This window comes from Juglans regia, chromosome 9 (genome assembly GCF_001411555.2).
Source record: "Juglans regia cultivar Chandler chromosome 9, Walnut 2.0, whole genome shotgun sequence".
In the NCBI taxonomy this organism is placed as follows: Eukaryota; Viridiplantae; Streptophyta; class Magnoliopsida; order Fagales; family Juglandaceae; genus Juglans; species Juglans regia.
In genome coordinates this window covers 21151909-21652524 of record NC_049909.1, presented here as the reverse complement: position 1 = coordinate 21652524, position 500616 = coordinate 21151909, and the positions used below count along the sequence as shown (strand labels likewise).

The following is a 500616-nucleotide window of genomic DNA, read 5'->3' as shown; positions in this document are numbered from 1 at the left end:
TGGTTTTTCAACCACCATCACATACCTTTCATTTAAATACACTTTGTGTTCCAAATATTCGTAAAAAATTAATTTATGTTCACCACTCAAAATAATGTTTTTCTTAAATTTCATCCCATTTATTTTCTTGTCAAGGAACAGACCACGGGGGCTATTCTACTCAAAGGTGCATGTGAAGACGGTGTTTACACGTTCCTGGGCTAACTGGTGGACTCTCCCTAAAAAATGATTGCAAATGTGCATGAGCGGACCTCGATTGATGGGTGGCACAAGCGGCTTGGACATTCATCTCAAAACATTGTCCATTATCTTATCAAATCTTTTTCTCTTCCAATAAAAAAAAAAAGACCAAGTGTCTCACATTTGTACTTCATGTTCAATGAATAAAGCCCACCAACAACCTTTTGGTTCCACTAGTTTAAAAAGTAATGCACTGCTTGATCTCATATACACCGATGTTTGGGGTCCTGCGCATACAATTGGTCTTGATGGTTCCAAATATTATTTGATTTTGGTCGACCATTTTACCAAATATATGTGGTTCTACCCTTTAACAAACAAATCCGGAGTAAGCACCATTTTTCCACAATTTAAACATATTGTGGAAAACTGTTTTCAAAGAAAAATCAAATGTCTTTATTCTGATAATGGTGGTGAGTTTATGGCACTCAAAAAATATTTTTCAATTCATGGAATTAGCCACTATACCACTGCTCCTCATACTCCATAACAAAATGGGGTATCCGAATGTTGTCATCGTCATCTTGTTGAAACAGGTTTAACCTTATTACAAGATGCTTCTCTACCCTTGTCCTATTGGCCCCATGCTTTTCAAACAGCTGTTTATCTCATTAACCGACAACCAACACCATTGTTGAATAATAAATCACCATTTGAAGCCTTATTTCAACGTCGTCTAAATTATCTCAAGTTAAGAAAATTTGGGTGTCTTTGTTTTCCCCTCACCCGGCCCTATAACTCAAATAAACTCCAGCCCAAATCCCTTCCGTGTCTGTTCGTGGGCTACTCCCAAACCAAAAATGCTTTCAAATGCCTTGATCTCAACACAAAACGCCTCTATATCTCTCGGCATGTCATCTTCGACGAAACCAGTAGCCCTCTCAGACCCAAGCCATCCGCACCGAATCTTCAACCGCTATGCTGCCCATCTCGACGGTGCCCCTGCCGCGACCACCGCCAGTGTAGACCGCGAGCCGATCGTCTTCCTCTGCACCTTTAGGTAATAGCCCTAATTTCTCTTCTCCCAATTTTCCTAATTTGAGATCTTGTTCTTCAGTCGCACCACACGAGTCACACATGAGTGAGTCTACTCATTTCATGCAATCACAACACACGGGTTCACCAAATCCTTGTGAAACTCTCACTGAGTCTGTGGTCAATAACATGCCTCCTCCAACAACCCGAACCCACACCATGACCACTCAGTCCATGAACAACACCCACAAGCCGAAACAGTTCAACTCAGTCACCAAACAACCATCCCATTCAACCCACGATTGAACCAACTTGTGTCAGTCACGCACTTTGTGATCCAAAATGGAGACATGCTATGTCTGAAGAACTCATGGCCTTGATGAGTCATGGTACCTGGGAATTAGTTCTCCCTCCTACACACTGCAAACCAGTGGGCTGTAAATGAGTTTTTTGAGTCAAGAGAAAAGTTGATGGGTCTGTTGAACGTTTCAAAGCAAGGCTTGTTACCAAAGGGTACAATCAACGCCTTGGCTTAGATTACAAGGAGACATTTAGCCCAATTGTGAAGCCAGCAACCATAAGAACTGTTTTGTTTATTGCTGTTATGCAGGGGTGGATTTTAAGACAACTTGACGTCAACAATGCATTCTTGCATGAAATGTTGACTGAAAATGTTTACAAAGTTCAACCTCCGGGCTTCAAGGCATGTTTAAGCCTAACCACATTTGCAAATTACACGCCATTTATAGCCTAAAACAACCACTAAGAGCCTAGTACTCAGCTCTCAAGAACAACATTATAAAGTTTGGGTTTGTGAATTCTAAAGCAGATTCTTCATTATTTATATACAAAACCAGCTATGTTACATGTTTTCTGTTGGTATATGTGGATGACTTAGTCATAACTAGAAATGATACTCACTTTGTTGATTCCATAATTGCAAAACTTGGAAACTGCTTCTCTTTAAAAGACATGGGACAACTCCATTTCTTTTTGGGCATGGAAGTTATACCTACACAATATGGCCTCTTCTTGTCTCAGCACAAGTACATTAGAGATATTCTGTCCAAAAGTAACATGCTTGGTGCCAAAGATGTCTCCATCCCATTGTTAACCACAACAGCCCTCAAGCTCATTAATGGAACCAATTCAGTTGATAGCACCGAATTCAGGAATGTTATAGGTGCTCTTCAATATCTCTCCCTTACAAGGCCAGACATCTCTTTTGTAGTAAATAAACTCTCTCAGTTCATGCATAAACCAACCACAACTCACTGGACAGCTGCAAAGAGGCTCCTTCGTTACTTGAAACACACAATTTTTCATAGAATTCACATCAGAAAAAACAGCCTCTCGACTCTTACAACCTACACTGATGCATATTGGGCAGGGAACTTTGATGATAGAACTTCAACTTCCGCTTACATAAGTTTCCTTGGCACAAATCCTATTTCTTGGAGCTCTAAAAAACAAAGGGCAGTTGCTAGATCATCCACCGAGGCTAAGTATAGAGCCTTTGCAAATGCAGCCTCTGAAACCATTTGGCTACTTTTTTTTTTCTTAAAGAACTCGGCCACCCTCTATCCACCACACCCAAGCTGCTTTGTGATAACTTGGGTGCCACACAGCTGAGTCTAAATCTAGTCCAACACTCGCATGAAGCATATTCAAATTGATCTACACTTTGTGCGTGATATAATTCAAAAAGGAACACTCCAAGTTCATCATGTTAATACTCAGGACCAGCTTGCAAATCTTCTCACAAAATCACTATCAAGGCAACGTACGGAACAATTGAGAAATAAGATTGGTCTTGCCGATGGCAGCCCCATCTTGCGGGGGCGTATAAAGAAAAATTCCACAAATCAAGCCAAGAATCAAACATCAACCAATTAGCCTAAAATCATGCTTGTAACAGTCATCATATCTTTCAAATTAATTTTGTACAGTCATAACAGTAGCTAGTTTCCTAGAATAGAGCTTGTAAAGTTTCTATTTAAAATGTATACGAACCCTTGTAAAGGCAAGTTGGACAATTTGTCATTTTTTTACAGAGAAATAAAGATTTAGTTTCTCTCTCAATTCTCATCACCTCTTGCATTGTTCTAACTTGGTTTAATAATCATATAGGAACTTGATTTCCAGTCATTCATCTCTTGACAGCAATTCGTAAGTTCTTTGCCATTTTAAGACACATTTATTTTGCTTGTTTGAATTGCATTATGACCAAATTTATTTGATTGAACTTGAATTCTCAACTTCTAGGAGTCGTTGGTGTTTGCAGAAGGACCTCCCCTGTTCTGGAAGCAAGTTGTAAGCATTGATGCATATATGATTGTGCTTTCATGAACTGTAGTAGCTTACGAGTAAATATTGTATGACACGATTACTTCTATATCCGCAGATCATTCCTTGTTTATTAATTGTGGAGGGCAAGAGATGAGCTTTGAGGGGAATGAATATGTAGATGACTTAAGCAAAGAGGGCGGATCGCACTTTAGTTCTGTTTATGAAAAATGGGCTTATAGTAGTACATAGGTTTACATGGGTAAGTCTGAGGCTTCCTACCTTGCAACGAATACATTTTCCTTCAATGTGAGTGGACTAGACTTCTACCAAACAGCCCTAGTTTCCCCTCTATCACTTAAGTACTATGGTCTTTGCTCGCGGAAGGGAAGCTACAAAGTAAAGCTCTACTTTGCTGAAATAATGTATTCTGATGATCAGAAATCTAACAGTTTGGGGAAGTGCATATTTGATGTCTCAATCCAAGTGAGTTGATAGAGATCTTATAAGATGAGGCTGTAGTATGTCATATGATTTTCTTCCAAGGTTTTGCTTAGCTTTAAAAGAGGAAGGATACCATTTTTTCTGAAGTTTACGAGGTTTAAGTTTTATTATTTTTTTTTTGTTTTTTGTTCTCATAAGAGTAAAATTCTACTCATTATCCTCACACTACACACCGGTATTTTATTAAAAAATAATATTTTATTTAACTTTCATCTCATCTCAATTTACTATCTAAACCTCTCCTTAGCTAAATGAAACAAAACACAACTGCTAAACGCCACCAAAGAACTGTAGATAATTTTCCAAAGTTCTCAACACGATAACGCGATTGTCTGAGTTATATAGCATCATCCATTTATCATTATATTTTTTTAAAAACATAAAAATCTCAAAGAGTTGTTGAATATAGATTTAACTTCACCGGTATTCTGATACCCATATACGATACCAATTCCTCCACATAGCCATGGCTCCCACCATACCCAAGTTCTCCAACACAGACAGCACCTGACCATCTGTTTTACCATGGGTCTCAGAAATCATCACTTGCACGGGATTCTAAAGCTCAAGCTTCGCGTCAATGGGGAAGAGAATGGACATTTAATTTTTCTTTTATCTCAACCCATGCAACTTCGATCATGCAACATCAAAAGTACCTAGCTACTCACCTGCAAAGTAAACGTGGAGAGAGCACCTTTTCTCTCGAGAGTGTAGTTTGTTTGGGGCACTGAAACATGCAACATGTATTGATAAAGTGTCAAAAATTACATGATTAAGCTGTTAAAGCGAATGAATTGTTTAATCAAGAAATTGAATTAAACACTTAATTATGTAGTAATTTTTTATACTTGACTCAATATTAAATTTTGATATTTTGCACTTGAAAAGAGTTGTGTTGCAGTTAGTCTACACTAAAATTTATACTCCCAAATTTTACTCTCTCATATCTTATTTATATTGCTGGACATTATGGAAAAGATGTTAAAACATATGGATATTCTTGAAATTATTCAACTGGCACGGCAACATCCAAAAGAAGGCACTAGAACTCACACACACGGGACTGAGTGGAGAGAGGTGGCCTTACCTGGTATGGAGATGAAATGACGGGCAGACCAACTCACGCGAAACTGCAGGGATCGTGGCCTCCATTCAGCAAGACCTGGAGAGAAGCAGCACGAGGGATGAAACGCTGGGCTGAAGACGTGGGCAGAGGTCTGAAACGCAGACCTGGATGCAACGCAGAGGCTGGATCGTGGCCTCACAGCGTGGCTCACAGCAGGGCGACTCAAAACGCATGGCAGGAGACTTGCAACGCAGGAACCTGAGCTGGAGACGCGTAACGGGAAGGCTGAAATGCAAAGGCTGAAACGGGGGGCACTCAGAGTATAAAAAGAGCATTTCTCCGTGCGGGTCTCTTCTCTTCTTTTTTTTTTTCGGCAATCTTATTTTTTTCTGGGGTTTCTTAGTTCGCTTTTCTACGAGGGGATTTTCGGTTTCAGACTTTTGTTTTCTTTAGAGGAATTTATTTTATCAGCTGTGGAGATTCTCGATTTTTTCAACAGTTTTGTTATGCACAAAACAGTTTACTTGTTTTAATTTCTATTTTCTTGAGAGAATGATGTTAGGCTAAGTTTACAGCGTGAGCTACAAGATATGGACTCTCTTGCACTAAATTACTGATTAGAGTGTTTATGATATGATAAAAATCCATTTTATAATTTTGCAAGTTGATTTTGTTGAGATAAGTCAAAACCAAAAACTCTTGTTCTTGTTCTACTGTCAACGTAAGGCACAACAAAAACTTGGTAATATTTTCAAGATTTTTCATGGTTAGTATTCATAGTAAATTTATTTGCACTCTATAGATACTTTAGACTGAAAATCTGGTGGTAAATCTTCATTTTCCGATTGTTAATGTTTAGACAAGATTGACAATTGAGTTATAGAGTTAGACCTCTTAATTAGAGTTTGAAAAAGGAGGAAACATTCTTGTAGCCCAAGTGTTTGACATATTGTGTCACTTGTTTTGATATTACTGCAATCTCTACATTACTTGCACTCATTTCTCTAGCATTCAATTTCTTTTCTCATTTCTTTCTATTTCCATTCATTTTTAAGTCTACAAGCATTCAGAAAATTATTCAAAAAAATACAGAAAAGATCCAAACCATTCTTCATTAATACACTTCAAATCAGTACATAAATATACTTTTCTTGTTTCTCTTCTTGGTTGCATAAATACCCCTTTCACCAACAAGCTCCTCACACAAAATACACTTCATTATATGTTTGCTCAGCATGAATACTATTGTTCCTGAAGAAATGACCATAAAACTTATCCATGTACCACTTTAATAGCTTCGGTACTTGGAAGAAAGATTTAGAAAGCCATCATGCATGTGAGAGATTTCCATTGATTAAGGCTTAGAGAGTCCCCTACGAACAATATTCTCTTCCCCTTAAACCTTCTCAAGAAATCCCGACCATTGAATCTGCATGCATATGTACAAGACATGCAAAAAATGATCATATATATAAATTAAGACGGACGTTATGTACCGGCCTGCAGTTAGGACATTAGATCATGGACACAAGATGCAGGTTTGTGATGGAATTATGCACACATATTATTAATGCATGCATATATGGGTACCGACTGAATTTGGCAATTTACAACGGCGAGGCTTCCATCTATATTTGAGATAATCAGTATCAGGTCGCTCATTTGTCTGGCAGTCAAATTCTTTCATAATGAAGGGGCAGGATGTTGAGTTGTACAAAGGATAGGAATCATCATGAACCCATCTTGGAATTGCATTAATGGCGAATGCCTGAAAAGAGTAACATGACAAAAGCAAATGAACAATAGCTTTTAATCCAATGGCTCCGTTTTGGAATTGCATTAATGGCGAATGCCTGAAACGAGTAACATGACAAAAGCGAAAAAAAAAAAGCTTTTAATCCAATGTTTCATGGCGTACGCGGTGTAGGTGCTTGTGTTGAGAGAGATCTATAGAGAGAGAGAATAGTTAATTAGGACTTGAAAGGTGTGGAAAGAATGATGCAGAAATATATATATATATAAATATAAATACACAAACATACATACATATATATATATATATAACGGTAGCAACGTGCAAAGCACGTTTGTCTAGTTAGATAAAAATTATCTTAACAAAAATTATATGATCTTGTACAAAAGAAATTGATTAATGAGTAATTTAATGCATAAAAATACATATTTTAGCAAATAATTTTTAATAGTGATAGGTTAGTAAACTATAACACTTAGATGTTTGCATAGATTAAAAAAATTAGTTCAAAATATATCATAATTTAATACAAATTTTGCAAATTGATCATTTTGCTAAATTTGTTTAATGCAAGTTTAACAAAAAAATTAGTTCAAAACGCTGCATAGCTGGCTTGTGGCATAATTAATAATTATGTGTCATGATCAAAGACATTCGAAACACCACCTAATTAAACACATTCTTTACATAAATTGAACAACATACAAATTCAGCATTCAATTGGCAAGCTCTTATCATGAGAATTGCATATTGAAAATCAGCAAGTTTATAAACATCATTATTTACATAAATATTATTAGGTTTGACATCTAGGTGAGCAATTCCTCTTTCATGTATAAATTGCAACGATTTCTGAGTGCAGTCCTGTGCAATCTTCATGACCTATACATATGAAGAGAATCATAAAAAGAAGAAATTTATCCTAATATGAAAATGAAAAAATGTTATAAAAAATAAAAATAAAAAAACTGAAAATAGAAAATTACAATCTCAGGTCTACAACCTATGCACTAAAAGTTGTAGGAGACTTAAATTGGCTAAACAACAAAAATTTCACTTCTATCTTATTTATTATTTATATAGACAGAAAATCATATCTTTTTTTAACGAAAAAAATTGTCCACAGAAAATCATATCTAATCATGAAAAATATTAACATATTACTTACTTCCGCAGCTCTTCCATCAGAACTCCTCTTGACCTTCTCAATGGTTGGCAACGACCTCTTAATCATCAAATTATTATGCAGAGGAACTTTTTGAACATCCTGTCAATATCAACAGTTTCCGTTATTGCACTCCAAATTACAACATTGATATTGCACCCTCAAAAGTACTAAAAAATTGGAATGTACACCCTTAGTCAATATTCGAAGATCAAGATTGTGTCATGTCGCCCTATTTTCACCCCATTTTCATTCAATAGGCAGAACTGAGAAAAGAGTTTCTTTTTTCAAGTTTTAATAGTTGAAGCGTGCAATATGTGAAACACCTATTAGCTGAAGGATGGAAATTGTATTTTCTCTAAAAGAAAACAAAGCTTATACACATGAAAATTCAATCATCAATCACAAATCCTAACAATTATAAAGAGCACATCAACCAACTCACCAAAAAAAGTAATAACAAGCAAACAAAACAATGGAAAATACACTTTCCTTCAGCAAACCACTGGGTCATATTCCTTTAGCAATACCTAATAAATTATCTGCTCATTGAAAAATACCAGTTTTTTTTTTTTTTCTAGGTGACAGGTAGGGAAATCCAGCTCAGCTCTTACCCCCGAGGTACAGGGGTCATTGCCATTGGTCAAAGGCCAGTGGGAAAATGAAGTTTTGATTATAAATACAGATGTATATACTCAACATGCCTTGTACATGTGAACGGGTGAGAATAACAAAGATGCTGGATTCTTTTGCACGTTTTCACTCTAAATTTTGGAGAAACAGTTTATTTTTAATATTATTGTTACAAGAGAATGCATTAGCAGAAAAAATTTATTATGGCTCAGGTTATAGATAGACATCATATAAGAGTAACACAACTGGACCATACAGCTATCTTAGGAGTTCAAATCATTTATATGCGAGCTAAACCAACTCAGATCTATAGAATAAGCAGTTCCAAGTAAAAAACTGATGAAGAGAGCCAAAAACAATGGCCATGAACCAACAATCCATCCAAGCCAAAAACTTTGTTAGAAAAGAAAGGAGACAATAAGCATGCATTCAGTCAAGAATCCAGATCAATGCTTGAATCTTTCAAACCATGGAAAATGTATCCTGAATAATGGAATAAAGAGAGGAATCACAAAATTTTACATCTTAAAAATGAAAATTCAGGAGTATTCTAGTAGACTGTGAATTACATTTAAAAATACATTGGCCACCAACCTATGTCTTTGACATCTTTTAATTAGTAGTTTGGTCTCTACAAATTCTGCACTAATCTGAGGTAAGATCTCTTGGATCTGGGATTTAATGTAAAAATAAATCCAGATTCTAAAAATTAGAATAAAACTATAGATCTGCACAACAAAAAAAAAAGATCAAACTTTGTACAATAACATATATCATATTTCTCATACCTATGATACGAGGTCCTGAGCATGTTACGAATTGCAAAACAAAAATTGCATATTGTTCGCATTATAACTTGTATCTGAGTTCTGAATCTGATAATATATTTTTTTATCAGTAATTTTTTTTTTCTGTCATATTTTTTTATAAGTAACTGAGAATTTTTTTGAACTCAAAAGACATAGCTTAGATAGGACGTATACAAAAGAAACACCTAGCTGAAAATAGAAAAAGATCACCTACTTCAAAATAAAAAGAGATTGAATCTAAAAATAAAAAGGTAATCAAATTATGCAACTTGAAACAAATACAAGTTATAAAACAGCAGACAAAACAAACAGAATCCAAAAGAATTCAAATCATTTATATGCGAGCTAAACCAACTCAGATCTATAGAATAAGCAGTTCCAAGTAAAAAACTGATGAAGAGAGCCCAAAACAATGGCCATGAACAAACAATCCATTCAAGCCAAAAACTTTGTTAGAAAAGAAAGGAGATAATAAGCATGCATTCAATCAAGAATCCATATGAATGCTTGAATTTTTCAGACCATGGAAAATATATCTTGAATAATGGAATAAGGAGAGGAATCACAAAATTTTACCCCTTAAAAATGAAAATTCAGGAGTATTCTAGTAGACTGTGAATTACATTTAAAAATATATTGGGCACCAACCTATCTGTGCAATGAACAGAGCCACTGATTAAGTCATCATCACAATTAATCACCGCTCAAAGAACTTTTAACTATGCACCATATAACTACACATTACCTTCATCAATAAACTAAATAAAGGCAAAACGAAGTATAGAATTAGGGTCACCACATATTTGGTAGTCAACAACCTTCAAGCATAAAAGCACTTGTTCAAGACCAAAATCTCCTCCCCAAAAACACTTCAGTCCAGAACAAGTCTTGCAAAAAGAAAAACCTACAAACGAATCTGAGATCAAAAGGAAAAATGAACCATAAGTTCCAAAATTAAGATAAGGGCTTAACACAATTAAGCAAAGTACAAAAAATTTTATACCTTGTTGGGCCTCAAAAGCATCAAAAGCAGAACTGTGCACCAGATTCAACCCCTGCCTCAATGTTTCCCATTAATTTTTCCAAAGTTCTTTGCAAATCCAACATGTTTTTCACTTGAAAATGAAACTAAAATGGTCGACCATCAATTTCAGGTCTTGGTCGATTCTATATCATGTACTCAATTTCAAAATACTTGAAACAACTCCAGATCACAAAATTCAAACAAACCATATCAGACATCATTTCGAGCATTATCCTCATTCAATAAATAGGAAGCTAGAATATCCTTCGTTTTCATTGAATTAAACAGCACTACCCATATCTTTCGTGAACATTCAATCCAGAATTTCTCCAGTTTCGCCTCACAATTGAGTAATTTGAGACCATGAGGAAAGGTAGCCAAACAAAGAAAAATGGGGTCAGTCAAACAATCACCTCCAAACTCCACCACCCTAACATCTAATTCAAATTACAACACAAGTTTTTTTTTTTGGATAACCAAATCAATGATTATTGCATTACTTATTATTCATTAAAGGAGAAAAATGGTCTCTATGTAAAGATTGTTTTTCTTCTTTTATTTTTTTTTCTTATTTTTTTTTCTTCATATTGACCCTCTCCTAGTTCCCAAAATCCAATAAATACTCTATTCTAGAAGCTGATATTACGACGGTATTTCTTGGTCAACATGCAAAAAGTACGAAAAATTAGGATGGAAAAATGAAATTTACCCCGATTGCATGCAGATGTTCTTGAATCGAATCAACTTGTGAAGTACTCAGCAGATCAACTCATTCAGTTTTGTCATCTACCTCAAGGGCTGCATGGGCATGTTCCTCGACAGAATCCACCTCTCCACGGTGCTGGGTATATTTTTGTTGGTCTTTGCAGTACCGTGCTGTCTGGCTTGCTCCGCTACTACTGATGTGCGATCACTGGAAGCGAACCCGTGCCAGCCACGGGAGAGATAGAGGCAGAGGGTAACAGATATGGGAAAAATCGACTGTGACACGGCGTGAGTGAGGAGGACGCCATGCGACGGCGAATCTAAGTGGCTGGTTGAGATCCATGGCGGATCTGAGTGCTGAGCTGCAGTGGGTGGCAGATCTGAGTGTCGAGCTGCAGTGGGTCCAAATCGGCCACATCTAAGGCGTGGTGGAGGAGATTAGTTCGGCGATGACCTTCGTTCGGCGATATCGGCTGCAGAGAAGGAGAGAGGGCTCGGGGTGGGGTGTTTCAAAGAAGAGAAATGAGGAAAAAGAGAAAAGAAGAGAGAGAAGAAATAAACAACTTTAGGGTTTTAACAAACGGAAACACTATAACAACGAAGTGAAAGGAAAAATAAACTAACACTGAAAAAATAAAGCTCAACAAAAAAAATGAAGGCACGAAGATCAGAAGATAGAAAATGCAAAGAAGAGAGAAGACGAGATAAAATTTGCTTTGAGAAGAGGAAAGAGAAGATGCAGAGAAAATACGAAAGATAAAAGACTGGAAAAAAACACGCTGCCGACCACCAAAAGACAATTATACCTCTAAATCTATGGAAAATGCACAGTACCTAAGTATTGAATAGCAGGTCAAAATCGATAAAATACAAAAAGAACGGAAGAAGAAACGGATGGACAAGAATTTACTGTTTATTACTGTAGCGGTTCAATAGCCGCTTATATAATAGATAATAGATAATAAATAGATAATAGATAATAGAGAATAGATATATGTGCATGTGTATATATATATAAATATATATATATATATATATATGTCACACACGCATGTGTATTTTGGTAATCTAGTGCCGAGTGCGTACTCGAAGGCAAAAGAAACACATTTTCTCTTTAACAATCTCTTTTCGGTTTCTAATATTGTTGTTGTTGGGACATTATGAATGTATATATATATATGGACCAAACACTGATCATTTCTCAACTAACAATTTTTTTACATACTCAAAACGGCATCTAAACGATCATTAATGTTGGTCCTAATCATGACTCAGTTAATTTTGATTTTAACTTCTGAAATTAATCAAACAGTGCATCAATTTAATTGTAGAACTTATAATAATATATTTAGGACCGGGTAATGATCAGTTGGAACTACTGTGATTTATTTTTCCAAATATTTCTAAGTACATATAATTTGGTCATGCGCATTAGGGGTAAATACTAATAGTAATGATCAGTAGTACGTACTTGGAATTGGGACTTGATTGCATGTAAATTAAGGCTGGCTGGCACACTACATTTCATGCGGTAAATTAATTATACATATATATCTACTTATATATAAAGTGCAAAGGTTGGAGGAACAGTATTTCGTCTAACACTTTTTATTCCCATTTTACCCCTGCTTTTATCCCAAATTCACGTTCTGCCTAGGTGTCCCACGACAGCCCCTCTCCCCTTGCCCAGGTGTCCCACGACAGCCCCTCTCCCCTTGCCCAGGTGTCCCGTAGACGACAGCCCTCTCCCCGCGCCGCCGTGCGGCACCAGCGATGTCACCGACCACCACGGCAGCTCCCCCTCACACCGGCGAGCACCATCCCACCGAACCCAGCCCCTCACGGCAGTCCCTCTTCCCCCACTGGAGCCCCTCTCTCCTCTCGGGTTCCTCACTTTGCACGGCCGTGGCACCGCCGTCGTCAGCCTCCAGCTCCACCGAGCACCACCACGGGCTCCCCTGACCTCCCCCTTCCTCCTCCCCTTGACCCAAAGCCCGTATCTCCTCCCTATGCCACGCACGAAACCCACAGGTTTCTCCCCCCTAGCGCCGCCTTCAGCTGTTCCCACGGCCACCGTACCACCACCAGAAGCTCCTCCTCCCACCGAAGACCTCCCCTAGCCACCCCCATGCCGAGCAGAGCCACCCAGCTCCCCCACGCTCTCTCACTCTCTCACGGGTGTTTCTCCCCCTAACGCCTCCTGTATCCAATAGCAAGTGAATTTCAGAGTTTTTTTTTTTTTTAATTAATTTGGTCTATTATTTAACCAATAATAGATCAAATAAAGATAAATAATTCGCATGTATCTATCTTTCTCTTCTTCCAATGTCAATAATAGATTAACTAAAATAATTAAATTTGCAATTTTAATGGATTTTTTTTTTATCTTTTAAGATATATTATCAAATTTTATTTATTAATTTTATTTATTAATTTTTACAATATACTATATATTAATTTATTTATTTTTTCTTTATATCATTTAAATATTATATTTTTTTAACAAAAAATAATAACAAAATAGAGAAATTAATTTAAAAGGTTTATAATGATGAATAATTTCCTCTCCATAATTCATGTAACAAAATACAAAATAAGAAATCAAATATAAAAAAAAGTTACATTTGAAAGAATCTCTTTACATTTTTTAAAAATTATATTACAGGGGAGTGCTAAATTATATTTGTGTTCCAATTCTTTTTTTTTTTTTCACTTAGTGAAAGAAGTATTTTTTTAGTAATGTTGTTAATTTTTTTATTTTAAAAAATATATTTAAGAATATAAAATTAAAAAATTAAAAAAATTAAAAAAAAATTAAAAAACTTTTTTCTACCTTTCTTGGTGGGTTCTCGAGTTACATCCCTCGAGGATGTACCACTACTATTACTTTATTGAATTCATCTTTTTGATTCAACATTTTATCGAATGGTGAGTCCAAGGCCTAGAGCTATTGGAATTATCTTCGTTTTTTATTTTTTATTTTTTTTAAAAAAAGAAATATCTTCTCCAAATCTTATATTCTTCACTTTAATTTTAATTCAGCCTAAACGATGCATGCCCACATTAATTATTTCCTGCACTTAATTCATTTCAATGCATATTAGAAACTATTGTGATTTTGTTTTTTTTTCTTAAAAACAAAAAGAAAAAAAAAAAAGAAAAATAGAATATAGATATCTTTTAATTGTATTCGATGATTCATAATTTCATACAATAAAAGTGTTGAACCCCACCAAATGATGAAACAGTTAACTTAAATAATATCTTAAGAAGCTGAGGGAAAGAATTTCTAAATGATTTATAAATATATATATATTTTTATTTTTAAATAATAAATTTAACTTATTATATAAATGTATAAATTTATTTTTAAAAAAATTTCTACGTGGTTGTCCTACTTCTCGGGAGCTATCATTTCTACGGCATAATCCCACCTACTTTAAGCAATTATTTATTGCAAAAAATAAAAAATCATACCAAATAATACAATAAATACCCTAAAATAAATTTGACATATTAAAATATTTTATTAAAGTATGTAAAAATAATGAAATGTTATTTCCAATTTTTCAGAATGCAAACATTGAAGAGAGAGGGAGGGACAAAAAAAATCAGTAATAATTCATTTCTTTATTGAATTCTTTGATTTTTGAGTGATAGCGATAATTTTTTTTGAACAGTGAGCATGATAGTGATAATTAATAAATTTACTTATGTAAGTAAATAAATAAATAAAGTACACATGATTTAGGAGGGAGTGAAGCTTTTATACAAAAGAGATAACTCACAGGACGACTCTCATCTGAAATTTACGATACACAGTGAGCCACCAATGCACACAGTCAATCTCAAGGGACACCGGAGGCCTCTCACAACCCAGATTGGCAACATCTCCTTCACCTTGAAGTTCCATTACATGTCCCGTGTAAATTGTAATAAAGTAACTAGATATGACTGCAACGAAAAATTTGTGTGTTATAATTGCAAAAACATGAGCATCTCATAGCCACGGTAAATCATTTTATCTCATCATTTTAAATAATCATTCCTTACATGATAAATATAACATAGTAATTGTTAAAATTATGCAATTACTAATATTCTCATTAATTTTAGCTGACGAGTCTATCTAGAAGTAGAGGAAAATATTTGATGTATAACGGTTGTTATCTCATAGTTGTTAAAAATATAATATGTCATTATTGCTATTTTATTTAGCCAAGTGTGAAAATATTAAATAAAGTAATGTTTTTCATTGTTATGATTTCTTATAGTGTTTCTGTTTTAGTAATATTAAAAAGAGTTATGAAAACTTTTAAAATAAATTAAGATAATATGGTTTGCATTCTTAAATTAAGAGCTAAACTACCTTTGAATTAACGCAATAATTTAACATTATTTGTAGTGCTAAATAATATGGTCTAGAATATGTTAATATATATTAGAACATTTTTTATTTTTTCCTTCTCTGAAAATTTATATAATGTTGGAGAGAGTTAGGTGAGATAAAATTTTATAAAAAATAATTGAAAGAGAGAAAGAGTTAAATAAAAAATATTAGAAAATTAAAATATTAGCAGACACTTAGATTATAATTTTATAATATTATTTTTGTTTTGAAATTTAAAAAGATAAATTATATTTTATTTGAAATTTGAAATTTTGAGAAAGTTGTAATGATTATTTTAAAAGTTTTGTATTTCAGTTATATTTAAAAAGGAGATGAGATATGATATGAAAATTTTGGAAAAAAATCTATTTTCAAATAGATTTTTATTTGAAAATAAGTAAGGGATGAATAATGTTTTTATCAATTTCTCTCTCTCTCTCTCTCTTTTTCTGTTTTTCTCATCAAATCTGGTTCTCTTATATTTTTGCTCTTTTGCAGATTAGGTGAGTTTGGATACTGAGGGTTTTTTTTTTTTTTTTATAGGTTAGATCCTAATTGAGATGAGATTAGTTGAAATAAAAATTGAAAGTTAAATAAAATATTGTTAGAATATTATTTTTTAATATTATAGAAACATTAGCCTTTTAAATAAGAGATTTTGGTAAGCTTAACTAAACAATATTTTATTTTTAGTAAAAGAAATAGTCTTAATTTGCTTATGGATGTTACATTTCATTTAAGTGCATTCAATTCTTGAGTTTGCTGCCTAACAAGATCCAAGATTCTCATTATATGTTATTTTATCTGAAATTCGTAAAAATATTATTGGATATAATCATTGATATTAGGGTTTGTAATATGAGATAAAAAGAGAAATGATTTAGTCAAAAATCCTTACTCATATGCTGCTTGTGATAATATGATGATTTACTTTACACGATGATTATATCTGAAGTTAGTCATATTTTGCTGTCTATTATACATTTCACAGCATTTAATGCAGGTAGACAACTGGGCATACGTGCAGCTCACGTTACCCTAACTAGTTTTTTATAGTATCAGGAGTGATTTAGAAATTAAATGATAGTTTAGGGAGAATTTATGTATTTTTCAAATTCATAAATATTTTTTTATCTTATAATCCGGAAAAACCAAAAGGGGTCGATGCGTCAAAAATTGCCAGGTATGGCTATAAACCTTTTGATTTTATGGACCAACGAGATATACAAAATCTAATCAGAATGCAATATCATTGGGGAAATTAAACATGAAAATCAGGAAATGTAAATTGTAAAACATAAAGATTATGTCCCAATTCAAATATAATCTCATATCAGTATCACATATAAAAGTTTACGGTTTTTTAGATGCCTAGATATGCTAGCAACTCACATTTATTACGCCACAGAATCCAAGAGAGGTACTTATTAAGTAATATGTCACAATAATATTAATGCACGATTAAAGACGGCAAACTAAGCATGAAGATCAGCAATATTGCTCATTTATCTAAACTCTTTTCTCCCAATAACTAGAATCCACGTTGATTGGATATAGATCAACAGCGGATGTAGAAGAACCCGTGAATGGACCATCCGTTAATAAACTTTGGGTCTGGCTATTTTCCGACCTACTCGATTCTTTCTTATCTTGAAAATGCTCCCACAGTGCCTTCACTTTCATTTCATCATCTATGATACTTAAATTTGGACCCAACTCAGGAATAACAGCGTCGCCCTCAAGCATGCTCACCACTGAGGACATGGTAGGCCTAACTGCTGCAGAAACATTAGTGCATAGGAGAGCCACATTAATCAAACGCATAACCTCTTCCTTCATGTAGTTTGAACCTAATCTTGGATCAACCAAATCCAATAGATTTCCTTTCTCTTTTAAAACAAGTGCCTGCATAAACAAATCATAGAATAAGCTACCAATTACAGAGGAAAATAGCTCTTTTTGACTTGAGAAATCAGTAACAACGTGATATTGGTAAGGAATTTGTACTCCTAGAAAAAGTACTCGGGAAACAGATAATAGAAGACGGAGTTGATTCTTCATTCTTGCTCTGCAAGTGTGGCAATTGGATATTTTATATTTATCATGAAATATTTCCCTAGCTAGTCCACATTTTTAATATTAGCAAACACAAGAAAATAAAAATAACCAAGAGTGTAAAAGCAAGAAATGCAAGACAAAAAGTGATTGAAATCACCCAATCAAGAAGCTGTAGAGATTCCCCCTTAGGCCGATGACTCGTGTTGCTCTTCCCACTGACAATTTCCAAGGCGACTATTCCAAAACTATAAACATCTGCTTTGTCAGTTAAATAGCCTCGCATCGCATACTCAGGTGCCATATAACCACTGCAAAATCACAGATCATCATGTGGCGTTTTCAACATCGGGAATTTCTAACATTGCTATATAATCAACGGCAATCATTTCTAAGTGTTTTTTATTTTTCGTTTAAAACAAAAGTCTTTGGTGCATTATAAAATACAACTCACTAAGTTCCAGCAATTCGGGTGCTGATGTGGGTATTATCCTCTTCATCAAGCTTGGCCAAACCAAAGTCGGATATCTTAGGGTTGAGATTTTTATCAAGCAAGACATTAGTAGCCTTGATGTCTCTATGGACAATCTTCAATCTTGATTCTTCATGGAGATAGGCCAAACCTCTTGCTATACCAACACAAATCCTATGTCTTGTTGGCCAATCCAATTGTAATTGATATTCTTCTGGCCCTTCAATCAATCAAGTTAATAGAAAGCATTTAATTAGGATTAACATTATGCATACATGATACATGCATGTTATCATTGATTGCATGTAAACTAATACCCTTACAAGTAAACAAAGTAATTACGTGCATGAAGATAAAACTATACCAAACAAAGCACGAGCGAGACTATTATTTTCCATGTACTCGTATACCAGCAACAATTGGTTTCCTTCAACACAGCATCCATAGAGCTTTACAAGATGAGGGTGTTGCAAAGCAGAAATCATGCCGATCTCATTCAAAAACTCACGATTTCCTTGCTTTGATTTGGAAGAAAGCTGTTTGACTGCCATCATGGTGCCATCAGACAAAAGGCCCTGCACTTATACAGAAAACATAAACTTCTTTTCATGCTTAAACAATGACACTTCAAAAATAAAGAGCTACAATTAAGAGGAGTTCAACTCGCATCAATCAAAGGAAATTATTTTCTCCGCTATACCTTATAAACAGAACCAAAACCACCTTCCCCAATTTTATTCGCCGCATCAAAGTTGTTTGTGGCTGTTTTGATTTGCCTTAAGGTGAATGTTCCAGTTTTCAGGTCTAGGCCTCTTAAATCTGTGGAAGGTGCCAAGTTAGATAGGCAAGTATCTCTAGGAAACTAGAAGAATTCTTAACAATATTCCTTATGGTACAGATGAAAAATATTTTAATGAAACTTCTATATATTGATTGTAGAGAAGGAAAACTGCTTGATAATAACAATAATAGTTGCCTTGAAACTACCATGTTCAGTAGCAGTTGATCTTTGTCCTAGACAACCTTTCCACCAGAGTATAGCCACAATAAATAATATCATAACAAAAGCTCCGGCAACGACAATTCCAGCCACTACCCCTTTAGGTATACTTGAAGGGCTTTCATCTGTAGGTATACTTGAAGGGATTTCATCTGTAGGTATACTTGTAGGGATTTCATCAGTAGAAAATAAAAATAAAATAAAATATAGAAAAGAGAAGTGTTGAATATATAATATGTGTCCCTATTTATAGGTGAATGGAGCTAGAGAAATGATGGAAATACAATAAATCAATGATACTAATTAATTTGTACAATAAATTAAATATAGTAGAAAATAAGTCATATTACTATACATACTAAAATATTATGAATATATTCTAAATATGGTAATATTCTAACATAATATTATTCTAACAGTCTGCATTGAAAATACATAAATTTAGGAGGGTTATAGTCTAAGATCAATATTGTCAAGGCAATTGATTGGAGAAATCATCAACTAGCCAACTAAGAAATGTATGACGTTGTCCGACAGTTTCAAAAGTAGTTAAAAATCAACACAATTATTTTGATCTTTCACTACTTGATTGGAATTTTAATAGTCTGCATGATTTGTTTTCAAACAAAGGAAAATATTGAAATGAACACCATAAAAAAACGAATTGATGGAATTTAATGAGTTTGGCATGTTCCATGAAGTATGTGCGTCATCATGCTGCCTTAAATTATCCACAGAAAGAAAAGTAAAATCAAAAGCTTAATTAGATACATGAGCAAACCAGGTCATTAGAAGTGAATGCAAGAGCTCAATATTCAATAGAAAACCTACAAGAATCCATAGAAATGGCTGAAATAAGAGGACCATAGTCTCCTTTCGATGGGATATCAGTTGTCCCCTTCCCAGCCCAGTAGAAACGGATCTCCAGGGTACTACTATTAGTCACGTCAGCATCAAAACTTTGTATATTTGGCTTACGAACCCCACCTGCCGCCTTTACAATATCGAAATCCTTCAGCCTTCGCTCTCCCTACAATATATATTAATGTTCGAATCCATTAATTACATGTTCATGCATTAACAATTGTTTCGTGCTAGCAACAATGTTTAAGTAGGAAATTAACCTGAATGTAAACATCAAATACACGTCTTCCCAAGCTCCTATACGTTTCATCATCAGTGAACACTATCTCCGCAAAATGGAGCCTTACTCTGTACTTCCCACTTACCAAACAAAAGGCATAATAAGTAAGAGAGAGAGGAGAAAAGCGCGCTTTCATGTACAGTTCGGGATTGGTCGTATTCGTAGAAAGTCTGGATAAATTTGACAAAATGAAAGCTGTTTTAGGGCGCTTATCGTCTATGAATTGACCAGTGCTGCTAAACGACCAGTTTTGTGCGAGGAAGAAATTTGAATATCCCCCTGAATTTGTATCAGCATCAAATTTAATACTTTTATTAACAGTTACTTCATCTCCGCCGCAATTTATATGAAGCATGTACCCATCTGAGACAAAAAGCAACATTTTAGCCACACGTGTTCATCGGGTAGACAAAACATGAGGCCTAATTTCATTAAAAAGAAAAATGGGGGTAAAGGAAGAAAACGGCCTCTACAATTTCAGACGAGTTTTCAACCTATGATCTTTCACCTCTTTTTTTTTCTACGTCATTTTTTTGTTTGTTTTTAAAAATCTATATATTTACTAACTGTAAGAAGTTTTGCTAAGAACATGAATGTCGTATTGCTAATCAGAAATTATACCACTGATGACCCAAATGTAACCACGAGAATTTATCATTATTCTAGAGGAAGTATATGACATTTCAACTTACTTTTGGGACAACGCGAGCTGCTCCTCAAACACGAAGCAATATTGCTACTGGTACGTACGTAATACAATGAAGGTCCAGATCAATAAGTTAGCATTAATATATATAACATGAACGAAATTGGATTTGTGTCATATATCACAGGAAAGTTGACCTTAGAAAAACTTACAAAACAGATTGATACTTACGTTTCATTGTCCATCGAAGAGCTTGCAAACAAGTTAATCCTGAGTAAAATGACACCAAGATAAAAGTTCAGTGAGTATATGTGACCATGCATGCATGTGCGTCTCATATTATTAGATGAAAGTCTTACCCCTCCTTATATTGACAATTCGATGATGATGAATCCGATCCTTGATCAGGAATTGTAAAGTTGTTATATGAAAGATCGCTGCACACAAAAGAAGCAATGTGTTTCATCGTCTTCCGTAATGCAGCACGATCAAATTATCACAAGTACCTTTAGTACTGTACATGACAGATCATCAAATTCTTGGAAAGATGATATCAGATTCAAATTATTCTTCTTATTCTTCGTATAGTTCATTACTGTGTATTGTCCAAAAGATTCAGCTTACAATTGCAATCTCAATCCATTACTCTTAATGGGATATGCTGCTTATCAATTAATTATCATAAGCTAATATATAATTAGGAAAATACTGCCTAAAATGATCATCATGATCTTCTTCATATATAGTCATAATTATGTTTGCTACTAATCCCATAAACAAATACCAGAACCTTCGATTCGAAACCAGTAAGGAGCTAATATATAATTATGTTCTTTCCCTTCAACTTGGATGACCAAATACAGCTAGCAATAATACAAATATATGAGTCTCGAATTTAAAAGGAGATATTCGAATTAGTAAAATTGTGCATAACTTGGTTTCGGTGAGAACATTTTTTCATTCATCCATTTCAAATGCTAGATCTAAAAACTCTTCTTTGAGCTTAGAAATCAAGGAAAAAGCATCACAAAGTGAACTCTTCTTATTGATACACTGATGAATATTAATTTCAAGAAGGAAAAATCTACTTGCAAGCAAGTTCATGCACTAATTTGTGCACCCATATTAATATATAATGTATATGTTTAATAAAACGATGTGAATTAAAGATAAAAATAATTTTTATGATATAGGAGATTTTCTTCTTCTCTCAAAATATTTTTTTTAAATAAAAAAAATCATCGGTACGCGATATGGTGCACAAACTCACTTGTACTTAGCAAAACTCTTCCAAGAAAGCTCAAATATAGATACGGAAATTTGGCAGACAATTAGCTTACATATTTTTTCCTCTATCCAGTATCCAAGGAGGTATTGGTCCAGTAAACAAGTTGCCGGTTAAGTATCTGTACAGAATCAGTATTAACCAGTCAGCAATATCATTAATTACATACGTAGTTTTGTGCATTACAGCGTTCATCGGGTAAACTTGCTCCTGATTAGACAAATCTTGTCAAGTAAAAAATAAAGATTAAATTTATCTCTTTTTATCAGTTCAGACTTTTAGCTTAATGATCTCTAAACATATTGAAATGGCTAAATTAGTATCTATATATATGTGATGAGCTAAGTCATTAATGCAGGTACCTAGCTCATGATGCAATTTTTTTAACACGTTGATCAAAACGCTACATATATCAATCAATAATAATACATGGCACGCGTTTTAATTGATCAGTCTATTCTAAATTAATGGGCCTTTTACATCCCCAATATTATGCCGAAACTTAGCTAGGCGATGTCAGCTTTAATTTGAATGAAATCAATCTATTTCTGTCTACGATATTGCTTGGGTCATGCTAGGCCTACCGCCCGACAATGCATGTCATGTCCAAGTGTACGTGTATTTCCGTCAGCTTTTTTATTATTATTATTATTATTATTATTATTATTTTTATACATTTTTTTTAATATTATTAAATATTTAAAAAAAATTGACAACATTATTAAAAAATACTTTTTAATCATGAAATTAAAAAAAAAAAAAACTGTACACAATGTGTCAGGACCTATAACATTTTCCATATTGCTTACATGCGTTCTACTTTTTGTAAGCTTCCATAGTTCTCTGGAATATTTCCATTTAGGCTGTTGAAGCTCAGATCTCTGCATGAGGAGAATTAATTTATAACTAAGTGAATTAGATTCAACTCCGGTCCTTTCAAGCGGTACAATTAATTTCACGAAGGTTTCTAAAATATATATCAGAAAACGGGCTGGGAAATAAGTGGAAGATGATCAAGAAGTACTATACGAACAAGGTTGACAATAATGTCTCAGCCGCGGGAGATAATATTGGATTGGGTAGCCGTCCAGTAAGATTGCAATTCCTCAATATCCTTGGAAAAAAAAGTAAGTAATTATGTAAAACTTGAGTAAAGTAGCTAGCCATAAGGATCGTACATTACTTTGAAAAATTATGCTGCTGAAACATTAGACTCACAGTATTTTCCATTTCGTTACGTTAATGTTTTTCAGTGGAAAAGTTGCTTGATCAGATCCATTCAAGTCACTGATTCTCCTGTATGTCAAAATTCAACAAAGAATAGTCGTTCAAATCATATTATATGTTCAATCTCCATATATAGCTGTGAGATTAATAGGGATTCATACTGACAATTCAATTTCTGAGTTTTCCAAGAGATCAAGGTTAGGAATTGGTCCCCTCAAACCACTTGCCTGAATAAATCTGTTGTTGCCATATTTGGATTTTATGAGTCATGATAATACACAGATTTTCGTAATATAATAACAACAAAATCTTTTCAAAAGTTCAAAAAATTAAGGAATATATAAGGTCTCACAGTTTAGTGAGATTTTTCCAGTTTTGAATATAACTGGGAATCTGTCCAGAAAATTGATTGTCACTGATCCGACTGCATTTATGGTTGATCAATGATGGACAAGACAAAAAAAAAAGTGTCATAGGTATCTCACAAGGCAAAAATTAATAACTTGCAATTTCAGTACGTGGAATACTCGATATAGAAAAAAGTAATTAGAAGCTTACAAATCTTGCAATGAGATCAAGTTTGCAAAAGAAGGAGGTAGCTCCCCAGTAAAATAATTCGAGCTGAGTTTACTACGATCGAAAACAACAGATAAATATAAATATACAAGTAAAAGTAATTCATCCAATGGCTTAATTATCAGCAATTAATATCAGGATTCCACATTTTTTTTCTACAGAAAATCCAATCTAAATAATTCTCGCTGCAAATAAGAGAGATGGAACTCGCAATTGAGAATATGAAATTCATCTTACAGTTTTTCTAAGGAGGACATACTCCCAAGCTCTGGAGGAAGATTTCCAAAAAGTTGATTGAACTCGACCGTCCTACGAAGTAGAAAACCGAATTGCTCGCTAACAATAATCCTCTAAAAAAACTGTTAAAATATAGAAACGAGATGGGTGCGATCGAAACTCACAAGCTTCTCAAAGTTGTGATTTTTGCAAGATCTCTGGGGATACGACCCGTTAACCGGTTTCCTAAAAGGGAACTGCATGCGATAAGACCACTGTGTTAAAATCGAAATATATAATATTAAAAAATTACATTCAAATAATTTATTAACTCTATATATTCATTTTCATAAACTCTAATGTAATAGTTATTTTAAAATATATTTTTATTCAAAATCTTATTTTTCTCTTTCTAAAATTCAATAAAATATTTTAGTTCACTATTATTCATAAAATTTGAAGATATTTTGAATATTAAATATGTTCTTAAACTTAAAAGCCACGAATAATTACTTATAATAATAATATATTAATATATAACGTACAATTAGCTACGTACATCTACATGAGAACAACGTTAATCTAAACAGACACATCAATAGAGAAATGGTTTTTAGAGGAAATCCTAACTCTTTATTATAAAATTTGTACAAAATTTATCTATTTAAAACTTGAATTTAACTCTTATATCTAACGTTATTCTAATATAAGAGGGAGTGGGATTACATATCTGCCAGTTGCTTCGCGGAGCCCCATGACTGAGGGATTGAACCGTTAAGGTAGTTGCGAGAGAGGTCACTGCAGATATAACAGAGGGGGGATGAAGAAATGAGTTCTAATATAGAGGTAAGTTAGTTGACGAAAGAAAACAATACACGTACACTACACTTACAGTACTTGCAGGCAAGGTAACTTCCCCAAATCTGGAGGAAGCGTGCCTGATAGACTCTGTCCCTTGAGAAATCTGAAATTCCAGTAGGAAATCGTTTGTTTTTAAAGGAGAATGATAAGGACAAAAATGTTTTTATAAAACATAATTGTAACTGTAGGAGAAAAATGTCATCAATTTAAAACATAGTTGTAAAAGACTTCTCTATCACTACTATTTTTTCAATAACTGTGCTTAACTTTCACAATACGCAATGCACGCATACATACATTTATATATATATATATAGCAACTAAATCTTGATTTTTAAGACTATAGCCATATTTAAAGAGTTATACTACTTTTCTTTATCTTTAATTTTATTAAATACAATTATACTTTACGTGACATGCGTTGAATGATTTCACTACTTAAATAGATAATTACTTAAAATATATTATATCAAAAGGTGTAATTGCTGATCATGACAAAATCTATAATAAACAGCATGCATCTCTATATAAAGAAACTATTTTGTAATATACATAATGAAATAGGATAGCATATATAAATGGAGGATAATGCTAGATATAATTATAGATTATGTAATTGTCACGCATTTTATTTGAAAAAGAGCGAGATTTACTTCTAAAAAATTAATTTTTTTGCGTTGGTCCAGTATTCATTCATTTTAAAAAAAATACACAGCACTTATACACTTTATGATTGTAAATATCATTATTTTGAATTATAATTAGCCAATGAAGTAAGATCAAAAGAACATGAAAACCAATAAAGATGTATTTTTTATGGAAAAAGAAGCTATTAATAAGGTTGCATGGATAACACATCTATTAAAGTGTTTACATGGCTTGATTTTAATTTTGTTATGCAAAAAGAAGATAATTAATAAGTCAGCGTGGATAACACATTTATTAAAGTGTTTATATTACTTGATTTAATTTAAAAGAAAAATTTTTAAATTTTAAATTTTAAATTTAATTTTATTATATAAGTAATGTGAATAATGTGCTTTACAAACTAACTTGAGAACATAATGACTAAAAAATAATATTTTTAGAAGTGAACTTAATAAAATCGTACTTATTTTTTGAAAATCAACTAATAAAACCGTACTTAGGAATTACTATTTGGTAAGAAAAATAAGATGGGGAGCAGTCGTGTTATCTTTAAAAAAATTATAAGACTTTGTTTAAATATTAGGTGTGATGAGAAATTTGTAAAAAATAATAAATTTTTTTAAATTAAGATGAAAAGAATTAATTTATAAAAGTATGTGTAAGCGATGACTCGTGTAATTAGTAGTTTTTTAAACTTATACGTGGTATTATCCTTTTCAGCGTGGAACGCTAAAGCTAGCCTACCGACAGAACGAGTCGCTGACTGAGAAGATAGGAGAATGACTTTGAAACTTTATTGTTTGTTTATATGAAATGGCCTATCACCATTAATATTACTCAATTGATATCTAACAGGTGTGTACGTGTGTGAGCGCGAGAATGAACAGGTCAATTTTGTACAGCTCAAAAGAAACAATTGTTGAAAAGACATCAACAAAAATTGTGGTACACAGTCGGGACCATACATAATTGTAATTCGGTGTCAGCGACTCACTGCATATTTGGGCAAGCCTTAGTTACTATTTTTTTGAAAAAATAATTGAATTATACATTTTACTGTAAAATAAATTAAGCATATCACGTTAACAATTTGTAATGTTTTTCTGACGTTAATCATATGTGTTTTCCTATAAAAGAAAATTTTGAGACTTAAGAAACAGCTCGTCATTAAGATATCAGAGAAAGAGAGATGACAACGTACATGCCCACAACGCGGTATGACTCGGTGCCATTGACGAAGGGGCAGTTGCTGCAGTTAACAGCAACAGTGTTCTCTTTTATGTCGTCCGTTGTTAGTCCAGTACTATTACATGGGTTAGAGAAGTCCCAGTCGTCATTCTTCCCCAACGTATTGAATATGTCACGTAAAGCTTGCACTGTAAATTAAACTCCACAATTATATATTAAGCAAACCCAATTAATCAAATTCACTCCTGGATTAACGGACTATATATATGTCAATCGATAAAAATAAAAAATAAAAGAAGGCTTTGAGATATATCTGTGTGTGTGTATACCTTCATCAGGGGGCAGTTGATCAGGGGCTCCGGAAGCAAAAGTTGCAAAGCAAACGGTCATGACGATTGAAGCTGGAAGAAGAAGCCGAACAAGAAACATATTTATTTTCCAACGAAAATACCAACCTCACAACATACCCAATTAACAAGTGAAAGCAGTACACAAATGGCTCATGAATAAGTAGTACGAAGGAGTTCAGAGAATTATAAGAGAGAGACGATAGGATCAGTGTGAATTGAATTGGGACGTAAGCAGTAATACTGGAGAGCAAATGCAAGGAAGGACCTTTCGTTGGAGACAGATAGGGACGAGCTGAGAGAGACCGTAAGGACTTTATGAGTTGCACAATTTGTCTACAATTTCATATTAAAAAATTATTTCTTTTCACTTTAATTCAAAACTATTGTCCTATTAACAGTTTAAAGTACATGAAAAAAAAATAATTATTACATGCTAAGTTGTAAATGGACTATGATATATATAGTTGTTATCATATCATTTTCTTAATATATTATAATTACAAATTTAATGCCTAAAATTGGGAAATCGCGACTAATTGTCAACGTTGGTTGCTGAGAATAGATTGTGAATAAAATAGGTTAAAACTAATAGAAATATATAGATTTTATTATTTATTTTATATCTTAATATTTTTCTTTACATGTGTCAAATTCTCCTTCAATGAGAGGTCCTTTAAGTGAAACATTTAATTAATTTAATGAAATGTAGAATGATAATTTGATTAGGATCACCTCTGTTATGTTATTATACATATGAAATCACTACTTAAATTAACACAAAAAGATAAATTTTATTATTTATTTTATATTTTATCAAATGTGAGCCCAATGACCATTTATTTTATGAAAAAAATCTATTCATCATTTATTTTTTTGTCATAATCTCATTATTTTATAATGTAACATTAATTAATAATACGTTCACAAATAAAATATAATAAATAGTTTTTAATCATCTAATATCACGTTATAAAATAATGAAAATATTGTGAAAATTGAAGCGATGAATAAGAGTTTTCTTATTTTATATAGTCTCTGCCTGCGTGGCTACATGAAGGATTACAAGTCCTCAACTCGATGTCCACAGTTGTTCGTGAAAATCTGTCCCAAGTACTCCCAAACATTTTTTTTTTCTTGAAATCAACGTGAGAAAAAAAGATATACATGGTCGAAGAAGCTAGTTCGAGGAAATTAAGGTGACAATAATATTTAATTATTATTGGCAAATGAAGTCCGCGTCCCTTAATGATATATAGTCACCTGCATCCAAAGAGAGGTTAGAAAGTCGTTTGGAGGCCATGCATGATATACTGATGCAGTCCCCTTTGATTTATCATGTGGTCCATGCACATACATGATCTTCTAGATCTAGCTCGCTTACTTGGGTTGCCTGTTTACTTTTGTATGAAGCTGCATTATTCAATCAATCAAGGTACGTGTGATGAATGCGCTATTCAATCAGTCAAGGTACGTGTGATGAATGCGCTCATTTTCTAGATCCTTTTTTCTCAATTATTTAAAAGAAAAATAATTTGTATAAATTTTCAATAAATAAATTTTATATAAATCTTTATAAAAAAATAGACCTTACATTAAAAAAAATATTAAAAAAGGTATTATTTATTAATAAGACTCTTTATTTTATAAAAAATTTGTATAAAATTTATCAGAACTTCGTTACTTTATTTAGAATTATTCTTCCGCATGAATAGCGAAAGGATAACGATAGCAGTACAAGTGTAGTGACGTACGGCAACTACAAAACAATATGCATGCATGTGATATGGGTCCACGTCAGTCACTGTAGTGACGGCCGATTGATCAGTTGATATTATTTAATATTAATTTCTTAGAATGACCTCCATCTTTTTGTCTATATTATTTAATATTATGATTATTTTAAAATTAAAAAAAAATTAAATTATTTATTATAATTTATATAAAAATTTTAAAAAATATAATAATAAAATAAAATGAGAGGAACCATATTCACTATTTAAACAGGCCTAATAACTATTGATTGAGGATCATTGGAACTTGAGTTTAAACTTTACATGTTAAAAAAGTTATATATGTTATTGCTAAAATGATTGAAATTAATTTATATAAGAAGTTTATAATTAATATTTTTTTATAAAACTAAATATTATCATGTCAATATTATACTGTTTGATTTCTTTACTTGTCGTTTTTTAATTTTGAAAACAGTCTTTACTTTTTGTTTTTTACTTTTGAAAACAAAAGTAATTAGTAGTACTTGTCCAGTCCAGAGCAACTTGCGACATTTTGGTTCAATTTCACATCACTTTTTGTAAAGTTGAGGTCGTTGTTGATTATCTCAACTAGCAATAATAGAGGTACTTACAGGTCTTATCTTCAATCAATGCATGCATACTGCAGAAAAACTTTCTGTCCATTTTCGCTGTATAAAAGAATAATCGCAGGTTTACTAAATGATCTTATCACTCATAAAAAGATTGAATCATGATTATCTAGATTTTTTTAAAAATTAATTTAAACTTTTTTTTCTTTTTTATGAGCCTTTTTTTACTGTATAAGACTGGTATTTTAATTATTATATTTACTGATGAATATAAATAATATATAGAATACTTAGGAGAGAGATATATGTTCTTAATTTTTATAATAATTCCACCAAAATTTAAATTATACTATTGATTAATCATTTTTAATATATAGACTTAGATTACGTGAGCTTACCTCTTTCTCTCTCAATTTGTGCTTTTCATTTCCTTTTGACCAGGATGATTCGTAGATTTTATTTAACATACATATATACATGCGGATTACTAATTTATTTTGTTGATCAACAGTGAAACCTCTCGAAGCAATATCCACAAAATTACAGAACTTAAATTGGAGGATCGACGAGAATTTTTGTCATGATACAAGTGTCAACATATCCAATATCGACGGTATCGAAATTCTAAGCAATGTCACATGCGACTGCACTCTAAAAAATGACACTGTTTGTGGAATCACGAGCATGTATGAGCTTTCCTTTTGCTATATCCCTAGCCACATTTTCCTTAATTAATAAACATAAACCTAAATGTTTGTTGATATCAGTACTTTTTTCATGAATTTTATATCTGTCTAGCTATCTTTTCAGCAATATTGATATATATTAATAGTTGTGGTATACATGAGATATATATATATTTATTTATATAAGTATGCAAAAATATGTATGACCACATGATGATGTTTTCCTCTTCTAAATAGTACTAGAACTTTGATATATTTTTATTTCAGTTATTTTATGGATTTTTTATTTCTTTTTGTGTGACAGCCAGCTGAAGAATCTTGTTTTAGCGGAGTCCTACCAGCTGAACTCAGAAATCTTGCTAATCTGATACAACTGTAAGAAAAACATGCCCACTTTAATTTTCTGCATTAGAGAGCTAAAGTGAAAAATTGTTTCGCTTAAAAATAAATCTTATAAAAATAAATCTGATTGATATAATACGTTAAATTCTAAAATTCTTTTAATGTACAGTATTAGATCTTACATCTCATAAACAAATCTTGTGCAAGTTCTTTATAAAAAAGTAAGTCTCACTAAAAAATAATATTTTTTTATATTTTTTTAAGATTGAGTCTACTTTTTTATAAATGCATGCTCAAAACTTGCTTATTTGAAATATGTATAAATCATTTTATAGTAGTAAAGTATAGAATCATGATTTGATCATGACCTCTGATTTTATATTATATGAAATTATCACTTATTTTATTATTTTAAATTAATAAAAAAGATAAATTTTATTATTTATTTTATATTTTAAATATTACAATCTCAATCGCCATTTCTTTAAATAAAAATTATTGCACTGGCTGTTTCCGTACCAGTTCTCAACTTTGTATATAATGAGTAGTGATAAACATATAACACTTTTCACAATATTTTTTACAATATATTATAAAATAAAGATATATTTATAAAATTATGTTAATTTTATAAGATATCTTATAAAAACATCATTCCTTTTAAAATATTATTATATAAAATATTGTGTATTTATCATTTTTCTTGTATACAATATAGCACCTGCCTGCGTGGCTGCATGAAGGACCACAGGTTCTCAACCCGATGTCCACAGCTGTTCATGAAAATCTGCCCCAAATTGGGTATAAAAGTACTCCCAAACATCTTTTCCTCTGAAATCAACGTGAGAAAAAAAGATACGACATCGAGGGATCGAAGAAGCTGGTTCGAGGAAATTAAGCTGTCAATGATAATTAATTGTTATGGGCAAATGAAGACCACGTCCCATATATAATGACATAATGCTGTAGCCACCATCGGAGATACAGGTTAGAAAAGTCGTTTGGAGGCTATGCATGCATGATATACTGATGCAGTCCCCTTTGATTTATCATGTGGGCCATGCATATTCATGATCTTCCAGTTCTAGTTCGCTTACTTAAGTTGCCTGTTTACCTTTGTATGAAGCTGCATTAATGGTAGGCAACGACTAGTCTTGCAAATATTCAATCAATCAAGATACGTGATGTGAATGCGCTCATTTTGACTGTCAATTTGGTAATTAAGCATAATTGTGGTTCTTCAATAAATGTGGGCGCTGGGGCAAATGGATAGCTTACGATTTTTTCGAAAATAAGACTTTTCCCGTACGTTTGAGTGCACGGTCTTGGCCTGTACGTTCGTATTGAAAAAAAAAACAAAAACAAAAGTAAATAAAATTATTCGAAAATATGTTAACGTGTTGACTATGGAAAATCATAAAAAATTTAAAATTTAAAGTTTAAATTAAAGAAAATACGATAATAAAATTATCACTTAATAAATGCATAAAATATGTACATATAGCACGACTCCATCCTAAGATATTCGATCCGGTGCCAGTGGTGGTTCTAAACCATGAGCAAACGATAGAACCTATTAAAAAAAAAAAAAAAAATTTCAAGATGGACCGACTGGTTGGAGAAGGATTAAACTCGTACGTAACCTCCCTCCCCCCGGTAGTCAATTCCCAATCCTTTCAATCTGCTTACGGCCGTACTTAAACGACTTTTCGCGTTCCAAAGTGCTTTTTTATAAAAGTAAAAGCATTTTCTATAATTAATATATATATATTTTTTAAAGAGTTCCCCTCCTTATTAATAGAATAAAAAAATTAAAAAAAATATATTGTTAAATTAAAATATTTTATTATTATTTTAACTAATAAATAAATAATCTAATGTAAAAATAAATTTTAAATAGAATAATCAAATACAAAATCATATCATTTTATATAAATTTTACATTTACATAATATAATCCAATACTAATACACTTATTTACGTTTAGGTTGTGTTTGGATGTTGAAGTGAGTTGAGTTGAGTTGAGTTGAGATGATAAAATATTGTTAAAATATTATTTTTTAACATTATTATTATTTTGAGATTTGAAAAAATTGAATTATTTATTATATTTTGTGTTAAAATTTAAAAAAATTATAATGATGAGTTGAGAAGAGTTGAGAGTAGTTAAAGAACCAAACGAAGTCTTTAACATTTGCATGTTTCCAGTTCTCTTATTATGTAACAACTTGTCCTCTTATTCTTTGCCACCAACGTTCCAACCACCCTGTCTCTCTCCCTTTGGGCGTTTGTTTGTGTTTCTGCTCTCCTTCTCGCTTTTTCCCGCCCACAAAGGACCTTAATAAGCACTGGCATGCAGTTTGAGTTAGTCGGGGGAGGAAAATGGGGTTATTGATCTAGAAAAGATTGTCTATGTTCTTGTTCTTGCCATTTCGGTTTTGAATTGTCTCACTGAGTTTGGAACAAACGCTCAACCTTTGGCACAGAATGAAGCTACTTTTCTCACGCTACAATGATCTTGGACATCTGTTTAATTTTCTGTGGATATATTTTGTTATTTTCAGAATTGCGATGTTCCTGTATTTTGTATATACACCCGTTTTTTCCATTCTGTGAAAGCAGTTTCTTTGAGATTTTTGTTTCATTTCCGAAATTCAGGGCAACTTTCATGATGGAATGAGTGAAAGTTGTGAAACTATGCCTTTTACCCTGAAGTTCCAGTTTTTTTTAGATCCTTTTTTCTCAATTATTTAGAATTATTCTTCCCCATGAATACCGAAAAGGATAATGGTAGCAGTACAACTGTAGTGATGGCCACTACAGAACAAGAACAATATGCATACATGTGATATGGGTCCACGTCAGCCACTGTAGTGTCGGCCGATTGATCAGTTGATACATTTCATTACTTACGTAGAATATTTCTCTAGAATGGCCCTCCAATATCTTTTATCTGTCTAACTTAGAATATTATTTAATATTATTATTATTTTAAAATTTTAAAAAATTAAATTATTTATTATAATTTATGTAAAACATTTAAAAAATTATAATAATAAAATAAAATATTTCACTATCTTAACGGATCTAATAACTATTGATTGAGATTCATTGGAACTTGAGTTTACATATTAAAAAGTTGTATATGTTATTGCTAAAATGAATGGAATTAATTTATATAAGAAGTTTATAATTAATATTTTTTTTATAAAACTAAATATTATCATGTCAATATTATACTGTATGTATTCTTTACTTGTCGTTTTTTTAATTTTGAAAACATACTACATATGTATTTAATCATGTAAATTAAGTGCAAAAAACTTACTTAATTACTAAATAAAAATAAAAAAGTAAAATAGAGCGGTAGAAATAGGTAGTATTTTCCTAGTAGTTATCCAGTCCAGAGCAACTTGTGCTATTTTGGTTCAATTTCATCCACTTTTGTAAAGTTGAGGCCCTTATTGATTATGTCATCTAGCAATAATAGAGGTACTTGCAGGTCTCATCATCAATCCATGCATGCAGAGTGTAGAGAAAGTTTCTGTCCATTATGTGAATAAGTCGAATTATTTTGTATCATATCATATTGGATTCTATTTGAGAACGGTATTGGTTCTTGTTGTCTCGGTGCCTCCTTGTTCTTTTCCTTCTTTTTTTTTTTTTGTTCTTTTTCTTGTCTGTTCTTGTTGGTTGTAAAGCTTTCAGTGTTGTCGGTTTGCTAGGATTATGCTGGGTTTAACGATTGCGATAAATGTGCTTATATATTTATGCGAAAGTTTTGTTTTCGGATGTGACGATCCCACTTTTATTTTTATTTTTCATTTTGCTTTTCAATGTGGATCCGGGGTTGATTACCTTGTTCTGGATTTGCAACAACACATGCATGTGTTCCTTGTCCATGTTACTTCATGTTATGGTTATTTGAACTTGTTCACAATATGTCGTTGGTAAATTTGGGATGTTTGTTCCTCTGGAAGTTGGTATATGCCAAGACTTTTGTTTCTTGTTGATGGGAAATTTCAATCTTCTATCTGTTATGGTGACTCATTGGAACTGGTACTTGGCGGTTGCTTTTCTGAAAACCTATTGTTTTATTTCGAATTTTATTTGTATCAGTTTTAATATTTCGCATTGTTTTCTTGCTTGGGATTTTTGAAAACAAATAGTAGTATAGGTGGTTGTAAAAGGTTATGATAACAATCTTAATAGCTCAAAACTGTGAATAATCATGTTTTCTTTCTTTTTTTCTTACTAGATTTTTGTTTCATACAGCGTAGAGAACTGTTAATCATGTCTTGGTTGTTAAATCGCCACTGATCCTAAAACTTAAGCTAATGAGAAAGAGCTTGATTAATTTAATTAGTTAATTCATATTCCAACACTGTATGTTATATGTGGGTCAGGCTCTTCCAATATGTAAAATATTTAATTAAATGAGAGTAAAGTCTGGAGTCCAAGTTCAAACTTAGGACCTCATCTATGATATCATATGAAATAACTACTTATATTAAAAACTTAATTTTATGAGAAAAGCTAAATTTAATCATTTCATTTATGTCCTAACATTAAGAACTTTAAGGCTGCGTTTGGATGTTGAACTGAGCTGAGTTGAGTTCTCTATAAATGGTAGTGAGTTGAGATGATAAAGTGAGTTCTGTGGGGCTCACATATGATATTGAAGTTAGATGTGTTTAGATGTTAAAATGAGTTTTAAATGTATTTATGAGAAGTTGAAAATGTTGTGTGACAGCCAGCTGAAGGATCTTGCTTTTAGCGGAGTCCTACCGGCTGAACTCAAAAATCTTGCTAATCTGATACAACTGTAAGAAAAACATGCCCACTTTAATTTTCTGCATTAGAGAGCTCAAGTAAAAAATTGTTTCGCTTACAAATAAATCTTATAAAAATAAATCTGATTGATATAATACGTTAGATTCTAAAATTCTTTTAATGTACAGTGTTAGATCTTACATCTCATAAACAAATCTTGCGCAAGTTCTTTGTAAAAAAATAAATCTCACTAAAAAGTAATATTTTTTTTATACTTTTTTAAGATTGAGTCTAATTTTTTATAAATGCATGCTCAAAACTTGTTTATTTGAAATATGTATAAATCATTTTATAGTAGTAAAGTATAGAATCATGATTCGATCATGACCTCTGATTTTATATTATACGAAATTATCACTTATTTTAAAATTTTAAATTAATAAAAAAGATAAATTTTATTATTTATTTTATATTTTAAATATTACAATCTCAATCGCCATTTCTTTAAATAAAAATTATTGCACTGGCTGTTTCCGTACCAGTTTTCAACTTTGTATATAATAAGTAGTGATAAACATATAACACTTCCCACAAAATTTTTTTGCAACATATTATAAAATAAAAATATTTTTATAAAATTATGTTAATTTTATAAGATATCTTATAAAAACATCCTTCCTTTTAAAATATTATTATATAAAATATTGTGTATTTATCGTTTTTCTTGTATACAATATAGCACCTGCTTGCGTGGCTGCATGAAGGACCACAGGTTCTCAACCCGATGTCCACAGCTGTTCATGAAAATCTGCCCCAAATTGGGTATAAAAGTACTCCCAAACATCTTTTCCTCTGAAATCAACGTGAGAAAAAAAGATACGACATCGAGAGGGATCGAAGAAGCTGGTTCGAGGAAATTCAGCTGTCAATGATAATTAATTGTTATGGGCAAATGAAGACCACGTCCCATATATAATGACATAATGCTCGTAGCCACCATCGGAGATACAGGTTAGAAAAGTCGTTTGGAGGCTATGCATGCATGATATACTGGTGCAGTCCCCTTTGATTATCATGTGGGCCATGCATATTCATGATCTTCCAGTTCTAGCTCGCTTACTTAAGTTGCCTGTTTACCTTTGTATGAAGCTGCATTAATGGTAGGCAACGACTAGTCTTGCAAATATTCAATCAATCAAGATACGTGATGTGAAGGCGCTCATTTTGACTGTCAATTTGGTAATTAAGCATAATTGTGGTTCTTCAATAAATGTGGGCGCTGGGGCAAATGGATAGCGTACGATTTATTCGAAAATAAGACTTTTCCCGTACGTTTGAGTGCACGGTCTTGGCCTGTACGTTCGTATTGTAAAAAAAACAAAAACAAAAGTAAATAAAATTATTCGAAAATATGTTAACGTGTTGACTATGGAAAATCATAAAAAATTTAAAATTTAAAGTTTAAATTAAAGAAAATACGATAATAAAATTATCACTTAATAAATGCATAAAATATGTACATATAGCACGACTCCATCCTAAGATATTCGATCCGGTGCCAGTGGTGGTTCTAAACCATGAGCAAACGATAGAACCTATTAAAAAAAAAAAAAAAATTTCAAGATGGACCGACTGGTTGGAGAAGGATTAAACTCGTACGTAACCTCCCTCCCCCCGGTAGTCAATTCCCAATCCTTTCAATCTGCTTACGGCCGTACTTAAACGACTTTTCGCGTTCCAAAGTGCTTTTTTATAAAAGTAAAAGCATTTTCTATAATTAATATATATATATTTTTTAAAGAGTTCCCCTCCTTATTAATAGAATAAAAAAATTAAAAAAAATATATTGTTAAATTAAAATATTTTATTATTATTTTAACTAATAAATAAATAATCTAATGTAAAAATAAATTTTAAATAGAATAATCAAATACAAAATCATATCATTTTATATAAATTTTACATTTACATAATATAATCCAATACTAATACACTTATTTACGTTTAGGTTGTGTTTGGATGTTGAAGTGAGTTGAGTTGAGTTGAGTTGAGATGATAAAATATTGTTAAAATATTATTTTTTAACATTATTATTATTTTGAGATTTGAAAAAATTGAATTATTTATTATATTTTGTGTTAAAATTTAAAAAAATTATAATGATGAGTTGAGAAGAGTTGAGAGTAGTTAAAGAACCAAACGAAGTCTTTAACATTTGCATGTTTCCAGTTCTCTTATTATGTAACAACTTGTCCTCTTATTCTTTGCCACCAACGTTCCAACCACCCTGTCTCTCTCCCTTTGGGCGTTTGTTTGTGTTTCTGCTCTCCTTCTCGCTTTTTCCCGCCCACAAAGGACCTTAATAAGCACTGGCATGCAGTTTGAGTTAGTCGGGGGAGGAAAATGGGGTTATTGATCTAGAAAAGATTGTCTATGTTCTTGTTCTTGCCATTTCGGTTTTGAATTGTCTCACTGAGTTTGGAACAAACGCTCAACCTTTGGCACAGAATGAAGCTACTTTTCTCACGCTACAATGATCTTGGACATCTGTTTAATTTTCTGTGGATATATTTTGTTATTTTCAGAATTGCGATGTTCCTGTATTTTGTATATACACCCGTTTTTTCCATTCTGTGAAAGCAGTTTCTTTGAGATTTTTGTTTCATTTCCGAAATTCAGGGCAACTTTCATGATGGAATGAGTGAAAGTTGTGAAACTATGCCTTTTACCCTGAAGTTCCAGTTTTTTTTAGATCCTTTTTTCTCAATTATTTAGAATTATTCTTCCCCATGAATACCGAAAAGGATAATGGTAGCAGTACAACTGTAGTGATGGCCACTACAGAACAAGAACAATATGCATACATGTGATATGGGTCCACGTCAGCCACTGTAGTGTCGGCCGATTGATCAGTTGATACATTTCATTACTTACGTAGAATATTTCTCTAGAATGGCCCTCCAATATCTTTTATCTGTCTAACTTAGAATATTATTTAATATTATTATTATTTTAAAATTTTAAAAAATTAAATTATTTATTATAATTTATGTAAAACATTTAAAAAATTATAATAATAAAATAAAATATTTCACTATCTTAACGGATCTAATAACTATTGATTGAGATTCATTGGAACTTGAGTTTACATATTAAAAAGTTGTATATGTTATTGCTAAAATGAATGGAATTAATTTATATAAGAAGTTTATAATTAATATTTTTTTTATAAAACTAAATATTATCATGTCAATATTATACTGTATGTATTCTTTACTTGTCGTTTTTTTAATTTTGAAAACATACTACATATGTATTTAATCATGTAAATTAAGTGCAAAAAACTTACTTAATTACTAAATAAAAATAAAAAAGTAAAATAGAGCGGTAGAAATAGGTAGTATTTTCCTAGTAGTTATCCAGTCCAGAGCAACTTGTGCTATTTTGGTTCAATTTCATCCACTTTTGTAAAGTTGAGGCCCTTATTGATTATGTCATCTAGCAATAATAGAGGTACTTGCAGGTCTCATCATCAATCCATGCATGCAGAGTGTAGAGAAAGTTTCTGTCCATTTTCGCTGTACAAAAGAATAATCACAGGGTTACTAAAGAATAAGGAAAATGCTAGAGCTCCCGCTGGGGGCTCCCGTTGGAGCTCTAGTGTATTTTTTTATGTGTATTTTTAAAATTTTTTTTTTATGTAGATATTTCTAATGATTTTAAATATTTTTAAAAAATAAAAAAATTTATAATATTATTAAATAATACTTGCTTAATCACGAAGTAAAATATTTTTATTTTACTTCGTGATTAAGGAAGTATTTTTTAATAATTTTTTTTTTTACTTTTTGATTAAGAAAGTATTTTTAATAATGTTCTAAATTTATTTTATTTTTTAAAAAATATTAAAAAAAATTATATAAAAAATAACTTAAAAAAAACACATACAAAAATACACTACAGCCCAGCGGGAGCTCCCAGCGGGAGCCCCCAGCGGGGGCTGTAGCACGATCCAAAGAATAATGCTACTCTCACTGCTCTTGATTTCGCTTCCAGTCCCGCTATAATTTTTTTAATATTTTTTTTATTTAATAATTAAATAAGTATTTTTTAATGATATTATAATTTTTTTATTTTTTTTAAAAATATTTTATAGTATTAAAAAAATATATGTATAAAAAAATAAAATAAAAAAGCATTACATTTTACACTGAGCGGGACCGGGAGCGGGACAGCCAGCGGGGGCTGTAGAGGCGTCCGTCACTAAATGATCTTATCACTCATAAAAAGATTGAATCATGATTATCTAGATTTTTTAAAAAATTAATTTAAACTTTTTTTTCTTTTTTATGAGCCTTTTTCCACTGTATAAGACTGGTGTAACGGTGTTTTATTTATTATATTTTCTGATTAATATAAATAATATATAGAATACCACATTATTTAGGAGAGAGATATATGTTCTTAATTTTTATAATAATTCCACCAAAATTTTAATTATACTATTGATTAATCTTTTTAAAATATAAACTTAGATTACGTGAGCTTACCTCTTTCTCTCTCAATTTTTGCTATTCATTTCCTTTTGACCAGGATGATTCGTAGATTTTATTTAACATACATATATACATTCGGCTTACCAATTTATTTTGTTGATCAACAGTGAAAGCTCTCGAAGCAATATCCACAAAATTACAGAACTTAAATTGGAGGATCGACGAAACTTTTTGTCATGATACAAGTATCAACAAATTATGGACGGTATCGAAACTCTAAGCAATGTCACGTGCGACTGCACTCTCGAAATGGCACTGTTTGCGGAATCACGAGCATGTATGAGCCTTCCTTTTGCTATCCCTAGCCACATTTTTCTTAATTAATAAACATGAACCTAAATGTTTGTTGATATCAGCACTTTTTTCATGGATTTTATATCTGTCTAGCTATCTTTTCAGCAATAATATATATTAATAGTTGTGGTATACATGAGCTATATATATATATTTATATAAGTATGCAAAAATATGTATGACCACATAATGATGTTTTCCTCTCCTAAATAGTACTAGAACTTTGATATATTTTTATTTCAGTTATTTTATGGATTTTTTCTTTTTCTTTTTGTGTGACAGTCAGCTGAAGGATCTTGCTTTTAGCGGAGTCCTACCGGCTGAACTCAGAAATCTTGCTAATCTGATACAACTGTAAGAAAAACATGCCCACTTTAATTTTCTGCATTAGAGAGTTCAAGTGAAAAATTGTTTTTTACAAATAAATCTTATAAAAATAAATCTGAATTGATATAATACGTTAGATTTTAAAACTCTTTTAATATACAGTGCTAGATCTGACATCTCATATATATCGAGTCATGTCATTTATACATTGATTTTTTTTTTAAAAACCAAACACTTAATTCTTGTTCAACTAAGCTCTCATTGCGTCACGAGTAATTTGCTATTTTGCCATTTGAGAGTTTTTGATCATGGAGACTTATGATCATGGGTTCTCGGTGCATTCGAGGATAGCCCATTGCGTTCCGGAGACTATGAAATTTGACATAGGATCTGAATTGGTTTTTCTTAGAACTTTTAAAAGACAATAGCATTATTTATTGTAAAAGAGATAGATGGTTATAAATACGGTAAACGGGGATGCGATATATATACCAGGCAAGCTAACGATGAGGGCCATGACAATAGAAAAATTGCATTTCTACGGGATATTCGAAAACCAGCTTAGTAAACAGGTCCATTAAAATTGCATTATCAGTGAAGACCACTTTTTTTTTTATTCTAGAATATATGAAGTCCGTTAATATTTCATTAGATTTTGACAAAATTTCATGGAATATTGGGATCCTTTTTTTTTTTTTCCAATGATTCGAAGTTGAGAAAGAGTACTAAGTAGTGAAGTTTCTTCCATTAAACAGTGATCTCACTCGCAATTATATCAATGGATCAATTCCTCCGAGTTTTGCCGATCAGCTCCCTCTTGTCAATCTGTGAGTATTTATTTGCATGTTGTATCTACGAAAGCATATATTTTATTTTCCATGCAGGTGTTGGCCAAGGGTCAATGGGTTGGTCAGTTTGTAAAGGTAATTGGTACTCTGCAGGTCTCTTCTGGGAAACCAGCTAAGTGGTACAATTCCAAAGGAAATTGGTGACAGTACTTCACTTTCTTTTTTTTTTTTCGTAAACTAAACTGCTTTTATTCCTCCTCACTTAAGGTGGAGGGCAAACCTTATTACAAAAGACTTAAAACTAATCACCTCAAGAACAGAAAACAGAACAAAATAAATCCTTCCTCCAAGACAACAAATCAATTACCAAACTACACTTCCTTCCTAATATACGGAATACCCATCTTATCACTTCATACCAATCCCCAAAGACTACCAGGAATATTATCAGTCAACTGCCAAGAAGCATAGACCTCCTCTGAACCCAATCTTGCAAGGAAATCTGCAGGCGCATTTCCTTCTCTATGCACATGACGAATGGAGAATGTCATGTCCCGTAGCATAAGAAGCAGTTCATCCCAGTAATCTTCAAGGTACTAGACAGGGCAAGTAGTTCTTTTGAGCCAGTTCACCACCGTGCTAGAATCCAATTCTATCTCCACCTGTAACAAACCTAGCCGACGAAGATGTCTCACCCCATGAAACAGAGCCATGAACTCTGCCACATTACTGAAGCCGTGGCCAATAAAATCAAAAAAGGCATATACCAGATTTCCTAAGTGATCCCTTATGAGACCTCTGACCCCGACATTACCTGGATTACCTCTACTACTCCCATCTACATTTAACTTGAACCAACCCTCCTTTGGTTTCTGCCATTTCACAATCTGCCACTGCTTACTCCTTTTCTCCTTGTTAGTTACTTGCAAGTACTCTGTTTGTAGTGATATGCAAGGCACGTCCATGGAGGGCCCCATCCTTTCTAACATATCCCGTTTGACAAACTTAACTCAACTGTGAGTACATGTTCCTTTACTGGAAATTGATTAGAATTGGGAAATGTAGAAGATGGTACAATTATTTTTACTAATCTGTCATGTTTTTCAGGAGGATATCTGATTTGCAAGGATCAAGTATTGGATTCCCTGATTTGAAAAATTTGCAAAAATTGAAATATTTGTAAGTTCTATATATTTACTTTGTTTTCTGCAACGATTATCCTATTGTGACCAACTTTTTGGTTTATTTTTTATGCTCTTACTCTTGTGCTGTGCCCTCAGGTGGCTTAGAAATTGCTTAATCACTGGTCCAATCCCAGATTATATTGGAGAGTTGAAAGCTTTGAAAGAATTGTAAGTTGCTTAAAATGACCCTACTTCTCGAGATGTTTTTACTTATGAAGTTCTTTTTCTATGTCCAGGCTGAAATCCAGTTTAATTTCCTGCAGTATGTTATTTATGCACTTACTTTTGAACAGAGACTATCGCATATAAGTCACACAACACGTCCATTTTTTTTCCTGTCAGGTTTTTCTGTCCAAAATTGTAACATCAACTACAATGTATGCTCATATGAAATTTTCTTGTCTTGTAGAGACCTGAGCTTCAATCGTTTAAGTGGTCCAATTCCAGAGCAACTTGGGAACTTGGATCTAGATTACATGTAAGCTGATAAAGCACATAAAGTAAATTTTTGGTCAATCTTTCAAATGTTGTCTTTATAATGTTTCTCAGATTGTCTCCATGTTTATACTTCTCTGAGACTGCTCTCTTGGCAAGAAACGAGAGACATATATTTTATGGATGTAGGTTTCTAGCCAACAACTCATTGAATGGGGAAGTCCCAACTGGGATATTGAACAACCCAAATAAGTTGTAAGTCTCCTTTAAGCTGCGAATTTTCATTTTATTTGGTTGTAAATCTGTCTATACACAATGACGATATGTTTCTTTGTATTGCAGGGATATATCTTACAACAATTTTTCAGGGTCGCCTATGTAAGTTTCTTTAATTCACTAATCATACATTGTCCTGTCAAAGACAGAAGACATGACTGACCAAGAAGCATACACATGTCTGACATATTCATTCCTCTTATAAAGGAAGATTCTACAAATCAAGCCAAGAATCAAACATCAGCCAGCTAGCCTAAAATCATGCTTGTAACAGTCATCATATCTTTGAAATTAATTATGTTATTTTTGTATAGTCATAACAGTCACTAGTTTCCTAGAATAGAGCTTGTAAAGCTTCTATTTAAAATATATACAAACCCTTGTAAAGGCAAGTTGGACAGTTTGTCATTTTTTATAGAGAAATAAAGATTTAGTTTCTCTCTCAATTCTCATCATGGTATCAGGAGAGCCATCCTCTCATGATAATTCGATCCCCATATCCTCTAATCCCACTCAAAACCCTTCCTCCCCCACAGATATTCCCTTGATTGCATTCAACATTTCAGTACAAATCAATGACAAACTTACTCCCTCAACCTTCCCACAGTGGCGTGCCCACTTTGAAGCTCTTTTAATTGGGTACAATCTTCTCGACTATGTCACTGGAGATAAGTCTTGCCCCCCTCAAACCGACACTCCCACATCCTCCCTTCAAAAAATCCACTGGGTAAGGTAGGATAAACTCATTCTAAGTGCTATCCTCGCCTCCACTGCACCAGCCATTACCCCCTCATTTCGGTTGCCAATACTTCTAAGGAAGCATGGCAGAAATTACACATCCTCTATGCTAGCAAATCCCGAACCAGGGCAATGCAACTCAAAGAGGAAATCACATTATTCAAGCAGGGGAATCAAACCATCCAGGAATTCCTGCACGTCGTGAAGTCCCTTGCCGATGAAATAGCTCTCATTGATCATCCCATTTCAGATGATGATCTCACTTTATACATCCTCAATGGCCTCGGTTCAGACTATCGGGAGATCGCTGCACCGATTAGGGCTTGGGAAAAATCGCTCACCTTTGAGGAACTTCATGATCTTCTCGTGAGCCATGAGGCCTATCTATGTCGTCTCGAAGTTTCCACCCAGCAGCTGCTAGCCACGGCCAACTACACGAACCGACGTCCAGGTTCGTCTTCCTCCTCTGGAAACAATGGCAACTCCTTTCGGAGTTCAAATAAGTCCCAACTCTTTAAGGGGTCTTCGAGCCATTCACGCCCAAACAATGGGCCTCGTGATAACAAGAAGCCTAACAACTCGGGCAAGTCCAATGGTCAACGACGTTTCCAACCCAAATGTCAAATTTGTGACCAATTGGGTCACATTGCAAAGCAGTGTCCGTGAGTGATTTTTTCCAAAGCTACTGCAAACTGTGCTTCCATCTCTCCAAAACAGGATACTAAGTGGCTCATTGATTCAGCCGCTTCATATAATATTACAGGTGATTTGACTAATCTTTCAGTGCATTCAGAATATGATGGGACGAATGAAGTTGTAATTGGTGATGATTCAGGTTTGCGTGTCTCACACATTGGTTCTTTGGTTTTTTAATCACCATCCCGTACCTTTCATTTAAATGATACACTTTGTGTTCCAAATATTTGTAAAAATTTAATTTATGTTCACCATTCAAAATAATTTTTTTCTTAAATTTCACCCCACTTATTTTCTTGTTAAGGAATAGACCACGGGGGCGATTCTACTCAAAGGTGCATGTGAAGACGGTGTTTACACACTCCAGGGCTCACTGGTGGACTCTCCCTAAAAAATGGCTGCAAATGTGCATGAGCAGACCTCGATTGATGGGTGGCACAAGCGGCTTGGACATCCATCTCAAAAAATTGTCCATTATCTTATCAAATCTTTTTCTCTTTCAATTAAAAAAAAAAAAGACCAAGTGTCTCACATTTGTACTTCTTGTTCAATGAATAAAGCCTACCAACAACCTTTTGGTTCCACTAGTTTAATACATCGCTTGATCTCTTATACACTGATGTTTGGGATCCTGCGCATACAATTGGTGTTGATGGTTCCAAATATTATTTGATTTTGGTCGACCATTTTACCAAATATATGTGGTTCTACCCTTTAACAAACAAATCCGGAGTAAGCACAATTTTTTCACAATTTAAACATCTTGTGGAAAACTGTTTTCAAAGAAAAATCAAATGTCTTTATTCCGATAATGGTGGTGAATTTATGGCACTCAAAAAATATTTTTCAATTCATGGAATTAGCCACTATACCACTGCTCCTCATACTCCACAACAAAATGGGGTATCCGAACGTCTTCATCGTCATCTTGTTGAAACATGTTTAACCTTATTACAAGATGCATCTCTACCCTTGTCCTATTGGCCCCATGCTTTTCAAACAGCTGTTTATCTCATTAACCGACAACCAACACCATTGTCAAATAATAAATCACCATTTGAAGCCTTATTTCAACAACGTCCAAATTATCTCAAGTTAAGAAAATTTGGGTGTCTTTATTTTCCCCTCACCTGGCCCTATAACTCAAATAAACTCTAGCCCAAATCCCTTCTGTGTCTGTTCGTGGGCTACTCCCAAACCCAAATTTTCAAATGCCTTGATCTCAACACAAAACACCTCTATCTCTCTCGGCATGTCATCTTCGACGAAACCAGCAGCCCTCTCAAGACCCAAGCCATCTGCACCGAATCTTCAACCGCTATGCTGCCCATCTCAACGTTGCCCCTGCTGCGACCACCGCCAGTGCAGACCGCGAGCCCATCATCTTCCTCTGCACCTTCAGGTAATAGCCCTAATTTCTCTTCTCCCAATTTTCCTAATTTGAGATCTTGTTCTTCAGTCGCACCACACGAGTCACACATGAGTGAGTCTACTCATTTCATGCAATCACAACACACAGGTTCACCAAATCCTTGTGAAACTCTCACTGAGTCTGTGGTCAATAACATGCCTCCAACAACCCAAACCCACACCATGACCACTCGGTCAGTTCAACTCAATCACCAAACAGCCATCCCATTCAACCCACTATTGAACCAACTTGTGTCAGTCACGCACTTTGTGATCCAAAATGGAGACATGCTAAGTTTGAAGAACTCACGGCCTTGATGAGTCATGGTACCTGGGAATTAGTTCCCTCTCCTACACACTGCAAACCAGTGGGCTGTAAATGGATTTTTCGAGTCAAGAGAAAAGTTGATAGGTCTGTTGAACGTTTCAAAGCAAGGCTTGTTGCCAAAGGGTACAATCAACGCCTTGGCTTAGATTACAATGAGACATTTAGCCCAGTTGTGAAGCCAGCAACCATAAGATCTGTTTGTCTATTGCTATTATGCAGGGGTGGATTTTAAGACAACTTGACGTCAACAATGCATTCTTACATGAAATGTTGACTGAAAATGTTTACATGGTTCAACCTCCGGGCTTCAAGGACATGTTTAAGCCTAACCGCATTTGCAAATTACATGCCATTTACAGCCTAAAACAAGCACCAAGAGCCTGGTACTCGGCTCTCAAGAACAACATTATAGAGTTTGGGTTTGTGAATTCTAAAGCAGATTCTTCATTATTTATATACAAAACCAGCTCTGTTACATGTTTTCTGTTGGTATATGTGAATGACTTAGTCATAACTGAAAATGATACTCACTTTGTTGATTCCATAATTGCAAAACTTGGAAACTGCTTCTCTTTAAAAGACATTGGACAACTCCATTTCTTCTTGTCTTAGCACAAGTACATTAGAGATATTCTGTCCAAAAGTAACATGTTTGGTGCCAAAGATGTCCATCCCATTGTCAACCACAACAGCCCTCAAGCTCATTGATGGAACCAGTTCAGTTGATAGCACCGAATTCAGGAGTGTTATAGGTGCTCTCCAATATCTCTCCCTTATAAGGCCAGACATCTCTTTTGTAGTAAATAAACTCTCTCAGTTCATGCATAAACCAACTACAACTCACTGGACAGTTGCAAAGAGGCTCCTTCGTTACTTGAAATACACAATTTTTTTATGGAATTCACATCAGAAAAAACAGCCCCTCGACTCTTACAACCTACACTGATGCGGATTGGGCAGGGAACTTTGATGATAGAACTTCAATTTCCGCTTACATAAGTTTTCTTGGCACAAATCCTATTTCTTGGAGCTCTAAAAAACAAAGAGCAGTTGCTAGATCATCCACCGAGACTGAGTATAGAGCCTTTGCAAATGTAACCTCTGAAACCATTTGGCTACTTCAATTGCTTAAAGAACTCGGCCACCCTCTATCCACTACACCCAAGCTGCTTTGTGATAACTTGGGTGCCACACAGCTGAGTCTAAATCCAGTCCAACACTCACATGAAGCATATTCAAATTGATCTACACTTTGTGCATGATATAGTTCAGAAAGGAACACTCCAAGTTCATCATGTTAATACTTAGGACCAGCTTGCAAATCTTCTCACAAAATCACTATCAAGGCAACGTACGGAACAATTGAGAAACAAGATTGGTCTTGCCGATGGCAGCCCCATCTTGCGGGGGCGTATAAAGGAAGATTCCACAAATCAAGCCAAAAATCAAACATCAGCCAACTAGCCTAAAATCATGCTTGTAACAGTCATCATATTTTTGAAATTAATTTTGTATAGTCTAACAGTAGCTAGTTTCCTAGAATAGAGCTTGTAAAGTTTCTATTTAAAATGTATATGAACCCTTGTAAAGGCAAGTTGGACAGTTTGTCATTTTTTACAGAGAAATAAAGATTTAGTTTCTCTCTCAATTTGCATTGTTCTAACTTGGTTTAATAATCATACAGGAACTTGATTTCCAGTCATTCATCTTGCTTGTTTGAATTGCATTATGACCAAATTTATTTGACTAAACCTGAATTCTCAGCTTCTAGGAGTCGTTGGTGTTTGCAGTAGGACCTCCTCTGTTCTGGAAGCAAGTTGTAAGCATTGATGCATATATGATTGTGCTTTCATGAACTGCAGTAGCTTACGAGTAAATATTGTATGACACGATTACTTCTATATCCGCAGATCATTCCTTGTTTATTAATTGTGGAGGGCAAGAGATGAGCTTTGAGGGGAATGAATATGTAGATGACTTAAGCAAAGAGGGCGGATCGCACTTTAGTTCTGTTTATGAAAAATGGGCTTATAGTAGTACATGGGTTTACATGGGTAAGTCTGAGGCTTCCTACCTTGCAACGAATACATTTTCCTTCAATGTGAGTGGACCAGACTTCTACCAAATAGCCCGAGTTTCCCCTTTATCACTTAAGTACTATGGTCTTTGCTCACGGAAGGGAAGCTACAAAGTAAAGCTCTACTTTGCTGAAATAATGTATTCTGATGATCAGAAATCTAGTAGTTTGGGGAAGTGCATATTTGATGTCTCAATTCAAGTGAGTTTATAGAGATCTTATAAGATGAGGCTGTAGTATGTCATATGATTTTCTTCCAAGGTTTTGCTTAGCTTTAAAAGAGGAAGGATACCATTTTTTCTGAAGTTTACGAGGTTTAAGTTTTATTATTTTTTTTGTTTTTTGTTCTCACAGGGGCAAAATTCTACTCATTATCCTCACACTACACACCGGTATTTTATTAAAAAATAATATTTTATTTAATTTTCATCTCATCTCAACTTACTATCTAAACCTCTCCTTAGCTAAATGAAACAAAACACAACTGCTAACATGCTTGCCACCAAAGAACTGTAGATAATTTTCCAAAGTTCTCAACACGATAACGCCATTGTCTGAGTTATATAGCATCATCCATTGATCATTATATTTTTTTAAAAACATAAAAATCTCAAAGAGTTGTTGAATATAGATTTAACTTCACCGGTATTCTGATACCCATATACGATACCAATTCCTCCACATAGCCGTGGCTCCCACCATACCCAAGTTCTCCAACACAGACAGCACTTGACCATCTCTTTTACCATGGGTCTCAGATAGGGGTGTAACCGGTCCGGTCCGGTCCGGTTTTGGACAAAATCTAGGACCGAACCGGTATGTACCGGTTTTGTATTTTTCAAAACCGATTACGCCCCGATTACCCTCCTAAACCGGTACTTCCGGTTTTACCGGTTTTCGGTCCGGTCCGGTCCGATTTTCCAGTTTTTTTTAAATGTAAAAAACATATAATAAAGTGTTAATTCTTATTATAAAATGTTATTAAAAATTTAATATATATATTATGCTTAAAGCATATGATCAATTAAATTTTTATCTTTAAGATTAAACTTTTATTTTATAAATTATAACAACATTATCTTATATATAATTATATTAATAACATATGATCAAATAAATTACAAATGTTCATATTTAAGATTAACATTTTATGTTATTATTTATAAATTATAATATAAAAATTTTTCATATATGATATATAATTATATATATTATATATAAAAATTTAACATATAATTATATATTATATATATAAATATTTTGTATAATATATAAATTAATTTTTATATTTTTTTTTTCCAACCGGTCCGGTTCGGTCCGGTCCGGTCCCAAAAACTACGGAACCGGAACCGGACCGGAACCGGCCGGTTTTCATAAAATAGGAACCGGTTCCGGACCGGACCGGTTCAAAACCGGACCAACCGGTCCGGTTCGGTCCGGTCCGGACCGGTTTTCCGGTTTAAATTTACACCCCTAGTCTCAGAAATCATCACTTGCAAGGGATTCTAAAGCTCAAGCTTCGCGTAAATGGGGAAGAGAATGGACATTTCATTTTTCTTTTATCTCAACCTATGCAACTTCGATCATGCAACATCAAAAGTACCTACTACTCACCTGCAAAGTAAACGTGGAGAGAGCACCTTTTCTCTCGAGAGTGTAGTTTGTTTGGGGCACTGAAACATGCAACATGTATTGATAAAGTGTCAAAAATTACATGATTAAACTGTTAAAGTGAATGAATTGTTTAACCAAAAAAATAAATTAAGCACTTAATTATGTAGTAATTTTAAGTACTTGACTCAATGTTAAATTTTAGTATTTTGCACTTGAAAAGAGTTGTGTTGCAGTTAGTCCACACCAAAATTTATTCCCAAAATTTTACTCCTATCATATTTTATTTATGTTGCAGGGCATTATGGAAAAGATGTTAAAACACATAGATATTCTTGGAATTATCCAACTGGCACGACAACATCCAAAAGAAGGCAATAGAACTCACACACACGGGATTGAGTGGAGAGAGGTGGCCTCACCTGGTCTGGAGATGAAATGACGGGCATACCAACTCACGCGAAACTGCAGGGATCGTGGCCTCCATTCAGCAAGACCTGGAGAGAAGCAGCACGCGGGATGAAACGTTGGGCTGAAGACGCAGGCAGAGGTCTGAAACGCAGACCTGGATGCAATGCAGAGGCTGGATCGTGGCCTCACAGCAGGGCGACTCAAAACACATGGCAGGAGACGTGCAACGCAGGAATCTAAGCTGGAGATGCGAAACGGGAAGGCTGAAATGCAAAGGTTGAAACGGGGGGGCACTTAGAGTATAAAAAGAGCATTTTTCCGTGCGGTTTTTTTTTTTTTTTTCGGCAATCTTATTTTTTTCTAGGGTTTCTTAGTTTGCTTTTCTTTGAGGGGATTTTCGGTTTCAGACTTTTTTTTTTCTTTAGAGGAATTTATTTTATCAGCTACGGAGATTCTCGATTTTTTCAGCAGTTTTGTTATGCACAGAACAGTTTACTTGTTTTAATTTATATTTTCTTGAGAGAATGATATTAGGCTAAGTTTACAACTTTAGCTACAAGATATGAATTCTCTTGCACTAAACCACTGATTAGAGTGATTATGATATGATAAAAATCCATTTTATAGTTTTGCAAGTTGATTTTGTTAAGATAAGTCAAAACTAAAAACTCTTGTTCTTGTTCTACTGTCGACGTAAGGCACAACAGAAACTTGGTAATATTTTCAAGGTTTTTCATGGTAAGTATTTATAGTAAATTTATTTGCACTCTATAGATACTTTAGATTGGAAATCTGGTGGTAAATCTTCATTTTCCGATTGTTAATGCTTAGACAAGATTGACAATTGAGTTATAGAGTTAGACCTCTTAATCATAGTTTGAAAAAGGAGAAAACATTCTTGTAGCCCAAGTGTTTGACATATTGTGTCACTTGTTTTGATATTACTGCAATCTCTACATTACTTGCACTCATTTCTCTAGCATTCAATTTCTTTTCTCATTTCTTTCTATTTCCATTCCTTTTTAAGTCTACAAGCATTCAGAAAATTATTCAAAAAAATATAGAAAAGATCCAAACCACTCTTCATTAATACACTTCAAATCAAAACATAAATATACTTTTCTTATTTCTCTTCTTGGTTGCATAAATACCCCTTTCACCAACAAGTTCCTCACACAAAATACACTTCATTATATGTTTGCTCAGCATGAATACTATTGTCCCTGTGGAAATGACCATAGAACTTATCCATGTACTACTTTGATAGCTTCTGCACTTGGAAGAAATATTTAGAAAGCCATCATGCATGTGAGAGATTTCCATTGATTAAGGCTTAGAGAGTCCCCTACGAACAATATTCTCTTCCCCTTAAACCTTCTCAAGAAATCCCGACCATTGAATCTACATGCATATGTACAAGACATGCAAAAAATGATCATATATATAAATTAAGACGGACGTTATGTACCGGCCTGCAGTTAGGACACTAGATCATGGACACAAGATGCAGGTTTGTGATGGAACTATGCACACATATTATTAATGCATGCATATATGCACTACAACACAATTACTTTTTAGTGACGGTTGGAAAATTGTGACAGTCCCTAAACCGTCACTAAAATACATTTTCTGTGACAGTTTTTGGAAACCGTCACTAAAGACAGATGAGATTTTTTTTACGTTCCAACGTATGGGAAATTTACTTTTGAACGTCACATATACGTTCGAACGTTGTGGCTGTTTACGTGCGAACGTGAAATGTTTTGGCGCAATCGTTCGAACGTTATTAATTAACGTTCGAACGTGAAATGTTTGCGCCAATGTTTGAACGTTAATTAATAACGTTCGAACGTTCATTGTAAATTTAAATTAAATATGACTTTAATTTAAAAATTATGTGGTTTTTATTGTGTATAAAAAATTGACTTGTATATATTTATATATTTGAAATGCAGTGATTTAGTATTAAAGTTGGAAAATATAACATCAAAAAAGATTAAGAATTAAAATTAAAAAACGATAAAAATATTCAATAATATTTTTCTTTACAAATATTAAAAATAAAATATAAAATTTGATAGAATGTAGTAAACAACAGTCAGATGATAACGTTATCCGCCAAAGTTGAACTCCGTACCTCTTCAGTCAAGGTACAACCTTGTCGTTGAGGATAGTTACACGATGGGTGAGTTCGGTAACAGATGCCGATATAGCCTCGAGCGATCGATCGATCATATGATTGATATGCGCAGTCAGCTGTGTGATGACCGCATCAACCCAAGCAGGCCGCACATCTCTTGTAGATGTACTCGGCATATGCTGACTACTACTCCCTACATGATCTGGCTCAAGCTGCGTTGGAGGAACTAGATCCTCTACAGGGGGTGGTTGGCGTCCCCTCGCCTGTCCAATGCTACGTCGATGTGTGGTCATGTCGAGGGGGCTCATATGATCTTTGACCCGCTCCTCTGGCTGGGTCGGCACTCCCCTTGCAAGTAATAGTTGGCTGATTAGGACACCGTATGGGAGATTATCTGTGGAGACGATGCTCGCCTCATAACGGATTCTCTCAAAGATGTGCAGTGGCAAATCTATAGGATCTCCACGTGCCACTCGTATAAAAAATTGTACCCGAAGACGACTAAATGTGATCTTATATGCCACAGGATCGACATTTGTTGCAACAATAAGGTGCAATATGCGGAAGAAATGCAGTAGATGGTTTTGGTTGAAGGCGTTCTTCCGCTCGATCTGCATGCGGTCCCTCTCGGTGAGGATGTAGAAATCCTCGTCTCGGTCATCATCTCGAGCCTCGACGTCAGTATCCTCAGCCTCTGAATGGCCTGCATCTCTGGCTGATGCTGGCTCAAATGGGCGGCCAGTAGATGATGTAGAAGTGCCTATATCCTCACGGGGTGTTGAGTGTGCAAATGTCTCAACTCCTCGGCGAATCCCGAGGTGCTCGCCGATGACATCTGGTGATACCTAAATGGAAACACCGCGTATAGTCACGGTGTGAGAGGATGCATCCTGAGGCATGTCACACATCCCCATATAGAATTCCTGAACCATTGATGGGTATACCTTCCCCCTCAATGTGCAGATATTTCCCCAGTCTCTACTGAGGAAAACATCTCTCAGGTTCGTCTGCTGCCATTTGAGTTTGTCGAACTCATTAATCTGGACCTCTCGCTCTACCATAACAGTACGAGCTCCGATACGAGCAGTGTCCTGAGTGGCTCATTCCCTCCCTCGTTTCCTAGTATGCAGTGGTTGAGCCATATCCTGAAAATAGAAAAGGAAAAAAAATTATTTACATTAATGCATTTTTTTGTATTAAGTTTAAGCTACTCTGTATTAACGATCGAACATAGCAAAATAAACATTCAAACGTTAAAATAAAACGTTTGGACATTTATTTCATACGTTCGGACGTAAAATAATGTAAATAAATTTACATTTGAACGTATATCATTTACGTTTGAACGTAAAACATATACGTTCGAACATAAAACATATACGTTCAAATGTAAAACATAGACGTTCGAATATAAGCAGTAAATAAATATTGGCTGACGTACGTTTGGACGTTTATATTATACGTTCGAATCTATTTGTTTTACGTGCAAACGTAAATATATGAATGTCTGAACGTCAAAGCATGAATAAAGTAGAAAATCACTACGTTCGGACGTTATAGTTAAACGTTCGACCGTATGTGATTTATGTGTGAAAGTAAAAAACTCACGTTCGAACGTATGTCGTTTAATAATATTTAAAAAGTAGTATGTCCGGACGTATACATTAAACGTTTGCACGTAAAATTGATGAAAATGACGTCCGAATGTAAGACAATGAACGTTCGAACGTAGAAGCCATAACGACTATTTAATTGAAACTTTGTACGTTCGAACGTCTTGGTGAAACGTTCGAACTTGACGACACAGGCTGAGTTTCCTAAACCATTATTGAAATCTCGAAAATTACTCTATAAGGTTCTAAATGCCGAAATGTCACCGTAGAAATGAAGTATACACTTCGAGAAACATTTCTACGGTGACTATTCGGCCAATGGCAAGCCGTGGTGGCCAGAAAATGGAGTTGAAAATCCGGCCACCACTTATCCCGTTTTAAACCAAACTCAATCCAAATATCAATAAAATACATGTTATTTGAATAAAAGATGAATGCCTACCTTTTAGTGACGGTTGTGGCGGAGTTTGACGGTGGCGGTGACGGAGGCGTGGCGGCATGCAAGAGAATGACGATGGAGCTATTGGAAATGTTGTTTTGACGTTCGGTTTTGGCCTTATATACACAAAACGTTCGAACGTAATTATTATTACGTTCGAACGTTTGTCAATTTACTTTCCAAAATATTATCTATAATATATTATATTATAAAGGTTTATGTTATATATTATAATGTTATATAATATTATTGAAAATTAGATTAATTAGTTTTTTTGAATTTGTGAGTGCTAGTTATATTTCTAAAGTTTAGCAATATGTTTATACATGTTGTTGTGATTTTATGCTTACTCTTGAAATAATTGTGATTATTATTTGTGAATTTTGTGAATAGTTTGTGAGTTTATGGTGTTCATTGATGAATTAATATGTGTATAAATATTGTTATGAGAATATTATGAATATTCTGTGATATGGATTTAAAATATTGTGATTATTATTTTTGAATTTTTATTGAATATGTTTAATAAGAAAATTATAAGTTTATGATCTTATTTTTAAGTAAAGATTAAAAACATTTAATATACAGATAATATGATGTTTAATATATAACATGGAGTAAGTATATATAGTATATTCATACTAATTTAGTTAGAATATGATTATTATTCAAATTTTGAGTGTAATATAAATTATGTCTTAAAAAAAATAAAAAATAAAGGACCGACTAGCTAGCTAGCTTGTGATCATGTTGTAGTTGCGTACCTTCATTTGTTGCGTTTGTTGTTATGAAGTGGGCCGTACATATCTTCAGACATCAAGATAGGTGTCCAAAATACACATTCTGATTGTCTATATATATATATATACAATGTAGTATAGTTATAGATATATAAAATGTAGTATATATTATATTATAAGTTAGTATATAATGCAGAATTTAATAAGTAACAATTTACTATACATTATTGATTTATATATATGGTATAGTTTATATACTATATTATTATGTTCTCATCTAAAGTATTATGCTATCATACTATACAATGTAGTATAGTTATAGATATATAAAATGTACTATATATATTATATTATAAGTTAATATATAATGCAAAATTTAATAAGTAACAATTTAGTATATATTATTGATTTATATATATGGTATAGTTTATATACTATATTATTATGTTCTCATTTAAAGTATTATGCTATCATACTATACAATGTAGTACAGTTATAGATATATAAAATTTAGTATATATACTATATTATAAGTTAGTATATTAGGGATGGTACGTTCGAACGTTTCAAGTTAACGTTCGAACATTAAACTATGAGGCGGGAAATTTTTCGCTCGATTAAGGTATCTGTGTGATGATCTAAACGTTCGGACGTTTATACTATACGTTCGAACGTTAGTTGATGAAAATCACTATAAAATTATAAATGTCCGAACGCCAAATTTCTTAACGTCCGAACGTTAGGAAAATTAGTGCGGCAAATTTCCCGCTCAAATATGGTAACACTTTGATGATATGTACGTTTGGACGTTTAAGTTAGATGTTCGAACGTTAATCTGTAAATCTATGGACGTTCGAACGAAAAATTGTGATACGTTCGAACATAAAAATAAAAGTGCGGGAAATTTCCCGCTAGATTTTATGTTCTAAGGTACATTTGAACGTGTATTGAAAACGTTTGAACGTTCAGGGCGGGAATAATTCTTGTTTTTCATTACGTTCAAACGTTATCTAAAAATATAACGTTCGAACGTACAACTTAAACGTTCGAACGTTTGAACTAATAATTTTAAAACTTAATGGATATGCGCACGGGAGGAAGTGGATCATTTTTTCTTCTCCCGTGCGCGCAATAGAGAGAGAGAGAGAGTTGAGAGAGAATCGGCCCGAGGCTCTTGCAGGAGAGAGAGAGAGAGAGAGAGAGAGAGAGAGAGAGAGAGAGAAGGTTAGAGTGAGAGAGAGTTGAGTTTTGGTAAGAAAAAATTATTTTTCTTGTCTTTTTTTTTAATTTTATGATATTTGTATTGTGTTTTTGTTATATAATATTTCTAATAAATTAGTGTTGTATTTTTTTGAAGGATTGGTTGCTTTGGCAAGTTGGAAGATTTTGATTTGTAAGACGATATTGTGAGAGCTAGGTATATTTCTAAACTTTATCAATATGTTGTGATTTTATGCTTACTTTTAAAATATTGTGATTATTGTTTATATAGTTTGTAAATAGTTTGTGAGTTATTGTAAATATGTTGTGATATGAATTTGAAATATTGTGATTATTATTTGTGAATGACGTTTTCAAGAAACATTGTTAGAAATATATTGTTCTTAGACTTTGTTAATACATGTTTATTGCTTCCTCAAGTTTAGGAATATGTTAATACATGTGGCATATTATTTTATGCTTACAATTGAAATATTGTGATTATTGTTTGTATAGTTTGTATATAGTTTGTGAGTTATTATGAATATATTATGATATGGATTTTAAATAATGTGATTATTATTTGTGACTGACGTTTGAATATGTTTATATTGTTAGAGATATATTGTCCTAAAGCTTTGTTAATACATGTTTATTGCTTACTCAAGTTTAGGAATATGTTAATATATGTGGCATGTTATTTTATGCTTACAATTGAAATATTGTGATTATTGTTTGTATAGTTTGTAAATAGTTTGTGAATTATTGTGAATATATTGTGATAATAATATTTGAAATTAAGTATAACAATTAAAATAATTCTTTAAGAATTATAATAATTAAAATTATATTATAACCTTTGAAATTAAGTATAACAATTAAAATTATACTTTAAGAATGTTAATAATTAAAATGTTATAATAACATTTGAAATTAAGTATAACAATTAAAATAACTCTTTAAGAATGATAATAATTAAAATGTTATAATAACATTTGAAATTAAGTATAACAATTAAAATAACTCTTTAAGAATTATAATAATTAAAATTATATTATAACCTTTGAAATTAAGTATAACAATTAAAATTATACTTTAAGAATGATAATAATTAAAATGTAATAATATAACCTTTAAAATACTCTTCAATAAAAAAGTCTTGAACCTACTAAATAAGTAGAGTTGGAATATGTAAATATACTTACTTATTATAAACTAAAGAGTAAGTAAATAAAGATCAAATAAATGCTTATATAAAAATTATTTATTTATTGTCTATATAAATAAATAACTCACTCAATTGAGTATAACAATTAAGATTATAATTGTGGAATGATAATAATTAAAATTATATAAAATCTTAGTGTATTTAGTCTAATTGCTTGATTGTTATAGTCTCTCCGGCTTTGACTAATCTCCTCCGGGCTTGACATACACTAATTGAGAGTTATCAGGACTGGAGAGTCTATGATAGTTAAGCAATTAGACTAACATTTAGATATGGTGTGTCATTGCATAAATAACCTTATACCCATTTGGGAATTAGTGTACATTTATGTGTCCACTAATTCCTAAATTGTCCAGTGTGGACAGTTTGAGATTATATTATCTGTATTGCACATTTTTGTTACTCGCTACTTTCCACGTTTAATATGAAGTTTCGGTGTCTTCCTCTACTGTTCTTCAGGTATACTGTTCGTAGGGTCACAATCCCGATATTTGAACATGTATACTTGGAGAACTATGGGAGGTGCTGCCGAAATTTCTACTAACGTGAAAAATAGTAGAGTGACGAGATTTGTGCAATATGGAGAATATAATCTCGAATGGAATAGGACCAACTACCTTATCAAAAAAGTAATGAGAATTGGAGCATGACATGCATGTGAATTTTCAATGTACGTGTTATTAATATATAGATGTTTTTAGAAATGGACACAAATTGGATGCGTCTGGGCGATAGACTTGGAAAGGATTACGTACCCTATGCACGTGGAGTAAGAACCTTCATTGATTTTGCACGAGCCTCTGCTGATAGTCGTGGTTACATTAAGTGTCCATGTCGATGGTGTAAAAATTTGTGCGCGATAGGATTGGATGAAGTAGAAAGTCATATATTTGTGAACGGTATGGATCTGGGTTATACGCGATGGGTACTGCATGGTGAGCCGTATGAACAGTCAGCAGATGTATTGGTCGATCATCACAATTATTTGCGGTACATGGATGAGGATTATGAGCAGGATGAGATGGAGGAGATGTTGGGTCACATTGGAGCTATGATGTTTATGGATGAGGTTAACGACAATGCCTCAAGTGGTGGAGGGACTGATTGTGAAAATTTTCCTTCACTGTGGGAAGATGTAAAGCGCGAACTTTATTCAGGTTGTACAAAACATTCTAAAATGTCATTTATTGTGCGGTTGCTTCACATTAAGTCATTGTGTGGGATGTCGACGAAAGCAATAAAGATGGTATTGGACTTATTTAACAAGGTGTTTCCCGAAGGGTCTGCATTGCCCAAGAACTTTTATGAAGCGAAACAGTTGAGAAAGGGATTAGGATTTGAGTACAAGTCCATACATGCATGCAAGAATGATTGTGTATTGTTCTGGAAGGAGAATGAGGAGAAACAAGCATGTCCTATATGCGGAAAGTCCAGGTGGAATGGTAAGAAAAACGTGCTGGTTAAGGTGTTGCGGTATTTTCCCTTGAAACCTAGGTTGCAAAGACTATATATGTGTAAGAAAACAGCTCATGATATGAGGTGGCACGGGGATAAAAGAGTTAAGAATGACGCATATATGAGGCATCCAGCTGATTCACTTGCGTGGCAGTCTTTCGATAATCAATATCCAGAGTTCGGGATAGAAGCTCGGAACGTGCGCCTGTGACTCACAACCAATGGATTCAACCCTTTTGAGAATATGAGTACAAGTTATAGCACATGGCCTGTAGTATTGATTCCGTACAATCTTTCACCATGGAGGTGCATGAAGGCGCCAAAATTTTTGTTAACTTTACTCATCCTTGGCCCTAGATCACCTGGGAATGATATTGATGTATTCATGCAGCCGTTGATTGAAGAGCTGAAAGAGTTAAACAGGCGTTAGAACTTATGATGCATCTACGTCGACATCTTTTCTGATGCATGCTGCGGTAATGTGGACCATAAATGATTTTCCGGTATATGGGAATCTTTCCGGCTGGAGTACGAAATGGAAGTTAGCGTGTCCGACGTATAACAAAGAAACTGCTAGTGAGTGGCTAAAATATTCTCAGAAGTTGTGTTTCATGGGTCATAAACGTTATTTATCAACAAATCATGCATGGAGAAGAGAATGTGTCAAGTTTGATGGGAGAGTAGAGGATAGGATTTCACCAAAAGAGTTGTCTGGAGAAGAGATAGTGGAACAATTGCAACATGTTAGAGCGAACAATTTTGGCAAAGGTCGGGGAAAGAATAAGAGAAAACGAGGCACAACAGAATTGAATTGGACAAAGCGTAGTATTTTTTTTTACTTGACATATTGGTCGTCATGCAAGTTGCGACATAGTTTGGATGTAATACACATAGAGAAGAATATTTATGATAATATACTGGGTACATTGATGAGTATTAACAAAAAGATGAAAGACACGATCAAGACGAGGAAAGATCTTGAGAGAATGAGAATTAAACATAATCTGCATTTGCGGGTGGAAGGCAATAGGGTGGTCATGCCACATGCATGTTTTACGATGACGAGGGAGGAGAGGATGGATTTCTGCAAATGGTTGCAAGGTGTGAAGTTGCCAGATGGTTATGCTTCAAATATTGGTAGATGCGTGAGTCCTGATGATTGGAAATTAATGGATTGAAAGTCATGATTGTCACATATTTTTGCAAAAGTTATTACCTATGGGAATTTGTGGGAAGCTGGCATCTAATGTACGTGTCGCCATATCTAAACTCTGTATGTTTTTCAAGGATTTGTGCACTCGGGTAGAAAATCAAGATCTGTTGTCGAAATTGGAAGAAGACATTGCTACTATACTATGTAAATTCGAGTAGATCTTTCCACCATCATTTTTTGATGTCATGGTCCATTTAGCAATACATTTATCGTGAGAGGTACTTTTGGGTGGACTGATGCAGTTCCGTTGGATGTATCCAGTTGAAAGATATTTGGGTCGACTAAAGCGCACTGTTGGGAATAAAGCTGAAGCTGAGGGTTCAATAGTAGAGGCCTATATACACGATGAATGGTTAACATTTTGCTCTTTATATCTTCGTGGTGTTGAGACACGATTTAATCATCAAGAGCGAAATGTTGATCTTGCTGCTCTGTCTCCTCGTGAGCTATCAGTGTTTTCCCAGAATGTACGACCCTTGGGTGCACAAACAGGTTACAATTTAATTGATGGAGAGTTGAGTAAAGTTCGGTGGTATGTGCTAAATAATTGCTGGAAGATTGATGATTATCTCAGGTATGTCGTTCCATACTTTGAATAATTATAGTTTTCTTAAAATTATATATAATTGTTGTGCTCAAAATATACTTCTTTTGCAACATGTTATAACAGTGAGCACATGGACAAACTTAGGACGGAAGGTGTAGAAAATATAGAGGCAAGACACGAGGAAGAATTTCCCGGATGGTTTGAAGAATGTGTATGAACTAAAATTATATATATGTTATATTTTGAAATTTTTAATTCTGGATAATGAAATAATAAATATATACTATTTCAATTGTTAGATTTTGGAACAACGTGCTTGTGATCTCGGATCAATTTCTTCTGAATTGTATGCATTGGCCTGTGGTCCCTCAAATAGAGCACTTTGATACACTGCATGCATTGTTCGAGGTTATAGATTCCATATTTTGGACCGTGAACGTAATATAAAGACTCAAAACTATGGTGTGTTGGTCGAGGGGAGTCATGAAACATATGATATTGACTATTATGGTGTCATACGTGATATTATCAGATTGAAATATCTGGGTGGGTCAGTAACATATGTCTTTAAATGTGATTGGTGGGATCTAGGCGGTGGTCGGGTTTCGATACATAGGGATAATCACTTTACGAGTGTCAATACTGCATCTAAATGGTACGAAGATGATCCATTCGTATTGGCTTGTCAAGCTATCCAAGTCTATTACTTGATTGATCCAATGAAAAGTGCTGATGAAGATAGTGGAGAGATAATTTGGCGAGTCGTACAAAAATTTGTTCCTCGAAATATATATGAAGCAGGAACGAGTGCAGATTACGAGAATAGTGGAGATGAAGATGACACTCCGATTGTAGAGGCATACCAGGAAGATGGAGAGGGTATTAAGTTGTTTGTTGACCTCGGTGCACTCGAGTTGCTCCCCTTGTGTAGAGATGATGTCCGACCCGTCCATCTCGACCCGTCTGTATTAAATGATCATTCAATTCAAGTAAGTGAGGAAGAAGAAGAAGAAGAAGAAGAGTCAAAAGATGAAAATGAATCAGAATCTGGGCAGGAGGTGGATAAGGACGATGAAAAAGATGTGCATGATGATGATGAAGATGTTATTGATGGAGATTCTGAAACAAGCATGGAAAATTCATCTGAAGATGAAGAATAAAAGTACTAAATATTTTATTCATATAGGTGACTATAAAATATCTTGAATTTTCATAATTTCTTCTAATTAATTTCCTTTGATATAATTAATTATTTTCAAGAATGCCGCCAAAACAACAACGAAGAAATGTGCCTCCGCTAAGTCCAAGTCCTGAATCCATTGAGGACTCAACACTCGAGGAATCCGTTCCTGAAGATCAAGCTAACACAGAAGAGAACAACATCTAGTCGACAGCTACCAGTAAGGAAATATTGTCGTTGATAATTATATATATAGTTAATACTTTTATCTCAATAACTATATAATTATAATTATACTATCTATTATCATGTAGTTGATGCATCTACACGTCGCGGTCGTGGCTATACACGTGGAATCTTTCTTGAAAAAAATAGAGGGCACGGAAAACTAAAGATCACAATTCCTGATAATACCACTGGAGGAGTGGATGATAGTGTAGCAGTGCTTTCCTCCTATATTGGCACAGTAGTTCGAGCTTATGCTCCATTTTATGTGCGCTCATGGTGAGATGTTCCGAATGAGATTAAGGAACACATTCGAAGTCGTGTGCTGGTGAGTTTACTTTTCAGTACATTTTTTTTTACCTAGATTAGTATATTATATTTTTTACCTGATTCCCTTGTTAGGATGAATTCGACCTCGACTTTGGCCGTAGCGAGGATTTGAGAACCGTGAATGAGTTGATGGCTAGACGATACCGTCGTCACAAAGGACGATGTCATGACCACTTCAAGAAGTTTGAGACGTTGAAAGAGGCTGCGCAGTCTCTTTTTCAGCAGATGAAGTTAGATGATTGAAGAAAGTGTTGTGATCTTTTTGCATCTCAAGATTATTAGGTATTTTACATTTATATCTTTTAATTATTTACATTCATATTCGTTCTATATATTGTATGTATACATATTACAATTAACATTCTTAATATATTTTGTAGTACTTGAGTTCTACAAATTCACAGAATAGATCCGCTCTGATTGTCCACCATCGTGCCGGTTTAAGGTCATTCCACCGTCTTACTGAAAAAATGGTAATTAAAAAATTATAGAATTCATTTATTTTCCTGATATTTTTTTATTTAAGTACTAACATTATCTTTTTAAAATTGCTAATGTCATTTTGTTATAAACGTGATGATCCTAAAAACTTTTCCCTCATTCATGTCTATGCTGCTGCTCATACTAATGAGTATAGTGAGTGGATGGATCCTGCCGGTGCAGATAATTATGTAAACAGTGTTAATTTTGTTAAATAAATTATTTATAAAACATTTGAATAATTTATTTCTTATTTCTATTTTTTTTAATACGTTACTAATCATTTACGATCATTACCTTTTAAATTGCAGGGAAAAATGATGGAGATGCAGTCGGCTTCTAAGGAATCCTCTCCTAGTGACATAGACATATTCACGCAAGTGCTCGGGCCGCAGTCTAGTATGGCAAGAGGTTTGGGACGATCTATCAAGCATAGTTGTTCATCCTCCTCAACTTCATCGGCTTCACAAATTAATAATCTTACGGCAGATTTAGAAGCTGCATGGCATGAGAATGAGTATATGAGGTCGAGACAGCAAGAGTTAGAGTCTCTCTTAGAACGACAGTCTCATTTAGAGACGCGTTTGCAGGACTAACAAAGAGATCAGGAGGAAAGAATACGCATTGAAGTGCAAGAGTAAGTGCAATGGGAGATGATGGTGCAAATAGAGCGTGTTATGTTGTTGCAACAGAATCGCGGTGGGCGAGGGAAAAAGAAGAAATAAATTTTATCAGTATTTCTGGCTAGTTTTAATATCTAATTTTATACTTTTATAAGACATTGTTACTTGTTAATTGATAGTATGTAATATCATACAATTGGTATTATGTTTTTAAATTTTATGAAATTAGTATTTCTGATCTGTACGTTCGAATGTAAATAAAAATCGTTCGAACGTTGGTTCACATTCGAACAAATGTTCGAACGTAAATACATAAATTGGATCGTTCGAATGTCAAACTCTACGTTCGAACTTCCTCACACTAAAATGAACAAACCGTTTGAATGATAAAGCGATTAACGTTCGAACAAAGAACTTGCATTCAAATGCTCCTTTGTTTACATTCGAAATAACGTCCGAACGTTTAACGCGTTATGTTTGAATATTTATGTTTACGTTTGAACGAAAATTTGAACGTTTATTGTAATTAACGTTCGGATGCATGAACGTCAAATTTTCTCATTCGAGCGCCAATATGTCGGGTTAACGTCCGAACGTTTAATTTTACTTTCGAACGTGACTTTCTGTGACAGTTTCCTTCCCAACTGTCACAAAAAAAGGAACGTTCGAACGTTGTACCGAACGGAACACTTCCAACCGTCACTAAAAATATTTTTTGTGATGGTTGAACAGTAAACCATCACCAAATGTTTTCTGTGACACACTTTAGGTGACGGTTGTGGTGACGGTTTGTTATTTTTTTGTGACAATTTTCTCTGTCACAAAAGACACATTCTGTTGTAGTGATGGGTACCGACTGACCTTGGCAATTTACAACGGCGACGCTTCCATCTATATTTGAGATAATCGGTATCAGGTTGCTCATTTTTCTGCAGTCAAATTCTTTCATAATGAAGGGGCAGGATGTTGAGTTGTACAAAGGATAGGAATCATCATGAACCGATCTTGGAATTGCATTAATGGCGAATGCCTGAAAAGAGTAACATGACAAAAGCAAAAGAACAAAAGCTTTTAATCCAATGGCTCCGTTTTGGAATTGCATTAATGGCGAATGCCTGAAACGAGTAACATGACAAAAGCAAAAAAACAAAAGCTTTTAATCCAATGTTTCATGGCGTACGCGGTGTAGGTGCTTGTGTTGAGAGAGATATCTATAGATATTAGAGAGAGAGAATAGTTAATTAGGACTTGAAAGGTGTGGAAAGAATGATGCAGAAATATATATAAATATATATACAAAAACATACATACATACATACATATATATATATATATATGTCACACACGCATGATCATGTGTATTTTGGTAATCTAGTGCCGAGTGCGTACTCGAAGGCAAAAGAAACACATTTTCTCTTTAACAATCTCTTAATTTCCGTTTCTAATGTTGTTGTTGGGACATTATGAATATATATATGGACCAAACACTGATCATTTCTCAACTAACAATTTTTTTACATACTCAAAACGGCATCTACACGATCATTAATGTTAGTCTTAATAATAACTCGTTAATTTTGATTTTAACTTCTGAAATTAATCAAACAGTGCATCAATTTAATTGTAAAACTTATAATAATATATTTATGGATAATTATCAGTTGGAACTACTGTGATTTATTTTTCCAAATATTTCTAAGTACATATAATTTGGTGCGCATTAGGGGCAAATAGTAATGATCAGTAGTACTTGGTCCGTGTTGGGACTTGATTGCATGTAAATTAAGGCTTTCTGGCACACTACATGCATTTCATGCGGTAGATTAATTATATATATATATATATATATTTATAGTTTGAGGAGTGATTCAAAATTAAATGATAGTTTAAGGAGAATTTATATATGTATTTTACAAATTCAATATAAATATTTTTTTATCTTATAATCCGGAAAAATCAAAAGGGGATGCGTACGTAAAAAATTGCCAGGTATGGCTATAAATCTTTTGATTTTATAGACCAACATGATCATACAAAATCTAATCAGAATTCAATATCAATGGAAAAATTAAACATGAAAATCAGGAAATGTAAATTGTAAAACATAAAGATTATGTCCTAATTCAAATATAATCCCATATCAGTATCACATATAAAAGTTTACTGTTTTTCAGATGCCTAGCTATGCTAGCAATTCACACATTTATTACACCACAGAATCCTTATTAAATAATGTGACTTTTCATTTAAGTACACCACATATATAATATGTCACAATAATTAATGCACGATTAAAGACGGCAGTATTGCTCATTTATCTAAACTCTTTTCTCCCAATAACTAGAATCCACGTTGATTGGATATAGATCAACAGCGGATGTAGAAGAACCCGTGAATGGATCATCCCTTAATAAACTTTGGGTCTGGCTATTTTCCGACCTACTCGATTCTTTCTTATCTTGGAAATGCTCCCACAGTGCCTTCACTTTCATTTCATCATCTATGATACTTAAATTTGGACCCAACTCTGGAATAATAGCGCCGCCCTCAAGCATGCTCACCACTAAGGACATGGTAGGCCTAACTGCTGCAGAAACATTAGTGCATAGGAGAGCCACATTAATCAAACGCATAACCTCGTCCTTCATGTAGTTTGAGCCTAATCTTGGATCAACCAAATCCAATAGATTTCCTTTCTCTTTTAAAACAAGTGCCTGCATAAACAAATCATAGAATAAGCTACCAATTACAGAGGAAAAATAGCTATTTTTGACTTGAGAAATCAGTAACAACGTGATATTGGTAAGGAATTTGTACTCCTAGAAAAAAGTACTCGGGAAACAGATAATATATAGAAGACGGAGTTGATTCTTCATTCTTGCTCTGCAAGTGTGGCAATTGGATATTTTATATTTGTCATGAAATATTTCTCTAGCTAGTCCACATTTTTAATATTAGCAAACACAAGAAAATAAAAATAACCAAGAGTGTAAAAAAGCAAGAAATGCAAGACAAAAAGTGAGTGAAATCACCCAATCAAGAAGCTGTAGAGATTCCCCCTTAGGCCGGTGACTCGTGTTGCTCTTCCCACTGACAATTTCCAATGCGACTATTCCAAAACTATAAACATCTGCTTTGTCAGTTAAATAGCCTCGCATCGCATACTCAGGTGCCATATAACCACTGCAAAATCACAGATCATCATGTGGTGTTTTCAACATCGGGAATTTCTAACATTGCTATATAATCAACGACAATCATTTCTAATTTTTTTTTTCTTTTGAAACAAAAGTCTTAGGTGCATTATAAAATACAACTCACTAAGTTCCAGCAATTCGGGTGCTGATGTGGGTATTATCCTCTTCATCAAGCTTGGCCAAACCAAAGTCGGATATCTTAGGGTTGAGATTTTTATCAAGCAAGACATTAGTAGCCTTGATGTCTCTATGGACAATCTTCAATCTTGATTCTTCATGGAGATAGGCCAAACCTCTTGCTATACCAACACAAATCCTATGTCTTGTTGGCCAATCCAATTGTAATTGATATTCTTCTGGCCCTGCAATCAATCAAGTTAATAGAAAGCATTTAATTAGGATTATTTCCATTATGCATACATGATACATGCATGTACGTTATCATTGATTGCATGTTATAAATACGCATGATACAAGTAAACAAAGCAATTACGTGCATGAAGATCAAATTTTACCAAACAAAGCACGAGCAAGGCTATTATTTTCCATGTACTCGTATACTAGCAACAATTGATTTCCTTCAACACAGCATCCATAGAGCTTCACAAGATGAGGGTGCTGCAAAGCAGAAATCATGCCGATCTCATTCAAAAACTCACGATTTCCTTGCTTTGATTTGGAAGAAAGTTGTTTGATTGCCATCATGGTGCCATCAGACAATAGGCCTTGCGTGCATAAAGAAAACATAAACTTCTTTTCATGCTTAAAGAATGACACTTCAAAAAGAAAGAGCTACACTTAAGAAGATCAGTTCAACTCGCATCAATCAAGGAAATTATTTTCTCCACTATACCTTATAAACAGAACCAAAACCACCTTCCCCAATTTTATTCACCGCATCAAAGTTGTTTGTGGCTGTTTTGATTTGCCTTAAGGTGAATATTCCAGTTTTCAGGTCTAAGCCTCTTAAATCTGAGGAAGGTGCCAAGTTAGATAGACAAGTATCTCTAGGAAATTTGAAGAATTCTTAACAATATTCCTTAAGATACAGATGAAAAATATTTTAATGAAACTTCTATTTATTGATTGTAGAGATGGAAAATTGCTTGATAATAACAATATTAATTGCCTTGAAACTACCATGTTCAGTAGCACTTGATCTTTGTCCTAGACAACCTTTCCACCAGAGTATAGCCACAATAAATAATATTATAACAAAAGCTCCGGCAACGATAATTCCAACCACTTCCCCTTTAGGTATACTTGAAGGGATTTGATCATCTGTAGAAAATAAAAATAAAATAAAATATAGAAAAGAGATGGGAGATGGGAGATGGGGGGAGAGAGATAATGGGAGAGGCTTTGAGGCCTACATCTTTGCTATAATGAAGTGTTGAATACATAATATGTGGCCCTATTTACAGGCCAGTGAATGGAGCTAGAGAAATGACGGAAACACAATAAATCAATTATACTAATTGATTTATACAATAAATTAAATATGGTAGAAAATAAATCATATTACTATACATACTAGAATATTATGAATATATTCTAAGTATGGTAATATTATCTAACATACATAATATTCTTTTCTGACAGTCTGCATCGAAAATATATAGATTTAGGAGGGTTATAGTTTAAGATCAATATTAATGTCAAGGCAATTGATAGGAGAAATCATCAACTAGCCAACTAAGAAATGTATGACATCCGACAGTTTCAAAAGTAGTTAAAAATCAACACAATTATTTTGATCTTTCACTACTTAATTGGAATTTTAATAGTCTGCATGATTTGTTTTCAAACAAAGGAAAATATTGAAATGAACACCATAAAAAAACGAATTGATGGAATTTAATGAGTTTGGCATGTTCCATGAAGTATGTGCCTCATCATGCTGCCTTAAATTATCCACAGAAAGAAAAGTAAAATCAAAAGCTTAATTAGATACGTGAGCAAACCAGGTCATTAGAAGTGAATGCAAGAGCTCAATATTCAATAGAACACCTACAAGAATCCACAGAAATGGCTGAAATGAGAGGACCATAGTCTCCTTTCGATGGGATATCAGTTGTCCCCTTCCCAGCCCAGTAGAAACGGATCTCCAGGGTACTACTATTAGTCACGACAACATCAAAACTTTGAATATTTGGCTTACGAACCCCACCTGCCGCCTTTACAATATCGAAATCCTTCAGCCTTCGCTTTCCCTACAATATATATTAATATTCGAATCCATTAATTACATGTCATGCATTAACAATTGTTTCATGCTAGCAACAATGTTTACGTAGGAAATTAACCTGAATGTAAACATCAAATACACGTCTTCCCAAGCTGCTGTACGTTTCATCATCAGAGAACACTATCTCCGCAAAATGGAGCCTTACTCTGTACTTCCCACTTACCAAACAAAAGGCATAATAAGTAAGAGAGAGAGGAGAAAAGCGCGCTGTCATGTACAGTTCGGGATTGGTCGTGCTCGTAGAGAGTCTGGATGAATTTGACAAAAAGTAATCTCTTATGGGGCGGGTATCGTCTATGAATTGACCAGTGTTGCTAAACGACCAGTAGTACTCTTTTTGACGGAAGAAATCTGAAGGTCCTGGATTTGTATCATCAGCATCAAATTCAATACTTTTATTAACAGGTACTTTTTTTCCGCCGCAATTTATATGAAGATTGTACCGGCCATCTGAGACAAAAAGCAACATTTTAGCCACACGTGTTCATCGGGTAGACAAAACATGAGGCCTAATTTCATTGAAAAAGAAATGGGGGGAAAAAAAGGAAGAAAACGGCCTCTACAATTTCAGACGAGTGAGTTTTCAACCTATGATTTTTCACCTCTTTTTTTTATGTCATTTTTTTTTTGTTTGTTTTAAAAATCTATATATTTACTAACTGTAAGAAGTTTTGCTAAGAACATGAATGTAGTATTGCTGATCAGAAATTATACACATTTTGGCTATAATTGCATGGGATGGTACAGTACTACTGATGACGACTCAAATGTAACCACGAGAATTTATCAATATTCTAGAGGAAGTATATGATGACATTTCAACTTACTTTTGGGACAAGGCGAGCTGCTCCTCAAACACGAAACAATATTGCTACTGGTACGTACGTAATACAATGAAGGTCCAGATCAATAGGTTAGCATGAACGAAATTGGATTTGTGTCATATATCACAGGAAAGTTGACCTTAGAAAAACTTATAAAAAAATTGATACATACGTTTCATTGTCCATCGAAGAGCTTGCGAACAAGTTAATCCTGATGAGGAAAATGACACCAAGATAAAAGTTCATGAGTGAGTATATATATGTGACCATGCTGCATGCATGTGCGTCTCATATTATTAGATGAAAGTCATACCCATTCCCGTGTTTACAATTCGATGATGATGATTCCGATCCTTGATCAGGAATTGTAAACTTGTTATATGAAAGATCGCTGCACACAAAAGAAGCAATGTGTTTCATCGTCTTCCGTAATGCAGCACGATCAAATTATCAGAATTACTTTTATTTTACATGACAGATCATCAAATTCTTGGAAAGATGATATCATATGCAAATTATTCTTCTTATTCTTCGTATAGTTCATTCCTGTGTATTGTCCAAAAGATTCAGCTTACAATTGCAATCTCAATCCATTACAAGCTCTTAATGAGATATGCTGCTTATCAATTTAATTATCATAAGCTAATATATAATTATCAAAAACTGCCTAAAAGGATCATCATGATCTTCTTCATAGTCATAATTATGTTTGCTACTAATCACATAAACAAATACCAGAACCTTCGATTCGAAACCAGTAAGGAGGCTAGTTCTTTCCCTTCAACTTGGATGACCAAATACAGCTAGCAATAATACAAATATATGAGTCTCGAATTTAAAAGGAGATATTCGAATAAGTAAAATTGTGCAGAACTAAATTGGTTTCAGTGATCAGAACATTTTTTCATTCATCCATTTTTAAGCTAGTAATTAGGATATTTGTTATACTGATCAGTAGTGTATTTATGAAGTAGAATTTTCAAATGCTAGATCTAAGAACTCTTCTTTGAGCTTAGAAATCAGGAAAAAAGTCGCACAAAGTGAGCGCTTTCTTGTTGAAAAATAACAACACGAGAGTAGTGTCAAGCCAGCAGCCTTCTTATTATCATGCTAATTAATTATATAGTCTTAAATGCCAGCCTAGCTAGCCTACCACGCAAGAAAGCTCAAATATAGATATGGAATTTGGCAGAGAATTAGCTTACATATTTTTTCCTCCATTCAGTATCCAAGGAGGTATTGGTCCAGTAAACAAGTTGCCGGTTAAGTATCTGTACGTACAGAATCAGTATTAACCAGTCAGCATCGATCGATCATTACGTACGTATAAGTTTTGTGCATTACAGCTAGCGTTGGTAAACTTGCTCCGAGACAAATATCCTAAAGATGAATATAAATAATTAAATTTATTTATTTTTATTAATTTAAATTTTTGGAATTAGATTTTATAAATTTTTAAACATATTAAAATGTCTAAATCAGTATTTATATAATGTGATGAGCTAAGTCATTAATGCGGGTTTTAATGATTACATTGTATTAAGAGTGAACAAAATGGAAAAGTGGGTTGAGAGATTGCTTAATTGATCAGGCTATTCTAAATTAATGGCCGGCCTTTTACATCCCCAGTATGCCAATACTTAGCTAGGCGATGTCAGCTGAATGAAATCAATCTATTTCTGTCTGCAATATTGCTTACATGCGTTGTACATCTCGTAGTGAACTTCCAAAGCTCTCTGGAATTTCTCCAGTTAGACTGTTGAAGCTGAGATCTCTGCAGGAGAATTTATAACTAACTGAATTAGAAAATAAATATATAGAACCCTAAAAGATTTTGCAAATCACTCCGGTACTCCTTTCAGGCGGTACAATTAATTTCACGAAGGTTTCTAAAATATCATAAAACGGGCTGGGAATTAAATAGTGGAATTGATGATCAAGAAGTACTATACTAACAAGGTTGACAATGATATCTTAGCCCCGGGAGATAATATTGGATTGGGTAGCGGTCCAGTAAGATTGCAATTCCTCAACATCCTTGGAAAAAAAAAAGAGTAAATAATTATGTAAAACTTGAGTAAAGTAGCTAGCTAGCCATAAGGATCGTACACTACTTTGGAAAATTATGCGCTGCTGAAACATTGGACTCACGTACAGTATTTTCCATTGTGCTACGTCAATGTTTTTGAGTGGAAAATTAGTTACTTGATCAGATCCATTCAAGTCACTGATTCTCCTGTATGTCAAAATTCAACAAAGAATAGTTGTTCAAATCATATAATTATATGTTCCATCTCCATATATACCGAGATGATTATATATATATATATATATATATATATATAGCTGTGAGATTAATAGGGATTCATACTGACAATTCAATTAACTTTTCCAAATGATCGAGGCGAGGAATTGGGCCCTTCAAACCACTTGCCTGAATAAATCTGTTCATGTTGCCATATTTGGATTTTATGAGTCATGATAAGACACGATTTTTGTAATATAATAACAACAAAATCTTTTCAAAAGTTCAAAAAAGGAATATATTATAAGATCTCACAGGTTAGTGAGGTTTTTCCAGTTTTGAATATAACTGGGAATCTGTCCAGAAAATTGATTGTCGCTGATCAGACTGCGCATTTACGTTTGATCATTGACAAGACAAAAAAAAAAAAAGTGTCATAGATATCTGATCAAAAGGCAAATATTAGTAACTTATAATTTCAGCACGTGGAAATAAAACTCGATATAGAAAGAAATAATTAGAAGCTTACAAATCTGTCAATGAGGTCAAGTTTGCGAATGAAGGAGGTAGCTCCCCAGTAAAACTATTCGAGCTGAGTTTACTACGATCGAAAACAACAGATAAATATAAATATACAAGTAAAAGTAATCCATCCAATGGCTTAATTATCAGCAATATCAGGATTCAACATTTTTTTTCTACAGAAAATCCAATCCAAGTAATTCTCGTTGCAAACAAGAGAGATGGAACTCGCAATTGAGAATATGAAATTCATCTTACAGTTTTTCTAAGTAGGACAAACTCCCAAGCTCTGGAGGAAGATTTCCTGAAAGTTGATTGAACTCGACCGTCCTACAAAGAAGAAAACCGAATTGCTCTCTAACAATAATCCTCACAAAAAACTGTTAAAATATAGAAACGAAATGGGTGCGATCAAAACTCACAAGTTTCTCAAAGTTGTGATTTTTGCAAGATCTCTAGGGATAGGACCCGTTAACCGGTTTCCTAAAAGGGAACTGCATGCGATAAGACCACTGTGTTAAAATCCTCCTAGTACAAGGAAGTATAGGTTCAAGAATCAAGAAAACTTAGGGCATGTTTAATACAGTAAATGAGAATTTTTAAAATTCTTAAAACTTCTAAATTTTTAGTAACTTCGTTTGTGAACATCATTAAAATACAATTTTTTTTTTTTATTTTAAAATTTTAATTTAATCACTACCTAATCATGATGAATGCTCAAACACAAAATTTAATACAACTTTTACAAATCTTAGGATAAAAAATTATATTCAAATAATTTTTTAACTTTATATATTCATTTTCATAAACTCTAGTACAATAGTTATTTTAAAATATATTTTTATTCAAAATTCTCTCTCTTCCTAAAATTTAATAAAATATTTTCAATTAAATTATTTTATTACTATTCACAAAATTTAGAGATACTTTAATTAGCATCTAAATATGCCCTTAAACTTAAAGACATGAACAATTACTTATAATTATATATATATATATATATATATATAAAACGTACAGTTAGCCTCATGCACATGAGAACGACTTTAAGTTAAACTAATACGTGAATAGAGAAATGATTTGTACAAATCTCACGTAGACAAGTTTTACGTAATCAATTTGTAAAAAAAAAATACTCAACTTAAAAAAATGTAAAAACAAAAAAAAATCTTTTAATTTTTTAGTAGAACCGACCACTTTTTAATAAAAGATTTGCACCAAATTAATTTTTTTTAAACTTGTATCTAGTATTACTTCACATAAATATATGGAAAAGTGGGATTACACATCTTGCAGCTGCTTCATGGAGCTCCATGCCGAAGGGATTGAACCGTTAAGGTAGTTGCGAGTGAGGTCACTGCAGATACAATAAAGGGGGACGAAGAAATGAGTTCCAATATATAGGTAAGTTAGTTGATGAAAGAAAACAATACACGTACAATACACTTACAGTACTCGCAGGCAAGGTAACCTCCCCAAATTTGAAGGAAGAGTGCCTAATAGATTCTGTCTTTTGAGAAGTCTGAAATTCCAGTAGAGAACAATTTTTTTAAAGGAGAATGATAAGGACAAAAATGTTTTTATAAAACATAATTGTAACGGTATAATGAGCATATATCATTATTTATAAAAATGCGCACCATCAATTTAAAACAAAGTTGTTAAATAATTATGTTTCTATCACGAGAAAATGATAATAAAAATAGATCCATTTTTTAAAAGTACTGTTTCATTACTTTATCTTAAATAGAGGACGTTTTAATAAAACAAACTTAAGTATCATTGTTTTCTAAAAATGTCATCAATTTAAAACAAAGTTGTAAAAGATTTTTCTATCACTACTCTTTTTTCAATAATTGTGCTTAACTTTCACAATACGCAATGCATGCATGCATGCATGCATACATACATACATACATACATATATATAGCAACTAAATCTTGATTTTTAAGATTATGGCCATATTAAAAGAGTAATACTATTCTTTATCTTTAATTTTATTAAATACAATTATACTTTACGTGACATGCGTTGAAGGATTTCATTACTTAAATAGATAATTACTTAAAATATAATATATCTAAAGGTGTAATTGATGATGACAAAATCTATAATAAACAGCATGCATCTCTATGTAAAGAAACTATCTTGTAATATATAATGAAATAGGATAGCATAGATAAATTTAGGATAATGACACAATTATATGTTGTATAAGCGCTGAACATTCCTTTTAAAAAAGAGTAGAGTATAATTTTAAAAAATTAATTTTTTCATGTTGGTCTGGCATTTATTCATTTTTTAAAAAAAAATAAATGTACAATATTTACATACTTTGTAACTGCAAATATCATTTCTCTAAATTATAATTAGCCAATGAAGTAATATCAAAAGAACATGAAAACCAATAAAGGTGTATTTGTTATGGAAAAAGAACCTTAATAATAAGGTTGTGTGTGGATAACACATCTATTAAAGTGTTTACATGGCTTGATTTTAATTTTGCAAAGAGAATCTTATTAATAAGTCGGTGTGGATAACACATCTATTAAAGTCATGTTTATATTACTTGATTTGATTTGAAAGAAAATTTTAAAAATTTGAATTTTTAAAATTAAAATTTATTATTTAAATAATGTGAAATGTGTACTCCTTGAACTAACTTGAGAACAGAATGACTAAAAATTAATATTTTTAGACTTGAACTTAATAAAATCGTACTTTTAAAAAAAAAATCAACTAATAAAATCGTACTTAGGAATTACTATTGAGTAAGAAAAATAAAATGGAGAGTAGTCATGTTATCTTTTAAAAAATTATAAGGCTTCGTTTGAATAGTCAATGAAATAGAAATCTGTAAAAAATAATAAGATTATTTGAATTAAGATAAAAAATATTGATTTGTAAAAGTATGTGTTTAGAGGTAGAAGCGATGACTAATGTAATTAGTAGTTTTGTAAACTTATTCGTGGCATTATCCTTTTTCGCGTGGAACGCTAAAGTTAGCCTACCGACAGAATGGGTCGCTGACTGAAGAGATAGATGATTGACTTTAAATTTTTTTTAATTATATATAAAAATAAAATAAAATATTATTAAAATATTATTTTTATTTAAAAATTTTAAAAAAATAAATTATTTATTTTGTAAAGCTCAAAAGAAACAATTATTGAAAGGACATCCACAAAAATTGTGGTACGACTCGGGACCATACATATTGTAATTCGGTGTCGGCGACTCACTGCTTGTTTGAGCAAGCGGTCATTAGTTTCTGTTTTAGACGATGACTCATGTAATTTGTAGTTTTTTAAACTTATACGTGGCATTATCCTCTTCAGCGTGGAACCTTAAGCTAGTCTACCAACAGAATGAGTCGTTGACTGAAAAAATAGGAGATTGATTTTGAAATTTTGATTATATAAAAAATATAAAATATAAAATAAAATAAAATATTATTAACATATGAATTTTTAATATAATTTTTATTTTAAAATATTAAAATATTTATTATATTTTAATTAAAATTTTAAAAAAATTATAGTAATTATATAAGATTAGATGGCGTATAACCAATATCCAATTGATATATGATAGGTGTACATTTGTGCCCGCGAGAATGAACATGTCAATTTTGTACTCAAAAGAAATAATTCTTGAAAAGACATCCGCAAAAATTGTTAAGATTATGTTTTGGTAGGGAGGTGATGTCAGGTATTTTATGAATAATAGTAAAAAAAATAATAATAAAATAAGAAATAATAAATAGAAAATAATAAATAATAAATAATAATAAAATATTTTCAAAATACTCTAATACTCAAACGGAGCCTTAGAAACCATACATATTGTAGACACCGAACTCACTGCATGTTTGGGCAAGCGGTCGTTAGTTTGTACTTCAGCGGTTTGCAGCCAAGCCATGCCATCATTCTAACGTTTTAACTTCAGTACCGCTTGAGAATTGAGTTCATAAGGAAAACGAATTATTTATTTTTAATTTTTAGTTTTTCCACAAATATTATTATATTTTAAAATAGTGGCAAGCAAGGGAGTTTAAAAGCATTTATGAACCATTTGGAAACTTAGAACATTTCAGATTATTTATAAATTGTTTGATTTAAAATATTTTATTGAGTTTTGAAACATCAGAAAAAAAAAATTTTGAATAAAAATATTATAAAATTAAAATATTATTTGAATATAATTTTTCAATAAAATTTTTATTTTAAGATTTAAAAAATTGTATTATTTTTTATGTTTAGTTTGAAAGTTTGAGAAATTTGTAACTATTAGATAATAATTAGATGAAAAAATTAAAAATTTAAAATTTAAAAATATTTTGTATTTAAGTGATGTTTAAAAATAAAATATATGAAAATACATGTTTACAGAAACAAGACCTTAGTTACTCTTTTTTGAAAAAATAATTGAATTTAACAAGTTCGTGAATAAGTTAAATTATAAAATACATTTTACTGTAAAATAAATTAAGCATATCACGTTAACAATTTGTAATGTTTTTCTGTTAATGACGTGTTTTCCTATAAAAGAAAAATTTGAGACTTATGAAACAGCTCGTCATGAAGTGATGAGGATGATCAGAGAAAGAGAGATGACAACGTACATGCCTACAACGCGGTATGACTCGTTAATGCCATTCACGAAGCAGCTGCTGCAGTTAACAGCACAAATATTACCCTCTTGTACGGCCGATGGTGGCACAGTACCATTACATGGGTTATAGAAGTCCCAGTCCTTCTTCCCCAACGTATTGAATATGTCACGCAAAGCTTGCACTGTAAATTGAACTCCACAATTATATTTTAAGCAAACCCAATTAATCAAATTCACTCCTAGCTGTGTGTCAATGGATATCTGTGTGTGTCATGTGTGTGCATACCTTCATCATCGGGCAGTACTTCAAGGGCTCCGGAAGCAAAAGTTGCAAAGCAAACGGTCATGACGATTGAAGCAAGAAGAAGCCGAACAAGAAACATATTTATTTTCATGCCAACGAAAATACCAACTTCAGAACATACCCAATTAACAAGTGAAAGTAGTACTACACAAATGGCTCATGAATAAGAAGTACGAAGGAGTTCAGAGAATTATATGAGAGAGATGATAGGATCAGTTTGAATTTAATTGGGACCTAAGCAGTAGTGGAGACCAAATGCAAGGAAGGACCTTTCGTTGGAGATAGATATATAGGGACGAGCTGAGAGAGACTGTAAGGACTTTATGCGTCGCACAATATTTTATCTACAATTTCATATTAAAAAATTATTTATTTTCACTTTAATTCAAAACTATTGTCCTAGTAACAGTTTAAAGTACATGAAAAAAAATAGTTATTACATGCTAAGTTGTAAATTGACTATGATATATATAGTTGTTATCATATCATTTTCTTAATATATTACAATTACAAATTTAATGCCTAAAATTGGGAAATATTGGTTGTTAAAAACATATTGTGAAATAAAATAGATTAAGCAAATAAGAAAATGTTAGTTTTATTATTTATTTTATATTTCAACACTCTTCTCTTCCTTATATATGAGTCTAATTTTTTTTCAAATGAGATATCTGATAAGTAAAATATTTAATTAATTTAATTAAATATAGAATGATGATTGGATTACGACCTCTTATATAATATTATACATATAAAATCACGACTTAAATTAATATAAAAAGATAAATTTTATTATTTGTTTTATATTTTATACCCAATGGCGATTTCTTTAAAAAAAAAAATTATTGCACCCTGTCGGTATCCGTACCCAGTTCTCATACAAAGTGTGATTGTATTGCACCTGCCTGTGTGGCTGCATGAAGAACCACAAGTCCTCAACTCGATGTCCACAGTTGTTCATGAAAATCTGCGCCTAGTCTAGCGCACTTCCTATATTATATATTTTTACAATATAAAGAAATTTTCTTAAAAATGACCTCGAATGAATCTTATATTTCTTCTTTTATTTTACATTCAGTTATAGTAATATGTTAGATGTGAAACGTGTAAATATTTAAAGAATAGGCTGACTTGAATACTCAGCCGTGTGTATTAACCTCTTTATATAGACGTACAATCAGTAAGTAGTCCAGTTTGAATTACATAAATGGATATATATACAATTCAAATATTCATATATATCAGGAGTCATAACAGTTGGAATTGTTGCAGATGGTAAGGGTGAAGTTGTTGTAGATGATAATCATTGAGGAGCTGTTGGTAACTCTTGATCTTGTGGTGAGTGATCTTTGGGAGTATTTGATTTTTGGTTTATCTGTCTAACATCCCCCCGCAAGCGAATGGGGAGTGTTGTCACCAGAAGCTTGGATCGCAGCATTCAGAAGCGGACAGAACTGAAGCCTTTAGTGAGCACATCAGCCAGCTGATTAGATGAAGCAAGAAACTGAAGTGAGACATCTTTGTTTGCTATTTTCTCACGAATGAAATGAAAGTCGACTTCAATATATTTCGTCTGAGCGGGAAAAATAGGATTGGAGGCAAGTGCAATTGCACCACTGTTGTCGCACCAGATAGTAGGGACAGTTGGGATTGTAATGTGCAAATGCTTGAGTAACATGCGAATCCAGTAAAGTTCAGCCCTAACCATCGCCAAGGCTCGATACTCAGCTTTGGTATTGGACTTGGCAACGACTGACTGTTTCTTCGTAGATCAAGAAATTAGAGATGAGTCGATAAAAATTGCATAGCCCGTAGTGGAACGACGATCATCAGGATCGCCAGCCCAATGAATCTTATATTTCTTCTTTTATTTTACATTCTGTTATAGTAATATGTTAGATGTGAAACGAGCTACTCTTCATTGTAAATATTTTAAATTAATTTCTCTCTCTTACTATTTAATTTTTTTCATTTCCATAAAAGTCATTTATTTTTATTTAAAATCCTCTCTTTTATTTTTACACTTTTTTTTTTTTTTGCTAGACGCTAATGGCAAAATTTGAAGTTGAATTAATTTCTTCTTTTTACTTTTTGAATTAATTTATATCTTATTTTAGTTTATAAATTTGAATTAATTTAAAATAGAATATAATTATATAAAATTACATATGGAGAGATATTATAAATATCAAAACATTTGATTAAATTATTGATAGTTAGAAAAAATATTTAAAATAAATAAAAAAATATTAAAAAGTATAATATTTAATTGATATTAAAAAATAGATACATTGATGTATGATATATTATAAAAATTAATATGTAAAATAAAATAAATATTTTAAAAAATAAAATAAAGAATTCATTGAAATATCTTTTTCCCTGAAAATTATAAGAGAGAGACGATAGGATCAGTTTAAATTTAATTGGGACGTAAGCAGTAGTGGGGAGCAAATGCATGGAAGGACCTTTGGCTGGAGACAGATAGGGACGAGCTGATAGGAGACTGTACTAGTGTGCACATTTAAGACGAGAGAGTGACTAGGCATATTTTTTCAAAAAAAATATATCTTATATATTTAAATCTACTAATCAATTAGAGACCAAGTCTTCTTTGCATAAATAAAAAAATTCATAATTAATAGATCATAATGTGATCAGGTTATCATATTATCATACCGGCCAATTACTACATAAAAAATAGATATTTGTAGTAATTTATTTGCGACGATTTATTTTAATTATAAATAATTATTTTATTGAAATTAATTGATTGTAAATAAATAATTTTTTTGTAATAAATTTTAATTATATATAGAGAAGGAGAAATGCTCGACACACGGACAGAATCGACAGATGACACGAAAAAGTACAAAAATATACTATTTTCAATTAATCATTTGAAAATTATAAGAAAAAAAAAATCCAATATCAAACTTTCCTAGAAAGAGGATTAATATTATATATTGGATAATGATAAATACCAACTGCTCTATAATTTATCTACAATTTCATATTAAAAATTTATTTCTTTTCGCTTTAATTCAAAACTATTGTCCTATTAACAGTTTAAAGTACATGAAAAAAAAATATTATTACATGCTAAGTTGTAAATGGACTATGATATATATAGTTGTTATTATACCATTTTCTTAATATATTTCAATTACAAATTTAATGCCTAAAATTGAGAAATCGCGAGTAATTGTCAACATTGGTTGCTGAAAATAGATTGTGAAATAAAATAGATTAAACTAATAGGTAGATATAGATTTTATTATTTATTTTATATCTTAAATTTATAACACTCTTCCTTACGCGCATGTGAGTCTAATTCTCCATCAACGAGAGGTCTAATAAGTGAAATATTTAATTAATTTAATGAAATGTAGAATGATGATTCGATTAGGATCACTTCTGTTATGCTATTATACATATGAAATCACTAATTACTTAAATTAATACAAAAAATTAATTTTTATTATTTATTTTATATTTTATCAAATGTGAGCCCAATGACCATTTATTTTATGAAAAAAATCTATTCATCATTTATTTTTTTATCATCATCTCATCATTCTATAATGTGACATTAAATGATAGATTCATAAATAAAATATAATAAATAATCTTTAATTATTTTTTTAAGTCTCTAATCATTTAATGTTATATCATGAGATAATGAAAAGATGGTAAAAAATTGAAATGTTGAATAACATTACTCTTATTTTATATAGTATCCTGCTTGCGTGGCTGCATGAAGGACCACAAGTCCTCAACTCGATGTCCACAGTTGTTCATGAAAATCTGTCCCAAGAATTTCCAAACATCTTTTTTCCTCAAATCAACGTGAGATAAAAAAGATGAAAAATTCTATTCATAAGTATAATACACCACACACAATATTTTTTATGATTTTTTTAATTTTCTTTCTTACCAAATGTGTTGTATATGGATGATGAGTAAAAGAATTCAATTGTTTTAAAAATAATAAAACCGAAAAAAAATATTTTTAAAAAAACTAAAAAATAAAAATAAAATAAAAAAATTATGGTGTGTGATGTATGGACTTATGAATAGCAATGCTCAAAAAAGATATACATCGAAGGTCGAAGAATCTGGTTCGAGGAAATTAAGCTGACAATGATATTTAACTGTTATTGGCAAATGAAGACCACGTCCCATATATAATGACATAATGCTCCTAGCCACCATCCAGAGAGACAGGTTAGAAAAGTCATTTGGAGGCCATGTATATATATCATGCATTAATGGTAGACAACTACTAGTTTTGCAAATATTCAATCAATCAAGGTACGTGTGGTGACCGGTGAATGTGCTCATGTTCTTCAATAGATGTGGGCGCTACCGCAAATGGATAGGTACGACTTTTCTCGTACGTCTGAGTGCCAGAGATGCAATTCGGGATCCAAATTTATGTGGTATTTTTTATTTTTATTTAGTGATTAAAAAAATATTTTTTAAAAATATTATGAATTTTTTATTTTTTTAAAAAATGTTTATAATGATTAAAAATATATATGAAAAAAAAGAAAAAAAAATACAACTCTTTGAGTATACGGTCTTGGCCTGTACGTTCGTACCGTAAAAACAAAACAAAAGCAAACAAAATTATTCGAAAATTTGTTAATGTGTTGGCTATTGAAAATCATAAAAAATTTAAAATTTAAAGTTTAAATTAACAAAATACGATAATAAAATTATCACTTAATAAATGCATAAAATATGTACATATATATAGCACGAGTCCATCCTAAGATATTGGATCCGGTGCCAGTGGTGGTTCTAAACCAAGAGACAAACGATAGAACATATTAAAGAAAAAAAAATCCAAGATGGACTGATTGAGGTGTGATTTGAATTTAAAGATGGGATGAGTTGAGATAATTTGTGAATAGTAAAATAAAAATTGAATTATTTATTATATTTTATGTGAGATTTGATAAAAATATTTTAAAATTTAAAAAAATTGAATTATTTATTATATTTTATATAAAAATTTAAAAAAATTATAACTATCAAATAAAATAAATTAAGATAAGTTTTGATTGGAGAATGATTATCTCCTACGTAACCAATGATTATCTGCTTACGGTCGTACTTAAACGACTTTTCGCGTTCCAAAGTTCTTTTTTATAAAAGTAAGAACCTGTTTGGGGTTTCGATTTGATAATTTAAAAAGTTCTTTTAATTGTTTAAAATCTTTTTTATAAAAAAATTATATGTTTGATAAATTTATAAAAATAGTTTAATCATTTAAAAAAATTCAAAGTCTATTTAAAAAAAAAAATTAAATTAAAGTTTTTATCAAAAAGCTCATACACATAACTGTATATTTTTAAAAAATTAATGTAACTAATTTTAAAAATATTTTAGATACATGTTTATCAAACAATAAACATCTTTTGAAATATAAAGCTTATTATTTGAGTTATAAATTATAAGTCTTAAAGTTATAAGTTATATTTCTTACCACACACAATCCTAAAACATGCACATTTTCTCATCTTTATTTTTGTATTCGATATATATAATATATTACTTTTTCTAGACGATTTGTTTTTATAATTGTTATAATTATAAAGAAATTATATAAAATTAATTTTATAAATTGATATAATTTTGTATTATTCTTTAAATCTATTTTATAATAAAAAATAAAAAATTGCATGTTTCTAATTCTCTATATTATTTAACAATCGATCGTCCTCTTATTCTTTGCCACCAACGCTCCAACCACCCTGTCTCTCTCCCCTTTGGGCGTTTGTTTGTGTTTCTACTCTCCTCGCCCACAAAGGACCTTAATTAGCACTGGCATGCAGTTAGTATCGTTGGGTCATGGTAAATGTGTAGAAGTGGTCTATTATGTAATTACTTATTTAAATTAGTACACAAATGGCTCATGAATAAGTAGTACGAAGGAGTTCAGAGAATTATAAGAGAGAGACGATAGGATCAGTTTGAATTTAATTGGGACGTAAGCAGTACTAGTGGAGACCAAATGCAAGGAAGGACCTTTCGTTGGAGATAGATACATAGGGACGAGCTGAGAGAGACTACAAGGACTTTATGAGTCGCACAATATTTTATCTACAATTTCATATTAAAAAATTATTTATTTTCACTTTAATTCAAAACTATTGTCCTAATAACAGTTTAAAGTACATGAAAAAAAATAATTATTACATGCTAAGTTGTAAATTGACTATGATATATATTGTTATTATATCATTTTCTTAATATATTACAATTACAAATTTAATGCCTAAAATTGGGAAATCGCTACTAATTGTTAACATTAGTTACTGAAAATAGATTGTGAAATAAGATAGGTTAAGCTAATAGGAAGATATAAATTTTATTATTTATTTTATATATTAACATTTTTCGATATCCTTACGTATGAGTCTAATTCTCCCACAATGAAATGTTCGATAAGTGAAATATTTAATTAATTTAATAAAATGTAGAATGATGATTCGATTAAGATCACCTCTGTTATGCTATTATACATATGAAATCAGTACTACTTACTTAAATTAATACAAAAAGATAAATTTTATTATTTATTTTATATTTTATCAAATGTTAGCCCAATGACCATTTATTTTATAAAAAAATCTATTCCTCATTTATTTTTTTATCATCAACTTATCATTTCATAATTTGACATTAAATGATAAGTTCACAAATAAAATATAATAAATAGTCTCTAATCATCTTATGTCACATCATAAAATAATGAAAAGATGATGATAATTTTTTTTTTTTTTTTTTTGAAGGGAAATCATATCTCTCATTTCATTATAACAAATAAGAAATACATGGAGGAACCTCCTCCATAGTTACAATGAAATCTGAAATAGTAAGAGCATTTTTTGCTAACAAATGTGCAATGTTATTACCATTTCTCCTAACATGAGAAAAATCACATTTAGCAAAGCAACTAGATAACTCTCTGGCCTCACTCACGAACATGCTTGCACTGGACCAAACCTCAGCAGTAGCCTTGAGATTATTAATAACCTGCAGGGAATCACCTTCGAAGATGACTTGTCCAAGGCCAAGCTCAATGCCAAACTTAATGGCCTGCAGTGCACCATAAGACTTAGCAAGAAGAGGATCAGGGTACATGTGTTTGTTGTGCCTTAAGGTAGCCACAATGTGACCCTCACAGTCCCTAACACAGATGCCAATACCAATCAGCCCTTTAAACTTATCAATAGCCCCATCTCAGTTGATTTTATACCAGTTGAAAGGAGGAGGATTCCAGACCTCTGATGAAGGGCTACCTGAATTGATTCTGCATAAAACTCTTTGCTCTTCCTCTCTTAGCAATTCTATGGTGTGGTTGGCCTCTCTAACCAGAGTGTTAGGGTGAGAAAAATTTCTGTTGAAGATAAAATTGTTTCTTCTTCACCATATTCTTTTGGCTACGATTATAAATTCTTGAAAAACATTAGGGGCCATGGAAACAATAATGGCTTCAACTAGATGCAGCATTGAAGATTGAGGGAGGTGACACTTTTGGAGCTTTATTGAACATTGACTCCAGACATCTCGAGCAGCTTCACACCCCCAAAGAACATGAACAACAGTTTTCTCTTCCAACTTGCAGATGGGACATAAAGGATGATCAACAATTCTTTTCTGAAATAACTTGGACTGAGTTGGGAGTGCATCAAGACATGCTCTCCACAAGAAGACCTTTTCACTAGGGGGGACATTAGATTGCCAAATTTGCTGCCAAACCTTCTTAAATTGGCCATAAGAAGAAGACTGACCTTGATTTACTCATCATTGATAATTGAAATGATGAGTAATATCACTCTTATTTTATATAGTCCCCTGCCTACGTGGCTGCATGAAGGACCACAGGTCCTCAACTCGATGTCCACAGTTGTTCATGAAAATCTGCCCCAACTACTACTCCCAAACATCTTTTTCCCTTAAATCAATAGCTCAGCCTACTTTATCTAAAATAAATAAATAAATAAGCGTTTATTATTAAATTTTTTTTTAATGTAAATCTTAGATTTAATCATTTATTTTTAAAATAGAATATGTGGAGATTGCAATTTGCATACTCTAAAATTACAAATATCATTTCTCTTTATTTAAAAATCTTTACTTCAATCCTAACTTTTCCTCGATTATCCTGTTCTCATGTTACCAAAAAAGTAAAAACTCCTCTTAAGGGCACCAACCATTTCGATTATATTTTGTCGTCGTAATTTCATGTATATTATTTTGATTGGAATACAATTTAGATTAGGAGATATTGTATTTATGTATTTCCTTATTTAACTTGGTCTCTTTTTTTTATAAATAGGTCCTCTCACTATCTATAACATTCATCTGAATAGAAGTATTTTTATAAATTCTATTTTTACTTATCTTCTTCATTTACCAGAGAAATTATAGTATGCGTATTACCAATACAGTTTGGTTAAAAAGTTCTAATTATTTTTAGAATTTCTTGGAGTAATAAGAGTTGCGTATAAGAGTTGATTCCATGTATCAGGGACACCAGGAAGACACCAATGACTACAATCGTTCCCCCTTTTCCCTCCAAAGCCATAAATGGATGGGTGTCCATCTTTTCTCAATTGAGATAATGTAGTCATGTCGAGCAATGTGACATGAGTTGAGATTTTCTTCAACACACTCTTTACAACAGCTACTGCTGGTGGAGAACCCTTTGGATATGTCGAACTCCTCAAGGGTTTGGTTTCTTCATGGCACGTTGTGGACTTCGACGAATTCCAGTCTTTGCCACTGTTGAATTCAACATGACCACCAAAAATTAGAATTTTGTTATTGATCATCCTACATACAACACATTATATTTATATTTATTTTATTCCTCTTAAACTAATTAAGTTCTTCTATTCATCATCCATACACCTTACATTTAGAAATGAAAAAAATAAAAATAAAAAATAGAAAACCATGTGTGGCACTCATGTATTGCTTGGAGATGATAAGTATAATTTTTTTTTAAAAAAATTGTTAATTATTTAGTAAAAGTTTCTATGACGGTTTTCGAGTACATCTTCTATACGTTCGAACTTCGTAGGTGTTTTTCAAGTACATCCTAAAAAATGAATTTTCAGCTTTTATAAATACTTTGATAGATTACACTTTTTTCAAAGTGATCAGTACACACCTTAAGACTCATGTCATTATTCTTCTATAAATTTTTCAAATATCATTTTTACCTATAAGAATTATTAGATTGATAAAAATTACTTTTTTACGTTCCAAAACTCAAAATTCAATATATATTACTATATATAAAACGGGTTGAGTTGTAGGAGATCAGGGCTTAATTACTTGAAATGGGTTGGAGAAATTCCTTGGAAGAATACTTTGGTTATTTTAGGATCAACGTTAGAGTCCACCCACTTTGACCAAGTAGTGAGCCCCTCCTTGAAAGCAACCAAACGATCCATATCTTTGTGTATTCTATCTCCTTGTTGAATGTAATCCCAACTGCAACTTCAAAACAATAATAATATTTCTTAATATTAGACCTATATACGTACGTACCTTAAAGCACCAAAAAGACATGCAGCTCATGTTGTTGGAGAATCTAATTAATTACGTACGTACGGTTGTTTTCTTTCTGTATGGAGCCACCAGTGCCAGGTGTTGAAGATAAGCATGTCATATCCTCTCCATGCATTACCATTGTTAATGGAGTCCAGCTTCAGGACTGCGCCCATCTTTTCTTTTACCAGATCAACTAGAAACCCATTGCGAGATAGCGCCACAGAAATGCGATATTCCTGCAATCCCATCATCCATGAAATTCCCATGTAATATGCACAGATGATAACAAAATTTCTGAAATCATCATTGTTCGTCTCAAAAACTTAAATTGATAGGAAGATATAGATTTAATTAATTGCGATGATTTCACAAAATCAACCAAGTTAATGGCCTTCCAATACGTTTAACATGGTACGTCGCTCGCACTGAAAAAATCCCAATCGTAGAGCATTCTGCTTTATAACAAGTAGATGGAACCAACCGGGTTGAAGAAAACTCATCAAAAGTGCCACGTGCACGCATGCAACTTCGATCATGAAACATGTAACATCAAAAGTACCTAGCTAGCTACTCACCTGCAAAGTAAACGTGGAGAGAGCACCTTTTCTCTCGAGAGTGTAGTTTGTTTGGGGCACTGAAACATGCAACATGCATGTGAGAGATTTCCATTGATTGAGGCTTAGAGAGTCCCCTACGAACAATATTCTCTTCCCCTTAAACCTTCTCAAGAAATCCAGACCGTTGAATCTACATGCATATGTACAAGACATGCAAAAAATGATCATACATATAAATTAAGACGGACGTTACGTACGTACCCTGCAGTTAGGACACTAGATCATGGACACATGCAAGATGCAGGTTTTTGATAACACATATTATTAATGCATACATATATGGGTACCGACTGACCTTGGCAATTTACAACGGCGAGGCTTCCATCTGTATTTGAGATAATCAGTATCAGGTCGCCCATTTTTCTGGCAGTCAAATTCTTTCATAATGAAGGGGCAGGATGTTGAGTTGTACGAAGGATAGGAATCATCTTGAACCCATCTTCCTCGGAAGAAATCACAGCTGCCCGTTTGTAAATAATGATCTTCATGACCTATTAACATACTCAATTGCTCCGTTTTGGAATGGCATGAAACGAGTAACACGACAAAAGCAAAAGAACAAAAGCTTTTAATCCAATGTTTCATGGCGTACGCGGTCAGGTATGTACTTGTGTTGAGAGAGATCTAAAGAGAAAGAACAGTTAATTAGGACTTGAAAGGTGTGGAAAGAATGATGCAGAAGTATATATATATATATGTCACACACACGTACGCATGATCATGTGTATTTTGGTAATACACATTTTCTCTTTTACAGTCTCTTTTCCGTTTCTAATGTTGTTGTTGGGACATTATGAATATATATATGGACCAAACACTGATCATTTCTCAACTAACAATTTTTTTATAAACTCAAAACGGCATCTAAACGATCATTAATGTTGGTCCTAATCATAACTCAGTTAATTTTGATTTTAACTTCTGAAATTAATCAAACAGTGCATCAATTTAATTGTAAAACTTATAATAATATATTTAGGGATAATGATCAGTTCGAACTACTGTGATTTATTTTTCCAAATATTTCTAAGTACATATAATTTGGTGCGCATTAGGGGCAAATAGTAATGATCAGTAGTACTTGGTCCGTGTTGGGACTTGATTGCATGTAAATTAAGGCTTTCTGGCACACTACATGCATTTCATGCGGTAGATTAATTATATATATATATATATATATTTATAGTTTGAGGAGTGATTCAAAATTAAATGATAGTTTAAGGAGAATTTATATATGTATTTTACAAATTCAATATAAATATTTTTTTATCTTATAATCTGGAAAAATCAAAAGGGGATGCGTACGTAAAAAATTGCCAGGTATGGCTATAAATCTTTTGATTTTATAGACCAACATGATATACAAAATCTAATCAGAATGCAATATCAATAGAAAAATTAAACATGAAAATCAGGAAATGTAAATTGTAAAACATAAAGATTATGTCCCAATTCAAATATAATCCCATATCAGTATCACATATAAAAGTTTACAGTTTTCAGATGCCTATGCTAGCAACTCACATTTATTACGCCACATAATCCAAGAGAACTTATTAAATAATGTGACTTTTCATTTAAGTACACCACATAATATGTCACAACAATTAATGCACGATTAAAGACGGCAAACTAAGCATGAAGATCAGCAGTATCCCTCATTTATCTAAACTCTTTTCTCCCAATAACTAGAATATTCCACGTTGATTGGATATAGATCAACAGCGGATGTAGAAGAACCCGTGAATGGATCATCCATTAATAAACTTTGGGTCTGGCTATTTTCCGACCTACTCGATTCTTTCTTATCTTGAAAATGCTCCCACAGTGCCTTCACTTTCATTTCATCATCTATGATACTTAAATTTGGACCCAACTCAGGAATAACAGCGCTGCCCTCAAGCATGCTCACCACTGAGGACATGGTAGGCCTAACTGCTGCAGAAACATTAGTGCATAGGAGAGCCACATTAATCAAACGCATTACCTCTTCCTTCATGTAGTTTGAGCCTAATCTTGGATCAACCAAATCCAATAGATTTCCTTTCTCTTTTAAAACAAGTGCCTGCATAAACAAATCATAGAATAAGCTACCAATTACAGAGGAAAAATAGTTATTTTTGACTTGAGAAATCAGTAACAACGTGATATTAATTGGTAAGGAATTTGTACTCCTAGAAAAAAGTACTCGGGAAACAGATAATAGAAGACGGAGTTGATTCTTCATTCTTGCTCTACAAGTGTGGCAATTGGATATTTGATATTTATCATGAAAGATTTCCCTAGCTAGTCCACATTTTTAATATTAGCAAACACAAGAAAATAAAAATAACCAAGTGTGTAAAAGCAAGAAATGCAAGACAAAAAGTGATTGAAATCACCCAATCAAGAAGCTGTAGAGATTCCCCCTTAGGCCGATGACTCGTGTTGCTCTTCCCACTGACAATTTCCAAGGCGACTATTCCAAAACTATAAACATCTGCTTTGTCAGTTAAATAGCCTCGCATCGCATACTCAGGTGCCATATAACCACTGCAAAATCACAGATCATCATGTGGCGTTTTCAACATCGGGAATTTCTAACATTGCTATATAATCAACGACAATCATTTCTAATTGTTTTTTTTTTTCTTTTAAAACAAAAGTCTTAGGTGCATTATAAAATACAACTCACTAAGTTCCAGCAACTCGGGTGCTGATGTGGGTATTATCCTCTTCATCAAGCTTGGCCAAACCAAAGTCGGATATCTTAGGGTTGAGATTTTTATCAAGCAAGACATTCGTGGCCTTGATGTCCCTATGGACAATCTTCAATCTTGATTCTTCATGGAGATAGGCCAAACCTCTTGCTATACCAACACAAATCCTATGTCTTGTTGGCCAATCCAATTGTAATTGATATTCTTCTGGCCCTTCAATCAATCAAGTTATTAGAAAGCATTTAATTAGGATTACCATTATGCATACATGATACATGCATGTTATTATTGATTGCATGTAAACTAATACGCATTCAAGTAAACAAAGTAATTACATGCATGAAGAAAAAACTTTACCAAACAAAGCACGAGCGAGACTATTATTTTCCATGTACTCGTATACCAGCAACAATTGATTTCCTTCAACACAGCATCCATAGAGCTTTACAAGATGAGGGTGTTGCAAAGCAGAAATCATGCCGATCTCATTCAAAAACTCACGATTTCCTTGCTTTGATTTGGAAGAAAGCTGTTTGACTGCCATCATGGTGCCATCAGACAAAACGCCCTGAATGCGTGCATACAGAAAACATAAACTTATTTTCATGCTTAAACAATGACACTTCAAAAAGAAAGAGCTACAATTAAGGGGAGTTCAACTAGCATCAATCAAATTAAGGAAATTATTTTCTCCGCTATACCTTATAAACAGAACCAAAACCACCTTCCCCAATTTTATTCGCCGCATCAAAGTTGTTTGTGGCTGTTTTGATTTGCCTTAAGGTGAATGTTCCAGTTTTCATGTCTAGGCCTCTTAAATCTGAGGAAGGTGCCAAGTTAGATAGGCAAGTATCTCTAGGAAACTTGAAGAATTCTTAACAATATTCCTTATGGTACAGATGAGAAATATTTTAATGAAACTTCTATATCTTGATTGTAGAGAAGGAAAACTGCTTGATAATAACAATACTAGTTGCCTTGAAACTACCATGTTCAGTAGCAGTTGATCTTTGTCCTAGACAACCTTTCCACCAGAGTATAGCCACAATAAATAATATTATAAGAAAAGCTCCGGCAACGATAATTCCAACCACTGCCCCTTTAGGTATAGTTGAAGTGATTTCATCTGTAGGTGTACTTGGAGGGATTTCATCTGTAGAAAATAAAAATAAAATAAAATATAGAAAAGAGAAGGGAGATGGGAGATGAGGGGAGAGAGTGAATGAGAGGAACCTTGGGGCTACATCTTTGCTATATGAAGTGTTGAATATATAATATGTGTTCCTGTTTATAGGTGAATGGAACTAGAGAAATGATGGAAATACAGTAACTCAATGATACTAATTGATTTATACAATAAATTAAATATAGTAGAAAATAAGTCATATTATTATATATACTAAAATATTATGAATATATTCTAAATATGGTAATATTCTAACAGTCTGCATTGAAAATATATAAATTTACGAGGGTTATAGTTTAAGATCAATATTGTCAAGGCAATTGATAGGAGAAATCATCAACTAGCCAACTAATTAGAAATGTATGACGTCCGACAGTTTCAAAAGTAGTTAAAAATCAACACAATTATTTTCTTTAATTCACGACTTAATTAAAATTTTAATAGTGATCTGCATAATTTTTTTTTCTAACAAAGGAAAGTATTGAAATGAACATCACACAAAAACGAATTGATGTAATTTAATGAGTTTGGCATGTTCCATGAAGCATGTGCGTGATCATCATGCTGCCTTAATTAATTATCTACTGAAAGAAAAGTAAAATCAAAAGCTTAGAAACGTGAGCAAACCAGGCCATTAAAAGTGAATGCAAGAGCTCAATATTGAACAGAAAACCTACGAGATTCCGCAGAAATGGCTGAAATAAGAGGACCGTAGTCTCCTTTGGATGGGATATCAGTTGTCCCCTTCCCAGCCCAGTAGAAACGGATCTCCAGGGTACCACTATTAGTCACGACAGCATTAAAAGGTTGTATATTTGGCTTACGAACCCCACCTGCCGCTTTTACAATATCGAAATCCTTCAGCACTCGCTCTCCCTACAATATATATTATAATATTAATGTTCGAATCCATTAATTACATGTTCATGCAGCATTAACAATTGTTTCGTGCTAGCAACAATGTTTACGTAGGAAATTAACCTGAATGTAAACATCAAATACACGTCTTCCCAAGCTGCTAAACGTTTCATCATCAGTGAACACTATTTCTGCAAAATGGAGCCTTACACTGTAATTCCCTCTTACCAAACAAAAGGCATAGTAAGTAAGAGAGAGAGGAGAAAAGCGCGCTTTCATGTACAGTCTTAGATCGGTCGTGTCCGTAGAGATCAGTTCGGTCGAATTTGACAAAATGAAAGCTTTTATAGGGCGGTTATCATCTATGAATTGACCAGTGCTGCTAAATGACCAGTAGTAGTCCTCTTTTAAACGGACGAAATCTGAAGCTCCCCCTGGATTTGTATCAGCATCAAATTTAATATTGTTATTAACAGTTACTTCTTCTCCGCCGCAGTTTATATGAAGCTTGTACCGGCCATCTGAGACAAAAAGCAACATTTTAGCCACACGTGTTCATCGGCTAAACAAAACATGAGGCCTAATTTCATTAAAAAGAAAAATGGGGGAAAAAGGAAGAAAACGACATCTACAATTTCAGACGAGTCTTCAACCTATGATTTTTCACCTCTTTTTTTTACGTCATTTTTTTTGTTTGTTTTTAAAAATCTATATATTTGCAAACTGTAAGAAGTTTTGCTAAGAACATGAATGTAGTACTACTAATGACGACCCAAATGTAACCACGCGGAGAATTTATCAATCTAGAGGAAGTATATATATGACATTTCAACTTACTTTTGGGACAGCGCGAGCTACTCCTCAAACACGAAACAATATTGCTACTTGTACGTACGTAATATGCAATGAAGGTCCAGATCAACAAATTAGCATTAATATATATATATATATATATATAACATGAAAGAAATTGGATTTGTGTCATATTTCACAGGAAAGTTGACCTTAGAAAAACTTACAAAACAAATTGATACTTACGTTTCATTGTCCATCGAAGAGCTTGCGAACAAGTTAATCCTGATGAGGAAAATGACACCAAGATAAAAGTTCATGAGTGAGTATATATATGTGACCATGCTGCATGCATGTGCGTCTCATACTATTAGATGAAAGTCTTACCCATCCCCATGTTGACACTTTGATGATAATTCCGATCCTTCAGGAATATTTGTAAACTTGTTATATGAAAGATCGCTGCACACAAAAGAAGCAATGTGTTTCATTGTCTTCCGTAATGCAGCACGATCAAATTATCACAAGTACTTTTAGTACTTTACATGACAGATCATCAAATTCTTGGAAAGATGATGTCAGATTCAAATTATTCTTCTGATTCTTCGTATTGTTCATTCCTGTGTATTGTCCAAAAGATTCAGCTTACAATTGCAATCTCAATCCATTACTCCTAATGGGATATGCTGCTTATCAATTAATTATCATAAGCTAATATATAATTAGCAAATACTGCCTAAAATGACCATCATGATCTTCTTCATAGTCATAATTATGTTTGCTACTAATCCCATAAACAAATACCAGAACCTTCAATTCGAAACCAGAAAGGAGGCTAGCTATGAAGAAATTCATGGGCCTAACTCATTTCATAAAATCGGTTCTATAAGAGTGACGTAGCGGAAACGTGCAAAGAAAGGAAAAGAGATAAAGTGCAAGAAGAGCTGTGTCTTCTCCAACAAAGAGTCACAAGTTTATTCAATACTCTGTAATAATTTTCTCCAAAATGTCAACATTACATGCCCTCCCATATTCGGTTCCCTTATACCAAAAAACCAACTAAGGAAACTTGTTTTTAAATGGGAAAGATATCACTAACGTACCAACACGAAAGGAAACTTATTAAAAATGGGAAACTTATTAAAATGGAAACATGGAAATATTAAAAACGAAATCTGCAATAAAGTGACGAGCTGTTGAAGACTTCCTCTGTTTACGGCATTTCCTAATGCAATCCTCGCAGCTCACGTGCTGCGTTAGTCTTGCATGCAGAATCTGCTGCATCAGATTCTTCCTCACTCGGGAAGAAGCTCGACCTCGAGCTATGGTCAAGATAGAGTGCTTCATCCGGCGGATGGTACTCATAAATGTCTGCTACGTTGAAGGTAGATGAAATTGACATGTGATCAGGGAGGTCGACGACATATGCATTATTGTTTATCTTTTTCACAATTCGACATGGTCCGAACTTCTTCATCTGCAACTTAAAGTGCCAGCTGGAAAACGCTGCTTACGAAGGTGCACCATGACCAAGTCCCCTTCTTGGAAAATCTTAACTCGCCTGTGCTTGTCTGCTCCTTGTTTGTAACGTAAGTTGGCCCTTTCTAAGTTGATGCGCACATCTGAATGGACTTGCTGTATCCTCTCCGCCATATTTTCTGCAGCAGTACTAATTCCCGGGAGTTTTGGAAGGGGAATTAAATCAAGGGTGTGCTTCGGGGGTCGCGTGTAGACAACCTCAAATGGTGTTTTCCCAGTGGATCGATTGACCATATTGTTAAAAGCAAATTCTACTTGCGGAAGGCAGACATCCCACTGTTTTGGCTTATCACCACAGATGCAACGAACCATATTGCCCAACGTGCGGTTTGTCACTTCCGTTTGTCCATCTGTTTGTGGATGGCAGGTGCTACTATACTTGAGGTTGGTTTCAAATTTTTTCCAAAGGGTGATCCAAAAATGGCTGAGAAATTTCACATCTCTGTCGGATGTAATTGACTTCGGAATCCCATGAAGCAGCACGATTTCTCTGAAGAAGAGGTGGGCAATATTGGATGCATCAGCTGTCTTCTTGCATGGTATAAAATGCGCCATTTTAGAGAACCGATCGACCACGACAAACACAGAATCCACTCCGCGTTGGGTTCGCGGAAGACCGAGTACGAAGTCCATACTCACGTCCTCCCAGATGTTTTTTGGCACTGGAAGAGGGGTGTAGAGGCCTGTGTTTTGAGCTTGTCCCTTCCCTACTTGGCAGATGGGGCATTTTTGAACAAACCTGCCAACATCCCTCTTCAATTGAGGCCAATAGTAACGTTCAGCAACTAGAGCAATAGTTTTGTCGCGCCCCACATGACCCCCAAGGCCCCCATCGTGCAATTCACGGATTAAATGTTCACGTAGGGAAATTCTGGGTATACACAACTGGTTGCCACGAAACAAATAATCGTCTTGGATATGGAAATCTGCCATGGGTTGCTTGAGTCTACATTTCTTCCATGTTTCTGCAAAATCATCATCATCCACATATAGTTCTTTGAGCTGTTCGAATCCAGTGATTTCAGCACGTAAGGTGAGCAGGAGTTCCCCCCGACGGCTGAGGGCATCCGCCACTTTGTTGTGGTGACCCGATTTGTGTTTGAGGACCATGGTGAATTTTTGAATGTAAGTAATCCACCTGGCATGCATTCGGTTCAGGTGGGATTGAGTGTTGATGAACTTCAACGCATGATGGTCACTATACAGCACGAATTCGCGTTGAACCAGGTAATGCTCCCAATGCTTTAAGGCCCTGACTATTGCGTAGAATTCCAACTCATAGACAGTCCACTTGCGCCTCGCTTCATTTAATTTCTCACTAAAGAATTCGACAGGCCTGCCTTCTTGTGAGAGAACGGCACCAATGCCAACAATGGATGCATCGCACTCCACTTCGAATAATTTCTCAAAACTGGGCAGTGCAAGCACTGGGGCGGTGGACAGTTTTTCTTTAATTACAGCGAAGCTTATATCTTGGTCATCACCCCATTGGAATCGACCCTTCTTCATACATTCGGTAATGGGTGCTGCAAGTGTGCTGAAGTTGCGGATGAATCTTCGATAAAAAGTTGCTAGCCCGTGGAAGCTACGGACTTGAGTAATGGAAGAGGGGCGGGGCCATTCTCGGATTGCTCGAACCTTTGCTTCATCGACCCGTACTCCTTCTGAACCAACGACAAAGCCGAGGAAAAGCAAGTTGTTGGTGAGAAAATTGCACTTCTTCAAGTTGATATACAGCTTGTTATCTCTCAAGACAGACAACACTTCTTTCAAGTGTAAAAGGTGCTGCTGCTCATCTTGGCTGTATAGGAGGATATCGTCGAAATATACAACGACGAACTTGCCAATGAACGGTTTGAGAGTTTGGTGCATCACTCTCATAAAGGTGCTAGGTGCGTTTGACAAGCCGAAAGGCATGACCAACCACTCGTAGAGCCCCTCATTTGTTTTGAAAGCTGTTTTCCACTCATCGCCGGGTCGAACTCTTATTTGATGATAGCCGCTCCTTAAGTCTAGCTTGGAGAAAACGTTTGAGCCTGCAAGCATGTCTAGCATATCATTTAGTCGAGGTATGGGGAATCTATATTTTACCGTGATTTTGTTGATGGCGCGGCTGTCCACGCACATTCGCCAGCTCCCGTCCTTCTTGGGGGTGAGTAAGGCTGGGACAGCGCAAGGGCTCATGCTTTCTCGAAGCAGTCCCTTGCGGAGGAGGTCCTCAACTTGGTCTTGTAATATTTTGTGCTCGTTGGGGCTCATTCGGTAGTGTGGCAAGTTTGGGAGACTAGCACCCGGCATCAAGTCAATGCAATGTTGTATTTCGCACATAGGAGGAAGTCCCGTTGGTAGCTCTTGCGGAATGATGTCCGAAAATTCTTCTAGCAAAGTCTGCACGGCTGGTGACAATCCAGACGTGTATTCCTCTGTTCTTCCTTTCACAACTAGTGTCATAATTTCCCCACATTCCTTGGCAGCCATCAGGAATTGGCCTTCATTCACCGTAAGGAAACTAGCTTTCTTCGTAAGGGTTGCTGCATCGGGCTGCTGTTCTGCTGCGGGCAGCAGTGTCACCTTTCGTTCGTGCCACCAGAACGTATACGTGTTGTCGCGCCCCCTATATGTGGCATCCACATCAAACTGCCATGGCCTTCCTAGCAGTACGTGACAGGCGTCCATTTCCACCACATCGCAGTCCACTACATCATTGTAAACTTTACCAATTGAAAACGGGATTCGGCAAGTGGCTGTTACCTTAGTCTCGGCCCCTTTTTTTATCCAACTGATCTTATAAGGTTTGGAATGTTGCTCCGTGGGCAGCTTCAACGTAGCAACCAGTGCCCTTGATACAATGTTTTCACAACTCCCGCTATCAATAATCAAGTTGCAAACCTTCTGATTAATGGTGCAGCGAGTCTTGAAAATAACATGCCTCTGGGAGTGATCCTCATGTTTCGGTGTCAGAAAGAGCCGCTGTATGATGCAGTTCACTAAGTCACCCTCGTCACCTTCAACTAACTCGCTTTCCTCCTCTGACTCCTCTTCATCCTCTTTAGTCGACTCCTTGCCATCTACCATGTTAACGGATCTTCGATTGGGGCATTCATTGGAGCGATGTCCCGGTTGGTTGCAACGAAAACACTTACCGGTGATCGGCCTGCTGTAAGGATTATTTCCAGTGCTCCCCCTATTCCCTGCCGTGGTGGTGTTGAGCTTAGGGGCTTGGTAATTGCCTTGCGTCTTTGGATCATGACTGGAGGAAGGTGCATGAGGTAGACTCGGCTGAGTTGGTGGTTCAGTCCCTTTGCTTGTTGGGGAGAAGCTTGGTGTCCTGGTGGGTGGTCGGGATAGTTGTAATTCGATCTTCATTGCCAAATTGACTGCTTCCGAGAGAGTCCAAACGGTGTGTAATGTCACTTTGTCTTGTATGGTGATGCGTAATCCTCCAATATACCTGGCTACTCGTTGCCCTTCTGTTTCCGAGAGATTGTTCCTAGAGTTTAGCCGATAGAACTCTTCAGTGTATTCATTAATAGACCTTATGCCTTGTCTGCAGTTCTGGTATTGTTGATACAGAAGCTGCTCATAATCTGGGGGAAGGAATCGAGCTCTCATTAGCCTCTTCATCTTGTGCCACACACGGACAGGTTGCTTGCCTTGTCGTCTTCGGTTATTTTGAGTTTGTTCCCACCAAGTGGATGCGCCACCACGTAATTTATAGGCCACCAACTTCACTTGTTGATTCTCGGGTATTTGCATATAATCAAAAAAATTCTCCACTTCCAGGAGCCAATCGAGGAAACTTTCAACGTGGAGATGTCCATTGAAACATGGTAGGTCAATCTTTATTTTGAAGTTAGAATGACTGTTGCGACCCCTCTGATTTTCTCCTACCTCTGCATTCTCAAGTTCATCGTCACTGGAGGAAACGTCTCCAGCGTTGCCTATTGGTGGTTGTCTAAACCTCCTCTCTCCTCTGGGGTGAGTTTGATCCCGTTGGGCCTCATTATGGTCTCTATTGTCTTCCACACGGACGTTGGTTATGGACCTTTGGATCTCCAACAAAACACGTTCAATCCTCTCAAACCGTTGCTGGTTTTGTTGGTTTTGTGTTTGGATGGATTCCAAAAGAGCCTCATCTCGGTTTTGGTTGTTATCGTTTCTTGCCATAGAGCCAGGCGAAACCTTGCTCCGATGCCAATTGACGTAGCGGAAACGTGCAAAGAAAGGAAAAGAGATAAAGTGCAAGAAGAGCTGTCTTCTCCAACAAAGAGTCACAAGTTTATTCAATACTCTGTAATAATTTTCTCCAAAATGTCAACATTACATGCCCTCCCATATTCGGTTCCCTTATACCAGAAAACCAACTAAGGAAACTTGTTTTTAAATGGGAAAGATATCACTAACGTACCAACACGAAAGGAAACTTATTAAAAATGGGAAACTTATTAAAATGGAAACATGGAAATATTAAAAACGAAATCTGCAATAAAGTGACGAGCTGTTGAAGACTTCCTTTGTTTACGGCATTTCCTAATGCAATCCTCGCAGCTCACGTGCTGCGTTAGTCTTGCATGCAGAATCTGCTGCATCAAAGAGATAATTGCTCATTGCTTATAAACATGTCCAAGAACTTGTCCACAGCCAATGTGGGATTATTTCTCAACACCCTCCCTTACGTGCAGGCCAGTATTTTTTCTGGTCCTTGTCACGGGGTAAGTAGTGTGGCCCACATTCGTCCTGTGGTATTCTCTGATACTATGAAGAAATTCATGGGCCTAACTCATCTCATTAAACCGGTTCTATAAGAGATGATTGCTCATTGCTTATAAACATGCGCAAGACCTTGTCCACAGCCAATGTGAAATTATTTCTTAACAGTTCTTTCCCTTCAACTTGGATGACCAAATACAACTAGCAATAATACAAATATATGAGTCTCGAATTTAAAAGGAGATATTCGAATTAGTAAAATTGTGCATAACTTGGTTTCGGTGAGAACAATTTTTTTTTCACTCATTCTTTTCAAATGCTAGATCTAAAAACTATTCTTTGAGCTTAGAAATCAAGGAAAAAGCCTCAACTCTTCTTATTGATACATTGATGAATGTTCCAAGAAAGCTCAAATATTCCATGAAAGCTCAAACATAGATATGGAAATTTGGCAGAGAATTAGCTTACATTTTTTTATTTCCATCCAGTATCCAAGTAGGTATTGGTCCAGTAAACAAGTTGCCGGTTAAGTATCTGCACAGAATCAGTATTAACCAGTCAGCAATATCATTATTAATTACATGCGTAGCTTTGTGCATTACAGCTTTCATCGGGTAAACTTGCTCCTGGTTAGACAAATCTTGTCAAGTAAAAAATAAAGATTAAATTTATCTCCTTTTATCAGTTCAGACTTTTAGAATAATGATCTCTAAACAATTGAAATGGCTAAATTAGTATCTATATGTGATGAGCTAAGTCATTAATGCAGGTACCAAGCTCATGATGCAATTTTTTTAACACGTTGAAAACGCTACATATACCAATCAATAATAATACATGGCGCGCGTTTTAATGATTACATTATATTAAGAGTGAACAAACTGGAAAAGTGGGTTGAGAGATTGCTCAATTGATCAGTCTATTCTAAATTAATGGGCCTTTTACATCCCCGCCCAATATGCCGAAACTTATCTAGGCGATGTCAGCTTTAATTTGAATGAAATCAATCTATTTCTGTCTACAATATTGCTTAGGTCATGCTAGGCCTACCGCCCGACAATGCATGTGTCCAAGTGTACGTGTATTTCTGTCAGCCTCTTTTTTTTCATTCAATTTTTTAATATCGTTAAATATTTAAGAAAAAATTGACAATTTCATTAAAAAAATATTTCTTTAATCGAAAAAAAAAACCATACACAATGTGTCAGGAGCTATAACATTTTCCATATTGCTTACATGCGTTCTACTCTTTGTAGTGAGCTTCCAAAGCTCTCTGGAATATCTCCACTTAGACTGTTGAAGCTGAGATCTCTGCACGAGGAGAATTAATTTATAACTAAGTGAATTAGATTCAACTCCGGTCCTTTCAAGCGGTACAATTAATTTCACGAAGGTTTCTAAAATATATATCAGAAAACGGGCTGGGAAATAAGTGGAAGATGATCAAGAAGTACTATACGAACAAGGTTGACAATGATTTCTTAGCCACGGAAGATATTAATGTTGCATTGGGTAGCCGTCCGGTAAGATTGCAATTCCTCAATATCCTTGGAAAAAAAAAGTAAATAATTATGTAAAACTTGAGCATAAGGATCGATCGTACATTACTTTGGAAAATTTATATGCTGCTGAAACATTAGACTCACAGTATTTTCCATTTCGTTACGTTAATGTTTTTCAGTGGAAAAGGTGCTTGATCAGATCCATTCAAGTCACTGATTCTCCTATATGTCAAAATTCAACAAAGAATACTCGTTCAAATCATATTATATATATGTTCCATCTCCATATATAGCTGTGAGATTAATAGGGATTCATACTGACAATTCAATTCCTGAGTTTTCCAAGAGATCAAGGCTAGGAATTGGTCCCCTCAAACCACTTGCCTGAATAAATCTGTTGTTGCCATATTTGGATTTTATGAGTCATGATAATACACGATTTTCGTAAATATAATAACAACAAATTCTTTTCAAAAGTTCAAAAAATTAAGAAATATATAAGTTCTCACAGTTTAGTGAGTTTTTTCCACTTTTGAATATAACTGGGAATCTGTCCAGAAAATTGATTGTCGCTAATCCGAGTGCATTTGCGTTTGATCAATGATGGACAAGACAAAAAAAAAAATGTCATAGGTATCTCACAAGGCAAAAATTAGTAACTTGCAATTTCAGTACGAGGAATACTCGATATAGAAAGAAGTAATTAGAAGCTTACAAATCTTGCAATGAGATCAAGTTTGCAAATGAAAGAGGTAGCTCCCCAGTAAAATTATTCGAGCTGAGTTTACTACGATCGAAAACAACAGATAAATATAAATATACAAGTAAAAGTAATTCATCTAATGGCTTAATTATCAGCAATTAATATCAGGATTCCACATTTTTTTTCTACAGAAAATCCAATCCAAATAATTCTCGCTGCAAATAAGAGAGATGGAACTCGCAATTGAGAATATGAAATTCATCTTACAATTCTTCTAAGAAGGACATATTCCCAAGCTCTGGAGGAAGATTTCCAAAAAGTTGATTGAACTCGACCGTCCTGCGAAGTAGAAAACCGAATTGCTCGCTAACAATAATCCTCTGAAAAAACTGTTAAAATATAGAAACGAGATGGGTGCGATCGAAACTCACAAGCTTTTCAAAGTTGTGATTTTTGCAAGATCTCCGGGGATACGACCCGTTAACCGGTTTCCTAAAAGGGAACTGCATGCGATAAGACCACTGTGTTAAAATCGAAATATATAATATTAAAAAATTACATTCAAATAATTTATTAACTCTATATATTCATTTTCATAAACTCTAATGTAATAGTTATTTTAAAATATATTTTTATTCAAAATCTTATTTTTCTCTTTCTAAAATTCAATAAAATATTTTAGTTCACTATTATTCATAAAATTTGAAGATATTTTGAATATTAAATATGTTTTTAAACTTAAAAGCCACGAATAATTACTTATAATAATAATATATTAATATATAACGTACAATTAGCTACGTACATCCACATGAGAACAACGTTAATCTAAACAGACACATCAATAGAGAAATGGTTTTTAGAGGAATTCCCAACTCTTTTTATAAAACTTGTATAAAATTTATCTATTTAAAACTTGTATCTAACTCTTATATCTAACATTATTGTAATATAAGAGAGTGGGATTACATATCTGTCAGTTGCTTCGCGGAGCCCCATGTCGGAGGGATTGAACCGTTAAGATAGTTGCGAGAGAGGTCACTGCAGATGCGACAGAGGAGAACGAATAAATGAGTTTCAATATGTAGGTAAGTTAGTTGATGAAAGAAAACAATACACGTACACCACACTTACAGTACTTGCAAGCAAGGTAACTTCTCCAAATTTGGAGGAAGCCTGCCTGATAGACTCTGTCCCTTGAGAAATCTGAAATTTCAATAGGAAATCGTTTGTTTTTAAAGGAGAATGATAAGGACAAAAATGTTTTTATAAAACATAATTGTAACTGTGTAGGAGAAAAATGTCATCAATTTAAAACAAAGTTGTAAAAGACTTCTCTATCACTACTATTTTTTCAATAACTGTGCTTAACTTTCACAACACGCAATGCACGCATACATACATACATATATATATATAGCAACTAAATCTTGATTTTTAAGACTATAGCCATATTAAAATAGTTATACTACTATTCTTTATCTTTAATTTTATTAAATACAATTATACTTTACGTGACATGCGTTGAATGATTTCACTACTTAAATAGATAATTACTTAAAAATATATTATATCAAAAGGTGTAATTGCTGATGAGAAAAACTATAATAAACAGCATGCATCTCTATATAAAGAAACAATTTTGTAATATATATAATGAAATAGGATAGCATATATAAATGGAGAATAATGCTAGATATAATTATAGATTATGCAAGCGTTACGCATTTCATTTGAAAAAGAGCGAGATTTACTTCTAAAAAATTAGTTTTTTTGCATTGGTCCAGTATTCATTCATTTTTAAAAAAATGCACAGCATTTACACACTTTATAATTATAAATATTGTTATTTTGAATTATAATTAGCCAATGAAGTAAGATCAAAAGAACATGAAAACCAATAAAGATGTATTTTTTATGGAAAAAGAAGCTATTAATAAGGTTGCGTGGATAACACATCTATTAAAGTGTTTACATGGCTTGATTTTAATTTTGTTATGCAAAAAGAAGATAATTAATAAGTCAAAGTGGATAACACATTTATTAAAGTGTTTATATTACTTGATTTAATTTAAAAGAAAAACTTTTAAATTTTAATTTTAAAATCTAATTTTATTATATAAGTAATATGAATAATGTGCTTTACAAATTAACTTGAGAACATAATGACTAAAAAATAATATTTTTAGAAGTGAACTTAATAAAATCGTACTTGTTTTTTGAAAATCAACTAATAAAACCGTACTTAGGAATTACTATTTGGTAAGAAAAATAAGATGGGGAGCAGTCGTGTTATCCTTAAAAAAATTATAAGACTTTGTTTAAATATTAGGTGTGATGAGAAATTTGTAAAAAATAATAAATTTTTTTAAATTAAGATAAAAAGAATTAATTTATAAAAGTATGTGTAAGCGATGACTCGTGTAATTAGTAGTTTTTTAAACTTATACGTGGTATTATCCTTTTCAGCGTGGAACGCTAAAGCTAGCCTACCGACAGAACGAGTTGCTGACTGAGAAGATAGGAGAATGACTTTGAAACTTTATTGTTTGTTTATATGAAATGGCCAATCACCATTAATATTACTCAATTGATATCTAACAGGTGTGTACGTGTGTGAGCGCGAGAATGAACAGGTCAATTTTGTACAGCTCAAAAGAAACAATTGTTGAAAAGACATCAACAAAAATTGTGGTACACAGTCGGGACCATACATAATTGTAATTCGGTGTCAGCGACTCACTGCATATTTGGGCAAGCCTTAGTTACTATTTTTTTGAAAAAATAATTGAATTATACATTTTACTGTAAAATAAATTAAGCATATCACGTTAACAATTTGTAATGTTTTTCTGACGTTAATCATATGTGTTTTCCTATAAAAAAAAATTTTGAGACTTAAGAAACAGCTCGTCATTAAGATATCAGAGAAAGAGAGATGACAACGTACATGCCCACAACTTGGTACGACTCGTTGCCATTGACGAAGGGGCAGTTGCTGCAGTTAATAGCAACAGTGTTCTCTTTTATGTCGTCCGTTGTTAGTCCAGTACTATTACATGGGTTAGAGAAGTCCCAGTCGTCATTCTTCCCCAACGTATTGAATATGTCACGTAAAGCTTGCACTGTAAATTAAACTCCACAATTATATATTAAGCAAACCCAATTAATCAAATTCACTCCTGGATTAACGGACTATATATATGTCAATCGATAAAAATAAAAAATAAAAGAAGGCTTTGAGATATATCTGTGTGTGTGTATACCTTCATCAGGGGGCAGTTGATCAGGGGCTCCGGAAGCAAAAGTTGCAAAGCAAACGGTCATGACGATTGAAGCTGGAAGAAGAAGCCGAACAAGAAACATATTTATTTTCCAACGAAAATACCAACCTCACAACATACCCAATTCTAATAATAAAATAAAATAAAATAAAATATTTCACTATCTTAACGGATCTAATAACTATTGATTGAGATTCATTGGAACTTGAGTTTACATATTAAAAAGTTGTATATGTTATTGCTAAAATGAATGGAATTAATTTATATAAGAAGTTTATAATTAATATTTTTTTTTATAAAACTAAATATTATCATGTCAATATTATACTGTATGTATTCTTTAGTTGCCTTTTTTTTTTTTTAATTTTGAAAACATACTACATATGTATTTAATCATGTAAATTAAGTGCAAAAAATGGTTTTATTATTGAATGTGACTTTAGGGGGGAGCTGGGAGCTACCATCAATTACAGGACTTTTTTTTTTTTATACATCTATTTTTTAATACTTTTAAATATTTTTAAAAAAATTATAATATTATTAAAAAAAACTTACTTAATTACTAAATAAAAATAAAAAAATAAAATAGAGCGGTAGAAATAGGTAGTATTTTCCTAGTAGTTATCCAGTCCAGAGCAACTTGTGCTATTTTGGTTCAATTTCATCCACTTTTGTAAAGTTGAGGCCCTAGTTGATTGTGTCATCTAGCAATAATAGAGGTACTTACTATCCATAATAGAGGTTCAATGCATGTAGACTGCAGAAAAAGTTTCTGTCCATTTTCGTTGTATAGAAAGATAATGATAAAGACTGCCTCTTACTATCCATAAAAGATTAGTTCTATTAATCGTGATTATCTATATTTTAAAAAAATTAATTTAAACTTTTTTTTATAATAATTCCACCAAAATTTTAATTATACTATCGATTAATCTTTTTAGATTACGTGAGCTTACCTCTCTCTCTCTCAATTTGTGCTTTTCATTTCCTTTTGACCAGGATGATTCGTAGATTTTATTTAACATACATATATACATTCGGATTATCAATTTATTTTGTTGATCAACAGTGAAAGCTCTCGAAGCAATATCCACAAAATTACAGAGCTTAAATTGGAGGATCGACGAGAATTTTTGTCATGATACAAGTATCAACAAATTATCGACGGAATCGAAACTCTAAGCAATGTCACGTGCGACTGCACTCTCGAAATGGCACTGTTTGCGGAATCACGAGCATGTAAGAGCTTTCCTTTTGCTATCCCTAGCCACATTTTTCTTAATTAATAAACATGAACCTAAATGTTTGTTGATATCAGCACTTTTTTCATGGATTTTATATCTGTCTAGCTATCTTTTCAGCAATAATATATATTAATAGTTGTGGTATACATGAGCTATATATATATTTATATAAGTATGCAAAAATATGTATGACCACATAACGATGTTTTCCTCTTCTAAATAGTACTAGAACTTTGATATATTTTTATTTCAGTTATTTTATGGATTTTTTTTTTTTCCTTTTGTGTGACAGCCAGCTGAAGGATCTTGCTTTTAGCGGAGTCCTACCGGCTGAACTCAGAAATCTCGCTAATCTGATACAACTGTAAGAAAAACATGTGCACTTTAATTTTTTGCATTAGAGAGTTCAAGTGAAAAATTGTTTTTTACAAATAAATCTTATAAAAATAAATCTGAATCGATATAATACGTTAGATTTTAAAACTCTTTTAATATACAGTGCTAGATCTGACATCTCATATATATCGAGTCATGTCATTTATACATTGATTTTTTTTTAAAAAACCAAACACTTAATTCTTGTTCAACTAAGCTCTCATTGCGTCACGAGTAATTTGCTATTTTGCCATTTGAGAGTTTTTGATGATGAAGACTTATGATCATGGGTTCTCGGTGCATTCGAGGATAGCCCATTGCGTTCCGGAGACTATGAAATTTGACATGGGATCTGAATTGGTTTTTCTTAGAACTTTTAAAAGACAATAGCATTATTTATTGTAAAAGAGATAGATGGTTATAAATACGGTAAACGGGGATGCGATATATATACCAGGCAAGCTAACGATGAGGGCCATGACAATAGAAAAATTGCATTTCTACGGGATATTCGAAAACCAGCTTAGTAAACAGGTCCATTAAAATTGCATTATCAGTGAAGACCACTTTTTTTTTTTATTCTAAAATATATGAAGTCCGTTAATATTTCATTAGATTTTGACAAAATTTCATGGAATATGATACAGAGTAAAAGAAATAATAGAGAAAAGTGTGAAAGAAGTAAACTGGAACTTGAACTTTATTCATTCGACTTGAGTTTACAGTATTCATCCTCTGTATTTATAACCAGAGAACAATAGAGAAAGGAAATAGAAATAACAGAAAGTAAAACTAACTAACAGAAAGCAAACTAACTATTACATGTATCAAATGAAACTATTACACGTGTTGCAATATGTCAACTATTTATTATCTGTGATAGTCCCCCTCAAGATGATGTGTATATATTATGCACATTCATCTTGGATAGAAGAACTTCAAATGACTTAGAACCCAAAGGCTTGGTCATTATATCTGCAACCTGATGAGCAGAAGATACATGCAAAGTAGTAATCAAACCCTCTTGTAACTTCTCACGCACTAAATGACAATCTATTTCTATGTGTTTAGTACGTTCATGATAGACTGGATTAGCTGCTATGTGAAGAGCAGCTTGGTTATCACAAAATAAGAGAGCTGGCTGAGTGTGTTGTTGATGCAAGTCAGCCAATAAGGCTTTGATCCAAACAATTTCACAAACTGTAAATGCCATGGATCTATATTCAGCCTCAGCTGAAGATCTTGATATTGTGTGTTGTTTCTTAGATTTCCATGATACAAGAGAATCCCCAATAAAGATGCAATAACCACTTATTGATCTGCGAGTGTCAGGGCAACTAGCCCAGTCTGAATCCGAAAAAGCTTTGACATGAACCTTTGATGAAGCTGAGAAAAATAAGCCTTGTCCAAGAGCAGACTTGAGATATCTCAAGATTCTCATAGCAGCTTGTAAATGGGGCATTCGAGGGCTATCCAAGAATTGGCTAAGATGATGTACTGCAAATGTAATATCGGGTCTAGTGTGAGTCAAATACAATAACCTGCCAATTAGTCTTCTGTAAGCTGAAAAATCACTCACTAATTCACCATCATCTTTGGATAGTTTTGTATGAGTGTCCATAGGAAATAGAGCTGGCTTTGCAGCAAGTAAACCAGAATCTGAAATAAGCTCTAAAGTGTACTTTCTTTGAGACAAAGAAATACCCTTTTTTGATCGAGATATTTCCATACCAAGAAAGAATTTTGCAGGTCCCAAATCTTTTAATTTGAACTCAGCATTTAGAGATCTTTTAACACTCTCAATTGCAGCTATATCACTACTAGCCAGCAGTATATCATCTACATACAATAACAAGGCAACAAATGAGTTTCCTTCTTTCTTAGTAAACAAAGAATAGTCAGCCTTTGATTGTGAGAATCCCATGTTAAATAGCACAGAAGTAAACTTGGAATTCCACTGTCTTGAAGCCTGTTTTAGGCCATATAGAGACCTTTGCAATTTACATACTCTTTTGTCCCCCTTTCTAAGATAACCTGGAGGAGGCTTCATAAAAACTTCTTCATCTAATTCCCCATATAGGAATGCATTATTAACATCTAGATGAACAATCTGCCAATTGCGTATTGCAGCAAGTGATAAAACACACCTCACAGTCACCATCTTTGCAGTGGGTGAGAAAGTCTCAAAAAAATCTAAGCCTTCCTTTTGAGTATACCCTTTGGCAACAAGTCTTGCCTTATGTCTCTCTATTGAACCATCAGAATTGTATTTTATTTTATATACCCACTTACAACCTATAGGAGTTTTATTAGGTGGTAGTGTTGTAAGGGCCCAAGTGTCATTCATTTCTAGTGCAGATAATTCTGTAGACATAGCAGCTCTCCAATGAGCATGCTGGACAGCTTGGTGATAAAATGAAGGTTCTGATTCTGAAGAAATAGCAACCGAGAAGGCTTTATGTGATGCAGATAATTTGGAGTAAGAAAGAACATCAGATATGCTATGTTTATTACCTGGATTAGTAGCAGGATCCCTTGTAGATGATTGAGAAGCAAGAGCAGCTAAATTACAATGATAATTTTGCAAATAACCAGGCCTCTTTTGTTGTCGAGTTGATTTTCTTAAGGGTGGAAATTGATTTGCATCATGTATGGGTAAGTCTGTACTAACTTGAGTACTTGAATCATGAGAAGAAATTTCTGATTGCAATGGTGCAGGAGAGGTGTTTTCTGTCTGTAATGATTCAGAGTAGATTACATTTTCATTGTAATCTGGAACTGGTTTTGGAAGAACAGAAATGGAGTTTTCTGACAATTTATTTGACTGATATGGATTTTCAGTCATAGAACTTGTATTCAAGTGAGATGAAAAAGGAAATATTGATTCATGGAATATTACATCCCTGGAAACAAGAAATATTTTCTGTTCCAAATCATAAAGCTTGTAGCCCTTTATACCAAATGGATATCCTACAAAGACACATTTTCTTGCTCTTGGCGAAAATTTTGATCTATTTTGTGTAAGTGTTGATGCATAACATAAACACCCAAAGATTTTTAAATGATGATATGTTGGAACTGATTTGTACAAAACTTCATGTGGAGATCCGTTATTCAGAATTAATGAAGGAATTCTATTGATGAGATATGTTGCAGCAAGTATACATTCTCCCCAGAAAATCAAAGGTATGTTTGATTGAAATTTTAAAGCTCTTGCTACATTCAATAAATGTTGATGTTTTCTCTCAACTATAGAGTTTTGTTGAGGTGTTTCTACACATGATAGTTGATGCAAAATTCCTTTTGAATTAAAAAAATTTGTCATTTTGAACTCTAACCCATTGTCAGATCTCACACATTTTATTTTTGTCTCAAACTGTGTTTCAACCAGATTGTAAAATGCAATAAAAATATTTTGAACTTCAGATTTTGTTTTCATTAAGTATGTCCAAGTAAATCTAGTGTGATCATCCACCAAGGTAAGAAAGTATCTAGAACCATTATGAGTTGGAACAGAAAAGGGACCCCATATATCAGCATGAACAAGATTGAAAGAAGAACTTTTATTGTATGAATGAGTCTCAAAAGAAAGCCTTTTCTGTTTGGCCAAAGGACAAACTGTACAATGACTATCAAGTTTGTCTGAGAAACTAATGTCTGGTACATTCTTTGAAAGAAGAGATAATCGAGATATGGAAGGATGTCCTAATCTACTATGCCAGATTTTGGAATTTGTAATGGAATTCACAGTGTTTGTTTTTGGTTGAAACTCAATAGCATAAGCACCTGATTGTTGCAAGATGTATAGCCCAGCAGACTTTCTAGCTATCCCAATCATCTTCCATGGGGTAAATTCCTGAATAAAACAAAGATCAGGTAGAAATATGAAGGTGCATTTCTGAGATGAAGTGAGTTTGCTAACAGAAAGCAAATTATATGAAAAAGATGGTACACAAAGCACATCTTTGAGAATTAAGTTTTCAGACAATTTGACTGTGCCAAGATGGGTGACTGGTACAGTATTGCCATTGGGAAGCTTAACAAAAGTGTTTAAAGACTTTGTTATGGAAGTAAAGATATCAATGGAATGAATAATATGGTCTGTAGCACCAGTGTCTACAACCCAATTATTCTGAATTATTGATGAAGATGTTGAACAATTTGAGGAAAAACTAGAAAATATCATACCTTGGGTTATTTGAGGAGTGCTAGAAACAACATTGGCTGCTTGATGGGTTATGGTTTCATTAGATTGTGAGTGGATTAAAGCTAACAATTTTTGACAGTCCTCTTGAGAGAAAGGCAGATTATTATAAGTCTCAAAGGGTGTAGCAAAAGGTTGGCTCGTGACTTGGTTTGCTGATGCAGACTTTCCTTTCTGTCGAAAATTAGTAGATTTGAATCCTGGAGGATAGCCATGTACTTTGTAACACTTATCAACCGTGTGATTAGACATACCACAATGAGTACAGAACAGTTTGGCTCTTCTTTGCTGCTGGTTTCCAGAAACAAATCTTTGGCCTGATGGAATTGATTCTTGTATTTTGCTCATGAAAGCAACAGTCTCAGTTGCATTAGTTCTGCTGATTTCTCTCTGTTTTTCTTCTTGGACTATTAAAGAAAATACTTTGTTTATTTCTGGTAGAGGTTCCATCATCAGAATCTGCCCTCTAACATGAGAAAAATATTCATTCAACCCCATTAAGAATTGAATGACATGTTGTCTATCTTGATATTTCAAGAATTGCCGAATGGCATCACAAGTGCAGGTTCTTAAAATCCCACAAGAACAAGTAGGGATTTGATTGTAATCAGCCAATTCATCCCATAAAGACTTAAATTTTGTATAGTAATCCCTTACCGACATGTTTTCTTGGATCAACATTGAAAAATCTTTCTGGAGTTGAAAAATTCTTGGCCCATTTCCTTGTGTAAATCTATTCTTGAGATCTTGCCACATATCCTTTGCAGTTTGTGCACAAATGATACTGGCCCCAATTTCCCTTGACACTGAACTGATAATCCAAGAAGATACCATATTGTTGCATCTTTCCCACAAGACATTTGAATTATCTGTTGAAGCTGGACGAACTATCAATCCGTTTACAAAACCAATTTTGTTTTTCGCCTTCAAGGTCATCATCATGGACCTGCTCCATGTATGGTAATTTTCCCCAGTGAGGATATTAGACACCAAGATTGCACCTGGTGAATCACCACTTTGTAAGTGATATGGATTGCTCTCCATATTCGTAGAATTAGTAATAGAAGCGGAAACAGAATCAGTGGACATAGATCCTCCTACGCTGATACCATGATACAGAGTAAAAGAAATAATAGAGAAAAGTGTGAAAGAAGTAAACTGGAACTTGAACTTTATTCATTCGACTTGAGTTTACAGTATTCATCCTCTGTATTTATAACCAGAGAACAATAGAGAAAGGAAATAGAAATAACAGAAAGCAAAACTAACTAACAGAAAGCAAACTAACTATTACATGTATCAAATGAAACTATTACACGTGTTGCAATATGTCAACTATTTATTATCTGTGATAGAATATTGGGATCCTTTTTTTTTTTTTTTCCATTGATTCGAAGTTGAGAAAGAGTACTAAGTAGTGAAGTTTCTTCCATTAAACAGTGATCTCACTCGCAATTATATCAATGGATCAATTCCTCCGAGTTTTGCTGATCAGCTCCCTTTTGTCAATCTGTGAGTATTTATTTGCATTTTGTATCTACGAAAGCATATCTTTTATTTTCCATGCACGTGTTGGCCAAGGGTCAATGGTTGGTCAGTTTGTAACGGTAATTGGTACTCTGCGTGTGTATGTATCTGTGTGTGTGTATATCTTCATCAGGGGGCAGTTGATCAGGGACTCCGGAAGCAAAAGTTGCAAACCAAACGGTCATGACGATTGAAGCAAGAAGAAGTCGAACAAGAACATATTTATTTTCCAATGAAAATACCATGAACGACTTCACAACATACCGGCATACCCAATTAGCAAGTGAAAGTACGTAGTACTGAAGATCATCAGCAAATTAAAGGAAGGACCTCTGATTGGAGAAAGATAGGAAGAGAGAGCGAATGAGTGAGAGAGAGAGAAATTGTGAAATAAAAAGGGGACGCAGGTGGTACACGAGCAAATGAGCGAGAGAGAGAGAGAGACAGAGAGAGACTGTGAAATAAAAACGGGACGCAAGTGGTACACGAGCAAATGATCAAAGGAATGACATTTGATATTGTCTATTGCCTACCGTGTTATGCTACTCAGCATCCCACGTTACATATCATATATATTTTATTTTTATTAAATTAATTAAATTATTCTACTCATTATTTATACACTACATACTTATTATAAAAAAAATTAAAAGATATATATTGTATGGAATGCTAAGTAAAATTATTCTTGCCTAAAATTTAGAAATCGGGACTAATCGTCGATATTATTTGTTGATCCATATAATTGTAAAATAAAAAAGGTTAAATTGATGGAAAGATGTGAATTTTATTATTTATTATATATCTTAACACTCATCTTTACATATGGGTCAGACTCTCACTTAATGAGTAAATCTGACAAATTGAATATTTAATTAATGATTAATATTAAGTATAAGTCTCAAATAAACAACTCTCGATTAAGTTTTTTTGTAAAAAAATATATCTCACTAAAAAATAATTGATTTTTTTATACTTTTTTTTAAGATGGAGCCTATTTTTTTATAAATTACTGAAATTTTATTTATTTGGAATATGAATAAATCGTTTTATAAAAATGAAGTATAAAGCTGACAAGATTCGGTCACACCTTGATATGATATTATACGAAATTATCATTTATTTAAAAAATTTTAATTAATAAAAAGAGATTAATTTTATTATTTATTTTATATTTTAAATATTACTATCCCATTTAAAAAAAAAAAAATTATTGAACTCTGACTGTATCCGTACCAGTTCTCAACTTTCGACTCTGTATATATACATAGCTCCTGCCTGCGTGGCCGCATGAAGGACCACGGGTTCTCAACCCGATGTTGTCCACAGCTGTTCATAAAAATCTGCCCCAAGTTGCATATAAAAGAACTCCCAAACATCTTTTACCCTGAGAGAAAAAAAGATATGACATCGAGGGATCAGAAGCTGGTTCGAGGAAATAAAGCAGTCAATGATATTTTAATTGTTATGGGCAAATGAAGTCCGCGTCCCATAATGTCATATGAATGCTCCTAGCCACCATCCGCAGGTCGACACAGGTTAGAAAAGTCTTCTGGAGGCCATGATACACTGATTTAGAAAAGTCCCCTTTGATTTAATCATGTGGGCCATGCACAGTCATGATCTTCAAGTTCTAGCTTGCTTGATTACTTTTGTACGAAGCTGCATTAAAGGTAGGCAACTACTAGTCTTGCAAGGGATCATAGATTGGACAAGGGAGGTTTATCCTTTTTTTTTTTTTTTTAAACAAAGGGAGGTTTATCTTATAACACGAAATGTAGGAAATAATATTAGAAAGTAGGCTGGGTTGTTTGTTTTATTTGATTTATCTCTTTGTTCATTGTTTTGTATTTTGGTAATCTAGTCGAAGACAAAAGAAACACATTTTCTCTTCAATAATCTCTTTTCCGTTTCTAATGACATTGTTGTTGGGACATTATGCATGAATGGAGTGTGATTGCAGTGCCACGTCACATATATCTTAGATATCTAGCTTTGACTCGCCTAATTTTGATTTGAACTTCTGAAATTGATCAAACAGTACATCAATTTGTAAAACTTATAATAATATATTTAGGGGTAATGATCATCAATTGGAACTACTGGGATTTATTTTTCTAAATATTTCTATGTACATATATATATATATATATATATATTTGGTGCGCATTAGGGGTAAATAGTAATGATCAGTACTTGCAGGTCCATGTTAGGATTTGATTGCATGTAAAGGCTGGCTGCCACACTACATTTCACGAGTAGAGTTTTTCTTAATTATATATTTTTTTATAGTTTCAGGAGTGATTTAGAAATTAAATGATAGTTTAAGTAGAATTTATGTATTTTTCAAATTCATAAATATTTTGTTTATCTTATAATCCAGAAAAATCAAAAGGGAATGCGTCAAAAGTTGCCAGTTATGGCTATAAATTTTTTGATTTTATGGACCAACAAGATATACAAAATCTAATCAGAATGCAATATCAATGGGAAAATTAAACATGAAAATCAGGAAATGTAAATTGTAAAACATGATAAAGATTATGTCCCAGTTCAAATATAATCCCAAATCAGTATCACATACTTTATGGGATTTTTTTTATTTAAGTACTTAATTTACCTATATATGCAACAAGTACTTAAAATATGTCGCAACAATTAGTGCGATTAAAGACTGACACCCTAAGAATGAAGAGTAGTATTGATCATTTATCTAAACTCTTTTCTCCAAATAACTAGAATCCATATTGATTGGATATTGATCAACGGCGCCGGATGTGGATGAGGTACCAGTGAATTGGTCATCCGTTAATACACTTTGGGTCTGGCTATTTCCCCTACTCGATTCTTTCTTATCTTGAAAATGATCCCACAGTGCCTTCACTTTCATTTCATCATCTACGGTACTTAAATTTGGACCCAACTCAGGAATAACAGCACCGCCCTCAAGCATGCTCACCACTGAGGACATGGTAGGCCTAACTGATGCAGAAACATTAGCGCATAGGAGAGCCACATTAATCATGCGCATAACCTCTTCGTTGTTGTAGTTTGAGCCTAATCTTGGATCAGCCAAATCCAACAAATTTCCCTTCTCTTTCAAAACAAGTGCCTGCATAATCAGATCAAACAATAAGCTGCCAATTATAGAGGAAAAATGGCTCATTTTGACTTGAGAAATCAGTAACAAGTCAAAATAAGCCATTTTGTAGACTCTTGAAAAAAAAAGTGGAAACAGATAATAGAAGTTGGAGTTGATTCTTCATTCTTGCTCTACAAGAATATTTTATATTTTTTGTGAAATATTTTCCTAGCTAGTCCACATTTTTAATATTAGCAAACACAAGAAAATAAAATTAAACAAGAGAGTCAAGAAATGCAAGACAAAAAAAGTGATTCAGATCACCCAATCAAGAAGAAGGAGAGATTCCCCCTTAGGCCGGTGACTCGTGTTGGTCTTCCCACTGACAATTTCCAAGGCAACAATTCCAAAACTGTAAACATCTACTTTGTCAGTTAAATAACCATGCAACGCATACTCAGGTGCCATATAACCACTGCAAAATCACATATCAACATGCGGCATTCTCAGTATCAGGAATTTGTAACATTGCTATATAATCAAAGGCAATCATCTCTAATTGTTTTTTTTTCCTTTAAAACAAAGATCTTAGGTTCATTATAAAATACAACTCACTAAGTTCCAGCAATTCGGGTGCTAATGTGGGTATTATCCTCTTCATCAAGCTTGGCCATACCAAAGTCAGATATCTTAGGGTTCAGATTTTTATCAAGCAAGACATTAGTAGACTTGATGTCTCTATGGACAATCTTCAACCTTGATTCTTCATGGAGATATGCCAAACCTCTTGCTATACCAACACAAATCCTATGTCTTGTTGGCCAATCCAATTGCAACTGATATTCTTCTGGCCCTTCAATCAATCAAGTCAAAAGAAAGCATTTAATTAGGATTATTACCATTATGCATACATGATACATGCATGTACGTTATCATTGATTGCCTGTTATAAATACGCATACAAGTAAAGAAAGCAATTACGTGCATGAAGATAAAATTTTACCAAACAAAGCACGAGCAAGGCTATTATTTTCCATGTATTCGTATACCAGCAACAATTGATTTCCTTCAACACAGCATCCATAGAGCTTTACAAGATGAGGGTGCTGCAAAGCAGAAATCATGCCGATCTCATTCAAAAACTCACGATTTCCTTGCTTTGATTTGGAAGAAAGTTGTTTGACTGCCATCATGGTGCCATCAGACAGAAGGCCCTATGCGCATACAGAAAACATAAACTTCTTTTCATGCTTAAACAATGACACTTCAAAAAGAAAGAGATATAGTTAAGAAGATAAGAGTTCAACTCGCATCAATCAAAAGAAATTATTTTCTCTGGCATACCTTATAAATAGAACCAAAACCACCTTCCCCAATTTTATTAGCCTCATCAAAGTTGTTTGTGGCTGTTTTGATTTGCCTTAAGGTGAATTTTCCAGTGTTCAGGTCTAGGTCTCTTAAATCTGAGGAAGGTGCATGCCAAGTTAGATAGGCAACTATGTTTGGGAAATTTGAAGAATTCTTAACATTCCTCATTATACAGACGAAAATATTTTAATGAAACTTCTATTGATTGTAGGGAAGGAAAAGTACTGATTGATAATAACAATATTAATTTCCTTGAAACTACCATGATCAGTAGCACTTGATCTCTGTCCTAGACAGCCTTTCCACCAGAGGATAGCCACAACAAATAATATTATGACAAAAGCTCCGGCAACGAGAATTCCAACCACTGCTCCTACAGATATACCGCCTGAAGGGTCTGCATTGAAAATATATATATTAAGGAGTTATAGTTTAAAATGAACGTCAAGGCAATTGATAGGAGAAATCATCAACCATCCCACTAAGAAATATATGACTGACAGTTTCAAAAGTTAAAAATCAACATAATTATTTTCTTCCACTACCTAATTTGGAATTTTATAGTAGTTTGCATGGATTTTTTTTTTTTTTTCAAAAAGAGGAAAACATTGAAATGAACACCATTAAAAAAAAAACAAATTGATGGAATTTAATGAGTTTGGCATGCACCCATGATCAATGTTTTCCGTAAAGAAATTAAACTCTATATAAAGCATCATCATGCTGTCTTAAATTATCCAGTACAGAAAGAAAAGTAAAATAAAAAATATGTGAGCAAACAAGGCCATTAGAAGTGAATGCAAGAGCTCAATATTCAACAGCTAGAAAACCTACGGATATCCACAGAAATGGCAGAAATAAGAGGACCATAATCTCCTTTGGACGGGATATCAGTTGTCCCCTTCCCAGCCCAGTAGAAGCGGATCTCCAGGGTACTATTAGTCACGACAGCATTAAAATTTTGTATATTTGGCTTACGAACCCCACCTGCTGCTATTACAATGTCGAAATCCTTCCGCACTAGCTCTCCCTACAATATATATTACTGTTTGAATCCATTAATGCATTAACAATTGTTTCATGCTAGCAACAATGTTAATTTACGTAGGAAATTAACCTGAATGTAAACATCAAATATACGTCTTCCTAAGCTTCTGTACGTTTCATCATCAGTGAACACTATCTCCGCAAAATGGAGCCTTACACTGTAACTCCCACTTACCAAACAAAAGGCGTAATAAGTAAGAGAGAGAGGAGAAAAGCGCGCTGTCATGTACAGTCTTAGATCGGTCGTGTCTGTAGAGATCAGTTCGGTCGAATTTTTCAAAATGTAAGCTTTTTCATTAGGGAAGTGACCAGTGCTGCTAAACGACCAGTCTTTTGTGAGGAAGAAATTTGAAGGTCCCCCTTGATCTGTATCAGCATCATATTCAGTACCTTCAATAACATCTAATTCTTTACCGCAATTTATATGAAGCCTCGTGGACCCTGAGACAAAAAGCAAAATTTTAGCATCATATAAATATAATTGGTCCTAATCCCTTCATCCACCAAGACAAGGAAAAGCAAATTAGGATGGTACACTACTGACCCAATTGTAACAGGCCACGAGAATTTAACAATCTTGAGGAAGTATATGACATTTCAACTTACTTTGTGGACAATCCGGTAAGCTAGTCCTCGAACACGAAAGAATGCTACCAGTATATACGTACGTAGTACAATGAAGGTCCAGATGATCATCAAGAAGTTAGCATCAATATTATAACATCGATGAAATCGGATTTGCATGTGACATATAATATATCACAAGAAATTTTACCTCAGAAAAATTTACGAAACATGTTTTCGATAGGTGAAGTTGATACTTACATTTCATTGCCCATCGAAGAGCTCTTGAACAAGTTGATCCTGAGGAAAATAACACCAAGATAAACAAGTTGATGCTAGTATATATGTGTGTGTGTGTGTGTGACCATGCATACATGTGCGTCACATTATTAGATGAAAGTCGATCTTACTGGCGATCCCGATTTTGACTGCAACTTGATGATGATAAGTTCGATTTTTCTATTGTAAAATTGTTAAATGAAAGATCGCTGCACACAAAAGAAGCAACATATTTCATCATCTTCCGTGATGTAGCATGATCAGATCATCAGAACCTTTACTATACATGATAGATCATCAAATTCTTGGAAAGATGATATCATATTCAATGTATTATATATTGTCCAAAAGATTAGCAAATACTGCCTAAAATGATAATTATGTTTGCTTCTTATTAACATAAGCTTGATAATGAATCACAGTGGACAAAATAAAAAGTTGAAGCAATACACCTCAGTCTACTCATCAGAATCTTCAGGAGTGCGCTAGTGCTGCCAATTCTGTTATGACAGTCTATTCCTTGCTATGTACAGTCCTTTTGTAATAAACGTACAGCCAGTATAACAAACTTGATTCCTTTACCTTTATTTTCCTTTTCTATTTGTATTATTTCCAATACTCTGCTTGTAACCAAATGCCTATATAAAGGCACGACTGATATTGAATATAGTGTGGGAGAATTCTTTTACAGAAGAACCTTGTCTTCTTTTATGGTATTAGAGCTGCTGACTAGCAGTCTCTCGGTCCACACTTTGCAATGACTACATCATCTTCCACCTCTATCTCACCCTCATTTTCTCACATAGTCACAATCAAATTAAACCCTGATAATTACTTACTTTGGAAAGCCCAGATCTCTGCCTATCTTAGAGGACAAGACCTCTTTTCTTTTGTAAATGGCACTCAGATCATCCCTCCCAAAACTCTCCTAACAGAGTCAAGTTCAATGCCAAAAACCAATCCTGACTATCTTTCTTGGCAAAAGACTGATCAAATGATCCTTAGTATTTTGTTTTCCTCTCTTGCTGATTATGTTATTGGTCATGTTATTACTTCAGGAAACTCAAGGGAGTTGTGGCTAAAGCTTGAATCCATGTTTAGTTCTCACTCCCAAGCCAAAGAGTTCCAAGTTAGATTTCAACTCACCAACCTTTCTAAAGGAGAGCAATCTGTTTCTGAGTTTTTTAACAAAGTCAGAATGCTAGCTGATACTATTGCTGCCACTGGGAACCCACTGCCTGACAAAGAGTTTGTAACATATCTTCTAAATGGCCTTGGTCCCTCGTATGAGCCTTTTGTTACCTCCATAACTACAAGAACCGAACCCATCACTTCAAATGATCTATACCATCTTCTCCTAGCTCATGAAAGTCGAATGACCCATGTCTCTCGCAACACTGGCTATCTTACCTCTCTTGAACCATCAGTAAATCTAAGTACTGGCCAATCTCGCGACCAAAGGGGAAGAGGTCCCTATAGGGGGAACAGATTTAGTCGTGGCCGTAACAGAGGTTTTTACAGGGGACGTTTTTCACCATCTCAGTCTCAGTCCTGGCCCTTTCAAAATAACAACTCACAATCAACTTTTCCTCGCCCCACATGTCAGATTTGCTTCAAAACAGGTCATACAGCTCTTCAATGTTACTCAAGATTTGATCATGCGTACTAGTACGAACCACCTCACTCTTTCTCCACTCCCCCTGTAGCCAACTACACCTCTCCTTCCGCCATCACTGACTCATTATGGTACCCAGATTCCGCCGCTACTCACCACATCACCCATGATTTTTCCCAACTCAATCTATCCTCAGAACCTTACACAGGAAATGATCAAATTAGAGTCGGCAATGGAAGTGGTCTTCCTATCGAAAACATTGGTGACTCTTTATTACTTTCTAATTTCTCTTCATTTCATCTCTCAAAATTGCTTCATGTACCATCTATTACGTAGAATTTGGTGTCTGTTTCTCAATTTTTTCATGACAATGCTTGTTTTTTTTAATTTCACTCAAATCATTTCTCTGTTAAGGACAAAATCACAGGGAAGCTCCTCATCAACGGACCTGTCCGTGAAGGCCTCTACCAGTTCCCTCCTCCCTTAATCTCCTCCTCCCCGAGTGCCCTTCTTGGAGAACGAACCACCATCAGTCAATGGCACCGACGTCTTGGACACCCCTCTCTTGATCTAGTTTCCCGAATCCTGCGATCCAACTGTTTGCCGTATTTCCCCACTGCCTCCAAGTTCACTTGTCCCGAATGCCCCTGGCTAAGGCACATCAGCTTCCATTTTCTTCAAGTTCAACTTGCACTACCAAGCCCTTAGAATTAGTTTGGGCCGATGTATGGGGCCCAGCTCCACTTATGTCTAGAAATGGCTTCAAATATTACTTGTCTATTGTTGATCATTTCACCAGATTTTCATGGATTTTTCCTCTCAAACTTAAATCAGATGTCTTGTCTACTTTCACTTCTTTTATTAGTTTTGTTGAACGCTTCTTTAATTGCAAGATAATATCACTTCAAACTGATGCCGGTGGAGAATTTCGCTCTCTCGTCCCTCTTTGTAAACATCTTGGCATCACTCATCGTTTTTCATGCCCGCACACTCATCAACAAAATGGACTTATAGAACGAAAACATCGTCATATTGTCAAAACTGGCCTCACCCTTTTAGCCCAAGCTTCTCTACCTCTTTCCTTTTGGGATGATGCCTTTCAAACGGCCACTTATTTAATTAATTTACTTCTCACACCTGTTTTACATAATAAATCTCTATATTCCATGATCTATCACAAACCACCGGATTATAGTTTTTTAAAAATTTTTGGATGTGAATGCTGGCCTAATTTACGTCCTTACAATCGACACAAGTTAAATTTTCGGTCCACGTCATGCATCTTTCTTGGATACAGTTCCTCCCACAAAGGATACAAATGTCTTGATCTCAAAAATAATCGTCTCTACATTTCTAGGGATGTTATCTTTGCAGAACAAAATTTCCCATACAAAAAAACCAATCCAACTCCATCTCAGTCCATTACCCAGAACGTCCCTCTTCCATGTTTTCAGCCTTCTATCCTAGGCCCACCTCCGATTAATCAACCCAACTCATATCCAACTCAATCCATAAATCCCTCTCTCGGCACATCCCCATCTCTCACACCCAGTCCACTTCATATTGATCATACAAACTCAGCCCAGTCAAATTCTCCCAGCCCAAACTCTTCAAACCAACCCACGGCTTCTTCTTCCCTACCGACACATTCTTCCCCAATATTCTCTGCATTTCCACTTGCTCCAAATCCACCTTGCCTCATTCCTCCTCGATCGCCCATAATCACATGCTCTCAAACCAATTCCTCTCGTCTTCGTGTCCCCACAGATGGAACCATTCCTTACCCATCACGAACCTGTCTCATTTCCACCAAAACCATTCCCGATGAGCCATCGTCATTTACCTTTGCTTCGAAATTCCCCGAATGGAAAGACGCCATGGCCAATGAATACAATGCTCTGGTTCAAACCCAAACGTGGTCACTTGTTCCCCCTATACATGCCTCTAATCATGTTGGTTGCAGGTGGGTCTTTCAGACGAAGCTTCACTCGGATGGGTCGATTAAGAGAAGGAAAGCTAGGCTTGTTGCAAAAGGCTTTCATCAACAACCTGGAGTCGACTACACTGAAACCTTCAGCCCCGTAGTAAAGCCCACCACCATTCGGTTAGTCCTCTCTGTGGCCATTTCTCAAAATTGGTCTCTACGGCAAATAGATATTCAAAATGCCTTCCTTCATGGACGGCTCAATGAGACTGTTTTTATGGAACAACCCCCTGGATTTGTAGATCCCAAACATCCTAATTACGTGTGTAAACTTCACAATACCATTTATGGCCTCAAACAAGCACCACGTGCCTGGTTCTCTGAGCTGAGCACTTGGCTTCTTAACTATGGCTTCACAGCCTCAAAAGGGGATCCATCGTTGTTTATTCTTCATAGAGAAAATTTCTGCATCTTTACATTAGTTTATGTTGATGACATGGTAATTACATCCCCTTCATCTACTGCCATCGAAAAATTTCTTGCCAATCTGAGCCGTGCATTTCCTGTCAAAGATTTAGGGTGTTTGTCTTATTTTATTGGTTTGGAATTAGATTATTTACCTGGTGGTATGTTGCTGTCCCAACGCAAGTACATATCTGATATTCTAAAGAAGACCAATGTGACTGAGTCCAACCCCATTTCTTCCCCCATGTCTGCCTCCACTAAACTCTCCAAGTTTGATTCTCCCTCTTTTGATAATCCTACCCTGTTTAGGAGTGTCGTTGGGAGCCTTCAATACTTGTCTCTAACTAGACCAGACATTTCCTTTGCTGTGAACAAAGTTTGTCAATTCATGCATGACCCTAAACTTACCCATTGGACTGCTGTAAAAAGGATTCTGAGATACCTAAAATCTTCTATCAATCATGGTCTCTTTTTTACAAAACAATCTAATTTTACTCTTCATGCTTACTCAGATGCCGATTGGGCGGGCTGTCCCGATGATCGACGTTCCACCGGAGGCTTCTGCATCTTTATGGGTCATCACTTAATTTCCTGGAGCTCCCGTAAACAGCACACTGTTACACGATCCAGTACAGAGGCTGAGTATCGATCTCTAGCCAATACTACGATTGAGCTTATTTGGTTACAGACTTTGATCAAAGAACTTGGTTTTTCTCTGCATCATCCACCTATCTTATGGTGTGATAACTTGGGAGCGACATATCTTACTTCCAATCCTGTTTATCACTCACGCACAAAGCACATAGACATAGATATTCATTTTGTTCGTGACAGGGTAGCTGATAAAGTGATAAAAATTACATGATAAAGCTGCTTAAGTGAATGAATTATTCAACAAAAAAATAAATTAAGCACTTAATTATGTATTGATTTTTAATACTTGACTCAATGTTAAATTCTTATTAATATCCCAAATTTTATTCTGATAATTTACTTATGTTGCAGGCATTGTGGAAAAGATATTAAAATTATATGGGTGTTATTGGAAGTACCTAATGCCAGCAACAAAAGAAATACACAGCTGCAGCAGATCAAAACGCGCTGGGCGAAGGCATGAAACGCTGGGGCTGAACTCAAAACGCAAGTGGTGAAGGAATGAAACGCAGGAGCTGGAAGGCAGACTCACGCGGGCTGGAAGGCAGACCCACGTGGGCTGGACGTGAAACGCGTAGCTGAGGCCCACGCTCGAAACGCAAGAGCTGGACGTGAAACGCAGGAGCTGCGTGTGCACTGGGCTGGAACGAAATGCACGAGCGTGGGCTGGGTCAAAACGCGCAGCAGAGACGCATGAAACGCAGGAGCTGAAGTGGAACGGTTGCTGGGCGGGACGCGAAATGCGGAAGCACGCACACAGGGGCACGTCAAAACGCACGAAGATGAAAGTGAAACGGCACTGCAGGGAGATTAAACGCGTGCTGAGGCGTGCACAAGGGATGAGAATAAAAGGAAAATTTTATTTGGTGCGCCGGCAGTTTTAATTTTATAGTTTTTCCGCAAGTCTTTTTCCGCACAGTTTTTTTTCTTCTTTTCGGTTTTATTTTCGCACAGTGTTCATCTTCCTCTTCAATTTATTTTTCCAGTTCATTTTATTTTTCTGCAAGTTTGTATGTTTTTGGGTTTTGAATTTCAGCACATTTGTGGGATGCAGTATATTTTTATTCAGTAATTTTCATTTGAAACAATATATGATGATGTTAGATTTTTATTTTCTTGAGCATTTTGTTAATCTAGAGATGATAGGCTAGATTTTTAGCTTGGGATTCAATGAGTAACCCGTGACTATTTGGGATTGGATTGACTTCAATATTTAGTGCTTTTAATGATTAACTTGGTAGATTATATCTCAATGTGCATTTAGAAAATATTAGAGTTCTTTATTCTTGGTTTAGATCAATTGTAGACGTAAAGGCACAATTGATACTTGAACAAGTAACATGACTTTAATAATTTTCTTTCATTTTCTATGATTGTTATATAATTTATCAAGTAGTTTTATTAAAATAAAATTGTGGTTCATTGTTATATTATCCGACTATGATTTCTAGGAATGAGAAAATGGTCGAGAGAAAATAAAAAGAGAAGTAAATCCATCATCAAATTAGTGGGTGAAAATTGCATCCCAAGTGTTTGTTTAATTGTTTCTTACAAGTTTAAGTCAACTTCCATACGATTTCTTTAAATCCCTTTAATCTTAGCAATTTTAGAAAAATAGATTCTCTTTTATTTTCAGCTTTGCTTATGCTTGAACGTCCCGACAATTTCACTCATAATTCACTCTACACTCCCTTAGTAAATATCCACATTTAGGTGTTAATATTGTTAGTGGTTAAGTTTAGGAATTTATTTCTCTTTGCTGATTATTTTAAATTTTCGTGTCACTTCAAACGGTAATATGTGGTCTTGCGAAAATGAAATGTTTGCTAAATTCTCATTGTCCCTGTGAATTCGATCTTGGGATTTACCCTTGTATTACTTTGACAGCTTCTACGCTTGGAAGTCGAAATTAAAAGCTGATCAGTAGCTGCCAAGGCCCAAGACGCTTCAGGTTTCTTTTTGCAGTAGTAAAGATCAGATTGCAGATGTATTTACAAAACCCTTAGTTGCTGACAAGTTCTCTTCTCTAAGGACGAGTCTTAATGTGTGTGACACCCCATTTGACTCGAGGGGACGTATTAACATAAGCTTGATAATGAATCACAGTGGACAAAATAAAAAGCTGAAGCAATACACCTCAGTCTACTCATCAGAATCTTCAGGAGTGCGCTAGTGCTGCCTATTCTGTTATGACAGTCTATTCCTTGCTATGTACAGTCCTTTTGTAATAAACGTACAACCAGTATAACAAACTTGATTCCTTTACCTTTATTTTCCTTTTCTATTTGTATTATTTCCAATACTCTGCTTGTAACCAAATGCCTATGTAAAGGCACGACTGATATTGAATATAGTGTGGGAGAATTCTTTTACAGAAGAACCTTGTCTTCTTTTACTTCTAATCACATAAACAAATACCAAAACAACATTCGATTCGAAACCAGGATAAGGAGGCTAGCTCTTTCCTGTCCTTCAACTTGGATGACCAAATACAGCAAAATGAGAAATTAGAATTGGCAAAATTGTGTAGAATGTTGGAGGAGAAAAATTGATATTCTATTCTAGAGGGAAGAGAGGAGAGACTATTTCTAAAATTTCTCTAACTGAATTACTTCTCAAGTGGCTTGCTTTGTGCCAATGCATACATGGGTATTTATAGGCTTGTAGATTCACCTAGCATTTACTTTAATACATGAACTTCCCTAGTACACAAATACCCAAGTACATGAATACTCCCAATACATGAATCTCCAAATACATGAATTACTTCTTTCAAGATGAACCTGGACTCTAGTTCATGAATCTACTAAAAGGCAACTTTATTTAAGTTTATAATTCAACACCCGCCTTTAAACTTAATTTTTGGTAACTCCGATTAACATCCGCAACTTGTTAAAAGTATCATACTTGAGAGGCTTCGTAAAAATATATGCAAATTGATCATGAGTCATCACAAATTTGACTTGTACTTCATTCTTGACAATGCATTCTCGAAGAAAATAAAATCTTGTATCAATATGCTTGCTTCTATCATGAAAGACCGGATTTTTTGCCAATGCAAGTGTCAACTTGTTATCAACAAAAATCTCTGTGGCTTCCTCTTGTGGCATGAGTAGCTCATTCAATAACCTTCTCAGCCAAATTGCATGACAAACACAAGATGTCGCAGCAACATATTCAGCTTCACATGTGGAGAGCGTTACAATTGGTTGCTTCTTAGAACTCCAATTAAATGTCGTATTTCCCAAATAAAACACAAAACCAGTAGTGCTCTTCCGATCATCCAAGTCTCCGGCCCAATCACTATCACTATACCCCACAAGCTTAAATTCATTAGAAAATGAATAAAGAAGTTCGTAATCAATAGTATCTTTTAGATAACGTAGAATCCTCTTAACCGCTTTGAAATGCATTGTGCTTGGTGACTCCATATATCGGCTAACAAGTCCAACTCCATAAAGTATATCGGGTTTTGTGCAAGTCAAGTACCTCAAACTTTCAACAAGACTCTTGAATATTGTGGGGTCTACCTTCTCTTTTTCTTCATGCTTGGACAATTTCGCTCCACATTCAACTGGGGTACTTACGGATTGACAATCTTCTATCTTGAATCTTTTGAGAATTTCCTTTGCAAAACCTTCTTGAGAGATAAAAACTCCATCCTCCATTTGTCTAATCTCAATGCCAAGATAATAAGACATAAGACCAATATCGGTCATTTCAAATTCTCTCGTCATAATTTTCTTAAATTCTCCAAACATGCTTAAATTGCTTCCAGTAAAAATTAAATCATCAACATATATGCAAACAAGCAAAATGTTTCCATTTTCACTCACCTTAGCATAGAGTGCATATTCATGCGGGCACTTGATGAATCCATTTCCCTGAGAATATTTGTTAATTCGACTATTCCATGCCCTTGACGCTTGTTTTAAGCCATACAAGGCTTTCTTTAACTTTAGCACTTTATCTTCTTGCCCTTTGACCACATAACCCAAAGGTTGTTCTACAAAAACTTCTTCCTCAAGGACTCCATTTAGGAAAGCTGATTTGACATCCATTTGATAAATCCTCCACTTCTTTTGAGCTGCAAGAGAAATAATCATTTGGATCCTCTCTAATCGTGCAACAGGGGCAAAGACTTCTCCATAATCAATACCGGGATGTTGGCTATATCCCTTGGCCACCAATCTCGCCTTGAATCTTTCTACTTCTCCCTTGGTATTCTTCTGTACTTTGAAAACCCACTTCACACCAATGGGCTTTTGTCCCTTTAGTAAAGTCGTCAATTCCCAAGTATCATTCTTCTTTATTGATTTGATCTCATCATCCATGGAAATTCTCCACCTTTTCTCTTGTACCGCTTCTTCAAAACTTATTGGTTCACAATCGGCAAAGTGACAAAAAAGAGTTAGATCATCAATTAAATTCTCCGTTACCTCATAAAGATCTTGGAGACTTCTCATTCAGAATTGCCTTTCACTAGAGCTTCCTTCATAAGAAGATAATGAAGGAGTACTAGGAATTGTTGGTGATTGAGGAGGTGTCATGAGTTCTTGTACATCATTTCCTACATCTTCATTTTCAGGAAAGGGTAAGAAATCATATCCTTCATTTTCTTGATCACTCCAATCCCACAAACCTTCTTCGTCAAATTTCACATCTCTACTAATGACCATCTTCTTAGTACTTGGATTATAAAGCTTGTAGCCTTTGGATCTTTGATCATAGCTGACGAAGATGTGCTTATTGCTTTTATCATCAAGCTTGGATCTTTCTTGATCGGGCACATGCACATAGCCAATACTTCCGAAAACTCTCAAATGAAAAACACTTGGCTTTCTTTCACTCCATGCTTCTTGGGGAGTTGAGTTCTCTACACTTCTTGTAGGGCAACAGTTTGATAAGTAAAGAGCATAATCAACCGCTTCCGCCCAAAACTCTTTAGGCATCATCTTCATCTTCAACATGTTTCGAGCCATATTGAGAATCGTTCTGTTCTTTCTTTAAACCATCCCATTTTGTTGAGGTGATCTCGGAACTGTCAAAGCCTGACGAATCCCATGTGCTTCACAAAACTCATTAAATTCATTAGATGTAAACTCACCCCCTTTATCTATCTCAAAGCCTTAATCTCATAGCCATTTTCTTTTTCAACAAGTGCATAGAGTTTTTTGCAAACACCAAACACTTCAGATTTTTCTTTCAAAAAATATACCCATTTCTTTCTACTGAAGTCATCAATAAAGAAGAGGAAGTATCGATTTATACCAATTGAAGAAGGCTTGATCGGTCCACAAACATCGGTATGAACAAGTTGGAGCGGCTTACTTGCTCTTGTAAATGATTCTTTTAGAAAGCTCTTCCGGAATTCTTTGCCAACAAGACACCCTTCGCAAAGTTCATCAGATTGATCAATAGGTGGCAAGCCTTTCACTATCTCCTTCTGAGCCAACAACTTCAATCCACCAAAATTCACATGCCCAAGCCTAAAATGAAAAAGCCAAGATGTATCTTTCACACAAGCTTTGAGGCACTTAGCCACATCAATTTGAATATCAAGTAAAAACATCATGTTGCTTGTCATGGATACTTTAGCAATCAAATTCTTCTTAACATCTCTTTAAAAAAGGCTACGATTTTCATTTCAATCTCATAGTCCTTTTCCAAGAGTTGCCCCAAACTCAAAATGTTGATTTTCATACTTGGAACATAATAAACATTTGACATAAACTGATGACTCCCATTTTTTAACCGAATAGAATCGTACATTTCCCTTTGATAGGAACTTTTGACAAATCTCCAAAAGTGACATTCCCGCTCACCGATTCGTCAAGTTCCATGAACTTGCTTTTGTCTCCGCACATATGATTGCTTGCAGCATTATCAAAATACCACAAATTCGATTTGCTAGTTTCTTCTCCTTTGTAGGCTAGTAGCAAAGTGGGTTCCACTTCCTCATTTTCAATGTTATTCGCCTTCTCTTCAGCATTGCTAGGAGAACTCCAGCACTCCGAAGCATAATGGTCATACTTTTGACAATTGTAGCATTTGAGTTTGGACTTGTCATATTGTCTCTCATTCTACCTTGAGTAATATCCTCTTCCACGACCTCTTGAGGATTGACCTCTCTCTTCATGATTGGAGTTTTGATTGCTTTGTTAGCCTCTTCTGTGCCCACGTCTGCATCCTTTTCCTTGTTGGCTTTTATCATGCTCTCATTCATTCTCTTTTACAGAGAGATTTGTGGCGAGAACCTGCTCAATAGGTTCTTCATTCTTCTTCTTGAGTCTTTCTTCATGGGCTTGAAAAGATCCTATGAGTTGATCAATCGTCATCGTCTCCAAGTCTTTCGACTCTTCGATAGCCACCACAATATAATCGAACTTTGAATGCAACGAGCGAATAATCTTCTCAACCACCCGGACATCCTCCAGCTTTTCTCCATATCTCCTCATTTGATTCACAATGGCCAACAATTTTGAAAATAATCTATAATCGTCTCAGATTCTTGCATACGAAAGACTTCGAACTCACCTCGTAGCGTTTGGAACCGTACCTTTTTCACTTTATCAACTCCTTGATAGGAGTTTTGTAAGATCTCCCATGCTTGCTTGGAAGTAGTGGCATCGGTCACTTTCTTGAACATTGCTTTATCCAAACATTGATGGATGAGTGTGAGAGCTTGTTGGTCCTTCTTCCGCAACTTTTGCAGAGCCTCCTTTTGAGTAGGACTCAACGAAACTTCATCTCTAGGCTCCTCATAACCTTTCTCTACGATCTCCCATGCATCTTGAGATCCAAGCAAAGCCCTCATTCGAATGCACCAATTCTCATAATTCTCATTTGTCAAATGCGAAATTTGAAACAGAAACGTCGAGTTGGCCATTTTCAGGATCTAGAAAAGATTGACTCTTATACTAGTTTGTTGGAGGAGAAAAACTGATATTCTATTCTAGAGGAAAGAGATGAGAGACTATTTCTAAAATTGCTCTAAGTGAATTACTTCTCAAGTGGCTTGCTTTGTGCCAATGCATACATGGGTATTTATAGGCTTGTAGATTCACCTAGCATTTACTCTAATACATGAACTTCCCTCGTATACGAATACCCAAGTACATGAATATCCCTAATACATAAATCTCCAAATAAATGAACTACTTCTTTCAAGATGAACATGGACTCTAGTTCATGAATCTACTAAAATGCAACTTTATTTAAGTTTATTATTCTAACACAGAACTCGGTTTCAGTGAGAACACTTTTTCTTTCATCCATTTTTTAAGTTAGGATGTGATACTTATCAGTAGTGTATTTATGATGTAGAATTTTCAAATGCTAGATCTAAGAACTCTTCTTTCATGAGCTTAGAAATCAAGTTTTAAAATATAGTCTTAAATGATAATTTCTTAATTTTATAGTCTTAAATGCTAGCCTAGCTAACACGTAATTAAGCAATATTCCAAGAAATTAAGCTCACATATAGATATGGAATTTGGCAGAGAATTAGCTTACATCGTTTTTGTTGAATTCAGTATCCAATCAGGTATTGGCCCAGTGAACAAGTTGTGGGTTAAGTATCTGTACAGAATCAGTATTAACCAGTCAGCATCGATCATTACGTACGTATAAGTTTTGTGCATTATTTACAGTGTTCATTGGGTAAACTTGTCCCTGGTGAGGCAAATCTCTGAACAGATCATCATTGAAATGGCTATATCAGTACTTATATATAATACGATGAGCTAAGTCAATGACGTACCTCACCATCATGTAAATCTATTATCGTGCACATTAAAAACGCTAAAAATATCAATAATAGTACAGTGCACGCATTTTGATGATTACATATTAAGAGTGAATACGTTGATAAATTACATGATGGTAAAATGGCATCAGAAAATTGAGTGGATTTAGACCATGTTTCCGAGCCACAAAATTTTCAAAGTTGTTTATAACATTTCTATAAACATTATTCAAACATAAAAAAAATATTAAAAATTTAAAAAAATTTAAAAAAAATCAATTTTAAATTTTAAGATTTTCATCTAATCATTGTCTAATTCATTACTCAAATAGAAAAATCAATACAAGCTTTACAAATTAAAAAAAAATATTATTTAAAAAAGTTATTTAACTTTATTTATTCACTTCCACAAACGTCAAAACAATTTTTATTTTTAAAAAAATTATTCAATTTTTTATCTTTCACTTCTCAAAACCTAATCTCAAACAAATTCTCACAATTCTCAAATATTCCCAAGCATTCTTATTATTCAATTGGAAAAGTGAGTTGAGAGATTAATTAATTGATCTCGCTATTCTAATGCATGGGCGGCCTTTTACATCCCCATGCCACTACCTAGACGATGTCAGCTTTTGATCAATGAAATCCATTCTATAATATTGCTTACATGTGGTTTGCTGTATTTAGACGTATAAAGCTCTCTGGAATTTCTCCAGTTAGACTGTTGAAGCTGAGATCTCTGCATGAGGAGAATTTATAAATAAATGAATTAGAAAATAAATATATAGAATTAACCCCAAAAGATTTTGCAAACAACTCCCGTCCTTTCAAGCGGCCGTACAATTAAATTTTCCAAGGTATTAATTTGATCGATCACAAAGCTGCATGGTTTCTAATTAAATATATATCAGAAAACGGGCTGGGAAATATATAGTGGAATTGATGATCAAGAAGTACTATACTAACAAGGTTTTCAACGAGTCCTTAGCCCCGGAAGATAATATTGGATCGGGTAGCCGTCCAGTAAGATTGCAATTCCTCAATATCCTTACAAAAAAATAAATAATTATGTAAAACTTGAGTAGCCATATATATAAGATGGACTGTTACTAATTTGGAAAATTAATATGTTAGATGTCAAAACATATAATATATATATATATATATTTAACTCACAGTGTTTCCCATTGTGATACGTTAATGTTTTTCAGTGGAAAAGTTCCGTCAGATCCATTCAAGTCACTGATTCTCCTGTATGCAGTCAAAATTCAACAAAGAACAGTAGTACTACGTCGTTCAAATCATATATCACAGCAAGAAAATTTTATACATTATTTGCAGGGATGAAAATGATAATTTTTTATTAAAATGAGTCATTTCTCTTTTTATATAAATAATTATTTTTATCATAAATAATCTTTTCTTTTTGAAAGTGTATGATTATATATAGTTGTGAGATTAATAGGGATTCATATATACTTACAAGTCAGTTAACTTTCCCAAAAGATCAAGGGGAGGAATTGGTCCCTTCAAACCACTTGCCTGAATATATCTGTTGTTGACATAATTGGATTTTATGAGTCATGATAATACACTATTTTCGTAATATAATAATAACAAAATCTTTTCAAAAAAGAAATATATTATAAGGTCTCACAGTGTAGTGAGGTTTTTCCAATTTTGAATATAACTGGGAATCTCTCCAGAAAATTGATTGTCGTTGATCCGACTGCATTTTCATTTAATCAGTGATGGACACAAAAAAAAAAAAAAAAAGTGTCATATATAGGTATCTCAAAAGGCGCAAAAATTAGTAACTTGAAATTTCAGCACGTGGAAAGTAAACTCGATATATATAGAAAGCAATAATTAGAAGCTTACAAATTTTGCAATAAGGTCAACTTTGCAAATGAAAGAGGTAGCTCCCCAGTAAAATTATTGGAGCTGAGTTTACTACCATCGAAAGAAACAGACAAATATAAATATGCAAGCTGTAAAAGTAATAATCCACCACTAGCTTAATTATCAGCATCAGGATTCAACATTTTTTTCTGCAAAATCCAATCTAAGTAATTCTTGCCGCAAATAAGAGAGATGGAATGTCTTGCAATTGAGAATATGAAATTCATCTTACAGTTCTTCTATGGAGGGCATATTCCCAAGCTCTGGAGGAAGACTTCCATTAAGCTGATTGAACTCGACCGTCCTACAAAGAAGAAAACCGAATTCCTCGCTAACAATAATCCTGTGAAAAAACTCTTCAAATATAGAAATGAGGTACGTGGGTGTAATCGAAACTCACAAGCTTCTGAGAGTTGTGATTTTTGCAAGAGTTTCGGGGATAAGACCCGTTATCCGGTTTCCAAAAAGGGAACTGCGATAAGACCCCATATCTTAAATATATAACGTACAGCTATGCGCACACATGAGAACAACGTTAACCTAAATCGAAACATGAATATCAGAAGAAGTGAGAGTACATTGTGACCAGCTGTTGCATGGAGCCCCATGCCAAAGGGATTGAACCGTTAAGGTAGTTGCCAGTGAGGTCACTGCAGATATGAGAGATATATCGGGGAGACGAAGAAATGAGTTACAATATATAGGTAAGTTAGTTTATGAAAGAAAACTATACATGTACAATACACTTACAGTTCTTGTAGGCAAGGTAACTTCACCAAATCAGGAAGAGTGCCTCGTAGATTTTGTCTTCTGAGAAATCTGAAATTCTAGTAAAGAACGCTTTTTTTTAAAAGGAGAATACTAAGGACAAAAATGTTTTTATAAAACATAATTGTAACTGTATAACGAGCATATATCATTATTTATAAAAATGTGCGCCATCAATTTAGAACAAAGACGTTGTTAAATAATTATGTTTCTATCACGAGAAAATGTTAATAAAAACAGAACCATTTTTTACAAGTACTACTGTTTCATAACTTTATCTTAAACAGAGGACATTTTAATATTAAAACAAACTTAATTAAGTATCATTGTTTTATAAAAATGTCATCAATTTAAAACAAAGTTGTAAAATATTTTTCTATCGCTACTCTTTTTTTAAGAGTAGTACAGTATAATAGCCATATTAAAAGGGTACGTAATACTATTTTTCATCTTTAATTTTATTAAATACAAGTATAGTACTTTACGTGACATGCATATATGCAGCATAAGATGATTTCACCACTTGAATAAATAATTATTTTAAATATATCATATGAAAAGCTGTATTAATTCATGATGATGACAAAATCTATAATGAACAACATGCATATCTGGATAAAGAAAGTACTATTTTATAATATATAGTTTAACCAATTTTTTAATTTATCTAAAAAAAGAAAAACCTTTATCATCAATTTAAAACAAAGTTGTTAAATAATTATGTTTTTATCACGAGAAAATGATAAAAACAGAACCACTTTTTTACAATTACTGTTTCATAACTTTATCGAGGACATTTTAATAAAATAAACTTAAGTATCATTATTTAATAAAAATGACATCAATTTAAAAAAAAGTTGTAAAATATTTTTCTATCACTACTCTTTTTTAAGATAATAGCCATATTAAAACAGTAATACTATTCTTCTTCTTTAATTTTATTAAATGCAATTATACTTTATGTGACATGCGTGGAATGATTTCACTATTTGCATATATAATTATTTAAAATATATCATATCAAAAAGTATAATATATTATGACAAAATCTATAATGAACAATTAACACACATCTCTATATAAAGAAACTATTTTGTAATATATAGTTTAACCAATTTTTAAATTTATCTAAGAAAGAAAAACCTTTATCTTCAATTTAAAGTGTGGGCTTGGTTTTGAGTCCATCTAAACCAATTGGAGTTGTGATACAATTAATGCATTTTAAATTTTAAAGCTTCCCTGATATAATGTTGCGGGATTTTCGGTAATGTGGAATCCAATAACGCGTATTAAAATTTTACATGGCTTGATTTAATTTTAAGGAAAAATTTTAAAATTCAAATTTTACAAATCACGATTTAGATAATGTAAACGGTGTGGATTTGAGAATAAAATGGCTCAAAAAATAATATTTTTGAAATTAAACTTGATAAAATTGTACTTACGAATTACTATTTCGTAAGAAAAATTAAAGGGTTAATAATTAATGCTTATTGAACGACGAAGGACCGATGCATGGTTTTGACCGATTCTTTTTTGTTTAATTTTTTTTTTAATGTTTAAGAAAGTGAATAATATTGAATATATGTATTTTTAAAAAAAAAAACTAAATAAAAATATTAAAAAATTATTTGAAAAATAAAACTGAAATTGCAATTTATCGATTGATCATCGGTTGGGACATCTGTCCATTAGCATGATCTAAAATTAAATGCCTAGTCATGTTTATCTTTTAAAAAATGAAAATGATAAGTAATTATATAATAAAATAATATTATTTTAATTATATAATAAAATAATATTATTTAATTTTAATTTTAATTTAATAAAATAATATTAATTTAATTATATAATAAAATAATATTATTTAATTTTAATTTTAATTTTAATTTGATATGTTTAAATATAATAAAAATACTATTATATTTAAAATTATTGTGAATTGATTGTTAGTTTATCAAAATATAAAAAAATTGGAAAAGAGAGGAGATTGACTTGAAAATTTAGAAGAGTAATGATAAATATACAACATTTTACACAATATTTTACACAATACATATTATAAAATAGAGATATTTTTATAAAATAATATTAATTTTATAAGATATTTTATAAAAATATTCTTATTTTTAAAATATTATTGTATAAAATATTATATAAAATATTGTGTATTTATTATTTTTCAATTTAGGAACCGGAAAAGTCGTGGTAGTCATCAGTACCCAAATCAGACTCTGAGATCTGACAGGTGTACGTGTGTGAACGCGAGAATAAACATGTGGTCAATTCTCGTACAGCTCAAAGAAACAGAATTAATGAAAAGATTCGAAAGATATCGAGAAAAAAAGTTATGGTATGCTAACACTCAGGACCATGCATGTATTCGGTGTCGGTGTCTCGCGGCATGATTGGGCAAGCTATCGTTAATTTTACTGTATATTTCACAATTATATTTTAAAATAAGAATATTTTATGAGATATTTTACAAAATATTCTTTATTTTAAAATATAATTATACAAAATATTATAAAAAGTATTATGTGTTTGATCCTTTCTCTAATGTAAGCGTGCAGCTGTTTGAAGGCAAGCATGATTCTTACCTTTAACTTCACCGCTTGAGAGTTGAGATCATAAGTGAGAAGCAATCAAAAGAAAAATAAATTATTTATTAATTATGAAATAAAATAATATATATTTTACAATTTTTATTTTGAAAATTACTTTTGATTTCATGAGTTTAAAATTTTAAAAAATAAAAAATAAAATCAAGTATTTGGTCAACTGCTCTAGATTACTTTTTCGGTAACTCCAGTAGAATTATTTAAAAAAAAAAAAAAATTATTGAACTCTGGCTGTATCCGTACCAGTTCTCAACTTTATATATATACAGAGCACCTGCCTGCGTGGCTCCACATTCAATAAAGAAAAAATATTCGCATCATCTCGAAGTTGCTGCACATTCAATACATTAAATAAAAAAAAAATATTTATATATATATATATATGAGATGTGTTGCAACTTCCGACTACAGCTCTTTCATAAAAATCTGCCCCAAGTTGCATATAAAAAACTCCCAAACATCTTTTACCCTGAGAGGAAAAAAGATATGGGATTGAGGGATCAGAAGCTGGTTCGAGGAAATAAAGCAGTCAATGATATTTAATTGTTATGGGCAAATGAAGTTCGCGTCCCATAATGTCATATGAATGCTCCTACTCCTAGCCACCATCCACAGGTCGACACAGGTTAGAAAAGTCTTCTGGAGGCCATATGCATGCATGATACACTGAATTAGAAAAGTCCCCTTTGATTTAATCATGTGGGCCATGCACATTCATGATCTTCAAGTTCTAGCTTGCCTGATTAGTTTTGTACGAAGCTGCATTAATGGTAGGTAACTACTAGTCTTGCAAGGGATCATTAGATTGGACAAAGGGAGGTTTATCTTATATCACGAAATGTAGGAAATAATATTAGAAAGTAGGCTGGGTTGTTTGTTTTATTTGATTTATCTCTTTGTTCATTGTTTTGGTCCTGTTTAGTGAAGCATGTTTGGATGTTACCACCATTTTTTTCTTTACCATAAATAAGGACGATTTATAATAAGGAAGCCTGCCTTCCATTAATAATAATAAAAAAAAAAACTAGTCTTGCAAATATTCAATCAACCAAGGTACGTGTGTGAATGCGCGCATTTTGACCGTCAATTTGGTGATTAAGATAATTGTGGTTCTTCAATAGCTGTGGGCGCTGCCGCAAATGAATAACGTAAGACTTTTCCCGTTTGAGTGCACGGTCTTTGCCTGTACGTACGTTCGTAGTGTAAAAAAAAAAACACAAAAACAAAAGCAAACAAAATTATTCGAAAATATGTTAATGTGTTGGCTATTGAAAATAAGAAAATTTTAAAATTTAAAGTTTAAATTAAAAAAATACGATAATAAAATTATCACTTAATAAATGCATAAAATATGTACATATACCACGACTCCATCCTAAGATATTCGATCCGGTGGTGGTGGTGGTCAGTACAAGAAAAATAAATTTTTGTGATTAATTTATTATAATTAAAAAAAATTCATGATTAATTTTAATTATAAATAATTATTTTGTTAAAATCAATTAATCACAAATAAATAATTTTTCTTTTTGTAGTGGATGATTCCAAACCATGTGACAACGATAGAATATATTTAAAAAAAAATCCAAGATAGATGGTCCAAATGACTGTTTGGAGAAGGATTAAACTCGTACGTAACCCCCCCTACCCCCCGGTAGTCAAATCTCAATCCATTCAATCTGCTTACGGCCGTACTTAAACGACTTTTCGCCTTCCAAAGTGCTTTTATATAAAAGTAAAAGCATTTTCTCATCTTTAGTACTTTACTTTTGTATTCCTCGATATATATTATATATATATATATATATATTAGCGGTGGCTAACGTGTAAACATGTTTGTCATGTCTGTCTAATTAAAAAAATAAATAAATAATAATTTTTAATATTAAAATATTCATATTCATCATTTATTATAGAATTTAAATTATATTAAAAATTTAAATTAATTATATAGTTTTTTTCTATTAAAAATATTCAGTAAAACTTCATCATTTATTTAATGATGAAAAAATAATATTTTATAAATTAAAGTTGATTTTAAGTGTATGATATAATATTATTCTCTTAAAAATATTCAGTAAAATTTTATCTTTTACTTAATGATGAAAAATTAATATTTTATAAATTAAAGTTAATTTTAAGTGTATGGTAGAATATTTATATTTTAGTTATTTGTTTTATGTTAGTTTAAATCAATATTTAAACTTCTATCGTTAGATTAAAGATGAAGGGTTGTAATTTAAAACCTAAAAACTAACATTTTCCCCACGCACGTTTGTCTAATTTAGTTAATTAAGAATATTATCATATTTAAATTATGTTAAAATTCTAATTATTTATATGATTTTAATTTCTTAAAAATATTTAATAAAATTTTATCATTTATTTAATGATAGAAGATTAATATTTAATAAATTAAATTTAATAGTTTATGTATAATATGATATTTATATATTAATTATTTAAATTTTAAATTAGTTTAAATCAATGTTTAAATTTCTATTGTTAGATCAAATCTAAAAATTTAAAATGAATAATTGAGATTAATTTCTTAAACATATTTAATAAAATTTTATTGTTTATTTAATTTATTTCAATATTTTTAATTAAATTAATATTTATGTATATTTAAATCAATATTTTAATCTTTTATTGTTAAATTATTTTGAAGACTCAAAAACGAAAGAACTGGATAAATCTCTATAACTTTTTCATTTCTCCCTCACTTTTCCCTCCAATCTCTCTCTCCTCTCTCGGCTCACGCGTACGCGGTACGCTGCCCCTCCTCCCAGCCGAATCTTCCTCTGCCCAGCCCGACGCCGTCGTGCGTCGGTGAGCCTCACCGCCTCTTCCACCGGCACCACCTCACTCCGGTGAGTCCCCCCACACTGGTCTCCCTCTCTCATGCTCTCTCTTCCTCTCTGTCGGCTGTGCACAGCCCGAATGGGTTTGATGCTGCTGCGCCGCCGTACGCCATCCTCCGGCGCCACCACCTCCATAGTAGCCTCCTCTCACACCGGCCATCTCCCTCCAGTGAGCTCGACCTCCATCTCCGTGCCGTTTGCTCCCACGAAATTTACCTCTCTCTTGCACGGGTTCTCCACACCCACGGCGGAGCTCCACCTCCTCTGGCCACCCCACCACCATCGGGACCTCCTTTCGCCACCGACCACCTCTTGTAGCCGTCCTCACGCCCAGCCGAGCCACCATGGATGCTCAACTTCCCTCACGGACGCCCACTTCCCCTTAGGCCACCTCCACCACCGTAATTTGTGGTGATTTTTTTTTATTTTATGGTATTTTTGTTGTGATTTTGTGGTGATTTTGTTAATTTGTGGTATTTTTGTGAAGATTTTATGATGATTTTGTGATTTTTCCATGTATTTTTGTGATGATTTTATGGTGGTTTTGTTTCGATTTTGCCTCTGTGGTTTTGCTTCGAGGATGCAGAGAGGGACGAGATTTGCGGTTTTGTGATTTTGCCTTGTGGTGATTTTGTTAATTTGTGGTATTTTTGTGAAGATTTTATGATATTTTGTGATTTTGCCGTGAATTTTTGTGATGATTTTACGGTGGTTTTGCTTCGATTTTACCTCTGTGGTTTTGCTTCGAGGATGCAGAGAGGGACGAGATTTGTGGTTTTATGATTTTGCCATGTTATTACTGTTCACGATTACTGTTCATTACTATTGATGTCACTATTTATTAAGCGATAGGCGTTTTTAAGTATAAGGAGATAATATGTATACGAAGAAAACATCATCATAATTTTATTGATGGTGAAAAAATATCGTGATAACAAGAGGGATATTTAAAAATTATAAATATTCAATAAAACTATTTCAGACATCAAATCCATATAAATAAAAAGTAAATTAATCAAATCAAATCAATAACTAATCTAAACAGGCCTATTTTAAAGCAAAACATGCAAAAATAAAATACCAACAAATCAAAGATCTAGAAAAATTAAGTTATAAGATTAAGGAGATCAATCTTGTCAAGCCGAACAATACCTCGCAACTGGTTAGGTAGAATTCATCCTTCCACATATTTACATGTCGAGCTAGCTTTTTTTTGTCGGGTCAAAAATATGTAACTTGATTTGCTTTCTTATAAATATATCTGATAGAGAAGTGGACCCCTTAAGGCTTGATATATATATATATATATATATATATATATATATATATATATTTATATATATGTATGATTGAGTTTTGTTATCACTTTTATATATTTTTTTACACATTCTTCTAATGTGATTAGTTAAAATAATTATTTCATATTAAAAAAAAAGTGACAAGTCAATTATATTAATAAAGTGTATAAAAAATATACAAAAATTACTGTAAATAAAATTTATATATATATATATATATTACTTTCCCTTCACGGTTTTGATAACATAGCATCTAAACTTCTAAAATGGGGTCTTGGGTTCGAGTTCGAGTTCGACCCCCTCCCCTACTCACAAATAAAAATAAAAAATAAAAAATAGCCAGTTGCATATTTCTGCTAAAAAAAACCACTCGCATGTTTCCAATTCTCTTATTATTTAACACATCGTCCTTATTCTTTGCCACCAACGCTCCAACCACCCTGTCTCTCTCCCTTTGGCCGTTTGTTTGTGTTTCTGCTCTCCTCTCGTTTTTCCCCCACAGAGGACCTTAAGTTTGAGTTAGTCGGGGAGGAAAATGGGATTCTTGATCTTAAAAAAAACTACTAGTCTTGCAAATATTCAATCAATCAAGGTACGTGTGGTGACCGGTGAATGTGCTCATGTTTTGACTGTCAATTTGGTAATCAAGCATACTTGTGGTTCTTCAATCGATGTGGGCGCTACCGCAAATGGATAGGTACGACTTTTCTCGTACGTTTGAGTGCCAGAGATGCAATTCGGGATCCAAATTTGTGTGGTATTTTTTATTTTTTATTTTTATTTAGTAATTAAAAAAATATTTTTTAAAAATATTATGAATTTTTTATTTTTTTAAAAAATGTTTATAATGATTAAAAATATATATGACAAAAAAGAAAAAAAAATACAACTCTTTGAGTATACGGTCTTGGCCTGTACGTTCGTACCGTAAAAAAAAAAATACAAAAACAAAAACAAAAGCAAACAAAATTATTCGAAAATTTGTTAATGTGTTGACTATTGAAAATCATAAAAAATTTAAAATTTAAAGTTTAAATTAACAAAATACGATAATAAAATTATCACTTAATAAATGCATAAAATATGTACATATATATAGCACGAGTCCATCCTAAGATATTGGATCCGGTGCCAGTGGTGGTTCTAAACCAAGGGGAGTGCGAGGGGAGTTCCTCTTGGTTGAAATCGCGTAGACGAGATATTGTCATTTTCTGATGTTTGCTGGTTTAAGACAAGTGTGGTGGAAGTCATATGTGTAACTATGTGATTGACAGGTTGTTATTTGGCTAATAACAGCCGAACCGGTTCTAAGAAATTCTCTTTCATCGATTTTTGTAAAGTTGAGGCCCTAGTTGATTATGTCATCTAGCAATAATAGAGGTATTTATAGGTTTTATCTTGAGGCTACGTTTAGATGTTGAGTTGAATTTAGATGATAAAATATTATTAGAATATTATTTTTTAATCTTATTATTTTAAAATTTTAAAAAGTTGAATTATTTATTATATTTTATGTTAAAATTTAAAAAATTTATAATAATAAATTGAGATGAATTTAGGATCAACCAAACAATCAATGCATGCAGACTGTAGAAAATGTTTCTGTCTATTTTCGTTGTATAAAAGGATAATAAAGCCTCTTACCACTCATAAAAAATTGGTTCGGTTTAACCGAGAAGAATCATGATTATCTAGATTTAAAAAAAAATTAATTTAAACTTTTTCTATTTTATGAGACTTTTTCCAGTACTGTATAAGACTGGTATTTTAAATATTATTATATTTACTGATGAATATAAATAATATATAGAATACTTAGGAGAGAGATATATGTTCTTAATTTTTATAATAATTCCACCAAAATTTAAATTATACTATTGATTAATCATTTTTAATATATAGACTTAGATTACGTGAGCTTACCTCTTTCTCTCTCAATTTGTGCTTTTTATTTCCTTTTGACCAGGATGATTCGTAGATTTTATTTAACATACATATATGCATGCGGATTACCAATTTATTTTGTTGATCAACAGTGAAACCTCTCGAAGCAATATCCACAAAATTACAGAACTTAAATTGGAGGATCGACGAGAATTTTTGTCATGATACAAGTGTCAACATATCCAATATCGACGGTATCGAAACTCTAAGCAATGTCACATGCGACTGCACTCTCGAAAATGACACTGTTTGCGGAATCACGAGCATGTATGAGCTTTCCTTTTACCATCCCTAGCTACATTTTCCTTAATTAATAAACATGAACCTGGCTTCGTTTGGTTCCTTAACTCCTTTTAATTTATCTCAACTCATCATTATAATTTTTTTAAATTTCAATACAAAATATAATAAATAATTTAATTTTTTTAAATTTTAAAATAATAATAATATTAAAAAATAATATTTTAACAATATTTTATCATCTCAACTCAACTCACTTCAACATCTAAACACAACCTAAATGTTTGTTGATATCAACACTTTTTTCATGGATTTTCTACCTGTCTAGCTATCTTTTCAGCATTGATATATATTAATAGTTGCATGTGGTATACATGATATATATATATATATATATATATATATATATATTTATAAGTATGCAAAAATATGCATGACCACATGATGATGCTTTCCTGTTCTAAATAGTACTAAAACTTTGATATATTATCAAAAAAAAAAAATTTTGATATATTTTTATTTAAATTATTTTTATTTATTTTTTTATTTTTTTGGTGCGACAGCCTGCTGAAGGATCTTGCTTTAAGTGGAGTCCTACTGGCTGAATTCGGAAATCTTACTAATCTAATACAACTGTAAGAGAAACATGCGCACGGCCTCTTTATTTTTATAGATAAGATGAGATGAGTTGATATTAAAATTAAAAAATTAAATAAAATATTATTAAAATATATTTTTTAATATTATTTTTATTTTAAAATTTAAAAAAATTAAATTATTTATTTTATTTTATATTAAAAATTAAAAAAATTATAATAATTAGATAAAATGAAATAAGATATTTTTTAAAACAAACGAGGTCTAATTTTCTGTATGAGAGAGCTAGCGAAAAATTGTTTCCCTTAAAAATAAGAGAAATGCTAGTTTGCCGCTTCAATATGCCCGCTTCGTATGACCGCTTGACGTGGTAGCTGACGTAACGATTTCATATGGCATGGTAAAGACAAAAAAAATTATAGGGATTCACGTGACTCGTACCCGAGTCCTTGACTATGTGTGCGAACTGTGAAGACTGAACCGAACCCCTAACCCCCAATTTCCATCCACCTGCCACCCTTCCTCATGACGTCGACCATTGACAAAACTGCAGCACTTACCGGAGATTTTAGCAACAACACTTACCTCACCGAAAAAAAGAATTTCAACAGTTGATTTGGTGGGTCAATGAGTCAATCTGCTGAGTGTAAAGCAGTCGATTGGTCCTTCACAAAAAAAAAAACCAGTGCAGCAATTACCGACAGTTGAGCAAAAATCCATCCACCTCACCGATAGTCGAGCACTGATAGAACTCCACATATATGCTGGTTCGTGTTCTCTTCTCATTTCACCGATTATTTATTTTCATATCTAAAACCACTACTTTTGGTCAATACGAGATTTGACCTCATATACATATAGTATCAAATATATCCGCTTTTATTTTATATCATTGCGGACATTATTCTCCCAAATCCGTCCATCTTCATTTATATTTAAAAATATTGGGGAAAAAATGAAGTTAAAGTAAACCTTATGTTCAATCTTATCACATAATGCAATGCTTTTTTGACGACCCAAAGAAGATTCCATTTTTTATGGCTCCCTTTAACACAAAATGAGTAGTTTTGATCTTGAATAATTTTATTTAATTATTCCAAAATCAAGAGCAAACAGCTAGCAAACATAAATTCTGGTTGGATTTTGACAAGTGCATGCATGAACCAAGTTTTGATAAGATCCCATTGAACGTCAATCTTTCAGGAAAATGGTGAATATTTTCAGGATGGGAAGAAGACGTGACGGCAATGGTACGACAATGGGACGGCGAGTGGAGGGCGATGTACCCACGAGGATTCTTCCTCTGTCGCTCATCTGGCTGATTTCATTCAACCACTTTTCTCTTTCTTTTTTTTTAATTAATATTATGCCATGCGACAATCCACATCAGGTGGTCATTTATAACGGTAATGTGCAAGCCGCACAATAACACTGTACTAAAAATAATCTATATAAATTGACATGATATGATTTGACATAATAGGTTAGCTAAAACTCTTTTAATGTACAGTACTAGATTTGACATATCACGTCGACTCATATCATTTATACTTTGATTTTTTATTTTTAAAAACCCAACACTTCTTGCTCAACTAAGCTCTCATTGCATCACGAGTAATTTGCTATTTTGCCATTTGAGAGTCTTGATGATTTGATCATGGAGACTTATGATGGGTTCTCGGTGCATTAGAGGATAGGCCATTGCGTTCCAGAGACTAGGAAATTTGACATAGGATCTGAATTGGTTTTTCTTAGAACTTTTAAAAGACAACAGCATTATTTATTGTAAAAGCTAGAGATAGATGGTTATAAACACGGTAAATGGTGATGCGATATATATACCAGGCGAGCTACCGATGAGGGCCATGACAATAGGAAAATTGCATTTCTACGGGATATTCGAAAACCAGCTTAGTAAACAGGTCCATTAAAATTGCATTATCAGTGAAGATCACCACATTTTTTTTTTTTAAATTCTAGAATATATGAAGTCCGTTAATATTTCGATAGATTTTGACAAAATTTCATGGAATATTGGGATCCTTTTTTTTCCAATGATTCGAAGTTCAGAAAGAGTACTAAGTAGTGAAGTTTCTTCCATTAAATAGTGTGAGTTTTGCTCAGCTCGGTCCCTCTTGTCAATCTGTGAGTAATTATTTGCATTTTGTATCTACGAAAGCATATCTTTTATTTTCCATGCAGGTGTTGGCCAAGGGTCAATGGGTTGGTCAGTTTGTAAAGGTAATTGGTACTCTGCAGGTCTCTTCTGGGAAACCGGCTAAGTGGTACAATTCCAAAGGAAATTGGTGACATTACTTCACTTGAGCAACTGTAAGTACTCCTGAGTTAAATTTTTGTGTCGAACTGAAAGAAGATTAATAACTTGGATTACAGTTGAAGTTGCATTTTTTTTAACATGGTCTTGGAAGATAATCAACTCAGTGGACCTCTTCCGGAAAGCCTCGGAAAATTGAGCAACTTGAAAAGACTGTAATAATGCAATCTTCATCCTCCCTTAATTCCCTTGTATTTTATATCTTTTATTTTCCATGCAGGTGTTTTATCTTTGCAGTCATTCTAGTTATGTACTTCTTGCACTTCTTTCGGTTTTTTTATATCTTTTGGGAACAATCATTCAAATATAATGCTTTAAGTCACTCTGCAGTAGGATAGATGGGAGCAGAATATCAGGGAAAATACCTGATTTTATAGGGAATTGGACGGAACTTAACAGACTCTGAGTATTGTACTTCATTCCTTTTATCTGTCATCTTTTCCCTCTTTGATAAATGAATTTGAATTTTTTTTTTATCTTTTTTTATTATCTAAGAACTCTGTTTGCAGTGATATGCAAGGCACGTCCATGGAAAGGGCCCCATCCCTTCTAACATATCCGGTTTGACAAACTTAACTGAACTGTGAGTACATGTTCCTGTACTGGAAATTGATTAGAATTGGGAAATGTAAAAGATGGTACAATTATTTTTACTGATCTGTTATGTTTTTCAGGAGGACGTACATCTGATTTTCGAGGATCAAGTATTGGATTACCTGATTTGCAAAATTTGAAAAAATTGAAATATTTGTAAGTTCTATATATTTACGTTGTTTTCTACGACGATTAATCCTATTGTGACAACTTTGTGGTTTATTTTTTATGCTCTTACTCTTGTGCTGTGCCCTCAGGTGGCTTAGAAATTGCTTAATCACTGGTCCAATCCCAGATTATATTTGAGAGTTGAAAGCTTTGAAAGAATTGTAAGTTGCTTAAAATGACTCTACTTCTCGAGATGTTTTTACTTGTGAAGTTCTTTTTCTATGTCCAGGCTGAAATCCTGTTTAATTTCATGCAGTATGCTATTTATTCACTTGCTTTTGAACAGCCCAAATAAGTTGCAAGTCTCCTTTAAGCTGAGAATTTTCATTTTATTTGGCTGTAAATCTGTCTATACTCAATGATGATATGTTTCTTTGTATTGCAGGGATATATCTTACAACAATTTTTCAGGGTCGCCTGATGTTAGTTGCAGAGTACAGTCACCCGTGTAAGTTTCTTTAATTCTTTAATTCACTAATCATAGATTGTCCTGTCAAAGACTGAAGAAAATACATCTAATATTAGTTTCTCTTATTTCCATGCTAATCTATACATACACGACTGACATATTCATTCCTCTTGCATTGTTCTAACTTAGTTTGATAGTCATACAGGAATTGATTTCCAGTCATTTATCTCTTGACAGCAATTCGTAAGTTCTTTTCCATTTTAAGACACATTTATTTTTCTTGTTTGAATTGCATTATGACCAAATTTATTTGACTGAACTTGAATTCTCAACTTCTAAGAGTCGTTGGTGTTTGAAGAAGGACCTCCCCTGTTCTGGAAAAGCAAGTTGTAAGTATTGATGCATATATGATTGTGCTTTCATGAAGTGTAGTAGCTTACGAGTAAATATTGTATGACGCGATTACTTCTATATCCGCAGATCATTCCTTGTTTATTAATTGTGGAGGGCAAGAGATGAACTTTGAGGAGAATGAATTTGTAGATGACTTAACCAAAGAGGGAGGGTTGCACTTTAGTTCTGTTTCTGAAAAATGGGCTTATGGTAGTACAGGGGTTTACATGGGTAAGTATGAGGCTTCCTACCTTGCAACGAATACATTTTCCTTGAATGTGAGTGGACCAGACTTCTACCAAACTGCCTGAGTTTCCCCTCTATCACTTAAGTACCATGGTCTTTGCTTGCGAAAGGGAAGCTACAAAGTAAAGCTTTACTTTGGATGCTGTATCGAAGGAAACCAGTTGTTACTTATATATGAATACATGGAAAACAATAGTCTTGCCTGTGCTCTTTTAGGCAAATCCTTTACTAGCATCCACCCTTTTTTATTTTTTAAAGAGTGAGACCAGTAAGACATAACCGAAAGCTCTCCCTTTTATTTTGGTTCCCAATGGGCCAATTTAGGTCGTGAGGAGCAGAAGCTACACTTGAATTGGCCTACAAGTAATAAGATATGCCTGGGAATAGCCAGGGGATTAGCTTATCTCCAGGATGAATCGACGTTGAAAATCGTCCACAGAGATATAAAAGCAACAAATGTTCTCCTTGATAAAAGGATCTAAACGCCAAGATATCTGACTTTAAAACCCGGATATCGGATTTAAAATTCGGTACCCGGGCCTTACTTAAAAACACTCATCCATGATAAAAACGACCAGTCGACCAGCCCCCCCTCCCAAGTCGTTTTATGCTAGGGTTAAAATCCATCCCACCCCCTCCAAACCCTCCAACCGTCATCTCTCATCTCTCTCTCTCTCTCTCTCTCTCTCTCTCGCGAAAATCCTAGCCTCTTGTCACTCTTCCTCTACCAATCGAAGATCTGTTCCTCGTGGCCATCGTTTTCTAGTTTTTCGCTCCGTCATCGACTTATACTATCCAAGGTCAGTTTTTCTCCATTTCACACACACTTTCTCTCTGTGTTGATGCTATTATTTCGTTTTGGGTTGTGAACATTGTGTTTGAAATGTGTTGTTGTAGTGATGTGCTATGTCTGTAATTGCATGTGTTTAGAAATCTGAGTCTGCAGAAGAGAAACAAAAAATAAACTTTAGACACTTATGAAATAAATAAAAATAAAACTTTTGCTCGATTTTTTCTTTTTTTTAAAATATGGGTGTTTTTTCTTTTTGGGTTTTGTAGCGCTTGACTCGTGGTGATTTGTAGATTTGGATGCATCATCCAGCACGACATTTTATAGCTTGTTTTTTGACTCATGGAGATCTGTAGATCTGTAGTCTGTTTCTAACTCATGGAGATTTGTAGTCTGTAGTTATTTTATCCGGAGAAGTATATGTTTCTCTCTATGGCAGTTATTTGGTGCAACCATCTGCGTGCTTGGCCTTCGCTTAATGCTAATTTCTGATGCAGGAGTGGAATTACTCCTTTGGTTTATGGGATAATTTTTTTTTTTTTAATATGATTCTATCTAGTTACGATACTTGTGTGTAGATTCAATCAACGATTTTTGTCCAAGAAAAAGAAAAAAAAAACTTGAAATCTGCTTTAATATTAGATCTAAGATTGTATTTTCTTATTTGGCTCCACCTTTACCTAAGTAGTTTATCTGGGTCTGTTTTGCTCATGGTTTTTTGGTTTGTGTGGATGAGTTACGGAGATAACCAGACATCAATGTTTTCTATGTCTGTATTTCTATGTCTCTTATTCATTTGGTTGCCCAGAGTAGAAAACATGGATCTTAAAGAATTTACAACTTGCGTGACATGTACTCAATGACTGAAATAAAATAAAATATAATGGCATATGACCCATTTGTTTATTTTTCATCACAATATGCTTGTAGGAGGTAAGAAGGGATCACATTCTTGCTGCTTGTAAGGACTCTGTGGCAAGTTTGTTCACGTTTGATCTAACAAGTCAATGTACACTAAATGGGTGAGTTTTTAAACTTCAATATTCTTTAAGGGTTTCAAGATTGAGAATAAAGAGTCGATGCATGGAGGGGTATGAAAGATAACTCTGCTTCCTTTAATATGTAATGGTTCCAAGATTGAGACTGAAGTGGTTTTCCTGACATGAATATGGGTTCTTTATTAAGACTACCTGAGATTGGAATTAGAGTCTACTGCACTAGTTGAACTAAATCATTTGTGGTTAATTTTCACTTCTTCATTTCATTTTTCTTGTGAATATGCGCTTGCAAATTTTTTTTTTTATTATTTTCCTTGCTAAGTAAAATGTTTGGTGATTTTAGGAGATTCAAAAAATTGTTAGTCTGCCACTGTTGCCTTACCACATGTCTGCAGATGTTCATCTACATCAATGTCTTGCAAATTAACCACAACAACAATACCAGGAAGATATTTGAAGTAGAGGGGACAGAGATCCATCAATCTTTGTTAGATGATGTGTTTCCGCTCACACCTATCCAATAATCTTCTTCCAAAGCTGTGTTTTATAATTTATATATTGTAATTTTGTGTTTTGTAATGTAATGTATAAATACTAAATATTGTAATATGTAGTGAATATTGCATTATGTTGCATGCATTTTACATTATGAACATTGTATATATTTTCTTTTACATGTATTTAGTTAAAAAGTTAAAAAGGTAATTAGTTTCTAACTTTACTTATTTTTTACATAAAATTTAATTTTCTATTTTGATATATGTTTATTATTATCGAAAATGTTCAATGCTATTAAGCTTTTCAACATGATTTCTTGAAATATAGGCTTTTAGATAATAAAAAAAACAAATATGCTTTTTAACATTACTTGCTTTAAAAAAAAAACATTTAACCCTAGGCTTAAGCCAAAAAAAAAAAACGGGTACAATGTTGAACCCTGATTTTCGAGTTTCAAAAATCCCGATTCACTTGGATTTGGAATCCGGGTTTCAGTTCGGATATACCCAGATTCTTGAGCTGAAACCCATTCACTTATTTGAAAGGTGTGAAAGAATATTGATGCAGAAATATATATATATATATATATATATATATATATATCACACACATGCATGATGATCATGTGTATTTGGTAATCTAGTCGAAGTCAAAAGAAACACATTTTCTCTTCAATAATCTCTTTTCCGTTTCTAATGACATTGTTGTAGCTAGGGACATTATGCATGAATGGGGTGTGATTGGTGCCACATCACCAATATCATAGATATAGCTTTGACTCGCCTAATTTTGATTTGAACTTCTGATATTGATCAAACAGAACATCAATTTGTAAAACTTATAATAATATATTTAGGGGTAATGATCATCAATTGGAACTACTGGGATTTATTTTTCTAAATATTTCTATGTACATATATATATTTGGTGCGCATTAGGGGTAAATAGTAATGATCAGTACTTGCAGGTCCATGTTAGGATTTGATTGCATGTAAAGGCTGGCTGCCACACTACATTTCATGAGTAGAGTTTTTCTTAATTATATATTATTTTATAGTTTCAGGAGTGATTTAGAAATTAAATGATAGTTTAAGTAGAATTTATGTATTTTTCAAATTCATAAATATTTTGTTTATCTTATAATCCAGAAAAATCAGAAGGCAATGCGACAAAAGTTGCCAGTTATGGCTATAAATCTTTTGATTTTATGGACCAACAAGATATACAAAATCTAATCAGAATGCAATATCAATGGGGAAATTAAACATGAAAATCAGGAAATGTAAATTGTAAAACATGATATAAAGATTATGTCCCAGTTCAAATATAATCCCAAATCAGTATCACATACTTTATATATGCAACAAGTACTTAAAATATGCCGCAACAATTAGTGCGATTAAAGACTTGACACTCTAAGAATGAAGAGTAGTATTGATCATTTATCTAAACTCTTTTCTCCAAATAACTAGAATCCATATTGATTGGATATAGATCAACGGCGCCGGATGTGGATGAGGTACCGGTGAATTGGTCATCCGTTGATACACTTTGGGTCTGGCTATTTCCCCTACTCGATTCTTTCTTATCTTGAAAATGATCCCACAGTGCCTTCACTTTCATTTCATCATCTACGGTACTTAAATTTGGACCCAACTCAGGAATAACAGCACCGCCCTCAAGCATGCTCACCACTGAGGACATGGTAGGCCTAACTGATGCAGAAACATTAGCGCATAGGAGAGCCACATTAATCATGCGCATAACCTCTTCCTTGTTGTACTTTGAGCCTAATCTTGGATCAGCCAAATCCAACAAATTTCCCTTCTCTTTCAAAACAAGTGCCTGCATAAACAGATCAAACAATAAGCTGCCAATTATAGAGGAAAAATGGCTCATTTTGACTTGAGAAATCAGTAACAAGTCAAAATAAGCCATTTTGTAGACTCTTAGAAAAAAAAAAGTGGAAACAGATGGTAGAAGTCGGAGTTGATTCTTCATTCTTGCTCTGCAAGTGTGGCAATTGGATTTTATATTTGTTGTGAAATATTTTCCTAGCTAGTCCACATTTTTAACATTAGCAAACACAAGAAAATAAAACTAAACAAGAGAGTCAAGAAATGCAAGACAAAAAAAGTGATTCAAATCACCCAATCAAGAAGATGTAGAGATTCCCCCTTAGGCCGGTGACTCGTGTTGGTCTTCCCACTAACAATTTCCAAGGCAACAATTCCAAAACTGTAAACATCTGCTTTGTCAGTTAAATAACCATGCAACGCATACTCAGGTGCCATATAACCACTGCAAAATCACATATCAACATGTGGCATTCTCAACATCAGGAATTTGAAACATTGCTATATAATCAAAGGCAATTATCATCTCTAATTGTTTTTTTTTTTTCTTTTAAAACAAAGGTCTTAGGTTCATTATAAAATACAACTCACTAAGTTCCAGCAATTCGGGTGCTGATGTGGGTATTATCCTCCTCATCAAGCTTGGCCATACCAAAGTCGGATATCTTAGGGTTGAGATTTTTATCAAGCAAGACATTGGTAGACTTGATGTCTCTATGGACAATCTTCAACCTTGATTCTTCATGGAGATAGGCCAAACCTCTTGCTATACCAACACAAATCCTATGTCTTGTTGGCCAATCCAATTGCAACTGATATTCTTCTGGCCCTTCAATCAATCAAGTCAAAAGAAAGCATTTAATAAGGATTATTACCATTATGCGTACATGATACATGCATGTACGTTATCATTGATTGCATGTTATAAATACGCATGATACAAGTAAACAAAGCAATTTCGTGCATGAAGATAAAATTTTACCAAACAAAACACGAGCAAGGCTATTATTTTCCATGTACTCGTATACAAGCAACAATTGATTTCCTTCAACACAGCATCCATAGAGCTTTACAAGATGAGGGTGCTGCAAAGCAGAAATCATGCCGATCTCATTCAAAAACTCACGATTTCCTTGCTTTGATTTGGAAGAAAGTTGTTTGACTGCCATCATAGTGCCATCAGACAGAAGGCCCTACGCGCATACAGAAAACATAAACTTCTTTTCATGCTTAAACAATGACACTTCAAAAAGAAAGAGCTATTGTTAAGAAGATAGAGTTCAACTCGCATCAATCAAAAGAACTTATTTTCTCTGGCATACCTTATAAACAGAACCAAAACCACCTTCCCCAATTTTATTCGCCTCATCAAAGTTGTTTGTGGCTGTTTTGATTTGCCTTAAGGTGAATGTTCCAGTTTTCAGGTCTAGGTCTCTTAAATCTGAGGAAGGTGCATGCCAAGTTAGATAGGCAACTAGATATGCTTGGGAAATTTGAAGAATTCTCAACATTCCTCGTGATACAGATGAAAATATTTTAATGAAACTTCTATTGATTGTAGGGAATTAGGAAAATTGATTGATAATAACAATATTAATTGCCTCGAAACTACCATGATCTGTAGCACTTGATCTCTGTCCTAGACAGCCTTTCCACCAGAGGATAGCCACAACAAATAATATTATAACAAAAGCTCCGGCAACGAGAATTCCAACCACTGCTCCTACAGATATACGGCCTGAAGCGTCTGCATTGAAAATATATATATATATATATATATTTAGGAGTTGTAGTTTAAAATGAACGTCAAGGCAATTGATAGGAGAATTCATCAACCATCCCATTGAGGAATATATGACCGACAGTTTCAAAAGTTAGAAATAAACACAATTGTTTTCTTCCACTACTTAATTTGAGATTTTAATGGTTTGCATGATTTTTTTTTCCGAAAAGAGGAAAACATTGAAATGAACACCATTAAAAAAACGAACTGATGGAATTTAATGAGTTTGGCATGCACCCATCAATGTTTTCCGTAAAGAAATTAAACTCTTTATAAAGCATCATCATGCTGCCTTAAATTATCCACAGAAACAAGTAAAATCGAAAGCTTAGATATGTGAGCAAACGAGGCTATTAGAAGTGAATGCCAGAGCTCAATATTCAACGGTTAGAAAACCTACCGGTATCCACAGAAATGGCAGAAATAAGAGGACCATAATCTCCTGGGGACGGGATATCAGTTGTCCCCTTCCCAGCCCAGTAGAAACGGATCTCCAGGGTACTATTAGTCACTTTAGCATTAAAACTTTGTGTATATGGCTTACGAACCCCACCTGCCGCTTTTACAATATCGAAATCCTTCAGCACTCGCTCTCCCTACAATATATATATATAATGTTCGAATCCATTTATTACATATTCATGCATTAACAATTGTTTCATGCTAACAATAATATATGTTAACACAGGAAATTGGTTAAGAAAGAAGATGCTGCATGGAAGTATCATGTGGTAATAACAATTAACCTGAATGTAAACATCAAATATACGTCTTCCTAAGCTTCTGTACGTTTCATCATCAGTGAATACTGTCTCCGCAAAATGGAGCCTTACTCTGTAATTCCCACTTACCAAACAAAAGGCATAATAAGTAAGAGAGAGAGGAGAAAAGCGTGCTGTCATGTACAGTCTTGGATCGGTCGTGTCCGTAGAGATTAGTTCGGTCGAATTTGGCAAAATGTAAGCTTTTTTAATAGGGCTCATGAAGTGACCAGTGCTGCTAAACGACCAATCTTTTGTAAGGAAGAAATTTGAAGGTCCCCCTTGATCTGTATCAGCATCATATACAGTACCTTCATTAACATCTACTAATTCTTTACCACCACAATTTATATGAAGCCGCGTGGACCCTGTGACAAAAAGCAACATTTTAGCATCATATAAATATAATTGGTCCTAATCCCTTCATCCACCAAGACAAGGAAAAGCAAATTAGGATGAAACACTACTGACCCAATTGTAACAGGCCACGAGAATTTAGAGGAAGTATATGACATTTCAACTTACTTTGTGAACAACGCGGTAAGCTAGTCCTCGTACACGAAAGAATGCTATATACCGGTATATACGTACGTAGTACAATGAAGGTCCAGAACATCAACAAGTTAGCATTAATATAACATCGACGAAATTGGATTTGCATATGACATAGATAATATATCACAAGAAATTTTACCTCAGAAAAATTTACAAAACATGTTTTCGATAGGTGAAGTTGATACTTACGTTTCATTGCCCATCGAAGAGCTCTTGAACAAGTTGATGCTGAGGAAAATAAAAGTTCAGTGAGAATATATATGTGACCATGCATGCATGTGCGTCTCATTATTAGATGAAAGTCGATCTTACTGGCGATCCCCATCATTTTGACAACTTGATGATGATATGTTCGATTTTTCATTTGTAAAATTGTTGAATGAAAGATCGCTGCACACAAAAGAAGCAACGTGTTTCAATATCATCTTCCGTACTGATGTAGCATGATCAGATCATCAGAACTTTTACTATACATGATAGATCATCGATCAAATTCTTGGAAAGATGATATCATATTCAATGTATTATATATTGTCCAAAAGATTAGCAAATACTGCCTAAAATGATAATTATGTTTGCTTCTAATCACATAAACAAATACCAAAACAACCTTCGATTCGAAACCAGTGAGATATTAATACAGCAATACAAATATAAGAGTCTCGAATTTAAAATGAGATATTAGAATTGGCAAAATTGTGCAGAACTAGATCGGTTTCAGTGAGAACACTTTTTCTTTCATCCATTTTTTAAGTTGGGATGTGATACTGATCAGTAGTGTATTTATGATGTAGAATTTTCAAATGCTAGATCTAAGAACTCTTCTTTCATGAGCTTAGAAATCAAGTTTTAAAATATAGTCTTAAATGATAATTTCTTAATTTTATAGTCTTAAATGCTAGCCTAACACGTACGCAATATTCCAAGAAATTAAGCTCAAATATATATAAATATGGAATTTGGCAGAGTATTAGCTTACATCTTTTTTGTTGAATTCAGTATCCAATCAGGTATTGGTCCAGTAAACAAGTTGCCGGTTAAGTATCTGTACAGAATCAGTATTAACCAGTCAGCATCGATCATTATATACGTACGTAGTTTTGTGCTTTATTACAGCGTTCATTGGGTAAACTTGTCCCTGGTGAGGCAAATCTCTGAACAGATCACCATTGAAATGGCTAAATCAGTATTTATGATGTGATGAGTTAAGACAATGCTGTACCTCCTCACGATGCAAATCTTTCATCGTGCACATACGTTAAAAAGGCTAAAAATATCAATCATTACCTAATTTTTTAGTCAAATACAAAAAATCAATTCAATTTTTAAAAATTTAAAAATAAAAATAATATTTAAAAATTTATTTAAATTTATTTATTCACTTCCACAAACGTCTATACAATATTTATTTAAGAAAAATTATTCAATTTTTTCTAAATCATTTCTCAAAACCTATTCTCAAACAAATCCTCACAATTTTAAAATAGACAAATCTCATACAAGCTTTTTGTAAAATAATGAGTCCCATTAATAAAGAATAATTTTTTTTACACTTTTTTAATATGGAGTCCACTTTTTACAAGGGCTTGTATGAGAGTTGTCTATTTAGGACTTGTACAAATCATTTCTCATTCTAATAATAGCCAGCTGGCTTTTTACATCCCCATGCTGGCAGGTTTGGAGGTGAGATGAGATGAAAATTTTATGAATTGTAGTAAGATAGTTTGTGAATAATAGTGAGATAATTTGAGTTGAGCATTTTTTGAATTTTAAGAAATGAGAGAGAAATAGTTGAATAAAAAATATTATAAAGTTAAAATATTATAAAAATAGTTTTATAATTTTTTTTTTTTTTGAGAATTTGAAAACATTGAAATTTTTTTTTATATTTTATTTAAAAGTTTGAAAAAGTTGTAATAATTAATTTAAAAATTTTGTATTTGAATTATGTTTAGAAATAAAATAAAATGAGAAAAAATAAGATCAGATGAAAATTTTGTGTATCAACTTATGCCCCAAACCTGCCCACGTGATGTTGAATGAAATCCATTCTACAATATTGCTTACATGTTGTCTACAGTATTTAGACCTTTAAAGCTGCTTGGGATTTCTCCACGTAGACTGTTGAAGCTGAGATCTCTGCATGAGGAGAATTTATAACTAACTGAATTAGAAAATAAATATATAGAATTAACCCTAAAAGATTTTGCAAACAACTCCCGGTCCTTTCCAGCGGCCGTACAATTAAATTTTCTTTCAATCAAGGTATTAATTTGATCGATCACGAAGCTGCATGGTTTCTAAAATATATATCAGAAAAAGGGAAATAGTGGAAGATGATCAAGAAGTGCTATACTAACAAGATTGTAAATTCCGTTCTCCCGCCGGGAGGTAAGAATATTTGATCGGGTAGCGGTCCAGTAAGATTACAATTTCTCAATATCCTTGCAAAAAAGTAAATAATTATGTATGTAAAACTTGAGTAGCCATATATATAAGCTGGATTGTTACTTTGGAAAATTAATATTTACCAGCCGGTCAAAACATATAATATATATATATATGTATGAGTAATGTTATACATCACACTCTTATCTTATTTTGATCATACTAAATAGTATATAGCACATTTATCATCATTAAATGATAAAAAAATATGTAATAAATTATCATTTAATGGTGATAAATACGTCACATCTTACTTAATAAGATAAAAGTAAGATGATAATATGATGTATAAAATTTTCATATATATATATATATATTTAACTCACAGTGTTTGCCATTGTGGTACGCTAATGTTTCTCAGTGGAAAAGTTACGTCAGATCCATTCAAGTCACTGATTCTTCTGTATGTCAAAATTCAACAAAGAACAGTACTTCGTTCAAATCATATATCACTGCAAATTAAGAAAAATTTATACCTTATTTGCGATAAAAATCAAAATTTTTTATTAAAATGAGTCAACTCTCACAGTAAATAAATTATTTTTATCGTAAATATATATATATTTTATTAAAGTGTATATTCGGAGAGGATTATATTATATATAGTTGTGAGAATAGGGATTCATACTTACAAGTCAGTTAAGTTTCTCAAAAGATCAAGGCTAGGAATTGGTCCCCTCAAACCACTTGCCAGAATGTATCTATTGTTGCCATATTTGGATTTTATGAGTCATGATAATACATAAGGAATATATTATAATAACAACAAAATCTTTTCAAAAAATGAATATATTATAAAGTCTCACAGTGTAGTAAGATTTTTCCAGTTTTGAATATAATTGGGAATCTGTCCAGAAAATTGATTGTCGCTGATTCGACTGCATTTACGTTTGATCATTGATGGACAAGACAAAAAAAAAGTGTCATAGGTATATGATCAAAAGGCAAAAATTAATAACTTATAATTTCAGCACGTGAAAATAAAACTTGATATATATAGAAAAAAATAATTAGAAGCTTACAAATCTGTCAATGAGGTCAAGTTTGCAAATGAAGGAGGTAGCTCCCCAGTAAAACTATTCGAGCTGAGTTTACTACGATCGAAAACAACAGATTAATATATAAAATATGCAAGCTGCAAAAGTAATAATCCATCCAATGGCTTAATTATGAGCATCAGGATTCAACATTTTTTTTCTGCAAAATCCAATCCAAGTAATTCTTGCCGAAAATAAGAGATCAGATGGAACTCGCAATTGAGAATATAAAACTCATCTTACAGTGTTTCTATGGAGGACATATTCCCAAGCTCTGGAGGAAGATTTCCAGAAAGTTGATTGAACGCGACCGTCCTGCGAAGAAGAAAACCGAAATCCTCAATAACAATAATCCTGTAAAAAAACACTTCAAATATAAAAATGAGGTGGGTGTAATCGACACTCACAAGTGTCTGAGAGTTTTGATGTTTGCAAAAGCTCTGGGGATAGAACCCGTTACTCGGTTTCCAAAGAGGGAACTGCGATAAGATCCCATATCTTAAATATATAACGTACAGCTACGCGCACGCATGAGAACAACGTTAACCTAAATAGACACATGAATATCAGAGGGAGTGGGATTACATATCGACGAGCTGCTTCACGGAGCCCCATGCTGAAGGGATTGAACCGTTAAGATAGTTGCGAGAAAGGTCACTACAGATACGACAGAAGGAGATGAAGAAATGAGTTTTAATATATAGGTAAGTTAGTTAATGAAAGAGAACAATACACGTACAATACACTTACAGTACTTGCAGGCAAGGTAACTTCCCCAAATCTGGAGGAAGAGTGCCTGGTAGATTCTGTCCCTTGAGAATTCTGAAATTCCAGTAGAAAATCGTTTGCTTTTAAACGAAAATGATTAAAATAAAAATGTTTTTATAAAACATAATGTAACTGTAGGAGCATCATTATTTCTAAAAATGTCATCAATTTAAAACGAAGTTGTAAAACAATTATGTTTCTATCACAAGAAAATGATAATAAAAACAGAACCATTTTTTACAAGTACTGTTTCATAACGTCTTTATATTAAATAGAGGACATTTTAATAAAATAAGCTTAAGTATCATTATTTAATAAAAATGCTATCAATTTAAAAAAAAAGTTGTAAAATATTTTTCTATCACTACTCTTTTTTAAGATGAAGAATTCATCTTTAATTTTATTAAATACAATTATACTTTATGTGACATGCGTGGAATGATTTCACTATTTGCATATATAATTATTTAAAATATATCATATTAAAAGGTATAATTGATTATGACAAAATCTATAATGAACAATTAACACACATCTCAATATAAAGAAACTATTTTGTAATATATAGTTTAACCAATTTTTACATTTATCTAAGAAAGAAAAACCTTTATCTTCAATTTAAAGTAGAGAAATTCTATTTGTAGTTCTGAAGTGGGGACTGCATGTGCAGGCACATGCTTAAATGAGAGAAAACATTATTTTAGGAGGGATAATTTTGTAATTTTATAAAATTTTAAAGTTAAAATAGCTTAAGCCTGCACATGCAGTCCTCAAGTAGAGACTGTACCTAGCATTGCTCTTTAAAGTATGGACTTGGTTTTTAGCCCATCTAAACCAATTGGAGTTGTGATACAATTAATGCATTTTAAATTTTAAAACTTCCCCGATATAATGTTGCGGGGTTTGCGGTTATGTGAAATCCAATCGGATAGCATATATAATTAGCCAATGAAGTAAGATAAAAAATAAAAAATAAAAAAGATGAAAGTTTAATGGATGGATGACATATGATGCGTTCTTTAAATAAAAAATCAGAATTCAAAACTTCTCATTCCTTGTATTAAAAAATAAATAAAAGAAGATAAAAATCTGATTGACCTGATGACACATGACTGTTCTCAAAATAAAAATTTAGATTGGAAACACCTCACCCCTTGCATAAAAAAAATAAAAAATAAAAAAAGATGAAAACCAATGAAGATATATTTCTTACCCAAAAAGAAGCTTACAGTGAAAAGGCATCATAGCAACTTATACTAAAGTTAACCATTAAAAATAAAAGTTCTTTTTTGTTAAAAAATAAATTTATTTTTATAAGCCGATGTAATAACACATATTAAAATGTTTACATGTCTTGATTTAATTTTAAAGAAAATTTTTAAAATTCAAATTTTACAAATTAAATTTTACCATTTAAATAAGGTAAATGGTGTGGATTTGAGAATAAAATGACTCAAAAAATAATATTTTTGACATTAAACTTAATAAAATTGTACTTACGAATTACTATTTCGTAAGAAGAATTAAAGGGTTAATGCTTATTGAACCGACGAAGGACCGATGGTTTTGATCAATTCTTTTTTTTTTTTTAGTTTTTTTTAGTGTTTAAGAAAGTGAATATTATTGAATTTATATATTTTTAAAAAAAATTAAATTAAAAAATTATTTGAAAGAACAAAAAAAAAAAAAAAAAAACTGAAATTGCAATTGCAATTTATCGATTGACCATCGGTTGGGACATCGGTCGATTAGCATCATCCAAAATTAAATGCATAGTCATGTTTATCTTTTAAAAAATTATAATTAAGTCAACAACGAAATACAAAAAACTTGGAGAAACGCGGTGGTCAATCAGTACCCAAATCAGACTCTGAGATCTGACAGGTGAACGTGTGTGAACGCGAGAATAAACATCATGTGGTCAATTCTTGTACAGCTCAAAGAAACAAAATTAGTGAAAGAAAAGAATCAAAAGATATCGAGAAAAAAGTTATGGTATGCTAACACTCAGGACCATGCATGTAATTTGGTGTCGGTGTCTCACTTCATGATTGGGCAAGCAATCGTTAATTTCACTGTATATTTCACAATTATATTTAATCAGAATATTTTTATGAGATATTTTACAAAATATTCTTTATTTTAAAATATAATTATACAAAATATTATAAAAAGTGTTATGTGTTTGATCCTTTCTCTAATGTAAGCGTGCAGCTGTTTGAAGGCAAGCATGATTCTTACCTTCAACTTCACCGCTTGAGAGTTGAGATAAGTGAGAAGCAATCAAAAGAAAAATAAATTATTTATTAATTATGAAATAAAATATATATGTTTTAAAAATATTATTTTGAAAATCACTTTTGATTTCATGAGTTTAAAATTTTAAAGAAATAGATACGATTTTATTTTAAAATTGTCAGTTGTGAATGATCAGACGTTGTTATTCTTTAACCTAGTCATGTCAAGTAATTAGGGAGTTTAAAAGCATTATTTGGTCAATTATTTTTAAGAAAAATGATTGATTTATACAAGTACTGTATGAACACCTTAAATTATAAAATATCTTTTATTGTAAAATAAATTAAACATATCACGCTAACTCGTGTTATAAGTTTATAAACTTATTTTTCATACATCTAACAACTGATCTCTAATTTGAGACTTATGAAACAGCTCGTCATTAAGGTGATCAGAGAAAGAGAGATGACAACGTACATGCCCACAACGCGGTATGACTCGTTAATGCCATTCACGACGCAGTTGCTGCAGTTAACAGCAGCAGTATCCTCTTTTATGGCCGATGGTGGTACAGTACCATTACATGGATTAGAGAAGTTCCAGACCTTCTTCCCCAACGTATTGAATATGACACCCAAAGCTTGCACTGTAAATTAAACTCCACAATTATATATTAAGCAAACCCAACTAATCAAATTCACTCCTGTATTAACGGACTATATATATATGTGTGTTAATCGATAAAAATAAAAAAGGCTTTGATATATGTGTGTGTGTATATACCTTCATCATCCGGCAGTTCAAGGGCTCCGGAAGCGAACGTTGTAAAGCAGACGGTCATGACGGTTGAAGCAAGAAGAAGTCGGAAAAGGAACATATTTATTTTCCGATGAAAATACCATGGACGACTTCACAACATACCCAATTAGCAAGTGAAAGTACGTAGTACTGAAGATCAGCAAATGAAAGGAAGGACCTCTGATTGGAGAAAGATAGGAAGAGAGAGCGAAAGAGCGAGAGAGACAGATTGTGAAATAAAAAGGGGACGCAGGTGGTAAACGAGCAAATGAGACAGAGAGACAGATTGTGACCTTTGATATTGTCTATTTCCTACCTAATCAGCATCCCACGCTGCACATCATATATATTTTATTTTTATTAAATTAATTAAATTATTTTACTCATCACTCATTTATATATTTATTATAAAAAAAATTAAAAATTATATCATGTGATATGCTAAATAAAATTATTCTTGCCTAAAATTGAGAAATCGTGACTAATCTTCAACATTATTTGTCGATACATATAATTGTAAAATAAAAAAAGTTAAATTGACCGAAAGATATAAATTTTATTATCTATTATATACCTTAACATTCATCTTCACATATAAATCAAACTCTTACTCAATGAGTGAGTATGACAAGTTGAATATTTAATTAATAAGTAATGTTAAGTATAAGTTTTAAATAAATAATTTTAAATTGTTTTTTATTAAAAAGTATATTTTATTAAAAAAATAATTAATTTTTTTATACTAATTTTTTTTATAAAGATTTGTTCAAAATTTATTTATTTGAAATATGTATAAATCATTTTAAAATATTGAAGTATAAAGCTGTCAAGTTTCTATTATCACTTATTTTAAAATTTTAAAATAATAAAAAGAAATAAATTTTATTATTTATTTTATATTTTAAATATTACTATCTCAATAGCGATTTCTTTTTTTAAAAAAAAAATTATTGAACTCTGGCTGTATCCGTACCAGTTCTCAACTTTGTATATATACAGAGCACCTGCCCGCGTGGCTGCATGAAGGACCACAGGTTCTCAACCCGATGTTGTCCACAGCTTTTCATAAAAATCTGCCCCAAGTTGCATATAAAAGAGCTCCCAGACATCTTTTACCCCGAGAGAAAAAAAGGTATGACATCGAGGGATCAGAAGCTGGTTCGAGGAAATAAAGCATTCAATGATATTTAATTGTTATGTCCTAGCCACCATCCACAGGTCGAGACAGGTTAGAAAAGTCTTCCGGAGGCCACATGCATGCATGATACACTGATGCCTCCCCTTTGATTTAATCATGTGGGCCATGCACAGTCATGATCTTCAAGTTCTAGCTTGCTTGATTACTTTTGTACGAAGCTGCATTAAAGGTAGGCAACTACTAGTCTTGCAAGGGATCATAGATTGGACAAGGGAGGTTTATCCTTTTTTTTTTTTTTTTAAACAAAGGGAGGTTTATCTTATAACACGAAATGTAGGAAATAATATTAGAAAGTAGGCTGGGTTGTTTGTTTTATTTGATTTATCTCTTTGTTCATAGTATTGGTCCTGTTTAGTGAAGCATGTTCATAGCTGTGGGCGCTGCCGCAAATGAAAAACGTACGACTTTTCTCGTTTGAGTGCACGGTCTTTGCCTGTACGTACGTTCGTATTGTAAAAAAAAAAAACAAAAACAAAAACAAACAAAATTATTCGAAAATATGTTAATGTGTTGGCTATTGAAAATCAAGAAAATTTTAAAATTTAAAGTTTAAATTAAAAAAATACGATAATAAAATTATCACTTAATAAATGCATAAAATATGTACATATACCACGACTCCATCCTAAGATATTCGATCCGGTGGTGGTGGTGGTGGTTCTAAACCATGTGACTACGATAGAATATATTTTAAAAAAATCCAAGATCGATGGTCCAAATGACTGATTGGAGAAGGATTAAACTCGTACGTAAAACCCCCTCCTCCCTGTAGTCAAATCTCCATCCATTTACGGCCGTACTTAAACGACTTTTCGCCTTCCAACTGCTTTTATATAAAAGTAAAAGCATTTTCTCACCCTTAATACTTTACTGTTGTGTGTGTCTATATATATATATATATTAGCAGTGGCTAACGTGCAAATTACCTTTACCCTAATTAAAATAAATAAATAAATAATAATTTTTAATATTAAAATAATTTAATATATACGAGTGAAACTATTATTTATTCATATTCATAATTTATTATAGAATTTAAATTATATTAAAAATTTAAATTAATTAAATAGTTTTTTTTATTAAAAATATTCAGTAAAACTTTATTATTTATTTAATGATGAAAAAATAATATTTTATAAATTAAAGTTGATTTTAAGTGTATGATATAATATTATTCTCTTAAAAATATTCAGTAAAACTTTATCTTTTACTTAATGATGAAAAATTAATATTTTATAAATTAAAGTTAATTTTAAGTGTATGATAGAATATTTATATTTTAATTATTTGTTTTATTTAAATCAATATTTAAACTTCTCTCGTCAGATTAAATCTGAAAATTAAATATGAATGATTGGAATTTAAAACCTAAAAACTAACATTTTTCCCCACTTTTCCTTTGTCACTCTCTCTCCTTCCCCACGCACGTTTGCCTAATTTAGTTAATTAAGAATATTATTATATTTAAATTATGTTAAGACTCTAATTATTTATATGATTTTAATTTCTTAAAAATATTCAGTAAAATCTTATCATTTATTTAATGATGGAAGATTAGTATTTAATAAATTAAATTTGATAGTTTATGTATAATATGATATTTATATATTAATTATTTAAATTTTAAATTAGTTTAAATCAAAGTTTAAATTTCTATTGTTAGATCAAATCTAAGAATTTAAAATGAAGGATTGAGATTAATTTCTTAAAAATATTTAATAAAATTTCATCGTTTATTTAATTTATTTCAATATTTTTAATTAAATTAATATTTATGTACATTTAAATCAGTATTTTAATATTTTATTGTTAAATCATTTTGAAGACCCCAAGACGAATGAACTGGATAAACACCTATAACTTTTTCCTTCTCCCTCACTTTTCCCTCCCCTCTCTCTCTCCTCCCTCAGCTCACGTGTACGCGGTACGTTGCCCCTCTCCCAGCCGAATCTTCCTCTGCCCAGCCCGACGCCGCCGTGCGTCGGTGAGCCTCACCACCTCTTCCACCAACACCGCCTCAGTTCGACGAGTCCCCCCACACCGGTCTCCCTCTCTCACGCTCTTTCTTCCTCTCTCTCGGCTATGCACAGCCCGAATGGGTTTGATATTGTTGCGCCACCGTGCGCCATCCTCCAGCGCCACCACCTCCACAGTAGCCTCCTCTCCCATCGGCCATCCCCCTCCCACCGGCCATCCCCCTCCAGCGAGCTCGGCCTCCATCTCCCTGCCGTTTGCTCCCACGAAATTCACCTCTCTCTTGCACGGGTTCTCCACACCCACGGCAGAGCTCCACCTCCTCTGGCCACCGCACCACCACTAGGACCTCCTTTTGTAAGTTCTGTGCCATTTTAAGACACATTTATTTTGCTTGTTTTAATCGCATTTTGACCAAATTTATTTGACTGAACCTGAATTCTCAACTTCTAAGAGTCGTTGGTGTTTGAAGAAGGACCTCCCCTGTTCTGGAAAAGCAAGTTGTAACTATTGATGCATATATGATTGTGCTTTCATGAATTGTAGTAGCTTACGAGTAAATATTGTATGACGCGATTACTTCTATATCCGCAGATCATTCCTTGTTTATTAATTGTGGAGGGCAAGAGATGAACTTTGAGGAGAATGAATTTGTAGATGACTTAACCAAAGAGGGAGGGTTGCACTTTAGTTCTGTTTCTAAAAAATGGGCTTATGGTAGTACAGGGGTTTACATGGGAGTATGAGGCTTCCTACCTTGCAACGAATACATTTTCCTTGAATGTGAGTGGACCAGACTTCTACCAAACTGCCTGAGTTTCCCCTCTATCACTTAAGTACCATGGTCTTTGCTTCCGAAAGGGAAGCTACAAAGTAAAGCTTTTACTTTGGATGCTGTATCGAAGGAAACCAGTTATTACCTATATATGAATACATGGAAAACAATAGTCTTGCCTGTGCTCTTTTTGGCAAATCCTTTACTAGCATCCACCCTTTTTTATTTTTTAAAGAGTGAGACCAGTAAGACATAACCCAAAGCTCTCCCTTTTATTTTGGTTCCCAATTTAGGTCGTGAGGAGCAGAAGCTACACTTGAATTGGCCTACAAGTAATAAGATATGCCTGGGAATAGCCAGGGGATTAGCTTATCTCCAGGATGAATCGACGTTGAAAATCGTCCACAGAGATATAAAAGCAACAAATGTTCTCCTTGATAAAAGGATCTAAACGCCAAGATATCTGACTTTAAAACCCAGATATCGGATTTAAAACTCGGTACCCGGGTCTTACTTAAAAACACTCATCCATGATAAAAACGACCAATCGACCAGCCCCCCTCCCAAGTCTTTTTATGCTAGGGTTAAAATCCATCCCACCCCCTCCAACCGTCATCTCTCTCTCTCTCTCTCTCGCCAAAACCCTATCCTCTTGTCACTCTTCCTCTACCAATCGAAGATCTGTTCCTCGTGGCCATCGTTTTCTAGTTTTTCACTCCGTAATCGACTTCTACTATCCAAGGTTAGTTTTTCTCCATTTCACACACACTTTCTCTCTGTGTTGATGCTATTATTTCGTTTTGGGTTGTGAACATTGTGTTTGAAATGCGTTGTTGTAGTGATGTGCTATGTCTGTAATTGCATGTGTTTAGAAATCTGAGTCTGCTATAGTGATGTTTGTATGCAGAAGAGAAACAAAAAATAAACTTTTGTCACTTATGAAATAAATAAAAATAAAACTTTTGCTCGATTTTTTCTTGTTTTACAATATGGGTTGTTTTTTTTTTTTTGGGTTTTGTAGCTTTTGACTCGTGGAGATCTGTAGATTTGGATGCATAATCCAGCATGGCATTTTGGAGCTTGTTTTTTGACTCATGGAGATCTGTAGTTTGTTTCTAACTCGTGGAGATTTGTAGTCTGTAGTTATTTTATCCGGAGAAGTATATGTTTCTCTCTATGGCAGTTATTTGGTGCAGCCATCTGCGTGCTTGGCCTTCACTTAATGCTAATTTACGATGCAGGGGTGGAATTACTCCTTTGGTTTCTGGGATAATTTTTTTTTTTTAATATGATTCTATCTAGTTACAATACTTGTGTGTAGATTCAATCAACGATTTTTGTCCAAGAGAAAGAAAAAAAAAAACTTGAAATCTGCTTTAATATTAGCTCCAAGATTTTATTTTCTTATTTGGCTCCACCTTTACCCAAGTAGTTTATCTGGGTCTGTTTTGCTCATGGTTTTTTGGTTTGTGTGGATGAGTTATGGAGATAACCAGACATCAATGTTTTCTATGTCTCTTATTCATTTGGTTGCCTAGAGTAGAAAACATGGATCTCAATGAATTTACAACTTGCGTGACATGTACTCAATGACTGAAATAAAATAAAATATAATGGCATATGACCCATTTGTTTATTTTTCATCACAATATGCTTGTAGGAGGTAAGAAGGGATCACATTCTTGCTGCTTGTAAGGACTATGTGGCAAGTTTGTTCACGTTTGATCTAACAAGTCAATGTACACTAAATGGGTGAGTTTTTAAACTTCAATATTCTTTAAGGGTTTCAAGAATGAGAATAAAGAGTGGATGCATGGAGGGGTATGAAAGATAACTCTGCTTCCTTTAATATGTAATGGTTTCAAGATTGAGACTGAAGTGGTTTTCCTGACATGAATATGGGTTCTTTATTAAGACTACTTGAGATTGGAATTAGAGTCTACTGCAATAGTTGAACTAAATCATTTGTGGTTAATTTTCACTTCTTCATTTCATTTTTCTTGTGAATATGCACTTGCATATTTTATTATTATTATTTTCCTTGCTAAGTAAAATGTTTGGTGATTTTAGGAGATTCAAAAAATTGTTAGTCTGCCACTGATGCCTTACCACATGTCTGCAGATGTTCATCTACATCAATGTCTTGCAAATTAACCACAACAACAATACCAGGAAGATATTTGAAGTAGAGGGGACAGAGATCCATCAATCTTTGTTAGATGATGTGTTTCCGCTCACACCTATCCAATAATCTTCTTCCAAAGCTGTGTTTTATAATTTATATATTGTAATTTTGTGTTTTGTAATGTAATGTATAAATACTAAATATTGTAATATGTAGTGAATATTGCATTGTGTTGCATGCATTTTACATTATGAACATTGTATATATTTTCTTTTACATGTATTTAGTTAAAAAGGTAATTAGTTTCTAACTTTACTTATTTTTTACATAAAATTTAATTTTCTATTTAGATATATGTTTATTATTATCGAAAATGTTCAATGCTATTATGCTTTTCAACATGATTTCTTGAAATATAGGCTTTTAGATAATAAAAAAAACGAATATGCTTTTTAACACTACTTGCTTTTAAAAAAAATAACATTTAACCCTAGGCTTTAGCCAAAAAAAAAACGGGTACAATGTTGAATCCTGATTTTCGAGTTTCAAAAATCTCACTTGGGTTTGAAATCCGGGTTTCGGTTTGGATATACCCGGATTCTTGAGCTGAAACCTGGATGAACAGTCTTACTTGAAAGGTGTGAAAGAATATTGATGCAGAATTATATATATATATATATATATATCACACACATGAATGATGATCATGTGTATTTGGTAATCTAGTCGAAGACAAAAGAAACACATTTTCTCTTCAATAATCTCTTTTCCGTTTCTAAAGACATTGTTGTAGCTAGGGACATTATGCATGAATGGAGTGTGATAGGTGCCACATCACCAATATCATAGATATAGCTTTGACTCGCCTAATTTTGATTTGAACTTCTGATATTTTGATCAAACAGAACATCAATTTGTAAAACTTATAATAATATATTTAAGGGTAATGATCATCAATTGGAACTACTGGGATTTATTTTTCGAAATATTTCTATGTACATATATATATTTGGTGCGCATTAGGGGTAAATAGTAATGATCAGTACTTGCAGGTCCATGTTAGGATTTGATTGCATGTAAAGGATGGCTGCCATACTACATTTCACGAGTAGAGTTTTTCTTAATTATATATTTTTTTATAGTTTCAGGAGTGATTTAGAAATTAAATGATAGTTTAAGTAGAATTTATGTATTTTTCAAATTCATAAATATTTTGTTTATCTTATAATCCAGAAAAATCCAAAGGGGATGCGTCAAAAGTTGCCAGTTATGGCTATAAATCTTTTGATTTTATGGACCAACAAGATATACAAAATCTAATCAGAATACAATATCAATGGGGAAATTAAACATGAAAATCAGGAAATGTAAATTGTAAAACATGATAAAGATTATGTCCCAGTTCAAATATAATCCCAAATCAGTATCACATACTTTATGGGATTTTTTTTTATTTAAGTACTTAATTTACCTATAGATGCAACAAGTACTTAAAATATGTCGCAACATTAGTGCGATTAAAGACTTGACACTATAAGAATGAAGAGTCGTATTGATCATTTATCTAAACTCTTCTCTCCAAATAACTAGAATCCATATTGATTGGATATAGATCAACGACGCCGGATGTGGATGAGGTACCAGTGAATTGGTCATCCGTTAATACACTTTGGGTCTGGCTATTTCCCCTACTCGATTCTTTCTTATCTTGAAAATGATCCCACAGTGCCTTCACTTTCATTTCATCATCTACGGTACTTAAATTTGGACCCAACTCAGGAATAACAGCACCGCCCTCAAGCATGCTCACCACTGAGGACATGGTAGGCCTAACTGATGCAGAAACATTAGCGCATAGGAGAGCCACATTAATCATGCGCATAACCTCTTCCTTCTTGTAATTTGAGCCTAATCTTGGATCAGCCAAATCCAACAAATTTCCCTTCTCTTTCAAAACAAGTGCCTGCATAAACAGATCAAACAATAAGCTGCCAATTATAGAGGGAAAATGGCTCATTTTGACTTGAGAAATCAGTAACAAGTCAAAATAGGCCATTTCGTACTCTTCGAAAAAAAGTGGAAACAGATGGTAGAAGTCGGAGTTGATTCTTCATTCTTTCTCTGCAAGTGTGGCAATTGGATTTTATATTTGTTGTGAAATATTTTCCTAGCTAGTCCACATTTTTAATATTAGCAAACACAAGAAAATAAAACTAAACAAGAGAGTCAAGAAATGCAAGACAGAAAAAGTGATTCAAATCACCCAATCAAGAAGATGTAGAGATTCCCCCTTAGGCCGGTGACTCGTGTTGGTCTTCCCACTAACAATTTCCAAGGCAACAATTCCAAAACTGTAAACATCTGCTTTGTCAGTTAAATAACCATGCAACGCATACTCAGGTGCCATATAACCACTGCAAAATCACATATCAACATGTGGCATTCTCAGCATCAGGAATTTGTAACATTGCAATATAATCAAAGGCAATTATCATCTCTAATTGTTTTTTTTTCTTTTAAAACAAAGATCTTAGGTTCATTATAAAATACAACTCACTAAGTTCCAGCAATTCGGGTGCTGATGTGGGTATTATCCTCTTCATCAAGCTTGGCCATACCAAAGTCGGATATCTTAGGATTGAGATTTTTATCAAGCAAGACATTAGTAGACTTGATGTCTCTGTGGACAATCTTCAACCTTGATTCTTCATGGAGATATGCCAAACCTCTTGCTATACCAACACAAATCCTATGTCTTGTTGGCCAATCCAATTGCAACTGATATTCTTCTGGCCCTTCAATCAATCAAGTCAAAAGAAAGCATTTAATTAGGATTATTACCTTTATGCATACATGATACATGCATGTACGTTATCATTGATTGCCTGTTATAAATACGCATACAAGTAAAGAAAGCAATTACGTGCATGAAGATAAAATTTTACCAAACAAAGCACGAGCAAGGCTATTATTTTCCATGTATTCGTATACCAGCAACAATTGATTTCCTTCAACACAACATCCATAGAGCTTTACAAGATGAGGGTGCTGCAAAGCAGAAATCATGCCGATCTCATTCAAAAACTCACGATTTCCTTGCTTTGATTTGGAAGAAAGTTGTTTGACTGCCATCAAGGTGCCATCAGACAGAAGGCCCTACGCGCATACCGAAAACATAAACTTCTTTTCATGCTTAAACAATGACACTTCAAAAAGAAAGAGCTATAGTTAACAAGATAGAGTTCAACTCGCATCAATCAAAAGAAATTATTCTGTGGCATACCTTATAAACAGAACCAAAACCACCTTCCCCAATTTTATTAGCCTCATCAAAGTTGTTTGTGGCTGTTTTGATTTGCCTTAAGGTGAATGTTCCAGTTTTCAGGTCTAGGTCTCTTAAATCTGAGGAAGGTGCATGCCAAGTTAGATAGGCAACTATGTTTGGGAAATTTGAAGAATTCTTAACATTCCTCATAATACAGACGAAAATATTTTAATGAAACTTCTATTGATTGTAGGGAAGGAAAAGTACTGATTGATAATAACAATATTAATTTCCTTGGAACTACCATGATCAGTAGCACTTGATCTCTGTCCTAGACAGCCTTTCCACCAGAGGATAGCCACAACAAATAATACTATAACAAAAGCTCCGGCAACGAGAATTCCAACCACTGCTCCTACAGATATACGGCCTGAAGGGTCTGCATTGAAAATATATATATTTATAAGGAGTTAGTGTTTAAAATGATCGTCAAGGCAATATTTGATAGGAGAAATCATCAACCATCCTACTAAGAAATATATGACCGACAGTTTCAAATGTTAAAAATCAACACAATTATTTTTTTCCAGTACTTAATTTGGAATTTTAGTAGTTTGCATGATTTTTGTTTTTTCAAAAAAAGGAAAACATTGAAATGAACACCATTAAAAAAAACGAATTGATGGAATTTAATGAGTTTGGCATGCACCCATGATCAAAGTTGTCTGTAAAGAAATTAAACGCTATATAAAGCATCATCATGCTGCCTTAAATTATCCAGTACAGAAAGAAAAGTAAAATAAAAAACTTAGATATGTGAGCAAACAAGGCCATTAGAAGTGAATGCAAGAGCTCAATATTCAACAGCTAGAAAACCTACGGATATCCACAGAAATAGCAGAAATAAGAGGACCATAATCTCCTTTGGACGGGATATCAGTTGTCCCCTTCCCAGCCCAGTAGAAACGGATCTCCAGGGTACTACTATTAGTCACGTCGACAGCATCAAAACTTTGTATGTTTGGCTTACGAACCCCACCTGCCGCCTTTACAATATCGAAATCCTTCAGCCTTCGCTCTCCCTACAATATATATTAATGTTCGAATCGATTAATTACATGTTCATGCATTAACAATTGTTTCATGCTAGCAACAATGTTAATTTACGTAGGAAATTAACCTGAATGTAAACATCAAATATACGTCTTCCTAAGCTTCTGTACGTTTCATCATCAGTGAACACTATCTCCGCAAAATGGAGTCTTACTCTGTAATTCCCACTTACCAAACAAAAGGCATAATAAGTAAGAGAGAGAGGAGAAGAGCGCGCTGTCGTGTACAGTATGGGATCGGTCGTGTCCGTAGAGAGTTCGGATGAATTTGACAACTTGTAATCTTGTTTACTGCTCATGAATTGACCAGTGCTGCTAAACGACCAGTCTTGCGTGACGAAGAACTTCGAAGGTCCTCCTTCATCTGTATCAGCTTCATATACAGTACCTTCATTAACAATTTCTTTTCCACCGCCGCAATTAATATGAAGCCGCGTGGACCTATGATCTGAGACAAAAATCAACATTTTAGCCACACCTGTTCATCGGGTAGGCAATACATTCCTAATTTTATTAAAAAAAGGTGGGGTAAGAGAAAAAAAACCCTACAATTTCAGACGAAATTTCAACATATGATCTTTCGCCTCTCATTTTTTCTGTCATTTTTTTTAATCCATATATTTACTAACTGTAAGAAATTTTGCTAAGAACAATATCGTATTGTTAATCAGAAATTATACGATCAAATTTTGGCTTTAAATATGAGATTCTAATCCCTTCATCCACCAAGACAAGAAAAAGCAAAATTAGGATGGTATGCTACTGACCCAATTGTAACCACGAGAATTTGACAATCTAGAAGAAGTATATGACATTTCAACTTACTTTGTGAACAAGAAGTGACAACTAGTAATTCTCCTCCAAGCTCCTCTGGCGAGTGAGTAAGGGGTGGAGTGCGAGTCTCAGGTTACTCAATTGAGTAAGGAAGAGTTTCCTATCTCTAAGTCTGGTAGCAGGCAAGGAGAGGAGTGATGGAGGAATTAAGGGGGAAATGGAATCAGTTGAAACTGACGGAAGAGGAGAATGAGGCTATCGAGCTAGATAGCGATGTATTGGGGAAGGGGATCGAAGCCTGGTAGGTAAATTTTTGGTGGATAGGAAGATCAATAAGGAGGTGATTCAAGCAACGATGAGAAAGATCTGGCGTACGGGAGAGCCTTTTGAATTTCATGAGATTTGTGGCAATCTATTCGTAATTACTTTCAGTAATCAGAGGGATAAGAATAGAATAATCGAAGAGAAACCATGGTTGTTTGATAACCATCTGCTAGTGCTCAAACCGTTTGATGGTTTTGTGCCGCCTCAACAGATTAAGTTTGATAGAGAGGAGTTTTGGGTCCAGATGCATGATCTGCCATTAGCTTGTATGAATAGTGAAGTAGGGCACCGACTGGGAGCCTCTGTGGGAGTTGTTCAAGAGGTGGATGTGGATGAGAGTGGGGGATAGAATGGGGCCAATACTTGCTAGTCAAAATAGATTTAGATCTGAGAAAGAAAATCACTAGAGGAAGAATAGTGAACTTGCTGGGGAAGAGGATCTGGATCCCACTGAAGTATGAAAAACTCCCGAAGCTCTGCTTTTAAGTGTGGATTGATTAACCATGGGGAAGAGGGGTGTGTGATGGTGGGGAAGGGAGGTGGATCCCAGTTTGGTTCCTGGCTGTGGGCGATATACAATCCTCGAAGGAGCATGGCATCTAAGCCTATTGGACATAGCCATACTGAAGCTGAGGAGGAAAGGAGGGGGGCTGATTTGGATGCAGTGGGAGAGGTGGAGATTGATTCTGATATTGTTGCTATAGAACAGAGAGGTAAGCAGGGAGGCATAGAGGATGAAAAGGTAGAGGGAGAGGATGAGAATGAGAGCACGGAGGAGGTGTTTGTTGAAATGCCAAGAAGAGAAGTGGAAGCATCAGGTTTTTATGAAGAGACGGATCAGGGGTGTGAGCCTAGTCTAGATGTCTCTCAAACTCCTGTTGATGGCTTTGCAGAGAAGGGCCAGGAACATGAAGGTGTAAAGGGTGGGAAACTGGAAGCATGGGGCAGATGGAAGAGGAAAGCCAGAAATGCAGGTAGAAGTGATTATGTCCCTGTAACTTCTGTGATTTCTGGTAATAAAAGAAATGCTAATTATGTTGAACATGGAGGGATGGGGTTGGGTAAAAAAGGTAGGAAAGGGAGTGGGGAAGTTGACAAAACTGATGGTTTTTATGTGGCAAAGGCTGCTAGCCAGCCCCGCCAACCATTATGAAAATACTAAGTTGGAACTGCCGGGGGCTTGGGAACCCCCGGACAGTTTAAGATCTTTACCTTTTGGTGAAGGAAAAGAGTCTCGGGATTATATTTTTGATAGAAACAAAACTGATGGCAAAAAAATTGGAAGGTATTAAAAGGAGAATGAAATGGGAGGGATGCTTTGTGGTGGAACTAGTAGGGAGAAAAGGGGGTTTGGTGATGCTGTGGAGGGAAGATGTTGAGCTAGAAATTCTTAATTACTCACAGCACCACATTAGTGCTTACATTGGCATAAAGGATAGATGGTTGTTGACAGGTTTCTATGGCCATCCCGAGGCAAGTAAAAGGAATTGTTGTCTCTGATAAAGCTAGTAGAGCAGGTGCCGTGGTGCATAATTGGTGATTTCAATGTGTTGTCTCAGGAGGAAAAAGAAGGGGGCAAGCCTAGGCCTGAGGCACAGATGCAAGAATTTAGGCAAGCTTTGAAATATAACAGCTTGTTTGACTTAGGGTGGATGGGGAGCAGATTTACCTGGAGTAATAGACATGAGGATCAGTCATTCACTAAGGAGAGGCTTGATAGGGCTGTGGCTAATCATAGCTGGACTGAGAATTTTAGAAATAAAAAGGTGAAAGTCCTAATAACAAGACAATCTGACCACAAGGCCTTGTTGCTTAGTATGAACATGATTGGTGAAGTTTTTAAAAGAATGAAAAGGGTGTTCAGGTTTGAAGCCAAGTGGACCTTAGAGGAGGAGGGAGGGGTAGTAATTGAAAATGCTTGGAAGAAGGGAGTTGTAGATCAGAATAGATTGGGGTAGGTGCAAGAAAAACTAATAAGATGTAGAGGTGAGCTCTTGCACTGGAATTCTCACAAGTGTCATGATGTGGAGAAACTTATAAAGGAAAAAACAGAAAGGCTGAAGGAAGAACAGGAAAATGAAGGATCCCACAATGCTGAGATTGTTAAAAAATTGCAAAAGGAGCTGGGTTTACTTTTAAAACAGGAGGATTTGAGGTGGAAACAGAAGGCCAAGAAGAATTGGTATCAAATGGGGGATAGAAATACAAAGTACTTCCATTCATGTGCTAGCCAGAGGAGAAATATGAATATGATAATGGAGATTATGGATGGGGAGGGTAGAAGAGTGGGGGAAAAAGATGAAGTGGAGAGGGTGTTTTGGTCTCATTTCCAGAATATGTTTGAGTCTTCTAGCCCTACTAGGGATGAGATTGACGAATGCTTGAGAGACCTTAAGCCAAGATTAACAGCCCAAATGAATGAAAAGCTTCAACAGACTTTTACTATGGTGGAGGTGGAGACAGCACTGAAACAAATGGCTCCTCTCAAGTCCCCGGGGCCTGATGGATATGGGGCTTGTTTCTGCCAGAAATATTGGAATATTGTGAGTGAAGAAGTTGATAGGGCAGTGTTGAGTTTTTTGAATGGTGAGGTTGAGTTGGGCAGTGGTTTTAACCATACTTATATTGCCTTAATACCAAAGGTTAAGAATCCTTCTATGGCTAGTGAATTCAAGCCAATAAGCCTCTGTAATGTCATCTATAAACTGGCTTCTAAGGTCCTGGCAAATAGGCCAAAAACTGTACTATCTTCTCTGATTTCCAGCAACCAAAGTGCCTTTGTCCCGGGAAGATTGATAACGGATAATGTGATTATAGCATATGAGGCCTTACTTACAATGAAGATGAGGCAAAAAGTGAGGGTTGGGAGTATGGCTTTGAAGCTAGATATGGCAAAAGCCTATGATAGGATGGAGTTGAGTTTTGTTGAGGGTGTAATGAGGAAAATGGGCTTTGGTGAAAGATGGATTGGGCTGATTATGCAATATATTTCCACTGTGACTTACCCAATTCTGTTGAACGGGCAACCGGGTAGGAGGATTAAGCTAACTAGAGGAATTAGGCAAGGGGATCTCATTTCCCCTTATCTCTTCATTCTTTGTGCTGAGGGGCTTAGTTCCATGATTAATATGGCTGAAAGTAGAGGAGAACTGAAGGGTATAGCTATGGCTAAGGGTGGAACAAGGATAAGTCATTTGCTGTTTGCAGATGACTGTGTAATCTTTGGGAGAGCTACTATGGCTGAGTGGGACAAAATACATAAACTGCTGGAGATATATGGCAAGGCCTCGGGTCAGCATCTCAACTTACAGAAAACTACCATTTTCTTTAGCTCTAACACTGCAGAAGCTCTTAGACAGCAAATCCAACTTTTAGCAAGAGTACCAGTGTGTGGTTCTTATGAAAGATATCTTGGCTTACCTGCCATGATTAGTAGGTCCAAGTATAACACATTCAAGGTGGTGAAGGAAAGAGTGTGGGCAAAGTTGCATAATTGGAAGAATATTTTTCTCTTACAAGCGGAGAAAGAAGTTCTATTGAAAGCAGTGGTGCAAGCCATTCCTACATTCTCAATGAGTGTTTTTAAACTACCAAGGAAAATTTGTCAAGAAATCTCGTTTTTCATGGCTAAATTTTGGTGGGGTCATAAGCAGTAGGTAAATAAGATTTAGTGGAGGAGTTGGAAGAAGTTGGGGGATTCAAAGAGAGATGGAGGGTTGGGGTTTAGAGACATTGAAGTTTTCAACTTGGCAATGTTAGCAAAACAGTGCTGGAGGATGTTTAATTCACCTTCTCTTTTGGTGGCAAAAATTATGTAGGAGAAGTATTTCCGTGGGGGGTGTATTACTGAATCAAAATTGGGGCTTGACCCTTCCTTCATTTGGAGGAGCCAATGGTCAGCTATTGATCTTCTCAAGGAAGGTATCTTCTGGAGAGTTGGAGATGGTAAAACCATCAAGATATGGCAGGATAGGTGGCTCCCGGTTCCTAGCTCTTTCAAAGTTCAATCTCCTTGTAAGAATTTGCCTTTAAGCGCATGTGTGGACAAGCTTATCCATGAAGTTTCTGTTTCGTGGAATAGTTTGTTAATATATGACACTTTTGAAGTCTCTGAAGCTGAGAAAATCTATAGTTTGCCACTGAGTAAATGGGGGGTGAAGGATAAGATGGTATGGGGTCCAGCAAAGAATGGAAGATTTTCAGTTAAATCAGCATAGTATCTTGGAAAAGAGAGGTTAAAGCAAATGGGGGGTAAAGCTTCAAAGAGGGATAAATCTAATGAAGTATGGAGACAGATCTGGGATATGAAGGATTCAAGGGGTGGTGAAACACTTCCTGTGGAAAGCTGTTCATGAGCTTCTGCCTACTAAAGAAAATTTATACAAGAAGCACGTGTCTGACTCAAGATCATGTCCCATCTGTGGAAGAGAAGCCGAGACTGTCATCCATGTTTTGTGGTTGTGCCCTGCTGCTGTGGATGTGTGAGCAGAAGAGGGAAGCCCAGTTACGAAGTGGAATAGAAATATGAGAGATTTTATTGAGTTGTGGCAGACTATACAACAGAAACTGGAAAGAGAGGAGGTGGAATTGATGGCTTACATTATGAGAAAGCTCTGGTTAAGGAGAAATTCCTTGATTTTTTAGAACAAGTTTGATGCCCCAAGGAAAGTGGTCACAGCTGCTGTTCAAATGAGATGGGAGTTTATGGAGGCAAACCTGTGTTGCCACCAGTATTCAGAAAACCAAAGCTATGTGGGAAGGGAAGTTGCAAAATGGGTGAAACCAGAAGGAGGGGAAGTGAAGCTCAATTGGGATGCAGCAGTGGATGAAAAACAGAAAAGAGTTGGGATTGGGATTATTGCAAGGGATGAGCAGGGGGAAGTCTTGGCATGTTTGTGTGCTGCTGTGGAGAAATTGGAGGGGGCATGCATGGCTGAAGTATGGGCCCTTAGAAGGGCTGCTTTGTTGGGAGTGGAACTGGATTTGGCTAACGTGGTACTGGAAGGGGATTCACAAGTTGTAGTGAAGGCTGTGGCTAGTACAGAAGAGGTTTTGACTAACTATGGAGTATTGATAGAGGATACAAGAAGAATTCTTAAAGATATGAGTAACTGGTATGTAATGTTTGTTTTTAGGGAGGCTAATAATGCTGCCCATTTACTTGCAAAGTTAGCTTTATCTTTTACAGAGGAAAGGGTCTGGATTGAGGATGGCCATTACAGATTTCGAATATTGTTCTTAGAGAGAAATACTGTACTGATTGATATTCAATGAAGATATACATGTTTTTGTTTAAAAAAAAAAAAAAAACTTACTTTGTGAACAAGACAGTGAGCTGCTAGTCGTCGAACATGAATGAATGCTACCGGTACGTACGTGGTACAATGAAGGTCCAGATCAACAAGTTAGCATTAATATAACATCGACGAAATTGGATTTGTGACATATATAATATATCACAAGAAATTTTACCTCAGAAAAATTTACGAAACATGTTTTCGATAGGTGAAGTTGATATATACTTACGTTTCACTGCCCATCGAAGAGCTCTTGAACAAGTTGATCCTGAGGAAATTAAATAGCACCAAGATAAAATTTCAGTGATCAGTATATATATGTGACCATGCATGCATGTAGACGCATTATTAGATGAAAGTCGATCTTACTTGCTATCTTTATTTTGACTGCAACTTGATGATGATAAGTCCGATTTTTCAATTGTAAAATTGTTAAATGAAAGATCGCTGCACACAAAAGAAGCAACATGTTTCATCATCTTCCGTGATGTAGCATGATCAGATCATCAGAACTTTTACTATACATGATAGATCATCAAATTCTTGGAAAGATGATATCATATTCAATGTATTATATATTGTCCAGAAGATTTGCAAATACTGCGCCTAAAATGATAATTATGTTTGCTTCCAATCACATAAACAAATACCAAAACAACCTTCGATTCGAAACCAGGATAAGGAGGCTAGCTTTTTCCTGACCTTCAACTTGGATGACCAAATACAGCAAAATGAGATATTAGAATTGATAAAATTGTACAGAACTCGGTTTCAGTGAGAGCACTTTTTCTTTCATCCATTTTTTTAAGTTGGGATGTGATACTGATCAGTAGTGTATTTATGATGTAGAATTTTCAAATGCTAGATCTAAGAACTCTTCTTTCATGAGCTCAGAAATCAAGTCTTAAAATATAGTCTTAAATTATAATTTCTTATTTTTATAGTCTTAAATTCTAGCCTAGCTAACACGTAATTAAGCAATATTCCTAGAAATTAAGCTCAAATATAGATATGGAATTTGGCAGAGAATTAGCTTACATAGCTTTTCTTGAATTCAGTATCCAAGCAGGTATTCGTCCAGTTAACAAGTTGTGGGTTAAGTATCTGTACAGAATCAGTATTAACCAGTCAGCTTACGTACGTAGTTTTGTGCATTATTACAGCGTTCAATGGGTAAACTTGTCCCTGATGAAGAAAATCTCTGAACAGATCATCATTGAAATGGCTAAATCAGTACTTATATATAATGTGATGAGCTAAGTCAATGCTGTACCTCACGATGTAAATCTATTATCGTGCACGTTAAAAACGCTAAAAATATCATTTATAGTACAGGGCACGCATTTTGATGATTACATATTATAAAGATTGATCAATACGTTGATCAATTACATAAAATGGCATCAGAAAGTATAGTGGATTTAGACCATGTTTCCAATGTTCTAGAAAATTGCTTACATGTTGCCCACAGTACTTAGATTTTCAAAGCTGCCTGGAATTACTCCACTTAGACTGTTGAAGCTGAGATCTCTGCATGGGGAGAATTTATAACTAAATGAATTAGAAAATAAATATATAGAATTAACCCTAAAAGATTTTGCAAACAACTCCGGTCCTTTCAAGCGGCCGTACAATTAAATTTTCTTTCAATCAAGGTATTAATTTGATCACAAAGCTGGTTTCTAAAATATATATCAGAAAACGTGCTGGGAAAAAATGGAAATATTGATGATCAAGAAGTACTATACTAACAAGGTTTGAAATTCCGTTGTCCCGTTGGAAGGTAAGAATATTTGATCGGGTAGCGGTCCAGTAAGATTGCAATTCCTCAATATCCTTGCAAAAAAGTAAATAATTATGTATGTAAAACTTGAGTAGCCATATATATAATAAGATAGATTGTTACTTTGGAAAATTAATATGTTAGCGGTCAAAACATATAATATGAATATATATATATATATATATTTAACTCACAGTATTTGCCATTGTGGTACGCTAATGTTTTTCAGTGGAAAAGTTACGTCATGATCAGATCCATTCAAGTCACTAATTCTCCTGTATGTCAAAATTCAACAAAGAATATTAGTCGTTCAAATCATATTATATATATGTTCCATCTCCGTATATACCGAAATGATTATATATATATATATATATAGCTGTGAGATTAATAGGCCAGGAATATTCGTACTTACAAGTCAGTTAACTTTCCCAAAAGATCAAGGGGAGGAATTGGCCCCTTCAAACCACTTGCCTGAATATATCTGACGACGTTGTTGCCATATTTGGATTTTATGAGTCATTATAATACATAAGGAATATATAATAACAAACAAAATCTTTTCAAAAGTTCAAAAATTAAAGGAATATATAAGGTCTCACAGGTTAGTGAGGTTTTTCCAGTTTTGAATATAACTGGGAATCTGTCCAGAAAATTGATTGTCGCTAATCATACTGTGCATTTACGTTTGATCATTGATGGACAAGACAAAAAAAAAAAAAAAGTGTCATAGGTATCTCAAAAGGCAAATATTAGTAACTTATAATTTCAGCACGTGGAAATAAAGAAATAATTAGAAGCTTACAAATCTGTCAATGATATCAAGTTTGCAAATGAAGGAGGTATCTCCCCAGTAAAATAATTCGAGCTGAGTGAACTACGATCGAAAACAACAGATAAATTATATAAAAATATGCAAGTAAAAGTAATAATCCATCCAACGGCTTAATTATGATCAGCATCAGGATTCAACATTTTTTTTCTACAGAAAATCTAATCCAAGTAATTCTTGCCGAAAATAAGAGATCAGATGGAACTCGCAATTGAGAATATAAAACTCATCTTACAGTTTTTCTAAGGAGGACATACTCCCAAGCTCTGGAGGAAGATTTCCAAAAAGCTGATTGAACGTGACCGTCCTACGAAGAAGAAAACCGAATTCCTCGATAACAATGTTAATCCTGTGAAAAAACTCTTCAAATATAGAAATGAGGTACGTGGGTGTAATCGAAACTCACAAGCTTCTGAGAGTTGTGATGTTTGCAAGAGTTCCGGGGATAGAACCCGTTACCCGGTTTCCATAAAGGGAACTGCGATAAGACCCCATATGTTAAATATATAACGTACAGCTACGCGCACACATTAGAACAACGTTAACCTAAATAGACACATGAATATCAGAGGGAGTGAGAGTACAGGTCGACCAGCTGCTGCATGGAGCCCCATTCCGAAGGGATTGAACCGTTAAGGTAGTTGCCAGCGAGGTCACTGTAGATACGAGAGATCGGGGAGACGAAGAAATGAGCTCTATAGGTAAAAGTTAGTTGATGAAAGAAAACAATACACGTACAATAAACTTACAAGTCTTGTAGGCATGGTAACTTCACCAAATCTGGAGGAAGAATGCCTGATAGCTTCTGTCTTTTGAGAAATCTGAAATTCCAACGGTACTTTTCTTGAAAGGAGAATGATAAGGACAAAAATGTTTTTATATATAAAACATAATTGTAACTGTATAAGGAGCATATATCATTATTTATAAAAATGCGCACGATCATTAATTTAGAACAAAGTTGTTAAATAATTATGTTTCTATCACGAGAAAATGATATTAAAAACAGAACCATTTTTAACAAGAAATGTTTCATAAATTTATCTTAAATAGAGGACATTTTAATAAAATAAACTTAAGTATCATTATTTAATAAAAATGACATCAATTCTTGTACAGCTCAAATAAACAAAATTAATGAAAAAATCAAAAGATATCGAGAAAATGTGGTATGCTAATTCGGTGTCGGTGTCAGCTCACTGCATGATTGGGCAATCTATCGTATATTTCACCGTATATTTCACAATTATATTTAATAAGAATATTTTTATGAGATATTTTACAAAATATTATTTATTTTTTAAAATATAATTATACAAAATATTATAAAAAGTATTATGTGTTTGATCCTTTCTCTAATGTAAGCGTGCAGCTGTTTGAAGGCAAGCATGATTCTTACCTTTAACTTCACCGCTTGAGAGTTGAGATCATAAGTGAGAAGCAATCAAAAGAAAAATAAATTATTTATTAATTATGAAATAAAATAATATATATTTTACAATTTTTATTTTGAAAATTACTTTTGATTTCATGAGTTTAAAATTTTAGAAAAATAGATATGATTTTATTTTAAAATTGTCAGTTGTGAATGATCAGACGTTGTTATTCTTTCACCTAGTCATGTCCAGTAATTAGGGAGTTTAAATGCATTATTTAGTCAATTTTTTTAAGAAAAATGATTGATTTATACAAGTACTGTATGAATACCTTAAATTATAAAATATCTTTTATTGTAAAATAAATTAAACATATCACGCTAACTCGTGTTATAAGTTTATAAACTTATTTTTCATACATCTAACAACTGATCTCTAATTTGAGACTTATGAAACAGCTCGTCATTAAGGTGATCAGAGAAAGAGAGATGACAACGTACATGCCCACAACGCGGTATGACTCGTTAATGCCATTCACGACGCAGTTGCTGCAGCTAACAGCAGCAGTATCCTCTTTTACGGCCGATGGTGGTACAGTACCATTACATGGGTTAGAGAAGTCCCAGTCCTTCTTCCCCAACGTATTGAATATGACACCCAAAGCTTGCACTGTAAATTAAACTCCACAATTATATATTAAGCAAACCCAACTAATCAAATTCACTCCTGGATTAACGGACTATATATATATATATATATATATATATATATATGTTAATCGATAAAAATAAAAAAGGCTTTGATATATGTGTGTGTGTATACCTTCATCATCCGGCAGTTCAAGGGCTCCGGAAGCGAACGTTGTAAAGCAAACGGTCATGACGGTTGAAGCAAGAAGAAGTCGAAAAAGAAACATATTTATTTTCCGATGAAAATACCATGGACGACTTCACAACATACCCAATTAGCAAGTGATAGTACGTAGTACTGAAGATCAGCAAATGAAAGGAAGGACCTCTGATTGGAGAAAGATAGGAAGAGAGAGCGAAAGAGCGAGAGAGACAGATTGTGAAATAAAAAGGGGACGCAGGTGGTACACGAGCAAATGAGACAGAGAGAGAGAGAGAGAGATTGTGACCTTTGATATTGTCTATTTCCTACCTAATCAGCATCCCACGCTACATATCATATATATTTTATTTTTATTAAATTAATTAAATTATTTTACTCATCACTCATACTTTATATATTTATTATAAAAAAATTAAAAAATATATTATGTGAGATGCTAAATAAAATTATTTTTGCCTAAAATTGAGAAATCGTGACTAATCGTCAACATTATTTGTCGATCCATATAATTGTAAAATAAAAAAATTAAACTGATCGAAAGATGTAAATTTTATTATTTATTATATATCTTAATATTCATCTTTACGTATGAGTCAGACTCTCACTCAATGAATGAGTCTAACAAGTTAAATATTTAATTAATGAGTAATACTAAATACAAGTCTCAAATAAACAACTCTCAATTAAGTTCTTCATAAAAAAAATAGATCTCACTAAAAAATAATTGATTTTTTTTTATACTTTTTTCAAGATGGAGTCTAATTTCTTTTTATAAAGATTTGTTTATTTAGAATATGTATAAATTATTTTATAGTAACGAAGTATAAAGTTAATAAGATTCGATCATGACTTCAGATATGATATTATATGAAATTATCATTTATTTTAAAATTTTAAATTAATAAAAAGAGATAAATTTTATTATTTATTTTATATTTTAAATATTACTATCTCAATAGCCATTTCTTTTAACAGAAATGCTTTAGGTTTTGAATTATCTTAATTATTTTTTTATTTAATGATTAAGTAAGTATTTTTTAATGATATTATAAATTTTTTATTTTTTTAATGATATTTATGATAATTAAAAAAATACATAAAAATAAAAACAAAAATAAAAAATAAAATCAAGTATTTGGTCAACTGCTCTAGATTACTTTTTCGGTAACTCCAGTAGAATTATTTAACAAAAAAAAAAAAAAAATTATTGAACTCTGGCTGTATCCGTACCAGTTCTCAACTTTGTATATATACAGAGCACCTGCCTGCGTGGCTCCACATTCAATAAAGAAAAAATATTCGCATCATCTCGAAGTTGCTGCACATTCAATACATTAAATAAAAAAAAAATATTTATATATATATATATATATATATGAGATGTGTTGCAACTTCCGACTACAGCTCTTTCATAAAAATCTGCCCCAAGTTGCATATAAAAAACTCCCAAACATCTTTTACCCTGAGAGGAAAAAAGATATGGGATTGAGGGATCAGAAGCTGGTTCGAGGAAATAAAGCAGTCAATGATATTTAATTGTTAGGGGCAAATGAAGTTCGCGTCCCATAATGTCATATGAATGCTCCTAGCCACCATCCACAGGTCGACACAGGTTAGAAAAGTCTTCTGGAGGCCATGATACACTGAATTAGAAAAGTCCCCTTTGATTTAATCATGTGGGCCATGCACAGTCATGATCTTCAAGTTCTAGCTTGCCTGCTTAGTTTTGTACGAAGCTGCATTAATGGTAGGTAACTACTAGTCTTGCAAGGGATCATTAGATTGGACAAAGGGAGGTTTATCTTATATCACGAAATGTAGGAAATAATATTAGAAAGTAGGCTGGGTTGTTTGTTTCATTTGATTTATCTCTTTGTTCATTGTTTTGGTCCTGTTTAGTGAAGCATGTTTGGATGTTACCACCATTTTTTTCTCTACCATAAATAAGGACGATTTATAATAAGGAAGCCTGCCTTCCATTAATAATAAAAAAAAAAAAAAACTAGTCTTGCAAATATTCAATCAACCAAGGTACGTGTGTGAATGCGCGCATTTTGACCGTCAATTTGGTGATTAAGATAATTGTGGTTCTTCAATAGCTGTGGTCGCTGCCGCAAATGAATAACGTAAGACTTTTCCCGTTTGAGTGCACGGTCTTTGTCTGTACGTACGTTCGTAGTGTAAAAAAAAAAAAAACATAAACAAAAGCAAACAAAATTATTCGAAAATATGTTAATGTGTTGGCTATTGAAAATAAGAAAATTTTAAAATTTAAAGTTTAAATTAAAAAAATACGATAATAAAATTCACTTAATAAATGCATAAAATATGTACATATACCACGATTCCATCTTAAGATATTCGATCCGGTGGTGGTGGTGGTCATTATAAAAATAATAAAATTTTGTGATTAATTTATTATAATTAAAAAAAATTATAATTAATTATAATTATTAATAATTATTTTATTAAAATTAATTAATCACAAATAAATAATTTTTCTTTTTGTAGTGGATGATTCTAAACCATGTGACAACGATAGAATATATTTTTTAAAAAATCCAAGATAGATGGTCCAAATGACTGTTTGGAGAAGGAATAAACTCGTACGTAACCCCCCTCCCCTCCGGTAGTCAAATCTCAATCCATTCCAATCTGCTTACGGCCGTACTTAAACGACTTTTCGCCTTCCAAAGTGCTTTATATAAAAGTAAAAGCATTTTCTCATCTTTAGTACTTTACTTTTGTATTCCTCGATATATTATATATATATATATATATAATATGTATATGAAGAAAACAGCATCATAATTTTATTGATTGTGGAAAAATATCGTGATAACAAGACGGATATTTGAAAATTATAAAATTCAATAAAATTATTTCAGACATCAAATCCATATAAATAAAAAGTTTATACAGTAAATTAATCAAATCAAATCAATAACTAATCTAAACATGCCTATTTTAAAGCAAAACATGCAAAAATAAAATACGAACAAACCAAAGATCTAGAAAAATTAGGTTATAAGATTAAGGAGATCAATCTTATCAAGCCGAACAATACCTCGCATCTGGTTAGGTAGAATTCATCCTTCCACATATTTACATGTCAAGCTAGCTTTTTTTTGTCGGGTCAAAAAATATGTAACTTGATTTGCTTTCTTATAATATATGTCTGATAGAGAAGTGGACCCCTTAAAGCTTGATATATATATATATATATGTATGATTGAGTTTTGTTATCACTTTTATATATTTTTTTACATATTTTTCTAATATGATTATTTAAAATAATTATTTTATATTAAAAAAAAAGTGACAAGTCAATTATATTAATAAAGTATATAAAAAATATACAAAAATTACTGCAAATAATATATATATATATAAATATTACTTTCCCTTCACAGTTTTGATAGCATAGCATCTAAACTTTTAAGGTCTCGTTTATTTTAGAAAAACATCTTATCTCATCTCATCTCATCTTATTTAATGATTATAAATTTTTTAACTTTTAATATAAAATAAAATAAATAATTTAACTTTTTTAAATTTTAAAATAAAAATAATATTAAAAAATATATTTTAATAATATTTTATTCAATTTTTAATTTTAATCTCATTTTATCTTATTTTATTTTATTTCATCTCATCTCTAAAAACAAACCAACCTAAAATGGGTTCTTGGGTTCGAGTTCGACCCCCTCCCCTACTCACAAATAAAAATAAAAAATAAAAAATAGCCAGTTGCATGTTTCTGCTAAAAAAAACCACTCGCATGTTTCCAATTCTCTTATTATTTAACACATCGTCCTTATTCTTTGCCACCAACGCTCCAACCACCCTGTCTCTCTCCCTTTGGCCGTTTGTTTGTGTTTCTGCTCTCCTTCTCGTTTTTCCCCCACAGAGGACCTTAAGTTTGAGTTAGTCGGGGGAGGAAAATGGGATTCTTGATCTCAGATAAGATTGTCTATTATGTTCTTGTTCTTGCCATCTCGGTTTTGAATTGCGTCACCGAGTTTAGAACAAACGCTCAACCTTTAGCACAGAATGAAGGTATAACTTTTCTCACGCTACACTGATCATCTTGGGCATCTGTTTAATTTTCTGTGCATATATTTTGTTGTTACGAGTGCACTCTCTTCGCGGTCGTAGTGCCGCGGTTTTGTTTTCAGAATTGCGATGTTTCCGTACGTGTTTTGTACATACACCCGTTTTTTCCGTTCTGTGAAAGCAGTTTCTTTGAGATTTTTGTTTCATTTCCGAAATTCAGGGCTACGTTCATGATGAATGTCTAGTGAAAGTTGTGAAACTATGTCTTTTACCCTGATTACGTGAGCAACTTAAGTTTCAGTTTTTTCTTCTCCTTTTTTCTCAATTATTTAGAATTGATATTCTTCCGCATGAATAGCGAAAAGGATCATGATTGCAGTACAACTGTATTGAGTCTATCGACGGCCACTACAGAACAATATGCATGCATGTGATATGGGTCCACCTCAGATACTGTAGTGTCGGCCGATTGATCAGTTGATACATTTAATTTTTTTTTTTTAATCAAAAGGGAAGGTGGTGGCGTTTACTGAACGTGACTATGGGAGTTTCTCATCGTTGTAAAATATCTGAGCCATAGTTATTGCCTAGTAGGCGAGCCCGTCACTACAGTATCACCAAGTTGTTAATCGGTCTAAATTGGTCTAAAGTCCATCTCATAGATCCTTAGTTAAGCACTATTCTTGCATGTAGTTTCGGCTTACACCTGACTCAAACTCCTGACCTTAAGATTATTAAATATCAACTTGAACCAATTGAGCTACAACTTCGGTGATAGTTGATACATTTCATTACTTACGTAGAATATTTTCCTAGAATGATCCTCCATCTTTTGTCTGTCTAATTTAAAATATTATTTAATATTATTATTATTTTAAAATTGAATTATTTATTATAATTTATATAAAAATTTAAAAAATTATAATAATGAGATGAAACACTTTCACAATTTAAATAAGTCTAATAATTATTGATTGAGGTTCATTGGAACTTGAGTTTACATATTAAAAAGTTATATATGTTATTGCTAAAATGATTGAAATTAATTTATATAAGAAGTTTATAATTAATATTTTTTTATAAAACTAAATATTATCATGTTAATATTATACTGTATGTATTCTTTACTTGTCGTGTTTTAATTTTGAAAACATACTATATATGTATTTAATCATGTAAATTAAGTGCAAAAAATGGTTTTATTATTGAATGTTGGACTATAATTAGTAGTTGTCCAGTCCAGAGCAACTTGTGCTATTTTGGTTCAATTTCATCGAATACTTTTGTAAAGTTGATGCCCTAATTGATTATGTCATCTAGCAATAATAGAGGTTCTTGCAGGTCTTATCATCAATCAATGCATGCAGAGTGTAGAGAAAGTTTCTGTCCATTTTCGCTGTATAAAAGAATAATCACAGGGTTACTAAATGATCTTATCACTCATAAAAAGATTGAATCATGATTATCTAGATTTTTTTAAAAATTAATTTAAACTTTTTTTTCTTTTTTATGAGCCTTTTTCCACTGTATAAGACTGGTGTTTTATTTATTATATTTTCTGATTAATATTTTAGGAGAGAGATATATGTTCTTAATTTTTATAATAATTCCACCAAAATTTTTATTATACTATTGATTAATCTTTTTAAAATATAAACTTAGATTACGTGAGCTTACCTCTTTCTCTCTCAATTTTTGCTATTCATTTCCTTTTGACCAGGATGATTCGTAGATTTTATTTAACATACATATATACATTCGGATTACCAATTTATTTTGTTGATCAACAGTGAAAGCTCTCGAAGCAATATCCACAAAATTACAGAACTTAAATTGGAGGATCGACGAGAATTTTTGTCATGATACAAGTGTCAACATATCCAATATTGACGGTATCGAAACTTTAAGCAATGTCACATGCGACTGCACTCTCGAAAATGACACTGTTTGCAGAATCACGAGCATGTATGAGCTTTCCTTTTGCTATATCCCTAGCCACATTTTCCTTGATTAATAAACATGAACCTAAATGTTTGTTGATATCAGCACTTTTTTCATGGATTTTATATCTGTCTAGCTATCTTTTCAGCAATATTGATATATGTTAATAGTTGTGGTATACATGAGATATATATATATTTATTTATATAAGTATGCAAAAATATGCATGACCACATGATGATGTTTTCCTGTTCTAAATAGCACTAGAACTTTGATATATTTTTATTTCAGTTATTTTATGATTTTCTTTTTTTTTTGACAGCCAGCTGAAGGATCTTGCTCTAAGTGGAGTCCTACCAGCTGAATTCGGAAATCTTACTAACCTGATACAACTGTAAGAGAAATATGCGTACTTTAATTTTCTGCATTAGAGAGCTAGTGAAAAATTGTTTCGCTTAAAAATAAATTTTTCGTTTAAAAATAAATGTTATAAATTGATATAACTCGACATAATACCTTAGATTCTAAAACTCTTTTAATATACAGTATTAGATTTGACATCTCATATCGAGTCATGTCATTTTTACTTTGATATTTTTTTGGTAAAACCTAACACTTCTTGTTCAACTAAGCTCTCATTGCATCACGAGTAATTTGCTATTTTGCCATTTGAGAGTCTTTGATCATGGAGACTTATGATGGGTTCTCGGTGCATTCGAGGATAGGCCATTGCGTTCCAGAGACTTGAAATTTGATATAGGATCTGAATTGGTTTTTCTTAGAACTTTCAAAAGACCATAGGATTATTTTTTGTAAAAGAGATAGATGGTTATATATACGGTAAATGGTGATGCGATATACCAGGCAAGCTATCGATGAGGGCCATGACAATACAAAAATTGCATTTCTACGGGATATTCGAAAACCAGCTTAGTAAACAGGTCCATTAAAATTGCATTATCAGTGAAGACCACTTTTTTTTATTCTAGAATATATAAAGTCCATTAATATTTCATTAGATTTTGACAAAACTTCATGGAATATTGAGAAAGAGTACTAAGTAGTGAAGTTTCTTCCATTAAACAGTGATCTCACTCGCAATTATATCAATGGATCAATTCCTCCGAGTTTTGCTCAGCTCCCTCTTGTCAATCTGTGAGTAATTATTTGCATTTTGTATCTACGAAAGCATATCTTTTATTTTCCATGCAGGTGTTGGCCAAGGGTCAATGGGTTGGTCAGTTTGTAACGGTAATTGGTACTCTGCAGGTCTCTTCTGGGAAACCGGCTAAGTGGTACAATTCCAAAGGAAATTGGTGACATTACTTCACTTGAGCAACTGTAAGTACTCCTGAGTTAAATTTTTGTGTCGAACTGAAAGAAGATTAATAACTTGGATTACAGTAGAAGTTGCATTTTTTTTTAACAGGGTCTTGGAAGATAATCAACTCAGTGGACCTCTTCCGGAAAGCCTCGGAAAATTGAGCAACTTGAAAAGACTGTAAGAATGCAGTCTTCATCCTCCCTTAATTCCCTTGTATTTTATTGTATGCAATGTTGTTTCATCTTTGCAGTCATTCTAGTTATGTACTTCTTGCACTTATTTCTGTTTTTTTATACCTTTTGGAAACAATCATTCAAAAATAATGATTTTAAGTCCTCTATCAAGTATCAAGTGTGTACTAGTTGGAACTAGGCTTTAAATTATAATCCTTTGATAATTATGACTCAGTTCTTTTGGGTATTAGTTATGTACCACTGCCCACACTTCGTATTGCACCAACACTTTTTGCCATATTGCTTCAAGTAAATGAGTGACTGAATATTTCAGTATCTTGCAGCATTCTTTCTGCAAACGATTTTAACAGCACAATACCAGAAGCATTTGGCAACTTAAAGAACTTGGTGGATTTGTAAGTGATGCTATTTGACATTATTATATGGAGATGTAACTTTTAGAATTAAGAGATTCTTAAAACTTAAGCTACTCTCTGCAGTAGGATCGATGGGAGCAGAATATCAGGGAAAATACCTGATTTTATTGGGAATTGGATGGAACTTGACAGACTGTGAGTATTGTACTTCATTCCTTTTATCTGTAATATTTTCCCTCTTTGATATATGAATTTGATTTTTTTTTTATCTTTTGTTTATTATCTAAGAACTCTGTTTGCAGTGATATGCAAGGCACGTCCATGGAGGGCCCCATCCCTCCTAACATATCCCGTTTGACAAACTTAACTCAACTGTGAGTACATGTTCCTTTACTGGAAATTGATTAGAATTGGGAAATGTAGAAGATGGTACAATTATTTTTACTGATCTGTCATGTTTTTCAGGAGGATATCTGATTTGCAAGGATCAAGTATTGGATTCCCTGATTTGCAAAATTTGAAAAAATTGAAATATTTGTAAGTTCTATACATTTGCTTTGTTTTCTGCAACAATTGATCCTATTGTGACCAACTTTGTGGTTTATTTTTTATGCTCTTACTCTTGTGCTGTGCCCTTAGGTGGCTTAGAAATTGCTTAATCACTGGTCCAATCCCAGATTATATTGGAGAGTTGACAGCTTTGAAAGAATTGTAAGTTGCTTCAAATGACCATACTTCTCGAGATGTTTTTACTTATGAAGTTCTTTTTCTATGTCCAGGCTGAAATCCTGTTTAATTTCCTGCAGTATGCTATTTATGCACTTACTTTTCAACAGAGACTATCACATATAAGTCACACAACGCATGTCCATTTTTTTTTTCCTGTCAGGTTTTTCTGTCCAAAATTGTAATATCAACTACAATGTATGCTCATATGAAATTTTCTTTTCTTGTAGAGACCTGAGCTTCAATCGTTTAAGTGGTCCAATTCCAGAGCAACTTGGGAACTTGGATCTAGATTACATGTAAGCTGATAAAGCACATTAAGTAAATTTTTGGTCAATCTTTCAATTGTTGTCTTTATAATGTTTCTCAGATTGTCTCCATGTTTATACTTCTCTGAGACTGCTCTCTTGGCAAGAAACGAGATGACATACATTTTATGGATGTAGGTTTCTAACCAACAACTCATTGAATGGGGAAGTCCCAACTGGGATATTGGACAGCCAAAATAAGTTGTAAGTCTCCTTTAAGCTGAGAATTTTCATTTTATTTGGCTGTAAATCTGTCTATACACAATGATGATATGTTTCTTTGTATTGCAGGGATATATCTTACAACAATTTTTCAGGGTCGCCTGATGTTAGTTGCGGAGTACAGTCACCTGTGTAAAGTTTCTTTAATTCACTAATCATAGATTGTCCTGTCAAAGACAGAAGAAAATACATCTAATATTAGTTTATATTATCTCCATGCTAATCTATACATACACATGACTGACATATTCATTCCTCTTGCATTGTTCTAACTTGGTTTAATAATCATACAGGAACTTGATTTCCAGTCATTCATCTCTTGACAGCAATTCGTAAGTTCTTTGCCATCTTAAGACACAATTATTTTGCTTGTTTGAATTGCATTATGACCAAATTTATTTGACTGAACTTGAATTCTCAACTTCTAGGAGTCGTTGGTGTTTGCAGAAGGACCTTCCATGTTCTGGAAAAGCAAGTTGTAAGCATTGATGCATATATGATTGTGCTTTCATGAACTGCAGTAGCTTTCGGGTAAATATTGTATAATGCGATTACTTCTAAATCCGCAGATCATTCCTTGTTTATTAATTGTGGAGGGCAAGAGATGAGCTTTGAGGGGAATGAATATGTAGATGACTTAAGCAAAGAGGGCGGGTCGCACTTTAGTTCTGTTTCTCAAAAATGGGCTTATAGTAGTACAGGGGTTTACATGGGTAAGTCTGAGGCTTCCTACCTTGCAACGAATACATTTTCCTTGAATGTGAGTGGACCAGAATTCTACCAAACAGCCCGAGTTTCCCCTCTATCACTTAAGTACTATGGTCTTTGCTTGCGGAAGGGAAGCTACAAAGTAAAGCTCTACTTTGCTGAAATAATGTATTCTGATGATCAGAAATCTAGCAGTTTGGGGAAGCGCATATTTGATGTCTCAATTCAAGTGAGTTGATAGAGATCTTATAAGATTAGGCTGTAGTATGTCATATGATTTGCTTCCAAGGTTTTGCTTAGCTTTAAAAGAGGAAGGATGCCATTTTTTCTGAAGTTTACGAGGTTTAAGTTTGATTTTTTTTTTTTTTTTGTTCTCACAGGAGAAATTAGTTTTGGAGGATTTTAACATTATGGAGGAAGCTGGGGGTGTTGGTAAAGGCATCGAAATGGAATTTGATGCTCTTGTTAATGGTAGTACTCTGGAGATTCATTTATACTGGGCAGGGAAAGGAACTACTGCCATTCCTGACAAAGGTGTCTATGGACCTCTAATTTCTGCCATTTCAGTGACACCTAGTAAGTTTTTCTCCTGATTTAGGATCTCTATTTAGGATCTCTATCATTTGTATGATGAAGTTGTCATCTAAGCATTCATCTTCTTGTAGACTTTGACGTTACAAGTGGCCTATCTGCTGGAGCTATTGTTGGAATTGTACTCGCATCATGTGTGGTCTTTTTACTGATTTTGGTAGTTCTCAGAACGAAGGGTTACCTTGGGGGCAAAGACCTTGAAGATAAAGGTAATATTAATCACATAAAGTACTGTCTAGCCACCCATTGATGATTAAGCTTTGAATTCTTTATCTTTGTATAACACATGCAAACACCAAGGGAGAGACTATGGACAGAAGATGCTCCTCTATTTGAATAGCTTTGGCATTAATGATGAATAGACGATTGACCACATAATCTCTCTCTCTCTCTCCCCCCAACACACACCAAAATTCCTATATATTGCTGGAACAAGATACTGTTTCTAAGTAAGAGTTGCAAAATCTCTTCCTTAATGGTATTATTGGCTAATAATAGGTCCTGATATTCCAGTAATTCAGAAGAGTCGTACTCGTACGCTGATTAACGTCCCAATTGAAAAATAAAGTAATCTTCCATTTTCATGGCTGTTTGTGTCTATTTCGTTGTGTGTACCCTGTGGAAACACATTATAGCACAGTTATTTTTTTCTTTTCTTTTGTTCCATTCTCTCTCATTTGTGGAATATTTCCTATTTTCTTTCTCTTTCTTACAGAACTACGTGGACTAGATCTACAAACAGGTTTTTTTACCTTAAGACAAATTAAAGCTGCGACCAGTAACTTTGACCCTGCAAATAAGATAGGTGAAGGAGGCTTTGGACCCGTTTACAAGGTAATTATGATTTTTTTTTTTTTTTTAAATCTTGAAAAATGATAAACTCAACTCTTTCACAACTCTATTTTGAGTGGAATATGGTACTTATGTAAGATTGAAATTATTTTTAGTCAAGTGGCATAATTGCATGTATCATTATCCTTTTATCTTTGGTGAGTTTGATCATTTGCAAATGGTGTGAGCTTACCACAAGCTAAGTAGTTAGAAATCGTAGAAGATCCAACTTGAATATATGATTCTGAAATTGTTTTGCATTTCCTTAGGGTATACTATCAGATGGTGCTGTCATTGCTGTTAAGCAGCTATCCTCCAAATCGAAGCAAGGGAACCGTGAGTTCGTCACTGAGATAGGCATGATATCTGCATTACAACATCCCAATCTAGTGAGGCTTTTCGGATGCTGTATCGAAGGAAACCAATTGTTACTTGTATATGAATACATGGAAAACAATAGTCTTGCCCGTGCTCTTTTTGGTAAATCCTTTACTAGCATCCACCCTTTTTATTATTTAAAGAGTGAGAACCAGTAAGACATAACCGAAAGCTCTCCCTTTTATTTTGGTTCCCAATTTAGGTCGTGAGGAGCAGAAGCTACACTTGAATTGGCCTACAAGGAATAAGATATGCCTAGGAATAGCAAGGGGATTAGCTTATCTCCATGAGGAATCTAGGTTGAAAATCGTCCACAGAGATATAAAAGCAACAAATGTTCTCCTTGATAAGGATCTAAATGCCAAGATATCTGACTTTGGTTTAGCTAAGCTTGATGAAGAAGAGAACACGCATATCAGCACACGAATTGCAGGAACAATGTGAGTTCTATCTCTCTCTGTCTTCCGGTGTATTTAGCTTCTCTAAATAGGGCTTGTTTCTTGTAAGACGGATTCTAAACATGGGTACTGAAAACATTAGTACTCATGATTTTCATAATAGACCAAAGGATATAAATAGTTTGGACTTATGTAATGTATAGAAGATGCAGCCTACTTTTGTTAAAAAAATGTCACCTACCAAGTCTGTTCTGCATCACATTTTCATAGAGCATTTGCTGTTTAAACCCAAATATTGTCCTAGTGCCGTAGTGATGCGATGTAATGGGTTGCACTTTCACATATTCTGGCCAATGTGTGAACAGAAAACCTTACACATCATTTAGCGAATATTTTAGGTGCTTTTGTAATGGATATTAGAAGCTTTTCTTAGCTGGCATTCATTCTGTATAATGGCACATTTATTCACTGTTCTAGTGCTGTGTCTGGTTTTCTCAGAGGTTATATGGCTCCTGAATACGCAATGAGGGGTTACTTGACTGACAAAGCAGATGTCTACAGCTTTGGAGTAGTTGCTTTGGAGATTGTTAGTGGGAAAAGCAACACAAATTACAGGCCAAAGGAAGAGTTCGTTTATCTTCTGGACTGGGTAAACACCTCAAACGTTCTTGCTGCACATATTGATTTTAATTTTGTTTTGTTACTTTGTGTCTGCATACTTATGCATAAGATGATGAATGTTTTTTTCACCTGTTACTGAAGGCCTATGTCCTACAAGAGCAAGGGAACCTTCTAGAACTTGTGGATCCAAGTCTTGGGTCAAGCTACTCCTCTGAAGAGGCAATGAGAATGCTCAACTTGGCTCTCTTATGCACCAACCCCTCTCCCACTCTCAGGCCATTAATGTCTTCCGTTGTAAGTATGCTTGAAGGAAAAATTGCTGTTCAAACGCCAATAATCAAGCGCAGTGAAACGAACCCAGATGCTAGGTTTAAAGCCTTCGAGAAGTTATCACAAGATAGCCAAACACATATCTCTACATGGTTGCATGACAGTCAAATGCAAAGAGGCATGTCAATGGATGGGCCATGGATTGATTCCTCTGTTTCTCTCCAAAGTAAAGATGAGACCCGAGACCATTCTTCATCGAGCAAGCTTTTGGAGGAAAAATAGGATGTTCATTTAGAGTGATTCTTTTATAAGGAAAAAAAACAAAGCTTCATGAATTTCTTTTCTTGTTTTCTTTTGATTCCATTGGAGCTATGTCACGAATTATTTATACTTCCAGAACAACAGTTAGAGAATGTGCTTTTTTCGATTATTTACCAGATTCCTATACAGAGAAAAGTTGCATGACTGACATTTTTTTAATGGGATTCAGCCGGGGTTCCAACATTCTGATTACTGCGGAATGGTGTCAGTTTTGCTTTAGTGTTGGATGTAGAACTCGGCGTACAATTAACAGTTTTACTGTAGTGTTGAATGATGAACTAGGCATGCGAATACAGAAGTGTTGGATATCTCTTGATTGTACTATAAAATCGTGACATTTGATATAGTTCATACCTCTTTAATTTTTTATTTTTTATTCTTTTGTCCTCTCTTTCTATCTCTCTGTTTGTTCAGCTGAGCAGCAGCCAGGGCAATCATGAATAATTGATTTGCAATATCCATGACCATGAGCGCATAGGCCTGAAATTACAAAAGAACAGGAGCAACATAGAAGTGTGTGACAAGCTGCAACAAAACTTATCCTGATTTCTGACCTCCTCCGACCCGTAAAGCTTTCCTCAGATTAAGACCACCAAAATCATTCGTTGGATCACGCACCAGACAACCAGAAGCCCCAATCTTTTAGAATCCCAAGGAAATAATGTCGTGCCATGCCATCATTTCCGTGCGATAAAGTTGCCTTTTCTACATACAGTTTCGTCCATTGTGCCACTGGTCCCTCTCTCTCTCTCGTTAACCCTATAGCCTTCCTCAATCTTCGAAAGTCATTGGCATGGAAGAACCCAAAAGTCCGGAAAATGTTCTTGATTCCAACGTCGATCATGGGTTCCTGCATAGTCGGGATGAGTTCCCGAGATTTGAGTGCAAAGATAGCGTGAAGTCCGAAAATTTGCTTGATGTGCTAAAGTGTCGTCTGATCAAATGGACTATAGATGGAGTAGACATGGTGTTTAAGGATCAGAAATCGCTGAAATCTAACCGTTTTGCAAGTGGCCTTGGAAAACAGTCATTTTTAAGTGACAATCAAAATGGTAGTGGTTGGAACACTACTTCACAGAGTTGCCAGGATTGTGCAGAAAGTACTTATCAAGCAAAAAGAGATAAAGCAAGTTCTACTATGCAAGAAATTGAAAGGGCATGCTCGAATTGTGACGATCGTCAGGTCGATTTGAGGAGAGATCAATTCGATGCCACGAGCGAATGGGATAACGAACATGCCCATGTTCCATCAGGAAGCTATTATGATCATTTTCCTTTCAACTTTCTACCTTTTCGTCCATTACTGTTGATAAAATTTATTGGATTCCAACTCAACCTACTGGTTAGGATTTTCACATTTCCGATATGGCTATCATATTTTCCGTTCATGTTCATGCTGTTTCCATTTCAAACTCTAAGGCACATTAGAGGATATATGATGAGAAAGCTGTTTGGAAGGTGGGATGTCACGTATATGAATGTCACTTCTAGCGTAACTGAGTGTGTGAATGCACAAAAATCAGTGGTAGTGAGGGTTGGTCGGGCCATCTTCTCGGTCATCTACGTTTTGTGCATGCTTTTAGCGTTGCTAGCTTCAGGGTTCATACTAGGGGGTTTCATGATGACACCTGATTGAGAAGCCCATTCAGAAAGTCGAGACACTGAATTTCGACTACACCAAAACAAGTCCTGTTGCTTTGGTGTCAATCATCTCTTCTTCTGTTATTGGCAGTCGTTTCATTCCTTACAACCATAAATTGCAGCTCACTGTTTCATTAACAGTGCCTGAATCTGAGTATAATCGAAAGCTCGGTGACTTCCAGGTATGATCTCTGATCCCTCCAGATTTTCTGCTGGTGAAAATATGATGGCAATTTGTGCTGTGTTGATTGTATTGGCTTATCATTACTCTTAGATTTTCCGGATAATAGATTCTAATGCCCAAATGCAATGAAACAAGTTTGTGATTTCATCCACCATTATTTTTGCATGAAGGTGAGGGTTGAATTCCTGTCAGGAAATGGTAAAATCACAGCCTGTTCCAGTTATCCGTGCATGCTGCGATTCAAAAGCCAGCCGATCCGCTTTGTTGAAACCTTCCTTAAGAGTGCTCCACTTATTGCTGGTTTCCAATCAGAATCCCAAGTTCTGAACATAAAAATGAACAAATTCACTGAAGGGCTTGAGCCAACTGCCTGCTTGAAGATGACACTAGAACCTCGAGCAGAATACCAACATGGTGCCGGTATACCTCAAGTATATGCTGCATCGGTAGCGCTTGAATCTGAGCTCCCCAAGTTGAAGAAGATTATTTGGTACTGGAGGAGAACACTATTTGTTTGGGCTAGTATAATGTCATTCCTCACAGAGTTGGTGTTCATCCTAGCCTTCTGCAGACCTATGATTGTCCAGGGAACAGGAAAACCAAGGATTGGTTCAACTGCATGGGATTCTCATTCAAACACCATCTTCCGGAACAAAAGAACCTGAAGAGAAGGCTTACTTGCATAAAAAGGATTTGAAGGAATAATATTGAGTTGAACTCAACATTCAGAATTATTAAATTTATTGCTGTTTGTGGCTCTGACCCCCTTTCTTTTTTGTCCAGTAGTTTTTTAAGTCTTAAAATAAGTCAATTTCGCGACGTTTAATGTCGATTTATTTTCAGCATCAAGCATATTCAATGTTTTTTATAGTTTGGTGCTTAGATTTTTTATTCTTCCAAAAATAATAATCGATACAAGTTTTAAGCACAAGTGAACATAGCAAAGCTTAAACCAGACAGGCAGTATATTCTCGTCCATCATTTATATTTTCACTTTTCCAATGTTCAGTGGTACTCTTGAAACTAATCGAGCGGTACTCTGCTTTACCCAATTTTTATCACTTGCGATTGAAGATCTCAATAATTTTAGATGTGTTTAATAAAATATTATTTTTTATATTATTATTATTTAAAATTTTAAAAAAATTAAATTATTTATTATATTTTGTGCAGAAATTTTAAAAAATTATAATGATAAAATAAGTTAAAAATGCGAAATAAAAAAGATCCAGTTCACGACTTTTATCAGCCACATTCCATAAATAATCTCATCCCCAAAAATTCTGCAAACATATTGGCCTTTCTTTTGGGGTTTTGAGGTTATTTTTTGAACTCCAAAGATGACCAAAAAAAAAAAAAATGGTATCCCATTTCCATAGTAGTATATGTATAGAATATCTACATCTAGAAATACCAAAACAGTAAAAATTTTCAAAAAATGCAACCCATTACCCAAGTAGACTAGGAAAAAAAAAAAGGAGATAATGTAATAAAATATTCCAAATACAAAGAAGATGGTATCAGTGTAACTGGCATCAAATAACATTCAAATATTCACACGTTGTATTATTGTATGGTTTCTGAGCTTGAGACTGTACACTTTGATTGGGGCTTGTGTGGGATCACGTTTAAAATTCAATACCACAATTTATCTGAACAGAGAAGGAAGGTCGACCAACACTGGAAAGAGGGGTGTCCACTCTCACAACTATCCCAGAACTCCCAACATTTCCATTCCACTTTGACCTGCCAAGCTATGCATAGAACATACACCACAAGAAGAGGAAAAATGAAATTCAATTATACTAGAAGGAACAGTGGCAGAGCAACATCATTACAAAGTAAACGTCCAAGATCAACAATTAGAAAGGGAAAAAAAAAAAGAATCCAGAGAAATGATTAACAACTGATTAACAACTCTTATACAACTGTTGAATAAAATAATATTTTTTACAAAATTTATTTTGACCTTTATTTTAATTTGTTGTGTATAAATTTAAAATAATATTTTATTGAGAACTTGTGGATGAGGCATGGATGAGTTGTTATTGTATCCCTACTCATCAATAATTTAATGGCAGAGGTGAAAGAAGAGCAACCTAGACCAAAAACTCCATCTATATAACTAAAACAAGTCAGAAGTATTGGAAGCGAGGTCTTTAGCCTAAGTAAGTTACAAGAACAGTACAAAGCAAGGAAAATATGGTAGCACGACGAATATTACCAAAGATAATGATAAGCATCATATAAGATCTTAATATAACAAACTTCAATAACACCACTAAAGAGTACCTCTTCCTTCTTTTTTTCTTTTTGCAAGCAAAACATTACAAGTCAATCCCTTTGCTGTCAATAGTTTCTATATACGAAATTTAATTGTCAAAATTTTTTTGATAAGTTTTATTTGTCAAAAATTATACTCTTCTGACAATTAAATTTACCAAGTAAAACTTCAGAAAAGCAAAGGTGATATGTGCTTTATTTTTTGCAATAGTAGGAGAAAACCTAATGCTAATGCCCTCAAGACATCAATAGAACACTACTGTGAAACAATGACTTACAGAAATAGACGCAAATGCAGAAGGATGAGTCATGAATGCACATCCCAATATCAGACTCAGTTGCTCCTTCACCGTATGAATAAGCTCCGCCTGCAACCCAGGATTGCTTCCACCAAAAGTGGGGCATAAACTGGCCATTGCAACATTTAACAAGAAATATGTGAACACCAAGTCTTATGATTTGAGAGCAAATTGATTTCTTTAAAAATATGGAAGCAAAGCATTAGCATACTACTGACTGGGTACAGCTAAAACTGATTGCATATGTAATCAGTGTACAGTTAAGAAACCAAAACCAAAAAGAGAAATATCTAATCTGAAGGCGTATATCTTCTCAGAGAGCAAAAGAAGGCATATACGTAATAGCAATATGAGACAGGAAACTATGGCATCGCTGATTTTAAATTCTGCAAGTAGCTCGGAACCAAAATGATGGCTTTTTTTTCCTTGAATTGCATGCTTTGTAGCTTTATATCTCTTTCTCGAAGAGAGTTGTGAAAATGGCTCTCGTGTGGAACTAAGATTATCTTCACAGCAATATTCATGCAGCCTGGGTTACCCAGAAGGGTAGATGGACAAACTACACTGGCCTCCCACCGATATTAAGAAAATAGCAGGAACTTACCACCTATTTTTATAAATAACAACTGTCAACCATTAACATAATAATTTGAGCAAACATACTTAAACCATATCTAAACACCGTTTAATTTTATTTTATTTTTTCGGTTTTTCTATAATATTATCTAGTTTCACAGATCGACATATCTGACATCAAGTTGGATGCAAACCTAACCTACGGGTCTACTTGTACTTTCTTGAAAGTTTCAAGGTAAAATTGACTAAAATTTTAGCTTGGGAGTTTTAGTGCCACCCTATAGACTTTTTTTTTTTTTTTTTATAAGTGGTGCCACCTGATAGACTTTCAACGAGTACTTAATGTATTTAGCCATTGAAATGTAATTAGGTGTTTCTTTTATATACTTCCTATGTACATGGGCTTCGCCTATTTCATTCGATGAATAAAATTTTCTTATTAAATAAAATGTATTTAGCCTAATATTAAATTGCCTTATCCATTGGCAACTAAAAAAAGCCAAGGCAGATAATCTAACCTGAATTGGATAGTCGGTTTCACCATGAGACCAGATCTCTTCCAAGCCAAGGCTTGTGCAAAACTAAACGCAAATGACTTGTCAGGCCATTGCACCATTGGTGTTATGCGTGTTCCCCACTTATTCTGAAAAATACAAAGGATTCCAAATGGAAATCTTAAGGCCCATTCACATAGGCACCAACTTAGAATTATTAACAAATTGTTACAGAATCAGCTACAGGAAAAAAGTGTAAGAATCCATTTTTTAGATTCAATGAGATGAATTTTGCCAAGATAATTTTTCCATAGCTTGTTACGAATTTGCGATCTCACCTTGCAAGAAAAGCTGAATCTCATTTCTCCTGGATATTGACCCTGAGCCTGTAGAAGGCCTCCGCAAATAGGCAGGAAAGCACTTGTAGTAAGCCCCTCACCAGATACATATGTCAACTTCCCATTTGGAAACTGTAAATCTACAAACGACTAGATAGAGAAGAAAAATTGTGTCAATCTCCACCCAAAGAAGCTGGCAGCTTGCTCGTATTTTCGTAATTTATTATGAGCAAACTGCTACACCTACTCAAGATGGTTCAACTTGAGAACATGATAATAGAAATTGATTTTCAAATGAAATGAGGACTTCACTCATGCCTTCAGTTGGTTAATCAGTAAACTTGGAACGTAAGATTTTAGTGGATCTCCAAGAAATTTAGAAGTCAATAAATGAATACTGATGGATAATCCTTTTTAAAAAGATTGAATTTGATGGTATCAAACTCAATATTTCAGGCTAGCACTCCAATAAAATTGTCTAGTCTACTTTCCATGTGATAGCATACTTAAATGACTTTCATGGACTCCAGTATCACAGAGACCAACTCAGCTCATTTTTTTCAGTTTATATCCTCAGGCTCAGTGCACTATAAAATTTCACTAAAATATAACCAGGTAATAAATGCTCACACTTCTTTTTTAATCACACTACTTATTAATTGATTCTAAAATCTAGAGTATGTCGTTTTTCCGTAATCATGCCTCTTATGCTGAGTTAGCCAAGGAGGTAAATGGGAGGGGTATGGTTGGGATGGGTCCTGAGTTCAATTGTGCCATGCAAAAGACTAGTGAGCCCGTTTGGGAATACAATTGTTCTCAAGTATCCTCAGATATTCTTTGATATTCTCAAATATTTCATTTCCAAACATCACTTAAAACACAACACTTTTCAATTTCAAATTTTCAACATTTTCATCTAATCATTACCTAATCATTATAACTTTCACAAACTCCCAAACAAAACACAAACCCGATACAACTTTCTCAAACTTCCAAACAAAAATTATATTAAAAAATTATCTTCAAACAATATTTTAATATTTTAACTTTATAATATTTTTATTTAATTTTTTCTCTCTCCTTTCCCAAAATCCAATAAAACATCTTAACTCGAACTATTTCACTATTAATCACAAACCATTTCACTACTATTCATATTCTTAGTATCCAAACGAGCCCTAAGTAATCTTCACTGGAACTCTCAACCTCAATTATGCAAGGCAAGCAAGAAAGCAGGACCATCCAAGTCCTACAAACGAAAAGGAAACATTAATGATAAACAAACTCAAAACATAAATTCTGTTCGGAATTAAGTAGTTATAAGGAAGACTGTCCAAAGACTTACCCTGTAAAGGAGGCATCAAATAAATAATTTCACTTATTAATTACAATGTTCTAATAGAAATTAGAAACTTACACAAGCTAAGGGATTGAGACAGAGCATTGACATTAACAGCCACCTTCTATGCTTTGACCACACAGCTGGACAAAGTGAGTGCATTCCGTTCTGAAAATTAAATAAATGAATAAAAGAGTACAAACCAAGGGAGGGAAAACTGGAGAAGCATCAAGATGCAATCCCATCATATCGCAAATTAAGCCACGACAATAGCACCATGGTAATGAATCACAGGGAAAGGCCACATAGTAGTAGAGGAAATGGGAAGCCACTGAATCCATCAACGCCATAATTTAATTCATCACACGCATTAAAAAGTTCTTGGAGATGAGGCAGCTTACACATAATGCATGCCAAGTCAGTGTTACAAAGTACATTGTGTTCATTTAAGAGTACTAAAAACATCATTTAAAAGACTTATTTCTAGGTGACAATACAAGTGCACCGAAAGGTCGCCAAAACTTGTTGCTTATATATGCATTTGCCTTCTTACACAATTAGTTTTGCACTCTTTATGTCTGTTATAATATCACACACACCCACACAGAGTAAGGTAGTAAACTCTGGAAGAATTTAGATCAGTGGAAGATGCTCATAATGCTGCAAATTCAGGATATCTTTGGGGGCAGTTTCATTAAATCACCATGAAAACAGCATTGCAGGGTGGAGCCTACAGGATCTTCTTTATTTAGGCTTGCATGAATTAAGTTGTACATTACAAATAAATAAATATTAAAAAATAGTACAATTAAAGCTGATCATACCTTCCTATCATAGCCATACCAAAGCAAATGCTGCTTTGACAAATGGACAGGCAAAAGAAGAGTTGTATCACGAATAAAGAGCACTGGTCCAAGCTGGACAAGAAAGAGAGATGAATTGTCATTCCCAGATGTAGAACTGCCGTGTGATGCCTCTACCCTCCATAAATCTCCCCGTGCAACCAAAGAACTTTCTACGTCATGCGTTCTGCTATCATAGGTTGATGTAATATTTATGATCCCCTACATCAAATAAAACCATACCACTTACAAAACAATTGAAAAAATAGCAGCAGCCATCAAATTAAAGAAAGAAAATCTTAAATGACTTCCTCCTTCTAGTTACATCTGGTAAAAAAAAGCTCATAAATGAGACTGCTACAACAAACAGACGAATTTTTTAGAACGAAGAGGTTATCATAGAATAGACAAAACAATTGCCATGCAGGATGGTCATTACAATTTTTACAAGTTCCACGTATAAATGAAACTGTCATGCCCATTTCTCAGGGAATTTAAATGATCTAGATTTTTTAATCCTTTCCATGATGAAAGATACATACTTGATTAAATCTTTGGGAGTCAGTTTCCAAAAACACTACATGTGAAAACAAAGTTCCCGACAAAATGGCACTATGATGCAATTAAATTAATGGAAAACACAAATGATTGTATAGACACTAGAGGGCACAAAAAAAATGCCAAAAAGTTTCTTGGTCATGTGTGATTAAATGTAATTGCATCAATACAATAATTTCCAAATGGAAGAAGATTGTCCTCAAGGAAAAAAGAAAAGAAAAGAAAAGAAGAAAGATTGAATAAACAGCATCTATCCAATTTACTTGTGATCTACAAATCCTTCTGTTTCAACTTGGGGGGGGGGGGGGGGTCATTTCTTTATTTTTATTTTTACCAAATCTTAACAAAGGCATTTTTAGAAAAACTCATTTGAAAAGTTAAGGATTTTGGCTCAATTAGATGGAGGGTGCAAAATGGAAAAAAAATGGTAATTTACGGTAACAATTTTTTTATTTTGATAGTTTGGGGTGCAATTTGAAAAATGCGTGGTAGTATGGAGTTAGAAAATAAAAATTCCATTACAATAATCGTAGCATGCTCCGTTAAAGCACATAATCAACTACCTTCTTCCTCACCAAAGTCCACGTAAGAACTGCTTAGTCTACCTGACTTAATCACTTGCATGGTATCCAATACCTTCGCCAGCAGTTTATAAATATACAAATGTTATTTTTACAAGCTAAATTAGCACTTTAAAAATGTCACAAGCCTGATTAGGCCACAAATTGATGAATGAATTCGTGTAATTAGCTTCAAAACTCTTACCTGCGGTCTACCCAAAAGCCCTGCCGACCTAAGATTAAACCCAGCAACTTCATCATCTACCAACTCATCAGCACCACTATCGTTCTCCGCAAACCCAAAATCCCTCAGCCTCTCTGTCAACAACCCCAAATCCCCTTGCGTAGTCACACCCCCATCAACCCTCAGCCTACTCCCCCCCACGTCCACCATCACAGGCGCCTTCGCATTCTCCTCCTGCCGAAACGGGGCAGGCAGCCTCCTGAAAAACTGCTGGACCAACCCATTCAAGTTCGCGCCGAAGTCCGCCCCGGCCTGCCCAATCCTATTCCCAATATCGAAAATCGCCAATACTCCATTAATCCCCGAACTATCGGTCGCCAATCCGAAATCTCCTCTCCCAAAATTCTGCTGACTTGGGAATTCGAGGTCGAAGAGCATGGATTTCTGAGGGTTGGGCCACGGAAACGAGGGAGGGCTGATGTGGGACTGGATCAACCCGCTGAAACCCTGAGCTAGTCGGTCCGCCAAGTCCTGACCGTGCCGCTGTACCTCCTCCCATGCCTCAAACGACCTCTCTACCGACATTCGATGAAGAATCTCGACCTTATCTGTCACCTTTGTCTCTCACAGCTTCTTCATCTAAGCAAAAATTGGTTTTTTCCCTTCGGCGGTTGTGAAATCGATAGAGTTTCGCTGTTTCCAACTCTATCTCATGTCCAATTTCGTGACAAAGAGTGAAAAGGCGTGAAGTTTCGAAGGGACAGCTAGAATTTATGGTTCTTTGGGAGTTTGGACTGGGTTTTGGTTTTAAAAGATCAGGAGCACCGAAATTAAAATCACAAAACAGGAGTGAGATGCAATTTTTCCAATTCCAGGAAGAAAACCAAAGGTAAGCTCGGATTCTTATTTTGGAAAAATATTTTGGAAAAAATAAAAAGCTCTGAAAGATTGGAAGATAGAGTCTAATATTTTGAAATCACAGATTATGAAATTAGGGCGTTACTGAGACAAAGTAAAGCATAGCAGAGGAAGGCCCGGTAGATACTAGAGATAGGGTAGCGAGTGTGTAAGGATTACGGCGGAAGTGCGCCGGGTGCGCAATGCGCATACAATTCGAATCGTTAGCGGCAAAAACTGTGGCCCAGAGGATAGATATATGGGTGGTGCTACAGCCCCCGCTGGGGGCTCCGCTGGGGGCTGTAGTATTAGTTAATATATATTTTGTTTAAATAATTTTTATATAGGTTTTTTAATATTTTTAAATATTTTTAAAAAATAAAATAAATTTAAAATATTATTAAGAAAATATTGTTTTAATTCAAAAGTAAGAAATATATATTAAAAAATATTTTCTTAATCATGAAGTAAAATAAAAAATTATAAAAAAAATATTTTAATAATATTATGATATTTTTAAAAAATATTAAAAATAGTCATACTACAGCCCCCGTTGGGGGCTCCCGTTGAACTTAACATGTACTTTTTTATGTGTAATTTTTTAATTTATTTTTTATATAGATTTTTTTTACACTTTAAATATTTTTAAAAAATAAAATAAATTTAAAATATCATTAAAAAATACTTTCTTAATCAGAAAGTAAAAAAAAAAATCATTAAATATTAATTTTTATTCTACTTCGTAATTAAGAAAATATTTTTAAATAATATTATAATTTTTATTTTATTTTTTAAAATATTTAAAATTATTAAAAATATCTATATAAAAATAAATTAAAAAATATATATAAAAAAATACTACAGCCCAGCAGAAGCCCCAGCGGGGCATGTAGCATTTTCCTAGATATATTATTGCAGGGAGAAGTGCTACACCTGAGGGAATCAGGGATGTAGCCCGGGATCTCCCGAGAAAGGTCAAAAAAAGTTTTTCTTTTTTTTATTTATTAGTTTTTAGGTATACTTAAATATTGTTTAAAAAATAAAAAATATTAGAATATTATTAAAAAATATTTTTTAATTATTAATTTTAAAAAAATACAGTTGGAAGAAATGATCGGGACCATTATTGGGATCCCAAGCGTTTCTTGTGTATCTGAATTCTAAAATCGTCATTGCTAATAAGATTTGATGATGCTGGTCAGTCTCATGAATTTGTTTCTTTAACTTTATTATTAATGTAAATTATATATATTTTTAAATATTTATAAAAATAAAAAATATATAATTTTACTAATTATTAATAAAAAATAAAAATAAAAATACTCGAATTGAGAGGATAAACTTACGTGGCCAAGTATCATTTTCCAATAAGATTTTATTGTACCTGTAATTATAGATAAGTATTGGACTTTGGAGGGAGAATAAAAATAGACTATTATGTTTTCATCCATACTCTAAAAATATATAATAATTTTTATTTTGTATTTTATTCTTTTATGATTGTAAATTCATGGAGAAAATAAATTTCAGTAGAAAAATAGCCTCATTTATTTTTACATATGAGATGAGATGAGTTAAGATTAAAGTTAAAAAGTTGAATAAAATATTATTAGAATATATTTTTTTAATATTATTTTTATTTTGAATTTTGAAAAAGTTGAATTGTTTATTTTATTTTGTATGAAAATTTAAAAAAATTGTAATAATTAGATAAGATGAGATGAGATAGGTTAAGATGAACTATGAAAACAAACGAGGGGACTACCATTACTGCCAAAACTATGAAAGTGACGACAGGTAGTAATTGATTGTGAAAGAATAATTCTATTTGAAAGTTTTTACACTATACATCATTTATATTGATTAATTTTATTTAAAAAATAAATTTTAATATTTGAATCTTACAAATTAAATTATGTCATGTAAATAATATGTAGTGTAAAGATTTTTAAATAGTATTACTCAACTGTGAAAATGTATAATACAATAGTCATGTGTTTAAAAGAAACATGAAAATTTAATAGACGATCCCCAAATTCAGTTAGGAGAAAATACATCTTCAATTGCGATTTCACTTAAAGGTTGTGCAGTGAAGCACTTGTTTATGAAATGGGTCTTTCTACTCTGACGTCCAGCTCTTATAGTTATTGTTATGCATGCCTATAGTACAATTGTACTTTTTATTAAAATATTTTTTAATATTTTTTTTAAATATACTAATAATAGCTTTTTTAAATATTTTTTTAAAAATTAAATCCAAGAGAAAATAAGCATATTTTCCTTATGAAATAGTGTCAAGTATATGAAAAAATTTAATTGTAAGCGATTATGTACACTAATATGCGCATTTATTCGATATGATTGATTAAAAAGTAAATTTTATTAAAAATGGTGTTAATTTAAATTTAAAATATAAAGATAAAAATATTAATACGTAAATTAATCTATAAACTTACTTATACATAACAAAACTCAAAGTATATACTCTATCCATTCCAAGCCACAACACATCACAACATCTGAAATACAAGCACGGTTCGGAGGAAATAAGTAGGAAACATGGGGAAGAAATGTAGGGTACGAACACAGGGCAGAGCGTCTCATCACATCGGCTCATAACATTTTTTTTTTTTTGTAAATAATGACTTTTTGGGCTTTATATCGACAAATCTGTGGTCACACAAATATCACATCAAAATTACACTTCATTATAATTGCTATAAACAGTTGAAAATGATCGCCGAACAAACTTCCAAAAGAGAACAAATTCAAAACCCACTTGGATTGGCCTAATCGTTTGGGTACGTGGGCCATAATCTTGTTGATTTTGTATACACATCAAACAACGGTTGATATTTTTAAATTATTTTATTATTATTTATAAACTTTTTATTATTTTATTATTATTATTTACAAACTATTTAACTGTTATTTATAGATATATGAAATATTATTTTTATTTATTTAATATCCACGCGAGCCCTTAAGCTTTGGTCAAAAAGAAAGTAAAAGTGGCAGTCCACAGAGAGAGACCCCAGCGGCCGTTTCCATGAAGGTAGTAGAAGTGGTTAGGCCCACATCCAATTTTCGCTGTCTGAGAAATGCCTCCTTCTTTATTGACAAACTCTATGTCACAACAGTAAGCACCTAAACTAAGCATCTCTCACTAATAAAAGCAACAAATAAAGACGGATTGAAATAATAAGCTTGAAAGTAAGTGGACTGGATAACATGCAGAGCACATCATAATGTCAAAGAATATTTATAAAAAGACAAGATAAAAGTCTTTTCTATCCAAATTTTTACAAAAAGAAATTTAAAAAAAAAAAAAAAAGTCTGGTCAGTACATTATAATGTCAAAAGAATGTACAGGACAGGATAATACTCTTTTCTATACAAAATTTCACAAGAAGTTTGGCCATTGAGTTACACAGTAAAGGGGTCCTCAGTCATTGACATTGCTTCCAATGGTAAACCAAACCAATAGCAACTGATCCATACACTTGTATTTGATCCTTTTCAATGGTATCAGTTCTAAGAACTGCCTATATATAACTAACAAAAGAACAATATTTGAAAGGAAAAGCAAATAATAGCAACTCATCCAAGTGCAAACCAAATCAATAGCAACTCAACCATACATGTATATCGATCCTTTCAATGGAATCAGTTTAAACAGAGAACCACCACATTGAAGGGTTGTAAAAGCACCAGACACTTCGAAGAACTACCTATATATAAATGACAAAAAAAATATCTGAAAAGAAATGAAATTAAACAATATAAAAACACCTACTGTTGTGCTCACTTCGATCTTAAAAAGAAAGAAAAAAAAAAAACATTTTCTTAAACAGCTCAGAGTTTATACAAGCGACCGCTGATTGTTTCACTTGTGCAATCATTTACCTGCAATATAACATGTTTGAAGTAAGTAACGAAAGAGTCCAAGCAATCCAATTAATGTACCTTATCACATGTCCACGGCAACACACCTGGTCTTTGAGCTTCCAAGAGTGAGCTCCAGATCATCTCCACATTCTTCATGAATCCTCTCTCCTTCCCATGGCTTCACCAGCCCTGTTGTGTGGCTCCCAAATGCAAACTCGTCTGAAACTGCCTCAGACATAGGAATATCAGCAGTGTGATCATACCCTGCAGCCATGGCAGGAGAGCATGTCCCACTTTGTCCAGGAGTCCACATACGAGATCCACCACCAGCTAAAGCCTCTTCCTTGAAGCCAAACGGATTTGAAGAGACAAGGCTGAATGTCGGAGAAGTTGGCCCAACCTGGGGAATTTGAATTCCAGCAAACCATTCTGGATCAGGAACAATTTCACGTCCAGGGCTTGGTGGAGTGGAAGATGGAAGGAATGAATAATGCTGCCCGACCCAACCTGGACGGGCAGATTGGTCATCCCAATCAGTTCTGAATCGGGGTGTACAAGCAGGTGGGGAGCTCAATGGAGGGGTAACGGGAGCACTAATTGAACCACTATGAATGTAGAGATGAGGGAACTTGGAAGCGGAGGCTGAAGGTGATGCAGAAGAGAGATTTTTCAGCCATGGGATGAGTGAACTGCCATCAGCATTCGGATTAGCAGCATAGGAAGAGGATGCTGGGCTCGGGAAAGAAGAGGAGCCTGGGCTTGGGTTGTATGAAGCACGGGGACTTGGTTGGTAAGACGAACATGGGCTTGATGCTGCAGATCCAACAATCACATCCATGCGATCAACAGGTTTGCATCCCTACATGTATTTAACATGATTAGTGGCAATAAAGTATAAAAGATAATTGAAGAATAAATCCGAATACTTGATTGGCATTTCACATGAAGCCATGAAAAAAGAACAAACATTAAAGCAATCAGAATGATTATACACAAGGACAAAAAGAGCCATGACTTCCCGCCTTGTAAGTATGACAACTCTCAGTTGACCCAACTCATCCTGCCTTTGTAAAACTAGCATGTGTTTACTACAAAGTCTTGCCTCTTACTCTGCTAACCTCCTTGATAGCTGTCCTGTAAATATTGGGTTCTTATAATATTTGGACAATAATCACGGAAGTCCAGTATAAGGCCAACAATTTCCTCAGCCATTAGTCTTAACAAGTATAAGGCCAACAATTTTTCCTCAGCCATTAGTCTTAACAAGATAGCAATCAAGATTTTTCTATTTACAAGGATGAGATTATGTTAATATAAAACTGCAAAAAGAATTTATCCATGAGTTATCCAATACTACCATTACAATTACATAAAAGAGGTTCGAAATAGTTGGTAGAATCGACGGCAAATGGCAAACAATTACCGTCAATTGCTCGATATTTTAGAGGCAACCAAAACAGATCAGTTGCCAATCCCGTTCTAGCATGAGCCAAAAAGACATTCATATCCTAAACGACAAACCAAGGTCCCTGGAGCGGAAAAAGGAAATAAATGAAAGAAAAATTCTAGATATAAGCCCCACACCCTGCACACTATTTAAAAATATGTGATTTTACTTTTTATTGTAGGGGTGTGAAGTTTCTGTGTAGCACAACTCTAAATGAAAATATCAAGAACCATAAAAACTTCCCACAGCCGTAGTAATTGATTATTTGTTAGTTGAATTAAACTGCTTAAGCTACAATAAAAAGGTCAAAAAGGCCCAACGGAAGTCTAGGGACAGGCATGTCCAAAGTACATTAATGAGCAGATACTGCACAAAAGGTCCACTTTTATTGCAATTGCATAGAGTGGACAATGGCCAAGAGTAATCGGGGTTTGCATTCCCCAGTCTCTTCTATTTTCAGGAAAAAAAAAAAAGAAAGAAGAAGAAAATAATACAGATAGCAGCGTATTTAAAAAAGTAGATATCAAAGAGCAAACCCCAAAATGGCAGAGTTTTAGGAAGCCGATTCCAGGCCCAGGTAGGAACTTTAGGAAGCCGAGTGCTACGAAAACCGCTAAAAAAGACTTTGAAAATCGGAAGTGCAAGTGCGTGCTCGTTACCTCGAGATCTATGCAGTTCCAGAGTCTCTCATTAGTCATCAAAAGCACAGGGAAGCAGAGAAAATCTAATGGCTCTACACCGCTTCACGCGTAAAAGTGATTAGGAAGAAAAAAGAAAAGAAAAGAAAAAGGAAAACAAAGTTAACAAACCCCCCTGCCCACTGCTAACGTGCGCCACTGACCCTGTTAGACTGTTAGTCCCACTGGTAACGCGAGCCTCTGACACGAGCACAGTTGGTGAACCCCGCTATCCTTTGCTAAAATGTGCTCGAGGGGGTCCAGTGCTACTTAGGAAACAACACGAAACCCGAACTCCGGTCCGACCAGTTCATGTCTGTTAAACCCACGGCCCGGCTAGGCGACACGAATGTTATAATTACTATTGCCAATATGAGCCGCAGATGCGGCGCATGGTAGCAGACACCAACGAATCTAAAAATTTTTCGCCACTCCCATCTCTATTGACAGACTGCTAATGATAAGGTGCACCGCCACGGACAGTGCACGTTAGCACAAATCAACCCTGTAAAAAAAAGGTTCAGGCTCAACCGATCTATGGTGCTAAGTCAAGTTCTACCGATCTACGGTGCCTCCTGATTCTGTAAATCTATAGTTCGACTCATATCCTAGCAGGCACAAAACAACACAAGCAAAAGCAGTAACTACTGCTGGAAGCACTTCATTTGCTCTGACAATAAAGAAAAAGATAACCATTATTTTGGCTCCCAAAAAGAATTGTAAAGAAATAACGGTAATATTACCTTACGGTAGGTGGTGCCGTCGGTTTCGACGGTCCAGCCGGCCTCGTTGCAGAGGGCCTTGAGGACCTCGTTGTTATCACAGTGTTTAGGGAGCTTGTAGTTTCCGTACATTCTCAACCCGGAGAAGATCTTCGCCGCAATAGCCCGTCGCCGCCTCTCTCTCCTCTTGTTGTTCTCCCGCTCCTTCCATGTAGGCAGCCGGCTGCCTGACGTCATCTCTCTCAATCTCTCTTCTCTAACAATGAATGTGGGAATCAAAAAGTTACTAAACTCAGACGCAATTTTCAGTACAACTGATTTCGGAAGAGATTAAGTAAACCCGCTTTACGCTTCTGACTTGATGAAGGAGAAGAAGCTTTGATCCTCCACCTCTCAGCTCGAAATCCCGATCGCGACTGCGCTGTTTCGGATAGAATGAGTATTAATCTGACAAAAAATGATCGAGGAAAACTGGTTTTCAGCGCTGGGCTGATGAATCGGTGTGAATCGAGTGAAGGACTGAGAAAACTGAGGGAAAATACGACGTTTAGGAATAAATTTGAGCTAAGAGCCAGCTCTGAAGCAAGAATCGCAGAACGAATCGGAGACGGAGACTGATTGTTTCATTTTGACTTGAGGCTTTGGGTCAGTGCTCAGATCGGATCTGAGAGAGTAGGCGTTAGATTTGGCCGGGTAGATACCGAAAACTGGCTCGATCAGAGGGGCCGTTTAGCCGGGAAACCGCAAGCTGAATCGGAAGTGTTGTTCAACTGGATGAATGGGCGTGTGAATGGAAGGGGGTTTTGCCGTTTGGGGGAGATGGGCTAAAAATGCGTTTGCAGGTTTCAGCTGGCCAAGATTTTCATCCAATTTACTATTTTGCCACTATGTTTTTTTTTTGGCGATGGGAAATAAGAATTCGAAAGATTTTACTTTTATTTTAAAGTTAATTTGTTGGCAAACTCTCTCTTTTAACTACTGTCATTATTTTAATGATTTATTTTATTTTTAAGTCTATATATTATTAACGTTATTTAAATTTAATATTTATTTTTTAAATTATATTATATTACATAAACTTTCACGTATAGGCTTAAAAATGAAAATTTTCTTATTTTATTTAAGTCAAAATAATTTTGTGCAGGGTCTGAAATTACGTTTTTATTTTGAAGTATATTATTATGAACTTTTAAAATTATTTTTCATGTATAACACAAACGTATTTGTACTATTAGTTATCAACTGTGAGGAATTTAGCCAGGTGATTAGGGTTGGACTTTTAAGAAGATTAGTACTGCTATTATAATAGATAAAGTGTACCAATTAATGCTTCTTCTTTTTTTAATACTTGTGTATATTTATTTTTTAGCTTTTTTTTTTTAAGAAACTAACACAAATGATTTTAAAAAAATTAATACACTGTCTCTTTGAATAGTAAAATGAGATGAAATTATTTTAAATAAAAATTAAAAATTAAAAATGAAATAAAATATTATTATAATATTATTATTATTTTGAAATTTTAAAAAGTTAAATTGAAATTTTAAAAAGTTGAATTGTTTATTATATTTTAAGTGAAAATTTAATAAAACTGTAATAATGAGATTAAATGAGATGTATTGAGATGGTTTCTCAATACAAACAACGCCACTATTCATATTGAATTTGATATCTTTTATATGGATCTAGCACCGTCCTATTATAATTATTAATGGTGCTTAGGGATGAAAATCGATCCGGTCCGATGATAGATTCATCATTTTCTTCAGATCGGACCAGACTGAACATTCATAGGGACTAAATTGGATCAGTCGCTATCGGTCTGGTCGGTCAATCCGGTCTAATTATTTTTTTATTTTTTTTATTTTTTTCAAATAAATTAATAAAAAAATATTTGAATTACTAAATTAAACTTAAGTGAATTATTAATGTGGATTATGTACCTAACTTATCAAAAAAAATATTTTACTATAATTATATTTATGACATTAATAGTTACTCTTATTAACTTAGACTTTACTATTTAGTATGCATAATTATTAATAATGTCATACATTTTATATATGGTTAATGAATATCAAATAATTTTATTGTACATAGATTAATTGATAACATATATTATTTTATATTTTGTATGATCAATGATAATAAATTAGATGAAAATTAAATCATTCACTTATACAATTACTATATAAAAATAACATATTAAATTATTAAAAATATTTTTAAAAAATATAGGATCTCGATCCGATTTGGTCCGGTCCGGTCTAGAATTTGTAGACCTCGGGACTAGAACGAGTTTCATCGGTTCACACATTTTGGGACCGAAATCGACAATTTGGTCTTGTTTGATCTAGACCGAAAATTTTGATCTTATCAATTTTGTCGATCAGAACCGAATTCTTTACAGACCTAATGGTGCTCTTTTCTCATCACTTTCTATTGAAAATACTAATTACTTGTTTAATTAATATTTCAGCATGATGCATAACCCTTGTTTTCCTGCATACTCATAAAAATTGACCCCTCAAATGCGATAATAAATTAATAATACTCGCAACTCATATAGACGGTATAGTATAAGGTGAGTTCGGAAATATTTTATAGTACTAAAAGTTTGAAGATTCTAAAGGTTAAAAGTTTAATTAAATTAGTATCTAACAAACTTAGAGCTTTTGGATCAAACAAAAAAACATCTTTTACACGAGCTTTCTTCTTCCCTATATTCATCCATGAAAAAGTAGTCATATCCTGACAAGTTAGAATCTGGTGGAACAATCTAATTGTAAATCTACCTTTCTTCAAGGGGCTCCAGCTGATTTTGTCTATGGTACCCTCAGTCAGTCTTATGGAATACACTAAAATAAATAATTTTATAATAACCTCTAACTCTCAATATTGTGTTATCCTAATAAAATTTATACTCCATTAAGAGGAGCTACTGAGAGAAAACCAAGAGATTAGGTACAACTACAATTGCATCCTTTGGGTGTACAAGCTCAAAAATTGTAGGGAACGTGTCTTTAAAGTTTTGTTCACCTCACCATTTGTCGTGTCAAAATTTAACACAAGAACCATCACTCACTATAATACGTGCATATCTTAGGAATATCTCCCAGCATTTTCTAATTTATCTACAAACTCACCTTATACGAATAATGTACTTCATTCGAACAACATTCTTTCCAAACATTTCCAAACTTTGAATCTATAATTTTCTTCCATATGACATTCTGTCTTGTTGGTATTGCCATAATCATTTACTCAAAAGAGTATGACTTAGCTTCATCAAGTTACGAATTCCCAATTCACTCTCAGATATTGGTATGCAAACAATTGATCAATTCACCATATGAAAATATATTCATTATAAAATTGAGTATTTATTATCATTTGTGCTAAGTTCTTAATTTAGTTTATTTTACATGTTGTGTCGTTGTTTCTCCAATTATATTCTAACATTGATTGTGAATGATAAAATTCTTATTTTACGGGGCTTGACCCTTCACCCATCCACCAAATAAGTCCCAATCAAATGCATAACGACAAGCAATTTGTGAGTTAATGGCATTTAGTCCATTTAACCTGTGAAATGGACTAACTATTTAAAACAAACCATTTTAACATGAACATGATAAAATAAGGTCAATCATCATAAACCAATCACACCAAAATAGAAGCAACAGCGACAATGTAAATTAGATCTCATCAATATAAATGATCTAAATGTGCAAGGACAACCTAAGAAATACGATGAAGTGCCAAAACAAACCAACATGTTTAAGAACGCCGAACGCCACGTGGCAATAGCACCAAGATTTTTCCGTTCTGTTAATCGTCTACGTCCGACGCGCGCTCTACTAACGTTGCACGAGTTAAGGGAGAACCAGGCACAACTGTGGGCCGGCCATGGGCCCATGTGTACAGTTTATTGTGTAAGTGCCATATGGCCCTTTCACATTACCTTTGACTTTTGAGTGCGTATCCCGGTTCTCAGTCCACCACCTTCTCTACTGATTCCGACCGAAACTTGTTATACATGAGAACAAAAATAATTATTATTTGGAAATCCTTCAAGAGAAATCCAGAGGATGAAAAGTGAAAACTCTTTTTTTATTAGAAATTAAATCTAGTCAATGCAGACTGAATGCAATTTCTAAATATGAACTCGGGTCATATCTTGTCCGGCCTGCCTCAAAGGTGGTACGAAGACAATAGATAATCGGCTTAAACTCTTATCTTTTTAGATATATACCGGAAAAAGAAAAATGTTTTAACTATAAAAATTTTTTTTACAAAAGTAAATATATAAACTGACTTAATTTGTTATGATATGTTAAAATTTTAAATTATTTTTATTATAAAATAGATCTAACATACCATATTTAAACCACGTAAATAAATTTTAGATAAAGTCTAATATCTATTTTCCTTACCAATTTGAGCTTGATGTCTGAAACGTCTTTAGGCATAACCAAAAGTGTATAAAGGATGAACGAGAACATCATTATGTTAGGTCAACCTAATTCAGGATAAAGTGATCTATTATTGTCATTAATTTATTAAAGCTATGCCATTAGTTTTGTTCGGCTAAGGCCGTGTCATTGTTCAATGGAAGGTGGTTGGGAATAAAAATGTGGAAGCCTCGACACCAAAAGTAATGAATGTAAAGGAGGTTTTTTCAATCAGTCGTCGAGCAGATATTTTGAATGGAATTAACCGTCGTCAACGTTCGATGGAAATGGCAGCATTAGAGACTTTGTATGTGGACTTAAAGGTAAGGCTCTTACCAGCAGACAATTTGAGGAAAAACTTGATGGTGGTGGATTGGTAGGTGCTGATATTGCCTTGCCTGGGGGGCGTGTTATGGCGGAGGGCAGGGGGCTTTTAACTTTGAAAGTCTCAGACAATTGGTTCGAATTGATTGAAGAGATCTCGGATACTGAGGAGTAGCTAGAAGTGGAGGTCGTGAAAGATACACCCCATAGTTCATTGAAATTGGTGGATGAGGCATTGGAATTTGAGTTGGCAATGATGAGAGTTGAAGAGGGGGGCACTAACAAGTGGTGTTCCTTGTCTGCGGGCGAACCCGAAGAAGGGGTTGAATCGGATTCGGAGTTGAATATTCATTTGAAAAAATTACAAGGCGTGAATAAGACGACAAAGTTGAGAGTCTTGGAGAGGAGGACTTGATCCAAAAAAATTATTTAGTTTATCTATGCAGATACTTATATGGAATATTCGAGGTATTCGATCGTCCAAGAGTAGACTTCGACGACTCATGAGTAAGAGTAGGCTACTGGTGGTGGCTTTATTAAAGCCTTTTTTTTCTTCCAATAAATGTAGGCGATGGGCTAGGTGGTTAAACCTACCAAATTTTGTGGATAATGTTGTAGTATAGGGCAAAGGGTGGCTATTTTGGGATGCTAGTCGGAACTTAGATTTCATTTCCATATCTGACCAAGTTTTTTCTGGCTAGTTCGCTAGAGGTAGTGTGAGAGTCTTGGTGTCTATAGTTTATGCTAGTTGTTTTATGAGGAAGCGCAAGAAGTTATGGGAGCACTTGTGTGCTCTCGATACAAGTGGTTGGTCGTGTTTTGTTGGGGACGATTTTAATATTGTTCTCTATGATGAAGAAAAAGTGGGAGGTATGTTGAGTGCGGCTCGAGCAAAAGAGGAATTCAACACTTGTATTCATGATTGTGGGCTTTTAGATTTGCCTTCTAAGGGACAAAAACTTTCTTAGTGCAATGGCAGGCTCGGGGGAAGAAGGATTTGGGCTAGACATGATATGATTTTGGTCAATTCTCTGTTCTTAATGTCTTTTAGGATGCACGTATGGAGCACCTTTCGAGAACTTCTTCGGACCATTGCCCCATTGCTGATTTTCTTGGATAGGGAAAGAAGGGGTGGGATTCAGTATTTTCGGTTTCAACGTATGTGGGGGGACTCATGAAGGGGTCCTACCTTTGATCCGGGAGTGTTGGAATTAAGAGGTTGAAGGTTGTGCTATGGTGAGAGCGAGTTATAAATTAAAATGTCTAAAGAAGATGTTGAGAAAGTGGAATATAGAGACGTTTGGGAGAGTGGAGTTGGAAATTACAGGCCTTGAATCACGTATCATGGAGCTTGAAGAAATTCTTAGTGCTAAAGTTTTACAAGATCGAGAGAATGAACTTCTCCTATGTAAGCAGCGACACCTCCAATGGCTTCATCGGGAGGAGATTTTGGGATGTCAGAAATAACATATTAAATGGCTAACTGAAGGTGATTCGAATTCAGCTTTCTTCCATGCTTCCCTACATGTTAAAAAAAATAGTAAAGTCATTGATTGTATGAAGCTTCGGGATGGATCATTGTTACGTTCGGCGGAAGAAGTTCATGATGCTGCAGTGGTTTTCTTTCAAGACTTGCTCTCGGCGGCACCAATTGGAACTCATGAGGAAAGTTTTCAATTGTTGTCTCCAATGTTTACTGAGAATGAAAATTATGTGCTGTGCGCAGTCTCGTCCATAGAAGAAGTTAAAGATGCCTTATGGTCGATACTCCAGGATAGCAGTCCTGGGCCGGATGGGTTCTCAGCAAGTTTCTTTGTCCTTGCTTGGAAAATTGTGAAGCAAGATCTGCTTGATATGACCAAAGAATTTTTTGAAGTTATTCCTCTCACTACTTTTTTCGGGGCTATTAATATTGTGTTGATTCCAAAGGTAGATGAATCGGAGGATTTTGGCCACTTTTGTCCTATCAGTCTGTGTTTGGTGGCTTATAAAATTATAGCCAAAATTATGGTGTTTAGATTGGCACCAATTATTGGGAAGATTGTATCGGCAGATCAGCAGTCTGCGTTTGTTCAGGATCGAAGTATCTTTGACAATATGTCTATTGCTCAAGAACTTGTGAATGGCATGAAATGAAGACTAGAGGGGGAAATGTCATGCTGAAAATTGATATGGCTAAAACGTATGACCGAGTGAACTGGAGTTTTTTGTTGGAAGGGTTACATCGATTGGGCTTCTCGGGAAAATGGAGGGCCTTAATTTTTAACTCTATTTCCTCTCCGAGTTTTTCAGTCATGCTAAATGGGTGTTGCAAAGGGTTTTTTAAGCTTTCGCGTGGACTTCGCCAAGGTGACCCACTCTCTCCGTATTTGTTCATATTGTCAGAAGAGTTGCTTTCGCGCCTGCTTAACCATGCTTTTCAGTCAGGGCAAGTTAAATACTTTAACTCAAATGGTGGTACAAGAGTGTCGCATTTGTTATATGTGGACGATTTGCAAATTTTTGCAAATGGTGAAAATGACTCTATTCGGAATTTGATGGGGGTGATCCACAAGTATGGAAGTTTATTGGGACAGCTAGTCAACCCAAGTAAGTCCTCCATCTTTTTCTCCTTAAATATTCCATATGATCGGAGAATTCAACTGAAGCATATTTCGGAGTTTACTGAAAGCCCCTGGCCTTGTGTGTATTTGGGGATGCCGATTCATGTTGGAAGGAAGAGGTTGAATATGTTTGAGCCTTTATTACAAAAAGTGCAAAAAAAGTTGGCAGGATGGAAGTGCAAGTTACTCTCTTTTGGCGGTAAACTCATCCTTATTAAGCATGTCCTTAACATCATATCCATCCACTTGCTTTCTGTGTTATCCTTGCCAAAAGGAATTAAGGCCAAGCTGAAGAAATTTTTTTCTAACTTCCTTCTGGGCTCGAGCAAGGATGTCAATAAAAGGAAGTGAATGTCTTGGTGACGTATTTGTTTGCTGGTCAAGGAAGGTGGTTTGGGAATTTTTGACCTCTTGGAAGTTTGGAAATTTTTGTTTATGAAGTTTGCTTGGAAGCTAATTATAGGTGGCTCTCTTTGATCCGACTTCTTCCGACTAAAATATGTGGGTGAAAAGCCGCTTGCTTTAATAGGGGCGAGGTCAAGGGGATCCTGTTTTTGGAAAGATATTTTACATGTGCTACCTTTGGTCTTACAAAATTCACAATGGATAGTTTGAGAGGGTGTCTTAAATATTTGGTATGACAATTGGCTTGGTAATGGACTTATTGTAGATTTTCTACCGGTTGTGGGGAATCATGAATTGCTGGCCCAAGATCTATGGGATGGGGTGGGCTGGAAATATGATGAAGTGTGGCCATTGGTTGATGAGTATATGTTCCAGAAAATCACTCTATGTAATGTCCATGTTTGAGAGGGTAAGCATATGCTGGTTTGGAAGCACACGGTGGATGGGGCTTGTACTACAAAGTCGGCTTGGCAAATTATTCGTGCTCGCGGTAGTATTTGTCCCTGGAAGAATTGGCTTTGGCAAGATCATGTTCCAAAGAAAATATCTTTTTTATTTTGGTGGGCACGCCAAAATGCTATTCCCGTTGATACCATTATTCAACAACTTGGGATTCCGATTGTTTCTAAATGCCATTGATGTATGGATAATAAGATTGAGATAGTGGATCATGTGCTTTGTGATGGGGAGGGATCGAGGAAGGTCTGTGATTTTTTTGCTGCTGTTTTTGGCATCTGATTACCTTAGACTCGAGTATGGACAGATGTTTTGAACATATGGTGGTGTCGGGCTTCTTTAGCCTCGCAAGTTCGTTGGTTTCATGGTATTATTCCTATATTGATTTCTTGGACTCTTTGGAAAGCTATCGATATGACACGAATGGAAAATACGAAATTCAAATCAAAAGTCACTATTCAAATGGTAAAAAGGCTGCTTGGAGATATTTTGGGGTTCATGAAAATGTTTAAAGTGGTGAGGGAGCATGACTTGGGAGTGTTGAGGGAACTCAACTATCCTGTGGTGCCGCCTATAGTTAAAAATCTGAAATTGATTGCTTGGGCCCCGCCGATAGGGGTCTTCTCTAAGCTCAATGTAGATGGTGGCTCCCTTGGGAATCCTGGGATGGCCGGTGGGGGAGGTGTCGTTTGGGATGTGAATGGGCGGGTTCGTGGGGGTTTTGCTTATTCGTATGGTCAGGCTACAAATAATATTGTTGAGTGCAGAGCAGTGCTTGATGGACTTTATTTGTATCAACAGCTGGGTCTATGAACTGTTTTAGTGAAATCGGACTTGAGTGTGGTGATGAGATGGTTTATCTCGAGGACTTGTAAATATTGGTATTTGTGAAATTTTTGGGATGAAGCGACTTCTCTTTTGTCTTCTATGGATGTCCAATTTAAGCTCGTGTTTAGAAAAGCTAACATGGTAGCGGATTTCTTAGCTAAATATGAGGCGAGTGACAGAAATTGGGATTTTTTTGGGAAGGACTTTGTTTTGGGTAGACTAAAGGGGCTTATACACACAGACATGATGGGTATATATACCTTATGTTAGATACTAGTGGTTGGTTTGTTTATGAGTTTTTTGTCACTACGGTATTCATCCGCCATAAGTGAGGGTTCTTTTATAATATTTGGGAGGAGGTCACTCTTAAACAGGTGACCTTCAACTCTTTTTTAAAAAAAAAAAGAAAAAAATTGTTCATATGGTAGAATCTTGGACTGGACTAAACCAAGTTCTATATAAAATCAACGGTTCTCCTTATAAATGAACTAGCCCACAACTTCACTACAGATATAGATATTCTTAAATATTTGTTTAAATTTAAGGATTTAAATAAAAAAGAGAGATACACATAAAGTAAATCATATCTTGTATTTTTTTAAAACAAAAAAAAAAAAGAACGGTACTCTAATTTTATTAATCAATTATCACTTATAACGGATAAATACCTTATACAAAGAGAAACAAGAGATTAAAATTCTAAAACCAAGATCCTATAAAAAGCTATTATCATTAATAAAAGAGAGACCCTCCAAAGTGAATATAAAGCTAATTCAATATAAATATATATATATATATATATATATATATATATATATATAAAAGCATTTACACCCTCCAATAAGAAGATCACACCTAAAATAACGTAGCTCACAAATTTGAATGTAATTCATCAAAGTTGTCCATCGTCATTTATGATAGGGGATTAAGTAAATTTGTACCCTTTCGCCGTATAATAGTAAGTAAGTTCATGATCTGTGCCTCTCATAATTTATAACGAAACAATAGCTAGCTCATAAATTCGGCATACAACTACTAGCTCACAAAGTAGTACTTGATGACGGGAATTAGAATTTTCTTACGTATGTACCCTAGTACTTTTATATGAAGCGGGTGCATGCCATTTCATCACATGCACATTAAAATCAAGTAGTTTTACAATGAATTAAGCTAGTCCTACAATTAAAGCTGTATATTTACATATTAGGACATAAGGCCGTGATCAAGGAAAATAAAAACCTATACAATATATAGCAACTTATATATATCCAAGGTGGCATATATAATCGTCAACTTCATTGCAACTCTCAACTTGGATTTACAAAACGCAACTTGAGCTTAATTCCATCGGGTAATTGTCTATACGAAACAACACCCACCCATGTCCCAAATCGACATATATACCGATCATGATCAGGACTTGGAGGAATAAGAGCAATGATCGAGTCACAACCCAACTACATTTTATTTACACTTAAAAACATCAATTCATGAACTCCGTTCATGCTAGACTCCATGTCATGACTTTACAATAAGAAAAGTGATAAATGCACAAAAGAGATTTGATAAAAATAAACTTACAAATTGATATAACCTTACGTACTAATATCTAAAATATATTTTATAATAAAATTAATTTTACAATGTGATGTACCATATAATTAATTTTTAAGTTTATTTTTTATAAAATTATTTTGTGATTAAAACAATTCCATTTCTTATAACATAGACTACTTACTTCCTCAATTAGCGTCTCTTGATTGATACGAAACAACATTTTCGACGATTTCAAAACAGAGAGCTTAATCTCATTTCGACAAGCATTTGGGATTATATTTATATGAATAATTCTACTTATCATCCTCACACATAATATATTACATATATTTGAATTTTAATTTATCTTATAGTAAGTATGTATATAGCATATAGATGATAAATAGAACAACTTAATTATATAAAGTGTGTAGTGTGAGATGATGAGTAACATCTATATATTTATATATATTGTGCTTGTCATATAAAAATTAAAATTTAATATAAAAATATATATTTACTATTTTTTTAACTATAATAATAACACCTAACATCAAATCAACTTCCGCCTACAAAAATTGAAAAAAAAAAAGGGGGGCAGCGCCAGCCACGCAGCGTGTGATCCCTGATCATCCCCGCAATGTGATGACTGATGAGGCTATGGTCCAGTGGATGGCATTTTTGCTAGTTCAGCACCTTCTAGGAGTACTCCCCTTAACTGTCTCGCTGATGTAGACTTGGGTATATATATGGGCATCCTCCAACTTCTCTACCATATATATCTTCGATCGAGCTCTCTCTCTCCGTAACACTCTCTAGTTCTCTCTTTCTTTTGCGTTCCTCATTGGTAAGTCAATTGGATGCTTTTTTTTTTTTCCCTCTCTCTCAAATTGCGTGTTGTCATGCATGGTTTATAGCAGGAAGTGCTAGTTTCTTAAGCATGAATATTTCTAATTGCAAGTTAAAGTGGGGGATACATCTTACACAGTCATGATCATGAGATGATTTTGATTTGCAAGAGAAATTTAAAAAATTGAATCTTGCAAGTCAAATATTCCAACATGATCAATAATGTAGATGCAGGTACCTCGTCTATGCAAGCTGCATGCTAGTAGAATCATGACTTATTTTAATTTTGTTTAATTGGAGCTATGTGCGACATGAGTCATGATTCTCATCAAGCTAGTTAGATTTGTGATCAATGTGAAGAATTGTTATATTAATTATACTATTTAATTTGATATAATGGCACACGTACATAATTTGCTTACTATGATTTGGGTGCTTGGGTACTCTGTGTGTGTGTGTGTCTCCTATGTGAGTACTTTAATTTATTGGGATATAGTGGTAGGAATAAGATGTGTTTGCGTTTTTAGCAATGGGATCCTTAGTTTAACTATGGGTAAGTACGTGAGTATACATGGAAACTGATTAATTTTTATTCTAGCTGCTTGTTTTGTTCTCGGCATTTTATTTTGATTTGGGTATGTTTGGTTGCATGGAAAAAGAGGAAGCAAAAGAAAACTTGAAGCTTATATCGATCTTTTGCAGTTTAGTAATTTCTAAAAAGCTTGCGAGAACCACTTTTTTCGACAAGTAATTCTACAAGATGTATACTGCTCTTTTCCTTCAGTTCGTAAGCAACCAAATGAAGACTGGGAGTATCCTTACTATGAATGAGATCATGAGATCTTTCTTCTTCTTCTTTTCTTTTTTTTTTTTTTCTTTTATATATATATATATATATATATATATATTTAAAATGCATGGGAGATTTTTTATTTGTTGTGGGAATATGTTTCTATGTATCTGCCTTGCGCGTTTTTCTTTCTTTCTTTCTTTTTACTAAAAATTTAATCAAATCATGGCAAAGTACATAGTTGTAATGTATTTTTTTTTTTGTAGGCACTGGTTTGAGATGGCAAATTATACCCCAAAGAACATCCTCGTTACTGGGGCTGCTGGTTTCATTGCATCCCATGTTGTCAACCGGCTCATTCGTAACTACTCTGACTACAAAATCATCGTCCTTGATAAGCTTGATTACTGCTCAAATATGAAAAACCTTCTTCCCTCTAAATCATCTCCCAATATGAAGTTTGTCAAAGGGGACATTGGCAGTGCTGACCTTGTCAACTATCTCCTCGTCACCGAATCTATCGACACCATAATGCACTTTGCAGCCCAGACTCATGTTGACAACTCGTTTGGTAACAGCTTTGAGTTTGTCAAGAACAATATCGCTGGTACCCATGTCCTTTTAGAAGCCTGCAAGGCCACTGGCCAGATCAAGAGGTTCATCCATGTTAGTACGGACGAGGTCTATGGGGAGACAGATGAGGATGCTGTTGTCGGAAACCACGAGGCTTCTCAACTCCTCCCAACAAATCCATACTCTGCATCAAAAGCTGGAGCAGAAATGCTTGTTATGGCATATGGTAGATCATATGGATTACCTGTGATAACGACACGTGGGAATAATGTTTTTGGGCCCAACCAGTTTCCTGAGAAATTAATACCAAAGTTCATCCTCTTGGCCATGCAAGGGAAGCATCTTCCAATTCACGGCGATGGGTCCCATGTAAGGAGTTATTTATATTGCGAGGATGTTGCTGAGGCTTTTGAAGTCATTCTTCACGAGGGAGAGGTAGGTCATGTTTACAATATTGGGACAACGGAGGAAATGAGAGTTATTGATGTGGCCAAAGATATATGCAAACTTTTCTCAAAGGACCCAGCGACAAACATCAAGTTTGTTGAGAACAGACCATTTAATGACCAAAGGTATTTTCTAGATAATCAGAAGCTACGTAAATTGGGATGGTCTGTGCGGACTACTTGGGAAGAAGGGCTGAAGAAGACCATAGAATGGTACGTCAACAATCCTGATTGGTGGGGTGACATCTCCGGGGCACTGCTTCCTCATCCAAGAATGCTGATGATGCCTGGTCAGCCTGAGGGACATTTAAATGGTTCAGAAGATGGCAACTTTGCATCTCATGATGTCTCAAGTAATACCTTATTGCGGGATCCATCTTCCAAACGAAGTGGCTTTCCTAAAAAACGTTCCTTGAAGTTCTTGATCTACGGTAGAACTGGTTGGGTTGGGGGTCAGCTTGGAAAGTTATGTGAAAAACAAGGAATTCCATTTCAATACGGAAGAGGGCGTCTAGAGGATCGGTCATCACTTTTGGCAGATATTCGTAATGTTAAGCCAACCCATGTTTTTAATGCTGCTGGTGTGACTGGTAAACCTAATGCAGATTGGTGCGAGTCTCATAAGGCAGAAACAATTCGCACGAATGTTGCTGGAGCCTTAACCTTAGCAGAAGTTTGTAGAGAGCATGGACTCTTGATGATGCATTTTTCTACAGGGTGTATATACGAGTATGATGCTACACATCCTGAAGGATCTGGCATTGGATTTACAGAGAATGACAAACCCAATTTCGCCGGTTCTTTCTTTTCCAAAACCCGGGCAATGGTAATTTATTAAGAATCATTGTGTCTCTCTCTATATTTTTTTTGAGATTATGTGTTTGCCCTAATAAAGTTCATTTCGATTTTTAACCAGGTTGAAGAGCTGTTGAAAGAATATGACAATGTCTGCACTTTAAGAGGTCGGATGGCAATATCATCTGACCTAAACAGTCCACGCAACTTCATAATTAAGATTTCTCGTTATAGCAAAGTGGTTAACGTCCTAAATAGCATGACTGTCTTGGATGAGCTTCTACCCATTTCAATTGAGATGGCAAAGCGAAATTTGAAGGGTATATGGAACTTCACAAACCCTGGGGTATTGAGCCACAATGATGTTCTCGAGATGTATAAGCGATACATTGACCCTGACTTCAAGTGGGCAAACTTCACACTTGAAGAACAGGCCAAGATCCTCGCGTCTGCTCGAAGTAACACTGAGTTGGATGCAACGAAGTTGAAGACAGAGTTCCCCGAGTTGCTATCTATCAAGGAGTCGCTAATTAAATATGTCTTTGGACCCAACACGAAAAACTTCACAGAATAATCAACACTTCAGCTCTGTCTTAGACCTCGTGACTGACCTCTGCGTTCTGCACTAGGTGATATGGTTTCAGCTTCCCCTCTAACGTTTGTCAGCTCTTCCAATAATTATTCATTCTTAGCTTCATGCCATTATTATTTCCAGTATTGCATAAAGTCACGAGGGTAGTCCTATTAGGTCGTCTTCTTCCATTTTTCTCTACTTGTTGTACGTATTTAATAATTGATAATGACCAAACCAGAAGCTTTGGTATTCTCTTCAAGATAAATTAAGACGATGAAAACTTTTTTTGATCATTAGAGAAGAATTTTAACACCTAGTGAATGAAAACTGAATGCAATTTCTAAACATGGACTTGAGCCAATGTATAGATGATTCGCATAAGTCTTATCTTTTTAGCATGGTTCCATGCTTAGATACTTGACAACATGATATCCCATCCACCAAACCACATGCGAGTCCGCCTCTTATGCACCAAGCGCCAACACCCTCGTGCGACATGAACTACTTGAGGTAAAGTCCATCTATATTCCATACCAATCAATACGAGCTTGAAGTCTGAAACCTCTTTAGGCATAATCAAAAGGGAGTATAAAGGATGTGTGAGAACATCAATATTATGTTATAAGCTCCATTTCCTGTTGACCTAATTGATCAGTAAGAGGGATAAAGTGAAATTGTTGTCATTAATTTATTAATCTAAAATTAGAAGTTATACATTTACATTAATCAATCCATAACTATTTCACAACTTATTAATAAAATTAAAAAAAATAAAATAAAAAAAAAGCACACCAAGTTTTAAAAAAATTAAAATTAAAATTTTATTAGATATTTATGTAAAAGTTAATGTATAATATATAGTCAGATCTTTATATTTTCTTTTATCCAAAACTCCAAATGCCTTGTAAATATCAATAAGAGAAATTATATTTATGAGTAGGTGTGAATATCTACGCGTACCGACATAAGAATAGAATAATTATGTCAATAATAAGTAGGATTTTTTCTTGTTTTTGTTTTCTAAAATGAGTAAAAAACGGAGTGGACCTGCATCGGCAATGGACAGGACTATCTTCGGCCGGTTGGGTACGCAGTGGATCGCATGTATGCATGCTTGCGCCCACAGATGACAAAGCTTTGCAACTTTTCAAGGTTTTCGATCTAGGCAGATCCAAAAATACACAGCACAGTCCACCAAACCAGAATTTGTTTGACTAAGCCCATGCCACAACTTCATATTGAAGATTCTTTCAAGCTTTTATTTAAATTTTGAAAATTTTAAAATAAAAACATAGACACGTAAAGTAATTCATCCCTTACAATTGGCTAAAAAACTACACATCCCCTTTGTGTTAAAAGTACAAATCGAATTTCAACAATAAAATCATGGGTAGTAGTGAAAGGATACTATAGCTCACAAATTTGATTGTTCTTCATTAAGGTTGTCCATCGTCATTTATGATAGGGGATTAAGAAATTCGGCTATTCATATAGTTTAGCTATATACCTCATTTATAACGAAAAAAATGGCTAGCTTGTAAATTTGGCACAACTAGCTCACAAACTTAAATGGCATTAGATTTTTTTTTTTACCCTAATTATGAAGTGGGTGCCATTTCATCAAATGCATATTAAGACCTCGTTTAGTTACGCAGTTCAAATGAAATAAGATAAGATGTTTTTTTGAAAGTTAAATAAAATATTGTTATAGTATAAATTTTGAATATTATTTTTATTTTGATATTTGAAAAAGTTGAATTATTTATTATATTTTGTGTGAGAGTTTGAAAAAATTATAATTATAAAATAAGATAAGATTATTTAATTTTGTGTAATCAAATCAACCCTAAATCAAGTTTTACAATGAAGCTAATCCTTCAATTATAATAAAGTACAATGACCTACACAAAACACAATAAACCAACAATTACAGCTGCATGTGAATTTACATATTAGGATAGGCCCTCAAGCAAAATAAACAATTACAATGGCAACTATCCAAGGCTTGGATTGGATTTATGAACAACTAGTATTGTCAACTTCATTACAACCCAAGACTTGGATTTATAAATTAAGCGCAACTTGAGCTTCCAACTTGTAAGTTTCTAAGCTATTTGAAGGAATTTATATCGAATACTATTCACATGATATGATTTGATTTGTAAGATTTAAATTTTTAAATTTATTTTTTTAATTAAATTATATCACATAAATAGTGTATAATGTAAAATTTCTCAGATAAAATTATTCAATTATCTATATGAAACTACACCCAAATTAACATATGAAACAACATCCAAAGCAACAATTCAGATGTACAAATTACAATGAGGACTAGAAGTAGTGGCGGAACCAACAATTTTTCTTAGGGGGCGACTTTTCTATTGCTCGAGATGTTTATGTAAAATAAAAAAATATTACAAAATCATAAAGCATAATTGTATATAAAATTAAATTTCAACAATTTGTCAAATAATGTAGAAATAAAATTTTAAACACACAACTTAATGTCTCTTTCAGATTTTTTACCACAATATTTTATAGAATAATATTCATCCATTATTATTTTTGTAAATATAAAGTATTTGGAAATTATTTTCTTCATAGAAGTTATCAAGTGATCTTTTAGAATGTATCTTTCATTCTAATATCTAAGTTAGTTTATCAAGTTTCATGAAAAATCTATCTATTTTGGTATCACATTTAGCATAGAATACTATAATTGAGACCTTAAATAAAATTTTTATTACTCAATGAAGTTTAAGGAATAAATTATCTCCACTATTTTTCATATAAATCATCAATCTTAAATAGTTTTTCTTGCGTTTTCACTTTGGATTCTATATTAAGAAACTTAATATTATATAATAAAAAACTTTGGGGGTTAGTGTTAATAGTTTGTTATTTCTCCTAATCTTAGTTTTAATTTAATTTTAATGGGGCCACATCCTTGAAAATAGATAATATATAAAAATTATTCAAAATCTAGTGATTATAGGAAAAAAATTATAGAAATATTTCTATATATATTGAAATTTTACAAAAGTTTAGCATATAGGAATAAGAAAGTTATAAATTTTTTTTGAGGGGCCAATTTCTATATACATGAAATAATAAAATTATATATAAAATTTAGAGACTATTTTAAATTTAAAAAAAAAATTTGAGAGGGCCATGTGCCTCCTTTTAAGCTCTATCTAATGAGTGATTTGAATTCAACGATGAGCTGAGATAGATTAAGATAGTTTATAAATAATAAAATAAAAGTTGAATTATTTATTATATTTTGTGTGGAAATTTAAAATAATTATTTTAAAATTTGAAAAAATTGAATTATTTATTATATTTTGTATGAAAATTTAAAAAAATTATAATGATGAAATAAGATGAATTAAAGTGAGATGAGATGGATTACGAATACAACCGAAGGCTAAATCCGCCACTGGCTAGAAGGAATAAATAGGACAATAGAATCCCTAGATTTGCAAACTCGATCCTCGAGACTTCTGGGTTTTTGCTCAAGACTACAACAGAATAAAGATTTATCAATTAAAAGATTTTATAAAATTATTCAAAAACTCTAGATATAGGCTGTACCTTAACCAGTTCACAGAGGGGCCGGAAAACTGTCATCGAATAGATGTTGATGGAGAGTGGTAGAGGCGTCGATAGAAGACCATGTTTGGACATGATCAGCCCTATGCATCCAGAAATCTAGATAAATCAACTTCAAATCAGAGGTGTCATGACGTAGATGACAACGACAAAAAAATATGCTTGACCTAGCTTTGGACGAAGATAGAAAAATGGCGGAGAACTGTGACCCATTGACAAAGCGTTCGACACGTGAAGGTTTGATCTGAGAGAGGGTGACGGAAAAATGAGATTTTGGGATGAAAAGTGACGTCTGAAATGCGGGTAAAAGAGATTTAGGTAGGGTTGAAAAAAATGGAAATATTTTTTCAAAATTTCAAACGAAGTTACAAGACATTTAACACATCAGTTCGTGCACGAAGTTTATGCTGGACTTTATGTCCATAACTTTATAATAGGAGACGTCTTACGATGATAAAAAGATTTTATAAAAATAAATTTATAAATTAATGTGATTTTATATGATATTTAAAATCTACATTACAATAAAAATAATTTTATAAATTCATATACCACATCAGATCAAATTAGCTTATAAATTTATTTTTATAATATCTTTTTATGATTAAAACACTTCTCCTTATAAAAATGACAATTTGCTCTAGTACTAGTGTTTCTTGGTTGATGCATAACAATATTTTCTACGATTTCATGATGGAGAGCATAATTTCATTCCGTTTGATTGATTGACAAGCATTTGAGGTTATATTTAAAGAAGTACTAGAAGATTTTACAAAATAAATCTATAAATTGACATAGGTTTATATGATATGTTTTATCTATTATACAATAAAAGTAACTGTATAATCTAACACGTAAGACATCAAGTTATGTTAGTTTGTAGATTTATTTTTATAAAATCTTTTTGTGATTAAAGTATTTATCTTATATTGTTTTGATAAAAGTAAAAATTCAATATAAAAATACTTACTATTTTTTAACTATAATTCTAAAGTTAATCTTGATATAATATTAGATGATTAGTTAAAGAAGAATTTTTTTAAAAAAATAAAAATGTGGCTCTACAACTACCTCTGGGAGCTCTCGCTAGTTCATTTTTCTTGTTATTATTATTATTATTATTTTGCTTTTTTTTACATATATATTTTAATACTTTTAAATACATTTTAAAAATATATATAATATTATTAAAAAATATTTATTTAACCATTAAATAAAAAAATAAAAAAAAAAACCCAGCAGTAGCTCAGGTTCTACCAACATGAAGAGTAGCTTTTTCCAAAATAAAAAGATTCAACTGGCAATGGCCTTACTTAAAAAGTTTTTTTAATATTGGCATTGGCTTCATAAAAAATCTAATCAAATGTAAAATACGATAAATTGCTTCAAAATAGAGCTGTATTAGATTAGTCAAAGGGATAAATGTAATAATAATCTCTAAATATCTTTTTTATTTACGTTTAATCTCTAACCGTCTTGTAATAATAATGTATGAATCAAATTAATTATTAATTAATATATTATTAGTGTAATTATAAAATATAAAAAATATTTTTATTAAAAAATAATATTATATTATTATTTTGATGAATTCAATGGTTAATTCAATATAAAATTATATTTAGAGAGGTTTTGAATTTATAAAAATTATATACTTTTTATTAAATTTTAGAAATAATTTTAATGAAATAATTTTAATGAAATCAATGCCAAAACTTTAAACCACCTGACATCAAATCAACTTCCACGTACAAAAATGAAAATGGAAAAAAAAAAAAAAAAAGTCCTAGCTACGAAAGAGCGTGATTCCCGTAATGTACTGTTGACTGAATGGTCCAGTGGAGGGCATTCTGTCAGTTGAGGACCCTCTACGACTTCCCTTATAAAGTTCAACTGTCTCGCTGATGCAAATTTTAGGGAGTGTATCCTCCAACTTTTCCCCCTCTCCCAAACTACCATATCTTCGAGCTTTCTCCCATCTTTCATTACCTTGTCCGTAACTCTCTCTCTCTCTCTCTCTCTTGCTGTCCTCACTGGTAAGTTCAATTAGACTTTTTTCCTTCTCTCAAATTACGTGTACTCATGGTTTATATCAAAAAGTGCTAATTTCGTAAGCACGAACATTTATACTTGTAAACAGAAGTGGAGGATACATCTTACACACCGATTATATATATGGGATGATTTTGATTTGCAAAATAAATTTAAAAATTGAATCTTACAAATCAAATATTCTCACTTTAATAATATAAATGGTACATTGTCTACATTAGCTCTAGCTTCCTAGAAGAATCAAGAATGATTCATTTTTTGGAGCTCTCTTTAACATGCGTCATTCTCACTACCATAGTTAGATTTATGAACAATTTTTATATTAATTACGCTATTTGGTTTTATTTAAAGACATACATTTGCTTACCATGACTTGGGTGCTTGGGTGTGTGTGTGTCTACCATGCGTTTTCAGCAATGGGATTCTTAGTTTAACTATGAGCGGTATGTGAATATACATGGATCGTGTAATTGCTTTCCGGTTCTACAAAACATGTTGGATCTGGTAACTTGTGTTGGGGCTTGATGAACGTTGAACTGATTAATTTTGATTCTAGCTTGTTTTGTTGTCTGTATTTTATTTTTATTTGTATCTGTCTGCGTTACCTGGAAAGAGTGGAGGGAAAAGAAAAAGTGAGGCTTATGTCTTCTGTTGTTTAGTTTCTAAAAAGTTAGCTAGCGATTTTCAGACAAGTAAATTCTACGAGGTGTAGATAATAGTTCGTTTTGATTTTTGTGATAAGTGATCTATGTGTAGTGGGAAATAAGATAATATTATGTATACTGTTCTTTTCCTTCAGTTCGTAAGCAACCAAATGTAGACTGGGAGTATCCTGAGATCTTCCTTTTATTTCCTTTTCTTTAAATGGGAGCTTTTCTATTTATTGTGGGGATCTCCAACCTGTTTCAATGGATCTGTCTTGCGTGCGTTCTTTTTTCTTTTGTTTTTGCGAAAAATTTAATCAAATAATGCAAAATACTTAGCTTTAAATGTTTCTTTTGTAGACACTGGTTTGAGATGGCGAATTATAACCCAAAGAACATCCTCGTTACTGGGGCTGCTGGTTTCATTGCATCCCATGTTGTCAACCGGCTCATTCGTAACTACTCTGACTACAAAATCATCGTCCTTGATAAGCTTGATTACTGCTCAAATATGAAAAACCTCCTTCCCTCTAAATCATCTCCCAATATGAAGTTTGTCGAAGGGGACATTGGCAGTGCTGACCTTGTCAACTATCTCCTCGTCACCGAATCTATCGACACCATAATGCACTTTGCAGCCCAGACTCATGTTGACAACTCGTTTGGTAACAGCTTTGAGTTTGTCAAGAACAATATCGCTGGTACCCATGTCCTTTTAGAAGCCTGCAAGGCCACTGGCCAGATCAAGAGGTTCATCCATGTTAGTACGGACGAGGTCTATGGGGAGACAGATGAGGATGCTGTTGTCGGAAACCACGAGGCTTCTCAACTCCTCCCACCAAATCCATACTCTGCATCAAAAGCTGGAGCAGAAATGCTTGTTATGGCATAAGGTAGATCATATGGATTACCTGTGATAACGACACGTGGGAATAATGTTTATGGGCCCAACCAGTTTCCTGAGAAATTAATACCAAAGTTCATCCTCTTGGCCATGCAAGGGAAGCATCTTCCAATTCACGGCGATGGGTCTCATGTAAGGAGTTGTTTATATTGCGAGGATGTTGCTGAGGCTTTCGAAGTCATTCTTCAGGCGGGAGAGGTAAGTCATGTTTACAATATTGGGACAACGGAGGAAATGAGAGTTATTGATGTGACCAAAGATATATGCAAACTTTTCTCAGAAGACCCAGCGACAAACATCAAGTTTGTTGAGAACAGACCAATTAACGACCAAAGGTGCTTTCTAGATGATCAGAAGCTACGTAAATTGGGATGGTCTGCGCGGACTACTTGGAAAGAAGGGCTGAAAAAGACCATGGAATGGTACGTCAACAATCCTGATTGGTGGGGTGACGTCTCCGGGGCACTGCTTCCTCATCCAAGAATGCTGATGATGCCTGGTCAAACTGAGGGACATTTAAATGGTTCAGAAGATGGCAACTTTGCATCTCATAATGTCTTAAATGTTGCGGGATCCATCTTCTAAACGAAGTGGCTTTCCTAAAAAACATTCCTTGAAGTTCTTGATCTACGGTAGAACTGGTTGGGTTGGGGGTCAGCTTGGAATGTTATGTGAAAAACAAGGAATTCCATTTGAATACGGAAGAGGGCGTCTAGAGGATCGGTCATCACTTTTGGCAGATATTCATAATGTTAAGCCAGCCCATGTTTTTAATGCTGCTGGTGTGACTGGTAAACCTAATGCAGATTGGTGCGAGTTTCACAAGTCAGAAACAATTCGCACGAATGTTGCTGGAGCCTTAACCTTAGTAGAAGTTTGTAGAGAGCATGGACTCTTGATGATGCATTTTTCTTCAGGATGTATATACCAGTATGCACATCCTGAAGGCTCTGGCATTGGATTTACAGAGAAAAACAAATCCAATTACGCCGGTTCTTTCTTTTCCAAAACTAGGGCTATGGTAATTTATTAAGAATCATTGGGTCTATTTTTATATCTTTTCTAAGATTATGTGTTTGCCTAATAAGTTTATTTTTATTTTTTAATCAGGTCCAAGAGCTGCTAGAAGCATATGACAATGTCTGCGTTTTAAGAGGTCGGATGCCAATATCATCTGACCTAAACAATCCAGGCAACTTCATATATAAGATATCTCATTATAGCAAAGTGGTTAACATCCCAAATAGCATGACTGTCTTGGATGAGCTTCTACCCATTTGAATTGAGATGGCAAAGCCAAATTTGAGGGGTATATGGAACTTCACGAACCCTGGGGTTGTGAGCCACAATGAGGTTCTCAAGCTGTACAAGCAATACATTGACCCTGATTTCAAGTGGGCAAACTTCACACTTGAAGAACAGGCCAAGGTCCTTGCTGCCCCTCGTTGCAACAACGAGTTGGATGTAACGAAGTTGAAGACAGAGTTCCCTGAGTTGCTATCTATCAAGGAGTCGCTAATTAAATATGTCTTTGGACCCAACATGAAAAACTTCATAGAATAATCAACACTTCTCTGTCTTAGGCCTCGTGACTGACCTCTGCGTTCTGCACTAGGTGATATGGTTTCAGCTTCCCCTCTAACGTTTGTCAGCTCCCCCAATAATTATTCATCCTTAGCTTCATGTCATTTTTATTTCCACTATTGCATAAGGTCACGAGGGTAATTCTATAAGGTCGTCTTCTTCCATTTTTCTCTCCTAGTTGTATTTAATAATTGATAATAACCATGCCTATGAAAAACCAGAAACATTGATATCTCTGCAGCTTTTCGAGAAAAGCTCTCCCTCTCTCCTCTTTCATCCTCCACCATCCACCTATTCCCCAACAAAACATCCTCATCAGCTCTCCTTAATAATACGCTTTCTTATAGAGTTTTCTCCCCTCTCCTTGTATCCCTTTCTTCTTTTCATCTCTCTTCTTCCTCTATCTCCTTCCCATCTAACCTACCACCACTTCTCTTTCTGCTTTTCCATGCCTACCACCCTCTAGGTGCATCCATTTCTATTACCACTCAAAAAAAATAATGATTTCTCTACCGCAGCCCATCTGTTGGCTATGAATAAAGGAACCATGAAATTGGGACCACTTTGGTTGTCCAATGTCTACACTGTACTGACCATTATGGAACAATTGTTGAGACCCCAACCCCTCCTTCTATTTATACCTCGTTGGTTTTTAATTTATCTGCAATATTATTTATACCCTGTTGGAACTTTATTATATCTGTCTAAAAAGTAAAAGCTGTTGAGCTTGCCACAATAATCAAATTAATTATGGCTGTGAGAGTGAGAGACAGCAGATCATGATTTTCGGTTATTTTTTTTATCAAAATATTTTTTATAATATAGAGAAAGTTAGATACAACATATAAACCCTACTACATTTAATATTGCTACGAGTTCAAATTGCCCATGAACATTTAATGCATTAAAAGCCAAGAAAATAAAACATAAAAGAAACCAAATAAAATAAAACAAGGAAAAATTTCAGAAAACAAAAATTAAAAAAAAAAAAAAACTGTAATAATAAAGAAAACAATAAAACTTAAATATTTATTAAAAGAAAGTGGATCAGATTTCCTTGGAGAGAGAGAGAGAGAGAGGGTCCCTCTAATTTAGCATAATTGTCAGAATCTAAGTCTTCTAAAATGTACACTGCTTCTTGATGCATAACTCGAAGCTGTAATAACAAATTTAGCTGCGACATATGAACATGCAGAATAGACGGGCAAAGTAAGCAGTAAGGGCACAGCAGCTTCTAGGATACCGCCCGAGTGTAAAAAACAATTAGACATTATCATATGAGCCGATGTGTCCGTCAGCCTTGCACAAAAAACACCATCAAACCATAAATAAGTTGATTGGCTGTTGGCACATATATATACTTCACAGAATCTAGACATTTTGAGAAGAATGCATCATAAAAGAACCAACAAAGATATATACCCTAGACAAATTAATTTGATTCAATGGCAAGTGGTAGGATATAACTCGAGGATGGACTGAAATCTGATACAGAAGAGTAGAAATAATTAGATATGTTTTACTGATCAATAGATTAAGTAATTCAAATATATTTATAAATGAAAAAAAATTTAATGCACATACCTCTTGATTCAATCCGCAACCAATCTTGTGTGCATATCAAAGCCTGTAGAGTATCTGCATTCAGTGAGCTTCTACAATGATCAAGCACTCTGCCTCCAGAGTTAAATGCAGACCCTTGTGCAATAGTCGACATGGGAGTCCCAAGAACATCACGAGCCATCATGGACAAGATAGGGTACCTTGGCATATGAACTTTCCACCAATTCAAGATGTTGAAATCACAATTACGAGGAAATACTGGTTCCTCTAAATATTTGTCTAAGTCTGATGTTGCATTTTGACTTTGAGAAGTCTCGTGAAGAAATTTGTCAAAGCCCCTTAGTCTATCCCTGGTGTCATTACCAGTACTGGGTAAGCTGCTACCGGGCAAAGCGGAACCTTGATCAACCATGGTTGAGCAGATAGAGTATGCATTGAAAAGTTCTTTTATACCATCAGAAACTTCCTTGATGCGATCCAAAGCAGTACTACCATAAATCTGTGAATAATAATACTCCACTAACTTCATTTTGAATCGAGGATCTAAGATGGCTGCTACCGCCAAAGCCAAACTGCACTTGCTCCAATATTTATCGAACTTAGCTTTCATCTTCAATGCCATGGAACTAAGAAAATTATCTGGACTCTTGCACCATTCTATTAATTGGATGTGAACATCACAAATCTCAGGAAAATACATATTTGCAGTTGGGAATTTGTTGCTAGAAAAGACATTTATGATTTCAACAAAAAGTTTTAAATAACCAGTTACAGAACTGGTCCATTCCCACTCTGCATCAGTTAGAGCTACTGTGTAGGCAGGATCATGCTCTTGCAGAAGAGAAAACACACCCCTGTATTCTAAGGCCGTTTCAAGCATGATATATGTTGAGTTCCATCGAACTGGACAATCAAGAAGCAAGTTCTTCTTACTGCTGATTCCGACTTGTTGGGCAAACTCATTAAACTTTCCTTGTGTTACTTGTGAACTTCTAACATATTTGACACTTCCTCGAATCTTTTGGGTCACCTCTCGCAATGCTTCCAGAGCATCTTGAACAATCAAATTTAAAACGTGTGCAGCAGATCGCACATCAAATAACTGACCATTACTCAAAAGAGGCCTTTTATGAGAGATCTGTTCTTTAATTCTCAGGACAATGTCGTCATCTGTGGAACAATCATCAAATGTCAAGGCAAACAACTTATGGTCAACATCCCAATCCATTAGACACTTATTAATCACTTCAGAAAGCATGTCTTCAGTATGAGAAGAATCAAGTGTGACAAAATTCAGAATCTTCTTCTGTAATTTCCAATCCTCATCAATATAATGTGCTGTCAAACACAAATACTCAACATTTTCAAGTGAAGACCACATTTCAACACAAAGGTTAATTCTGCCATGCAATTGATTTATTGCCTCGTACATTTTCAGTTTCTCTTTCTCGTAAATTTCCATACAAGCTTGCTCAACAGCACCGTTTCGCACAACGTCAAATGTCGGCTGAAGATTCTTGACAAATACTTTGAATCCAACGTGGTCAACCATGGCCAATGGGTAACCATGTAATATAATCATGCGAGCAAGATCAAGCCGACTTCTCTCCTGATCGAACTTACTACTTCCAAGGTTAATGATTTCATCCTTTTTCTGATCCTGATCAAACTTCAAAATTGTTGGCTTAATATAATCATCTTTTCTCTGTCCTTCATCGAAATTGATATTTGCAAGGGCCAGGGGAGTATCTTTTTTCCTCCTCTTTGCTGCAAGTAGTTGAGACACATCAATAGTGGATGATCTTTTCAGACATCGCATTAGGTGGTTTCTCAGATGTGTTGTTCCGCTATTGCTTGATCCACTGAGTTTCTTGTTACAATGTATACAAACAGCATAACAACTGTCAGCCTTTCTGACCCTCTCAAAATGATTCCAAACCACAGATGTCAACCGCTTTGGTTTCTTACCAGCCAAGTCATTCGATAATTCCATTTCATAGGCTTGAAATTTACAAAGGTCTGCACTGAAGAAATATGGATACAAAATAAGTAAACAAGTCCAGCACAGAACTATTATGAACCTTGATCATTGAAAACACAACAAAGCCATAAGAGTTCTGATAAACCATCAATTACTATAAACATAAACCCATTAATGGCCCCTCAAGTATCAACATTTCATACTACTAGTACCAGAGGTCTCTTAACCACATCCATTAGAATACTATAATGCTAATATACAAACAGATGCAAGTGGCGGAACAACCCAAATTACTCTATAATATCACTTCCGAAGAAATTGCAAGTGTAATCAAAGCACACAACGAAATTCTGCCCTAAATTCACATTTTTTAATCCAGTTGGAAAAAATCCACACACTGGCTAGTAACAGGAGCAAACAAAAACCAAACCCACCTAGCAGTTTTCTCTCTAATAATCTTCACTAAAACTTTTGCCAACTGACAAATTACATTCAAAATCGAGGCAATAAGCATTAATCATCATTTAAGACAAGTTGCCTTACATGAGATCTCTTGAAAAATAAAAAAAAATAGATCTTTAAGATAAGTATCAAAATAGTCAAAAAGTGAATTGTATCCTAACAAAACCTTAATGGTTGATCTCTTACTCGAATGAAACACAGAAATGCCAAATAAAAAATAAGAATCAAGCAACAAACAAATTAGACGAATAGACCAGTTCCAAACCGTGAGAAATTTGACGGTTTATTATTCAGTTATATTAAATAGAAACAAACAACATAATCCCAAAAAAAATCTCAATATTTCATCAAGAAGAATCAAACTCAAAGGGCAAGAAACCTGCAAAGACACCCCCCCCCCCCAAGTTCCCAACACCCACACAAAGTAGACAGAAAGACCTGAAACTCTGCAAGTGCAATTATTTAACATACTTCAAAATCGAGATTCTGGGTCCCAATCAACCCAAGCGTCGAAAACCACCAAAAAATTTCAGATTGTCAAGAATAAAGTAAAAAAAGAATAAAGGGCACAAATTTGGATCATCAAAATGAGATAGTAATTTTGAGTTTAGGTTTCCCAATAATCAACCATTGTATAACAAACACTTCTCAAGTGAAACAAGTGGCTCTCCATTGAACCAACCAGTGTGCTTGCCTGCCTGTTGGCTGCACACGTAATTGAATATAATCATTCAAGAATAATTCTACTTACCATCCCCACACACCAAACCTATTTTAATTTTTTTTTCATTTTTCCTATAACAAATATGTGGTGTATGGATGATAAGTAGAACAACTCAATTAGTTTAATAAGAATAAAATAAAATAATCAATAATAAATAATAATATTAAAATAAGTAAAATATGTGGTGTGGGATGATGAGTAGCATCCCTCAATCATGAAATAACGGGACAATTAAACCTATATGGAACAACACTCTCACAATTCGGATCAGAACGCAATATATATATATATATATATATATATATATATATATATATATATATATATAGGTTGCCTATCTAAGTTAGTAACCCGCAAAACAAAATATCTTCACACAATAACAAAAACCCAGATAAAAAAAAAACCAGAAGTTACATCAAAGTTACAAACTTCAATCACAGAAAACGATAATTTCAGGCCCCAATTCCTCTACAGCCATTAACTCAACACGAAAATCTTAAAAAAAAAATGGATCATCCCAATATCTACCCAACAAGCATCCAATTACGTGAACAAATCTTAATTGATATGAAAACCCAACAAAGAGAGATATAAAATGGAAATAATTAGGGTCTTACAGAGGTTGTCGCGGAAGCTCAATGTGGAACTTCAGGGACAGTCCGATCGGAGGGTCCGTGGAGGTTTAGGGTTGGATTGCGAGCCGTAACCCTGAAAAGAGACTGAACCCGTTGTCGCTAAGAAAGAAAATATGGGTTAGCTCCGAAAAGGCTACAACCCAGATCGATTCGGCTGTGACTTGGGCTTGATCTGGGATAATTGGAGTGGGTGGGTCATTGCCTTATTTGGATATGATATTGAATTATAGAGAGTCGAGGATGGATAGGTTTGGACCCTTTTGAACTAACCCAAAACAACTTGGGTCCGATTTGGGTTTACAATTTCCTTTGTGCGGTTCGGTTAGCCCTTAGCCGTAGGCTCACCTTAATGGAATACAGAATATGGCCGAGAATTTTAATCTCAGCAATGTTAATTTTTCCATTTATAAAATCAGTTGGAATAAGTCATATCAACCGTTGCAATTAGTAATTGTATAAAAAAATAATAGTTTTCTTTTAAATTTGATAAATTTCCTAACTGGGAACAATCCGTGAATCAAGTTTGTTTTTGCACCTGACCCGAATGATATTTGCTACATGTAAGGGGATTGCATTGACTTGGACTGAGACGAGACAAATCTTGAATATCTCTAACTATTGAAGCATCAAGTTTGTACCCGAGATCCGAACCAGCACACCCTGTTAAAATGATCCAGGCCCTGGGGTTTCTTCTTCTTTGTGCGTCACTTTATAATAATCGTCCTCATCTTTCCACTCCGTAGCTAAAAATAAGAAAGACAAATGATACAAGGTCGACCCAGTAAATGCGTGAGATGCATTGCATGACATGAGAAACTGTGGATTAGCAACTGATTCTTACCATCCAAAAATAGGTAATTATAAAGCAATAGCATTTCCATATCTTTGTAATTACCAATTGGCAGCTCTTCACCCAAAGATGGTCAATTTGGAAGAGTAGAAAAGGAAACAAAAACTAAAATAGAGCTTCATCAATACTTGTGGTTCGCGTGCACGGGGAAAGAAAAATTACATCAAGAATATAAGTATCAAGCATCACTAAGATCGATCTGGCAAATTGCAAGCCCTCAACTCCAGGCTTAAAACCTGTAAAATAATAATAATAATAATAATAATAATAATTCAGGAAACTTCAGAAATAGGTAGCAAAGTGGAACTTTTGGCAGACTTTTAAGCTAGCCACTTACGTAAACATCTGAGGGCGGTTACGAGAGAGCTGAGGCCTCTTAATGGGGGAGAGTATCAAGTTTCTTAAAGTCGTTGAGGGGTTACTAGCTCCAGCTCCAAAAACAGGGTGACCACCAGCCCTTCTGTTGCCAGCATCGACGGGGATGACTGGTTGTTTTGCTGGTGAGCCAACAGATACATCAAAGGTGCCAGAGTTTGAGCTATTCTGTCTCGCTGGCCATACATCCTCTCTAGGCCCTGGAGTGTCAGGAGTGAAAAGCGGCCAACCTGCTATAAATAAGTCATCTAGTTTTTGAAAGGTTTAAGCAGAAATGTGTTGTCGACCTAACCTCAGTCTCATTGATGGCCTTGAAAAGCCTAACATTCCGACTATTATAAGAAATTAGAAAACTTGGTATATAAAAACTTCTTTTCTGGTGACAATAGACGCTAGCTTACACTCTTGACAGAAATTGTTAATAAAAGGGTAAAAAAGTTTACCTTTTCTAATGTTGTCTCTGTTATCCATCATGTTAGCTGGGTTGGCGAACAAGTCAGGCCCATTTCTTGGATAAAAGCTGCCTGCAGGTTGGATGGCTGATCGTTTCATTGAATCATACTCGCTTCTCAATTGGTCGTACATTTCATCAAGTTTTCTCTTCTGCCTGGCATTGGAATTATATTTTGTATCGAAGCCCAATAAGCAAATTACCAAAATACACTATCGATAATTGGCATCAATGAGCAGATACGACAATAATAGAGGCTGACCTGGATTTCTCAGAGAATTTTTCCTGGAGCTCCTGCTTATCCTTGGACAAGCTCTCAATCTCTTGCTCCATCATTTGGCATCTCTTGGCCATTTTCTGGTATGCAGTATGCACCTGCTCAAGTTTTTCTGTGAATTTTTCTTGCATTGCTTCACATTTTTGCCGACATTGAGCAACTATTCTGTTCATCTTGAACTGCATTTCCAATTCCTTTTGCCCGATGTAGAACATCACACTTCTGTATGCACTCTTCATCACTGAGTTTGTCAAGGAAAGATATGTAGCCAAGCCAACATACCGTCTTACAATATTTAACAAGACATAAACCATTAAGCTTATATGATATAGCGACTTAAGAGTGACATGCCAGATGTTTGACATTTATTTTACTCTTCTTTGTCAGTGTCAGGGAAATTGAATAGAAGGATACGTATCTGTGGAGACACTCCAGCCAAGGCCATCTGCAAAAGAATTTGTTGCAAAGATTAACAAGGAGCGAGTGGTAGAAAAGGAAAAGCAGGAGTAGGGAACATGGATAGAATTCATTGCATAAAGATATTCAGGAGTATAGAATAGCTGTATGATATTATTCAGAGATAACTAAGAAAAAAAAGTATTTCAGAGATATGCTTGCTTACGTTTATCCATTCATCATTTGGATTGATATCTACAGGTTTCATCAGACTGACAAGTGGCAAACCAGACAGAGTAAGAGGAAATGAGATCATACAACTGATGTATATAAGTTAAAAAGAAGAATAAGTAGTGCAGCATACTCCAATGATTGCCTAGATAGTGAAGATCAATGATAAGTATAATGATATGGCAGCATGCAAGTTGTCTCGGTTTCCAAAGAATTCCTCAAACAGGTGACTAGGGGGAAATAAATCTAGATGAGCCACTAATGTCAAGCGATGATTACCATTTTGTCTATACAGTAATTGTTATCCACAGGACCACAGCGAAATAACATCTTCTTTTTAATCCATTCTACACGTGCAATCCAGCACATTTAAGCAATTGAATGCTTCGAGAAAAATAAAATATTCACAACTCATCAAAAACCAATTACCTCTTAGAGAGAATTTGGTCACAAATGGGACATGCTCCATCATTACCGAGGATCTTGCTAGCATCATCCGTACCTTTTCACACTGCTAAGGGAAACTTTATGCAGAAGCACCAACAAACACAATTCATTGGAAAAATTGTCCGAAAGACAAATTATGCTTCGGATACACAAGAGGTGACCACAGGTGGTGGAAATGGCTTGCCCTTCCAGTTCTCGCCAGCACGCATTGCATCTCATTTCATTCGTCATAAATAATCATCAACTTCATGGCATACATGGGGCTCATAGGACCTGTTAATCAAAACCATACGTCAGGGAAGAGACCTTCAAATCAAGTTCAGCCCTCTTATTCTGAATTTCACAAGACGGTGCAGCAAGCTCTTTGGTGAAATATGTAAAGAAAAGCAAAAGCTTTGTCCCACTAGAGGCAAATTCTTGTCATCTTTGCTTTGACTACAAAATACAAACTAGAAAACAGCATAAAACAGTCCTTGGGGAAAGTAAGAAAAGGTATCATCTACTTAAAGGCTCAACATAGAAGCACACGCATTAACACTTTTGAAATTCATACTTGTTGCTACTAGACAGCTGGACACGATGAAGTGAACAGATACGAGAGAGTACATTTTTTTTTCAAATTGATGCAAAGCATTGGGGGTGAAAAATTCAGCCGTAACAATTGGAAATTATATTGATCAAAGACCTATTTGTTCAAAAAGTAGGTCATTGGATTTTGTCTTAAAGGTGCCCAAATTACAAGTTTTAGATGTAAACCTATCAAAGTAAGGAATCAGTTCAGCAATGCGTTACTTCAGGAAAGAACTTGAGTTAACAAGCAGTAGAGCTGCGCATTCTGTTGGATCCGGAATGTATTACCTTCTCAGGTCCAAGCCATAAATAATCTATACTTCAGAACTTAAAAGTCTTTTCTTTTTCCTACGTTTTCTGAGCAACCAAACAGAGGAAAGTAAAGCTTTTTTATGCCATTTTAGAGCCATACCTGAAAACTTACAAAACAATTCTTTGCCGAAACTTCAATGCCCTTCCCTTGTTTCTCAATCAGACATCCACGACAAATCCTGGAAATCCAAACGAAAATCGAAACCGAGAGATTCATCAACTCGCAGAAAAACGACGAACAACTAGCAAAAAAGAAAGCTCAAAATGATTAAACTACGAACCGACTCTGTTTTCAACCAGTCTCGAACTCAAGCTCTATTTGTTACTACAAAACATCAGGGAGAAAAGGTCGGGAAACCCCGAGGAAGCTTCCAAATTCTTAGATTGTGTCAGACATATAAGCACGGGAACTTCCTGTACAGATCAAAACAAAAAAAAAAAAAAAAAGAGGAAAAAAGAAAGAAACAGAAAAGAGAGGAAATTATCCTAATGAGCATGAAAATAAAAAGGAAACACAGAGAGCAAAATGCGTAACAGGTATGATTGCGCTAGTGAGATTCGAAACCCTAGGATCGAAGACTTGGCGCGAAAAGCAGCCGGTCGGTTATGCTGCTTTAGCAACGGTTGCGTGGATTCTGAATTTCTGAGTTGGAAACGCCACTTTCTCAGGTCGGTGTTCTCCTGAGATTCGTTGGTAACTTGGTGTCTATTGGGCCCTCCCCAGTATTCACTATTCAGTAGATTCAATTTATATTAAATGATAAAATTTTGTTACTCACGCACATATTATTCACTATATATATATATATATATATTGTCTTTTGTTTTAGCAATATTTTTACTCTTCCTTATAAAAAAAAAATTAAATTTTTTTATTTATCATTCATATACTATATATTTAATAAAAACAAAAATAAAAATAATTATGTATGGTATATAATATAAAATGATGAGCAGAATTTTTTTTATTTGATAACTATTTTGTTTAAGGATAATGTTATGTCCACAATCGATCAGGCTTTTTTTGTTTTTTTAGGTTTTTTCAAATAATTTTTTAAAGTATTTAAGTTTTTTTTTTTTTTTGAAAAATCATAAATTCATTTAAACAAACTTTCGGTAGAAATGAATTGTATTTTCCTTTGTTTAAACATATGTTTCCATTGATGAAAAATATATTACATTATAATTTAACAATGACAATGCCAATCTTGACTAAAAAAAATTAATTTAAAAACTCAATTCAAAAGAAAATTAATGACACATTAATATAAACTCTTATGCAGACAAAATAATTTCGTAAAGTTGCATTTGGATAAATAAATTTTGATTTTAATTTTAATTTAAAAGACTTAAAATGTCTTAGGCCACGTTTGGATAAGGAGATGACATAAGATAATTTTATATAAAAGTTAAAAATTAAATGAAATATTATTAAAATATTATTTTTTATTTTATGATTTGAAAAAATTAAATTATTTATTATATTTTGTATAAAAATTTAAAAAAATTATAATAATAAAATGAGATTAAACTGTTTGTATATTTAAACGGAGCCTAATTTTAAAATCTTTTTATTTAGATAAACTTTAGGAATAAAGGAATTCGAAATTCATTGTTACGATAATTTGTAATTCATTTTTATTAAATAGAATTTGGAATTCAAGATAAATTATATATTTAAAATAAAATAAAATCCGAAAACATAAAAAAAAATAAAAACTAAAATCTTAAATCTTAAATTTTCCATACCTTTTTATATTAGAAAATACTCTAACCACAAAGAGATTATATAAAATTAATCTCATAAACTGACGTAACTTGACGTGGTTCATCAGATTATAAAATTACTTTTATTATAAAGTAGATCTAACAGATCAGATAAAACCACGTTAATTTATAAAATTATTTTTATATAATTCATTTATGAATGTAACAATACTCTTTTATATTTGTATTTTTAATTTTGTTTAATAAGCTACGTGTTGCCATATCAATGGATAAATTGAGTGGTATAAATTAGAATTATTGTAGCATTTCTTAAAGTTAAATAAAAATATTATAAAATTAAATATTTTTATATTTTAAAATTTAAAATTTTTTTATTAATATTTATGATTTTTTTTGAAATTTAAAAAAATTATAATAATTAAATAAAAAATATTTTATATTTAAATAATATTTAGAAATAAAATAGTGATAAATTTTGATAATTTATATCTCATCTCGTTGACAAACATACCATAAATTCAAAAAATCACTTTTAAATCCATTTATGCGATAAATGAAGATCAATTAAAACTGCCCAGAGAGGACGCCACGTAGACAGAGTCCCCAACACGCAGCCTTCCGAAAATATCTTTTTCTTTTCTTTTTCTTTTTTCTTTTTTCTTTAAAATCTTCCGAGCAACACCATCTCTACGGCTCTACCCTTCTTAAACCCTCCATCTCCCTCCCTCTCCAAGCGAAAATACCAAATTCCCAATTTTTTAGGATTTTCAATTCCTCCATCGCTGGAATTGATTTCGCTAGATTCCAGCTCGCAGGGATAGATAGAGAGTTCTAGAGGTGAAAAGGGACTGAGGAAACGATGAAGATACAGTGCAACGTGTGCGAGGCGGCAGAGGCAGCGGTGCTGTGCTGCGCGGACGAGGCGGCACTGTGTTGGGCCTGCGACGAGAAGATTCACTCGGCCAACAAGCTGGCCATCATGCACCAGAGGGTCCCTCTCTCGAGCTCCTCGTCTCAGATTCCCAAATGTGACATTTGCCAGGTATATATTTATCTCTATTTCCACCTAACACTTTTGAATATTTCTAAGCCTGCTTTTTAAGGATTTTTGAAGCGCCTCGTGTTTGATTCACCTATTTAGAAGCATGTACGAAAAAGGAGCAGATGCTTTACTATAATTGTTCCTGTTAGAAGTTGGTCTTATAAACATCTTGGTTTCCAAAAAGCTAGTTCAGATGACACAATTATAATATGAACACCTGTCTTATTTTGTTTTTGTGATTTTTATTTATACATCTTCAGCTTGTCAGAAATATCTATTTCCAGCTTATTTCTGGAAATTGTGATCTTTATTTGTCGGAAATAGACATTTATTAGTTTTGAACTTAGCCCTTGAAAATATCCATCTAATGTGCATGCTTAATGAATTTGTTCTCATCTTCCTCAAAAATATGACCGAGGAAGTAGTCATTCCTTATAATCTTTTTTTTTCCCGTATTTTTAATCAACTTTTGCTTTTATTTGACACCCGTTACAGGAGACAGTTGGCTACTTCTTTTGTCTAGAGGATCGAGCTTTACTCTGCAGAAAATGTGATGTTGCCATACATACAGCGAATGCTTATGTGTCCACGCATCAGAGATTTTTGCTAACTGGTGTTAAAGTTGGTCTTGAATTTACCAAACCTGTTGCTTTGTCTTCCTCAGTGAAGGCAAATTCGAGTGAAAAATTCCTGGAAACTAAAGCTCATTCTCTTTCTAGAAGAGACTCATTGTCTCCATCGGCTGGGCAATCCAATGAAGTATTACCCAGCCATGTTGGTGGAGTTGGGGACTTTGCAGCACCAAACGTACCCTATACTGGGGGTTCTGTTGCTGGAGTCATTCCCCAATGGCCTATAGATGAATATCTTGGGCTTCCTGAATTCAATCAGATTTATGGCTGCATGGACAACGGATCATCTAAGGTATGCTTATATCTATTCCATGAACATCCGAGTGAAGCCATATTTTAGCATTATAGTATCTTTCCTTCGATTGAATCTTTTGCTTTGGGACTTGAATTTTTTTCTCTATTAGGATGGCCATGAACTATTTCTGTATCCGACTGGTTGATGAGCAAGTGGGTCTTGCTTGTAATACATAAAACGAGTTATGATCCAAGTGTCCTTGGTTTGTTTTGGTTTATATATTGTGATAGTGGTAAATTTTGTTGGCCATGAAACGGATTGTGGATCAAACACTCAGGAGTGATGTACTTATAACAAAAAACTCAAGGGTGATGTAGTGCCCTTAAGTTTTTAGTTACGCTTTGCAATAGCTGATCAGAGCTGAAGAATAAATTGCTCATGGAAATGTCATTGCATATTATTCTCTATAACTAGGAAGGACATGGACATGGGAGCACTCGTTCTCAATGAGACAAGTTACATATTAATATGTATATATTTATTTTAAAGTATGCACATATTATGTAAGTACAGCTTCCTTCTATCCTATTATCATCTGCCAGCAACAATTCTGTTCCTTTATTGTTAATATAGAGGAATACATGTCTTTTAATGTATATGGCATGTTGAATCAGAATGGCTATCGTGTATTTTGTTAGCATACCTCTATTTCAGTATTAAGGTCAAAGGGAGTTGGAGGAATGTTATGTGCCTGCCACTCTCCTCTTGAGAAGTATCTATGCCAGCTGATTTTGCTAGCTCCTGGTTGTATACAGCTGTATGCAAATTACCGTAGAGTTTTAAGCTATTTGGTGGTGCATGATGGTGGTTGTGTCACCTGAGTGTACAATAATTATGGTCCACAGGTTTGCCTTTCTTAATAAATGATTTTTTGCTCCAGGCTGACAGTGACACACGCGGGGACTCTGATTCCCCATTTTTAAGAGCTTCTAAAGAACTGGATGATGATGAGTGTTTGGGTCCGGCGCCGGAGGCCTCATGGGCAGTGCCGCAGGTCCCTTCTCCACCTAATGCCTCAGGAATACACCAGCCGAAAAACTGTCAGGATTTATCGGAAGGTGCAGTTTTTGTTCCTGATATGTGCCACTTGTGTGTTCAGAATCCCATGCATTGCCAACATAATCGCTCACTCTCAAAAAGGTGGAGACAAATCTAATTTCTGGTCCCTAAATTCCATAATTTGGATGTCTCTGGGTTTGGACTGCGCCTGGTTTTGCAGTGTGTGCCCATAGCATTTGTAGGTATTTCCTTCTCCTTCAGGTCTAATAAGCAGCTTGAAGTTAGAAATGTGTGTTTGTAATTCCAACTATATGTTTGTGATTTGAACTGGCACTTTCCTCTGTAAGTATATATTTCTGATTTTCCACTTGCATTTTGGGTCATATGGTCCTTGGATGAGGATATGGAGGTGTTATCACCAAGTTGTTGCCCCCCAAAAAATGTATCTCTTCCGCCCTTTCCCCCCATTCTTTTGCCCATGCTAATGTTTCCATTCACATTGTCCTAAAATTTATAGTTGGATCGATGCTTTCGACTGTGAATTGCACGATATCTCATGCATTGCGAGCAACTATTGGAATGGAAATTACTCTTTGCCTCTCGTGGTATGAAAGACGTGAAGTCAACTTGGTAGATGCTGACTTATACCTTCCTCTGCCTAATAACATTGTAAGATCTTTGTTTTTAACCCCTCCCCCCCTCCCTTTTTCATTGGTTTTGTGAATAGGTCTCTTTCATATGCATTTGGTTGTTTGGCTTTTATTATCCATGTGAAAGCAAACACTTGTTGGTTGGGATCTTAATTTTTATGTTCCTTTTGTCGTATCGCAAGTCCATCTACCCCCAAACTTCTCTACTCGACGTGTACGTTGTTTTTTTGGCAAATAACATAGCAGTCTCTGACCAACAACCTATGGGAGAACGTACTACTTGTCGTCTGTGGCCTATCATTGTGTGGCATTTGAGATTGTACTTCATATTCTCCATTTTTCATAGCCATCAACTTTCAATCTTAGGCTCTTGGCTTCTCAATACGATGAAATGTAAATTTGCCCCTAATTTTTACTCTTTATAACCCGTTTGTTTGAAGTGGTAACTTTCAGGCATATTGTGGGCCAACCTAAAACCCAATGTTTTCAAATTTTGTTATTATTTTGCTAGTTGGTAGTGGAGTCATATCCTTCTCAAATCAACGAGAGAAATACTTGGTTCACACAAAAAGATTTTGAAAACCGAAAAAAAACAAATTACTTCACAAAACGTGGATTAATGTAATATGTTAGATTGTAAAATTTTATTTATTATAAAGTAGTTTAGGCATATTATTTTACACAGAAATTTTCGTAGTAACCTCTACAGATCTGACAATTAAGAATGATATCCAACTTAACAAAATAAAAAATTCACAATGGCATCCATTACATCTTTATCGTTCGACTCTTTACTTCTTAAATCGATCGTCTGGTATAAAAAAAAAAAAAAAAAATGCAGCATTGATGCATTAAACGGCCTTAAATGCCCCTTGTATACTTGGTTGTCCTGCAATACAAAACTGGCTGGTGGGAGTCAGATATGCACGCCAACGCCGAAATATAAATAGAGTCTGCATTGAAAGATCGTAATGGCGGTGGTTCAAATGCTTGAGGGAGCAGATCATACGTTACATCATCTGTAATTTAATGGGGCATGAAACATTTATATGAATAGAAAACTTTGTTACCCTTGGAGAAAGGCAAGAGATCCGGTCTTAAAAAAAGCCATATATAATGTCCAGGTGTTGCCTGAAATATCATTGAGTTCCGAAAAAACTAATTGATAACTTGAGTTATCTCCCTGGAACACTAGCGAGAACTCTGGTCTTCTTCAACTGATATCTAATTTATTTGTTTGCGGTTCGAAAAATTCTATTCTCAGTCGGGTAGAGCGTATTTAATAAAAGTGTTATATGCCATAATGATTTGAAAAATAAATTTTAATTTTTATAATTTAAGTAATGTAAAAACAACTTGAGAATAAAATAACTTTTACAGTTTTAGTGTGATCTGATTCCATATTCATCGGTCATTTATGTGAGGTAATGATTATGCATGTATCTGCGTATAAATATTGGCAGAATGGGATATCCATTTAGTTCCTGTTTGAATATAATTAGTATTTCATCTCAATTTTATTTCATTATTATAATTCAAATCTTAAAATTATTATAATTTTATCAAATTTTTATATAAAATATAATAAATAATTTAATTTTAAAATCTCAAAATAATAATAATATTAAAAATTAATATTCTAACAATATTTTATTTAATTTTCAACTTTCATCTCAACTCATCTCATTTGAATTCACTATCCAAAAGACACATTAGGATGCGTCTAAATGTTAAACTGAGTTAAATTGAATTGAAATAAAAATTGAATAAAATATTATTAGAATATTATTTTTTAATATTATTATTATTTTAAAATTTTAAAAAATTATAATAATTAGATGAGATGAAACCGAGATCTTAAAAGATACTCCATTTGGCGTGTAGTGAAAACGTAAAATTACTGCGAGCAGAAAGTGATGGTCATGGCGGACCCCGAGATGCATATTCATTGGTTCGTGTGGGTCTTGTTCATTGAAGGTTCTCCTATTGAGCAACTCGTGAGTAACTCGGATGTTGTCCATTTCAAAACGAAAAAACAGCAACCACGGAAGAAGAACGTGAGTTTATCAATCTAATACTTGCTTTCATCGACCAAAGTGTCTGTAAAACTAAGATGAGCTTAATACGAGAAAATTGAGCAAATCATCGTATAGATTTTTGCCTTTCCTGAATAACTACACCAAGTACAAGCTTCTATACAATCTATGTAGTAAGACACGTGATATAGCACTATAACAGAGTCGCTAGCAATTAAACTGTTGTCATTACCAATAAGAATACGATATGCAAGTAAATAACTGAAAAAAATGGGGTTCTATGAGAGAAAATTAAATAATTCTCCCTATGAGCTGATCGCATTGCTTTGCTAGTTAAATTTGCACTCTTCCTGAGCAGATTTCGTGCACCTTGGCGGAGCTACTTCTTGTTGTGTGCTCGGTATCGAAAGCTCTGACTATTACCAACTTATTGGTTGATGGGATAGCAGGAAATTGTTCTGCTCTGCAAAGGTAGGAGGTTGGGAGGGAATAGGAAGGGAGGCTTTTCGAGGATAGCAACAAAAAGTATAAGGGTAATAATAAGGGTCCGCATCCCCTGAATGCAGAATAGGCGTGTTGAGTGGAATTCACACGAGTCGGTTTCGGAATGCGACCTGCTGCATCAGAACGGCTATAATGCTGCCCATTGATATGTTGATAATATTGACAACATCGTTGTTGAGCTGCAAAACAGAGCAGAAAGACAACTGTAAGAAATCCTTTTAGCCAAGCCTGCCACAACAGAACCCAGCAAAAACCACGCCTTCAAAACTTCTACATGAATTTGCCTATATGGTTAATTAGTCCAAAGTTCAAACTGACTAATGGTCTTTTTACTATACCATACAAAACCCAGCATCTCATAAACCAAGTAATAATTGGAATGGCTGCCTACCCATCGAAATCCTTCCTTCTCTTGAAGTACAGCACCTATTATGCTTTCTCCAACATTAGCAATCTGGGAAGCTATTACGCATATAATTCCTTCAGCTGCACCTAGCTGTTTCACCAAATAGTACCAAAAAAAAGTTCAGATCTCATAATAACCAAAAGCTTAATTGTGTGAGCTGATTAATTATAAACCCGTTCACTAATGAAGCCACAACACATAAAGGACAGATATTGAGCTAATTTAGTACAAAAACAAAAGAATGACTTTTTGCTTAGTTGCATAGTTTATATTTTTTAGTTAAAGAGATATATCAAGAGTAAAGAGGGCTAACTTCTGTAGAAAATATATACCATTAATATTTATAAAACAAAGTGCTTTGTTTATAAGCTTTATTAAAAGGAATACCTCATATTACTATATTAAAGTGTCATTATTCATTAATCCTTGAATTTGCTATTCTAAAAAATAAGAGCTTATCTAATAGTTGATAGAAAATGCCACATGTGCATAATGTGATGGGAGTGAAATAGAAGTGTAGAACATAGCATGTCTCTTGTTAAAATCAACTACTTATCTTACAGTCGTGCTGTTAAAACACTTGAAAAATGAATGCAAGTTTCAGTCTTCGATGAACATAGAACTGGTTCACCCCAAATATTTACTTGATTTTAAAAGATACTATGGGTTTGAGATTTCCATTTACAAAATTCTTACACATCATTTATATTGTGGGCACTGACAAAAATGCACCTAATTGGATGAAAGAGGTGATTAAAAACGTCTAAAAAAACCAACATAGTTCAGTTCTTCCTAGAAATAGAGAAGACTGAAGAGTTTAGATTGCCAATATTCGTCAAGTTTGGCTTACAAAGGAGACGAGTTAAACAAACAAAAGGGAAAGGAAGGAGATAAAGTATAAAACGAAAAATGGGAAATTCCAGAGGAAATTGAAAAAAAAAAAAAAAAAAAAACACATGTATTCCTAATTGGGTGAGAAGATGGTAAAGAGTACCTCAGCCATGAGACAACTAACGAAGGCAAGAAGAAATGAAGCTAAAAGTCCAGCAATAGTTCCCTCGACACTCACAGCCCCTTCTGTTCCCCTTGGGACTACCTTAAGTGTGGTAACTAAATACCTGATCAGAAGCACCAATTTGGTGATTGGTAACAAAGAGTGAGCTGTTGTAGAAGAAAATATCAAAATAGACAAAGGAAAGAGTATCAAACAAGAAATATAAGGGCTCTGGAATTCCACCGAAATCTATTTTCAAATTCCTTGGTGAAGTAAGAAGAGCATTGACAACAGTAAACAAAAGTGCCCAAACCACACCAGAAGATGCCTTACGTTGTTTTGCCATATGCCTTCCCTATCTCACTCGATACAGTATCACTCAACTTTGTACAAAAGCTGGCAACAAATCCGAGTTTCCAAACCCGAGAAAAAGCCTCTCCCCCTACTCCAAATATTGAAAGAACAGCACAGACGCAACCAGCAGCACTGGAACCGATAACACTGGCCGGTCCTCTTCTTCCTTTTCTCTTCTCAGCAACCCCCTGAGCCTCCTTCTGTGCCATTTTCACTTTTGTTGTTGCGGTTCCCTACGAGTATAAAAATTAAAAAATAATCGAACCCCATTAAATAGAAGAATAAAAAAATAACATTACTAAGAAATAGTCTCTATAAAGAGACAAATCAAATCTCAGACACAAGGAGTGAGTAAAGAGGGAGAAATTTCTTTTCTTTTCTTTTCTTTTCTTGTGTTTTGTTGAGCTTACAATGATGAAGTAGGCGGCAACGAGAAGGAAGCCAGGGGGACCAAATGCGCGCCAAGTGAGAGTGCCCAAAAGGAAAGCGGCCCCAATGCCTGAGAGAGAGAGCCCGGAGACCAGAATCGGGGAACCTAGAACAAAGATGACGAGGTTGGTGAGGAGGGCGGACGGCCAGGTGGGAGGGGACGATTGGATCAGCTTCATAGCCTCCGATACTGCGCTATGTAAGCTGCCAGCATGGGCTACCACCATCTTCAGAGGTCTACTAGGGTTGGGGTTAGGGTTTTGGAAGGGAATTAGGGCCCTTCTGCCGGGGAAGGAAGTGGAGTGGTGGACCTGGGATTGGAATGGAGAGACTGAAACGGGTCTGAGGCGAAGAAAAGGAGCTGACATTGACAAAGCCATCATTTCTTACGGTTTCGTTTTCTGTGAGCTGAAGCCGAAGGAAGAGGGCGAAAAGTTGGAGGGCCTTAATTCGTCGGCAACTTTTTTGGCTTCGTTTGGATCACAAACATCTCTCAACTCATCTCAACTCATCATTACAATTTTTTCAAATCTCAATATAAAATATAATAAATAATTCAACTTTTTTAAATTTTAAAATAATAATAATATTAAAAAATAATATTCTAATAATATTTTATCAACTCAACTCAACTCACTTTAACATCCAAACGCAACCTTTGTTGATATTTTGAGGGAAAATTTAACACGAGATAAAACGAGTTGATATTACAATTAAAATTAAATAAAATATTTTTTTAATATTTTTTTATTTTTATAATTTTAAAAAAATAAATTTTTTATTTTATTTTATATAAAAATTTAAAAATTTTATAATAATTAAATGAGATGAATTGAGAAGTATTGTAAAAATTAAAAAATTTAAAACTTAAAATATAAATTTTAAAATAAAACTAATAAAATAAATCTTATAAATAAAATTATAAGTAAAAGTGTAAGTACATATAATATTACTCTATTTTAAATTAGAAAATTATATATATTTGATATTATACTATTATTCTACTTTTATCTCACTGTGTAATATGTGATATATTTATTAGTATTATTACCATTTGATGATCTTTTAATAAATGAATTTTTATTTAATAATAATAAATACATCACATCTTACATAATAAAATAAAATTGAGATATGAATATGATATATGAGATTCATCTTCTAACCGGTCATATTATTAAAGGATTGAAAACAACTTCCTGTTTTTTTTTTTGCTAAGAAAAATGCTACGTGCAAACAGCATGGGGAATAACAGCGTAGTCGGTGCCAACGTGGCATAAATGAAACGGTTCATTTCATTCAAAATTACGTACGTACCATTTTATTACTTCGAATTTATCTCCATACTATTCACCATTTTCTCAAGGAAGCACAAGTTACAACAATCTTTGGTCATTTTTTTTATCGAATGACGTCGTCTTCACTTGAACAATTATTTTTGCTAGGCTTTGAGGTTTTGAGTTTCACCGTTGAGCATGTTTCATCATTGTCATCATCACTATCATCGTCATTGTTATCCTCTAAATCTGTTCCACTACTACTACAAGCTAATGGAATCATAGGCTAAAAACCAACAATTGCAAATTCAACCGCAGCAATAGCCTCTAAGGTATGAAGATCAACAACACCAAGCATCAAATCCATTTCAATAAATGTAGATTCATTTCCAGTGACCACTTCAATATCATAGTTCTCATAATTGTCCTTTGCACCAAGCTGAAGCCTTTCATTTGCTTGTGATATCGCTCTTAGGAGGTCTTTAATTTTTCCCAACACTTGGCTTTTGGGAGGAGGGTTGGTGATGGGCTTTCCATCAAGGAGGCGTTCCTGGGTTTGAGCGAGCTAGTTTTTTTTACAAACAAGAAGTGTGGACTCCAATGGTGCGATGGAGGGGTTCCTGCACTCCAAGTGCAAAAGGTATTTGCTTGTTCGCCCCTTTCCCTTTCTCTTCGATTCCCTTCGATTCCCCCCGTCTCTTTCTCCTTTTCCCTTCTATTTCTGAGTAATCTTTCTCCCATTTGATTCCCTCACATGTTTCTCCCCTTTGATTTCGGCATCTCCTTCTCCCTTTCTCTTTCGATTAGCTCGAGTCAAGCTAGAATTAAATCCAGATGGTTTACTTGGGATTTCAGCACCACTGCCACTACCACCGCCACCACCTTTATGTCACTTTTAAAACCATCAGCAGACTCCTCTTAGATCCTTGAAGCACGACCTCCTCTCTTCAACTGGTGTGCTTCGGATCTGCAAATTCTGTTTTCAAGAAACCGGTTTTGCTTTAGATCACGATTTGCTCAAAGATTTAGCTTTATATTTGACTTGACCAAGCAGCAGATCTAAGACACGAAACCGATCTTGAGCCTGAAGTGATTTTCGGCTCCTTTGAAAGAGAATCAACAGATGATCAAATAACAAAAATGTGAGATCTTAAGGAGAAAAATAGCTAAAATTTGTTTCTAGTTCTTCCCTAGCAGAAGATTTAAAGATTGTCCATATTCGCACTATCTCTTCCTCTGTAAATTTATCAGCGTTGCTTGCCCAGATTTGAACAGTTTTCTTCAAAAAAATTCCTCTGTATTTTGGTTTCAGCCGGGATCTTCTTCTTGGGGATATCAACCACCTGGAGTTGATCTTGCTGCTACCGACGAGGAAACGAAGACACCCACCAACAAAGACAATGAAGAAGATGACCTCTGCTCTATGTTCCTCTTCTATTTCTATTTTGGTCATCCTTTTTTTTTTTATAATAACTCGACTGAAGTGGCATAATATATTAGACGACTCCCCCTCGATTGCATCTCCCGACTGTTCCTAGAAGAGTTGTTTTGCCAAATCCACATGATGCTAAAAATGGGACCGCACGTCACATAATTAGAAACACAAAGCCCTTATTTCAAAAAAAAAAAAACACAAAGCCCTCTCGCCCAGACGAAACTTGTCATCCTCTAATCAATGAACCCACCTCACTCTGACACAACTCAACCTGCACAAAGAGAACAACCTTAAGGCTGCGTTTAGATGTTAAGTTGAGTTAAATTCTTTATGAATAATAATAAATTGATATGGTAAAGTGAGTTTTAAGATATATACCTAAGATGAATTTAAATGTATTTAGATGTTAAGATGGATTTAAATGTATTTATAAAAAGTTGAAAAATGTTATAAGTCTCACGTGTAAATAAATGTTGATTTAAAAAAGGTTGTGAGTCTCACTTGTTAAGATGTTTTGAGTTGAGATGAGTTTAGCAATTTGAAAGTTAGGTATTTACATGTTAGACTTAATTTAAAATTAGACTGAATTGAGATTAACAACCAAACGGGACTAACTCTCTCTCTCGCTTACTAAAGCCATTAGCACAAACCCATCATAGCAAGATGGCCAAGTTTGTCGAGGAAATATGAAAACCTCCGTTAATATATGCAAAACTTTTTGTATTGGCTAATCTGGGCATTGACTATCAATTCATTCATCACTGCATACTCCTTGCCATTCCACGAAATTTCGTAGAATTTTAATAAATCTTGTGTTTTTTCCTTCATTTTTTTGGTGGTGGAGCTTTACATTAATTCCTTGGTTTTTACTTGTTTGGTGGACCCGATCCCGTCTAGTCTTCAACATTCAACGAACTTTCGTGCAATTTTAACGAGTTTTGGGTTTTTTTTTTCTCTCTCTCTCTAGGTTCTGACCAATCCTATCCTTGTGTGGTTTATTGTTGAAGACTTACTACTGGGTTTTTGCTTTTTGTTGTTCCTTGATCTCGAATAACCTCTAATTCTATTTGTTTCCTTTTTATTTTTGAAATCAACCTTGTCTTTATCAATACCCTTATGGGTGAGTTTCATTTTTATTTTCATTAATATATCTTAAATTGTTAGCATACTTACTGGTCGGACCCATTTTCTCTATTAATGTACACTGTAAAGTATGATCTCGGACATTATAACTGCCCTGATTGTCTCCAAGAACAAATATTGCATTGAAGATTAGCTGATTGGTAAAGAAATTGTGTAGTTCCTAGTGGAAAAGGTGAGCTTCAGCTTCCTAAAACATTTTGGGTGGCTGGACGACGTACTGGTACATCAAACTTGTAGTGGTCGTCTGCTGGTGGCGGCAACGGGTGGTGGAACTGGTGGTAGTGATCGTTCGCTAGTGGCGGCAACACAACTCGTCGGGAATGAGGGCAGAGGGAAGGCAAAGCCAAGGGAAAGGAAGAACATTTCCTTTCATAAGTTATTTTATTCTAGGTATAAATCCCGTGTGCTAAAACTCATGGTGTTAATTTACATAATGCTGAGGAAAAATTCTAAACATAAGTCTCACACTCCTGCACACCACAAGCCAGACTCCAGGTATGAATAATCTATCTAAACACTATGATTTTGCTATAATTCTCCGGGAAGAAAGACTGACTTTGACATTAGAGGCTTCCCAAATCACCACCGAGCTCACTTTTGTCTCTATATTGCTAGTAGCAAGATTTAAACTCAGGTTGCTGGAACTTGGCCTAGGTGTATGAAACACATCACCAATAATAGTGAAATTGTTTGTAAATAGTAATGAATTAGTTTGAGTTAAAATGTTTTGGTAGGTTTTGAAAAATGAGATTGTAAAAATTGAATAAAAATATTATAAAGTTAAAAAATTGTTTGAATATAATTTTTATTTTTAAACTTGAAAAAATTGTATTGATTTTTATATTTTGTTTTAAAGTCTATAAAATTTATAATGATTAGATATTAAAATTTAAAATTGAAAAATATTTTATATTTGAGTTATTTTTGGGAAAAAAACTTTGAAAATTTTTGATAAGTTTGAAAACCTCTCATCTCATGTCATTATCTAAACATATCCTTAGAGATTGAGGTAGGATTTGGATAGTGAATTGAGATGAGATAAGTTGAGATGAAAGTTGGAAATTAAATAAAGTATTGTTAGAATATTATTTTTTAATATTATTATTATTTTAAAATTAAAAAAATTAAATTATTTATTATATTTTATGTAATAATTTAAAAAAATCTTAATACTTAAATAAGATACTATGAGAAGAATTGAGATCAATTATCAATTCAAACCGCCTGAATCTTTGTATTTGTAACTAAAAAAAAAAAAAAATATGCTACGTGTACCGATGCACTAGACCGACAATGCTTTTCTTGATTTTTTTTAATATTAAAAAATCACACTATCTGTCGGATGTATCGATACCCTAAACATTTTTCTTTAAAAAATAGATGGTTCTACTATCACCGCTAGTTGTATTTTTGTTTTGTTTTTTTTACATCTATTTTTTAATATTTTTAAATATATTTTTAAAAATTTTATAATAGTATTAAAAAATATCTACTTAATTATTAAGTAAAAAAATAAAAATACTGCAAGAGCTACCAACTGTGTGAGTATCTTTTTTCTTAAAAAATATATATACACCTCCTACCTCACTTTTATAAGAAAAATTATAAAGAATATATATAAGAGAGATAATTATTTATTATATTTTATTTAAAAATTTAATAAAATTATAATAATAAAATAAAATAAAATAAATTGAGATAATTTTACCGTACAAATAATGCCTACGGAAATTTATTTTATTTGAAAGTTAAATACTTTATTTTAACTAGAGAAAGACGCTTTTCTGTAAAATAAATTATTAGAGAGAATAAATATTAAATTGCCTCAGGAAATGGATAAAAGCACTGCTTTTGTCCATTCCGTCTTCACTCACCGTTAGCAGAAGACTCTTATCCGATATATCATCAAACCAGAGAGAACACGAGAGTGAGGGAGATATGGCGATGCTGTGCGTTTCATCGCCGGTAGCGGTCTCATCCATATGTACTTCTTCATTTTCATCTTCTCAAAAGAATAAGAACAGTAGCAGCGGCGTTGTGAATAACCCATTCGTTGGGTTCTCCTTGGCTCTATCAAAGCCGTCCTCGTTTCGTCTCCGTAATAACTCCCATGGGTGTTTCCAGGTTCGGTGCCAGGACCTCTCTCTCGTCCCCACAGATCAGCGATGGATGTTTGAGGACTCCGAAGTCAATGGCGCTGTAAACTCTCTCTCTCTCTCTCTCTCTCTCAGTGCTTGCTAGGAAAATGTGGGAATGGAAAAGGTTTTAGATTTTCTTTCCTAAAATAAGACGCCTGCCTGCACCTGACAACCTATGCGGAGTCCATGTAATTTTTGTCTGTTATTAAGGCATTATCGTCCACAATTCGTATTTGTTTTTGTCAAATTCTTTGTTCTCTGATAGGGTTTTGCTGATTTCCTAATTGCTTCTTTTAATGATGAGCATAGCTGTTCTAATTCTCTTACCGCATATTTGGAACTGTCAACACTTTTCTTAAGATTGTGAACTGATGTCTACAATCTAAGGACTCGGACAAGGTTTTCCTCTTACCTATCCTGTTCAGGTTGGGGATGCATTATATTTTTTCTACCCACATTTCATGTAAATCTGTGATTGTACTTCACCTTTCCTGCTTGCTTGCTTGCTTGGTATGAAATATGAATACCCGTCAATGAATCCTTTTGTTATTTACTTTTTTTTATTCGAAGGACATTTGGAACACGACTTGGTATCCCAAAGCTGCAGATCACGTGAACACGGATAAACCGTGGTACATTGTTGATGCTACGGACAAAATTCTTGGAAGATTGGCGTCAACTATTTCCATTTACATCCGAGGGAAAAATCTGGCTACCTATACTCCCAGCGTGGACATGGGGGCATTCGTGATTGTGGTATGTGGTTTGTATACTTATAACTTATGCATACTTTTCTTCGCGATGAAGTGAATAATATAGTCCACGTTATCTGCACTTGCGATTGTCATGGATTTAATTCTCATGGTCCCCGGCTTTGGTAAAATTTAACTATTTGTTCTTTCAGTCCTCAACTTCAGAGTTTTCTGTCAAGGTCTTTTTATTTATTAGTCTAAGCTCATCAAGATGGCTTCTGGTTCACATGAGTTTTGTTACCTTTCTTATCGGACTATTGATCTTTTTTCTAATGGCTTTGTTGACAATGCCACCTTGTTGTTCTCACTATTGATCTTTATCTAGTGGCTTGGTTGACAATGTGCATATCACACGTCTAGGTATGAAGGTGTCTATTCATATGTACTTTGATTGGGACTTTTGCCCTCTTTAATAAAGTTTTATTGGTTATAACAAAGTGTCTATGTAATTACACGCATGTCACCTCGTGTTTGTATCAATGAGAACCAAATGGATTATCGTCTTTTGGCTTAGTTTGATCTTGGAGTTGCGTGATTTCCAACTAAAGTCAAGCATTGTGCTGGGTAAGGAGTTCTGTAGATACAGCACAAATGTTGCAAAGAGTAGGAGTTGGAGATTTATGTTCTTAAAGGGAAGGCTTTACTTGTAATGCTTTCTGTGCTTCTGGTAGATGCAACGAGGCCTTTTGAAGGCATACCTTCAAGTCATTGGAATTGGCTGGCTTGACAAAGTATTTTTGGCAAGTTTGTATCTCTGTAAATTTTCTTACTCGATGTTAAGTCTCTACTATCATGAGATTTACCAGGTTCTATTGCCAATTTTAAGTATCAGATTTTGATGCTGTTATTTGTAAACCTGCAGTAGGTAATGTCACCACTATGTTTTGTTTTTATTTTTTGAGGAAATTATTAATGTGCAATGAAGGAATTTTATTTATTTAAACAAGCAAAGGTGATGATGTCTTGTTTTTACATGGTGGGACTTTTTTTTAGCAAAGTAATGAACTGATATATGTGTGTGTGTATTTATATATTGACAATTAAGTTAGAATCTTATTAATGAATAAATGAGGTATTGCCCGAGTACAGAGGATGATCTATGCACGAGAAACGCATAATAAGAGAATGAAAAAGAGAAATAAGTCCTGAAAACGGGAGATAGAACAGCAAACATGTGCACAACTAAAGATATATGTTCTTGCTTACCAATGTCTGGTGTTGATAGTCCTTTTATGTGCTTTCTTGCATATATTAGTTACACGGTTCCTAGACACAGTCCTAAACGATTTTGTTATACTTGAATTAAAAGATAAATGCAGAAAAAGTAGCTGTATCTGGTAAGAAAAGGACCCAAAAGCTCTACAGGAGGCATTCAGGACGACCCGGTGGTATGACAGTGGAAACATTTGACCAGCTACAGCAGAGAATTCCAGAAAGAATTATTGAACATGCCGTCCGCGGTATGCTTCCCAAAGGAAGGGTGAGTTTGTTATATACACATGCATGTTTGTGCAATTTCTTTTATTCTTATTATGTTTACTTGCTATGTAAAGCATGGCCCAAAAGGGTGAGTTTGTTCTACTTGTATGCATGTTTGTGCAATTTATTTTATTCTTATCAGGCGTAAATGCTACATAAAGTGCTGTCAAAGCTTGGTTTCACTTTGAATCTACTGGATTCATTAATATCGTGTCAACGAGAAACAAGCTGTTAACCAGTCTTGCTGCTCGGTTCTCTGTTAACTTTCCATTGTTGGAATTTACCTTCTATGCTCAAGTTTCCTTGCTCTGTATTCTTGTTCTGTATGCATTCTTTGAAAGTCCATCCGAAGCCAAAGTTTTATTTTTCTCTCTCTATTTATGCTGGTTCTCAGTATTTAATTGAAGGACACTTGTATGTTCTTACGGACAATGTTGACTACCTTGCTTAAGTAGGTCTGATTAACTGGTCTCCTAATGTTATGAAGCTCTTAGTTTGGTTACAAAGCATTGCTATCATTACTAACTACTAAGCCAAGTTACAAGGGGTAAAAATACCAGGTTAAAGAACTTTGGTGGTCAGTGTTGTCGATAGGATAACCTTCAGAATTCCTTCACACAGAGGGATTTGGTAGATTTTCAATTATAAATGAAATTTATGAGTTGTCTTTTTTATTATAGTCAACATTTTTTTACCACCGATGTGCCTCAAAAGGGGGTTTTTTTTTATATTTTTTGTGCAGCTTGGCAGAGCGCTGTTCAACCACCTAAAGGTTTACAAGGGTCCAGATCATCCACATGAAGCTCAGAAGCCCATTGAACTGCCCATAAGGGACAAAAGGATACAATTAGAGAGATAGATTTAAATCAGTTTTCAGTTGAAGACACGTTGAGTGAGATCCTGGTCAGTTCAAGAGGTTAACATACCTTTTCTCCAGTGCTGTTTTCTGGGGTTATAGGTTATGCTTCAGCTCCCATACAGAAGTTCGTTTAGTTTTTGCAGCGTCGATGTATTTGATTTCGGTCCTCTGTCTAGGTATGTTGTTTTAAACTAACTAGGAAAAGGAAAAAACAAAGATTATGTTCGATGTTTCAGTTGCTTGCTTTTTGTATGTATATTAGGCCTCACTTGAGCTTATTTACTGGAAGATTGATATCATTTATTTTCAGAGACGACCTTTTTAATATGAAGTAGAGCAGGTGCGAGTCACCTTTTGCTCTTCTAAGTGCGTTGGCGTTTAGATTGCAACTAAATTGCACCTTGAAATTACCCAAGTATTCATGTGTATTTACACAACGAAAATATCTATCAATTCATTCAACAAATTTGTTAGATCTCAATCTTGCAATTATTTAATCAAATGAACATATAAAATAAATAAATAAATTACATATAGAAGGAAAATTCTTTAAAAAACTCATTAAAAGTAAAATTCTATAGTGCAACTAAATCTAAAAAAATCAATTTTATTATTTGAAAATAAATTACAAGTAAAGCTTAATTACAAAATCTTTGTCAATCAACACTCTTACTTGACTAGACAAATAATTCATTTATCTTTTATCGCAGTAGCAGCCAGAATCTCTGACAATATTCAAATATTGACTTTTCTCCTAGAACTTTAGTAGCTGAAATTCGACCAATCAATTCTCAAACATGGAGCACAATCACACTATTTGAGAGAAACAATATAAAAAATTCTCTAATAAATTTTCTCATCAAAATATGCATTAGAAAGTATTCTAGAAAATATTTAAATTTGAATCTCTATCGTTCCTAACCAATATGATCTTTTAAATAAACAATCTGAAAACAGTTTTAGTTTCAGTAAGACTCTACTGATGGGGCGAGTCTGTCGCGAAGACGTCTCTTGATGGAATGCTGACATCTGCGATAATTCTTCACTGCAATAATAGATTTCAGACCAGCCTCTTCTTTGGATAAGTGTAGATTCTTTTGGACTCAATTTTTTCACTTATGACTTATCTAAACAACCTCTAATACCTCTTAGATAAACTTAATATTGTTATAAATAAAGTCAATAAATAATTTACATTCATCCAAAATTACCAATTTAATGATAGGATAAACTCTATCATTTCAGTCACTTGATCATATACAAACTTATCAACTTAGTTACCTAATCCAACTATCATAGCCGAACTTTTACATCCACACACATTTTCTTAGGAATGACACCGGTATAACAAAGGTAGGGGTGGGCAGTGGGGCCCTGTACCCCACTACCATGCCCCCGCCTCTGCATGGGCAGGCGTGCTACCTTGTTGTTCTCATGCGGGGGTAGGGCCCCCCGCCCCACATGCAGAAGGGCTAGTGGGGGCGGGATGACCCCCCTGCTCCGCTCCACGTATGTAAATTTTTTTTAATATATTTATATATATAAATATATTGTATATAAATATATATAATTTATTAAAGACATAAAATTGTATTCAAGTCATTAAATTACTTGACTTCTTAGACCAACATTTATATACGGGCTAACATTCTGAATGCTTTTGGACATTCCGCTCATTATCAAACATAACCCATTCATACCCAACTTTTTAATTTAAGATCTTACATGAAAAAATAATTTTTTTAATAATAAACTTTAGTATGCAAAGATGAGAATTGTTGATTTAAACGGTGCATGTTCATGTCTTTTAGGTGTGGTTTGAATGATGAGATGAGATAATTTTATATAAAAGTTAAAAATTAAATAAAATATTATTAGAATATTAGTTTTGTAATATTATTATTGTTTTGAGATTTGAAAAAATTAAATTGTTTATTATATTTTATGTAAAAATTTTAAAAAAAATTTATAATAATACGATGTGATGAAATACTTTCACTGTCTTAATTTACAATTGTTTTATCCCGAAAAACCCGATTATCTGTCCAGTCTAGATGTATGGCTAATTATTAGGGACGCTGCTAGAGCCACCGCTTGGGGCTCCTGCTGTCTCTAGCAAGTGTTTTTTTTATGTATTTTTTTAAAGTTATTTTTTATATGAATTTTTTAACACTTTTAAATATTTTAAAAAATAAAATAAATTTAGAACATCATTAAAAGATAATTCCTTAATCAGAAACTTAAAAAAAATATTAAAAAATAATTATTTAATCAGAAACTTCAATTAAAGAAATATGTTTTAATAATATTGTAAATTTTATTTAAATATCTAAAATTACTTAAAACATCTATATAAAAAAATATTATTTTATTTTACTTTAATTAAAAAAATATTTTTTAATGATATTGTTAATATTTTTTTAAATATTTAAAATTACTAAAAACATCTATATATAAAAAATAAAAATAAAAACACATAAAAAAACCAATGCTAGGGGGAGCTTTAGCATTATTCAATTATTAGATGAGAATGCTTTACCATTCATGCTTTTGTCAGTATGCACATGTTTCTTGAGCAAGAATGGCCCACGCGGTCTCCCTATTGCTCCAACTTTATATCGTGCTATGGAATAAGGGATGATGCTACAGCTTCCGTTGGGCTCTTGCTGGAGTTATGGTACGTATTTTTATGTATTTTTTTAAAATAATTTGTATATAGATTTTTTTAATATTTTTAAAATATAAAATAAATATAAAATATTATTAAAAACACTTTATTAATTAGAAAATAAAAAAAATTATTAAAAAAATACTTTCTTAATCACAAAGTAAAATAAAAAATCATTGATGAAGCTGACAAAGAATAAGATAATTATTCTGTATCTCTCATAGCTTCATATATGGTTGTCCCTGTGCATCATGTTTTTTAATTGTTTTAAACAAACTATTTGAATTTAATTTAGTTGCTCTTTTTAAAGAATATGGATCTGTTGAAAATTGTGATAGACGAAAGACTTATCATGCGAAATTTTCACAAATCGAAAAGCAACGCGTAATGCGCGAAAGAAAAAATGAATAAACTTCAAAAGCATATCATTTTTTTTGATTTTGTTGAAAATTATTATGTTTCTAAAAATACTTTAAATGTTATTAAAACTGATTTTGTCAAGGAAGAAGGCAAAACTGTTATCCAAGCAAGTCATCCGCCTTAGAGACAGTACTTATTCCTTTTAAAGGATCTGAAGTAACTGCTTCTCATTTCAAAATCCATAAAACTGTATCCAGAAATTTTGAGAAATACAAGATTATAAAAGAAACAAAAAACATTATTCATCAAAATAATTTTGTAAACTTTGTCCTTCACACGATTGATCAGCAGTTAGATAGGATTGAAGAATATATTGAAAACCTTCTACATCCTCACAGGTGACATCAGCCTATTATACTTCATAATTAAGGAATTATTTTTTAATAATATTCTAAACTTTTTTTATTTTTTAAAAATATTAAAAATTATTAAAAAAATTTATATAAAAAATACATGTTAGAGTTCCAGCGGGAACTCCCAGCTCTAGCATTATTCTTAAATAGGTAAATTATTATTCGTTTCATTCCAACTTTATTTGAGGCAGTCTATGGTGGTAACAATTGTTTAGTTTTATCTTGACAATGACAGCTAATATTCCTTCCTTTTTAATTTTACTATTTCTTCCATCAATTCTTGTGCCTCCCGCGCATTTTTAAATCCCAATAATAAAATAAAAAAAACCATTGAAAAAAATATATAATTATTTAGATAATCGGTTGGAGATAATTTTATTTTTTCATATTTCTTGACTATTTAACAAATAACGGATTATATCTAGTTAAATTATTTTGTAAATTTCTTTTTTTTAAAAAAAAAAAAAAAAAACCTACAATCACTTCCATCTTGTTACTGCACCGTATCCCACTACAGCAACCATCGACCCATATTGTACTACCTCCTTTATATTGTCGAACTTTAATCAAGGCACGAGATTCGTATAGTGTTGCTCGTTGATAGTGGGTAAGAATTATATGAAATTAAACTTATAAATTGATATCGATACGCGTTATATATTTTATAATAAAAATAATTTTATAATTTAATATATTATATCGAATTACGTCAATTTATAAATTTAATTTTGTAAAATTTTGTTGTGACTAAAATATTTTTCTAAACAAATTATAGCAATTTATAATGTTGTGACTAGGATGATATAAGATCAAATTAATTTATTCGCTCCATTTTATAATATCTTCTTTGAATTTTTCAGGCTTTAATAAATGTTGGATGATGTATATTCACAGCAACTCTAGCTTTGACCCCTAAAAAAAAAATTTGTCTCCACCGTAAAATGAGATAACTTCTTTTATATGATTGCTTGTAATTTATATATGCACTTGAATTCATAATCTCATATTCCACTCTATTATTATTAAAAACAAAGGAAAAAAAAATCATTATAGATAGACAAGCTCAACGGAAGGTAACATGATTATCCAACTCATTGAGTATTGGGCAACATTAACTACTTGATAACTTCCAAATATCAAGTACTGGCCACGTTGGAAATGGATAACAAAAGAAGGGAGACGTGTTTATTACTCATCCAAAACATTACAAAAAAGAAAAAAAAAAAGGCCACGTTTTTGGGATAATTTGATAGCATCCATGATCCAAGTATTGGGTCTTTGCTTTTAATAAACAAAAGAAGGGATAAGTGTTTAGAGCTTTGCTACACAACCTCCATCACACTCCATACTTTTTTAAATTTTTTAAATTTTTAATATTTTATTAAAATTTTTTTTTGAGTTTATTCTTTTTAAATTATTTCAAATTTTTTATTCATTATTCATATAATAAATATTTAATAAAAGAAAAAAAAATAAAAAATAAAAATAATATGGAGTGTGGAGATTGTGTGAATAGTAGGAAGTTGAGTAGATTTTTTGAAGTGTTTATTACTCATCCAAGTGTGTACGACACGTTCTTTCCAAAAATAAAAATGATTGAACATGGGTATTAATCTCTAGTTAAAGCAATGCTTCTAAGCCAGCAAAGCAAGACTGTGATGTGTGTCAGAAACCAAATTTAAAATATAAATCACAGACAGCATAATTGACTACAATACAAGTAAGTACACATGTTTTGGGACTATTATAGTATAAATGTCAATAAATGTTGCATTAAAAAAAAAATCGTGAAAGTCAAAGGTATTGGCTTAATTGGCGTAACTTCCAACTTTTAAAATGGAAATATGTAATTCGAAACTTCCTTCCCCAAACTCATAAAAAAAAAAAAAAAAAAATTGAAATGTCCGGATCAAAACATTTCCCTGTCTTTTAACTTTTACGGTCTTACCTCCACAAAGACACGAAATAAACATGTTTTTATTAGACTAATATTAGTAACAGTTTTAAGGTCCTCAAATTTTGTATATTTTTTTTGAAAAAACGGTGATATAATGTGAAAAATTTTAATTTTTTTAATACGAATCCTAAATTTTTCATATTTCACACTCTAAAAATGCATGTCATTTTCAAAACTGGGTTGAATAAGGTAGATTTGGAAGTGGGATGAGACATAAAATTCTCATCTCATCTCATCATTATATTTTTTTTAAATTTTCATACAAAATATAATAAACAATTTAATTTTTTTAAATCTCAATTTAATTTTTTTAAATTTTAATATAATAATAATATTAAAATATAATATTTTAAACACTAAAATAAAATATAAAATTATCATCTCATTCCCAATCCTGTTAAATCTTTTCATTGATTTATTTGTTTACTTTTCCAAAATTAGGTAAATGAGAGATCAGATGACAATGATATATATTTGTTGAAAAGTTTTTTAAAGGAATCTTAGGAATAAAAAACCGAATATAGTCAAATTAAAACAGATTTGAAAAATAATATTGACTGCATTCTGAGAATGAATGCATAGACAATGGATAAGAACGAACGAAGAACTATATTGAGTCATTGACTGCATCTCTGCATTTTCTGAAGGACAAACACGTGAGAAACAGCCATCGGTATCAAACCAGCTCAGCACCTCTCGTCCGAAGAAAGACGGTCCATGTATATTGTTTTTACTTTTTTTTTTTTTTTTCGGAGCGTTGATGAATGAATTTCAGACATGGGAAATAGCCCATCCTCCCCGAAAAAATCTATAAATAAAAAGAAAAAGACCCCTTATTCGCGAAACTCTACGGAAATCCAGGAGGCCCTGATCTTTTTCAAGATAGAATTTTTATCTTCTCGGACGGACAGCGGCCTATCGACTTGCTTTCCTGAGAGAGAGAACACACATGTTTTGGGTGGTGTGACTGCGATATAAAGACTTGGTTTGGAACTTTGGTTTCGTTGTTTTTTCTGTGTTGCTTTACGAAGAGTTGGTGCTGAAGGATTCCTTCTAGATGATTCATTCTATTTCGTCTTCTGTTCTTACAATCTGTAAGGATGCAGCTGGAGTCGCCGGTATATTCTCTCTCTGTCTCTGTCTTTTTTTATTTTCTGGGACTTCGTTCGTTAATTTTGTTGAATATATGAAGGAAGACCATGCCATCATTTTTAAATTCGAAATTCCCGTGAGGCCATGCAATAAATTCGCTGGTTCTTGTTTTGATTGCTTCGATTCTGGTTGTTTTTGCATTCTTAGCTTAGATAAAAGATAACCCATATGTTTTTTTTTAAAAGAAAAAGGGATATTCAAGATTACCGTTCGGTAAGAAACTCATCGCTTCTTGGGATTTTGTTCAATGATGAACGAAGAGCTTGATAATTTCTGAAAAGTTGATTAAGAGTCGCCCATATTTCTGGGGAAGCACGATATATTTTCTTTTATTAGCCTTGTTCATTTGTTTATCTTGCGTTTAATTAGTGAAAGCGAAACGTCACTAATCTTTGTACCTTTTCATCAGAACTTCTGAAGTTCTGCACTTTTCATGATCTGGAGTGCTACAATCTAGAGTTGTTGCCTTCAATATGGAAGAAGTAGTTTTGATGTGCTGATAGAAAGTAGTTTAATCAAGAGATAGTAAAAGTAGTGCCAAATGTGGGTCTTTATTTCTCTAGCTTAATATGACCATTTCGTTCTTTGTTCTTTTGGTTATGAAGGAGTTGGATTTGGGGATTAACCCAGATCTCTGCTATTGAACCCGCTGTTAACACAAGGAACGTTTTTTCCCCAACCTTTACCATGGTTTCACCGCAAAATGTTATGTTTTAAATGAAATGCTGCATTGGGATTGCTTTCATTGGCACGGTTTGTAAACGCTAACAGGAATCATGTTCAGAGTTTTCAGACACTCCTAAAGAAACTTGGGGCTTCAATGGCTTGTTTAATGTTTAAACTAATTTAAAAAGAAGAAAAAAGAATGAGACTGAAAACTTGAGTGTATCCATAAATTAACTGGGGACTGGGAGTGCAATCATTTCAGAAAAAAAGGAAATGAAAAATACTGTTATTCTGGAAAAACCGGGAATCTCAAAGGCGCACTAAATGGCTATATTCCAGATAGTGATAAAGATCGAATTATAAGAAAAATATTTTTGTATTACTTTTCTTCGTAAGAGACTTGGAAAATGAGGATTAATACTTAGAATGTCATGTTGATATGCATACTTCTTTGTTGCAGGGAATTTGTTTGCTATTGGGCTGTTTGTGTCCCCGATGTAAGTTTCACACCTGAATATTCCTCCCATTTTATAAGACTTTTCGAAGGATAAACAGAACAATATAGATTATACCATATTTCATTCCCTAATTAGTTTCTTTGTTCTTTCCTCCCTTTATATTTCCAGACCCACTTTTAGGAGAATTCTCAGAAACCAATCGACTGAACAGTTCTCAGGGTTGCCGTATGTATATGCTCTTTTGAATTGCTTGCTCTGTACGTGGTATGGTACGCCCCTCATATCTTCTAACAATATATTGGTGATGACTGTCAATTCAGCCGGTGCAGTTTTTCAGTTGATCTACATAATACTCTTCATAACATATGCTGAGAAAGGAAGAAAGGTTGTTTATCCTGTAAAATATACATGCACTTTGATAAAATCTCTCAAAGCTTTATGTCCAGTTCTAAGCTTTCATTCACTTACCCTTTGATGTTTCTGGCAGGTTAGGATGCTTGTATTGTTGCTGGGAGTTTTTGGGCTACTTGCAATCGTAGTGGCTGGGAGCTTGCAAATACTTGACCGTACTATGCGGTGGATATTTGTTGGATTACTAAGTGGAGCTTCTCTCATATCAATGTTTGCTTCACCCTTGTTTATAATTGTAAGTATATCTCAGGCATTTGCATACCTGCTATAATAAATGTTTCATTTTTCAGTTTTTTCAATTGCTTAATGTTAAATTTCAGAATTTGGTGATCCGGACAAAAAGTGTTGAATTTATGCCATTTTATCTCTCCCTTTCCACCTTCCTGATGAGCACGTGTTTCTTCCTATATGGACTATTTAATGATGACGTCTTCATTTACGTAAGCTCCTCTCAGCAAATTGATTGCATCTCTCTCTCTCTCTACATATATATATATATATATATATAGATATATATATGAAAGCTTCAGTTTCTTATGTGTAGGTCTGTGTATTTTCTCACATATATATTTTCTTTCTGTTTGAACTTCAGGTCCCAAATGGGATAGGAACCATTTTAGGGATTGTACAATTGGTTTTGTATTTCTTCTATAGCAGAAGACAGAGAGGAGACTCCACAGAACCTTTGATAGTGTCGTATGGATGAATAGCGATGCTGGCAAGCAAAGGTACAGACACATTTTGGTTCACTTAGAGCATTCACAACGACTTCTTTATCTTATCCTTTAAAATACATTACTAAAATCTAGTTTTTTTATTTTACATACTGACTTTTACAATACGTCATATATCAGCTTATCTATTTTTTCTTATCATTTAAATATTATACTTTTTAATTTTTTTTATTTATTTCAAATATTATATTCTCTACACAGCATATATTTTAAACATTTTTCTATACATCATATATTTTGGTATTTGCAATATTTCTTTATGTATAATGTAATATTTAAATTACTTAAAAAAGAAAGTAAAATGATAAAAAAATACCTACCTTTATTATTAACAATATCAGAACTTCTATATGCATAAAAGTCGAATGGACTATAAATGGAGTGCTAGAGAGTAGATGAGAGATAAGAGAGTGGGGCTTGTGCAAAAGTGATAAAATTGTTAAAATGAAAATAAGATAAAAAAGAAAGATGATGAAATGAGAGAGAAATAATAAAAAATTGTTTAGAGGAATGAATAGTTACCTCTACATGTAGAGGATTTATTGTAGCTAAATGTAAACTAGAAATAGAATAGATGATCCAATGGAAGAAACTTTTAGCCATCTTTCTTTATATTTTAAAGAAAAATGTATTTTACAAGAGATTGGGTTTGGATAGAGAGTTTAGATGAGATGAGAATAAATGTTTTGTTGAAAGTTGAATAAAATATTGTTAAATATAATTTTTTAGTATTATTTTTATTTTGGGATTTGAAAAAGTTGAATTGTTTATTATATTTTTATTATATTTTTGTATGACAATTTGAGAAAGTTGTAATGATGAGATAGGTTTGTGTATCCAAACCCACCTTATTGTTTGGCTTTCTTTGCACGGACGTGTGCTTGTAAATTATTTTCATGGGTTATAATGTTTCATTGATGGGATCTGTGTTGTTTTTACTTCCTTTTGTGGCAATAGGTGAAAACCATCTGTGTGCACAAAATAAGAATGCAGACTGCTCGAAGAATGTTAAGAAGTTGCTACCTATTACCGCAAGCCATCTCTTGAGCCGTTCAGCCTCATTGCTCTCTCCCTTGCCTCACATGTTGCTCTTAGATCTCTGAGAATTTGAAGTATATATGTATGCAATTTTTTAGAAAATAAAAAAATAAAAAATCATGGATATTCGAAGCATTTGTCACCTATCTTTTGCTTTCCTCATTCTCTCTCTTTTGAAGCATCTAAGGATAAGATCATCAATCAGCGAGTTTCATATTGCACTGCTTGTAATTTCCCTAGAAATGACAAAACCTGTAAAGCCATTTTTTGAATGGCTCTATCATCTCGCACTTTTATATGGATGAAAAAAATGCGCTGTCAGAGACGAGAGATCCAAGTTGTGGCGTGAAAATCTACATTGCCTGCTTACCAAATACTTCTACAATCATTCTAACCTACTGGTACTTCTTTATGTAATTGTAACCCTCATCTCAAAACATCCCACTCTCTTGAGATCTTGGAACAGCTCGCTGCATTACAGCATTGCTTAGAGCAACATTGGGATAGCGAACAAAGAACAAGAAAAATCCAAAAAAAGAAGATCACAGCAAATCCCTGAGAGTATTTCTCACAACAGCTGCTGTTTTTACCTACACAAAAGCAGAGACAAGGGAATTAGCAAGAAAAATCCTCCAAGTCCTCCCTCAGCATGATAAGATTTTCCAATTGCCCCCATTTTGATTCATAAGACCACTTTAAAGGAGGAGGACAAAGTGTGGAAGGGACAGTGACAAAACAAAGAAATCACCTAACCACTTTACTAACAATGCTAAATAATTATTCCATACCTAAAATATAATAAACTATTTTTTTATTATTTAATGTCACATAAGAAAATAAATAAAATAATAATAACTATGAGGATTATGAGTAGCATTTATCATCTGATATATAACTAGGAATATAACAATTTGTTGTCAATTAAGCAGCACTTCTATAAGGTTCTTTTTTTTTTTAAATTTTGTATTCTCTCTGTTTACCTGGGGATGAATGTTCTCTTTGCAAGATATTTCTTGATGAGACTGATCACTAAGCTGCCTGCCTCGTTCATCGTAGAGAATAAGCCCACTGAACCTCGGCAACTCACACTTCTCCCCCATAAGTATAGGCCTTTGCCACACTGGTGACTCCGAGTTATGGCTTTGCCAACCCACATCAAATTCACTCCCTTCCATCATTCCAAGCAATGGTGTAGGCCTCTCTCTCGAACCTGATCCAACTCTTTTTTCCTCCCATTTGTTTGCTCTACTCCACCTCACCGTCCCCATCAACACCCTCTTTATCGAAAACCAACCACACCTTGTCTCGGATTCGGAACATTTAGTTCTCATAGACTCATCGCAGTTGGTGACCATGCCATCATGGTCGGGAAGTTGTTTTTTTATTCCCATCTTCTTCTTCTTCTTTTTTAGTATCGTCGCCGCGCAAATACCAACGATGGCGAAAGCAGCACATACTAATAGAACAAGTGCTTCTTGAGTTGAAAGCTTGAGTTTGTCCTCCAAATTCCACAAAGCTTCCATGCCTTGCTTTAGAAGTCTTCTAGTAAGGAGCAAAGTGAGGAGCATGCAGAAGTAGTGTGGCCTTCGATATATTTGGAAAGATGAGATAAATATGCATGAGATTGTTGAATTGGTGAACTTCACGTGAGGTGCACCGCTAGTTGGGCCTCCACCGTGGGCTACACATTTTGTGGTGGGCTGTAGTGTTTATAACCGTTGGAACATCTAACCGTTGGAAACAAATAAAAGCTCCTCACGAGGTACTCAAGGTAGTTGTAAATGAAACTATGAAACATGATCGGGAAGTTAAAAGCATTTATTATATTAGGATTCCTATAATCTAATAGGAATCCTAACATGATCGGGCTAAAATAGCCGCATGCTGTTCACAAATAGGCGTTGAAAGTTTGAAGCTGCAAACTTGTGGCAAACATGATGCATATGATTCGACCCAATTTTGAAGCCAACGATTATTAGTTATGTAGTTATTATTAAGATGATAACTCTTATAGCCATAAAAAGATGAAAAATTCTTCTATTAGCTACTGTTCATTACCTCACACTTCACACCTTATGAAAAACACCTTCATACTATATAAAAAACATTCTCACACCTTATGAAAAAGCTATAGGTATAGGGTGTGGGAGTAAATAGTGACTGATGCATAACATTCTTTTAAAAAGATTATACGGAATAAATTGATGTGGTTTCATGTAATACGTTAAATATATTTTATAATAAAAAAAATTTTACAATCTAACTTTTATAAGATGAGCCATTCTTGGAATTCCTTCTCTTGATGTAATGGACATCATGGCCTTTCTCACAGTTAGACTCGGCTTGATCGTATTTTGTTAAATGTAATGGGTAAGGGCTCGGCTTTCTTGGATGCAAATTTTTAATACCTTCCCTGTACTACCTCAGATCATGCCCCGATGGTCATAAATTTGGAGAGAAGTGCAGAAAAATTATAGTTACCCATCCTTTAAATTTCAACAAATATGGACCTCGCATGTAGGTTTTATGGACTTAGTGTCTCAGGTTTGGTTGGAGGAGACTAATGGTTCATGTCTTTTTAAACTGTCTTGTAAGCTTAAAAAGATTAAAATTGCACTGAAGGTTTGGAATAAACAGGTCTTTGGGTTGACACAGGTACATATTGCAGAATTGGAAGCTCGTATTCAGGATTTAGAGACTAGTTTGCAAGATGGTTTCTCAATTGATGTGGAGTCAGATTTGTTGAATTCCCAATTGGAGTTGTCAGTTTGGATAGATAGGGAAGAAACTCGTCTGGCTCAACAAGCTAAATAGACTTGGTTGCAAAAGGGTGAGGGGAATTCTGATTTTTTTTTCGTACTATGAGTAAAAAGAATCGGTTTCTAATTAAAACAATGAGGCTTAGGATGGAACCATGCTTACTTCGCCTGAACAAATCCATGCGGGTGTGGTTGATTATTTTCACAGTTTCTTGGAAGCTCGCCCGCGTACAGCACACCCAAATTTAGATGCCTTGGTTGATCACATTATCATAGAAGATGATATTGCTTTATGTAAAATCCCGTCATCTCAAGAGGTTTATGATGCACTTTGATCCATTCCTGTAGATAGTTGTCCGGGGCCAGATGGTTTAACTCGGGTTTCTTTAGGTTTTGTTGGCACATTGTTAGTAATGATGTTATTGAAGTTGTGGTTGAATTTTTTCGGAGTAGTGTGTTGCCTCGGTTTTACACTACTTCCTATCTGGTGCTTATTCCAAAAGTTGAAAATTCGGGAAATTTTGATAAATCCCGCCCTATTAGCCTTTGCTCGGTTATTTATAAGGTATGTTAAAAAATCCTTGTAAATCATTTCTCACCGTTGCTTGCTCGTATTATTTCTCTAGAACAATGTACTTTTATCCCGGGGTGTAGTATTTATGAGAATATTAGCCTGACTCAAGAACTGATACATGGTTTAAATAAGCCAACCCGTGGGGGGAATGTAGTGCTGTAACTTGATATGGTAAATGCGTATGATAACATTGACTGGGGTTTCCTTCTTTATGTATTGGAATCCTTTGGGTTTTCTTTTGTAGTGTGTAGTTTAATTAATCAATGCATCTCAACCTTATGGTTCTCTATTGTTCTGAATGGCATTCCAAAAGGTTTCTTCAAGGGTAGTCATGGCTTGCGCCAAGGGATCCCCTCTCTCCTTAATTATTTATTATTGTGGAAGAGATTCTCTCACGGTTGATCAAACATAAGGTTGCAATAGGGAAAATTCAGCCTTTTTTCATCCAAGAGCCTCTCTTGTGATTTCTCATTTACTATATGCGGATGATATTGTTATATTCTCTAATGGGGGAAAAGCTTCTATGAGAACTATTATGTAAGTCTTGCAGGACTATGAAGCTTGGTCGGGTTAGGTGGTCAACAAGGCTTAATCTTCGATTATCTTCTCCAATAAAATTATGCTAGCAAGGCGACGTATGCTCTTGAGCCTAACAGGTTTTAGTGAAGGTAAATTGCTTTTTACATATTTGGGAATTCCTATTATTTATGGGCGTTTGTTGACGCATCATTTTGATGATTTAGTTAATAAAATTCGAAGCAAGTTCGAAGGGTGGAAAGCTAAATTGCTTTCAAATGGTGCCCGCCTCCTTTTACTTAAACATGTCTTGCAAAGTATTCCAATTCATTGCTTATAAATTTTATCCATGCCAAACATGGTGTTGGATTAAATCAAGAGGCTTATGAGTACTTTCTTTTGGGGTGTTCGGGAAGGTTAGCCAAAACGAAAATGGTGTTCGTGAGATGTGATGTGTAAACCAGTTTTGCAAGGGGGTGTGGGTCTTTGGAACCTTCATGAAGTTCAAAGTTCGCTTCATATGAAGCTTGCTTGAAATCTTCTCTAAGGTAAATCTCTATGGTCCCAATTTTTCTTAGCTAAATATGTGGGTTCGGACTTAAGAACATATATTACTTGTTGATCCTCGTAAAGAAACTCAATTTTGGCGAATAATTATGAAGAGTTTTCCATTTGTGCAAAAAAATACCTTGTGGCGGGTAAAAAAATGGAAACTTATCTTTTTGGAAGGATCATTGGGTTGGTGAGACCCCTTTGTGTGATCAACAGCAAATTACGAACCTTCCTTTGTTAACATTGGCGGAGTGTAAACCTGGGGAATGTTGGAATATTGATCTTTTTCAAAGATTGGTTGGTTTGGAAAAAACAAATATGTTGATTGAAAAATTGGAAAAGTTAAAAAATAGTGAGGATATTCTTATTTGGGTCCCTAAGGTGAATGTTTTATTTTCCACTAAAAGTGTCTGAGAGTGCATTCGTACTCGTTCTCCTATGATTTAGTGGATGGATTGGGTTTGGCACTCTTTTATTCCAAAAAAAATGTATGTTTTGATATAGAAGGCAATGCATGGTTGCCTTCCTGTGGATGATAGATTATGAAGAGTTGGTATTATTATGGTTTCAAAGTGTGATTGTTGTGCTTCGGGTGCCTATGAGGATCAGGATCATGTGCTTGCTTTGGGTGAGTTTGCGTCACAGATTTGGAGTCATGCTTGTCTCCAGTTAGGCATGCCAAACTTGATTGATAAAAATTGGAAAGAGTGGGTGGAGTGTTGATTTCGACGGGCCAAAAGTTCATCTTGTAGTGGACATTTTCTTGGTATCCTTCCTATTATTATTACATGGCGTTTATGGTGGATGAGATGTAAGGTTTGGATGGAGGACTCCTTTGAAACTATTGAAACAATATGAATTTCTATTAAGTATTGGTTGTCCTGGGTGGTTTTAAAATTTAAAGATCAAACTACTTTCAGTAAAAGGGATGAGGAATTGTTCCAATCTTTACATCTTCCTATCCCGAGGCTTCGTATGAGAGGTGAAAAGATTGTGATGTGGGAGAAACAAAAAATTGGTTGGTGCAAACTAGGGGTGTGCAAAATTCTGAAAATTCCGACTCCGTCCGACTTCCGCTCCGACTCCGACTCCGACGGAGTCATCGGAATTCGGAGTCGGAATTCAGAGTAGCTCCGAATATCTATTCGGAGTCAGAGTCGGAGCTCCAAGAAGCTCCGATTCCGACTCCGAAATTTTTTTTACTGTACACTTTCGCTCGAGCGAGGTGTCGAGCGCAAGTCGAGCACACGTTGTATTGAACATTGGCTCGAGCGACATCGAGCGAAAGTCGAGCGGAAGTCGAGCGAACCTCGAGCGCACGTCGAGCTCACGTCGAGCTCCGATCTTATGTCGGAGCTCCTATAGGAGGTCGGAGCTCCGACCTCCGATCGGAGTCGGACTCCGACTCTAGTTCGGAGTCGGAGTCGGAGCTCCAATTTGGCTCCGATTCTTGTCGGAGTCGGAGGTCGAAAACGAGCACTCCGACTCCGTCGGAGTCAGAGCCCAGCCCTAGTGCAAACTTAACGTAAATGGTTGCTCAACAGAAACCTGGGTGCATCACGAGTAGGAATAGTAATTCGTGATCATGATGAGAAGTTGCATTTGGGGTTTTCTGCTCCTATTGGTTGATGCTCTAATAATCATGTTGAGGTTATGAGTTTGCTTTATGGCTTGATGCATGCTAGGCGTATGGATTTTGATGCTATTGAGATTGAGATGGACTCAAAATTGATTATTGATTGGATTGAAAAGCGAAGATGTAGTTTGTGGTATCTAGAAGACTACTGGGAATAAATTATGAGTTTTCTTGGTCAGATTCGTTTCACATGTCGACACATCTATAGGGAGTGTAATGTTTTTGCTGATTTTCTGGCTAAATATGTGCTAAAGGGAGTAATGTTATTTATTCTTTTGTGTTGGATCTTCCACGGATGTCTAGAGGTTTACTAGGACTTGATAAGGGCGGTTTGCCATATTTGAGAAGAAAATAAGTGCAGATTAGTTATAAGCTTTTATTCGAGCTTTTTCTGTTATTAGGCTGTTTTTGTAATTGTTTTGTTTTTTTGGTTAATTTTAGTGTCTTTTGCATGCTTGGGTTTTGGTGTTTTTGTAACCTTAAGTATTAGGTTGTAATCACGGTATTCATCCGTCATAAATGAAGGTTTATCAATAAAATTAGAATACCGTAAATTAAAAAAAAAAAAAAGATATGTCTCTATCAAAATTTTATATTATAGTATAAATCATTTGAATTTACAATAAATATTAAATATTTTTGTTATTAAGAAATATAATTTTCTATATAGGAAAGTTATATTTTTCTTATTTTTATCATTTTTGAATCTGTAACTATAAATTATTAAAATTGATAATTTGCATAATTTGATAACTTGTACTCATAGGATCAATTTTAATCCAATAAATGAATTCTTAACAAAATTAATAATTCAATGGAAATTGATCGCACGTGTGCTGTTGGCTGTGCACTTAGTGCAAATTATATATTTTTTTAAAATATTTCTTAAATATCTTTAAATATTAAAAAAAAAATACATCAATTTATTAATAATTACTCTCTTAATTATTAACAAATATTAAAAATAAAACAATAATACACAATCTACCGACAAAACCATGAGAAATTGAGAATCTCAGAATACTATAATTTTCCATACTAATAAATAACAATAATAAAACAGTTTATTTTCCATATTTTCCCAAACCTGGCGAGAAAAACCCAGGGCTAGGGTTTTGAGCTCACTCCAGCCCGACAAATCTTTGTTTCTGAATCTCTCAATCCACCTGGACTTCAAAACTTTCACTTCCCGGGGGTCTGTAATTTTGCTCCTAAAATTTGTCTTCTATCATATTTGTCCGCTTTTTTCATAATTATTCGTCGGAGTAGCGTCTCTGCCTAGAAACTCTGGAAAAATTGAAAATGGAATTCCAGATTTTTTTGTTCATGCTGACTTTTGCCTGTGGTTTGAAAACAGTGGAACTCACTCAGTTTGTTATTTTGTTTTCCGGCCGTCTCAACGTAATCAAACCTTTATTCGGAAAGGGAAATCTGTTTTTATTTTCGTTTCCACTGTTTTCTCGGCAACCGAACGGACGGTTAAGGCTTTGGGCTTTCCTGATTTTTTATTTTTATTTTATTTTGTGTATTCTTCAATGATTTTGTGGTCAAATTGTTGTAATGAAGTTTAGGTCTGAAATTATAATTTTTTTTATTTATTTTTGTCAATTTTCCGGATTATTTTTATTTGGTTAATTTTTTATTGATTGAACTCAGTTTAGTGAGAATGTCACTTTCCAAAATCTGAATTTGTTGTCTTTTCTTTTCTGGGTAGCCAAATCTCTAGCAAGAAATAATGTCTGGAAGGAATCGCGGACCCCCGCTTCCAATGAAAGGGGCTCCTCACGCTGGACTACCCCCTTCAGTCCGTGAAGTACCGTTTGGCAGAGGGGTTGGGCCAATACCCCACCCAGCTCTACTCGAGGAGATGAGAGAATCCCACTTCGGAATGGGTCCCAGATCACTCCCTCATCATCCTGCAGTAATTCAGGAGGGTCTTGATGCTCAGTATCAAGAAATTCAGGGGCTCTTAGTCGATAACCAGAGGTTAGCTGCGACCCATGTTGCCCTTAAGCAGGAACTAGAAGCTACGCAACACGAGTTGCAAAAGATGGGTCACTTGGCAGATTCCTTGCGGGCGGAGAAGGATGGTCAGATGAGAGGATTATATGAGAAGTCTGTTCATTTGGAGGCGGATCTTCGTGGGGTTGAGGGCATGCGTGCCGAGCTTTTTCAAGTTCGTGCTGATATTAAAGAGCTTAGTGGCTCAAGGCAGGAGCTCACGGGTCAGGTACAAGCGATGACACAAGATTTGGCTAGACTTACGGCAGATTTGCAGCAGGGACCAGCGTTAAGGGCGGAAATTGAGACTATGAAGCAGGAGTTGCAACGTGCAAAGTAGTAATTTACATCAGATTATTATTATTATTTTTTCTTGTGATATCGAATCTATGTTTCGAGTACGATTTTGTTAATTTCTGATGATTTCTATATTCTTTGTTTGCATTTAGATCGGCCATCGAGTATGAGAAGAAAGGATATGCCGATAATTATGAGCATGGGCAAGTGATGGAGAAGAAGTTGCTCTCAATGGCTCGAGAGTTGGAGAAGCTTCGTGCGGAGCTTGCCAATGCAGAGAAGAGAGCTCGTGCTGCTGCTGCTGTTGGGAATCCTGGTATGCAACTGTTATGAGGTTTTTTCCTGGTGACCAACGAGTCAACACATCATATAAGATGCTGGTAAAAAAAAAAACGGCTCAAATCACTTCTTCAACAAACTGAGTCATTGAGTCGCTTGTGTTTGTAGGTGATTAATGGGTCAATTTAGGCTAGTGTGGGTCCAATTGTTGTTTGTTAGCTGCACCTAGGGTGGTTTGATTATTGAATTCTTCCTCTCATTTTATTTACATAAATGAATTGATCAATTAATTACATGATGCTGATAATATTTCTCTTGGATATTGATTATCACGTGAACATGCATATTGTATGTAGGGACAGGCTACAATGTGAACTATGGAAATCCTGAAACAGGTTATGCAGGCAATCCTTATCCTGCTGGCTATGGCATGAATCCTGTGAGTTTTCTGTTTTATGAATTTTCCAAGTTGCTTTGTATTGGATTTCTTTATTACCCTTGTTTAAGCAACTGTAAATATCCTGCTTTTGTTTATATGTCTTCATGCTAACGATTGGGCATCTGTTGTTCTTTCCTTGCAACTTTCCGGTACAGGCGGGTGCAGAAAATTTCCCTCATTATGGACCTGGTCCTGCTTCATGGAGTGCCTATGAAATGCAACGAGCTCAAGGACACAGATAGGCTTTTCTCACAAGCAAACCAAGCTGTGTTCTAACTGGTATCTTGGCTTACTACTCATTAGATACTTAAGTCAGGAATGGACATGTTGTGTCATGATAATTCTTTGGACATTTGGTCATATATCGGGGTTTTTGTTTGGTCGAAATTGTACCCAAAAAATTTGACAATTTGTCTCAACTTGATGGTAGAGTAAGTTATTTTTGGTATCTTTATGCGAATGTTTTAACCTACCTCTATCTCTAATGTGTCTCAAGGTGATTTTTCCTGTTATATTTTGTATTCGTTAACTATAATGCACCCACCTTTGATCTAAAGTAGTTTATTATTATCTCACATCTGTCAATACAGTTCCATAACCCCACACCATGAGCATATTATACAATTAGATGTCCATTGATCCTACTCTTCTCTATATTCTAGTGCTATAGGACGTCTCCAAAGATGATCTGTTTCTCATGTAAAACATCATAACTTTTGTTTGTCTAGTGTTGATTCCTATTCAATGTTTACAGAAGTTGTTTGCCTCATCATAAGTTAATAGAATATATAAGAAAGTGGGAATGCATGTATTCAATGCATTTTGACATTAACCAATCAGTTGTGCAAGAGAAAAATATCGTTATTAGTCTGTTCATATTTTCTTCCCAAAATTTAATATATGGGCAGATATAAACATCTCCAATATGAACAGACTAATAACAACATTTTTCAGACATGGTTTCTCTTGCAAACTTAGGGCTACAAGAAATCAGTTGTGGGTATCAATCTAAGAAATTACGTGAGCATAAGTTGCAAAAATACATTCCAATATGAACTTTAGCTAGCCTTAATCGCCTCCACATGGACCTATATTCACCACACTGGCTAGACAAAGCAAATATAGAAGCTACTAACGGACTATTTGAGGACTATTTGAGGCTGACCTATGGAAAATATGTTTCCTCTTCAATCTCTCTCTCTCTCTCTCTAATATATGCTTGTACCAACTTCTACTATATGGATTAGGATTCAATTCATATGCATTTCTTCTGATCATCATCCTTACAGGTTGAGTTCTATGTTCAGGTTATCCTGTGAAGTGGCACAAGCTAGAAACCCGAACTATTTCATTCCCTGTGCGACCCCTCGCTTATTTATAGGGCTGCTTCACTGAGATCAATGGCCTGGCTATATCAGACCACCTGGTGCATAGAACTTTGTATCCTGAGACGTAATTCATCATTTTGATATATATGCTGCAATGGGTTCTGATGATGACCTCACCTCCACCGTTGGGTTGATGGTCTCCTGGTTTATGGAACATTTTATAGAACTTTGATCCACCCTGTTGTGCCTCTCCTTGGGCACAAGGGAAATCATCTCCATTTTTACTCCCTTTATGAAAAGCTAATTTGACATGGACATCTGTGGGCTGGCTTGTGAAGGCCCCCGGTGTCAATTGATTGTGATCAAGTGCATATTGATATGATGATGATGAAGAAAATTAAACAGGACCTATGGATTTTTGGTTTAGTGTGAAATGCAGTATACACTACCTCTTTGGTAGGGTTAACTAATTACTAAAAGTACATTTATACAACATTATTGGTGTAGCCGCTTCGAGATGATCAAATCCATCTGAAGTATTATTGTCTGCAAAAATGATTATCAGACATGGTTTCTTGTAGCCCTAAGTTTTATGCTGTTAAGTTTCATTCATTCACGAATTAATATTGTTTCATTCACTCACAAAAAGTCCAGGCCAATACTTGGCTTGATTTTTGCTTCTCTTGGATTAGCCGTGTGACTAGATGAAGATGAGCATGATAGGATGCTTATATTTCCATTTTTAAGTGGCAACTGTCTAATAGGAGTTCATATTACAAGGTTTAAATTCATTAATTTTAGTTACCTTGATATTCTCTCACTCGTTCAAGTCTACAACTGCTAACCCCGAAACAAAAAACTCCAAAACGCTGCCCGCATGCAAAAATACAGAGAATTTTTTGGTTTTGCCTTTGGAGCAGGGCTACATGATTTAATTTATATTAAATAACGGGTTTCTTCTAATAAATTATGAGCCATTGGCAGTGATTTGGCACGAGCTTTCTTTATTAAATTATTAATAATTTAAATTAATAATTTTGTTAAATTATTAAATTAATTTTACCGTGCCTTCAAAAGTTAATAAATATAAAATTTATATAAAAAATTAATTTTTAATAATAAAATTTACTTTTTTCACATAAATGTGCCGCCATATGTATCAAATATTAGAGTCTTGCTGCGGATCTCGAATTCGAGACTCAAAAATTATCTTGAAAAGATTAAATTTTTTTCTTCTTCTATTCTTTTTTTTTTCATGTATTTTTTTAATCATTATAAATATTTAAAAAAATAAAAAAATTATGATATCATTAAAAAATATTTTTTTAATCATTCGATTAAAAAAAAAAAGTCTCCTTCGGGACATTTTTTTAGTCCCGAATTCATTTCTCCAAATATTATTGTCTAATTACTTTATCCAATATTACTGACCAATAAAAAAACGTCACTGCTCACCCAATTATGAGAATTATTGCTGATTTTTTTTATTTTATTAGCACCCAGGGAAATGGTGCATGCTCACTGCACATGCTTCGAGCCATGAATGTACGCAGTCTGTCTACCGGTTGAAACTACTCACAGAGAGAGACAATGCAATCTTCACTTTCATACTCTCATCATGGAAGAAGTGGCTTCAATTTTCAACGAAGCACAAAGCCCAGTTTGAGCTATCCTGCGAGAAGAGCTAAATCACCACACTTGTTCATCCCTCGTTCCACAAGGTCTTACACTTCGCCAGGTTCTTTTTCTTCTTCCATTCAACTTGATCTAAGACCCCCTTTTCAATCACAACGACGACCGCCGCCGCCGCTAAACAAACCAACTCGGACCCCATCCACTCTCGTTCTACGTACAGAAATCAACAATGCCTCAGCCTCACGACTTCCTCCAATTCGTTGCGGCATGTCATCGAACAACGATAACACTAATGGCGCTCGGAGTTTCCGCGATTGGATTGAGTTCTTTGGGGACACTGTGTCGACTGCGTTCCCCATATGGGTAGCTCTAGGATGCCTATTGGGGCTCATCAAGCCGAGCTATTTCAGTTGGGTTCAACCCAAGTTGACCGTTCTTGGCATAACCTTGACCAAGCTTGGTATGGGCATTACGCTTACCCTTGACGATCTTCGTGGCGCTCTGGCTATGCCCAAGGAATTGATATGTGGCTTTTTGCTGCAGTATTCGGTCCGTTTCTGCTCTCATTCATTTTTATTCCCTCTATATTACTTTTTCTTCCCGAATATTGGATGATTTTATTCCATTAAATCCATCTTCGATAGCGTTAAAAATAAGCTCGATTAAGGACCTAAATTGTGTGAATATGGGCCGTTCGAACAGTGAAGTGAGATGAATTGATATAATTTGTGAACAATAATAAAATTATTAGTTATAATTAGATGAGATGAGACGAAGCTTTGTATCCAAACGTCCATAGGATTAATTCTAAAGACGATAAGAGACAAGATTGAAAGATAAGATCTATGAAATTTTGTAGTTATTCTCGTGAGAATATCAATAAGCTCAAGGGCAGGTTTGGGGGGTAAGATGAGAATTTTATGTTTTGTTTTAGTGTTTAAAATATTATGTTTTAGTATTATTATTGTATTGGGATTTGAAAAAGTTGAATTGTTTATTATATTTTGTATGGAGATTTGAAAAATGTGTAATGATGAGATGAGATGAAAATTTTGTGTCTCATCCCACTCCCAAACCTGCCCTAAATGTATTTATACTGGATATCGCCGTATGCAAAAGAGAGCCTGTGTAATCAAGCTATGAGGATGCAGGTATTGGAGGTCAGGAAGCTGTCACTAACCCTTATGCCCAATGTTAGTCTATACTTTAAAGTTACTCTTTCGATAGACCTGTGAGCCTTAGCAAAATGTCTTTATGAACTGGTACTGTATCTTTTACCTCATCTGGATCTGCCGAAGACTTTCATTTTTGGAAAATGCTTAAGCCGCTGAGGGCAGAGCACCGACTATGTCCGAGTTGGAGTGCCCTACCTCCGACTTCGACTCTGACTCCGATTTTGATTTGTATAGTCTCCGATCCGACTCTGATCAGAGCGGAGTTAGATTTGGACTTTTTATTGGGCTTTTTCTCTTAGCCTATTTGAAATTTCAATTTGATAATCTTGGGTTTTCACTAATCGAATTTGGACTTCTAGATTTCAATTTTTTAAAAAAAAATATTTTTCAATTTCAATTTTATTAAAACATAACCAAAATTGAAAAAATAAATTATTGTATAAATTATTTTTATTATATATTAATGTTTATACATCAGTATTACATGTTATTATACATTGATTATTATACATTACTAGTACATGTTATTATACTTTAGTTATTATATATTAGTAGTATATATTATTATAAATTTATATATTTGTGTTTATACACAATACATTGGTATTAAATGTTATTATACATTAGTTATGATATAATTAGTATTACATGTTATTATACATTAGTGTTACATGGTAGTAATAGTTAATAGTATGGTGTGAATTTAGTCTATTTATATTATAGTATAAGCAAATTATTTTATAATAATTTAATTGAATTTACTCATACTAGTATATTATTAAATTTAATTAACTATATAAGTTATAGTTATATAAAATATATATGATTAATATATACAAAATACATATATTTTTATAAAATATGTATAATATCAGAGTCGGAGTCGGACAACCGGAGTCGGAGTCGGTTCATCGCCACCTCCAAATCTGACTTATCGGAGTCGGTGTGGAATCGGAGGCAGAGTCGGATTTTCGAATTTTTGCTCAACCCTAAGCTACTCTTGACAAATTATACCAATTTGACTTTTTTTCTTTTATCTATTTTTACTTAATAGTTAAAGTAAATATTTTTTAACCGTTTTTTTTTAAATGATTAAAGTGATTTAAAAAATGCATGAAAAGAAAAACACACAAAATAAAAAAATATTTTATTTTGTGATGTGAATCTTTGAGATGGATACTGGCCATCCAGATTCCAAATTACTAGATAATTCCCAAAATTTTGGGAAAAAAATTTTGCAAAAATTTGAAGAGTGAAACCAAGCATGGCCATGGCTACTTCTATATCCAAAGTTCAATTGAATACTCAACAGCATAGAACTTCTGTTTTTTTTTGGTGAAGACCAAACCAGAACACGCTAGTAAGATTATGCTATATAAAGTTAAATTCGGTGTTGGGATTATGTTTATTTCACTTTGTTACTATGATTGTAAAAGGAAGCACGATGGTTAACTTTTTGCAGGTGATGCCACTATCGGGGTTCCTTGTGAGCAAGCTTTTAAATTTGGCGTCCTATTATGCAGCTGGATTAATACTGGTTGGTCGCTGCCCTGGTGTTATGTATGTATGCTAATCTGTTCACATGTTCCTTTCACTTCAATCCTCATTCCCCTTCGTATAGTACTTTATTTTTCTTTTCTGGTTTGCACTTTGCAGGAACAGCAAGTAACATTGTCCCTTTTATTGCACGGTTTGTGAATTCTCCAAAGACCTTACATTGTTTTTTCCGCTCTATTTTTGCCCTTTTCCCCCAAAATCATTTGAGCTTTTTTTTTTTTTTTTCCTACCAGTGGAAATGTGGCGGTTTCAGTGTTGATGACAGCAGCTAGCACTTTAGCAGCCGTGGTTAGTAAATTAGCATTGCTGTCTTAACCTATGTTCTTTCTTTAAGGTAATTTGTGGATGGCACAATTTGAATCCCTCATTGTACAACCACCATATTAAAATTTTAAGCTTTATTGAAGTTAGCCATATCATATTTCAGTAAGTCAAAAGGTTGAGTTGGAAATTTGAAGTAAAGCAACATAACTTTTGGTAAATAGTGAATTTAATTCACACCCGGCACCTCCTTAATACCAGTTTCCTTTTAAAAGGCAAATTACTGATCATTTTCCCCTTCCATGTTGCAGTTCATGACTCCTTTTCTTACTTTCAAACTTGCGGGGCAATATGTCGCGGTAGATGCAGCTGGACTACTAGTCTCAACACTTCAGTTGAGCTTTCCTGCATTAATGCTATCCCAAGTATTTCCAAGGCCTGGTTAAATTTGTTTCCACCCTGATGCCATCCATTGCCGTGGCAACTGTAGCTATTATCTGTGGAAATGCAATTGCACAGAGTGCTTCTGCAATACTTATGTCTAGTCAACAAGTGGTCCTAGCTGCATCTCTTCTTCACGCAGCTGGATTTTTCTTTGGTTACATACTTTCTAGAATGCTTGGGCTTGATGTTTCTTCGTCAAGGACAGTCTCTATTGAGGTAGGCATGCAGGTAAGCAATTCATATACTGTAGGACTGAAGCTCCTCTGCTTCTTCCGGTCATTGTTGACAAAATTCCAAGCAAAGACTCCTGATCATTCATCTATTTGTTTCATTCTCAATGGAAAAGGATAGAATCATACATATATTCTAGTTGTTTTGTGGACATTGTTGAAACTTTGGGATGAGCATGTGCTTTTTTATTTTTATTCTTCAAAAATCTCAGTGTTTCTTGTCTGCCTATTGGTTTCAGAACTCGGTGCTGGGAGTAGTTCTTGCTACTCAGCACTTTGGAAATCCATTGACCGCAGTACCATTGCAGTCTCCAGTGTCCTGGCAGGGATTTGGAGACGCATGCCCACCCAGATGCAGGATTGAATTTTCATGAAAAAGAAAAAATATTGCACTCCAAGCGTTGGATAAAAAAAAGAACATGGTTTCGTTCTTGGTCCTACTGTATTGTTCTCTCCTTGTATTTTGCCTCGAATACTTTTGTTTAAGAAGAATAGAAATACCCTTGTATTATGAAGTCATCATAATGGTAGTATTTATTGTCTGTTGAATTTATTCTCTTCAACTAAATAAAATGAATAATTCTATCTTTAAAATTTTTTTTTCAATTTTTACCAAACAAAAAGAAATAATTTTGAATATGCTAGATCGAGTTTGATTGATTGGACCCGGCAAATTAAATTAGTTCCTTTAGTGAATAGAAAAAAAGTGTTGAAAACGGAAATAGTTTCGATATCTGGCCAACTCAAAACGGCTTGATTTGAATCAAAATGTAGTTCTTTTTTTTCCCCGCAAACCACACCACTCAACAAAGCCCAAATCCAATGAGTTAGATACCGACGGCGACGGACATGCCCAGAATAATTGAAAGGATCCGATTCCCGAGAGTATTCGTTCAAAATTGAACAGAACCGGGCAGCGCGGGTGTTGCCGCAAAAATACCAAAAAGATATCTGAAAGAAGGACCTTCCCTCCAAAATTATAGTGAAAATCTGAGACACGCAAGACACCAATTTGAAAACTCGAAGAAATTTGGGATTTCTCAAGGTTTCATTTTCTTGTTCCCGCCGGGTGGTTCTCTTCCCACCCCTCCCCAACACAACGAACTCAACTCTCTTTCTTCGATCAATTTCGTTTCGTTTCAATATCTTTACACGCCAAACAAAGCCAAACCAGATGGACAAATCAGCAACTCTTCTTTGTCAACAAACAAATCCCAGAGACCACATGGACTCCAAATTCCAAGGCTTGCCTCCTCTTAAGAGATTCAGGCTCATGCAACTACAAGAAGAAGGACGACAACATCAACTTCAACAAGGAGACACCGCCGTGTTCTCTTCACGACTTCCTGCCAAGAAAAGAAAGGAGTCTCGGGATTCACCTCTTTTTTTCGCTGAACACGTTGCTGCCACCAACTCTCCATCCACCTATTCCTTGCCTGCCAAGAAAAGGGTATGGGCGCTTCAACCAGATTTCATTCCCGACAAGCCCTTCTCGCCGCCTTTTGACCTCAATGTCGAATACAAGCAAGGTCTGGCTTTCGAGGAAGAGGCGGAAGCAGTAAAGAAAGAAGGAACCCCACTCGTAAATGTAACAGATCAATCTCTTCCTAACACTAGCCAAAAGGAAAACGAGGATGCTGTCGATGCTGTTAATGATAGTTGTGAAGGTGACGATGACGACGATGGTATTATATGTGCTATCTGCCAAAGCACAGATGGGGACCCCTCAGACCCAATTGTGCTCTGTGATGGCTGTGATCTAATGGTGCACGCCTCCTGCTATGGCAATCCCCTTGTGAAGAGCATTCCCGAAGGCGATTGGTTTTGCGCCCAATGTCTAATCTCTTCCTCTGAAACCGAGAAATATGAAAAGTCTTCTTCTTGCTGCCTATGTCCAACCAACGGAGGTGCATCGAAGCCCACAGTAGACGGCCGCTGGGCACATATTGTGTGCGCGCTGCTGGTTCCGGAAGTGTTCTTCCGGGACGCTGAAGGTCGGGAGGAGATTGATTGCTCCAAGGTTCCTAAGAAGAGATGGGAAGATAAGTGTTATCTTTGCAAGAGTACAAGTGGATGTGCTGTTCAGTGCTCTGAGCCCAGCTGCCCTTTAGCCTTTCATGTCACTTGCGGATTGAAGGAGGATCTTTGTATTGAGTACAGGGAAGGGAGGAAGAGGGGTGCTATTGTGGCTGGGTTCTGCAAAAACCACACTGTGTTATGGAGAAAGGTCAGTTTTATTTGATTTTCGATTAGGAGATTTGATGTGTTGATAGCGAGATTGAACGATGGAGTATTTGATTGCGTATTTCTTCTGTTTGCAGCAACAACAAACTGGGAAATTCAAGATAGTAGCCAGAGAGGAGCACAAGTAGTTTAATTGAGGTAGCTTCCCTGTTTCTTGTGGTAACATACAGTTAGATCTTCTGATTGGTATTTAGAAATGAGTTTTTGCTTTCGGTGGCAATGGTAGATTCCTGTAACTTCCAGTTAATTATCCTGGTGCGCATTTCATTATGATAATTTTTTTATGACCATTCTTAATTAAATGGTGAATCCAGTGAAAAAGTTGATCAAATAACCGTTACTGAATTTTCACTAGTCCAAGAAACTCGGGTTCGATCTTGCTTTAAAGGTGACTGGTTGAAAAGGTTGACATTGGTGGTTAAAAAAGACAGACCACCGGATGAGGAGATATGATCTAAACTAGGAATAATTTTATTTGCTGCCTATATAATTATGGATGGTGTTCTATCTTGTTCATTTACTGTTTCCTAGCTAGAGATGTTCGATGGCAGCAAACTGACTAGAATTATAGTTGCTTATCCGAAATAATTTGTATATATGGAAGCCTTTTTCATTATCACTTCCTTGTATTTATTTTGGTAAGATGTACAATCATTTGCGTTCTTTGACTGAAATCTGAAATTCTTGTATTTGCTTTCGTGTATACTGATTTGATTACTTGTCCTGAATCAGTGTCTATAACCAACACCACGTCAGACCTACTATATTGTGACTTTTGTTTTGGCTACATATCTTCAGTGCAATCGTTGTGAAATCTAAATTCATGGCCGATAATTAAGCGCTGGTTGCCCAGTTTGAACTCGTTAATGCAAAAGACCCAAACAACTCTCCCCGCTTTCAGATTTTGATCTTCTATTTAAGTCCATATCGCCAACCATGTTTGAGAATCTTAGTGGGCAAAAGAGATAGATGCATGTGAAGGAATCCTTTCCAAATTAGATTGAGAATTTAATTGTTTTATCTTTTTTATGTGAAGTGATCTTTTCCGTCTGAGACTAGTTAATAGATGTAAATTTGTAGTGTCTTTGACGCCTATATGTGTGGATCGGTAACTTGAACTCAATTCCATGCTTCAAAATAAGTGGCCCAGCTGCATTTATTTGAAGTCCCGAAGCTGTGTATGGCTAGGTTTTGACATATTCTGCACCTTTTTTTTGTGGGTTCAACTTCTAATAGTGTGTCGTCGTCATCATCATCATTGCAAATACAATTTTGCTACCAGAGAACTGTGTTGTACATAAACGACCATCTCCAAAGTGATGGTTGCCAGAACTCTTGGCTCTCACCGTTTTAGTCTTACTAATACCACCCGTAAGGTGCACGTAATTCTTCTTAGGATAGGATTCCTGGACTTTTTCCATCCATCGCCCTTCCACGACTCATCTCAATCCAGCCCCCACCAAATCCTATAAATACAAATACAAATACAAATACGAGTTACAAACACAGATTATAGAATCCCATACATTTTTCCTTAACTAGCAAATCTACTTTTGTCGTCGGAGACAACTCGAAATGAGGTCGATGGGATTGATTGGCAGCATTGGCTACATATGGCTGGTGATGGCCATATCAGCAGTAGCCCAACCTGATTCCTCTCGCACTCCAGTGCTCGACAGCGCAGGACGTCCTCTTGAACGTGGTGTAGAATACTACATCAATCCCGCAATAACCGACCACGGCGGTCGTTTCACCTTGATTGATCGAAATGGCTCCTGCCCATTGTACGTTGGACAAGAAAATGTTTCGGGATTGGAAGGCCTTCCTGTCGTTTTCACACCTTTCTATGAAGAAGAGAGTGTGATTAGGGAGGCTAGCGACTTCAGAGTTGCATTCTCAGCTACCACAAAGTGTGTGCAGTCGACTGCATGGTTGGTGGGCGAGACAGACCCTGATACTGGAAAGATATTGATTGTCACCGGAGAAAGCCAAAGCGGACTCAGCGTCGGCAATTACTTCCGGTTATCGAAAGGTGGTGTCGGATATAATGTTTACGAGATTTCATGGTGTCCTACGGATGTTTGTCCCACTTGTAGGTGGACCGACTGTGGGACTGCTGGTGGCTTGGTTGAGAATGGAAAGAGGTTGCTGGCCTTGGGTGCTAGTGTTCTTCCTGTCATGTTTGAGAGAATTTATTAGTTTCGCTAAAATAAAAAGTATTTTTTTTAATACATTTGGAAATGGAAGTTTTGAATTCAAGACGTCTATTTTAAAAATTAGAGATTTATGCTAATCAGGCTATATATCTTTAGGAGAGATGCTTTTTTTATACATTTGTTGTTTGTATAACTGCTCTAAAAAATAGTAAATAAATGGAGAAAGATCCTCCCAACTAGAAATAAAGCTCAGGTTTAGGCATGTGTTTTGTGAAGTTCTTTGAAAGTTATATTTTTCAAAGAGAAATAAAATGTTCTAATTTCCATCGTCCCTCTGGCATGAAATGAGTGACGGTATGAGTACTGATAAGGTACAAAATGATATCCGGACGAATTCCAATATAATGACGTGGCACAGTACGACTGGTACTGCCACATTAACTTAAAGCTGTTTGATTTTGCTCATATAATAGTACCATCTTTCATCCACGTTAGCCCACTGCCACATCATTTCATCTTTCAAGAGTAATAATACACATATAATTTTTTTATTTTTTATTTTTTATTTTTTTATAACTCTTTATATTAAATTGATAATATTTTTGTAAAATAATAATATTTTTATAAATTATTTTATAACATGTTCCAAACAGAATTGTGTAGAGAGTTGTAAAAATAATTATATGTATTTAATTTTCCTTCCATCAAATTGATCTGTGCACTGCCTATGGTATCTCTTGATCCGTCATTCCTGGTTGATGGTCGATATAGTGCTAAGGGTAGTGCTAGGGCCATCGAGAGTAGGTCCCAATACTGCTTACTGATAAGATCATTTTTTTTTTATGTATTTTTTTTTATCGTTTTAAACATTTTAAAAAAATTACAATATCATTAAAGAATATAGAAAAAAACACCAATCGGTGACTCTAGAAAGATTTTATTGGTGAGTTTATCATTGTGCTAAACATGTTATTTTAGACATGAGCTGTAAGTATGTGATGGGCCATTTGAACGCAAGCTGATCAGTAGTGGCATTTGATGTTACTAAATAAAGTATAATTACTATTGAAAAACCTTTACAATATATATTATTTATAATTTAACTTATATAATTTAAAATTTATCTTTTAAATTAAATTATGTCACGCGAATGATATATAGTATAAAAACTTTTAAATAGAATTATTTTACCAAACAACATTTTCTGTAATAAGGTAAAGCTTTCATTTTACATCAGAAAGATACACGAATGTGGTATGGTCAAGAAAATGCAAAAGAAAATTTCAATTGCCGTACGTTAAATGTCAATATTCAAGTTTTTCGATAAAATCAATATTCACGAATCACCTTCTTTCGACTATGTTTTCCATTAGCACAAATTTCGTAGCATCTTTAAATCATATCTAAAGACTATTTCCCCCCCAAAAGACACCATCAATAACATCTAAATCTACTTTTCTATGAACTTTACAACAATCTATATATGCTTTTGAATATATGCTTTTATTTTTTTTTCTAATGCGTTCCCATCGTGAGATGTTATTGGATCAAGAAAATCTTGCCTTTATATATATCAGATGTCATTTCATCTCATGTCTGTGGAAAAGATTCTCAATTAATATCACATGCATTAAGTCAAATCTTGCTTTCTTCCTATCTTTTCGACTTTATAATTTTAACTCTTTTGCTTCACCATGAACAAGTTTTTCTTTTTTCTTGACTCCCTGTTTAGAACGTGTCTTCCACTTCACTAGCCTTGATTCTCTCTTTTCAAGTGCTACACCTATAAATCATTTTATAAAAATAAATTTATAATTTAATATAATACATAAATTTATTTTTATAATATAATATTATTACATTAAATTATGTCAATTTATAAAATGATATTTTTTCAAAACAAATTACAAGCTCTCCATACCTCATATCTATTCCATTCAACTAAGATATGATGAATTTAATCATTGATCATAATGGACATGCAAATATGACCTCCGCCGCCCGACGATAATAGTTATAACTGTTTTACAACTCATCTTATATCTAATCATTATTAAAAATTATTTACTACATACGTTGCGCTAATAATGATTGCTGCGTACAACTCCACGACCATATTATTCTAAACTCCACCATTTTTTTTACCTTCGTAGGCAAAAACATTAGCTCCAAGCTGTGGCATTTGCAGTAATTGCTTTAGGAAGAAGTTTGAAAAAGGCATTTTAATAAATAGATGCTTTCTAACTTTCCAGAAGTACTACTTGTAAAAGCATTTTCAAATGTAATGTGTGAACGAAAACTTGCTGAAGTACAGGAAAGATTATCGAGCTAGCTGCATGTACATGATGCGTCCTATGATGTTCCACAACATATAGTCTCTAATATCCCCAATTTTTATTATTTCTGTTCTATAGTTTGTTGAATCTGCGAAGGAAATGGACTGGTGTATAGCTAGGGAGGGATCGATACATTGGAACTGCATAAAATTATGTGGAGCAATGAGATTTATTTCAGCATTGTTGTGAATAGTTTGAGGAAATATTCCCTCACATGAATAACAATATCTTCATATGATCTCAAACAAACAAACAAACAAAAAAAATCCTTATAGTTTCATTTATATCAAACTTTCTCCATCCTAATCATGGAGTTCACATTGACAAATTAAAGCCTTTTAATTACTGAAAAGTCAACTGCAGATCATTTGTAATCGTATAACAATCATATCCCAGCTAAAAAAAAACTTTGTATAGCAGAAATAGTGAAAGAGACACAGAATTTTAAGGACTACTCCTTCTTAACTTGGGTATCCTTTGCTGCGGAATGGAATTACCAATAGGATTGGTTCCTGAATGTACTTCATGCAAAACTTTTCTTTGGACTTGATCTCCTCCAGCAAAAGACTGAAATGAAAAGGAAGAGCATAAGAGATCAGACATTGATATTGCAGACGATGAATTGAAAGAACTGTAAAGGGCGTTACATGCTGACCATGTCCTTAGCATTTCTTGAAAATTCTCTCATTTTGTTGACTCCAGCATCTAAAAATGATTTTAGAAATCAAGCAATCAGTGGAAAATAAAAGAGACAGATACGAGAGAGAGAGAGAGAGATTACGTACCTTCAAGTTTTGTCAAAGCAAAGCTTGAATGCGGGAGGGAGACTAGAAGAATAAAAAGGGACGATATAATAAAGTTCATAGCTTTGTTTCATGAGGAAGAAGAACATTCAGCTTGGATCAAGGAAGATTGATTAAGGGGGGCCTTTGGGAATTTAAAGGAGATGTATAGTCTGAGTAGAGTGAAAAGAAAAGGATCGGAGTGAAGTGACATGGGTTTTGAGACACAGCAGAAGATGGGTGTCAGTGTGAGAGAGAGAGAGAGAGAGAGAGAGAGAGATTAGGGTTCGAGAGGTGGAGATTGTTGTATCTTGGAAGGATTTATTAAGGAAAAAGAGAGAAGTGGGCGCCTTCCGATTGAAGGGTTTTGCTTCTTGTTGACTTGGACAAGTGGGTTTAGTTGATTGTTCATTGTTTGTTTGTTTTGGAGGTGCCGATGGGTTAGACGGCGAAATTGTTGTTCCTCATCTTTCTTTGATGTTCCAAATCTGCCATGAGAAAGTGGCCTCTTTCTTCTATTTGCAAGTGAGAGCATTTTGCAGCCTCCAAATTTGAAAAATAAATAAATAAATCATATTAGATTACTTTTCCAATTAAAAATAACAATAATAATTAAAAATAATAATTTTTCTATTCATCATTCTTACATCATACACCTATTAAAGAAAAAAAATTAAAAATGTAACACATAAAAGCGAGTGTATGGTGTAGGAATGATGAGTAAATTTTTTTTTTAAAAAAAAAACTAACTTCGCGACCAGCTCGGCCACTCTAGAGGTGGTGTCCACTACCCCTTAGGTGGCATGACGAGGTGGATCTCGCCACCCCGCACCAATGGTGACTAGACCACCTCATAGGTAGGGGTGTAAGAAAAAATTGAAAAATCGATTGAACTTGAATGGATCGGATCGAACCGATAGGTTCGGTTCGGTTTGTAACAGGTCCGGTGTGGTACCGGTTCTTAAAAATGAAAATTAGTCCTAAATCAGTACGGTATCGATTTTCATATTTTGAAAACCGGTTTAAACCGAACCAGACTGGTACATATATATTTTTAATTTTTTATATTATATATTATATATAATTTTTATATTATTATATGCTATATTTTTAATTAATATAATACAAAATCCTAATCTTATTATTCAAGTTTATTAATCTCACTAATAAATTAGACACTACTTATATAATATATTACACTACTTATATTATACTACTATAATTGAGCATTAAAGAATTAGTAATTGTTAATAATAAATACTAAATTCTCACAATTAAGTTTAATATTAAAAAAATTATAATATTAAACATATATAATGTTACACATGTAAATGGTAAACCAGAAAACTGAATCAGACCGGACCGAAATTGGAAAAATTGAAAGTTTTAGTTTTGGTGATGAATCAATCCATATCGATTTTTAAATTTCTAAAACTAGTATATACTAGTTTGGTTCCAAGATTTTTCCAAAACTAAACTGGTTACATCCCTACTCATAGGTGGTTGACCACCCCTTTATTTTTTAATTTATAATTTAGTAGATTAATCCAGTGTAGACAAAGTCATTTTAATATTTGATAAAAATAAAATTGATATGCCAGCTTATGCCTAGAAGGTATAAATGATCTAATTTGCATAAGGTTCTTATTAAACGTAAATTCTATACAAATACTTTTGTTATTATAAGTTTAAAGAAAATTTTGCTTCTAGTCTTGGTATCATGTCAACACATCAGGCTTGTTTTGTTTTTTCTCGGAACGCACCAAGATTATTTGTATAATTCATTATAATTATAAAAGAACTTAAAATAAAAATTATATTTTCTCAGAAATATTTATTGATAAAAGTGGGGACAGTATTGGTAAACATAAATCGCGGGCTTAATTTGATCGGGGCTGGTGGGCCGTTCTCTATCTGGACTCCATTGGTATTATGCAATATGCAGTGAGGAACATAAAGTTTAACCAAAGTAAACACAAAGGTGGTCGGTTTTTTTTTTTTAATATTTTATATATTTATATATATCGCCACATAAGCAGAAATCTAATTTTCTAGAATTTTCATGGAACTGCCAGCTAATTAGAGGAATAAAGAAAGAAAAACTTGGCAAATTATTTTTACTGTTATTCATGGGTTTTTTGGTAGATAGTTACTTATAGTTTTGATTATGATGTTATTTATTAGAAAAATTATACTCACCACTCATATATATATATATATATATATATATATATTTTATAACAGATATGTGGTGTAGAAATCATGAATAGAATAACTCTATTTATTATTTATCCAGTTTCTTTCTAATTAGGATGTTTTATTATTATGCGGTTTGATTCCTTACAAAGAGACTATAGTGCTACTATTACAAAAAAAAAAATTATAAAAATAAATATAATTTTATATAATATATCATATCTATTTTATAATAAAAATAATTTTTAAAAAAAAGTAACTTACAAAATTAAATTGTGTACAGGACATATTCCTGATAAAGAAATATCTACTCGGAACCTATTTGCTAATTTTTGAACCAATCATATGCATATTTAAGTGCATTAGCATCCTCATTGGTTTAGCTAAATGAAGAGATTAGTTAAAATTTAAATAGTTTGTATCAAAAAGACTCTATATTGGATTGGTCATCTCTAAAATAATTTGAATTTCTGCTACAGTAATTAGTCAAATATAGAGAACCACAATTAGTTCACCAAATATTAAAATAATAATTTTTCACTCCAATTAAGTTTAATCTTAATTTTTTTATTAGCATTAAATGACATTTGAAAATATGATTTTTTTAATATTAATTTAATTATAATATAATTATTATTAATATTAAATTAATAGAATTATAAAATGTGATACAAATAAATTAAATAAAAAAATTATTAATTTAATAATATTTTATTATTATATAAAAAGTAAATAGCTAATTTAATGTAGAGATTAAATTTAAATTAAATAGATAAATATAAAAAAATATGATATTAATTAAATTTTAAAGATAAATTTGATCAATCTAATGAAAATACTCATACCACCTTTCAATTCAGCGAAGGGTCCAAACGTAAGGGAATTCTCATTTCTCTTTCCTAACAAAATTAATGAATTATCTTTTCAGCTGGATTTGAGAACGGACCGGAATTGGTTTATTAAATGGGATGTGATAGGTTTATTATTCTATTATCTACCTATTATTTTAATGTATTATAAAAAATTTTATTATTTTTTTAAATATTTTTTTTAACATCCTTAATTATGAAAAAAAAAAAATTTAAAAAATATGTAACTTTACTAATTCTAGTTTCTTTAATCATTAAGTAAAATTAAAAATTAAAAAAAATTTAAATACAAAAAAAACAATAGATAGATAATAATAAGATAGTAATCCTATCATTATTCTTATTAAATTCATTCTCCTTTTTATTTGAGCAACACTATATCTACCGAAAATTTAAATTTGTCTTGAATGTGTATCCTTAAAAATACATTTAATTTTTTTTATTTTTCATGTATTTTTTTAATCATCATAAATATTTTTTAAAAACATAAAAAATTCATAGTATCATAAAAAATATTTCTTTAATCACTAAATAAATAAAAAAATTGGAATACACTTTCGGGACACACTTTCCTTTAGCATTTCTGTTTTTATTTTTTGTTTTTAATTGATGAATAGAAAAGAAAATCCCAGATTTGTTTTCTTTAGCTGTCACCTTTGTTTCCTATACAAGACTATTACAAGTCTTATGCTTGGCTATTCATCGAAGGAAGAGTTTTTCTTTTTGGGTTATGTTGGGATATTTAAAAAGAAATATTTCGAAATTTTGTGAACAATAATAATTCGAAAATATTTTTTTTTGAATTTTGTAAAATGATAAGAAACAGAATAAAAATATTATAAAATAAATTATTTTATAATATTATTTCTATTTTAAAGTTTGAAAAAATAGTGAAAGGCATAAAATATCTCATGTCTAGATAAATTAAGCTCAGCTCATCAAATGATTCACTCTAGAAGATAATATGAAGAGAGAGAAAGAAGAGAAAAGGACAGAACAAATGTTGATGAAGGGCAAGGTGTTAGGAGGAAAATAGATAATAAGACATAAAGGAGAGGAGACATGATATAAATGAACATGGGGCAAAACATAAAAGGGAGGGAACCATACAACTTGGAGGGGAGGGAACCATACCACCATCAGAATATATACTTCTAATTCTCATTATATAGCGATGATGAGAGACTAAGATAGATGGTAAAACAATCATATTATAGTGGATTCTCTCTCTCCAAACTCTCGTCGACATATGTATTATGTTGAATTACGTAAATTTGTGTCTCTGTCTCTTTTATTTCCTTACATTTATTTCATGTTTATTGTCATAGATGTACGTATGGATACCGTATAACCGCATCGGACTACCACCGAGGGATCCGAACCACATCGACCAAAACCCAAATCACCGTAATGGGCAAAAAATGACTCATTTTCCTCTTTAGGCATGTTGTGCTATTTTTAGGCATTAACAAGTAGTATTGATTTTTGTGTTTTGTTTGAAAATTTATATAAGTTATATTGATTTTTTGTAATTGAATAATAATTAGGTAATGAATTAGTGAAAAAATTGAAAATTATAAATTGAGTTTGCCAAAGTCTTTTACCCCATTTCTATAATCAATTACAGATATTATACTGACGAAAGTTGAGAGAGCACACTCAACTAACTTGTGGAACGAAGCTAGTCCATCATGCAAACAAAAGTTTCAACCGCAAGCTGGTATGGATAAGACAACTTTTATATGAGTCACTTGAGATAACTTGATCTGTAAGACAAACTTAGAAAACTAAATTTAGTGCTAATCAAATTGTGTAGGTTAATGTCCTTAGCACTAGAAAGTGATTGATTAAAATGATAATGATAAGCTTACTATCTTTCTATTATCATTTTATTACTTTATAGTGTATTTAAATTTTTAAATTTTTATTATTTTATTTTAAGTTTTTTTTACATCTTTAATCATTAAGAAAATATTAAAATAATATATAATTTTATTAATAGTCACTTCTTTATTTATTAAGTAAAAAAAAATTTTAATATAAAAAAATAAGAAATAATTTGTAGAAAATAAGAAGTCTATCATTATCGATTAAAAAACCATTGGGTGTCAATCCGGACAACCTGTAGCATCTTATCTTATCTAAAAACATGCACAGGGAAAGAGGCTAGTAAAAATTATGGATTTGTTTATTTTGAGAGGTCAGATTAAAAGAGATAAGTTAAAATAAAAATTAAAATATTATTAAAATATATTTTTATAATATTATTTTTATTTAAAAATTTTGAATTAATATTTTATTTTATATAAAAATTTAAAAAAATATAATAATTAGACGAAATAAAATTTGATAAATTAAAAAAATTTATGAAAATAAACTATCACTAAGAGAGTACTGAAGACAGAATGGCAGTGGAAAGCACGAAAGTTAGTTGAAAGTGGGACCTCTTTGATCAAATAGCTCTGGCACAATGGTAATTATGATTACACTGTTTGATAAGCTTTTGGTTTCATTTTCGACTTTTGCTTTCTCAATAAGCTTGAAAATATCTGTACGTGCTCAGTGGTTCTATATATGTGTGTAAGTGCTGTGGCAGTGTGCATTGTGAATTGAATTCCCATCCACATTAGACGTATGACCACAGCCTATTCTCCCCACCAATCATCGGAGCCCAAATCGTCGTTTCTTGAACACGCACAGGAGTCAATATTCCAACTAATTTCCGCAATTCCTTTTCACAAATTAATAGACCCAGTTCCCAAAAGAGTTGAATTTCCAGTCTCCGATCACTGGCTCAGTAAAACACCATCATCACCATGGGTTTGCCTTTGGTGGCATTGGCCAAGCTCAAACTCCTATCCGCCACCCACACTACTCCCAGCCCCTTGGTAACCAGCTTGGTTTGGCCTTTTCTCCTCAAACTCTCCTTCGGTTTCGGGCTGGCTCGTCGAACTTACATAGACGTAGTCTATGCAGCCAGGCTCTTCTTTTTCCAACTGGGTCAGATTGCCTTCGATCCTGAGCCGGCTCTGGGCCACAACTCCAGAGTTGAGCGAGCTCTCCGGTTAGTGTACCAGAGGGTGACCTACGCTTCACGATCACAAGCTCCGGAATTGGATGCCGATAACTTCCACACCCTCTCCATGATCGCACTTTAAGTGCTGCATCTCCAGGTAATTGCCGTACTTGGATTTCTACGACCACGAACTCCGTACTTATAGTTTATCTTCTTCTCAATTTCTCTCTATTTTCACTTCTTTTTGTCTTATGCTTTGGTTACACTTTCGGATTTGGAGTTTATCGATCTGGCACAGTTCTTGATCGCCTATAGATTTATGCGCATGGTAAAAGAAATAAGGAAAATCACTTATTATTGTGGTTCTAATTCCTTTTCTTCTTGATTCGATGGAATTGCAGCTTGTTCCTGCGATGATTTGAGTTCTCGATCTTTCGGAGGTAGATCGATGTATTTCCGTTCAGTTGGGTGTATTACAGACTATTACTGTTAAAGCACTGCAGCTTTGTTTGTGGGTGTTTTTGTCCTCTTGGTGATCTTGCCGGCAATTAGTCGCTAAACATGATTTAATTTATGGAAGTGTAATTAAAGTCTTATGTTCGACGAATTTGCTTCTTTTACGTGTTTGGTAGTTGAAACTATAAAGTCCCTTCATTTTCTTTCTGGAATATCTTCTGAGATAATTCTCTGCAAACGAAGCGCATTGCAGAGATCTTGATTCTTAATTCGTCAATAAGAAATATCATCTACTAATGATATATAAAATATCATATACAACCCTAATCAGTTTCTCCATGTGCTCTTGATTCTCTTCTTTTCTTTTTGATTGGCTGGTATTTTTTATTGGAAACAGGATCGACATCTTTTTTATGAGCAGAAAAGGACTGCGTATGGGAATGGCACACAGTTTTCCACGGATTATGTCAGGATTTTGTTTTATTATTTGGAAAAGGGAAACTATTGGAATGGCAAATTGAGCGACGCTAACAAATGCCAAATTTGTAAAGAAAAGTATTCATCTTGTTTTGTAGTTCAATTGGAAAAACTATTATTGTTCCATCAATTTTGAGGAATTTCGAGTTTTTCAACACTTTGATTCATATTTTTTTTAAAAAAATTCTATTTACCGTCTCTATTTAAAACTGCTTTATAGGCCTAAATGAAACGTATCATTTCATTAGTTAAAGCGGAAACGAGCAGATGAAATCCATTCCTTTCTCAGATGAAATTGTTACCAAAGTCTTTTTCCTTGAACCTTGCCTACTCACTTTCATATCATCTCTTCTCTCTCTCTACTGATTCATCTTCTCCATCCAGCATATATTCCTCATCCTCCTATTCCGAACCATCTGATACCTAATTTTTTTCATCTAAAATCATATAATCCTCATCCGAATCATCTGAACCCTTACCTTTGGACCGAATCCTTCTGTTGAAATTTCTCTTCCAACCAACCTCCCCTCCCCTCACCATCTGTTCTTGCGCCTAAAAGACATAAATTTGCAAAACCCCAATTACTTAAATCCAATCACACAAACATTATCAAGATTCATAAACTCCACCAACTGACATCAAATCAAATCGCACGTAGAAATCAATATAAAGATTTTTTGACTTTTTTCCATTTCTAGCTTACGACATACTTTTCAAATGGGGTGGCAAAAATTTCTTATATATTGTCGATCTGTTTCAGCAAAGAAATAAAAAACATAAAAAGAGAAAAAAAAAATCCCAAACTTGCTCTAGAACTTATTCAAAACACGTGATAATTAAACCAAAAAATCATCCGTTGGACGAATAACATTTTACTTGAATTCCAGTTTTTCATAAAGGTCAGAACAGGAAGAGGAAATTTGAAATTACAAAGAAGCATTTGAAAAAGAAATGAAGAAAGAATATTAAGTCAAGAAGGAAAGTGCAATATGATGATGATGAGGATGGTGAGAGTGAGTTTGTTAAAAGTAGATCGATTATAACAAGAAAATACCAGGCCTAAAAAAGTGAAGGTATGTTGCACCTTTAGATTCAGATTTCGTGTCCTCTAGATCATCCGATTATGACATCACCCTTTATGGAGAAGATAAGCATACCATCTCTAAGGAAGAGAGATAGCAAGTGAGAGAAGCCAGAGAATTTTGTGGAAATTTACGTGGTAGTTTGAAGCGTTTCTTGTTCAAGCAAATTTTAGGAAGAAAATGGTAATGTAGTCAATTCAAGTCCAAAAATGGGGATAATTTGGTTACTTCATGCACTAGGACTGCAAAGAAGTCCTCTTAAGGGACTATACGTAAAACGACTCTTTTTAAAAACAAATGTTTTAGTCACAAAAAAGTTTTATAAAAATAAACTTATAAACGGATGTAATTTGATGAGTTAATATTATATGTCAAATTGTAAAACTACTTTTGTTGGAAACTAGATCTAACGCATCACATGAATCTACATCAATTTGTCAATTTATTTTTGTAAAATCTTTTTATGCCTGTAGTAGGGGTAGACGGCAAGGCCCCATCACCCATTTGCCAGCTCCCTAAAGACCGTATCTTGCTTAGGTGCCGGGGCCCGCACTAGAGCACGCGTGTGGGGATAGGGTCTGGGCTAGGCCTTGACCTGCCCACATTAGGTCTTTTTCGTCCGCAGTTATATACATATACATATATATATTTAAAAACTATTTTCATTAATAAAATTACACTATTTTGGAAAACAAAATCTTAAATCGAATCCTCTCTCTCTCTCTCTCTCCCTCCGCCGTTCTCTCTAAGTCTTTTATCCTCCTCAACGTCTTCTCTTCCTCTTCTTCTTCTCCTCAATTTGTTCTTCTTAAAAGTTAAATCATGTGAGTCATGACTGTGAGACACCGATACATGTGAGTCATGAAGGTGAGGGCCACTATTAGATAGTCATAATAGCCCTCACCTTCATGCTCTATATCTTTCAAAAAATTTACTGAGATCCTAAACGTATTTTTTTTTTTCAGCAGGTGATGGCTAGACGCCGAAATCAAAAGATAGCACCACTAAAGCCAAATCATGTCAAGCCATGTTGTAAATCTTAACTCAATGCCAAATTATCGCTAATTTGAGTGAAATGAATGACCCTTTTTACAAAATTATGCATATTATGAATAGATAAAACATAATCGGTACAGTCATTGAAATATTTTTTATAAGTAAATTTACAAATTGACATAACTTTATACGATATATTATATTTACTTTATAATAAAAATAACATATAATTTAACGTATTACATCAAACCACGTCAACTTACGAGTTTGATTTTATAGAATTTATTTGTTGCTAAAACATGTATAAGAGATAAATACATAACGATTTGATGACAAAAATGGGGTCATTTGATGAACTTCTCGAAAGAAAAACTAATATATATATATATATATATATAGAGCTAATCCAGAGAAAATTCATTCATTATTAAAGAATTTAATTACAAGTTATTCACACAGCTTACAAAACCTTTTGTAATGAATCTACATTTGTTGGAAAAGCTTGCCTATTGCTATAGATCTGTTGTAGCTTTAAAACTTCTCATCAAATTTTCTATTTAAGCCTCCACTATTTAGATCTCTCGTACTGGTTTGGTGGTTGAACACAAAATGAAACCTAAGAAATGCAATATAATATTTGGGAATATTAACAACATGGTACAATGTATGCAATATGCTAATCATGTACAGAACAATGAGATGCGGGGCCAACAATAATGTCGGGGAGGAAGCTTCCTTGAAGCTTCCACAATGCATGAGGGAATATATAACGTTTGTCGTGTGACTCATGTGTGACGATGTGCATGACGCACAGACTTTGCATAACTTTTGCATTGGTCTTTGAAGAGAAACGCAAGTTATCCTTGTTGTGCATCTTAAATTCTGTCTATCTCAATTAGACTTACAATTCGTTTGTTTTTATATTATAGAATAGATGAGATGAGTTGATGGACCAAGTTACTTAAAATGCGATCGGACGTGACAAAATTCGGATTTTTTTTATTTTTTTTTTCCCTTCCTTCCCGAAATATATAGTAAAACCGGAAAAGAGAGAATAATTATAACATAACTATCTAATGAATGAATTATAATCTCAAGGTGAGTTGAAATAAGAAGAAGAATGTCACCTACACACATGAACCAAACTCCAGTACTTGTTCGACAAGAATTCAATAATTCATTCTTCAATGCATAGGGACTGATGGAACTGCACATGTCGTGATTTGCTACAATATCATTTACATGCAGACAAGAATAATAATTCAGCAGCACGTACATTAATAAATGAGCCTTCGATGAGAAAACGTCTAAAAGATGTATGCACATTATTAGCATGGATTGACTCCAAATCCACTAAAAAATAAATAAAATAAAATAAAAAATTAATTTTATTCTACCAATATAATGAACACTTCGCATAAATTAATAAGAAAAATTTTATTTGTAGTTTTCACTTGAAAATTGTATGTGTAGACATTTTATTAAATGAGAAAAAAATATCATTTTAGGAAGAATATTTTTATAGTTTTAAAAAATTTTAAAAAAATTGCTTAGACTTGCATTGCAATCCTTATTTAAAGATTATATATAGCATTGCTCATTAAAAATAGCACTCGTGGTGAAAAAAAAAAAAAAAAAACTAGAAAGATATAGGATGGACAGTAGAGAGGCAAAGGAATTTGTCTTGATGTTGCAAAAGTGATGGGCTCTGTATATGTTTGTCTCTCTTCATCAGATTCGTCGGTTTCTTTATGTTATTCCATCATTATTGTACTCTCATTTTATCATTATTTGCTTCAAATTTCTAACACTTCACGTGCCATTGAAAAGGCTTGGTTGTATTGTTAACAGTATAGGTCACCGGCTGGAGCGTAGATACAACAATTGTCGAACTCGAACTACCCAACAAGGTGGGCCAATTCAAAACATTAGGATGAAAGATAAATCAATCATGGGCTTTGACTAGGCCCAAAACAAACGATCCGGATCCAGTACCAAACTTGAAAAGGGTGCACCTCATAATTCATTACACAAAGGCCTAAGCTATAAAAGAATTTAATCATAAAATTAATACAGCACCAAATTTTAAGAGTTTAGAATGATAAAAATAATATATTTTATAAAATATTTAAATATTTGAGATTTTTTTACGTTTGGATTGCGAGAATTTGAGATGAAATGAGATAATTGTATATGAATTAAATAAAATATTATTTTATAATATTATTATTGTTTTAAAATTTAAAAAAATTATAATAATGATTTGAAACGGTATAGTGCGCAGGCCTGAATTGGAAATGGGAACTGTGGAGGCGGCTCGAAAATGTTAAAGCTTCTAGAATGGATGAAGTTGTTGTCAAAGTGGAAATGAATTCACTTCAGACTTTAGTTGAGACGCACTTCAGTCGAATTTGATACGAAGACTTTGAACTCTGTGTTCAGAAGACTTTGAATTTTGAATGCCCATTTGGACACGCCGAGTGAGTCCTTACTTTATTCCACTACCAATATATTCCATCCTTACTATATTTAAATAGAATGATAAAAATAAAACATCATATATTAATTTGCGGTGTAAAAATGATAAATAGAATTTGTCACTAACGGTGAAATGGGGTCAAACAGCGCGAAGTCAGGTCACGCAATGGTAAAATGGGGTCAAAGTGGTGACACCGCAAAGTCACGTCACGCTTGAGCTGCTTCCACGAAATTGTCCTACGCCAAAGGAAACTTAACTTGATTCTCAAATTTCTCCAGCTTTCCAACCAACCCAAGTTACCCCCAACGGCTGGTTTTCTATACCTCTCTGTCTGTCTCTATATTTCTTTCTTTACACCCATATATAATAACCCACCCCAAGCATCGGTCATTCGGAATTTCGGGCCAAAAAAGAAAGGAAAGAAACTTGAAATGGCGGTAGCAGCTTCGGCATCTTGTATCTTCTGCCAGATTGCCAGCAAATCCACCTCCACTACCATCCTCCACAGCGTACATCTCGCTCTCCTTTTCATTTTTTTCCCCTCTATTTTTCCTCTGCTCCGTTTGGTTGCGAAGAAACTTGTATGATTCTGATTTGAGTTTTTGGGTTTCTACAGGATGAGAAGGTCGTTGCGTTTGAAGACATCAGCCCATCGGCTGTCAGGTTTTGATTTATGACTTCTAAACCCCCACCCCCCCGAGTTGCATTTGTTTCGTGGATTCATGTTTGAAATATTGATTTGCTTCTCCTTGTGTGCGTTTTCGTGGACTGTTTATTTTGATCGTGTGGTAAAGGAGAGAAGAAATATGGGGACCCATGTGAGAATCCGGGTTTTTCTGGTTGAATTTGGGGATTTTGATTATATTATGCGATGGCTTTGTTCTAATTAAGATTCAAACAAAGTAATGAAAATAAGCTGTGGATGCGGGACGTCCTTGGATGGGGTGATTTTCTATGAAGTGTCTAGAAAGAAGAGTGGTGGGGATTTGGTGGAAAGGTGTTGGCTTGGAATAATGATAGGAGTGATTGAAGAAGTGGAGGTGCAAATTCATGTGTTTTATCCGATGCTCTAGGGCAATTTATTGGGAATATCTCTATTCAAATGAACGTTATTGTTTCAAATCTCTCCCTCTCCCTTTCCTTGGCCCCTTTCGGCTAAAACTCCCTCATCCCAAAAAAAAAAAAAAAAAAACAATGTTTCCCATGTAGAATTTTGATCGAGGGAATGATGGGGAAGGTGGAATTGCTGCAATATCGATAATAAGTGAAGAGAGTGAATCTAGTATGTGTGTATGTGAGAGCGAGGGAGCAAGTGAGGATATTTATGAAGGACTTGGAGCTGTACGAGAGTTTTCCCTTAATCTACTTTAAATTCAATTGCGGAAAGCCCTAAATTTAACTCTGTTGAATGTAAATAATTTTGATAACTGGTCCAAGGGTGTACCTCGATTAGCTATCGTTAACTGCTCCATTGTTTTTGGTATATGAAGTTCATTTGGCAGAACATGTTATTAGTCAGTTTCTTCAGATAATGTATTGAAATCATATCGATAAGGTAACAAAAATACCCAATAAAATCTTCGCCTGAAATGAACGAGGGAACTTAATGTGTAAGGATATCCGTCTTTGATCTTGGCTTGTTCATTTGTATCTGTGCTGCTTGCCGTTAGTGTACTTATGCTTTCTGTGCCTCCTCCAATTCTTGTGTAATTGTCTCTACAACATTCTAAAATGCTTGGAAGAGATTCTTCTGCCATGTTTGTCTTGATAAGCATGTTTACCATGTTGATCCCATTTTGGAATTTGGCTATTAGTCCTACGGTCATACCACTACAATGCTTACGACTTCTCTTTTTAGTTTGACATTTTGAATGGGATGATATTTATGTAGGCATTACTTGGTGATTCCTGTGGAGCACATTCCAACTGTAAAAGACCTCCAGAGAAGAACTGAAGACTTCTCCTTAGGTAAAGAAACTTCTACAATAGCCCTCATTTAATAGTTTGAACAAGTGTGGCACATACTTTCTTTTAATATGCCACCCTTTTCTCCCAGTGTAATATTCTGTGTTTGTTATTTTGTCCAGTAACTCACATGTTGGAGGTTGGGCAGATGCTGTTACACCGAGATGCACCTCAGTGTACACATTACAGGTATTGCCTCTTGTACATGAAGATAGATGCCTTCAAGATTATCTGATGTTAATTAAAGAAGATAGATTAGTCATCAAAAGGCTTCAGAAAATTCTCAGATTTGAAGCTACGTTGTTATCAGTTCATCATATGTTTGTTATCAGTTGAAGTGTTGTTAGTTCTACTAATATTTTAAATGAATCCACACAATCAATAGTACTGAATGAAAACAGTGGCCAGTGAAGAATCTATATGTCCACGTGATTGCTTGTAATTTGGTCTACGTTAATCACCCTATGCTTCATTTTATGTTCTTTACCTTTTAGATTTCAATGGTCTCTGTTCTAACACGTTATTGATTTGAAAATTTGGTTGTGATCCTTTGTATAACAAATTCTATGCAATAAATGAGGTCAATGGGTTTGATTAAAATTAAGCATGCATAATTAATCTAGGAACAAATAGGTCAGAGATAACCTGAATTTTGCTTTACCCCATTTTACAAACAAAATGAACTTAGTCGAGCTGAGAATTACATCGCTCATTCTCTACTCATTTATTTCAAGTTTTCTCGTGCAAGCCATTGAATAAGTCTTGTGCTGAGCTCAAGCAAGTCAACTTGTTTGTCAGCCGTAATTTTGCATGTAAGTTTGTTTATGAGAACAAGATCCTCTCTCCTCTTGACAGATTTGGCTTTCATCAGCCTCCATTGAACTCTGTTAACCATCTACACCTTCACTGTCTGGCGCTACCCTACACACCCAGGTTAGTATGTATATCTTGTCACTGTATACCCATTTTATGTTCTATATTATTGTTCATAGTTGATATTGTTCTAACACCTTTAAATTCTCTACGAGCTTGACCAGGTGGAAATGTGTGAAATTCTTATCTTTGGGATCATTGGGGTTTCTTGAAGCTGAGAAGTTGTTGGAGAAGCTAAAGCCTTTACCACCTGTTATTTCAAAAGTTTGATATCACTCGCACTTAGTTGACATCATGCAAATTAAAGATTTTGGTTTTGCCAATAAGCTTGGGTATACATTCCAATGTAAGATTTTGTCTTGTTGAAATTTTGTGTTGAATTTTGTGAGGCGCGGTTGTATCCTAAAAATATGTAATTCATGCTGCTTAATGCATATGAACATAATCAATTCCCTATGGATATCCCTATTTGATTGGTACTTGTTGTACAAATTATAAAGTTGTACGCAATGAACATCAGAAATGCTAAATATCCTTGCCAGAGTTTTATATTATTTTATATTTTGCGCTGCTTTGTGAGATATTGCACTAACGATGTTGCACCTCGCAAATGATACATTTGTTAGTATTTGGAAAACCGTGTTTTTGTTTGACACTTGTTTTCAGCTGGCCTAGTCTCACGTTCACCCCAAGGGTGTTTGATCTTATCAACATCTGATAAATGGTAATGCTTACCATAATCGTCTGTTCATTTTGGCGCATGACTTCTATGAAATTTGGTTTGTTCATTTTGGCGTATGACTTATATGAAATTAAATTTGTCAGGACTGTCATTTTAATTTTATTTAGCGAAATATATCACCCATCTTTTTATTGACAAACATCTATACAGAGGCATCCTTGGCCAAAAAGTAATAGGATCTATTGTGATTGATGTCCAGGCTGTAGGGTAGGGCAGTGATATGTAGGTGCAAGAAAGCAAGACATCTTGCTTTCAGTTGAGCTCAATTCCTCTGCAGTGCAGATCTTTTCATTTAGGCATTGATATTGCTGAACTCAGATAAGATTAATATACAACAGAAGAGTTGAGGACCATATGCGGTTAACGCGACTAAAATTGCATTATCATGCGCAATGCTATATTTGTGCAAAGTGAAATGAGCCTGCATATCAACACGATAGATCTGGCTCACATGCATCTTGTGTAACCAGATTACGTTGGAGATGGCTTGCAGGACTCCTACTCTCTCTCATAAATCGTGTCCCGATCTTTGATTCTTCGATGTAGTTTGGGTAAAAGTATTTGACTCGTCACCATAAAACCACCTTTCCAGAGTTTAGATGGAGTAAAGAGAATGGAGGGGTTGGTGGTGGACTAGAGCAACTAACTCTGCATCAGAAAAAATGGCACTCCATTTTGGCAAACAAGCAAGGACTCCGCCCCAAAATCAAAGACCTACCCGCAAATCTTCAATGTCTTCAGGGAATCCCCATCTCTCTTCAATGCATATAATTTGTTTTGTAGGAGTACGCGTGTATGGTAGTCCATCATAGTCGTGTGGGTGAAGCAAAAATGCTTTTTCTTGCATGGCATCTGTACTGAACATCCACCTAACCGCATGGAGGGGGCCATTTTAATTGAAAGGGATGGTAGATTTGTTAAGAATCGATCCATATACAAGTTTTGTTTGGTGGGGTTTAGCCAAGTTATCGATCCCGTCCGGTTTGTGGAAAATGATGATGGTTCAAAACTCCCGTCGAGTAAAAGAAACGCACCGTTTGTCTTTTCATAAAAAGGGAAGAGCTCACCTTCATATCATAGGTGTTTGAGTTCGGCTTAGGTCCAGCACCAATTGAAACTCAACCCAAACTTAAGTCTCTTAAAAGAGTCTAGTTTTCGATCGTTTATTAAATTGTCACGGCCAAGCCAAGAGAGGATTTAAAACGATAAGATTCCTTTTCTGCATGGTATAGTTTCATCCTAAGAATCAGTCTTGCTAAGAGTTAAAAACTATGTTCCCCACAAGTTGTTGGAAGTGGAGTCGCTATTAGCCTATTACATCTGTGTTGTCTTCATCGAAAACAAGTAGATCAAGCATGAAAGATTATATCATTTTTACAAAATTATATGAAAATCGATCACTAAAAACTTATTCAAATATTACAAAATTTTGTAACAAGAAAATTTTCAATTCAAACATAATACGCATACCATGCGCAAGACGCCAGAATTTTCGTCCTCTCCCAGCCCCGTCTCCAAGCTTTCCCCTTATAAGCACCCCCTCACCACTCTCTCTCTCTCTCTTTAAGCAAAGCCAAACGGTTTGAAACTCCGTGACATTAGCAGCATAGCTCTGCTCTGGTCTGCTCTTGGTTCTAAATCTAATTCATGGCTTCCTCAGACTTCTTTCTCTGTTTCATACTCTGTTTTACAGGTCTCTCTGTTTCATTCTCAGATATTGTACTTTTACCTCTGACCCACTCCCTCTCCAAAACCCAATTCAACAGTACCCACCATCTCCTTAAATCCACCTCTACCCGCTCCGCCACTCGTTTCCACGGCCACCACCAGCGTCGCCGCCAGGTCTGTCTCACACTCTCTCCTGGCAGCGACTACACGCTCTCCTTTACTGTGGGCTCCAACCCTCCCCAACCCATCTCCCTATACATGGACACCGGCTCCGACCTTGTCTGGTTCCCCTGTTCCCCTCTCGAATGCATTCTCTGCGAAGGCAAGTACAACCCCTCCACCACCACTCCCCTGCCCAAAATCCACAAGAACGCCACCGTTTCATGCAAGTCCCCTGCTTGCTCTGCCGCGCACTCCTCCCTCTCCTCCTCCGACCTCTGCGCCATTTCCCGCTGTCCTTTAGAATCCATTGAAACCTCTGATTGCTCCTCCTTCAACTGCCCACCTTTCTACTATGCCTATGCAGATGGAAGCTTAATCGCTCGCCTTTACAAAGATAGCTTGTCCGCTCCCACCCCAGTTCATCCTTCTCTGCTTCTTCCAAATTTCACTTTCGGGTGCGCCCACACGACCCTCGGTGAGCCCATTGGGGTCGCTGGCTTCGGCCTTGGCTTACTTTCCTTGCCTGCCCAACTCGCCAGCTTCTTTCCTCAGCTGGGCAACCGGTTCTCCTACTGCCTGGTTTCTCACTCCTTCGACCATGACCGAGTTCGCCTCCCGAGTCCACTTATTCTCGGTCGCTACGGCAAGAAAGAAAAGGGCTTGGGAAATGATGGAGCTGGGTTTGTGTACACGTCCATGCTGGAGAACCCGAAGCACCCCTACTACTGCGTCGGGCTGGAAGCAATCTCCGTGGGAAAGAAGACTATCCCAGCGCCGGAAACTTTGAAACGAGTCGACAGAAGGGGTAACGGTGGGGTGGTGGTGGACTCTGGGACCACTTTCACGATGTTGCCGGAGAGTCTGTATGACTCGGTGGTGACCGAGTTCGAACACCGGGTGGGGCGAATGAACGAGCGGGCGAGTGAGGTGGAAGGCAAGACCGGGCTCGGGCCATGTTATTACTATGAGGAGGTAGTGATTGTGCCAGCCGTGGCATTGCACTTTGTGGGGAAAGGATCCAGTGTGGTGCTGCCCAGGAGAAATTATTTTTACGAGTTTTTGGACGGCGATAAGAAGAGGAAGGTGGGGTGTTTGATGTTGATGAACGGTGGGGACGAGGAGGAGTTGAGTGGTGGGCCCGGAGCCACACTTGGGAACTATCAGCAGCAGGGGTTCGAGGTGGTATACGATTTGGAGATGAGGAGGGTCGGGTTCGCCAGGAGACACTGCGCATCCCTTTGGGATAGTCTGAACCGGAGCTAACGTGCGCCGACTTGACCTGGGAGGTTTGACCGGAGTCAGAGACATCTCTAAATGGGTCGGGTCACTTGGGATGATATATAAAAGTGGGTGGGTGGGTTTGGCACTTCACTTAAATTGTAAAATAAATGAGATGTATTTATAAATATTTAAAAAAAAAAAATTGTTCATGAGAAGATGAGCAGTGAGCTACTTGATGCTGCCTAGAAGCAAAGGATGACGTGTGGAGAGCTAAATAAATATTTGTAAAGTTTGAAAGTAAAAATATGAAATTTGATGCTAACTTTTTTAAATAGCTTCTTATTACAGGAGCATTGCATTAATAGCAAAATTTAATTAGAAATTTAATTTTTATAAATTTAATTAATTATTTTTAACAACATCAAAAATAGACTCAATAAATCTATAATTATTCTATTGAAATATTAATTTTAAACTTTTCATTTATTTTAGTTTTAATCATAATTTAAATATTTATTCGTTATTAAAAACTATAAATTAATTTTCTAACGTTCCGGATAAAATTTTTTAACAATCTTTTTTTTATCACGATCATATTTTTTCAACTAATATATGATTGTATTAAAATTTATGGTTGTATTATTATTGTATTAAAGTATCATTACTCTTTACAAATATTTTGGACCGTTTAGCACCTAGTTGAAGCAGTACAAATTGCTTTTGATCATTTGTTTCTTTTGATAATTTTTGAAAAGATTATAAAATGAAAAAATGTTTCTTTAGACAGACTTGACTTTTCAATGTTAATGATAAATTGTGGACTAATCTCCTCACGTACTTAAAAGAATTTTAAGTGACTGAACATGTGTGGAAAGATAATGTTTTAGTCCAAAAATAATATTTGGTCAGTCTATTGGGTTCAATAAATTTGGCCAGTGATATAATATGTGACTAAAATTATTGTTCATCTGTTGAATTCATTGTTGCATTTTATTTTGTATTAGTTATTCCTAGATTAAAATTTAATTTTGCCGAGTTCACTACTAATGCTCTAAAAAGCCAATCACAAGTGGTCCTTGGACGTTGGCTCTATATGGACCCGGGATTGAAAAACGCATACCAACAATAAAGACATGCTTTTAATGGATTTATAAGCTTTTGAATTTCTTCCAATTTGTAGGCTATTTATTGGATATTCATATAGAACTACAAGCACCCAAGATCATTTGGATTGTTATTATTATTATTATTTTACCAATTTAGGTCACTTGAGAGATTAAAAATAAATAAATAAATTTAGATGGTTATAAATGATGCGAGATTGATTTTATATATTTATCTTTCTTACACGTTAAGATTTAAAATTCAAAAATAAATTCTAAGGAACCATAATTCTACCTTACTTCTATTTTCATATTTTGGTGTTAATACTATCCGTTATTCTAAAATCAACTTAACCATTTGTAGGGTTTTTATTTAATTTTTCATATAGCTATGATATAAAATGGTTGGTTTCTAGTCACTTTAAAATGGACCTTACACATGCATGGTTTAGAGATGGATGTTGAACTTGGATTGAATATCAATTAAGTTCAGTTTAATTTTAAGTTGAGTCTGATATCTAAACACTTAACTCTCAAATCACTAAACTCATATTAACTCAAAACTTCTTTATACGTAGGATCCACAATTTTTTTCATGCATGGTTTAGAGATGGATGTTGAACTTGGATTGAATATCAATTAAGTTCAGTTTAATTTTAAGTTGAGTCTGATATCCAAACACTTAACTCTCAAATCACTAAACTCATATTAACTCAAAACTTCTTTATACGTAGGATCCACAATATTTTTCAATTCAACAACTATTTGCATGCAAGACTCACAATATTTTTTTACTTTCTATAAATACATCTAAAGTCATCTTAACATCTAAATACATTTAAACTGATTTTAGGTGTATCCCACAAAACTCACTCCATCATCTCAATTTACTATTATTCATAAAAAAAATTTAACTCATTTCACTTAGATCAATATCCAAATGGGACCTCGTTTTAACATTTTGAGTTCTAACTTTATTCTAGCGTTGAGAAGTGTTAAATTTATATAAATATTTCATGCAAATATAATTCATAAACTGATATTATATATAATATGTTATAACTTTTTTAGGCGTAATTTTTTTTATTTTTTATAATATGATGTATTGTAACAAGTCATATAACTTTATAAACTTGATTTATACTAGAAGTCTTTATTAGCCAAATATTTATCAACAGTATTTTCACATAGTGTATACACATACGTGTGAGTAGACTTGTACTGTTGTACTTTGGCTGCCAAACTCTCTTAAATCTCAGAGAAAAAACTCCATTAAAGTTGATAGCGTAGACCCTCAGCCAAGTAACGAATAAAGCAGCCATCAATGCATTTGTATTTTTCTTCTCATCAACCAATTTAATTCCTTTACTTTTAACACTTTTCAGTTGCCTACGCTTCCTAGTTAGGCTTTATAAAAATAGGGTAACAGCGAGTAACGCTGCTTTCATCATAATGTTTATTAAAAAATATATATTTAAAATAAAATCATTCTCAAAAATAGAAAAAGATGAAGTAATATTTTAGATTCTTTCTACCTTTTTCATATTTGTGTTTTAATTATTTTTAATTTTTTTAATAAGTTAGTGGCACCATATAATAGCACCACATCAAAAACATAATAAAAACTATAAATTAAGGAACCATTTTCCTAAAAATAATCGCTAAATTTTCTTGCGAACTGGGTGTATCCAAAACTATATAACTACCTCTATTGAAGCGAAATATTTTTTAATATTATTTTAGAATCTCATAAACATGACCTAAATATGTATCGAAGTCGAAGATAAAATATTTGGGATCCAAAACAAATTTTTAATTTTAAGTTCGGTTTGGATAGTGAAATAAGATAAGATAATTTGTAAATAATAAAATGACTTGTGAATAGTAGTAAAATGATTTAATTTAATATATTTTATGAGATTTTGAAAAAAAAAAAGAAATAAAAAATTGAATACAAATATTATTATAATATTATTTTTTAATAATATTTTTTTATATTTAAAAATTTTGAATTATCTTTTATATTTTATTTATAAATTTAAGAAAATTATAATAATTAGATAAAAAAATTAAAAATTAAAAATTAAAAAATATTTATATTTATAATATTTAAATATTACAATGAGATGATGAGTTTGGAAAGATTTTGTTATTCAAACCAGGTTTAAAGACTTTGGCGGAACTCCGTGGAGGTGCGCCTTCCAAAATTGGCATTACCGTTTCAAATTCAGAAATGCAAAATAGCTGTACGGAGTGTATAAGTTTGTGCATTTATTTTAAACAAATAAATTTATTATTAAAAAATAATAATTTTTTAAGTAAATCTCTAATTTATTTATATTTTTTAAAAAAATGTACGAGACTTGAGATATACTTACATATCCTAGCATTGTAATTAGGGGGACTCTACAGCCACCGTTAGTATTATTTTATTATTTTTATATGTTATTTTTTAATATTTAAAAAAAATAAAATTATAATAGTATTAAAAAAATACTTATTCAATCATTTAAAAATAAAAAATAAGAAAGTACAGCGGTAGCGGTAAGAGTAGTTTACTAAAGGAAAATGCTACATATTCCGCTGCAGGCTCCTGCTAGGCTGTAGCTTCTTTTTATCTGTTTTTTTAATTTTTTTTTTATATAGATATTTTTAATAATTTTAAATATTTTAAAAAATAAAATAAAAATTATATTATTATTAAAAAATATTTTTTTAATCACGAAATATAATAAAAAATAATATTTATTCTACTTTGTGATTAATAAAGTATTTTTTAATAATTTTTTTACTTTCTGATTAATGAAGTGTTTTTTAATGATATTTTAAATTTATTTTATCTTTTAAAAATATTTAAAAGTGTAAAAAAATCTATATAAAAAATAAATTAAAAATTATACAGAGAAAAATACATGCTAAGCCTAATGGGAGCCCTTAGCGGGGTTGTAGCATATCCATTTTAAATATTTAAAAAAAATTATAATATTATTAAAAAATACTTTCTTAATCATGTAGTAATTTTTTATTTTACTTCATGATTAAGAAAATATTTTTTAATATATATTTTTTTATTTTTCTTAATAATATTTTAAATTTATTTTATTTTTTTAAAATATTTTAAAATATTAAAAGATCTATACAAAAAATTATTTAAACAAAATACATATAAAATAATAATAATATTACAGCCCAGCGGGGCTGTAGCATCCTTTACTAAATACAATCTGTCAGTGAGAAAGGATCCCGCCTACCAATCTCCTCATCATTGTCTCTTTTGTCAGTTTTCTATCGGTTTGTCTTAGGGTATTTTTTAATATTTTTAAAAATAAAAAAAGATATTAATATACTTAAAATAATTTTTTTAATCACAAAATACAAAAAAAAAAAAAAAAAAGGGTTCAAACGGTCAATTTAAGCGGTCAAAGTGAAAAGCAAAATAGTGTTTTCCATTTTGATTTGATGCACAAATTCAGACATACTCCTCGAAAGTGTACAATTTGCAACCATCAATTATTTGAAGTTGTGCAAAAGCCTTCTTTTTTTTTTTTCTTCCAAAAAAAATAAAGATAATCTTAATTATCATCTTGTAAATTAGGTAGGAAGATTAATATAAAACCATTTGGATTTAAAGTTTTTTTTTTTTTTTGCCAAAATGTCAGGTAAACGCGATGAAATTAGGATGCATATAACGCGATGAAATTAATACAAAATTAATTATAATAAAATTTTATTTATATTTATAATTTTACGTAAGTAAAAATTATAAAATTTACTTACAGAATCCGTGTTTACAATTGTCAAGGAGTTAAAACAAAGGATAGTGATAGGATTACTATCCATCTACTACCCACTTACTGTCTAAGCACATTTCAATTTTTTTTTTTTTATCATTTTATTTTAAGTATTTTTTTACCATCATTAATTATTAAGAAAAAATTAAAAAAAATCAAATACAATTTAAATAGTAAATGGGTAGTAATAAGATAATAATCCTATCATTATTCTAAAACAAAGGACAGACGAGAATGGAGAGAATGTGAACAAGGACCCATAACGTCGCCGTACGTTAGCTGTCGCTTCTCAACGTTTTATAAAATTAGGTTTGGATAGTGAATTGAGATAAAATTAGTTAAGATGAAAATTAAAAATTAAATAAAATATTATTAGAATATTATTTTTTAATATTATTATTATTTTAAATTTTGAAAAATTAAATTATTTATTATATTTTATGTGAGAATTTATAAAAATTATAATGATGATATAAGATGTGTTGAGAGTGTTTCTAAATCCCAATTGCCTTCTTTTCATATTTATACTAAATTCCATAATTTCTAATCAAAATTTCGGTAAATTTTATTATTTTAGCACCATCCAACTAAGTTACTAACACCATCAATCTTTTTCAATCGTCTTAAATAAATAATTGGTACAATCAGAGAAACTTTATTTATAAGTATGGCATAAATAATATATATAATAAAATATTTACATAACATAATTTGATTTAAATAATAAATTTTAAAATTTTAATTTTATAAGTCAAATATTAAACATAGAATAACTCTTATAATAATTGTATTTGGACTCAGATTTTGATCATAAACATAGATATACTTCTATATAAAAATTAAAATTATAAAGATAATAATCCAATCATTTTTGGTTAATTCTTATTGCTCACTTACATATATTAAAAAGGGAAAAAAGAAAAAAAAAAAGGTAAGATAAAATAAAATAAAATACAACAGCTTAACCTGATCAACCACCGAACGGGGGAAAAAGAAAGCTAGAAATCAAATTCCAAAAGTCGTGGGGGAGAAAAAACAGAGGAAGAGAGGAAAGAAACAGAGTAGATCCGCATGTCAGAGCCAGAGTTGGTGCCATTTTGGCAGCACGAAGATTCAGCACTTTGTCGCCACACAAAGAATAAAAGACAAATAGGTGGCCTATAAAGGATACACTTTAAGGTCCCAATCCATTATGCTCTTTTGTTAGCTACTCCTTATTTGTTTCCTTTACCCTTCATTTTTAGTAACGTTTTGTTTGGTAGTCTTTGTTTTTTGTTTTTTTCCTTTTCAAAAGTACAAATATTTAAAATTTGAATATAGTATAAGGGTGATAGATCGGGTTTGATTATTTTAAAGTACTGCAATTCTAAGTTTTCTATCCCATATATTATTGTTTACGTGATATAATTTAATATATAAGATAAATTTTAAAATTTAAATCTTATAATTTAAGTGATATAGATAATATATATTATACACACATATTTGAGAATTAAAATAATTCTTATTTTTTTATTTCCTAACAAATTTGTACAAAATTATGAAAGAAAAGATGTTTGATGCGGAAGCGAGAACATATGGGTAGTGCCTGTGCTACAGCCACAGTTCCCTCTTCTCATTTTGGAAAAATATTTACATCAGCCTACTATTTATCACACACTCAACACACTTGTGTATTGAGTTAAAAAAAAAAAAAATTAAATACATGGTGTGTAAAAAGTGTAGGCTGATGTATAGAATTACTCTCCCGCTTTACGTGAGTATGCTATTGTGGCATGCTTTTTTTTTTTTTTTCCTTTCGTTTTTGCTTCTCTTTGTTTTTATCTTCCAACGTCGTCTTTCCCATTTTATTTCGTCTTCATCATTCCATTTCATCTTCCCAAATTCCCATTCCATTTCGTCTCTTTGCAATTTTTGTTCTTTCGCTTCCCTTTTTTTTTCCCTTCCCATTTCGTCTCCCCCCTTCCCCCCTCCAACCTTTCATTTCGTCTTCCCTCCAACCCATTACAGGTTCGCTCCCCTCTGCATTTCATCTCTCTGCAGACCGTCTCCCATCCAAACCCTTGAAACTGGCACACATTTTCAAGATTCAAACCATAAATCCCTGTTTCTTGCCATCTGTAAAAATGAAATGGGTTAGAGGGGGAAGAAAAAATGGGAAGAAAAAAAAAATGAAAGCAAAAACGAAAAGGAAAAAAAAAAGGAAGACGAAATATGTAGATGCGGTTTCAAACCCATTTCACGTGCCAGGTAAAAAGATAATCTCCAGAACTTTTGCAGAAAGGATCAGCACCATTGTCAAATCATTTGGGTTGAGTTCAACAGCGTGAATGGTTGCCGCCCATGTAGAAGATAAACCTTCATGAATCTTCCTTTGTGAAACTTGTTGAATATGCTTTTTTTCCCTTTTGTGTTGCACTGCTTTTGTTTCATCTAGGAATTGGACTCAGGTAAGCTCATCCATATGAATTTCAGGAAATTATTTAGAGATTGAAACATTTATCTTTCAATAGAACTTCAATTCAAGTCATAATGGGAATACAAACAGATGATCTTGTTATTTCTTGTCACAAAAAGGAAAAAAAAAAAAAAAGAATGGGAATACGACATGGTGGGTGAAGACGAAATGGGAAGAAAGAAAGAGGAAAGCAAAAACAGAAGGAAAAAAAAAATAAAAAAGACACTCTGGAGGGGAAGACGAAATGGAGGGGGAAGGGAGAAAAAAAAAGGGCGATGCTACAGCCCCTGCTGGGAGTTCCCGCAGCGGGCTGTAGTATTATTTTATATCTGTTTTATTTAAATAATTTTTTATAAAAATTTTTTAATATTTTTTAATATTTTTTAAAAATAAAATAAATTTAAAATATTATTAAGAAAATAATTTTTTAATCAGAAACTAAAAAAATATATATTAAAAAATATTTTCTTAATTACAAAGTAAAATAAAAAATTATAAAAAATATTTTGTTAGGCTTAACATGTACTTTTTTATGTGTATTTTTTTAATTTATTTTTTATATAAACTTTTTTACACTTTTAAAAAATAAAATAAATTTAAAATATCATTAAAAAACACTTCTTTAATTAAAAAGTAAAAAAAAAATTATAAAAAATACTTCTTTAATCATAAAGTAGAATAAATATTATTTTTATTTTATTTCATGATTAAGAAAATATTTTTTAATAATATTATAATTTTTATTTTATTTTTTAAAATATTTAAAATTATTAAAAATATTTATATAAAAAAACTAAAAAATATAAATAAAAAAATGCTACATGCCCAGCAAGAGCCCCAGCGGAGCGTGTAGCATTTAAAAAAAAAAAAAACATGCGTAGTATATCCACGTCAAGCGGGAAGCAAAAAGGGTAAGAGGAACGATGGCTATAGCATTTTCCGAGAACATATACGGTGCGAGAGATTAGAGGCCCATTGCACAATGTTCTAGTTGATTATGTTACAATTTCCTAAAAAATTACCATTCATTTATGATGTGATTAGGCCCTTCGGCGCAGTAGGCCCAAATCCAATTCATAAAAATAGAAAAATTATATTTCTACACCACACACTTATTGCCGAGTCTTTTTACTCAGCAAGTGATATATATCTTTTGAGATTTACTATTCATAAATCTCATATATTAAACACAACAATTTTTTTAAAATATTTTTTTAATTTTATTTATGTTAAAATAATTAAATTCATCATTCATATATCACTCATTTGATAAAAGAAAAAAATTAAAAAAATAACAAGAAGGATAGCATATGATGTATGAGATTTATGAATTTTTCTATCTTTTTATACATAAAAGGAGTCTATCCCAAAATAAATAGTATTTTTTCATCATACATTTTCTTCCAAGTTCGCCCCTTTGTTTTTCACATATCCCTTTTTATCCCTTGGTTTTCTTTCATATGCTCGTTGTTTTACATTTTTGGCCCCTATTTACAGAAATCTCCTTAGACCATTACATAAATGAACATTGAGATTTGTACAAAATGAAAGCTAAACACAATCTGTTGAAATTTTTAAAAATTCACAAAAAATAAATCATACCCATACACATGATCTGACGACAACCAATAGATGGTGGGTATGAGTAAAAAAAAATCAACCAAACCCAAACACAATCTGTGAGATGTTGATATCTCTACAAATTGAGTAAAAAAATCATACCGATGTAAACGAGAACAAACCAAAGTAAAAAACCATCGATAATATGTGTAGATCTAAACAAGAAAACAAGAAATTCCTCAGATCTCAAAGAACCTTACACCCAAACCTAATGGCTGCTGTTTTCATTGTCTTTGTTGAAGTCACACGCTGTTTTGTGTATTTTTTGGAAGCTTGCGGTTGCTCTTGGTGGAAAGTTGATGGAATAGAGAAAAGGGAGGATAGATTGGGACTGAGTGATGACGAGAGAAAAAATGAGCTGGAGGTGGAAAAGATGGTTTCTGAGACAGAGATACATCGATAGAGGAAGAGCGTGGCGGCTATTGTTTGTGGAACCTCAGCAAACCGACGACGTGAGGAGAGAAGAGGCAGCGTTGTTCACTAATGGAGAGAACCTCTTAGAGACCCAGTGGCGACATAAATCCTACAGAAAAGAGGAAAAAGACAGAGGTCTAGTAAACAAGTGAACTTGAAGATCAGATACTACGAAATGAAGTGAAGTTGATGTGTCGAACTGGAAACGGCGTCGTAGTAGAATGGTGAAGCACAATGTTTTGGTTAAACAAAACGGAGTGTTTGGAGTAGACTTGAGGTCTGTTGCTGGGGGAAAATGATACGCTGTGTTTTAATAAAGAGTGGAGTCTATAATGTTGTGATACGCAGCATTTGGGATTAAAAACAACACAAATATTATAACATCTTCATATTTTAAATATATATTATGTCATTAATATTTTACTTTCAAAAGTGTATCATATCTAATTTAAAAAATGTCTAATATTTTAGAACCACAAATAAATCCTACAAGTTTTGCCAGGACTTGAAATTTAAATATGATTAAGTCAATTATCAAAAAGATTTTTCGTTGTTATTTTGTTACCTACGATAAAATTATTTTATTATAGTTATAACTAGAATAGGTCTTTGTATAAGGATTAAATACTTTACTTAATTATAATTTGGAAGTGAGAATAGGTTAATAGTATTTAAATAATTTAAAATATTAGTATTCATTGATTTTCGTATTAAATAGAATATTTATTTAATTATTCTCTATAATATGAATTTAATTACGTGGGTTATTAGGACACGTTTTTCTAGATATATTTAGTGGCATTTGATACTTCATGCAGGTGATGAACTACAGAGTTAGATACAAGAAGCAACACATCGAGGTAAGTAATTTGATCGTGAATGAGGATTATTACGACAACTTAGATAAATTATTATTAAAGTCAGTTCTTTGACAACCACTTTTTATGTACCACGCATATCATAATATATGTAAACATGTTATCCAGTATAACATACGATTATGTCATTTCGCATCATGTCCATATTTAACAATTTTAATTATGTATATATTATGTCATGCACCTCACATTGCATAAAACGCGTAAACTTTCTTAAGTTTAAGTGCAAGATAAGATCGCATCGGTTTAATCAAATGACTATTCAGATACATAATACTAATGTAGATTTAGGATGGATGTACAAGGAAAACCAGAAGAATATGACTTAAGTGATAAAGAAAAACCAACCGAATATGACTTTCAAGAATTAAAAGAAAAGTATTTGATGATGGGTTGGATATCATGTCAACCATGCATGAGAAGAACCATAAAAAAACAACATCTTGCTAAACTTTCTCCCAAACATATTCTCGATTGGCCACTACTTTCACACAATCAAATTTGTCTTAAGAAATGAAAATTTTCCAACCAGCATCCTCAAATGTTTGTATGATTTTGGAATATTGGTTTCATTTGGTAAAAGAAATTATCATTAGTAAACACTTGCATAAATCTATTTTCATAAAAGATTGATTTGATAAAATCTTTTATTTCATAACCATGTTGAGAATCAATATATATGTCAAACCTAATAATATTTACGTAAAGAATGGTGTTTATAAACTTGGAGATTTTGGATGTGCAACTCTCACCAATAAGAACTTGCCAACTTAATGATGATTTTATATATTGGTCCATTTATGTAAAGAATAGTGTTTTTAATTAGGTGTTGTTCAAAATTTTTCTTTGAAAAGCTTTTATTTAACAAATTATTACTATTATCTGCTTCTGCTTTGAAGAGATTTCACTTTTTTATAAGAAATTTTTTTTCCTCCAATTGGGCGCAAGGTATAAGGGATATAAGTGCCTTGCAGGTACCCTTACTAGTTTGTGTGTGTATATATATATATATAGAAAATGCTATTTGAATCGATAATTTTGATTAATAAAAATAATTGATTGATTTTTTTTATTTAATGATTAAAGATGTGATTATTATTAAATTGATATTTTTTAAAAATTTTGAAAAATATTTAAATATATATAAAAAATAATAGAAATAAAAAAGAGAAAAAATTAAAAAAAAAAAAGTGCACTTATCGGTCCGGTTTTATCGGTCCTTCATCGGTTCCTCTAGCTGCGTCCAAGAATCCTTCTGCTAAACAGGTTAACCTGGCAAAAGCTTGGCAGTTACGGTTAGCCTGTTGACGCCCTTGGGCAGAAAACATTGTTTCCTGATGAGAATTCCTTGCAAGTCAAACATTCGAGTCATACCAACAAAGCATGGCTTTCCATGATTCCTTCTCTATCATCGTTGCCTACCATTCCTCTCATTCTCCTCCTCTTCTTCTTCTTATGCCACTGTTTCATTCTTTCTTCTTGCGCTTGGTACTCTTTTTCACTTGTAATAACTACGTGCACTTCGATTTTCGATCGACGTGCCCACAATCTAGTTTAAAGTTGGTGCTATTGTTGTCAATTCTTAACTGGGTTAATTTCGATTTCTTTGAGGACAGAAGTGTTAATTTCCCTGCAATTCTCGTCGTTTCCCTTAAAACTGTTTCTTTATGCCTCGGTACTTCTTCGATGATGACAATTAGCTTCAGACTTGCCCTTTGAAATCTTGAGTTTTGCCACTTTCCTGTATCTCTGGCTTCAAACTACATAATATTTCCAATCCTCGAATAAGTCTCTCTTTAGAGATTACGTGGGTGATCAGTATCTGTATATAGTTTCATTTGTATGTTTAAGGAACCTTGTTATCATTTTATCCGAAGTGAATCTTAATTCATTAATTGTAAGAGGAAAGCATTGGTTTTTGAGTGGATTACAGAGAAGTGGAATTCCTCGGGCATTACGTTTGTCGCTCACTCATGAAAACGCCAAAGGAAAGATCTACGGAGATAGTTATATATAGAGGTGTTAAAGAGGAAGAGCAGTCATCGAGTTTAAAAAATAAATCTCAGCTTAACACGGGGAGGACTAAATCCATCCATCCACCTATTGAAACCCATTGGCAACTCCCACCACAGGAAGAATCCAAGTCTTCGAATTCGGGCTTCAAGTCAATGATGTCTTACCCGTTCAAGTTTCGAGACTCCTTGAAGAAAATTCGAAGGACCAAAAGCTTGCAATTGGTTCTTGAAGGAGCACATGATCCAAAAGATGAACAGCTTGTTGAGTCTTTCCGTAAACTGCTTTTTGTTGATGGTCATTTGCTGGGAAAACACAATGACTATCATACTCTTCTACGGTAGTTTTACATTTGCAGAATATTGCATAGACATGTTTCATTCTGCATAATTGGATTGAATCATGTTATGTTGGTTTCCTATGATTTTCAGGTTTCTACGAATGAGGGACTTCGATCTCTCAAAATCAAAGGAGATGTTCTTGAATTATCTCAAGTGGCGTGAGGATTTCGAGGTCGATACAATTTCCAAGGTAAACCAAACAACTCTTTTATGGATCAAAATCATGCCAGAAATTTGCATCACATTTTATTGCTTTCATTCATGTTCTTGGAACATGATGCAGGAATTTAAGTTTGAGGAGTATTCAGAGGTTAAGAAATACTATCCCCATGGATATCATGGGATTGACAGATACGGTAGACCTGTATATATTGAAAGGATTGGGATGGTAGACCTTAATTCCCTTCTGCAAGTAACTCGCATAGACAGATTTGTTAAGTACCACGTGTCAGAACAAGAGAAAACATTGAATTTGAGATACCCTTCATGTTCAATTGCAGCTAAGAGTCATATAGCATCCACAACAAGTATCTTGGATGTAAATGGAGTGGTGAGGATTTCTTTTCCACGTTCTTCAATGTTATATGTTTGTAGTCAATCAGTTGAAGACTTTTTTTGTAGCAGCTGCTAAATGAAATATTGTTTTTGCTCAGGGAATATCTAACTTCTCAAAACCAGCCAGATATCTGTTTACTGAAATTCAAAGGATTGATAGCAATTATTATCCTGAGGTATGTGCAAGATCATAAATTATTAGAGTACGTAGTCACAAGTTCATACAGAACTCAGAAGATGGTTCTTGTAGATAGATGGCCCACACAAAATTTGGAGGCATCTTAAGAACACAAATACTATAAATGGCGGAAAAAGAACTATTAGCCTACAAGATTACTGTTCTTTGATCCACGGAAATTGAGCAGAGAAGTAATTTGCCAACTGGTAATAAAGGTTAATGGAAAAACAAAAAAACTTCATTTCAGTAATCTATATGCGTAAGAAGAAGTACACGATATTGAGGAGAAACAAATGAATCTGTATTTGCATAAACTACATTAAGGAGAATAGATGAATGAACCGATTGCTTGAGTACATACATGCAGCCTTGCAGGCTTATGCACCACGCATCATATTAAATTTGGTCGCCGATGTTTTCAGACTCTGAATAAACTCTTTATCATTAATGCTGGACCTGGATTTCGGATGCTGTGGAAAGCAATCAAGACCTTTCTGGATGCACGCACAATGGCAAAAATTCAAGTAATAAATTTTCTTGTCAATGCTGATCTCCTGTTTGAGTAGATGCAGTAATTTGTTTTTGGTTTCCCTGTGAAAATGGAAGTGTTTACTTTTAACATGTGAGGTTTCAGGTACTAGGCTTCAACTACATTAGTCAGCTGCTTGAAGTTATTGACCCAAGGTAACATGTCTTGTGCTTATGAAATGGTATTTGAATAATCTACGTTGTTTGTTGATGCCAATATGCAGTTCAGCTTATACACTTCTCTAAAATTTAAATAGCTGTGCTTGAATTGGCTCCCTAAATATCATATGATTCAATTCTGCAGCCATTTACCAACCTTTTTGGGTGGGAACTGCACATGTTCTGACTATGGGGGTTGCCTGTTAAGTGACAAAGGACCCTGGAACAATCCAGATATCATAGAAAAGCTTCAGGTTTAACTCCTCAATGCTTTTGGAAGACTTGTTAATGTGCTTCCCTGAAACATGTGAATGGATTTCTATCTTTCAGATACTATTTCACCTTATAATACTTCATTTAAATGTTTCATTTACTTTATACAGGCAGTTTCTGCAACAGAACATGCCTATGAGGACGCAGAAAACGGTGGTGTGGCTTTAGAAGATGCCTTCATGCAGAATATGGTAAGCAACCTAATTTCCAAATGATACGATCATTCTATCTGTGCTACCTTGGTGCCCCCAAAATAAGATAGGCTTATAGCCTTACAGAGTTATCCACCTAATTTCTAATAAATATTTTTCTGTCTAATATTTGAGCATTTAACAGCCTAAAAAATTAACACCAAGTGTCTTGCTTAATGCCTAATGCCAACTTTTGTAACCAATATCTCTCACCTTGTACTTAATTGGATTCAAGACTCTCCCTGGTCACTGTATAAAACACAAACCATAGGAAGAAGATTCTCTTTGGGGACTTGAATCTTTGCTTCAGAGATATCCAGGGCTCCTTCCAGGGTTGAAATGGTTGCAATCTTGCATCTGGGTTTGATGGGCCTCACTAGACTATAATGAAATGAGTAGGTTGCCTGCATTGCTTCATTAATTAAGCATCCAAATGATCTTGCTTCATGAAGGAATGTACAATGTAGAAAGTGTAGTAATTTTTGTTCTTTATTCAAGCTTCCTCTTACAAATCCCCAGCCCCTTCTTCTTCTGCACTCGTGAGAATTAAGGCTTAATTCGACTCAATGCAGAGACCTGAAGAGTCGGAAAGGGTGGTGAGCTCAAAATATTCAGACAAATTTGCAGTAAGAAAAACCCGGGCATTAATGGAAGTTGCACTTGAAGACACAAAGATAGTAAGTTTTACGCAGATATTTGCATTTGTTATTTCGAATAATGTAAATTTTGAGCAGAATGATGTTGATATTGTTTTGCATCGTCAGAAAATCGAGGCACTGGAAGCTGCACTTGGGGACACCAAAATGGTGAGTCGGAAAGATACATAATTATTCATGTCAATGGCATTTTGTATCAGATGATCATCAGATCGTCCTATTCTAAAAATGTTTTCCTAATTTTCTTTTACAGATTTTGGAAAGACTTGCACAGCAAATACAAGAAGTATTTGAACTTTAGTAGATTGGTTCTTCATTTGCTTCACTTTCTTCTGTAAACGATGATAATTCATATTCATAGTGACATATATGGTAACTGGAAAATAACCATTGCATGCCTCTGATCCATTTAATAAATTAAAACGACATTGTTGATGAAAAAATAATGAATTCCCAGCTTTCTATGGAGAACTCTAAGGAGCCATGATTACAAAACCAGCAATCTTGTTTTTAGGCAGCTACCAGGATGTGTCTGTGTCAGATTCTCACTTCTCAGCACATCGGTGACTACTTTTGCCAACATAAAAGACAAGGGTGCTGCTCAGCAAAGATAGTGATAGTGATACATTTCTAGTTTTGTGGACTCTGTCATCATCTATTTATTTATTTTGGGGCTCATTGCTGTGCAGCTGTGGCCCTTTGTCATCATCTATTTATTCTGTTTTTACTTTGGCTTCATTATTTTTGCTGTGATTGCAAATGCGCCCTACCAAATAAAATCCGGGCGGATAGAGTGAGATTTCTACGTGTTGACGCTAACCTCGACATAATGCGTTCACCAAAATGTGCGGCACAGCATCTGCTGGAGCTCTGGCACGTAGTATTGAATTCATTGGTTGGCACCGTGGACCATGCTATCTGTCACTCTTTGGAATTTTATAACCTACCATTTTTAAGCTTTTATACTTATAAATTTTGTTCATATAATAATATATGCTCACGTAAATATACTGAAAATTATAAAATTTCAAATTTTAATTAAAAAAGAAGAAATTGATAAAATAGATCTTTTACAGTTTACTCAATAGGTATTATATTGTGTGTAAAATTATAAGCATATGGGTGTAAATTTTAACCGAAAAATTAGATTGAACTGGACTGAACCGGTTGAATTGGTCTGGTTTTGGACATGTCCAGTCTGGAACCGATTTCTAAAATGTAAAAATGGGCTGGAACCGGTCTGGTTCTATGATTTTTAGGACCAGACCAGACCAAACCGGACTAGTTCACTATAATATATATTTAAATTTTTAATATTATATATAATATTTTTTTATATTATATAATATATATAATAATATGAATTATAATTATATATAAGATATTATATAATTACCACTATGGCCATATATATATTATAATATAGTATTAGTATCACTATTAGTATAGTATATAATATTAGTAATAATTTAGTATCAACGTATTATTAATATATAATATATATTTTATAATGTATAACATATAATATCAATACATTGACATACTCTAAATTAGTAACAAATTAGTAATTAATATCATAAATAATTTCTTTTTATTGCAGATTTTTTTAATAAAATTTTGTTTTATAGCAGTTTTTTTATATCAGGATTTTTCTTACGTAGTAGATTTTTTATAGCAGAATATTTTTTACATAACAGATTTTTTAATAAAGCAGAGATTTATAAAAGATTTTTTTTTTACATAGCAGATTTTTTTTTTTTATAAAGCAAGTTTTTGTAAATAGTAACATATTTTTAATAAAACATATTTTTTTAAAACAATTTTTTTTAATAAACAGATTTTTATGACAAATTTGTAAATTATTTAAACCGAAAAATCGGACCGAACTAGATTGGAAACAGGTAAAATTGAAGGTACCGGTTTAGGAGGATAACATGTGTATAATCGATTTTGAAAAATACAAAATCGATATATACCGATTCGGTCCTAAATTTTATTTAAAATCGGACCTGTTATACCCTTAAGCATATGTAACAACTCTTATTATTGATGTCATTTTTAATCATCGGTAGATGTAACACATAATTTGAATAGAAGTGGCTCTGTTTGGATATACAAACACTCTCAACCCATCTCATTATTACAATTGTTTTAAATTTTCATATAAAATATAATAAACAATTCAATTTTTTTAAATCTCAAAATAATAAGAATATTAAAAAATAATATTCTAATAATATTTATTCAACTCATCTAAAATCATCTCATCTCATCTCACTATCCAAATTAAACTACGTCATTAACTGACGTACTAGAGATTATAAAAACCCAAATGGATAGGTAACTAAAGCAATTATTGATGTATAGAAATCTGTATACCTGCGAGGAAACAATCTTCTTATTGGACGATTAATTAGGGCTATGAATTTGGTATTAACCGATCCAATATTTATGCATCATGTGCTCAAGGTCATTGTGGTTGGCGACAAAGTCAAGGTCCATGGTCGAAGTTGGTTCACGAGGGTTTTCGTGATTAAATAATCATAGATTTATAATAACAAAATATGGCAACATTATTCAAGCATTATTGTTTACGTGACAGAAATATGATCCTTTATGTTACTTTATTAAAGGCAAATCAGAAATTATATGATCAGTAATCTATATAAGGGGGCAGTCCAAAATCCTATATCATTTTAATTATCTGAATCAATATTTTTCTCTATCTCTAGGTACGGCGCATTTTTTTAAAAAAAATAAAAAAATATAAGATTAATATAAAAAAAAAATTATGTTTTTAATAGAATTAGTATTAGTCTACGCATATTCATATATAAAATCACATTTTTTGCATATTTATTTACCATTCAAACAAAACTTTCACAATGACTTATATAAAATAATATTAATTTTTTTTAAAATCAATTTTTTTATATATTATATTAAAAATATAATAAAATAAAAAAAATATATAATATATTATAATAATAAAATGAATATACAGGTAAAAAGTTTGTTATATTGTTGAAAGAGAAAGATGAAGAAAGGATTGTGAGAGAGATGAAGGAGAGAGAATAATTAATAAAATAATATTTAAAAAATGAATAATAATCTAAATTTATATAGATACTATTTATATTATGTAAATAAAATTTTAGATATGCATATGCATAATTCAATCTGAATGCTCAGAGGGCAAATAGCAGAGTGTTTCATTTTTCAAAGAAAGTGTGTATTATAAAAAATAAAATTAAAAAAGAGTAAATTTTCATTTTTCCACAAAACACTGAAAATAAAATAGAATAAAATAAAGAAAAGCGACCATATATAGAAGCTTTTGCGGAAGCACTATGTTTGGATCTCTCCGCCTAATCCTGAGAAAAAACTTTTCCAAAAAACAAAGAGCACCACAGATTCAATTAACCTGATTTCTCCGGATTCTACCGGATCTTCATCTTTCATCTCCTCCCTTTTCCTTTCTTTATGCTTCTCCACAATCATTCCCAAAAATCTAAAAAGCTAAATTTCACATTAACCAAAGCCATTGCTTTCGAGATGAACACGGGAGAGCTCCTTGGCATCGAACCTCTCGAACTCAAGTTCCCCTGTCAGTCTTTTCTCCATCATTTTCTTACGGATCTGTTTTGTTATTTTTTTTCCCACTACGGTTTACATTTTGGTTGACTTGTTTCTATTTTCATTGTTTTTGGTTGTTTCGTCAGTTGAATTGAAGAAACAGATCTCGTGTTCGCTTCAACTGTCAAATAAGACCGATAATTATGTAGCTTTCAAGGTAATCTTACCTCCCCATATCTTGCTCTCCTCGTTGCCTGATTTGGGATTTTTGAATTTGTTTTTCGTATGATTCCCTATGTTGAATGCTGGCGAATGCAGGAGGTTTAATATGTGACTTCTGATTCTTATTGTTTTGGGACCTGAGAAAACAACAAAACCCGTTCAATTAAGTATAAATATACCTAGTTTTTTTCATATTTGAGGAGTAATTTTCTTTCTTGAATAAAATAAGATAAGACGTAGCTTCAAATGTCGAATTGAAAGAATGTGGATTTGCGTTTTTTTTTCTTATGTGACTCGGTCATCTTCAGGTGAAAACGACGAATCCGAAGAAGTATTGTGTTCGTCCGAACACCGGAATTGTCTTGCCACGGTCCACATGTGATGTTACGGGTGCCTATACTGTCCATTTTGTTATTTGATTTTTATTTTCTCATAATTTGACTCTTATTCAATTATTTGTAAATTTTTGGTCTTGATTTAGTTACCATGCAAGCACAGAAGGAGGCTCCTCCTGACATGCAATGCAAGGACAAGTTTCTGCTTCAGAGTGCAAAAGCAAACGATGGTGCAACCACAAAAGATATTACCCCAGAAATGGTAAAGATCTAGCGCATTGTAATAAATTCTTTTGAGTTTGTGAGGTTTATGCTGGATTTTTTAATTTATGTAAGTGGGGTTCTTAGTTCAATAAGGAGGCTGGACATGTGGTTGAGGAGTGCAAATTGAGAGTTGTTTATGTTTCTCCACCCCAACCACCTTCTCCGGTACAAGAAGGCTCAGAAGAAGGGTCTTCACCTAGGGGTTCTGTTTCTGAGAATGGAAATGCAAATGGTGCTGAGTTCACCAATGTAAGTGCTCAAGTAATTGTTAATGTTTTGGTCTGATACCATACTGTAATAATCAATTACGTGGTAATGTTGATTTCACTTTCATCATTGGTGATAACAGGCTTCGAGATCATTTGTTGATCAGCTTGAGTCTCAAGACAAGTCTGCAGAGGTAACCAATGAGAAAAAAAAATTCTTCTCTAAGTGTTTGTCTTTGATCTTCTGTGTGTTACTCGGATATAGTTTGCAGGATAAACAGTGTATACTCAGAAGCATATGTGGCTTAATTCATTGACGTGCTCAGCATAAAATGCAAAGTCATAATATGTTGTAGTTTCATAGTGGCAGCATTGCTTGCCCCTTCTGTCTTCTACAATGAAGACACCGGGTAAAAGAGATTTCCATTAGATTCCATAATCCTTTAATTGTTTCAATTACTTTGATCCTCACCTACCAACGAGAAAACTCAAGAATTCCTTATACAAGACATGTTTGTAATTGGAAAGTGCTTGTATATCTGTCATTTCTTCATTTCCATGTTCAATTTTCCTTGTCAACGTGTATAATGTTCACTTTTTTTTCCTTTTCTACTTTTGATGACGAGATTCTGGTGTTGGAACTTCGAGGGCATCATTTTTGATACATTTGAAAGTTCTTAAGTCTAGTGATATGCACTCATCGGGAAGGAAATACTGAAACAAACATTTCACTTTTTGCTTCCATCTCTTTTCTGTATTAGATTTCTCTACTTATGTGTAGTGTTAACTCCTTGGATAGTTAACAATAATATCTGTTTTATGACTGCAAGAAAGATCATCTAGGTGCCTTCCATTGATAGGAATTCCATCACTCCTCACATATCACAATGGAAATGGGTATTTCTAGAGGAAGTTTATTGTTACCTTCCCATAATCTTGCATGGATGGAATTGGGTTGAGAGATTGGAACAGCCTGGTGAAATTTAGGAAAGCGTTTTATATTTTAAAAAGCATTGCATATTTGATATTTCTAACAAGTCATTTTTCTCTGTGATGAGTCCTTACTTTCCAACCTCTTCCCTTCTCCTTAATAGCTTCATCTCCTTTCGATGTGGAAAAACACAATGTTCAGAGGCTAATCAAGAAACTTGGGTTCAATTTCCTGTTCTGGTTGTATATATTTATTTATTTATTGTCAATTATACTTCTTAATTTACTTATAAAAAAAATATATTTATTTTTTGCCGAATAGAATTGGATAATGGCTTAAGATGGTGTTACTCTTACTGTGTGCTTGGGCTATGCCTATTTACTTGACTCAGTAAAATTATTCTTATATATATATATATATAATGATGGTTAATCTGTATCATCTTGACTTGGTTCTGATTTCTCTATTTTTTTAAGAATACCGAGTTGGCTTCTTCTCCTACCCGTATCAAATAGAACATGCTGAGCCAAATCTTCTTTTGCTCTTACTGTTTCTACTTTTCAAGAATTCATAGCTCTTTCAGCAGAAAAGGGTATACTTCATGTGTACCTGGTTCACCTTTTTCTGCTGTAATAAAATATTTACCTTGCTCATGATAGAAAAAGAAGAATATGCACCTCTGCTATAATTGGATATTCATTTTTTGTAATATGGGTAATATTAAATTTCATACACGTACTACATATGAAAAGGCTACTTATTTATGCTTGATGATACCTGAAATAATTGCAGGCAAAAGTTCTTATTTCCAAACTGACCGAGGAAAAGAACAATGCTATTCAACAAAATAACAAGCTTCGTCAGGAAATGGTGAGCGATAACTGCAACTGCATCTTGATAGTATTATAACTATTATATTTCATTCTTTTTTATGGGGCTCCTGCATGTAATTTTTGTTGCAGTATATTTGAGAGTTCGTGGTTGCTTTGAGAACAAATGATCTACCATGTTCACCCAAGTTGTGTTGTTATAAAGTACTGTGGAATGTCTAAGTACTTGATATGTGAATTGATATCTTTTCCATATTTTGAAAGGATTGGCTGTATTCTTTTTCTCTCGTGAACGCACCCTTTAAAATATGGTCATAGTTGTGTCCATCATGAGTGCTGCTGTCCATAAAATGTGATTGTCTATTGTCAAAATAGTGATGGGTGTAGGAAATCCGTTGCACTGTTTATGTGTGTGTGTGTATTCAGTTTCATAATATACCTTGATCTCATGACTTGTATTGTAATAGTGTCCGAAAATGGCTTCATATTTATACTGTGTTTATTTATCTGGAAATACTCATCGCAAGTAGATGCATTAGATGCCCTGTTTTGGTTGAGAAGTAGTTGGCTTTGTTATGAAGACTACTCAATGTTCTTTGGCTTGATGGGAAACCATCATTTTCTTCATGCTAACGGTATATTGGTACATTATAGCGGGTCAGGGGACTTGTATTCCGGTTGAAGTTGGAAAGTCTAGTTAATATATTCACCTATAAAAGAAAAGAGTCTAGTTAATATTCCCTTAAGAAAAAGAAATCCGCAGCGCATGGATGATTATGATACAATCCATCACTTGTTTCGAGTATCTTTAGAGAAAATTATATCCATTGTGCATGGGCTCTGACATGAAAATTGTGTTAGGATATGAGCATGTCGAGTCTCTTGAACTAGACAAGGGACATGATTATATGCATGCTGCTTTTGATTGACCTTGCTTACCTAACTTTTTGGTGGATTTGCCAACAAAAGAATGGAAAGATGCATAAAAAAAAAGGTGTATGGGTGAATGGTGGGCCCTATCATATTGTTACCTGTGATATGTGTGGGCCCTACCATATTCTTGGATTTCCCTAGTTTCCACTTCAGATGAAGGATAATTTTTTTGCTCTAGTGATCTTTTTCTCAATCTGTTTTTAAATTTTTTACAGTTTTAAAAGTCCTTTTTCTAAAATAAAAGAGAAGGAAGGGAATTTTGTGAAGTTTCTTGCTGCAGCAAATATGACAATGCTTCTGATATTATTTCTCATGTACTTCCTATGGGAATCTCTTATCTCACAAAGATTACAATGTGTAGGAACTGCTGAGGCGTGAAGGCCACAAGGGTGGTGCTGGTGTCTCCTTCCTGTTCATCATCATTGTTGGATTGATTGGCATAATTTTGGGATATCTAATGAAGAAGGCATAAAAGCTTGTGCCTGCAATAGATCTTTTGCATATATTGTCCTTGATTTTCTTTTTCTTCCCGATCATTGAAGAACAATGATGAGAGGAAAGAGAAGGTAACTCGCCAAGGGTGGTGCTTTTGTTGGTTGTTAGCTTTGTGGAAGTAGTGAACTTGTTTAGGTGCGGTCATGGGTTCATCTTCCTATCTTTTACCTAATTATCAAGCTCATTTTTTTCTGTAACATGCATTCTTTTTTTTTTTTTGTAACTTAAGAGGGTGGTTTTATTTGTTTCTTTTATGGTTCAACTTGACATATGTTCTGGACCTTCTTGATTGATAATGGTACTAGAGGTCACTGCCAATAATATTTATTTTTTCCTCAGTTTGCTGGATATGTTTTTCTAATCCCTTCATACGATGCTGCTCCAAATGATATTGGCTAGGTCTTGGATTTGAAAAGGGTTTTATTTTATCTTATTATTATAATTTTTTAAAATTCTCACATAAAATATAATAAATAATTTAATTTTTTTAAATTTTAAAACAATAATAATAAGAAAAAATAATATTATAATAATATTTTTTTAATTTTTATATTTCATAAAAAATCCTCTCTAAATCTAAACCAGCAATAGTGCAAAAGTTTACAAATAGATTTATTCTTATTTAAATATTTTTTTATCATTTAATAAATAAGTAAATTAGTAAAAGATAATATATAAAGCAAAGAAAAATTATTAAAAAATTATAATTAGGACGGGAAAGGATCAGGTTATCCTCGTAATCCCAAAACATTCTAGAACTTTCTCCCACCGTTGAGCTCTCGAACTTTCCCCATATTTCTCACACTCACTGACTCACTGCCTTCTTTTCCCTTCTTCTCCACGTCTCGAGAACTTTCTTTCTTTTCGTTCCCTCTCTCTCCATTTTAATTCATTCTCTATTCTTTCATCTTGTGATTCTCGTCCCTTCTATATAAGCCCTTCCTTGACACCCCCTTAACATTCCAGAAAAAGCATCAACGTCCAAAACTAGCCGATCTCAAGCACACGAACTTATCGTGCAGTTCCTACCATGGCATCTTCTATGGTTCTTAGAAGGGTCACCGCTCCAGCCCTCTTCTCCAAGCTCCTCAACCCATTCCGCTCCGCCTCCGTCGCTCCCTCTCTTTCTCGCTCCTTCAGTTCCGAGCCCCAGCTCAGCGACTTCGACAAGCGCGACCGTTCCGTCAACGTCGACCGCCGTTCCGACCGTTCAGTCTCTCGCCGCGGTGTCCCCGCCCCCTTCACTGGTAGTTTCTGTTTCATTCTTTGACTTATTATCTAGTACTGAATTTTGTGTTTATTTGCTTGGAGTTGCGTCCTAGCTATTTAATTTATGGTATCATGTCTGAACTTAAAAACACCAGTCTTTTATATAAGTTTTTTATTTGTTTTCTTAATTGCGGAAGTGAAAGGGAAGCGTAGAAACTAACTCTACAGGTTGCAGAGCAGCAGTCATAAATTTGATGTTCGCCTATACCTGTGTCGAAGCTGACAAATTTCGGGGTTTATATTAATTACTTTGTATTGTGACCATTTTTTATTTTTAAGTTATTGCTAATTTCATTTATAAATAAAGATTCAGTTCTTTTGAGTTTAAAACGAATTTCTCACACACTGGTGTATTGAATGAAATTGTAGATGTGTTCGATCCCTTCTCTCCGACAAGGAGCCTGAGCCAGGTGCTGAACCTGATGGATCAGTTTCTGGATAACCCATTTGTAGCAGCGTCGCAAGGCCTGGGAGCTGGGTCGAGGCGAGGCTTTGACGTGAAGGAGGACAACAACGCTCTCTACATTCGAATGGATATGCCGGGGGTTGACAAAGACAAGGTGAAGGTGAATGTGGAGCAGAATACTCTGATTATCCAAGGCGAGGGCGAGAAGGAATCGGATGATGATGAGAACGTGAGAAGGTACTCGAGCAGGCTTGATTTACCTCCGAATCTTTACAAGCTCGACGCGATCAGGGCCGAGATGAAGAATGGGGTTTTGAAGGTTGTGGTGCCAAAAGTGAAGGAGGAGGAGAGGAAGGATGTGATCCAAGTGAAGATTGAGTGAATTCTAAAGAAGTTTTTGGAGAGTGAAGGATTTTGTTTAGCTCTGCTTTTTTAGTCTTGGCTTTTCAAATGCTGTTTAGGGTGGCGGATCTTTAAAGGGGTATAAAAAAAAATGTCTGTAATAAATGGGACTGGTTCCTAAAGAAAACTTTGGTTTTTCTCATCATCTTTTGGTTTAAATTTGTGGTTTTGTCTATTTCTTCATTTTGTTGGGTGTTAATGGCGAGTGAAGCGAAGATATGGGTTGAGCCGACTGAGCAGTTGACTCGATTAGATAACATGGAACTTTGATGAAACTAATCTATTTTTGGATCTGGATTTACTGTAATGACTTTAAATGTTGTTATGACGCATTAATCTGAAAATTCCATAACAAATTTTGTTGAGTCAGAGAATGCTTAAAAATATCGATCTATTTTCTTATAAAGAAAAAAGGAAAAAAAAAAAAAACATAAAATGTGACAAACATGTAGGAGTAGGACATGGCATCATGTGAAAAACATAAAATGTTTTAAGCAGTAGGCTTTATTAATCCACCGCGACCATCATATATAATCACACGTCCAATATTTTCATTCTTAACATATCCAATATCGAGAATACTATATGATTTTGGATCAGATTCATATACCTCTGCATCGTTTGGATTTACGAATTCTGATTGTGAATTCCCACCATATGCAATTGCAACAAGCCGACTATGAGCTGAATAGTTTGGGTCCCATTTTTTCCAGCGTGGACGAATGCCAGTACCCATGGCAGGACTTGATTGGTCCAATGGACTGTATACTTCTCCTCCCCAATCAGCTTCATTTCCAAACTCACTCAGTTGCCCAAATATTGTCGTCGGCCAAAACCCAACGGCAACACTCTCTTCATTAAGTAGTAACTTCCACACTAATTCCGTCCAGCTTGTACTTACATAATCCTAATTAAGATATTTCAAAAAACAAAGGCAAATTTAGAAGAACTAATATGCATGCATGATATACACGACATGGTGAATGTGCAAACGGCATATAGTCGTTTTGAAAAAAGAGTATAGTCTATTATTAAAAAATTAATTTTTTTTCGTGCGAGTCTTGTATATATTCACTTTTTGACTGCAACTACCATTTCTCATAAATTTTATTTACCTTGATGAGTCTCAATTTTGTGGCATATTGCTCTCCACCTGCAATTGAAATATTTTGAAGAGGCCAGCCTAATGGTATTTGAGAACTGAGTTGTATATATCCAGGACATTGTTGATTAAAACATTGTGTTCTTCCACCCATCTGTTGGAGTTAGTATAAACTCATCATTGAATAAAATATATGCTATTGATTGAATAAATGAGGAAAGTAAATGAGTAGTATAACTCACCACAAGATGCGTAAATAGTCGAATTTTGTCGTCTTTGAATAGCAAGGGAATTACCTAAGAGAAATTCACCTCGAAAGTTTTTGTATGATCATGTGATATATCATGATGACAATATTCAAAACTAAGGACAATTAATTACCAACTTTAAAATAGTAAAATTACCGTAAATCCCGCTTTTAAACTGTCAAGGCCATTTGAAAGTGTCATGCGAAATGAACTGTATTGAGATCCACTGACTCCTTTAGGGAGGAAGTTACTGAAGAATGCTTGAATTCCATCGATCTTCCTAGTTGGATCGGGTTTTGTTCCAAGTATTGCATACTATAGTATATGAGATAATAATTATACTATCAACTCAATTTGATCATGATCACTAACTAACATGACTAGATCGATCATAAGTTCAGAAATAGCTAGAAAAGTAATATGTACTGACATGATATCCGGGTTCTTCATCTATATTTGGGCGCAGATTATATATCTTCGAATTTATTTTGGGTCTTGCCAAGTCATCTTCATCGACTCTCATAATTGGAACTGTTCCATAAGGACAACCTCCATTTTTCAACCCAAGATTCGATGATAAAGCACTCGTTTTGGTTTTCATTGCATCCATAAATAATTTACGTTTCATCTGTAAATTAATTACAATACAAATTAGAACATGAACTGCACAAATAATCTTCAATAAAATGAGTTTGGATGGCAAAATACTACTACTGATCATATTGAAAATTAACCTGAATTGTAGTATTCTTCCAAAAAGGGTGATTAAAGCCTGGTTGTTTGTAAAAATCAATACAATCATATATGTCTCCGTCCTCCTGCAAATTTCAAATGGGATAAATTACTTTCAATACAAGAGGATATATTGCAGATTATGTATACAAATTTAGCACATTAGATCTATGTAGACGACGACATGAATTAAAATATTATCGCGACAAACACACATGATGCATGCGTCTATATATCGAGGAAGACATCATCCATGTACCCTAGCTACCTTTGAGTATAGGCATTTTCATCTCCCAATCTCTTATTTAGAGAATAGAGATGGTCATATATATATATAGCTAGAATGCAATAAACAAGTCTTAATAAATAATCTGCAAATTAAAAGGAATAACTTTTTGAAATCTCACATGAATGCTTTTGATTGCAGACTTCTTGAGGTTTATAAGTTGCTGTTCGAATCTGGAATTTTCCTGTCTCGTCAACTCCCAATTTGTTTTAGCCTGATCAGTGTGGCTCAGCGAGAGAAAGCAGACGAAAAACACCATCACAACGTCCGGTACCCATGAAGCCATGTCCGATGGATACATAGATTATATGCAACATGTTAATTTCGATGGTTTAGGAAGTATTATATAGAAGGGGATAATAAATGTGGAGTTGTTGCCATGCATTGTATAAGGAAATGCATTAAAAGCAAATTATAATGAAATAGAAATAAGTTATTAACAAAATAACGGCAACATTAATGAAGATTGAGAAAAAAATATGATTAAATGGTATGATTTGGAAAGATTAATGGTACTAGATATAGTTTTAAAGTATGCAAATCTTACACATTTCGTTTGAAAAAAATGAGACCCACCAATATTAAAGAAATAATTTTTTCAAGTAGATTTTAGTTTTTTAAAGAATGTAACAGACTTGCACACGCTAAAAATGTAAATATAATTTCTCATTTGGAAAGAATATCCCAAGAGAAATAAATTATTTTGCTTGCTTGGGTGACAGAAAAATTTCATCGCTATAAATATATTAGCTAGTATGAGAGAGATTTGTGGATCAGTGGATGGTAGTAAATTAATAATTTTTTATTTTATTTTGAAAAATATTAGATTTTATACAAACTTTAACAAGCATACAAATCGTACGTGAAGAGAGGGCCCCTGCAAAGAGTTAATTAAGATCATGTTCACTTTCATAAAATTTTTTATTTTATCTCATTTAATTATTATAATTATTTTAAATTTTTATATAAAATAAAATAAAAAATTTAATTTTTTAAATTTTAAAATAAAATTAATATTAAAAAATAATATTGTAATAATATTTTATTTAATTTTCAACTTTATTTTAACTTATATGCAAAAACAAACTATGCAGAAATTATGTTTCGCAACAGAAGTACTAAACAACCTCCATTGAATGGTTGCCACGTCGTCATCCTATGACATTTAGATTGCGTTTAGATGTTAAACTGAGTTGAATTGAGTTGAGTTTAGATGATAAAATATTATTTTTTAATATTAATATTATTTTAAAATTTGAAAAAGTTGAATTATTTATTATATTTTGTATTATAATTTGAAAAAATTATAATAATGAGCTGAGATAAGTTAAGTTTGGTTTGGTTTCCAAACGTACTCTTAGTCTGCGTTTAGATGTTAAATTGAATTGAATTGAGTTGAGTTTAGTTGAGATGATAAAATATTATTTTTTTAATATTATTATTATTTTAAGATTTAAAACCCCACCCTCTGCCCCACATACTTTAAAAAAAAAATACTACATTTTATTTGATTTAAAAATTATTTCTAAGTGTAAAAGTAATTAAAAATACATTTTTAATCCCAAATCCCAAATTTAAATTTTGTAAATATGATTATAATTTAAAAATTATGTAATTTTTAAATTTGCTAGTATATATTTTGTATAAATTATAGTGTATTAATTTTTAAACTATGTAATTTTTAAATTTACCAATATATATTTTGTAAATAAGTCTAATAAATTGTAATATATATTTATATATACACAATTTATAAAATATAAATATAAATATATTTATGTTTATATATATATATATATGTAAATAGGAGCTGGGGCGGGGCGGGAGCGGGCCCTTCCCACCACCTGCCCCCGCATGGGCGGAGCGGGATTGCCCACCCCGCCATGCGGGGTCGGAGCGGAACATGACCCTCCCCTTCCAGAACCTCGTGGCCTTGCCCAGTTGCCCAAGACCCTCTCCAAAACTCCAAAAATTCGCTCAAGACCATCTCTTCCAAAACTTTTAGCAATTGCAGGTACAGGCCTTTAAAATTATTGGGATCTTTATCCTCCTTAAAAATGAAGAAGAAAATGGGTTTGGGGGTCATCAACGACAGCGTGATGTTTCTCTCAGTAGGTCATTTGGGCAAACACTTACAGGAGAAGATAAACAAGACAGAAGCTCTTCCTTCCTCTGTTGAACACCAACGTCTTCTTCATTCCCACAAGAGATCCAAGGAGATGTAAATCTCTCACCAGCACACCACAACCATCGTTGTTACAACCAGAAGTCCTCATTAGCTGTTTCGTACACTCGTCGTTAGGGGCTGAAATATTGAGAACATATGTGATATTTTTTTGTCTGTTTGGCTGATTAGAAAGGTGAGGAAGAGCAATGCTACGCAATTTCTCAACATCTACGCATTATATTTTTTTAATAATTTTTTTAAATTTTTTTGAGTTTATTCTTTTTAAATTAATTCAATTTTTTTTATTTATTATTCATATATTAAATATTTAATAAAAGAAATAAAAATTAAAAATTAAAAAAAATATGATGCGTAGAGATTGTATAAATAGTAAGAAGTTATGTAAATTTTTTGTTACTACAGATTGGATAAGGACTACTTCACTTATGTTAATTTTATCGAATGTGAGAAGTTCCATAATATGCCGTGGAGTATTGCTGACGTGGCCGGCTATTATTGGGGTTGTTAAAGCCCCAAGAACCGTTCCAAAGAGTATATCAAAATAAGTTAATTATGCAGTGAAAAATATGAATCGCATCCAATTGTTTTTCTTTTCCTCAATTTTATTAATATTTTTAAAACTGATGGACGTCTTTCCGAGATGCTTATAGCCATTCAGAAAGTTTAAATATGCTGCTTTCAAAAAAATAAAAAAAAAGGTTAAAATAGACTATTTATTTATTACAAATTTCACAAAATTTGGAATAACTAGAGTAGACTATTTATTATTATTACAAAATAAAAGCAGACATTACAATTAGCTCAAATACTTTGTATTCCACCGGGGCCATCATATATAATCAAATAGTCTCCAAATATTAATTTATCTCTATGTCCAATATCTAAAATACTGTATAATTTTGGATCGGATTCATACACCTCTGTTTCGTTGGGACTCTCGAATTTTGATTGCAAATCAGCTTCATGATATGCAAGTGCAACAAAATGACTATGTGCTGAGTACGACGTGGACCATTGGTGTCTAAGTGGACGGATGCCGGTACCCATAGCAGGACTTGGTTGATCCAACGGACTGTAAACTTCTCCTCCCCAATCAGCATAGTTACCAAACTCACTCAGTTTGCTGAATACTTTTGTTGGCCACAAACCAAGTATGTCATTCTTTAGTTCAAATCGTAATGTCCACACAAAGTCTGTTGTATTTGGCCCTCTACCTATATATTCCTTAAGGACCTGCAATTTTATGGCATATTGCTTGCCGCCGACGACTGAAATAAGATCGACTGGCCAACCTAGAGGTATCTGTGGATTGAGGTGTATATATCCCGGACATAGGTAATTAAAACATTGTCTTCTCCCGTCCATCTGTTAATTAAGAGTAATTATATATAGAATCATGATCAAAGTAATTATATATATGTATTAAACAAATTAATCTAGTATATATAACTCACCACGACATGTGTAAATAGACGAGTTTTGTTGTCTTGAAATAGCAATGGATTTACCTAAAAGAAATTCATCGTGATATTTAATAATGTTTAAAACCAATTAAAGACATGAAGCTAGCAATTTCGAATTAATTTATTGATTTACCGTCAATCCTGTTTTTATACTGTCAAGACCGTTTGAAAGCATCATGCGAAATGAACTGTGCTGCGATCCATCAACTCCTTGGGCGTTGAAGGCACTGAAGGATGCTTGAATTCCCTCAATCTTCCTAGTTAGATCAGGTTTTGTTTGAAGTATTGCGTACTGGATTGAAGAGATAACTAAACTATTAATTAACTTTCAATATATCACCAACACCATGCAGATATATAAGTTTCAAGAAAAAAAAAAAATAGTTATACCGACATGATGTCCTGGTTCTTGATCATCATCTATAATATTTGACATGAGATACATCTTTGTATTCATTTTGGCTCTTGCCAAGCTATCTTCATCAATTCTCATAATTGGAACTGTTCCATAAGGACAACCTCCATCCTTTAGACCAATGCTCACTGGTAAATTTCCAGTACTGGTTGATCTCATTGCTTCCATAAATAATTTATGTTTCATCTGAAAATAACTTTTAATATTATGTTATAAGAACAACAGGCCAGGTACTATACAAATTAATCTTTGATAGTATGAGTTTTAATGGTACGTAAAATCAATATTCAAAACCTGAAATGTGGCATTCTTCCAAAAAGGATGATTAAATCCTGGCTGTTTGTAGAAGTCAATACAATCGTATATGTCTCCATCCGTCTGCAAATATATATATAAAATCGGATCAATTTTCAATGTAAATGCAATATCATGTCCTTTTGATTAGGATGCAGATTATGATGGCAAGACCATAACATTATTTAATTATCTCCATTAGTTACAGCACAATAGAATGTAGAACATATGCATGCTGCTATCGAGGAAGACGTACTACCTTAGAAGCTGTAACTAATCATGTGTATGTTGCTTGGATCTTTTATATAGTTGTGTATCTACTTTGCAAATGTGGTTTGGAGGATGCAATAAAAAAAAAAAAAAAAAAACTCCTTAATAATCTAAGAAAAAAAAGTTTTGCTACGCATAAGTCGGTGCATGAATACATCACTTATAATATGATCCATTATTATAACTTAAAAAAAAAAAATTCAAAACATCAATCATTTTTTAGCATTACTGATGTGTAAAGCTTCCACATCAACAATTAATGTGTAAAAAATAAAGTTTACAAATAAATTTTCTCAAAAAAAAAAGGGCCCAATAAAAGGAATAGAATTTAGAAATCTCACTTGAATGGTTTTGATTGCGGACTTCTTAAGATTTAAAAGTTGCTGCTGAAATTGGAAATCTTCCTTTCTCGACAACTCCCAAGTTGATTCAGCCTCGGTGGGGCTCAGCAAAAGAAAGCTTAACAAAAAAACTATCAAGATATTGTCTACAACCCTTGAAGCCATCTCCAATGGATATTGGATATGCATGAATGCTACATGATGTTAATTCAGATGGTTTGAAAAGGCTTAAATAGAAGGAGATAATTAATCATGTACTGGAGTATTGTTGCCATCTATATATCTCTAAAAGCAGTTAATTAGGAAAAAACACAAATAATATCTTCCAGCCAGCTTAACATACCCACGGTATTAATTTCTTTGTTTTTATAAGATAATCAAATAATAGTACTGATAATTAAATGCTATGTACTCTGATTTGGAAAGTCCTAAGAAAAATAAATCATTGATGAGAAATATAGATATGACATTTATATTTATGTTAATTTGCTCAAATTTGAATCATTACCATAAAAATGTTATCACAATAAATATATTAGCCAGTATGAATTAGGAAAATCCGGCTAGAGGTAAGTTGATAGGATTTAGTTTTTTCCTTTTTGATGTTTTGATTTTGGTCTTTTATAATTATATGTAACCTTCGTATGTTTACTTGTAACCACGATTTTTGTCCATCACAAATGAAGACTATCAATAAATTTGAATACTGTCTTCTTCTTAAAAATTCTTAAATAATAAAAAAAATCCTAGATAGAAGAAAATATGAGATTTTATATAAAATTTAATTTGGATTCAACTTTTGGGGAATGGACCTCACCCGATACTATGGAAAGATCATATCATGAGTGAAGGGTGATCCGTGATTCTTTCAATAAAATAAAATAATTTGTGAGAACCCGGTATTGGTACCATCCTTCTATGCAGCTTGCGGTCCAACTTACATTGAATGAATTGGTTTCTTCTATTCATCATCCATATATCACACATTTAATAAAAAAAAAAAATTATGTCAAAACATTCGGAATAACACAACTTTTAGCTATGAGTGGGGCTACCCACCTTTACAGCTGGGCGGTTTTCTATTTTTCTATTTTTATTTTTTTAATACATTTAAATATTTTTAAAAAAATACACCAATATATTTAAAATTACTTTCTTAATTATTAAGTAAAAAAAAAAAAAGGTCAAGCGGTCACTTTGAGCGGTCAAAGTGAGAGGCAAAGTAGTGTTTTCCTTTAGCTATTAATGCATAGTCTATGTGATACCCCCATGTGATGTGTAAATGTATGTGATGTATGAGATCTCACATTTATTTAGGAATGAGAAGTTTTTGCTCCTTATAATGTTTCAATAGATCTCTAATTATATCATTGACTAGTCATTTTAAAATATAATTAATGTAGTTTCAACTTTCTATTAGAGAGTTATAAATAGTATCAGAACTTATTCCAACTAAAAATGTAGAATATGAGCGTGCCACCTACGATGCACTGACCTGTATGATTTGGATCAAACTCATATATGCACCCCCGCATCGCTAGCTTGGATTTACGAATTTTGATTGCAAATTCTCTCATATGCAATTGCAACATCCGAACTATATATGTGATGAATAGGCTAGGCCGCGACACAGTTAACTCAAAGTGGACGAATTGCCGGTAGCCATAGCAGGACTTGATTGATCTAATGGACGGTAAACTTCTTCACCCCAATCAGTTTGGTTACCAAACTCACTCAAATCAGCCGAATATTAATGTCGTTGGCCAGAAACCAATAATAACACTCGTCTCTAAATACTAACTTCCACACTAATTCTGTTGAATATGGAAGTGTGTTCTTCCATCCATCTGTTGGAGTTTAAAACAATAGAATAAGTTTTTGCTCTATTAATTGAAGAAATGGAAAAAAGTAGATATATATTTGGATTTAGAGTAATATCATATGATCAATACATACTAAGCAATATATATATATATATATATATATATATATATATAACTCACACGCACGACATGGATAAATAGCCAAATTTATTACAAATAGACTATTTATTTATTTATTATTATTATTACAAAATTACAGCAGACATGATTATTATTACAATTAGTTCAATTACTTTGTATTCCACCAGGGCCATCATATATAATCAAATAGTCTCCAGGCATTTTACTCTTATGTCCAATATCTAAAATACTGTATGATTTTGAATCAGATTCATACACCTCTGTATCGTTGGGACTCTCGAATTTTGATTGCAAATCAGCTTCATGATATGCAAGTGCAACAAAACGACTATGTGCTGAGTAGGCCGTTGACCATTTGTGTCCAAGTGGACGGATGCCGGTACCCATAGCAGGACTTGGTTGATCCAACGGACTGTAAACTTCTCCTCCCCAATCAGCATAGTTACCAAACTCACTCAGTTTGCTAAATACTTTTGTTGGCCAAAAACCAAGTATGCTATTCTCTACTGCTTCTACTCGTAATGTCCACACCAATTCTGTTGTATTTGCCCCTCTATTTATATATTCCTTGCGGTGCCAACGGCAACATATATATATATATATATATTTAGTATAAATATGCAAATATATATTTATGAGAACGTACGTGTACTCATGATTCTTTTTTTACCTTAAGGACTTGCAATTTCATAACATACTGCTCTCCACCGATAACTGAAATAGTATCGACTGGCCAACCTAGAGGTATCTGTGGATTGAGTTGTATATATCCCGGGCATAGGTAATTAAAGCATTGTCTTCTCCCGTCCATCTGTTAAAAGTATAGCTAGAGTACGTCATGATCAAAGTAATATATATATCACGTACGTATAAAACAAATTAATCTGCTAGTATATATATATAACTCACCACGACTTGTGTAAACAGACGAGTTTTGTTGTCTTTAAATAGCAATGGATTTACCTAAAAGATCGAATTCATTGTGAATGTTTATAACTAATAATAAAGACAATTAGCAATTTTGAATTAGTAGATCGATTTACCGTCAATCCCGTTTTTATGCTGTCAAGATTGTTTGAAAGCGTCATGCGAAATGAACTATATTGCGATTCATCGACTCCTTTGGCGTTGAAGCAACTGAAGGCTGCTTGAATTCCTTCAATCTTCCTAGTAAGATCAGGTTTTGTTTGAAGTATTGCGTACTGGATTGAAGAGATAACTAAATTATTAATTCAATTTCAATATATCACCAACGTTAACGCACCATGATAAGTTCACAAATAAAAAAGTAATAATTATATATATACTGACATGATATCCTGGTTCTGTCAAATACAAGATCTTTGAATTCATTTTGGCTCTTGTCAAGCCATCTTCATCAATTCTCATAATTGGAACTGTTCCATAAGGACAACCTCCATCTTTTAGACCAATAGTACTCACTGGTAAATTCACATTAGTTTTCATTGCTTCCATAAATAATTTACGTTTCATCTGTATAGAACTTGAACAAGTTAGAACAGGTACTGTATATACAAATCAGCTTTGATAGTATGAAGTTTAACGCATGGTAAATTAAATATATACTAGCAATATTGAAAACCTGAAATGTGGTATTCTTCCAAAAAGGGTGATTAAATCCTGGCTGTTTGTAGAAGTCAATACAATCGTATATGTCTCCATCTGTCTGTAAATATAAAATCGGATGATCAGTTTTCAATGCAAAGGCAATATGTCTCCATGATCTTTTGCTTTCACTACGAACACTACGAACACTACTGCATGCATATTGCTTCTATCGAGGAAGATATGATCCATGTGTATGCTGCTTGGATCTTATATATACTAGTTCATGTGTCTCTATTTTGCAAATGTGAGTTGGAGGATGCAATAATAAAATAAAATAAAAACTCCTCAATAATATAAGAAAAAAAAAAAAAAAAATCTCACTTGAATGCTTTTGATTGCAGACTTCTGAAGATTTATAAGTTGATGCTCAAATTGGAATTCTTCCTTTCTCGATAACTCCCAAGTTGATTCTCCCAGCTCAGCGTGGCTGATCAGCAATAGAAAGCACAACAAAAAAACTAACAAGATGATCATATTGTCTACCCTTGAATCCATCGATCTCCAATTGATCATGGTTTTAGAAGGCTAACTATATAGATGGGGATAATTATTGTGGAGTTAATGCATGCCATGCATGTATCTCTAAAAGGTAATTAATAAGAATAAAACACAGATGTCTATATTGAATGCTAGGTTCTCTAATTTGGAAAGTCCTCCAAGAGAAATAATTATTGTGACATTTATATATATTTATGTTTGGTCATTACCATAAATATGTTATCACAATAAACATATAATTAGTTAGTACATAGACGTTTGGATTCGAAGATGAGTTGAGATGGATTGTGAATAGCAGTGAGATAAGTTGTGAATAGTAGTGAGATTTATGAGTTAAAGTTGCTGAATAGTAATGAATAGTAGTGAGATGAGTTGAGATGAGCTGAGATGAGTTTCGAATCCAAACGTCGATAGAAAGAGTTCAATGCTTTTTTAAAGCAAATGAGATTTTATATAAGAGAAATAATTGTGGTCCATTTTGGTCTCCAACATTTTTACTTATACTTTTTTTTTATTTAGTACTTAAGTAAATACATTTTTAATGGTGTTGTGAATTTTTTTTAAATGTTTAAAATTATAAAAAGAAATGTATGGAAAAAAAAATATTTAACCTTATCGGAATCCATCCTTGTGCTACAAACACCGTGAGTGTACGACTCTTTATATAAAGAGCAGTGCTACATCTTCCGAGAGATGTAGCCCGAAAGTTCACCGAACAAATAAAAAATGTTTTTTTATTTTTTATTTTTTTTATTTCATGTATTTTTTTAATCATCATAAACATTTATAAAAAAAAATACACAATATCATTAAAAAAAAACTTCTTTAATCACTAAGTAAAAAAAAAAAAAAAAAAATTCGGGATACATTTTCAGTATACATGTTCGGAACATTTAGCATTTCTGTTATATAAACATTGCTCAGGAGTCAGAATACAACTTTTGGGGACTTGAGCTGAATTATAAGAGAAGGTATATATATATTTTATCGATTGAAATCTTGGACTGAATAAATTGAATAGTCTAATATAAAGAAATAGACAAATTAAGCGTTGAAAGCTCATATAATTTATATGATTCTCATATATCATATATGCCTTATTACTCCACTCTAATTTACGCATGTCGTGGTGAGTGATGCAGTATACTTTGCTTAATATGTATTCATATGGTTAATTTTAGAAGGCATATAGAAGGGGATAATTAGAGTGGAGTTGTCATGCCGTGCATGCACGTATCTCTAAATTAAAAATAGTCAAAGGACAAAACGCATAAATATTGTCCAGACTTAACATGATAATAAGGGTGCGTTTGGAACATAAATTACTCTCAACTCATCATTATAATTTTTTCAAATTCTAATATAAAATATAATAAACAATTCAACTTTTTCAAATCTCAAAATAATAATAATATTAAAAAATAATATTCTAATAATATTTTATCATCTCAATTCAACTCAACTCAACTCAACTCATTTTAAAATCCAAATTCACCTTAAGACATAGGTCATTGAACTTGTTGTTCATAGCAGGAGATGATTTTTCCACTCCACTTTTAGAGGATGGGGGGTGGTTTTTCCCTCTCCTCCTTTGAAGAAGTGGAGGTTTGGTTATCTTATTTTTACAGAGTGTTATATTTTCAGACAAATCGGATTTGAAATCTCTATTCTTACAGAGTCTCATATCTCAAAAGGTTTTGTCATTAGTGAGCTTATAGAAGTTAAGACAATGTCGGTCATAAAGAAATTTATGTGCAAGAAAGCTACAAACAGATGCGTAGTTTGACTTGTAATCTGAGTTTTTCTTGTATTTATCAATCACAGCTGTAACTTCGATTTCATTGAATGAAATGAAATCTATTTCACATTAAAAAAAAAAAAACATATATAATAACTGCATGTATTAATTACATCCATAGTTTTATAAAATAGCCAAGTACTAATACTGACCATATATAATATTAATGATCAGTAAATATATTAATCAACTAATTGTGAGTGAAAATGGGAGTAATCACAATAAATATATTAGCTAGCTAGAGATATGTTGTAGAAATAAAATATTAATGCTTTTATTTTTATTTTTTACCAAATATGAGAAATTACATAAACATTAATCAGCGTACTTCAAATCATGGAGAAAGCAGGGACATTACTGAAAAATGAACTAAAAAAAAAAAAAAAAAGTGGAAAATGATATTTTATTAACCAAAAGGTAACGCGGTGAGCTATATATATATATACTAGCAGTGGGATAACGTCCGAGGGACGTTTGCCAATTTTTTTTTTTTTTTTTTTTTAATCTCTAGTGATTGAATAACTTTTGTCTTGTAGAAGAAGGAGCATTTTTTCTTTTGAAAAAGAATGAAAAATTGAATAAATTTATAAAATTAAATTCATTTTTAATTAAATTATATGATTATATTGATTGATTGAATTAATTTAATTTTATATTTTGCAATAAAATATCATCAATTAATTTTATTATATATTATGTATTAAGAATAAATTATGAGGTTTTTAATTCAGATATAAATAGCAAAAGGAAAAAAAAAATTGCTTAGTAGTAAAATAATAGTAAAAGAGGTATAATTAAAGAATTATAATTTAAAAATATTTTAAATATATAATATTTTTTATTCAACTGTTATGTCTCATTTTTTAAAATCCAATAATTATTTAATCTAAAACTACATTTTTTAAATTTTTATTTTATTTTATTTTTCAAGCATCTTTTAGAGTATAAGTTTATATACAATATTATTTTTAATAAGTATGTACTCTATTTTATCAATTAGTTATATAAAAGTTGCTACATTTGCAAAAGATTCTAGATGATCTACGGTGAAAGATATCAGGAAAAATCTTCTTAAAATGTAGTATTATTTTTAGACTAATTCGAAATTATAATTTAAAACAGCTCAAAGTTCATGCAGAATAATTATTGAATAAATGATATTAAATAAATGACTTAAAAGATTCTAGAATCAGATAAATAAAATAAATTATTTCAATTATTAATTCACAGTATAAAAATAAAAAGTTAAAAGATCCATACTTTTGATACTTTTATAAGTAGTTAGTTGTTGGAATATCTTGTTTCCACATTCAACTTCATGGAGCTCAACCTATATAAAAAATTCAACAATGTAATATTCTAGTAAGAACAAAAGTAAAGTTGTAAAAAAAAAAAAAAATACTATTATTTAATATTTTCAGATGGGAAATTGTAGAATAATAGAATATATAAATAGTTTTTTAAGTGATTTGTAGGAAAAAAATTTTATTTGTAAACTCTCTCTCTCTCTCATAGGCGATTCGGGAGCACGGGTGGTTCTCCTCCAGCGGAGCCCGGTGCCGCCGAGCCTCGGCCATGATCACCGCCAACACCGGCGTGTTCCCCTCACTCCGACGACCATCCCTGGCACCACCAATGTTCCCCACGCGCAGCCATGGCTCTCCTCCGTGGAAAGAGAACCGAAATGGGTTTCTCCCATTTACGTGATATTGCGCCGCCGTACGCGGCCACCGAAGGTCACGACCACCACCAAGGAGTCCCCCTCAACGCGGCGACCGTCCCACCCACCTTAGAAGTTGTGTAGTAAAATTCATTTATTATTGTGGTACTGTTTATTATTGTTGTATATAGCCGAGATAATTTATCATTGAATATTCACAAAATTATTATTTTATTTTATTTTTCAAGCATCTTTTAGAGTATAAGTTTATATACAATATTATTTTTAATAAGTACGTACTCTATTTTATCAAAATCTTTAATTTAAATTTAAATTTTTATAATTTTTAATATTTCAATAATTGATTCTGTATAATTATATAGGTAAAACTATAAATATTGATATAAGTATTTACATATAGAAATAGATTTGTTGATAAAGTTTTCCTATATAAAAATTCTATATGTAGCCACTTTTATGTTTTATTTGTACATTTTATTAATGTAATTGACTGTGTTACAATTTTTAATATAATTTTTGCTGCTAGTTATATTATCTTGAATACATAAGATTTAAATTTTAAAAATTTATTTTTTAAATTAAATTATGTCATATAAATAATATATAATGTAAAAACCTTCAAATAATTTTTAAACTAATTCGAAATTATAATTTGAAACAGTTCAAAGTTCATGCAGAATAAATATTGAATAAATGACATTAAATAATTGACTTAAAAAATTCTAAAATCAATGAAGAAAAATAAATTATTTCAGTTATTAATTTACAGTATGAAATTAAGAAGTTAAAGGATCCATACTTTTGATACTTTTATGAGTAGCTTGTTGTTGGGATATCTTGTTTCCATTTTCAACTTCACGGAGTTCAACCTATGTAAAAAATTCAACAATGTAATATTACAGTAAAAACAAAAACAAAAGTATAGTTGTAAAGAAAAGAAAAAAAAAATTATTATTATTGAACATTTTCAGATGGCAAATTGTAGGACATATAAATACTTATTCAATGTATTTGACAGAATTATTTTTTCTTAAACTCTCTCTCTCTCGTAGGCGATTCCGGAGCACGGCTGGTTCTCCTCCAGCGCTGCCCGGCGCCGCCGAGTCCCGGCTATCGTCACGACCAACGTCGGCATGTTCTCCTCACGCCGGCGAGCATCCCTGGCAGTTTCAATCTTCCCCACGCGCAGCCATGGATCTCCTCCGTGGAAGGAGAACCGAAATGGGTTTCTTTGATTTCTTTGAGTTTCCGCCGCTGTACGCCGACACCGACGGTCACGACCACGACGGAGGAGTCCCCCTCAAGGCGGCGACCATCCCAGCCGCCTTCGAAGTGGGCCACGCACAGCCCTCCGTCTCCCCCACGGAGACCGAACGGAAATGGATTTCACCCATTTGTTTCACATTACGCCGCCGTACGTGGCCACCGAACCTCACGACCACCACCGACGAGTCCCCTTCAAGGCGGCGACCATCACACCCACCTTCGGAGTCCCCCACGCGCAGCTCTCCGTCTCCCCCACAGAAACGCACACGGAGAAAGAAGAAAAAAATATGCGAGAAACAGGAAAAAAAAAAAACAAAATGGAGAAGTTAGAGGTGAGATTAGATGAGAAATGCATACCAACGGCTGGAAGAAATCTGAAGAGTACGGGAAAATTTTTTCTTCGTTGAGTTGAGTTTGAGAAATGTTCTGTAAATTTGAATTGTTCTGTAAATTTGAATTGTTCTGTAAATTTGAGATCTAAGTGTAGATCTGATATTTCATCTGTTATATATGTAAAGAAGATTAGATATTTTACATGTATTAGATATTTTACATGCTAACTGAACGAGGAAGATGAGTAAAATCTGAACTGAATATCAGAATAGAATTGGAAGAAGCAGCGAGAAAAAGAAAATGCTGTTATTGTTACTATTCACTACTGTTCATCTTATACACGCTTTTAAGATTAAGAAGATATATTTGCAACAATCCATGAACTTTTGTTGTTTATCCAGTACTGGAGCTCGCGCGCGCTCTGAATCGAAATGTTCGAAGACGAGCTATCTTGTCACATTCCTACCGCTTCTTTTGCCGATCATGTAGAGACTCTCAACCAGTGATAAACGCGTCGGTGGGTACGTAGTCTGCCAACATTAATAGTGGGAACGACACTTGTATTAATATGGCAATACTACTTCCATAAAATGACTACTTTCACTCTAATGCAAGCAAATAGTAATCATTAAACCGATATAAAATTTAATCTCTTCCCCCTAAAATGGGGGCCGGGACTTACATAAATATGAGGGATTAATGATGCTACACGTTTATCAACGATGAAGATCAGTACTCGGGATACATGATATTGTTAACATTCGCATTTGATTACTCAAATGTCTTTTATCTTTAAATTTAATAAATATTATTCATATTTGTTTTACATTAAATTAATTAAATTATTTTCTTCTAAAATATAAGTTATAATAAATTCATTATTCCTTTTAAATACGAAAAGAACTTAACAAATATAAAAGTATTTTTTGAAATTATTATATTATAGATATGAGATTTTTATTTACATATGAGATTTTATCATCTATATACATATGAGATTATTATATTATATATTGTTAGATTGTGAAAATGAAAATGAATATAATTGTTAGAAATTATTGAAGATTATAAAAATAAAATAAACAAGTAATTAAAAAATAAAAATTAATTATAAAAATATAAAAATATAAAATAATAATATTTTATTATTATAAAGAGTGTGATGATTAATTTAATATAGACTTTAAGTTTTGAATGATCAGTTAAAGATAAAAAAACTACATATTAATTAAAATTTAAAAAATAAAATGATCAACCAAATACTAAAGCTCTTCTATTTGCATATAAAATGATGTAGAGGGAGTTAGTCAACGCATTCTACCCTGCGACCACATGATTTACCACGAGAATTGTTAAAAGGTTAGGTAGCTATCAGTAAAAAGATATGTCCAAATCGGAAATCAATCACTTTCTTTTTTTTTTTTAAGTTTTTTTCTAGAAGTGCCATTATATGAAAACATCACAAGTTCAAGCGCCTTTAATTCCACCAGGTAGTCCATCATATATAATCACACGTCCAATTGTTTCTCTCACATATCCAAAATCGAGAATACTATATGATTTTGGATTGGATTCATTAACTTCAAGGGCATTCTTTCTAATATGGATGTTGCAAATTGATTGCATCGCAAGCTAATTGAGTCACATTAATTAATGTAGCAGTCATTTTATGTACGTGCCACTTCTCCGTTAGTTTGTCACTTTGGAGTAAAAGAGATTAAGATACCTAGGTCACCATTATTGGCCAAGTCATTGAGAAATGCTACAATGAAATCTTACACCACACACTTCTATTTAATTAATATGTAATTTGTTATTTTTATCATTCTATTTAAACACACACATATTTAAGTATTGAGATAGAATAATAAAAATGACAAATCTGATTAAGTGAATGAATGTGGTGTAAGGCTTCCGTGTAAGATTATTTATATTGGTCTATGCATCTCCATATGCAAAGTCATATTTGCATAATATGAGTCTAAATTCCTCTACATTAACTTATGCATCTCCAAATATTTAACTAGTTTTGAACAAGATCTATGTAAATTTGGAGATCAACTATTCACTCATCAAAACATATTTTATTCATTTTTTCTCTCTTCTCCATTTCTTGAGAAATTTGTATTGTAATGAATTTGTATTGTAATGATCTTAAAGAAATTTGTATTGTAATGGATTTGTATTGTAATGAATTTGTATTATAATGTATTTGTATTGTCTTTCTATGTTAATATGTGCTGTTTACAAGCACATGAGATTCATTTTTGGTGTATATAAATTGATTTTTTTTTTTTACAAGAATTTGATGTATTTATTATATATGGAATTGCTAAATCATATATATTGCTAAATTTGGATGCATCAAATTGTATTAATATATGTGCAAGATGCTATGAAATTGTATATGTACAAGATGATATTTAAGCAAAACTCTTACATAAGTTTATGCATATTTGATAGCATCTTATACATATATAAAAGAAGCGATTTTGTATATACATATACATAGATCAATATTAATGCTAAACTGTATTTTATTATGTTTTTAGAAATGAGTAATGCTATATACAGTCGTGAAATGCACAAATACCATATAGTCACTTTAAAAAAGAGTAAAATCTACTATTAAAAAATTAATTTATTTTCATATAGGTCTCATATTTATTAATTTTTTTTTAAAACAACTGCATAATACTTACATAATCACAACTACAAGCAACATTTCTCTTTAAAAATATAAGTGACACGATTTGTGAAACTACCGGGTCAGCAGTGTCGTCCCTTGACCTCAAAATTCAACAGAATAAGGATTAGACAATACATTAGCGGCTGGCACCCAACTTTAAAGCTTTGGGTTTAGGTAACCATTTTTAAGCTCAATATAAAAGATTGGAGAGGAAATAACAAATGTTCGATGGACTGAAAAGAAGAAAAGATCGCAGGTCTGGAACAATATAAAAGGTTCTAACTTGCTCCCATTCCATCCCAAGCCACATTTTAATACCCCACAACGCATGCCATCAAGGGGGCGACAAGCTTAAAAAATAATAAATAATTCAGTATTTTTAAATCTTAAAATAATAATAATATTAAAAAATAATATTCTAATAATATTTTATTTAATTTTTAACTTTTATCTCAACTCAACTCAACTCAATTCAACATCCAAACGCAGCCTTAGTTTCATGATCCCTTCAGAAAATGAAGTCACTGAGCTGAACACTCTTGTCTTTCTGGGCATTCTTACTGATAATATATGCACCGTCTTCCACATCTGCACTCGAACAATTCATCCGGTGCCTGTACAATTTCCAGAACATAAGCAAAAATTATGGGAAAAAAAATAACAGGGCCTGTGATCTTACCAAGAAAAGTGATCTTCACAGCAAATAGAACCCCAGATGATACAAAGTCCGGCTCCTTTCCTGCATTGAACAAAACATAAATACATATCAAATCAAAAGGCGTGACCTATGGTACCTTGCAATTTCTTGTCTAAATATAGTTTGCATACCAAGTTGCAGTGTACATATCGTAGAACTTGTCGAAGGCCTTATTGAAACAGTAGTGACAAACCAAAAGATCCCTGATATCAGTCACCTTGCATGTTGATTTGCAGCATTTCACCTAATTCAATAACATGTTAACACTAATAGCATCATAGGAGACAGGAAGGTAGCCAGATCGATCAAATATTTAGAACATGAAAAAAAAATAAATAAAGAGAAAAAGACCCTCAATGCTATACTCTCTAAGGCAGCTGAGAGAGTCTATCCATGTCTCTGAGGCTGCTGACAGAGTATCCACATTGTAATTCATAAATTTATACTAATCTGCTAACACTGTGAAGCATGGAAGAAAATATTTGGCCTCAAAGCTTCTTGGTGGAAGGCAAACAAATTGCAGAGATAGAAATAGTGAAACAAAATGAAGACAGGAAAGCTGAACCACTTTGTTACATTGATTCGTGATTGACTAGGCACCCATATCAGACACTATTAGCGTGTCAACTAACAACATAGTAAAAACTAAAAAGTAATAAACAGACTGGAACCTTCAATGTAAACCATAATCCACATTCAAAGAGATGCTTCTTTGTAACACCCCGCTCCCCATGGTTAAGAACGACGTCATTTTAAAAATCTCGGGAGCCAATGTGCTACTACTAAACTTAACTTAAAAATATTTTTCTTTGAAACTTCCCAAGAAGTGAACTACACAGTGAGTTAAAGCACAAACTCACCAGACGCTTGAGTTTATGCGAGTAAAAATGTTGATGTGATGGGTGTGTCTTGATATGCTCGTTCAAGTGGCCTGAGCTACATATTAGAAAATTAATTCTATCTCAGAGCACTGATAAGTCAAAAAATGAAAAAATTATATAGATAAAGAAATATAAGAACATAAAGTGGAGGATACAAAGGCGTTCAACCTACCCCCTCCATTTCCTTCCCAGCTTTTATGAGTATTTGGCAATACGCTTTCAGTAACATGTTCTCTATAGTAACCATAACAAAATTCAAAATTCAACCTTGCATTTAATATATGTCCCTTTAGTCTCCACCTAATTTTATGATGCACACAAACAAACAATGGAAAGGAGAAACCCTCCTCTTCCTTAATATAAGGCAATCAAACAACCCTCCCCAAGCCATTAACTGTCAAGGCAAATAGCATTTCAATATAAGTTCTTCAATCTTATTCAGCAACTGCAAAACCATACCACTCAAATCCTTGTCCCACTACAAAAGATCCAAGACAACCATGTCACAATATCAAATATCAATATGGGGGGTGGGGGGGGTTGGTTTGACAGGTTAGCTGCACAAGAGCACCTCGAGCTATCCAACCTTAAAATTTTAGCCCAGGGTTTGGTTGTAAATGAATTTTCTATGAAAATAGACCATTTTAACAATTACCAGAAAGCAGCTTCCTAAACTGATCAGCCCTAGGTCCAGTAAACGCAAAACAAAAAACAAGATGACTAAGCACAAATGTCCTAGCATAGGACCATGAATATGAAAAAACGATTGGATAACAGCAGAACCAGATAGTATTAGTTTAATAGCAGCCGAACAAAAGAGTCAAACTCCAATGCTTACTTGTCACAGAGGACAGTACTGCATTCAAGGCATGTAGCCAAACTTAATGAGCTGCGGCATGCATTGCAATTTGCAGTTGACAAGTTGTTTCCTATCTGGTGGCATCTGCAGATACAAAAACATCCCAAAAAGGAAAGTGAGTCTACTCTGCATTAGTATTTTCATGTCATGTGATATCCAAAATAAAGCAGAGAAATATACAAGTTCTTTTAGTTTATATGCCACGAGGGACCATGAAACAAAATGAGAATGTATCATAGCTCAACTCAATTCACTAAGCCTTAATTGAAACTAATTGGGATTGATGACATGGATCCTTTTTATGCCACTCAGCTCTGTCTAGGGTCCATCGTTATAACTTCTACCCAAGTCACTTTTTGCCTCTCTCTTTCCTTTTTGCATCTTCCACATCAGATCAACACAACCCTAGTCTAAATGACTGGATTTCAAGACCAAGGCAAACTAACACTTGCATAGTTATTTCTTTTTTTTTCATTGAGACTAATTCATCATAAAAAAATATGTTATGCAATAGCAGATATTCAAGAATATCAAATTCGAAATACAATTTGGCTCAACTACGGGCATGTTTGGGTGATGATATGAGATGAGAATTCAGTGAATAGTAGTGAAATGGTTTGAGTAAAGATGTTTTATTGGGTTTTGAAAAATGAGAGAGAAAATGTTAAATAAAAATATTATAAAGATAAAATATTGTTAGAATATTATTTTTGTTCTAAAAATTGAAAAAGTTGTATTGTTTGTTTGCAAGTTCAGGAAAGTTGTAATGATTAGGTAATGATTAGATGAAAGAGTCGAAGATTTGAAATTAGAAAGTGTTTGTGTTTGAGTAATGTTTGGGAAGGAAATTATGAGAAGTTTTGAGATGAGATGAGATCATCTCACTTCCCAAACAAAGCCTAAATGAACAACCGACAGCAACGAAAAGAAGTGAACTAAAGCTATACCCAACAACTAAATGACTCGAGAATAACAATTGGGAGATTTTAACACAGGAGGAAGGAAGATTATTTTCTAACCTTCTGTACAGTCCAAGAAGATCACCAGTTATTGAACTTGACTTGCTTTTCCCCACTGTCACCTAGACATAAACAGTGATTTGAAAGTCAAAATAATTTCTTTCTCACGATATTGGTAAATTATGGCTTTGAAAAAGTGTAGGTCTTTTATAAAAGTAGGTAAATAATGATACTAAACTTGGTTAAAGATTACCAGACAATCCTCAGCAAGGTGTCCAGGCCTCTGACATTTCCAACTACAATAACAAACGCACAATCATAAAGATACACAGGCCTAATCTGAATATACTGAAACTATGTATCTTTGAAGTTACTCAAGCATGTATCTATAATTCCTCCCTTTTCAGTGTCATATTTAGAGAATTAGAGCAACTACATCGTTCTTTGAGTTGTATAGTTAATAGCATAAATGAGTTACTAATGCTTGCAAAATATATGGATTCATCAATAATGCCATTATTTGGCTTCAGAAACCCATTTATATATGATTCATGACCAAGATAATTGGCAAAAAAAGAAATTACCATTCGAAAGTACAAAGACTAGATCTTCTTTTGGACCAGCAATGGCGGTTATAATCCCAAGTGTCCTTCCCAAACTCAGGCAACGGCAAGGTGCCATTATGTCCAGATGAGGAGACAACTAGATTTTGGTCACTTGAGGGTCCCTGCAAATTTTAGAGAAGGAAGGATTCAATTTAGGAAGTCATATTTTCTTTCAAATGGCAGTAATTTGTATACAGAGAAACACCTTATCAAGTCTATGGATTTGCAAGAGGTCTGCTTTGCACTCCAAGCTGCAGATATCATCGTTGGTCTGTCAGAACAGAAACACATTGTTCACAAGGCGACTACAGGAGGAGAAACCAGAGAGGAGGTGATCGGAAGTTTCAAAAAAAGGGCATATCTTACCTCATTGCATATATATTCTCCATATCTGCCACATACTACACAAACTGGCTCCCCTGGATCAGGAAAACGTTGTTCATTTCTGCTCTTAACATGATCATGATCAAACTCCTTCATGGTACCTAAGAGAAGTATATAAAGAAGCCAGTGTAAACAAAGACACATTGGTGACTTCCTGGCTGATTAACCTAGCTAGAAATTGCAGCTAACGGAAAGAAGCTTACAAACATACCTGAATTTGAAGGATCTTGCATTCCTTCAGGTCCTGAAGAACTACTTTCATCACCTGGATTTCATCAATGTTTTGCAGTTCAACATAAGTCTTAATACACTGAACATATCAATTTTAACATGAGTCTAAATACCAGTGATGATGAAAATATCCACTAAGGGGGGGATGGAAGGTGAAATTCTTAATCGTTCAGGGATAAACATGAAAGAATTTGCCAGGGAAAAGGTAAGCACCAAGCATTGCTTCAGCTCAACACAACTAAGAATATCGATTATAGTAAAAAACACTCAACCTTGCCAGTCAATGTTGAGTCGAGAGATAATCACTAGTTCAAACCGCTTGAACTAGTGATCGCGACTTTCATTAATGATGTCTAACAAGAAAGAAGTCACATAGAAAATTGCCACGTGATAACTAGATCCTTACCATTCCCACTAAGATTTCTTGCATCATCATCTCTGTTAAAATTTTTTCTAAAGGCAATAACAAAATGTTGTTAAATCTCATTCGAAAAATGGAAAAATTTTTTTATAGGTAAAATAAAGGGAAAATTTTATGAGTAAAAATCAGAAAAAAGAGAAAATATGGTTCACCAGCAGCAACCTTACATCTTAAAACCTTACTAAATTAACACAAACAGGGTACATAATTTATATCTCTTATAACAGCACCAAATTCATTTCCTTATTTATATAACTACCAATCCAATAGCAAGTGAATCCCAAATGTGGATCAGCTCCAACCTGGCTGAATACCAAAAAGACAAAATAAATAACGAGTGACGAAAAGCTTACTTTCATATCCCACTAAATTTGCACCGGAACTAGAAGTTCCCTGCCAAGAAAGAGTAACCAAAAACTCAGAACAATGACAAATCAAATTAAAATAAATATAACAGCAAAAGAACTACCAAAATATCTGCAGTCAATTCCTCGCGAACTTGGGTCAAACTAATTTCTTTCCTGCTTTTACAAGAAGTGAGTTGAATTAAATATTAGTATGAAAAAAAGAAAAAATTATAACACGTTTAGATTATGCGGCAGTTTGAATTAAAGCTCAAAATATCATTAGCAACAATTATGATTGAATTTGCCTTCTTTTTGCGATGTAGTCCTCATGAGACATGGGTTCATCTTTCTCCTCGATTACATGGGTTGGATTATGCGATAGTTTCAGGTCACGGTGTCGTTTCCGTGACGCCCTTATGTTATCACCGAGTGGTTGTTCTTCGGTAAAAGGAGCATTTCCAGTGGCAATATTGTAAGCTGGAAATTGAACAAGTCGGAATTAACGAAGGATAAAATGACAAACATATGGTAATATGTGACAATTCGGGAATTTCGTATTTTATAAAATTCAAGCAAATTGCCAATTGGGCTATTCGGAAATCTAGTTTTCTTATTGCTACTCATCAGTTTCTTTTGTCTTGAACCAAATAGAAGGTAAGAGAGAAAGATTGAAGTGATACCTCTAAGGTTTTGAAGGACGGAGGAGAGACTAAAGTCTCTCTTGTAGGCTATAGAAGGGTTCTTGTAAAGATTCGTCCTCGTTCCCATTCTCTCTCTCTCTCTCTCTCTCTCTGTGCGCTCTATCAGAAATTCATGAGCTAGAGAGGCAGAGGTCGATTTTGGTAGAGCAGGTCTCAAAATGGTGCATCGTCGTAGAACCGGCGTCGTTTCGTCTTCCCAAATTCCTCAAAGGCTCAAAGCCGTTCTCTGTTTACTTAAGTGGCGTTCCCGTCACAAACGGTTTGCAGTTTAAATGAGCAATCAATTCTATTTGCAATCAATTATATTATTTAAAAAAATATATTATTATATTTTATTTTTTAAAAAATATAACTATGAATTTTAAAGAATAATTCCTATTTAAAGACTGTATGAACACTATTTTTTATACAATCGTTTGAATGCGAAAGTTGTACAATACTCCACACTTCACAAATCATGATTCATGATTCATTTCTCTTCGTAAAGAGTGTCGGTGGTTTTAAGTTTCTCGACGCGAACAAACGGGTTGATGTCAAAAGTGCAAACGTGTTTTGTCACGAAAATGGTTGTCCCTGATTTTATCTCCTGGATTTGATTATTTGTGTATTTTAATTTTTTTAATGGTTAGAAAAATAATTTCTAGTGAATTTATATATTTTTTAAAAAATATATGATTAAAAATATTTTTAAAAAATACAAATATATTTGTCACGTAGAGCACTACATGCTGGGCGATACAGTAACATGATCCTTACATATATAATATATTATCTGTTTACTTATAAAAAAAAATATAAGATATTATCTAAAAAATCAGTAAAAATATTTAAAATATTAATAATTTTATATTAATTGATATTACAAGTTTCTACATAATAATATGTTTAATGCATCAATTAGCAGGATTTTAAATTAAAAATAATATTATATGTCAAACTCTGACTCTCATGTAAGATTGCTACTTAATAATTTTTTTTTAAAAAAAAGTACAAGTTGATAGTGAATCTCAATTATTTTAATGATAAATATCAATTTTAATATTAAGGTATTAATATAAATACTTTTGAGGAGAATAAACATCTATATGGGTTATATTAGTAAACGGTAAAGCGAAAAAATTAAACCGATTCGAAAAAATGAAACATAGAACACTTCGATTCTTAAATTTTTAAAATAGATGTATATCGATTTGGTTGCAAAATTAATCTAGAGCCAGATGAATTGGTTATACCTTTGCCACAAACAAATTTTATAAAAGTAAATTTATAAATTGACATGATTTTATGTTACATATTATATTATAAAATAAATCTAATATATCAAATAAAATTACATTAATATGCGTTTAATTTTATAAAATGAGATTATATAGTACACTTCTCTTTTTTAAATAAAATATTTCTAAAAAAAAATCAACACGTCATCAAATACGTTAGCAATTATAAAAATATATCTCACACGTAGGTTGCAGCACAACCACAAATAATGGGTCCCCATAATAATCAATTAATGTAAAAAAAATCTTCCATGTTGCAAACGTAGTAGAATACGATGAGGATGAATCTCATTAACCGCAGGTGAAGACGATATTACTTCTACTCAAAGTTTAGTCTGGGAATAAAAAAAGAAAGAAAAATGCAGGGTCACCCCAAAGAAAATGAAATGTTATTGATTTTTGAACGTTCAGATGTGATGATTCAGTCCAAACGGGACGTGTGATATCCATTCAAAAGTCAAAGATTACACCCACCCCAGTCCCGGTCCAGTCCCTCCAGCAACAGAAGACAAAAGAGCTTGACCCGCCCGCCCCCGAGAATGAAAACCAATCAGATTCCTTGGTGCCTATGAAACCAAAAGGGGGTTCATTTGTGATTCGGAGACTGACTGGAATAGAATGTCCAACAAGAAGACAGTGGTATTTCTGGTCAAAAGTTCAAGATGAAGAAGTTATAAGTCACATATTTCAATAGCAAAAGCAAATTCAAACCCTTTTACACTGAACAGGGCAACGGAAGAAAGATGGGGAAGCTCGGTTGCAACGTTGATGGGAATCTGGATGACACAAAGTTCAGCCAGCCGATGCCATGGATTGGCATCTACGTTGCAGCTGCGTCCCTGGCTTTTCTCTTCTCCATGGCCGTGGATGCCATCCATGGAATCCGCCAGCGGAAGTTCTGGTTCCCTTCAAAATTCTCCTCTCTCAACGCCACTTCCCTGACCTTGTTAGCCGTGGCAATTAAACTGTCGGTCGATCTAAATACCGCGATGCCTCGCCGCCAGGATCAGCTTGCGAAACTCAGCAGCGCGGTCTTCATCTGTACGGTAATGGGCAATTCCATGCCTTCTCTTGGAACCATGGAGAACAGAGAATTATTTATGAACATTATGGCTTTGGCTATTCTTGTTATTACTGTTATTGTGAATATCTGCATCCAATTAGGTACCGGGGTAATCTTTGTTTTCTGGAAAGAACATGCTTTCATCATGTTTATCATGCTTGTTTTGCTTCTTCTCTTGAGTTTTTCTGCTTTAACTGTCCCGAATACCAAGCAGTATTTGGAATACAAGTACAATAAAAAGTACCAATTAGCTCTGAAAGAAGGCTCGAATGAAAGTGATAAACCGCTTGTTGACAAACTTAGAGAGGATCTTATGAAACATTGGATGATGGCTCATACGGGCAGCCCCCAGTTTGTGATGGGGCGTTCAGTGACGTGCACCGCTTCGGGAGCCTTCTGTCTTCTGAGCGCCGCAACTTTAGCGGAAGCCATGATTAGATCCTACTTCATGCCCTGGTCTTTCAAATTTTGCAGTGGAGAGTCTGATTATAAGTGGTCGGCCTGTTTAGTTCTTGTTACACAGACTATTGCAGTAGCAGTCGGTACTATTGGCCCAGCTTGTAGATGGTTCAGCGCCATCAGTTTCAGGTGCACAAACACAAGCTGGAATCAAACTTGCAAAAATGAATTTAAAGTAGAGAAGTATTGGATCCAGAGCCTATTAGAGCTGAAAGAGTGCCCGTTAACTTTGTTACGAATTCGTAACAGGCACTGTAGGAAACTTGCTCATGATGCGAAAGATCGATTCTTAAACTTGTGTATCACAGTGCAGATCGGAATTGTGCTAATGAGCAAAGCGATTCGCCTCATTTCCATTTACTTTGTAAGCTGGATCTTGTCATGCTGCAACTGCTGCAAACGGATAAAAAAGTTTACAGTCGAGAAAGTTTCAAACACTGAATCAGTTTCAGGATCACAGCATTCCTCAAAGGTGGATCTTAGCGGTTTTGTTTTGCATCTCGAAGGCGAGGAAGCATTGGTTGGGAGGATGATGAAATGCCATTGTGATCCTACTGTTTATTGGTTTCGGATGGGGGAAAACAATCGGCCCAAATACCTCATAAAACTATTGGAGAGATCTACACGGGGATTCAAGGGAGTTGGAGAGTTTGACAGTAACCAAATTCCCTCTCTAGATTTTGAAGAACCACCAAATTGTTGGGCTCTTCCTGTGGCGACGCTAACAAGTATCGCATTAGCACTTCCAAGCATCAGCCCCAAATCAGTTAAAGAACTAGTATCTGGTGTGAATGAAGGTCTGATGTATGTAAGACTCGTAGAAAATAAACTGCATGCAAGAGAAGATCTTATCAACACCAAAAGAGCAGCAGAGGTGGTGTGGGTACAAGTGGAACTCTATCACAAGTGGTTCGATGTGGATCTACATAAACTGTCCCTTCAAGGAAAAAGTCCTAAGGAAACACTTCAAGAACTTTCAGATGCAGCAAAGAACAGGCTTGCGGAGTTCGTCAAGAACCCCACAAGTCAATGTTTAAAGCAACTCTCTTCGAAGTGGCCTGTCGACGCACTAGCTGCCAATTCCATGTACAGAATAAGTCAAACTATGCTTCGAAACAAACACGGCGCAAATGACCAGACGGGTGAGAAATTATATGAAGCTGTTGTTGTCATGATCTCTGATATTCTGGGAGCCTGCCTCGCCAACATGGAGCGTTTTATATGCATGAAGGCTTTGAGCAGCGCCATTGAAGAGAGGGAAGAGAACGTGAGGCATGCAGTTCGGATTCTTGGCAAAACTGAAAGTATTCTGAACCTTCAAGAACAGAGAGGAGTTCCATGTTTGGATCCTTGTCAAATGGCATGCATCGACGAATGGCGTTCATTTTACATGCAGAAGCCCTCCCCATTCAGTCTCTCTCCGTCAGAGACTGAGACGTCTTCTTCAGAATCGAATGATTTGTACCTTACCATCGAGTAGAATCGACAAGGGTGGAGTTGATAAACAGACGGCTTATGGTTAAATGTCAGTGCAAAGTTTGTAGAGCGAGAAAATGACTTCTGCCTCTTAGACGATGATTTTGTAAATATAGCAGCTATCCTTAATTATGTAATATATATATATATATATATATATATATATATATATATGTAGTTTAGTTCTAGAAGTAAAAACTACGGTATATGGATTCCATGATTCCTTTTATTTTCGAGCAATGATATTCTTAATCCAAAATCTTATTATTCTCAATTACACTTATTTATACGACATTATGAGTAATTTCATATGCCAGTCATTTAAATGAGAATTACATGAAATGTATTGCATAATAAGTATGACTGGGGATAAAATTTAGAATAAGAAACAACATTTCTATTTATTTCTAGTACCAAAATTTATGGAACGGAAAATCGTATAAGCTCTTTCAGAATACGAAAGTACACTTCAATAAATGGATCCTAAACTGATCAAGGGATTTTATTTTATCTACTAAAATTACTCTAAATTAAGTCCCATAACGAGTTTGCAAGTACTGCTACAAAAGCTTCTTCCCCAATTGTATAAAAACTTCTGGTTTTAAATATTAAAAATTGTTTCTTTCACCTTTCAGTGCCACCCAATCCCAACTTCTAGTCTCTGCTTGGAAGTTGGAACTCACTTCCCCTTCCAACCGCATTGCACCTTTAGCTTCCACGGTCTCCAACAGTAGTTTCATAGTTTGCATAGCTATGTGAACTGTAAAAACACCATATTTAATGTATGGGTGAGGACCAAGTATTTGATCCTAAAACCCATTTATTTTTCACTTTTGCACTGTAATTGTTGTAATGGAATGTTTGAAGGGGAACCTCATCCCCTCCTCATGTATCTCGTTTTTCTTATTGAATGATATATTTGCTTGCTTAGAAAAAAATAAAAAAGAATTAGCTGCCACATTGACTCATTTATCCAGTTCATTCTCTCTCTCTCTCTGTGCACAAAAACTTGACAGGAACTGAAATTGCTATCTAAAAACAAGATTTCATTCCCTGCATGAATCTGTATTTGCATCAAGAAAATAAATCCTACCATGATCTGATTACCAGAATTACCTATAAAAAAAAATGATCTGAATACCGGAATTTCTTTATCCATACCGATATTTCTTCTATAGACCTGCAATCGAAATTTACTTTCTTGATGCAGGGACAGATTGCAATGAAGGGCATGGTAATCTTCATTGCTTCATGGTATCAATAGTGCAACCAAGTATTGACCGAACTGGTTTTTCGTTTAGAATGGACAATGTTGAATGATTGCCCGTATGCTTGATTAACAACTGCTTTCCATCATGTATTGCATTTCTTGCTGCAATGAATTGTAACTACTGAATACCAATTGCTCAACATATAATACATGGCACCTGGAACCTTTAGGACTGTTTCTAACAACTCTATTCAATGACCTAAGTAAACAACTCTGTATAACCTTCATCAGGGTTGACAAGACTGCAAAAACCATTACTCAATCAACAACTTGAAGTTGATAATTCAGCAGTAAGTGTTTCACTTTCCAGAATGCTGCGAATGATAACATACTTCCAATTACCATCGCTGTTGGGGCCAATTTAAATAATAGTTTAACACAAAGATACTTCTAGTGTCAAAACATTCTATTCAATTCCATCTCTAGGCAATTAAGTTTAATAGTTATTGTAAATATAACAAATAAACGAGCGACTATAAAACTTCCAGTCTCTCTTTTTTTTTTTTCATTGTCTAGTATCTCAAAGACCAAAAATTGAGTCGAACTAGCAGAAATTGCAATAAAATTTGGAACCAAAAGGAAACAAATTGCCCAGATTTTTATCTCAATTCCCAACTGACAACGACCATCACCTCCACCACAAAGCCCTACCCACCAATAAAGGGAAAAAGAAAACCTGGCTGTCGTAAACCGGGAAACTAATCATCCTCGTCCCTCTTCTTCGGCTTGCGATAAGTCTCTTCGATGTGCCTCGCAATGAGAAGCCCAGTTCCGGCGAGCTTCTTGATATTCGGAACGGCGTAGTTCTGGGCCACGTAAATTCCGACCACAGTGCCCATCATGAACGAAAAGGTGCTCTTGATCAAACCCATTACTTCTCCTTCTAAAACGAAAAGGAAAGGATCCGACGGTGGGTCAACGGAAGTCGGAAAATGGGGTAGGGTTTCGGGGAGAGAGAGAGAGAGAGACTTCACGGTGCCGATGTGAGGTTGGAATGGCTTTGTGCTTTCTCTCTCGTCCTCAGTCGTCACGCCTCCTCCTGAGAGTCAACCTCTTTCCCAAGCAAGCGGCCAAGCAACCGTACAGCCCAAAGGGCCTCTCCAGAGAAAGCCCAGCCCATCGGTTGATCGACTCTCTGCTGGGTCTGGCCTACTGACAGGCCACTATTCACAGCCATAAGCCTTTTCTTTTGTTCTTTTTTTTTTTTCCCTTTTTTTTTTAAAGAAAAAAGAAAAGAATAAACCCAGGAAAATATTTCGATGAGTTTCTAGGTTTATTAATTTTAGAATTCAACTAATTCTATCTGTAATGTGATCGACTTAACGTATCTTACAACGTCGTTTAATAACCTCACAATATATATATATATATATCAACCTGCATTGATTGAATATGAAAAGTTTATTTTTACTATTATTTATGATCTAATCCTATTTTATGTTATTATAATAAAAAAAATTATTTTTGCATTTTGATTTTTGCATGTAAACTGGAAAATTCAATCGAGTCTACGGTCTCTCACGTAATCGTCAATATTTACATTGAGTTAAGAATATATCAAAATGAATTTTATTATTTACAAATAAGTTTGCGTACCAATTTGTATATTAATATTATTATATTTATATTTTAAATTTAAATTAATATTATTTTTAATAAAATTTATTTTTTAACTAATTATATTAAATAAATACGCATATTAATATACAAAACCGCTTCCAATTAAATTTTTTCAATCAAAATTTCGATTCCCAGGCGCTTGCTTGCAGTGGCGGACCCACGTTGGGCTGAAGGCCCCCAAAATGTTTTGAAATTTTAAAATCAACCTACATTTCATTTAATTCTATAAATATAGACAATGACTCTCCCAAAAAAGTTATGATCTCCGTATGCTCTCTAAAAATTTTTAAAATTTCAAAATATTTATAAAAATGTCTCTCTCCAATTTCATCCTATAGTTCCAAAATTTTATATAACTTCTATATATTATCCCTTTTCAAGGATGTGGCTTCACTAAGATTAATTTAAAATAATTTTTGAAGAAATAATAAATTTATTAATATGAATCTCAAAATTTGTTGTTATACAATATTAGACTTCTTAATACCGAATTCAAAATGAAAATACAAGAAAAATCATTAAGGTTGATGATCTATATAAAAAATAGTTGAGAGGTTTTATCCTCAAGACTTCATTGAGCAAGAAAAAATTTATTTAAGGTCTCAATTATATTATTATATGTTTAATGTGAAACGAAAATATCTAAATTTTACATGAAACTTAATAAATTAGATTATACACTAGAATGTAAGATTGCATTCTAAAATATCATTTGATAGATTTTATGAAAAAAATAAATTCTAAATATTTTATTACAAAAATAATAGTAGATGAATATTATTCTATAGAATATTATCATCATAAATCTAAAAGGTATATTAAATTATGTTTTTAGGATTTTATTTTTACGCGTATATAGCAAATTATTGAGATCTAGTCTTATATAGTTATGTTTTCTGAATTTTTAATCTCTTTTTTATTTTACACAAATGTTATGATTGTTCGTCTAAGTTTCGGCTTAGGAATCCTGGTATATTCGAACCGGAACTCGGGTTTCAAACCCGGGCCACAACCCGGACCGGGTTAGCCCTAGTTAGACCCAGGCCGGGGATTTACAATCCGATACACCCCTGCCCTTTTTTTTTTTTTTTTTAGCCTCCTTCTTCTGTTTGAATGTTTTGATCTTATGCTATGGAAGGCAACAAGCTTCTGTTCTTTTTTTTCCGTGTGAATTTGGTTTCCCGGAAATGCTAGTATATATAGTTCTTAAAGGAGCCCATTGGGTGTGGTAGTTTTACCGTTTACGTTTTCATAATGAATGAAAAGCCAATCCTAAATTGTTCTCGATGTGATTGATTAAGGTGTCGTTTGGATTTAAAAATGAATTGAGATTGATTGTGAATAGTAATAAAATGAATTATAAATAATAGTGAGATTTATGAGTTAAAATTATTGAATAGTAGTGAGATAAATTGATATGGACTGTGAATACAAACGAGACCTAAACAAACCAATGCTGTGATGAGTTGGCCCTTGCTTTCATCAAATTGTTCGAGATTCTTCAGCGTTTTAAAACGGAGGCTTTCACAGAAATAGTAACTATGCTATACTAATCCATGTGCTCTGGTTTGGTTGTGGGTGAAACTCCTGAGGTGAGGGGCATAATATCTGGAAGACAAGGGAGAATAAGTGAAACGAGACAAATTCTACCTCATTGTTGGTGTGATTGAACCTTTCTACTACTATTGTTGCCTTCCATAGCATAAGATCAAAACCTTCAAACTTGAACAAAAAAAAAAAAAAAGGTACCGGATATACTCGGATTTTGCAATCCGGGTTTTGGATTGGGCTGGAAAAAAATCAGGTCAGGATGAAAAGTCCTATAAATGTGTCACAAAATAGAAAAGTTGGCTCTTTAAAAAAAATTGCTTGTTGTGCCACTGCATGCTTGCAATAATTAAGCATGAAGGTTTATTCACATGCAGGTCGTTTGATAATTTTCATCATAAGCTTAAAAATTCAGACGTCAAGAATTACTATCACATGATGACTATCTGCATGTATATACAAACTATCATAGCCTGCTTGGTTGGCCCAAATAATAGCATGCTTTTCATAAAAGAAAAAGGAGACCTATATAAGTATATATGCTTTAAAATGTCAAAACTTTAAATATTCTATTCATTTTTACAAGGTCCAGTATCTTATCAGTGTCTATTTACAAGGCAAATCATGTTCTTAATAACTATTTATAACTAGTATGGTCTTAATTTTTTCTATGCAGTTTAATTGGGGTTTGGACTTGATGAAGATATATTATTATTATATATATATTATTATGTAGAGAGGGCGAAAAACAGGTCGGGTTTGAATTTTGTTTCTATAAAAAGAAAACAACACAACACCATGACAAAGACCGGTTGCGGATGCTTTCAAGTTTCATGTTTGACCGCGGTGGATGGATGAGATCTCATGACTATATTCTTTCACAGGCAACAAAAGAAAAAATAGGGGATGAAAAGAAAGAAGAAAGGGTTGGATTTGGAAGCACTACTTGTCCAAATCAGCGTAATGTGGAGCCCAGAACTCGGTTACTGAGTTGAATGGTCCAAAGGAAAAGGAGATTGGCCGGGACAAGTTGGGACCTAAATGGCTGGGCAAAAGATCATAACCAATTAAGACCGGGACATGCATGCAATTATTAGTGATACACCTACATCTTTTTAATTATTGATTTACTGTTTAGTTATTTTTTTCTTTTATTTAATTATTTGAATTTAGATTAAAAATTTTAAAATATAACCTTTTTACATAATATAAAAAAAAAAATTCAATCAACTAACATAATCATATAATTTAATAAAAATAGATTTAATTTTACAAAACTTTGAATGAATTATTTTCACCTAAATTATGTAAGAATGTCATATTCTAAAATTTTTAATATAGAAAAAATAGCTAAATAATAAAATAGTAATAAAATAGGTATAAGGGTATCTTTATTTCTTTAACTTTTAGCAATTTGGGTTAAGGATGTAAAAAAAAAACCGATGAACCGGTAAATCAGACCGAACCAATGGGTTGGGTCTGATATTGAGTTCAGTTCAATCCGGTACGATTTTTTTTTTCTTAAAACCGGTCAAAATCTATTCGGTTCTATTTTTTTTTTTTTAACCGGATCGGACCGAACCGGACGAGTTTATATATATATATTATAATTTTTTATATTGTATATAATTTTTATATATAATATATAATTATAGTCTATAATTCAATTATAATATATATTATAATATAGTACAATATATTATCACTATAGTATTATATAGTATTATATATATTATGTAATATATAATATAGTATATTAAAACTGAAAAATCAGATCGAACTGAACTAAAACTGATAAAATCAGAAGTACCGATTTTGGGAGTAATTGGTGCGAAATCAATTTTTAAAAATGCAAAACTGCTATATACCAATTTGATCCTAAATTTTATCTAAAATTAGACTAAATCGAACCGATTATACCCCTAACTGGAGCTGGAATATATACAATCGGTTTTGGGACGTTTTATTTTACGGGAGTTCTTAGCACGTGGCCGGATCATGAACTGAGATAATAGTTTATGCTTTGTGCATGCGATATTGTATGGAAATATGTGCTGCTATATATTTGTAACACTACTGCTACGTATAGTCGGCAATTGCAAACGGCTTACAGTCGGCTTGTAAAATAATATTTTTCAATTGCCACGTGTATTAATTAAAAAAAAAATGAAGAATAGAAATGCGGGAAGAAAGCTTCTTCTTGGACAGGGGCGACTAATCTGGACAGGGGCAACTAATCTGAGAAATATAGAAACAGCTCTCATCAAGCTTGAAATCCAAATAAAGAACAACTAACTTCAAAACAAAACAAACTCATTAATTTCTACTAGTTAACAAAAAAGAAAAAATAAGAATCAAGCAAAATCTACGCTCAAAATCTGCATATCACATACTTGAAGCTTAACCTTCTTTTGGAATTGAATATTAACCATATGAGGTTGTGCGCCATCTGATCTGAAATGCAAAAATATAATAATAAACGCAATGGTTAAGTTTTCAAAGATAGAAAGAGGAAGAATTGGGAGAGATTGGTTTTGGGGGGTGTGGGTGTAATTTAATTACTGCAATAGGTCTCGAGGTTGTCGTCGCAGAGAGAAAAGACGCCATTGCCGGGCTTGCAAGAGCTGACACTCCAGGCCGCCTTCTTCCCCATTTCTCTAAGGTCATCTTCCACTATCAGCACTGTATTCTCTACCTGTAACTTTCTCTTCATCTTCTCCTTCCGACGACCCCGTCGCCATAACCTAACTCTTGTTTTTTTTAAATTTAATTTTGTCGAAGGAGGTTAGGGAGAGAACGTTTTCGAGAGAGGGAAAAGGGAGGGTAAGTCTAAGGGAGGGGAGCTGGTCTTCGAAGGGAGCTAGGGGAGGGAGCGATTCGGAGGGAAGGAGCAGGTTCTTCGAAGGGAGGTGGGGGAGGGAACGATTCAGATTTCAGAGGGAGGGAGGATGTGGAAGACAAGGGAGGGAGAATGTGGACGATGTGTTTTATCCAAAACGAACCGTTTCTTTTTCCGCCTAAGCACCGCTTGCGCCGTGGTTACGCATGCCGTTTGTATCTATCATTTTTCATAATCGTAATGCCTTTTTCCATTGACAAGAGTAATGAAATGTTTACCTAGAGACATGTTGACAATAATGACCAAGTATATATATATATATATTTATATATATATATATATATTTATATATATATATATTTATATATATACATATATATTAGGTTGGGCCTAAGCCCTTCCCCGCAACCCTTTCTCGCGGGAGCCGGTGAGATTGTCCACACCGTCTGGTTGGGGGTGGAAAGTTTAAAAAGTAGTAAATTTTATCAATTATTAATTTAAAATAGATTGAGATGATTTGATATCCAAACATAACTTAAATTATCAAATTGGATTTATAATATCGTAAATAATAATAAAATAGTTTGAATTAAGATGTTTTAAGAGATTTTAAAAAATAAAAAATAAAAAGTTAGATAAAGATATTATAAAGTTAGAATATTGTTATAATATAATTTTTATTTTGGAAGTTAAAAATATTGAATTATTTTTATGTTTTGTCTAAAAATTTAAAAAAATTATAAAAATTAAATAAAAAAATTTAAAATTTAAATTTAACAATTATATATATTTAAGTACTGTTTAAATATTGACAGGTGAAATTGATTGAGAAATATGTTAAACCAAACGGGGCCGGATCATAGAATGAGATGGTGTCAGACTGCCGTAACACCGCTCGTCTCGGAAAGACTGACCTGGGGATTCCAACTCCTAAGAAACGTCTGGGCTGGGCTGGGCTGGGCTTAGAGAGAGTCCTAGGATAGAAAGTACAAGAGTATTAAGGAAGCATATTCTCATCCTTCCACGTGGAGGTACCTTAATCGAATGCGTCTTCACGGATCAGATCAACCCTTGCCGTACCGAAGATGTATCCTGAACGTCCTTTCAGATGAAATAGTCCCAAAGGTGGGGTCCACTGGGAGTTTGATCCTGACGCCCAGCCTTGTTCCCCAAGTATATCGAGTCTCGAGAAACCGCATTCTAAAATTTAGAATATTTATGATATTGGTATCTTAAGGATATGTGATAGACTGATAGTATTATTAATCTGTATTTGTACTCCAAAAACCGAAAGCAAAGCCGTCTCGATTTCTATCTTCAACCAAACCCACGAGCTTCGTTGAGTTCTCATCAGAAAAAGTTATCTCCTTTTGCGCGGTTCGTCTTCACGAGATCCTTTCTATTTTTGTCCTTGTTTTGTTTGATTTTATGCTTTCTATTGTTCAATTATATTCTCGATTAATTTAATGGTTTCATTTACTTAGTAATCTGTTTGAATAGTCGATTGATCGATTCGTCTTCTGATCAACGCAAAGCCCCTGTATTTACCGTTCGATTGTGATAAATTTAAGTTCTTTTTTTCCATTTAATTAAAGATTTTTCTATTTAAGGGTGTTCGATATTGAGAAAGCTAGTTGGGTTCATAGTTTTTTCTTCTTCCCTTCAAAAGAGCTCGTGCACCGAATTATCTCAATCATTTGATTTTGGGTATATGCATGCGCTTGTTGTTATCGATCATGTTCTTCTGGGTGCAATTGTGGGTAAAAGTTGTTGGAAAAAATAGTGCAATTTGATATTTTTGGTTTTTTTCTCAGTAACGACTGCAAGAACTTAAACTATAGAGTTGATGTGTTGTAATTTTGGTCACGGTTCGCGAACTCTGTCCTGCATAGTTTTGGGTTTGATCGATTTTTTCTTCTTTAATATTATTATGGCTCTTAATTGTCGGAGAAATAGTTTATCATCCATTGAGTGGAAGAATAGCGAAAAACTTAAAGAATTTGATGGTAATTTCAGGGAAAATGGCAAAGAGTTACTTCAAGCAAGAGCATGATCTTGGTATGTAGTATTTACTGTTTATTTGGAGAAAATGTACTCTTCGTTTTTTTTATCTTCCGTGTATTGTGTATGGAAGAATGGGTAACATGTTGAATTTACGAGTATATGTTATGTCTTGTCTTCAGAGAAGAGACGGGCAGAGGCTGCCAGAATTAGGGAGAAATATCCTGATAGGATACCGGTGAGTAATAATTGTTACTTTTTAAGCTCAATTATTCTTGCAGTTTCAGTTTGTTTTTATTTGAATTGTGAATTGAGAAGCCAAAGTTTGGGTTTAACTGCATATGGATTGTAATTGTATTTGAAGTATGTCTTTGGTTTTGTATTTATTCCCTGTTTTCTGGGTTATGAATGCAAGCAATATAAAGAAAAAAGCAATGTGTTAATTTGCATTTGAAGGATGTGTGTGCAAATGCATATTGGGCATTGATGTTTGTCAATGATTTATGGCTTGATGATTTATGATGCCTTGAAAGATAACATTTGGAATTTGAGCATCTGCTTGGGGTATGTTTTAGCCAGGTGATCTAGGAGAATTGAAGTACACCACTTTTTATATTTGGTTTGGGACTGCAGTTGTGATTCCTGTGTGGACCGAAGATAGCTTAATTCTGTTCCTTTTATTTTATATCTGGTACGGGTATAGTTAAGTAGTCTCATTTCATCATTCTTGGTGCATATCCTTAAGATTTCTGGCTCAGGCGTGCCATAACAAAGTACTGTATCTAGACTTTCTGTATGAAGGCTGTTTACTGTTTTACTTCTCGCAAAGTTTATATAGTCTCTGACATGTAATTTTGCTTGTCTTGTTAAAACAGAGGTTTTTGAAACCTTTTATTTTATCTGAGGAAGAAAAGGCCGATACTGGATCTCTATAGGAAGTTATAGATATTTAGGTCGCGTTACTTCTTGTTCTCAATTTTGGTTCAAGTTAGTTTTTGCCTTGGAAGTTGGAAAGCTTTGATCAATGAACGTTAGATGATAGTGTTGCAATGTCATACTTTAGAAATCAAATCTTATACTACTGATAATGTGGCTGTATGACTGTCACCATAGAAAACAACAAATTTCTGAATATTTGGGTGGACGGCATTGTCTGTCAGGTAGTACACTGTTCTCATTCTTCCATATCCATGATTGTTTGGGTTCAATATAGGACACGACTTTCTTTTTCTTTTTCTTTTTCTTGTTTCTTTTAAAGATGATTTTCTGCTTTACTAGCTTTCCAGTCATTAACATGGATTGAATCGGCATTCTACCCTCTTGGCTTCCAAAGCTGACTTTTCTGGAAACTTTATCATATAATTTGAAGGTTATCGTGGAGAAGGCGGAGAGAAGTGATATCCCAAGCATCGACAAGAAAAAGTAAGTAATTCCTACTATTACTTTCTCTGGAATTTCCCATCACATTCCCCATTTCTTTTCCAACATCCATGATCTTGTTTAAGTTCAGTCCGGGATAAGTCGGGATGCCGTTCCTGGACACCCAGTGCCAATAAAAAAAAAAGTTCAGTCTTGGGAAAGGTTAGTTATAAAAAAAGAAGAAAAGAAAAGAAAAAAGCCTCAGGAAGTTGTATTCATCGGTGTTTCAGAGGGAACTGTAGTCAAACTCTTGAGAGACATCAGTGGGATAAAAATTTATACCAAGAACTATGGTCATCCCCCTTGTGTTAAATATATTTGTTTTGGTGATTTTTCCACCCCCTTCTCACCTTGATACAATCACAGATACCTTGTTCCGGCTGACCTGACAGTGGGGCAATTTGTCTATGTCATTCGCAAAAGGATTAAACTGAGTGCAGAAAAGGCAATCTTTGTATTTGTGGATAATGTTCTTCCACCAACAGGTAAACCTTGCTCTGATTATACCATCTTCTACAAGATAATGCTCTATTTGAGCATTTTGATTTGAGATGACCTACTAATTTTTTTTTTTTTTGGTTTTTGCAGGTGCAATGATGTCTGCTATATACGAGGAGAAGAAGGATGAAGATGGGTTTCTCTATGTTACTTACAGCGGCGAAAACACATTTGGGCATTAGAATCTATTGATATTTTACTTGCATTTTTCCTTCAAGGTTTCGCCATATTTCATATGCTTCTTGTCGTCTCCTTACATAATTACATTATGCAGGATTAATTACAAAAGCCTAGCATAAGTGTATATATATACATATGTACAGCTTGAAACCAAGAACCAGTCGCATTTTAAAATTTCATGCTGCTCGCTTTTGACAATCATGCTCTCTAATATGTATTTCTCTTGGAAGTTCCTTTTAATTACAATCATGAAAAGGAAGCAAAGCATAATCACTCCTTTTATGGAGAGCACTTGTCTGTGTGTGTTTCTTAAATCAAATATTAGGCTAAGCGTTGATTCTGGAAAAGTGGGAGGGGTTGGTCCTGGTGTTGGTGTTTTGAGATAGTCTTTTGCAACCTGTTATAAGGAACGTACAATGCAACTGTACATGCAGAGACTGCCCTCCTTCGTGAAGAATTTCTCGAGAACCAGAGGTTGAAAACTAAAAATATTGCCTAATTCTTTGCAAGGCATGGATCAAACTTCCTTATAATTTGTGACCAGAGTTCAGATTTGGAGAGAAATAAACAATATGTGGGAGCCACATCCTCTCCAAATCCAGACATCATACTACTATTCAAACAGAAATTTAAAGAGATGTTAATTGGTACAAGAAGTTCATTGTATCAGAGCAGGGACAAGTTATTAATTACTTGGAACCATTTTTGTCCCCTCGGGGACATCCAATAAAATTGGAACGATAATTGCAACTCAAACACCAAATGAATGATTTTTCATCTATTTTGCTAATAATTTGACATGCTGAGATAACTTGTATTAGATTTCCAATGGTTAACAGAGTACTTATGAATATCGTTCTTCAGATTTAAGACAATTAGTACTATAGAAAGATGACATGGCAATGTAGTACGTAGTATGTAAAAGGCACATGGGCAGCATAGCACGTGGAATGCATGCTCTATACAGACGTGGTGGGAGGGGAGGGAGGGGACTCGACCCTTCGATGTTCCAAAGAGGAGGCTCATGAGACGGTCTTGCCATGCTTCTTTGTCCCCTGTCCCTATCCCTACTCCACTCCTCTACAGGTCCCACATGGTCCAACCTTCATTTCTAAATTAATTGAATCATCTTCTATACCCATTTAAATTAAATCTCACCCCAATTTTGTATATAATTGACTATTTGACCGCAGATAAAGAACAAATTAGATATAGCTGCAACTAGCAATCCATGCAAAAGTAACTTGTATAGAACACACAGACAAAGAATGGAGGTCTTGATCTACAGAAACACATGGGTAGGTCCTAGTTCTTCCTGGTGAAACATGCTCTTTTACATTTTTAAGTCCAGATCTCACCAATGTATGTATGTATGTATGTATGTATGTATGTATAGCCCTTATTTTCTCTCTTTTTTTGGGTTACATAACCTTTTTAGAAAAAAGAAATTTCACATACTTTTGATAGTATATATCTTCTATTTACAAAACGGTGTGAACACGGCCAACGTTGCATAATTTGATATTAAATTACCTTGTGAATCAAAATGTTGTATACAAGTACTAGCTAGCTACTGTGAAAGTGTCTTTCGTGTGCAATGGTCATTTCTTATGATCCATAGGGTTCTATCTCCGTAGAAAAATCCAAAAGTTTCTGATGATCTCTGCGCAAACATCCATATTAATATATTCATATGTTCAACATTACGCGACTCTACAATATGTGGTACCTTTCGCTTCAATATTGAGGCCCCCCCAGTTATTAAGAAATGAGAGAGCAGGGGGACAAGGTCGGCCCGGCCAATATCTTCATTTTCGTTTTCAAGGTTCATCACCCAAACACCTGCATGTTCTCTTAAAGAACGTCTCTCGTCCCATACAAAACCTGCATTTAATGCACTCCTTGCCACTTCCACTACAAATACTTGGAAATCCTAACCCTGAAATTCTCACCTCATTTGCTATTCTCTGACTTAATTTTAACCTGAAAATTATCCAGTTCAAAGTGATCATTGCTGAACCTGGCCACCATGCCTTCTCTTGTTCTCCTCATTCTCCTATCATGTCTTACTCTGCATGCATGTGATGCCCGCCGTCTACGGCTTTCTGATAAGGCCGGGGATGGAAAACAAATTTACCATTTCAGCAAGGTTGGTATTTTAATTAAACTTTTATCATCTACGTACGTTTATTCTTTATAAATCAAATAACGAGCAATCGTATACATGAGATGGTAATCCCGTGAAAATGATCTCTTCATTCCATGGAATTAAGTGACCACTTAATTTATTTATGTTTTTCATGCTCATTTAGCCAGAAATGACCTAAAACCCTTCAGGGATAAACATATTTGATCAAACTACTATACTAATTTGACTACACTTTTTCTCATTCATATGCAGTAATTAAAATATATAACTTGTAAAACATTTGAAGAAGAATGGTCTAAACTCTATATATGTTATTTCGTTGTAGTATGCAGAAAAATCAAAGGCTTTTGAGACATCAATCACATCAAGTTTGAGGCCTCCCGCCTTGGAGGAGTGCATATCACAACAACAAGAAGTCAAAACTAGTGGACGTAACAACAATCATGTCCACAGTACTCGGGGTGGCGTTCACAAGCAGATCAATGATCCAAATGCTCTTTATAAGAAACAAGACCCGACAAATGGAGCTACTTCAGGTTCTCTTCAAATTGAGGCTTTTGTTGAATTCTTTGCACGTATACATACATGCCACAAGAGATACAAAAATGAAGAACTGAACTCCTAGCTAGCTATATATACTTTACCATGAGAGAAAACGTTACAAAATCTGGATAGCTTGTTTCACAACCTTCATCTTTTGTTAGTTGCTACCTCTTCTCAAAGCAATATAGATCGAAGACTATTCTGGGTCCTTTCTTCTCCTAGCTAGGCAAGCCGCAGGTATATTAAACATGGGAAAAGTGCGATCCATGCAAGATCTATTCTATAAAGTCTAGAACACTAAACACTTAGACAGCGCGTTCAAACTGTAAATTACTTCATTATTTTATGTTCAGCTAGACAATATATAATACAATATAATAACCTATGCTAAATTTGTATACACAGTTAATCTCTTATTACCGTTAAATTGCAATTGCCACTTCTGTACTCTTCTAGTCACTTATATATAATAAAAAAAAAACCACACATGATCTGCACAATCTCTGCGCAAATAGCTGGCATTGTGCAGAGAGAAAAAGCTGCATGCCTTAGTCTGTAAATTAGGAGGATTTGACCATCCGTTTTTACCACTATGAGCATCATCATCATATTATATAATCATAACTAATATAGACTAGAGTGATTATATTGATATATATAGTGTCGGATGTGCAGGAAATGAGAATACTAAAGCACCAACATCTTTCCAAAAAGATTTGCAACTGGCGAGAAATATAAAGGTAGATAACTTACTCAATGCTTTTGTTTCTTAATTTAGATGGATTCGTATAGCTTAGTTGTTTGTCAGTTGTATGTTGGGAAAGGTGGTCATGTCCAAGACTTATGGCCCACCTTCTATCGATCTCCACTATATATGTCCCGGCAAAGGGTATGGCATGAATCCATGCATGCATGCATGATACTGAGAATAACCACATATAGCAAAAGATCGGGTAACTCGAGTCATGCGATCACATCGTTATATATGTTTGCATGAAAACGCATGTGAGCAGTGGTACTGGTGGTCTAACATGGTATATATAATGATGTTCTCGTGAAGGGATTGAAGAGGAACGTGCGGTCACTGGAGGGATCTGTGCAACATGATTCTATAGAAACAGCAGATGTTCAGGAAAATGATCAGGCTGTGGAAGACATTGTAGTGATGGATTATGCGCAACCCCATCGGAAACCACCCATTCATAATGAAAAGCCCTAGACTCAGACATTTTCCTTTTTGAATCCAGATTTCCTATAATTTTCTGCCCCAAATATCTTTTATAATTTGGAAAGAAGGGTAGACACATCATGTTGATGTCACGGTATTTTATGTTGCCAATTTTAATGCAGTGAGATCCACATTCTGTGTGTATCTCTCTCCAAATTGTAAAAGATATTTACACTAAAAAATTGTAGAAAATCAGACCTTATCGTCCCTTTTTAAAGCTTTGTTCACTTATACTCTCTTTTTAAAAGGATTAATGTTTCAACCGTGTTCGTAATGTATGAAGTAGACATTTTCGTCATAATTTCAGGTTTTCAATAAAAATTCCAACCCGAAAATAAAAGGGAGCTAAATTATGGAAAATATCGTCTCCCTCTGGACAAGTATTGATAAGAGTCAACTAGGAAGAATATGAAGAATTGATGGATGATGACTCCTTATATCGTTTTATTATATGCTTTGTGTTGTTTGTGATTGTGGATATATGAATAAAAAAGATGAAACATATATATACTAACTTGGATGCATGAGTTGCCATCGTTGTAAGTATATGTCGGTTGGTATTCTTCTTAAATGAAAGGAGGCTGTTTTTCATTTCATATAAAAACTGGTCGACTTCTCTAAAACGATAATTGGTTAGAGGACTGCGAGTCGCAGCAATCCCCGAACAGCTGCCCTGAATCATGGTGCTCGCAACCCCTCCCCTGCTCGGATTGCCAGCAATCGGGGCAGGGAATTGCAAGAGTGAAGAGACCCTAATCCTGCTAGGAGCTGTGACGAGGAGATGGCAAAATGTTTGCAATAGTACTACATGTTAACTGACCCCAATTATCACTTCGCAAGTCTTGAGAATGATCGCAGGATGTATTTTCATATAATTCTCAAATTAATGCTTTTAGATAAGGGTAACTTCAGTAGCCATGGATCTGATCATTTTGAAATGACTTTGATGTAGTTGAGATTAAAAGCTTGTATATGGCCAGATGGTACAACTGGACTTCCAACTTGATGGTCTTCAAAGGAAGTCACTCTGTTTCAACCTTTTAACTTTGATAACCTTAATTGCAAGATTTTCACTTCCACGGATAGGACAAAAGACTTAACTGAGATTAAGAAATGCGTTCTCCACTCCACAGACCACCTCAAAGAAAAGGATTTCGAGTATGACTGCTGCGGCCCAGTGGCAAACAAGATGATATGAAAAATCATTTGAAAGAGCCTCTGCTATGATATGACAGATTTTATTGGTACTCCTTTCTTCACATTTACTTGTAATTCAAACTGCCACCTGCCAAGCGTTTTGGTATGAAATATGGTAAGCTGATGGTTCCCTGGCCCTGCTCCATTTTATCATAGAGCAATGAAGACTTTGTCCACCCACCAGATTAATATTGCAAATTGATGCACAATGTGACAGTCTAGTCTAGAAATCCCATGTCACCTAATTTTCAACACAAGTCAATTGTAAACAAACTCATGTAGTCATCTATGTTAATATATACAGGTGCAATTTTCAGTATCATGTTCCAAAATCAGGGATAGGTTGTGCTGTGGTGTCAACAAGTGCCCATAAAGGCCCATCTATCTCAATCTGTGCAACATGCTGCAACGGATAGACCAACATTTCTTCCCATCTATGCATACCTGATGCTGCGAACCTTTATTAAAAACTGTAATTTCCCATCAGATTTCACAACTAATTGCGGTTTCTAACTATGAATCAGCTATGACCAAGTATAAATATACCGACAAATCTCCTGCCCAAAAGAAAAAAAAAATACAGCTCTTTCTATTGAACTTAGTACACCAATAGATAGGACGTGAAAAACAACACTGCTTGAAAAAGGAAAAAATTTCTCTGCACCAAAAATGATTAGCATGCAAAAACCATTTATTCTTAATGGCAGCTGAAGAATGGCCTCCCTTCAGACTCCACTAGGCAGTCATGTTAGATTACCTGTGGTTAAATGAAGTTTGATAATGGAGAATCTCAGGTAATCAAGTATTACTGCAGCAAACAATGAAAGGATTGACAATAAATTCTGACGTACTGATGCCCATATTGAGATCAATCTCCCACCGCCCAACCAGAAGTAATCAGGATGTATTTTAACAATTTCTTCATCCAAATTCACATGAAGTCAGTAGAATGTAAAACATTACTCTCTATCAAAATGCATGTTATTCGTGCTCTCTGAACAACAGATTTAACATCCTTACATTTCATTTCTATTAATTTCATTGCCACAAAGAAAAAAGCAACAATAAAAACAAAATGAGAGAATTTTCCGTCATTCAATTTCAAGCATTGTCTTGGTAGCTATCATACCTCTAAAAAACCAACGATACAGTTTCAAGCTAGCAAGCTGATTCCTTTAAACAACCCACTTTAACAGATGTAGCAGACTGGCAGAAAAGGATTGATACGGCCAATCAATACAATGGTCCAGCACAATACATTCCAGAACATACATAAAGAATCCTAACCTTCACTTATTGGGATAGAACAATGACAGAAATGACACTGGAACAGTGGACCTACCCAACAGCTGGCACCCAAGGTTGGAAGGATTTACATCGAAAAACATATTGAAAACATGGAGAACACTCCATTTTCCCACCAAAACATATTGGACTCCTGTTTGAAGACACCAGCTGCATGACTTTAAGCAAGCCCAGGCAAATGAACCTAAGGGGCCAATGTGTTGCTGCTAAATCTTGCAGGAAAAGAACACTCCTAAAGTACTGTCTGGAGAACATGTGTCAGGTGCATGTTATGCCAAAAAGACTTCATATAAAGAAGCTTCATAACTTGAGCTTGTTAAAAGAGCAGTGACCATTAATTCTAGATAGAAGCTCCATCCCTGTTACCTATTATGTTAATTATATAAGATTTCTTAACCTACAGCCAAGTACTTGGCTGGAAAATTACCAATGTGTAGATGTAAACAGAAAAAATTGAAAAGATCAAAACCAATTGCATGACCACTGACTAACCTCAACCATCGAATCAAGCTGGAAGATAGATGGGATATGAGAACACTTACAAAACAATTGCACAGAGAGAGTGTGTTGCCAGAATTGCTGTTATCATTCCAATATATGTCACTGCATTGTGCTCATATCCGGTTAGCACTACTGATGTCTCCTCACTAGCAAGTCTCACTGTGTGATGATAAATATATCATTAATATCTTCTCGGTTGAGAACTTTCAAAGATAATAAATCATTAGATCCGGATTGAAAACCTCAGCTATCATTAAAACCTGCATATACACACACACACACAAAAAACCAACATCAAAGAAAATTTTCAAGCATTATTCCAATGCAAAAAGACAAAAAAAAAAAAAGTAACAGATATAATAAAAGGAGAATATATATTCCAGTACATAATGCAACGGTTATTAATAGAGTAATGAGAAAAAGAAGAAAGCGTATATGTTGGATGTGTTGTACAACGCAAGCTCTTTTTCTTTTGTTTGTTTTTATACCCAAGTAAAAATACTGTTGAAATTATTTGGCGTAGCGAAAAAGATCCCCTTTTTCTGCTTTATTACGGTAAGACAACAACATACACCATGGTTAGCTGCTCCATTTTGGAAAGGTCATAAATATTATCAATGCACATGCATTGAGTAGATGATGTGATAAATATATTCAATACACCATGGCTAGTTGCTCCAATTAAATGCACTTGCATTTAATCTCTATGGAACTACTTGGGGACTTTTTGATCATTAAGTAGATGACAACTTGCTGTTGAATTTATTTTTAACTATATTGCCATTGTTTTGCAAATACAGAGTTTTATCAGTTCCAGCATTGAATAGAGCAGCATACTGCAACAAAGAAAATGTCCAAAATGCCAGATAGTTTTGGCAGATCAAAATGCGTATTATTAATCAAAAGGGACGGTGGGAGGGAAGTGGAGAGCAAGAGAGGGACAAAGCAACTGCATGACAGCAACATAATACTTTGAATTTGTTTGATCACTACAAGCAACATTCGACAGGACTCGAGTGTTAAAACCTGATGGAAGAGAAAGAGCTTTAGACCCAAAGAAAAAAAATAATTCATCCTCACAGGAACTAGTACAGTGAGTTAAATATCATCAAGTAACATATGAAGAAGTCGTATTGTTTGGCACCGTATAAGACTAATGTTGAAGAAGCAAAAACACTGAGAATCACCAAATTTTAGACTGTCACGTTATGGAGCATTTATCACAATAAAGTGCTGTATCCGTTTAGGTGACACCAAGCCCTGACTTCCAAAAAACTTGCACCGCACGCATCTCCTAAGAGGAAACAATATTACAACAGGTCGCGATGCGCTGCCTCCTCTGCCTAATCATGCACTAAAGACTCATGTGTTCTTGGACAAAAGTGAGCGTAGCTTTCACTATGACGCACGCATTTTCTTGTAAGCACTTCAAGTTGTTCAGAAAATTAAATGCGTGCCTGTTCCTCTTACTCTTCCGGTTGACTCAACTCGTCCATGCTTCTAAAAGCTTTTTTATTGCAATTTTTGATAATATTCTCAACTTCTAACGACTTTACCAATAACTTAATAATAAGACGGATTAGTAACACCCTACATACATGGATGCGCACCAAAAAACACAAAAACACGCATGCATGATGCACGCCCACTAGCATGAGAAAAAAAAAAAGGTTATTTGGGCACTTCATATAAATCCAAACTGGAAACAAGAACCCTTGGCCTCGCTCTTCCTACTCCCACTACGTGCTTATAAGCCAAGACATAATAGAGGATGATCGTTCGTGGTTAATATTACTATTGTGAGGTTAAAGTTAAAACACATTTTGGCACTTCCAACCTTGGGTAACTTTATCAATTTTGTGCCTAAAGTTTGAATTTTGATCCTCCATTTTTGTACTTGTTGTCAATGTAGCCCTTCTGTCATATCGGATAGCCTTACTCAACATCTAAGGCAATAACAAATAGAATGCGGGTGGGTATGGTCGGTTCACAAAATAGAAGACCGATCCATAATATCGTACTCTTTATCCCACAGAAGCAGGAACAGATTCTTAGATTCAAGTATTCCTGTACCCCAAATGTTAAGTCAGATGCATTTTTCTGTGATCAGTGAGATGGTGACACACTTCTGAAAACGTAATCGGTCGAACATCCTTATACATGTGTCCTCCAAAATCTACGGCCAAAGCTTACAAAAAGCAGTTCGATTGCAAAAGCAGAGCTAAAAAATAAAGAGAGAGGAGATAGGAGCAAGCTAGATAGTTACCCGCGTGACGATGCTTTTGCAGAGATGTCGGATGGTGGGAGCGCCGAGGGAGTCTCGCCAGAATTCGAGGGGCCAGTCGAAGTAATCGGAGGGGACCTTCTTGAACGAGAAGTCGTTTTATGTACGGAGTCGGTGCGGAGAACGGCGAAGAGGTCTAGGGATGAAAAAAAGAGAGCTCTACTTAATGACACGGTTGGAGAATCTGTGCGTCTCCTCTCCTCTTCTCGGTCTCTCTGCATGCGAGGAGGTAAGGTTATGATCCACCATAGCTAAAACCAGGAAACACTGTTTAAGATATCTAATGCAGTTTATTGGATTTATCATTTCGCGATTTAGATCTCTGTCGACTAGCACTAGAACCCTTTTTTTAACTTTTTGAGTTACAGTTCGATTCTCTGAGGTTGTGTTTGGATATTGAAGTGAGTTGAGATGATAAAATATTATTATAATATTATTTTTTAATATTATTATTATTTTAAGATTTGAAAAAATTAAATTATTTATTATATTTTATGTTAAAATTTAAAAAAATTATAATGATGAATTGAAATAAATTGAAATGAATTAAAAAACCAAACGAAACGAATTGGATAGGGAAACCTTTTATTTTATCTAATTTATAATTCCTTTAAAATTTTAAAAAAAATATAATAAATAATTTAATTTTTTAAAATTTTAAAATATTAATAATATTAAACAATTATATCAAAAAATGACTATATTATTATTATAAAAGACGTAAAGTAATCAGCGATCAAGACACATTTCAGTGTACGTGGTAGCCTTGTCGTGGTTTGAAATGTCATAACATATGTTCAAATGTTGGAATTTTGAGGCAACGACTCACGTGGACTTTGAATTTTGGTTCTGGAAGGTTTGAAAGTTCTAATTGGTCCTCTTCGCCGCTGGTTTGCCTACGCTGGAAGAATAAAATTCAAATGCTAGTAAATTTATGACCCGGATGCTTGAACTTTAAGTGGGTATCAAGAAAAATGGAGATCTCTATTACCATTTTCGTGGCAAGTAATCGTGCCTACTTTATTTAGGAAAATGCTCTGCCATAACTAATGTCATAAAATTAAATTTATAAATTAATGTAATTTTATATACTACATCAGATTATAAAATTATTATAAAATAAATTTAGAATTATATCAATTTTTAAATTTATTTTTATAAAATTTCTTTATAATTATTAATTATTGCATTTTTACATTTTTTTATCGAGAGCGGATATTGAGAAAAGCTACTAATATTGTAAAAAAAAAAATCAAACATATTTTAAACCCCTTAAATATTTAAAAAAATCACAAACTCATTAAAAAAAATGCTTTATTAATCATTAAATAAAAAAAGCACAATCAGTACATTTTGTTGGTAGATTTTATCGATGAAAATATCATTTCCCTTTTTATAATTTTTATAATTAGGATGACAAACATTAACGTGGTTTATAATATACAGATATTACAATCGGGGTTGAAAGAAAGATTTGTAAGGAAAACTCATACACGAAATTCTTAAGGTGATGTGTCTTCGTGAATTTATTCACGTTATTTCTTTCCTGCCAAAAGGTTGATTATATGAACTATTTTAAAGTATGAAAAAGTATATTCCATCGTATTATTTATTAAGTAATGCTTTATAAGTTTTATTTATTGAGTAATGTTTTATAAATTTTAAATAGATAAATTTTATACAAGTCATTTATAAAAAAGATAGTTTTCATTGATAAAAAATAATTTTTTACATTTTTTTAAGGTGAGTTCATTTTTTTATATAAACTTGCGAGGGATTTATTTATTTAAGACTTGTAGAAATAATTTTTCTTATTTATTTATGTACACAATCTAACATTCTTTCAAAATTATTATTTATTCCATTCAAGAAACATAGAAATAAAAGGTGTAAAATCATCATATCCACACACTACATACTATATTTATTTTTATTATTTTTAAATTAATTAAATTCTTCAACTCATCATTCATACATCACATATTTAATAAAAAAATAAAAAATTATGTTTCATATGTGATGTGAAGATGATGAGAAGAATTTTTCTTATACAAAGAAGGTAAAAAGTTTTATGAAAAAAAAGCGTGTATATATATATATATATATTTGCACACATTATTAATAAAGTATTTAAAAAATATTTTGTCAGCTATGCATGATCTATTAGAAGAGAAATGATATGTATCAATTATTATTTACTCCTACACACCATAATACCATACTTAATAGTTTTTTTTCATAGGGTGTTGGCTATGAATAGTAGCTGATGAAAAGAATTTTTCTTATTAGAAATGGAAAATATTATTCATCATTGCTACACTACACATCATATTTTGTTCTTATTGAATGTGTGATATATGGATGATGAGTAGAATAATTCAATAAGTTTAAGAAGAATAAAACTAAAAAAAAGAGTAATATTATACAACTTTCTTGACTTCTACACACCATATTTTTTAAAAATTTTAATATTTTTTTTAAAATCTTTTTTTGAGTTTATTGTTTTTAAATTAATTCAATTTTTTTATTTATTATTGATATATTAAATATTTGATAAAAGATAAAAATAATAAAAATTAAAAAATATATATATAATATATAAAAATGATGTAACTAGTAAGAAATTGTGTATACTTTTTAGAGTTGTCGTGTTTGGCCGAAAATAAAGAGTATTGATTAGTCCGAAACAAGGGGCAGGAACCGCTGATAACCCGTCTTTACTGCTTTCTCTCCAACCAATATAAACCCCCACAAATCCTAAAACAGTGGAAAAACCATTCTCTCTCTCTCTCTCTCTCTCTCTTTCCAGCTTTCGCTGTCACTATGCACAAGACTTCTTCTTCCTCATCCCTGGGTCCAGGAGGACTGGACCTTACCCAGGCCTTCTTCAAGCCCATCCACAGCGCCGCTCCTCCCTCCCCTACCAAGCGCCACACCAAGATCTCCGTCATTGGTGCTGGCAACGTCGGCATGGCCATTGCCCAGACCATCCTCACTCAAGATCTCGCCGATGAGCTCGCCCTCGTCGACGCCAAGCCCGACAAGCTCCGCGGCGAGATGCTCGACCTCCAGCACGCCGCTGCCTTCCTCCCCCGCACCAAAATCCTCGCCTCCGTCGACTACGAAATCACCGTCGGATCGGATCTCTGCATCGTCACGGCCGGGGCCCGCCAGATCCCCGGCGAGTCTAGGCTGAACTTGATTCAGAGGAACGTGTCTTTGTTCCAGAACATCATACCCCCGCTCGCGCGGTACTCCCCGGAATCCATCCTGCTGATCGTTTCCAATCCCGTGGATGTGCTGACTTACGTGGCGTGGAAGCTGTCTGGATTCCCTTCGAATCGCGTCATTGGGTCGGGCACTAATTTGGATTCGTCCAGATTTCGTTTCCTCATCGCGGATCATCTCGATGTCAATGCTCAGGATGTGCAGGTGAGTGGTGGTGCTCTAGAGTTCCGTCCAAGCAGATACTGCTCCGTCGCATATTGTTTATTCCAAAAGTGAACTCTCTTAATATTTGCTTATTCCAACTTCAATTAACAAGCAAACTTTACAGCTTGGATTTTTTTCCGAGAGTGTTTACAGCTTGGTTTTGGTTTTGGTTGATCCATTAGGTTTTCGATAGCTTTTTAAATTGCGTCGAAAACGATCAAAACATCTTTTACAATTTATAGTCAACTTGTGGTCCTTTATGTTGTTGCCTTCTTAGCTAAACTTTCTGCTCGACCGGTTGGTCCAATGTTGTAGGCATACATAGTTGGGGAGCATGGCGATAGCTCGGTGGCACTATGGTCGAGCATAAGCGTCGGTGGCGTGCCGGTGTTGAGCTTCCTAGAAAAACAACAAATCCCCTACGAAAAGGAAACCTTGGTGAACATTCACAAAGCGGTCATAGGTGGTGCGTACGAAGTGATCAGCCTCAAGGGATACACTTCATGGGCAATTGGATACTCGGTGGCTAACCTGGCTCGGTCCATACTTAGGGACCAGAGGAAGATCCACCCCATCTCGGTCCTTGCAAAGGGGTTCTATGGTGTCGAAGGTGGGGACGTGTTCCTGAGCTTGCCAGCCCAGCTTGGTAGGGGTGGGGTGCTGGGTGTCACCAATGTGCATCTCACGGACGAGGAGGCGCAACAGCTGAGGGACTCGGCTAAGACCATCCTTGAGGTCCAAAACCAGCTAAATATATGACCAGACATAAATCTCAGTGGACTGGCCTGGTCTGGCACCTAACTTTTGATTTGCATTTGCGCGTGTATTTTGGCTTATTGCGCTTTGGTTTTTTCAGCCATTAGGAATCGGCATGTCATATGGATCACTTTATTTAGTCTTGGGCTTGCTACTTATTTTAATATAAATCAGTTTTCGATTTCCTATTTTCAATGGCTAATTATTGCTAAGTCTAAAATTTAGTTAGAATTTTAAATTTTAACTATAGGATTAAATTTTAACTAGATGAATTCATATTGGACTAGTCATCTTAAAGTTAAAATAATAATAATATTATATTATATATTTTAATAATATTTTTCAATTTTTTTTTAATTTTATAAATACACTTAATATATTAATTAATAATTCAATAGAGTAGTAATTAATTAATAATATATTTTTAATTTTTCAGTACACCTTAAATATATATATATGTTAATTAATAGAGTAGCAATGATTATATATATATATATATATAAACTCGATCATGGTTTATAAATCTTGGAAAGAGCTTGCAACAGGTTTATTTGCAGCCTCAAATGCAGGATATAATCTGCAGTACGAAGAAAGAGTCAGTTCGGTTGAGGAGATGTTATTTTATTCTAAAATAACGATTTGGCGATGAATAGGAGCTCGCTATGTTTGGAGAAAAGGATGGACTTCCTGTAGATGAAAACTTGAACTTTTTTATCTTACCGAGTCCAATGCAGCGGGTTTAAAGACGACCAAGTCCATAATTTAGCTTTTTTGGAGTTTTAGCGAGGCTGATGCTAATGCTCTTACGAATACGACATGGCTATAGAGATTTATTTTGATGTTGCAAAACCATCCCCCTTTTTCACAGTAATGGAAATCTTATTGAGAAACAATTAGAACAATTCATGCAACTCCCAAGAGAGATTGAGACAACAAAAACTCCCTGCAGTCTTTTCTCAGCCTAACAGAAACCTGTATTAATGTAATCAATGAAGGGAGTAACTCTGAAAATACAAGATTTTCATTCTTCAAGAGCTTAAATCCAAAGAAATTGGATTGGATCCATATGGGTCCCCAACGGCCTTAAGAAGTTTCTCAAACAAAGTCCGAGAATTTGGAGACATAGAACCCCACATGATTAAGAAGAAAAGATCATTGGATGCTTGACATAATATCTATTTCTATTCTGATACAAAATAACACTTTATCAATCAATGATGTGACCATGCCTTTCCCGTCTAAGTTGTTGAAAAGCTGCTCTACACTCGGCCGCCTTGCGGGAGTGACTTGCCGACATCCATTAGGGGTGGGGGCTGTGCTGCGCATCAGCCGGAAGTCGCAGCACACCGCTCAAATTTTTTTTTTTTTTTACTCAATGCACTAGATGTGCGCCGACTTCCATAAACAGTAAGCTTACATTTATATTTTGTCTAGGGGTGGTGGCACAAGGAGGGGCCACATTCACGTTGAATAATTCACCCCTCTCGGCTTAGGAGGGTTTTTTAATTTTTGTTTTATTATTTTTGGTTTTTATGAGTGTTTTTTGGTTCGCTAATTCAGTTTTGCTTTGTTTTTTACTAAATATTTTTTCTTCTTCCAACCAAAGAAAGATTTATTTACTTTGTCAAGAACTGTTTCCTGAAAATAATTTTTTTTAGATACTGTTTGTTTTCTTAATAGTATTCAGACGGGCCCTTAAATAAAGCCCAACCAGAGTGAAAAGGGCATTCACTGTTTCTTCTCCGGAATGAGACGGTAGGGGCCAAACTGGGCCACGCAATTTGGTCACATTGCTTGATTCTGGCCCACTACATTTCGGTGGGCCCAATACAGGGGTGGGAACACTTGAAACGGCGTCGTTGAAATGCATTGCCTTCCTTTGGGAGATGCACAACCAAATGCCATGAACCAACAACGGAGACACTAGACAGTATAGAGTCATAGACTATACAGAGAAGAGGAAAGCGAGTGTTTGGTTCCAGAGAGACGAGCAAATCAGGGAAACATAAATGACATGGAGATTAAGCAATGTAGCATCCAGAATCATGGGTGGAAACGGCATCGGTTGCCGCTCTGTGGCCTCCTCTCTTCGCCAACGTTCTGGGATGGGCCTCCCCGTCGGCAAACATATCGTCCCCGACAAACCCGTGAGTATAAACCACTTCACCTGAATCCCTATGTTTTCACTCTCACACACGGTTGAAACTTGAAAATTTATCATTTTGGTTATGATTTTCGGAAGATTTGTTAATAAGAAAAACATCGAGGTTCTATGAACACTTTGTTTTTTGTTTTTTTTTGTTTCCTGAATCAGCTTCCTGTCAATGACGAGCTAGTTTGGGACAACGGGACCGCATATCCCGAGCCCTGTATAGATCGCATTGCCGATACAGTTGGAAAGGTAACAAAGTTTTATCTATTGCTGAGCTTCCATTTCTGATTTCTGATTAGCTGAAATGTGGATTTTGTTAAAATGGAAGTGTGATCGTGGGCTTTTTTTTTTTTATTATTATTATTGTGAATTTGGAAGAAGCATTGGCTTGTTTGTGCGGGGGCTTAGGATTTTTCGCGTCTTTGGGATTGTTGGTTGTGTGGAACGATAAAGTTAGGGGTGTAACCGATCCGGTCCGGTTTGATTTTGGATAAAATTTAGAATCGAACTGGTATGTACCGATTTTATATTTTTCAAAACCGATTACGCACCGGTTACCCTCCTAAACCGGTACTTCCGGTTTTACCGGTTTCCGGTCCGGTCCGGTCCGATTTTCTGATTTTTTTAAAATGTAAATTTCACAATTTATAATTAAAAATTTGTTTATAAAAAAAAATTGATTTAAAAAAAACTGTTTTATACTTTTATTAATATATTAGACTATATAATAGTATTAATATTAGACTATTGGTATAGTTATAAGTTATATATTAATATTAGTTATAAACTTTTAGTGATTTAGTATTAACATTTTATGTAATAATTTATAAATTATAATAAGAAATTATTTCATATATGAATATATATTATATATAAAATTTTACATAAAAATTTATAATTATACATTATATATAAAACTTATATATATTAATATTTAATATATAAAAAATATTTTGTATAAAACTTATATATAAAAATATTATTTTTTATTTTTTTTAATCAATCGGTCCGATCCAAAAAATCCCGGAACCGGACCGGAACCGGCCGGTTTTTACATTTTAAAAATCGGTTCTGGACCGGACCGGTTCAAAACCGGTAAAACCGGTCCGGTTCGGTCCGGTTTTCCGATTTTTCTGTTTGAATTTACACCCCTAGATAAAGCTTTGAATGCATTAGTACTGGATTAGTTAAATATCTTTTTATCTTTAAATTTAATAAATATCATCTATATTTATTTTATATTGAATTAATTAAATTATTTTCATCTAAATTATAAATTACAGTAAATTCTTTTTTTTTTAAATATGAAAAGTACTATAACAAATTTAAAAGTATTTTTTTATATTATTATATTATAGATATGAGATTTTTATTCATATGAAATTTTACCATCTATATACATATGAGATTATTATATTATAGATTGCTGGATTGTGAAAATAAAAATGAATATGATTTGTTAAAAGTTATTGAAGATTATGAAAATAAAATAAAAATTAATTAAAAAATATAAATAATAAAAAATAATAATATTTTATTATTATAGAGAATGTGATGACTAATCTAATGTAGACTTCAAGTTTTGAATGTTAGTTAAAGATAAAAAAAATTACATATTAATTAAAATTTAAAGAATAAAATGACCAATCCAATACTATTGCTCTAAGATATCATTTGTCAAAAGCTCCAACCGGATATTTAGATTTGTATTCTGTTGATTTTGTGAAATATGCTGCTTCTTTTTTCTTTCTCTCGCTCTCTCTCTTTTATTTATTTATTTATTTATTTTCTGTGGTAGTTTGCGTTTGTCTATTTTATGAAACTTAGTTCTGCTTTATTATATCCCAATTTTGATGAAGTGAAATTGCTGCCTTCTTGTTATTCTCGGATGAGTTTCATTTCATTTCTGATGGCGTAAAGGGTTGGTTTTTGTAAGTAACGGAATATGTGCAGCAAATCTCAATAAATGGACGAAATTGGGTACGCCTGAAATATGCAAAAATGTCTCTATATGCTACCGAAGATAGGATTATTTAATAATTGCAATGAATCCATCAATTAGAACAGTTCATGTGGCTGACACTAAGGACTGGGGTCTGACATTGTTGTCTTTGGTTGCTTATTGAGTCTAATTGAAAAGGTTGATGCTACAGCCTCCGTTGGAGTTTTTACTGGGGTGTAATATTATTTTATACATATTTTGTTTAAATAATTTTTTATATAAATTTTTTAATATTTTAAAAAATAAATTAAATTTAAAATATCATTAAGAAAATACTTTCTTAATCAGAAAGTAAAAAAAAAATATATTAAAAAATATTTTCTTAATCACGAAGTAAAATAAAAAATTATAATTTTACTTCGTGATTAAGAAAATATTTTTTAATATTATTATGATTTTTTTTTAAATATTTAAAATGGTCATGCTACAGCCCCCGCAGGAGACTCCTGTTGGGCTTAACATGTACTTTTCTATGTGTATTTTTTTAATTTATTTTTTATATAGATTTTTTTACACTTTTAAATATTTTTAAAAAATAAAATAAATTTAAAATATCATTAAAAAACACTTCCTTAATCAAAAAGTAAAAAAAAAATCATTAAAAAATACTTCCTTAATCACGAAATAGAATAAAAAATTATTTTTTATTCTACTTCGTGATTAAGAAAGTATTTTTTAATAATATTATAATTTTTATATTATTTTTTAAAAATATTTAAAATTATTAAAAATATCTATATAAAAATAAAAAATAAATAAAAAATTAAAAAAAAAACCCTAAAAAAAACACATATAAAAAAATGCTAGAGCCCAGCGGGGCATCTAGCATTTTCCAATTGGAAAATAGGTTCCAAGTCGAATTGATAAATGTGACAAAACTGATCTTAATTCAGTGCTGATCTTAATTTGAGACAATGAAGGTGATTAAAATAGTCTTGTAGCACGCACTTATAAAAAAAAAATAGTCTTGTAGCACTTGTTTAAGCGAATGCCCATGATGAACTAGACAGCCTGATGTTTCTAAGAACTTGAACAGAAACTTTACGCAGTTAAAAGAACTAAAACCGTTGGTTTTGCTTGATAGTAGAGCAAATTTGGAGTCATTACATGTGCCCCAGTTGACATCAATTGGTACTGAAGATATATGCTTTACACGCACAGCTGTAGGAAACGGATTCACTCTATGTTTCCTTGTTGAACATTATTTACAATTAAGGGTGATCTTCTTCTGTCAAAAAGGACGATCAACTGCAAGAATCTTGTTGGTATATATTTTGAAGTTAATCTGCAGCTCAAACACCATGAAATGTGGCATATTGGAGGTTGGATAAAGCTGGTCTTTGCCAATTGACTGTTTGAAATGTGACAAACTTGGGGTATTGACTCATTCAAAAAGAAAACAACTTTGATTGCACTACAAGACCCAGTACCAATATGATGCTAAAACCAGTTTTTTTTTAGACTGGAATCATTCTACATACACCTTGAAGTGCAATTATGTTGAGAAGTATCTATGCCTTCACCTTCTATTCAATCCCCTCTGATTTATAATGTCATCTGCTGATCTTCTCCTGATGCTTCTGTTATTCTTTCTGATCCTGAATCATGACATCTCCGTTTCTGTGGAGCAGACACCAAAAGTCTATCCATGTGACAACCTACGAGTGGAGCTTGGTGGCCAACCATAGTTAGATCCATGGGCAACTAATTGCACGGTTCTTGTCGTTCCATTTCTGCCTACCCCATTGGTTTATTCGTACGCTTTTGGAGGTTGAATGGCTAAAATAATGCACCATGCTTCTATGTCAGCAAAACAGACATCTTCAAACACGGAGCAAAATTTGGTACTGTCTGAATCGCATTAATTTTAATTTTCACGACAAAATGCCTAAATTCATGGTTTTACATGATGTGCCGTAAGTCGAGAGGAGCTGTTGTGATGTCTAGTCTCTCCCCATTTTGCAATTTGAGTGTATAACTATCGGTTGCTTGGAAGTTGCAAGGGAGGCTTTTGTTCCGGTCTCACCATCCAAAACCTAGTTTCACAGACTTTCACTTCCTAGCTAAGATACAATGACGGCAGCAGGGGCCCATATAATATATTCCTCGTGATCTCGACTGCTGAATGTTCCATGTTTTACTTTTCTGCGTTTTCCTTCTACTAAACTTTGATAAACAAATGTACTCAACAAATGTTTAGCTAAACTTTAGTTAGTGTCTCGAGTTGGAGTGGGTCTACTCATATTATCACTAATTCATAGACGAGCATTTGATTAGAAGCTGAGGTTCTTTCATTTGATTTTCTTTTTCTTTTTTAGCTCAGCTTAGTTCTTGGGCCTTTTTTGTGTTCTCATATGCATGAATCTTTTAAGGCGAGGGTTTTGAAGGCTTCAATTTGATAAGGTTTCGAACAAAAGGAATAGACAAGTCTTTTGTCTTGTTTGTTTTTACAGATAAAATGAGTTAAATTGAGATAAAAATTAAAAATTGAATAAAATATTATTAAAATATATTTTTTAATATTATTATTATTATTTTAAAATCTAAAAAAATTAAATTGTTTATTTTATTTTGTGTAAAAATTTGAAAAAGTTATAATGATTAGATGAGAATAGTTATGAAAATAAACATAACCTTACTCACTTGATTTAATCAAATTCCAAAGTAATGATAAATCACTTTCTATAGTCTTAGATAAATTCACAAGTAGCAGCGGCTAGATGGTTCATAGACATCAAACTGCGTCTTATATTTGTTTACTACGAAAAATATGAAAATCAAAAGCAAAAATATTGATTCAAGAAGTTCACGTGTTTACGTCGTGAAATGAACTCAACGACAACACATATCCGTACTGCAAACCCCATGGCTCTATGCTTCCATCTGTTCAGATTCGGCCAGCCTACAATTTCCCCTTGCAACACGAATAAATTATGGATGGCCAACAATTTCCCCTTACAATTTCTCTGAGAAAATATATCATTTTAATTAAAATATTTTTATAATTTTAAAAAATTTTAAAAATAAAATTATCTAGACTTATATTATAGTTCTCAAAATAGAGATTATATATAGCATTGCTCAGAGAGAAAATAAGTAGAAGCAGCCATGTTCACAATTGTCCCGAGGCAGTCACGGATTTAAAATCGAAACTCAAGCCTCGTTTATTTTTAAGAAATTTCTCAATTCATTTTTTTTAATCATTATAATTTTTTTAAATTTTTATATAAAAAATATATAATTTAATTTTTTAAATTTTTAAATAAAAATAATATTAAAAAAAATATTTTTTAACAATATTTTTTTTAATTTATAATTTTTATCTCAACTAATCTGCAAAAGAGGCCTATGGGGACAACCGACAAATGCCTCGAGACCCTCAAATTTAATTTTGCTAGGAACTAGAGGAATGCTCTATAGTTTCCATGATTTTGTAGCACATTTGGCTTTCTAACTTCTAGTTTTGTAAGAAAAATGATTTACACATAATATTTTTTATAATATTTTATAAAATTATATTTAAATAAAAAGTATTTTTATAAAACATCTTATAAAAATAATATCATTTTATAAAAATATTCTCATTTTATAACATTGTTATAAAATATATTGTGAAAATGTATCGTGTATATATCGTTACTCATTTCATAAAGGGAAAAGCTTATTTGCCTACTTAGTTTGACCGCTGGTCAATTTTTTTTAATTAATAATTAAGAAAGTAATTTTAAGTGTATTGATATATTTTTTTATTTTTTAAAAATATTTAAAAAAATAAAAAAAATAAAAATATACATATTACCTACTGGTCAAGTGGAGCGGAAGTTGAGGGTGCTACTTGGTGCCTCTTTCATAAATGACCCTTTTTTTGTGCTTCCATGTCAGAGAAATAGTCACGGGTGTTCATAATATTCAGCAGCTATATAACCCTAGCTAGGACCAAACCCATCGCATGATGAACTCAATCGGAGTTGCTAGCAGTAAGCCTTGAAGACGACACCCAAAGCCATGGGTTCAATTTTAACCTTTAAAAGGTTAAAAGCCATGCTGCATGCTCTTTCAACTTCATGATTTTCAACTAATTCATATCGAACGGACGCCTTGCCACCAACACTTGCTTGTGCATGCCTTGTGCTGATCCATGTTCACCTTCCCCCTGCCCAAGCCATCCGAATATACCCACCTTACACCTCCAATAACCTTACACAGGCAACCCTCTTGGAGGTGGTGGCCGTCGTATACCCGCACCAACCGCGCGTCTTCTTAGCTCAACCATTATATCCCATCGATGCCACTTAAACACACTACAAGAAATAAGGCTTTTTGCGATGATTTTATGTCTGTTAGAAATAAAATCGCCGCAATAACCTTTAATTGCAGCGATTTTTTATATCGTTGCTAATTTTTTACATAAAGTTGAAAAATGGGCTTTTGCGGCTATTTTTATACTTTTTCCAACGAATAAATTCACTGCTAATAATAAATTGATCTTTTGCAACGAATTATCAATTTTTAGGATGAAACATTCGCCTGAAAAAGTAATATCATTTTTTCGACGGTTAGTTAATCGCTGCAATTACAAAAGTGGTCAGTTGCAGTGATTTTTTGTGTTTAACAATCGTCGAAAAAGAGTATTTGCAGCGATTTTAAAATTGTCGCAAAAGTAATGGCTGCAAACAAAAACAAGACTTATTTGCAGCGAATTTCAGTTTCGTAAATATACCATTAATATAGCATTACAAATTTTGCGGCGAGATTTTAGGTATTTGCGGCGATATTAAGACGCCGCAAATAGGTTATAAAATTAAATCGCCCGCTCAGTCTCCACTTATTTTCCCTCCAGCCGTTCCCCTCCCCTTCTCTCTCCCAACTCATCCTTTCTCGGGTAAGCACAACCCAGAAGCGGTCCGGCAGACAACCATTGCACCTTAGATCCACGGCGACCCCCTCCTTCTCCCCCAGCCCCCGCCGATCTCTCTCTCTCTCTCTCTCTCTCTCTCTCTCTCCCTCTCGGATATAGTTCGCCACCACCCACATCGACGCCGTCGCCAGTCCAGCAGCCCGAGGCCCTCCCTCTCTCCCTTGCTCTGTTTACAACCCAAGAGCTTGGTATACATTTTGTAGATTTGCTTAATCTAGATTAGGATTTGGATTTTAGGGATGATTTTAAGGTTTTGATTTTCTATTGTTGTAGTAAGTGCTTTTCCATTGTATTCTCTCATTTTTTTCAAGTTCTTTTTTTTTTTATTGTGTATTTACAATCTAATCAGTTGAATGGTGCTGAAGTTTTCCTTGAAGGTTGTACGCTTTTGATGTTCATTGCAACTCTTTCTTCCCAATGTTTGTTCTGCTTTATGGTAACAGCTCTTTTACTATGTGTGGGTGTATCCACAATTTTAGATTCAACATCAATTAATGGCCCTTACTAATGTATTGTATTCATGGCAGTCATACATTACTTTCTGTCACCGATTTTGGTAGCCCATGGTTTCATTCTTGTATTGCTGTCAAACTTCCTTTTCATGGTGGCGGCTTCATACTACCATTATCTCAACTTTCTAGGTTATGATGGTAAGCTACATGGTTTGTCTTTTCCATTTGCTCCAATCTTTCTTTACTTTTTATTTCTTATGAGAAGGGGACTAAATTCAGAATATTTGGGTTTAGATAACTTAGTATCATCACTGTTATGAACATACTGTCACAACACTGGTTCTTTTCTCATTTTTATCGAAATGAAATTTACTGGGCATGGCTACAAACAAGCCTTGTGGTTTCTTATCCAAAAAAAGATGTGTTACATGATGTGTTAAATTACATGATGTGGAGGAGGCATTGGCAATGCGATGTTTTTTCTGTCCTTGAAAGAGAAGATCAGAATGGGGCTGCAGAGTTCATAATAAAGGATGTCCAATTGATTCGTGCTGAGGTTTCTAGCTTAAATCCATATCTTTGCCAAAGATCTATCTGATCTCCATTTTCATTAAGTTCTTTGATCATGTCAATTAAGTTGAGACTATTTTGCTTAATTGTTGTACATGCAAGACTTCTGTTATTATAAGTTTTTTTTTTCTTTTTATCATGAAAGTAGTAAGTGAAGAACTTCTGTTCCCCCCCCTCCCCCAAAAAAAAAAAAGAAAAAAAAAAGCAAAGAGCAGGAAATCTATACAATATTGAAGTTGAATATTATGTCTAGGATCATTTTATTGTTTAAAGCATTTTTCATTATAAAGGCCTGGTTTGTTTGTGAAAGTTACTTGATCACCTTGCTGTTTGCATTTGTGGATATGTTTTGTCATCATTTTTTCATTTGGCTTTTGGATAATTCAATAAAAGAGTATAATGGCAACTCCCAACCCCCTTGTGGCAAAATGAAAATTTGATTGTGAATGCTTTTTTATGTTGAAATATCTATAAGTTACATTCAAAAAGGGTTGATAGCCATTCCATTCTTAGAGGAATTTCTTTATTACATGCATATTGGCTGAGAAGATAGTAGCTGTAAGATATATTGGCTGTAAGATATGTAAAGGTTGGATCAGAAAGTGCAATTAATGAAATCAGGCATGTAAGATTTTAGTAGCTCATATATATATATATTTGATCTTCTTTAATTTGTGCATATATTTCTGGCATGCAATTAACAGATTGAGCTGAATTAATCAAAATTATACCTTTATTTAATTGAGCATCCACATGATTTCTTTCTTTTTGTTTCATCTTGATCTACATGAGTTATTTGAGGGAGAAGGAATATAAATATATATAGGAGGGAAATGTCTTGATTTCCCTCGACTGAAACTAGTACCAGTCTCATGTAGTAGCTAGGTCCTCCTACTAATTAATCACGGATTTCAATTCTATTCTTCAATCAGTATATATATGCCCATTAATTTACTGATCTTGATCTAGGACAATTTCTGGTGCTGTTGTTGTTAATAGATCATGTTGATTTCTAGCTTTACCATATACTTAGCATGTTCTTTGAAAATCTACAGGTACGGATCTTGGGGAGTTTGCTACACGTATGCAACATGGTTTGGGATAAAGGGACTGGTGGCTAGTGGTAAAACATACTCTAATAGCTACAGCATTAGAAAAGCATTTGAGTTTTTACTCTCCAAACAGCTTGATGACTCAGGTGGATGGGGAGAGAGCTACCTTTCATGCCATTGATATCTTCATAACATATATTAGAATGACTATGTATGTATATGCTGGAACACATGGGTCCGTTTGTTCTCCATTGGTAATATTTTTTGCTTTGCTTCTGTTTGGGCCCAATTATCTAGCTACTGAATTATCTTGATTCTAAACCAAGATTACATAGCTATTGTTTGAAGTGTAAAATGTAAAATGTAAAATGTGGTTGAGTTTATAATTGTGTGATTGGGTTGAATGGCATAGCTGTTTTGTACATTTTTTTTTAATTACCTGAAATTATTTCCGGCGAGTATATTTCGCCGAAAATAATCTTTTCGTCATATAAAGATATTTGCGGCGACTAAATATCGCCGCAAATAGTCTTTTGGAGCGACACTTACTCGCTGCAAAAGAGACAAACTTATTTGCGACCATTTTAGCCTTTTGTGTATTCGCGACGATAGAAAACGCTGCAAATACTTTTCCGCGGCGAAACGAGACTTAAATCTCAGCCTTATTAGCCGCGAAATTAATAATATTAGCAGCGAAAAAAATCGCTGCAAATAAAAATTTTTGGCGACAAATTTTGTAATTCGCTAGGTAATCTTTTAAAAGACTCTACAATTGCGACTAACGTCCGGCGCAGCATAAATCGCTGCAAATACTTATTTGCAGCGATTTTTGGGGTTATTGGCGACGAATTTAAACACCGGAAAAGACCCTGTTTCTTGTAGTGACAAGAGTTTTCTACGTAGATGTGCTTGGAGCTTTGTTGCATATATGCTGGATTAGGCAAGCCGGTTGAGAATGCATGCTAGGTGATCACAGGCGCTTAAAGGTCTTTTTGAGCTTGAAGCGCGGGATTGACGTTTACCTTTTGCACTACGTTTGAGACCTCAACGCTTTCATTCCTTTCGCTGATCTTCAAGTACTCCTATAATAGCTTGTGTAAGAGCATTAGTATTGATTTCATCTAAAATCTAGTCAAATGTAAAATTTAATGAATTTCATTAAAATATGACTGTATTGGATTAGTTAAATAAATAAGTGTGAAACTTTAAGCTACAGTAAATCTATAGGTTTCTTCAAATTTAAAGGTCTACTATTCATTCATCAAATCTATTTTTTATTCACTTTTAATCTCTAAATATTTTTTTTATTCACGTTTAATCTTCAACTGTCTTGTAATAATAATGTAAGAATCAAATTAAATTATTAATCAACATATGATTAGTGTAATTGTATAATATGAAAAAAATTAAAAATTTTTTTATTAAAAAAATAATATTATATTATTATTTTGATGAATTTAATGACTAATTCAATATGGAGTTATGGCTAAAAAAGTTTTGAATTTATAGAAATTATATACTTTTCATCAAACTTTAGAGATAACTTTGATGAAGCCAATGCCAATGCTCTAAGTATATTTCATTTTCAAAATGGATATATCTGTATAAGTATATCCCAAAAGTTTAAGCTCACGGAAGGGATATATTTTAGTATTTATTTTATATCCTTAACACTGCCTTCACCTATGGGTTAGAGAACTATATCAATTATAAAATGTAAAGTCAGTTTGAATTCATAATCTCAATTTTGATATGGTGTAAAATCATCATTTATTTTAAAAAGGTTATGATTATGAAAATAGGTATATTTTATTATTTATTTAATATTCTTAACGTGGATTACGTGGCCAACTGATTGATGTCCAGTGGCTGACCTACGTTAGGATTATATATGAGGGGCCATGACCCCGAACACCCCCCGCAAAAAAAAAAAAAAAAAAATTCAAAACTTTAAAATATATCCTAAATTTTATTTATAATTTTATAAATATAGAAAATGGCTCTCCAAAAAATTTATAATTCCTATATGCTCTCTATTTTTTTTTTTAAATTTCAATATATCTAGAAATGTCTTTCTCCATTTTTTTTTTTTCTATAGGTCCAAAATTTTGTATAATTTCTATATATTATCTATTTTCAAGGATGTGGCCTCACTAAAATTAAACTAAAACTAAGTTTAGGAAAAATAATAAACTTATTCATATGGATTCTAAAGTTTTTTGTTAAACAATATTAGGCTTTTTAATATGGAATCTAAAGTGAAAATACAAGAAAAATTATTTAAGATTGATGATTTATATGAAAAATAGTTGAGATGTTTTATCCTCTAGACTTCGTTGAACAAGAAACAAATTTATTTAAGATCTCAATTATAGCATTATATGTTTAATATGACATGAAAATATCTAGATTTTATATGAAACTTGATAAACTAGCTTACATACTAGAATGAAAGATAACATTCTAAAAGATTACTTGATAGTTTCTATGAAGAAAATAAATTCTAAATATTTCATTACAAAAATAATAATGAATTAATATTATTCCATAAAACATTATTGTCAGAAATTTGAACATTAAGTTATTTTTTTTAGAATTTTAATTCTGCGTCTATGTAACAAATTATTGAGATCTAATTTTATATATAATTATTATATTTTTATGATTTTTTAAGTTTTGTTTATTTTTTATAAACGTGTCACACGGGATAAAAGTTCCCCGGCCCCTCAGAAAAATTCCTAGTTCCGCCGCCACTGCTGATGTACATGTTGGGTCATTCTTTAATAATGTTTCTAAATCTTATTAGAGAGTTGGGTATACTTTGGTACTGTGTCCGGTGCTTTTGTTTTTTGATTAACGTCATGTACGTATATATTCTATAAATGACGGATCAATTATTGTGGTGCTGCCGTAGGGTTTGAAAGGAAAGGTATATTGCTCGCTTGTGCTGATCCTTAATTGGAGGCCGCCGTACGTGGATGGTTCAATTATATAATCATGTCTAATATATTATAATGTACTTCATTTAATTGGAGTACTGAGCTAGCGTGATTAATTCAAGCTGTTAGTCATTTATCTATATATTGGTTCCATGTTTACTATTATATAATTAAGCTGCTTCACGGGATGAAATGATGGTTATAATTGGCCGGACCATCTAATTGATCACCGAATTAATACGACCAAGAACATTAATTAAGCCAGATCGAAATTATTAGATTTGGTTTTAGTCGTTCATGTCAACGTCCCCACATGCATCTTGCTTAATTATATAGATACGGTTTCTAGTCAACACGCAATGGTACTACTTATGCTTATATGATACACCAAAATGAAAACAGTACGTATTTTGATCATGATCATCATGAGACTGTGAAAAACTAAAAGCTAGCAAAGGTTTCATACTTTCATCATTATATAAAGCATTATTGCTTAATCAAGTCAAATGTATGACGTATATAGTAAATTTCCATATATTAATTTCCCCTCATTTTTAATCCTATCATGAATATGTCGATTGGAAGTTTCTCAACATCATGAGCCTCCTTTCAAGTATCATAATTACCAGCTCCCTCAAATTAATTAACCACATATATGCAAGAAAGTTTTGAAGCTTTCGGATCATGATCATCAGCATAATCATGATTAATAGATTGGATTTGAGAATTATTTTATAGAGCAGTGCTACTCTGCAGCTTAGAGTGTACCGCTCCATCTTACTGCTAATTCAAAATTTTCTTTTTATTTTTTTTAAATTTTTTTATTCATATTTTTTAATCATTTTAAAATATTTTTAAAAAATATAAAAATATATCAATACATTAATAATCACTTTTTTAATTATTAAGTAAAATAAATTAAAATAAATGAGGTATCAAAATGTGGGGACAAAGAGAGTGGGCAAAGTAGCATTTTTCATTTTTATAATTAGTTGAAATTAATTAATGGGGCATGGAATCTTTCTTTTCTACATGCACGGTGGACATATATATATTCTCTAGGATCTGTCTTCCTTTTTCCATGTGAGAGGGTTTGCATTTTCTTCACCAAACTATATATCAGTACTCACAGTCACGGGGAGAACAGTACGGGTGGTTTCCATGACTTGCCAATCGCGCGCCACAAACTTCATCAATATTATGGCTTGCAAATGATCAAGCTAAAGGACTAAAGGAAGGATCGAGTACAGCAGTGCATAAAACCTAGACCGGTACTACATTTCTACTTCTTTAGTAATCCAAGGAATAAACGACATATTAGAACACCCATGGCGTGCTTTGACGATCCTAACATCCACTTTGTGGGCCGCATATGTTTAGTTTCACCATTGCAATGATCTGACTTACTTTTAGTGGATGAACATGCATACATGTCTAAAGATATGAAGTACGCGCACATCTAATCAAAATACTTTCCTATCAAATCACTCATTCGATCGGCCACATATAGCAATCTACAATGGATCAAATGTGAGAAGATATTTAACCATTAAGAGGCTCGATTATGTTGCCGTTGGTCCCTCAGATATTGTTAATTAATCATTTTTCTCAAGCATGCACAAATGACGCATCGATGCCTGAGTGGTAACCATCCATTTTGCTGTCCCTGCATGCATGAGCTGCTAGATAAAATGCAACAGTCGTGCTAATAAGTACTGCAGCTAGCATCCCGGGAAATTGAGTGCCAGAGTTCAGAATTCGATCCTTTCGTTTAGTTCTTTGATCTGTGGAGCTCGCACGCCGCCTAGCTGATGAAGGCATGCATATTATTGTACAAATTGATAGGCATCAGTACTATTAATATAAATTTAGTTTGTATGAAATCAGTATGATCAGTGCACCTATACTTCTGGGATGAGGTTTCACCAAAATTAAAAGGAAAATACTCTTGAATCGAGTTGAAAAGAGAGATAAAAGAAAGTACGAAAAGGGAAAAAGTACGAAATAAAGATAAATGTTTTTCCATTTCCCATAGAATTACACAAGCAAACATCAGTATGAATACTTATTCATAATCACCCATATTGACAGGATCACACGGAAATCCGAAAACCGCTATAACAAGGAAAACGAGCAATATTTCCTACTTACAACACACATGAAATACAATAGATTCATAATCACCCATATTGACAGGATCACACGGAAATCCGAAAACCGCTATAACAAGGAAAACGAGCAATATTTCCTACTTACAACACACATGAAATATAATAGATTATTATAGTTGAAAGCCAGGGAAAGCCAGAGAGATGATCAACGTTTCACTTTCTAGGCACACTGGAACCCAGATGGAACGTTCTTTGAACAAACATTGAGAAGCAAGCTGAGGGAAAGTGGGATGTTGAGGTTGATGCCCAGTATATTAGCTTTGATGGCAGTGCAAAGACAGATAGCTGCCTCAAGGTCAGCAAGGCCCTGTATGAGAGTGCAGCAGGGAGTTACCGGAGGGGTGCCGACGGTAACGTTAAGCAAACTACCCAGCAGATCAGCACAAACTCCTAGTTTGAGGGCATCCCTAGGGCACGAGGCCTGGGAAGGGGTGGGGCTGGGCTTTGGCTTCGGCTTTGGTTTTGGCTTCGGACTAGGGCATGTGCCACATGCAGTGACAAGTGCAAAGAAGAGAAGATTGAGGGAGAAAAAGAGAGCAAGAGAGGCAGAGCTTTTGGAAGCCATATCCCAGACCCTAATTGTAGGTATACAGTAGATATATACTAGAAAAGTTATTGAAGTACTTGTGAGGATATTGGGTTTGAAGTGCAAGGGTGGGTTTTTATAGGCTTCAAGGAGAGCGATCGAGCTCTCAAATTTAATGTTATCTTAAGAGAACTTAAATATAGAAAAATAATGCCAAAGACCCATGTGTCATCCTGGGATTTTAGCTGTCAAATTAAGCAAATTTTGGCATACTTTTGGATGTTTGTGGGGTGGGGCTTTGCAAGTTGCCATGTTCATGTGGCCTTGCCCTAGCTAGCATCAATATCCATCTGGATCTATCCTAGGGCGTGCATCCATAGAATCCAGACGCGTTCGGTTAGTCTGTCAAAATTTTCCCACATCAGGTTCAGGCCTACCAGTTGAACTTGCAATCAAATTGGGGAAAATTTCGGGAGTAGTTTTTAATCGATGATATTAGTAAAGAAAGCCATTTTCTTCTAAATGCTTCCTTTCAAATCAGGCTAAATCATACATACTGCCAAGGACTGATAAAGTGATCTTTACTTGGATATCGATTCACACTCTGTTAACCAGCTTGGGGAAAATGTCGGGAGTAGTATGTAATCGATGATATTAGTAATTAAGAAAGCCATTTTCTTGTAAATGCCTCCTTTCAAATCAGGCTAATACTGCCAAGGACTGATAAAGTCTTTACTTGGATGTCGATTCACACTCTGTTAATCGATCTCTCTCTCTCTCTCTCTCTCTCTCTCTCTCTCTCTCTCTCTCATATATATTCTACTTTATATTTAATGGATTCATGTAATTAATGACTAATCATCTACTTTATATTTACTGTATTATGTAATTAATGACTAATCGTGATGAAGAGAAGTGATATTTATAATCTTAGAGTGTATAAGCATTGCACAATCCTTTTAACAATAGATTCTACTTTTTTTTAAAAAAAATTACTCAACGTTTACTCACTCAACAATTATATATAGCATTACTTTAATGTATTAGTTTTTTATGCATACATGTTGGGGAAACAAACAGCTTGATCACTTGTTTCATAGGACAATCATAGTTGTCTCCGTTTCAAATGAACAGATAATATCCATTTAATATTATATATATTATGATTATTTCACTTTTGAATATGGTCTCTTCAAAAAATTATATAAGGATTGAAAGATCTATATTTTATATTAAATTGATATATATCATGTGAAATGAAGAAAATTCTACCGACTTCACCCTCATGACAAAGGTGCTAGTTACTTCTTTCTTATCAATTATCAAATCAACTAAATGACTGTTAACACAGACACGAACACAAATATATATAAATATATATATATAAATATAAATATAAATGATTAAATGAGCTATCTCTCTACGTCAATTTAAATTTTTGAGGTAAATAATAATTTTATATGTTAAAGTACCTACTGATTATTGAGAATGAATCTAGTTCACATGTGAGGAAAAGTACTGTTGAGACAAATATAAATAATTTAATCTATATCTTTTTATTAACTTAAAATTTGGAAAGAAGCATGGTGATTAATTTCATAATTCCAGTAAGTATACTTTCTTCTTCTTTAATTTTAGTTGTGTTTTAAGCATTTCTTTAATCTTGGCATGTTCCATACAAGGGCGGAATTTGCAGCTGGAGGAAAGTATCACGGGCAGCCCTCAAAAGCAATATTTATACGAAATCCCCCCTCCGACCTAAAATGGGGGCCTAAGTCAAACAATATTGTCGGGACTTTACAAATTAAGTTTTCTTCAATTCACACTATGTGAAGCCATCTTTCACTCTACAAATTATGAGATAAATATATAGCTATGCACAGATCATCAGTGTGTAATTCGTGTCCCTTATATATAATATAAAACACAGCTAGTGATCTTTTGTTTGGTGCAGAGGAAAATTGCAATGTTAATTACTATGAATTAATTAAGTTGATAATAAATTAGATCGGTCGATCGTGATCCCTTGATCAGTACGAGAAGTTCTTGATATCTATTCATGTCTTGATCATGTGTAGGAGACGGCCCCAAGTCTTATTGCCAGCTAATACCAACTAAATTTGGAGGCGATTTAAATTTAGAGTAATGCTACACACACACATATATATATATATATATATATATATATATATAGTCGTTTTGATAAAAAGTGGAATCAAATATTAAAAAATTAATTTTTCTTTAATGTGGGTTTGCATTTTTTTTTAAATGATTATGTGGCACTAGTTGCGTACTTACGATTGTAACTATTATTTATCTTAAATTTAATTCCCTTTACATGAAAACGATAAGGTATATAGCACAAGATCATCGTACTGGATAGACCCATTGAGTCATATATTATAATCTCTTGGATATGAGGTATAAATGATCGTACATGCATGGATAACTAGCTAGCTTGTACAAAAGTCATGTGGGTACTCTGTCAATTTCTCTTGGACGTTGGAATTGAAGGCATGCATATTGGCCTGGCTTGTTTATAAGTTCAGTCCCGGACCTATCCCTCTGATATTAATAATATATATATATAAATATATGTATGTATATGTCCATAGTTGGGGCTATCTATATAGCTAGGTATGATTAATAATTAAAACTCCCTCATCAGTATTCCTTCAAAAAAAAAAAAATAATAATAATAATAAAATGGCAAGTGGCCGTACGTCAGTTTCATTATCTACAGATTCGAAAGAACTCCTCCTGATCCATTGATCATATATATAATATTACGGACATAGAATCCCTTGATTTCTTGCCAGCTAAGTTCTCGGCCAATGTTGCTTCACATGATCGATGCATATTAATGTTCACTGCCTTGTTCTCTATATTTAGTTAAACTTATACCTCAAGTAAAACTCAATTATTAAGAATGTTAACAACTCATGTATTGCTCTTACATTTCTGCTATAAATAGCGCCTCGATCTTTACATCTCCATAACAAAACTGCACGAACGCATTATCAGCACTAACAGTAGTACTGATTAGCACTTGGGTAAAAGTTTGAGATCATCAGATCATGGGTTCGGAGAGAACGACTTTGCAAGCTGCTCTTTTCATCTCACTGATCAACCTTCTCTTCTTTACCCTTGTAAGTGGTAATTGCTACATTTGTCCTAAGCCTAAGCCAAACCCTAACCCAAGCCCGAGTACTAGTACTCCTGCAGCCACGCAGAGCTGCCCCAGAGACGCCCTGAAGCTGGGAGTTTGTGCCAAGTTACTTAATGGAACGGTCGGTGCAGTTGTTGGGACCCCACCAGATGCCCCATGCTGTTCTCTACTTGGAGGGCTTGTCGATCTTGAAGCTGCAGTCTGCCTCTGCACTGCCATTAAGGCTAACATTCTTGGCATCAATCTTAACATCCCCGTTTCCCTTAGCTTGCTCATCAATACTTGTGGGAAGAACGTCCCCTCTGGCTTCCAATGTGCCTAGCTACGCATGACTTCTTTAGATCCATCTATCTGATTTGCAACCCTGCTGCTGTGTATTTTTGTTTTTTGTACGTTTTTCTCATCTCCTTCGTGATGAAGTGTTTGTTAATTGTCTTCTAGCAAGTGTTGATTAATAATGCAGACCCCAGGATTACAATTCTGATTGTAACTTTGGACTGCTTTTCAATTCTGTAGTAGCATTAATTCATGTACTGCGTAAGTACGTGATCCGTATGCGTCAATTTCTACTTTACAAAACTGTCCATGCTAGGCTTGTCTATCTTAATTTTTAAGCCAACTTTGAATGATAAATATTAAGGGAAAATAGCATTCTTCGTGAACATTTTCTTTTTACTCATATAATACATGAGCCCGTCGACTAATGATCTGCATATATAGTATGTACACGAAGCACGTATGCCGTGATTTACGTAACCGCAATGGCAATATGACATCACAAAATTAAGGGTAAAACTTAAGAAAAATTCTATTCATTATCTTTATGCCACATACCACACATAATTTTTTATTTTTTTCTCTTACTAAATGTAAATGTGTGGTCATGTATAGATGATAAATAAAATAACTCAATTAATTTAGAAAAAATAAAACTAAAAATATTAAAAATAAATGTGATATATAATGTGTGGAGATGATGAATTCGGCTCAATTTAGATACCAAAACCATCTCATCTCATATTTATTCCATCATTATAATTTTCACAAAAAATATAATAAAAAATATAATATTTTAAAATTTTAAAATAATAATAATATTAAAATATATATTTTAATAATATTTTATTCTAATTTTTAATTTTTATTTAAAATCACCTCATTATGGATCCCGCGCAAGAAGCCCAAATGGGCCGGAGATTTTATTATTTTTAAACAAGATACTGGTACAGTCACAAACCGGCCGCTATCTTGCGTGATCATATTGTACAAAACAACGGGCTGATCTGGCAGTAGTTTCGTAGAAACCCTATATACATATATCTAATATTCCCCACAATACTCTGTTAATTCCCCGCCATTATGTTCCCAACGACAACGAGTCCGGTTGCTGTTGAGAAAAAGTATGAATTTTACAGGGATATGTAAGTTTTTGTGACTATAATACTTTGATCATTACCATCAGAACTGCTTCGAAGGCTACCATGATCTCATCTGCAGTAATTCCAAAATGATCTCATCTGCAGTAGTACTGTAACCCCGTTGATTCTCAACTACATTGTTCCGTTGATTCTTCTCATATCTCTGTTGGCAAGGGCAATACTGATCTCTTATAAATATATATATATATATATATATATATATATGCTGTAGAGTATGTGAGGATGTGTCTGTATATATATACATGTGACTTCTTATGCCAACCAATTAATTGTAGCTATCTATTTGTTCTGAATTGAATTATCAATGGCATTAATTAATTAATTAATTTCCCATATATAAATTAATATTTATCTAAATTATGTTGATTAATCCTGCCTCCGTGAAAGATTCTTTCGGATCGACCAACGTCTAAACTGGCTCTTATAATATAAAGCGAGTCCAGCTTGTAGCTTATGAAATTATATATCATCATCATGTACAAGGAAAACACATGAGTGAATTAATAAAAAACTAATTAATGGGAAGTACTTAGTCACGAGTTCATATTGGAAATTGCAGATCGAGAAAGAAATGGGGTGTTTACCAACTATATAGCTTAAATTCAACATGTGAATCAACAGTACCACAACTCATGTGAGTGACACTCAGAAAAAGGATAAACTTTCGCAGGTCCAAATGCGATTTGGACTTTGATCAGCCACTTAAAACCAAGATTTGGATTTACAACGACTGTTGATTATCTATAATATCGGCTCAGATACACACGATGATCCACATGGGGATGATTCACGGAGATCAAACAAAGAGACGTGCAACAATATTTAACCTCATTTAATTTTTAAGAGCTGTTTTATTCAGCAGTCCTACACCACATAAGAAAAATAAAAAATATAAAAATATAAACAATAAGACTAAAACTCTAGATTTTCTCTACCCCTTTGTACTGTTTGTATTTTTAATTCGTATAATAAATAACATGGCATCATATATTGATGTCACGTCAAGAGTTTCATATGATTAAGTAGCATTATTCTTGTTGTTTTTTCATAAAGGACATGTTTATTCAGTTCTATTATATACTGTCACTTTTATATTCTTTATACATTTTATTGATGTGATTGATTAAATAAATTATTTTATATTAAAAAATATGAAGTAATTAATCACATTAATATAATACGCAAGGAAGATTGCAAGAATAAGTGCACATAAAATTTTTGAAAAACGAAAAGCGAAAAAGGGAAAGAGCTCCCACCGTTTTGAGTAGCCCATGGTGCCCCCAAAGCCGGAAGAAACAGGGCCTGGTTTGTGCTGTTATGGGCCGTGCCGTACAAACGTATCTGAAGCAAATCTTTTATGCTGCAAGGGGAATAATAAATAGTCTGGTGAGAAAGATGTTTATCACCTAAAGTGAAAGAAACAAAAGACAGACGAAAAGAAAAAGATGTGATGCAAACATCCCCCAACTAACTGATTAAAGGCAAAAGTCAGAACTAAATAATTGATGCACTATGGAATCTCCCACTTTCTTTGCTAAACAAGAAACAGATAGAATTTTATAATTTTTTTTTTTAAAAAAAAAAATCATTTTTTAACATAATTAACGTGGAAGACTTGCATATCAACAATGCATTCTAAAAATGTGTACTAAATAGATTTTCTCATTCTGAATATCATGATTAAATTAGTATTTTTTTTTTAAAATTTTAAAATCCACATTAATAAAATAATAGAACTTGCTTTGCTCAGCTTAGCCACATATTTACTTGTTTGGCTAACGTTTGCTAGCTAGTCTAATCAGGTTATAAAGTGGTTCAGAGCCATGCATGCACTGACCGTCCTCTTTCTTCTTTTTTTTTTTTTTTTGGTAATGGGTAATCGTCAATAATGGGGATGCCAATGTTACAGCATTAACGAGCAAAACTAAAATCATGATGATCAATTATTCAAACAACCCAATGAATTAGAATCATTTTTCAAATGACCAATCTTGTGGTCCAAACATATATGACCTCGTGTCGTGACCCTTTTCCAAAGCCTGTGTTAATTCTCAGTACTACTTTTGTCACACAATAATACGGGACACACGTCACATATTTAAAAATACAGTTTACCCACAAATGTTTTAAATTTTAATCTCACATATAAGCTGCTATGATGGCATGGCCCCAGCCGCCATATTTAGGCCCCATGCCATCTTTAACGCTGGAATTTAATTATGATATGGGTCATCTGATTGCTAGCTAGCTGGCCCTCTAGGCATGGGTGGAAAAATGAGGCTGCTATCATCTTTGACACGGCTTCGTATTATTATTGTTTGTTTCGTATCTTATCTCTTATCTTTAGGTATAGAATTCATCTTATTTAATTTTAAATAATAATAATTTTTATTATTATTCTTAAATTATGTCAATTTATTTCATCTTACTTTACTATACAAACGGACCCATGAGTTTCATCCGCTCACGTTTCAATAACATCGGGTGGTTCATAATTCTTAGCCGAGTAAAGCTCAATTTAAAGAGATCGACAGTGAAATGTGCTTCAAAAAGAGAGGACACCAATATTGGAAACATGTGATCTCTTCTCTCACTACCGATGGGAACGTCATGAGCGCTCTGTGCCACAGAGAAGATGGAGAAACGCTCTCCAATGTTTTGAATATCGTACTGGATGCTGTACCGGTCAAGGCACTGAAACGAAATATTTCAATATCGATACCGTTTCGAAAATAGCGTTTCGAAATAACATTTCAGAATAGTCGATATATAAATAAATTATATTTCAAAATTATATTCCAAAATAATAATCTATATATAAATAAATTATATATAAATACATATATATAAAAATTATAAATAGTCTAATCTGAATTAGAAGTCAAAAAATGAGCTTGTAGTTTGAAAAAATTAAAAAAAAAAATGAAAGCCGAAATATCGGCCGGTACAGGCCGAAACACAGGCCAAAACGGCCGGTATTTCGACCGATACGAAATACAGGTAATGCCTGTACCGGCCATTGCCCAATGGCCGGTACGGCAATTACCGACCGTACCGGCCGATATAAAACGATTTTTAAAACTTTGACGCTCCCTCCATGATTGATTTGGAATACTATGGCATTTGGCAATGACAGCTTTACCTTGGTTTATAAGAACCTATGTAGATTTTGAGACATGGTGATATATCTAAAAAGAAGGCTTTTCTCTTCACGTCTTCAGTACCTTTCTACTATCTTTTATATACAAGTAAATAATTTGAGTATTATTATTTTTTTAAGCTAATTAAATATATTGAATATTTACTTTACGAAAACATATAAATAGATTATATCAAATAAACCTATTAAATTGATGAAATTTTATAATATTCATTAGATCTATTTTTTAATAAAAATAATTTTATAATCTGACATATTACATCAATCTATTTTATATATTCCAACAAAGTAGTTCAGTTAACTATAACACGAGAGTGCGGCAAACAGTAAAAACTTTGGCCAATTTCGTATACAACAAACCTTGTTTGAATTCACAAATCATTTCAACTCACCTCAACTCATCTCATTTTCATCATTATAACTTTTTCAAATTCACACACAAAATATAATCAACAATTCAACTTTTTCAAATTCAAAATAACTTTATTAAATTCTCATACAAAATATAATAAACAATTTATTCTTTTCAAATCTTAAAACAATAATAATATTAAAAAATAATATTCTAAAAATATTTTAGAATACTAAACGACTACTCTTTGGCCAATTTCAATATCTTACTCCATTTTAGTGTTTGTTTAAAGAGTGAGATGAGATAAAGATTTTGTGAATAATAATAAAATAATTTATGAATAGTAATGAGATAGTTTACGTTGAGTATTTTTTTAATTTTCTAAAATGAGGGGAAATTTTGAATAAAAAATATTATAAAATTAAAATATTGTTAGAATATAATTTTATAATATTATTTTTATTTAAAGATTTAAAAAAATTGTAATGATTAATTTAAAAATTTTGTATTTAAATTATGTTAAGGAGGAGATGATAGTGATGAAATTGAGAATTTTGATACCAAAATCCAACTCATTTTATTCAAGTGGGACGGCAACCACCAGCCATTGAGGTCATCTCCACGCACGGCAAACACCTTCAAAACTCGCCCATGTACACCGTGAAACACCAAGCTGCTGTCTGCCAGCTGAACGTCTTCTCCACCATGGAATGATAGGTCCAACACAGATATTCAAATAATAAGTGAATTGTTTCTTTTCGGGTAAGAAAGTACCACACGGTTTGGATAACAAATACTTTTCTTTTTTATCCCCTCATTGATAATTCTTTGGTTGCTTAAATAAGCAAGGCCACGTACAAGAATGCTGAAATAAATGACAACATGCAACTGCTAGTAGCCAGTAACCGAAACCCATCACAAACACAAAGACACGTAACAATAGAAAACATATCACACCAAAATAACGTGCAGAAAACAGAGTAAACGACTAAAGAAATAAATATGCCGAAAAAAACTAACTACTAGTGACCCAGTCTTCACGCTGCACCACATTGCCTGCATGCAGTATGCAACGTTTTCCACGTCCAACCTCATCCCATTAAGTGGATCCTTGTCCTCAAGGTCCACAATTGGGAATAATTGCAGTAGGTTTTTTGTCTAGCCATTTATTGGTGGAACCGTACCCGTTTGAAGGTCGTTTGCTACTTGTATAGGTGTAGCTTCACAGATAATGTTGCCGCTGCCATCGTGTCCTTCCAGCATGAGTAGTCGTGACCCTTTACACCAGTGACTTGCAGTAAAATGCTCATTACAATTAAAACATAGACCTTGAGCTTGCCTCCGCTGCATTTCATCCCAAGTTAGTCGCTGAACAAGAGCTGTAGGTACAACTAGTGCTACCCGAGTTGTTGGCAGAAGAGCTAACGGGGCTCTCCTAGTGGTGGAGGATGTACACATGTCCCTTGCCTAGATAGTTGATCATCTTTCATTCGCGCGAAGCTGATAGCCTCCTTTAATGTTTGAGGCTTAAACATTCGGATACCATCCAAGATGTCCATTTTTAAGCCACCCATAAATATTCCTACAAGAGCTCTTTGTGTCCAGCCTTGTACCCAATTTCCCAAGCGCTCGAATTCCCGCTGGTAATCACGCAGAGAACCATCCTAGCTTATCTTTGAAAGAGTTTCATCAAAATCTTTGCACTCTGAAGGCCCAAAGCGAGCCCAGAGCACGTATTCAAAATTTGCCCATGTGAGTGCACGTCCTTCTTCTCGAAATGTCCTGCGGATCCACTGCCATCACTGTTTGGCCTTTCCTTCCAATTGGTAGGAGGCCAAAGAAACTTTCTGGGCTTCGAGAGTATTTTGGAACTCAAAAAATTGGTTCACACGATTGAACCACTATGTTGGATCATCTCTTGAGAATCGAGGAAATTCAAGTTTTACTATTTTGGAGGATACAACATGTCGTCCCCCATCGTGGCCTTCACGATATTGGTTACCGTGGTTTAAAGGTTTCTGGTTTGCGAGCAATATATCAGAGAGACGGGTAAGAGTTTCTTCCAAATGACGAAGTCTGTCAGCCATGCTGAGCTTCATCTTGTGTAGCCCATCTTGCACTCCATCTAGCCCTGCCTCCAACTGCTCAATACGTTCCTTATTGGTTCCCATAAATAATCTTGCTCTGATGCCAATGATAGGTCCCAACACACATTCAAATAATAAGTGAATTGTTTCTCTTCAGGTGAGAAAGTACCGCACGATTTGGATAACAAATGCTTTTCTTTTTGATCCCCTCATTGATAATTCTTTGGCTACTTAAATAAGCAAGGCCACATACAAGAATGTCGAAATAAATGACAAAATACAACTGCTAGTAGCTAGTAACCGAAACCCATCACAAACACAAAGATACATAACAATAGAAAACAGATCACACCAAAATAACATGCAGAAAACAGAGTAATGACTGACGGAATAAATATGCCGAAAACAACTAACTACTAATGACCCAGTCTTCACGCTGCACCACATTGCCTGCATGCAGTATGCAACATCTTCCGCATCCAACCTCATCCCATTAAGCGGCCTAACACGGAAGCCCAACCCCGTCGCACTACCACCCAAGCGAGTCAATCCAAACCACTTCCAAAGGCCTTGTCGTGTGTAACCCGAACAAGTAATAACACACACACACAATCTCTTTCTCCACAGTGTCCAACCAAAAACTAGCCCTAAGCCGTCGCTGCCTTCACCGTAAACCATGGAAAAGTTTGCACTGAAAACTACCTAGCAAAGAATTGATGAGGAATATTGAAACCCAAGAAGACAGATGTAAACATGACAAGAAGAATATTGAAGAGGAATATGCTGAATGAAACCTTGCAAAAAATTATTAGAAAGCAAAAACCAACAGAGCATAATGGAAGAAAAAGTTTGCAAAAAATATAAACAAGAACAATGGTTGCTCGTGATGGCCGTGAAATCTAAGGTCGACGATTGTTGCGGTGGAGTGAGAATAGAGTCGACGGGTAAAGAAAATTTGGTTTGCCTCCCAAGTGAAGGAACTGAAAATGAAGAAAGAAATTAAACACAATAGGATGTGGATGTGCAAAAATTGGAAGAACTTAAAGAAAAAACTATAGACATTAGAAGATTTTTTATCATATTCTCTATTCAAAATGTGCGTCGATTTCTTCTTTGAGAGTTGAATGTTATAAATTGGAGAGAACGAAGAGAAGAGAGAGAGATAGAGAGAGGCTCATGAATACAAGAGAATTGGGAGAGAGGGGAGTTGGATTCTGGACGGTATTTTTTTAATAAAATGTTTTTAAGATAAACTATATAAATATTTGCAAGAGTAAAGCTACTTTCACTGCTCCCAATCCCGTTATATATTTTTTTAATTTTTTTAATATATATATTTTTTACTTAGTGATTAAGTGCGTATTTTTTAATGATATTATCATTTTTTTATTTTTTTAAAAAATATTTTATAATATTAAAAATATATATATATATATATATATATATAAAAGTAAAATAAAAGAACATAATATTTTATACTATAGGTGGCTCCTAGTGGGATTGGGAGCGGTGGCTGTAGAGCCACCCTATTTGCAAACACCCTCATTGGATAATCCAATGACAGGTGTCCTTTCACCCAATATATATTTATTTTAAGGAAAATATTTTAGACATAAAAAAATTATATAAAAATAAATTTATAAATTGATGTGATTTGATGCGATACTTCAGATTATAAAATTATTTTTATTATAAAATAAATTTAACAAATCTTATGAAATTACGTTAATTTATAAATTTATTTTTATATAATCTTTTTGTACGTGTAGTTGTCTTATTTTAATGGATGCAAAGTTTTTGAGTATAAATAGAGGAACAGGCCTGCACCGACTGAGCCACGAATTCGAGTCTCCTATCTACGGCCACCATCATCCAATCTTGAATCTTGATTAGTAAGAGCATTAATTAAACTAGAGCTCCTACGGGCTACAGGCGCGCGCGCACACCAGATCGCGAAGGATGAGTCCTTCCCTGCCTCAAACACAAGGGAAATCCCTCCCAGATGCCTGGGACTACAAAGGCCTTCCGGTCGAGAGATCTAAAACCGGTGGCTGGATCGCTGCCGCCATGATTTTGGGTCTCACTCCCCTTCACTCTCTCCTACCACTTTTGTGTTAAACCTTTTCTCAATCTAAGACTCTTCTTTCTATGATTTTTAATCATTCAGGTGGAGAGGCAATGGAAAGGTTAACGACGCTGGGTATTGCCGTCAATCTGGTGACTTATTTGACTGGAACCATGCATTTGGGCAATGCTACCTCGGCCAACATTGTCACCAACTTCATGGGCACCTCTTTCATGCTCTGTTTACTCGGCGGCTTTATTGCCGACACGTTTCTTGGCAGGTTCAATCTCAAGTTCAGTTTATTGCGTCTTGTTCCGCCTAAAAAAAATGGCTCAAGACTTGCTAAAAAGTTTGTTGTTTTTGCTTGATTTGCATCCTCTTTTGACAGGTATCTCACGATTGCCATCTTCGCCACCGTTCAAGCAACTGTACGTAATATTTCTTGCTTGGTTGTAATGTATAAAGAATCTCAGCTTACTATTTGGAAGTTATTTATTAATTTTAGATTCTTTTTGGTCGTTAGGGTGTCACAATCTTGACAATCTCAACCGTGATTTCCAGCCTCCGTCCACCCAAATGTGCCGCGGACACCGTTCCCCCCTGCATCCCCGCAAGCGGCATGCAGCTAAAAGTTCTTTATCTAGCGCTGTACCTCACCGCCCTCGGCACCGGTGGTGTAAAATCGAGCGTGTCGGGCTTCGGCTCAGACCAGTTCGATGACTCGGACAAAGAAGAAAGAGCCCAAATGAGTAAATTCTTCAACTGGTTCTTCTTCTTTATAAGCATAGGCTCACTCCTGGCCGTAACCGTTCTTGTGTACATCCAAGACAATCTTGGGAGAGATTGGGGTTATGGAATATGTGCGTGTGCCATATTGCTCGGCCTGGTTGTGTTCTTGTCGGGCACGAGGCGGTACCGGTTCAAGAAGCTTGTCGGTAGCCCGCTTACGCAGATTGCTGCGGTTTTTATCGCTGCGTGGAGAAAGAGGCATTTGGAGTTACCTTCGGATATGTCGTTGCTGTTCAACGTCGAGGACATAAAAGACGAGGGACAGAGGAAGAAGAAGCAAAGTTTGCCCCATACCAAGCAGTTCCGGTAAGTAACCACCTCGACCTAGCTACCTCAACTAACTCATTAACTGCATCTAAACTTTTTTTCTCCATTTGCCCTGCTAAACTTTCGCCTTATCTTTCTCCTGTCTGATTTTATTTCTTCAACCTAAGAAAGGAATAATGTTAGTATGCATTCTTATTTTGTTCTTCGACTGCTGCATTTTATTTTATTTTTTTCATTTTATTTATTTATTAATTAAATAAGTGATTATTAATATATTTTTATTGGACGCTGATCATATGGCATATAAATACTATGTGTCCACCAATAAGAAAATGACACATAATCATTCTTTAATTTAATTTATGTATCAAATTTTATAAAAGTTAAAAACTTTTTAAAAAAATATTATATATTCCAAGATCCTTTGATCAGTGGCCAACCAGCCGGTGCGTTTGGCGCAATGCGCATGTCCTTCAGGGCCGTGTGAATGCCAAGTGCCAACTGATGGGAAAACAATAGCACACTACCACACTAGCTTGATGTTTGGAGTTGGGACTAGCAATTTGTCCGCTCTGCTATTCTATCATCTCCTTTCCATATCCTCTTAACTTTTTATTTTCACCTCGAAATTAAAAAAGCCAGCTTTTTTGTCGTATCGTATTCAGACTCAAATTCATATAAATCAGTCTCTTGTTCACCAGTATCATGATGTCCAAGTACTCAGTGTCAGTCATGACATCTAAAACTTACCATCTCGTTCTGCCTTATATACACATGAAAATGGCACAACGATCGATACAAAACAAATAAATTAGTAATATTCATGACATCAGGTGGTCCACTAATTTCATAGATCAATACGTATCTTATACGTACTCATCTTGTTGTTATATATTTTATAGAAATTAAATTGCTCTGTTTATAAAACAATTCAATACTACTATATTTATAAATTGATTCCTTTGATATGATATTTTAAAGTTGTTTTATAATAAAAAGAATTACGTGACGAATTATTTTCTACACTCTTCTTTCTCCTATACATGCAGTTTCCTGGACAAGGCAGCAATCAAGGACCAGGAAATGTCTAGTAGTGGGAATACTGCAGTAAACAAATGGTATCTTTCAACCCTAACAGATGTTGAAGAAGTGAAATTGATCGTCAGAATGTTACCCATATGGGCCACCACTATCATGTTTTGGACGATCTATGCTCAAATGTCCACATTCTCAGTCGCTCAAGCAACCACTATGGACCGCCATATCGGCTCGTTTCAAATCCCCGCAGCTTCCCTAACAGTCTTCTTCGTCGGCAGCATTCTCTTGACTGTCCCCATTTACGACCGAATCATTGCTCCCATTGCAGGGAAAGTGCTTAAAAACCCACAAGGTTTAACCCCATTGCAACGCATAGGGGTTGGTCTCGTTTTCTCAATGTTTGCAATGGTGGTAGCAGCACTCGCTGAACTAAAGCGTTTGCGAGCCGCAAGATCATATGGTTTGTTGGAAAATCCAACCGCAGAGATCCCATTAAGTGTGTTTTGGCTGGTTCCGCAGTTTTTCTTTGTGGGATCGGGGGAGGCCTTTACGTATATAGGGCAGCTAGATTTCTTCCTGAGGGAGTGTCCAAAAGGGATGAAGACAATGAGCACAGGGCTGTTTTTGAGCACACTTTCGCTAGGGTTTTTCGTTAGCTCTGTACTTGTTAGCATCGTGCACAAGGTGACAGGGAAAAGGAAGCCGTGGCTAGCGGATAATCTTAACCAAGGGAAGCTTTACGATTTTTACTGGCTTTTGGCAATCTTGAGTGCTTTGAATTTGGTCCTGTATTTGGTATGTTCCAAGTGGTATGTGTACAAGGACAAGAGGCTCGCGGACGAGGGTATAGAGTTGGAGGATGTGGAGCCTACTTGCCATGCATAATATGGTTTGATCTCTCTCTTTTCATTTGAGTTTCGACGGCCGGTAATTTCATGTACGACTTTTACTACATACATACATATATATATATATATATATATATATATATAATCAGCCACTAAATTGACATGGATGATAATTCACATGCATCATGTCTAGAATGAAAATTAGACCGGCAGACACAATTTTAGAGGTGGTCTCGCGTGCATGCCACTCTACCCAAACTGGGGGCCGGGATAGCCACACCTTTGTTTTGGGGATTTTGTTAGTTTCTTAATTTATTCCATGCAGTACGTACGTAGCTAGATTGCCACTACTTGAGGGGTATAAAATATGTACAGTAAAACTTTGTGTAGTAAAAAGTACTTGTTGTACTAGCTCTAATATTCTATTTTCATTGTAAATCACTTCATTCGATCTACCGTCAACGTGACTGTAATTAATATGGAAAACACTACTTTATCCTCTTATTTGTATCGCTACATTTGACCGCTTGGCTTGAGATATACATTGTTTAATATATCATAAGAAAAAAAAAATTCTCTTAAATTTTTGCTTGAGATAATCAAATAAGAGAATATATTAAACAATGTATGCTGCAGTTTGACGAGGAAATTATATATGCAAAGCCGTTTATTTATAACAATTATGCTGGGTATAACAAGTGATATAGTGTACCGATTGTGCACGAAAGATGACATGGCAGGAATATTTTTTTCATATAAAAACAAAAAGAAAAATACGGAAGAGAAAAGAAAGAACATCGGTCTGCCATTTTCATTCAATCTCTCCACTAAAGATTGGCAAAGAAGAAGAAGAACTATCGGTCTTCTGGAATAACTCCACGTTGCTCCCCCATTAAAAGCACATATAGCATATACCCACTGTCACTTTCATATGCTCCATTCCAAGCCACTCTCCCCAAGTCTCTCTCTCTCTCTCTGATTGTCTCTTTGCGATTGAAACTATGTGATTTTGTTTGATGAAAGAAAAAATATCTGCTCGAGTTTTGCTAAATCACCAAAATTCTCTTCATCAAGCAGAAACATAAGATTTTTATCAGCCTAGCTAGCAACACAGCTAAAATTATATTTAGGATTTTTTTTTTTTTAATTATCATCAGTTCAGTTAAAATGTTAGCTTCATAATTGAACCGTAGATTATATTCTGGTTGAAGTTGTTGGTTGCGGCTTGGAGCTCTGAGAGTGAAGTTCTTCCAGGAAGACTTGAAGCAGCAAATTTCACCATCTATAGGAACTGGAGCATCCAAAGCCAAAATCATCCCTCCTACAATTATTTTGCTTTCCCTCCTAAGCTTTGCGACACTTCTTAGCGAAGGGAAGGTCTGAAAGTGCACATTGAGTCTTTTCTTCAACATAGAAAAGAAGCCACTCCAGTTTTTAGTGGCTTTTGAATCTTGTTAGAAAAATCCAAAATGCTATGATGAAAGAAAAAATATAAGTCCAAAATTGCTTCATTTTCCGCGAAAGAAAGCCAACGAGTCATGCTCACAAAGGTAATGGCTATGCCAGCAACGGAGGAAATAGCTTGCCCAGTCCTCCTCCTTCGCCGCCCTATAACTCTGGACTCTCGCATTGCCGTCGCGAAGGTCACAGAGGTTCCCCTACCTCAAAACAAACCGTTTTTCCCCTCTTCCATTTTTATCGCCGTTTCAGTCCAAAAACGTAATTCATTGTCAAATTAAAAGGCACCATTTCACTAAACGGTACAGGTGGGATGGATTGGTGTGCATTCGTCCACAAATCGCCTTCATTCAGAATTTTACTATTTATAAACAAATATGGGCACAGGAGAAAGAAAAGGAAAAGGCCAATAATATCATGATATTAAGGACACATGCATGCAGAACTGTGGATAGAATAATAAAGAATACGACAGCACGCCAAATCCTAATTGGGGGTAATCGTCTCATGATCTCATCACATACATTACTGCCAGTACTTTATAACATCGAGAACATGGAACGCCCTTCTTTTTTTTTTCTTTTTTGAGGTTCTTGTCCCGATACCGGCAAGCAACCTACCTGCATCGAGGGCCATGCCATCCACCATAACCAAAAACAAAGAATAAAGTGGTCCTCTCTCTCTCAATAACGCAACAATCCCAATAATTGGAGGAAAAACTTTATAATCAAGTCTGTGTATTAAACATTACACGAATATAATTTAATTTATAAAATAAATTTTATCATTTAAGTGATGTAGATACATGAGTACTCTACACACCGACTTAAAGAATAAAATATCTCTTAAAAGAGACCAATTAAAATCAGTCATGCAAAGTAAATCAATAAAGAAATAATAATCACGCCAGGCATTCGTCATTATTATTTCTTTATTTGGAGAAAACGCATGTTACTTAAACAAGGCCAATCTCCAGCCTTGTTTGGTTGTCAGAAAGCAACTCTAAAATTAAGCTTATTCCATTTAATTGGCAGTGAAATCTGGGTATAAAGGGATTTTGATTGGGCAAGGCTCAAATAATTAATGACGAATTAACAAACGAGTAGTCAACTATCAATGTTTTCTCGGGCAGGCCAGTTGGATAAATGCACAAAAATAGAATTGCATGCTGCAAGATGATAAGATGTGGAGGAATTACTCATTCTAATCAGGCTAAAAAGTCACTGAGATCTGCGAAAGTAAACCGGCTTTAAAACGAGATGATGTGTTGGTGGTGAGGGAAAACAAGATTGATTGGTAGAGCCGAACAGCCTTTGGGCCTAATGGCACTTCCCTCCGTTACTTACGATTAATAAGGTTGAGAATTGAGCCCCATGAAATAAGGAGGCATGAAGGATAAAGTCAAGAATTGTTTAGCATGGAGGGAAGAACAGAAGGTCCAGAGACCTGAATCAGCTTCCATCATTTCCGGATTTACTGGTAGATTGTTGGCACATTGACGGTGGAGGGGGGGGGGGAAAGCTTGGTCTAAATAGCCAACACTTCCAAAATGATGGGAAGAATACAAGTATACAACCTTGTTTCTTTTATTTTTATGAAAGATGGGGATACAAATGAATATGAAATAAAAGCTTAGCCAGTTGGCTAGTACGGTTTGACAAGTATATCGAGAGAGAGAGATAGAGAGAATGTGTGTGATTACATTGCACAAACTATCCCCCACTGCAGATAATGAAAATGTTAAAAAAAAAAAGAAATATCAGAGGCCTCCGGTCTAACCATTAAGCAGACTTGAAAGCTTAGTACTTTTTAATGCCTCTGAGGATCTCGTTCACCAACTTCATACTAAGCTCTATCTGAGAACAACGAGGCTATTTGTTGCCCAATTAATTCGACATCTCGCAGTGGTAACGGATTTCTGTTCATCCTGCATCATCAATAACACAATCCCCACCATTAGCCACGCAGTTCTAGCAACCAAAGTTCATCATAAAATGCAATTTTCCTTTAGTGGTGAATAAATATGATGTGGGCAAGCTGATTTTTTTTTTTTTTTAGACAGATTCTTAGAACTTTCTTTGAAGAGAAACAACCATTGTTCAGCCTCTGGATTTCCCTTTCAGCATAAACAATGAGGCAGCTCGGATTACAATTATGATGCTTCCATCAGACTCAATGGCTTTTATCACATACACGTTTGTTAATAATGTAAGAGCAAAAGATATAAAAGTAAAGAAACTAAAATCATCGCTTGCCCGAGAATGCACACACCTCAACTATGATCATGACACTTCACACTTGTACGAGATCAACAAGGTCTTCATTAAATTCACCAAATATATCTGGGCATCCACTCCATTTTCCTTGTTCACGAGCTTCCCAATATCCGCCGCCATAGCAGAAGGAGCCATTTTCACCTTCTCTCTGGAACCATCTGGGCTTCCACCCGTTTTCTTGTAATTTCCTTGACTGAACAATGAGGAGCATGATCGATCAGCAATGAAAGAAAAATAATAATGCTTTGACAAGTGTCCCACATAAATCAGGTCTTGCCTAAAGCTAGATATGCTTGCCAATATGTTTTGTGAATTTTCAATTTAACAGTCAACACATTTTCCCGGCAAGGATACAAACAAAGAAACAACATGAGCAAAACAAGAAGAAACTGGAACGTGGTTGAACATTTTTTGTCTTCAGAATGTAAAAATCAAAGAAGACTAGAGCAAAAACTAGAAAATGAAGATAAGATAGTTGTGCAGGAGTTGAGAAGAAAGAATCCAGGCATACAATTCTTTGCCTCCTCTCCAAACGCAGCTTGTCCAAATTTGCCTTCTCGTATTCTCCATTTTCCAGATGCCGTTGGTCTGGTCTAAGCCTCGAATCCGTGGGTGGAAGCTTCTCCTTAATCCGTGATCAAATACCCAGGATCAGACAACTATAAAAAACAATTAGATATGCATAAGAGGAAAGTGAAAATGCATATGAAAATGGTGAATTAATTAATCATGTTTACCTGCAGTCCAGGTGTCAGCTCGTTCAATGTAATTGCAAATGAAGTTAAGTTGTATCGAGTAAGATTAGGAGGGGGCTTGCTCCTTTTCCATAGCAAGGATGCATCAGAAGAGGGAGTGAAATCCTTTGGCTTGCCACTCCCATCGTTATTCACATAATACATGCTGTCATTCCACTTTCCAAATAGCATGGCAACCTTTTTTCCCATAGCATCTTCAACAAATCCATGTACCTGTGTAGATGTAAGATGCAATTTAACGAATCTAGTATCCTGACAAGTGGCAAAGCATGTAGACCCATATGCAGAAGTAGGGTGGCCAAGTAGTGAACTCTTAACAGTTTCTATAACATTTTTCCAGATAATTCGAGAAGATAAGTAATATTGATGATGCAACCACACAAATGCTGTCCTCAACTAATAGAATTTATTACAAACCTGGTGAGGATTTCGGTCAAGAATAGACTGCTCTTTAAACTTGAGTTTGCATGAATATTGACGATTTCCACGTATGTGCATTGTCCCATGGTGACCACAATACACCTTACCAAGGATAAGATTATATATAGTGGTAGTGACCTATGAATAGCATGATCATGTTTTAGAATATCTCTAAAATATAAATGGAAAAGGAAGGTGAATAAACTGACAGAAAGAAACTCCCACCAAGATCGATAGGCATCATCTCTGTTAACATATTTTAAGTCAGCTTTTTCTAATTGTAATGTTCAATAGATCAAGGGGAACAAATATGAGAGGACAATTGTTGAAACCACATACTCGATGCTTTTAATTTAATAATTTATTCAACATGCAAAAGTTCAACCATTGTTTTCCGAAGATGTATTTGAATGGTTTGAACTTTGAATCAATAATCAAGCTGACCAAATGTCAAAAAGAATGATGCCATATCAATCTTGACAAGGCAGCCCCATTTCACATTTCAACTAAGATAAAGAATTAGCAGTTATTTCGCACAAACACAAACAAGCAGCAGTACACACCTTGCTCCACTGGAAAATTTCACCATCATCAAACTCTAAGGTAAGAACTCCAACAGGGTCAAGCTGAATTGACTGCCCCCAAAATTTTGTGTGGAGGTCGCTGTCACCCCAGAATTTCCACCCTCTTCCTTCACAGTGGCAGGCAATTAGTGTTGGGTGGTGACTGACCTGTTTTGAGCAACATATTATCCAATTATTTTAGATTGAAAATTACAGTCAATTATGCGATTACATACTTCTAGTAAGATATAATCAAAGTGTACACTTAGGGCTTGATTAACCACATACATGACCATACAAGAGAAATATGCAAAGGTCTGTACTTGTGCCTCCCCCCATTCATATTCTCGAGTTCTCAAGGAAGACATTCACAATTTAATTTCTTTCTTTCTTTCTTTCACTATTCCCAAGAACAAACATAAACTTCAATCTTCCTAGAGAAAATATTTATAAAATTTTCCTTGTCATATTTCATAAGGAGAGGAATAGTGCATCCTGCTCGTATTTCTGAAGTCCTCAAAGAAGACATTCACATTTAATTAATTTATTTCTTTCACCATTCCTGAGATCCCCAAACATAATCTTCACACTCCCGAGAGAAAATTTCATGGAGTTTTCCTTGTCATGAAATGCAGTCATTAGACTGAAAAGAAGTCTTTTTCCTCTAGCGAGTTTAAATAGAAGCCCCTTCTTTAATGCATAAGAATAGTGATCTGTTGCATTTAGTCATTTGATTGCCCCTTTAGATAAAGGTAGTGCCACCTACCCTTTTTAATGTCCAGAGGACTCAATCCCAAATAATGTTTTTCTTGCAATTTATAACCGGTCATTTTTCACAGCTTCTGGAAAATGCTGCATCAGTCAAATTTTCTCATTTATTGTCGAGGAACTTCCAACAAAAATATCTTATCAAAATTAGAGAATTTCTCTTGAAGCCAGATTGACTGAAACTATAATCATATCTTGACCTCAACTCAATTAGCCACTGTTTTATGCTTTAATCAAAATAAAGTTTAATTCCTTTCTCAGATAGGAAGCAAATAGTTGGATACTTACTGTACCTTCTCAGAGAAGAAGCGAATTCCTTTCTCAGGATAGACAGCTTCATAAGTTTCCCCTAACAAAGGATTGAATGGTTTACAGTGTCGACCTTCAGAGGAAGCATAACCAGAAACTGCAAAAGCCGCAACATTCAGAATCCTCTGGAGACTGTTCCCCTGATTACAAAATGTGGGCCCGTGACTCAAATCGTCAGATTCAACAAAGTTCTGAACAGTTATAACCTTTAATTGGCATGAAGCATTTAACTGCACTAAACATGTAAAAGAAGCTAAAAATAATGGAATCAGGGGAGCAACCCAATTCTGGGATACCCAAATCAAACCAATTAATTCAGGTTCGTTTGGTTGGTCCTGGAATGAATCGCTTTTGGGATTTGGAGCCAAAAGATTCAAAGCAGTTCTTGAGGGAGGGGGTCAAGTTATCCAACTCCAACCACACTGAACTTTTTATGTATAATATCTTTATTATGATATGTCCTATAATATTGCTGTGATACCTCATATGATAAGGATAAGAATAGGTGGCGAATGAGATCCCACATTACTTGGGAAGGAAAAGTTTTTGCTCTTTATAAGATTCCAATGGGACTTCAATTATATCATTGACTAGTCCTTTTGAAGTATAGATCATGTTGTTTTTGGCCTTCTATTGAAACATTACAATTACATAGGCCACAATATGAAAAAAGAGATCCACCACACATTCAATCTACAAAGAACTTTATGCCACTTCAAATATAAGTGTTCTCTTATATCTGTTCCAATATCACCCCCTTTCTTTCCCTAACACGCTAGTAATCCGTTCATTTTCCCTTTGCATAAAAAGGGACCCATGGAACTGAACCTGATGCTTCATGTCAGTCACAAGTTCCACTCATTTTTTAGCTGTGTTTTGTAAAACCAAAATTTTCTCCTTGATTCATAAATTTCCTGGAACCAAATCATACCAATCCAAGTTGCACACCTGAAAGGACTACAGGGCAAAGACATATAGGTAACTGACACAATTGATCAGGAAGGCTTCACACAGTTGTAAGGCTCTTCTAATGGAAAGCGTGGAAAAATCAAAATCATAGTAAGACCAAGCTTGGAATGCCTACACATACTAACTGTAAAACTACTTATGCACAAACACATTATTTCATATTGCAAGTAATATGTACAGCAATAAACTTATAGTTAATATCAATTATCACAAAAATAAGCAATGTACATCAATCTGACCTCTCTTCCGAACTCATATGCTTGATCCAAAAGAAAAGAGTACTCCATGTCCTCACAACACTTTTGAAGAGATGAAATTGGCTCATTAAAGTAAACAGGGAGACAAACGCGTGTGAGGTCTTTTCCGACATTGTCCTTGATCATAGACCAGAGGCTAACCCCTTTCTCCTTCTCAACTGGATCAGGAAGCTTTGTTCGCCTTTCAAAGTTCAGATGTCCGGACTTCGGACTTTCTTTCTTAGTATGCATTTTCTCCGCATTAATTAAATCTTCAGTCTCTCTATAATTGTCCAGGTGATTCAAAACAACTTTTGTAGGCCCACAACCATCAGCAGGTTCAATAAAGTACTCTTTTGTGTCATGAAAGGACATTTCATCTCCATCTGACACTTCCTCAAGTTCTTGTTTCTCAATATCATCAGAAGATTCAGTCGTGCTGCATTCTATAAAACCATAAGATGTCAAGATACATGTAGACGCGCTAAGAAGCAATAATATATACCTAGATGTTAATGCTCGCATGCTTTGGGAAATTGGCAACATTATCCATGCATCATCCACGGATGACTTCATTGAGGAATTCATCAGCATGGCATTGAATTAAACTTGAACAAAAATTTCGATCATTTTTTATTAAATCAACCAAGGGCAAAGTTAAGAACTACAAGTCGGAAATCTTTTTTCTGACTAACAGAGAGAGAGAGAGAGAGAGTCTACCTAGGACTCCATGAACAAGTAATCAAATGTCAAAAATATTTTTACAAACTACAACCATTTTCATTCTAAATAATAGACCAGTATGATCTTAACTAGTAGATAAAAAAAACAGCAAACAGATAAATGTTATTTCAACAAGGATTGAACATAAGGTGAAATTCAACAAGGACATCTATGTACAGGTTATTTTCACTGACATACCTATAAAAAAGGGAGATAAAAATTATATGCGCTTACAAATTCGCAGAAGGCAGACTTCGCTTTAAAAGCTTAGTGAGTGAAGGAAGTACATAATTCAAGCGAAATGCGCTGTCAAATCATAATGCACTTCAAGCAAAGATATAGGTTGAACTTAATCTGCTCACTCAAGAATGAACTAGTGTCTTATTTTTTTATTTTGTAAGTAGAATGAACTATTGTCTTATTGCCACAAACAACCAAACTAAAATTTCACTAATACGTAAGAAGAATATAATTAAAGCCATTAAAAGCAACATAAATCATATATACCACTGTATTTTCCACGCCCAAGACCAGAAAACTCATGTTTTGTCAGTTGGTAATCATTATCATGAATTCCAGAGGCTTCAGGTTCGACATTAGCTGCCTGCACATGCAAATTAAATAGAGTAGATAAATTTTACTTATCAAAAAAATTTAAATAGAGTAGATAAAAAAGCTAATTCTACAATTAAAATTTTCATTTCATAAAGAAATGGAAGAATAGATATTTTTAAAGAAAATGTAATGGATTTTTCATAATGCAAAATACACAGATAATACGAACCAAAAAGACACCATCGAGGATCAAGGGCTTCCTACGCCACCATTGGCCCCACCCCCCAACCAAAAAAGAATGCCCATAAAATGAGCACGACCAGAATAAAGATGAGATGAGTAAGTGGAATAAGTAGATAATGAAAACTGAAAAGGTTAAGAGAGAACGATTTCAAACAGGGAAGAAAGGGACGAGGACGACGACAATTCGCGACAATAAATGGTTAAAATGGTTTGCTCATCACCAGTTTACCTCTAACTGCCTCAAAGTGTCAAGCAAATTGGATCGTTCTTCGCAAAGAAGTTCAAGCTGTCCTTGAATTTCAGAGAATTCTGAAAGCACGATCTGCTCGCAATCCTTTACCAGGTTGTCGTTTATTCCCTGTTCAAGCAGGCGTTTTCTGAGCCTTTCTGTTGATATAGACAAATCCTTTGGTATAAGGGAGAGATTGTCAGTGAGCGGTCGAAGTGGAAATAGGCTCCGGCTTGAGACCAAAGCTTGTATCCAAGCCACCCGATCCGTCTTCGAATCAGTTTTCAGATGAAGGGTCTTTGTGGCTGTAAATATGTAAAACCGCCGGTCGTCCGACTTGCTCTCCCGAAATGATGAGATCTGCTAAATGAAAATAAAAATTTCAAAAAAATCTCTACAAATTATCTTTATAAAGTGACATTTTTTTTACAAGTACCTTAGAAAGTGATATAAATTCTGGAAACACATGAAATTGAATTAGTAGAGCCCAAAGTTCTGACTCGTAATATAACACCAAGCTCCTAACTACACTAACAGTATTTTCACCACGCCGGCCGGCATACAGATCCAAGTAGGTAAACCCAAACCAAAAACCCTAAAAACATCACCAAAAACCTAAAAGCTTCAGAATTTTCAGTGGCTAAAGAAGCTAGAAAGAATACGATGAGGAGTAATCTGATCGGACTGCTACAGTGCTAAGCTTATACTTCCAATCAATATTTTAAAAATGCTACAGTGATGAGATGTTCTCAAAGTTCCCTGCATTTTTAAATTCTGTTAATTCATGTATCTTTACAATTCAGACCCCCGCAATTAACCCCATAATATAATCAAAGCAAACCCACAAAACAAAAACCCCACTTCGGCTTCATTTGCACAGAAAGAAAACTTATGATCTCTACCGTCCGATCACAAGCAAGGTTCGACTTTTACTTTCTCTAATTTAATAAAAAGCTTTCACGTCTTTCCATCTGCCGGTAGTATCATACTCTAAGAACAAACACAGCTTCGGCTTCCTCGACACCTTGAGTAAAGAAACAGTGTCGGAAGTTTTACAACAAGGAAAAGGCGACTGGATTTAAACAACGATGAGACCACATTGTGAAGGGATATAGAAGAATCTCAGAAGAAAGAAATTGAGCCATTGAAGAAAGAAAAATGGGGAAGACCAATTCAAAGGAACGAACTTCTGAGAGATAGAGACAGATCAAGGCCACCCAACACAGTTCTTGTTCGACCGCTGATGTGACCACAGGATAATACGTAGGCCTCCAACGCAGCCTATCCACAAACACTCTCACCACCTGCTGATGTGACCCACTATACATTGACATCCAGTTAAAACTGTGAAAAACAGTTGAAAATTGAAATTGAAATCGAAATCACCAAACCCCGCGAAGAGAGAAAGTGCCAGAAACCTCTGGTTCATACTTTCCCACGCTCGGATACCAGAGCCTTTCTTTGCTCTTTCATTATATTATTTTTTATTTTCTTCCTTGGCAGAATTCAGGACCAGAGGGGAATAAAATCTCAAGAGATAAAAAGTGACAAGGTTGATCGAAATCTTTCTGATCTTTTGGCAAGATTGCTAGAGACTCTTGGGGATCTTTATCTTCCCTGTGATGGAAATTATGCTTTTGTGCAGTAACGCCAAAATAACCAAAACGTAGCGATGCATGGCTCGCAAATTCTTCTTAGAATATGATTATACCTTGAGATGGACAATGCCAACAGTTTTCCCGTGCCTCCGTCTCCCACTGTCCATCCTCGAAAGCCGATTAGTGGAGATGTCTCCAATCAGTCTGACGTCGTCGGTCGTCGGCGAAAGGAGGTTGAGATTCTCAGGGTACCGAATTTTGGCGTAGGAAACGACGCCATTCCTCAGCAGGAACCACCTGGATCTCCATCCTTTACCATAATTGGTCCACTTGTGTAGTACTCCGGCGACCGTGGCCTCGGATCGTCCTGCATTGCCGTCAGATCCGCCAGGAACCGAAGCCAGACTGGCCGGCAAGCTCCTCGCCCTGGACAGCGAGGAGGCGGCGACCTCCGCCGATTGATCGCCGAGGCTACCGCAGGGACTCTCGAGCGAGATACAGCAAAGTGGGTGCAATTCTTTCACTCTCATTTTTCGATTTCTCACATAAAAGATCAAAATTTATCCCTTTTTTTCACATCTAGTTATCCATCGCAGAAAGAAAAAGAAAGCAGGAGTGGAAAATGTAGGTGCAGAGCTAGGTAGGGCAACTAATACCGAGTGAGAAAGAGAAGCAAAAAATTGTATATAGGAGAGAGAGAGAAAAGGGGTTTAATTATGGGGAGGTATTTGGGTATGAAAGTATGATGAGTAATGTGATTGGGGAGGAGAGTTGGGTGAGTTAGCTAGGAAGGAAGACCATGACTGAGTGTGGCTGTGGGTGGCAGCAGGAGCAGCAGGAAGGCTGCCCACACAGTCTATATATAACGATCAACAACTGAGGCGTTGTTATCAATGCCATTTAATCCATTTCTTAGCATTTTGATTAGGTCAATGCCGGCTGTGCCCAATATTCACACATTTCCATCACGCTCCATTTTTCGTTAGGTGTTTTTTCCATTTTCTAAGAAATTGAGTGATCTAATTTTATAAAAAGATTAACAGTTTTTTCTTTATTATTATTGAAAATTTCATAGCAATAAAGTAATTTTTTAAACGTAAACTTAACGTAATAAAATTAATTTTATAATTGATATCATATTAAATTATAAATTTATTTATAATTAAAATATTTATTTTTTTAATTAGGCCATTTATTTAATCATGCAATTAGATCTCAGTTATAATTTATCTCAAGACTTGATGTTATTTGGGTAAAGAATAACTGAGTTATATTTAATTAGTATCATTTTTATTTAATGATGAAATCGATTAAAATATACCAAGTTAAATAGAATAAATCTGGTAATACGTACGTGTTCTCATGAGATCCGTTCGACTCGCTCCTATTCTTCAATAACATGACATCTGTTGTAAAAGCCAGAGACTTTACAATATATCACGTCTTTCTTTAAATAAAACGGCCACTGATCTCAAAATTTTTACACAAAACGACGTCTGCCTTTAAGATGGAATGAAACCAGCCTCCACGTTCTCAAATATCCACAACGTTCTCAGTTCTAAGCCATTAGAACATGTAATTGAGTGAACCTCTCTACAGTCTTCTGGCGATTTAGCTACAAAATAAACTGGTTTGGTATGTTTTAGAGATTCCGAGAATTAGTTCGATAGTTCTTAAATTTTGGTGGGAGATGTAACGAGCAACAACGATAAGATAAGTATTGAACAATTGATCAATAATTTGAATCATGTAGAGGTTAAAATCTGATCGGGGATAGATGGAAGGGAAAAGATCAGAATAAGGATACGTAGTTAATTTACAGAGAAGAAAGGAATGGACAGCTACGAAAGAACTAAGTGCCAGAGTACTACTGCATGCAGAAAAGTGAACGGAATATTAATTTTTTTCATTCAAGCGATACTGAAATTGAACGACGCGCAGAAGAAGAGGAGGAGGAGAGGTTGTCCGGCGGGAAGGAAGGCGCCAAAGGAGGCGGTGAAGCAAAGGCACTGAAACGTGTCAGCAACAGATGGAACAACAAGAATAAATAGTCTGCTCTGTCTCTCCCTCTCTCTCTCTCTCTCTGCGCGCACATGCGGCTCGGCCTTCCACTCCCCACACACACACACACACACACACACCCCAACTTTCTCTTCTTTTATACATAATTGTTTTCTCCCGAGGTCTTCATTTCTTTTCATGCCTACTCACTTTTGCGCATGCTTGCTTTCTACGTCAAAAATCTAGTTCAGACGAGATATATATAAAGGATCATGACTTCAAATCTCTCGTCTCCTTCAAATCTAAACATTCACGATACAGATATATATGAACTCAAAATCTAATCCATACAAGATACATAGCATGCAACATTGATCTGCACAGCCAGAGCCAGGAGAGTCATGTGTCTGCAAAATTTGACACTCGATGTTCACACAAGACATTGAATTGTCCTCCAAGTCTAAGCCATCATACGTGACGCAAATCTCTGCGCAGCAGTACCCTAAAATGCCTTAAGATTGCCAACCCCAATGCACGTACGTACCCAAATGAATACTTTTGATTTAAGCTCAATGGTTGCCGTTGAAATTTGTAGATAATATTCTTGATGCAACTTAAAGCACAAGCAATATGCATAAATGGGATTAGAAAAGAGAGATTATATGTATATAAAATCCTACACAAACTCTCATGTGACAGGTCTAGCTACGAGGAAACTTTTTTATTAAAAATATGAAAGGATGGTTACTTTATAGCTTACAAGTACAGGCAAGTCACTATTTTTTAATGTTTAAACCATATCTATTATACCTAATTAGTATCGAAGATGGAATCCCACGTGAGTACCTCAAGATCCTCGGCTATTTTTCATGGGAATATTAATATCGTAGAAAATGACAACTAATGAATGAAGAATGATCATGAATACTACTCTTTGTTGCATTTAAAAATGAAAACTTATTTTGGAACAAATTGATTTGTTTCATGGAATGTTATAATTTCGTTCAAAAAATTATTCAGTGAAAAAATATGTCGTCATCATCTCGTGACCCTTGTCGTATTTTCATTTTAGCTCAAAGTTGGTCAAATGGAACAAAATTGTGTTCTCAACAAACGAGTGTGGTCCATCTATAAACAGAGGTTGCACAGGAATGCTACATCTTCTTACACATGGACCGCTTTTCTTTTGATCTGTTCTTCTCTTTAATTAGAAAAAGAAAAAACATAGATATTGGACCACTTATTCACTACAAGCTGGACATGAAAAATAAATTGCTTAAGTACTATGAGCTTGGCTGTATGCAGAGACTCTGATTCTGATACGTTTAGAATCTCAATTCCTTATGGAGGATATACCCTTTATCATGTGCTAAAGTGGCAAAAAAGGGGTTCTTCTCTCATTCATCAGAAAGAGAACCTGAAGGCAAAGGTGGAAAAAAAATCCACGTGATGATGCTTTGTGACAAATTCCCAATGAGACATTTTGACGCAGACAATTGGTATTAATTGGCGCTATCGATAAATTAAATTGCATTCAATTATGGGAATAAGATGATCATGTACATGTGCATATATATATAGGTAGGTTTAATTAATCAAGACCCCAAATTAGCATGACATACAAAAAGACTTGGAGTGGGATTATATTAATGTAGGTCGGGTTTATGTCCAACCAATTAGCAGAAAAATATAATAATGTCTAATCCAAATGGCCAATAGAATAAGCTCGTGAAGCTCAGAATCGATCCTGGAGTTCATGAATTAAATAGCAATAGGAGCACATCAATCAAATGGCAAACATGCATGCACTCAGTCTATGGTGTTCCTCCAACTTTTGTGAGGCCAAAATTATCAAAGTTATCTCTTATATATGTGTCTGTATTAAGAGCGTGCAGATACCCAAAAAGAGTGTATGGCCTATATATAAAAGATCAGGATAGTCGCAATCACGAGTCGCTTCCGAGGCATGATCAATATCTGGAGCCAAAAAAAAAGGGCCCAACTTAGTTTCTTAAAGTGTCGCAAATAAGCACGAAATCCCACTTCAGTGTTCACAGACCCCCATCCCTCTCTCTCTCTCTCAGCAATAATTGGTGTGAATGCACATGTTTGTAGCTAGCAGAATATTTCAACGAAAGTCATAGATCTATACTCTAAATCTCTCCTCAGTTTTAAAAGTTGTTACATAAAAGGATGGAAGACATGAATTTAACAATGCTTTTATATTCATTCGCTTTCCTTTCTTATCTTGGCAATCTTCGAAGATTAAATGGAATCAAAATCAATTTCGAAGATAATCGATAGACGTGCAGCCCATAAATTATGAGTGCTGATCAGATCTCGACAATTAAATAAATTGTGCTAGACCTTATGGACGAACATGTTCTTCAAATTATTAGCAGTCATAACAAAATAACAATTCATGTCATCCAACCAAACATTTGAACAGACAAGGGCCGGATTCACGAAGCTTGATCAGGATGACGAATAATTTGTTTAATGAGCATTACAACTTGATCATCATCTTGAAATGGTTATTTAAGAGTGAGCTGGTTCTTGAGATGATCAGTCGAGGTGCAGATGTGGTTATATGGCTTAATTAAAATGTTTGAAGATCAGTTTAAATATATATACAGGAGATTACAGCAAGTGAATGACTCCAGAGTACAGCTAATTAATAAAGATGCCAAAGGCGGAGCATAATCATGCTAATTAGAGTACTGATTGGTGTTGAGCCGATTAGGTGATTGATTATGGCATGAATCAAGGGATGTGATATCGGTTGATCAGCTGTCCTCTCCAGCAGAGGAAATCATGTTCTCGATCGTGATGGTTAACATGTGTGGTGGCAGGTAACCTTTCACTTTATAAAAGTGCAGTATTCGATTGCTTCCCACAAGAAAAAGGGTTTAGTCTACGTCTTAATTAAGTGAGAAAATGGCTAGTTTTTGTTTGTCCATTTTGAGGTACCGAGTCTGAGAATATCATTTCCAAGTTATATGGGATATTGCTTTATTTCATTACTAGGACGATTAAGAATCAGCTTTAACTACGCATGATATATGATGCTATATATAGTAGCTAGCTTACATAAATATGTTAATTAATGGGTTAATATATATATATATATATATATACATACACACTAGAGAGAGAGAGTTAAGCTCTGTAAATTGATCAGTTGATCTAGGTTCAGAGGAATCATGAAAAGTCTATGAGGAATCATTTCCCTGATGATCAATTCTTTCTGCTCCATAATTGAAGATGGATATATATTTTTCAGCATTCTCAAGGGTACTACCGCATATATATTTGCATGGCTGAAGCGCGCTGTTTAAGTAACATTAGGGTACTGGCTTCCAAACCCATAAACTCTTTTTACAGAATAAAGTGATCAATGGAAGTTTAGAAGAAAGACGATGAAAAGAATGAATTATGGAAAAAGGATGATGAATTATGGCACGCAACCACCAGGAGGCCGGTAGGTTGAAAGTAGGAAAGAAACGATCGAACAACCGGCAATCAAATCCATGTTTCTCAAGTACCAAACAACGAACAACTTTCCTCCACTGGGATCACCAAAGTTCCACTCGGGAAACACCTCATTTGACCAATTGCAACCGGCCCCTACAGCTGCTCATGTCCACTGTGCACAGACCAATACTTCTATGCTCCCCTATCATATCAATATATATTTTTTATCATTTTTAAAACGTGTCTCTCGCCAGAATAGCATGTGCCTGCCCATACATTATATCGTTCTTTCGAGGCAAAAACAAAAACCAGAAAATAAATGGAGGGGGATCGAGCAATCTTTGCCCACGTATAGTAGTTCAGATATATTCAATTTCCTTGTTGGTGACGGTCTTTGATCGACTTGAATGGTCGGTGTGGCCAGTGGCGTGCTACCTTTAATTTTAGACCATACGCTAGAGTTTCTGATCTCTTATAAAGACAGTGTAAACACAGTTCGATCTAGCTGCACGTACGACACCTACCGGCGACATAAACCTACATTGGACTGGAATATTTCTCGTTGAAATCTCTTAGGTTCTTCTTTGTGACCGATACTAATCATATGCATGCTGTTGGGAACAACACAAAAAGTAATATAAAAAGTGGAATCAATCACACACACGAAAGTCTAGCTAGCCGCTTGCAAATTAACACAAAGTAGAGTATTGATTTAACCAAATCTTCTTGTAATTTTGAAGTAAATAGCCACAATTGATCAAAAAATAAAACTCCAAGTGTATAACACGTACGATCGTTCCTCGTGTTAGAAAGACGATATTGATGATCAAGCTCCCTAGCTAGCTTTCAGAAGTTCTCAGACATAGATTGGTCCAATAGTTAATGTTTGATCTGTGTTTTTGAGCCAGAAAGAATTGCCTTGTTGAATTTTTATAGCGAGATAGTATTCATCAAGAAGCTCTGCCTTTGAATCTGACAGATAGTGCATGATCTTGAATGCACTGCAAGTTTAGGTTGTAATAACTTTTATCAAAATCTACCTCCGACTTCCTTTTCTTGTTAAAGACAAAAACAAAAAAACAAACTGTACGTACGTAACTCTGGATAAACAACAACCTTTTATCGCTCAGACATCTATATTTCCTCCCCCCACCTTTTTCTTTTTAGGGTTAGGTTAGAACCGGTTGCTTATGAAACTGCTTATCATATTTAGTTAAGAGTAATTTCATCTTAATCCATGATGTTGGAGTAAACTGCAAAACGTGCATCTTTTTCCATTACATTACATGAGTACGTAACTCACCTTCTGTGCATGCTCTAAAGATAATTGCACAGGGATTCAAGTTCGACAGAAAAAGATTCATTTAACACCAGTTTTTTTTTTTTTACCCCTTGAAGTCTTAACCTAAAACAACCCTCACTCTCTCTCTCTCTCTCTCTCTCTGAGCAAACTATGTCAGCCTCAGAAAAAAAGAAAGAAATGGTGGGGAAAGATGTCAGAGCTTCAAATGAGGCGCAGTCTCGTCGTCTCCTCTGAACTCTTTCAACGCTTCTGCTTCAATGGAGTCAGTCTCTCTGATCTGCTCTGAATCCCTCTGCCCAGGTTCCTCTGTTTGTGGCAGCAATCAACAGGGGTGGTACACAGGTTAAATAGAAAGACATGCACGTTAAGGCAATTCCAGTCCTCTCCTCAGTGTTTACAAATTACAAATCCAATTTGGCTCCGTGGTCGGATAGCTTTTTTGGTCAGAACTCACAAGGTAATCAAACTCTGAGCCGATGAGCCCCTTTCCAAAAATCCCTTTTGAAGTTGCATTGGCCAGTTTCACGGCTTCCCAATACATATTTATATGTAAAGATTGGTGTACAAAATCAAAGAGAGCCATAAATTTTTGATTTTTGAATGTCTCATTTATGGGGCTGCTCTCCCAAGCTATGTCATACAGTCAGAGCAGGCTTCCCAGCTCTGAAATTGTTGTCCTTACTTGGGGACTAATCAATGAGGCTTGACCGGTCCAATACGTAAGCATAGAGCTCAGCTCTGGCACTAGGATTTGGTCCATGCTCGAATGCAGGCGTCGAAGCAATAGACACGTAAGAGTTAGAACAACCACGCAGGTCCCAGAGGCTATACAGTTAAATATTTAATAATCAATTAACAGTACAGTCCATCGATCGGCTGTCATATAAATATATATATATATATATATTAAAAACTTACATCTATTGTGATCGATGTTAATGACACTAATCAAATCAATCAGAAAAAATAACATTATTCTTAAATTAAAATGAATAACATTATTCTTATGTCCTCCGGTCTGCTGTCTCTCCGGAGCTTCCTTTCTTCCGATGCATCCCCTCCTCTCTCCAAAAACTTTGTCTTCTTTTGTTTGTCCTGTTATGGTAATCAGCCAAAATATATAAATAAATTTGTCTTCATCCCCGGTGAATTTTTTTTTTCATTTTTCATCTACTTTTTTTTATTTTTCCTTGGGTTTTTTATTTTTTCTTGTGGATCTGGTTCTCTCCTTCATTTTATTATTATTATTATTATTATTATTATTATTATTATCTCCAAAGACAACATGGTCAAACTGTGCGGATGTTTCAAATTTCAGCCACAGTATCATCGCTTGTTAGCTCTACTCTCCACATTAATACCCCATGCTCTCTCCACCTCGTTCGCACGATCGACCCATTCAATTTCGATCTAATCCAATATTAAAAGAAAACAAAAACAATCACTGGGAAATGTAGGCAATTTCTCATGTTCTTCCATCTCGATATTATACCATGCAATCGTCAAGAAAAATAAAACAATTCAATCCAAAGAGAGAGAGGAAAACGGAGTCTAGCAACAAGTTATGGTTCACTTAAGTTTGAGCAAGTAGATGAGCTAAAGTGTTAACAAACCAACGCTGACGAGTCCAGATATACAATTTAACAAATCGTTGTTCAAAAAACCAAGACATCAAGCTGTACGCTAAGGCATTCTCCTCCGTTGTGGCCCATCCCATGGTTCACTGCCAAAGTTCTGTTTGCTCGCAAGAGACTGGACCAACTTAAAATAAAAGCAAACCTATTCTGCATTCCAGACGAGTTTGTTCATCGCCAATCCTAGCTTCGACGCATGCAGCATGTTTAATCTAACTAGGCTAGCTTTCAGTGATTGACTGCTGCTCCTACTAAAGCTATTATCTGCGTTCCAACAAAGATTGGTTGGTTTGACAAGATAGCCAGCCTTACCGGATTCAAATCACAATCATGAAAAGAGAATAAAAACAAGCACGCATGCAAGTGACCAACAAATTGACAAGATCGAACCACAAGGTGCATAGTTCTAACAAAATTGCCCAGAATCCTTTCGGCACGGACCTCATATTCAAAGTGTAGAGTCCATGGTAGGACCCCCATCACACGTGGCTGTAGACTACAACTAAATTATTGTAGGACAGAGACTTCTGCATGTGGAATTTCAAAGCATAGTGAGCATATCTTTGACGAATGCGTGTGTATCTATTTCTCGGACACATCGATAAGAAAAAGATGTAACGAAAAAGAAAAAGCAACAATCATGACTCATCAATCTTCAATGACCTGATAGTGTAATGGCATATCCCCTCTTTTCAACGTAAAATGGGTAAGGATTAAACTGTTGGCACGAAGAATTTTCCACCCAATTAACTTGTCAAATCAATTAACTCGAATAGGTATTTACTTTCTTTGGTCTCTGTATGTATCACCTTTCCATCGTAATAGTAACAGCCATGATGCAACCATCGGATTGCATAAAGCATACCACAATGCAATCTACCTTTCCTCTTTTTCCCCTCACTTGTTAACTTGGGTCTAACCCAAACTTCGATTTAGAAATACAAGGGAAACAAAGTATGAGTACGTGATTAAACTCGAGAAGGCTTGCGCAGCCAGTCTTTCATAGACCAAACTTTCAAACACGACTTTATAGATGTACACTTCTTATGATTTCGCAGGAGAATATTGATTTTATTCCACTAGGATTCCCTTTCCTTTCAATTACTTTCTGCCTCTAAAACAAAGTAGGACTGATGATCAACTAAACCTGACAAATTAATAACAGACAACAAAGCAATAAATCAATTTCACTCCAATCAGAGAAGCAAGCACAAAGGGATCTAAAACCTAAACGATAGGAACACCGTACTTCCATGGTGTCAGCAACATGTCTAATAAAGAAGACTAATTGACAGCAGCAAAGCACATGGGATAGACGAAACATTGTTGTCATAAATCATCCTCGATTTGATTGGCACACTCCAAGAAAAGCATGCACCAATGTGAACCATCATTATCTGAATTGTTTTGTCGTTCAAACACGGATTTTTTTCATACACCCAAACAAGATTGAATCTTGTAACCTTAGACTTCACTCTGAAAAATTAAGCCGTACACAAAAATTTTTTATAAGTAAATTGAGCACTACAAGATGACACTTGCTTATAAAAAATCATGCAGGTAACATTCCTGATTTCCCATCTTAGGCGAATAACATACACAAATATATTGCTGAAGTTGTCTACATGGTGAGCACCAGATCCATATTAAGGACATAATGAAACAAACATTTTCCTAAAGGAATCAAAAACCTTCTTAAGGTTGTCTCATAGTGAGCACCAGGTTTGTTAAAGGTTTGAATGAATCAAACATTTATCTAAAAGGAACCAAAAACCTCGTTGACGGGCTTTCAAGAATCCATTCTGCTGCCATTCCAACAAGTATCTTTGCCCTCTCCCTCTCTCAACTTGATCCAGCTGGAAACGTGGGGCAAAATGCTAGATCATTCTCCATCACTCTGGAGAGTGGAGAGGCTAGAAGTCATCCCAGAGCTTGATTGGAAAATCAGGCCCAGGTTAAGAGAATGGTCCTATATGACAGGCTCGGCAGATATTAAGACAGACACTTCCTCATGGGCTCAGGCAGACTCTGGACCAGCTTATTCCAGTCCGACCATAGATTCTAAAGATGATGTCCTCATAACAGGGATATGGTTAATTTTCCTTTTCAAATCCATATAGCTATGCTGCAAATTCTTTTTTTTGTAATAATAAAGAGGGAGGTCAAGCCTTCTTATTATAAATCATCCTCATAGAAAGGCTGAGGAGAAACCCGTGGAACAATAAAGAATAAAACCTCCCCAAAAAACCCAACAAAGCCAAAGCATAAACTAAAACCAATCTAAGGCCTCTACCCAGAACACATTTTTGATCTAATAAAAGAACAACCCCCCTTATTCAAATGAAAATGACCCCGAAGACAACGAGGAAGCTCAGAACCATTATTCCAAATCTTGCAAACACCTGCAATACCCATGCGTGCAAATCCATCTGCCAAAAAATTGCACTCCCTATATATATGGCAAAAACAATAACATAGCCCATCCAACAACTGTAGCAATTCCTCCCAATTCCAAGTACCAAAGACCACATCTCTTTTTCCTCAACCATTCAATCACCAGCATAGAATCCATCTCAATCTCCACATTTTACAAACCCAAAAATCTCACTATGCGCAGCCCTTGAATCAAACCCATAAACTCAGAAAAATTATTAGACTGAGTACGGGTAAAGATAGAAAAACCAGAAATCAATTTGCGCTGATGATCTAGGATAGAACCTCCAGCACCTGAAGGACCTGGATTTCCTAAGGAGCTTCCATCAACATTCAGCTTAAACCAACCTTCTGGAGGTTGCAACCATTTAACTATCTGAGTAGAAACTTTCTTTTGAGGCTTAACAGGCAGATTAAGAAGCTGCAATATTTCCTCATCTCGCTGACTCAAATCTGAATGCCCCTTAATCTTCTCCCCTGCTACCGCCAGCCAATATTTTATTGATCCCCAAACCACCTGCACAGATTCTTGTTCCCCCTCCATTCTTGCCTTGTACCGATGCCACCAAAGTCTCCAAGTGATAAATAGAAGGAAGGATGCCAATTAATTGTCCACTCTGAGAAGAATTCTTAACATGCTGATACCAACATTCTATTTTTTCTCTCCAGGTTCGGCCTTCCAACAGTGGCATTCCCAGCTTTAATGAACAAATGCGCCAAACCTGTTCGGCAAAAGTCCCCAATGCAAGGATATGATTCTGGTCCTCATAACCCCCTGAACTACAACAATCACACTTAGATACAAGATAAATACCCACTCTGCCTATGCGATCATCCACTGGTAAACAGCCATGCATAGCCTTCCACATAATTATCGACATTTTTCCCGGCAACGAAGGATGCCACATCCAATTCATCCAAGGTATTTTAAGAGCACGAATCCGTATACAATCCCATGCACTACGGGTTGAAAAATTTCCTTGAGCATTCGGCAACCATATAAGCACATCCTTCCCTGACTTAATTCTTCCCAACTCTTCCAGAATCTGATCTGACTTTTCTACTCGAACCAATCAATCAAAAACCTCTACATTCCATCCATTTTCGGTTTTACAGTCAGCCAACAATAAATCTGGTAACTCACTAACTTCTTGTTGTTCAATAATCGGACCATCACTGAGCCACTTATCACGCCAGAACGACAACCTCCCTTCCCTAACCCTCCATTTAGAATTTCGAAGAACAACAGCTAAGTTACTCATTAACAATTTCCAGAATTTGGATCCCTTTCTGGTATCAACCATGGTAATATGCTTCTGACCAACAAATTTAGCCAAGTAAAATTGTGACCATGTCGATTTGCCTTGAATGAGATTCCAGGTCAGTTTCATATGAAGAGAAGACTGCACCTCCTGCAAATTCCGAAGAACCCTATGCTGCACTTAACAACGGCACAAGCAGAGTTCTTACAAGTCATAAAAAAGCTTAACATAGATCGATCACTGTGCAGCAGATGTTTTGGTACCAAATCTGAGAAGGTTCTTCAAATTTTAGCACTCTGCATCAGTCAGCGTACTATTTTGGTAACGAAAAGTAAGGTTTTCCCCCAGTAAATCTTGGGCAGTACTTCTAGAAAATATCTTGGGCGGTAAAATTGTATATCTGATGCTACATCTACATAGTTAATAGAAAGAGACTCCCATTAGATTCCTAAGGCTAGCAATCCAACATAAAGCACCCTCTTCTCGTTCAAGAGTAAGGCCTCAACTTTTGCAGCTGCCCAGCAACAGTGAAGTCAAGGCCTTCTTTTGCGTAAATCTCCAGGTTTTCGAAATCCTAAACCCTCAACTTTTCCTAAAGCTAAATTCATGGTAACCCCTAATACCAACTCCATTCAATGTTTATCCAGGAAAAAAAAAATCCAAACAATGTTTATCCAGAAGTGTAAGTTGAAGAATGCTATGCGGCCACATGTCAACTGAGGGAAAGAAACTCGGAAAAAAAAAATTTAAAAGAAGAAGCTTACAAGAAAGGTGGATCCTCCTTTAAGACAAGGAAGCTAATCCAACAGTGGATACCGATTGAGTTCATACATACATGCCTGCCACTTCTGAATACTTCCTTTTTTCTTAAGGACAAATACACAAAATAAGAAGAGGTCCTGCATCACTGCATTGCATCGCCTCCGATGATATGGATAGCAATTTCACAAAAAGGATAAATTTTTTAAAAAAAAAAAAAAAAAAGGTACCAATCTTTCCCCCAACAATTTGAGATTACAGTACCTGAAATGCTTTAAAACTTGAGGAAGCGGAAAGAAAAGACAGCTTCAAGAACACCCAAACACGCACCAACGAAGACATCGGAAACGAAATGCCGGCCGAGCAAAACCCTAGACACTGAGGTCAAAACCGCCCATACCCAAACAACGAGGAGAACGAAATTCACGGTCTTACTAGCCTCGTGATGACCCTGGCGAATGGCAGCAGCTGAGAGGTGAGCGAGGGAAGCCACGAAACAGACGCGGGAGGCGTGGCCGCTGGGGAATGAGAAGTGGTCGGCAGAAACGGCGACGTTCATGCTGTGGGTGTGGTTGTGGGGAGGGCGGGATCGGCGAAAGAGAAGCTTGACGAGGCCGATGAGGGCGAGATCGAGGAGAAGACCGAGGAGGAGAGGGGGAAGGAAGGGGCGGAGGAGAGAGGGGGATAGGAGGAGAGAGAGGGAGATCGGGAAGAAGAGGCGGAAGTCGGCGGAGAGCTCGAGGAGGAGTAGGAGAGAGGATGGGAGAACGGGTTGGGTCAGGGAGTGGAGCTGCCGGGAGAGGGTCGTGTCCAGGCTTATCAGGTGGCCGATGAGCGGAACGGAGGATTTGGGTGCCGCCGGTGGTGCTGGTTGTGGTGGGCCCATGGTTGAGAAACAGCAGACTTTGGCACTTGGCGACTGGTGATTGGCTATGTCGCCAGTGATGTGGGTGAAGATACGGAAGGGGAAGGTAACAACTGGCAAAAGACTGTGAGACGTCACCGTTTTTGTGATGAAAAGCCCAGCCCAGCCCAATTTTTTGTGAATCACAATAATTCAAATTTTTTTTTTAAAATATTTTTTTGGTTACAAATAAATTACATAAAAATAAATTTATAAATTAAATTAATTTGACATGATATATTAAATAATAAAATTATTTTTTTTATAAATCAAATTTAAAATTATATCAATTTATAGTTTTACATAAGGGTGTAAAAATAAATCGGTGAATCGATAAATCAGACCAAACCGGTGGGTTGGGTCCGGTACCGAGTTTGGTTTAATTTGGTATCGGTTTTATTTTTTTTAAAACTGGTCAAAATCAATCTGGTTCTCATTTTTCTTTTTCTAAAATCGGATCGGACTGAACCGGACAGATTCATATATATTATAATTTTTTATGTTGTATATAATTTTTATATATAATATGTAATTATATATAAAATAGTTTTGTATTATATGCTAAATTACTAATTAATAAATATTAAATTTTTAAAATTTTATATCGTTATAGTCTATTGTATTAATAGTTATACTAATACTATATCATTATATATTATAATATATCATTATAGTCTCTAATACAATTGTAATATATATTATAATGTACTACAATATATTATCACTATAGTATTATATATTATTACATATATTATAGTATATAGTATATTAAAACCAAAAAATTAGACCGGAACTGGTAAAATCGGAAGTACCGATTTAGGAGGTAATTGGTGCGGAATCAATTCTTGAAAATGTAAATCCAATACATACCAATTCGATTCCAAATTTTTTCTAAAATCGAACTAAACCGGATGGACTACACCCCTAATTTTACATAGCAATTCTATTATATAAAAGCGTTCACGTCAATCGTACCCTTCCAAGAAGCATCGTTGGAAAATGCAATGGCTTTTTTAACAGTTTATTATTGGACACCAAGTCACCAACATTCATATGCGTCAATAAAAAAAAAATCGTTTCCCTTTTTTTCTTTAAATTATAGACGTTGAAACACACGCAAAAACAACAAGAAGACTCTTCAAGAGCATTCTCATTGGATTTCCCATAATTTTTCCTATAATTTAATTAAAAAGTATATTCCATAAAGCTTTTTCCTAAATTTTACTCATCTTTCAAAAATCTTATACATCTCATTCCCCATACCTATCTATTCATCTCATTTCTTATACATCTCATTTCAAAAGTTTTTTCTATAAAATAATATTTTCTCTATTCTTTCTTTATTATTTTTTCTCTAACTTCCATTTATAATCTTAACTACTAACTCTTTTGTCTTATTATCTTCTTTTTAAATATTACATTCTACTAAATACTTATACGATTTTGACTTCCGAATACACTATTATTTTTCAAACCGAAATCCATATTATAAACATAGTAATTTTTTTTTAATATGTGCATTTTCTAATGGTAACATTTTGAACTCCTACCTCCAATGGTAACATTTTGAACTCCTGCCTCAAACGGTAACTTTTTTTGTCTTCTTTCAAACGGTAATATTTTTTTTCTATATGTAATGGTAACTTTTTTTCTCTATAAAATCGCATTCTGCTTGTATTCACATTCTCACAAACTCAAGTCTCATTTGATCTAAATAACTGAAATTCAACAGTCTCTCCTGATATCTCACTCCCTTCATCAAATGGCTCGTACTTTCTTTCGTAAATTGTTCACATATTTATCATCCGAAAATGAGTTGGATGTTGTTCTTAATGACAAGACCGATGAACAGTCATCGAGATATCGAGGTAATCGTCAACGCCGTAAGTTCATTCGGCGTGATCATATTCAATGGCACGAGCGCCTATTTCGCAATTATTTTACAGAAAATCCAATATATCTCTTGAATCTATTTCAAATAAGATTTTGGATGAGCCTTTATTTCTCCGTATTTTAAATGAGGTAGAGTCTTACGAGTCGTATTTCATCCAAATAAGAGATAGTGTCGGAAGACTTGGTTTATCTTCTATGCAATAAATAATCGCATCACTTAGAATGCTGTCGTATGGGGTTATTGAAGATTTTATGGATGAATATATACGTATTGGTGAAAGCACCGCAATTGAGAGCCTTACAAAATTCTCTGAGATAATAGTTAGTATTTTTTCAGAATCATATTTGCGATCACCAAATGCCAATGATATTGCTCGATTGCTTGTAGTTGGTGAACAACGGGGATTCCGATAAATGCTGGGAAGCATTGACTGCATGCATTGGAAGTGAAAAAATTGTCCTGCAGCCTGGAAAAGTATGTACTCCGGCCACATTCGTGAACCAACTATTATTTTAGAAGCAGTTGCTTCATATGATCTTTGGATATCGCATGCATTTTTTGATATGTCAGGTTCACATAACGACATTAATGTGCTAGAGAGATCTTCTATTTTCAAGAAACTTGCCCAAGAGCGTGCTCCTCTAGTCAATTACACAATCAATGGCAACAAGTACACTATGGAGTATTACCTTGCAAATGGTATTTATCCCAAGTGGCGATCTTTTGTGAAGACGATTTCATCACCTTAAGGGAATAACAAGAAAATTTTTGTGAAAGCACAAGAATCCGCAAAAAAAAATGTCGAGCTTGCATTCGGGGTACTTCAACAACAATTTACAATCATTCGTGAACGTTCTTGAATGTTCAAAGTCAATGAACTAAAAAATATAATGAAAGCATGTGATATTCTACATAATATGATCATTGAAGATGAGCGCGATGATAATGAGGGTCATGACATTGAGTATGATCAACTTGATGATGAAGTTCCAGAACTGTCACGCAATCATACAACTGAGCTTACGGACTTCATCCAACATCATCACCATATTAGAGACAGCTCGACACATCATCAGCTCCAAGCAGATCGAATTGAACATAATAGTTATTATTTTCCCAACAGTAGACATATCGCATAATCTTTGATTTGTTTTTCCAGCCATTTTAGTAGTGATAATATTTGAGTTAATTACGGTAGTTTCATATTTCTTTCATGTTAGTAGTGGCTATATTTGAGCGTGCATTTGTAATAGTTCTTGAAATTGTAATGTCCAATTTTTTTGTTTGAACATTTAAATTTAGATAATCCAAATAAAAATTAAATTGTCTTAGTATCAATAATATTGTCATACATCTTTGTTTGAAACAGAAAATAAAGAAAAAAATTGTGGAAAAATTCTTAATTTTTTATCGATCAAAATGTGTAAGATCATTGCGTCTCGCCATGATTTTCCTCCGCAGTTCCTCGAAATATAACCGCTACAGCGCTAGCATGGCACTAACGTCCATCATCATAATGCGTTGATCCGCTTCTTTATTGGCGAGCTATACTTTCTCCACCTCCAATCTCAATCTTTTGTCTTCTTGACGGATTTTATTTAGCTATTTTTCCTTCTCAATTTTCATCTTCTCGGCCTCTAATCTCAGTTTTTCATCCTCTTGACGGATTTTATTTACCTCTTTTTTCTTGTCATATTCCATCTCGACCTTGAGACGATAAAACTCTTCCTTTTAAGCACATGACTCTTCCAAAAGAGTATACTTCAGCATGCTGAACATAACAATCTCATCTCCTGTCATGCCTTTAGCCTTTCGTTTTCCTTTTTCAGCTTTCCTTCCCATTGGTCGGTCAAATTCGATCATGTAATTATCCCTCACATTATTTGGCCTGAGATCAAAAATTGAATTTACAGTCTTAGTGCCCGAACATCGAGTCAGGGTCGGGGATGGGGACATCGTCTTCCTTCGCTTTGGATCCATCTTTGTGAAATGTCAACTCCATTTAGATTAGTCCATCAACAGGTACCAACAATGCTCGAACTGAAATGAACATTTCTCTAACGAATGGTACATAACATTTGCCTTGTCATACTAGCATGTAAACAAAAATAACGACATGTTAATACAAAGTTTTAAAAAAAAAAAAAAACTAATTATTCGTAACTCAAGTAAGAGTATGGATATTTACCTTGTCTTACTCGGTCATACCACTTTGATTCAACCCTTCAACTTGGACTATTTTCGCACAAAATTTGTTTGTCACCTTTTAAATAACTAACCACCGATGTATTAAATACTTTATTGCCCAGTCATTTGTGGTTTATTTAAATTGTTCGAAGTATTCAAAATTTTTTTCTAAAGTTGAGAGTGTTTTTTGTTTGTTCCCTGGACGGCATCAAACCTACAATTAAACCATACAGAGACAAGTAACTAGTCTTTTTCAGGGGTGAAGTTCACACCCCTAACTGATTTCCTAACTCCGATAGAATCATTATGGGGTAGGGGTGGAGAGTCATTAACTGTCATAGGAGAGTTTACACTTTGCCCACCGTAAGTGGGGTCTTGTTGAAGATCTTGACTTAGGAGGTTGGTGAAGTACATATGGCCAGGGTCTTGCGAATCCATATCTAAAAATGCATTGAAATTATAGACACGTAACTATGAAGTTTGAGATTTTTCCATAGTTGGCTCAAGAACCGAATAGTGACATCTACGAAATTTGGCCACCCTCTCATGTCTAAACAACCGGTTGCCACTACTTGTTGGTCGTTCGGGTAACTTAGCCATTCAGGAAAGGACCATAAATTTCCTATATCTCCACCACGGTCCACGCGTTGTCATCATCACAGGCGAGGGGGTTTAATTTACACATTACTTTTCCTTCTCAAAATAACACAAAAACAATAACACAACAAAAAGTAACTGCACAGAACTGACCAATTCATATATTCACACAAAACAACAACTAAACAGCATTCAAATCACAATAATACTAAATAAGAGCATTCTCATTGAATTCCCCATAAAATTCTGAAAATAAAGAAATAAATTGGGTTTAGAATGGCGGAAATATTGACAGTATGCATAAGAAAAGAGGCATTCATATCGAATGGCTACAAAACCCCACCCAAATGTCCATTGCATTTTCTGGAAAGTACCAGAAACTGCAATATAACAATTCGGATGAGGATTACCCCGCCATATCCGATGGGGCCCTATTAACACTTATGATTTAACCCGTACTATAACACTATCATCACAGCCCCCTCCCCCGAGAGATACGAATACATTGCAAAGAAACCCAACAACACAGCACAACACAAATTACCCATGTAAAGAGCAATGATACATAATTGGTTTAAGTACGGCTATATAGAAACCGACGCAACCGGCCGCTGTCGACTCGAATCGGCCGACTTCATCAGGAACCGGCCAGAACCAATGGAGAACCGGCCGGCGTGCAGTGGAATAATAGAGGAACCAACGTTCAGCGGTTCGGTCTCAGTTTAAGGCTGGGCAGGATCGCTGAACCGACCGATATAATAAATTTTTTTTTTAATATACACTAATGAAAACGACGACGTTCCACTTAAGTTTAAATGGAAAGACGTCGTTCTATATCTATAAGTATACGATAGATAATAGAAACGATACCGTTTAGGGCGTCATTTTATTAAGACTTGAGAAAAAAAAAAGTCTAAAATGACATCGTTCCACTTAAACTTATGTGGAATGGCGTCGTTTCAATATGGGGTCTTCTTCTTCCCCAACCTTCTTCCATTTCTCGATCTCCTATGCAACTCTCTCTCTCTCTCTCTCTCTCTCTCTCTCTCTCTCACAGTAGAATCATGCTGCTAGGGGAATCGAAGCCGACCGAGAACCACCTCGATCGGTTTCCTCCTCTCCGTCGACTAGTTACAGTTGGTTGTTCCCCCAGTTTTTCAATTGTCGGTTTTGCCCAAAAACCACGCCGACGACATCGAATTTCACCCCTAGGTTTAAGGAACCTAAAATTATATTTTTTATGATATCATGAAATTTACATAATTGGTTTAAGGAACCCATGAAATTTACCCATTATTTCATTTTTTCAATTTATAGTAAAATGTATGCACATTATATCTCAAGGAAGAAAAAAAAATCGCAAATAGGGTTCCAAAGCTGGTAGTATGCTAATGAATAAATAACTTATGTAGGAGGTTCCTCAAAACATAAACTGAAATAAAAGTGGAAACTTTGTATCTAACATGGGACTTCAAACCAAATGGATTATAACAAGAGAACCACTTCAAGTGAGTTTTTCTCATTCAAGTTTAGCCCGAATCTTTATAAAAAATAAATCTTTAATTTTTTATTTGTTATCCAACAAAGTTCCTAAGTGTAAATATGTATCTTTTCTTTTTAAATGTCTGATTTACTTTTGTCAATTCAACCCATTTCTTATCCTTTTCCATTCTCCACAGTCATGATTTTGATCAGGAAATATGAAGTTCTCGGTTGAAGAGAAAAAATTGAGCAAACAAACTCTAAAGCAAACAATAACTTCCGAAGCACAGAGTGTAATAAGAAAGTTGAACTCATAAAAAGATCACGAGCACTACAGTCCATGAAGGAAAATGAGAGACAAATCAAACTGGATTTTCGCAGCAAGCAAACTATGGTGAGAAAAATTGGAAATATCAACTTTGACGGCAACACAAAACAAATTTCACAACCACATAAGTCTGAAAGTCACATCTCATAGAAAGTGAAAGAAAAAACATCTATACAAAGTAATTTAAAAAAAAATCTACGAAACATCAAAATTTTCTCAACAAACAAACACTCAACACAGCCAACCAAAATATAGACAAATCAATGGCAACGCAAGGTCAAAATAAGAACCGATTTTCCTCAAACAAAACCCAAAATGAGAATGACTAAAGGAGACTGACAAAAAATTCAGCAAAATTGAATCAATCTGAAAGCAAAGAATTATTCTCGACAGCCAAACAGCGAAGAGATTGCCAACGTAGAGCACCAAATTGGTTTATCTCCATCGCAAACTTACCTTGATCATGGCCTTGGGAGGAAGAAAAATGAGAAGAGATAAACAGAGAAGGAGATAGGTATGAAGTGATAATTTTTTTTCGAAAATTAGAGAGAAGGGCTGCGAAATTTGGTATTGTGAAATCAAAGTTACAAAATTTTTAAGAAATCAAAATCAAAACTTACAAAATCTGTCGATAGAGAGGGGCTGCGATCGTTGGTTATTCGAGAGAGAAGTCAACGTCAAGAAAGAAGAAGATGTGGGACGGAAGGGAAGCTGGAATGCGATGGAGATCTACAGTCGTTCCCCATAAATGCGATGGGGAACAACTGTAGAACCCTTAAAGTTAAATTGTAAAATGGGAAATCCAATGGGATGAGTTTTTCTCTAAAATACTAAATTTATCCTCAAATTATAGGGATATATTCCATATGGGGAATCCAATGGGGATGCTCTAAGATTACATTCGATTTATAAAATATTTTATTTCATTTTATTTTATCTAATTTTATCATTATAATTTTTTTTAAATTTAACACAAAATATAATAAAAAATTTAAAATTTTTAAATCTCAATTCTATTTTTTTAAATTTTAAAATAATAATAATATTAAAAAATAATATTTTAATAATATTTTAACAATATTTTTTATTTTTTATTTTAAATCATTTCAATTTACCTCATCTATAAATCTAAAATAACCTAATTGATAGTTAGCTTTTTTTTCTTTTTCTTTTTATTTCCTCTTCGAAGAAGCAGAGCCTCGTTAATGCTGTTCTTACATGAATTTTTGGAATAGTTCACGGGCGAGAAGTTGGTAGAGAGAGTGGTTGGAGGCAAAGACAATACCGTCAATGAAAATGATAGGATTATTTTTTTATTTCTTATAATCGATTTACTATTTTTAACTTTTTTTAACATTTTTAATCTGATTTACTATTTTTTTATATTTAATTTTTTTAATAATTTAATAATTAAGAAAGATTATATTTTTTTAATTTTATTAATAATTAAAGATGTTAAAAAAATATATAAAATTTTGAATATAATATAAATAACAAAGAAGTAGTAAACGGGTTAGAAGGTATCATTGCCCATACTGTCAATACAGACTGCAACTGTAAGGCCATGATGCAATGTCACGAGTGAACTTCCATAGATATGAAACAGAAGAGAAAAGTCGTAGTAGCAAATTTCCAAGGTACACACGTAAACATCAGGGACCATCTACAACACGGGTCACACCAACCAAACCCTCGCTTTTCATTCATTCATATTCATTCACATTATACCAATACGGTCCCACTCCTATACAGTAAATCTCCATGTGTCACAATCTATCGAAGATTTGTAGCATTGAGCAGTCAAAATCAATTTTTATTTCCCAAAACAAATCTCATTATTGATTTTACTGGACTGCCATTAATAGAAAGTTTAAAAACCAAAACATTTTGAGTGCTCCCTCCTCCCATCTTACATTTTTATGGCATAAAAGACAGCCGTAAAGATTGTCAATGTAGTGGTCCATGATGTTATGCTTCTGGTTGATTTGATTGTTATAGCTAGATATAGGATATCAGAAATGGGTGGACAATAAATTAATTTTATAAAATTAATTTTATCATATGGTTAATCACGTATTTGGCACACCGATTATCGGGTTTCCATCACCTGCAACAACATAAGGAAAGTAAGGGGTTTAGGAGTGATTTGAATTTAAACATGTGTTGAGATGGATTGAAATTAATTGATATGGTTTATGAATAATAAGATAAAAATTAAATTATTTATTATATTTTATGTAAAAATTTAGAAAAGTTATTTTAGAATTTGAAAAAGTTGAATTGTTAATTATATTTTGTATGAAAATTTAAAAAGATTGTAATGATGAGATGAATTTAGATGAATTGATGTGAATTTTGAATACAAAATAGGCTTTTAGTGGTGCTCAGCTTTAATACTGTAAAGAATTAGTTTGAATTCTTTTAAAAAGAATTCTTACATATGAGAGAATGTAAAGAGTAATTCTGACCTGGTGCTCGGCTTTAATACTGTCTGCTAAGGTGGTCTTTTGTATCCTGTGTCAGAGGTATCTGTCTTTCATATGAGACCCCCACATCGTCACATTTGATGTGGTGTGGCCTTACCAAGTCACATCCTTGTGGCAAGTTGGTTAGTGCGACTACCTTCCACGTGTTTTGTCGGAAATATCAACGTCCCATCACTTCACGTCAACTGGATTTCGTGCGTGGGCCCTGAGCCTCTTTCTCATTTCTCTGACTAGTGGGCTGATTATACTATGGTTATTGGGCACCCTGTGTAAGCTAGGTCTAGCTCGGTAAAAGGTGTAAACATCTATTCCACATATGATATTATATGTTAAATTATAAATTATAAATTTATTTTTATAAGATACACATTTATATTTCTCATAAATCACTCGAATTTAAACTGATAATAGGAGGCAAAAATGCAAGTAAAAACAAGACCGGAATGGTTAGATTTTGTGGATCGAAGGATAAGCAATCCAGCGTGCAGTTCATGAAGCGATCATACTTCAACTATGCTCTGAAAGGCCCAAAAATGACCGATCATACTTCAATTATGCTACGAGTGCGAAAACAAAGAAATAAAAACTTAATATATAATTAATAAAAGTTTTTTGCACTAGTTCCAAGTTAACAAATATCGCATTGGATCCTGAGGTAACAAACCCAATCTTAGTAAATGAGTTTAGGCCGATCTCTTTATATAATGTTTTGTACAAATTTATTGCTAAAATTTTAGCAAATAGACTTAAACGAGTGCTTCCTTATATTATTTCAAGTTGACAAAGTGCTTTTGTACCAGGAAGGTCTATAACAGACAATGTAATGGTAGTTTTTGAGATCTTACATTCAATGGCTACAAGAAAGAAAGGAAATGTGGGGAGCTTAGCACTAAAATTGGATATATTGAAAGCCTATGATAAGATAGAGTGAAATTTTTTGGAAAATATAATGAGAAAGCTGGGTTTTGTGGAAGGTTGGATAAGAATGACCATGAATTGTGTGAGATCTGTGTCATTCTTGGTTTTAATGAATGGTAGACCTGGTGAAAGTTTTAAACCAAGTAGAGGATTAAGGCAATGTGATCCTCTATCTCCTTACATTTTTATCATATGTGCCAAAGGTTTAAGTGTTAAGTTATGTAAAGCTGAGAAAAAAGGAAAGATAAGTAGGGTGGTTGCAGCAAAAAGGGGTACCAAAATCAGTCATCTGCAAACTGCAGATGACTGTTATATTTTGTAAAACTAATAAAGAGAATTGGAAGGCTATTCAAGAGGTATTAGAAAAATATGAAAGGGTCTCAGGTCAAGTACTTAACAAGCAAAAGACCTCTATTATATTTAATGCTAATACTCATAGGGAGACTAAGAGAGAAATTATGCAGAATGCAGGTGTGATGTTGTGTGGGGACTATGGTAAGTACCTGGGACTCCCAACAATGATAGGCAGAACTAAATTTCAAACTTTTAAGATAATAAAGGAAAGGATAAGGAGGAAAGTACATTGTTGGAAGAATTATTTACTCTCTACAGCTGAAAGATAAATCATGATTAAAGCAGTGCTACAATCGATACGAACTTACACAATAAATGTCTTCTTGTTACCTAAGAGATTATGTACTGAGATTAATGCATTGATATCAAGATTCTGGTGGAAGAATAATGATAAAGGAAAGGCTATTTATTGGAGAAAGTGGTCTAATGAGAGATAATAAAATGGATGGTAGGATGGGTTTTAGAGATATTGAGGTTTTAATAGAACTGTTCGCAAAACAGGGTTGTAAACTGCAATTGGCTCAAGACTCTTTGGTAGCAAAGGTGTTTAAAGAAAAATATTTCAAAAGAACCCAATTTATAGATGCAAAACTTGAAATCAGACCATCATATATGTGGAGAAGTTTAATGGCAGCACAGTCTATGGACGGTTTGACATGGAGGGTTGGGAATGGAAAAAAAGTGGCAATTTGGTTTGATAAATGGCTACCACAATCTGAAACACATCGAATCAGATCACCTGTAAGGCTGTTAGTAGAAAATGCAAAGGTGGATGAATTAATAAATGAGGAAAAACACAGCTGGATTGAAGAACTAATAGAAGAAATTTTTAACATAGAAGAAGCAACTCAGATATGCTATATCCCATTGAGCAAGAGAGGAGGGGTAGACAAAGTTGTTTTGGGGTATACAAAATATGGGAGATACACAGTGAAAAGTGCTTATTATGAAGAAAAAAAATAAAGAAAAGGTAGTTATGGGGGAAAGCTCAAACTAGCAGATTAAAAAACAGATGTGGAAGCTTGTGTGGAACTTGAATGTACCAAGGAAAGTAAAACATTTCATGTGGAAAGCTTTGCAATCAATCTTGCCTACAAAATTGAATCTGTGGAAAAAGAATGTGGTGGAAGATGCAACTTGTCCTATCTGTAAAAAGGAGGATAAATCAATTCATCATGTCTTGTGGACCTGTCTAGCTGCCAGTGATGTATGGGCTAAGAGATCTAGTGGCTTGCATAAATGGTGCTGTGAAGAAGTAAACTTTGTTCAACTATGGCAGAGACTAATGAAGACATTGGAAAAAGAGAAGTTGGAGAGAGTAACAGTAATACTGGCAGGCATTTGGTTTAGAAGAAATATATTTGTTTTTAATAAAAAATTTGATAGTCCAAATCTGGTAATGAAACAAGCTAAATTGATGATGGAGATGCTTCATAAAGCAGAAGAAAAACAAGGTGAACACAAAAGAGAAATGAGAATAAGCATGATAAATACAAAGTGGTTGCCACCTAATGAATATTTCATGAAAATTAACTATATGCCTTAGTTAATAGAGAAGAAAAGAAGATAAGAATTGGGATGGCAGCCATAAATCATGTAGGAGAAATTATGTTTTCATGTTGTGTTGCAAGGAAATTTGCGGAAAAAATTGAAGTTACTGAAACACTAGCATTGTGGAAGACAATGGAGACAGTTGTAGAACTAAATTTGCAAGGAGTTATCTTTGAAGGGGATGCACAGATAATAGCAAAAGCAGTGAACAGTAAAGATGTTTGTCATGGGTGGAAATATCAACAAGTTATAGATATTAAAGAGGTTCTATCACATAGATCATCTTGGTCTGTACAATCCATCTTCATAGAAGGTAATAATGTAGCACATATGTTGGCAAAGAGAGTTATGCAGAGAGAAGAGGAATAATTTTGGATGGAAGAAATTCCTAGTTAGTTGGTATCTGTAGTAAAAATGGAGAAACCTTATAATGAGCTATGCTCTGTTATTTCTTAAAAGAAATGTTATCAAGTGGTGCTGTTTCAAAAAAAAAAAAAAAATTTGCCCCAAAACTTTAATATTTTGAGGTATTCTTATAATATATACTTTGCAAAAATTAATTCATTCGTCCTCTAGGGCGTATGCCCTCTCAATTTATAATTTTCTTACGTCATCACCCCTAGATAGGGTGTATGCCTTCTAAAAAGATGTATTCTGAAATTAATTTATTACAAGAAAATGAGTATGTATGACAAATTATTTATGACGAGAGTGATTATTTGTTATGAGAATAGACTCATTTTGATAAAAAAATACTCATTTTTATATTAGATAACTGACTACAATTAAGCATTTTTCTTACCGTGATTCTTGAAAAAAAAATGCCTTTAATTGATCATTAAGTTGGTTTTGTTAAAACAAATATAAATGATCAAATATACATCTTCTTATCATGTTAATATTTTGAGATAAGTAATTATTTCACTTGTATCAAAACAAGAATTTTTAAAATAAGGGATATATAATTTCACATTTTTTTAGTCGAAATCAATTTTCTTTGTATGAACACCCAAAAATCTTTTTTATCACAACTTCAGTACCTGTCAATTTTTTATTTTCTTTTCCAATCTTGAATCTTTTAAGGTGAGGTTTGGATAGTATGAGTGGGCAGTGGGGCTCCACACCCCGCCCTTGTTTGCCCCGCCCTTGCATCTGGCCTCCTTAGCGGGGGTGAGGGGCAAAAAGGGTCCAACCCTGCCTCACACTTATATATTTTATTATAGTCATGTTTATAAATTTATATTTACAATTTGGATCCAAAAATATGTTTTTGATCACTTTTGGATCCAGAAATATTTTTTTGACCTAGTGAGCTGTAGTTCATTATTGAAGTGGACGGGAGGCGGGATGGATTAGGAGTCTGTCCTACCCCTCGATATGTGGGGCGCCAGTGAAAACCCCACCCCAGGTACATGTGGGGCAAGGGGCTGGAAGGGGGCTACTCCACACTGTATGATGCGGGTAACACTCCTATTAGATAGTGAGTTGATAAGAGAATAAATGAGATGAAAATTAAATATAATAATAATATTATTTAAAAATTTTAAAAAATTAAATTATTTATTATATTTAATATAAAAATTTTAAAAATTATAATGATTACACAATATAAAGTAAAGGGAAATGCTATATCTCCCGCTGGGAGCTCCCGCTTGGAGCTCCCGCTGGAGATTAGTGTATTTTTTATGTGTTTTTTTTTTTAAATTATTTTTTATATAGATTTTTTTAATAATTTTAACTATTTTTAAAAAATAAAAAAATTCAAAATATTATTAAAAAATATTTTTTTTATTCACGAAGTAAAATAAAAAATCATATTTCTTAATCACGAAATAAAATAAAAAATCATAAAAAAATATTTTTTTATTTTACTTCGTGATTAAGAAAGTATATTTTAATGAATTTTTTTTTTACTTTCTAATTAAGGAAGTGTTTTTAATGATGTTCTAAATTTATTTTATTTTTTTAAAAATATTTTTTATAATTTTTTATTTTATTTCATGATTAAGAAAATATTTTTTAATTTATATTTTTTTACTTTCTAATTAAGAAAATATTTTCTGAATGATATTTTAAATTTATTTTATTTTTTTAAAATATTTTAAAATAATAAAAAATTAATATAAAAAATTACTTAAACAAAACACATATAAAATAACACTACACCCCAGTGGGAGCTCCCAGCGGGGGCTGTAGCATCACCCTAAAGTAAATGAGTTGGAGGTTTTTAAATCAAACCGGTCAAGTCATTTATAGTACTTTTTTGACCGCCTAGGCAAAATGGTTTAAAAAAGGAGGCTACCAATTAAATGCCAAAGGGCAATTTTGCGGACTGCATAAATGGCGTTGACGACTAGGCTTGGATTAGGACGTACGAAAATTCGCACATTTATTGTATAAAGGTCGGAAGGAAGAGGTGCATTTATTTGAGTTAAATGCTTTGTCGCAGGACTAAAATATTCAACTCCATTTAATGGGTTCACGGCTCCATGTCAATCTAAAACATACATATCAACCTCCTTTTAGTGTTCAAAATCAAGACATTTTATATCAAATCCAAATATAAATATAAATTCATTTTTTTAAACTCAAATTACATTTTTTTTTCCTAAACACCTAGTACGATTAAGAAAAATAGATGCAATATATGGATGTCACTGTATTTACTGATAGAGAACACTGCTGTTATAAAAAAAAATTGATATGATATGTTAAATTTATTTTATAATAAAAATATATTTAAAATTTAACGTACTACATCAAGACATGTCAATTTATAATTTTATTTTTATAAAATTAATTAAATCATTTCTCTTAATGTTATGGTTTATATTGTTCATGATAACATTTAATGCTGTAACTTGTAAGGTCCTTGAATTGCATCTATATTTCTGTATTATAAAAGAAAACTCTATACACCATATTATTATCTCATTAAATAAGATGTGATATATTTATTATTATTAAATATTCATTTAATGCATACTTATTTATCATCTAATAGTAATAAATATATCATATATTATTTAATATAATTAAAATAAGATGAAAATATGATGTATAGGATTATTCAAAAATAAAAATATTCAAATAGATCTTATCTTGATTCTAAAACCAAACTAATTTAGCCCATAAAATTTATAAAATTCGACAAAAAGAAAGTCAAAAGGTGAGAGAGGTTATGGGTTTGATACTAGAATTCCTACCGTCCACAGTGGAAGTGAAGTTCTGGGATTGTTAAACAGCAGCACGCCCAGACACACGTACATGACAACGCAGTTCCCGGGGCGTCTCAGATTTTGATGATTCCAGAGGCGTGAGACCAAAGGCTGGCAAAACTCCACCCGCAGCCCCAAACTCCCACTACTCCCAGTCCCTTGACCCACCATATATACATTTACATATATTGCTTCATGCACTCCTAAACCATGCACTTCTTTTAATTAAACATCATAAGCATATATATATACAACCTCATGATGACTATAAAATAAAGCCAATAGACATGTTTTTTTGTTTAAAATTTTGATACTTTGCCGAAATGGGTTGCCCATTTCAATCACAAATCGTCGAGTACTTTTGGACCTCTAGGGGTTTTGAATTTGAAATGCAGTATTAATATTATAAAAAAATTTCTAGACTTTGATTATCTCAATGTAATTGTCTCCTTCTAATCCACCTCCAAGCCGCTATCCCAATGGCACCCTGGATTGCTGTTTTGTACCCCATAATGGGGATTAAAGTTGTTCATATTATATAGAAGAAGTGGAAGAAAATCTGTCGCTTTACTTGTTTAAATTTCAGTGCTTTTTTAGACGCTTTCTCTGCATGCCATCTTCTATTCTCTTTCCATGCTTCTGTTGCCAATTGTTCTTTCTATTTCATTTCCTAATAGCTTACCAATTTTTTAAGAGTGGAGAAGCTTCAAGCCGGTCGGGTGAGAATTTAACTTTAACACCAGCCAATACTGATTTATTACGTAGTAGGCATACCAAACTAAAATTTACACTCACATGCACGTGATTTCATTTTATTTTTTATCTCTTCCGTTTCTCTCTCTCCCTCTCCCTCACCACCCATCCTATACGCCTGCAACACCCTTCTCTCTCTCTCGCTCTCTCTCTCTCTCTCTCTCTCTCTAAAATACACCTACTACCTTCTCTTGCTTGAAGCTTCCATCCACCCAATGCCTCATTTCTACATCTAAATGTTTAGATCATTTTCTGCACATGAGAGGGGGTTGCAAAAAATTATCTAAATGTTTCATAGCATAAAATCATCACTTGGTCCATAGGAGGAAATTATCTAAATGTAAACGCTTTGGAAAAGGATGAACTTTTCTTTGAAATAAAACCTACTTGCCTGTGCTTCCCTAAAAACAAAAAAAAAAAACCTACTGTTGCTCCTCTCTTAAGCTTCTCTGTCATTGTTCCAGACCAGTTTGGGGGATGGATGCTACCACTTTTTTGCATCTTACATTATTTTCATATCAGAAAATCATCACTGTATATACATTCTTAAGAGAGAAGGGTTGCAGGCGTCGGGGTGGGAGAGAGAGAAAATGAAATCATGTACCTATGGGTGTAAATTTAAGGTTGGTACATGGCCTATGTGGTAGATTTATATTGTCTGGTATTAAAATTAGATTCATACCCGACCGGCTGTGAACTTTTTCCTTTTAAGAGTACTAGGGAATTTAAGAATAGTTATATAGGAGATTATTATTTATTTTTAATTAATTATTGTAATGGCAATTAAGGCAATATCTTGTAATATTGGAGTAGTTGAATTTTGTGAAGAGGAACAACAAGGGTACGAAGTTTTTCCTGTTTCATTGAAAACTCTAAGCTCACCAACATATAAGTGAAATAATAATTAATTATTATTGTTGCTTTGATTTTAAGAAGCAACAATGCAATGAACCATTCAAGTTAGATGGCACAGGCACAACAAACTTTTTATTAGAAAATGACCTGACCAGATTAATTAATTAGGTAGTACTTATCCACTGAATATATAAACAAGTTAATGCAAATCGAAGTAGCAGTGTGTGAGTGTTATGTATGATCTCTCTCTCTTCTCTGCCGTGATCAAAGACCAGTGTAGGGATTTGTTTTTAGGGCATTGAAAGAGACAAAAATAAGGTCTCGTGATTTTTAAGAAATATGTTTTAACTATTAAAAAATTTTACAAAAATAAATTCTTAAATCCATAGTGTGTTTTGATATACATAAGATTGTAATGTTATTTTTATTATAAAATAAATTTAATATATTATATAAAATTTTGTCAATTTATAAATTTATTAAAAGAATTTTTTTTTTAAAAAAAAAAAAAGATTGGTATTGCATGCAGCTAGAAGAAGACCAAATATGATAAGAAAAATTATATTTACAATCGTAGAGTACGCAAACGTCATAATTTTTTTTTTAAAAAATGAATAAATATAGAATCTATATAATAAAAAAACTATTTTTTTAATAGTTTTGCTACTCACTTTTGAGTATTTTTTACGCATATCATGAATATGATTGATTAAAATAATTATTTTATATTAAAAAAAATACAACTAAGCATATTAGTAAAATCTGTAAAAATAAAAATAGCACATAAAATTTTTTATTTTTTAACAATGAATCTAACTCCTTTTATTGCACAGCACACATTCGATTGTACGTTGCATTATTTCATGCGATAATAACCCGACGAAGACTCACCGAACAAAGCCTATCGATGAAATTTTGTTTGAACAATAAATGAGATTTGTTCCTATTATCTCCTCTTCTAAGAGAGAGAGAGAGAGAGAGCGCGCGCGTCCACGTGGGTAGTTCTGAGACCGTCAGAAGGGCAACTCAGTCATTTTATATCTGCATTTTCTAGCCACGTCAAACCCACCAAATATCGCGCCATTGCAATCCCATCCCATTCTTTCTTGGCACCCAACGGGCAACCAGCACAGTTTAGCACATTCATAACGGAAGAAGATGAGAGCGGCAGAAGCAACACGGTAATACGAAGAGAGTGAGTGAGAGAGGAGGATCCGAACCCTGGTTTTTGCATGGCGAGCGGGTGGGTCAAGTCGTTGCACTGCAAGTCCAGAGCTTTCGAGGACGTTCACCACCCCAACCCGAAGCTACTCATGCCGGGCACCAGTTGCAGAAAGAGCGTTCAGAGCATTAAGGACGTTATCGATTCCACCAAGCAAAAGCCCAAGAAGAAGCCGAAATCCTCGTCGCCTAAGCGGCAACCCGGTTCCAAATATAAGGCCGAGCCGGTTTCTACCCCGCCCAACCGTTCTAGGCTCAGTGACTCTGCTGCTCGGCCTGCCCGTGCTCCGGACCCGTCCCTCCCAGCACTGATGGAGCTGCATGAGGGCCATCCTTCCCGTAATGTCGTCGAGATTATCTTCCACACGAGTTGGAGCCCCAAAGCCTTTACGGGTCGGATCAAGATGATTTTCAAGGTCCAGAACGGTTCAAGAACCGTGTCCCTGTTCGAAGAATATCGCGAGACGGTGAAGTCCCGGGCCGGTTCGGGCGGCCCGACCGGTGGCGCTACGTGGGAGGAGAATGCGCGGTGCGTTGCGGACGGGAACGAGGTGATGCGGTTCCATTGCCTGGGGCCCACCTCGGGCGGTGGAGTTTATGACTCAAGGGGCGGCGCGTGGGTTTTTCCAGGGCGGAAGGGCAGAGCGATTTGCACGTTTTCGGGAAGCGGTGAGGCCCACGAGAGTGCGGGTAGTGGGAGGGGCATGAGGGCAATGCTGGTGTGCCGGGTGATTGCGGGTCAGGTGTCGAAGCAACAACGGGTGAACGACTCGGTAATGGATGGGCGAGTGGGATTCGACTCGGTGAGCGGGGAGAATGGGGAGTTGCTAGTGTTGGATTCTCGTGCGGTATTGCCTTGTTTTCTTATCATCTATAAATTGTAAAAATACTTGGAATATTTTTCATATTTTTTCGTCTATTTAATTTTTTTTTTTTGGGCGAGGGTTCATAAACCTTCTTTCTTTGCATTTATCAACACAATTTTTCGTTTCCCTTTTTTTTTTTTTTGGGGTGGGGGGGTATTTTCTGTAAGTTATGAAAAATTGGGTTGATAAATGCTAATTAACCAATTTTAGGATTTATTTTATTTTCTTTTAATTTATATGTTTGGAAGAAGATGTTGTTTCTATTACTTTTGCTTTTGGGTATTGAGGAATGTTTGATATGTTGATTATAGGATTGCTCCTCTCTTTTTGTTGACTGAAAATGGGGTATTCAGCCAGAGTATTTGTTAATGGTTAGAATATATGACAATGCTGCTTAATAATAATAGCAACAATTCTCGGCAACTCTCAAACAAACACAGCTTGCTTCTGAATTTTGGAAAATTTCACCACAAAACTCAGTTGCTTGTTGGTGCTACAGCTAGTTTAAAGTTGATACAAAATTCACACGCCTAAAGTCTTTGCGACTATAGCACTCTCTCATATTGAAAACAACCTCAAGAATTGAGCAGCATTGTATTGTTAGCTTTGCTTTGTGCAGACTCCCTTTTGTTCCTCTTCACTTTTGTCTCATAACTTGAACATCTCAGGCAAGTGCAGGCCTATTCAAGTTTAGTTAATGAGGAGATTTTAAAGTGTGAGTAAGTATAGCCTTGATGTGGTGTGTACTTGATCAGAGTCCCAAACTTTCAGCAAGCCTGATATAAAATGTGCAACAACGAGAATGACGGAAGAAGCAAGTTATCAGGCTGCAAATATTTTCAAGAGATAACGACTTTGTGTTCGAAGTCTCTGTCCGTTTTAAGGTCGAACTACACTCTGATGGCATGACAGCTATTCCAATCCCAAAGAAACCCTTGAGAGGCGGTATTGAATTCATTTCCAACCAAAAAATGTGCTCTACTACAAGCATTTCTCAAATCAACTCCTTTCCATAATTCAATGTTCTATACTAATAGGTGAAATGAAGGGTATCAATAAATGAGGTACATCAAAATCCATTAACAATGGAGCCGAAAAAAGGGGGGCAAGGGTGAAGAGAAGGGAAGGGGAATAGGAGATCTGAAAATCAGATTCCAGATGGGAAATACCCAAATAATATCCTACTGTAAATGGCATCATGGTGAGCAATAGCGGGCAAACTGTATCATCAACCATGATCATTGGTATTCCACTAGTACATACAATGGCTTACCATTCAAACGCCCCCGGCCCTGCAATGTCCAGAAAGTTTTAGTTACATCCATGCTTATAATAGATGTGTGTGAAAACTCAATTTCCAATAAAATTAAACCAGCACAAATTAAACATTATCATGCAAATATATATTGATATTTAAAGAAGGCAACTAGGTGACAGGCATACCTAGTAGCATTAGCAAATTCTGTAATCATTAGATGGCTTATAATGGAAAAGAAAAAGAAACAAACAAAATAAGAAAGAGTTGAAGCAATATGCTCACCTTTAAGTCCGGTAACTCTATTAGACATGCGCATTCAACTACTACTGCTCCAACACGTTCTGAGAAGCAAAGCAATTACGTCAAAATATTGACTGAAAGTAATCAACACAAAGATTTGAACATCATTGACAAAAAGAAATCACAAAGATTTTCAAATTCAGTATGACTTTTAATGTGAAAATCAGTAGCGCACCAAGTTCAACCAGGCAAGTAAATTTATTGAGCCAACAAAGTACCAACATTTTTTTAAAGGAAGAGGACGGTACCCTAATTTTATCGATAACCCTCACAACAAAGTACTAACATATTTTCCTTTTTCTTTTTGCTATCTAGACCTCAAAATTAGCAACCCTAGTATTCACCCCCCCAAAAAAAAAAAAAAACCAGCCTGATCATATAGAATTCTGCTAAAATGCAGTAGTTTGAGGACTAAAACATCTTTCAATACAACAGGCATCAAGAATTGATTCCAAAGAATTTTCATATTTAGACTCCCATTAGGTGCCAATTAGCTTCCTACCATGAGAGTAAATCCATTTCTTGTTCTTTAGATAAAACACAATGTACAAACCCATACGGGACTGAATCCATGATCTCACACGCAATCCGTTATCTTATAAGGATAGGAAATGTAATTTCATCCCATCTCCAATGGTTGTGCTTGCTGGTGTTTTGGCTTGATTAAGTTTGCAGTGTAAATGCTACATTAACATTTTTTTAATGGCACCAAGTGTCCGAGAACAAAGTCCTGACTAATCCCGGGGGTGCATAGGCCCCGGCAAAGAGTTTCCCGCAAGTGTACCTCGGGTTAAGGTAATTAAAGGGAAGTTCCCCCAGTCTAATAACTCCTAGAAATTGTTTACACCCAAGAGGATTTGAACCTTAGACCTGAAGGGAGCATACCACCAAGACCAATGCATTTACCACTTGAGCCGACCCGTATGGGTTTGCTACATTAACATGTTAAATATCATGTATGTCATGCTAGTTTAGCATTGTTATTCCTGACAGTCCCATCAAATGAAATGGATCTCCCAAAAAAATCTACCAAATGTTCAAAAAACTTACAAGATATGAATCAGTCATAAATTTATACCAATGTTAAATTAACAAGAAAATATTTATGCATGAAGTATTTAAAATCATAAGAACCCCAACAAAAACTGTAATTAGAGTTTATGATGTGATTGCCTAGTGACCTATAAGAAAAATGATGTGATTACCTAGTAAGTTCATAGCTGCACAGAGTGTGCCACCAGTGGCTATTAAATCATCAACCACCAAAACACGTTCTCCAGGTTCAACTGCTCCGAGATGCATCTCAAGACAATCGCTTCCGTATTCCAAAACATACTCTTCAAAAATAACTTCACCTGCCATTAAGATAGATTTAATTAGAAAAATATGAACAACAGACTAATTTATGTAGTAGCCACAACATCTTTTGAGTTGATTTCAAATACATAAATATATATATAAGTAAATATTTTCAGGTAATTTTAAAGCTTTTTTAACAGGTTATGCAAAGATTCTTGAGAAAAGGAGGTTGCCAAAGGCAAAAGGCAAAATCAAAAGAGACTCAAAGACATGTCTTGGATAAGCCTTGATATCAATATAGGGCTGAAAGTTGGTCGGTCCGGACCGGAGAAACCAACCGGACCGACTGATTTGTTCCGGATGGGACCGAACCAAGATTGAGACCGGTCGGTCTCGGTCCATGAAATAGAAGACCGAAAGTTTTTGGTCCGGTCCCGCGGTGGGGTTTTTCCGGACCGGACCGATCGAATAGTAAAATAAAATATATATTTTATTATATTATTTATATAATAATTGTATGATTAATTATATAATTTTCATCTAACCTATCACTATTTACATTATAAAATTTTAAATATGTAAATTGTAATTACAAATTAATATTAATGTAATTTACTAATCGACATTAATAATTCACTTAATTTTAATTTAGTAATTTAAATATTTTTTTATTAATTTATCTGAAAAAAACAAGAAGAAAAAAAATAAAAAATAATTGGCCGGACCAATGGACCGACCGGACTGATAGCTACCGGTCCGGTCTGGGGAAAATGGACTGAAAATTTCAGTCCATCACCCCCCGGACCGGACCGACCGATTTACACACCGACTGATATGTTTTGTAAGAGCCATATCTGAATATTACTCTATAGATCCATTAGTAAACTAATTTGTAATCAGGGAAAATATATAAAGAAAGTTGCAAACTACAAGAGGCCAAATTACGGGTTCAAGGATCACATTAAAATAAATAAATAAATAAAATAAGGCGAAAGCAACACATAAAAGTTTCTGAAAAAAAGCCATGCATTGAATCAGATAGCATTGCCAGGAACCAACAACCAATGTAAAGAAAAAGTGTCTTAAACATACATAAAAGTGGAGATCTTTTGGGCAGTATTAAATTGGAGAATAAATATATTCATGCAGAGATAGACAGTAAATAATAGTAGCAAGATTAAAAGTACCGGGCAGCTTCCTTGGTTTTCTCAAGGGAACAAACTTTGCCCCTATAGCCAAAGCAATGGGAGGACCAAATATAAAACCTCGAGCTTCGATTCCTGGAAAAACCCAAACAAAACAAGAAAGCACTCTATTTTACAACACAATGCAAAGGATAAGTTGTTAAAAAACTCATTAGTTTTGCATATAAAGAAAATAATTACAATAATTACAAGAAATGGCATGTGCGAGCAATGGCTATCCACATAACATCAATTAATGTAAAACCAGAGGCAGTTCAAGGGATAAGCACCCTACCAATTTGATAGTTGAGGGTGTATATTGTAAAACCGGAGGTAGTTCAAGGATGGTAAGTGCAATTTCACATTAGATTATTCAGTCTAACTCTCCAACTGCCAACTAAGAAATGGCCATCCATGTAAAATATCAATTATGCAGAAGAAAAAACAATATGAATTAATGCAGAAAACTTCATGAACCATGTAAATCTGGAACCCCCTGTAGCAAATATACAGTTCATTCACAATCCATTGACTAGCCATATGCTAGAATACTGAGAGAGAGAGAGAGAGAGAGAGAGAGAGAGAGAGAGAGAGAGAGAGAGAGCTTCAATTCAAGTGGTGCACCACTGAGAGCCTTGTATAATTTTGACAACATAAACAAGCAGATTATGTCAATAAGTTGACTTTTATATTCATACAAACTACAAAGTGGAGTTAATTACATAATATTAGCCATTAGAAGTCCAATACCAAACTAAACTACTATTTGTAGTAGTGGCACTAGTAATAAAGGCAAACATCAGAAGGGTGTCAACTGTCAAGCCCAGTTCATTATAGCATACAATTTTTTTTAAGCATTCCTTCTAGAAAAATACTAATGCCCAATCAACAAATTTCATGGAAATACAATTACTATAAACTTGTTGAAAATACAGAATATTGATAATGGTTGCAGAAATGTCTAAGAGATATTAACACAGAAGACTGAATAGTGTTGAAAAACTGATACGACTTTGAAAAACTGCATTGGGAAAAGATATTGAAACAGACACGTCTTGGCAATGGTTGAACATAACATATCTCCACATCATTTCAAGGGTTCAGTTTTCAACCTAAAATGCCGTAATTTAGGACTTTAATGGTAATAGAGTGCAACATATCCTTGTGGAGCACTCGATAAAGTTCATATAAGCACACCAGGGAAAGATCCTGATGTGCACACGAGGAAATAATGCATATAATGATTGTGAATCAAATCATCTTTGGATCCGATATGCAAAAAATGAGATGCTAAACTTACAACAAAAGAAATAAAAGAAATGAACTCAAACAAAAACGAGAGCCCAAGGCCCTGTCAATAATGAAATTCTATTAACTTTTACAACTCCCCACAAGTTGTGGGAAAAATGTTAGGATAAGAGATTGTCTTAGAGTGTGAGACCATCACTGCACACGGCATGCATTTCATTAGAGTTGTGCTATACAGAAGCCCCACACCCTGCACACCCACTTAAAAACATGTGATTTTACTTTTTTATCCTCATATTTCATATTGAATTCAATATGAAATATGAAATATGAGGATAAAAAAGTAAAATCACATGTTTTTAAGTGGGTGTGCAGGGTGTGGGGCTTATGTTTAGAATTTTTCTTTCCAAATTTCAATAACGGAATATCGGAATATCTGTGATCTCACAAGTTACCATCGTTTAAAGGGCAATTGAAAATTCAAGGATTAAAAAGAAGAAGAATAAAATAGTTGGATGATTATTAGAGTTTCAGGGGTTAATCTCAAGCAGTTGAACCTGAAGAGAGGGAAAACCACAGAAAAGATGGCAAGAGAGACAAACCCCTTGAAAAAAATAAAGCGCGACAGAGGAAGAAAATAAACGAGGCATCGAACCAAGTCAAGTAACAGTGAAATGGCAAACCCATATGACAATGGAGCAGAAACAGCCGCCCAACTGAAACTCGCATCAGGCGGGTCCACATTTTTACAAGGTGGGCATCCATCACCAACCACCGTTCATGCAAATTGAATCAGAGCACATGTCCAGAGAGAGAGTGAGAGAGAGTAAATGTGAGCCGCACAAGAATAACTTCTGAGGGAGTAATCAATGGCCACCCCACTACCAAAGTTTATAGTCAAACAAAAAATCACTCCAGCAAAAACCCACAGCCACTTCCATTCCATAATGTCCCTCGGAAGCATTCAAAAAAGACAACCAGAAACTTATGCAATTGAAAGTTAGAGGGAAAGAGAAAGCACTTTCTGCATCATCCAGGCCTACTTTGACGTAAGAAAGAAGCCCACCACCTTCGAGCTAATCAAAGAGATGTAAAAAGTTCTCCAAAAACTCTTTTGATCAAAATCTTAACCCCACAAAAATGAAATCTTTTACCAAAATAATAAAAATATAGGAAGGTCTCTCTCTCTCTTTTACCTGCAACAACTGAAATGCTTTTGTCTTTGTATCGCTCAACAAACAAATCGACTGCGTCCTTGAAGGCTTTCGGATCCAGTAATAGAGGAGTGATGTCTTGAAACATAATACCTGCCATTTTGGCCATTGAATAACAGAAATGCGAAACAAAATAAACCAAAAAAGAAAAAAAATAGTAAACGAATACGAATACAAGCAACCCTTTATGTGGTAGCCCGGGAATTCGCGGAAACAGAAACGAAACTGAAAAAATATAAAAAAAAAATTTACTTTCTTTTTTGGGATAGAAAATGTTCAACTCTGTTGACTCATGGGCCATTGTTTCTTCAAAAGGAAAATGGAAACCCACTACTATCAAGCCAAATAGCCGTACAAGGTGTTTCCCAGTAGAATTTCTTTTTCTGGGGTTGTAAAATGTGAAAAATAAAATACCTGAAAAAAAAAAATTCTGCATGTAGTTTCATTCCCTACATTTACTCAGCGAGCAAACAGAGAAAGAAAGAGGAAATGACAAGCCGAACCTGGTTTTGGGAAATTGGGGACGACCCCAATCTTAGTTTTGATGCCATGGATACGAGGATCTTCGTCTCGGCAACCCGACATTATCGTATCTACGTCACAGACCGAACACTCAGCAAATAAAAATAGCAACAAAACTAAAAAAAAAAAACTCTCCCCTCTTTTCCGCTTTCTTTACTTTCCCTCTCACACAGTCGGTCCAGGCCGGAAGCTAAAAACACTCTAGCAGAGTAGAAGCTCTGGAAGAGAAAGAGCAAGAAGTTACTTACAGATGGAAAAGTGTTTTGGTGAGAGGGGCTCTCTGCACAAGAATATATATGAGAGAGATGGGAAATCTTTTCGATAAGTAAGAAAAAGAGGGATCGAGCGATGAAATACAAAAAGAGGTATCACGAGGCATCTTTATAAATATTTGTTGTATGTCATATGCTTTCTTTAGACAATAATATTATTCATAAATTATATTTAATTATTTATAGCAATATTAATCCTCTCGTTTCCTTTTATGATGTAATTTCTAAATTTTAAATATCGTTTTTAAGGAAATAATCTTAACATACTGTCATGAAATAAAACTAAGAAAAGTTCAAAGGTTCTGTACATTGTGTAGTCTAGATAATTACTATACTCTAAAATACTTTTGATTTAAAAATAATAGCTTAAATATCTTAAATTTCACTGTTGAGTTATTCCTACAATCCAAGATTCTCGTTCGTACGACATCTTTTTGACTATTGTAATGAAATATAAGTCACACGCTCACAATCGGTGACTTTTCTCGATTTCTTGCTGGCTTTTGATTACCAATTGAATAAATATAGATAGAAGTTACTATTGGAAGCATCTATTTTGTACGTATGATGTGATATCATTTAGACCACACATCTCCCCAAATGAGTATTGTGAACAATCAACTAGAAGCAGCCACGCAGTAAGTGCAAAGTGTGCATTGCTATATTGACTTCTTTCTAGCATTATTCTTACTAATTTATTTATTTTTTTAAAAAATAAGTGTGTGAAATTTGTATATTTAAAAACTTTAAATATCATTTCCCTCTATGAGATAGTCAAAATATAATAGCTTAAACACATAATACAATAGAAATTAGAATATACTTGAAAATATTTGTTGATATTTTTTTAATAGAATGTATTTTATCAATTAGTTGATGTTTTATATTTTAAACAAATTCTTATTTAAATAATTAATTAGTAAGATCACTTAAAATATATTGTAATTATAATAATAAAAATACGATATAATAAATAAAATTGCGAGACTACATTTGAATAATCGACTTGTGACTAGTTGTAATGTCCTATTTTTATTGTTGGTTTTTTTTACTTGGGGTTTTAGTCACGTTTATGTGATTATGTGATGATATAATAAAAAAACATTTTCAACTCAAACATTATGGGAAATGAATAATTTAAATAATTCAGCAGCTGATTAATTAATTTAAATTTAAATTTAAAACAATTATTTAAGAGAAAAGCTAAACCCACCGAGGATCCATCCCGATGATGGGTCCCGATACATTATTTTTAAAAAAATGTTATTTAATAATTAAAGAAGTGTTTTTTTAAAAATTATTTAAGAATATAAAAAAATGAATGAAACAAAATAAAAAAAAATAATAAAAAGGACCAAATGGTTTTGTGGGAGCCATCTCGGCTGCACCATTAGTGGGTGTAGCACGGTTCAGAGTATTGATATTGAGTTCATCAAAGTCATCTTTAAATTTGATAAAAAGTATATATTGTTCATAATTTCAAAACCTCCATATTCATAACCCCACATTGAGTTAGCCATTAGATTTATCAAAATAATAATATAACATTATTTTTTAATAATAATAATTTTTTCATATTTTACAATTACACTATTTAAAGAAAGCCCAACAATTAATAATCAAAGATTAAACGAAATGCATCCCAGATTGCATCAACAATTTTTTTGCTGACCTGAAATTAGATGGGAGTATTGAATTTTTTAGCTAATAATATTATATTATATTATTATAATAAATAAAAATTACTGTAGCAATAACCCTGTAGTATTAACTCTATACGAACTTAATTGGGTTCTTATTTAAAGAATAAACTATTATATTACTGTATGTCGTTTATACAGGAAAAAAATTGGTTTTAGTTTTTTTAATAAAATATTACTTTTGATGATTAACATTACATTTTCAAATTTAAAGATGTACTTAAAATCACTATAGCTTAAAGTTTAAACTTTTATATTTTGATGAAGTCATTGTAGATGATTTTATCCATATTTTTTAAAATTTTGAATATATATTAACTTTTGATGAAGTCAATATCAATTCTCTCCATCTTTAACAGTGTATGCTTACAATGACATGAAATTATTGGGTGAATCTAATTGCTTCGAAATGCGTTATGTTCACAATGTGGTTACAGTGAGTTGAAAGAGAAATGCTAGATATAAATTTTAAATAAATATTTGAATTGGATCTATTTTTTAACAATGACTTATACATAGGATTCATATATTTGAGATTTGTACAAATTATTTTTTGAATTGAAAAGTGACATGCGTTAAAATCTTACAACTCTTGCTTACTATTTTATGACGCATGGGGGCTCCCGATAGTAAATTTTATCTATGTTTTTTTCTTACATATATTTTTTTAATATTTTTTAATATTTATATTTAAAAAAATTTATAATATCATTAAAAAAACACTTATTTAATCATTAAATAAGAATAAAAATTTATGACTGTTGAGTCTTTGCTGTAACAACAGCTATTTGCAGCAAAGCTACGTAACTCTATCTTGTCTTTATTATGTAATGCTTTTCTTGTTCCACCTTCGTATTTCATTTATTAAAAATTTTATTGTCGCATGTATAGAGTATATTTAATAAAATATTTATATGATATAACTTAATTTAAAAAATAAATTTATATTAAAGATATTTTCTATTTATCAACCTAAAAATAAAATAACTCATTCGACATTTCTAATATTTTATGGTTAACGCTTTTCCGTATTTTCCTGAGCTTTTTTTCAGTTGTAACCAATTTTGTTTTTATAAATTATATTATTTAATTAGACTTTGTCACATCAAAATCTTATTTCATAGGCATAAAGATGTATAATTACGGGAAACACTACTTGTATCCAACGTGTTTTAATTTCCATTGACACTAGCAAGCTAGACCAAAATTAGAGCATCTACATTAGTCTATATATACATATATACAAAGTTATATTTGTATAATATGATCTTAAAATTCTCTATATTAACTTATGCATATCCAAATATTTAGGTAGCTATGAACATTGCTTATCTAAATTTGAATAACAACTATTTACTCTACAAAATATATTTTAATCATTATTTATCTCTCCTCCCACTCTCTCTCTCACAATCATTTCTTTTTCTCTCTCATTCAATAACACAATAAACATTCACCTACACTTTAATTTTATTATTATAATATATTATATATATTTCATTTTATTATATTTGTAATATAATATATAAAAAATTATATTTTTTATTATTGTATTTGTATTATTAATATCAAATGTATGTAGTAGATGTTAATTGTAAAAGAGTACTGCTAGAGCCACGACTGGTAGCTCTCGTTGGGAGCTACTGCTGGCTCTAGCATGTATTTTTTTTCAATTATTTTTTATAGAATTTTTTTAATATTTTTTAATATTTAAAAAAATAAAATAAAATAAAAATATTATTAAAAAACATTTCCTAAATCATAAAGTAAAAAAAAACAATTATTAAAAAAATATTTCCTTAATCACGAAGTAAAATAAAAAAATAGTGATTAAGGAGTATTTTTTTATGATTTTGTGAATTTTTTTATTTTTTTAAGATATTTAAAATTGTTAAAAAAAATTATATAAAAAAATAACTAAAAAAACACATAAAAAAACACATATTAGAGCCAGTGGTAGCTGGAGCTACCAGCGATGGCTCTATCATTATTCATTGCAAAATATATATAAAAAAAATTGATTTTAACAAAAAATTAATAATAATAAATTAATAATATTTTATTATTATTTTATCTTAAATATGCATAAGTCAATGTGAGAATTTTGTTTAAATGACAAAATAGTTATGTAAAAGAGATACATATGCATAGACCAATACTAATACTCTTAATGGCTTCAAATCAAAAGAATCTTTGTTTTTTCAATATTGAAATTATCGATTTTTTGTGGTTTTTCTAGAACTTCTTCTTATAGTTTTCTCAAGTGTTTTGGATTATTAAAAATAATAATATTTTTGTTTTATTATTTTTAGCGAGGTGGCTAACGTGGCACGTGGCACATGTCAGATTTTAATTGTGAATTTTTTCAAGTAATGACGTAATGCAAATTCCAAAAAGTCCAATAGGTAATTTATATTAAAGATATTTTCTATTTAATAACCTAAAAATAAAAGAACTCATTTGACATTTCTAATATTTTATGGTTAACGCTTTTCCGTATTTTCTTGAGCTTTTTTTCAGTTGTAACCAATTTTGTTTTTATAAATTATATTATTTAATTAGATTTTGTCACATCAAAATCTTATTTCATAGGCATAAAGATGTATAATTACGGGAAACACTACTTGTATCCAGATTTGTTGGACCATATGGTAGCTTAGATTTATTTTTATTTTTCAAGTTTTTGGCAGCACCGACCGGATGTTCGGTGGTCCAATTCCTTCCATGTGATAAATTGAGATTTCAACATCCAAGTCCAATTCGCATTTATAGGGGGGCGCAATGCTTTTATTCTTAAAGATCTTGTCTTTCTCTGTTTTGCTATTTCCAGCACTTCTGTCTCGAACCAGACATCAATCGTCGAAGACGGATATACAGCAAATAAACCAATACATACATGCGAAAGAAACCTTGTCTTTTTGTTGTAATCGTTACGTAACCACAGTGAAATATTGAAATTAAGAGCATTTATCGATAAGAACTGCAAACAAAAGTTGGTGGTGTCATGTTTCAACCTGTTAGAAACGACTAATATCTTTTCATTTATTTTTGGTCCATGATATATTCACATTGTCCTTTAGCTGAAAAAACTAATCACAAGTCAATAATACTGTTAAGGCAAAAAATCGGACAATAGTCCCAAAGGAGATAAAAGTCATTCTCGAATTATTATGACGATTTAGATATCGATCGGTGTGTTTTGAAACTCCCAATAATCCGGTGAGACAGTGCATACGTATATGATAGTGAATAGAAAATAAATATTAAGAATGTAAAAAAGAGATAGACACACAGATTTACGTATCTCGATATAAAATTTATGTCTACAAGATTTTTGGAGAGAATAAATTCACTATGATATATTTATTTTATAGTCTCTCATCCAACTGTTAATGTCAAAAATCTCACAACAGATTCAAATGAGAGAAAGAGTCATTATCGACTTGCTATGACGATTTGGGCTTCGATTAGTGTAGTTTAGAGCTCCCGGTGTGATCCGGTGTGGCTATGCGTACGTCTATAATAGTGAATGAAAGATAAATATTGAAAATGTAAAAGAGAGATTATCACACATATTTATATGGTTCGGCATAAAGTCTATATTTACAGAACTTTTTGAGAAGAAAAATCTATTATAATATGTTTATTTTACAGTCTCTCATAACTCCTTATTTTTCATTGTACAATGAAGATCTTGAACATATTGTTTTAGAAAAGATATTCTCATTGGAGCCCCTTTATGGAGGTTTAAGAAGCTGAATAAGAAGTCCAAGAGTCCCCTTAGAATAGTCTAGAAATTTCCTTTTATTTGTCTCTTTTTTTCCGTGTATTTCTAGAAAGTAGTGAGGATTTTTTGTATTTTTTTTGCGTATCTAATATTCTCTTTTCTCTCTCTTCTCTTTTTTTTTTCTCTGTCTCTTTCTCCTGACACTCTAATTTTCGTTGTCTCCATGAATGAAACTGTGTTGTAGATTGGAGCGGTAAAAAGGTTTATAAATTTAATCATACATATTATATAATTTTAATTTTAAGTGTAAATATTTTTAAAATATTTAAAATTATCCCTTTTCCCAACACTTAAACACACGATGTATCATTTAAATATTCTTAAGTCCATTAACATAATAGTACATATTAAAAAGTATAACTCACACATGACACGATGTGTTTTATTCTTTATGTTTTTACCATTTGAGACTCATAGGTTAGCATTGACACAACCAGACAAAGTTGAGAGTAGCATTGACACGACTTGAGAGAGCAATGGCGTGACATGCTAAAAAGCCTACTTGATTACCTCTATGCCATGTTCCCAGCCAAATGTCATTCCTTTTACCAGATCGAAGAGATTTGAGAGAGAGCAGAGACAAATTTTTTTTTTTCATATTTGAGATTAAGAGGAAGCCAAGACACGAAAAGCAGAAACGGTAAAATATTTGATCTCAATCTCTCTTTATTTGTCTTTGATGTAAATTGTGTAGTTTGTCCAAAATCTGCGTTGTAATATTCTGTGGGCAACTCTCATCCCTTTCTTGATTCATGCAGCATCTATATAACTGTTTTTAAATATTTTTAAATTATTTTATTATTATTATTTATAGCTGTTTTGAGATACTATTAACATTCAAAACTGAGTCTTAATCAGTGACAGATAGACTTGCCTAACTACTGATCTAACATATCGTATATAAAAGCATGCATGCAGGGTCATCACAAATTATACAATAAGATCTTCCAACTTTATTCATACCTTAAATTCGACAGTGACTTTGGCCCTTGGGTTTGGAGCACTCCCTCCGGGGCACACCATTTCAATGACAAGATATAGAGTAATGTTAATATGCCCTCGTTTTTACTATTTAATTTTTCTTAATTTTTTTATCGATTAAAAAAGTAATTATTAGTAAATTAGTATTTTTTTATTTTTTTATTTTTTAAAAAATTTTAAACATATTTAACAAATATTTGAAAAAGCACACCAATTAAGCAAATTGATGAGATATAGTAGCACTACCTCAATATATATTTGTCCTCGTTTTTTTTTTGTCTTCTCATCCAATTGGCTGCGTCGTTATCATTTTTCCTTCAATATCTATCAAAATGAAATATATAAAGGCAAATATCTTATTTTTAAGTCGATAGAGTACATAATTTATATAACTTATATTTTAAGATTTAAATTTTAAATTAAATTAAATTATATCATATAAACATTTTATTAAATGTATTCTACATACCGACACGAGGATATAACTTTTCATTTATATGGTTATATATAGAGGTGCTTATTCACATTTATTTTTCTTATAAAAGAATGAATATGACTAGTATTAAATTATATTATTTGGCAAGGATTTTTTAACCTATTTACCAACTGATCTATCACATTTAAGGGGTGCCCAAATGCTGAGATTAAAGCCATAGTAAATCATTTCAAAAGCTGGGGTTTATCATGCAGGTAGAGATCAAGATGATCTTATCTCATGAGGTTTGCAATAATGAACAAAAAAAAAAAAATAATAGTAAGATTTTTGGACCAAAATTAGTCGAATCATGTGGATTCTATGGACAGTAAAATAAAACACACATTTCAGCATCAAACTGTTCTTTATGATTATCTTTTCCGATTTGGAAGGCTTTTAATAAGCTAACCTACGGAAAAAAGACAACCTTCTGAGAACTGCAATGCCATTAGAAGTCGAGAAAAGTTGAAAGAAAGAATCTCTCTCTCTCTCTCTCTCTCTCTCTCTCTCTCTCTCTCTCGCTCTAAACAAAATATATATAGTTCATAAGGGCCCTATCGATCCCTAGCTAGATGATCTATCTCTACGATAAAAAAAAAAAAATTCATTTTGATCACTACTTTGTGAGCAAGCCTACGAACAATGAGGCTCCCCTTTTTCTTCATTTTTATCAACGAGGCAATAATCACTCTCAGCATTATATCGATCATTGAGATTTTGTGATGATGGTTCTTATCTGAATTTCATTGTTTGTCCAACAAAAATCTTTCCCATGTTCATACAGTGTTTTAGATTTTGAAAGATTATGCTGATTCAGCATGCATGTTTTGTCAAAGGAAATACGGCCAATATATATATATATATATATATATATATATAAAATAAAATGATATGATATGAAATGAGTTAAAATTTGAATAAAATATTATTCGAATATTATTTTTATTTTAAGATTTGAAAATGTTGAATTGTTTATTTTATTTTATGTGTAAGCTTGAAAAAGTTATAATGATATAAGATGAGTTGAGAGGAGAGGAGTTGTGAAAGTAAACTAGACTAAAATGATTAGTCAATAATACACTTTGAGTCACATTGGAACATTATAAAAAGTGAAAACTTTTCATTCTTCAAACAATATGATCTCTCATATATCACCTATCATTATCAATTATCAAAATGAATATCACATATCTCTTTAAAATATATATATATATATATATATATATATATATATTTCATTAAGGGTGAGTTTGGATCCCAAACTCATCTCAACTCATCTCAATTCATCATTACAACTTTTTCAAATTCCAATACAAAATATAATAAACAATTTAACTTTTTCAAATTCTAAAATAATAATATTAAAAAATAATATTCTAACAATATTTTATCATCTCAATTTAACTCAACTCAACTCACTTCAACATCCAAACACAACCTAAGTCTGTATTTGAAATATGAACTCACTTCCATCCATCTCAAACTAATCATTGATGAGACTCACTATCTTTTTAATTTCTTATATAGAGTTAAAATTCATCATAACTTACTTCATATATTGAAATATACATCTCAATCTATTTGCATTTAAATACTTCTCAATATGATATACAAAATGCTACTATTTATAAATTAACTCAAATCATCTAAAATCACCTCAATATCACATCTAAAAGCAACCTAAGAGTGAGATTTTTCACATAATTATTAACAGAGAAGTTACCACCATCATTAAAGTTGTTATAAACGGAACTATATATATATATATATATACACACACACATATAGTTAGGATTCTTGTAATTGCTTCCATAATGATGGACCCTATCATGACAGTCACTCGTGTAATGAGAAACTTTTTTTTTTTTGAATGACGTGTAATGAGAAACTTGGTAGATAAATCTCTGATTATAAGAGAAGAGTGCTGGTGACAACGATAGCATACTAATCGTTGAATTAGCATTGAAGATAATGATATCAACGATATAACTTTTGGATCTTGAGAAAATGATGACAATTGATGATAACGATGAGCATAGATATATATATAATATGATGAGTATCATGACGACGGTGAGCAACAATGTTGATGATGTGATTGAGCAGAGTGATGATCATTTTTATTTTCTGGGCCACAGTGATGATGATAATTAATTTTAAAGATTTTATGATACTCCAAATTCTGACTTTTACCTGATATTTTTATTTATTTTTATTTTTGAAAATGGATCTCGATCAGAATGAATTAGGATGCACCTGTTTCAATTCATAAAACTAATTATAGTCTTCATAAATTTTTCTGTACTCCAAATTGTGATGTGAGATTTTTTTTTGTAGCATCTATCTTATCGTGTTTGGTGCTAATTAGACTGATCATCAACAATAGCTGCAAATTAATAATAAAAAAAAAAAAGTTAGTCAAAATCTGTTAAACTCCAAATTTACCATAAGCAGAGGATTCTCTAGACCAGAAAATACAATAAAAGTAAAAATATAAATAGCTAACTTTTCTCAAGAAACAAACAACTTGTATTAAATGCACAAGGGAGGAAAACTACAAAACTAGAGGAGATTGTTAGGAAGAATAGCGCGCGGAACATGGTGTTTGGCAGTTGTGGGACATGGCAAAAGGATGTAAAATTCACATGCTCGGATCCACCTGATGCTTGTGTCCCAGATGACGTGGCACGATTCTGCTCCTTTCGCGCGCAGACTGGTTCGTACTTCGTTGTTTGATGTCTCGAACATTTTTGTACGTTTCAGATATTCTCACCTCGCCAGCGGTAGACACTCGTGATATGATGGGTCCATATAATCGCTCGTAAATCAGTGTAATTTTTTTTACGAGGAATGTTATTTATAAATATCACATAATTATTTAAAAAAAAATAGAATTTATTATTAAAAAATTATTATTTTTATATAAATTTTATATTTTATTTATTTTTTTCAGAATAAATTACACAATTCACATTTATAATTTTTTTTTTTTTTAAAGGGACCGATTAATGTCACCTTATAAACGTACAGGCTACAACACCTCGAACGTACGGTTAATGAATATATAGCTAAAAGATATATTCGTACTCTTTATAAATCTATGTGTACGTAGCGTGGAATTGCATTTGTAATGAATCTATGAATTGTTATACCTACAGTCAAGATAAATGCTACTATATCGTATCCGTTATACTGTTCACTTTATTTTACATGTTACGTGATTTTTTAAATATTAAGAAATTAAAGACAAATATAAAAAGAAAAGGTAGAACTTAAAGTTTCAATTTTATCTTTTTATATTTTCATGTAATTTAGTTTTGAATATATATATATATATATATATATATATATTATTTTTTCAATTAACTAAGTGGCACCATGTGGTGGTAATGGAACAAAGTGTGCGGTATAACTTAAAGAGTCATAATAGCAATGCTATAAGTATAAAAAGTTAATTTATATAAAGTCTTTAAATAGAGACTGTTCATGTAATTATATATAATTATGTTTAAAAAAAATTAAAATTATAATAATATTCTTTTTAAAATTATATTTTTTTTTCTTCTTATTCATTAATGAAACTACACATGCAGTCTCTCATTCAGGATTGTAAATATAATTTCTTAAGTATAAATATGCCTAATAGATGAGAAAAGAGCCGCAGATGATTAAATGTAGGATCATATGAAATTCACGTAATAAAGGGTGGTTGAAGAACCAAACTACATCAAACGCATCCTATGAATTCAAAGATAAAGGTTAGCCACGCGTATCTCTCTAATATCAGAGTAAATCCATAGAAATAAATTCTAGAAGAACACAGCCAAAATGGAGACATGACGAACCTATCTCAATTATGAGATCGAATCTCAAAGATAAACTCAAGCAGGCATCACTAATGGTTAAATCGTACCCTAGAAAGTGACATACCAAATTAGACGCTGAGAGTAATACCTATAGAGAGATCTTGTCATATTAGAACACTTCTTCAACTTTAATAAATAGCCACCAGGTACGTACTTTTAATTTTAGAAATTGATTAATTATCATAAGAGTCTAACTACTCTTCTCGAATTTAAGCATTGGAGTCATTTCCATTTGGTTTCCTGAGTCTAGGGCGGTAATCGAGTCAGTCTTTGGTTTGCTGAACTCGACTCGATCTCGAGACCGAGCTCGAGATTTTTTTTTTTTTAATTCTTTGTTCGAATTCGACTCGATAAGCTAAATTCTTAACTCGAGCTCGAGTTTGAGCTTGAGCGTGAACTTGAATTATTTATTTTTTATTTTTTAAATAAGATTTAATAATTAATAAATTAATTAAATTAAAATAAATATCTAATATTAAATTTATACAACTAACAAGTAGAACCTCCATTGAATTATAAAATTTTAAAAAATTTATAAATAAATTAATATCTAATTAGTTGATATTTATCTAAAATAACAATATATTATATGTATACATATATTATTAACACATACACTTAATATGATAATATTTATCTATTTCATATATAGTTCCCAGATACCAGTATATGATTAAATTTTATCGACTAATTATTATACAAATTATAAAATATATCTATGAAGTATATTCACTATATAAACATACGTAATTGATTACATATTATATATTTAATTATAAAAGTAGTATGATTATATTATTAGCTAATACATATATATATATATACATATGTATATGTATATATTTATTAATATATGAATGAGTTTTAATCGAGTCGAGTTAATGAGACAACTCGAGTATAAACGAGCAAGTCTTAACTAGTCTTAGTCGAGTTGAATCTAGTTTTATTAAGTATGTGTTATTAACAAATCGAACAAATATCTACTTTTATGAATGAAATTATTTTTTCACAAATTCAAATTTAACTTAAATTTAATCGAATGAGTATTGAGCGTACTATCGAATAGATTGGTTGATTTACGGTTCTATTCGAGTCTCACTTTTTAGTTAAAGGTCTTTAAAGCACGCTGAAGGCATATTAATATTTATTTCAAGAAAAGTACCACGTACCAATGATAACCTTCCAATTGGTTTACTATTCCTTTACTATTAAGTAAAATAAAAAATTAAAAAAAAAATTAAATATAAAAAGAAGAGTAAATTAATAGTAAATGAAGAATAATCTTATCATTTTTCTAATTAGTATTGTACGGTTTCTATCCCCAACAGCTCGCTGTTTAACCAATGAAGTGTCGGTTCCTCAACAGTCGACAAAAAATCAAGGCCTCACATGCAAAATCACACTCAACTCGTGGCAATCATCAAGAGTGACTTTAATTTCTGATTTTGTATGTTTGTTATGAGTGGCGGCAGAAATCAGAAATGCTGATTTGTTGTCCTTTTTAAATGGATGTGTATATATATGGGTTTGGCAGTACTGTTTTTACAATATAAGAGGAGTAGTACTACCCTTGTCCCCAGTCCCCAGTCCCAACCGACACCTTGGATTTGTCAACCCTTCTATGTCTTGATCATCGTCCTAATCTTGATCACAAGCATGTGAAGCCAGCTTAGGTCGAGGGAATTTAAAGAGATTGACATATTTACAATCAATTAGTTTATCAGATCAATATATATATAGCAAAAGGTATCATTACTCATAGGTAATAGAAATTGTAGAGCATTATATATGTTAAAAAGTGAATAGATATCAATATCATTAGAAGATTGATGGAAAACTGAATTTTTCTTTTTACTTAAAAAACAATTTTATCTATTTTATTTTTTCAACGGATGTATTCAATGAATTTTTAACGAAACCCTAAAATTATAAGTGTATGTTCTTACATGATCGTCGCAAACGGAGTAGTACGTGGTAGTACATAGTTTGCAAAATGTCGGCTGCATGCGCTTGGTTAGTAAATAATTATTCGTTAAACATAGTGAAAGTTGGGTAAGGAGAAGCAGAAAATATTTAATTCTGATCCATGAATTTAATCCTACATGATCGTGACATTGACATGAAATTTGGACCATCTGACTACAATTCCATGTAGTGGGTCATTTTCATGCTAATTAGAGTGAAGAGTGATTACTAATTTAGAGAATACAAATAAAACCTCGTGAGGGCTAGGAAAAAAAAAAACTTTAATGGTAGCCTTTTCTTAAGCTAATTATAAGCCTCTCTTTAAATTGAAAATTCACCTCAATTTACTTCATTTCATCATTATAATTTTTTTAAATTTTCACACAAAATATAATAAATAATTCAACTTTTTTTAATTATAATATAATATTTTCAAACCATATCAACTCATATGAATCCAAACGAGACCGACCAAGCTCCTCTCTCTCCGTCTGTCACTCACCTTGTTTAGATCTCTAATGCTTCTAAAAAGGTCTTCACTTTTCTAAGCTGTTTAACATATCCAGACAATTCCATCATGTTATGAATTATACCGCTCAACTCTTTATAAAGAGTTTACCCATAACAATCAAGTTATTATAATATGAGGTGGACCTAAGAATTTGGTGTGAACTAATCTTTTTTATTACGAAAATAAAAAATTGCACAATCCTAGTCCTATTGGACTTGCATGTTGGGGCCGCATATACCAAAGAAGCATTATTTTAAAAGATGAAACAGTACTCTTTGAGAAGGCTTGAGAAAGTTAATTACTTTTACAGAAATGAATTAAATTAATTAATGAGAGCAAAATCGATTACTGCCTAATTGAATGCAATACCGGTTTAAAATTGTACGACCGCCGGAACAAGAGATAGTGTCATCCCGATTCCCGGATAGATGGCTCAGGCCTCGACGAAGCTGCCTGAAGGCTGTGGTGGCGTCTTGGGCATGTACGGTACATCTATAGCTGTAAATAGAAAAATAATATAGAAAATATATATAAACAGAGAATGAGATATACAGATTTATATAATTCAATACAAAATTTACGTCTACAGGTCATTTAGAGGATAAATTCAATATGATATGAGTACTATTTTTACAGTCTCTCATAATCTAAATGGGTCAATAACTACTTCTGACCTAGAGAATATGATCTTTGGAGTCTCTTCATTATGAAGTTAAAGAAGATCTCGAGCTTGGTTATTCCAATTGAAGTTGCCTAGAAGTCTCCTTTAACTTTCTATCAGATCATTTTATTCAAGCTTTTGAGAGTGGCGATGAATGACAACTTTATATCATCTAAATTTTTGAGTGTCTGATTTCCCCTCTTATCTTGTCCCTGGCCTCCTTTCACCTCTCTTGCTTCCCGCTGATAGCTTCCTCCAAGACTGGACCTAAAATGCCCGGGGTCTGGTAGATTTTACCGGAAGCTTCCTCATGAGCATGATTAATTAGTGTCACCTTCACAGCAAAGCTTTGGGGGTTTGACAACAAAGCTTGGAAGATGGGAAACAACTATTTTACTACTTTTATGCAACTCTTCAATAAAATATAACTATTTTTTCAATTTCAATTCCTTACATATTCCTCGTCCCATGCGCATCAGGTTCTTTTCTGCTTAATTGGTCAGTGAAAGAAATACGCACATTCAATGCATCAAGATCATTCATTTGGACACCTGCATGCATGCAGCATATATTTGATAGAGCAAGCAAGTTGTATGTAAGAATTGGAGATTTGCAATCTAGCTAGTACTAGGCTAGCGCTGAACAGGAAATTCAGGAATTATGCCCGAAGCAATGAAACCATTAAGAAGATCAGAATGAAAAGAGCATTTTCAGCGGTACTTGATGATCATATGCTCGATCTGATTTTCATTTTCTGTTTACCTTTAGAAATTATATTGCATGCCAACCGTACGTAATCATGAAAGTCCACAGCATTTTTAAAGGCATCTTCCCATGCATGTACTATCAGCAAATTAGCATAAGAATATGCCTAGGTCACACTCGATTCATTCTCTTTAATCCCTTTAATACTTTCTTTATTCGGTCAATCTATATAAAATATATGTGGGTCCAGCATGAAAAAATAGCTCGAGTTATTTCTACCATGAGTATGATCAAGATAAAGCAATGCGCGACTGGACTATAAACAGAAAGTTTAATTGGGTGGAGATCGATGTGCTTTATTTCTTGGACAAAAAAGAGAGCTGGGAAACATAATGTTCAGTTTTTAGAAGGTGAAAGTTTTCTACTAAAATGATGGGAGATTGAACTCTGAATGATATCGTTTTCTACAGCAAACGATAGATCGAGGACTATAAGTTTCTTTTCATGTCCACGAAGATATGATTATTTTTAGGAAAAAGATGGAATCTCAAAAAATGAGATCTTGTTTGTACACTAACATATCATTCTTTGGCTTGGGTCCTCTCTCTCTCTCTCTCTAAAAAAAAGAGGTCCTTACTAAAACCGACCTTTCTATGATTTTAAGGGATTTATAGCTTCAATGCATCATATCGTACTAAAACAAAACTATTATGTCAATTCAATTGCTTGTGTTTGTCTGATAATAGGAGCAATACTATACCGATATATATCTTACTATGCATGCATTTGTTTCAAGAATGTTCATACTTCATGCATGTTATTATGAGCATCAAATGAGACGTCATGTATGTATTAAGATTTGAGAAATGCTACCATTCCATTATGTGGTATTAAATTCTCATATACCACATATCCTTATAATTCATTATAGGGCATCACAATCTCTCATATTAAATTCTCGACGTCCTTGTTAGATCAGTCCATTATAAATGACACGGCTCGAGTCCTATATTTCTAATTGATATATGTTCTAATATCATTTCTAACGCACCAAATGAAGCATAAGCCACATCTGGACCTATATTCTAAAATGACTAATCGATTATATAATTGGTACATGCTTTATTAGAACTATTATAAAGCAATAACTTCTCATTCACAAATAATATAAAATTTCATACACCATCTATCGTTTCACTTATGAGGTATCACATGAGACATTGAGAATGATGGTAAAATAGATAATACGAAGAATTTTTCTTCATGTTGTTTTTATTAATCCTGTGGACAACATACTCAGCAGAGAGTGAGCATGTTAGAATATTTCCAGTAATTATGTTCTCATTGATTATGATGTTGTGGTTCGTAAAAGTAGGTTGAATACGTTATTTAATTATGATGATAAATACTAAGTTCAATATTGCATTTATTGCTACTATTACACCTTAGCTGTACATAGATTATAATTCTAAGTTATTACTTGAGTTGTGGTAAATTCCACGTAGGCCTATCTATCTAGTTTAATTTCTTTATTAATGTATTAATGTCTGTATCTATATATCTTTATTAATGTACATGTGGGACGGCACGCACACAGATTGTGGATGTTTATACAACGTGAACAAGAGATCATGGGATAGAAAGTCTTGGATAATAAATATGATCTTGTACCCAAATTAAATTGATCAGCTGGTCTTCTACCCCACTTATTATTATACGCAGACTCGATGATCATCATCTTCTATATCTGCTAGCTTCTTAATTTGTGAATTAATGACGTGTGTGTGATAATATTGGATAAGAAAAAAGCCACTTTCAAAAGATAATCATCGTAAAATCTGGATTTCGAAGACATTTTGGTGCCTTGGGAATTTTCTTTATCTACCATAATTGATGGAGTTGGATCGATGGGGCCCCATAATGTAATATTTCCAAATATTACCAGCTTACGAAACGATCATAGCTAGACAATCATATATCTGGGACCTACCATGCACCTTATTAGAGAAGTGATACAATTATAAAAAAAATAAAAATTTATATACTATAAAACTTGTAAATTTATATAATTTCATGTGATAAGTTAAATCTATTTTATAATAAAAATAATTTTATAATGTGGCGTATTATATTAAACTATGTCAGTTTATAGATTTGATTTTGTGTCTAAAACATTTATTTATATATGATATAAATCACTACTGATTGTGGTTGAGAAGTCTTTTGATCTTCTAGTTCTACTGCTGGTGCTGGTGTTCATTAGTACCCATTAATTCATGCATCAATCTAGACTCATTATCATCTTTGGATAAGCTTCGGACCCAACACCGAAAACTTATTAAATTCTTGCTTATAAAAGGACCGATGGAGAAGATTCAATGTAGGATACAGATCATATAATGATAAGAGGATCTTGAATAAGTCATTAATCCAGGAATTAAGTCACAGATTCTTTAATCAAATCAAGAATACAATGTCTTGGGATATAATTAATTTGTATGTAGTCAAAGAGGCACTTGAGTGATAGATTAATCTAGATCATATAATGCAACTATCTGTTTAATTGAGTCATGCATTAATCTAGAAAGATTCGTCTCCTTTAGAGTCGGTAATGGTCGGCCATATCAGTTTATTTTTTATTTAAAAAAAAATCCTAATAAATTAATTATATCGAGCTCTTGAATTTCTGCAGATCGAAGTCGTCGGAACCCACTTGGAAAAACATCGATCGAAGTAATTTATTTCGGGAAAAAAGCCAATGCATGTCCTGCACGATTTTGTTGTCCTTTATTCATTTTTGTGGACTCGTAGTGGAGCTAGTGAACTTATAGAATGAAAAGGAGAGAAGCTAGTGCGTTAATGCTGAAATAATATCCCGGAAAAAATAAATTAATTAATTATGGATCTTCTTTTTCTGAATAAATCTGTATCCATTAATGATCGTATATATATGCGTGTTAGAACATTAACCAAGGCTTTTTCTACCCACTATTTAATTTCATGATAATTATCTATAATTGCATTGAAAAAAATGAGTGAAGTTGTTGGTTTTGCCAAATAGTCGCTTTTACATCAGAGTATTGTCGTAAAAAAAAAGAAAATTTGTACCATTTCCTAAAGACAGAAAAGGTATATTAGGATTTTTTTTTTTTTTTTTTAATCTTTGATAAGGGGTGGGTGGTTCGCAGGGTCGGAACCAGAAAATCTGGTTTGGGGGGCCAAGTTACAAAAAAATAATTCAGGGGGCTAAATACTAATTTTTAATATAATCTACTTTATAAAAACATATTTAAAATTTAATTTTCATCAAATTTTGAAAATCTTGGGGGTCCAATACCCCCCAGCCCCCTTAGTAGTTCTGCCCTTGGTGGTTCAAACCAGATTTTTCATTTGAAGAATTGAATTATATGCCATCAGACCCTCTTAACACATGATATCTTGTTTTTGACTTTATAAAAATCATAGTGTTTGTCGCCATAAAATTCTAAATTGTTAAAACTCACCTTAAGATTTGTGCAATAAGTACGATAAAATATATATATATATATATATATATATATATATATATATTACCATGCCAGACAGAAGCTCCCTCCCCATGGGCCATCATCGCAAGGTCAAATTTTCATACCCAAAAGATTATGGCTATGGAAACACTAAGAGAATAAGAAAAGAATATTCAAATCCAAAACAAATAGGCCTCTCGGCCCGGCTGGCAGTTAGACTTCCATAGACACAACCCACATATGGGAGCAGACTATAGGGGGATGAGACTCACGTCTTAAAGATCCCTCGAACAACATCTAGCCCTTGAATACTTGCCAACAGGAACAAGCGGGAAGCAAAGGGAACCCTCGATCTTTTGATAAGGTGACATTGACGGGTCACTGAAAACACCAGCAAAGTAAGACAAATCAAGGAACTACACCGTATTAATGGCATCATTATCTAAGCAACACACCACATTAATGACGTTGTCGTAGAGTTACGCTGCATTAAATGACTTTAACAAAATGAACAGTAAAAATGATATAGGCTCTATAGGGACATGCAAGATCTATTCTCCAGACTCCCGATATAAATAATAATTTTTAGGTATGAAAAAATTCTAGACTCTTTCATTATTTAAAATTTCAAAATATTCTACTAATTTTAGCATTGGAGACTCTCGACCCCAAGGTTGTCCTCTCCCAATTTCTCTATTTTTCTTTTTTGCAAGCCTAGCTTTAAAAATCTGAATTGTTGGCATATGACTCAAAAACGTATAAAATACGACGTTAACACACTAGATCGGGGAAACAAACACCATGCACTTTGAAATATTCAGGATTCCCAATTGTAGAAAGAACATCTGCTTCACAAAGAGGGCCAAGGCCCAAGAGCCCGTTTAAGCTAAATATTGTTCGTCCATATCCAAAAGATCTAAAGAACTTATTTACCACTACTCAGACAAAAATTAAAATCTTTCCATCTGTCGTGGCTGGAAAATGACAATTTGAAGTATATTTTGTTCAGCTTCACGAATGCTTAGTCCCGTTTGGATTAAGAGATTAGATGAGATGAATTGAAATAATTTATAAATAGTAATAAGATTTGTGAGTTGTTGAAATTTGTGAATAGTAATGAGATGGGGCTCCCAATCCAAACCGGCTAGTGTTTCATAGAATTGGTTGCGTTTGAATGTTGAATTGAGTTGAGTTGAGTTAAGTTGAGTTAAAATGATAAAATATTATTTTTATTATTATTTTGAGATTTGAAAAAATTAAATTATTTATTATATTTTACGTTGAAATTTTATTTTATATTTTATGATGACTTTACTTATTCGCAGGTGTTAAACCTCTATTGCTGCAGGCACAGCCGATACATTCTTGAGAAATAAGAAACCTGAACATATAACTAGGATGCTGAGATCCCTTTATGGGCTTCTGCCCATATTTCCTCCCGGAATACTCATCAGGAGGTACATCTGTTAGGTTTATTGGTTTATTTTGGGACTCTAGTTTTTCTCTTTATTCTCCATTTCCTGAAAGATAAATCACAAGAGGAGGGATATGAAACATCATGAACAACCATCATCAGCGGACAACCAGACAGCAGTCTAGGATATCTGAGATATGAACGTGAAAAATGATATCGTTTCGTCCATCTATTTACCCTTCTTTGTGAGTATACATATACAATTTCCATGGCGTAAAAATCGACTTGGGGTATTCCAGTGGAGGTCCGCATTTAAAAATGTAGAGATGCTACGCTACTGCATGCCTGGTTCATTGCAGCTCACCTTCTTTATGAACTTTGGATTTCTAGCCCACAATTTTATTACCCTTCTTCTCATTGCTTCTGTTATCTATTAAAGTGGTATGTAAAGCATCATCCCATTGAATCGTGTGAAAAGTTACCGTTGAGTGCCTAGTGTTCGGTTTATCTCTAGACTCGTTTGGATAGAAATTATCTCACTTCATTTCATTTCATCGTTATAATTTTTTTAAATTTTTATATAAAATATAATAAATAATTCAATTTTTTAAAATTTTAAAATAATAATAATATTAAAAAATAATATTATAATAATATTTTATTTAATTAATCTAAAATCATTATCTCATTTTACTGTTCAAACGAACTATTAATGTAAAACAACTGCCTTTCTCAGACCAGACAACCTTTTCAGTGACTCAGTCATCGTCCTCTTTTGGTGAAGATATAATTGCAAAAAATATTGCCACAATGAATCTTTCTTTATTGCCAGAATAATCTAGAAGTTCGAAAAGGAGGAAAAGTGTTGCCGTAGCTGCTGGAGACCAAAACAAGTAAAAAATAAAATAAACTAAACTATTTTCGAATTAGAAAGAGTAGCATAAAAACTAGTAGCATTAAGTATAAATCTTCCTCCCCACTCGTAGCCATAATAACCATACGTCCGCGAATAGTGTTACTCGCATTCTAGAAAGAATTTTCATAGAATGGCATTCCCCACAGGAATTCTTCGTTAAAATCTTTTCCTCTGAACATAATTGATTCTTGGCCGTCTGTTTCTCACGGGTGCACACCAGTTCTGTCCATTAGCCATCCTTGCTCTGATCTTTCGATACTCTCTTGATCTTAGAACCCCCTCCAGAATGTTTATATCCTCACGAATCTCGTGTCTAGAAAGGCATGCAAGACCAGGAAGTATGTCCTTCTGAAAATCTTTCAATCTCCTACCCCTTTTTAACTTAAAAGCAGAATCTTTTGTCTCCATGTCATTTACTTCAAATGGCTTTGACGATACAGAATGCTCATCTGCACTGCATTCTTTTAAGTTTAGAGCAATTAACTCAAAAGAATCAGAAGAACACAGGGGTTGCTCCCTCTCCTCATTTTTCATCTCAGTTAATCCTGCTTTGGCAGAGCAATCATGATTACCAGATGTGATCTCCAATGAGAAATGGACAAGTGAT

General features: G+C 33.9%; 44 protein-coding genes, 4 long non-coding RNA genes and 2 pseudogenes across 85 annotated transcripts in view; 28 read left to right on the top strand and 22 right to left on the bottom strand.

Moving 5' to 3' along the window:
• Positions 1 to 16928: 16928 nt before the first annotated feature.
• Positions 16929 to 78088, bottom strand: LOC109014842 (probable leucine-rich repeat receptor-like serine/threonine-protein kinase At3g14840). 5 transcript variants are annotated; one of them, XM_035693719.1, is made up of 24 exons: positions 77827 to 78088; positions 77551 to 77722; positions 25064 to 25135; positions 24898 to 24969; positions 24357 to 24428; positions 24193 to 24264; positions 23938 to 24009; positions 23732 to 23803; positions 23545 to 23616; positions 23371 to 23448; positions 23186 to 23266; positions 22962 to 23033; positions 22208 to 22273; positions 21227 to 21304; positions 21099 to 21137; positions 20914 to 20960; positions 20202 to 20584; positions 19909 to 20107; positions 19065 to 19229; positions 18778 to 18896; positions 18442 to 18652; positions 18060 to 18297; positions 17766 to 17916; positions 16929 to 17455 (listed from the first exon to the last, which is right to left on the bottom strand). In XM_035693719.1, exons 1-24 carry the CDS (start codon positions 77933 to 77935, stop codon positions 17060 to 17062), a joined length of 3108 nt encoding a protein of 1035 aa, XP_035549612.1. In that variant the 5' UTR covers positions 77936 to 78088; the 3' UTR covers positions 16929 to 17059. The 5 variants fall into 5 exon arrangements, with proteins under 5 accessions (XP_035549612.1, XP_035549613.1, XP_035549614.1 ...); XM_035693720.1 differs by lacking the exons at positions 16929 to 17455; positions 17766 to 17916; positions 18060 to 18297; ... (17 more) ...; positions 24898 to 24969; positions 25064 to 25135 and adding exons at positions 66073 to 66603; positions 66922 to 67072; positions 67211 to 67448; ... (17 more) ...; positions 74211 to 74282; positions 74376 to 74447; XM_035693721.1 differs by lacking the exons at positions 16929 to 17455; positions 17766 to 17916; positions 18060 to 18297; ... (17 more) ...; positions 24898 to 24969; positions 25064 to 25135 and adding exons at positions 66073 to 66603; positions 66922 to 67072; positions 67211 to 67448; ... (17 more) ...; positions 74211 to 74282; positions 74376 to 74447.
• Positions 42645 to 147186, top strand: LOC109005789. Of its 2 annotated transcripts, none has more exons than XR_004802369.1 (4): positions 42645 to 42659; positions 42901 to 42969; positions 43116 to 43181; positions 147122 to 147186. It is a non-coding gene; the product is annotated as an uncharacterized LOC109005789 (long non-coding RNA). The 2 variants fall into 2 exon arrangements; XR_004802368.1 differs by lacking the exon at positions 147122 to 147186 and adding an exon at positions 43269 to 43302.
• On the bottom strand, positions 86315 to 88706 carry LOC109005972 (protein trichome birefringence-like 41). 4 transcript variants are annotated; one of them, XM_018985101.2, is made up of 5 exons: positions 88333 to 88706; positions 87996 to 88167; positions 87481 to 87656; positions 87274 to 87366; positions 86315 to 86643 (listed from the first exon to the last, which is right to left on the bottom strand). In XM_018985101.2, the coding sequence occupies exons 1-5, from the start codon at positions 88620 to 88622 to the stop codon at positions 86325 to 86327; spliced, it is 1050 nt and encodes a 349-aa protein (XP_018840646.1). In that variant the 5' UTR covers positions 88623 to 88706; the 3' UTR covers positions 86315 to 86324. The 4 variants fall into 4 exon arrangements, with proteins under 4 accessions (XP_018840646.1, XP_018840647.1, XP_018840645.1 ...); XM_018985102.2 differs by having other exon boundaries at positions 87274 to 87360; XM_018985100.2 differs by having other exon boundaries at positions 87202 to 87360; positions 88333 to 88704.
• LOC109005969 (probable leucine-rich repeat receptor-like serine/threonine-protein kinase At3g14840) lies at positions 89439 to 105430 on the bottom strand. Its single transcript, XM_035693718.1, has 24 exons — positions 105293 to 105430; positions 104977 to 105151; positions 103161 to 103232; positions 102996 to 103067; positions 102458 to 102529; positions 102294 to 102365; positions 102039 to 102110; positions 101833 to 101895; positions 101646 to 101717; positions 101468 to 101545; positions 101285 to 101368; positions 101058 to 101132; positions 100290 to 100355; positions 93960 to 94034; positions 93819 to 93857; positions 93618 to 93661; positions 92904 to 93301; positions 92600 to 92798; positions 91725 to 91889; positions 91438 to 91556; positions 91094 to 91304; positions 90712 to 90949; positions 90419 to 90569; positions 89439 to 90102 (listed from the first exon to the last, which is right to left on the bottom strand). Exons 1-24 carry the CDS (start codon positions 105390 to 105392, stop codon positions 89704 to 89706), a joined length of 3111 nt encoding a protein of 1036 aa, XP_035549611.1. The 5' UTR covers positions 105393 to 105430; the 3' UTR covers positions 89439 to 89703.
• Positions 115156 to 162597, bottom strand: LOC109005771 (probable leucine-rich repeat receptor-like serine/threonine-protein kinase At3g14840). Of its 5 annotated transcripts, none has more exons than XM_035693725.1 (24): positions 162300 to 162597; positions 161994 to 162162; positions 159261 to 159332; positions 159096 to 159167; positions 158918 to 158989; positions 158754 to 158825; positions 158496 to 158567; positions 158280 to 158351; positions 158106 to 158174; positions 157800 to 157874; positions 157386 to 157469; positions 157093 to 157164; positions 156005 to 156070; positions 155338 to 155415; positions 155215 to 155253; positions 154942 to 155039; positions 154456 to 154838; positions 154110 to 154305; positions 153539 to 153673; positions 153249 to 153367; positions 116746 to 116956; positions 116358 to 116595; positions 116067 to 116217; positions 115156 to 115772 (listed from the first exon to the last, which is right to left on the bottom strand). In XM_035693725.1, exons 1-24 carry the CDS (start codon positions 162391 to 162393, stop codon positions 115374 to 115376), a joined length of 3108 nt encoding a protein of 1035 aa, XP_035549618.1. In that variant the 5' UTR covers positions 162394 to 162597; the 3' UTR covers positions 115156 to 115373. The 5 variants fall into 5 exon arrangements, with proteins under 5 accessions (XP_035549618.1, XP_035549617.1, XP_035549620.1 ...); XM_035693724.1 differs by lacking the exons at positions 115156 to 115772; positions 116067 to 116217; positions 116358 to 116595; positions 116746 to 116956 and adding exons at positions 151335 to 151915; positions 152221 to 152371; positions 152518 to 152755; positions 152909 to 153119 and having other exon boundaries at positions 162300 to 162593; XM_035693727.1 differs by lacking the exons at positions 115156 to 115772; positions 116067 to 116217; positions 116358 to 116595; positions 116746 to 116956 and adding exons at positions 151335 to 151915; positions 152221 to 152371; positions 152518 to 152755; positions 152909 to 153119 and having other exon boundaries at positions 154996 to 155039; positions 162300 to 162593.
• LOC118349389 lies at positions 148291 to 150293 on the top strand. The gene is made up of 3 exons (XR_004802367.1): positions 148291 to 148584; positions 149505 to 149596; positions 149916 to 150293. It is a non-coding gene; the product is annotated as an uncharacterized LOC118349389 (long non-coding RNA).
• A 3939-nt stretch (positions 162598 to 166536) lies between the features above and the next one.
• On the top strand, positions 166537 to 168606 carry LOC108984808. Its single transcript, XR_001995083.2, has 3 exons — positions 166537 to 167003; positions 167922 to 168013; positions 168332 to 168606. It is a non-coding gene; the product is annotated as an uncharacterized LOC108984808 (long non-coding RNA).
• A 1125-nt stretch (positions 168607 to 169731) lies between these two features.
• On the bottom strand, positions 169732 to 184274 carry LOC108985005 (probable leucine-rich repeat receptor-like serine/threonine-protein kinase At3g14840). Its single transcript, XM_035693736.1, has 24 exons — positions 183972 to 184274; positions 183650 to 183818; positions 182523 to 182594; positions 182358 to 182429; positions 182180 to 182251; positions 182009 to 182080; positions 181747 to 181818; positions 181544 to 181615; positions 181357 to 181425; positions 181136 to 181216; positions 180911 to 180994; positions 180617 to 180688; positions 180197 to 180262; positions 179528 to 179605; positions 179388 to 179426; positions 179177 to 179223; positions 172832 to 173211; positions 172532 to 172733; positions 171956 to 172090; positions 171670 to 171788; positions 171332 to 171542; positions 170944 to 171181; positions 170650 to 170800; positions 169732 to 170349 (listed from the first exon to the last, which is right to left on the bottom strand). Exons 1-24 carry the CDS (start codon positions 184063 to 184065, stop codon positions 169951 to 169953), a joined length of 3066 nt encoding a protein of 1021 aa, XP_035549629.1. The 5' UTR covers positions 184066 to 184274; the 3' UTR covers positions 169732 to 169950.
• A 3496-nt stretch (positions 184275 to 187770) lies between these two features.
• LOC108985003 (probable LRR receptor-like serine/threonine-protein kinase At1g53430) lies at positions 187771 to 197554 on the top strand. The gene is made up of 24 exons (XM_018957126.2): positions 187771 to 188060; positions 189848 to 190022; positions 190321 to 190392; positions 191085 to 191153; positions 191268 to 191339; positions 191428 to 191499; positions 191840 to 191911; positions 191996 to 192067; positions 192175 to 192246; positions 192338 to 192409; positions 192512 to 192583; positions 192829 to 192897; positions 193045 to 193110; positions 193198 to 193260; positions 193422 to 193460; positions 193557 to 193606; positions 193698 to 194065; positions 194217 to 194412; positions 194502 to 194636; positions 195143 to 195261; positions 195528 to 195738; positions 195839 to 196076; positions 196533 to 196683; positions 196797 to 197554. Exons 1-24 carry the CDS (start codon positions 187946 to 187948, stop codon positions 197205 to 197207), a joined length of 3051 nt encoding a protein of 1016 aa, XP_018812671.1. The 5' UTR covers positions 187771 to 187945; the 3' UTR covers positions 197208 to 197554.
• A 485-nt stretch (positions 197555 to 198039) lies between these two features.
• Positions 198040 to 199829, top strand: LOC108985348 (seipin-3-like). The gene is made up of 3 exons (XM_035693874.1): positions 198040 to 198845; positions 198979 to 199069; positions 199242 to 199829. The coding sequence occupies exons 1-3, from the start codon at positions 198040 to 198042 to the stop codon at positions 199734 to 199736; spliced, it is 1392 nt and encodes a 463-aa protein (XP_035549767.1). The 3' UTR covers positions 199737 to 199829.
• Positions 199830 to 200540: 711 nt separating this feature from the next.
• On the bottom strand, positions 200541 to 207653 carry LOC108985345. The gene is made up of 7 exons (XM_018957616.2): positions 206566 to 207653; positions 205225 to 205464; positions 204479 to 204568; positions 203062 to 203211; positions 202748 to 202872; positions 201633 to 201762; positions 200541 to 200825 (listed from the first exon to the last, which is right to left on the bottom strand). Exons 1-7 carry the CDS (start codon positions 207127 to 207129, stop codon positions 200700 to 200702), a joined length of 1425 nt encoding a protein of 474 aa, XP_018813161.1. The 5' UTR covers positions 207130 to 207653; the 3' UTR covers positions 200541 to 200699.
• A 3401-nt stretch (positions 207654 to 211054) lies between these two features.
• Positions 211055 to 215041, bottom strand: LOC108985347 (BES1/BZR1 homolog protein 4-like). Of its 3 annotated transcripts, XM_018957621.2 has the most exons (4): positions 214534 to 215041; positions 214197 to 214431; positions 211434 to 212188; positions 211055 to 211347 (listed from the first exon to the last, which is right to left on the bottom strand). In XM_018957621.2, exons 2-4 carry the CDS (start codon positions 214410 to 214412, stop codon positions 211344 to 211346), a joined length of 975 nt encoding a protein of 324 aa, XP_018813166.1. In that variant the 5' UTR covers positions 214413 to 214431; positions 214534 to 215041; the 3' UTR covers positions 211055 to 211343. The 3 variants fall into 3 exon arrangements, with proteins under 3 accessions (XP_018813166.1, XP_035550084.1, XP_018813167.1); XM_035694191.1 differs by having other exon boundaries at positions 214197 to 215041; XM_018957622.2 differs by lacking the exons at positions 214197 to 214431; positions 214534 to 215041 and adding an exon at positions 213436 to 213958.
• A 10512-nt stretch (positions 215042 to 225553) lies between these two features.
• Positions 225554 to 229060, top strand: LOC109000206 (trifunctional UDP-glucose 4,6-dehydratase/UDP-4-keto-6-deoxy-D-glucose 3,5-epimerase/UDP-4-keto-L-rhamnose-reductase RHM1-like). Its single transcript, XM_035693792.1, has 3 exons — positions 225554 to 225628; positions 226687 to 228265; positions 228356 to 229060. The coding sequence occupies exons 2-3, from the start codon at positions 226700 to 226702 to the stop codon at positions 228806 to 228808; spliced, it is 2019 nt and encodes a 672-aa protein (XP_035549685.1). The 5' UTR covers positions 225554 to 225628; positions 226687 to 226699; the 3' UTR covers positions 228809 to 229060.
• Positions 229061 to 234870: 5810 nt separating this feature from the next.
• Positions 234871 to 237643, top strand: LOC109018311 (annotated as a pseudogene).
• A 972-nt stretch (positions 237644 to 238615) lies between these two features.
• On the bottom strand, positions 238616 to 243183 carry LOC108985342 (zinc finger BED domain-containing protein RICESLEEPER 1-like). 2 transcript variants are annotated; one of them, XM_018957605.2, is made up of 4 exons: positions 242955 to 243183; positions 239192 to 241189; positions 239030 to 239092; positions 238616 to 238906 (listed from the first exon to the last, which is right to left on the bottom strand). In XM_018957605.2, the coding sequence occupies exons 2-3, from the start codon at positions 241161 to 241163 to the stop codon at positions 239040 to 239042; spliced, it is 2025 nt and encodes a 674-aa protein (XP_018813150.2). In that variant the 5' UTR covers positions 241164 to 241189; positions 242955 to 243183; the 3' UTR covers positions 238616 to 238906; positions 239030 to 239039. The 2 variants fall into 2 exon arrangements, with proteins under 2 accessions (XP_018813150.2, XP_018813149.2); XM_018957604.2 differs by having other exon boundaries at positions 239192 to 241194; positions 242955 to 243182.
• A 335-nt stretch (positions 243184 to 243518) lies between these two features.
• On the bottom strand, positions 243519 to 247590 carry LOC108985343 (E3 ubiquitin-protein ligase CCNB1IP1 homolog). 9 transcript variants are annotated; one of them, XM_035693765.1, is made up of 11 exons: positions 247417 to 247590; positions 247163 to 247295; positions 246982 to 247060; positions 246149 to 246272; positions 245982 to 246054; positions 245548 to 245593; positions 245340 to 245370; positions 244911 to 245166; positions 244641 to 244804; positions 244160 to 244430; positions 243520 to 244058 (listed from the first exon to the last, which is right to left on the bottom strand). In XM_035693765.1, exons 4-11 carry the CDS (start codon positions 246228 to 246230, stop codon positions 244052 to 244054), a joined length of 930 nt encoding a protein of 309 aa, XP_035549658.1. In that variant the 5' UTR covers positions 246231 to 246272; positions 246982 to 247060; positions 247163 to 247295; positions 247417 to 247590; the 3' UTR covers positions 243520 to 244051. The 9 variants fall into 9 exon arrangements, with proteins under 9 accessions (XP_018813154.2, XP_035549658.1, XP_018813152.2 ...); XM_018957607.2 differs by having other exon boundaries at positions 247447 to 247590; XM_018957609.2 differs by having other exon boundaries at positions 243519 to 244058; positions 246994 to 247060; positions 247163 to 247590.
• Positions 247591 to 249303: 1713 nt separating this feature from the next.
• LOC108985349 (B-box zinc finger protein 22-like) lies at positions 249304 to 252044 on the top strand. The gene is made up of 3 exons (XM_018957624.2): positions 249304 to 249651; positions 250147 to 250575; positions 251459 to 252044. The coding sequence occupies exons 1-3, from the start codon at positions 249469 to 249471 to the stop codon at positions 251732 to 251734; spliced, it is 888 nt and encodes a 295-aa protein (XP_018813169.1). The 5' UTR covers positions 249304 to 249468; the 3' UTR covers positions 251735 to 252044.
• Positions 252045 to 254346: 2302 nt separating this feature from the next.
• Positions 254347 to 257418, bottom strand: LOC108985351 (protein VTE6, chloroplastic-like). The gene is made up of 5 exons (XM_035694244.1): positions 256932 to 257418; positions 256501 to 256754; positions 256168 to 256291; positions 255159 to 255263; positions 254347 to 254946 (listed from the first exon to the last, which is right to left on the bottom strand). The coding sequence occupies exons 1-5, from the start codon at positions 257331 to 257333 to the stop codon at positions 254851 to 254853; spliced, it is 981 nt and encodes a 326-aa protein (XP_035550137.1). The 5' UTR covers positions 257334 to 257418; the 3' UTR covers positions 254347 to 254850.
• A 5236-nt stretch (positions 257419 to 262654) lies between these two features.
• On the top strand, positions 262655 to 266399 carry LOC109014818 (50S ribosomal protein L13, chloroplastic-like). Its single transcript, XM_018997312.2, has 4 exons — positions 262655 to 263004; positions 263514 to 263699; positions 265005 to 265175; positions 265917 to 266399. The coding sequence occupies exons 1-4, from the start codon at positions 262744 to 262746 to the stop codon at positions 266031 to 266033; spliced, it is 735 nt and encodes a 244-aa protein (XP_018852857.1). The 5' UTR covers positions 262655 to 262743; the 3' UTR covers positions 266034 to 266399.
• Positions 266400 to 272099: 5700 nt separating this feature from the next.
• Positions 272100 to 276162, top strand: LOC108985341 (bidirectional sugar transporter SWEET2). 2 transcript variants are annotated; one of them, XM_018957603.2, is made up of 8 exons: positions 272101 to 272549; positions 273710 to 273746; positions 273876 to 273932; positions 274028 to 274092; positions 274195 to 274353; positions 274439 to 274558; positions 274711 to 274846; positions 275810 to 276162. In XM_018957603.2, exons 1-7 carry the CDS (start codon positions 272532 to 272534, stop codon positions 274822 to 274824), a joined length of 570 nt encoding a protein of 189 aa, XP_018813148.1. In that variant the 5' UTR covers positions 272101 to 272531; the 3' UTR covers positions 274825 to 274846; positions 275810 to 276162. The 2 variants fall into 2 exon arrangements, with proteins under 2 accessions (XP_018813147.1, XP_018813148.1); XM_018957602.2 differs by having other exon boundaries at positions 272100 to 272549; positions 273876 to 274092.
• An 84-nt stretch (positions 276163 to 276246) lies between these two features.
• LOC108985336 lies at positions 276247 to 277413 on the bottom strand. The gene is made up of 2 exons (XM_018957597.2): positions 276871 to 277413; positions 276247 to 276480 (listed from the first exon to the last, which is right to left on the bottom strand). Exons 1-2 carry the CDS (start codon positions 277411 to 277413, stop codon positions 276433 to 276435), a joined length of 591 nt encoding a protein of 196 aa, XP_018813142.1. The 3' UTR covers positions 276247 to 276432.
• A 5570-nt stretch (positions 277414 to 282983) lies between these two features.
• LOC108985346 (protein FLX-like 1) lies at positions 282984 to 286555 on the top strand. 3 transcript variants are annotated; one of them, XM_018957617.2, is made up of 6 exons: positions 282984 to 283122; positions 283642 to 284264; positions 284378 to 284541; positions 284861 to 284943; positions 285099 to 285222; positions 286251 to 286555. In XM_018957617.2, exons 2-5 carry the CDS (start codon positions 283663 to 283665, stop codon positions 285183 to 285185), a joined length of 936 nt encoding a protein of 311 aa, XP_018813162.1. In that variant the 5' UTR covers positions 282984 to 283122; positions 283642 to 283662; the 3' UTR covers positions 285186 to 285222; positions 286251 to 286555. The 3 variants fall into 3 exon arrangements, with proteins under 3 accessions (XP_018813162.1, XP_035550054.1, XP_035550053.1); XM_035694161.1 differs by having other exon boundaries at positions 283001 to 283122; positions 286233 to 286555; XM_035694160.1 differs by lacking the exon at positions 286251 to 286555 and having other exon boundaries at positions 283001 to 283122; positions 285099 to 285455.
• Positions 286556 to 287801: 1246 nt separating this feature from the next.
• Positions 287802 to 292041, top strand: LOC108985325 (probable sodium/metabolite cotransporter BASS1, chloroplastic). Its single transcript, XM_035694214.1, is given in 8 exon segments — positions 287802 to 288455; positions 290544 to 290634; positions 290738 to 290771; positions 290872 to 290926; positions 291211 to 291320; positions 291322 to 291571; positions 291813 to 291873; positions 291876 to 292041. Coding segments are annotated over 8 exon segments (1257 nt in total). The 5' UTR covers positions 287802 to 287861; the 3' UTR covers positions 291938 to 292041.
• Positions 292042 to 292366: 325 nt separating this feature from the next.
• On the top strand, positions 292367 to 294477 carry LOC108985327 (protein Jade-1-like). Its single transcript, XM_018957587.2, has 2 exons — positions 292367 to 293800; positions 293895 to 294477. The coding sequence occupies exons 1-2, from the start codon at positions 292748 to 292750 to the stop codon at positions 293943 to 293945; spliced, it is 1104 nt and encodes a 367-aa protein (XP_018813132.1). The 5' UTR covers positions 292367 to 292747; the 3' UTR covers positions 293946 to 294477.
• Positions 294478 to 295097: 620 nt separating this feature from the next.
• LOC108985335 (kunitz type trypsin inhibitor 104-like) lies at positions 295098 to 296173 on the top strand. The gene has a single exon (XM_018957596.2). The coding sequence runs from the start codon at positions 295393 to 295395 to the stop codon at positions 296014 to 296016; it is 624 nt and encodes a 207-aa protein (XP_018813141.1). The 5' UTR covers positions 295098 to 295392; the 3' UTR covers positions 296017 to 296173.
• Positions 296174 to 304779: 8606 nt separating this feature from the next.
• LOC108999681 lies at positions 304780 to 305967 on the top strand. The gene is made up of 2 exons (XR_001997545.2): positions 304780 to 305329; positions 305574 to 305967. It is a non-coding gene; the product is annotated as an uncharacterized LOC108999681 (long non-coding RNA).
• A 4899-nt stretch (positions 305968 to 310866) lies between these two features.
• Positions 310867 to 314061, top strand: LOC108985353 (bifunctional adenosine 5'-phosphosulfate phosphorylase/adenylylsulfatase HINT4). The gene is made up of 6 exons (XM_018957629.2): positions 310867 to 311171; positions 311279 to 311325; positions 312554 to 312630; positions 312750 to 312816; positions 313483 to 313560; positions 313665 to 314061. Exons 1-6 carry the CDS (start codon positions 311094 to 311096, stop codon positions 313768 to 313770), a joined length of 453 nt encoding a protein of 150 aa, XP_018813174.1. The 5' UTR covers positions 310867 to 311093; the 3' UTR covers positions 313771 to 314061.
• Positions 314062 to 315599: 1538 nt separating this feature from the next.
• LOC108985329 (probable aspartyl protease At4g16563) lies at positions 315600 to 317619 on the top strand. The gene has a single exon (XM_018957592.2). It carries the CDS (start codon positions 315890 to 315892, stop codon positions 317333 to 317335), a length of 1446 nt encoding a protein of 481 aa, XP_018813137.2. The 5' UTR covers positions 315600 to 315889; the 3' UTR covers positions 317336 to 317619.
• An 11417-nt stretch (positions 317620 to 329036) lies between these two features.
• On the top strand, positions 329037 to 332941 carry LOC108985339 (phosphatidylinositol/phosphatidylcholine transfer protein SFH11). The gene is made up of 11 exons (XM_018957600.2): positions 329037 to 329910; positions 330002 to 330101; positions 330195 to 330461; positions 330565 to 330642; positions 331067 to 331168; positions 331279 to 331328; positions 331477 to 331585; positions 331715 to 331795; positions 332368 to 332472; positions 332560 to 332601; positions 332705 to 332941. The coding sequence occupies exons 1-11, from the start codon at positions 329531 to 329533 to the stop codon at positions 332750 to 332752; spliced, it is 1362 nt and encodes a 453-aa protein (XP_018813145.1). The 5' UTR covers positions 329037 to 329530; the 3' UTR covers positions 332753 to 332941.
• A 2858-nt stretch (positions 332942 to 335799) lies between these two features.
• Positions 335800 to 340591, top strand: LOC108985350 (vesicle-associated protein 1-2-like). The gene is made up of 8 exons (XM_018957625.2): positions 335800 to 336058; positions 336174 to 336244; positions 336558 to 336639; positions 336731 to 336846; positions 336933 to 337097; positions 337198 to 337248; positions 338778 to 338855; positions 340110 to 340591. The coding sequence occupies exons 1-8, from the start codon at positions 335935 to 335937 to the stop codon at positions 340218 to 340220; spliced, it is 798 nt and encodes a 265-aa protein (XP_018813170.2). The 5' UTR covers positions 335800 to 335934; the 3' UTR covers positions 340221 to 340591.
• A 450-nt stretch (positions 340592 to 341041) lies between these two features.
• LOC108985352 (small heat shock protein, chloroplastic-like) lies at positions 341042 to 342503 on the top strand. The gene is made up of 2 exons (XM_018957627.2): positions 341042 to 341490; positions 341882 to 342503. Exons 1-2 carry the CDS (start codon positions 341274 to 341276, stop codon positions 342298 to 342300), a joined length of 636 nt encoding a protein of 211 aa, XP_018813172.1. The 5' UTR covers positions 341042 to 341273; the 3' UTR covers positions 342301 to 342503.
• Positions 342504 to 342767: 264 nt separating this feature from the next.
• LOC109014976 lies at positions 342768 to 345005 on the bottom strand. Its single transcript, XM_018997468.2, has 7 exons — positions 344810 to 345005; positions 344405 to 344488; positions 344101 to 344298; positions 343827 to 343985; positions 343665 to 343718; positions 343436 to 343576; positions 342768 to 343227 (listed from the first exon to the last, which is right to left on the bottom strand). The coding sequence occupies exons 1-7, from the start codon at positions 344987 to 344989 to the stop codon at positions 342811 to 342813; spliced, it is 1233 nt and encodes a 410-aa protein (XP_018853013.2). The 5' UTR covers positions 344990 to 345005; the 3' UTR covers positions 342768 to 342810.
• A 2672-nt stretch (positions 345006 to 347677) lies between these two features.
• LOC108985332 lies at positions 347678 to 348913 on the bottom strand. Its single transcript, XM_018957594.2, has 4 exons — positions 348734 to 348913; positions 348473 to 348631; positions 348331 to 348384; positions 347678 to 348178 (listed from the first exon to the last, which is right to left on the bottom strand). Exons 1-4 carry the CDS (start codon positions 348911 to 348913, stop codon positions 347678 to 347680), a joined length of 894 nt encoding a protein of 297 aa, XP_018813139.2.
• A 2847-nt stretch (positions 348914 to 351760) lies between these two features.
• Positions 351761 to 353734, bottom strand: LOC108985331. Its single transcript, XM_018957593.2, has 7 exons — positions 353574 to 353734; positions 353227 to 353310; positions 352935 to 353117; positions 352667 to 352825; positions 352533 to 352586; positions 352294 to 352434; positions 351761 to 352190 (listed from the first exon to the last, which is right to left on the bottom strand). The coding sequence occupies exons 1-7, from the start codon at positions 353724 to 353726 to the stop codon at positions 351768 to 351770; spliced, it is 1197 nt and encodes a 398-aa protein (XP_018813138.2). The 5' UTR covers positions 353727 to 353734; the 3' UTR covers positions 351761 to 351767.
• An 8051-nt stretch (positions 353735 to 361785) lies between these two features.
• Positions 361786 to 367845, bottom strand: LOC108985328. Of its 2 annotated transcripts, none has more exons than XM_035693744.1 (15): positions 367582 to 367845; positions 367207 to 367378; positions 367024 to 367075; positions 366908 to 366947; positions 366114 to 366167; positions 365885 to 366003; positions 365724 to 365789; positions 365498 to 365640; positions 365152 to 365209; positions 364974 to 365035; positions 363934 to 364038; positions 363075 to 363150; positions 362346 to 362458; positions 362197 to 362256; positions 361786 to 362131 (listed from the first exon to the last, which is right to left on the bottom strand). In XM_035693744.1, the coding sequence occupies exons 1-15, from the start codon at positions 367667 to 367669 to the stop codon at positions 362026 to 362028; spliced, it is 1314 nt and encodes a 437-aa protein (XP_035549637.1). In that variant the 5' UTR covers positions 367670 to 367845; the 3' UTR covers positions 361786 to 362025. The 2 variants fall into 2 exon arrangements, with proteins under 2 accessions (XP_035549637.1, XP_035549638.1); XM_035693745.1 differs by having other exon boundaries at positions 361787 to 362131; positions 365167 to 365209; positions 367582 to 367843.
• A 1571-nt stretch (positions 367846 to 369416) lies between these two features.
• On the top strand, positions 369417 to 372091 carry LOC109014702. Its single transcript, XM_018997196.2, has one exon. It carries the CDS (start codon positions 369623 to 369625, stop codon positions 371879 to 371881), a length of 2259 nt encoding a protein of 752 aa, XP_018852741.2. The 5' UTR covers positions 369417 to 369622; the 3' UTR covers positions 371882 to 372091.
• Positions 372092 to 373535: 1444 nt separating this feature from the next.
• LOC109013114 lies at positions 373536 to 374186 on the bottom strand. Its single transcript, XM_018995082.2, has one exon. It carries the CDS (start codon positions 374017 to 374019, stop codon positions 373846 to 373848), a length of 174 nt encoding a protein of 57 aa, XP_018850627.2. The 5' UTR covers positions 374020 to 374186; the 3' UTR covers positions 373536 to 373845.
• A 4343-nt stretch (positions 374187 to 378529) lies between these two features.
• Positions 378530 to 379056, bottom strand: LOC118349439 (annotated as a pseudogene).
• A 1245-nt stretch (positions 379057 to 380301) lies between these two features.
• Positions 380302 to 383530, top strand: LOC109013115 (autophagy-related protein 8f). Its single transcript, XM_018995083.2, has 6 exons — positions 380302 to 380531; positions 381171 to 381212; positions 381338 to 381393; positions 382525 to 382577; positions 382941 to 383059; positions 383163 to 383530. Exons 2-6 carry the CDS (start codon positions 381176 to 381178, stop codon positions 383252 to 383254), a joined length of 357 nt encoding a protein of 118 aa, XP_018850628.1. The 5' UTR covers positions 380302 to 380531; positions 381171 to 381175; the 3' UTR covers positions 383255 to 383530.
• Positions 383531 to 385256: 1726 nt separating this feature from the next.
• LOC109013137 lies at positions 385257 to 387234 on the top strand. The gene is made up of 4 exons (XM_018995119.2): positions 385257 to 385401; positions 385727 to 385937; positions 386620 to 386684; positions 387005 to 387234. Exons 1-4 carry the CDS (start codon positions 385282 to 385284, stop codon positions 387161 to 387163), a joined length of 555 nt encoding a protein of 184 aa, XP_018850664.1. The 5' UTR covers positions 385257 to 385281; the 3' UTR covers positions 387164 to 387234.
• A 7967-nt stretch (positions 387235 to 395201) lies between these two features.
• Positions 395202 to 396842, top strand: LOC109013131 (L-lactate dehydrogenase A-like). The gene is made up of 2 exons (XM_035694246.1): positions 395202 to 395891; positions 396207 to 396842. The coding sequence occupies exons 1-2, from the start codon at positions 395283 to 395285 to the stop codon at positions 396648 to 396650; spliced, it is 1053 nt and encodes a 350-aa protein (XP_035550139.1). The 5' UTR covers positions 395202 to 395282; the 3' UTR covers positions 396651 to 396842.
• A 1814-nt stretch (positions 396843 to 398656) lies between these two features.
• Positions 398657 to 402489, top strand: LOC109018275 (NADH dehydrogenase [ubiquinone] 1 beta subcomplex subunit 8, mitochondrial-like). Its single transcript, XM_035693704.1, has 4 exons — positions 398657 to 398794; positions 398962 to 399050; positions 399176 to 399272; positions 402430 to 402489. Exons 1-4 carry the CDS (start codon positions 398657 to 398659, stop codon positions 402487 to 402489), a joined length of 384 nt encoding a protein of 127 aa, XP_035549597.1.
• A 10241-nt stretch (positions 402490 to 412730) lies between these two features.
• LOC109013116 (14 kDa proline-rich protein DC2.15-like) lies at positions 412731 to 413592 on the bottom strand. Its single transcript, XM_018995084.2, has one exon. It carries the CDS (start codon positions 413466 to 413468, stop codon positions 413064 to 413066), a length of 405 nt encoding a protein of 134 aa, XP_018850629.1. The 5' UTR covers positions 413469 to 413592; the 3' UTR covers positions 412731 to 413063.
• A 2776-nt stretch (positions 413593 to 416368) lies between these two features.
• On the top strand, positions 416369 to 417254 carry LOC109016453 (14 kDa proline-rich protein DC2.15-like). Its single transcript, XM_018998863.2, has one exon. The coding sequence runs from the start codon at positions 416507 to 416509 to the stop codon at positions 416918 to 416920; it is 414 nt and encodes a 137-aa protein (XP_018854408.1). The 5' UTR covers positions 416369 to 416506; the 3' UTR covers positions 416921 to 417254.
• Positions 417255 to 425458: 8204 nt separating this feature from the next.
• LOC109013118 (protein NRT1/ PTR FAMILY 6.3-like) lies at positions 425459 to 429216 on the top strand. The gene is made up of 5 exons (XM_018995092.2): positions 425459 to 425713; positions 425804 to 425981; positions 426090 to 426129; positions 426225 to 426796; positions 427807 to 429216. Exons 1-5 carry the CDS (start codon positions 425596 to 425598, stop codon positions 428678 to 428680), a joined length of 1782 nt encoding a protein of 593 aa, XP_018850637.1. The 5' UTR covers positions 425459 to 425595; the 3' UTR covers positions 428681 to 429216.
• A 2430-nt stretch (positions 429217 to 431646) lies between these two features.
• LOC109013117 (oxysterol-binding protein-related protein 2A-like) lies at positions 431647 to 440584 on the bottom strand. 7 transcript variants are annotated; one of them, XM_035694109.1, is made up of 11 exons: positions 439859 to 440584; positions 438148 to 438510; positions 437628 to 437724; positions 436401 to 436843; positions 435177 to 435332; positions 434116 to 434283; positions 433550 to 433690; positions 433115 to 433345; positions 432889 to 433008; positions 432373 to 432570; positions 431647 to 432028 (listed from the first exon to the last, which is right to left on the bottom strand). In XM_035694109.1, exons 1-10 carry the CDS (start codon positions 440273 to 440275, stop codon positions 432394 to 432396), a joined length of 2313 nt encoding a protein of 770 aa, XP_035550002.1. In that variant the 5' UTR covers positions 440276 to 440584; the 3' UTR covers positions 431647 to 432028; positions 432373 to 432393. The 7 variants fall into 7 exon arrangements, with proteins under 7 accessions (XP_035550002.1, XP_018850630.2, XP_035550003.1 ...); XM_018995085.2 differs by having other exon boundaries at positions 438148 to 438507; XM_035694110.1 differs by having other exon boundaries at positions 432889 to 433002; positions 439859 to 440583.
• A 7491-nt stretch (positions 440585 to 448075) lies between these two features.
• On the bottom strand, positions 448076 to 453576 carry LOC109013119 (probable lipid phosphate phosphatase beta). Of its 4 annotated transcripts, none has more exons than XR_001999550.2 (2): positions 452617 to 453576; positions 448076 to 448421 (listed from the first exon to the last, which is right to left on the bottom strand). XR_001999550.2 is itself a non-coding variant. In XM_018995094.2 (2 exons), the coding sequence occupies exon 1, from the start codon at positions 453495 to 453497 to the stop codon at positions 452886 to 452888; it is 612 nt and encodes a 203-aa protein (XP_018850639.1). In that variant the 5' UTR covers positions 453498 to 453576; the 3' UTR covers positions 448076 to 448421; positions 452876 to 452885. The 4 variants fall into 4 exon arrangements, 3 of the variants coding, with proteins under 3 accessions (XP_018850639.1, XP_018850641.1, XP_018850638.1); XM_018995094.2 differs by having other exon boundaries at positions 452876 to 453576; XM_018995096.2 differs by lacking the exon at positions 448076 to 448421 and adding an exon at positions 452008 to 452026 and having other exon boundaries at positions 452876 to 453576.
• Positions 453577 to 471215: 17639 nt separating this feature from the next.
• On the top strand, positions 471216 to 472301 carry LOC109013128. Its single transcript, XM_018995111.2, has one exon. The coding sequence runs from the start codon at positions 471371 to 471373 to the stop codon at positions 472241 to 472243; it is 873 nt and encodes a 290-aa protein (XP_018850656.2). The 5' UTR covers positions 471216 to 471370; the 3' UTR covers positions 472244 to 472301.
• Positions 472302 to 472638: 337 nt separating this feature from the next.
• Positions 472639 to 479580, bottom strand: LOC109013120 (adenine phosphoribosyltransferase 3-like). Its single transcript, XM_018995098.2, has 7 exons — positions 479499 to 479580; positions 479232 to 479321; positions 478711 to 478821; positions 476270 to 476362; positions 474989 to 475138; positions 473766 to 473824; positions 472639 to 473517 (listed from the first exon to the last, which is right to left on the bottom strand). The coding sequence occupies exons 2-7, from the start codon at positions 479311 to 479313 to the stop codon at positions 473464 to 473466; spliced, it is 549 nt and encodes a 182-aa protein (XP_018850643.1). The 5' UTR covers positions 479314 to 479321; positions 479499 to 479580; the 3' UTR covers positions 472639 to 473463.
• Positions 479581 to 499994: 20414 nt separating this feature from the next.
• LOC109008744 overlaps positions 499995 to 500616 on the bottom strand; it is a 4663-nt gene continuing 4041 nt past the window's right edge. For both annotated transcript variants that reach the window (XM_018988954.2, XM_018988956.2), the window contains exon 6: positions 499995 to 500616. This exon is cut by the window's right edge and continues 895 nt beyond it. In XM_018988954.2, coding sequence (XP_018844499.1) covers positions 500166 to 500616 — 451 coding nt within the window. In that variant the 3' untranslated portion in view covers positions 499995 to 500165.

What these genes read in the sequence shown, in the direction of transcription:
- LOC108985346 (XM_018957617.2), top strand. Translation starts at nt 283,663, where the DNA reads ATGTCTGGAAGGAATCGCGGACCCCCGCTTCCAATGAAAGGGGCTCCT. An exon ending in CAGGAGTTGCAACGTGCAAA is followed by an intron (nt 284,265 to 284,377) that starts GTAGTAATTTAC and finishes GTTTGCATTTAG; the next exon opens with ATCGGCCATCGAGTATGAGA. An exon ending in TGCTGCTGTTGGGAATCCTG is followed by an intron (nt 284,542 to 284,860) that starts GTATGCAACTGT and finishes TATTGTATGTAG; the next exon opens with GGACAGGCTACAATGTGAAC.
- LOC109013128 (XM_018995111.2), top strand. Translation starts at nt 471,371, where the DNA reads ATGGCGAGCGGGTGGGTCAAGTCGTTGCACTGCAAGTCCAGAGCTTTC.
- LOC109014702 (XM_018997196.2), top strand. Translation starts at nt 369,623, where the DNA reads ATGGGGAAGCTCGGTTGCAACGTTGATGGGAATCTGGATGACACAAAG.
- LOC109013131 (XM_035694246.1), top strand. Translation starts at nt 395,283, where the DNA reads ATGCACAAGACTTCTTCTTCCTCATCCCTGGGTCCAGGAGGACTGGAC. An exon ending in TCAATGCTCAGGATGTGCAG is followed by an intron (nt 395,892 to 396,206) that starts GTGAGTGGTGGT and finishes CCAATGTTGTAG; the next exon opens with GCATACATAGTTGGGGAGCA.
- LOC109016453 (XM_018998863.2), top strand. Translation starts at nt 416,507, where the DNA reads ATGGGTTCGGAGAGAACGACTTTGCAAGCTGCTCTTTTCATCTCACTG.
- LOC109013118 (XM_018995092.2), top strand. Translation starts at nt 425,596, where the DNA reads ATGAGTCCTTCCCTGCCTCAAACACAAGGGAAATCCCTCCCAGATGCC. An exon ending in CGCTGCCGCCATGATTTTGG is followed by an intron (nt 425,714 to 425,803) that starts GTCTCACTCCCC and finishes TTAATCATTCAG; the next exon opens with GTGGAGAGGCAATGGAAAGG. An exon ending in CCCCATACCAAGCAGTTCCG is followed by an intron (nt 426,797 to 427,806) that starts GTAAGTAACCAC and finishes CTATACATGCAG; the next exon opens with TTTCCTGGACAAGGCAGCAA.
- LOC108985329 (XM_018957592.2), top strand. Translation starts at nt 315,890, where the DNA reads ATGGCTTCCTCAGACTTCTTTCTCTGTTTCATACTCTGTTTTACAGGT.
- LOC109013117 (XM_035694109.1), bottom strand. Translation starts at nt 440,275, where the DNA reads ATGAGAGTGAAAGAATTGCACCCACTTTGCTGTATCTCGCTCGAGAGT. An exon ending in ACACTTTGAGGCAGTTAGAG is followed by an intron (nt 437,725 to 438,147) that starts GTAAACTGGTGA and finishes TTGCATGTGCAG; the next exon opens with GCAGCTAATGTCGAACCTGA. An exon ending in TTCGCTTCTTCTCTGAGAAG is followed by an intron (nt 434,284 to 435,176) that starts GTACAGTAAGTA and finishes TGCTCAAAACAG; the next exon opens with GTCAGTCACCACCCAACACT.
- LOC109014818 (XM_018997312.2), top strand. Translation starts at nt 262,744, where the DNA reads ATGGCGATGCTGTGCGTTTCATCGCCGGTAGCGGTCTCATCCATATGT. An exon ending in ACTCCGAAGTCAATGGCGCT is followed by an intron (nt 263,005 to 263,513) that starts GTAAACTCTCTC and finishes TTTTATTCGAAG; the next exon opens with GACATTTGGAACACGACTTG. An exon ending in GTATGCTTCCCAAAGGAAGG is followed by an intron (nt 265,176 to 265,916) that starts GTGAGTTTGTTA and finishes TTTTTTGTGCAG; the next exon opens with CTTGGCAGAGCGCTGTTCAA.
- LOC108985351 (XM_035694244.1), bottom strand. Translation starts at nt 257,333, where the DNA reads ATGATGGCTTTGTCAATGTCAGCTCCTTTTCTTCGCCTCAGACCCGTT. An exon ending in TTGCCGCCTACTTCATCATT is followed by an intron (nt 256,755 to 256,931) that starts GTAAGCTCAACA and finishes TTATACTCGTAG; the next exon opens with GGAACCGCAACAACAAAAGT. An exon ending in AAGGCATATGGCAAAACAAC is followed by an intron (nt 256,292 to 256,500) that starts GTAAGGCATCTT and finishes GCTTCTGATCAG; the next exon opens with GTATTTAGTTACCACACTTA.
- LOC109005771 (XM_035693725.1), bottom strand. Translation starts at nt 162,393, where the DNA reads ATGTTCCTTTTCCGACTTCTTCTTGCTTCAACCGTCATGACCGTCTGC. An exon ending in TCATACCGCGTTGTGGGCAT is followed by an intron (nt 159,333 to 161,993) that starts GTACGTTGTCAT and finishes CTGGAATTTCAG; the next exon opens with AATTCTCAAGGGACAGAATC. An exon ending in TTGAGAAACTTAACTGACTT is followed by an intron (nt 157,875 to 158,105) that starts GTAAGTATGAAT and finishes TTTGACATACAG; the next exon opens with AAGAATCAGTGACTTGAATG.
- LOC108985341 (XM_018957602.2), top strand. Translation starts at nt 272,489, where the DNA reads ATGATTCATTCTATTTCGTCTTCTGTTCTTACAATCTGTAAGGATGCA. An exon ending in ATGCTGAGAAAGGAAGAAAG is followed by an intron (nt 274,093 to 274,194) that starts GTTGTTTATCCT and finishes TGTTTCTGGCAG; the next exon opens with GTTAGGATGCTTGTATTGTT. An exon ending in CTTCACCCTTGTTTATAATT is followed by an intron (nt 274,354 to 274,438) that starts GTAAGTATATCT and finishes GTTAAATTTCAG; the next exon opens with AATTTGGTGATCCGGACAAA.
- LOC109013114 (XM_018995082.2), bottom strand. Translation starts at nt 374,019, where the DNA reads ATGGGTTTGATCAAGAGCACCTTTTCGTTCATGATGGGCACTGTGGTC.
- LOC108985350 (XM_018957625.2), top strand. Translation starts at nt 335,935, where the DNA reads ATGCTTCTCCACAATCATTCCCAAAAATCTAAAAAGCTAAATTTCACA. An exon ending in TCTCGAACTCAAGTTCCCCT is followed by an intron (nt 336,059 to 336,173) that starts GTCAGTCTTTTC and finishes TTGTTTCGTCAG; the next exon opens with TTGAATTGAAGAAACAGATC. An exon ending in ACAAGCTTCGTCAGGAAATG is followed by an intron (nt 338,856 to 340,109) that starts GTGAGCGATAAC and finishes TACAATGTGTAG; the next exon opens with GAACTGCTGAGGCGTGAAGG.
- LOC108985339 (XM_018957600.2), top strand. Translation starts at nt 329,531, where the DNA reads ATGAAAACGCCAAAGGAAAGATCTACGGAGATAGTTATATATAGAGGT. An exon ending in ATAGCAATTATTATCCTGAG is followed by an intron (nt 330,643 to 331,066) that starts GTATGTGCAAGA and finishes CGATGTTTTCAG; the next exon opens with ACTCTGAATAAACTCTTTAT. An exon ending in ATATCATAGAAAAGCTTCAG is followed by an intron (nt 331,586 to 331,714) that starts GTTTAACTCCTC and finishes TACTTTATACAG; the next exon opens with GCAGTTTCTGCAACAGAACA.
- LOC109013137 (XM_018995119.2), top strand. Translation starts at nt 385,282, where the DNA reads ATGCCTTCTCTTGTTCTCCTCATTCTCCTATCATGTCTTACTCTGCAT. An exon ending in GACAAATGGAGCTACTTCAG is followed by an intron (nt 385,938 to 386,619) that starts GTTCTCTTCAAA and finishes TCGGATGTGCAG; the next exon opens with GAAATGAGAATACTAAAGCA. An exon ending in AACTGGCGAGAAATATAAAG is followed by an intron (nt 386,685 to 387,004) that starts GTAGATAACTTA and finishes GTTCTCGTGAAG; the next exon opens with GGATTGAAGAGGAACGTGCG.
- LOC109013120 (XM_018995098.2), bottom strand. Translation starts at nt 479,313, where the DNA reads ATGTCGGGTTGCCGAGACGAAGATCCTCGTATCCATGGCATCAAAACT. An exon ending in TGCAGCTATGAACTTACTAG is followed by an intron (nt 473,825 to 474,988) that starts GTAATCACATCA and finishes TTTGCTTCTCAG; the next exon opens with AACGTGTTGGAGCAGTAGTA. An exon ending in TAGAGTTACCGGACTTAAAG is followed by an intron (nt 473,518 to 473,765) that starts GTGAGCATATTG and finishes TGGACATTGCAG; the next exon opens with GGCCGGGGGCGTTTGAATGG.
- LOC108985003 (XM_018957126.2), top strand. Translation starts at nt 187,946, where the DNA reads ATGGGATTCTTGATCTCAGATAAGATTGTCTATTATGTTCTTGTTCTT. An exon ending in TGCGGAGTACAGTCACCTGT is followed by an intron (nt 193,261 to 193,421) that starts GTAAAGTTTCTT and finishes ATAATCATACAG; the next exon opens with GAACTTGATTTCCAGTCATT. An exon ending in CAAAGACCTTGAAGATAAAG is followed by an intron (nt 194,637 to 195,142) that starts GTAATATTAATC and finishes TCTTTCTTACAG; the next exon opens with AACTACGTGGACTAGATCTA.
- LOC109005969 (XM_035693718.1), bottom strand. Translation starts at nt 105,392, where the DNA reads ATGTTTCTTGTTCGGCTTCTTCTTCCAGCTTCAATCGTCATGACCGTT. An exon ending in TTACCTTGCTTGCAAGTACT is followed by an intron (nt 103,068 to 103,160) that starts GTAAGTGTGGTG and finishes TCGCATCTGCAG; the next exon opens with TGACCTCTCTCGCAACTATC. An exon ending in TGGAAAAAACTCACTAAACT is followed by an intron (nt 101,718 to 101,832) that starts GTGAGAACTTAT and finishes TGGCAACAACAG; the next exon opens with ATTTATTCAGGCAAGTGGTT.
- LOC108985336 (XM_018957597.2), bottom strand. Translation starts at nt 277,413, where the DNA reads ATGGAAGCTTTGTGGAATTTGGAGGACAAACTCAAGCTTTCAACTCAA. An exon ending in AAGAGAACATTCATCCCCAG is followed by an intron (nt 276,481 to 276,870) that starts GTAAACAGAGAG and finishes GCTTTTGTGTAG; the next exon opens with GTAAAAACAGCAGCTGTTGT.
- LOC108985348 (XM_035693874.1), top strand. Translation starts at nt 198,040, where the DNA reads ATGGAAGAACCCAAAAGTCCGGAAAATGTTCTTGATTCCAACGTCGAT. An exon ending in TTAGCGTTGCTAGCTTCAGG is followed by an intron (nt 198,846 to 198,978) that starts GTTCATACTAGG and finishes TGTTATTGGCAG; the next exon opens with TCGTTTCATTCCTTACAACC. An exon ending in GAAAGCTCGGTGACTTCCAG is followed by an intron (nt 199,070 to 199,241) that starts GTATGATCTCTG and finishes TTTTGCATGAAG; the next exon opens with GTGAGGGTTGAATTCCTGTC.
- LOC108985331 (XM_018957593.2), bottom strand. Translation starts at nt 353,726, where the DNA reads ATGATCATCTTGTTAGTTTTTTTGTTGTGCTTTCTATTGCTGATCAGC. An exon ending in GCATAAAAACGGGATTGACG is followed by an intron (nt 352,587 to 352,666) that starts GTAAATCGATCT and finishes TCGATCTTTTAG; the next exon opens with GTAAATCCATTGCTATTTAA. An exon ending in GTCTGTTTACACAAGTCGTG is followed by an intron (nt 352,435 to 352,532) that starts GTGAGTTATATA and finishes TACTTTTAACAG; the next exon opens with ATGGACGGGAGAAGACAATG.
- LOC109005972 (XM_018985099.2), bottom strand. Translation starts at nt 88,622, where the DNA reads ATGAAACATTGGATTAAAAGCTTTTGTTCTTTTGCTTTTGTCGTGTTA. An exon ending in TCTCCACGTTTACTTTGCAG is followed by an intron (nt 87,657 to 87,995) that starts GTGAGTAGCTAG and finishes ATGGGATTGCAG; the next exon opens with GAATATCGCATTTCTGTGGC. An exon ending in ATTTCTCCAACCCATTTCAA is followed by an intron (nt 86,644 to 87,201) that starts GTAATTAAGCCC and finishes TGAATTCAACAG; the next exon opens with TGGCAAAGACTGGAATTCGT.
- LOC108985353 (XM_018957629.2), top strand. Translation starts at nt 311,094, where the DNA reads ATGGCGGTAGCAGCTTCGGCATCTTGTATCTTCTGCCAGATTGCCAGC. An exon ending in ATCAGCCCATCGGCTGTCAG is followed by an intron (nt 311,326 to 312,553) that starts GTTTTGATTTAT and finishes ATATTTATGTAG; the next exon opens with GCATTACTTGGTGATTCCTG. An exon ending in AACTGAAGACTTCTCCTTAG is followed by an intron (nt 312,631 to 312,749) that starts GTAAAGAAACTT and finishes TATTTTGTCCAG; the next exon opens with TAACTCACATGTTGGAGGTT.
- LOC108985327 (XM_018957587.2), top strand. Translation starts at nt 292,748, where the DNA reads ATGGACAAATCAGCAACTCTTCTTTGTCAACAAACAAATCCCAGAGAC. An exon ending in ACACTGTGTTATGGAGAAAG is followed by an intron (nt 293,801 to 293,894) that starts GTCAGTTTTATT and finishes TTCTGTTTGCAG; the next exon opens with CAACAACAAACTGGGAAATT.
- LOC109013115 (XM_018995083.2), top strand. Translation starts at nt 381,176, where the DNA reads ATGGCAAAGAGTTACTTCAAGCAAGAGCATGATCTTG. An exon ending in AATATCCTGATAGGATACCG is followed by an intron (nt 381,394 to 382,524) that starts GTGAGTAATAAT and finishes TATAATTTGAAG; the next exon opens with GTTATCGTGGAGAAGGCGGA. An exon ending in TAATGTTCTTCCACCAACAG is followed by an intron (nt 383,060 to 383,162) that starts GTAAACCTTGCT and finishes TGGTTTTTGCAG; the next exon opens with GTGCAATGATGTCTGCTATA.
- LOC108985352 (XM_018957627.2), top strand. Translation starts at nt 341,274, where the DNA reads ATGGCATCTTCTATGGTTCTTAGAAGGGTCACCGCTCCAGCCCTCTTC. An exon ending in TGTCCCCGCCCCCTTCACTG is followed by an intron (nt 341,491 to 341,881) that starts GTAGTTTCTGTT and finishes ATGAAATTGTAG; the next exon opens with ATGTGTTCGATCCCTTCTCT.
- LOC108985335 (XM_018957596.2), top strand. Translation starts at nt 295,393, where the DNA reads ATGAGGTCGATGGGATTGATTGGCAGCATTGGCTACATATGGCTGGTG.
- LOC108985328 (XM_035693744.1), bottom strand. Translation starts at nt 367,669, where the DNA reads ATGGGAACGAGGACGAATCTTTACAAGAACCCTTCTATAGCCTACAAG. An exon ending in GAGAATATATATGCAATGAG is followed by an intron (nt 365,790 to 365,884) that starts GTAAGATATGCC and finishes CTGTTCTGACAG; the next exon opens with ACCAACGATGATATCTGCAG. An exon ending in GTCTGGTAATCTTTAACCAA is followed by an intron (nt 365,036 to 365,151) that starts GTTTAGTATCAT and finishes GTTTATGTCTAG; the next exon opens with GTGACAGTGGGGAAAAGCAA.
- LOC108985343 (XM_018957609.2), bottom strand. Translation starts at nt 246,230, where the DNA reads ATGACGAATGAAATGAGATGCAATGCGTGCTGGCGAGAACTGGAAGGG. An exon ending in AAATTCTCTGAGAAATCCAG is followed by an intron (nt 244,805 to 244,910) that starts GTCAGCCTCTAT and finishes TTCCAATGCCAG; the next exon opens with GCAGAAGAGAAAACTTGATG. An exon ending in CAGAGACAACATTAGAAAAG is followed by an intron (nt 244,431 to 244,640) that starts GTAAACTTTTTT and finishes ACTTATTTATAG; the next exon opens with CAGGTTGGCCGCTTTTCACT.
- LOC108985345 (XM_018957616.2), bottom strand. Translation starts at nt 207,129, where the DNA reads ATGTCGGTAGAGAGGTCGTTTGAGGCATGGGAGGAGGTACAGCGGCAC. An exon ending in AAACCGACTATCCAATTCAG is followed by an intron (nt 201,763 to 202,747) that starts GTTAGATTATCT and finishes TGCAATGGCCAG; the next exon opens with TTTATGCCCCACTTTTGGTG. An exon ending in CTGCATTTGCGTCTATTTCT is followed by an intron (nt 200,826 to 201,632) that starts GTAAGTCATTGT and finishes TTCTATGCATAG; the next exon opens with CTTGGCAGGTCAAAGTGGAA.
- LOC109013119 (XM_018995094.2), bottom strand. Translation starts at nt 453,497, where the DNA reads ATGGGCCCACCACAACCAGCACCACCGGCGGCACCCAAATCCTCCGTT.
- LOC109018275 (XM_035693704.1), top strand. Translation starts at nt 398,657, where the DNA reads ATGACATGGAGATTAAGCAATGTAGCATCCAGAATCATGGGTGGAAAC. An exon ending in GCCGATACAGTTGGAAAGGT is followed by an intron (nt 399,051 to 399,175) that starts AACAAAGTTTTA and finishes TGTGAATTTGGA; the next exon opens with AGAAGCATTGGCTTGTTTGT. An exon ending in TTAGGGGTGTAACCGATCCG is followed by an intron (nt 399,273 to 402,429) that starts GTCCGGTTTGAT and finishes GTTTCTGTGGAG; the next exon opens with CAGACACCAAAAGTCTATCC.
- LOC108985349 (XM_018957624.2), top strand. Translation starts at nt 249,469, where the DNA reads ATGAAGATACAGTGCAACGTGTGCGAGGCGGCAGAGGCAGCGGTGCTG. An exon ending in CCAAATGTGACATTTGCCAG is followed by an intron (nt 249,652 to 250,146) that starts GTATATATTTAT and finishes CACCCGTTACAG; the next exon opens with GAGACAGTTGGCTACTTCTT. An exon ending in TGGACAACGGATCATCTAAG is followed by an intron (nt 250,576 to 251,458) that starts GTATGCTTATAT and finishes TTTTTGCTCCAG; the next exon opens with GCTGACAGTGACACACGCGG.
- LOC108985332 (XM_018957594.2), bottom strand. Translation starts at nt 348,913, where the DNA reads ATGAGATCAACCAGTACTGGAAATTTACCAGTGAGCATTGGTCTAAAG. An exon ending in GTATAAAAACAGGATTGACG is followed by an intron (nt 348,385 to 348,472) that starts GTAAATCAATAA and finishes AATTTCTTTTAG; the next exon opens with GTAAATCCATTGCTATTTCA. An exon ending in GTCTATTTACACATGTCGTG is followed by an intron (nt 348,179 to 348,330) that starts GTGAGTTATATA and finishes CTCAATCCACAG; the next exon opens with ATACCTCTAGGTTGGCCAGT.
- LOC108985005 (XM_035693736.1), bottom strand. Translation starts at nt 184,065, where the DNA reads ATGTTTCTTTTTCGACTTCTTCTTGCTTCAACCGTCATGACCGTTTGC. An exon ending in ATGTCCTCCTTAGAAAAACT is followed by an intron (nt 181,819 to 182,008) that starts GTAAGATGAGTT and finishes TTTCGATCGTAG; the next exon opens with TTCACTCAGCTCGAATTATT. An exon ending in TATTTGATGTTTACATTCAG is followed by an intron (nt 172,734 to 172,831) that starts GTTAATTTCCTA and finishes TATATATTGTAG; the next exon opens with GGAGAGCGAAGGCTGAAGGA.
- LOC109000206 (XM_035693792.1), top strand. Translation starts at nt 226,700, where the DNA reads ATGGCAAATTATACCCCAAAGAACATCCTCGTTACTGGGGCTGCTGGT. An exon ending in TTTCCAAAACCCGGGCAATG is followed by an intron (nt 228,266 to 228,355) that starts GTAATTTATTAA and finishes ATTTTTAACCAG; the next exon opens with GTTGAAGAGCTGTTGAAAGA.
- LOC109014842 (XM_035693719.1), bottom strand. Translation starts at nt 77,935, where the DNA reads ATGAAAATAAATATGTTTCTTGTTCGGCTTCTTCTTGCTTCAATCGTC. An exon ending in AGTACTGCCCGATGATGAAG is followed by an intron (nt 77,723 to 77,826) that starts GTATGCACACAC and finishes TTCAATTTACAG; the next exon opens with TGCAAGCTTTGCGTGACATA. An exon ending in TTACCTTGCCTGCAAGTACT is followed by an intron (nt 24,970 to 25,063) that starts GTAAGTGTAGTG and finishes TTATATCTGCAG; the next exon opens with TGACCTCTCTCGCAACTACC.
- LOC108985347 (XM_035694191.1), bottom strand. Translation starts at nt 214,412, where the DNA reads ATGACGTCAGGCAGCCGGCTGCCTACATGGAAGGAGCGGGAGAACAAC. An exon ending in ACGGCACCACCTACCGTAAG is followed by an intron (nt 212,189 to 214,196) that starts GTAATATTACCG and finishes AAATACATGTAG; the next exon opens with GGATGCAAACCTGTTGATCG.
- LOC108985342 (XM_018957605.2), bottom strand. Translation starts at nt 241,163, where the DNA reads ATGGAATTATCGAATGACTTGGCTGGTAAGAAACCAAAGCGGTTGACA. An exon ending in GTTGCGGATTGAATCAAGAG is followed by an intron (nt 239,093 to 239,191) that starts GTATGTGCATTA and finishes CTTCTGTATCAG; the next exon opens with ATTTCAGTCCATCCTCGAGT.
- LOC109014976 (XM_018997468.2), bottom strand. Translation starts at nt 344,989, where the DNA reads ATGTATCCATCGGACATGGCTTCATGGGTACCGGACGTTGTGATGGTG. An exon ending in ATGAAGAACCCGGATATCAT is followed by an intron (nt 343,986 to 344,100) that starts GTCAGTACATAT and finishes CATATACTATAG; the next exon opens with TATGCAATACTTGGAACAAA. An exon ending in CAAAATTGAGACTCATCAAG is followed by an intron (nt 343,228 to 343,435) that starts GTAAATAAAATT and finishes TATCTTAATTAG; the next exon opens with GATTATGTAAGTACAAGCTG.
- LOC109013116 (XM_018995084.2), bottom strand. Translation starts at nt 413,468, where the DNA reads ATGGCTTCCAAAAGCTCTGCCTCTCTTGCTCTCTTTTTCTCCCTCAAT.